General features: G+C 39.1%; 7 protein-coding genes and 2 long non-coding RNA genes across 18 annotated transcripts; 3 read left to right on the top strand and 6 right to left on the bottom strand.

Annotated features, from left to right (window-relative positions):
- Window positions 1-9,242: 9,242 nt before the first annotated feature.
- Window positions 9,243-15,019, bottom strand: LOC148222244 (uncharacterized). Its single transcript, XR_015806523.1, has 5 exons — window positions 14,607-15,019; window positions 14,343-14,401; window positions 12,593-12,693; window positions 11,285-11,413; window positions 9,243-10,066 (listed from the first exon to the last, which is right to left on the bottom strand). It is a non-coding gene; the product is annotated as an uncharacterized LOC148222244 (long non-coding RNA).
- Window positions 15,020-17,735: 2,716 nt separating this feature from the next.
- MEX3B (mex-3 RNA binding family member B) lies at window positions 17,736-22,209 on the bottom strand. The gene is made up of 2 exons (XM_014889723.2): window positions 21,404-22,209; window positions 17,736-20,408 (listed from the first exon to the last, which is right to left on the bottom strand). Exons 1-2 carry the CDS (start codon window positions 21,660-21,662, stop codon window positions 18,994-18,996), a joined length of 1,674 nt encoding a protein of 557 aa, XP_014745209.1. The 5' UTR covers window positions 21,663-22,209; the 3' UTR covers window positions 17,736-18,993.
- Window positions 22,210-23,552: 1,343 nt separating this feature from the next.
- Window positions 23,553-45,524, bottom strand: LOC148222243 (uncharacterized). The gene is made up of 2 exons (XR_015806522.1): window positions 45,399-45,524; window positions 23,553-26,698 (listed from the first exon to the last, which is right to left on the bottom strand). It is a non-coding gene; the product is annotated as an uncharacterized LOC148222243 (long non-coding RNA).
- A 15,090-nt stretch (window positions 45,525-60,614) lies between these two features.
- EFL1 (elongation factor like GTPase 1) lies at window positions 60,615-125,522 on the bottom strand. The gene is made up of 20 exons (XM_014889730.2): window positions 125,470-125,522; window positions 124,951-125,053; window positions 124,246-124,313; window positions 123,967-124,051; window positions 123,344-123,477; window positions 122,614-122,751; window positions 121,689-121,903; window positions 119,706-119,829; window positions 118,816-118,892; window positions 118,536-118,672; window positions 117,621-117,743; window positions 116,260-116,359; window positions 107,457-107,608; window positions 106,548-106,726; window positions 105,745-105,880; window positions 81,250-81,381; window positions 78,654-78,801; window positions 74,011-75,011; window positions 71,327-71,511; window positions 60,615-61,174 (listed from the first exon to the last, which is right to left on the bottom strand). The coding sequence occupies exons 2-20, from the start codon at window positions 125,039-125,041 to the stop codon at window positions 60,986-60,988; spliced, it is 3,414 nt and encodes a 1,137-aa protein (XP_014745216.2). The 5' UTR covers window positions 125,042-125,053; window positions 125,470-125,522; the 3' UTR covers window positions 60,615-60,985.
- Window positions 125,523-125,582: 60 nt separating this feature from the next.
- SAXO2 (stabilizer of axonemal microtubules 2) lies at window positions 125,583-135,126 on the top strand. The gene is made up of 4 exons (XM_014889721.2): window positions 125,583-125,673; window positions 131,617-131,796; window positions 133,018-133,220; window positions 133,968-135,126. Exons 1-4 carry the CDS (start codon window positions 125,633-125,635, stop codon window positions 134,939-134,941), a joined length of 1,398 nt encoding a protein of 465 aa, XP_014745207.1. The 5' UTR covers window positions 125,583-125,632; the 3' UTR covers window positions 134,942-135,126.
- Window positions 135,127-137,350: 2,224 nt separating this feature from the next.
- ADAMTSL3 (ADAMTS like 3) lies at window positions 137,351-310,138 on the bottom strand. Of its 5 annotated transcripts, none has more exons than XM_088172562.1 (31): window positions 310,001-310,135; window positions 307,990-308,081; window positions 279,924-280,043; window positions 234,033-234,160; window positions 231,630-231,675; window positions 224,502-224,738; window positions 211,236-211,362; window positions 202,634-202,708; window positions 197,267-197,424; window positions 196,172-196,283; window positions 193,379-193,517; window positions 191,778-191,828; window positions 187,534-187,738; window positions 186,573-186,720; window positions 185,846-185,930; window positions 178,979-179,265; window positions 172,080-172,209; window positions 170,842-171,034; window positions 170,148-170,327; window positions 169,177-169,330; window positions 163,960-165,040; window positions 161,793-161,920; window positions 161,322-161,450; window positions 150,434-150,616; window positions 148,259-148,378; window positions 147,275-147,487; window positions 144,824-145,007; window positions 142,175-142,379; window positions 141,200-141,309; window positions 140,437-140,648; window positions 137,351-139,909 (listed from the first exon to the last, which is right to left on the bottom strand). In XM_088172562.1, exons 2-31 carry the CDS (start codon window positions 308,068-308,070, stop codon window positions 139,800-139,802), a joined length of 5,331 nt encoding a protein of 1,776 aa, XP_088028688.1. In that variant the 5' UTR covers window positions 308,071-308,081; window positions 310,001-310,135; the 3' UTR covers window positions 137,351-139,799. The 5 variants fall into 5 exon arrangements, 4 of the variants coding, with proteins under 4 accessions (XP_088028688.1, XP_088028691.1, XP_088028690.1 ...); XM_088172565.1 differs by lacking the exon at window positions 310,001-310,135 and adding an exon at window positions 309,748-309,947 and having other exon boundaries at window positions 307,990-308,084; XM_088172564.1 differs by lacking the exon at window positions 310,001-310,135 and adding an exon at window positions 309,748-309,947.
- A 7,219-nt stretch (window positions 310,139-317,357) lies between these two features.
- On the top strand, window positions 317,358-331,647 carry LOC106860087 (lamin-B3-like). Of its 4 annotated transcripts, XR_001403927.2 has the most exons (13): window positions 317,363-317,824; window positions 321,656-321,812; window positions 322,543-322,668; window positions 323,538-323,708; window positions 324,572-324,697; window positions 324,819-325,039; window positions 325,741-325,966; window positions 326,792-326,899; window positions 327,755-327,871; window positions 327,960-328,064; window positions 328,198-328,268; window positions 329,531-329,562; window positions 330,093-331,647. XR_001403927.2 is itself a non-coding variant. In XM_014887776.2 (12 exons), the coding sequence occupies exons 1-12, from the start codon at window positions 317,460-317,462 to the stop codon at window positions 330,190-330,192; spliced, it is 1,854 nt and encodes a 617-aa protein (XP_014743262.2). In that variant the 5' UTR covers window positions 317,358-317,459; the 3' UTR covers window positions 330,193-330,438. The 4 variants fall into 4 exon arrangements, 3 of the variants coding, with proteins under 3 accessions (XP_014743262.2, XP_014743263.1, XP_014743264.1); XM_014887776.2 differs by lacking the exon at window positions 328,198-328,268 and having other exon boundaries at window positions 317,358-317,824; window positions 330,093-330,438; XM_014887777.2 differs by lacking the exon at window positions 329,531-329,562 and having other exon boundaries at window positions 317,359-317,824.
- Window positions 331,648-332,460: 813 nt separating this feature from the next.
- SH3GL3 (SH3 domain containing GRB2 like 3, endophilin A3) lies at window positions 332,461-389,834 on the bottom strand. Of its 3 annotated transcripts, XM_088172560.1 has the most exons (12): window positions 389,737-389,833; window positions 387,554-387,634; window positions 379,534-379,609; window positions 379,163-379,264; window positions 346,740-346,808; window positions 346,076-346,148; window positions 345,463-345,606; window positions 344,646-344,779; window positions 343,129-343,287; window positions 340,218-340,321; window positions 338,873-339,000; window positions 332,461-333,258 (listed from the first exon to the last, which is right to left on the bottom strand). In XM_088172560.1, the coding sequence occupies exons 3-12, from the start codon at window positions 379,534-379,536 to the stop codon at window positions 333,053-333,055; spliced, it is 1,122 nt and encodes a 373-aa protein (XP_088028686.1). In that variant the 5' UTR covers window positions 379,537-379,609; window positions 387,554-387,634; window positions 389,737-389,833; the 3' UTR covers window positions 332,461-333,052. The 3 variants fall into 3 exon arrangements, with proteins under 3 accessions (XP_088028686.1, XP_088028687.1, XP_014743254.1); XM_088172561.1 differs by lacking the exon at window positions 379,163-379,264 and having other exon boundaries at window positions 389,737-389,834; XM_014887768.2 differs by lacking the exons at window positions 379,163-379,264; window positions 379,534-379,609; window positions 387,554-387,634; window positions 389,737-389,833 and adding an exon at window positions 374,841-374,997.
- An 84,372-nt stretch (window positions 389,835-474,206) lies between these two features.
- On the top strand, window positions 474,207-491,416 carry BNC1 (basonuclin zinc finger protein 1). The gene is made up of 5 exons (XM_014887781.2): window positions 474,207-474,353; window positions 484,678-484,780; window positions 484,942-485,177; window positions 486,398-488,319; window positions 490,382-491,416. Exons 1-5 carry the CDS (start codon window positions 474,207-474,209, stop codon window positions 491,061-491,063), a joined length of 3,090 nt encoding a protein of 1,029 aa, XP_014743267.2. The 3' UTR covers window positions 491,064-491,416.
- Window positions 491,417-517,941: the final 26,525 nt, after the last annotated feature.

Raw genomic sequence — 517,941 nt, 5'->3', positions numbered from 1 at the left:
GGTCGCTGCTACATACAGAGTGTCTTAATTAAAGGTTGTCTAAAAATACAGAACATTTTCACAACCACATCTGCCATTAACTCTTCTGATGTGCTGGTGGCATGAAGCTCCAGCACATTTTCCTCTCCCAGGGCTCTGCCCCACTCCAGCATTCCCACAGCTCCCAGCTGGAGCTCAGCACAGCCCTTCTCCAATGGCTCCTCTTGCCCCAGAGGGTCCCTCCCTGCTGGACCTGGGGCTGGGACACTGAGCCTGCCTGGCACCTTTGGACCATGTCCCAGAAGGAGCAGCTTGTCTCTGCCTGGGCTTCTCCCTGGCTTTGCTCAGCATCCAGAGGCTGGGGCTGGATCCCAAGCCCAGCTCGGCATGGCCCAGGTTTCCCTCTGGATTGTGCCCTGCCCACACCTTGGGGCAGTGACCCAGAGCTGCTCCCAGCCAGCCCTGCCACCAACACATCCCTCAGCCACACACAAGGAGATGGGCAGACTTCTCCACCTTGCACTGAGGATAGATGGCAAAAAGCCCAAAGCAGAGGCAATCCAAGAGTTCTGAGAGGGGGCTGGTGATTATCCTAAGGGGGCAAAATGAGAAATAAAGTCACTGAGGTTAGACCATAAGAGAAAAATCAAACCACTGTCCTCTTATGCAAAGGATTCATTCCACAGGCAGCACTTCAGAGACCTGGTTTTTGTTCAGTTGTGCCATGTGTGTGCATGGCAGAGGGTGGCATCCTCAGGTGTCTAATAATCAACTGAGCAAAGTCTGCAGTATGTTCCCTAAAGGAAGCACTGCTCCGTTTTCCCTCTGCTGGTCTGCTTCTCCTTATGAAATCTGGAGGACTGCAGTATCCTTCAGCCCTGCATCTCACAGTCAAATTTGATTCAAATCAGTGTTTCTCCACCAAGAAATCATAGAAGAGAAGCCCCAGCACTGATCAGGAAAGTGGGAGCATATACTTCACTTCCTCAGGAAGTTTGGCTAAACCAGGACCAGCTTAACTCGTTTAATATCATATACATTTAAACACGAGGGAAATACACACTGCCCACAGAATTCCTCTCTCATTCTGACTACTTAGTAAAACACTGTGGATTTCTCCACAGAAGCCATATTTGCAATTATCTGCAGTAAATACAGTTTATGATTTAAGGAAAAAGAACAACTCCCCTGTGAAATTAGGGAGTACACTTCCACATGCCTTGTCCATCCCCTATTGCAATGCTGAGAAAATGAACTAAAGATTTTTATAACTCAGAAGACATTTTACTCCCTTCAGACTCAGCTTTGTCTGATGCCTAAGCCCAGTGAATATTTAGATAATAACTGTGCTGCTCTCTAGCAAATGATACACTCCTTAGACACATCCACTGGAAAAGAGATTAATTTCTTAAACATCATGCAAGCAGTTTGTTGTTATTTAGAGTCTTCTGTTTTCTTGGTTTGTTTTGATTTTTTTTTTTTTCATAAAACCTAGAATGCTTAAGCCACTTGTATTGATTTTTTCAAAATCTACCTCTAGTGGATGTGCCCTAATGGAGCATTCGAGCTCAAAGAACAAGCTGTGTGATTCACCAGCTGTTAAGCAACCTTTAATGCACATGATTCTGAGAACTGCAAAGAATATAGCACTACAAAGTAGCCCAGGCTCCCTGGGAAGAGCCTGATAATAAAAACTACATTCTCACATTATTCCACTAGACAGATAGGTTGATTGGTGGGATATCAGGCATCTTTGGGGAAAAGGTGTTCCCACGCAAGTGGAACATCAAACTGGATGATTCCTTTATCATTCTGAAGGGGTTTTGAGGTAATTTATTCTAGTGTGAAAACTCGCTGGAAAATTATTGTAAAGATTACTTATGTTACAGACCTTCAGAGACAGCACTTGGCTCCTCTCTGTCTTTGTACAGCACCTGAAACAAGACTGACCCAGCCCCCATTAGCATTTTTCAACAAGGTGTGCTAAAACTGACCTCTCATGCCCTTACCATTCATTTTATTCACTCATCATCTCTTCCTGGGAAACAACACTAAGTAGGAAAACAGAAATCAGCTTTGATTTTTATTGACAATGATTTACAGCTCCAAGATGTTGAACAATTCTGAACAGCCTGACTGGCACAGAATTAGGAATCCTGTGTGGAATTACAACAGAGAAGGTGAAATTCATACAAAGAGCATGTAAAATGCACAATGGAATGATTTGCCATGTTTCATGCTTAAAGGCAGTCATGCCAGAGGGAGAATTTTCAGTGGAAAGGAGGAGACTGGGATTGAAGCCACAAGGTGGGATAGTTCAGGCTGATGAGTTCCAGTTTGCTGTGCCTGTACTGCAAACGCCTCCTGAATATACTCGAGGTAAAAACTGCTCCAATAAATCATTGTTTGGCCCACCTTGTTTGCAAAGGGACACTTGGTGAAGGAAGTTTCCCCCGTGTCCTTCAGCCCTTCCAAAGGAGTGTTCCTGTTATGGTTTCAAGGGGCTGACACCCTGCTCCTCATCCTCTGCAGACTGGCAGAACAGCATAAGCAGGGACATGTTACCTCTGAGTTCATTATTCTAAAAAGCAGAGAAGGGAGGGAGAAACTCCTATACCTCTGCATCTCCTTGCTCTGTTATTAATGGTTTTCAGCTGTTTTAAATTAAGATAAATGTCTGAAATACAATGGCGTTATGTTTGAACTCCATTCAGTTCAATATAAGTAGATTTTAAACAGGAAACTGATGGTCCTTTTGAATGTGAAACTCTGTATTAGAACCAAATGTAGCTCTTTAATCTCATTTGGTACATATACTAAAATCATTATTACTTTATGAAACCTTTTTAAAGATTTATACATTCCATTGACTTGGACTTATATGGCAACAGCTTTTTCTTTAAGGTTTAAAATTAAAACAAGAAAAAATCTTCAACATTCTCAGAACTGTTTTATTTCTTTCTTGGCACGGAAAGCTGTTAAATGAAGTCATTTTCTCCATTGTGCAGCAAAGCTACAGCTACTTGTATGTCAGTCAAAATATACTTTACCCAGAAAACTCATAGCTGCTTTGTTACAGTAAAACTGAGGTTAGTCTCATTGTTCCAGTCACACAGTAACCAGATATAACCTCTGAAAGGGAAAAATAAAGTACATACAGTTGCTATTAACCAGGTTCTCTTACTCATGCTGGAAGTCTGGCAATCACAGTGGCACTGAATGTGGAATAACGTGGCTGTCACAGCCTGAGCAGAGGGTCCAAATCTGGGCAGCAGGAGAAGGTATTTCATTGTATCTGAGAGGGGGAAGACTATGCAAGAATTCTAATACATTCAGTGCCCCAAGTAGGTATTTTTAAAGGCTAAAATTATTACATGAGAAACAACATGAATAAAGGCATTATCCATCTGACTACTTAGAACCATGCCCTGGTTTTCTAAGAAAACCATAATGTCATAAATAAGCTAAATAAATGTTCCTAGAGGTATAGAGTGAATCAAACAAAGACCATATCATAATTAAATCCAATGAAGAGAAAAAGCTCACAGGCATGTTGTTTGAGTACTTGTTTCTGAGTCAGTTAACTGATTGTCTGTGTTACTATTACTGGAGACTGCACAGACCCCAAGCAAGATCAGATCCCTGTCATGCTAGGTAGCACATACACAAAGAGCAGCCCTACCCCAAAGGATGGATGGCAGAAAGCTGTGGGACCAAGCAGGAGCACTGCTCCCTCTGGCCAAACCAGGAAGGCTGACACAGAGGTGTTAAGTGACCCTCCTAAAATTTCAGATGATGGTTGCAGCAGATCTGGGACCTGAAATCAGCTCTGCCACAGCCCAATTAATGTCTGGCCCAGAAAGCACACTGTTACTGGCTTTTCACTTCTACTTTTCTCGTGTGATTATGTACAGCTTAAATTGTGCCAGGGCCAAGTGGACTCCCAGGTCAGTCAGCTTATCTGGGAAGAACAGGAAAAATGGCAAAAGCTGAGCCATATGGAGAATTCCTCTGCCAGCAGCCAGGTCTGGCACAGAGAAAGTATAACAGGGTCAGGATCTTTCCTGGCACCATTCACAGTTAATTGAGGGATTTTGAAAGAAAGGTGGTTTCTAGAGAGGCAGTGTGGGCAGCAAGGGTGGAAAACTCCCAGTGGGGAAACCCGAGCAAGGAGGTTTGCACAGATGCCAGTGCTGCCTCACTCCACTGGAGGAGGGACAGGCATTCTCCAGAGAGGAAAAGGGAAAGTTACATTTATCACAAAGAAAATTAAAACACAACTGAATCAATTCAAATCTCTTATTTGGACTATTTCCTTTCACTTCAAAGAGAGCAGAAAATGACGTTTAAACATCAGCTTATCTCATCCAGCATGGCTGAAAACTTCACTGATGCCATGTAGACTGTCAGGAGCAGGCAGAACAACTCCACTGGAACAAGGTGCTCCTCAGCAGACAGCTGGAAGGAGCTGTCTTCCATAAAGCTCAGTTATTGTCACCAATGGTCACTGTATTTTTCTGGGGAAAAAAAAGGCAATTTGGAAGCCAATACGACCCTGAACTGAGAAAATGCATGGCTGAGATCTGCTCTAACAATGCCTGCAGTTGTTTCTTGTGACACGAAGACAAGGAAAGCAAGAGAAAGGAATCACCAGGAGTCCTCCCCAGCTCTCAGCTAACCAAGAAAAAAGACTGGCACCTCCAAGCATGTGGGTCCTTGGCCACAATTTCCCCTTTTCCTCTACAGGTTCAAACAAGAGCAGCCATGTGACAAAAACACACCTGGGTAATCCTTCCTAGGAGAAACTGTAGGGAGAAATTCCTCTTGCAACCACTTTTTTTGGGGGGGAGGAATACCCCAAACCTTGTGTTAAACACCTTTTAACACAATCACACACAGAACTGTTTGGCCAAGGCTGCACAACAGAAGATTGTGAAGCCTCTCCACTTACTCCTATCAGTAATGAGCATGAACACCACGGAAAGGTCCAATTGCAGAACAGCCCCTTTCTCTGAGGACCCCACCAAGCCCTCGGGCAGCACTGGGTGATCACAGCAGCTCCCACTCCTGTGGTCCAGGTCAGATCCTGATGGAGCACTGAGGGGAGAAAGCACAGACAAACCTGGCACCAGGGCTACACTCAGGGAGGTTAAAATGCTGCACCAGTATTTACATGTTCTCTGTTTGTTTCAAATTGTCTTTCATGCATAAAGGAGACATACTCTTTCTGATACAAATATTAAAATTGGAGAAAACCACTGAAAATAAAAGGTCTGCTTCTTTAGCAGTGATGTTTCCTTATTCCACAAAACATGGATTACCCTTTTCCAATGATCAGATTAAGGTGGACCCATTTATAAAAAGGAAATCAGCCTCTCTAACCCCTTGCCACTTCTCAACTAAACCCACTTAAAGACAGTTCTTGATTAAACACCACTTATCCATCATCTTTACTTTTAATGACTTTGAATCTTTGAGAGAATAAAGAATAACATGCTGGGCTCAGTGATCCCACATGGGATATCCATTCCCTCAGCTCTGGGCCCCTTTTGGAGCCAGAGTTTTCTTGGAGGAGACACAGAGGAAAGATGGAGCTGGGTAGAGGAAGCCTTTAACACCCATTTGGAAATCAGCAGAGATTTTAACAGCTGGCTCCAGGGAATGCAACCAGCATTAATACAAACTCAGATATTAACCTGCCATTTCAGGAGAACTCATTCTTCTCCAGCTTGCTGTACCAGAAACACCTGCAGGTAGGTTTCAGAATCATAATTTGCATAAGTTTTTCTAAAAAAGCATCACTATTAAGATGCAAGATGAGGCTCTGCACACTCACACATTTATGGTACCTGCCAGGCTGCCCCTCGATGTGCTGAGCTCAGCCTGGGGTCACCTAAGCCCCTGCTTAGGTCTAGAAAATTGATCCTCAGGGATCTGTGCTGGTGACCTAAAGAGAAGTTAATCTGCTTTTATGGTATTACACAACGTTGTGATCACTGGATGGAGAGCACTGGGCCAGTGCAAATTCATTTTGCCTTTGCTAACTTCTTTTAAAAATTTTTATTGGGGTGACTCTGTACTGCAAGACTTCACACCAGATCAGCTGCTAACCTTGCCTGGCTCACTGTCAGCTGTCCTCCCACAGCAGGCATAAAACTAATCTGAAAACATAAAGCTGCATAAACTTTGCATCATTCATCCAGGCTAATTTGACAGAAGTGTGATTGCACTGCATCTTGATTCAGATCACATTTATCTCACCAGGTGATAACCTGTATCATGAACAGCCCCTCATTAATGATCAGAACACCTGTGAAAATGCACCTTTGCCATGCCCCAGCACTGCACCACATCCCTTCTCTTGAAATTCTACGGAATTTCCTGGAGTCTAATCAAATTTTATGCTAAAAAAAAGGTGCAAATTAAATTTACAGCATGGAAAATGCTTAGTTTTGTGCCATCTAAAGCACCAACTGATCTGATAGAGAATTTTTCATTCATTTCCAATAACCAAGCAACTTTTAGAGGGAAGTGCTGGTGGTTCTCAGTGCAGTCACTACAATGACATGAATTCTCCAAGGAAGGTTTTTTTACCCCAAACTTGGCTTTTCCCTCTGTTGCTTTTTCAGCCTTTCTTGACTTTCTCCCCTTCTCCTCTGTCTTTTACATTTGTATTTCCAAACAAACCTTCCCTTCTCCCATTTGCATGCAGAAGAGTGTCTCCAGACTGGTTAGTACCAATAGGTATTAACTCAAAATTAAACTATTTGAATTTAGGAGGTTTAGTATCACCTGTTTAGATAAGTATCAAGTGATTGCAAATGCTTATTTCTCTGAAGTAAAGCACATCTCACTGGAAGGTCTGGATTCAAAAGTTTTATTCCACTCAGTTCTCTTCCCTGACTTTTACTTCTCACTTTGTGCCTGCAAGTGCTCGATACACTCAGGTAGCACTTGCCAGGTCTGTAAATGGGAAAGGTTTCCTATGTTTTTATGAATCAAGAAGGAAAAATAGAAAGCCATGGCATCTTCAAGGTTTTCATTGGAAAAGCAGAAAATATAATCCAGAAAGATGATTCACAGATAAATGGGTTGGAAACACTGGCTTCCAGAGGTGAGTCCAGTACCAGCACCACGGTTTTCCATGCTGATATAAGAGAACAGAAAGAAAAAGGCAACATGAAAAAAACATGACTGATCATTTCCAAGTGCAGGTGTATACCTAAAGTAAAGGAAATAAATAAAGAACCAAGCTTTTAATAAGTGCATCAGTGCACTTATTAACCTGGCAATGTCTAATGCAAAAAGGAGCTATTGTGAGACAGGCTGGCTTCTGCTCTAGAGCCAAAAAATTCAGTAATACATTGAAATGAAAATCTGCAACCCCCAGCAAGCCCAAAGCCAGATTCTAACTACCTAAAAGATTGGAGCAAGAGGAGATAAGAGATGAATTTAAAAAAATGTAAATAGTGGTATATCATATTGAAGAGAGACAGCAGAGAAACTGGAAGAATTTCTTCAAAGGGCACAAATTCTCTTTCTCTTACAGCTCATGATATTATACACAGATAACCTAAATAGTCCTCAGAGCAGGAGAAGCATATTTCTGACAGAGACAACGTGTTGCCTGTGTTCTCAGCCACACACAACATACCTGCTCCATGGATCCTCATGTGTATAAATACACAGGCAACAAAACATTTCCTTGCTGTCCAAGCAGCAAATGTACATGGCAGGAAAACCCTGGACCCATTGAGATCAGAAAGAAAGCATGTGTTGGCTCAGGTAGCTTGGGGTGACTTTTGATACTCTCAAAGTTTCAGTGCAGCAGAGCAAATCCTCACTGTCTCTGCACACAACCCTGAGCTGAGAGGTGAAAGGCAAGAGAGAAGCTGGATAAAACATCATGCAGGAGCTCTCTGCTAAACAAGTGTTACCTATGAAAACACACACACAAATAAAAACTGCATTATCTGATAGAAATGGTAATCCAACATGACAGCAAGAGTCAGTATCTAGATTCCACTGGTTAATATTACTGAAAACGACACCAGTCAAGTTACTCAACTTTTCAACAGCTCAGCATGCAAGACATGTTTATCTTGCACAAAGTGTTGTGCATTTTCCCAGCTGTACAGGAGAACATTCCTGGTACAGAGATGGTGCTGTTGGTATTCAGCACGAGCTGTTGACACCAGGAAAGCAATGCTGAAGTGATGGGTATGTCTCCTAATACAAAGCCATGTAGCTATTCAGCTCCTGGAATTCAGTTTTATGTGATTCAATCAGCTCTAACAAGAAGAAACAGTAACACATTAAGCAAAGTTCTGAGAACACAACAAATCAAAATGCTGTTTCACTGCCTCCTCCATCAGCCCAGCTGTGGCACATTTCTTACTGGATCTGTTTTTCTGCCCCGTCACAGAGAAATTATTGCTGAATGCTAGGGATAAACCATGGTGCTAATTCCACAGCATCTAACTTAACAAGAGGCTTCACATTTCTATTGAGCTCTCCAATCCAGAATTTTAAACATGTTTTAATAGCAGTTAATTTATCTTCACAGCTCCCTAATACAGCAAGCCAAGACTGTCTGAGAGCTAAATCAAACTCCCCAAGGATCACTTTTAGTCTCAGTTTCCCTATCAGTGCATTAAAATGGTTTGAGCTGCTCCAGGAATGGCTGACCTATCCAGCAGAAGTGGACATTGGGGTGCTGAAGGAACACCACACATCTTAGAATTTCTGTCTGCTTTACACTATTGAAACAAAAGAAGCTCTTTTTCTGTAAAAGCTGTTGCATGCTTCATTAAAAATCCTATTTAAGCTGTGGTGTTAAGCTGGTCAGATTCAGCTCTCATTTACAGCAGCATCAGGATAGGGATAGCTCCTATCATTCTCATAAATTTACTCTGCTTTCAAAGATTCCCCCTCCAAGGAATCTGACCAAACTGGTCTGGTTTTCTCTCAAATACACTGACTCCAGATATTTACAGTTACAGCAATGTCATCAGTGTTAACTGGGATTTACACTTGCCTAACATAATCAAAATTAGAAGCAGTGCACTTATGAGCAGAGAAGAGAGATTTAACACTAAAATACAAGGGGTCAACTCTTCTCTTGCAAATCATGGATCTCACAAATCTCCATTTATCAGTGAAATCATAATCACCATGCATTTGCAGGTGTTAACTAAAAGATTTGCTGGGTTTTCTGATTTGCCATTATTTTACTGCCACTACATCAATTACTATCCTAGCCTCAGATGTCAAGTCTTTCCGAGACTACTGCCTAGTTTTCTGCAAGAGATAATGAATTTTTATTTATTGCTTATGCAATTTTAGCAACTACATTGCCATTTCAATCTCTAACAGAACTACCTTCCAAAACCAACACAGGGTTCTCATGATTACTGGGCTTTGATGCTTACAGAAAAATAAAGCAGAATTTATAGAATTACAGAATTATACAGAAAAACAATAAACTGATATTAGCTACATATTCCTGCACAGCAATCATCTCTCACAGTGATCATCTCTCAGATAATTCCCTCCATTTCTGGAGTGCTTAAGATTCTGAACCCCACACAAACATCCAGTTCTCAAGAGGAGAGGTGATGGAGAGGCAGAGGAGGGTATCTTCTCTCTGGGTAAATTCCATAGCTGCAGGAATCCCAGCATGTGTAGAGAAAAAGCTGCTCGTGAGCTGCAAACCCACTGGGACATGAACCAACCCCTCTGGTGAGAGCAGAGAGAGGGGGTGGGTTTAACTTTAATACATATCCCAGGAAATCAAGGGAACCAAGCCCTGATATGTGAAACCCTAAATTTAACAAAGTTTTTTCATGTCAACAGCAGTTAGTTGGTTTTTAATTCCTCTAAGTTAAAGGATACTCACAGATGCTGTCGGTGATTTAACAGGGAAGGACTAAATCAGCATAACTCCCTCCATCTGAAAAGATAGTTGTGCTATTTACTGTAATTTGCAGCTGCCTTGTGGAGGAACTGATAACAGCCAGCCAGAATAAACCACCAGCAGCTGAGAACTGGCCTTGGCACTTTGGGCTGCAAGTGGAACCTCTTACTTCTGGGAGGAAAAAGAAAACAAAAGGCATTTTGGTGGTGTCATATTTTTTTCCTCTTGACACAGTGAAGTCATACCAAGCATCTTAAAAACAAGTTTTACCAGCTTAGTCTTTAATGTATGCTAGTGTTAACTGATACTTTAAAAGAAGGAAAACTTTCTAAAGGGCAATAATGCATGAAGAGAGATGCGTGCAAAGAAAGACAATCTTATACTAAATACTAAAAATAAATGTAGCTTTAAAAGATCCTTTAAAAACAGCTGTTGACGTTAGAGATTCAATTAAAATGTAATTAGTTATACATTCTCCTTTGAAATGAACAAGCATATTACAGCCTTCATCTACAATGAATTGCATTTTACGTTCATACCTTGCTTTTGCCTGTAAAAAAGGCAGGTTTTTACAGGAAGCATAAAGATAGGGTAGTTCTACCTAAAATTTTTGCAGTCAAAGAAAACATAAAATGATTTTTTTTAACCTATGGGTACAAAGCCATCTTCATTGTGCTTACAGTCTTTGTAAGATACTTCCGAAGTGTTCTTAAATGCACAAAATAGAAGAAAAGATAGAGATAAATGGATGAGGTATGGTGCTTGCCATAAATTAGGATTCTAAATTAGGTCACTAAAGACTAAATCAATCTGACTCCTTAACTGCCATTTACCTGAAAGAGAAATGCACCATAAACTGCCCACTCTGCACAGATTTGTACAGGCAACAAGCAACCAATAGTTTTCCCTGGGGCTAATGCTTTATGGAAGCACCATTGACCTGGTTTTCTATGGAAACTACACGGATGTTTTCAATTCCAGTGTGGAACTGCAGCCTCGGTCATAGCCATCAAACTCCACATTAGACATTCATGCAGCATTAGGCGTCCCTTAGCTGCCAAGGGCCACACAATGAGACATTGTCTGACCCAAAAGTCATGTAATTAGGCTGATGGGAACCACACCAGCGGATGGTGCATTGAGCATATCCTAATTTTGGATAGGCCATTCTTTGGCTGCCTGACTACCAGTTAGCTGGGGAAGAAGTGAAGCCTGCTATTATCAACAGACAACTTTGCTGCTAAGCCAGAGCCACGATGAAAGGGCTGTTTGGCTTGAAAATCACCATTGGGGAGAGGAAGGGCAGCCACAGAGCTGAGATGCTCTCAGAAACAAACAGGAGACCCCACTTTTAAGTACTACTTGTTTTTGCAGAGTGGGTGACCCTACCTTCTGGAAGCCATCTCCCCAGCTCGAGTTCCAGCATGTGGCTGCAGCAGCTCCGTGATGGCCCAGCACTCATTATAACATCTAATTCCAAAGGCTTCAGAGGCAGCAGCCAGCAGGATGAACACAGAGCTTGAGGCAGAGGGGAGAAGTGTGAAATTCCTCTCATTAGCAGCACTGCACATTTGTGCACAGACTCTCTCCTTAAAAGTCTGACCTCCTGCACAGCCGAGGAAGAGCTTTCCAAGAACCATGTGACTCCAAAGATTGAGGACATTTTCTGCCAGAGTGGGGTTTTAATTTAAATTACTCATAGAAAATTACATTCTTGTGGCCTGAAAACATCTTCAACTGTGTCAAACATGAAGCAGTTTCATAATTTCACGTGATGGACTCTTTTTTCTAAAGAAGTGACATAAGTAGAAAGAAACACAAATGTTTACAAAACTTTAAACCTCCCTGTCTGCACTTGTGTAAATATCTTGTGACTTCTATTTCGAACAGAAAGTGTATCAAGATATTTAGGAATCTGACCAGTCTGTGGAAATTGATACAAGCAGCAACTGCATTCACCTCTTTTGTCAACTGTGTACTCAAAATTATGAGAATTTAGGTACATATTTCATAGTACTTAATCAGAGCAAAGCTCAGACAAATTCAACTGTTTCCAGCTTTATATTATTAATTTTTTTCCATTTTTAAGCATGTAGTGTAAGACCTGCACAGTTGTAGCCGCATCTTTATGGAAACAGCAGCCCAGCCATGAGGATTATGAACGGACCTTGTTATCCGCATAATTACAAACAATTTCACAACATCAATTCCCTTCCAACGCTTCCTGGTGTACAGCCTCACTCCTCCCAGCCACTTCACCTGCAGGAACATCCAGCCCTGCTGGGATTCTGCATTCGGGATGTTCTTTGTAACACTAACATTTTCATCCCCATTTAAAAGCACAGTGCTAAAGTGTTACTAATGTTACACCAGGGGAGGCAAGCGAACCGCAGGCTGAAGTTGCCTTTCTGTATCCACAGTAAAGCCAGCCAGGATGATACATGTATCACTGGCATCACCTATTTCTTCTAAGTCCTGCCCATCTCGCCTCTAAGTGTCGTGAGAGGATGGGAGATTCTTACACTCACCAGAAAAGATGGTTCAAACAACATGTAAAACCAGAAATCTGGAAAAAAACCCACCCACGGATTGCAAACATAATCCAGTGTTTGTTTGCTCTAAACCAGTGTGATTCCACATGCTGCATATTGTGAACTGATTAATTAGGAAGCATCAGTAATAGTATTTTGTACTTACATCAGGACTTCCACCTCAGGATACTTCAATAATGTCAATTCATTAATCTTCACAATACTGGCTGTAAGTAGGTGTCATTAGTTCATTCACAGATGGAAATCCTGAAGCATAGAAAAGGTGAAATTAATTAGCCGAGATGATACAATGAGTCAGTTAACAGAACTAAAGATCCTGAAAAGCACTCCTTTTTCTAACTCTTAGAGGGAGGTGATTTACTTGCCCTTTGCAGTTAAATCATGGAAATAATTTCCAAATGTGTAACAGAAACTTTTGTGACTCTTACAAAACCACTGTTTACAGGTCATGCTCTCATTGAAATTTTCTTTTGATTAAAATGGCTTCTACTGTTTAGTACACCCATCAAAATATAAAGAACATCAAAATGAAATAAAACTGCCACTAGATCTATAATGAACTGGAGCACTGCTACTGTTGTCTCGATCTAAATTAAAGCTCTTTTGTAGAGGGTAAAAGTGAATAAAGCATAAAGACAAAGGACAAAATAAGAGATGACAGAGTATTCACCCATTCATGGCCATCACATTTACAAGGCAATTGCCATTCATGATAATACAAAGTGGGCCACACAATTCTACCAGGTATGAAAGGCAGAAGAGCCCTTGTACATAAGAGGAAAAAGCACTTTACTGTATTTTATCTCCATCACAAGTGGAAAACCAGTAATGAGGAACATCGAAAATCTCTTTCCATTCTCCATTGAAAACTAACAAAGCACGTCGCTCTGTGCAATCTTATCAAAGGTTATAAATTTCTCAAGACAGTTAATCAATCACATTTGTCATGGCAGAGGTATAAGGTGCACTTAATACAAAAGTATTTAACTGACTGATTTTCTTAAACAATAATTGTACGAGCAGTGGAGAGCTGTAAACTGTTACAAAAGACAAGGTAAAAAAATTCCCAAACAAAAAGAACCAACAAACCCACGTTAGAGAAAAATACTTCCTGTGTGCCCTGGATAGGTGTATATATGCAAACAAACCTAATAAACCTTCCTTGCCAGTTTATTTTATGAGGGGAACTAAATCCTACTATTTCATGGAGCCTCAAACTCAGAAAAATGCAACCCAGGGCAGATACTTGTGGTTTCTGTAGCCACAGCCCCACCTGATATTCCTTAAGGCCCCAAATTCAACTTCTCATGATAGATGCTATTTCCCAAGACTACACAAATCTCAAAAGATCAGAGCTCTGTGGTGCTCCCAGCACTGTACATGTATGTATGTATGTATGTATGTATGTATGTATGTACTTGGGGCACAGTCACAGCTGCATGTGCTCTATCTGCACAGATAATATTAAAGAATAATTCACACACCAAGTGCCTGGATAGTTTTGATACAGCTTCATCACAGTAGAAGCACATCATGGTAGAACCTATCTCACTAAGACCGAATCAGCTTTTTGCTTTTTAATCAAAGTTAAAACTTAGATGAGATATAATTATTTTATATACCCAACTGTGAAAGCTTCATTAAAAATCTTAATATTAGGTAATAAAACTGCAATAAAAGTTTTTCCATAATTACAGCAAGTTTCTGTTAACACTAATGCACTAAAAAGGGAAAGACTTTCTAATATGTGATTTCTCCGGATGATTCTATGCAATCAGTTGTGTACACAAGTGCATATTGGATATATGATCACATTTATATATAACTATACATATAATTTCCTGAGTATGAAGCAAGAGAAACAGAAGTTAGGAGTGTCTTCCCACATCACTCACCGTTGGACAGAGTGTGCATTCCCCTGCAAACTTGGGCCCTTCGGCGCTTGCCAGGTAGACTGTCATAAACAGGTAAACCAGAAATGCAAATGATTATACAGACTGAAGCCTCCCTTGCCTACCTTAGATTTAAAATAGTCTTTGTTCCCTAATTAAATCATCTCTACTCAAGAGACAACTCGAGTTACAGGAAACACAAATAAGCAGAGGCAGGGTGAATAATTCCTTTTTGCTTTTTCTAGATCAATTAAACAAAATACTCACCAACGTGCTCTTCCAGCAGCAGAATCCACATTCACTTCAGTGACAGCAAAGCATCATTTCAACTTCCAAAATGGCAAGACAAGGAGAATGGAGAAAAAAAAGATGGATGAGGGGGTTGGCAGAGAGCAGTGAGAAATATCAAACAAAAAGCAATTTAATTTAAATACTTTACTATGTTAGATTCTTATTACTAAATTTAAAGTTTGCTTTTAACTCTCATTTCAATGGATTCACAGGAAAAAATCTAAAGAGTAAATTTAGATTTAATTGATCATTATAATTTATTTTATTAAAATAATACAGTGGAAAGACCTTTATTCCAGTAAAGGGTTCTGGCTTTGATGTCTGATTGTTATGCAAATTCTGTGAAGTACAAGATATGGACAGAGGAATAATTAAGCTTAGGACTTTGTATATAATAATTCTTACATATGTAAATGTACCCTGGTTTGAGATAATGATGTGTACATGCACTGGGAACCATACAAATGCGTTGGGAAAGCCAGGAAAATCCCCCAGATGTGCAGGTCCTCACCAGTGCCGCCAAGCAGGGGCTGGGCCAGCAGGGCCAGGCTGCTGGCACGTGCCAGGGGCACCCACGCCCCCATTAGCCCAGAGAGCCCGGGGGACTCTGAGCTGGACACCCCCAGGAACAGCTCCCAGCACCCACACACAGACACTGGACAAACAAAGTGAGCTTTGTTCTGGAAGATAAACATTGACCATACACATCTATATATTTCAAAGCACTCAATTAGAAACTGAACTTTGCCCCTTTCTCAGGCTTTGAAATATTCCGGCCCCGAACACAGGCCTTTATTCGCCTTTGGCGTGGGCATCCCTCTTCCTCTCCTGCTCTGCACACCATATGGCTCCCGACCCTGGGACAAATTCTGCGCTGATTTATGGCCTCTGCAGTCCAAGGGACTGACCTATGGCATAAATCTGGGGGCAGAGCACATGGGCAGCCTGCACGTTCCTCCCCGCACTGTCCCTGCTCCTGTGCACTCGCCTCTGCTGGCCAAGGATGGGGGATTTACACCCACACTGGGAGCAGATCAGGGCACATCAGAGCAACCCAGCAAGCAATGAGACCCAGCACAATGAACACCACGTGTGCCTGAAACACCCTCCAAGAGACAGGGAGATGCACCAGCTCTGCCAGCAGTGCAGGGTCCAGGCAGTGGAAGTGCCTCGGGTGGGTGAACGCTGCTGAGCCTCCTGGTCTGACACCAGCACAGGGCATCACGTTTGGAAGGCTGGACATCATTGGATGACAAAGCAAGAGTGTAATCTCCAGACTGGTCCTTCTGCAGGCAAAATAATTCCCAAAGAGGAGTGAACACAGTTTTTAAGGCACTACAGCCCATCTTTCTATCTCGAGACACCACGCACATGGAGCATGTGAAGGGGCTGAAACAGCGTGCAGGGGCTGAAAAGGCAGCCAGAGCCACGGACCAAGACCGGACTGCCTTTGTTTCTGCCACAGCCTGGTAAAGAAACAGCAAGTCCTGTAAAATGACCATGGACAACGAGGCCAGTTGGATTTAGTGACAGGCTCAGCAGCTCAGGCCAGGGCATTCCCCAAGCTGCTGGCCAGGGGCTGTTCTCCAAAGGTTGCTCACAGCCATCCATAACACCACTGCCAACACCAGGGACACACAGGATTGTACATCACAGGGCAGAAAAGGAGAGTTTAGGTTTCACTTTTTGTTCATCTTACTCACTTTTTGGTTTCACTAAGCTTGAAAACCAAGCAAAGTGATCAAATTCACTTTTTTATTTACAGCCATTTTCACAACTTTTCCCTGAAAACCTGCACAGGATGTTTACACAGACATGAGAAATTGATTGACGCATCTTGAGAGCATTTCCTAAACACACATCATCAAGAAAATATACACATGGACTTAAACTTCCTGATCTTGCTAAAGTAACTGATTTTGCCAAGGGTTTTTTCAGTGTCTGTACCGCTTCTGTATTTAAACACATCTTCTCTGCCACTCTGGATTCTTTTCCACAGCCTTGGGGTGGGGTTTTTTCTCCCCATCCAAACCTTCACGATTTCTGAGATAGATGCAACACTCAGTGAGGGATTTTAACTCTATAAATCAGATGATACCACAACCACAGTTCAATGAAAGAAGCAAAAATCAAATCAAATCAAACAAAGAGATCCCATCATCCCCTGCCGCATCGTCCCTCCTCCCCCTTCCCACCCAACCAGCAGCTCTGGAGTCCATAAAGGAGATCGGAGCAGAGCAGCTCTGCCCATACCCTGCTAAGCACAAAGTAAAGCGTATGAAATATGCCACGCACCCTGCGTTTCCTTTGTTGTTTTCACACACCCACTGAAAAGAGCAATGGCAATCTCAAAAGCGATGTGCAGCACCTTGTGCAATCTGCTCTAACACACATGAGCCAACAGCCACTTGGTTCCCATGGACTGCCCTGAGCAGCACAAGTCCTGCGGGGCTCGCCCGCCGTGTCCGTGGGCTCGGCCGAGCTTCCCCTGCCCCAACGCCACCGCGGGCACCAGCAAAGCCAAACCAACTGCACACGGTGATCAATTCTTCATTCAAATAAGCTTGTCAACACCAATTACCCCAGCCACAACTGCCGAAGACCAAGAAGCGCTGTCAGGACTCAGGGAGGCTCCTGCAGCCCTTGTTCCGCTCCAGGAACACCAAGTTGGGGATGCGGTCCTGAGGTCCCTGGGCACGGCAGAGCCAGGAGCCTCCATCAGCACATGGCAACAGAGGAGCCTCCCCCGCTCCCTCCTCCAGCTCCTTTTCAGTTTCCTACTTCCTATGTTTTGTCTGCCAAAAGTAACAATTCACACAAACCCAAGTACTTTTCATTACTAAAAATGATGAAAAAAAATAGTATTTTGTGCTGTGGAAAACCTCAGCAATATAACACATATTGAAAAAAAAGCCGATTTCTTTTTCCTTAAAAACATGTTAAGGCATGATAGCTGGCAGGATTATTCTGGAAGCCTGTATGAGTTCCAGCAACATTAGCATGACACAGTTTAAACTCCCAGTATGTTTCACTGATACAAGCAGCAAATAAAAATTCCAGAAAAAACTCTCAGCACATGAAATCAAATCACCACACAGAGAACCCTTTTTTCTGTAATATTTTATTTTATTTATATAGAAATACTTAAAAAAACATGAAGTAGCACCATTACTTAAGTTTTACTTTTATTATGTAGAACTTTAAATGTCAGAAAAATAAAACTCTTGATACAATTTCAAATCTTGTCTCAGCAAATATAATATTAGTATTTGACCATGAGGTTAAAGGCCCTTTATCATAAAATAAAATATACTTTGTTTTTAAACTTTGCTCAGTAAAGTACATTTAAGCTCAAGTAACGTCACCTACATATACATAAACAAGTGGTAAACAAATGTATTAAAATAGAAATACTAAAACTATAGTGGTGCAACAGAATTTTTGTAATTTCCACTGAATTCTATTTATACAAATGTTAGAAAGCTTCAACAGTTCCTTTTGACATATGTTTATACATTTCCATTTTTGTAATAATATAGAATAAAATATGCTTTATATCACTGAATAGAAAATATGCTGGGTGAAGCAGATTTAAAAGATTTTTTTCTGAACCTATAAAATCTCCATCCCAACAGAATACTGTTCAAAGCATTACACATTTTATGGTTTGTAATTCCGTTCACAATTGTGTGATATTAAAATAATACAGTGTTCTTTGCCATAAGGCCATACTAAAATAAAAAAGATTTAACCCAGCTACAAAAAGTTCACTGAACTTAAATTAAAATACTTGTAAACATCTTTGCAATATGAAATATAATTTTTCAAGTCAAAAAAGAATAAAATACTTCAATCTGTATTAATGCAATTTATCTTTAAAACCTTTAAACGTTTTTAATATATATAAGAGATATGTTACAGTTTGTTGGTTTTTTTTTCTTTTTTCTTTTTTAAAGTCTGATAAAGCTGCAGTATCATGGTTTTTCACAGGAACTTCTTGCCCTTTCAAGAACATTCAGAAAAGTATCCACCCATAGATTTAATTATTTTGTAATAAGCATCCTAGAACTACCAGCACGTTTTACTAACAGTCCACACACCATTGTCATCATCATAAGCATCTTCTACTTTCAATTTTTTTTTTCTGTTTTTTTTTTTTTTTCTGTTTGTTTGTTTGTTTATAAAAAAAAGGGAGTTTTGGAAGCTTCGTATTAAAGTACAGTGTAAAAACTAGCCTAGCACTAGAATGGAGTCGCCCGTTATTATTTATAGCATGCACCCGCTGTCACACCACCCCAGCCCTCCCTCGGCCGCAGCGCTCGGTAGCCCCGGCCCCCCCGTCCGTGCCCCCCGCCCGCGGCGCTCAGGAGAAGATGCGGATGGCCTGGGTGACGGCGCTGTGGCACACGGGGCACTGCGGCTCCGTCTTCTCGCAGATGCGGTTGGCGCACTCCATGCAGAAGAGGTTGTGGCCGCAGGGCACCAGCGCCGCGATCACCTCGCTCTCGAAGCACACCGAGCAGTCGCGGCTGCCCTTCCGCCGCACGCCAGAGGAGGAGCAGGAGGAGCTGGACGAGGAGCTGGAGGAGGAGGAGGAGGAGGCGGAGGAGTCGGAGGGCAGCCCGGGCAGGTGGGCGCCCAGCCCGTTGGCGTACAGCGGGTAGGAGGCGGCCAGCAGCCGCCCGCCGGGGTCGCTGCGCACCCGCCGCGCCAGCGGGTGCTCGGTGCCGGCCGCGCTGCCGTGCAGGGGCGGGGAGAGCCGCGCCGGGGGCGGGGCGGCGCCGCGCCGGGGGCCGCTCACCAGCAGCGCCAGGTTGGCATTGGCGGGCGCGGCGCCCGGGAAGGCGGCGGCGGCGGCGGGCGAGGGCGCGGGCGAGGGCGGCGCGGCGGGGCCGCGCTCGAACTGCGGCCAGAGGAGGGCGGCCCCGGGCGGCGGGGCGGGCGCCAGGTCGAAGCCGGGCGGCGAGTCGAAGGGCAGCTCGGAGCAGCAGTCCGGGGAGGAGAGGACGTCGCCGCCGCCCCCGCCGTACACGTAGCCGTTGGCGCTGTTGTTGTTGTTGTTGCCGTTGTGCGAGAAGCTCAGCGCCGGGCTCGGGGGGCTGTAGTCGGCCAGGCGGGCGCTGCCGCCCCCCCCGGTGCCGCCCCCGAAGTAGGAGTCGGTGGAGGCGCTGCCCAGCGAGCTGGAGCTGTCGTTGCGGTAGTTGCAGAAGGGCTTGCGGCCCGGGGTGGGTGTGATGCTGGGCGGCGTGGGCTTGCTCCAGAGGCTGCCCGTGCCGTTCAGCTCGAAGCCCACGTCCGTGCCGTTGGCGTGGAAGTCGTTCTCGTCCGTCAGCTCGATGATGCCTCCGGTACGCATGGCGATGTGTGCCTCGATCTCCTCCCGGGCCCGGTCCACGTTCTCTGGCATGCCCGTCACCTCAAAGACCGGCTCCTTGTCCCGGCTCGGGGTCACGATGTACGTGTGCGTCTGCTGCTGGATGCGCTTGATGGTGGCCCCCTTGGGCCCCACGACCAAGCCCACCACGCGATAAGGCACCCGCACCTGGATGGTGGTTTGGCCGGGCAGGTTCGGGGGGCCGGGAACGGTGCCGTTCAGGGCTGTGTTCTTGTTCCGCGAGGCTCGGATCATGGAGAAGTGCTCGGCCGCAGAGATGATCTCCCTGCGGGCCATGGCCACATCTTCCTTTCTGCCCGTCACAACAAAGAGCGGCTCCTCCCCGCGAACCGGGGTCTTGATGTAGGTGTTGGTCTTTGCCCGCAGAGCTTTGATTTTACAACCTGGGAACGAGATGCGGGAGATGGAGGGCGAAGGGGAGGGGAGGAAGAGGAGGTGGTGGGGGAGAACCGGTTACAACCCATTGTTTGGGTGCAGCTAGGGAGGGGGGGAAAAAAAAAAAAACACACCCACCCGAAACACATTGCCCCCAACCCCAGGTGATCGCTGGCATCTCGTCCGGGAGCCTCGGTCACGGTGTAAAGTAATGTCAGCCCACAGCCCTGGCACACGCCCAAAGGCATCGCAAGTGGCCACCGACACATCTGCCATGCAAACTGCCCCAAAACTACCAACCTGCAGTTCACAGGGTCGGCAACACAGGGAAAAAAAATGGAGCTACCAAAAAAAAAAAAAAAAAAAAAAAAAAAGAAAAAAAAAAAAAAAGGAGCGTGCAGGAAAACTGCTCCACCAGAAAAAAAAAATAAAATAAAATGCAAGCAGCCCTCACAAATCAACACACCCGCCAGTCCACATTCCTGCTCAGCACTTTCCTTTTTCCTTTTGGAAAAATAAAATCAGTTCTTAAGGTGAGGAGCAGAGGCTGTACCGAATGAGCCATATTCCCCACTGCGGATGCTTTATTCCAACCCCATTGTTCCACTTCTTCACTCCATTTCTCTTCCTTAAAAATAATCCACGATTTCTAACTTTGGGGTGGGGGGGGGGAATCACCGAGGCTCCCATTTTCCTCCCATTTCCTCTTGCAAATCTTAACTTTTGCAGCCGGAGGAAAAGACAGATTTTTATTATTTTCGTGATTTTTTCCCCCAACCCGGCAGCTGAAAGTGCATCTCAAAACTGATGCATAACACTCCTCGGAAACATCACGTCTGCTGCTGCACTTTCTTTGTCTGAGGGAAGCCGGCACTGGCCACCACCGGCCACCACCGCACGGCTGCAGCGTTCCTGGAATGGCCAGTGTCGCATCTGAGCCGCCCGCCCGGCAGCGCGGAGGGGAGACCCGCGCCCCCACACCCCCTCGCATGCAGGCACCCACCTTGTCTCCCCACTATCTCAGCGACATGTTCCGAGCTGGGCACCGGGACGCATTCAGTCATGTTCACGCTCTTTTTCCGAGGCTCGTTGTCGTAAATGGAGCCCGTCTCGTCGTTGTCCAGCCCCAGCAGGGAGAGCTGATCCAGGGCGATCTGAAGGGCTCTTTGGTCATCCAGGGTCTCTCCCCCGCCACCACCACCACCACCGCCGCCGCCGCCGCTCCCGTTCCTCTCCATGTCTGCAAAAAGCGAGCTGGGCATAGTCCCTGTGTGTGGTGCACCCTCCGCCTGCGCTCGGCTCAGTAGTAAGAGATCAGACACAAAGGAGAACCCAAGGCAGATGGCCAGCAGGAGAGAAGGAAAGGGAGGGTGGGCGACTGCTGGAGACCGGGGAATTGTTGCCTTTTGCTTGTATATTTTGTATCTTTTTTGCTTTTTTTTTTCCTCCTCTCAGTGCAATCCGGTTTATAAGATGTTCTCAGGACCCCCCCCACGACTCCCCCCCCGAGGTTTTTTTCGGTTGGCTTTTTTTTTTTTCCTTTTTTTTTTTTTTGTCGGCTGGGGGTGGGGTGGGGGGGGTGGGAAGAGGATAAGCGAGAGGAGCTCCGATGGCTTCCCCCCCTCGAGTTCCTCGCCGGCCACAATGCCAAGCGGCGGCAGCGTTTCTTTAAGGAGCCCCTCCCAGGCTCCACTCCACTCACTCAGCGTTTTTTTTTTCCTCCTCTCCCCTCCTCTGTCTGAGGCTCTGCTGCAGCCAGACGGCTCTGGAGAGGCGGGCGGGCGCGGGGCGGGGAGCGGGGGCCGCGCCGGGCGCCGCAGCGTAAGCGCCGCTCGCTGTCACCGCGCGCCGCCGCCGCGCGCCGCGATTGGCCGGGCCGGCGCGGAGGGGCCGGCGCTGCCCCCCCTTCCCCGGCCCGGCCCGGCCCGGCCCGGCCCCGCTCTTTGTTGTCGGCTGCCGAACAATGCCGGGCCCCGGCCCGCCGGCCGCCGCTCCCCCCTCCCCGCGTCCCCGAGCGCCCGCCGCCAGCCCCACCTGAGCGCCGGTGGAGGGGGCTGCGCTTGGGGTGCGTTTTTGCGGCGGCGGGGGGTGGGTTGGGGTGTGGGGGTGGTGCCCCTTGTGCGCCGCCGGGCTCGGGAGCGGCAGCGCCGCAGAGCCCCCGGCACCGCCCCCGCACCGGCCCCGACCCCGCGCGGGCAGCGCCGCCGCCCCTTCACCGGCCCCGCGGGCGGCGGCCGCGGGCGCGCGGAACCCCCCGCCGGCTCCCGCGCGGCCCCGCCCGGCGCGCGCCCCGCGCCTGCGCGCCCCTCCCTCCCCGGCGCGCGCAGTGCGCCCGCGCGGGGCCGCGGCCGGGGCGGGGCGGGACGGGCCCGGCCCCTCAGCCCGCTCCGCCCGGCCCTGTGCCCGCTCTACCCGGCTCTCCGCCCGCGGCCCCGTGCTGCGGCGGCGGAGGCGGCTCCCGGCCCGCCCCGCGGGCGCTGCGGCCCCGGCGGGCGCGGAGTCAGAGCCGGTGGAAGCCGCGGTCCCTCCCGGCCCGGCGGCCCCGGGCGCGGGGTGACGGCTGTGCCCCGAGCGCAGCCGTGTCCCGGGGCCGGCCCGCGGCCTCCGGCAGCGCCTGCCGGGCTGGAGCGCGCTCCCTGCTCCCCGCGTTTCTGCTCATAAAGAGCCCGAAGGGTGGGCACGCCTTCCGCACAGCTGCTCTAGCGCGGTGTCACCAGCATCCTACACCCGTCTGCTAAACCACTAGAAAATAAATCACCTCTGCCTCTTCCTTGGACCTTGTATGACCAAATTACTTTCTTTCACCCCTGCCACCAAAGAACCCTTCAACCAGCAAAAGTGTTTCATTAATCAAGTATTCTGACACAAAGACCTCCCTTCATGGGAGGATTAGACTTGAAAGTGCCCTCGCCGTTGTCATAAAAACATCACCATCGGACTTCATTTCTCTGGCTCTATCCATGTGTCTATAAGCATCCATACTCGGTCTTTGCCAGCTGTCAGGTACAAGACCCTGACTTTTTCAGACTAATCATATAATAAGCAATTGTTTTCCAGTATCAGGTGTGACAGGGACAGACGTTTACAAGTGCACACAGATCTGTTTAGCCAGCTGCCTGTACAAACAAGTGTAACAAGTCACAGGTAATTGTTTACATGCGGTGTTTATTGCAAATTACTGTCACTTCATCAGGATGTTTGAGTGTTGTATACCAAAGCTCCAGTGGATTGTTTTCTAGCAAGGGTACACACTGGTTATGTGCTTTCCTAAGTGTCCCACCAACTAAGGAAACTGAAGTTTCATATTTAAAAGATTACTTACTCTACACATTTACTTCCATAGGCAGCAGTGCTGGTTTCCATTGGGTAAACAAGAGGTTACTTGTAAGTGCTCAAGGATCCATAACATTTATAAAAAGAAAATAATATTCTTTGTTATTAAACAAAATAATTTTTTTTTAAAAAACTCTGCTTCTTTGCACTCTTTTTAATTCAAGGAGTCTAAAATCTGTGAGACAGAACATCACTGTACCCATTTACCAGACAGGGGCAGGACAGGACAGAAATGAGATGAGGGAAAGACACATCAGTGTAGAGAATTAGTGTTGTTGGAATCCAACAGTGAGAGTCATAAATATTGAAATGCAAAGATATGAGGAGAGTGGTTGGGTTGTACCGATTTTTTTCTCCCTTCCCTTTCCTGCCCCATCTGCTTAAACTGATCACTGTACTGAACAAGGAGAAAAAGGGAAATAAGTTATCTTCAGGTTTATGTTCCTCTATAGTAAAAATTTTCCCAAAGCAAGATTCCAGGCAGAGCTGGCTTTATTTTTAATGTTAAGCTAGAAGCTCTAGTGAAAAATGCTTGAAATGCATTTCAGAATGAGCACGATACTTCCAGGGAGCATGGGGAGAAGAAGATGCATTTCTGGGAGACTAAACCTGCACTGGTGTTCCAAGAGCCCCATGAATCCTGTGGAATGCTCCAACATCTCAAGCACTATTCAACTCTGTTTTACTATTTTGGAAGAAGACATTTAAGAGCGAACTACAGGCGATAATAACAATTAAAAAGTTATACTGATGTACCTTAAAACCCCCATGCACCACCAGCACAGCCCCCAGGGAGCACAGCAGCTAAGCAGTAGTATGTTCATATGGCAACAAGCAATGTGCACCAGATTCATACACATCTACTCCCTCCACAAAAGTATTGCTTCAGAATAACTTAATCAGGTCTAAATTAAAGTGTTATCTATCTACAGAACGCCTTTCGTTCCATAAAACCTTGAAACATGCACAGAATTAAACTCCATCTCTGGGGGAGAGACCAACCATCTACCTAGCAATTTACAGCAACTTAACAAAAGCAGGAAGGGAGGATATATTACAGGCAAATACAGGATTCATTGCAGGAGGAGTGTAATTCTCAGTCCTTTTAGTTTCTCTCTGTTATCATTTCCCATTTGTGACAGAAGTAATAAAACTTCCTTCCTCCAACCTTTATTTAATTAAAGTGTAAGGTCTTTGGGGCAGTGAGCTTACTGTGTGTGCATATACAGCACCTAGCATGAGGAGGTCACGAATTCATCTCAGACCTTTAAATATTCCTCTAAATACAAAGCATTAACAATAATAAGAATAGGATATAATTTTCATTTAGAATACATGAGTCTTCTGTTTTAGATAATCACAAAGAATAAATTACATGCATCTCAGGGAATAATTAAATTAAGGGTTAAGGGAAAGTATTTCATACCAGAGACTTGTAACTGGTCTGTTCTGGTTTTTTACACCTAAGGACACTGCTGTCCACTTTTACAGCATTTACTCAAAATTCTTGTTTCCTATAACATTACAAAATAATGTCCCAAATGTCACAGGCCAGCTCATCAGTCAGTGTAGGGGTATGGTTTATTCTGAGGCAATTCATGTGATTACTGTTATAACATACCCAAATTAACCTTTTGCATGTGCAATAAACTGCAATTAGCAATCTGCAGACAAATGACAAGTTCCTTCGTTTCCTGTAATATGCAGCAATACACAAGCCAGATTTCCTATTGAATCCCATATTAACCTACATTCGGTGGCAGTGAAATCTCAGAGCACCGTGTCAGAATTTATCATCTTTCAGTGATGTTAGCTCCACCTCTTGACAGTTCTAGACAAGATGTTTATAAACAACTCATCCTTAATCTGACCAATTTCAGCTGAAAATGTTTATCATTTTTTCACCAGTTGTTCCAGCCACTTTGAATGCTTTTACTAAGGGATAGGCCGAGCTCTCAAAACAGTATGGTTGTGTTAATAAACGACAAGAAATAAAATGGAGATTGAGTAGTGAGTGGCTTTGTGATGTCTCTCTGAGCTGGTAGCAGGCTCAGGGGTAGGGAAGCTGCAGAAGTGCCTCTTTCCCTTGTGATGAAGAATGTCACATCAAAAAATACAAAACGGGAAGATGATGTTTCCACATGCACTTTCATCCACATAATTCCACACCTCTCCCTGTTACAGAATTCATTTGCAAAATATTTCTTTTAAAACAAAGATCTTCTGGGACAAGTTGTGAAAAGCAATTTTGCTGCAAACCAGAAAAAGTCTCGCACCTTTAACAGTCACCATCAGTCTGAAAATGTTGATACAGTACCATAAACCCGAACCAGTTCCTAGCAGCTTTACTAAAGTGCTTGTTTCCAGTATAATAAAACAAAAAAGATTTTTGTAATAGGCATCACATAACTGCACTTCCTTCATATGCCTTTGCTGGTAGTGTGACATGAGCAATGAGCGTGTGCATGCATACAGGGGATGAACTGCCTCATAAGAATGCAGTTTTGTTTAACATGAGTGATGGAAGGGAATTCAAAAAGCATAAAGATGCCTTTGTAATAAATCAGAACTAACCAGCCGGATCACCTGCCCATTTTAAGTCTCTCCACCAGGGTTGCGAGTGGTCTCCTTCAGTTATTGTTCCGCCCTGAGTCTCGCTCGTGAACCGGGGTGTATCTGAATTAAGTGGTGTTTAACAACTGTGCCAAAGAGATTTTAAAATGAAAATCCCTTCTGCCTCTCCTTTGCTCTCACACGACGTGTTTGGAGTTCATCCTCCCCGTCTGCTCCTGCCAGCAGCTCTCTTCTCTGCCTCTCTCAGTGGAGCGCTCCCGCTCCCGGCTGCGGGATTGGAGCTCTTTGTTACCATGGTCCGTGGGCCAGCTCTGCTCCTGCCATGCAGTGCTGGCGTCTCCAGGCTGCCACGCACCTACTGCACTCGTGGGCACTGTCTGTTCAACTGGGGCTGGATTAAAAAGGGGAAAAAAAAAAAGATTTATATCTGTATGTTTAGACTGAGCTAGATAACTCATAGATCTGTGAGGTACCTCATAACCTTGAGTCTTTTTTAATCAGTTTTAATCTCTGAAATAGTAAATTATAATTAAAATTTAATAAAACTTTAATCTCTCAAATAGTTAATTATAATTATGGTCATAAAACAAGTACAACCTTAGCTTCCTCTCTCCTGCATCCCTCACCTCCTACTCAGAGCTGCTACATGAAGAAAAAGAAAATAATTGTCCCTTTAATGGTACTTGTTTATAAACTCCTTTTCACAGAGACTATGTTTATATACAATGCCTAGGCAAAAACCAGGCACAAACACAAGACTCACAATAAACGAGTGAATAATACATCCCTGACCATAATTCCAGTGCTCTCCAACAAAAGAATATCTAATTCCTGTCACAGAATTGCCTTGTAGGTTGAAGTTCAGCATATAAATACACATGGGAAAAGATTAGATTTTAATTGATAAGTATTAATCATCATTCACTGCTGTCTCTGCAGGAAGCCTCGTGTTAAAACATCTAGTTAATATACGGTATAATGGATAACCTTGAGGCAGAAGCTCTTGCATCTGTCTCTATCCAAGAAAAAATGTCAACATAAGCCTTTGTTGTAGCAAAATACTCTGACATCTGAATGGAGTAGCTGCTGCTGGAAAATTGACTGCCCCCAGTGCAATCCTTCCTAACGCGGGTTCAGTGCTTAACCTAGAGATGAGGCCAAATTAAAAATCTTTATCTGTGCACACCTGTACTTAGGAATATTTGAAATCTGCTCTGGGTCAGAATGCTGTGTTTGTGGTGCATCTCCTCCTCTCTGAACAAACACATTTCTCATGTGATGCTCTCACTGCAACCACAAAGCATTAGCACTCACAAGAGCATCATTGAAGATACTCAGGCTGTTCATTGAGAACAAAGCCATTAATGATTAATACCATGGTTGGAGAAAATGTAGCAGTATTTCTTGGCAGCTGAAATGTGGCAATGTCTGTCCTACGTGCAAAAGACTCACAAATACCTTCAGCTCTTCTTACATAAAATCGTTCTTATTAACTCTGTGGGAAAGGGAATCAAACAAATCCCCCGAACTAAAGAGAAGGAGATTTTCACATGTAAAACTGGATATATACAATACATCTCTCTCTGACTGACCCAGCAGATGCAGAGATGCATTTACGTATCACAGGCATTACTGTCCCAGCAGATGCTATAAAGTTGTCACTGACACAGACGCTTACTGTCCCCACAGATCTGGATTTTGGGAGGGAATTTTCGTACCACAGACACTACTGTCCCTACAGAACCACATCTGCTGGCAGAGTTATTGTCTGACATACTCTTTTGCCTCCAGCAGATGTGAGAGACTGCCAGGACAGCAGGCATTTCTGTCACAGCAAATCTCCATCTACAGGGAATTAAACTGCAGCTTAAACTACTATACTCCTTGAGCCCTTAGAGTGGACAATACTGACGGGGAGGAAGCAACATAAAGCAACGAAAATGTAATGTTGGGCACCTAGAACATCACCATTAACTCTTCCTAAATATGGCTGTGTTTGGGGATATGTCAAGAGAAGAAAAAGAATTACTTGCACCTTCTTCCCATCCCCCCTTTAACAAGTGTTCCTTCAGAGAAACATTCAAAGGAAAAAGTGTCTGACAGCACTTTCATATAAGAGATCCAAAAGGGCAGAAGTCACTCATGACTACAAAGTTGACAACCTTAATGCCCTGTAACAGGGCCCAAGTGCTAGGTCATTTCCATCTTGCTTTTGAACTGAAAATTTTCTGAGTTTCTAAATTATTACCACCAGAAGATTTGATCCCCAATTCTAGAGGTGCAGAAATGAAGAGAAGGGCTTTGCTTTTAATCCCTTTAATTTGGGCCTTCATCTTTTGAGACTCTGCATGACCTCCTCTCAGACTCAGGGTCCAATGGCAGCAGCAGCCATGGGATGCTCTGCTCCTGTGCAGCTGTGCTGCCTAGCAGAAACTCTCCAGACATGAGGAAGAAAGTCCTGGGCCTGTGCTAAGACATGACTCTGGCTAGACTCGCCCTCTGGAGTGAACTCAGCCTAAGGCCCATACCAACACATGTACCTACATATAAATGATATGTATGGTATGTAAGCCTGGACTTGGGAGCTGTCTTGAGACTTTTTTTGCCTGAGTAGATGCATCCTTTATGATTTGGTACCAGAAAGAAAAACCCTCTCCTGGTAATCTGCAGTAATGTAAACCCCTGCTTGAACACACACCATCTAACTTTGGAATTCCCCTGTGAGAAGTCTGGGCATTTATCTTTATCTGAAGCATCAAGAGCTGTCCATTGGCAAAGGCAGGACACACAAATTCCCAGGGTAATAATCTGATACAGCACAGCAAAACCTATATCCTTGGAGCAGATTGTGGGAAAGCATCAAGATTTTGGTTGCTCTGCCAAAGCAAACAAGATGTTTCAAGCCCCATCATCTGCTCTGCAGTTCACACCCTTCCAGTGCTATCTTTTTCAGATGCCATGCCACACTGGTTAGTGGCAATGCTGTTGTCATGTGTGACTCATTCCATTTTACTGGAAATTAGAAAACCACATGCTGCACTGAAGAACTGCTTATTTATGCAGTCATATAATTCCAGAGAGAACTCCTCCTGCCATTATTTGTACACAGATTATTTCAGAATTTTGGAAACGCACGTTTTTACCAGGGTTCATCCAGAGGACAGATTAATCAACAGCACATTGCTCTTTCCAGGGTCTGTTGTGCCCTTCATACTTCCCAGTATGCCCCCCTGGAAATGCAAATGGCATTTTAGAACAGAGCACCTTCGTCATTACAGGATGTGTGGGAAGCAAAACAGAGCACAGGGAGCAGTGGAATTGGAGGTGCCTCAGCAGAAGAGTCTGTCACTTATTTATTTCAGCTCTAGGCAGGTGAATTTCATCCACAAGGAACAACACAATAACACTTTATAAAGCTTCCTCAAATATTTCCTGAACACATCACAATGCTACATTTAGTGATTAATGCTCAGTATGAGTGAGATGAACTGGCATATTCAGGACAACAAAAAATTGCAAAGATGTCAACAGTGCATTCTTCCTGTGGATTAAGAATTACTGGATAAAAACATTAATGCTTTTAACCAACATTTTATGGTGACAACAAATCAAACTGGATAATTTTGAGTTCTGAAGCACAGGTCTGGAATTATACATGATTCAAAGAACAATTTCCTATATTATGAGTTTTTCTAGTCTATATAAAAATTGATGTTGCTAAAGCAGCAGCACTAGGATCAAAAGTTGGATTTGACTGTGTGTTGACAGGCAAAGGTTCTAGAAATTCCTAAACTAAGAGATTGCATTGCCTTTTACAGGTAGAGATAAACTCAGTCTTATCTTTAGATGAAGAAACTGTTAAGAAGTTTCAGGCACCAGACATTTATGAAGAAAGAAAATAGAAATGTGAGCCATTCTTTTTTAAAGGTTAGCATAGCTTAAACATTCCTGAAAATATTTATTATCATAACAGACTAGACCTGCTGAAATGTTCTCACTTAGCATTTTGTCTTTGACATTCTCAGAAATTCTGTTCACTTCATCAAATTGTTGCCATGAAAAGCAGAATTTAGCAACAAAAACGAAAAGACACAAAGTAGTTAAAGGCCATTTGGAAAAAGACATTTGCTTTTAATGTTACTGACTACCCCTCAGGACCCAGATTAGAGTTCTGTTACGTTTTAAAGCTTTGCTTTCAAGCTTGTTGGAAGTGTCAGACAATTAAATAGATCTCCATTTTAATTTCCAATCTAGCAATATGGAACAGCTGCCATAACTTTGTGCAACGTAGCAAATTCAACATCCTCATCCTTCAAATGACAATCATCAAGAAGGGACTCTGAAAAAAGCATAACATGCTTCCATTTTTACTGCCTTTTAGTAACTCCCAGTCAAAACTGTACTTCAGGTAAAGAATCCAAATTGTACTTTTGTAAAGAACCTCAATTGTACTTTTAACTTGCAGCATCTACACCAGGAAGCAAAGGTCTTGGGTGAAAGTTGATGGGATTTCTGGAATCTAGAATTTTCTAGATATTTCTAGAATATCAACCAGTGAGCTGGAGGTTTGTCCACATCTTTCTGACTTGCACATCACCATCAGTGTTAAAGGCTCTCCAGTCAGGATTTTCCCCACAGCTGTAGTGGGAAGTTGTAATGGAACAAGTCCCAGTTCAGCCTCACCAAATCTGCCTTGTCAAAGCCCCCCAGTTTCTACAGCTCTGGCAGCTGGAGTGAGAGCATGAACTGAAGTGTGTCATCCTCATGCTTTTCCTGCTTCCTAGCAGAAAGAAAATGTTGACAGGAAGATGGAAATAACAATTCTCAAGGTCCTTGTTTTTGTTTTTTTCAGACCATGTTAACTCAAGAGGGAGAACTGAATCCAGAGGGAAAGCACTTTGAGAGTCAGATGAAAATCCTTAGCACTGGGCCCCAGTCTGGGACTGTCTAGACCAGGACCAAGGCAGTTCAGGCACAGTGAAGGGAACTGGTGTGTTTGGGACATGGTACATGTCTAAGCACAAACCCGTGTTACATGTAGCTTGAGAAGGAGAATCTCTTTAGAGTACTGAAGCATGGCTATGTTGGTCCTATCCCAAGAACAATGACCCATCTAACTCCCATTCTGTATTCATTCATAGATTATATACTGTGTGCACTTAGGTAAAGCTGCTTCCCACTCCTCTACTTAATTCCCAATAGAAAACTCAGAGGAGTTTTGGGACCTATCACCACACATGGTGCTGTCACCAGTGCACCCAGTAAGAAGAAACAGAAACATTCAGGGTCCAGAGATCCTGTTGCTCCGGGATGGGTTATTTGTTTCTATAAAAAGAAAACACAATTTAAGTGTCTCTGGCATGTCTGATTTCAATTGCTAAATTAGCATCTCTGTTCTCGTTTCTGCAGTACTTCTCTGCTACTGAGTTTGTGGTTTCTTGCCTTCCACACGATACAACCAGCTTCCGACCCTGAGATTTCCTCCCTTCAATCTACATTTCTCATGAAACTCAATCTCCGAGCATGAAACCAACTCTCACTAATCTGTTTTCTGTTATCAGTATACTCACAGGTATATTTATAAATTAGGGAGGACACACATGTGGGTAGTATGCATGTCTCTCACTTGAGTTTGCCTCTAGCAGTTGCCATGTAACCACAAAAAGCAGAACAGAAATATTAAGCTCAGCATTTTCCAAATGGGCTCCAGCTTTGGATGCTTACTTGATACCATTCACTTCCAGTCAATAAAAATTATTTCGTCACAAAATCAGATTTTATTCCACCTTTTACACAGTCAACTTAGATCTCAAGGGAGCAGGTTAAGAACAGATAACACAGAAAGGCAAACAGGGCAGGTTAACTACATTTCACCTCTGTCCTGAAGTGGTTGGACATGGCTGCCTGGGACTGGAAGCAGGCTGTAAGATTGTGTGATCACCTTTAACACCTATGTCTATCACTCTGCATTTTCTTTCATTAATAGAGATAAGTATTACTTTGAGAAAAAAAAATGGCGTAGAAAAGTAAATATAAAACAAGCTGCAATAAAGTGGAACCAGAGATGGTTCATTTAGAGATGGAAGTTTTCTGATTTGGAGGTTTGGCCACGACAATGCCCAAGCCTTCCTCCACACACAGGACAACTACAGCTCCCTGCACTCAGTGGGGATCTGTTTGACCTGACAGACACAGATCTCATCTGCACAGCTCCTCTGGGATCACTAATTCTGCTCCTGGCAAGGGCCAAGAACTGATCATTCCTTACTCTCACTGCAATTCCTGCCAGTGCAGCTCGTGGACACTGGTGGCACAAACACATTAACTTCACCTGGCAATAAGCAGTTCTCTCTCAGCCTGAGTGCATGCCAAGAACAGCCTAATCTGCTCAAGAAATTATAAGCCATGCAGCTATTTGCACTGAAACCCCTGCAGAAACAGCCCTCCCCCACTTCCTTCTCTGCTAGCTTGCTCTAACAGCAGGCAGACATAAGTGAAAGGGAAAACAATGAGAAAGGAAACTTGGGAGGGACAGGTTAGAAGCAGAAGGAAGAAGCAAAAGGTCTGACTCTGCAGACCGTATTCATGATGAAAAGCATTTGCACAAATAACCTAATTGCATTCTGTGGGACTGCCGGGCTGAGTAAAAGTGCTGCAAGTGCAAGCAACAATTGCAGAGGCAGGAAACAAGTAGGAAAAGAAAGAAAAAGGAAGCCTCACATGAATCAGACACCTGCACAGAGGAGAGAAGTCTCACACACCCCAGGAAAAACAAATCAACCAAAACACTCACTGCCTTTGAGTTACTGCAGAAATATTTATAGCGCCTTTCCCGACCTCTGCCTTGCTTCCTGGCAGGCAACACCACAGAAAGAATCTTTACCACTGGCATGCCCTTCTTCTGCCAAACAAGAAACCTTCCCAGAGCTCTGAAAAGGCAGGAAGAGATACCAGACAGGCTGCAGGAATGGTCTGGTCTTCACCTGGGGAAGGATGAGTGTCAACCCAGGCACACACTCACAGGAGGGAGCGTGGGCATCTCTTCCTGTGTGATGAACTGGGGGAACAGCATTGATTTTGTATTGATGACACTCAGAAAGGAGTAACAGAGGAGCAAAGGAAGTGAGGGGTTCCAACAAAAACCCTCATCTTTTCTAAATGGTCACTCATTTCCTTTGCCTACAAACCATGATGAGGCACTGAAGACAATGTGATGTCCAGTAACTGAATTGCTCCTTTTCCAGTGAGCTCTTTCAGGAACTCTCAAGACACCTTCTATGACAGAGCAATTCTAAATTTATAAAACATTAAAATAATGCATTTATTTATCAAAAGCTTTTCTCCTAAAATGAAACACTAGAGAGCAATTGAATCATTCCAATGAAGATATGCATTTGAATTCTCCGGGCTCACACTAATTGGCACTTTTCAAAATGTTTCCAGTTAGGTTTGTCCATAAGTATAAAAAGGAGATCAAAATATGTCTCTCTGAGATGGGCTGATGTTTGTGAAACAAAACTATCAAATCAGGGAAACCAGGGACTAAATTCAAAGCAATGATGGTATGAGATCATACATTAAAGATGACAGGATCTTTCAAAATCACCTCAAACATGAAGCACTTGCAGTACTAAGTCACAAACTTATCTGAAAAACACAGACTACCACCTACTGGCAATTATTCATATATGTTATTTACATACTGATAAGTGACAACAATGCGTGCACATTTGATGTGCATGAACTTTGCTGGAACAAAGCTCATGCTTCATCTTTACAATTACTAGACCTGAAGGAAAATATTCCTGTGGATGTAGTTCCCACAGCATGTGACTAGTTTTTGCTTTCTTTTCAATAAGAACTTAAACCAGAATAGCTGTTTAGTGAAACACTTCCCATTTAAGGTGGTTGTTTTTGCCAGTAATGTAATATGGGGTTTTTTGGCTCATCCATAAGTTGGTAACATGGTCCCACCAGGCTTACAGACCTTCCCATGTCACACCCACTGTCCTGGAAATGGGGCATAAATTGGTACAGTGGTGGTATGGGACCAGGGAGGAAAACTGGGGCAAGTGCTGCTCTTGGATACAACCACTCTTCTGCCCCAGTCACACAGAAGCCTGGGAAAAGGAGGACCATGGCTGGATTGAGGAACTAACACGAAGGAAAGAGAACACTCTGAAACAACTTTTCCTCAGGTGATTCCCTGCCTTTTGCTGCAGTTCTCACCTTCCTGCCCTAAGGTTCACAGTAACCACAGAAACATCCTTGAGGTAAAAGTGCTGTGATTTATATGCCAGAAAGAAGTGTTAGTTAAAGGTGTGCACATCACACACATCATCCTGGCTGAGCTGGGCTGACATTTTTCACCTCCATGCTCTCAGTGGAGACCTGCATGATTGCTGAGGTGGTGCTTTTGTGGATGATGCCAAATTTTGGACATCATTCAGAATGTACTGTTGATGCTGGGACTATGTCAATGTGCAGCCTGACTGAGCCCTCACCTCACCAAAAAGAAGCTGTGCCAGGAAAGCCTGACCCCACTGAGTCACGCTCTGCCTGCTGTGCGCTTGATCTCAGTCCTGCTGCTGTCATTTCTTGCATGAGATCAGCTTCCAGAGAGCATTTTGGGACGTGGGTGGCAATGTCAGAAACACTGGCTGGCCCTGATGTAAAGGCTCCCTGAAGGCCAAAGATGGAGATTGAGAAGAATTGTCCCTGCAGTTCTAAGGGCACCTGCCCACACGACACCAAGTTAAACCCCAGACAATGTCTACTCAAAAGTCAAACCAGCAACAGGAGAAGCTCATTGCCAGCTGTTGCAGCTCTGCACGAAAACCACCTTTTCAGTATCTTATAAATAAATCATTCTATCCAATGTCATTCTTGGTATATAAATAAATTAACATTTCAAAATTAATAAACTTTATACATTTACAATTAATATAATTTATAGTTGAATTAGATTTTTTAAACGTGTATTGATTTTCAAAATTTTTTTTCTGTTAGCTGAATCCAAATTATACACCAGGTTTCCGCTGGCAAGTATCAGACTAGCTCAAGACAGGCCTTCAGATATGCTGTGCTAATGCCTGACACTCAGAACAGACACTTTTCGTTCTCTTCAATATATGCATTGCAAGTAGTATTTTAATTTGGCTCCCAATTCAGAAGGCTGGAATGAGCTCGTGAGTCATTTTTACAAGTTGACTCACATGCTACAAAACTGAAGAATTTGGTGCAGGGAAAAAGAAAAAGCAGAGGGTGAGTTTGTGGATTTCTGCACATCCCTGTCGTGGGGAAAAGGGTGAGTTTGTCCCTAGCACCCAGCTGCAGCAGCACAGGGGTTCAGCAAGTGCATTGCTCAGATGAGGCTTTTTCATCTGTAACTGTTGAAGGAAGGATGCTCTTGGGAGGCTTTTGTTTCACAAAAGCTGTGATCAAGAGATTATATAAAGTATTATAATTTTGAGATCCTTTTCCTTTTGGATAAGGGACCAGTCCCAGCATCACAGGATGCCTGATTTCAGGGTGTTTCAGTGATTGCATTTTAGCAGTTCCATTTCAAGACTGGGCAGCATAGAGACAACAGAGAGAGGGCTCCTCCTCTCCCTTAGATGCCAACCCTGCATCTCCAATCTCAAACTGGAGACAGAGTTGGATTAAGTCCTTTTCTCCCTGCACATCCCCAAGGAAATGTTCCACAGCTCCCACTACACCCATGTGAAAACCCTGATGTCTTCTGCCTGCATGGCTTGTGTAACCTCAGAGCCTCAAACCATTTGCATGGGTGCAAGGGATGGGAATTCAGCCAGAACAAGGCAAGTAGAATCAAACCTATCCTTCTTTTTGCTATGTTACCTCAAAAAGTGGTAAACCTCATATCTATTCACTGAAGCAAGGAAGTGTGAACTGCAATACACAGAAACTGCAAGAAAATCCTTTTCCTAATACTGAGGAAAAGGCTTTTTGACCTGTCACTTTCCCTGTCATGACCACAATTTAACATTTTTCTTTCCTTATCCTTACAGGAATCTATACAATACACAAATGAAAGGCAAATTCAGAGAAGGCAGAAAATGCCTGGGTGTTTTTCATTGTCCTGAGGACAAATGCCAGAGCCCTTCTGGGACATTCAGAACATCTAGTCACTGTATCTTATTCAAGGGAAAAGCCATCTGTCAACAAACTAATCACTGGACAGATTCAGAGACAAGTGAAAATAAAAAGCCAATACAAACATGCAGATGAGGTTCCAGTCAGCAACTAGCCACAGAAAACAAACAAATCCCATCCACAAAGCCTGGCATTTGGGTCCAGCCATTTTTCACTGAAGTCAGAACTGGGGAGGGAATAATGCAAAGTGATCTTCAAACAGGAACTTTCAAATCAATCAATATGACTGTGGAAAGATGGGCATGAACCAAACCTGGATCCATACTTTACCTACATAAAGCCAGTAACAGCAACAGAACAGAGTATGAACATAACAACTGAGCTCCCACCACGTTATTAACAGTATTAAAAGCCCTACTACTTAATATTTAAACATTCAATAATACTGAGCAATTTGAGTCTAAGCTCATGGCTGACTGCAGCCTTCATTTTTGATCAGAAACACACTACCCCAAGGGAAGGGCTCCAAGTGACTAATGTTCCTAGTGGCCAGGATTCTATCACGAGTGAAAAGTGAAGCATCTGCCCCATGTGTGGGCCCAACTCATATTTTTTTCATTATTATCTTCTATGACAAGAGACTTGATGATATGTGGACTGAGATCTTTGCCAGTCTTCCTCTTGAAAAATGAAAGCCCTCTCCTGGGTCACCACAAGTATACTTTCCTCAAGCACAAAGGCATGAAGAACACTCTGCAAAGAAGCTCCTTGATGTTAAGGCCCTGTTGTGCCCTTTATTTTCTAAGCCTCACTTCAGGATGTGCATGCAAATGGCAAAAGGACATCAATTGTTTTGATCCTGCACCAAGTTTGCTCTCATATTGGTGAAAAAGATTGAACAGCAGAGGAAAATTGAGATATTTCAGAACATTAGCATGTGCCGTGTTAAATAAACAACTGAATTAGACTTCAGTTTCAGCAACATGAAACATGAAAGAAGTTCAGCTTAGCACTAGCTGAAATCAACCTGAAGGAGCCCAAACTTCTGAGAGCTAAAATCATAATTGCTTCCTTAAAGGCATCACTTGAATAAAATTAAATGCATTTCTCCAAAAGCTTCACTAGCATAGCAACTGATTGGCCCTTGAGGATTCCTATAGATACTTGTCATTCAGCACGAAATCAGGTCAGCAGCTAAAATTAAACACCCACCTCTCCCCTGCACCGCATGTGGAGTCATCGCTTTTAGTATTGCTCAGCCTCTGCCTCCCCAAATGAGTTCATTCTTACCACAAGCTTAAAGGCTGTCTTATCAAGGAGCACTGATGGATACAGTCATTCCTGCTCCGAGATGAAACTGTTGGGAATCAGGCTGCCAGTCCCTTTGACTCCATCTGCATTGATTAGCTCTCGGGCAGCCTGCCAAGGCTCTGTGCTGCCTCTTACCCTCGCCACTGTTAATCTGCCTCTGCGAGGCCTGCAAGCCCTACATAAACTGCAATTTCTCTTCATTAGTGTGATTCTGCCTGCATGAATCTGATAACATATGGGATATTATCATAAAACACCCTATTTCACCAATTCATTTTCTCCTTTATGAAGATTATGAATGTACTGCAAGTGCATAGGCAGGATAGAACAGAGGAGTCTACTGTACAGTTTAGCTTTGATTCAGTTTCTAAAATGCAGATAGCCTTCCTTTTAAATCCACATTTCCCAATAATCCCGTGCTAATATATTATAAAAACTGCTGACTCTCTCTCCCTGATTTTCTCTAGTTCATTATGGCTGATCCACACTCCGTGTCACTTGCCTGGATCGAGACTTTAACGATGAACAGAGCTAGCAGATGCCACACAATGGAAAAAATGGGAGCTACAGTAACTGTTTAGTCAACCCTAATCACTGCCACAGTCTGACTAAGCATGAACATGAAACATGATCACAGTTTGACTACGGATTATGTAATTTCAAACATATGCTCTATGCCCCCTCACTTCCTGCGTGTTTCAGATAACACCAGTCTGCTGGAACGGGCAGTTTCTGCACAGCTGAATGAGCACTTTGTCTGGGAATGACACAGATCCAGGTAGGTTCCTACCTGCTTCTGAGATTTATTAATTAGCACGTGTTCCCATTTAATGAAGTCTGCGTGCCCTCTGCTGGTACATGCATGCACTCCTAGGAACATCAGCATTCATAAATGGAATAGTCTTACAAAGAGAGCTGCTGCTGCTCCTTGGACAACATGTGTTGCCTGTCCTGGTGTGCTTACATGTGCAGTATAGAATAAAATTAAATTAAGATCCCTTTTTATTCTAAACAAAACAGATGTTTTGCCCTTAAAACAGTTAGGTTGGTTTATGCCTCTGTTTTGAGGGCATTTTCTGCTAACAGGTACCATTCCAATTGCACAGTGTATGTCTCCTGCAGAGGAGATTCTGTATGCACTGATGCCTCAAGGAGTGGGTCTGAGGGGATGTTGCAGAGGACAGAGAACACAGAAGCCTGCAGCAGCCACAGACTTGTCCTGATCTGCCATGAAGAAAAAAAATAATTCAGCTTTCCAGGATTAATCCATTAGAAAATGCTACACTAACTCCTGGCTAATCTGTATCAATTACTGAGTACAGACACATGCAGTAAAGGTCATTGTAATAAGCAGTTCACTCCTTAAATTGCTTCCACTGCCAAACCCAGACAAGATTGCCAGGGATCATTGCTAGGAGATCATTAGCTTAACTCATCTGACAACCTCTTCTGCAGACTCCTCTAACTCTTTATACTGCCAAACAACAGCAACAGCAGAACCTCCAAGACTATGGAATGGCTCTTTTTCTCAAGGAAACAAGCAAAAACCACAGGAGGCAGGGTGAAAGTGGCATCAGATGAAGATAAATATGCCGATATCCTACCAGCTGGTGCCAGTGCCCAGAGAGGTGCTGGCAGTTCGTTTCAGCTGGATGGTTCCGGGAGAAATGGGACATACCCATGCACCATTCATATATGGTAGTAGAGCAGAGGGGAAAAAGAAAACATCTCCCCATACCCTAAACCATGAAAAATCCTATGAAAAAATCTTAAGAAAAAATATTTTTGTGCCTCATTAATGGCAATTAAAACATTAACAACAAGGAAAAAGTAAACAGCTGAGTGCATGGCTGAGTTCCTGCCCTGGGAAGTGTCAGCACATCTGCTCCTGGCAGTGCCCAGCAGCACTGGCACAGGTAGCACTGTGAGACTGTCACAAGGGTTAACCACTGCATATCAAAGAAAAGGTGCAGGCATGAACGTCACTGAAAACTGCCTGGCTCAGGGCATATGAAAAGCTGTGTAAATTTTAAATGCTGCTCATGTACAAGACCCAGCACTGAGTGTGGACCAGTGACCTGTGCCAGGAAGGTTTGCCTTGGAGAGGAAGTTATTGCTTAGATACATATCAAGGACTCCTCTCTATTCTTTCCTTTCCTTTTAAACTGAGCAGTAGCTATTGCACAAATGTGTGAGTACAGACCAGTCTATCTGCTGCAGGAGACAGAAATGTCAAACAGGCTGTCAGGAATAGGAATCAGAGTTATATTCAGTCCTGCCTAGATGAAAGCACAGCACAAAAATTACCTGCGGTGGCATCTTCTCTAGCTTTCTGTAATTTCACTTTATTATTAAACTCCATTCTCACTGAGGTCTCATCCAGACTAGAAGAGGTCACAACCAAACATGGAAGCAAACACAGCATTAAACCCAATTTTATGCCCAATGTACTGCTATTTCAGCTCTGTTAAAGTACTGTGATCTGCCTGAGAAAGGAGGGGAGCCAAGAGACAGGTGTAGGCAGATATTTTTCAAAAGTGCTAAAAAGCATGAGTTTCAAAGCAGAACACAGCTGGAAAGGAGAGAGGAGGCTCATTAACCCACAGGTACTAATACATTTTGAAACATGACCCATTTTACAGAGTCAGAGTACAGAAAATGTCCACACTGTGGTTCTAATAAAGCCTGTGACAGTAATAATGGACACTGAACAGGTACAAGAAGCTGAATGTGTAGGTGAGCAGGAGATGGAGCCAGGCCAAACTTCCTGCCATAAACACACACACACATGTTATTTTTCCAAATCTAGACACAAGCTTATTTATTTCTATTTCAAGGATGTACACATTGTACTAGAGACACATTCTCAATAACAAGTATCTGTCCCTATATGGTCAAACTACCTCCCTACAGCTACTCCTGCTGGCTGGCAATGCCTCTGTTAGAGCTGTGCTGGCAGCTCCCCACAGCAACAAACCAAACTGCACAAACAACTCATTTATGGCTAAAAATCTCATTCTGGTTGTATGTTCTCATTCAGTATTTGGTTGGACTGGAAGACGAGATCATCTCACTTTCCTCCTTCTACTAAGAAGATACAAAAGAGTCACAAGAGCTAGGAAACTGACTCTATTTTTACATACATTTTTATATTTTTTCTAAAATATATTTATATGTATAAAAATTATGGCCAGATGGGAAAATTCTGCCTGACTCCACGAACTCTTAAATAAATAAATAAATAAATAAATAAATAAATTTATATATATATAAATGGTTGTCTTCCATCAGAAACAAGATGCTGGTCCAGGCAGACCTGTGGCAGTCCCAGTGCAGCTGGGCTGGTGGAGCAGAGGGCTGTGAGCAGCCTCAGTCTCTGCCTTTGTTCCCACACTGCCTGCAGGCACAGCTGCTTGCCCTGCTGAAAGGGGCCTTTCCCACTGGGTGTTTGCAGCATAACTGTCAGACCAGGTTTCTGAACCAAACAGGTCAGCTGCCAGAGCCAGGGCATTAATTTTCCCATCTGGCCAGGATTAAGAACATGTTAGGGGGGTTTCCTGAATTCCTCCTACCACAACCTGAACTCCTACCTCCTACTCCACCCTTTGAAGCTGGGTGCAAAGGAAGAGGAAGGAAAGGAAATAACATCTTTAGAATGAGATTAGGTAATAAATATCAGAAACATGATTACAACTTCCAGGCTGTGAGGTCATTAGCAAAGATCTTCAAAGAATAAGATGTTGAGGTGCATTTATGCAGAAGACTGAGCAGGATGGTATTGGGAGCCCAAGAGGCCTTTCTAGTTTGTGGCCACCTTAGCTCCTCATTATTAATGCTCTACTCTGCCTAGTAATGGATGAACAGTAAGATCTTGGCCAATAGAAATAACCACACTTCAGCTTTAAAGCAGGAAGATACTTATCACTTTTCTGGATCTAGTTCACATCTGGGCATTCAACTCTTAAGATTAATGTTCAAAAGGTTGTCTGCCAGGTCTATCTTCATTTCTCCTACCTGTCTTGATCAAGGAACAAAGACTTCTATAAGACTGGATTTTATTCTCTTAGTGAGAAAAAGAATTATAGAAAAAAGTTCTTCATTTCCTGTGAACAGATCTAGCTCACTTTAGTGTCTTAATCCCAAGATTACAGTGACTTAAAGCTTGGCAGTTGTTACTGCATGTATCCTCACTACCAACAAGCAGCAGCAACCACAGCATCCACTGCAGAATCAAAGCAAGGAAAAGGTTGCTCTCATTGGTATTTTTAAAAAAGGAAATAGACTGTTTCAAGATTTTAAGAGCAATTTCTGTATGCAGAGAGATCTTAAAGTTGAAATGAACTGGGAGTACTCACTAACAGAGACCCATTGATAAGCCCAGAGAATGAAGTCCTGTTCCCATCCAAAGAGCAGATACCCTGCACAGTACAAGTTCTCCCACTTCCACCTCACTCTTGCTCTGACGTCATGTCTAGAATTGAGAAGGTTGCTCAGTCTCCACAGCCATTCAATCATACTATTCTTGGAATTACATTTGTGCCTTCAGGCCTCAACCAATTCAAGATTCAGTTGTATGAAGCATTCATAAAACAAGACAGTCCCTGCCCCAAAGAGCTCTCCATATAAATAGCACTTTCTGAAAGCCAAGAGCTCAGAGTGAAGCTTTGCATTTCTGTATCAGCCCATCCACAAGGATGCTAATTACTGCCAGGATAACTCTGGGTTTATGACGTGAAAATCTTGTCCACTGGGAATCAAGGCTCATATCCAGCAAAGCAGCCATCAGATGATAGTAACTATTTTTAGGCTACTTCTGACCTTTCAGAAAGTAAGGACTCTTCAAAAGATGATTAAAATACTATGTGAATTATGCAGAGAGTTGAATAGTCTGAAGAAAATGAAACTTCATTTAGTCTTGCATAACGCCTTTGGTAACACGGTTAGATTCTTTTGGCCCACAACAGTCAGAATTTCCACTGAAGTGTCAGGATGGAAGTTGGGCTGGTTATTGAGTAATAGAGAAGGCTTTCTTATTTGTGCAAACCTCCTAACCTTCAAGAGAACAAAGATTAATCAACAACATTGAAGAGGATGCTGTCATGAGATCCAGTCATAAGATTTGTAGGGACTCCTGCAAGGGTTGCAATCCTTAAAAGTGTTTTAGAATAAAATCTGAGAGATGGGAGCACATACAGAAAACATTTTCAAAATAAAATCCAACACAGTTATTAATGATGGAATCAAGGAAGTTCTACCATTCAGCAAAGATCTGAAGAGTTCCAGTGCATGAAGAAGATACTGTGAAGTAGAAAGAAATGAAGAGGCAGTCACCTGGTTCTGAGTTTGGTATCTAAAGGACCCACTGGCTTTCAAATAAAGTACTCCTCATCTTGAAAATTATTTCTGAAATCATTGCCAGTGCACCTTTACACTTGCCTCTTGTGCTTCAGGCTATTTTGGTGCCAATACGGAAGTGACATAAAGGGACATCTCTGCACTTTAATGCAAGGGATTCACAGCTGTGTGGCCAAAACAAGCATCCACAAATACCTGCAGCTGGTGTGATTCCAAAACATCAGGGGCAAGATTTCCAAAACTTCGAGATTGCTGACCTCACCTTACTCAACACAGATTTGAGCAAGCTCTTGAAAATGGCCTCCCAGGTTATTTGGGAGCATTTGAAAAGAGGTGGGCTCTGTTGTTCACATGCTGTCTTTGCCTGATGCCACATGGAGCTGCTTGTGACAACTGCAGCTAAAGAGAACTTAGCAAAACCTCCTAATTAAAGATGAGTTTCTGAAATTCCTCAATAAGAAAAGAAACTCCCTCTCCTGGCTTGTCACACAAGGCAGCCTGAGATAGGGCAGAGGCAACTTTTCAGATCACCTTTTTCTGAGCTGCAAAATGCCTTTAACTGTAGTTTACAGTCAAGTGCTTAACACTACCTAGAGGTGGTCAGCACTGACAAGCTGAGGAGCTGGGCAAGTACCAAGGCTCATGATAGAAGATCTCCACTCACCTCCCTACAAAATTATTTTTTACCTGCCAGGCAAAATCCTCAATCATCTGAGTGTTGAAACATCTGAGGCTTTGCTGTGAGACCTCTCAAAACAAGAGACAAAAGGAACAATCATAAAAGCAATCATAAAAATGAAGCAGCTGAACTTAAAGAGAGGGATTAGCTGTCTGGATTACCTGAAGTGAGAAAGAGAACCAGGGAAAGCTGGAAGCAGTTGGGCTTGGCTTGTACAGCTGATTGAAGAGCAGGCTCCTGATGAGGAACCAATGGAAGCAGTCACAGGACTAAAAGGCTGGGCTAGATGCAGCAGAAATGCTGCTCCAGCTGGCCCCTGCTGCAGCAAGAGCAGGTAGGTCCAGCCCTGCACGTTGTCTGAAAGCAGCACAAGCAGATGAGCCAAAGCCTAAAAGTCCTGGTTTCTAAAGTATCCTCAATAAAAATGAACGTGGCTTAGGAAAGGATGGTAAAGGCAAGCAAGTGGTCTGTGTGGAATGTTTGCTGAGTTTTCCATGGGCTGTCAGCAGCTCTTTGAGCACTTCAGAGCAGCCATAAAAACAAAAAACAACAAGAAAAAAAAAGGGAGGAAACCAAAAACCAGAGGCCAAGCTGAAGGCAAAGCAGTGAGGGCTGAGCACAACAGCCTGCAAAGGGCGCCCCTGAGTAGCTGCAAATCACAAAAAACGAAGTGTGAAGAATCAAGACTTGACTTTGCAGGATCCCGTGGCTGGGGACACGAAGGTGTGCAGGGAGGAAGGGAAGCAGAAGCCAGGCTCTGTGCCAGTGCAGATAACCAAGGGGACTAGAGGAAGGAAACCACAAAGCTCTGCAGTAAACACAGGGATTAGGAGAGGGGGTAGATGAACCACTCAGACAAAATAACTGACCCAAAACTCTCTTCTCAAAACTCAGATAAGACGTATGTTTTAAAAATATAAAGTGCTTTCCTCTCCTCCTACTTCCTATATATATATATGTATTTTTTAAAAAAATTTTTTTAACACTTTCTGGTTTTGGCCAGGAATGGGTGAGAAAGTGCCAGGATACTGCTAGAAAATCTGTCTGTTCTCACAGTGTTTCTGGACCAATCAGGAGTAGGAGGGAGCTGGACTCCCAAGAGAGAGTCTGTTTCCATTTAATTTCCAGGCCAGTTTTGCAGACTTACAAGGTTAGGGTAAGGTGCCAGACTTCTGGGTGCTGCTGAAAAAAAACCCTTGAGCCCTTGGAAACTTTTCTTCTCAGCAGTCAGGAGAAATATTGTAAACACAAAGCAAAGAGATTTGAGGAAACAATGATGTCACAATAGGAAACATTGAAGTTTAAGCCTCCCATGCCACCATAACCAGCTCTTTTATTCTTTCCAAGGCTAGGTCTCTATTTTGTAAGAAAAGTTATATAAGCCTATTTAAAGCATTAAGTTAAAGACATCTCCTGAATTGCACAGTAGAGAGACTAAATACAAATCACTTCAATAATTGTTTAGTGTTTCTTCCACTTCTGTAATTTACACTTAAAAAAAAACAGGAAAAAAAACCCCAAAACAAATGGAGAAACATTTATCATTGTGAGTAGGGAGATGTAGGTAACATCTGGTTAAAATGCCAGAGGATGCCAGAGGGTTTGCCTGGCAAGGGGCCCTTGCACTTACTTGCTAGAATTCCCTGGGGTAGCTGGGGGTGTTTTGGAGAGGCCAGAGAGGAAAAATGTTCAGGGGCTGACGAGTGAAAGGCAGGAAGAGCCTCCCTGAGAGCGAGCAGGAGCAAAAGCAAAGCCTGGTGGGAGCTGCTGGCGTAGGTGTAACTTGTCAGAGCCTTGGCTTTTCCCCTCCTCCCGTGGCAGCACAGCCTGAATCAGGGTGTCCTGACTTTCAGCTCAGTCAGGCTCTGCTCTGGCTGCTCCACAGAACAGCCTGGAAAACGCCTCAAGAGCCTTGTGATGATTCTCGGTGTCACTGAGCAAACTGTGCTGAACCTGCCACTCCAAGGGCTCCTGGAGTCACAGGAATTTGTCTGGCTTTTCCTTAGCACTTCCCTGGGGTTAAATTCTCAGTCCTTTTGAATGTATTTGTTTTCTTTCAGCATACCAAAGAAACCACCCATTTAAAAATATTTGCTTTAAAAAAACCCTCAACCCATCCATTTTCAAAGACAAATCATATTTTCTTGAATTCTGGGGAGGGAAGAAGGAAGGATCCATACTTTAGATTTTGAAAGAAAAAGTCAGCTAGATGCAATTTAGACATTTACTTTCAGATTTTTATTCTATTGAAAGGAAGTTACTTCAGCCCAACTCTTTCTCTGCTGCCAGCACCACTTTCAGTCCAGAGGAAGCTACACCTATCCCCACTCTCTGTTTACATAACTGGCACATCCAAAGCAGAAGGATTGCAGCAAAATGTCCCATACCAAGCACAGAGCTAGCAAGGGACAGAAAAACAGGATATAAAAACAGCTGCTTGACTTAAGGCAAGTGATGGCCACACATGACACATAAAACCCAAATCTTGAGAACTCCAAAATACTTCTCAGCAAAAGAAAATTCAAAATAAGCTCACACTGACCTTATCAAAAGATATTGGATAGGAATAGTTGTCATCTCTCCTAATATTGTTTCTAGAGCATATCTAAGAAACAAATATCACACTTCCCACCTCTGACTCCAGCAAATACAGGAATTTCTGAATTCAATTTCATGTTTCAGAGACCTTCCAAGAATTCTTGTTAACAGAAGAAATTTCTTTGAAGATACAAGCAGACCTAACAGATGTTCACATTTACACCTGCTTTCCTCACTTTCCTCCCTACATGCATTTTTTCTCATGTTTATTTAGGAATTCTTCCCCCTTCCAACCCTCAGTTAAGACAAGCATCCAGAACTTCCAGTGGTCCAGTGGGTCTTACAAAGCCTCTCTGGAGAAATCTTCCTTTTGAAGGATTTTGGTCTGTGTGGCAAGGGCATAAAAACAAATGCAAGGAGCTGCTGTGGAGATATCCTTGCAGAGACTGAAAACCCGACTGTGGATGGTGCTGCCATGGGCAGCTCCTCCAGGAGTCCTGCCTGAGCAGGGGGCTGGACAAGGCCACATCCAGAGGTCCCTTCCAGCCACAGCCACCCTGATTCTCTGGCTATGAGCCCGGGACTGTGGGTGACAGACGACAGCAGACATGGACACAATGCTTTTACCTACACTGACATTTTTTCACACTCTCTTGTCCTCATTTGCCTCTGCACAGTCCTGTACCTCTTTTCCCCAGTGTCCCCTGCTGTGATGTGCAGCCACTTCATTCCCTTTCTCCCCTACAGTGTTTACCACGTAGGTGAAGCCTGAAGACAACTTTGCAACAATTCACCAGGAGTTTCCATTCAGACATGGAAAGCAAAGAAAAATCAGCTGGAATTTTGTCAGTCAAGACATTTTGGAGATATCCATGGGGAGACTGTCAGGAAGGAAATGCTGATAAACTAGCAATAGACATGCTGCTTAAAATTCATGTATCTCTCCCAAACCTGGACTTGCTTTCCTAGAAGACATCCCATATTTATTTTTTAAGAATCTAGGAAAGTTGTGAAAAAGATGCTCATCAAGGCAAGAGACAAGGTGCAACCTTGACTGTGAAACAGCTACAAGATTTTCAGTTGCCAGCTATGCTACAGCATTTCCCCAGTCTTTTTTTTTGTATCACATAAAAAACACCCTACAGGTTCTATTAGAAGTTAACAAATATTATACATATGCCTGATTTATCTACAGAACCATTCTAATCAGAACGAAAGAAAGAGTGAAGGCTAAATATTCATAAATGTTACAGGTAATGGAAATGTGGGCTGTTAATTTGCAGCACTGCACAGATGGCAGGAAAAAAGGGCACCAATGGATATCCAAAAAACAGCATAAATGACATTTAATTTAAGTTTAATAAACGTTGTTCTATAATGTTAAAGTAATCATAATATTCATGAATGCTAAAAGGTGACCCAGAGCTAGGGGAGGAACCAAGGATGAAACATCTGATGGTATTCATTATATAAGGTGTCACCTACTATCTCAAAAGAAAGGTTTTTAAAAACCTCCAAAGACACAGAGCATGTTCTAAAAACAACTTTTGAACATCAGCATCTTGGTTTTGAGATTATTCAAACAGTAGTAGCATCTTTCACCTACTTACTTTTGGGGAGAAAGGCAACTACACATTGTGATATATAAAAATATATCACCTCTTTTATGTTAAATACTGCCAAATAATTACCAGAATCACAAAGCTAGCTTAGTGCTAGAATTATTTGGTTGTGTTCAAGCCTTGTGGGTTTTAACATTGGCAGAAATGCTCAAGGCCTCCAACCTCCAAAAGTACCTTTTAAGTCATACCCAGTAATTGTAAATTAACATTGTGAATGTTATTTGGTTACTCCATAAATTCTTTAGCACTCTAATACTTTTTTCAGTACACTGAGCCTTGACCTAATGACTACCCTTAGTGACTCAAGGGTGGGGTTTATGTTTTGAGGTGCTGAACTTTAAGGAGTCTTTGAGCACAAGCCGTCAGACAGATACATAATGCATCTACCAATCCACAGGGGAACTCAACAGAAACTCTAATTCTTCAGCCAGTCATGCAGCTGTAGGCTCCAGCAGATGTAAGGAAATACTCTAATTATTAAACTGCTCATTCTTCCCAATAATTTTAAATCACAGAGTGAATAACCATTTGGGCTGGTTCAGTAATGGCACTGACCTGTCCAGGAAGAGAAGAGTTAATGGACACAGCAGATGATGGACTTTCCCTGGCCCTCCTGGATCCCCAGGGCTGGCAGGCCCTTGCCAGCAGCAGCTGCAGCTTTGCTCAGCTGCCACATTTCATGTCAGGACACATGTCCCGACACAGGAACCTCTCCTGTCCCAGCTGTCTCTTGTATTGGACTGCCCAGTTCACTGTCCCAGACACCAGCAGCTCCTCCCTGCTTAAATTCTCCTTGCACACATTTGTGCTGTTTATGGTTCCTGTTTATGGTCTGCCCTGGGCATAGAGGGATGGTCCTGTTCCACACCATCTCTGCTCAGGTGAGAAAGCAGAGCAGTTTTGTTCTGCCATTCAGGCTGGAGACCAGGTAATGCTGTGGGTGAGCTGAACTGGTCACAGGGAGGAGCTTTCAGAGAGACAGCATTTATAAATTCGTAACAAACTTCAAAATCAATATGACAAACACGTGCCTAAGTCAACGACTCCTCTCAGAAGGATAGCACAGATAGCCATCTTCCTAAGTAGATTTTTTACTTCCTTTAGTGGAAGCAAAAAAGGGTGGATAAGTGCTGGGAGTGTCTGAGTGAATTCACATTCACAAGTGGGGCTCTTATCTCTGCCATCTCCTCGCTGCGATAGGAGCAGGGTAAGCAAAGCCAAGGTTAGATCCTGTTCAGCTCACAATAGCAGCATGTGGTGCCTTTCAGAGCATGAATGCCAGTTTTTTACTGCAGGTGCTCTTGTGGTGTGGCCACGGGAGGAAAGCGATAACTGACATCCTTTTCCATTCAATTTACAGTCAAAAGAGTGTTTGTAATTTAGCAGTTGACTGGCTGAAGCTCAGCCCATATGGTAGCTGTTGTTCAGCAAAGGAAAAAAAAAAAAGTACAGTACTTAAACCGGAAAGAACAGGCAGTCTGTGCATCAACTCCAGGCTTCCAGGGGGTTCTGGCCCACTTCAATTCATATTTAAATGTGCACGTTCACACTGGAGACAGGGACACCGAGCCCCATTTCCTAATATTGCAAATCACTGCTTTACTTTAGGGTCTTGTGTGTTATACACAAAGAGGGGAAAAATGTGAATGCAGATTTGCCTCAGTGTCCCATGAGGAAAACTGAACGTTAGAAGCAAAACCAGCTGGAAAGTACATAAAGAGCACAACAGACTCCAGTCTGGTTCCTTTTTCAGAATATTTCTCTCCCATTTGCCTTCTGATTGCAGCTCTAAGAGGCCCTGAAGTCACTGTCTACAGCACGTAATTCTGAGCACAAAGAAAACAAAGACAAACTTCCCAGATTATTTAAAATATGAGGTGAAATGTAATTCTGAATGGAAATGTCGACTTATGAGGGAAAAAAAAATCACAGACTCTCTCTCCTTTCAGTCTTTTTAGACAAAGATAGGCTGTTATCAGTATTTCCTTAAAAACATTAAAAGAAGTTTAAAGTGGCAAATATGTCCCACAGAACAAAGAGAAAGAATGACATTAAAAATAAAAATGGTAAAATGATGATTTCATGTTAGTTTTAGCTTGGGGAGAGTACTGAAAAGAAATCAATACAGGGTACACTGGCACACATCTTGCTGGCCTTTTACCTTATATTCTACAGCTATGGAGTTTCCCAAGAAAATGAGGAATAAAGGAGAATAGGCAAAGAGGAAAAGAGGGAGGGAAGGTGAAGGCACCAAACCTCATCTCTTTCACTTGGATTTCACTACTCCAGTCAAGTTTTTAAAAACATTTATGATACCACTGGGGACCTGGAGCTGACACATGACTCAAAGGGGAGATGTAATTATTAAAATTGTGATTAGCAATTACAAGTGCAGGGCTTGTGAAATTATCCTTTTCCTGTGCAAACGCATCCCAGACATAGGAGCTTCACAGAAATTGGATTTGCATAGCACTGTACACATTGACAGCTACTGCCAGGCAGCTTCAATTTTTGTCCATTTGCCCTTCAGTTTAGGATAGGACACAGACCACATTAACAAGCCAAAAAGGACATGTGCCAGCCTAAAATAAAATAAAAACCAGTAAAAAGTAATTTCTGCATTCTTCCAACTAGTTCCCAAACTATCCAGTGTGTGTACTTTGCAATCCTATCTTCTTAGGAACTGTTTTCTCTTCCTCTTGCATGTGAAAAGCCACATAAACACAACAGGAAACTGTCCAAACAGGCAGGAGAAATACTGAAAGTGACTGTACACTAATTGCTCTCAGACACACAAATCAGGTGAAAACACTGCTCTGATTTGGATATTCTAATGTCATTATACAAGGCATTAGAAATTAATACCAAAAACACAGAAGACCTGGATTGCTCAATAGGTAAAATGCACAAAAATCAACACAAGGAAGGACCGACAAACAAAAGAGGCTTTCTCTGCTTCAATCCAGCAATAAACCATGGCAAGACTTCAATTCTTCAGACTCTTTGCAGCTTCCACAGTCTTGCACCCCCTGCGACACCCTGGATGCTGACATGAAGGTATTTACTAGAGAAACTAATAAGGCACCATTCTGAGGTATTTTGAAAAACCATTTGCAAGCAAGCAGTTTTGCATCCACTAAAACCCTGCTGTGTTAAATGAGAAAATTGTCTTTGTTGGTTCATGTGAAATTGGCCTTTTCTATGAATAAAGGTCATTTTCCTGTGGCTAAAGTGATATGTCTATTTTTTACAGCGTTTCTGCAATTTAAAAGTTATCACTGTGGAAAAGTGTTTCATTTTGCTGTTATGTTTCAGGCTTATTATTAAAGGTATTTAGATACCAGAATTAAAAGAAAACACTGAAATTACATCTGAGATAGATGCATAAGTGCATACTATGTGGGTTGGCATAGAGCAGACATGTTAGGAGCAAAAAATGATTATTCAAGGTCATATATTCAAGTTTATCTATAATTATCCAAGTTTACTACCTTTAAAAGGTAGTTTTGATCAGCTAAAAGTTAGCTCCACAGTATCTCACAGTATCAATATAAGCATTCTGTTATTCTATACTGTATTTCTGCAGGTTTCATTAGCAAGGTCAGGAGTCAACATCAGTGATTTACAGTCTGCAAAAAGGATGATGTCACTGAAATATGAAGAAGGTCAGAATCCCCAAAGAGAAATTATCGTAACAACAGAGTGAGATCATTGCATGCACTTATCTGCTCCAAGGGGCAATAATCAAACAGACCTGCATGTAAAGCCTAAGCTGAGCATTAGATAAAAGCTACAGAGGCAGTACTTTCCCAAGGTAGTACAGCAGAGTGCTGTAGATTTTGTTCTGAGCTTCTCTCATGAAAAAGCTTACTCTGCAAGGGTGTCAATCCCTTTTTTTTCCCCTAAAACATTACATATAAAATGTTATATATACATGTGAATAAAAAAACCTCCTTCCATTTCAAATAGAAGCACTGATACCTAGACAGAACTAAATAAAGAGGCTCATTAAAAAAGGAGTTTGCCTTTGACCTTTCCTATAAGGTTTAATACACAGCTTTTCCCTGCACTGAAATTGTACAAGCTGCTCAAGATCCCAATCTGCACCAAGAATAAAATCCCCCGAACACCCTCAACTAGAATAAATATTTAAACTTCCCTGATCTACAAGAGCTGCAACACTGGCTAACTAATGACAGCTACCAAGACAAGAAAATTAGATGACTTTATATTATCTGAGAAAATATCCACATTTTAATTGTTCTACCTTCTGCAACATTTTCCTCTGGATATAGGGGGTAGAAATTGCTGTGCTGTGGTAAAAAGAAAATCTGTCTTTACAGAACAGAGAGTTCTGCTCATCATCTGCAATAGGAATGAGCAATTCATCAAAAATTAAGCAAGCTTAAAATGAATTTGTAACCAAGGTCTCCTCTTATTTAGAAGTGGTGTCAAGTTGTTAGCTCGCCTCTTTCATCTCAAATAAATATAAATTGCCAAAGTTCAGTGCTTCTGAAGTGAAAAAGATGTCCTATCAGTACATTTAACGAAGAATTGCAATTGTGTTCCCACATGAGAGAAGCAGCTTCCTGGACGTGGGTGTTTCATTTAAACTTTTAAGAGGACATCAAAACACATTTACATGAATATAGATAAATGCTTCCGCTGGGTGATTTAAATGCATCTTACAGCTGTGGAGAACGATTTTCTCAGTATTCAAAACATCCTTCTTAAAAGAGGAATTATTAACTTATTTCTTTCTTTTTATATACATCAATAAAATCAGCCCTACCTCTGAACCCCCATATTTTCCTGGCAGCAACCCTCAATGCTCCTTCTGTTTGCCCTGTCCCAGAACTCCAACACTTCTGCCTGGCAAACATTCCATGGCACTCTGAGTTCAGGCTTGGTGCTCGGTGGCAGGCACACTTCACACCCAAGCCCTCCTGAAGCCATCACACATCCCAGCACACAAATCCCGAGTTTGTAAAATCAGGTCTTGCCACTGCTAATATGGGTGTGCTGGAAGAACGACCATCATGAGGAAACATCATCTATGAAACCTGCTGACTCTGGCTGTGTCTTCTAGAACACCAGCATAATTTATTTTTATTTTCTTATGAACAAACAAAGATAACCCAAGGTTGTTTCTTTAGCCGGCATGTGAGTGTAGAAAATCAGTTTCAGACGTTTTCCCTGGGTAGTTCAATGTGTGCTCACTTGGCAGCTCATCTGCGAGGGTGAGGGCAGTGATGCAGCCCTATCAGCTGATCTCGGGAATGTGATCCATTAGAGAACCATCCTGCCCTGAGGGACCAAACACAGGGTATGTATGGAAGGCTGCATGAATTAATGCTGCAAAGACCGGTAATGACTTCTGATTAGATAATATAATACATCCCTGAGCAATCAGCACAGAAAAAACAGCCCAGTTATGCCACCAGTTCCTCCACTGCTACACGATTCACCAATCATGCACTTACCCAAATACACATTTTGTTTTTTAAACACTGTACAGCAAAATCTGTAGTGTTCACAAAGATATTTGGCAGGGCAGAATGAGAAAACACACTTTTTACTGACTTGGTGAGTTCCTGGGATGTTCTCCCCTATGTTTATATCTCCCGAGAAAAGCAGCATGCTCTTTGAGAGTTTCACTGGAAGTCAGTGATGAATACCATCACCAAGAAGTTTGACACAGCAGCATCAGAAAAGGAAATATGGCATGGAGGAAGCCTCCATCTTTGCCTTGAAAATATACCTATAATTCCTAAGATTTTGTTAAATACATGGAGTAAAAGGGATAGAAAATAAACTAACTCCCCTTACTTTGCTGTAATTCCAAAAAGAAGCTTTTTAGAGTATAACAACATAAAACCAACATAGCTCAAAGTCATGGAAAATATTTTTTGATTTCAAAATTAACGAATGTTGCAAAATTTCAATCTCTTAGGTATCAGAAAATCATTATTTCTGCTAACCTCCTCTGTAACAACTCCATCAACCTTTCCAAAATAATGTTTCTTGTAGCAAAAATGCCTCTGAACTTCCCAAATTCTTATTTTCTCTTCTATAATCTTACCTCTGGTTACACAAATGTCAAAAGTGAAGTTTGCCCATTTTTCCAGTAATCATCTTTCTCTCTTCAGCCCTGATAACTGCTTCATCTGCAACAGCATTTATTGTTAACAAAAGCAGAGTAAAAAGCTTATTCAATGACGTTTTTTGCCCTTTCATTACTTACTCAGGATGATTAAATCTGATCTGGCGTAATTTCAAATCAATTTTTACATCTGAAATATCAAACACAACAACTTGCCATTTCTCTGCTTTTTGCTGGAGCGCAATTATGTTATGCAAGACATTTAATCTTTCTCTCTGTGAAAAGAAGAATGGTCAGTTCACAGGAGCTGGTGAGAGGAGGAGAGCTCCAGTTCAGTTTGCAGTCCCATGTGGTGACCCTTGCCCAGACCCACAGAGGTTCAGCCTGAGCACTTCAAGGCAGTGATGACTTGAGACTTCTCCAGTAAAAGCACAGCACACACATACTGGTTTGCTGAGTCAAACTGGGGGCTAAGGGAAGGCTGAATCACGAGAAAATCTTGAAGTCCAAGGTCTAAAAATGAAAACAGAACAAATTTTTCCTTAAACATTTACCCTGATAAAAAGCAGGGGTAACTCAGCACGCGTTGAGCAAAGAGGGAAGGACCAAGACTGGCATTTCCCTCCACAACAGCTCCATATTTTAGGAGTTTTACTGTCAGCCTCCAGCCCTTCTACTTTGGATCATGCAGACTAAGATCAAGAATCAGATATAGGGAAAAAGGGATCACTTCAAGGACTATTAGCAGCTCTTTGTTTTATAAAGTGACCAATGTTTCCAAAGGATGCAACATCTTTTCTTTTTCAACAAGGATTTTGCAAGAAGCTTATCTGCAATGAAAAAAATACACCACTTTATAAAAAGTATTACAAAAGTAATTTTTACAGTTACAGTAAAAGACCACAACACAGACATTAAGAGTCTGTCCCTCAAAACCACAGGTCTTTCATTTACTTGGTGGTTTGGGATTTTTTGTTTGTTGTTTTTAAAGTAAAATACTATATTTGGGGGTTCTTGTATGCATTTGTTTTTCCTGCCATCATGGTGAAGCTGCAAACATTTTCATGTTTTTCTCTAATTTGGTGCCAACATCAAACTGGAAACTTTTTTTTTTTTTTTTTTAAATGAAAACCGAGATTCTGATGAAATACAAGACCTGTGGTTTTTAGGAAAAACAAAGTATCACAAGATTTGTCATAAAAACACAGGGTTGGCAACAGTAGCAATCTTATGTACAGTAGCCTGCTATTTATAGGTGCACTCACATGTCTGCAGACATATTTCTGCTCTCCAGTAACAAACCTAGGAAGAAAAAAGGCTAAGCAACTATTACGACAGATACCTGTCACGTTTCAAGTCAAGAACAAAATGAAAGCAGCACAAAACCCAGACCCTCATCTGGCAGAAATCAAACCGGATTCAACCGCAGTCACATAAACAACAAATTACAAAAAATGAGATCCTCGTCCTAAAAGTCTGTAAAAGTCCTAAAAAAATCCTGAAGTCCTAAAACCCAAAGGCTCAACTGCATCACAAAGGGCATTTCCATGTAATGGGCAGCAAAGGGAGGGATGTACATTCCTTTCTGTATCCAGGGGTCCCTCTGCCACACCAGCCCATGGCTGCACTGAGGGGGGTCTCTGACACTGTCCATGACATTTTCATACTCTTCTGTGACTGACAACTGCTCAGTATCTTCCTTTGCAGAACAGCTCCTTTGCTCCTTACAAGCTCAGGTTTGAGTCAATATCCACCTCCAGCTCTTCTGGCCCCTGCTCTGCTCACAGGAACCTCTGGGGGTGAGCACAGCCCCACAGCACAGACTGGGGAACGTGGCTCTTGTTTCCATTGTCTAAGAGTGATTCACACGTACTATGACAACGAAACTTGAGTTTGCTCAAGTCCAAATTCCTAATATCAATACTAAATCTGTTTATACACAAAAGCAAGGAAACCTTTCAGACATATTTAGAAGATGCAGCTGACTTTTTTTAGTTACTTATGAAGAAACACATAACTTAATCATTTCTGACCAGAGAAATGTGTTGTCTGCAAGCTCCTGAGCAAAAGCAGAATTCAATTTGTCAGCCACCTACTCTGTATACACATTCAAGTAACTGTGGCACAGTGATGTCAATCACAGTTTTAGTATTTTCTCTTTGAAAGAAATGATGCTGACAAGCTCAAGTACAAGTGTCAGAGAGCAGGATGGTACTGTACTTCCACATTCCATAGCCCAAACTCTGCCAGCTCAAGTTAGCAGAGGCTTCTTCATATGCTCTGGGTGTTTAACCAAGAATCACAAGAACAAAAGAATAGCTATAGAATTTCCCTTACAATATTATCTTACTTGAGAAAGTGTAAACTGTAATTTCATGATGTTGGGCCTCCCACCTTCAGGCAGCCTCAGAACTGCATCCCCAGTGGATCTCAGAACACCAACCCTACAAAATATTCCATTCAGTTCTTCAGGCTCCACCTGTCTCAGCAACAAGATCCAACAGAAGCCATGATTCACTGGGAGGTCCTGGCAGAAAAGGGATTGAAAAGGTTATTTAGAGCTGTTTTCTGTAGTCAGTGTAGCCAGGGAATTGCTGCTGCTGGGAATGCACAGCTCCCTTCCAACAAGCTCCCGAAATGATGAGCCTGCCATAGTCTTTTTATTGAAATTACAGGACAGCAAAGGAGACAGAGCCTTTTCTTCACACTCCTTTGCAGAAGCAAGGTTACACAGAAGGGCTGCTCTGACTGGTAATACACTCTGCCTGGCAAGGCAGCCTATCTTCCATGGAGCACACTTGCACATTATCTATTATTGAACACTTTTAGAGCACAAAGCAATCTCATTATGCAATGAAAACAGTTCCTATAAAGGCATCTATGCAAGTGTGATGGGTTTTTTTCCACAACATTTTTACATTACTCTTCCAGCCTTCCCCTTTCACACCAGCTGCAGTCAAACTACTCACTGGCCTTGATGCTTACAATGTTGGATGAGATAGGAACAGACTAGACATTGTTTTAACACAGGAAGGTTAATTTAAAATAACCTTCCTAAGCTGTTCATGCTGCAAGACAGCAACATTACAAGGAGAAGACATGGATTCATAAATAGGATCAGCTTTCAATCCTCAGTGCAGTGGCAGCAGCACTTGTCATGAACACTCTGTGCCGAGTCTCCAGGGGAAGCACAGCTTCAGCTGCTGCTTCCACAGCTCCTCCTGTCAGTCATTCACAGAAGCAATGCCAGCTCTTCCCACTGACGAGCCCTGCTCTTCATCTCCTAAAGGTAAACGCTACCACGACAAGAAATGAAAGGCAGAAAATGCTCCATAGCATGCCTGCTACTGTATTTCAGCACCAGTTGGCTTTTGATGTATCTGTATCCCCCAGAAAATGAACCAGCCTTTGAAATTAGGCTGATTGTTATAAAATCATCATTTAAAGGAGCCTTAGAAAGATTTAAGAAAAAAACCCAGCACTTAAGTGTCACACACATGTATTAGAGGCAACCAAAAAATCACTATTTAAAGGCTGTGTAAGTCCTGCCATAAACATTTTTCGAGGGATTTTTATCATCTTAGTCTCTACTCCCACATGACTGACCTTGACTTTGCATTCTCCCTTTGAACAAAGCAGGAGTAATATCTCAGAGTGCTCAGGAGATAAGTCTAGCCAAAAAGTTACACTGCCTTCAGATGCAGCAAAGGATTAGAATTCCTGAAGCTGTCATGGACTTTGTCAAGGCCTTTTAAAACATAATTAAATCTGTCTCTTCCTCATGATCAACCTTTCTTACAGGTCCACAAAGACAGCAATTTAGGCAGCCTTGCATGATGACCACTCCAAACTATTTTTTTGAATCCTACAATGAAAGGACCACTGAATGTTGTTTTCCAATGCCATAAAAATATACTGTGTTAAAAAGGCCAGGGGATCATTTTGTACTACCCCTCTGAAAAGCCTGTTGCTTACTCCACCTTTTTAGATTAACACTGTGGGCTTTGTCTTCTATTTCAAGAAAGTTATAATCCAGAATTATTGTTTTAATGAAAACACAGTAGAGGCAACAACAAACCCTATAACTGTCATGGAATCATCACTAAACCCCAGAAGTTTCTTAAGGCTTGTCTCTAACTGAGGCCTCTGCTATAGCTACAAAAAAAGACAAAATACTCCAGGGTAGCAGTTCACACTGGCATAAATCATTCAGAAAGCAGTGATATAACAGTGATTTATTTATTACCTTACTTATTACAATGCAAAAGGACCATATGAAAAATTCTGGAAAGAGCTCTCCACAGATGGGAAAAAGCCAGCACTGAACTGGTGATGATGAACAATGTGCCTTCTGTTCGTAATTCCACCTGAGAAGATGCAGATTTTAGCTGTGCTCTGTGGCCACTACACAAAAAAATAAATCTTGTAACAGTAGAGAATTCCCCTCCTCCTCAGGGGGTAGCAAACCTGTGTGAGCACGTAGGAAATGCAGGGCTTCTGACTAAAGTTTTATGTTTGCTACCTGGGCAAATTATTATTTATTGTTATCCTTTTACACCAACAGCTTTTCTGGGAGAAAAAATACATCCAGATGTCTCACTGGAGGACACTGAAACATGTCAGTTTGTAAGGGTGAAGGAAAAGGCTTTTACAAGGCCATGAAAATGCTAACAGGAAAACACACTACTGAATTTTGCCTTTTTTTTTTTTGTTCAAATTCCAGAATCAGCAAGTCTTTACAAAGATAAGCCCTTTTGGTAAAAAGAAGTAAGATGATAATAGAAATATTCCTCTAAAGAACTGTGGGGTGTTATACAGTTGGATCTTTGGTAAAATAGAAAATGAAGGAGGAGGGATGATGGGAAGAAAGGATAAATTAACAAATAAATAATAAAGCTACTGTAGGAAAACAGCATCTGTTGAAATAGAAAATATCTGTCAAACAGCCCAAACCACACTATTTCATGGTATCTATTTTTCCCTCCTGTTAGTCATGGTTTGCAGGAGTTTTATAACATGGAATGATGCAGCTGTAAAAAACAAAACCCTTTCAGTTTATTAATAGGTGGTATAAAAATAAATACTAATTTTTATCTTATCTACTTTTGAGTAGATCCAAAGTAGCACAAAACAAATCAAAAAGCACACACTCACAAGAGAGGATATGACTAAGCCACATTAAGTAGATAAGAGACCAAACTTCAGACATGCTGCTAAATCAAATTGGTGTTTACATGTAAATATTTTATCTTGCACATAAACTATTTGTCTCAACACCAGTATGATCAGCAAGGCCTACACAGACAACTCACATTAGCACTGGAAGTGTTTTCCTTCTCAGGGCTGTACTGAAGCAGCACATGGCAGATACTGAAGATTTGAGAAGTAAAACTGGTGAAGAATAACACAATGTGAAAAGCACACATTTTTTATCATTATCCCAATATATCTATATATATCTATATATATATATCTATATCTATATATATAGATATATAGATATGTGTGTATATATATATGGTTTAAAATAAGAGATTCTACTCCAAGGACCAATTTCAAAACATTTTATGAATACCAAAGGACTATGTGCCAACATTACAACAGGTACTAAAAAGCCCTTATCTCTGTTTTCATGATGGTCCCTCTCCTATACATGATGTAACAAAGAAAACTACACTCTCTTGCCTAGTTTCAACTCCTGCGTTTTCACAGGAAGTCTGGTATGAACAAGAACCAAAATGAATCAGAAACTATGTGAGAATTCAAAATATGCATTAAAAAAAAATGGTGCTGACAAAATAATCCAGCTCATTCACATCCTCTCCTCCACAGCTCTTCTGTTTCTGCTTCCAAAGGAAACTAGCAAGAAGCACAGAAAAGTTTACACAGCATTCTGAACCAAACTAAAGTTAGAAAGGAGAAATCCTAATAGAAGAAACAAAACTATCAGACACCTTCCCTGAAGAATTTAGGTTGATATGATCAGGGCCAGGAGAAAAGTCACTTGAGCTCCCAATTCGAGTTCTGCTGCCAAGTCACACTGTGGGAGGTTTTAAGCAGACCTGCAAGCTTCTAGTCCCATCTGTAAATGGCACTTGTCTGGCACTAGGTTTAAAAATGAAAAAACATTTCAGACAGATATATTTGAGGAAGCCCTCTCTAATCAAGAGTGCTGTTTTACTTCCAGAGTTTTCAAGTGCAATGTTCTTTACTTCCTGCATAAAGTGTGGGAAGAAAATTCATGTCCAGTTTCTCGTTTATATTGGAGATACTCAGTCCCCTCACCTAGTCTGTGGAAACTGAAGTTTTCATTTAAGTGTGTTCTAAGGAGGGAAAGGAAGACAAATCTGGCTCAGCTTTTTGCAGTGCTGTCTTCCACATATGTGCTTTTTGCCCTCTGATTTAAAGAAGATACATTACTGCTTAAAATAACTGCCTATATGAGGAATGGAGTAAAACAAATAGTTTAGAAATTCATAACAGGTTTACATCTATTTACATATAGGTAACTATGAAAAGTATGCGTAAGAAAGAAATACATTACAGAAATAAATTTTAAAAAGAGTCAAAACCATTAAAGAGCTAAATTCAGTGCATGGTTTATTTGCAAGAAGCTAGCTAACCAGCTCTTACTGTAATTACATGTGACAAATCAGAAAGAAACAAATTGAATTGGGAGTTCCTAATCCTTGTGACGGGATGTTCAGTAGGGCATTAAATTTTAAAAATTGAGACCAATTGCAGTGAATACGCCTCTATTTTATTTCAATAAATAAACTATTTTCTCTGTACAAAAGTTGGAAAGGCTTAAGTTTATTAAAACATAAGCCATAGACAAAGCATATAAGAAAAATGGTATCAAAGAACAAAGTCCAGCTGAAATTTTGCATCTGCTGCATATAAAATACTCCACCCCCACTTAGCTGTGTCAGGAGACAAAGGCAGCAGACACAGCTACTTATTTCTGCTGAGAGTTCTTTGCTTCTCAGCGTGCTCCACGATTTTTTCTTCCACATAGAGCCCCTTTCTCTTTCTCACTGCATTCATGTACTTGCGGGCCTGGTTCTCTGAGTCTGCCTTCTCCCCAAAGTGCAAATATTCCTCCTCAGTCGTTGGGACCCAGAACGGGTCACTTGAAATGATCTGCAAAAGCAAACAAACAAACAAAGAGTAAAATTGCACAAAAGTTTATTAGCATATTTCAAGTAATCTAGAGAAACAAAGGTAGAGCAGATCAAGTTTTCTGGAAAGCCTGCAATTAGCTATGGAAGCAGAAAACTAGAGTTAAGACACTCTGCATCTCTTGCCCTAAGAAACCCACAATAACTTTTCAAATTCAACTGCAATTATCTGCACAGTTTTTTTCTAAAAGCAATTTCAACTGCCTGTCAGCAAGCAGCACCAAAAATGTCCAGAAAATTTTCAATTTTCAAGAGAGAACTCCTTATTTAGAATATTATTGCACAACAATTGTATTAGAATTTGTCAGAACTAAAGATTTCTGCTCATTTCTGTGCACTATGTTTTCCAATCCCAATCATGAGCTGGACAGATGGTTTAAAAATCACTGTTTCTGGTTTTAGCATATTTAGCAGAGCTGTTCATGCAGCTTTGTAGCCTTCCTCTAGAACAGATTTCAGACCTAATGTGATCAGAGAATAACTGGACATGCCTTTGCTTCCAGTTCATCCTATATACCCCATACTTCTGGGACTACCATCAAGAGTATTACAAAGAACCCTAGACAAGAATATTAGCAAGGAATGGAATTGACCATATAGTGTTACACAGGTTCTACTGCATATTTCAAAAAATACTAATTTTACTTGATTATAGATTTCCTCATAAGATGCAGTTACAGGTAATATATTTTTACTAAAAGAAACCAAAGGTAATAGAATCTTCATTTCTTAAACAAAATTCTCATGGAAAAAGCAGTCCAGACAAGTGTTACTGCAAGAATCACGATAGTTGTAATAACTGAGCATATTACTCCATAATAACTTCTAAAATATTAGCACTAATAACTGACAAGGCGAGAACTAATTTTCCTAAATTACCCATTTTAGCTTAGTGCTATAAGCCTTTTCTTTTTCTTCTGACAAATCCTTTCAATTGCCATATGGTACTTCAACCTAAGCAAAATTTCCTAAAGCTCAGGTTACACAAACTAGTAAGAAGAGGAATTAAAAAATGATTACTGAAGATGGACAATTTCCCCCAGAAACACTGACAGTTGTGGAGTCCTAATTTAATACCTCATCCTAAATAACTCCCAACACAACCACACAAATTACACTGTATGGGGTGTTAGGAGAATGACTAGGCAGTCTAATTTGTATTAGGCAATACTGTAGGTTCAATCTTGCAAAAATGAGATGTAAAGCTAAACCAACAAAAACACTTCTAGTCTGCTACAGTTAAGCACATGCACAGACTTGTTAAATTAAGTGGGTATTACTCGTGCTGAAAGTGACAGCCAATCTCATTTATTTACATAGGAAATGACTAAGCACAGGGTTGTCTCGCTAAAAACCAAAAGCAAGTAGAGCTCAGAAATAAACAGTCTGAAACTCAGCTTTCCAAATTTTTTCGTGTTTATTTTTTACTATAAACGTAAGGACTGTCTAACCACAGAAGAATCTGCTTGAGTCATACTCACTGATGTCTTGCAAAGGGCCTTATAACCAATGCATAGAAACTTAAAGGTGATTCCTTGACAGCTTACATCAATAAAAAAAAAAATGGTCCCCACTCTATGAGTTTCCAAGTTTCACTGCTATTTTATGCACTACAGAAATAGGGCAGTGAAGATTGCATGTTGACTTGATGAAGTTGTAGTGATGCTCATCCTGAACATCTTAATGATGCAAAGCTACCAGGGACTTCCCCCCTTTCATAATCTGCCTGAAGAGCTGAATGAACAAGAATTTCCAAGTCTAAGAATATATGAAAAAGAAAAGGTGATTCCTGCACAATGGATCTGCTTCAGACTGTACTACTGAGGGAGGTTAGACAGCTATCAACTGGTAAATTAGATGTTACTTTTGATTACTTTTTTTTTTAATGGCAAGAAATTTAACACCTGGAAATTATGCCCAGAGTATGAAAGAGTGAGACAGTGGTTCTTGAAGAATGAATATAACAGAGGAGTCCAAAAGTACAGAATTGAACTTACAGATCTAATCTACCTGTAAATATTTAGATACTGTAGTGATGGATGTTTAAGAAAATCCCCAGGTTTGACAGACTGGCTCTTTCAATAATTGATGAAAGACTTGCTCCACTGAAGTCTTAGACTGGATATTTCTTCCACTGACAAGAATTCTTTACGCTTCAACAGGTCTCAGGGAAGTCAGTGTAACAGCAGGTTTAAATGTACTATTTTGTATTTATTAGCCAGCAAGGGTAAACCTATTTCAACACAGAGTTACAGAATCCTGAGTGAACCTTGTACTGCTACATGATGCAGAGCAGTGCTGTAAAGAGGTTAATTAGGTTTCAAAGAACTACCTCAGGAGCTAGCTTGGCTTATCAACCTGTCTAAATAATTCAGCCACTACAGACTGCTTCTAGAGGAAGATCTGGTGGCATCAGAAAATTTCTGTTAGTGTATCTGCACCTACCTAAATGGTGCAGATACACTACAAAACACAAATTAATCAGCACGTGTTACAATGCTGTGGTAGGCAATGGGAAAGAGGTTCCTGGGCCATCATCTTTAAGAAGTCACTGTAACCCTATTATGACACACAGAGATGTTACTGGCACAGTGACCCAAACAAAAAAGTAGGAAGTTTTTCTTTTTTGTCAGTTCTTATTCTGTGAGTAAAGGCAAAGGCACAAACTGGACTGTGCCTCTTTATTCATATCATATTCATGCATCAAGTCAAATGTTTATAGCAGGGGGCATCCATCATTTCCCATGCTCTGTTCATACAGTGCAAGCATGAAAAAGGAGAACAGTCCCAAAGCATTGTCATCAATTTCCTTAAAATGGGAACTGTCAGAATGGTGGGTCTGGGTTTCCTGGATTTAGAGCTAAGAAGCTTTTTAGGTCCTGAGCTATTGTTTGTATTCATGGGAACCACACAGGGAACTACACATGGGATGGTTCTGGAATTTGTAACAGAAATTGAGTTTTTGTCTGGATGACGCCCTCAGTGATGAGTTAGATTCTGAATGGACCACTCCTTCTGGAATATGGGATAGTTATTTCACAGAGGGCATTTACTGTGAATCCTGAAAGATCCACAGGATCAAAGCAGAACAGACACCCAAAACCATTATTTATTCTATATGTCATGCCACTTTTAATTTAAAATTATTTAAATGTTTCCCTATGCTACTTTTCAGTACACAACTAAAATGTATAGCCTAAGACTCCCCTTAAAATCAGAAATGTCATAGCATCTTGACAACATGTTTTCAAAAAGTTACATTCCTAAACAAAAACTTCAATCAAAAGAGAATCGGACATTCAAAAAAATATGCCTTCCACGGATGAAAAATCTTTTAAGTGACTGAAGCTATTCAGTTAACCTTCTATCAAACATCTGCCTCTCTCTCTCTGCCAGTCAGAGTCTGTCTGGGAACCACTGAGCAGGGGGGAAAAGAAAATTACCACAGCTAAATTTTATCTCCCAAGTATAACAGACAGAAGATGTCAAGAGGTACCAATATTAGGAATAAGACTCTGTAAAATCAATGCTATTATGATATTGTTAGCATTATGATAAAGTACTTTTTCAAATATCACCATACTGTGCATGACTTGGTAACTGGAAAATTCAGATTTTTCTCCAGGAATTTTTCTAGGACTTGGGAATTTTTCTTTTTAACAGCATGAACTAGCCAGTGGTCTGTGCTTATTTATTACTCAACACCAGAATTCTTGACAGGGACAAAATCAGCCTTAACTGCAAACAGCCTAGCATAAACACTCCTCCAAGGGTACACAACAAAGTGCTTCCTCCTTAACACAACTGAGTATTTCTATACATCTGCAAGGCTCTTCTGAAAGACATTTATTTTAAAAAATGAACTATAAATCAAGATCCATGCAGTTGATCACTGGACCAGCATTTAGTCTATCAGAAAATAAGCATTTCCTCTAAATGCGACCATAATAAAATGCAACACAGAAAAATGAATCAGTGCACAGCAGCTGATACAGTTCTTAAATCTGTTATTGCAAACACAATGACTAAGTGATGGAAATATTCCTATTAAAGGAGCATTGAAATTAAGGAAATTTTAAATTAATCTTCATTGATTTATTTTCTAGAAGTCTTGTTTAAAGTATGACTATAAGCACACCCATAGAATTCTATTATGCTTAAAAGAAAAATAAAAACTCCCAGTCAAATACATAAAGTGTGTCCCATCACTCACTGCAGAACCCACTCAAGGTATAAATAAAACTGTTTATAATGTAGTCAGCTGGGATTAGGTATTTCAAAAGAAGTGAATAGATTACTTCAAATATTTTAAGTGAAGGGTATTCTTTAGAAGAAGAAACCATTCTAAAGCAAGATGTTTCATAAAATATAACAACTATTCAAACCAACACACCCAAACAATGAAGTCTCTTAAGACTTGTTTAGTAAGAGCATGCAGAGTAGCACAGGCAAAACAGATGTCACTCTCTTTTAGCTTAACAACTACACATTAATTATTCAAGCTATAAATGCTTGTATCTCTATATGAGACATAATCTGAATACCTGTAATAATAATCCATAAAAATAGAAATACTATGAGCATACTATGTTAATACTGATAGATGACAGAGTGTGTACTAATCCTGCAAATGATTATGTAAGCTAATCAAGCTTTTCAGTAGGACATGAGCTAGAGCAGACCACTTGCATTCAAGAGAACTTGGAATTTTAAGGCTTAATTTGAGGATGATTTATTATTTGCATTTCAGTGTCACCCAGATGGCTCCAATAGTGATCCTGGTCCCATTGTCTAGTGTATTTCACAAAATCATGGTAAGAAACAGTTTCTGCCTAAGGCAGCCTAATTATGCAAAACAAGGTTGAGAGAAGCATCAAAAGCAAACAGAAGGGATCTGCCTAGTTCATCCAAAAGGTCAGGCAGATTTGGGAACACATCCATGCTCCTGGTAGCATTTCCCCTCCCAGTCCTTACTGTCCTCATGAAGACAGAAAATTTTCTTTCGAGCCAAATATCATCAATGTGGAAAATGCTTTAGCTGGACCATGAATAGAAAGAGCAGCCTTACACTGTCTGATGGAGATTTTAAGACCAGCAAGCAACATTATGGCCTTTGTGAATTGCTCAGTAAGAAATCCCAAGAAACACTAAATTCAGTGGGACTGGGCACTACCACCAGCAGCTGTCAGCAAGTCAGTGAAAACATTACGCCAGAAGTTCTTTCTTGTGTTAAAAAAAAATAAATAAAATCAAAAGAACTATTATGCACAAATTCAAAGATGATATGGGCTCCAGTGGATCAGAATCCTTTCTACCTTTGAAAATTTGATGGCAAAAAGGTATTTCAAGAGCATTTACAGTTCAAAGGGTGTCCATCACCTAGTAATGACAAGGACATAGACATAGACTGTGCAACTGAAAAAGCTGATATGCACATCTGAGGTGTCTGGCCCTTAGAAACAAAAAGTTTTGGGGCAAACTCACTTTCAGGTAAAATAGCAGAACCTTGCAGAGGTGTTATGTGAATAGCTACCTGCTGTGTTTCAAGACAACCACATGTAATATGCTGGGTAATACTGCACAAGTGGTTCTGGATGAGCACAACCAAATTCAAGGCCACTTGGGCACTGGCAGCGTGCTTCCAGAACAGAAAATACTCTACATGAGTATACTGGGTGAGTAGATACCCTACGAGTAAAAGGAGCATCCTAAACTATCCCATAATTCAGAGCTTGCACTCACAAGATATAATGGGAACTGCCAAGGCCTGAAAATGCCTGGTTAGATACAAGAACTCCTCCTCCAAGAAGTACTGTAATAATGAACATTTACACAGTTAGCTACAAAATCAACTCCTACAAGTTTATTTTGGCTCAAGAGCATCACCCTTGTTTGTGTCTCAAACAGTGACAGCTAAGCTTTAGCCTTGACTTCAGCCAGGAGCTCTTAACGGGAATTTGGTAACTGGAAATAAAAAAAAGGAGATGTGTGGCTCTACTGCTGCATTTTTTCCTATTACTTAAGAAACATGTATTGAGAAAGAAAATTAAAGCCACACCCCTACCACTTTTATTTACTGTTTTAATTAGCTCCAGATGTCCTTGCCAAAACAATGAGCTTTTCATATTTGAAAGGTTCCAGGTTACTCCTTGAATTCATTTATGTGCCTAAACTGTCACTGGTGCAATAATGCATGTAAAATTACAGTTCAAACCTAGAATAGATTCTCTGTCATTACCTCAGCCTGCTTCCTGTTTAATGCAAGCCTAACAATCTCATCCAGCAACTTCTATATTAAGCCCCATCTTCCGAGCTGTAAAATGACTTACAATGCGAAAAGCATGAATTAAAATTCAGAATATAAAACTTCCACATTCAGAAGTCTCATATCCCTAGCACTTACTACACACAGCCCTTCTCTTACCTTTCTCCAGAGCCCTGAGGCACATTCTAGGCACTATTCTACTTAGAAATGATAATGACAAAGAATTCTGATTAAATGTGTTTACAGTTCACTCGTGCCCCCTCAATAATAAAAGTATGTTTAATACCTAATCTTCATGCAATTGAAAAGATGTGATTTAACAGGAATACTATACATTTCACAACTTTACAACTAGTAGATGTCTTTGACAATTTTTGCTGAAAATTCAATCAGCATCTGAACAGAGCCACATGTATACTTTTTTTTTTAAACTTTCATTCCATATGTTAAAAGTTCCATTATTCTAAGGATTGTGCAATCACAAATACCTTCTTGTTCAAAACCTTATGATTAAGATAAAATAACATGACCAAGTAAAAAATTTAACTGCAAAGAATTGAGAAACAGTCTCAAACAAAAACACACATTAACTGAAGGTGTATTATTAATTCAAAGTTTAGAAAAATACAACTAGTTCATAATTATCTCCAAGTTAAATATTTCAAACTAACAATTAAATAAGAAAATTTATATTGAAATCTAAGAAAGTACTGCCAAGTAAACCCAACACACCTAACATTTGTCTAACTTTTAAAATTAGTTTGCTTAAGCTGGGACTAAAGTGAAAGCTCCCACTAATGGTTACTTGGTGCTGTGCTTTACAGGCAGGAATAAATTGCATAACCATGCCAGAAGAAATTAATAAAAAAGGAGCACCTGACAAGACAGACCTCGATATATGTATTGCTCCATCCCTTGGGGCTGGAGCAATCTGAACTACACAAAATCCATTCATTAACTGAATTTTAAAAAAATGGCAATACATTTCCACAGAGACCAAAATTACTTCATTGAAATGTAGGCTCTATCATTGACCTTCCTGTGTTTATAGTCTACAAATCATGGTAATGAAATATAATAAAAGAGTGAACTCAAACCTCAATTCTTTAAACATACTCTACGCATGTGATTTCCATGAGATGAAGTGTTTGGAAGTCCAAAAATCCCCCAAACCGTTTATTACACTTTGTATAAAATGGGGTTAACAGTACATCAGAAGGAATTTGTGCAGACAAATACATGTCCCAGGTACTCAGCTAATGAGCTGAGCACACTGAGTAAACACCAGCAGCACAGGGCTCGTTCTGAAGGGTTTGGAGAGTGTGCAATTAAAGCAGCAGCCACGCTCTTGGTAACACAGTTTTGACACTAAGGAAAGAACAGTTTAAGATCACACAAAGTTCACATAATATTATCTTATACAATGATGCATTAAATATTAGGGATTAAAATAATATGCTGATGTTTATAATGTAGATATATATACCATGATTCATCAATAAAGTGACAATGTCAAAGTCATGCCCAACACCTGATGCAACTTTGTGCAGAATTCAAAGAGAAAAAAACCAGGAGCTGAGATACAAACCATTTCTCATGGTTTCTCTGTCATACTAGCACTAGAGATTCTGAAAATAGTATTTATTTAGAAATTGTCTTGATGGTGTGAGAGTAACATGCACTCCTTCTGCCATCACTGCACAGAGATAACATTACTAGTAGCTTACTAAAAGGCTTATTTTATCACAAAAATATGTGAGCATGGCTTTCATGGAGACAAACCCAACTCTCCCCCACTGACAGATTCCCCAGGTGGAAAGGTGAGTGGCTTATACAGTAATTTTCCTACTATCAGTGCATTTAACATACTAGCTGCAATTATAATCTCTCTCAGAGGTCAGTTTTAGAAAATGTTGCCAGTTATTCAAATCTCCCTGTCCTCTAATGATGTGTGAATACTTTCTTATGTGAAATTCCTAACACCTGAGAGTGAAGGTACAAGCCAAGGGACAGAATGGGAGGCCTGAGAGCCACAGGGTTCATGTTTGCTTAGTGCTGGAGCACAGGAGCTACAAATCCTAAAGAAACTGGCACAGAACAATGGTTAGCTGGAATTGACGTCCTTCTGGCTGATATTCCTTTAGGGCACTGATGTCAGAGGTTCAGACAAAAGACCACTGAAGCCACAAAACCTCACCAGCTGTACTTCAGAGGAGACCATCCAGAACTGACAAGATTACTGTACACAGTACAGCCAACACTCACTGGTTAGAAGTACCTGATCTGTAACTGGCTGTAACCAAGATCCCTGCACTCAAAAGATGCAGTTTATCTATTTTTTTGTGTGTACACCACGTGTGAAGGGTTGTCCTTTTTTTTCCTTTTTTCATTTTACATTCTGTGCAGCTGGTTTTCCTTTTGTGGTTCTATGTGAAGTTGGACATTGTTACAAGAAGATGAAATGAATCAATACAAGAAGAGCTAAGTCCTTGGTACCAGTAAGGTACCACTGCCAAGCAAGACAAAATGTACTTTTCCAAGAGTACTATTTCAAGTACTCTTTCAAATACTCTTCCCAACTCTTTTGCTAGCATGTGGCCAGTTTGCAGAGGTCCTCCTTCTCCATTTTTATCCACATAAAATTCCTGACAGTTACCATAGTTACTAACAAAGAAATACACTTAGTGGAGTATTTTACAGATACTACCTAGGGAAACAACTGAGCTGTGGATGAAGAATCCACATCATGTGAAAAAACAGCACATACTTCAGAGAAACATTGGTAAGCAGCCCATAGCTGGCAACTGCAGGGAGTATCACTGACCTCAAACATCTACAGTTGGTTGTACTCAGAGACTTGACATTTGAGGTGACAAAATAAATCAGAACATCAAACAATATTTTTTTCTTCCATTTACAAAATATTCTATTGTTTTCTAACACCAAATAAAGGAACACTTGACCAAAACAAACAAACACCCCCAACCAAAACCAGAAAAACCTAGACTTTGAAGTTATTTTTTAAAATTAAGGTGAAAAGTTTATACCCACTGACTTTTGCCCTTGAAGCCATTTTTAGCTTCTTCAGTGGAGACTTCTGAGGAGCCCAGCAATGCAGGTGTGTTTGTCTTGAACAAGGAGCTCTGATTTACAGCCTGTTCTGTTTCTTCCTGAAGATCTACTCTCCACATTATAGGAACCAACTACATTGCATTTGCAGCTGATGACACTCTTGATCAGATTTCCTACTTGCTTTACACCTTCACATTCAAGTCTTCATTTCTTTAAGTGACAAGTAGGACCAAAAAGAATGATTCTGAGGACACCACTACTTACTATCAACAGATTTCATTTTGAAAGAATGAAATCTATTCGATTTGCCTTTTAAGCATAAACATTTGTGTTGGTTTGGAATATGGAAGGTGCCTTAGACCTTAAGAGGTTAACTTTCATGTGCATTAGATTTACTGATACATTCATTTTCTGTTAGTGGCAGGTTGGGGCTGTTTTGTGGTTTTGGTTTTTTTCCCATTCCCCAAACAAGTTTACCAGAGAACTCATAGAAAAGGGCACATAAATTCAGGAAAACACACCTATAAAGAAACGGTTTCATTTATGAAAGACTTACTTTCTATTGAAATAAAAAAGCATCCCATCTAAACAAAATATAAATACATTTCTGAACAGTATATCTACAAAAAGAAATATTTTAAGGCTTTTTTCCTCATTTCAAAAAGGAATTAATCAAATGTCTTGACCAAAACTTAACCTTTTTTGCTTATTATTCCAGTCTGCCACATCTACAGGAAATAGATCACCAAAACAGATGGAGTGAATAGATATTTTTACCTCCCAGTGGCTGAACACCAGCTGTGGACTGGCCAGGCCACTGGTTCTCTTCCTGATTTCATCAGCAAAGCCAAAGCTTTCTGCTACTGGCAGGACTGCCTTAATAATAAACACATCCGTGCCCTCTTTCATCTCCTCTTGCAGCACTCTGCCTTCCCTCTTGGACAGCACAGCATACACACGACCTGCAGAGACACAATTCTCATCAGCCTTCCAACATATTCACATCCTGCACCATGATGAGAAATACATCAATATTTGTTCAGGAAGGTTCAGCTTTAAGTAAAATGTGTAACTTTGCTTGGCTAGAATTCTTTTTTGTAAGTCAATCAATTAAATAGACACACTAAATTCAAGCAACATATTCTGCTACACAATGTGCAGAACTATCTGAGTTGAATTTAATACTTTTTTACTGCTGGATGAATCCATCTATGTCCATTTCATACAATCATATGACTGTTTTAAAAAGGCACTTTGCCAGATTATGTGCCTAACTTGCTTTTTTTCTTATAACTGAATATTTCAGAATCATTACTAAGAAATATTATTGTGTTTTCGGAATTGTATCTAAGCTACTGTTAGAAATTTGCTTGGATCATCATATCCCTACATGGTACTTGTCCCAGACAGTGCAGTGCTATTCTAATCACAAAAAACTACTTTATCTGAAATACTACATATTTATTATGTTTAATGAGTTCAATTGGTTTGTTAATAAATTCAGTCTTAAGTTAGTCATGGATAATTTCAATTTTCTTTCCCAAGTTAATATTCAATCTATTGAAATACAGTGTATATGTCATGAAAGTAGCTGTGAAAATGCCCATGTTTGACTTCATAGTAGGTATCATGTTTTTAAAGTGTTTTATGGACGAAAACTAACAAATACATTTGTGTTGATTAAGATAATAAGCATACAAGAAAAACACTTAAAAACACTGTGTTCCCCTCTCCCTGCTCCTCTCCTCTGCTTCAGTTCAAGTTATTTTCACTGTCAGCAAAGTCTGATGGAAAAAGTTTTATATTCTGAGAACACAGAAAACCTCACTTTCCCAGAAGCTTAGAAACAAGCAGATCAATATGGAGATATATTAAACTTCACAGGGTATCCATGTATGGAATGCCAAAGGAAAGACTAAAGATACAAAAGTGAGTGGTTTGACACATGTCACCTGCCAGGCCTGCTTTTCACTCCTCCTAATGAGGATGCAATTTATTAGCTTAAGTTTCCACAATAAAAATGAAACCCATGAATTTGTAATGAGCTAAGTGCATGTCCATGGCTATTAAAACACAATTCGTATTCATTAGACTGTACTAATTCGTTTGCATGTCTGAGTCCTAAATTACACTCATTAAATATATATATATATATGCATTAAAAAGCCATCTTTCCATTTGGGTTTATGGCACAATTGATGAGCCAATGCAAGTTTATTACTTCACTGTAAACAATCATGCTTTTTGGGTAGTATCTTGGAAAACAGCAATTTATACAGTGTTTTTGAGGTTTAAAAATTAGTACCTTGCTTATAGCTTGATATAGAGACTCAGAAGTACTGTGCCAATGTGCTTCTGAAACAGTAACATGGAACAATACACTGCCCAGTTCTGACAGCTATTAGTAATCTTACACATTAGAAAAGAGTTTGAAATGCCAAAGTTGCCTGTCACAGTAGGGGATGGTTAGGGTAAGGTGCCCATGGCAGCACACCCTTTACCATGCCTACTACAGGGTACCTCCAGCAAAGAACAGGACCATGCATCTGCACAAAACAGTTGCTCACTCAAAGGCATTTCTTTCCATTACAACAACTGTAATTTTTGGTCTTTGGACTGCCATCAGTATGATTGTATGTGCAACAGCTGAGATTTTTTTACAAGTAACCAAGTATTTAATTATTGTGGGATATGCTGTAATTTTGTGCCATGATTAGTACAGTCCAAGTAGAATTGCTGATAGCTTAAACTCATTGGAAGTTACTTTTAAAGAAAATCTTGGTGCTTTGGAACAGATTCAGTGTGCAAGCAACTCCCATGGAAAACTCCAAGAACAAATACAGTTAAGTGGTGTCATAAGTAGGTCATGAAAACAAGTTTAAGGAGGTGTAAGTGGTAAGGTAATATAAGTGACACCATTTGGCATGTGCTGGGTTGAGCAACTTGCATACCAGGATACAGATGCTACTTAAAAACACAAAATTATCAACTGGATTGCAATAATAATTTAATATTCCTTTTTCTGATTTTATTTCTGTATTATTGTATTAAAGTATCTTTATATGGCATTTGCTAAGATCTTGAACTCCCTTAATAAACAGGAGAGGTTTCCCTTCTCTCCATTGAAGTTATGCTTAATTATGAGATATGGTGTTGATATTCATGGCTACTGAAGCTGGTCTTAGAAAAACCTCATAGAAGGGCAACATTTTTATCTTGCATTTCAAAAAGGTGTAGCATTGTTCTTTATGCCTATGGTTCAGACAAGCATGAAGAATGCTGAATTCTCATTCAGAATAGTGCAAATATTACAGGCATTAGAAAACCATTGGAGAATCTAGTGGATAACTATAAAAGATGCGTGACAAAACCTTTAATGAAGTTACACCTCCTGATTCACTCTCATTTCTAAAACCTCACCTTGGAAATCAGAAGGCAAAGGTTTATTTTCCTGGTCTTACCTAAAACTTCTGCAGTAGCCATGATTTCACAGGTGTACATTGCTGCCATGAGTCTCTGTGGTTTTGCCTGCAAAGCATAACGACAGGCTTCCTTCATGGTGGCAATCAGCTGTCCAGAGAAAGGGCCATAACAATCTGCAAGTGCTGATTCTCCTTTGTGTTTACTCATTTTCTCAGGTGAGTCTGTGCCACTCTGGTTCCTGTCCTGGTGTTCATTTGCACTGGGACCTTCAGCAGTGCAGCTGCTTGCTAGAGTGTTATCTTCATTTTGCTGATGTTCTGTGGCATCAAGCTCCCCTGATTCCTGCCTATTTGATAGCATATCTCCAGCTTTACTTATTTCCCACTTTTCCACTGTAAAACAAACACCCATGAGAGGCTCTTCACACATGGGACCTGAAAGCGTAGCCAGCTGAAATCCACTTACGATGCTGTTGTCAAAGTCTCTGTATTTACCTACTTCTTTCACAGAGTTACCAAGGCACTGCCACACAGATCTTTTATAGCCCTCAAAATTATGTAACAAAATATTAGGCCCACACTTCCGTGGTCCAAATGACCAGATCTGATCAACAGCATTTCTCCACTTTCTTCCCTGAAGACTTTTCTCCAACTTTTGTTTGAATTCTTTGATGCTATCAAGAGTCTTCTGGTTTATCTCATGTGCTTTTTTATCTTCATTCAGAGAAGTGTTGAGTTGTTCCATAGTTCGAATTAAGTCACTGTTTTCTTCAAGAAGTCGAGTTACCTCCTCAGGAAGTGGCATTGCTCTTACACTGAGAGTAGCTTGTTTATTTGGAGTACTAATTGTAACAAGCCCATCTGAATCAACCTGGATTCCTTCAGGGATTTTACTTTGGTCCTCTTTTGTTTGGTGTATGACAGCAACTTTCTGCTGTTTTCCTATTTCTTCATTCACCATATCGACTTTGGGAGGTCTTGTTATGGTCTCTCGGAAGGGTATAATGGGAGCAGATACACTAATCTGCACCTTTGCAAATCTGCAAAATAAAGTTTAAGAATTAGTTTAAAATTTTGAAAATAGCTTTCAACTTGGGGGTGGGAGGCCTTAACATGGAACAGATGTTCATGAAGAAATCTGATTGCAACATAGATTACTAGGTAATGCATTTCAAACTCAAATTTTATGTACTTCAAAAAAGAAGCACTGCCTTTTATGTCTTCAGAAATATTTGGAAAGGAACTCAAGAAAATAAAAGCAAAAGCATTGCTATGCCTCTGCATAAATCACTGGTTCACCCACATCTTGGAAACTATGTGCTGCTGTTCTCTGCCCTCAAATGAAACAGAACTAGAAAAAACTGAGAATAAAGATGATCAAAGGAACACAAGCACAAGAAGCCTTCAGATGTTCCAAGGGTGCAACAGAGACCTAAAAAACCACATGGGGCATGGGAAAGGCTGACCAGGATTAACTGACAAGCAAACCACAAAGGGCTCTGGACTGAAAATGACAGAGGCCTGGGAAAGCATCACAGTCAGCCCAGTTCTACTCCTCCTATCCCTGCTGCTGGCCACAGTGCTCAGACACAGAGATGGACACTTGGTGTGAGCCAGCACATCTACTCACACAGGGAGAGGAGAAGATAAAGCACTGGGAAAGCTTAACAGAGCTTTGTCTGATAACCACTATTAGAAAAGCTTAATGCTAGAAAGTGATGCTTTAAAGTCAGGTGAAACATTCTAGGTATGTCAAATGTTGTGAATGACGGCAAGAAAAAAGGAGGAATTATTTATTACCTGACAGACTCAAAGATCAGAGCTGTGTATCCTTCTTAACCATGAGTCCTGAGCAGGTTTATTAAATGACAACAGAAAGACTAAGCAAAATTTCCTATGTTCCAGTGAATCTTGGCAGTGATAAAAAAAGTTGCAGAAGAAAAGCAAATACAATTGTAAACTTTATTTCCATGTGAGTCAGAACCAGGAGATTTATCCCTTTTGCAGTTCTTTTAAGGATTTGCATTATACCAAAAAACCAAACACAAACCCACCCACATGTCACCATTACCTTAATTCTCTTTGTTTCTCATTTTGAAAAGGGTAACTTAATCCCCTGCTGCTTAGTATTTGTAATGCTCCTGGGACAGAAATTTCTAAAAATTTCTATTGTACAATGCAGAAAATAAAATGTTCAAAGTTACAAGGTCTAATTTTTTACTCCATTCAAAAAGAACTAATTGGGAAGAAAAAATACAAATTTGGCGAAATCAAGCAGAACATCCACTTTTACTCATTTAGATGAACATACATGACTAATCTTTTAGTTGTTTCCATGTCTCTTCACATCTCTGACAATGTGTCACTTGAACATAATTTTCTAAATACACAGTGGGAAGGCTAAAATTAAATACGTGCCTTCAAAAAAGTCTGATTAAAATCTTGACAATGCAATGTAGTTTAAATTCAGAAGTACCTCCTCAATTGCTGTAACTAGTCCAAAAGCATCAAATCTGCAAAACCCAGTTGTTGTACTTGTGGTAGATGCCAGTAGCAGGATCCTGCCCCCTTACTTCACGTATGACTCAACCATCTTGAATAACTTTTCCCAATATTTTGGGGGAAAAACTTGTGGGTCACGTTTTAAGGTTATTATATGCTGTCTGGATCCCTAGCTCACCATTTGCTATTCTAAATTGCGTGACTTAGAAGTTACACATTTATATAGTTTTAATTAGCTCTCTTTGTTTCTAACATTCCAGAGCACAACTTCTCCTCTTCACACTTTAATAGTTAAGTAGAGCCGTTCTACCACGGTCAGAATTTACACAGAACCCATGAGGAATGGAGCAAGACAAGGATCCCATTCTGGACTTTTTCTTCTGCAAAACGGGGAGAGAAGGAAGGGACAATTCTTGTCCCACCAATGCCTTAAGTTTTAGTTTTCATATTTTCCAGATCCTGTACTGCATTTGTATATAACTTTGAGCTTCATATAAAGTGCTAGCAAGTTCTCTTCACAGTTTAGTTAGACGAAATAATCCTTTTCCAGTATGAGAACCAAGAACACTGCTGCAGCTTCAGACCCACAAAGTGTAAACAACAGTGAACAGTGAACTGAGGAGAGCAGTCTGGGACTTCATAACCTGAAGCTGTAACTGGACAATTAACCCCAATATGTAAATGGACCAAAACTTATAAAAGTGTGAAAACTCGGGACCTGGAGTCCATCTTGGGTGTAGCCAGAGCTGGGCTCTTGAACTGCCCAAGGTATATCCTTTGAAGGCCTTTTAACAAAAACCTACTTTATTCCTTTAGCACTGTCTAGCCTCTGTTCTAGGTGGCCTCTCAAGGCAAGCTGGTGTGTGAGGGATAGCAACTAAAATGTGCCAAATGCTGAGAGATCTAGAAGGAGCATGAGCTCCATAGTGAACACACCTACCCTCAACTCCTTTTTGGAGCTGGAACTCAAATGAGAAATCATGAGCCACAGTCAGGCAGGACAATGGTGGGAGCCCTGCCCCTCTGTGTCTCCAGGTGTTTCTTGTTTCTGCTCACAATGCCACAAGCACAGGGATACAAAATGGTAACTTTTGACAGGGTACCATTCTCTTGACAAATTAGATGAGAACTCATAAACCCTCCCAAAATCATGTACATGAAACAAAAGTTTAGGAATGTAAACGCACATAAATGTATGTAAGTCCTACTAGCTGCTCACTATAATCCTATTACCCTGTCATGGAGTATTATTTTATCTTTCTTTCTTTTAGATTTGGACCACTGCCAATAATACAATCCTGCTATGCAAACTGCAGCTAAAGAGAGGCACAACCAATTTTGCTTAAACACATTACATTTGAACAAAATGTATCAATAAATAACACTATGTTTTTAGAAGCAGTAAAAACACGTTGCACTAAGTTGTAATGAGAAAAACCGTTAAAACATACATCCACTTTTACAAGTGATCCAGACTAATTTTCGTAAGAAATTACAGATTCTCTGGTATTAACTGAAATGAGTATGAGTACTCATAGAAAAGAAAAACATTCAACCATTTATCAGGTTTGCTCTTTGGTTTAGAAAGAAAATGCCAATAAATGTATGTGGCAGAAGTACCAGAAATGTTTTAGTAAATGAAGTTACAGGAAGGGATTGTTTCAGACATCTGTTCTTCTGCCATTTGAGGAAACATTAGAAGATACTAAATATATGCATGTGTGCTTGCAAAAAATACTACCCATGAATGAGAACAGATTAACATTTGAAAAAAGAAATCAATGAGAAAAGGCACTGGATAGAGTGTGCACATAGAATTTTGGTCTTGGTGCTTTATAATTTTTCAGAGTTCATTTATCAGACATGATTCCCCTCAGTTTTTATTTTGCACAAATGCTGCATAACATTCTTAATTAGACTCCTGAAAGTACTGCAATTTGTAATTTCTAGAAAGTGCCCCAAGTGTGTGTTAGATGTATAGAAGTGATAAGCTAGTGGCTTCTGCCCAACTACAGATAATTTTATAGCTACAAAAAGGTGCATTTATGACTCAGTGGTAAAAACTGTTTGTGGATAAAGCTCTATTTTACCAGAATATAAATCAAAGATATCCATCTGACAGAGAAATACAACAGACACCTACTGAACTAAAAATATTTCTTCCTCCTTGCCCCTCTAACCTTTCTTTCAGGTCATCCAAGCAGCGCTGAAGATGAACTTCTCCTGCTGTCACCAGCACATGTTCTCCTGTCTCCTGGATTAAAACTTGTACACATGGATCAGCTTGGTTTAAAAGCTTCATCCCTCTGACCAGCTGAGGCATATCACCTGGCAAAACAGGGCATTATTAACAAAGGAATACTGGGAAAGAAATACTCCAAATAGGATAGACTTAAACTGAGAAATAGTAACACTCATTTTTATGGAAGCCTGAACACAAATAGGTATTTTAGGAATAAGCAAAAACTTTCAGTGGGCAATTTTCTGCTTATGAGTCACACAGAGCAGCATGGTTTTAAGAGCAGCAACTGAAAACAAGCTGCACTCAGAATTTGTCACCAACAATTTATGTGCTGATGACAAAACTCACATCCATCATACAATTATAACCATATAACACCACACTTCAATGGATTGCACATTTTTTGTTTACACAGCTTTACAGCAGGTTCAGTAGAACAAGTCACCTATTGACTATGACTATGCTATGTTGCTTCCTATACACAATTAACTTCAGATACAGCTCATGAACAGCTCACACCCAATAAAACCCCTTAATTTTATCGAAATGAAGTGATTAAAAAATTCAGGGCTTCCCTCCTCATTTTCACAAATTATCAAATTATAACCCTTCTTATCTATTACAACTTTTTAAAGTCATCTTTCAGTAAGTAATTTCATTTCCTTGCAATCTTTCATAACTAAGCGTAGCAACTTCTAAATTGCTAAAGCTTAAAATGCTCCAAATACATAAATAATATCACCTTTACTAAAATAAAAGTACAAGTATTCCATATGGATTACTTAGAAGGCATAACTGCAAATAAAGCACAGGAAGGATTTTAAAGTAGCTGTAAGCCACTAGAAAGCTTTAAAGTAATTAAAATCTGAAAAGAGGAAAAATCAGGAATGTGAGAGCTTTTCAGTGAAACAAATCACAGCTGTCCCTAAACGAAGGTGTTTAAAAAGAGCTGTCTTAAAGTTAATGGAGAATGAACAAGCACAGCTGAGTCAAATTTGGCTAGATTACATCAAAGCTATCCATAAACACCTCATGTCAGCAGCCTTTCATAATGAACACAATTTAAAGAAATTAATTATGAACTCTTTTTTTATTTTACATACTCAGTAGAGAATACCCCAGGGGTTTCCAGGAATGTATATTCATATTCAGAAGCAAGAGTGACATTAAACTTGTCATTCACTTGGAGACTATTATAAGAAATATGATATTGTTTATTTACTGCTGAGCTTGTAAGGGTGTTAATAGAAAAGCATCCTTGAAAAACAAACAAAAAATAAACGAAAAGTGGAAAAATTTCAGTGTTATTCCACATGGCCGACACAGTTGAACAAAGACTTTCAACTTTGTCTCTGCATTTAAGCTCAGAGTGATGAGTACTTTTTTTTTCTTTTGGAGCTTATGGCAATCATACAGGAAGATTTTGCCATGAGTGTGAAGACATGCAGTAATTCTGTAAAATGTACACAGGGAAATAATTTATATCAGTAATTTTTCCACATGAGCAGATGCAGTTTTGAAGCAGGTCTGATGTGGCAGTGCAATGCATGTATGTGACAATGTGTGAGGGCCACCTCAAGACTACACACAGCTCTGGGCAACTGCAATGGCCACATTTTGCTTGTCTTCCTGTTATTGCAAGCCACAGTGGATTTTCAGGAAACTTCAGCATGTATAACCACCTTTCAGGCTTCTGTCCCCCTAAAAAATTTAATTCAGATCATAAACTCAGAAGTTATTGAGGAGGAGAAACTAAGTAATGGGGCAAGAATGATCCAGCTTCATTTCTTAAGGAACAAAAACTACCCCCAAGCTGGTCAGTACTTCCAGAATTACATTCCTTTAATACTTTGAACTTAATACTACACTCAGCAGAACCAGTAATTTCCAATAGTCTCAAAACTCCTTTAACAAATGTAGGATGTACAATATATGATTATCTGTTACTCAAACACATGAAACAAATAGCTGCCAAGCTGTCCAATAGCTCTCTAAAAAAAACAACATGTAATCTTAGTGTTAGAGTATTTTGCAATGGAACATAAAGTCAGTTATTTTGGTTCTAGCAATGCTACAACAACAAATGGGAATTGGGCTGAAATTCAAATAAAGGCAGAGATACCCCACTCTCTGTTTTGCAGGAAGTGGGGTGGGGACATCAAGGAGAAGCAGTACTGCAAATCTGCACCACAGCTTAATGACACACATAAAAGAACAGCAGCAGATGTGGAGAACCCACAGACCTGCTCACCTTCACAGTAAACACTGAACTGTTAGCCCATGTAGTGTCTGACTTGTGAACAGCTGTCCCAAAAGGTCACAACAACTTCCCCTGTGTCTCCTCACCTACTGAGACAGGAGCGAGGCAGCTGGAACAACTCACACTGCCCTCCAGGCAGCCTGATTGTTTATTTTATATTGGGCAAGTCTCTGATTCAGGGGCTAGCTCATGAATAGCCAAATCTCTGAGGGCTGGAAGCTGCACTGCAGCCACACTGAGCTGCTGGTACCACCCCACTCTCCCTGAAGCTTACTTGGATGTTTTGGTTCAACAGCTACTCGCACAATAGGGGTCGCTTCGAAGTTGAGAGGTGTAAACGGTGGACAAGCAGGTGATGTTGACAGTGTTGCAGACTTCAGCACAAAATCTTGCAGGCCTCCTATTCCTAATAGAAATTGGGGAAAAAAAAGGCAAAATAACCAAAAAAGGTCATCAACTGTCATATTAAATGAGACTAAAAACATGATCATCAAGTTAAACAAAGGTGAAATCATTCTAATTACAAAAGGAGGATTCAAGAATTCCTCATTGTTCATATCCGGTATCTGCTAAGATACTTGTCCATAAACTGGGTTCTTAAGTCTCTGGTGTGACATTTGATATTTAGTCTCACAGTTCCCACTGCATTCCCTCTGTATTTTAAAAGGCATGTTTATAGCTCAGAAGAACAGAAAGGACATGAGGACTTTTTTCCCTTCTAATATATCCAAGGCTTTGTACAACTCGGACTTAATTCTGGTGGTTTAAATTTAGACTGCACAAGGCCTGCAATGGTCATCTAGTCCAACATCCAGGCCAAAGCAGGGCAAACGTCACAATTAGATCAAATTGCTCAGGACCTTCTCCACTCAAGGTTTAAACACTTTTGACAGTAGAGACTGCACAGCCTCTGCTGGCGACCTCCTCCAGTGCTTCATTATTATTATTATTGTTGCGAAGAATGCTTTTTTTTCTCCTTCCCACTCCCTCATGCCCATTTGGGATTCACTTTTTTCCCAACTTGATTCCTGTAAAAATGAATTAATTCCATTGTAAGCTATTAATTCTCATTCTATATACATTATAATGCTGACAAGTTGAAGAAAAGTGAGATTAAATTGTAGTGATAAGAAAAAATATAGAAAAAAAAATTAGCTATAAATCTGCAAAATAGCTGCTGCAAATGCATACTGAGTTTTGGCTGGCTGGCACATTTAAGAGAATGTAAAATTATTGCCTTCAAATTCCTAACCAACTGCACATCATTCATAATTTAGTCAAAGCTATTAAAACACAACTAGAAGTGTGTGAATAATAAAGACAACAAATAAAGCTGATATCAATTTATACAATCACTTTTCCTGCTACTCCTTCAATCATAAGCAATGAGCAGTGTAGTTCTAATGTAGAATAAATTAAATGAGCATGTAAGTTGTAATGCCATGAGAAAACTCAAACCTTCAGCTCATAATCTGTATCTGCTTAAAAATTAAACTCACATTGCAGGCTGCAGTACACTGTGCTCCTTATTCTCCCCTACAAGCCCAAGGAGTTCTTCACCCCAACTCCCCATAATTACCCTAATACTTTTCCAGGTTTTGGGTTTTTGTTGTTTTTGGGGTTTTTTTTTTTGGCTTAGCTTTCTTCATTTGAGGCCAGAAACAGAGGGTCAGCTTCCACCCTATGAGATCATGCAGGAGTTTGGAGTTCTGGAGAGCCAGTCTGCTGCAGTTTCATCTACAGAATCAGGCTGTTCCTCCAGCTCTGGAGGCTGGATGCCTGGCCAGCAGGGTAATCCAAAACCCAAAATGTCATTATATAAGAAAACCTGCCTCAAAATAAATGGAAGCAGAACAACATTCAATGGCTTTAAATCCATGATAGCAGATGCTACAAAGAAAATAAATCTGTATAAACTCTGTGTTGCACCTGACCTATGACCAGCATGTATTTCCTCTTTTTCACTTATTCAACATGTGGTTTGAATGAAAAACAAATGCTGGATCATCACCACCAGGGACTGAGAAAAGGGATGGGTCCATTTTATTCTGATCTTCTCCAGCTGGTAAAATGAAAATGATTTAGAATGGGAGGTGAACAGCTTCTTTGCACAGTGTAATGTGAACCAGAGAAATAAAGTTACCAAATCTTACTTCAGATAGACTCACTCTTTTCTTAACACGTTCCTGTACTCTTACTGTCATAAAGATAAATTGAAGCTTTTTGCTCTTCTGTTTCACATTTGAAGGTAAAAACACATGAAATATAAGTGTCTGGCACCAGTAAAATACTAAAAATAAAAGACTCAGTCAGTTTTCATGAAAATTTGTTCGGCTTTCAATCTGAGTGTTTTAATTGCTGAAGTATGTGAGCCAACACAGAGCAGTGTCCAGCCATGTTGAATCTATTTCATTTAAAAATTCTTAGAACAAATGCTGGAAAAAATCTATAAAGGTTCTCGGATACTCTTTTTGCATAATGTGATTACTAAATAATTGCTAACGTGTGTGCTAAACAATGCTAATGTGAATAATTTCAGAGGAAGAGGTAACAAAACTAATTCCAAAGTACCACTTGATATATCAATGGAAGAATTCCACTAATTATGATGATACATAAATCTTAAACTTGGTTATTGTCCAGACCACTGAAATTTGCACATACTACTTGAGATCACAGATCTCAAATGTGTATCAATATTACCAATATTATCAATATCATTACTTGAAAGGTCTTAAAAATATCACTCCAAAATTAAGCTTTAATAAAAGCCAGTGAGATAATGGTAAGACCTTCAGAGGTGGTTTGTGCCTTTAAAAGTACACCAAATGATGGTTCAGGGAGAATTATTACACAGATGGTGAAATATGAGATTTACAAAGGTTCTTCTTTTATCGAGTCCCTTCTCTGACTTGCTCTAGAAGAATACTAAATCAAGTATATACCTACCTGTATCCCCAGATATTAGCATAGGATAGAAACTAAATGGTAAAAAGAGATAAGATCACTGAAATCTTCAAAATTAGTAGAGTTTTAAGGCAAGTCTCAGTTTACTTTTCACTTCTGTGTCTTGCTGGTAACCACTACACCTTACACAATGCTTTTACTACCTTTAAAATATGCTTTTCCAGCTCAATTCAGCTAAAAAGATCTGAACACATAACAGATCAACTTCAAGGTATAGGTAATTAGTTTCTCTTGATGTAGAAAGATTTAGGCATTTAATGTTCTTTCAAGTTGCAAAAAAATGAAGCAGACACCACCACCATGCTAAAGTTTTTCAATCAGATAAGAGAATAATTTAGTTTGCAGTGTGAAAAATCAAACAAAGAAGAATGAAAGCTGTTTAAATTTTAACTTCTGCCACATTGTTACTAGCCTCAGCACATTATTTCAGTCGATCTTTATCTTCTCTCACTGATGATATCACCACTTAAGAATCCCAGGCTGCTTTGGAATGGAGACTTGTCAAGCTTTGGACTAACACAGTAAGGAAGTAAGTAAAGCAGAAAGCTAATGTTAATCTTCCCAGCAAGGCTCTGTCTCCCCTGAAATCTATCATTCCTTATCAATGATACCTCCTTAGAAAGATTAGGACCTTACAATATGGAAAGTCTCCTGGTTTAAATGCTCCATGCACTTCACTATATATCAGTGAGAAGCATGCAAGCTCCTGCATAATTCACATGAATTATGTAGGTGTGATGCAAACTTGTGTAAATCTACACAATCTGAAATCTCCAAGTGAGCATGTGCCTGTTGTTTCAACGGGACTGTACAAACTCAATGACACCTCTATCATTTTCTTTGAGCAGTAATACAAAACCTTTTATTACGTCCTGTGAGAGACATTTTAAAAGAAATATCTTTAAATGGTGATTTTAAAAATATGAATGAGAAAACACATTCCACCTTAAAACAATGAGAAAACAAATCCACCTTAAAAGTATGATCGGCTTAGATGTTTCCAGCTCATTCTTGAAGTAAATAGGCCAAAGGCTGACTAAAACAAACAGAAGAACAAACTATATTTGCCAAATAATATTAAAATAATTAAAAAATCAAGGAAAATGCTTCCACATCAATCATCATTCTTTCTCAAATCTATGCAAATAATTCTCCTTTTCCAATATCCAGCTTAAGACTATAAAAGATTACACCATTAGCACACTGTTACCTATTGGTTGACTAATATTGGTTCACTGTAGCCAGATAAACTTTAAGCATCAGCCTCCAGCTGATTTCATTACTGTCCCCAATTTAAAAAAAAAAGTGCCTTTTGGTGGAATTAAACTCAGTTACAGTAGTATGCCTTTTACAGTTGAGGAATCTTAAAAGGTTTTACTAATCACTGGGATTATATGACTGTAACTGTGGGGACAAATAGCTACTATGGCTTAAGAATAACTTGTATTATACGTTTATCACCTCAGATTTTAAGTATATTTCTCTTGCACTATGTCTCATGAGCACTGCAGAGAGACATCTGAGGGCAGAATTTGACCTTTCTATATTAGAAACTGTTTCTAGAAGAGAAGGGAATGTAAATCAAGACACAGACCACATTCTAGTTGAGATTTCATCAACTTTTTCCATAATACACACCACATGTTAGCACAGATTGCTGGAGAGCCTCCTCTTCTCATCTCTAATTGTGCACTTCCCCCTCAATTCTTACTTGTTTCTGAGGCAAGTGAAATTGCTTGTATGGAAAAGAGAATATTGTAAGGTGTCTGCATGGTTTCAGCTGCTCTCAGTTCCAATCATTTTACAGAAAAGTTAATTCAACATTTGCTTTTTCTGCCTTCCCAATTTTTTTCTTGAGCTGAATCTCTGAAAATCCTCAGTATCCAACAGATTGTAGAACCATTTGTCCCAGTTTCTTCCTGAGTTTCAAAACCACAAGTTCTACCTGAGTATGCACTGCAGATTAACATGAATTCAGTTTCTCAATACAAAGGCATCCAGGTGTAATTTTATTATAAAATTGTACTTTTTGGTTCAAAACAGTTGGAGGGGAAATTGAGCCTGACTTTCTGCTCGGATGAGAGTAAACTCAGCTATATTACTAATAATGTTACAACAAAACTCCCTCTCCCCAAGGGGCACAGTTGTGGCAAGACACTGAATGCAACAAGCAGCTCTTGACACAAGAAGCAACTCAGTACTTTACTATTGAATCCTCAAGAAGTGAGAGATGAAAAAGTGCTGGAGCACCCCACTGAGTTCCTTTAGGAAAAAACCAGCAGTTCAAAGAACAAAGCTGTCTGTTTTCAGAGCTGCAAGGAGAGCAAGAATACCATCTAACAGAACGTTCCACTAAAATACTCTATTACTAGATTACAGTTTCTAGAAGGATTGCAAACACACAATGAGTAAATAAGCATCTTTTATCTTCTTCTGAGTGTCTTTGGGAAAAAATACCATATATTTCATTAGGCCCTTACACTGCATAATAACACACATTTCCTAAGTGTTGATTGAGCTGACAATTCTAATTATGAACATCGCTATACTTTTTCAGACAAGACTAGAAACAATTTCAAGGACACTAAAAAAAACCCCTTTTCATTAAACAGTAACATCTTTAAAATGTTACAGTGAATGGCTTGAGATCTACCTGCACTCAGTCTGTGTGACAAAGCTGACAAAGGTGAGTCAGAAATTTGCTTGCTAAAATACAGTACCTTCAAGTAAACAGAATTAAACCAAAATCAGTTAACATTCCAAATCTGGCTTCTGGATTTACAAACTGTTGTAGTCAAGATGAGATATTGATTTCCTTAAGCTGCTTAATGAGACCAATAACTACAGACGATGAAAGTATTTCAAATACTCATGTTTTTCTTACGCTACACAATTATTTCATTTATCATGCCATACTAATTTTTGGAGTTCAAGACTAAAGAAAATTATCCCAATTTTTCAACATTTATGTTTAAGTGTCATTTCAGCACAGAAACCTAGAATTTTATACTTATATCTGTAACAAGCCCCCATCCATCTTTATGTATTATGAAATCTATGCACTTGTAGCTCCACAGGAAAAAAATAAAGGAAAAAAATCTTTACTCCAATTAAAGCTACTTTTTAACTGCAAAGCATTCTTGATAAAGGCACTGAACAGCACCTTCTGTGGTTTTACAAAATGGTCAGTAGCTGTCCTTAACAGTATATATGCAATGCATTTTGTTTGAGCCCACACATTAAAATTCCTTTCCACACACCAGCTCAACCTGACATCACTTGAAAGCAGCAATACTGAACAACAGTAAATACGTGAACAGATCTTAGTGCAGTGTGACCACACAGGCACTGGAACTCACTTCAGTTACAGCCTGAATGTCAAATTAATGCTTCCAGTACTACACGTGGCAAGCATTCAGCACCACACACAACTCTGCATAGGTTTCTGAAACACAACACAAATTCTAGATTCATAATTACTTTAAATAAATTATTTTAATTTGACACGACAGCAACACATCTGAATTTACTTAATTTTTTAAAAAATTACTACCCGAATTTCAGCACCAGCTCAGAGTAATTGTTGTCCCAAACAAATGGAATTCAGGAATAGTTGTTTCAACTGATTTACTTTGATAATCTACAAATCTTTTGAAATGCTGATTTGTTGTTGAGGGTTTTTATTTAGTAATAGTAAATGTGCTTTTATAAATAAACAAATGAAATTGCATGTTGTACTGGGAAACAGATCAGCTGAATTCTTACGGGGCATCCCATGCAGGGAAAAAAAAATTGCCCAGCAATCCTCCAAGAAAAAAGAAAGTCTTCCAGTCAACATAGGTTTAACTACACTCTCTGAAAACTTTATGTATCTTTTTGTGAAGATGAGAAATGTTTCAGGTGTAGCTCTGGAGGCCTCCCTGCATTTTTCACACATGCTGGCCATCTACTGCTGGTTCCTACCGGTAAAATGAGAAAATTATTAAACAAAACAAAAAAAACCCAAAACACCAAAACCCCCAAAACACAACAACAACAAACCCCTCATCCATCAACAAAACTCAAGAAAACATTGAAGTGTTTGGTGAAATACTTTAGTCTTAGGCTTGATATGAATATCTAAGTTTGTGAAAGGAACATATACCAAAAGACCCAAATGTCTTCCCTCAAGCTAGCAGAAGAAGAAAAATCTCCAGCAGTCATCTAGCAAAGACACATTTGATATTGCTATTTTGGACTTTAAAAAGGAGAGAAAGTTATTTAAAACCAACTTCTCTGGCTAATTACATTAGAAAAAAGCAGAACAATCTTTGGCAGGACCACCATCCAAACACTAGCTGTGCACATAGGCTCAGTTCTGGAAATCTAGGAAAAGAGGGTCGTGTGTTACAGGATCACAAAGAGAATAGGTGTCAGAAGTATTAATCAAAACAATCAATTCTCAATTTATTTCGTTTTTTTTCAAATGTTTCACCTACATTGAAAGATATGGATGTTCAGAAGGCAGAGGAGAAGGAGGCAGCAGCCTGAGGCTGAGAAGGGAAGCATGGATTCAGTTGTGCTCTATCCAATTGAGCATGAAAACTGTTTAATATTAAAAGAAAGGAGATGGAGGCAAAGCCTTTCTACTTGAACATGCAGCAAGTTCAATATTTATTTCTAAGCAGACAATGGGAAGACCCCATACAATATTTTACTATTTTTATGAGAGTACTGGAGGCAAGATGCAAATGAACAAAGATCTAAGGTTCGTTAGGGTTTTCAGCACAATAGAAAGCTTAATTATTCTAATTTCTGGATCAAATGCTTCTCGTAACAGAGCAAAATAACTAATCTCAGCTAACAGATTAGTAACATTAAATGATTTCTTCATAAATCAGACTAGTTACAGCAGAGTCTACAAGCCACCCAAAGAGCAAATGCCATTTTAGGCTTTATTCAGTTTTAGTAATATCTCTTGAAAATGGGCAGACTTCATGTATATACTGGCTTTTTTAAACTGAAGACTGTAAAATACAACTAACATCTGTTACTTCCCAGAATCAATTATAAGTGGTGTTAAAATGAATGAGGCCTTCAGGCACTGATCTTGCAAAGAATTAATTTTAATCTGTAGAAGTCTTGGAAGTTTTGTCATGTTTACCTAGAAGCAGCTACACGAACACATTCCTACAAATTCTGCATTACATATCCCAGGTACATGGGGAATTTAGAATCTAACACTAGAATTGTCAATTACAAAAGACAATGGCAGTTAGTTTAAAAGCTCATTACATTTTGCCCATCCATGTACTTACTGATCTACGTTTAACTGTAGAATCCAAATATATGTGATTTATATTTCATTACTTAAAAAAAGAACATAAGGCCTTCATCATTCAATACATCAGATAAATGCAAATACACACTAACCAGTTATGAGGACATTCCAGATAGCACAGGCAGAAGCAGCACACTGATTACCAAATGTGTACAATATCCTGTGGGAAATGCCTGAGCCATTGACCATTTATCCTGTTCACTTGTAAGACATGCAAGTAACTAATTAAAATTCAATTTTCCAAGACCTGACCCAATGCCTAATGCTCTCTTTTAAAGGCAACCTCCCCACCCCCCAAACACATCTGTCTATAAGTGATTTATGCTGCCTGATTTTGCTGCCTTGGGAAATATGGCTTGGAGTCTTCCAAAGCACCATGAGTAATGGACCACTTCCATCTGCATTATGCAGAAATTGATGTTTACTTTAAAATACAATAATTTTCCAGACGGATAAAGAAGAATATAAAATTTCACTTCAAGCTAAAAGAAACCTTTAAGTAGATCATTTGTAGTTACACAAGCAATAATATTCTGGGAAATAATTAATCAGAAGGATTCTAACCAAATAAAACACCTTTCAAATGTCTCAGATTAGGACTTTGACATAATGGGTGTAAAACAGATGGCATGAGAGGGAACAGGGATGTCTTAAATACACTTGTTATATCAGCAGCCTAGGAAGCGATTGATAATGAGTTATTTATCACATGCTCCAGGTCAGTAGCTAAACTAATTAAAAAATAAACAGAAAATGCACTCAAATTTAAAAAAAAAGAATGAAAAAAGTTGCTGCTACATGAAAACCTGTTACCATTAATACTGACCTCAGATTGAAAATAACTCTTACTTTTTCACAAAATTATATTTAAATATTCGATTTTAAGTCAGCTTCACTTTAAGTACTACTGCCAGTCTGCCTCTGTGTAAACTAAGCATACCAAAATCAAGTATATTTAAAACGTAAAAAACCGCTAAAAGTTAGGAATGCTATTTATCCTCCTTATCCCCTCACACCTTTTTCCCCCAAAGGAAAGAGGATGCAATTTTTGACCTAATTTCTGATTACTTCAGTTAATGTATCATTGAGAGTTATTACTGTAATTTGCAGTCTGCATAATTCTGACTTCCTAAAATATTGCAACATATTAACTTCCATTAGCTCTAGGACAAGAAAAAAATGGGGAAAAAAATACATAGATCATTCCTAAGGTAGGAGAATTTTTAAAACTAGTGCACAGGACCACATACTTAAACTGGGCTTTAAAACATTCCTCTATTTTAAAATGAAGATATTAAATAGAACTGACCTTGATTTTTAATGCCCTGTCGTGAAAAACTTCAAAACCAACAAAACAACTGACACGATTAAATTTTATTTATGTCACATGAGTCTATACGCATTGAGAACATCCCCAACACAGCTGTCTTCACTTGCTACAAACAGGCACGAGCCTCACACTGACAAAAGATACCAGGGAGGGAGTTTGGAGCTTTAACACCTCCACATCTGGAAAACCCTGTTTTAATTCACTTTTTTACAGGAGTATCACCAGCCACTGATCGATTCATTTGCATTCAAAATAAAAGGAAAAGAGACCTCACCCCAAAAGTCTGAGAACACCATCTCAAATCCAGCTGGGATATCTATAGCCAGCTGCCCCCTAAAAAAACCAAGCCTATCCCCACTTCTGGATCCCCAGCATTTGTCAGACTCTGAGTGAGGTAATTCATGATACTAAACAAACAGAGTAAAACGAATCTAATAAAAAGCAATTTTTCCTCTTACCCAATTTGTACTCATCTATCAACACATTAAGAGGCTGCTTCTGACATTTTATCCAAGAACAGCCAACTCAACATATTAATCCTAGTGAAAACCCAATGGCATGATGACACCAACCAGAGCAACTGGTTAAACAACTAGCATCTCCAAAAACCAGTTGAGAGACCTTTTCCCCCTTTCCCATCTATGCAGAGGGAGCAGCTAACACTTCTAGGTTGTGAAAAAAGTTGATTTGTCTCCCTGCCCCAGCCCTGTGCCCTCCCAAAGGATGCCAGGCTGGCTGACATTGTGCTGCCTAAGCAGCAGAGCCCACAGATGAGGTATCGAGTGTCACCCACAGGCAACAGCAGTGGCTGGCTGCTGCTTCAAGACAAAGCAAAACCTTAAAACACAAAAAAAAAAGTCAGCTGCTTTTCTGGACAGAAGTAATGTGGCTATTTGCCACTGCTCTGTATCAGCTTTAAACGCTTTGGAAGAGTTCCAAATAGATAAACCTATTTTACTAAAAATGAGAGGCATTTCTGCTAAAAATGCCTGAGCTCTGAAATGACTCTTTTTGGTTGAGAGGCAAGGCTTTCAACATAGTGTGTCATACTTCCTGATGGGACTGCGGACACAAAAGGATCTGTTAAAAATGGAGTATGTTTTTAGTGCCATTTCCAAAGTAAACGCAACTCCTGTAATCACACAGGCTCCCCTCAACAACTTTCAAACATGTTGTCAACTTCCACTAAGTTCACCAGCGAGAGAGAGCAGAGGGTTCAGGTGTAATTAAGTCTCCACAAGTTATGTAAAGTCAATGGCTAAGTACTGAAGGGAGACCAAAATTGGTGATCTCACTGAAGAAAGGGCAGGCAAAACACGATCATTATATATCCTGCCTGGAAGCAGCTGCCTGGGACCAGCACGCGCATCCCGGCCGCCAACTGGGACACAACTGCAGCATAGAGGGGAGCTGAGGATTTTAAGGACATCAGTCCACAGGAATCCAGGCTTTGTTAGCAACACTGCTCAGAGAACTTTCTTTTTGAACATCACAAAACAATTAATCTTTTGTGCAAAAGCTCAGAAAAATATAACCATCATGATTTCAGACATTTTACATCCCATTTTGAGAGCTTCTCAATCATGTGTGCTTTCAACTGCCTGGTCCTCATCAGCTCCAGCAGGCTGAAGAGTGGGGAATGGGTGTGAATGTGTTTGTGTAAGTGCCATAACTGAGGGAACAAGAACTACCAGCAGGTTGCATTTTCATTTACAGTAATGGGTTCACAGTCATGCAACTCACACCAGTTGGTGACCCAGTACCTCAGTATTATACAAATCTTAACATATGACACTTGGAAAACATCAAGTCTTTGGATGAGTATTTGTTGCTCAATATTATGTTTCAGAAATTCAATTAGTCACTGAAACAGACTTGTATCAAAGCTGGCATTTCACTGAAGCTTAAAATGTCAGTAACAAATAAACTGTTATGTCCTGTACATTAACTTAAACAACTGTAAAACTTACAGACTCAGAGTGGAGGTCTTCTATCTTCCCACCAGTACACTGTCTTGGCATAGGTCTGGCTACATCCAAGATAATAATAGTGCACTTAAACCAACATCAAGTGTCTTAGAAAAACTTCCAGACTTCACATGTATTGGGATGACAAAAATCACCTCTATTCTGTCTGGAAAAACTTTGACTCACATCACAGCTGGGGTCCCCTCACACTCACTGCAATTTTCCTACTGCAATCTCACTGTTTTCACACAGACACGACCAGAAGCAAAGATTGCAATATAAAATTCTCTCCATCAAATTAGGTGAATTATCTATCAAAACATGCATGCTCAAAGGAAGGTTAGCAAATGTAAAACCCCACAAAAAACATCAGCTACAGCCCAGGACAGTTATGACAGAGGAACAGCCTCGGAAAATGGAACTTTTAATTTTTAAAAATCATTCTTGAATTTTGCCCCTATATATAACAGACCTCACTGGAGGGAATTAGGTAGCAAGGAACAAGAAAGTTTAGAAAAGAACCCTACTTCTTTTAGTCTTAATTAGATGCAAAAAGGTATCTAAATTTGGTTCCAGGCATTAATGACAAAATTTCAAAATACAATCAAGTAAGGTGAGAAGATGTTCTGCATCTTAAGACATAAACTCAATGTTAACAGCCCTTCAGGCATTATTTCTTGTCTATCTATGACTGGAATTTAACAATTCTTATATATAAACAGTATTTATATTTAACAATTCAGATTCTGAAACATATAAAACTAGAACTACTATTTAAGCTTGCTCTTTTCACATCGTACCATTTTGACAATGAAATTACAATAGCTTCCACTAGCTGAACACAAATGAAGTCGAAACTTACACTACTTGGTGTGAAAACTGCAGAATACTTCTAGTAAATATCAGCTTTTCCAATTATTTACTAAATCAAAAACCACTACAAACAATCTAAACTTTGAGCCTGAACTATCCAGTGCTGCCCCTTTAACACTGTTGTTTAGCAGTGCTCCACAGTTTGACATCAGTTGATAATCCTAAATATAGCTCTGCCTTAAGTCCCCCCCACAGTTCAGAGCCCAGACAAAGCCAGCTCCATGACTCACAGCCTGACACAGGCCAAACAACCTCACAACACTTCTGCAATTTCATCTGACACACCAAATAACATCACAATTTCGGGATAATATTTAGAAAATAACTCATTAATACACAGACTTTGTTAGCAGTCTCTTGACTTTTTAACCTTCCCGTTTGTTACACAGGATTGTGACTCTGTGAATCACATTCCTTCAGAGACCTTATGTGCAAAAACGACCCCAAAGTGGTCTTCCCCAGTGCCCTCAGTGCAACCCCTCTCTGCTTTTTCTGAACTCCTTGAAGAAGCTTTGGTAACAACAGACAATGGAAGCAAAGCAGAAACATCCAAAGGAATAAATGAAGGCTTCTGTGACTACTTCAAAAGTAGAAGTAGAGGCATTTCCCAGCCACAGATGGTATTTATTTATTTATTCATTGTAAGGATGCTGTGCATTACAGGCACCAGGGCTGCTTCAAAATAAGGGGACCATTTCCACAGCAGGTGTGAGAGCAGGTATCCTGCTCCCCTTACAGAGGCCACGCTCACTTTAGCAAGTGCTCCAGCAGGAATTTAGAACACATTCAAGTAAATCACCCTCACAGATTAGTGGGTTTGCATAAACAGTGCCAGTTAAAAGAAGAGTTTTTTCGTTTGCTTAGGCTGTGGTTAACTAAAATATTCTCATATCGTCTTACTTTATTGACATGGGATAACTAAGGTAATACAAATTAAAAGTAGAGGCAAAATAACAGAAATACAGAGAGAAAAGAAAGGTGGACTAGAAAGCGAAAGCAAGAGGTTAATATTAACATTTGGGCTGGGGAGCTTAGGGGGAAAAGGGTCGATTTTAGAGCTACATTAACACTCCAAAAACAGCTCAGGGAGGTCCAGCCTAATTTCTACAGTCCGGCTATTACTCTGAGCAGAAAGCAATTAGTGTAGCCATGAAAGTTAAAGAAACATTCAGAGAGAGGCTCTTTTTCATATAAAACAGAAGCTTTTCTCAGGACAAAGAAAGTGTAAAAAAAAAAAAAAAAGCAGCTGAACAGACATTTTCATGGTAGTGGCTTTACTTAACACTACACTGCCTCGGAAACCTGTAAATTTCCAAGTTGAGCTAATAAGTAGGAACCATGCTGACTGCAGATTTTTGGCTCTCATTCTACTCAGTGAGATTAATTTAATTTAGAGTCAAAACATTTGTAGATTTTCTGCATGAAGAAATGTGCATTAAAAACCATAATCCAAAGTTCTCACTATACTGACAGTACTGTGAATCCATATGAGACCTTCACCCAAAGAGGAAATAGCAGCACTTTTGTATTGTAGGAAAAACAGTGCCCTCTGGCTTCACATTTACTGGGAGTTAGAAAACATTTTAAGGACAAAACAAGTTAACTGCTTCCTATAGCCAGTTCTCCTAAAGAAACATGGAAAATTACATGACAATTCTCTAATTACCCTAATTTGTCAAGGAATCATCATAACTCAGATGCCCTGAATATTGAGATATTTGATATACAAATTAAAATATAATCCTTATCAGATAGTCATATGTATGTTTCAAGAAACTGAAACTCAGTGAAAACCAGAAAACCACTGAATTTGTTCTTTAGAACTGTTTTGTTCATAAAGAGGGGAAAAAGCCTTACTCAATCAAATCCACATGAAGGAGTTTCAATTTTGCAGAACCTTAGAAAAGATTTTATACAGACACAGAGAAGATTAGATATTCAAGAGAATTGTAAATTTTTATTGCTAAAAACACATATACAGAGAGCTACTTCCTGGTGTACTAAAGCTGAAAAAGGAAAGATTTAAAAGAAGAAACTCAGAAGTGATGAACTATGCAAAAGTAGTGACAAATTAGATTTAACTAACAAAGCCTCCACTGCCTAGAAAAACCATGTTTAATTATCCATCACTTCGGGAGCAGAGAGGATAACATTTTGAGACACCTAAAGCAATTTCTACATCCAAGTTTCTCCTCCCCTGCCCTAAGTGCTACATATGGTATATTTCAGCAGCGATGAACACCAGGAATGAGAGTATTTTCTATCGTTAATACAGTTATTTGAGTTATTTAGGTTGTGCTGGGAAAAGCACAGTGTCCTGTTTGAGACTGCAAAGGATAAAGAAGCAGGATTGTATGTGAGGCCTGGCAAGAGAGAAGCTGTGTTAGCAGAGGTGCACACACGTGAATACATCTCTGTGATACAGAAAACAATGATTATCCACATGGATAACTTTATGATCTAATGTCATATTTTACACCTTTCTGTGTCTTTGCAATTGCACGCTTGAGTAACAGTCCAGCCTAAATGACACCTATGAAGCAGCATTCCAGCTATAATTTTATTTAGTTACCTGCCCCAAGTATTCTAGGACTTGATACTGACAAATGTCTACATTTCACAACTACCTCTCAGTACATGAATTGACTACCTGTGCAATGAAGCTGCAACTTTATTCATCTGATAGAAACTGAACTTTCTCTGCCAAAAAAACAGATAAAGGAATAGCCAGATGATTAAAAGTACACACATCTTTTCAAAGCTGTCAGGATTTGATTCATGTACACCATCACAGTAGCATTCGAGATACATTTTCCATAAATAACACTGCAAAACCCTAAATCCTTTTAGAATAGAACTTCTTTTCTGCATTGGTAATTGGACACATTCCTAAACAGATTTGATTTATGGTGCCTTTTTCATGTTTGAATGACTATACATGAATTTACATGCAGAAAGGCATGCATTTTCAAACTCATTTGTGTTTTAAGTGATTATTTTGCACCTATTTCTGATATGACACTATGTTCTCAGTTTGAATTTTAGAAAACCCATGGTCACATTAAATAAAGGAAATGTTCCTTCACAACAGGTTTCTGAAAGTTTGGGTTCTACAGCAACTTCTGCAAAGGCAATTCTCCAGCATATTTAATTCAGAAGGAAAAAAAGCCTAATGCCATTTTGGACAGGGGGATAAAAGGTTCAATTATACAGTCTAAATACAAAGCCTTGTTGAATCAGGTAATTTACACCTCTGTTAAAAACTGAGCCTCAAGCACTAACTCCTCAAGTGAGCCCTGTTTGCTGAATCTCTGAGACATTTACTCTAATGCCCTGATGTCCCAAACTGATGATTTCCACTCTTGATAGAGCATTTCATAGCTGCACTAACAGGTAGGATTTTCTTAGAAATGGAATGCTAATAACTTTGAGTACAAAACTGAAGTCCTCTATTATAGATCCTCATTTAGTAATGGATTCTAAAGTCTCTATAGAGATTTTTCACCAATCAAGGCAAGTTAGATGGTTTCCCTTAGAACCACATCAGAGGAAAAGAGGGAGCAAACAGCTACACTACAGACACCTACTAAAAAATGCTGACATTCTACTTTTAAAGAGGATACTGGCTTTAAAAAAAATACAACACACCAAAGAAAAAAAGCATACTCCAAGAAATTTTTAGAACCAGACTGAGGGGTATAGCATTCAGGCTCTTCAAATGAAAACATGAGGTCATTTCCCCAAATGATCACTGAGGTATCTCAGTGTGCTGTAAAAAATCCCAAATGCAACATTGCAGATGTGACCTCAGCAAATAATCTCAAAACTTCACCTTAAGATTTCTCTTACCATTTTACATTGACGATATTAACTATTTTAACTTCTTTTACTCAGAGTATTGGAAAGGAGGTTCATTAGCAAAGTAACAAACATGGCTATTTCTGTAGATAACTGTTCTCCCTTTATTTTTACATGCACTTTCATAAAGGGAGAGACTGAAAATAGTACACTGATGCTGACTTAAAGACAGTAAGTGTGAAATACTGGGGGAAATCCCTGTCTTTTCATTTTAAAGTGACTTGCAAAATTACACCCATCCAACCACTCACAGAAGATTTGGAGATTTTGGAGATAAGCCAGGTAGTATCTGTGACCTAAAGCCACAGTTAGCTGCTGAAAGGCTGAGTAACACCTACAAAAGTCAATTGTCCACTCTGACACAAGAGGAGTCAGGCCCCTCTACCACTGGCCCTGAATTCTGAACAACTAATAGCAGTGTGATAATAGGCACTGGACAAATTTGAAGTCTCCTGGCCAAGAATCACTTCCTTTTGCAATAAACACTGGAGTGATAAACAGACAACTGCCTGCACCTCAGACCCTGTGCCCACTCTATTTCTAGATGTTTATATTAAGTAGCTGCAGAGCATGTGCCTGCTGCTGTGCTCTGAGCTCCTTCAAGCAGCACTGCTATGAAATTGTCTTGATTCTTGTTAGTCCCACTGCTGCCCACAGGCACACAAGCAGCAACAACCAACACCGACAAGTCTGGGCAGTTTTCCTTCTGGTATTATTTGGGAAACCTCAAGCATCAGCAAGTAGCTGTCTGCATACAAACCCCAAAGAATCAGGAGTGCTTGCCTCGCATTCGGGAAATTACACAGAAATCTCATTTCCATTCACACAAAAGCTCAGCTTTTACAGATTATAAAAAAATAAAAGTTGCTATAAAATGACATAGAACGTTTCATTGCATTCTCCCCTTTCCTCAAAAACTCAAACATTTGCATCTTTTTGACATTATAATCCAGCAGGGGTCAAGAGCAAATTTACAGGCATTGTTGGGTAGATGAATATATTATGCCTTTAGCTTAAATAGTCTTACACAGTTCAAAATTTTAAATATTATTTTAAAACCCCTTGTGTTTTAGTGGCAAGACTAAACACATTTCTAAGATCCCATAATCAACTCCTGAAAATTAGAGCAGAGAACATTCCAGAAGCACTAGAGAATTTAGAAGTGTTTTTCTTCAGAAAGGATTACTACACTTATGATTTCCTTTTATAGTCTTAATAAGCTTCAGTCAGAAAAACAGAAAAAATACAGATACTCAAAAAGCAATTTAAATTCTCAAAAAAAAAACCAACCAAAAAGCCCCACCAAAAAAACACAAAACAAAAAGGGCTTTATAAGGAACCTATTAACCATTCAAAGTATCCTTCCAAAAAAGATTTAACTGAGTTACTAAAGACACATGGCAGTGCTATAACTCTGACCTAAGACATGGCATATTTTTTTCCTCTTGATATTGATTTGAAAACAATCACTTATTTTTTTTGCAATCAAGTTTGTCAAGTCAAAGCCCCCAAAATAAATCACATGAAATGGTAAGACAAACAGGGCAAAGGAAACTCAGCAGATGATCAGCAAAATACACTTCTAATTTCATTTGGTGCTAGTTCATTAGCTGTGCACTATGTCATGTTCTGTTGCCCTCCAAGCAATATAAATTTCTCAGCTTGCCTTGTTAGAAGCACACACAGCAAAGAGCAGGAACTGCAAAGGGACTAAATCCACTATGGCAAAAATAGAGTTAAAGAAAATGGTTTCAGTTTCCAGCTCTGAAAGAGGCCAAACAACAGATTAACTATTATGTCTTTAGCTCAAAGAAACAACTTGGACATACTCAATTTTTTCAACAATTTAACTATTAATAGAACACTAACTGGGTAGGAAAAGAATATGTATACTATAGTGTCAGGTAAATGCAACAGTCCATGGAGATTAAATATCATTCAACAACAAAATCCATTCAATTATATACCTTTTCCTCAACAGTGCTGGATAACTAAAAAGAAATTTAAAAGGCTATTTTTAGCCTTAAAGGGTTATTTTATAGACATTGTAAGATGGCTGATAGAGATAAAAATTGTAAGTATTCCAAAACTGAAGACAAAGGTTTGAGTTTTCTTTGTTTCATTCAGTATTTTGGGCTAATTTCAGTAATATTCTGGAGGAAGACTGCCCTCCTGCGTTCACCCAGCACAGCAGGCTGCGATGAGACAGCCCCTGCAGCTGGAATCACTTCAAGCTGGCGATTTTATTTATTTTAATTTTTTTTTTTTAAATAATCACATTACTGATTCAGAGAGCGAAATTAGCCCACCAAATGTTTGCACAGAAATACAAGGCTGGTGAACAGCAGGCCTGTTCCTAGTGCTCTCACAGAAGGTGGTAATGCCTGCTAGTTGGCATCAGGCCTAGAAAGCCATTCTGAGCCTTTAAAATGGCATTGCTGCTTGCAGCTGCTCTTTGCTCTTAACAGAGGCTGCTTATTAAAAGCTCCTAAATTGTTCAATGAAGTCCTAAAGGAATAAAATGCTTGTTAGACACCTTGTAATGAGGTTAGCTGTACTCCTGCACACCAGCTCTTCATGCTACTGCAGCTCTATGGCACCTAACTTCAGAAAGGTACCAAAAAATCCAGAGGTAAGAATCCATCATCACCCACATTTCCTGCCCCACATTGTTCCCATGTCAAGAATCCTGTAAGTGCTTTAAAACATGAAAGAACACCGTATGGGAAAACTAGCATTTTAGAAATGGAAACACCAAGGTACACAACAGTCGTGTAGGAAGTGTGACAGTGAGCTGGCAACAGGAGAGACTTCCAGATTCCTGCTTTTAACAATGTAATTTGACAAGTTAAAAAAACAAAATCCTAATTTGGTAGAACGCTTGATATTCACATAGCTAACTGCATTTGAGAACATTCAGGAAATCATCTAGCCTCCTATGAGCCCTACACTAAAGCACTACAAATCTAGTGGCAAGGGAAAAGCTTGGCTTTTAACAGTATTCAACAAGACACAAAAAGCACTTCAGTAGTCGTATAGGCAGCTCTAAGAAAAATCTAGGATTTGTACACTAGCAAACACAAGCCCATTGTTAGGGTACTTGTGGATAAAAGCAGCACACAGATCAATAATTTCAGATGTATGTCATTCTGAACTCGCATGTGCATGAACAACATGCCTTAAGATAAATTTTACTCCAATTAACAAAAATGTATCACTGAATGATCCTTCAATTATTCATTCAGGACAAACATAAAATTGAGCCAATTAAAAAAAAAATTAAAATCCCACATGATTATTCACTTGCAAAAGTACTGAAACCAGTGTTTTCAAAAATGCATGTTGGTTTTTACATCAGCACTTGTTTACATTACTTATAAATGGTAATCAATATGCAGTATGGGAATCCTAAGCCCTTCATCTGTGCATGATATGATCACAAAACAAACACTACCTCTTTTCCCTGGCTTTTTAAACACTTTTTACACTACCTCCAAAAACTCTTTTTTTGCAGAGAACAAAAAAGGCATTTTGTTTTCAATAATAGGACAGCAACAAGAAAAATATAAAAAAAAGGGAGGGAGAAAAAAGGAAGCTATTATTCCATGCATCTGGAGGGCATGCACTTGTTAAACCTTTACTTATGAGCCCAGATTACTTTTTCCTCACATATTGCCTCATGATTTTTCCTTTGTCACTTCGGGGATCACTCACTTCTTTTTATAGTCCTCAACCACAAGAATTTCACAATGATTGTTTACAAAGTGACGCTTTTCCTGTAACTGTATTTTTTCTTTGACTGGTTCAAGCAAATAAATAAATACATAAATGTATTTATATACATAAAGGGAGAAAGATTCTTGCATGGGAACAAGCAAATCAACTGTCCCATCTTCTTGCATTCCCCATTAATTCATACTTATTAATTAGTTCAAAACACTGGTGTGAGACAGAGTTTTAATTTAGATTAAATATTCTCAACATAGAAACATAATTGAAATGATTTAAAACTTGCATATAATAATCTCCTTTATGGAGCTTTCAACATTGTTTCAATTTAAGTCATTGTTTTGCCTCCTGGTAAACAAGCAACATCTCTTTCTTTCACGGAAAGACCTAGTAAGTGCTGCTTCCCCACAACTTTCATTAACAGAAAAAAAAGAAAAATAAAACCTGTTTATGGTAGTGTTAATTCTTCTCTTTGTGTACCTGCATTATCAGTCTCTACAGCCTGTTAAACAATACTTAATACTACTTAGCAAAGAGGTCTTACAAACAGCATCCAAACTAAATCAATTATGGATTCTAACTGAAGCATTTCTAATTTTCCTTTTTAGAAGAGAAATCAAGCATTAGTAAGAAGAGCTCTGATAATCAAATTAAAGACCAATGGATTTCACACTACAGCCAGGGCTCACCTCCTGTTAAACATCCCACCTCTGGAGATGTCTGAATGGCAGCAGGAACCTCCAGTGCTGCTGATATTCCCAAGGGAAGTGTCCCTAAGCTACTATAACGCTCACTAAACTAAAGAAGCTAAAATCTCTGGATTGTCTACATCAAGGGCTCCTTTCTCTGATATATTTTTGCTCTAGGAAAGAAGGAGAAGTCTTTAAGGAGCACGGGACAGTTAGAGCAGCTTGCTGTTTGCACAGATGATATGATGGAAACAAAGGCAAGTGTTAATTTTAGTGTCACTAGGAACATATATCAGTCATTCCAAGCAGGCTTTGGAATATAATATTTAAGTATCTTTCCTAAAAGTTCCAGAAGGTCAGTATTGTCAAAACAGCACATACTGTGTCCAAGGCCTATGATAGTGGACTTTCTTTCCAATGGGTATGCAGGTAGTTTTCTAAAAAGGGAGCACAGAATGTGCCTGAGATGTCTTGGAATCAAAAATCAATTATTTTGAGACAGGGATTTGGGTGGCACACATAACTGTCACATTAAATTCCTGCAAGTACAGAGTACTCCTATATTTGGAATTTAAGCATGGTTCTGGTATACCTAGCTAGAATTTACACAGCAGAATGCTGTTTCTGTTAAGATAACAAGGCCTGAGCCCAAGTGAAGCTGGTACAGAAGCTGATATGGCCCTGAAGTCAGGACAGAGTGACACAGCCAGCCAGCCCTGTAATCAGGACATGCAGGTGGACATTGGCAAGAGCAGGGTCTCACTCCCAGAACTCTCAGAGCTGATGCCCACTGGGAGGTTTGAATTCAGCAGCTGCACACCTTGGAAAGGCACATGATGTGACAGAGAAAAGAAGCCATTCCTGAAAGTGCACCAAGGCACATGATTGATTTTTGGACCAGTACTTCAATGTTTTTCCCAATTAAGCCTGAAGACACCTCCATGGCCCATTCCAATGACTATCATGTTTTTCATTCAGCAATTTCAACTCAATAGAAGTGCCATTTGGAACCCAAGGGCACATGCCTAATCTAGTATAACCTTATCTGCTGCTCCACTAACTAGATTCTCCTCCTGCAAGGTCTCTGTTCATTCAAAGGAGTACAGAGCACATCCTTGCAGTGCCAGTCAAAAAATAAAATATCCTGTCTGCTGGCACAGGACATCTTGCAGAGGTGCTGGTGAGGAAAAAGGTGACAAAAAAAAAGTTGAAAACTAAGAAGGTACTCTCTTCTCAGAGGGCACTTTGTTCACATACTGCTTTTTAGTTCTCAGAGAAAACAACAGTCCTTCTAAATTACGGATTCTACAAACAGTGTATTTGTCCAAGACAAGGATTTTATAATTTTCATAGAATAGTATGATAAATAATTTTTAAAAGAAGGTTTATAACAAAGACTTTATTACCCTTGGTCCCCAAGAAATTTTTGTTTCCAATCATTTTTCACCTCCTACTCAAGGCCTACAAAAATGCACAGTAGTCACAAGTTTGCAAAGAAAAATTCTGAATTAGAAACAGCTATATGGAAGAGGCTCTATTTTATACTTGCCACATTACTTGAAAACGATACCAAGCTTAAAGCTTTTTGACAAACACTTTTGGCAAAACAGTCCAGCTGCAAACTTGTAACTTAAATTAACCAATGCAAAACATTTTGTCTCTCCTAACTTCCAGGAACTCAAAACAATACCAGAAAAAAACTTCCCAAAGTTTCCAGAATGGCCACACATATTTGACAAGGACGTATCTCTTACCAGTTTAATGTTCCTGAATTCTGTTTGTCACAGCTTTGCAATTCAAACACACTATGCTTCATTGCCCTTTCCACTTGGGGTGATTTGCAACCTTGGATTTTCATCAATTAAAAGAAGAGTAGTATTTTAAGGAAATGTTAATTTATCTTCCCATCTTCAGTAAAACAATCTCTGTATCAAGCTTTGTCTTTGATCACTAACCCTTTGCATAAGCCAGTATAAAGGACAAAAAGGCCACTTACTATGACCGAGCAGATCCTCCCTTGTAAGAAACAACATACAAATAATAACAAAAAACCCCACATACTGAAGAAAAAAATCTGAAAAAAAATCTATATCATGAGTCTTAAAGTGGAAATAGGCAGTCATGATTAACTGTGTATTCCTTATGGCAATAACTTAATTATACAGAGTGAAACCACAGAGCTTTCAGAAAAGCTTCCTTAATTTAGTGGATAATCCACAAGCAATTTCCTTATATGGCTGGAGAGAAATCATTGCTGTGTGCACTAAAGCTGGAAGACAAATGGCCTTACAAACAGAAATCACTGTTGCTAACTGGAATAAAAAAAATCTTGCATCACTATTGTTACACATTCCTTTCAAATAAATGCACTGCATTTTCTTCTGAGTGTGCTAAATCATTGTCAAATCATTAAACAGCTTACTGAATTTATGTAAATTAACAGTGCAGCCTTACAGAGAAATGGGATAAACAAAGGAAAGGCATTTAGGTTTTTTAGTGTAAAAAAAAAAGTCTTTAAAATTACATTAGATCTAAAAGTGCAACATACAGACTTGAGCTTATATGCTTCAGGTAAAAATGAAAATTTGCTTTGTGTGATCCCTTTACAACGACATGATGACAAAAGATGAAATACCAAACACAGTCTGGCTAAGACTGACTGTGAATTCTGATCTTAAAATTCTAAGGAGATCTTTTAAATATGACCATTTATTACTCTTATTATTCAAGTAAACTGCTTTTCTTCAGGGAAAAGTTAGACCCTACTGAAAAGCAGCCTTCAGCACTAGACTACCAACAACTTCTGGTAGAATTTGATGGTTACAAAAATCTTTCTCAAAATTTGGTCCAACTCTTAACACCAAAGACATAACAAAATCTTCCCAATATATTTTTTCTCTGCAGGAGGCAGCTCCAGGAGTATTTACTGTTTGCTACACACAAAGACCACATCCTTTCATTTTTTACTGCAAAGTGTTTTGGGATGGGTTTCTCTACTTTTTCCCAAACTCTTAATCGTTTTTTGAAGTAAGCAGACCATATACTTCATATATTTTCACACACTCACTCACACAGTTACACACACACACTCAGGCACACTCTCACCATTACACACTCACACTCACTCACTGTTTTCATACTGCAAATGGTCAACTACAACCAGACTACAGTAAGGCATAATTCAAAATTTTTAAAATATTAAGCTTCCAAATAAAACTAACTCACCAGCTGCTTATGTTCTGAATGCTAGGTGCATGATAAAAGAGACAAAGCAAGGTTAGCTGCCTAAATTTAGCAATTTCTAAATTTTACCATAAATTTCTAAAAATCAGGCAGTACACATGAAAATATTATTGTATTTTGCTGTAGTTCAAACATTTTCTTTAACACAATGAAAAAAAATAATTTTTAGAGTTTACAGCTTCTAAATTCTAAACACTACTACTGGTATTAAAAAAAGAACAAAACCAGTAAAGAATGCTACTCATTCTAGAGCAAAGCAGCTCAGAATCTGACACAAAAGAGCATAACTCAATGATTAGGTTGGCTTTTACAACTCTGTCCATGGAGAAAGTGAATAAATTGCCACAGCCATAAAAGAAGTAATTTTTAGCACCAGCGTTCAAACAGACTCATAAATAAAACTACACTCATCCACATCACTAGAAAAGTCACATTAAAGAATTTCTACTGTTGGAAAAATATTATAAATAATCCTTGCAATCTATGAAATATGAGAATTTACTACTGCCTTTGGCAATTCCTGGCAGCAATGCTTACCTGGCAATAATCCAACCTGAAGATAACAGGCTAATGTAATCCCTACTTTTCTCCTATTCAAAGTGCACAGAAATCCCAATTTAATTAGACTGCCTTTTTTTTTGCACATACAACATACTTTAAAATATTCGTGGATTTAAAGTTTCTTATTTATTAATTACCTCAAACCGATTTCAATGTATTTGGGACAACATAAGGATTCAGGCTCTAAAATTAAAATTAAAAAAAACATAAAAAATTAAATCCTGGTTCTTACCCAGGACATTTCCTGCAGGCACTTCCTCAAGGTCTTCAAGCTCTCTTCCCATAAGTAAGTAGAGGTTCTCCAAGGTACAGCAGGTCATGTGAGGGACTGCTGGCAGATCATCTGTGCCAGGGCACTGGGATGAGAGCTACACAAAGCACAAAACCAGCATTTGGATATCTATCATTTAGCTCTGATAAAAACTTCTTTCACAAAACCTCCTTGCATTCCAAAGTGAAAAAATACAACCTAAAAGCATTTTCATCTCAAACCTTAGACATTAAAGACTAACATACACTCCCAGAAATCCAGACTAGAGGCAAACACACGAATGTTACCAAGAAGATAAAAAATAATGCTTTCTTTGGCAAATTTTAAGTGTGTACTACTTCTACCTCACTTTTCATGATCACTGAAAAAACAAATGTTTTGAAATAAATTCAAAAGTAATGAACTTCTTTGATCAGAATCTCAAAACATTTAACACCAGTTTTCCCCAATACTACTGAGCACCTTCTGTTCCGTAAAATATTTGCTTTTTCCTTCATATTTTTTTTAAACAAAATATACACATATTGGATTTAGGGTTAGCTAATACAACACTGTATTTAAAACTATTTTGGAAATGTTACGGTTTATAGCGAGTTCACAGACATAATCAGCTATTAGAACAATTACTCAAATTACTTTGATACTTTTGGAATTAGTCACTTGAACTTTTTTCTCTCTTTTGAGTGAGACACATGTAGGAAGTTAAGTCATCAGTGTTTCAAAAGAATCCCAAGTTTTTGTGATAGTGCAAAGTCAGCTCTTACCTTATGCAAAGACTCAGCAGGATCATATTTTGGTCCTAAAACAAAGATTTTTTGCCCTCTTTTCACCACGCCACTGAACACTCTGGCAAAAGCAATGAAATACTCCTTGTTGTCTGCTTCCTGTTTCACTGCCTTCGAGGTCATGCTGTCTCCTTGACCAGTGAGCTGCTGCTCTTCACCTAACCAGTTAGAAAATAATGTATTAAGCATAAAAACTCTTTCTGCCTCATCATCTGGAAGCAAAAATTAACTTTATATCGTCAGATGTGGTGAATCACAGAACTGTTCCTGTTAAAACAGGCCTTTAAAATCCTGAAGTCCAACCCAGCAGTGCCAAGTCCACCACAAACCCATGTTCTTCAGTGTAACATATTTCAAATATCCCCAGGGATAGTGACTCAGTGACTTCCCTGGGCAGCCTCTTCCAATGCTTTATACCTCCAGTCGAGAATTTTTTCCTCTAAACCTTCCCTGGCACAACCTGAGCACATTTCCTCTTGTTCTACCACTTGTTACCTGGGAGAAAAGATCAACCCCCAGAGCTGTTACCCATAATCCAGTCCTGCTGTTCACACCCTGCTTTTGTACCAAATTTGGTTGTTTGGCATTGCAAGTTACTCGGTTTTTAGCAGCGCATCTCCTTGAAGCCTCATGTCCCTTCAATGACCCCAAGTACCGAGATCAAGCACATTCTCAGGCTAAGGAACATCAATCTATGGCACTATTTCACCATTTATGAACTGTCAGCTTTCTTACAAATCCCCCCTCACTCTTTGTTCATTCCACTATTGCACTTTGGACTGGCACGTGGATGATTCACAATGTGGATTTGTACAGTGCCCCTTGGCAATGCCAAGACACTCCTATTAAACATTTTCCTAGAAAAACAGGCATTAAGGTACCACACACCTTTTATATCACCAGTGTTCCCAGTTACTTCAGGTGAATTTTCACTCGGGGGCTTTTCTGGCAGCTCCTTCCCTTGACTTGCTGCCAGTTTTTCTGCATGCCTTCGTTTGGCAAGTTCACGCCGATGAGCAATTTCTTCTGGAGTTAACGGCCTACATTGCATTTTAAAACATCAGTATTTGGTAGTGTCATTTATTTGAAAATAGACGGAATAACAGTAATCAGAATACTATAATATAAATAAAAACTCATGAAAAATGCCTTTTGTGTCCAATACTATAATTTTAAGTCAGCTAAAATTAGCAAACTCTTCCTCTACCATATTTAGACTTTTGTTTTTCTTCCAAATATAGGGAGATCAAATACTGTGATTTTTATTTACTCATGTTATCTTTATTACTTTAAAATAATCTTTACAGCAAGTACTCAAATTCAGGGAAAAGTCTTTGCTTGTTAAAGCTCCCTTTCATAAAGTGAATAAGCCCATTAAGGCAAAAGATTTAAAACAGACAATAACAACAAAACATAATTTTAATAGTCTGATGCATCCATCTGCTCACTGGTATACTCTGCCTTAAAGCAAAGTGCTTCAAAGTATGGTTTAAAGCAATAAATAATAAAAGATAAAGAATATTATCAACATTCTTACATAAGGCAATATATAGAGACTTGTTTGTCAATGCAGGCATTTTAATCAGCAAAGTGATATTCATTACACATACATGAAATCTAACAGCACTGCCCAAAACTGTCCATTTGATTTTTAAATCTGGCCCTAAATAAAAAATATATGATGTTATCTTCTAATTTAATGTTTTTAAAGATAGAAAATAAATTCAGACACTCGTCATCTTCTCTTTTCAGTTATTACTCTGTTTCCATTAATTTCCCATGTAAACCTAATCATTATAGATACTTCGGTGAATAATCTATTCTGTTTACTAATTTCAATATCAACAAAATCTCAAGTAATGTGCTGTCATGTGCCTACATTAAAAAATAATCTTTAGTGCTGTAACTTAAAAGCCAAAGAAATAATTAATTATGTAGATGTAATTTATTTAATGGAATCAGAATGCTTTCAATGTTGGTTTGTCTTTTTTCTTCTTTTCCACTAGGAGCAATATTGCTTTCCAGCATTAATAAATTTTCAAAATAACAACCAATGTATTTTTTTAATATTATATTAGTATTCTTAATGAAATTCTAACTCCAGAGAAGGAACAGAAGTCTTTCTATTGTAAAACATGCATTTCTACAACACAACTAACACAACAAACTAATCACCAAGTCTCAGACCTTGACTTCAGCTGAAGAAGGTGAACACAATCGTGCAGCAAAACCTCTCCTACAAAATTTGTCCTGCATTTGCTCACATGACAGAGACAAAAGCAGCAATCCTTAGTGCTGAGGTGGTTTAGGATGTTTTCAATCAACTGCATCAAGCACACAGCATTAAAACAAAAAGTGCCCCATTAGTGGTTTTAGCTTGTTGAGTAGCTTTGGACAAGTCACTTCCCCTCTTCAACCTCCACACTTTCAAACACAGGGCAGCATTTCCTGAACAGCAACAGCAGTAATGAATGATAAGAAGAAGAAAATCACAGGAAGCACTAAAGCAGTAAAGTCATTTTTGTTTACAGAAGAACCATATAAATATGATCTCTACTAACAAAAATTTGCACAAAAAATGGACTCACTTTGCCATATCAACTATTGCACACTTTGAAATAGAGAAAAGCTCTGTTAATCAGAGGGCAAAGGTTTTATGTGCAGTCAGTAGAAAGAGTCACTGGACACCTACTCTATTCTTAACTGGATTAATTAGGGGCAGGAAGTCTTGAACAGATTACATGGCTGAGATCAACTCACTGCCAGTAAGATTTTTATTTATATCATAATCAGGATGGTTTCCTACAGATAACACCTTCTGCAGGAGACTTAATTTAAAAAATGAGACACTTTATTAATCAAAATTCTTCATAGAACTTGAAGAAATCACTGGGAACAGTTATCATGTTCATCTTGAACCCAAATGTTCAACTTGAAAGAGTAAGATAAAAATCTCTCTAAAAATTACCTAAGAGAGGTCCTCAGGATAAAATGTCAGAATTTGAAGCACAGACTTTTAGAACTCAGAATCTGGGACAGACACATTGCATGTTATATGAAAGGAGAATGCAAGACAAAATCACCACTTCAAATTTCTTACCAAGTTGTTTTTTTTTTTTTTTTTTTAAAGGAAAAAACCTGTCTCTTAAACAGTCATGACAGAATTAAGAATACGTATCTCTAAAATTTCAAATACTGGTGGTATTTCTGCTTGGTTTGTTTATTTTACAGCTAAAGAGAACGAGGCTTAACAATACAAAATGCAAAGCAGATGGTGGAGAAGAAAACTTTATGATTTTCTTTTTTCCCTGAAGGCAGCTGTTCAAAGTTATTTAAAGGTTTGGAATGTCAGAAAAATTTCTAGAGGAGATGGATTGATAGGGAAAGTACAGATCAGACTGCCAAGGGTGTCATAAACACAGTCTATGCATGATGGCATAGTATACATACAAGGCCTATGTATGCATTCTAACACATTTGATTGTCCAAAAATATTTTTCATTTTTGTAAATAATCCTGAGAATAGAAGATAAAGTTTCCTTGCTTTTTTCTGCTTTATATAGTATTCTTCAAAGTATTAGTATATTTGCATGTCAAATAGCCCAAACCACAAACATTAAAGATTTTTAAGATGCTTTAAGAGTCTGAATGCACTGGTCTAAGTTGTAATATATATAAACAGACGTAGTAATATTCTCATTTTGATAAAAAAAGCAGATTGAGTGTAGGTGGGATTTTAACTATCAGGTACAACCTAGACTTCCATCCTGGTTTCTGTCACCATCGATTTCTATAAAATTAGTCATTCCCAGTAGTATCATTAGAAAACACAAAAAGATAATGTTGTCAAATAAATCCTTATATAGAGTTGTAACACAATCAAGCAGAACAAGCAGAACACAGAACAAGATTAATGCACATAAGGCACTGGATCTGCAACAAAACCAGTTTCAAATTATACCCTGATTTATTCAATTTCTCTAGTTGGCAAAACCAATCAGAAGTAAAATCAATTTTGAACAAAAGCTGCCCACACCAAAAGAAAGATTGCTTCTTCCTTCTTCCCCTCTTCCCCTTTTTCGCTCCATTAGAAAGAACAACAACCTCAATAATATTGGCAGGAAAAAAAAATGGCAACATGTAGTCACACAAGAACCAGCAAATAAAAATTCTGCAGCAGAAAGAGGAAGAGAGATTCCCTGACTCCAGAGAAATGCTACAGGACCCAGACATGGGAACGTGGCACAAGTCATGGAGCTGGGACAGAAGGGTGACCACATCATTACCAACTCATCTTATACATGAGGCAAACAAATGCTATGGAAATAATAATATGGGAAAGGATATAATATACATGCAATTGACATTTAATTGCTGATTAAGGGCATTAGATTTCAGGTAATGTAAGCAAGCTCCTGCTGACTACTTCTATGATTTCCCCAGGAGAACACATTTAGTTCAAACTGAATGAAAACTAAACTTCCTCATGCAATCCAATCCTCTGAACATGACAGCTTTTCTACCCTTTCACATTATCAAAGACAGACTTCAATCCAAAGCAGTTCAGATTGAATAATCAGAACCAAACTGCCGAAGATAAATTTGTCTTTGATAATTGAAGTGTTACGTTTATGTTTTTAACCTCCAGACCATCTTAAAATGAAGCACCACAGTCAAAACATTAACTGATTTCCAAAAGACTAATGGCAATGCCAACAAGTGTCTGTGATGCATCTCTCATGCCATGAACAATGGTTTTCAAGCTCTGAGAATTCTTTCTCTCCATTTGGCTTTTTCCAGTTTAAACTGCATAAGCTCATGGACAGATGTTTGACTTCATATGGTGTGGATGGAGTAAATTCTGGTAACATCTTTAAATCCATTCAATATACAGAGAATTCTGTTCATGACTCTGCTGTTCAGAATTAAGTTCTAGTGAAATCACTGTCTGCTGCTCTGCTCACCTGGCACTCAAAGAATCCTGTCAACAACATCCCTAAGGACAGCGTGGTCAAGAGCAGTTTGCTACATTTCAGTACAATGTATGTCCAGTGGTCTCCCTAATCCTTTAGAAGTTCATTAAATTCCTGGATTAAACTACTTAATGTCTATGGAACAATTCCCATTCACAAACTAATGCACATCTACTAAGATCATTTACTACCAGTTCTATTGCAATGAGACTGGTACACAATTCACAGTAGAAATAAATGTGTTAACACAAAAGGAACAACTGAAAATTAACCAAATCACAACTTACATAAAATTTCATACAACAGTCTTACAGGTCTCTTTCAACAGTGAATACTCAACTGTTTGTATTACATGATATAGCAGTTATTATTCATTCTGAGACATATAATGAAATAAGATATCCATCCCAAGCTGTCACATTCTGCCTGGAAAAACACTCCAGACTGATAGAGTGACCTCTGATCTATCCCACATGCTGAATGTGCAAAAAAGAAAAAAAACTTGAAGCAAAACTCTTCGACAACATTACAAGCCTTACTCTCTTAAGCTCACCATTACACAAACTACAGTGTGTCCAGAGATTCAAATTTCAACCATGGCTCTGTATTTCTTTCTTGGATCAGTTGCCAAGGTCCTTGCCAGATTCAAATGTAATACTATTACTAAACCTATTTCATGATAAACGTACCAGGGGTTTTAATTTTTGAAAAGCATTTTTAGTTATGCAATTGGATGCCAAATTCAGATGCTAACCTGTAAATCTGACAGCCCATTCAGATGATACATGCCCTATTCATTTCTAATGCACAAACTACAATTTCGAACAAACTGCTAATGAAAACAGAAGATAATGGGTTCTGATCACACGGAAGCCACTGCAAGTCATATTGCCTTAAACACAGAAATTGATTTACTTGAAAGAAGATAGCAATTTCTTACAGAGCTTGGAGCTTTATACAGGTTCTCATTTTGTTCAATGTCATTTCAGCTGAAGATTTGGCAAAAATCACAGGATTTGTTTTTCCCAATACACTTTTTATAAAACATTAGAAAGAAAACAAATGAAGCACACTACAATCTGTTTGTTTAAGACATGCTAACAAGCTGTAGCACAAAACAAAGAAACAATTATCACTGTAATTTCATGCAGAATTGTATGGGGAAGTGTCTATTTCAGGGTGACATCTAAGAAAAAAACCAGTCCTCATGTCAAGCTAACTGAGTAGAAAGAAGAACCTTTCATATCATCTGGAGGAAAATAGTAGAGGTATTATAGGTTTTATACCCCCCAGGCAGAAACGAAATATAATTTTAGTGCACTAGCTTATCTGTTCAATAGACTTTTCTTTATTACCACAGGAAAGTAGAAATAGAATTTCTTCAATACACTTTATTTATTTACATTATTCAGGATTATAAGATGGACTTGAGGTAACATAAAAGGTTTGCTTCTGATTGCTTACGTGGCATTACATCACTGTGAGATTTACACATAAAGCTTTACTAAGAAGATGATTTCATCATAAACATATGATATTCAGTTTATATTTTCATAATATTTTACAATAATACCCCTAGTGATTAGTTGGAAGCAATTGCAATTAACTACTAAACATTTCTCTTTTACACTGGGCTATATAACAACATAATTCTGAATCTCAAGAAAAGCAAACTGGTACATTTATATATCCTATACCTAAATTTCAAGCTTGGCTTTTATTTCTACACCTACACTCCAGCATTCTGTCTTAGACTAGGGTTCAATGTCACACACCAGTAGAAATAAGAGAAGGAAACAGCACATGCTGAATGAACACCTAACAGTGCACACAGCAATGCTCTAGAATAAATAACCCCAGGCATCATCAAATAACCATTACATAAAGCAAGTGGAGGAGGGGCCCTAATCTGTTCATCTTCTCTGCCCGACCAACAATTTACATTTTTGTCTGACTTGGTGAGAATTAGCAAATAATTCCAGAAGATCAGACAGAAAAAACTGGAAGACAAAACACTTGCAATTCTCTTTTCTTTACCTGCTAAAAACTAATGACATAGTGGTACCATACAAAAAGTCAATTTTCAAATCTTTCCAAGGAAAGATAAATATAAGCTGACAACCTGCTTTAACTTGACAACGAACAATTTTCCCATGTATTCTGCTATTTAAACAGTAAAAGCAAAATCATACCAGCTTTAGTATAGAATCTATTAATTTTAAAGTGACCTTCAAGGAGATATGAGCTGCCAACAGCAGTCTCAAAGGAGGTTGTTTTAATTAAAAATCCATCCTTTGTTATCATTTACTGTACACACTGGACTTAGAAGAGCTTTTTGCTTTTCCCAACTTATGCTTAATAAGTATTACAAGCAGATGGCAGAAATAAGGCAAACTATAAAAAATTACAAAGTGAGTTTGAATCTTCTAACAAAGTTAGAAAAAGGTAACCTTACCCAATACTACTTCACAAAAAGAGGTAAAAAAGAAAAAAGAGACACTAGCACAGATCCACATTTTTCCCTCTGGAAGTAGAAGACAAGCCTTGCAAAAAAAAATCTGGAGAAAACTCTTCTATTTTTTTACATGCTTTTAACATGCTTAAAACCAATCCTTCCCCAGTCCCACAGGATGCAAATAACCTTAGGTCAGTCCAGCAGTCAAACATCAAGATACACGAGAACACAGTTATGGCTCCTCAAAATCAACACATAAGTGAAACACACAACATGGATGAATGTTCTTCAATAGGAAAATGTGAAATAATTGGTAATAGACATAGTGTAGATATTCTCTGTTTCTCCCCATGTTCAGACATTCTTATGGAGCACCCTCATGGAATGCCAGTTTAAATACTGGACCTCACATGCTCCACTCAAACATCACTCAATTCTGTTAAGCACAATCTTCACTGAGTAACTGTAAATAGCACACAATGACCAATACAATTTAAAATATGCTCAAGAACCACAGGTACACAAAGCTGTACTTTCAAAACACTTGGACTTTGTTCCATGGAGATTGCTTTCCTTCACTAGAACTAACCTCTTTTTCCAATTTCTTCAAGAACTGCTTACCTGTAGAATCCTAACAAATCAAGCACTGAGAAATACATATTTAGCTCCATTGCTGTTTTTCAATTAATGGAAACCAACTGTCACTTCAAAACAAATCTTAGACATTACCTAATCAGCAAGTCACACATTACTAATAATGAGTGATTCCTTCAAAGAAAAACACACATGTGATTTCATTTTAATATCATCTAATTAGTAACTAATTGAATTATTTAATACAAAGGTCACACAAACAACAGAGCAAGACACTAAACCAAAATTTTCAATACACTGAATACACAGAAAGAAAGGAAAGGAACTACAATACTGAAAATTTCTGTGTCTGGCGTATATAAAAACCCTTTGCCCTTATTTCACGCACTCATCACCTCAAAGACTCTTGATTCTCCCAACAAATAAAAAACCAGGTCATTATCAGTGACAGAACAGCCAAAAAGCGATGGCCTCAGTGCAGCTGCCTCTGATAACTGGAGCCCGTCCCCAAGAAAGGAGACAAAGCAGGAATGGCGCTGCTGTGCCACACCTGAGTGAGAGCTCCTGTTTCAGAGACACTTCAGGACAGCACTCGAAGCAAAACTGCACCATCTAGTGTCTGCTCAGTCCATGCACACAGGGCATCCCCTGAGTGCCAACAGACCAAGGAAGATCTCTGGTGGAAGATTTGTAGTAGATAACCTTGGTAATAAAAAAAATTGAAATAAATCTAGTCTAAGTGCAAGAAAAAGATAAGGTAGTAGTAAAGCTTTCAAGTTTTACTACAGTAGCAGAACTGTTTTTCACACAAAGATTATACACAGTTTAATTTAGCAGGAAAAGTATCATTTTCTATATTACTTTGCTGTACAGTCACAATCCCCTCAAAAAGGTAAAATGACCTTTAACATAGAAGGTGCCTACTGAAAATGCTCCAGGGACTTGGAGGGAAGAAAGGTTAAGATGAACCTCATTCTTTGAAGCTCATCAGAGAAGTACATTTCTTCTGCAGAAAAAGCTGGTGGTTAAACTAGTACACTTAAGTGTGCCAGGAAAATGAGATCTAGAAGGACCTACTCCTCAAAGAAAACAGGATGGCTATTAAAACACAAAAGGCTGTAACAAAAAATCTTCCAAATCTCCCAGAAGAAAATCTTTGGAAGTGCATTAATGCCCTTCAGATCACTACAAAAAGTCAGTGAAGAGTTGGACTACTTTAATCAACCCATTTTATTTTGCTGTTGCAATGGACAGGATGATCACTGAGCTGTTATGCCCAGTTGGATGGGAAGTGTTCCTTGATACAAACACAAGCTGCTATGATCATGCCAACACAACCTTGCTGAAAAACCAAGGAAGTTTTACAACTCCATCATTTCCACCAGACGTCCTGAAACTGCTTACACATCATGCATTAGGATGATACCTTTGGACAACTGTACTCTTTTCCAACAGATGTGCTGTATCTTCTAACACAACTGTGATTAAACAAATCATCTCCTGAACTCATTCAGAAAATCTTTACTTGCAAAAAAGACTTTACTGCATTTCAAGAATTTATTCACTATTTTCTCAGGTCTAGACCAACTTATCCATGCCTTCAACATGATTCTTTTTTCCTCAGAAGTAACTAACACAGATCAGAAAGTAAAATGTTACATTTTCCTACCTTGGTTTATTCTGTGGCAATGCCTTTGCATCAACAGGAAACATTTTGGAAACAAAGACAATAACTGGGGCTGTTCCTTCACTACTGCATTTCATAAAAGCTGAAAAAAAACATTAATAGAAGTTATTTTCACTATTTTTTCCCAAAAGCATGGACAAAGCTATGACTTTACATTAATTTTGTAGGCATTATTGTTTATTTCCAGTTTCAACAGATAATATGCTAAAGACAGACCAGCAGGCAAAAGTAGAAAATTCCTCTGGCCTAATCATTTTATTACACTGCCTGTATTTTCAAATATGTTTCACAATAAAAAGAGCAAGACTTCAAAAACAGAACTCTTGACAAAAACATATATATATATACCCCAATTAAACAACTTGAGTTTACAGGCTGATTTAGATCACAATGGAAACCAAAAAATTCATTCAAAATTCATTCAATATATAAGAAATTCCCATCAACCATTTTTTTCATGCAACTTGAAACACATGAAATTCAAATCAGACAATACCATTCAAAACTTCTAACATAGAAACTGAATCATCTTCTCCTACACTTATCCCTTTTATATGAAATATAAAAAGACCACAGAACTAAAGCAAACAAAAACACAAGACTACTAAAAATTAGCAAAATACTCACTAAATGTGCAAGTCCACTACTTGTTCATAACCAAAAGCAGTAAGATCCAAGTTTACAGAGGCAAATTTCTTCCTATTAACTTACACTAATTCAGTGTTGAATACTGTCTGGAGAATACCATGCTTTTAAATGTTCAATAAAGGATGAAAAGCCAGTTTTGTTACCCTGGGAAACAATTCTTAACAGCCTGTCAATTTGACATTCACATCTCATTTTTAATTGATATTTAGTATCTCATCCTCTTAGATTTCTTGAAGCTCTCCTCAAAACACTGCACTATGATTAACAATTAATTACTAAAAGTTTATCGATACACTTGCAAAAACTAAATTCAAATTCAAACCACTGCTGGCTAAAAATAAATGATTTTAATACACAAGTTAGCAAAATATTTAATTCTCAATTACATAATGATTTCTACTGTTCAGAACTAAAAACAAATATTAACCTTGTATTCCTGCAGAACTCCCAGTTTCAGAGTCCTGGAATTTACATGACCTGCAGCCTAAATTGTCTAAAACCCAGGAATATACAGGATGGAAGAAGAATGCATGGCCATAACACTATGACATGTCAATGACAAACATCAACAAAGTTACTGGAAGTGCAATATTTATAAATTTACATACAGATTACTACACATCTTCCAATCCAAAGACAAACAAAACCACCAGGACAGAAACAACGTTCGTGTCAATGGGAGAACACCCACTCACCGCTTTTCAGCTCCCGAGTTTCTGGTGGCAAAGAATCAAATGTCCTTGCTCCAACACACATCAGCTTTTCCACTCTCTCTGCTGGGATGTCCAGAGGACTGGGAATTTTATTACACACCATGGCTAAAGCATATTGTTAAGGGTACATATTTGTATTTTCCTACTGAATGCAACCAACAATAACAGAAATGCTGTCAGTGCTTCTTTAACTGAGCCCCATGCACTAACAGCCAGCAGCAGCAGATCCAAAATCCAGTTCTGTTGTCAAAGTGCATTCAGGTCCCTCTCAGGTCAGCAACAATTTTTTGCCATTTATCAGAGGCAGAGTTAAGGAGGGGTGGCACACCCTAAGTGCAGCTGGGAAATTGAAAACAGCACAACTGGGGCAAGATTTACAGATGCAATTAGTATTTATACATCAATAATTTGTGCACATATACCGTAATATTAAAATATCATATTATAAACAACGGGCACAGCTGACAAACAGCAAAGGCTGATTTTGAATCAAGAAATGTTATGCCTAAAACACAACACTGGACATCTACAGAACTTCATGAACAGAAGACCTATAATACTATTATAAACAAGAGATCAGTTCCTACTTCATAAAAACCACTAAAACTTGAATATAAAGCTACATAATGAAGGTGTGTTGTCAAATTACCTCCAGTTTCCTAACTATCCTAAAAATAAGATGTGCAAAAGCACAAAGTTGGCAGAAATGTAAGAATAATGGAAGATATGTTAATTGTAATGTTATAAGCAAGAAAAAAGGTCCAGCCAACTTAAGCACAGACATTAAAAAAACCCCAACAATAAATTATACCAAATCACATACTGAAATATGTGACCACACTCTGAAGTCTCAGAACTGCCAATAGCAAAAAAAAAATCATATCTTTTTAAGGATACAGAGGACTGCATCAGATATTGGTAGCCACTGGCTACAAATGGCATTTAGATGAACTTTTGGGTCTGCATGCCGTGACTCCCGGGCACCAATTCTCAATCCCAAAGAGGTGACTATCTTTTCTATTTTTTCTTTGTCTCTGTAAGGAAAATAATAAATGGATTAAAAATCCACAGAAACAATATATAACCAGTATCTATTATTTTTGAGTATTTAAAAAAAAAAAACAAAAATCAAAGCACATGGACAGAGATGCCATGAAACCTTTATAAATTTTCTCACCTTTTCATAACAGCCTCATACAGACTCCAAATGTTGTCCAGCACCAGCTGCACAAACAAAGGTTTCTTTCCTTTTGACTGGTAGAAGATAAAAACAGCTCATTACCAGCAACTCCTCATTTTTTTCAATAGGCTTAAGACTACACTTTTCATTAGGAACATGTAAAACCTTTATTCAAAATGAAGAAGTCTGTCTTATAACACTGGTATAAACCAAAAAATAAACATGAAATTTAAAAGTGGAGGACAAGAGTTTCAATTTCAGAAAAAGAACCTGATAAATATAGCACATGACTACCCTGAGCCTGCCTATCACCCCTTTTGTAACTATTAATCATCACCTATGTAAACAGCAAAAAATCATGATTACACGAAAATAGGGAAACCACTCTCTCCTCCCTTAACTTCTAAGGGTGGAAATGCTGAATGTTAGAGAAGTGTAGTTTTCAGACCAGGGCTTCAGTACAGCTTTCAATGGAAATTCCCTATGGCAAGGAAGTTTTTTTAAATCCTAAATCTCAAGATAAAAGAGAATATCCTAAACCATTAGCTGTGGAAGAGCTCTTCACAGAAGACAGAGACCCACTCACTACTCTTATTTCTACACTGTTAATCTTCCTTTTATCTTGTGTGTTTCACTTGATGCTGAAACCTCGAAGCTGCAGTGTCCCTTATTTAGTGAGCACTGTTAGATGAGACTTCCTCCATGCACCACTGGAGTGGTCAATTTTGGAATGTTCTGTGCTCCAAGAGTTGTTGCAAGGCTGTCCTGGTGACTTTATACCTCCAGTAACACTGAGGTCAAGTTTCAGAATGAGGAACAGAATTAGGGGGAAAAAAAAAGTGAACTCCAAAATAAAAACCAGGTTGTATTTTTTACACCCTCCGTACCTGATCACCTTTCATTATCTTCTTTGCTTTTGTGTTTAGATAATAATCTCCCCATAAAGTCTTCAGAAGTACCGCAGGCTTAATTCCAATTTTTTGGCTGTACAGTTTGGCAAAATGTTCAATTCTGAAAGCAAAGAAAACATATCTTGTTGGAAATGTAATGTTTTTTACAGCAACAGCTTATGGGAAAATCACACAAAAATTTCCTTGTTTTACTCCCGCTTTTCCAATTGTCTTCACTTTAGTTCACATTGTTTAACATTTACACCTGCAAAAATATTTAGTCATAACAGATCAAAAACATCAACAGTATTTGAATGGCTTTGTTTTGTTTCAAGTCAGCTTCAAGGCTTTGCTAGAAATAAACATTTGTGTACTGTCCCCTCATCAAAAACTCAAAAGCATAACACAAACCTTAAAAATACATTAGTGATGACTCTTGAACTTATTCTTTGAAAGACTTCCCATGACACATTTAACTATGGTCTAAGACCAGGTTATAAGATGTTAAAAACCAAGCATTCTTTTGAGTCACACTTGAGCCATCAGATGGTGGTAATTATTTTTAATTAACCACTTATGAAACTTCTTGTTGTTTGAATCATTACTTTAATAATGAGTAAACCCAAGAATATTATATGAACTGTAATACCATAATTGTGTTGTAAAGCCAATTGTGTTGTTCAGCAGCCCCCATGAGTTAACAAAAGCAACCTTCTTAGGCCCAGAGAGGGAGTCCTGAACTCCTGAACATGCTATAGTTTCCTTCCTGAAAATGTTCAATGAGCAGTAAAAAAAAATATTTTCACATATTTGCTCCCTGTCCTTGCAGGAAAAAAATACACAGTTACAACTGTAACAATCCCGTTTACAGAACAGTGCTATTTGATAATCTTTTCTTTGAAATTCAGAATTCGTAAGTTTTTACACAGCTAAAAAAGGACCTGTCCATGCCAGCAACACATAAGCTCTGAGTCCTGAACTAGGTCCAAAGAGGTTTCTTTTCCAGAAACTGCCTAAACTCTCAGTTCAGGGAGAACTTTAAAGATTCTCATGCCAGCAGCTCCTACATATATATTAATGGCATTTTACAACACTTGAGAATTATGAGAAAAGCATATGTACTTACCACATTGGATAAGGCTGGCACTGCCTAATAATAAGTTAATTTTTTTCTGCTCATACCTTCAGGAAAAGAACCCGCAACCAAGAAATAGCAGTCAAGACTTTCCATGATTAAGAAAAAGCTCCACTGATCCATATTTCAGCACACAGTATTGTAGCCGGCAGTCCAGAAGAACCTCTTGAAATTAATTAAGGAAAATGTTCTTTTTTCCCCCCTTCATTATATGATTTATCAGAGCCAGGGCCTGACAGCTCAGCAGAAGAAACAATAGTCTTGAAAGATAATTAAACTAAAATAGCCCATTTTATTTTCCCTTCCTTCTGAAGGGCTAAGAGTTGTTTGTGTTGGATAACAAACTACACATGGCACCTGATTTACAGGCTGACTTAGATTTAAAAATCCTGGAGATGATTTTCTTCAAGGGCTCTGCAGTACTCAAGACATTCCCTGTCTACCACGAGCGTTTCCTTCTAATTACAGTTTCAGGATAAAGACAACGCCTCCACCTCGTGGCCAGTGACCAGAACACGGGCACTCCTCACACGCCTGCTGCCCTCCAAACCAAACACTGAACCAGCTCCTGCCCACATGCAGCTTCTGGCATCATCTGCTACAGTCTATCCAAGGGTAGCAAGTAAGGAAATACTGTTTACCAGGCTAGGTAGGACCCTACTGTGGGCTCAGAAGCTCCTGTGTAAGTACAACAGGGATCCCTGTCACTCAGGTAATTTATACACAGCTGCACATCACAGAAAAAACTAACAAACATCTTAAGAAACATGATGCAACTGAAATACTTTAAGATTTAACGGCAGTAATCAATTGTTTTCAAGTCAGTAATTAAATCTCAAACTTACCCAAAACCCCAGCCATCAATTGCACTGGCAAACACCACATTTCCATGTTCTGGTGAAAAATAGAGATGTGAATCATCAGTGTCTTCCAATCCAGTACTCCAGTCATAAATTTGGTCTCCTGGTGATGAGTCTGAAATGCTTTCACTTTCTGCTTCTTTTTCAGCTCTTTCTTCTAACACTTTGGAGGTAAAAAGTGTTCCAGTGACTGCATTGATCTACAGGAGGATATGGAAAAACACCCTCAGATTCATTCACTCTTTCACAACCCTTGCAATTAAAAATATAATTTTCCCACCCTCGAAAACATAAAAAGAGAAGTTTTGTTAACAAGGTAGCATGCCCGTGATTCATTGGGCAATTAAAACACAACTAATTCTACACATTTGAAGACCACAGGAGTTTATGAGACTGACATTTTGTCATAAATACCACGAAGTTTCCAAGTCCAAGTCAGCCACACCAGGACTGAATCAAAGAATAACATGTAACACACTCTGTCTCTCAAAACAAGGAATGGTGAAATAGGAACTCATTTCTGCCAACAAAGCAAACAACAGAGGGCAAAGGGAAATCAGGCAGATAAATGCTGCAAGTGAGCTTGGGGGTAAAAACATTCGAGGGCAACTTAAACTACAATTTAAAAGGTGAAACAACTTTATAGCTACATAAATCCAACATTTGTCTAGCTCCAGTAAGTTTAAGTAATTTAACAGAGGAACAAAACATTCAGCATATTGCTTCTAAAAATGAAGACTTTCCCTGATGACCTGTCAAGAGGCATTTACTACTCTTCTCTCCATCACAGACATTCTGAATGAACCTCAAAATCAATCGGGAGTAAGATGCATTCAATGTTAAAAATCAGACTGGATGCTAGATAGTGCCACAAAATCTGCTGTGTGAAATGACACCTCAGCAGGAATACCTGTTCTAAGATATTCTTGAGGTGCAGGTATGCTTCCTGAGGGGTGAGCTTCAGCTCCACGATCAAGCGGTCGATTTTGTTAATCACCAGGACTGGACGGATATTTTCCAGCCACGCCTGCCGCAGGACTGCTTGAGTCTGAGAAGGGAAGAGTTTTAAAGAAACCCATTACAGAAAGCCTGACAGCACCAAAAAGACAGAACATTTTTCTAAAAAATCAAATACAATTCTAAAATTTAATAAACATATAGGAAAGGACAGGTTGACACTCAAACCAAAAATTTGACTCCCACGGTGTACAGTGTTAGTTATTGAATTCTGCAGAACGGTGGGATTTCACGGCAAAAAACCCCACAACAACAAAAACCAAACTATTTAGAAAAGTAAACCATGAAAAAAAGCAACCTCATTATTTTGTGTATTCTTTTCCAAACCCTGAAATCCCACATAAATATAAATTATTTCCCTTAAGACTTTACTCTATCAAAACATTCAATTATCTGAAAACTGGCATAACCACTGTTTCAACCCTGCATCTCTACACCCATCCACCACTGCTCGGTTTTTCAGCACAACTATGATTTTTACTACTCATTTTCATATCTCAGCTGCATTGTCATTTATTAAAAGTTTTGTAAAACTGCTTAGACAGCTCATCTTTTATTTCTATATAACCCACTTCAGACTTTACCTACTCCCCTCTTTCTCTACTTAACACACTTTATTTCACCTGTGGACAGACTCCTTCAACAGCATCCACCACTATGATGCAACCATCACAGAGTCGAACAGCAGTAGATACTTCTGAAGAAAAATCCACGTGCCCTGGGGAGTCTATTAAATTAATCAGATACTCCTGATCACCTAGGACCAAACAATAAATTAATACTTCAGAACAGTTTTCAAAGATATTTCTTCCAGCCACCCAGTTTTATACTGCTTCAGCTATTATTTTTTAATGTCCTGACACTAACTACACTATAAAAATCCTTACAGCACAGTAACAGGTATCTCAGCAAAGCAGTTAGACTGTACTAAAACTTGGGGGTTTTTGAAAGGTCTTGCCTTTAAGTGATATTAATTCAAGACTTAAGATCAAAATATACGTATTTTTATCTAAAATAAAAGATGAGGCAACTACTCTCATGCCCTCCACTCAGAGATGAGACTGAAGATGTTTCTCGTGACCCTTGGCTGACTTACTTGCCTAAGCCTCTGCAGAATTATGGCCTAACACTGAGAAACACAAAAGTAAAAGTTGCACACAAAGATCACAACAGCAACAACAAAAAGACGGGGAAAACTAACAGAAATATCTATTAAAATTTATACATGCCAGCATCAACAACTTACCCTTCACAAAGTGCAGTGAAATTGCACTAGATTTCATTGTTATTCCTCGGATCTGTTCATCTTCCCTACTGTCGAGGTATCTTAGCTGAGTATAGAAATAAAAGAAAAGACAGTAAGTCTGTAGAAACATCTTCACAACTCACTTATCAACTGTCAGAATATGATGGTGAGAAAACGAGGTTTAGCAAGACTATAGATGGAATTTCTTTAATGATCAAGAATTTACAATCCTAGCATGTCCACAGCAGAGTTCTGTTTACAGTGACAGTGTAACTCTACCTTTCCTGCCAAGCGGCTGGAGATTATTCCATTGCTAGATATAAGGCAGTCAGCTAGAGTAGTTTTGCCTGAAAAGAAAAATAAATCACTTGGATTAAATGAATGTGAACAATGGCAAAAGACGTAACATAGTATATTTTAAGATAGCAACATTAATAAAGACCATAAAACCCCATGAAAAGTACAAATTAACTTTTAAAATATAAATCCAATTACTCCTGCTACATGCACACAAATTTATTTTTGACGAGTGGATGCAAATTTACCTGTCACGACCAGAAGAGCAGTTGAAATAACAAACAGTACATAAGAACCTCATTATAATATGTAATTAGACAAAATATTTGTGTTGTCAAACACTATTTCTACTTATATAGCAAACTTGTTCTATTAAGAAAACATAGAAAAATATTACTCTCCCTCTCAAACATACATTAAATTCATGCCAACATTCACCATCATAGAAAACATTACATTTCAACTATTTCAAACCATTACAGTGTGATGCTCTTTTATGTAAGACAAGCTGAATCAGGCCAAGAAAAAGGTGCATAAAGCAGGTTTATTTTTCTGAATCACGTTCAAGACAGCTTAAAGCTAAATGCACAAAAACCTACGGCTTTAGAACAGTGGACAAAGTATGGCACCACCATTTAAACACACACAAGTCTCCTCAGGGGGAGGAGGCACCAGCACCTGCCTTACCGTGGTCCACGTGGGCCAATATACAGATGTTCCTGATGCCGGACGCCTTCTTCTGGAGGCCAACCATCTTTTCCACGCTTGTGAGCACCATGGCTGGCTAATTCTGCCAACGGAGCAAAGAGTTTTAGTGAGGAGTCAACGTGAGAAAAGGCTTTGGTTTTTAATGACGCGAAGTGCGATGAGAGCTCCGCACGGGGGAAGCCTCCCGCGACACGTGGAGCGCGTCACGAACCCTCGGCCACCGCGGGGCCACCTGAAACCACCACGGGCCGTGGAACGGCTCAGGAGCCCGGCTGGGCCGGGCTGGCAGCGAACACCGAGCCGTTCGCCGCGGCACAAACCTCACGCTTCCCCCCGGCCCCGCTTCGCCCTCCCGTCCCGCCGCTCCGAGCGCGCTGCCCCGGCCCCGCGGCGGCCCCAGGAAGGGCACAGCGCCGTTTGTCCCGTTCGCCCAGGGAGCGAGAGCCGTGCTGGGGCCAGCCCCGCTGCCCCGGCCCTCCCGGCGCGGGGCACACACACCTGCGCCCGCTCCGCCGCCGCTCCCGGAAAGCCGCGCCCGCCGCGCTCCGCCGCTGCCGATCCCGCCCCGTGACGCCGGACGGAAGCCGGGCCGGGCCGGGCCGGGCGCTGCTGGTGCCGCGCGCGTCCGTGGTTACCGGCCGGGCGGCCGAGCGGGCCGGGCATGGGGCCGCCGCGCTGCATCTGCGAGATCTGCTCCTGCGGGTGAGTGAGGCGGGCACAGGGCCAGCCAGCGCCGCCCGCCCTCGGCACACTCGCCCGCCACACCGAGCTGGTGCCAGTACCCTGCCGCAGGGCAGGAGGGCTCTGCAGAGGGACCTGGACAGGCTGGATCCAGGGAAGGATGCCAGTATCAGTATAAGGTTCAACAAGGCCAAGGGCCAGGTACCGTCCTTGGGTCACAACAACACCACACAGCATTACAGGCTGGGGCAGAGGGGCTGGAAATGCCCAGCAGAGAAGGACCCGGGGTGCTGGTCAGCAGCAGCTGAATGTGAGCCAGCGTGGGCCAGGAGTGCCGGTGGCACCGGGCCTGTGCCAGGGACAGTGTGGCCAGCACGGCCAGGGCAGTGGCCATCCCCCTGTGCTCGGCCCTGGTGAGGCCACACCTCGAGTGCTGTGTCCAGTCCTGGGCTTCGCAGTTCAGGACACTCACTGAGGGGCTGGAGCGTGTCCAGAGAAGGGCCATGGAGCTGGGGAAGAGTCTGGAGCACAAGTGTGAGGAGCGGCTGAGGGAGCTGGGGGGGTTCAGCCTGGAGAAAAGGAAGCTCCAGGTGACCTTTTCAGTCTCTGCAGGAAATCAGAGCCAGGTGGGGCTCAGCCTCTTCTCCCAGACAACCAGTGACAGGACCAGAGGACACAGTCTCAAGATGCACTAGAAAAGCTTTAGGTTGGATATTGGGAAGAATTTCTTCACAGAAAGGGTGACTAGGCATTGGGATGGGCTGCCCAGGGAGGTGGTGCAGTCACTGTCCCTTGGGGTGTTTAAGGAGGGATTGGATGTGGCACTCAGTGCCATACTCTGGTTGTCACGGTGGCGTTTGGTCACAGGTTGGACTTGATAATCTCAGAAGCCTTTTCAACCTCATTGATAACATAAGCAGCACCCCAGGCCACTGGGGAGTAGGACCCAAGTATGAGCACCTTCTCAGTAAATGTGAAGTAGTGTATTTACATTTCATATAGACACAGAATCACAGAATAACTGGTTGGAAGAGACCTTCAAGATCATCGAGTCCAACCCATACCCTAACATCTCAACTAGACTATGGCACCAAGTGCCACATCCAGTCTTTTTTTAAAACACATCCAGGGATGCTGACTCCACCACTTCCCCAGGCAGCCCGTTCCAGTACTTTATTATTCTTTCCATTAAAAACTTTTTCCTGATATCCAATCTATATTTCCCTTGGTGCAGCTTAAGATTGTGTCGTCTCATTCTGTTAGTTGCTGCCTGGAGAAAGAGACCAACCCCACCCGACTACAACCACCATTCAGAGAGCTGTAGAGTGATAAGGTCACCTCCTTTTCTCCAGGCTAAACAACCCCAGCTCCCTCAGCCATTCTCTATAGGGCTTGTGTTCCATTTAAATCAGGTAAATGTAAAAAAAGGTCTTAAACAGACTAAAATAGAACAGAATGGAGACAGTCTTTAAAAGCCACCCAGGCTAAATCAGAATCAGGCTTTTCCAGAAACCAGAGCCAGCTCCCATTGAAGGACTGGACCAAAGGAACCTTTAGAAGAGTTCTGGCAACCTTGTCAGAAACCTGTGCAAGCACTGCAGCCTTTAAAAGAGATTTTATATACCTGCCCTTCTGCCATCATATCCAGTAGCACTCACCACTTTGCTTTACGTTCCATGAACCCATAGAGAGACAGTTTTTTAAGTATTTCTTCTCTGTCTGCTTTTAAAAAATCACAAAAATAATCACCCTAAGATTCAAAGATTCAGTTCATACTAAAAAAAAATAATTTAACACCTACATACAGGAATAGTCATTGTAAGATTGCAGAGGTGTGCTCAATGTTTTTGGAAGTATAGAGCAAACCTTATGGTTGCAAAATGCACCATGACCCACAAGTTTCCTGTGAAGGTCTGCACCCTCTGTGTGTTTCTGTGTGGGAAGTCTGTCTGTCTGTTCATCAGCCACTTTTTTTTTCATCTCTAGACAGAGGTGTGAGGCCAGCACTGAGTAAAGCTCCTCATGTTCTTTTTGGCCAAGCCTGTGGTGAATTTTGCCCCATAAGTTTGTTTCTTAAGTCCTACATTAATGAAGAGTTGGAATGTATTGTTTTCATGCTGAGTTAACAAACCTGGCTTGGCCTCAGGTAGAAAGATGGTGAGATAACACAATGAGACAGCACAAAATGAGGTTCAACTAACCAAAAGTTCTCAATCCAAAAACTGAGTTCAATAATATGAATAATTGAATTAAATATGCATAAAGCTTGTGATTTAAAAATAAACCTCACTGAAGTTTTTACAGTCAATAAAATCTTAAGCCAGTATTGGTTTAGGCAGCACATTGTGTTTGCTTCAGTGTACAGTGTTTCTGTTTTCAGGGGAAGGCTGCTTGGTCACTTGGCAGTGTTACCTGGACATTGGAATGCATACACAGCTTAGCAGAGACTTCAAAGCAACTATAAATATCTAATGTTTTGTAGACATTGTCATTTAGCTATTTGCAGGAAATTTTATGGAGGTATAATTGAAGCTTAATTCTAAATAATAAAATAGAAGGAAACAATCTCCTCTATCAACAGAATTTTTTAAAAAACACTGAAAAAACTTACAGGGGAGCAAAGCCAGTAAGACAGAACTTCATTCTGCTCTTTCAAATACAGGAGGTTAAATCTGGCTTCCAAAGAAGAATAAAGCCTGTGTGGTAGATGAACTTTCTGCACTCAAGAATACTATTTGTCTACTACAAAAGATAATCGCAGCCTATAAAAGCATAGAAGTTGTTTTAAGACACAAAAATAAACTAGTGCCTTATCTCCTCAGTCTGTCAACCTCCCCCCATTTCTGGCCCTTTTGTTATCATTATCATAAAAATCTATATTCCTGAATAAATATAAGTTAAAAGGAAAGAAGATTTCTCTAATGGGTAACTTAAGCCATCATATTGACCACATATAAATACAAACACAGTAAAAACTACCAGATCTCCTGTCAAGAACAGGAAAGTAGATGACTCTCAGAAACAGTGTCCATCCATCATTTTGGTCTTCTAGACCATAGTGTGTGCACTGGCAAAAAATAAAATGAAATTAAAAAGAAAAGCTTTGAGCTGTGTTTGTGGAGAGGTAGTAAGTTTTCTATTACGACAAATATTAAGCTTTTCTCATGATTAGTCTAGTTCTCTGGGAGGAAAATGCTTTGTGGTAGAATTTCAAGGGTCTTGCTAGCACTGTATTTAAAAAAAAAAAAAAAATGTATGCCAGGCCTTAAATAAATCATCAGCATTCTACTAAAATAACCAGAACATGAGCATTTGGCACAAGAGAGCTGATGTACTGTCACTTTTATTCTGAGATTCTTTTATACACTTTTATACTGAGATTCTATTCAAACCTTATGCAAGACTCAAGATAGTCTCTCCCACAAAGAAGAGAGAGAATAATCCACAAAGCAAGTGCCAGTCAGGCATGGGAAAAGGAATATTCTCACCAAATTCATTTGAATTATCAGTAACTCTGGGGTGAAAATGAAGATAAATACAAGGAAAAGTTAAAAATATACAGTGTCTCAAGGAGTGCAGGCCAAACTCTAAGCAACATATTTCATTTATCAGAGCTGTAATCTGTCTTCTCTGATGATTCCTAGCTTTGTGATGCCTTATATAATTAGTTTTATAAAATTATTATCTAAATGAAAAATTTTGGTTTAGCAATTGGACAATATTCTAAATTTGACAGCATCTTAAAGCAGATTTATCAGTTAACCAAAAACCCCCTAATCTCTTCTCCAAGTCAAATTCACCAGGTAATTTTACATTACCCTTCAGGCCAACTGAAAGCACTTTCACAACACAGACTAGGATGTAGGAACTTCCTCAACAATATATTTGATTCCAAGTAATTTTGTGCACAGTTAGAGTGTGTTCAGAGTAATTTTATACACTAGAAATGAGTGGTATGAAGGATATTTTTGGATCAACAATGAATTCTAATAAAATTGCAACCATCTCTTTCCTTGAAGAGGTAAGAGTAGATTGCTTTCAGCTCTGTTTTGTATTTACTAAGAACCACAGGCTCACTCTGCAGTAATTATTTTTCTAGTATCTATTTCAGTTTGTAGCATGTCCATTCAGCAATACATGGGATATACTCACAACATGGCTTAAAAGTATTCAGTATTAAATCCTTAAAGAATGGTGACCCCAGAACACAGAATGTGTTTTGTTTGGTGGTTGGTCTTCTGGACCAGCTGATGGCAAACCGAAGATTTGTTTCCAACTCCTTTGAATTGCATGCCAAAAAATATGTGAAGAACATTATAATTTGATAACCTGTATTTCAACCAGCTTTCAAACCATCCATCCAATGTCTTGTTTCTGCTTAGCTGTTATTTTTACATGCTATGGGACACAGCATGTGCTGTTTGTACTTTCTGAAAAAAACATTACTAAGGTGAAAGTGAATTTCATGACAAATGTAATGACAGGCAAACACTGTAGTGACAAATAGCACACTCTTACCTCCTTGTTTTCCTTCCTTTCCTGTTCTTTCCCTCTTCTTCCTTTTTCCTTTCCCTGCTGTGTTTTAAAAAGGTCTCTCAATTGTTAATTGACGTGATTGAAAAGGAGTAAACACCTGAGGCTTTGAAAGGACCTGGATTCTTAGACAGGGCTACTTTATTTCTCATTTTTTGAACTACTGAGCTGGCAAAATCAGGCAGCACAAACTAATACCAGCTTTAGGATCTCCAGTCTCCAAGAACTTCTTTCAGTGTTTTTTAATTTTCATTTTTTCATTTTCCCAGCAGGAGTCCTTCATTTCTATTTCTGTATTCTATTTTACCTTGCTTTAGTTTATTATTTTCCTTTGTGCTATTCAATGCTAGCTAAAATTCTCTGCAGACCTTTGACATATTCTTTGGATACCTAACTTTCTGAAACTTGAATTTATTTATACTTACTAAGAGCTGTACACTTCTCTTCTGTGGGTTTAGATATTTTTGCTTTTCATCACAGAATTTTACAATATTTGTTTATTTGAAAAATTATGTATTGTTTTTTTCCCTTTTCATTGCAAACTGTCAGCCATAAGTAGGAGGAAGAGCTGTCATTATATATTTCCTTTAGGTCAGCCAGAGATGAGCCTTGTGCAAATTAGAATTAATGTAACAAGGTTTTCAAAACAATAACAACATTTTAATTTTAATTCATGGATCATTAATTGAAAACAACAAGGCATAAATAAAAATTTGTTACTATATAACGCCCAACACCTTTTTGCACAATGGTGTCATTGATAGAGGTATCAATGAGAAGCAGGAGGAATTGAAATAAAACCTATTAAGAAAAAGAGATGTCATTACTTTCAAATAAACATGTGTTTTGGATAGAGAATTTAGTCAGTTTGTGGAGAAAAAAAGGGGTTGAAAAATCATAAATGGCTTGCAGAGCACTAGAGGTGCACATGAGATTTCACACCACTAAAATTTTAATCAAAAAGTGTTCATCAGTCGAGGTGAAAATAGGTGAGGATGTACAGAAATAAAAAGACAAGTGATAAGGTAATAGCAGTAAACAAGAGACGAGATGAGACACAAAATGAAGCATAGTTAGTTACTTTTCCAAATAAAATGAGTAATATCATTAAACATCCCAGACAAGAAGAAAGTGCATCTTGGTGGTAGCATCATTTAGAGAACTGAGATCAACTCTGTCCACCCTTTGTATTCTGCACCAAGGACTAACTCCCAGCTGATGCTGCTTTTATTATGAATTAGTATGATGTGCTCTGGGACCTGTGCCATCAGAACAGTATTTTGTGGCTTTATCACTCAGAAAAGATTTTAAACAAAAACTACTGACATTGTTCAATCTTCCCCATTTGTTATTCACTCCCAGTAGACAGAATATGGTTTTCCTCTAAAATGAAATGATTCAAAATTCTCTGCTCTGATGTGTTTGACCCAGACGCCATCGCTGCTGCCACAGACCCACAAAGATTTATGATGATGGAGTGCAGCCGAGCCACAAAACTGAGTATGTGGAGAAGTACCCTGGCTATGGCAACTTCTGCCCTCCAGAGAGCTGTAAGCCAAAACCAGAGCTCCAAGAGGATCAGGGGAGAATGGATGGCACCACAACATTCAAGTAAATATTTTCAAATGATGTTTCATAATTGGTCTGTAAAGTTTTTCATTCTTTGTTTTTTAAGGAAGCTAAATATTGTATTGCAATCTTCTCAAAATGCAGTCATGGCATCCTTTGCACTTTTTACATGTTTAAAGTATAAATGTCGAATATAGAAATACAGTTACCACAAAAAGGTCGTTAAAAATAGCAAAGCATGCATACAGCAAGATTTGCATTCTTTACAGCAACCCTTAACCTGTAAAGAGAATCAAAAACTTTTGCCTTGTTTTCGGCCTGTTAGGAAATGTAGGCCTTATGGAAAACCTGGCAAGCTGGGAAACTTTCTCTAATACATATGTAGAATCTGAGATAGTAGGGAAATGAAATCTTAAGAAAAATGAACAGGGATTCTTTTATTGATTTTTTAAATTCAGATTATTCGTTTTAAGAAAATTATTACTTTTAAGAAAGCAAACTGTAAAGAGGTTCAGTATATCTGTCCTGTCTGTGCACAGACTCTGATTTTAAGCTTACAGAATTAAAGAGCATCTTTCAAAGAATTTGGAAAAAATGTCACCCATTCATAATTCGTGATGTGACAGTGGCATCAACTTTTACTTTTTTCCATTATTGTTGTTTTTATTTAAAGCTGTGAGGGTATCTGGTAAAATTCCTTTTTTTATCCAAAAAAGAAAAATAAAAATAAGGCATAAAGTAGAAAGGTCAAATGCTATTCTGCCAGACTGGTCATGTGCTTGTATGGACCATTTAAACAGCCACATATGTAACATATGTCCTTTTAATGTAATGTGCCCATACAAAAACAGTGAAATGCTGTTTCTGATTATATTCCATTCTCCTCATGCTATCAGTAAATGCTACCACTTTTAGTAATTTGAGCTTTGCTCTGCTTCTGCATTCTTATAGTTTCTTTCCAAAATTATAGCAACTTTGTAAATCTCCTTTCAGACACCTTAAGTAATATTGTTAAACTGCGAGTGGGGACTCAAAGTTAGTTAAAAAACTTATTTCACCATATACCTTTGAGTAAAGACTATAATGCATCAGAGACCCTAGATTTATGTACTGTGATTCTCTCTCCTTTGTGCCCAAAATATGGTGTCTGATAGATTTTTCAGAGTAAATTTTTTTTTATTTTTCCATATAGCGGAAAAATTACAAGTGACTTTAGAAGGAAGAAAAGATGTTTTGACCAGTGTTTTCTTTTCCTCAATTCAGATCTGATTATTTACCATATGAAATTGTTTCAAGACCTTTTCGGCCACAAGCAGAATATAGACCAAAGTCAGGGAAGATTGACCTGGGAACCATATACCGGAGAGATTACAATCCTCATAAAGTAGGACCAGTGATATTAGCAAGGCCTCAAGAGAGGAAACACACTTCAGGCGCAAAAGTGGATACTATCCCAACTTACCGAGGTAAAATATGTGCCCCCTACAGAAAGAGAAATAACCAAGATGCTGGTACCATTTGGAATAACCTGTGTAAGAAACTGGATTTGTTGGTTTGGGACAGGGAGTAAAACATACTAGAAAGCAGGTGATGATGCCTTAAAACATTCAGCACTCCAGTTGTTGAGGGGAGACCTATTGCTTCTAAACTAAAAGCCCTCTCTGAGGGCTTTGCTTGGCTACAAGGAAATTCCGTCCTGCACTTGGTTGGGCTACATCACACAAAACTGGATGGAAATTAGGGTGCAGTGTATTTTTCAGGTAGTTTTAGTTCATTTGACTTATTTTTCCACGGAGTAGCCAAAAGTGGAGTTTAGGCTTCTGTGTATGTTATAGCTTACATGTACATCATCCTAGTGATCATCTGTCTCGACACCAATTATTCTATTACGATGGTCAGCACAAAGGTACTAAATCTTTTAAGTAAGATGAAAGACATTGTGTTTAAAACATGTATAAGGCTATTTTCTGGGTTTTTTTGAGCAGATAGTCAAAATAGGGCATCAGGTACAATTTTGGGGGTCTGTTTTTATCACACACTATAATAGAAGACAGTTTCATCAAATCACAAACATGCAGATAAAATTGTAATTTTCACTTGCATCCATTTTCTTTGTTTTGCAAGATTTAATGCCAGAAGACTTTGTTTTCATTTTGAAGGAAGGATCTTAAGTAATAACACCTCTATGGTGGAATTTTGGTTTTGCCTTACAGATGACTATAGGTTATGGAAAGGTGAAAGAACAGAATCTTGTAAGGTGGAGCGTCCATACGAGCCACCTTCGGAGAAGTTTGGAAATCCTTCTACATTTCAAGATGACTACATCCCTAGGCAACCCAATCCCCCTCAAAGCTTTAAACCTTGTGAAACCAAGCTGTCAGAGGGGCCCTTTGATGCCAACACCATCCATCGCACCGCGTACGTCGTCCATGAGCTGGAGCCCATGTTCGTAAGGCCAAGAGAAGAGTACAAGCCAAGCGACCAACCCTTTGAAGATCTCACAACCCATCAGAGAGATTTTAAAGGGATACCTGGGGAACAAGCAAAAAGCTGCAAGCCTGAAAATAAAAAATTTGCATCTGATGATCCTTTTAAAGGAACCACTGAATTCCAGGATCGCTATCAGCCATATTTGGTCACCGCACCCGAGTTCCAGAAACCAAGAGAGTACGTTCCACCCACAGACAAGATGGACCTCAGGTCCTCAAACCGTCTTGATTACATTAAACACAAAGTTGCTCCTAGAGCCCCCATAAGACCAGCTCCTGGAAGAAAAAGCACTGGCCCTTTTCAGGGGAAGACTACTACAAAAGAAGATTATCAGCCCTGGAGCGTTTGTCGGCAAGGGCTCATTAAGAAAGAACCAGAAATTCAGAAATTCACAGGAAAATTTTCTAATTTAACTACATTCAGGTCCCATTACGTTCCACATCAGGCCAATCCACCTCAAAGTTTCAAACCTGTACACATTGTATCTACAGCAGCTCCTTTCAAAGATGAAACTTTGTATCGCACTGAATATACTCCAAAGAAGCAAGAGATCTGCCCAGCACAGGAGCCAGATGCTGTGGGTTATGTCTATATAAACACAGATTCTCAGGGTCACAAATTCTACCGCCAGGTGTCCCCAGAACGTTCTGGGTCAAGCTGTAATACTCTTTCAGAGGAAGTACCTGCTGTGTCATAATACTGACATGCAATATTTCAAGCGCCTTGGTAAAATAATTGGAAACTAACTTGTTCATTTTCTCTTTAAATAACACTGAAAACAAATTAAACACTGAAAATTTTGCTTTCAGAAGTTTGAAGAAAACCAAAGCCAAACCAAAGTTTATTACAAGACTAATAAAGATTTGCCAAATGCTGAAGGAACACTACTCCCTACATGGCATCTGTCTTTTTTCTGATGGTGCATTCTAGGTTCCTTGACTCCCCAGATTTCATCACACTCCTTCTCAAGCATATTTATAAACATCTCAGCATATTTATATCCATCTCAAACATACTTATATCAAGATATTTTCTGCAATCAAATGATTGTATTTGTGAAATAGCAAGTGTCTTCTGCTGATAAAATATTTGACACAGTAAACAAATAAGGCTATTTACAATAATCTAAAAAATCAGTAATAATCTCAGTGATCTGTAAGATTTTTTTCTTTATATTTTACTGCCCAGATCACAAGAGAGCATGCCATGACACCTAGGCATTTCTAAAATCCTGGTTTTAGCTTTAATCATCGCTACTGTAACTTCATTCAGATCTTTTTCTGTCGACATAGTTGAAACCACTCAACAACCAAAAGCAGGTCATTAGGCTCTGTTTCCTAATTTCCCTGGTGGTGCTCTTTCAGCCTTGCTTCCAAAGGAAACAGAACTGATGCACACTGACACACTGACACACTTAGTGCATGTGTCTTCCCTGGCTGACTCATCTTTAAACCAGTGTGCAAATTCAATCGGATCTCATGATGAGACTGCATAGATTTACAGAAAATAGAGTAAACTCAGAAATACCAGCTGAGGTGCAGAAATCTGTAGGCAGCCTGACTTCAGTCTGTCTGCTCCCCAAAGAATTGCTTGTTCCAAATACACAGACACCTATTATTTTACATAAATTTTATATGAAATTGCTTCTGTATGAAATATTTAGTATTTTCTCTATGTATCTTTAGCCGATTTTGAGAAATCCAGATGAATCAATTTAATTTTATTACATTCATGATTTAAGCAAGTTCCAATTAATAGTTCTGTAATTAACTATTGTTGTGCTCCATCACACTACTCCAGTGTGATTTTTTCTCTGTAATGCATATCTTGTACCCATTGGTGTAGAACAGTATTTGGGTTCTGCAGAATCATGTGGCTGTACTTCATAAACAAAGTCTCTTATAAAAGGGCTAAGATCAATGATGGGAACATTTTTAAAGCAGGAACTTGGTCATATGAAGGCAAGAAAGCTGAACTGAGAAAATCAGCTGTGCACAAAAGCATAAGAGGGATCCAGACGTTATTAGAGCAGCAGTCAGTTTTACAGAAGCTTTGTCTTTGTACTGTATTTTTGTAGTATCACTTACTCTGTTAATGACATAGCAAATCAATTTTACTTTTCTGTTTGAAAACTATTCACCTCCCTCAGGTTGTGAATGAACATCTGTAAGATCCTAAAAGCAGGACAGGAAAAAGTCCAGTTGATTGTCATCTTTCTGTACCACAAAAGAAAAAATACACTCTATTGAGTCATTCTGTGTCATGCCACTACTGAGGAAACAAAGCCAAAACTTTGCACAGCCACACCTACCCAGGTCTACATCTCATACACAGTCCTGGTACCTCTGGAGCCGTTTACAGAAGCTCCCAGTGCCCTGCAGCTCTCCTTTCTAGGGAAGGAGAAATGCAGTCTGAGTCCATGAAGTTACATATATGCCTTTATGTTCTGCTCAAAATGGTTCTTCTGCTGGGTCTGTGAGGGAGCCCAGATGCTTTTTAAAATTTTCACAGCTGTTTTTGCAGTTCTGAGGTCACTTCCCTCCCTTAAGTTATGGAAAGTCATTTGCTGCCACCTACCAGCACAGTACAAACATTTTGAGAGGAAGGGAAGTGGAGGGCATATTCGATACATTTAACAGTTCCTCTGCAGATGTGTTTGAAGGCTTTTTCAGGGTGGAGGGGCATATTTCCTTTCATTTTGTCCTTTATGCTTTCCCCTAAGTTTAACAGTGAAAGAGAGAAGCCTTTATTACTTCACAATTGAAAAAGCCCCAACACACTGATTGTGCTTCCAGGAAAAGCATCAAATGATATTATAAACCTTCAGACACTATTCAAAACCTGACGTCAACTTTTCATAAGCAACAAATTACTGAAATGCAGACCAAATGAAGAGACGGCTGGAAAACTTATTTTTCCAAAATAACAGCTTTTTAAAAAGCATTTTATGATGTCATGCTTAACCAAGATGTAAAAGCAGAACAATTATTCGTGGATTCAGTTGCTATTCTGAGAGTGCTTTCTGTGCACTCTGCCATCCAGCAGCAGGCTCCACAGCCCTGCTGTACAGAGCCTTTGCTTTTTTTTAAAGACTGCACAAATGGAATTAAAAAGGAAAATCAAGTCTTTATTATTGTTATTTAATATTGTTATCTAGGATAACTCTGAAACACCACCATTACATTGTCAGACATTTATTTTCTATTTAATAAAATACTTTTAAGCCTTCTATTGTTCATACTGTTTCTTAGACTATTCTTTCTAAGGACTATTTACACTATTTACAAAGACTATTGTGAAACAATTTCTTTTTCATGGAGGTATTCCCATCACTCACTAAATACAAAACATGGAACTGGTCTGTCAGATCTAAATGAATCTGCTTGGTGAAGGCCCAGAAAAGAAATACAATTTTATTCCACCTTTTAAAGATCCTGATTCTAGATTTCAGTGAATCAGAGCTGACAGTTGGATTTTGGCAAATTATCTTCCCACTTTTTCAGTCAGTTTACATCTATGTTGTCTCTTAATAGCAGTGCAAAGCAGACTGCAGTGAAGTTGACAATATGTCTGATAGACTGTTAAAAATAACAGAACAAGAACTAATCTAAGGCTTTGAAAAAATCCCAGAATTACGGAGAAAGTAGGTTGAAAAAATAACAAAGAATGAAAGCACAGTTACCATGCAAATCATGGTAATAAACAATCTCAGGGTAATCACAGTGTTGAATAATCAAACTATATTTTATTTCAGAAATATCAAAACTACGTTCAAGAAGCTAAAATCTTCAGTTACTGGAGAAGGAATAAAATAATCTACAAAGGAATGTCATGCCAACTGCAATCACATTTACAGCACTGCTTCGGTATAGCATGCATACTTAACCAAAGTTAATGCAACAAAAAATGCTATGTGTTAACATTTGAAAACTTTAAATATAAAGGGAAAACATGAATAAGAAATTTTGGTAATAAGAAAAAATATATGTCCAAAAATCTTTATTAAACACTGTACAAAAAAAAAATATTGCACTTTAAATCAGACAATAAATATCTACAAAAGTATTTTACAAATGTTTAATTTAAAAAACTGCTTAAACAATCAAGACCCATTGCTGATGAAAAAGGTAATGATCAGGAATATCCTCTCCTTGCAGTCAGCCTTGGACACAATAGTCCACCCTAAACATTTTCTATACAGTAGTGCTACCCTAATTCTCAGTGATGCAAACCCTCTGTGCAGGATGCTGTGTCTGAGCTGCCTCCACAGCACTCCCAGCCCTCTGCCTGTCACACAGGTCACAGATGGAACACAAGACCCAAGTCAAAGTGAGCATTCAGGCCTCCAACATGAGCAGTAGTTTGGAAACTACAAAAGAAAAAAACCATCTATTTTGCCTCCTGTGGGGTCCTCTCTGCTTAAAGCCCTAGTCAGACAATCTGCAGTATGGAAGATAATTTGCCCAGGAATATTGTAGTAAGAATTTATAAACTTTTAAATTACTCAGATGGTTAATGGTCGAGATAGAAAAATCATCTTAATGGAAAATTGCTCAAAATAGATTTCTTGCATTTGTCTATCTTCACAATTAATAATTCTTCCTTGGACTTTTTTCCCCATTAATGGAGCAAAATAGAATGATTATTCAAGACAAGAAATCTGACAGCTATTTTGGCCAGTTACTGGCTCCTTATTTGACTTGATGTGCAAGAGAACAGTGCTCACAAGTGTTTGTTCACAGCTCTGACAAGGAAGCTTCTGTCTCATTTAATATCAGTACATAAGTATAATCATGCCAGAACTTCGATTGTACTTCAGAGACTGGAATTAGAATAGAAACAATAAAAAATGACACCTCATTTATTCAAAAGAGATCTATTGCTGCTTTGAAAATTGTATGAGGATCTATAGTTTCTTACTGCATACACAGAAATACAAGCAAGAAAAATTGAATGTACTTCTGTGTATCCATCTGAGAGCTAGTATCCGTAAAGCATATCCTGTGAGATCAACCCTTAAGCTCAAGCTGTTTATGAAAATGAAGCTGCTGCCAAAAATTTACAGCTACAAGCCACAGCTTCTATAAATTTAAAAATGGTGTTAAATATGATGGGAAAACAACCCCAAACCAAAATCCTGGGAGTCAATAATTGCTGCATTTCCGACATTTTTTAAAGTATTGTTGTGACTCTTCCTCATGAATTAAGGACAGTAACCACTATTTGCTGCTTTTAGGTAATGGGTTTTTTCACTAATAAAATTATAAATTATGGCCCACAAAATTTTACAACGATATGCCATGATATTATCTTGCTAATCCAGCCATGTTTAAAACATTAGAAGTTCCATTGCAAAGAATGAAAAATGAAAGCTCCCAGAAACAATACGTTATCCAGCACATCAATCCACAATACTGTGTTTTCATTAGCCCCATGTTGCCATTTAACTGTTACAACTAATGTCTCATTTACAAGAATATACTTCAAACAGGTTAATTTAATGAACCTCTCTTCTCATCTCTTCACTGCAGCATCATGAACTTGCCATAGAGGACTTAGATTTCTTGACATGATTGACAACATCTTTGTTTGTAGGTGTCTATCAAGCATAAGTTTAGTTGCTTTACAAATGTACAGTAGTGAGTTGTATCCTTGCATTCGCCTTCTGAAAAATATAGTTAAACATTACAAGGCTTTATAATGAGCAAAAGAGAAATAGCAGAACTTGCCATAGTAATTGTAAACAACTGATGGGTTCCTGCTAGCTTTGTAATTATTTTAATGTGCATTTCTGGCAGCAGTGGATTCAAAGCTAAACAAGGTCACAAGTAAGAGGTGTGATCTCACTGCATTCATTTCCTCATTGTCTGTTTCAGAACACTACCCCATCTTGGAGACATTAACAGCTCGCTCAGAGACTTTTGAGTCACAATTGGCACGGTCATGTAGGGAAGTTTGCAGAAAACTTCCTAAATATCCTGTTTCTAAAAGTGCTTCTGAGGCTTTAATATCAAACTGGCCTACATAGAGAAAAGAAACCCCAGGATTACGAAGTGCTCCTTGGAGAGGATAGTTTTACCTTTGATGTACAATCAAATGCTTGTAGAACCAATAGTGTACAACTGTGAGTCACTTTCTAATATAACTACTACGAACTATACTATGCTCATATTTAAATAAACATTTACATACTGCCACAGGATGTGACATTGCAGTGTTGCCAGGTCGCTGGTCTCTTCCTCCCTGTGCAGAACTGCTCAGCCACGGGTCTGTTGCTCTGCCTGTGCACGCAGGACACTCGTCTGGACTGGAACCCACTGCCACAGCCCACACTGCAGGGCCTCCAGGGGCCTGTCCTCCAGTGCACATCACACACCTCTGAACAGTTCCTTCTGCCAGGAGGGCTGTGCAGGGAAATAAATGGCAGTCAAATGTTTGCTTTTGTGCTAAACCCTTATTCCACGACAATAGAATCCATCAGCCCCCATACCCCTGCTCACCCTGCTAGACCAAGGATCCTCAAGATTGTCTCTGTGTTTTGAACATCTCCAAAGACAAAGAAGCCACAACTTTCTGGGCAACCTGTTCAATTTTTTCCCGTATTTAAGTTGAATTCCCTGTATTAAATTTTGTGCTCAGTCATCACACCTACCCACTCATGAGAAGGCATGAGTTTCTTTAAACCAGTTTCTTAACCCTGGAATAGAAAAGGTATTTTATCTTTAAGAAAACTTAACTGACCCTGAAACACTACATACTGGATGCTGTGTGTTCTTCAGGCATAACCTCTCCTGGGTTCCTGAATTCATCCAGTGTCCACAAAGGGATTGCTGTCTCTACCTCCTTTCCTTTTTTTAATAAAAAAGAATTTGCCTACTTGTACTGCAGTGACAATCCTGTACCTTCAATTTGATCATCTAAAGAATCTAACTGGTAACTTCTTCACACTGCTTACCTCTTTCTTTCATCACAAGAAGAGTTTGGCACTGAAGATCCATTCTGAAGCTGACATATAAACTGCTGGTGCTGTGAACCTGCAGGGCGACCTACACAGTGACCAGAGCACTGAAAATTGTCAGGAAAGGGTGAGGGGAGAGAAAAAGAAACAGCCAAGTTATTAACAACAGAATTATCCTCCTAGGGAGCTACCCAGCTACACAGCCCAGCCATGATTTTTTACATCTTGCCTTCCTCAGCCCTGTCACACCTCAGTTTGGATAAGGCCTACATATTTTTGGTCCTCTCTGTGCAATTTTGCCAAGACACTGACTTTCCTGCCTGTTCCTCAATCCATTGTCTTCTCTCATCATGCCACATCCCTACTGCTATAAAATACTTCCTGTAGCTCTGCCCACTACAAACTTGCCTTACTATAAACTGTATTGGGAATGCAGCAATAGCAATTCTAATTAATTACTTTGCCCATTGAACAGTAAATACTAATCATATCAAGATGAACACAAGTTTGCCGCATGAAGGAAGAAACAGAAAATATAGGAAAACAGACTTCTGTGCATTCTGTGACTAGAACAACTTCTTCAATGTGCTGCTGAAGCACATTCATTTATCTTTTTTTGGGACTTCACAAGTACAGCTATGCAAACTGTGTACTGATATGATTGCAATAAAAGCAATAAACTAGCTTGGAAAATGGAATACATCATAATGGCTTAGCTTATAAAATACACTGAAGCTAATACTCTGGTTTCAGGTCACGTCTTCAACAAAAAAAAAAGTTGCTCAGAGAGCATGAAATGAAAAACCAAGATTTCTAATAGACTGGTCTGGAAGGTAATTACAGCCACAGAGCTCCTCCCTTGTGGAAGAGGACAGATGTTCCTCCACAAGAGGAGAGATGCTCAGCCAGTGGCACGATGGCACTGTCCCACGTTTATAATCTAAGGAGGTGCAGACACATGCTGTTACTTACCTGTGTTTTAGGCTGTGCTGGCCCCACTGCACAGGAGTGCCCTGTGCAGGGTTTCCTTGCCACAGGCCGGTCCCTGTGTGTGCAGGCTCCTGGCAGCAGGGCCAGGGCGCTGCCGTTGGCTTTGTCTTGGTGACACGACAGCTGCCGGTGGCGAAATCCACTGCCACAGGAGGCAGAGCACTCCGACCACGGCCCAGCTACCCACCTGCAGGATGTACAGACACATTTACAGCAATCTACAGCAATTACTGCAGTCCTGCTGGTAGTTGGCAGCAACTGTTTAGCAAAGAAAATGCAAAAGAACCTGTCCTTGCAAATTTTAGATGTGAGAATAGTAAAAATCAGTTTCTTCTTCACTTGAGCAAGGTCTTCTCAACGGGGTGAACTGATGACAGGATATTTGCTAACAGAGGTTACACTGCTTGTTACCAGAATCTGTTACTGGGTGAGCCCCACAGACCCTGCTGGATGTGACATTCCAGGAGGAAGGAGAGTGTACTTCTCCATTACTTAGAAAATGAATGGTACCAATTTAGTTGGTACTAAAGTGACAGCTGCCATAACTCATCCAAATTTATTACATCAGGATCTCACCAGATAACAGCTCAAGCAGAACATGTTATTTATTGATTAGAAGTTGCAAATATTTAGTCTGTCTTGGCAGCTAGAAACAATACTGGGGAGGCAGCAGGTGGTAATACAATCAAGCTGACTTGCTCTTTGCATAAATCTAGGCTAAAAATATAAAATCAACTTTATGTGTACCACAACAGTGATAACAGGAAGAAATTTCTATTTTCTTTTGCAATTATTTGATTTTCTCATTCTCAAACAGCTAATATCCATTCAAGAAAGATTAATCTTTCACAGTCTGCACCCTTGTCTTTTTCTCCCTTTTAAAGCTGAAGTACTTTTGCAAACATTTGGTGCAGTGCAGGCACAGCAAAGCACAAATTAAGTAGATACTCAAGGCCTTATATTTGCTTGACTGTACCTCTCACTGTGACAGACAAGTGACTAAACACATGCAAAACGCTTTGAAAAATTAAGGTCCCGTGCCACTGACCATACATCGAAAGGCTTAATAATACTATGGATGCTTTCTAAAGAGCTGCCTTGAGAGGAGAAGATTGTGCAGAAATTATTAGGTGGGAAAATGGGAAGGGAAGTCTGGACAATTTTGCACTTCCCTCCTAGGTCACTAATCCCAGAGAGGGAGAGAGATTAGAGCACCAAGAAACAGACACAGGGCTATTTTCCAGGCATCTGGAATGCTCTTCCTGTACAGAAATTATGGAATATTTCATAAAAGAAAACCAATTTCTATCTTAGCATACACGTATGTCTCAAGGCAGAGTTAATTATGTTAGTATACACACAATTGCTTTCACCAATGTACTCACCAATGGGTGATTACATAAAGCCAAATTAAAAGCAGAACAAATCTAAGCATATAAAGAGACAATTCGGTTCCCATTCTTTAGCCATATGAAATAATTGATTTGTTTATGTTGTGGATACCCCAAGGCCAGTGATAATCAGATTATTTAGTCATGCCCTGCAATCCACTGAAAGACATGACCTTGCTCAGAGGAGCCCCAGGACCTCTTGCACCCTCCTGTCATCTGATCCAAATGCTGGTGCTTAAGAGGAAAACCTGCAACTGAAGCTGTGTTTCAAAAACTATTAATTTGATTTCAGTATTTTTCTACTGGCAAAATGTTTTCTTTCTCTGGGCTGGCTGGAGTTCAGTATCACAATTTAGGATGATCTGGTTTTGGCTGCTAATAATGAAATATAAACAATTTCTCCTGATATATATCTGTTACTAGGTTTTCTCCATTTAGAACAGAATTTAGAACATACTGGCAAGATGCACTCTAGCAATGTCAGCTAAGGTCTTAACACTTCCCTGCCAACATTTTCCAGCAAGGGACAACTCCAAAGTGCATGTGTCTCTCAAGGATTTTTGCTGATAGTGATGGCCAATTCTTTAAAGCAACAAAAAGGACTTGTGAGGATCCTGTGGTGTTTCCTGTTGAAAACCTGGGGGAACATCCTGTTAAGCTGGAGTGCTGAGTGCAGCTCAGATAGTTTAGAGGTATGGTTTTGGCCTTTGGAATCAGATGTTGTGATACACTTTTCTGTGATGTAAATATTTTCAGCCCCATGATCCTCAGTGAGAAAACTGGCAGGGAAGGACATTGAAGGAGCACTGTGGTGAGGGGCATTAGAGAGAAATGAGGCATTCCACAGAAAACATCTTACTCAGAGTTCTGCTGGCACAAAGGAGAGCAGGTGAACACAGAGTTACCCTGGCTACTCTAAACACAACAGGTTTTCCCTCTGAGGTGGCACAGATTGCACAAAACTGCACATCCCAGTGTCCCAGAGAGATCTCCAGCTCAGCTTTTGAGGTGTGGTAGCAGCAAGACTTGCTGCAGCAGCATGGAGACATGCTCAGGTCAGCTGAATCAAGTTTCCCTACTTGCTTGTGATCCATTTCCACATCTCTCATGCTTTAAGGTTCATGGTGAAATAAACCCCACATTTCACACTCAGAGCATAAACACAGAAACAATTCCAGGAGGTGGTGAGTGCATTTTAGTACACAAAGAGCACATGGAAATAGAGCAGAAGGGACTTTACCTGGGAGGGCAGTCCTCTCTGTTGCAGGGCTGGTGAACAATCTCTGGCTTTTGCAGCTCTCTGCATTGTGACTCATTTACTTTCTGTTTCTCTGAGTTCGTGCACTGTAGGCTCCTGGAGCGGGTTCCTGAATGCCCACAGGTGGCAGAGCAAGGGCTCCACTCAGCATATTCCCAGCTGTAATCTAGGAAATACAATTGGAAGCAGTGTGAGAGAGGTACTGTGCATTGGAACTGTGTCACATTTTGATTGATTTGGCTCTGCAGGCTGGATAGACACCACATCCTCTGTAAAAAACTAAATATTTCAGCACTGTGAAAAGGGACCATGAGCCAAAGCAGAATTTAGTTCTGCTCAGCTTCCCCTCAAGTTCAGCCCTTACCTACGAGCATGAAGCCCTCTAGAAGGCAAATGAGATCAGCATATGAAGGGCAGAACCTGGCTCACAGTAGGAACTGATGAGCTTCCTCTAAAACTTTCATAACTTTTTTATACAATGAGCATTAAAAAGAGGAAATTGTAAATCAGGCTCTCTAGGTTTCCTGCTGTTCTACAGCAAGTTTATCCTGAACAAAACTCATCTTACTCCAGACACCTCACTTAATTTCAGGATTTAAGAAAATCCCGTACTAAACTACAGAGAAGTATTTAATGTAAAAATAATTTGACACTGAGGCATCTGGCAAGATGAAAAAGGAATTTGTTTTAAAGAGCGTTTTATATTAAAAACCGATCACCTCTAACAAGTACTACCTTTATATTTAGTCAAAATTCCACACTTACCCTTTCCTCCACAATTTTTTTTGACACTTGGTAAAAGATGAAGTACTATGCAATGTTGACAGATTTTTATGTGATCACAGAAGGAGTCAGGTTTTTCTATAATAACCAAGAATAATTGATAGCTACCAGCTGTGTCCACAGACTCACTCTTGCAGCACATAATGAATTCTTTAACTTATTGTTTTTCAATGTTTCCTTATTACTTCTGGATTTCTTAAAATAATACAAAAGGGCCTTTTTCAAAGTAGAAATAGTTAAATTTACTGACTGCAGCTATGATGGAGAGACTGTATTGTTTGTTTAACTAGGATGACACTGCTCAGAAGTGCCCTCAAAATGCCTACTGTGCAAAAACCACTGAGGGAGGTTTTACAGCCTCACAAATGCATGGGTATGGCAGTGATGAAACATTTACTGAAGTGTCAATCACAGTTAAAGCTCAGAACTAGAAAATGGAATCACTCCAAAATATTGCCCAAGCTGACTGGAGAGGGTATTGGGCAACCAAAAGCCAGTTTAGCTGAAGACTGAAGGTGGACAGTTCAATGACTGGCAGAAATTCTAACTGTAATGAGATCTAGATTAGAATCTAGGGCTGGACTTAGATTTTTTAAAATTCTATTAGGGTATTTTCTGATTTACATTTGATTTTTAAAGGTAAATGTTTTGTTCATAGATGCATCTCAGTAAGACTCCTTTGCAAATGTAACTTCCTTCATAACCTCAGGCACTCCAGAACCCTCCTCACCCATGAACTGTCACCAAGAATAGCCTCATACAGAGCACAGGGGATCTGATCCTACTGCTTGAGGCCCTTGAAGATCAGTCATAAGCCAAATCAAACTGGTAGATGAAGAGACAAAGCATACAGAAAAGCAAACAGTGTCAACAGATGCTTGGTTTTAAATCTGAGTTCCCAATTATAATTGGATTTTTAAAAGGAGAACATAATTATTTTCTAAACGTTTAAAATGTTTAAAACTTGACAAAATGTTTGCAGATACAGCTGACTGGCCTGCTGGTGCACATGCAAGGGTCTTTTAAAATTAATCAGTTTGGAAATTCAGTTGCACATTTTATAACCTACTGATAGAAATGTGGTTTTGTGCCTGTGCATTATGCTGGGGGACCTTACAAGACATTCTTGAGAATTTCACATGAAAATCTATGAGTGTGCAGTGTGCTCTAGCACAGTGATGTGATTTAGGGTGTCTGCACTGAGATCACTACCATATTAATTGCAATGATGCTGGAATATGACAATTATATTAAAAATATTTTTATTATTATGATGATATTTCCAAAGATGACCTCAGCTTTATTTCAGTTTGGTGGGCCATCATGGAGAAATTTGTTGAAGTGGAAGTTTATAAGACCTGTCTGTTTTAAAACTGTTTAAGCAGAAAGAGACATTCTCCCAGCTTCTCAGAGATACAGGCCAGCAATGAGCCCCCACATGATATTTGGATACACATTAATTACCATATCCAACTCTCAGTATGGGCATTGTCTATTGACTTAATGAAGACCATTCCTATATGTGAAGCTAAACATGAATTTCTGAATTACTTTCAACACAGAAAAGAAGGTTAGTTATCAGGAAAGTCTTTACAGAGCAAAAGAAGATATTTTAAAATTCAAGAATTCGTCATATAATTTTCAACAAACCTTCCTTCTTGACATTTACCCAGACTGACATTAGTTTTGCACTGGCTGAAGTCCGACATTGGAATTGTCCAGCAAATCGACCAGAGCTGGTGTTCACCTCTAGGATACGACCCCCGAGCAGGGTTTGATATTCCAAGGTCTGAGCTTCCTCAATTGGATTATCTCCAAAGAGCCACTGGACTGTATTTCTGTGGCTGGGCAGCACTGGGCAACCTAAAAATCAACAGCATTTTAGCAGGTGTTTCTCAACATATTGAAATGTTTGTGAACAAGTGTGTACAAGTGTGCGATTCTACATAAAGGACATTACCATTCTAAATAAAACCAGGAATATGCATAAATCCACTGAAGTCCAAGCTGTGGCCCCAAATCCTGACTGCCTCTTGAAGGGTATGAGCTCTGTAAGCTGATGTGTACTTGCCACACTTCTTCATCATTTCCCTTTCAGTAAGTTCTTATAAACTTAAATTCTATAGGAACCAAGTGGAAGGGGGAAACAGTGATTTAAATGGAATGAAGATTTAATCCCAGACTCTACAATATGCAAATAGGTCAGTAATTAAATACCTTCTATCTGTTTGGGAAGGGAGTCATAAATGCAATAAATGAAATTACTGCATTTTCACTCCACAGGGCACAGACAGGGATGGAAACAAGGGCATTCATTTGTACAGGGAAAAACACAAACATAGAGCCCAGCTGAATCCCTTCCATTTTTTCAAGTGAAGTTCAAAGAGCAACTACATGGCTTCAGTGTCAGGGTAATTCACTCCACAATGTCTTAAGGAAAGCTATTTTTTGAAAAAATATGATCTTCATCTAAGGCCTCCTCACTGGTAACGGAGAGCTGAGCTAGAGTTAAGAAATTCAGGTGGTCACCAAACCTGGACTCCTGGGAATTGCACTCATTTTTTCCATGGAGCCCCCTCTATTTTAATAAAATAAATAAATAGTATTAATGAGAAAGCAGAAAATACAACTCACCTATTCTTAGTAGTTCACCAGGTACCACACTGACATTTGTACCAATCCCAGATGCCATCAGGACACGCCTTCTTCTGCTTCCCTTCAATAACTGAGTGTTATTCTCTGTAAGTCTTTGTTCTGTAACACAGTGCATAAGATCTCCTCTGAGCAAGAATTAAATCATGATGCCAAAAAACATTTCATATCAAAATATCCAGCATGCTACTTATGAAGCAGAAAGACAATAGCAGTTTGGAATTCAGCAGTTAAATGATCTATCTAAGAGATAAACTACATGTGTACAGGGAAACAGAAATTATTTATGTACGTGCAAGTTTCTGAATTAATCAAGAAATCAATAAATTTATTGAATTTGTTAGAAAAATAAGCGTGTAACAGTGTAAAAACAAGGCTTACAGGATGTATTTTCTGTTTAATGACAATTTTATCTATATTTCATTGCATGCAGAAATTGTAAGAAAAATAATTCTCTCAGTGGAATCTGGTCAATTCCTCTCTTTCATTAGATGGAATTATGACAAAACGTTATCATAGAAAAAAGAAGAACATTTTAAAAAATCTCATTATGCATAGAGAGAGCATAATGAATGCAAAGTCAAATGCCCATCACTATAGCAACTCCTCCTTTCTATCATATGCTGGCAGAATAACTGCCAAAGCTGTGGGCAATCTGTCAGTAACACACAGTTCTTACCACTTAGTCAACATTTCTGTTTTAATGAATGTACATAACATCTATGACTCTCCTTCCAGAAGGGTTTAAATCTTCTGCTGTGTTCTGACTTCTCTTTTGAGGTCATTTTACATTGGCTCAACATTTTTACTCAGTGTTCAAATTCTGTACAAAGCCTCCTGCCTGTCTGTAAACACCAGGACAAAAGAAGTCTCCACAAAACCACAGTGAGGCCAGTTCCACAGGCAAAGGGCTGGTTGCCTTGTCAGCCCTTAGGGAGTTTTACTGGAAAGGCTGCACAGACTTTGTGCTACTGCTGGACTGCCCCTGATGAGGCAGCAAGTCCTGTAGTCAAGCCAAAAATCTGATGAGATGCTTCAGACAACACTGAGCCACTGAAATCTGCAAGTTCTGACAGCAGAAGTCCTCCCGTTTCACTGCAGTCCTGCACAGCCAAAAACTTCCAGAATTTGCCCTCTCCTATCCACTCCAGATTTATTTAAATTAATGTCACATGACCAGGAATTGAAATGAAATTTAGACTCTTGTGAGCAAGCTTCCAGTCACGTCATTATAATAATATTCCTCTCTGCAACATCCAAAGTTGTGATGTACTCCAGGAAAACTGAAACCAGGAAGGCAGCTTCAGTCTGCACTCATCCTCACACAGAGGCTCCTATTATGTTTCTGGAACATCCTCCTTGGCCAACAGACCCAAACATCCACAACCTGCCCTGGGTGTGAGCCCAAGAAAGGGATCTTTGTAGCAGGACTGGTCACGGGGAGCTGTGCTGCCCTTTGCACAGCAAAGGGGTGAGACAGCTCATCTCCAGAGCCAAATGATCCATTGACTGCAGTCGTTTGCAAGGCATGGTTGCATTATACAGCATTACATTATTCATCTACTTACAATAGAGGTATTTACATGCAGTTTTTTCTTTACATTTTCTATTCTGAGATTCGGAGCTCATAATCAGAATTTTTTCTTTTCCCCTCCCCTTTGTTTTATTGGCCTTTAAAATAAAAACAAAACAAAAAAACAAAAACAAAAAAACAAACCACCCCCCCAAAAAAACCAAACAAAAAACAACAAAACAAAACAAACCCCCAAAATAGCCTTTCCTTTCATTTTCCTGTGTTTCCCTAAAGATTTTCTGAATACTCAAGCTTGCCCTGTGTCTCTAGTTAGAAGCACTGGGCCCACTGTAATGTGACAGTGGATTTAGTTCCTATTGTGTCAGGTGGTTTAAGGCCTGATTATTTGTCACCTGGAAACATGAAGATGGAACAACCTTGAAGTCACAAGTCAGACCATCTGTACCTAGATCCACATTACAGGAAACACAAAATAGAGAGCAGATCCAAGGGGGTCAGATGCAATCAAAAATTTCAGATTTATAGTACAGTGTTAAATATGCCCCCAACTATTTTATGGTTAAACTTTGATTATAAATTGTCTGACTTTTTTTATCAGTACAAAATTTTCATTTAGCACTTACCAGTTATGTGGAGAACAGATGCAGCCTCAGCTTTTCCGAGAGCATTAGTTGCTCTGCAAGTGTATGTTCCTGCATCTCCATAGGAAACATTCCTCAGAAATAGAGAGCCATTCAAAACCAAGAAAGAATTGATTTGTAAAACATCTTTCTTCTTCAGCCATGTTACATTTGGTTTGGGAATGCCTTTAAAATGAAAATTAAAACACTTATTGTGAGAGATAAACCATAGGGTTTATATTGTTAATTGCTACTGTAGCACACAAGAATCCTGAGTTCCTTTGTCATTTCACAGAGTGTGAAAATCCAAGTAACAACATGGCAGTAAAACAAGCACTTTGCACACTCACAAGAAAACCTCTCAGTTGTGAGTCCTATTAATAATTCAGCATCCCACTAAGAATAAAGATCAAAGGTTAAGTACTGCAAGCCCAGCTCAAGGGCAGTTTTACAGACTGCTACCAGTCCTAGAAAAGCAATGTGCTCACTCATCACTGAAAGATGTGACACCACTAAACCCAGTCAGCACCAGCTGATGGAAAGATCTGCACAGCACCTTCCCATTCAGCCTGCCTCCCACAAGGAAGGAAGGTCAGAAGGGAGAAAGGAAGATTAAATTTGTTATCAAAAATTAGGGGAAAAAAATGGGGCAACAATATTTGTCTTGAAGAAAAAAAAATAGATTAGCAAATACACGTGGCCAATTTACGACAAAACTTTTGTGGCAACGTCTCCAAGTTGCAGATGTGATCTGTACAGCTTGTAATGACAGAGGGTGAAGGGAAAGAAACAGAAAGAGCTATTAATAATGAAAAGAGGGATTCTCTTGTTAAGCAATCTCAGTTACTGTGGTACAGAAGCCAAAGGTCTCTCATCATTCCAGCTATAATGATTGAACTCTGAGAGCCTCAGCTCTTGCAGATAACTTGTCATTTTCAATTTTAATCAATAAATTTCTTTGAATGCTTATTTTTAATGAAATTATTTTTCCACTGGCACACTACCAGTGGGAAGACTTCTACTGTTTTATTTTCCTCAAACACTTGCTTTCAAAAAGAGATTTTGCACGTTGGCAAATCAGACACCTCATTGATGTGCTCTGGTTGAGCTGCTGCAGCAGAAATGCTCTTTCCAAGTTCCAAAATCCTGGGGAAGCCACTGGGTAAGTTGGCACGTGTGGCACACTGAGCAGCCACACACCTGAAGCCTTTTTTTCACTAAATGAAGTGGTCAGAGCTCACTGAAGACACCTCGAGCAGGTTCTGCTGCAGGAGCTGACCCAATGTGGGACATTTGGAAGCTGCAGCCATTGAATGCTAATTCAGCCTCCTCTCCTCACAGATCATTGTGCAGTATTACTTTACAGATGATGTCTTCATGATGTGGAATGGCCTTTAGGAACAACTTTAACATTTCAATCACTGGCTTAGCACTTCCAATGCACACCTCAAGTTTTTCCTTTGCTGTAATAGGAACCAGACATATTTTTTGGAACCTGCTATTTCACTGAAGGAAAAAGCTCCCCCCGCCATTTTGTCTAGAAAGGCAGTGAGGAGAAACACTCTCTGTGTAATCACAGATTTTATTCTAGACAATTTAGCAGCTGTTCCATGCTTTTAAACTCATGTAGAATTGTCTTTTACTGAATAAAGCTGCATAAAACAAGACCTGCAGAGTGCACAGTGGTCCAAAAACCAGGTTGTTTTTCAAATTTCTAGAAGAAGCTTTATGCCACTTTGAAAAAACCATCTGGAATTAGGATGAGGTCTTGGTTTAAGGGTCTTTTTTCCATTTTACCCAGATTTCTGGCTAAAGTGTGTAATTCTCAGACATTTTTCCTTTACAGTGTACTTTCCACAGCCATTCAGGCATATATACTTACTCTGCAGATGGGCTGAGGAGGTGGTGTGAGGATCTGAGCTGTTTTACTCTAAGGCCTAGAGGTTTGCAGCCAGATTATCCTCACTGGCACCAAAACCCAGCAGGCCAATCAGAGCCAAAAAGAAGAGAGAAGCAGCACAGCTGAGATGGGACTGAAGTAAAAAGGTTTAAAGTCAAATTCCACAAAGCATAAAAACGTTTGGAATGGTTCAAATTTAAACTTTTAACCTGAGCCTCTATCAAACATCAGCCCAATATCACCTCATGATAGTCCTCCCTCTGCTCTCATGACAGCTTGTAGAAATGTAGCTCATTCCCAGGATTTAACTGAAGTCAAATATTTTTCTTCCAAACGGTTTATATCCTAGAGCTATCCCAGAAAAATTGCTATGTCTCTATTCTTCTACGTGTGCCTCATTCAGAGACATGTAGAGCCTTTTAAAATGTGAACTGGAGTTCAGTTTGCAGAAGACATCTGCAGAATAGCTTTGCCACTCGTTTTAAGTTCAAAACTGGGTATCTGTCACACACCTTAAACTCAAGTTATAGCAAATGATTCCTCTTTCTTTCTCCAAAGAGCTGTATTTGTTTCTCTTTAGGGAAAACAAGTGAGTAATACCACACACACAAGTAAATCAGACCATTACTCAAGTGAATAATGTGAGCACACAAACATAAATTGCAGGTCTGAGGAGAAGTGCAGACAGAGCCCTGCACCCCAGGCCAGCAGCCAGTCCAGCTGTCATGCACCAGGAATCCACCCAAGCCATCTTAGGGGTGCTGGCAGTCAGAGATAAAGAGCATGTGAGGGGAATCCATGGAAAACAAGCAGTTGAATAGATCACATTAAAACCACCACAATGCTTTCCACACAGGCACTGCACACTGCTGATGTCACACGGATACCCTCAGGGTGCACCCAGAAAGGGGAGCTCTTTGAGCTCTAAACAGCAGTGGGAATAATCACAGCACTCCTGCACTGTACCTTACCCCAAACTATCCAGGAGTAAGATTTTTATCTAGGAGTTAATTATTGTTATGTGAACTGTGTGCTGAGCCCCTCTGAGCTGGCCTCTTCACAACCATTTCGAGGACCCTTCAAGACTTTGCATTTCATGGTTCCATTTCTTTCTCCAGCCTTTGTATTAACCAATGGAAACCAATTCACTATCTGAAAGAGACCAGGAAATATTGGACTATGTGCTTAAGGACAACTGGTATTTGTAATCCAGTTCCTTCTCTGACCTCTCCACTGGCTTTTGGTTAGGTTGCCTTTAACAGTATTAAGGCAAATGCTCAGACTGAGTCCTGAACTAAGGAAAAAAAAAAAAAAGATGCTTTAGAGAAGAATTCAGGGACCTTCCAGGACTGGAAGAGAGGAAGACTCTGCACATCCTGCAGCCAGGTGTGCAGCTCTATGCCAGAAATAGGGACCTCTAACGCTGCCTTTCAGGGGAATCCAAAACTGGAGGGTAAAAATGTGATATAAAGCTTTCAGAGTTGGGCATCCAGAGAGATACAGTAGAGAAACCACTCAGAAAAAACACTGATACCTCCTAATAGACACCCTAGAAACAGATTAAAGAAATAAAGCTGGAGAAAAAGACATCCCTATACAGCTCCTTCACATTCTTGGGCAAAGCAGCACATGCATTTCAAGTTCCTCTGGACAGCTTCATTTTATCTGTATGTTCATATGGCCAGCGAAAAATCCTTTTCTGCTGTGCATCTCATGAGAGACAGAATTCCTGTTTATATTTCCATTTCTGGAATTCCTATCAGGAGAAACTCTTACTGTTAAAGGACACTTAGAAAAACTAGTTTTAGGGTGTGCATTTACTTTTTTGCTTAGGAGTACCTTGCATAAAACTCCATCTCATAACCCATCACAACATCATGCAGTCAGCATTGGCACATTTCAGGTGCAAAACCTTCCATCGTGCAGATTTTCAGTGCTGCTTCTTTAGGAATTAGACTCCATATTTACTGCTCCTGAGATAAAATTTCCCTTCCCTACTGGTGTGCAGCTCTGCACAGAGCTGAGTCTCTTCTAGGAGCTCCTGGGAGAGAGCAGGTAAAGTACACAATTCCCACATTCCTCTTGTGACAAGGCTCTTCCATTTGCACTGTGAATGAAAAGCACCGATTTCCCTACACAGAAACTGCCAGACAGAGTTCAAGCATACCATCAAAACCAAGAAAAAGTTCAATTTTTTTTCCTAGGCAAGTAGTTAAGGCCTAAGACCTCTGTTTTACCCTTTAGAATTCATGTAAATAGAAACCTAAGGGTTTTAAGCAGTTTTCTCATCCAAGAAGAAATGAAACTAAGCAAAAATAAGCCAAAACCAGGCTGTTGTTTCCTCATTTTTTTCCCTTCCCTTGAAGGAGCTGAAATTACTCCTAAAATTTGAGACATATCTGAAAGACTTCATGGAGGGTTTTGTCCTGTGCACAACGTTGAATTTGACTACAGATGCTTTGACTCTCACTTACTTAAATGTTGATTTACACAGAGACTTTAAATGAACAAAAATAACTTTCACGCTGTCTTCAGGAGCCTTTTCTCATTACAGAATTGTAGCAAGAACACTTACAAGCTGAATAATTCCTGATTTGATTCCCAGGCAGTATGAAAAGGGGAAGGAGGAAGAGGGAAGAGATGGTCTGTAGCCACCTTTGCTTCCTTCCCACCCCATTTCCACACAGATGCAGCTGAGGATGAGCCCAAAGATTCAACTCCCCCAGCCAAAGGCTCAGAATCCCCCAGTGCAGTAAAGATGCCAGGGATTCAAAGGAGAGATCTATCACTGGATCCAGAGAGTAGCAGAATCAATTACATCCTGCAGCTCCAAGTCAGGAAATCACTTAGGCATGAGACTAAATCCATCCCTATCAGGGAATACAATTAAACACATACTTAAAATTCAGGATGGCTGTAATTGTCCTTCATAAACAAAGACACATTCCTGAACTCAGACCTTTTTAGTCTTAGAAAAACCTTGAAAATGCAAATCTTACTCTTGCAACGGATCTACATCCTCTTAAAAAGTTCTTCTATAGACCTAAGTGGCTATAAAACTTTAAAATTAGTTTAATCTATTTTTCTGACCTCAAACACAGGTTATTTTCCACTAGCACTGGAGCAGCTCTACAATACTCAATGTTCCATGAAAAAAGTCATTTTCCACCATGAGTGGCCCTGGGACAGCAAATGTTATGGAAAAAAACTCTAGCTCCGGATGGGACTGCAAAACACGTGTTTAAAAAAAGAGAAAAAAAGGAATCTGCACTATAGGGTGCCCTTAAAATATTCAGTGTTCAAAACCAAATTTCCTCCAACCTTGAAAGCCCTGTGAAATATTACACACCATAAAAACCTTGGCCTACTAACTACTTGCTCTAAAACACTGGATATGTCTTCAGAAATTTTTCCCCCAGCTACGTAGAATCTCATAAAGTATTCTGAGTTTCCCATTCAAGAGCAAGGCAGAACTGTGCTGGCACAAAGCACAGTTTTCTGCACTTCACTAGAACTTTACCTTATTTCAGAGGCTAAATTTGCATGTCAGCTTTCAGAGGAAACAATTCTGGGTCAACTATGTACACACAATGAACGTCTGATTATTATTTACCCTACACCCACTAACACCTCCAGTGCACTGAGCGTAACCTACAAAGCAACTGCTTCCCCTGCTACACCTTCATTTTTTCTCCAGCAGAATTCTCAAATTGCCTTTATATTCATCTGAATTATGCCTGGGCAATCAACTTCTAGTGAACCCTAAAAAGCCTGAACCTGCTGCTACTGAAATTACCCGTGTGCATCTTGCCAGTTTCACCAGGAATAAACCAGCATGAGACATTCTGGCACTCGGTGTGACCTGCCCTCTGACACTGCCCCTTCTCCGAATCCTCCAAAGCCTTACCTCTCCTGCTTCCTACCAGCCATGCAGCAGCCCCTCTTCCTAGGTGGTAGCAGCATCTGGCAGGATTTAGGAATTCTTACCAACATCTGGTGACCTCCTCAGACGGGTTCCCAAAGCAAGACCCCTTCCCACCCCACTCTTGCTCAGGCTCTGTCGGGTTCTGTTTAGCTCTCTGGCTGTCAAAGAGAGCTTAATCTTTTTCCCAGCTGTAGAAGTTTGAGGCTAATATTTTTCAAAATCAGGCATTTAAAATAAGGCAACTATATTTAGCAACTAATGACTTCTAGAGTGAATTCTGCATTCAACCCCCAACAAAGACTCAGTTGGTGTGCATTAGGGCACTTCCACAATTCAGCATTGTTAGCAGAGACTGCTTTACCCAGCTGGTGTAATTATACTTTCATTTTACTGAATAATAGTGCTGCATCACCAGGGACCCCACTTTATCATCAGCCTTTATCATCATAAAGTAGATACATACACATGGACTTCAAAAATATAATTTTATCAGAAATCAAAGCACTATACAAGAATTGCTATCCTTAGTTAGACCTGGAGTCCACTTAACTCTGCACATTCTATCCAACAATGGGCACCTGGGGATGTGTAGGCAGAGTACAAAAGTCATGGCACTTTATTCAATAACCCTTCCTCAGCATACCTTCCTACCTTCCAGGACCAGAAGTAGCCTTTAGATCATGCCTGTTTCCTCTACTGCTCTTCTTTCTACCTCTTCTGGCTCTACAATATCATTTTTGAGATGAGATCAGCCTGTTGCAAACAGGATTCACCACAGCTTTAAAGAATGGCCAATTTATATTTTCTATTATTTCATCCATTCCTTTGCCATTAGTTTGGATTTGGACAGCACCCAGCATGTGTGCTGGTGTTCATGGAGCTGAGAACCATCACTGCACAGACCTTTCTCTGACTGCCAGTCCTTCAGGGACAGCCACACGCTGTCTGCCTTTAGGGTTATTTGGTTTATATATACATTTAGTCTGCAAATAAAAACTTTGAACATCCTTTGAGCTCATCTAGCTTTTAAATGTTACTTGGGTGATCATCCTGCTGCAACTCTTTGCAGGGAGTTTTAGACACATTAGCCTTTATAAAGCTTCATTCTTCACAGTTTAGTTAACTAACTGACCACATTCCTTTTGAGAACTTTTATAAAAATGTTGAGCATCACAAATCCCAGAACAGCCTTTGGGGCACCATAATGTCTCTTCACTGTAAATTTAACCACTTGTTTCTTTCAGTCATTTAAGCTAACCACTGAGGCAACCTCTTCCTTTAGACAATTAGAATTTGTTAAACTTTGCCTAGGCAACTTCTCGACAGCTTTTTGCAAACTGAAGTAGGAAGTATTTGAAATTTTACCTTCCTCTAACAAAACCCATCTTAACCCTTCCTGAATTAGGAATTTAAAGGACATTTCTTTTCAAATTAGCAAAACTGTGAGAGAAAAAAAAATCCGTGCTGTAAACAATTTCAATTTATGGATTTCCTCCCTACCTCTCCAAGGCTCTATCTGCCTCAGAAAGTAGTGAAAGGCTCAGGAATGAGTTTTTATAAAGACTTAGTAGGTCCCAATGTCCAAAAGACACCCAACATGTGTTTGGATGAGGGTTTCTTTGGACTATGCAGTCAATCTTGCCTTGACCTCAGCAATACTGCCCGTCAGTATTGGCAAAGTGTATCAGGTATAGTCCCAGCACACCCTTCAGTTCAGTTATATCCAAAGGGATTAAGTTTTCAGGTTCCCAGACTGTTACAAGGCACAAAGCAAAGCGCAATTAAGCTTTGAATGTCTTTTAGTCCTTTCTGCTTAAGCCTGATCCAAACAAAAACTGCAAACAAAAGATGCACTTACTGTAAAAAGCATAAGAGCAAAAGATTTTCCTTCTATTATACTAATTATAAACACTGTCATTCCTTCCTCATGAAATAAATCTGTACACACTCCTTTAAACTTTTGAAATCTATTATTTACATCCTTTAGAACATGCAAAAAAAAACAACTAAAAGAAATGAAGAGGCAAAATCCTATGTATTAAACTTCTATATTTTTCACTGATGTCTTCTAAAGGGGTTAAGCATAGAAGACAAAGAACAGCATCACAGTTACATTTGGAATAGCGTGGGTAAATGAAGCAACAGATGGAAAATCAAAGTCTTGATTTTTCTGGACCTGTTTCAAGTTCCAACACTGACAGCAAGTATTTGGTCCACCTTTGTGAAAATTCTGTGCAAAAAGATACAACAGGCTTTGTGTATTTCTCACAATTTTTTATCAGTATGTTATTATTAGAGAGCCAAAATGTATTCATAGGAATGCAGAATTTGGATGAAGGTGCAGATTCTACTTTTCAAGGCCTGTGTGCCAAGATATTTCAGAGCTGCAGAGAGAAGTGTAAACAACCTCAGCTCAGTGTGTGTCACTTCCCTGCTCTCACCAGCAAGCGGCAGACAACGCACATTTTATTCGGATTTCCACTTTTCCTTCTACTCTGCTTCAACTTAGAACTTTCAAAGTTTTTACAATAAATGGAGTCTGACAGTTTTAGTTTATTTTAGCAGTAATCACAAGACAGTTTTTTTTCTGCAAATACAATAAATGTTATCCAAGAGCAATTTGGAGCAATCAGTATTGATATTTATACCATGTGTGTTGATTGAACAGCTCTTGGCTGTAAGAATGGAATATGAATCTCTCCAGAATGTATGAATATCTTCTAACGTATGCTCGTGTGGGAACTATAAAAGTGAGTTTATTATAATTAGTGGAAAAATAGTCTTGTTATAAACTAAAAAGAGAGAAGAAAGAGATACCCTCCGTTTGTACAGTTCAGCTAAATTTTCTTATTCTGTTCTTTGATACCCTTCTGTTTACTAGGATACACTGGTCTTCAACAATTCAAAGGGCTTTTTTCAATCTCAATATCATTTTTGGAGTGTGAGAGAAAGGCTTTCAAAAGGATAAAAGAACCAAATTAGCAACAATGAAAAAGAAAAAAAACAACTTGTACCCAAAAGGCCAACGCTGTACAAAATATTAAACTTTATATCTCCAATAGGTCAATTTCTTTGCAAAAGAGATTGAACAACTCTGAAAACATCTTTTAGGTTATTTGTTCTACAGAAAAATACCCTCAGAGGTCACTGCAGCCAAGAAATTTAAAAGTAATTTAAAAATTCTACTATTGACATGGCACTAATACTCTCCACGCACACAGACACTTTATTCATTAGATGGTTCTTCTTGTGGAGAACTATTTTAGGGGCTAGCAGGAGTCCCAAAGACCAGATGTGACAGCAGTGAGAAATCTGCATGAGTAATGTCTGTGTAGAAGGATCCTGAATCAGCTCCTGGCAGACCACGGAGAACACAAAGAGCCATGCAGGGATGTTTCACTCAGGGAAACTCACAGGGCAAACACATCCTGGGCAGAGCAGCCAGGAGCAAGGGCAGCGAGGAGGAGGTGCTGCAGATCCAGCCAAGGTCTCCCTGCCTCTACAAGAAGGGCTCTCTTATCATCACTTTTTCATTCATATCATGTTTTATCAGCATTCACAACAAAGTTCCCATCCTCCTACACTGCAAATGGACATATTTTTGAGTCCCACCTGTCAGACAAACGTATCAGCACAAGGTGCTATTAAATTCAATCTTCAGAAGTCAGTGGTTTATTACTTTCCATTAAGGAAAAGAGAACAGGAAAACTCTGCTTACATCATTGCAAAAGTTTTTCTGCTTCTAGACTTAGTGACATTTTAAGACATGCAAGCTCTATTTTATTCACAAACAGTAATACTTACTTCCTTGGCAATGACAGGAAATAAAGCAATTAGATAAATCATTTTCTAAGTCAACACTGGTGTCTCAGCATAACTAAAGTTTGGCTCACCAATATATACAATTCTAAAGCATTTGGAAATCTACAGTCCCATGTGAAAATATTAATTTATATTTAAATTGCTAACTGCTTACCCATCCTAACAATATTAATATTAACAGTGTGACATGAACTCTCTGCTGAATTTGAGATGTAGGTCAGTTATACATGGAGTTGCCAAACTATAGTTGGAAAATATTACTTCATCAAAGAATTAGCCTTGGTACAATGGTGAATAGTAGAGCCACATGTCCTAATATATGTCAGCCTGGCGCCACTATTGTATGCAGAGCTATTTGCATATATATATTTCTATCACTACCCTGGTTCAGTATCAACACCCTCTGATATGCAATTCCCAGCACATAAATGTGAGCAGCAAACTCTGAGGCTGCTCTGAGGTTGTTCTTTGCACTCACTTGCAACGTTCGTGGTTATTTGCACTTTCACACATCATCTTCACAAAGGGCTGAGCTCAGCTTTTAAATGTTTGACAGAATATTGCTCCTGTGGCTGAAATCTTACACTTTAAACTTCACAGATAGCAATGGTAAGATTAAAAAGAAAATAGCTACCTTTCCAGCAAAGGGTTAGAAAATAAAAATGAAGCCGTGAACTGCTTAATGTATGTTAATTTTGATTAACATTATTCCTCCTCCACAGATGTTGAGCTAGAAAATATCTGTATTCTCTCCTAGCTCGGCACTTTTCTTTGTTTCCTCCCTGCAGCTGCAGACTGATGGATCTAAAAGGTGAGTTTACTTCACCATCAGGTTTAAAGTTCTATTAGGCTACGGCTGGAGATTTCATTTTCAGTTTTAACAATAGTCTAGACAGATGTGCATCTCCAACAGGGATAAGGAAATTCTTTGATGAGCAAGTCAGCTGGCCATGCTCACTGTTGCAGCAAGGTAGCCCCACACTCTGGTGGGCTTTAAGCTCTGTAGTGGAGCCCTAGGCCAGTTCTTGGAAAGAAAGCCCATGTAAAGGAAACCCTGAACATACTGATGTGTATGTCAATTGAAGTGACAGGCAGAAAATAAAAAGGACTGGTGTGGGAGACCTGCCTAATAAAAAAAGACTAATGAGCAATTATTTTCTGCCTACACTGGTAATTTATTTCAAGATATAAGGTAAATTTCTGATTCCAATATTACAAGCAATATCAGTGCAGTTATTGCTTACCTTTCACTGGACATTCAATTAAAACATTTGCTCCAGTTCTTGCCACGATTGTACCTCCAACAACTGCTGAGAAACTGCTGGCTTCCAGATTTGTCATATTTAACACAGAGGACAAGATGACAGGCACCTCTTTGAAATTAAAGGGATAGTAAGTTTTAAAAGCTTTATTTAACTTCTAAACATAGATCTTGTATTTAAATTCATCATGTCTGGAACAGAACTCAGTCTGCAAAGAAGCAGCCAGAAAAGACAGGTGGGATAGATACAGGCAGACTGATTTCACACCTGCTGTGGTTTTAGATCAACAAGACCATCTTACTGCTGCCTATTAAATCAGGCAGAGTTTCATGGGTTGCCAATAAAACTGTTTCACATTGCAGTGGGCAGGGGTGTTTTATCACATATTTATACACACATATGTGTATGTGTGTGTGTATAAAAGCCTGATTTTGTGGAATGCCACTGTTTTACCTGCACGCAACAGCAGTGATGTCTCCATGTCAAAACCAGAGTCATTAACAACCAGGCATCCGTAGGTACCAAGTTCCTTTTGAGTAGGATTCCGAATCTGCACTTTTCCAGTGGTGTCCAGGATCACCCTGCACAACAACCAAGGAAATACAAGGGTTACTACCCTGGGACAAACCCAGCTGAATCCCCTTGCAAGAGTTACAGAGAGAGCAGCAAAGCTCCTTTTTAGGAGTCTGCAGTTCCAGAGCAGCACAGGCAGTCCCAGCTGTGCCTCCTCTCAGAAGGGGAGCACTCAGGGATTCTCACAGGCAGGATTGCTCAGATCTCCTTCTCCTACAGGGCTGTGTCCCACTTGCAGCCCTTTGAAGGACAGTGCATTTGCTACCACAAACCAGGATCCCCTGGGAACAAAAGTGTGAATAAATCAGAATACCACAATTAAAAGTATTAGGCTTGGCAAGAAATTGATCTCTCCAGAGCAAGCTTGGTTTTCAGCAGGAGTGGGAAATTCACAAATCTATGGCCTGATCTGACTTTCAAATTACTCTGGGGCTGAGGCTGTTGGGACTTTTTTTTTTTTTTTAATATCATCATTGAAGCTGAAATCTTCCACCAAAACCTCACAGGTGTCTTGAATACCTTGCCTGCCCTCTGAGGGGCAAGGTATTAGAGTCAGCATCACAGGCCAGGGAAGAGGCTGAAAATAACAACTTTTCTCCTTTCTCAACACTGTTACATGACTTGCCATACACAAAGCACATCCCAAAAACCTGCAGCTGGTGTTTTCCCACACTAAGTACATTTACATAACAGATTAAGAAAAAATAATATTAAAAATACTTGTGTCTCAACAAAACAAGCCACTCATGCATGGCTCGAGTAGATCCTTCTTTACAAACCTGACAGATAAAGACCATTTACCTCCTCACATTCTTTCAGATGCAATGCTATGAACATCACTTTTGGGCCAACACATATATATGTGGATTTGTGTATAAGAAACCTTACTGGGAAAAAAAACTAGGAAATAAACCTACTTTGTTAATATATGCCTTTAGTGCAAGAATATCAATCTGAGCTAAAATTAGGAAGCAAACATACTCCTGAATAAACAAAACACCATCATGTCCACAAAAATCAAAGTATCACTTGCTACAAATTAATGGAAAGTTATGCGCATTTCACAAAATAAACATAACCGGTGGGAGCTACATGGTTCCAAAAACATTTGCACTTTTTAAAATGGCTTAGTTTGGGTGTCTTTGCTTTAATTGATAGCCTTGCAGAAGTATATTTTTCTTGGCAGTGCATTTAATCAGTTAAGTATGTTGAGAAATATCCAAAAGCGCCTTTATCATTTCAGAACCGGTTTTTTCATTACTCAAGAGCTAGCTATAATTCCAAGAGGCTCACACACAAAGTTAATGTTAATATTACCAGTGAGCTTCTAATTTATCAGCACTGAAGTATTTGCTCAGTCTTGAGCAAATATCTGATTGTAACAGCTTGCTGTGCTCATTTGTCAACTCTCAAATGTGACGGTAATACAGGTTCTTCATTATTCTGAATTTCACTGTCCTCAACAGAAATATTTTGAAGTATTGAAAAACTTCCATAAAAGCTCATATTTTTCTTTTTCGATTGAAGTTATGCAGTTCCAGTAATACCTAAATAGTGTGTTGAAGAATAGTGAGGGCACCAGTGATATTTTCCCCTCTTAAAATGAGTAAGAGCTAAGACTCCTTTTCATCTATACCATGGCAGATGTTTTTAATGTGTTCCCACTGTATTTAGTATCTGTATGAGTCCAATAGCCTGTCTAATTTGAGGGTAAATCTGCTCTTTTTCCGACAGAGATGAAATGATTAAAGCAGATCAAAAAATATAGCCAGGACATCCAAAACACTTCACCTTATAAAAATAGTCAATCTTCCTATGTAGTATCCTGAAAATGGCCAAACACTTGGATGTCAGTAAAGCCAAACAACGTGACAGACACTTGAAAGAATAAAAATAAATTACTCAACTAAAAAGATGGAAGGCCCAGTGGCCATGCTTATCTCATTTTTACGACTGTATGTTCTAATATTGCACAGCAGGGTGGATTTTTTCCGTTGATAGCGACATAATAAGTCATTCAAAAGTAAAAGAGAAGCTATTTACTCACTTCGCAGAGGCTTTTAATGTCTCGCCATCTTTTGTCCAAGTATATTTCACTTCACTAATACCAGCTGTTTCACACAGTAGATTGACAGTATGAGTATTCTTGGTCAGAAAAACTGTATTTCCAATTCGTACAGTTACTGTTTTGTTGAAGGAAACTTGAGGAATTTCCTTTTGCCTCATAATAACTGGAACCTTCTGGTCAAACATTAACTTATCAACCGTTTTTGTGCTGAAGCGTTCAGATTCATTTGGCAATTTGCCTGTGAGTTTTGAGGCAACTTTCTCATCCTGGACCCCCTTCCATTTTTCAGCAGCTGGTTGTGGAGGCCGGGATAATTCAGCAATCAATTGGTAGATGAGCTGGGACGCCAGCTCATCGCTGACCTCTCCCGTTTCAATGAGCTGGCTCATGTTCCCGATGAGCTCCTCGAAGTGCGCCGTGTCCATGCTGTAGGCGCCCTGGAGAGCCGCAGCCTCCAGGCGCTTGTTCCTGAACTCACGGGAGCTGAAATCCTCGGCTGAGTTGCTCCCGAAGCTTTCAAGGTTCCGCAGGACCGGCTGATCGTTTACTTGCCTGTCACCCAGGTAGAGCTCGTTCTTCTTGCTCCACATTTGCCACATTTTGCTCATCTTGTGCCATTTGGCCCCGAGGCTGTTGGCCTCGTTGTGCTCGGGGTTGCTGACCGGGCTGGGCTGCTTTCGGAGGGGCGGGGGCTCGATGAGCCTGTTGTCAGTCCCGATGAGTTTGAGCACAAAGGTTTCGTGCGCGGAGCCTGCGATGCACCGGTACGCACCAATATCCGCGGCTTCGAGACAGTGGATTTTCAGCGAGCCTGACTTAGTGATGCCAAGCCTTTTGGAGTTTTGTAAGTGCTGCCCATCTTTCTCCCAACGGATAAGGGACTTCTGGAACCTCCGCACGGGGCACTTAATCACCACAGATGTTTTTGGGAGTAGGTAGGCTCGGCTTCCTATGGTAAAATTAATGCGCTTCTCTGGCCTTGTCTGAATATAAACTCTGTGAATGCTGACAATCTGAGGTCCATGGGCAGAAAACTTTGCTGGAAGCTTGGGCTTGATCTCTGTAAGAAAACAACGCGTTGAAAAGCATCTAGTCATTGGCAGTCATGCTTACAAAATTTGCTTTTCACAGAACACTTGAAAGAGCTTTTCCTGACTTTGTTCAAGTCAGACTGCAACACACAGAGCTTTTATCGGAGTCACAAAAAAGCAAAAATGTGAACAACATGAAACCATAACATTTTCTTGCTTCAGCCAAGAATTCTATTGCTTCTTCCCCAAATCTCATAACAATAAAAGGATACAGACAACATATACCTATGTGAAGGATGCAGATAGTGCACACATATATGACAGGATATATACATGCATTATATATTACTTCATATATATGTTCCTATTATGGTTATATTTCCTACTGCTGCCTCAGGAAGGCTAGGCATGATGGAAATGAAAAAACTGAATTAAAAAATGTGAACACATTATCACTTTCCCCACATTTGAGCACTGTTGAGTGCAGAATGACCTAAATAAAACAAAATCTATCCAAAATGTAAGGCTCCCCTTGACTCTTATTTAAAATGTTGGCTGGCTGTGCTGGTTGTCTGAGTCAAGCCAAACTGATAGGAGAGCAGGAGGTGAAAGAAGCAGTCAGTGAAGACACAGTACATGCAACAGGCAAAGCCACCCTGTAATCACAGGCTGAGGGTAATTCATTAGGGTTGAAAGATGAGTTGCTGACAGTGTTGTGCCAAGAAAGTAGTGAGGGAAGGGAGAAATAAGGCATAATTTTGAGAGGCTGAATATAGCGATCAGATGAACTGACAAGAGCAGGGAGCAACAGCATAAAGCTTCGTGCGGGCTGGGTACAGAGACACTGGGTATTATGAAGCTCCTGCTGCACTGAGCTGCAGGCACCTGGATGCTGGAAGGTTTCTAGAGGGCAGTCAGTTTCTAGTCAGGCTTTCCAGCAGAGCTGGCGAGGCACAGGGCGCTGCGATGTTTCGGATGCCGCTGTGCTGACTCACTGCCCGCTCTGATCAGCGGAGCTGATCTGGCTGACAGCAACAAAGCGCTGCGGGAGCAAGGGCAGCACCCCGAGCCCGGCCATGCCAGTCGGATCGGCCACGGGAAGAGTCGGGAAACGATGATGTTGGTGCTAGGAAACAGCCCAGCTGTGTTTGGTGACGCAGCGTTTCGGGATGCGACAGAGAGAAAACTCAGAGCCCGCAGAACGAGCTGATGAGCCGGGAAATGGACACACAGATCACAGCACTTCTCAGCTCATCTGACTGAAATCAGCGCTGCTTTTCCACCTGGGAGGTACTTAAATGAAAAAACAAGTACACTGATGGCACACAAATGATACCCGAAAAGCTGCGTATACATGTGCTCCAAATATGCTGTGAAGAAATGGGTGAAAAGCTAAATGCTTCAGGCATTCAATAAGTGTGTACACTATAGGAACTACACCCTGGAGTGCGTTCTTATGCTTATAAAACAAAATGGTTATTTTCAATGTTTTGGGTAATGAGTTCAGACCTGTGGGGATATCATGGTTTCATAATTACACAGCTTTTAAATTGGGATTTGTTATCCAGATACAAGGTTCCCTCAACCATTTCACATGGTACAACAATTAAATTGTTTTAGGCACTCAGTTTACTAAAATTATTAAAGTAGCGTCCTGTTTTTAATAAGTTATTGGGCCCCAAATATTTATTTTCAGGGAAGCGTTCCAGTATTAAGTCTTCCATTTCCAAAATCGAACTTACAGACACAGTAAGTGTAACTTTAAACACACAAATTAAAATACTTTAGGCTGTGGTCTGTTTACACTAGTTATTCCAACTTAGAATTAAACCCAGTGCATACTTATAAATATGTTAACAAGTCTCATCCATTTCATTTCTTTAAAAAAGACCACTAACTCTCATTAGCAGTTCAACAATAAAGGGTGTGTATATTTTTACTGGTGACTGGTGAGCAGGGCTCAGAGTGAAACAAAGTTCAGATTTGTGGATGGCAGGCCATATAAATATATAAGGTCATATGAATGTCTGAGGCCACGCAAGTTTGCATTCTCTTGATCCTTACTGTCATTCAATCTTGCAGCTGCTGAGGTAATAGACTTGGGAGAATAAAGGAAAATCTTTAGGAATATGTGCTGGAGCCATTGGACCTCATTATCACCTGATACAAATCCATCTGCATCTGTGACCTGTAATGGTCCTGAACAGCTTCAGCTGGGTTTCAGATCCTGGTGACCTCAGGGCTAGACTGGTGTTATTTCCTATTTCTCAGAGCCCGCAGTCAGGAATGTTTCTACTTAATAAGCACGACTAAGTCAGAAAACAGCTACGATTACCAGTCTCAGGGTAAAAGATTAAGTCTAAAATGACTCAGCATTGTCGTGAGACAGTAAAAAAGGAACTCATCTGAGCCACAGAAGCATCACCTTGAGGGGGGAGATTAAGAAACTGCTCTCTCCAACAGCACTCACACCACGCTGCTCCCCCATCCACATCACTCCTTGTCCTACAGCCACGCTCTGTTCCTACCTTCTACTCAGTGCCCCTTCAAGGCAGCCTCAGCCCAGGGCTGCAGGAGGAGGAGATGCCTCCTGCATGTTCCTGGGAATCCAATCCTGCTGCCGTCCCAGCCCTGGCTCCTTCTGCAAGACTAAACACGAACTGCAGGCATGGACCAGCCTCACACCTTCCCCATCCTCCTGCTGCACTGTGAGAGCACCACCAGGCAGATCTGAGCTGCAAAGGCTTCCCCGCTCCAAGGGGGCGTGGAAATGGAGGGAGAGGACACTGATTCTCTTTAGGGCTTTGATCTGCACCCATTCTGGCCGGTATTGTCCCCCCTGCAGCCCCGTGTGCTGCTCTCTAGGCACTGTGCTGGAAGCTGACATGGTAACATTAATATCAGTCTGAGCTAAGCAATTCACAAACCAGCTCCACTGCCATTCAACTATCCACAATTAATTAAATTCAGATAGATATGCAACTCAAAATATTTTATTAAACCTTATGCCAAGGACATTCCTGAAAGTCCACAGGGCTTTATTTAAGTGGAGTTTTGAACCTCAGGATTTTGGCATGTTAATCTGAAATGCAGGCCAGGAAAAGAGGTTTCATATTATGTATGAATCAGTAATTATTCTATTTTGTATTGTGAATAATTTTTAAAGCAAAGCTTCAAAATATACAAAGCAGCTATTTCTTCACAACACAATGAGTTGGGTCAAAACATGGCTATGTCTGACCTGTGATCAGAACCAGGCCATTGATAAAGGCTTTTTGTTTTCCCCCAGCTCAAAACTGAAAGCTCTTTTTTCTTCCCCTGTCTTCTCAGCACCCTGCTCCCCAAACCTGCAAACCAATACTTTCTTTAATAAAGGAAGGGGAGCACAGATTCAGACATAAGGAACCTGCATTTAGATTTGCCTATTCTAAATTAGTGTGTGATTGAACATACTCTGTATGACAGAGGTTTTTCCATTGCTGTTAAACTCACAATTAGTGCAACTATCATCAGTATCATAACCCAAGTGTGCCCAAATGGTACAATTTCCATAGACAATCCTTTTGAAAAGATTCTTATATAGACAGTAATAAAACATCAGATTTTTTAAAGAATGTCTGTACTGTCACCACTCCTGTGCAGCTAATGAGGTCAGGATTCTAATTTTTCAAGGAAAGATAGAAATTATACCTAAAATTATCACTGGCACAGAGTTTCAGGTTTTGAATTCCACCACGTTAAGCAAAAAGGCCAGTGTAATACAAAGGTACAGTGAAAAGACAAGGCAGCAGAAATGGATTCTTATCTTTTCTAATGTCCATTGCAATTTATGTTAAATTTATTAATTTTTCTTTTTTTTCCCCCACTTGGAATAATGTAAATGATAAAGGAAAAATCAGATCAAATTGTGCATAAGAGTGAGGGTGAGAGGTATGTACCATAAGATATATTCAAGAAAACTACCTCTTGAGATCCTAACCTTTGTTTCTGAGTGGCAGAAATAAAAACAATCCTGTTATTACTGGTATAGTAATTATGACACTCAGTTGTGCCAAGTTACGTTGTGATAGTATAGGGAGATGAGTGAATTAACGTTCATGCAGATTTCTCTTCATAAATAGGTCATTCCAAACCAGCAAGGAACCAGATAAAGTCACATACTTACTGTTGCAGGCATTCATCTGACAAGATCTTACAAGCAGTGCAGGAGACAGAGCACTACACATCGATCCATTTAATGTGACATATTGGCCCTTTGCTGTTAGGTTTTGGCAGGCAAGTTTCCTTCTCTGGATTCCAACACCACAGCTTACTGAGCACTGTGAAAGGAAGGATGCAGTCAAGCTAAACTTGGTGCTCCACACCACACATGCTAAATTTAAACTAGTTTGTTTTGTGGTAGTTTTTTTTAATTTTTTAGTTCTGAGAGAGTACACACACCCTACTTCATAGGAATCCTTGTTTTATCTAGTTGTTAGGCTCTAATATTAGTTATTAAACTCTCCACTTTTCCAGGCAATAAGAATATAAGACAATTTTTCCAGCAAGCAAGTTGTGAATTAAAATAACATGACAGTATTTATGCCCAGCCATGGGCAAAACAGAGCAATGAGATCTGGTACCTGACAGAAACAATTCAGCAGGTTCTAAACAGTCTCTGGCAAGTCTCTCAACCCTTTCCTTTAGGTTGTATTGCATTAAACTGCAATTGCAGCTTTTAAATTCAATTTTCTAAATAATTTTGAATGGGGAATGGTAGCAAGCTTGCATTAAATAGGAAAGGAGGAGGATGGATTCCAGAACAATACAGAGATTTGCTCTTTGGAAGCTGTACCATAAAATTATTATAATAATTATTATAATAATAATTAACATTATTATTTAATAGCTAAACATGTCTGGTAGAAAGCATGCCATGTCCTTCAGTGATGAAGCACTGCCCAGGAAGGGGGCTGTGACCAGGCTGGCTGCAGGCAGGGATGCACAGTTCAGTTCAGTTCAGTTCAGTTCAGTTCAGTTCAGGACAAGCCTTGTGACAGCTTTAGCTGCCCTGGCAGCTCATTTACCCAGGCAGAAATCTTTGCAGCTTTTGTTGCAATGGAAGGTTTTGGTTCACCATTATTGAGGTTTGCTCACCTTGGACCATTCTCCAAAGACCAGCTGAGGAGGACAATCAACTTTTGCACATGCTTTACTAGCTGGCAATTTGGGTTCCTGGCAGGTGTTATCAGGGTGCTTCAGGAAACTTCCATCTGTCAGCAGCTGCTTACAGGACACTCTGCGGGTCTGAATCCCTCCTCCACAGGTACGTGAACACTAAGGAGGAGAAGAATAAAATACAATATTTACACCTGCATGGACATCTGTGCTCTTGAAAAATGACATCTACTTTCAATGAAAAACCAAGCAGTACAGAAAATTCATCTGTTAAACTATTTAATATATTAGAGATGAGGAGAACTGGAATTCAAATACCAAACATACCACCTGAATGCACAGAAGTGGTAGAAATCTTAGAGAAAAGCATGCATCTTATGCATAGATCTATGTCCCTTAAGAGTTATCTATCAAAAAAAAAAAAAAGAAAGGTTATTGTGTTTAGAGAGCATAGGGAGAGAAATGATGTATGGAATAAAAGATATCCAGCCTTCTGAAATGCTAACAAGGACTCCCATCAGCACAGAAGTCTAAAGCAGTGCTTTTGGGTTAGTTTGTTCTAATGTTGGAAGCTGGAACACACACAGAAGGTCAGGAGCTGCCCTCTGTGCCGGAGAGTTTCAAGTCGCTGCCAAAGCAACCCATTTAAATTCTTCCTGTGACCCGGCCATACCTGTTGCCATTCCTCGGCGTGCCAAGCAGGGGGACAGTCAATCTGGTTACAGGCTCGTAAAGAAAGAGGCTTCGGGTCCTTGCACTGGGGGGCAGCAGGAGCAGAGTGCCCGGGCTGCTGGCAGGACACGTCCCTGCTCTGGATCCCCACCCCGCAGGTCGCCGAGCAGCGGCTCCAGGGGCCGCTCTGCCACCTGTCCCAAAAACAGCCAAAAACTCACCTTCAGCAAGGCACCTCAGACTGGGGAAGGAACAGTCTCATCCAAACAGAGCCCAGCAAAAAGCACAGTTATTTGATCAATGGCTAAAACACCCCTTTGGCTTGGCTGGAGCGCAAAAGTATAAATTGGATTTATTGCAGGTAACAAGCAAATGCAGAATTTATTAACAATAAAGTAATAAACGGTCATTTTCAGACAAATTTAACTCCAGTATTTACCTTTAGAATGCTCCTCTTAAAAACAGGCTGTTGGCAACCTGCTGATGTTTACATTGGTATATGTAAATATGTAAATAGACCTCTCTTATATTTACAAAACTTCCTTTAAATGTGTGTATGTTTTCTATAAAACATCCTGTTCCTGTTAACTTCTTCCCTACACTTAGCAAGAGCAGATTTCTGCCAACACATAGAAACCATTTGCAAAGGATCTGGGATGTCAGAGATCAGAACTGGGTAAATAAGTCAGCAGCACACATCAAAATTTCACATATGGCCCTTTCAAGTGATCAAATGACCTAGAGGTTTTCTTAGATATAGACTGGGTTTGCTCTTTCCCCAGAATCTCCAAATAAACATAAGAACTACGTGGGGCTACTAAAGAAGCATTAAATTAAGGTGCCTTTAAATCACTTCTTTTTTTTTTTTTTTTTTCATTCAGTAAAGATAAAAGTAAATACCCTGAGCTTTTTTTTTGGTGAAATATCTTCGAAATTTTCCTTCTACCACTAGGAGAGTTAAGGCTCTTTTCCAACTCTGGCAGATATTCAACATGGAAGAGATTTATTTCAGAAAACGTCCCCTATTTCAGCAGTGAGATATGAAGAGTGGAAAAGGAGTGAACAAGACCAAAAAAACACCCTAATCCCAAAACCTTGTTGAAAACAGAAGTAGTGAAATTCCATCCTGAAAGCATGACCACAGCCCTGCAATCTGAGCCCTTTCTGAGAAAGCCAATGTTTATTTAAGCCCCATTAACCCTTCCTTTGCCACCACGTGTTTCCATTATTGCAGGGTACCTCGGGGGGCAGAGCTTCGTGCTGCAGGTCCGAGTCATGGGGGGTGGCCTCTTGGAACTGTCACACAGGGATTCATTGACACCTTGTTTGGTGTCTACGTGCAGACACATGGCAATGGCTTCCTGTGTGCCTGCATTCGAAAGGAAAAGGCCCATGAAGCAGTGAAGATGGAACGGATTTCTGTAAAGCTTGCTCTTGAATAAAACTCAGTAAAGAAGCATTGAATTAGATAGCAGGCTGAAAAGTAACATCTCAAGCAAAAAGGAATGCAGAGACAGTTTACATATTTAATACTCAGAAGATATTTGTGAATTATAGCTTAACTTTATTTCTGTGATATTTACATTGATTTGACATTCTACCACTGTAAAAACCAATAAAAAAACAGGTTTTCTGTCAAGCTACTACCAGAGGCTGCATCTCCTGGTTCTGTAATGAACCTAAACCAACTACTACCTCCATTGCCAAAATTGAGGTATAAGTGATCCCTTCTCACTTACCTTGCTTTATAAAGAGCTAAAGATCTTTGCTAAAGAGCAAGAATTGTTATAAAAATGCAGAAAACTTGCAAAGCTATAGTCAGGAGAAACGTTCTATGTTTAGTCAGCCATTCTCAGTGGCCAAGAGATGCAATGGTTTTGCTGAAGGCAGCAAATCTGACCCAGCTTAGAGCTTTCCTCACTCGTTACCATTCTTGGCACCTTCTGATCTGCAGCTCTTGCTACCTGGATCTTATTACTAAAGCATGGAAGATTAGTAATGCTCAAATTTCTATGAGCAAAATGAAACGTAATATAAGTTTCCTTTAGAACAAGACAGCTTAGTGAATACACATTCTGTGAACTACTTCTATTTTAAACTTAGGCAATTACCCAATTTTATATATCATATTTTTTTAGTATGAAAGCTTTGCTCAATTTCAAAGCTCACTCACATGCCCATAAAATACAAGATGGTTGTGATGTGCCTGGGAGATTCTGGGTATCTGGGAAGTTCTATACAAGCAATGCTAATGATCCAAATCCTATAGAACAAGAGAGCTGAAATGATAAAACACCTTTATTGTTTCCAGGTAAAAATGGCTCTTGACGAGTTATAGTTTTATAGAATTTCAATTCCTTTCCTTCTTATCTTCCACTAATCTTCAGTGATTTTCTAAGGACACTGCTGACCACCAGCTATCCTGATTCCAGTTGGCTGCAATACCCGACACAGAAAGTTCCACCCCCAGGCCAATATTCCTCTCCTATACACAAGCACTGTCATTTTTTTTTCATAAAACAAAGATGTTCCCTCCATCTATAAACAATTTTGATTCAGTCCAGTGTATCAGCCAGCCCAGGCCACAATCCCACTTGAGCCAGTCCAACTTCTTCAGACACCTCAGCAGGGGTAAACCAGTAGCAATTTTCAGAATAACAGAGATTCTGATTTCTTTCAGGCTCTCTGGTACACCTCGAGATCCCCTCTGGGACTCATTTGCAGTTCAGAAAGACCTTGTTATATAAATGTTTGGACTACATCTACAAAGTGATGAATTTTTATAGAACAAAAGACCTGACCTTAAATATGATTGACAACCTATTCAGTTCTCTTGTATCAAAGTATTGATAATTCCGTTTATACTAACTTTACTAAAACTATTTTACTAGCCAGGCTGAGAATAAACATTTAACAACAAATACCATGACATGAAAATGCCCAAAGATGACAAAACAATAAATATATTTTTTGTTATAGAAGCAGGGGAATCAAAAGCTTTCTTTCCAACCAATCCTCAAGTGTTTGTTTGACAGGAGCAGCTTCTCTTTCCCCTTACCTAGGAAATGCACATTTGACTGTGTAGAGGAGAGAAGGAAGGATTTAGAGTTGGGTTCTGACAGAAACAGATTTGCCTTACTTGATTACAAGTAATCAAGTCCATGCCAAGCATCCATTATAATCTGTATTTTAGGTCATATTCTACCCCATGCTGCCCAGCTTTAGCTTCACTGATCTCCCTGTGCTGCTGTGAGAAAACTGTGCTCCAAGGTGATGCTTCTGCTCTGGAACAGGTTACAACACACAGAATCATCTTAATATCTCACACAAAGGAGGGAAATGAAATGAAATTCTCCTCAGACCATCTAAATTGGCAATAATGTCGTGGGAACTTTTAATCTTGGTGTTATATAAGCTAAATTGGCCAGCCAAATGTACAAAAGGCATGTCATACCAGGTGATGGGGTCTGACTACAAATTGCCACCTGGAATTCATTATGCCATTCCTGCCTTGCAGCAGGACCTGCAGAGCTTTAATCACATTAAGAGAAGAAAATGTTGATATGTGGTGTGTTTTTCATTTGACTGAAGTACAGAGCACAAGCTGCATTAGCAATTCTTCCCCACAGGGGCCTCAATGAAAGAAAACTTGCACCCTGTTTTGATGCTGTAAGTACAAAATGGACATTAAAGAGTTGCTAAAAACCTACCACGAAGTCCCTTCCTGTTCCTTCATTCTCAGTTTAAGAACTCAATTCAATAAATAACTGCACTTAATTGATGTTATATTTGCTTGAACTTAACTGTCAAAATGTCTTCACAATTAATCAGGTTTCTCATCCCAAACTATAACTTTCCATTAGCTGGGAACTTCAATCACTGATAAACTTATTCTATGTCGATTGGAAACTGGAAAAATCTATTATTCAAACAAGCAAAGTTTTATATCCATGACTTTCTTGGCTTATAATATAAACATAGTAGATAATTTAACTAAAACATTATGTATGCAGCAGGGAGCATTAAGTATTTTTACAGTAATCTGATGCACTATTGTAGTAATTACCCTACTATTCAGTGAAATAGAATATTTTCTATTTTAACCCAGCATTCAAACCACATACATTTACATTCTTTTACAATCTTTTCTGTGCAATGAAATATACAGTGCTTGAAGCTGTGTTAAAAGATCAAAATGCTTGAATTAAGCCCAGAGTTTCTGTTCCTGCATTTTTAAAGTACAAAGAAAATGGGGGTGGAAAGCTGCTGTGCAAACATTAAGAAGGTGGCTCTATTCTCTATGCCTGGAAGAGGAAGCACATTTATTTACATCAGATAATCTCAGTTTGGTGGCTTCTTAAAAATATGTACTATAAACTGAAAATAACACAGAAGAAATGCCAAATTCTACATATCCTTGGGCCTCTCTGTGCACCTATTTTATACTTCTTTAAGAGAGTAAACAACATCTGCAGCTAATGAAACAAATGATACGAGTGACCAGTTATCAAGGTGACTCCAACACAAGCTGAGAGCAAATTCTCACAGCTTTAAATGTGAGTCTCTGAACGGTCATTGTTTTGCTTAGAGCCCTTAAATTTGGCTAGCATCCATTAATATTCTAGCAATCTCAGGTTTCTCATAAATAAAATGGTAAACTTTTAGCCCTTATGGTCCAGACAAAAGCCTGAAAACACAACTTGACTGCACTCTGAAGTTACCAAAGCCACAGAGGCTATAGAGGAAATAACAGGAAGTGCATATGTTATTTATTGCTTAATGTCATTATTTTTAGGCCAATGTAATGACTTTAAGTGGCCCAAATAATAATTTTTGAAGCATATGGAGTTATAGTAATAATCACAATAATAATAATAATAACAATAATTTAACCACCAAAATCTGCCTCTTGCAACTAAAGGTATATTTAAACAAGAAAATGTTCAGTGATTTTTAAAATGAAAAACATCCCTTTAAAATAATGTCAAGTAGTTAAAAGATTGACAACACTAAAGAAAAGCTATAGATTACAACAAAAACATTTCTCTTCAGGCATATTCTTTATTCTCATAATGATTATTAATTCCCTACTGATGATATTATGTAAATTAAACTTACATCTGGGACTCTCACATCCCGGTCAAAGTTCTTCAGATTTAAAAGAAAACAAAAACAAAACCGAAGAAACCCAAAAAAACATTCAGCAAAAATGAAGGCAAATTTTGACATCCCCAAGCACAGAGCTGGCTTATTTTTGGTTTGGGATTTCTTCAGGCACTGAATAAAAACCCAGATCTTTAGATTTCAGACTGGTTACAGAGCTTCCTATGGGTGTTAAAGGTGATGTCTGCCTATGACTAACAGGCCTCGACAACTTTTATTTATACTCATGGAAAGACTGATGAAGGAAGCATTAATTATGCTAAGAGGCATAAAACAACTTGGCTGCTCTCAAAACCTCAACTTGTTTGGCTCTTAAGATGCTGTGTGAGAAGCCACAGAGGTTTGGTGCAGAAAGCACACAAGTGACCCCAGACTGGTGGGACTGTTGCTCTAGAACTGGAAAGATGATGTTTGATAATGCCTTGCAAATCACCCTCACCAAGTCTAATACCCAAAAAATCCAATGTTTCCATCTGCATTTTTTCATCTGCTTTGCAGAGGGACCAGAGGAGACTGAATTACAAGTCTAGTCTGTGTGAGGATTAAAAAAAAGGTGCAAGTGACAAGCTCTGAAAGAGAGATTCGGACTTTGCTCAAATAGTGGCTATAAAAGCTTCCAGCCTACTTAGACCCTGCAGAATTTTTCCTCATTCAGAAAGAGTTAAGCACTAAGAAACGGGGGTAGGGAGTTCCGAGGACACAGAAATCCACAGGAATTTGTTTTAATAGCCACTGCTAGATGCATACATACTAGAGAAAAAGTGCCTAATATAATTTACATTACACTGGGTTATTCCAAACTCAGACAACATTTATTTCTCGTAACGAAAGAGTTCATCTAATTGAAATGAGATTTGAACATAAAACTTAGCAGAAAGGGATCAGCTCCTTTGAACTACACAATGGAAAAATAGTAGACAGTGAGATCATTAGCCAGCACATTGCAGTGAGTTGGAAACAGAAGAGATGTCTGGTTCCCTTAAAACTATTTATCGGCAGGTAATTTTTGGTCTGTTTGAAAGCCTTTGCCAAGGCAGCCAGAAGACCAGAGCTGATAGAAAGGAAAAATCACCTAACTAGCACAACAACATGGGGGCTTCTGAAGCTGCTCATTGATAAAATACCCTGACAACTTCCCACATTTCCCAGGAGCATCATGCAAGGAAAATGTCTAGACACAGTACCAGTGATACCACAGAAGTCTTAAAAACACAAACAGATATTGTCTTTCAAATTTCTTCAAGTGAGTCATTTCTACTGCATAGCAAACAATTTGTTAGATTACTATGAACACCTATAGGACAATTCTGGGTCAGGGAACCTCACAAATTCATGAAAGGGTCAGAAGTCAACAACAGAATTCCAACTCTGCTCCCTCAGGAACAAAATTAAGCTGAACACAAGATTCTGCTCATCAGTCAATTTGAAGTTCCTTCCAATGAAACTGCTGTGTTCAGTGCAGGCTCCTTAAATTACCGTCAGCCTGCACACCAAGTGCAAGTTTGTATGGGGATGCTTTTGCAAGGACAAACTCACCTTTGAAGATGCAGAATGCAAATAGGCACATGGCTGCAATACCATGTCTGCAATAGCAGACAAACACTAGAGATTATTTCAGCCCACATATCTGATGATATCCTCAAAATTCAAAAACCTTGGAGTTTTAGAACACCTCTGGCAAAGACATTGGCTAAAAAGCAGTAACATGGATTTAAGATGGCAAGAAAATGGTTTTATGTTACAAAAATCAGTTGAGATACCAGGACTACAAATTTAGAATTAATGAATGGTTTGCTTCTGCTTTACAGTACAATTTTCTTACTTCTAAAAACATTTCTCTTATTAAAATATGAAACAGAGGCTCAGCCACAATAGCTGTCACTACCATCTCATGTTTACACAAACATACTTGGACTGCAGTCTCTCCTCCTTAGTCAGTCATGGTGCCCACCACAGGTAGCACAGGGAATAGGATGTTCCAGCTTTTGTGATCACAGGTGCTGTTATTCCTGTGGATTGACCCTCTCAGTAAGCAGCAGTGTTAAATGATAAAGGAGGCACTATCAGTCACTTACCATCCTGCTGATCCCATTTTGGGGTATCCCTCCCAGCTTTGAGCTGGTGAACAGCACAAAGAAGGCTGCTGTCTGTGAGCTCTATCTTGCTCCCCACTTCCAATTGTTTCTGTTTCCCCTTTTCCTACATTTTTTATTTCTTCTATGGGTACAACTGTCTTCACTTCCCACTGATGTCAGCAGTCCTGTCATATATAGGTGTGTTCACAATTCCACTGCCTCCACTTAACACTTCATAACTCACTTGTGCTCAGTCCCAAAGTACAGTAAGTAGTAGCAACACCAGCAGCCTTGTCTGGTAACATGTACTTACTACGACAGGGAGATTCGATTACATCCAAGAAGGAATGTGCCTAACTACTTGCAGACAGATGTATGGCACAGAGCTCCCATGCAGTGACACAGTGCACCCAAACCAGCTCCCGTTTGATCTTCACGCCGGCCAGGCTGGAAGCAACTTTAATTACAGCTCTGTATTCCTACTGTTCTGCAGAAAATGGCAGCATTTTGGAAGAAAAGGAATAAACATGGGAATTTTTTACTCTGAAACCATACACTTTTGGTTCCTAGGTAAAGGTAGATCATCTAAACATTTCCACCACTGATGCATCAAATGTACTGGTACCTCAGCCTGGCAGCTGACACTCCTGCAGCAGCAAGACTAAAGCAAGTTGCTGCATCAACTTCCTGCACCTTACTTAAGCCAGTAAGTGTTTGCTGAAGGAAAAAAAGTAGCTTGAAATACTCTATCAATAACCAAAAATATGTTAAAGCCTGTAGCTACAGGTTTTCCTACAGATCAACATAGTTACTTTAGGGTAACACTAACAGTAGATGCAACAATACCAAACAATGCCAAATTCTTACAACTCAGGATAAATTAAGAAAAATAAAAGGTACCTCCAAGACATGTGGCTGAACATGGAGTGAACCCAATATATTCCCAGTCATAAATCACACTGCCATCTTCAGCATGAGGAAGTTCTGGTGTGTAGGGGACAGGATCACTGTCACAGGACACCTGGTGACAGACTCGTTCTGTTGGTGGCTTCACATCTTCACATTCCTCCTCGGGCAGCTCAACCTCCGTCTGAGTAAAGGCCAGAAGAATCCGGCACTTCACATCTCGCACCTGGATGCCACTGCCACACGTGGCACTGCAGGGAGACCAGGGCTCAGGAATAAACCTGCAGATCATCACAGCACTGTCATTTATTCCATGTAATTGTGCCTGTGTGTGCACAGCTAAAATACAGCCAACACATATACATGGGTGTTTACACAGAGCAGATAATACATAATACTGGCACTTAAATAGAATACATAATCAAATGCCTTAAGTCTCTCACTTGACTCTCTCATCCCAGACCATTTACCAAAATTCACTCAAGAGGATGTAGGAAAAGAGGAGAAAGAATCATGAGCAACAGGGAAAGCTGTATCTTTTTCTGAGGAAAAAGGAAAATACCTAAATCATTTCTCACTCTCCTTCAGTGGGGACAAAAGGAGAAACACCAGGAAGATGTATCTATACAATATAAAATAGATCCCCAGGAACAAAGACTTGGGCATATGCCAAAAGTATATTTGCAGTCTGCTTAAATCTGAGAGGTCCTCACTTTATGTCATGCTAATAATCAGCAACCAGAGAGAAGAGAAGCACTTTTCAAAAGGAGCCATATCCACTGCACACAACTGCAGGCTGCTCTTCAGATTCAATCTTACAAGCAGCCTCTCACCTTCAATAAAGAGGTCTAACCAGTCTACAGTCCATCATTTTTATTAGAAAGCATTTATGCTCCTGATGATCTACAGTAAAATCTTGTTTAACAGGTCATGAATTTGTTATAATATTCTCTGACTTTGAGGGTCACATTAATATCTGATAGTAATTTTCAAAATGGCACTAGCGCCAAGGGGTTGAATTTCATGAATAAAGTCATCCTGGGTGGCTCTGGGGTGTACTTTATAAGAAATCAAATACAGAATTTCCTAGAACTTTTCTCCCCATGAAAAGGCTGCAGTTGCTCTTTACTATGTGTCCAAATGTAGCTGATCAAAACACCAGCAGGAGACATAGGAAGGTAATTTGAGCTATGTTAAAAATGTATTTGGAAAAAAAGATCCAAATTAGGATTCAAAGATCTGGCCCTTATCTTGGATAAAGAATTCTCTTTCCCTTACTGCAGGAAAGCTGCCCTTACAAACATAAGAACAGTTGTGTAAGACAAAAATCAGTATTTACACTCTGCATACACAGTAAGCACAGAAAAATGTCAACAGTGTGGTTTGATTCTGTGCACAGTTTATCATGCCAGTAATTTCTTGCCAGTATACACAGAGGAAGAATCAAATAGAAGAAAGGAGAACAGATGGCTGGATAACCCGTAAGGATACTCTAAGTCAGTCCTTGGGATGGTCACCCAAGCTGTGACTGGGATAGACCCCAAAAGAGACTTTTTCCTGTGGAAAAGACTACTCCCATTTCCAACAGAGGTTAAAAGATTAACTGGTTATTCTTTAAGGAGATGTTAATGAAATCGCTTTAGAGCTATGCTACAAAGATAAATATATCTAAGCCCATCAAAGTTTTCCTGAACTGTCTCAGAATTTTTGCTAGAGCTCACTGGTCCTCACCAGAGTTCAGGAAAACACACTATCCCCAGCTCCTCCTGACACCCAGAACTCCCAGTGCTCCTCCCTTCACATATCTGAGCACCTTCCAAGATGGTCAGATTGATTTTTATTGGAAGGATACTTAGAAAACAGTGAATGGCTATGTCCTGCAGTGATCAAATCTGAGCAAATGCCAGGTTAGGAATAACCTAACAGCCCACTGAGTCTGATGGCACAGCTGGTGGAGTCAATGTCCAGATGCTTCTGATATGAATTCTAATGACTACTCTGTGGGAAAGCTGCAAAGGAAGGCTTTCTCTTACCCCAACAGATAGAATCAACTTAATCCTGGAACATCAGATCTCACAGTCCTTTCAAAGTCAGCCATGCAAAACTACCTAGGGTGGCAAAATCACCCTCATCCAATGAAATGCTTAAGCATGAGCCTAACTTAAGCATATTAGCTGTGCTTTGAAGTCAACTGGATGACCATGTGCTCAGAGGGAAACTTGTGCTTAAGTGCTTTATTGGATCAAGGCCAGTGTGTATAGGCTTAACAGAATGATTACTTTCTTCTTCTGTGTAAAAAAAAAAATTAGGTCCATTTATACTTATGTACCCAATTGGAAAAATAAAGTTGATGGACATTTATAGTTGAAAATAGTTGGTTAGTCTTCTAACCATACCTAAGTTTATAGTCTGAAAGTAATAACTTCTTTTGGTAAAAGCATGACAGCAGCATACCAGAAATTACTGTTAGTTTTGTGTACTGTTAGTTGAGTGCATTTAAACATTCCAAAAATAATGTATTTCAAAAACATTCTTTTGAAGTCCTTCATAAATTAAAGGAAATTTTGAACCACAGCAATCATTTCACTCAACAACCAACTGATTTATAAAGAAATTCATAAAATTCTAAGCATTTTTTTCCTTGACTTATAGCAAGCCTATATTAGAATTGAGGTTTTTGTGTTGAATATTAGTGTCTGGTATTTTTTCAGTGCAAGATAAAAAATGAACACACAACATACTTTTTATTGTACCTTGGCATTTGCTAAGCCAGTCATGTGACTATTTACCTACTGAAATCCTAAACTATAAAATTTCTCCAAGGATGATCATGTTCAAGTCACATTAAGAACCTTCAGCAGATGCCAATGGAGACTGCTAATATGAAAGCAGAGCAGGACCTCACTGAACACTGAGAGCTGATTTTTATCTAAATTTTGAGTCCAGGCAGATGGGGCTTTTTTCATTTTTACTTTATCTTGAACATGCATAACCAAAGCCTGTGACAGGCCATTAAAGCAAACTCCATCAGCCTCAGATGTGAGGTATTTTGGCATTCACAGCATACACATGGTAATGCTTTGGACACAATACTTCCCTGAAGTAAACTCAGTCTGCCTTCAATGGACACACACTCAGAGTCATCTCAGGTCAGGATTAAGGAGCATCAAAGTACTTGTACTACAATGCTTTGTAGATCATCAGCAATTTATAATGGACAGGATAGCGGTAACTGAAAATTTTCTGAGATATTTAAGTTCATAGACCAGACTCCTTATTAAAAACATTTTTAATAAAAGGAAAAATGCAAATTTGAGCAGGTACAACTTTTTATAAACAAATTTTTTTCACCCAGTTATTCTTCCCAGTGCTACATGGAAATAAATTGCTCCTATTACTCATGTGAGCAGGTATAAATAATGAAGACAATAGAGATGCAGCAGAGGGCATGTCCATGCAGTGTTATCAGTCTAGCACTAATGGAAATGTGCATTCACCTGGCACATGCTGGAAAAGCAAGTGTAGGATGACCTGGGAAATGAAGCAGTGACCTAAACTAATGATAAAACTGGGACAGAGCAGTCCAACTCAACCAAATCAAATCTGAACTGAAAACTCAGTGCAGCGCTCTGCAGCTTACTAAAGACTTGGAAAACACGGTGTCTCTTAATTTTTTATTTTTCCTCATGACTACAGTTCTTGCTTTTAGTTAAGACAGGAAATGCCTAAAAAATGAAAAATTAAAGGCTGCTCTAGCAATATTTCCAGTGCAGTCTTCATGCACCAAGGGTCCTGGATAAAAGTCTAAAGAAGCATCTAAAATGTTGGCTGTTACTGAGCAGAACTTTCATGATGCTGGCACCCTACCCCTCCCTGCAGCACCAGCCTTGCCTGCTCTGAACAGTCACACTGCTGGTTTTATCAGCCTCAAGGGCAATGTGGAGGACAAAATCACCAGCCCATCTTCAGAGAAGGAGGTGTGAGAAATGGGTAATTCTCTGTCACCAAAGGCACAGCGGGGACATGTCTGTGAAAATGACTCCAACACAATAAATGGGAACGTTTATGAGAAACACATCATTTTTTAGCTCATATTGCTGAAAAAATAGATCAGTTTTTGAAAGCATTTTAGTTTTTCCCTAAGCAATGACAGAGAAAGGCAACTGAGGTGTCTATTTCTTTAACTTACAAGTAATAAAAAGGATGCAAAAACTTGCTGGAGCTTCTCTGCGAATCCCACTGTAACTAAGAAGGCTCGAGGGGAGAACATTTAAAATAATGATTGGTATCAACTGTCATCACATTCCATAACTAAAAACTAAAAAGGTCAGACCTACATTTTTCTTGGCCTCTCTTTAAGGACAGTCATTTTTTATTTTGCTAATAAAAAAAAAAAAAAGAAGCTTTTGAACATTCCCTCTCTATGTAAATTCAGGACACCAGCCGTGGTAGACCACAGAGGCAGAAGTATTTATCTTCCACAAGCTACTTTTGGCATATCCATCACTTGTGGGTTCTAAAACACAGCTGCATTTATTCTCTTATTCATTATCAAGTAAAATATCATACAAAAGCATAGAGAGAAAGTTGTCATAAAAGGATGGACTAGAAGTTGAGACTTCATATTGTGGTTTAAATTTGGATGACAACAGAATAACTAAAATTAAAAGTGATGGCATTTTACCAAGGAAATCATAAGTATCCTGCTAGGCAGAGGTAGGCTATGAGTTATCACTGTGCCATGTCTAAATTACAGAAAACAAAGTTAAACAGATCTGAAACAGAGGGAAATCTTGTTATAATTTATTTCGGGAGAAAGAACGATTTATTGTCACAGTTTCTTTTTAAATCTTAATCCCTGACACAAAAATCTGATTCTAGCTGGAAAGGACCAGAGCAGTTTGGGCAAGAGGTTTAAAGCACTGATGGAGAAATTCTCTGGTTGCAAACCATTATTGTCCACGTGACCAACAGACAATCTGCAAAAAGGAATGAAGTCAAGCATCAGTTATTTCCCATTTCTCCTTACCTGCCAGCTTCCTTAGAAGACTAAAGAGCGAGCAGCTGGCAGAAGACAGTAAAATGAAACTAATGGGGAATCTGGCTACCGTGCTAGAGCTGGGTCCCAGGAGAGCCCAGAGTGCCCAGGCTGGGCAGGCACAGCACAGAGGAGGTGCAGAGAAGAGTCATCAGCAAAAGGTGGCTGGAGAAACCTTCCAGACTTAGGAGAAGACGCTTCTGGAAATTGTGAAGGAAAGTCTAAGGACAGGACGAGGCTCACGAATGAAAGATGAAAAATGCCTAAGTCTCCAGAGTAAGTGGAGAAGAAAAAGGCTACAGTGGAATATATGTGTCACATCTAGGAAGGATGAATAACTGCTGCAATTGTCAGCACAAGGCAGCCCTTGACAAAGTTTCTGGCTCAGCTCTGTTACATTCTACATATCCTCTGAACCAGCAATGATGTGTCCCTGCCAGTCCTCCCTGACTGTTCTGTCAGGCTGACACTGAAGGATCCTAAAAACCCAGAAACTGCATGAGCTCATGGTTGCCACAGCAGGATTTTGTAATGCTAGAGATAATTTTCTTTATAGCTTCATGCTGAATCCTCTCTAGAAGTGACCTCATATACCTTCATTCTGCTATCCTGACACTTAAAAGACGCATTTGATTGCATCATCCCCCTTTGACAATCACACTTTATTTTTATATCTTTGCTACTACCCTGTCTGAATTCAGGGCCACTGATTTGGAGAGTGAAATAACCACTCACAGTAGGTTGACACTTGACTTGAGAGGCTAGAGCAGCAAAACGTTTAAACTACAGTCACCATAACTATATAAACACCTGTTTGGCAAGAGGTTTCTTCTGTGAGTCATTGCAGGTGTAAAGATTTTATTACTCATGGTCACACCTGTTGCTGCATGTGTGCCAAAAATCAGGAATAGCTTGATGGAAGAAGAAAAATAAGCATAAAGTACATTCCTCTATCGGAGCAATATAAATCCAAAGTAACTTCATTAAGCTCATCTAAATTATTTCAAACTGACATTACTACAAAAGAGTGCAGAATTTGGCAAATCACAATAAAATACTCATTGTGCCATATACAAAGTTAATACTTTTCAGAAATGTAAATACTTTAATGCCTATATATTGAATATATTACACATATAAAGATGTGTGTGTGTGTGTGTGTGTGTATGAAATGTACACAGGGGATATAAGGAATTGTGTGGATGCCCTAACATACAAGGGTCAGGAGCAAGTGTAGCTGGATTTAAGTTATGCTTTCATCCCCAGGACTTGCAAGACTTAACCTCATCAGTTTTTAAGAGGACTCACAAATCCAGATGTTATTTCACACATATACACATGTAAAATAGCACAACTTACCCCTATAGATGCAGCTAAGCACAGAGATCAGCAGGTTTTTCTCACTTTATGCATTGGTCTTACCCCCCAAGGAAATCCTGGCAACCCTACAAAGTACCTCTTAAGTTTTAATACTACCACTACATTCTTGAGGTAACAGCTATGACCAGGATAAAACAAAAGTTATTTAATTTATTTCTGCTGAAGTATCTCCACATGCATTAATTAGAGCTTAATTAGGGTAAATCAAAGTCTCTTTGAATTCCTGAATGATATAGGGGCACTGTAATAGTGTAGCTCTGTGTCATCCAGAACAGGAGCTCCAGAAGCAAAGTTATTGAGATGTAAAATTAGGAACAGCTGACCACAGGACTCATCTCCCATGGAGGGCCAACTGTCAAAGCAAACTGCATAGCAACAATCATTCCAGAGATCTGCAAAACACACTGGAAATGTTTCTTCACTGTAAAAGGCCGTGTACTTACGTTGGCTCTTCTGAGACTGTTATGGTCTCTTCCATTTCATGGGCCTGTTTAAACCATGGCAATTTCGCTTCCACGGGACTTTTTTCTGGTGGAGGAAAAAAACTCAAAACATTCAGTAATTTCTCCAAAATCAAAGCAATATGTGGATGCTAGCATTAGTCACTTCAGAATTTCACAGTTTACACTGCTTATTGATCTAATGCTCTTCTAGATATAAAAGATAATTAAACAAAATTTCCTAGAAAATGCCATCATGTTGTTTGAGCTCTATTCTTTGTTTTAAATATGCAGCAATGGAGAAGGAAAAAGGAAAGTAGTTTGAGTATAGCTTAATGAGCTGCTGAGTCACACTGAGAATGTTGACACATTTAATGAAAGCAAACAAGAAGATCCCAGGTGATATATATGGAGTTTCATTCCCATTTCAGGTATTATTGAACAACTCCTCCCTGTGTTAAGCTCATTAATTCTGGTTTTCCCAGTTTGACCAGACTATATAGATTTAGTTAGCACGTTCACCTCATGACAGTCTGGCCACATTATCAGCAAAAAATATCAGCAGGGCACTTTCCCTAGCACCAATAATTAAGTGCTTGTTTCTGCCAAAACTGAAAAAAGTCCCCGTAAATTCCAGCTTCTGGCATTTCTGAAAAAGGTTACCAGGGGCTTTTTAATTCTCTGAACAAAAACGCAAAACAATAACAGACCCAGACAAAATTCCAGTTACCTTTTGGCTTGTAACACGGTATTGGCACGATGCACTCCTCTTTTATGTGCAGCTTGAGCTGGGGATTGCAGCCCCCGACGTGCTGCCCGCGGTGGTCGATGCACAGCACGACGCGGTAGCGCAGCCCCCGGCCACAGGTCACGGTGCACTGCAGGGACAGCACAGCCTTACCCTGCTGCACCGGCAAAGCATGCTCACAAGGATGCTACAGGCTAAAGTTTGCCCACAGAGATGCAAAAAAAAAAAAAAATTGTCCCTGCGTTGTTAGGTGAATAAGGAAAAGGTTGATGCTGGGAGAAAAAAAAAAAAAGTCTAAGTTTTGGGAATGCAAGTGATTTCTTGGGGCTCTGTGAAGATTATCTGATTGGCAGCAGTGTTAGAGAAGTGGCCATGCACTGGGAATGCACTCAGTCACAGTGGTGATTTTCAGTTCAGGCTGGGTACAGAGACCTGCATTTTCTGCACTCTTGTGTCACTGATGTCATCTGAATGAACTAAGGAATTACAGGAGTGCTGATCTATCTGACTATATCAGATAACTACAGCCAGGAGAAGCTGGCTTATGCTATTGTTTCTATAATGAAAGGTAAGAATGCTGGAAAATCACCCTTGCAGACTTGCCAGCCCCTGAGACAGACATGCCTTTAGCTATTACAGCCAGTGAAATACTACATTTTTCAAGAACTGAGATATAAATGACCTGACTGCAAAGTGGCCTGACCTCTAACTTCTCCTCCACGCAAATCAGGAATTCAACGGGCACAAGGAATTCTACATGCATTTTTCTCAACACAGACACATTAACATTTTGATTATCAGGCAGAACAGCTTAGAGCAAACTTTTCCCAGTACTATTGATTATCTCTGAGGGCTATACTTTCCTACTAAATACACGGTAACACTGGAACAGATGCTTTCTTTAGAAAACAGGACAGAAGGTCCAAGTTAATTCTCAACTTACTTGAGACCACTCCATTGCCACCCATTTAGGACAATCAAAGAGATTGCAGGTCTGAATGACTTTGGGCTTTGGAGCATACATGCATTTCCATTCCTCCACTTGCAGAATCTCTCCATGAATGGTCTCCTCCACACACACAAAACTTCTCCTCTGAATACCACCTCCACAGGAAACTGAACATGCAGTCCATGGGTTATGTTCCCACCTGGAAAAAAAACCAAACCTGATAAGGCTCTTTCTTATTCCACTAACCTCTATTAAAAATGCAAAATATTGAGACCAACCTTAGTGTCAATTAAAGCTCACTGGTAGTTTGGTTGCTGGATTCTTACCACGTACAAATACATTGACTCACAGACCTACCTTGCATTATTCAAGGCTTAAATTCATGCAAAATCAGAAGTAGAACTTCAAATGTAAGTATATTTCAGAACATGACTGAAACTCTTATTCTCACAGGTAAGTTAGAAACTGTGAATATATTGAGTTTGATACTGGAATGAATTTACTTTCAAATAGTCTAAATCATCTAAATGAAATTTTTTTGACAATTAATTTACATGATCACATAGACACCACCATTGTCAGAGACCAAGAAGTCCCTGTACTTAAGATCCTCTGAAGTCTGAAACACAAATCTGGCTGCCCTGACTGAGGGTCAGGCTCATCTCTGCTCACATCATTCAGACTATCCTTAAAATCAGTTCCTGAAGGAATTTTTATGGGATTTCTAATACTTTGTGTCAACCCAGACATTTCATACCAAACTGCCTTCATCCATAAGGACTGTGATGAAATTAAATTGTGGCAGGTACCATTTGGCTGGTCATGACTGCAGTTCTGCAAGAGTTTTCCACCCTCATTAAAGTGCCATTGAACAACGTTGTATTCACACTTTCCAGCTTGCTTCAAGGAAAAGGCAGCTGCTCATCCATCTCAGCTGCTTTGGCTAACTCAGCTGATTGCTCCTGCAGCAGAGCAATGCACAGAATAAGGATAATTTAGGATTGAGAAAAGTCTGTGAATCAGCAGAGCTCTGGGGTAGTAGCCTCCAACAGAGAGATAATGAACAATCTGTTGGGAAGAAATATCTTCAAAATGGACATCTATTCACAATTGTAGACCTAACTACAATAAAGATGGAAAATGTTGCACCATCTGAAGTGAGAATGACATGGAGGTTTTTAGGCTACAAAGTCAGTTTCATTCACCTCTTAGCATGAATGCACATTTAAGCAACTACCTCTCAAAAAAACCTAACTTCAATAATGTCCTGCTCCTGTCACATTTAGAGATAAGAAGTTTCTATCAAAGAATTTGTCTGTAAGTTCCAATGACTCCCACACAATATCTCTCTTGCTTTCTTTCCATCACGCTCCTGAATCAAAGCCAAGCCCCTGGAAATGGTTCAGTCCTGCAGTACATCCTAAGGTTCATCAGTGTCTTGTTAGTTAAACTTTATTACTGCAGAGGCTCAGAAAAGATCATGAAAATAATTATATCTGTTATGAACAATGGCCTCAGCAAGTACTACAGTATCCCACCAAAATCCTTTAATCAAGAGTAATCAACTTGGCTATCATAAAGGAAGTCATAATATCAGACTCAATGAAGCAAAAGCCTATAAATCAAAGGTAAATTTAAGCAATCTACTTTTTATGATGCAGCAGGTAAACCAAGGACACTTCCTATTTTAAGCAATTCATTAAGCTGCCTACAAAAACATGTTAATCATGCTTAAGCTCAACAGAAAAATGAGTATGAAACACAGAACAAGCCATGGGATGTTAACCATGGAATTTATACTCAAAAGCATTCTGAATAAAGCTGTATGCTGAGATACTGATATCATATCACAACAACAAAATACATTTGAATAGCAAGAGTTACACTCTTCTTTAAGTTAAATGAATGGCCATTAATGTTAACTAATTTCATTTTAAAAGATCAGAAACTAAAGAGCAATTAACTATTTAATGAATTAGCAGCTCATGGATTTATGTATGTAAGGTTCAGTGTGCTGTATGTAATACAAGGCTTGCAAGTGTTTATAGCATGAAGTTTTATAGTTGTTTTTCTTTATCTCATCAGTTTCAAACACACTCCAGATCCCGTACTCCCACAAGCATTTTCAAGATGGAGTGAGGTCCATGGCTACTGGGGAAAAGGGGGGTCTTGGGCAAGCAGTCAAGGAGATACTTTCCAGAACCCACAGCTGTCAAGGGATCCTCAACAGTCCAACAAGTCTGAAATAAATGGAGGCATTCCAAAAGCTTTAAAAGAAAATTTTCATCCTGGGAAATTTTTCTATTTATTTCAAAAGAATTCTCCATCTGTAAAAATATTTCAGTGGGGCATTTACAACTCGAGCCACAGGAGAACTCTTTCAAGATCTTGTGGTGTGCACCACGACTTTCCCACAACTTCCTTGTGTGAATGGGAAAGCAGTGGTAAACAGCACAGGACTGCAAGGCAGCCTCCACATGGCCCTCATGTTATGCAGGAGGTGTGATGTAGGGCTGCTGCTCGAGGTGAAGGAGCCTGTGCAGCTTTGCCCCAGCATACACCCAGTACTTTGCTTTTCCGCCTGCTTTGCAAGAACAATCCTGGGTCAGCACGCAAGAAACAGGTAAGGAAAGAACAGAAAGCAGAGCCAGCACAGGGTAATGCATTCCAGGTCCTTTCCAGGCAACAGCACTGACAAATCCTGCTGCACTGAAGCAAGACTTGCATCCACATTGGACCAGAGTCATCTCCTGATCCAGGTAAACAAACTTTCAGCTGCTGTTTTCTTTCAGCAATTCCTGCAAGAAAAGGTGTTTCTACATCTTTGTGGTGTTTCCTTACGAGCCCTCCCAGTACAACACAGCCCATTTCCTCTCTCCTTCCTGCTGGCCTCAACTCTGAGCCCTGCTTGGCTGCCTGCTATTTTACAGTCCTTACTCTGAAGCATCACCCAGGAAGACCATGATACTTTCTGACAGAGCACACCGAGGTGCTGAAATGAGGTGGGCCCCTGTCTGTAGCCCTTAGTGTTTGAAATAAGAGAACCTGCCCACAGCTTTATCACAGACATAATCTATCTCACCACAGTGTCATGCAAACGTGCTGAGCAGTAAAGCATAGAAAGGGGGATTAAATTTCTCTTCCAAGTGGTCTCCAAGCCCAAGTTGTTCAGAAGATGAAATACTCCTGTACATACATTAAGCTGAGTTCCAGGAGAGATCTGAAGTACAAAGGCATTGGCAGAAGAAATGGAAAGGGGGAGATACAGAACACAATTAGAGAACTCCATAGAATAAAGCTGTAGGGGAAAAAAATCCCCATCTATGCATGAAAGCCAAAGTACATCACAGGACAGCAGATCCACAAGGGCAAATTGCTACAGAAATAAACTATGACATTTATATCAGCTGTAATCAGTAGCTCCACTAAGCTGTGCAAGTCTATGATTTCATTCTCATTACTTCATATCTTTGCTTCTTTAGAAAAATACACATTATTCATTATATGACATAATAAAGCAGAGGTTCCACTCAGATAAATATGCAACTAACTCATCAACTACAACTCTTTATATTAAAAGCAAATGTGAGTCAATACTGTTTAATCCTAGCATTCTTTAAAACATCTAAGCGTTCCTGAGAAGTTTTAAATCCTTGTAATTGATTCAGGTGCTGAAAAGAAAAAAAAAAAAAAAAGGCAATAAACTGTTCTCTGATGACCTAATTTAAGGAAACAGATATTCCAACAATTTGGTATCTTGAAAGGGACATGTCATCTTTGATGTCAATAAATAGACTGCAGATCTAAAGAGGAGAAGGATCAGACCTCTCAAGAGAAAAAGAATTTCCAGAATCCTGTACGTAGTGAGATATGTTCTGTAAAATCTCATACACTGTCAAAAGAAAAACCTTTCAAGACAAGAATTCATACATGCAGTTTTAAGATGATGCTCTTCTCAGCACTACAGCCAGAGAAGGCTGAGGGGGACAACTGTTTATTTTAAAGACTTCACATTGGTATTTTCAAGAAGAGGATATTAACCTCTGGCTGTTAAGTTAATCATCCAGAGCACACTAAAATAAATCACAAGCTTTAGAGATGTTTACAGGACTGTTGTAAACTTACCCTCCTGTATAGAAAAAAAATCAAAATATGTTCCATTATCTTAGTACTAAAGTAGTATATTTGGAGTGAAAATGTGCTAAAGCTGACACATATGCTATCCTGATTATACATACCTAGGAAGTGGCTGGAAGTGATCATAGGGCATGATTTCTTTAAATCCATCACTGTCAAAAAAAATAAATATTGCATCATTATTTCTCATACCCAACTCTGTACATCAAGTACATACTTTTATGTGATCATGCTTGAAGTAAGCAATTCCCAATGTGAAGTGCAGGAATATTACTTCATTACACATGAGCCTTATGGCAAACCTTATGACTTGTATAATCTTACCTTTTCTGCATGGATAAAGAACTATTCACCATACAGCTTCTCTCTTTCATTCCACCATAAAATATTAAATGAGCAAGTCTCCAGCAGAGAAATTTATTATCAGTGACCTTTTAGGTCTGTGTTACTTCATTAACAAAAAAATATTCACATACTTCTATGTGTAATAAAGACTGCTGAGGGACATAAGTGTCAGTGAAATAAATGCATTGCAGGATTCATCCTAGATAGGTCCTGACTGCTGCTTAGGAGCCTTCTAGAGCTGTTTATTTGAACTGCATAGCATAGAGCAGGCATAACGCCTTACTTCCAATGCTAGGAAATATGGTATTACATCCAGTAGTACTTTCATTTTCCTGGCTTTATAAACCAAATTTGCAAGGTAAAATATAATTACACCCTTTCTTTCCCCTAGTTTTCCCATTCCAGCTTTGGAACATTTGGCATCCATTGCCATCTGAGGTCTTTTTGCTTCATACAATGATCAACTCTCCAGGAAAAACTCTCGAAAGTCTGCACATCTATAACTGTTAGAGGTCACTATCAACGATTACGTCCAACAGGAATGAAAGGAAATGGACAGTTTAGCTATAGGAAATGAAATCCATTGAGAGTGTTTCCTTTTCTTGCACATAACTCTAGCTCAGCCAGCTGGCATATTAATGTGAGGTTCTGGGACTTGATACTGTGCTGTTATTTTAAGATTCTTTAGCACAGCCAGGAAACCTCACCAGACAATCCAAAAGTTAGTTTGAAATACTGTAGTGCAATTCAATACAATTTATGTGTACTATAGCCTTTACAATTTGGCACTAATATCCTGTGGCATTTGTACCACAAGGATATTTACTTTGAATGATTTTGTTTTTAAATACCTAGTTTTAAAAAACCCAAACAAATAGATCCAAGCTTTAATTATTAAATTGTCAACGCTACAGTACCAATGAAGAATCGAACTTTTATGGTAGGCAAATGAATAAACCAAGTTAAACCATATGCAAAACTTGCACTGACTGGAGCTTCTGTCTGGCTGTTGAGATGTTCTGAGCAGCAGGATCAATAAATCCAAAAGTAGGCAAACCCTCTGTCCTCCTCACACAACCTCACAAGATCCTCATACTAGTGCTGTACTACTCAGCAGTAGAAAAGCAGAATTAGTCTCTGAATAAACTGATATTTGCAATATCTCTGTATAAGCAACGTGTATTCTGCAACACTGAAGAAGTGCCACACATCTACTGGCAGAGGTATCAGCCTTTAGCACATGCAATAACCAAGATTAAATAGCCTTAAAGATAAAAAGAATTGAAATTAAATAAATACAGTTATTTCTTCCTTAGTAACTGCCTGTGTCACACACAAATTTATTTGCCATACAGACCTGGAAGGGCAGGGATCCATGTTGCATTCTTTCAGCTTGGGCTTTGGTTTCTTGTTTTCTGGGTGATAATGACAGTAGTGGTCAGGAACAACACGCTTCAGACGAATGTCCACGCATTCAGCTGAATTGAGCTGATAACCTAGTGCAGAAGCAAAGTTAATTTTTGTAATGGAGATAAAGTAAAACTGCCTTATCTCTCCATGGAATTAATTTTCTGTCTTACTCTTTTTTGGTTTGTTTTTAAACAAGGAAACACTGAGCAGGAATTGCACAACCAGACCTTTATTTAAGGCAGTTCAGCATAGCAATTATATTAACCTGTCTTAACACTAGATGAGCTTCCAGCTCTTTATTCTACTAATATTCTAAGAGTAAAAGCACACATATTTCCTTGTGATGCAGGAATATTTGTACTGCACCAGCTTACCTGTCACAAGGCAAAACTGTGAAGCCATATGGTTCTAGTACATGTTCCACAACTTATACCTGCCCTCCTCCAAGGAGGAGTTACCAGTATGTTGGAGAGCTATATTACACAGCCATTCACGCTAAAAGAAATAAATATTTGAGACAGAAAGCCAGAGGATTTGAAGATGAGATCCAAAAACATTGCTAAGGAACTGTAGAAAACAAGAAATAGGTTCAAGAACATTCCAAGCTGAAGAGCCAACAAAAGAAGACTTGAACTAACTACTTGGTGAAAAAAACAAAAAAAAAATATGTGTGGAGACTGGTTGCAAGAAGGGATCTGAGTTTTATAAACCACTAGATTATTTTTTGGCTAAGAAAAAAAGACCCATTCAAAAAAGCTTACTTGGACTTAAACTGAGAAGAGGAGGAGGATGTTCTGGTATGTGCAAAGAAAAAAAATTTTAGACCACAAGAATTAAAATCAAACCGAGTCAACAAACTGACTGCACAAGTCCCATTGCCTACTGAAAATGCTAAGTATCATGTATCAGTGGCTTCAGTTGTGTGTCTCTTGGCTGATCCCAAGTGTCATCATCCATGAGAGTGATAACCATAATGAACTAAGCAGTTCCAGTGCTCACAGCATCTATGTTTCACTTCTTGTAAGTACTGAAAGGACCCAGAAGAAATGTCACTTGCAAACAAGAGAAAAAATTTTTGAACACTCTTGTTCATTCAAGCTTGACTGTGCTTTCTGAAATGCCCCTTCCAACACATGGAGATTACAGAAGTAAAGATAGAAGCAGCATCCCAGTGAGGAATGGCAATGCACTAATTCCAAATCTCTGTTGTGAGGAACTTTTCCTTTTACTGCCAGTACCAGATGCCAAACAGACAATCTGGACACTAAATCCACTTTAAGATAACAGGTTAAAGCCAGGCAGCTGGAATACAACTTCCCTGCATGCTCAGTAACATTTCTTATGTTCTTAACACTACTGCTGTCATGACTGAGCAGCTCAGTTTTTGTGCTTTTCAGTTCCTGCCCTCCCTGAGGACTGCCAAGCCCCTCTGATAAAGGCACCAGTTTTATATTATAGGCAAGCAGCCACAAAGTAGGGCTTTGAACACCCTGGATGGTTTCAAAGAGATTGACATGTAGCTATAATTTTCAAACCATAACAGCAGTCTGAATAAGGCTGGAATTGAGCCAATACCTTTGAAGGTAAATATGTCCCTTGAGCTATCCAGTGTTTACATGCAGTCCTCAAAAGCAACTGCAATGTTTTATACTTCTTCCCTTGTCAGACAAGTTAGGGAAAAAAATTATAAACGCAGTGTGATGGAATCATGAGAGGATATGCATTGCCACTCACAGCTCCAGCAAGAATCACACTTCATGAGGCCAAGTATCTCATAAGATACAGTAGTTTCCTGTGGGACTGCATATCATCCACATCGATTGTCTGCATTTCAGATTACAGGGAGGTGCAAGTGCCAAAACGGATGGTCCTTCAAAAGATCCCCAGACTCTGCTTGTACTTTAAACATCTCTCACTCTCTTTATTCATGTCCCAAGTAACTATTTAAACCATATTTGCACTCTCCAGAAAATCCCTACGTCGGTATCACCAGCATCCTGGTCTGTTTTCCAGGTGACCTGGGAAATGCTGGCTGAAGGGAAACTGCTATCTGCAGTGTCAAACACTCCTCCTACCATGAGCTCACACTTTTTTTGCAGAACCAGACATGACAAGCAGTGGGCTGGGCTGGATGAGCTGTAGCAGAGTGAAGCTACACTTCATCTAGCTGCAGTGCTTAAACCAGAAGTAGATGCTACAGTACCACGTGTGCTGCTCCAGTCACCATCAGGACCAAATGTCTAAGATAAGACAGCCAAAGGTACTCATAGCAGATGTTCTTTAAATTCTATTTACTCTGATTTCTGTAAAGCTAATTTCTCAACTAAATGTCCTAAAATTCTCCCTCATGTATACTACTGAGGCCAGAAATACTTCCTCATCTCTTGATTATTCTTATTTTAAAATCTCATCATGTTTCTTTGCTTACTTTCCCCAAATATCAATTATGAGTTGAAATTTTCCATTTTAAATGTTGTATTTTTATTTCTTAGTCAATGTTCTTACTCAAATGAACATCTGTTATGGAAAAATGTGACTTCTAGTAAGAACATATAACAACCCCTATGCTGATACCAGCTTAACCAACCTGCTTAGCTGCTACTCTGTCATTTATTTTGCTGAGGAATTACCAATGTGCAGAGAAACACAAACACCTAATCAAAAATGCAGAGAAAAGGCTGTAAATCAGCTCCTTTTAATCTTCAACTGTTATCACTCCTGAAGAACTGACATTACTTACCTCCTCCACACGTCACTGTGCAGGGGAAGAACTCTGTTTGTCTCCACTGATGACTGATGGGTTGATAGAAGAAGAACTGAACCACACTCTCTTTTGATCCAGAGTACCTGGTCTGAAGAAATTTCCATTACAACACAGGTGTACACTGTGCTCAACTGCTCATGCCATTTCAAAACAGAGTTCATACATAATAGCAGTGCAGAGTGAGATGATAACAGACAAAAAACCTCTAGAAAGTCTAGACTAGCCATTAAATTTAAGTTCCCAATAGTAAAATATTTGAATGTTGCTTTGTTTTTCAAATTATTCAAAGCATTAATGTGACCGTTTGATTATCTATCCTCAAATAGCAAAGTTTTTTACTGTATTCTTTTGGTTTATCTCTTTGTTATCAAAATTTTTAACATTTTCTGCAGAAAGAAGTCTATAAGCAATCCAAGCACACTGATCCATAGTCAGGCAAGTCTAGCTGCACATGGTACTATAGATACAAAAGGAAAACTACTGAAATTCTCTTTCTACAATGTGACAAGAAATTCCAGGCAGCCTGATAATACTGAAACTTCTGTCACTTCCAATGGAAAACTGTATGCATATCTTCCTTTGGCAGTCAAATATTGATATGTTTCTACTTATAAATATATTGATGTGGGATGCAAGCCACTGGTATGTGTTCTGGACAGAAAAGAAATTTAAAATAATTAGAAATGGTCAGTGGCTGGATTAGCAATGTCTCAGGGAGATCATAGGGTGCTGCTGGAAGCAGTGCTCAGGTTCAGTAGGTGGCAGTCTGCAATTGGATTAGCTCAATCCACTGCACAGGGTCAGCTGTTATTCTTCCAGAAGTATTTAAAACAAAAATCCTGGCCATTTTTACCATTAAAGATCCTGTGGTACTCCACAGGAAAGACATTAATCATGTAACATTTTAATTTGTTTGGATTTTCTTAGCATAAATGATCTCTGGACTGTAATTAGGATTTCTTACTTGCTAGCTAAAAGATTTTGTTGTATTGTTACAAGCTGATTAACAGCCATTACTGTGTTGCATGTACTTGCAATAATTTCATAGGTTTGTACATTCACACACCCCACCTTGATAATGAAATCTGCTCCAAGAGGCCCCTGGATCTTTAGTATTTCCCTGTCTGTACTCTTCTGAAATTCAACAGTTGTATTTTCAATGACAAATGTTCCAGGAGCATTGAAACTGTGCTCTCCCTTTTCTCCTTGTAGCGTTTTTGACTCTATAACTAAAGAAGAAACATGCAGTTAGTAAACTTTAACAGGTTTTTGTTTTCAAGAAAGTCAGAAAGTGATGTTTACAACTTTTACAACTATGCCTTACCAGCTGCACTTGTGCAGTAAAACACACAGAGAATCTGTGAGAAAATTATCTGCTTCAGATTATAAACTGATAGATAATTGCAAGACAAGTTAACACAGGAATATTTGTCTGAACACACTATTCTTTCATATCAGAAGCACTTCTGAGACAGTTTTTCCTACACCAAGTGCTCTGTAACACTTGATATAAGCAATAGCTTGAGCAGGAATACCTGAAAGAAATTCAAAACTGATAGAATCAATACAGAGAAAAATGCCTCATACTTCCATGTGACTCAAAAGCCAAGCAATCTGAGCAATCAGTCTCCAGAGAAGCCTGAACTGTGCCAAACCCACCTGACTCTCACCTCAATACCTACATCACTGTACCCAGGTCATTAACTCGGCTCTGAGTATTCCCCATGTGAGGAAAAGGCAGGGCCAGGAGCTGGGCAGCTGCAGCTGGGGGAGGGATGGCCCTTTCCCAGAACAGGTGGTGATGAAAACCCTCTCTGAATTGTTCTCCATTCCCTGGAAACAGATTAAACTAACAGCCCACAACCTCCAGAAGACAGATGAAGCATTTTAAGATTAAATCACTTCCAGCAAACTGACTTAACTGTAAGTGGACACAGCTAAAGGAAGATATTCATAACGAAGGTAGAATTTTGGGCTGTGTAACACAGAATAGAGGCACAGCAAGATGCATGACTTGAAATTCACTGGTCTGGTTACAATCTACCAGAACACTGCATGAGAAAAGCATGAATCTCAGATGAGCTCAGGGCAAGCTAAAAGGAATCTTTTGATGAGCTATAAATACCCTCTTTCTCCCACTACCTTGCCTTTTTTGGTACTTTAAACAAAGTTACCTAAGCCAGGGTAGATCATTTAGGTTAAAAGCATCTGGTTTTACCTGCACTGAAAACATACTCTGAATGCTACAATCCATCATTCACTGTTTTCTTCCTTCATATTTTTTTAACAAACATGCATTTTGGAGCACCCCAACAAAGAGAATAAAGAAATTATAGAATTAATTAAATTCCTTGAAAACATACCACCATTATCCCAAGCTTCTAAGCATTAGGTTCCACTGTGCTCATAGGTATAACAAAGATCACATACATGGCTGGAAGGAAGTTTCAGGAAGGATTTGTTTCTAGGAAATGACTTTATGTTAATCACAGGGTATGAATCTAGTGGTGAATAAGATGTACTTTGTCAAAGAGAAAACATAGATCTCTGGGAATCAATGTGCCCCACTGTCCAACACATTTCCGTTAGGAACAAATAGATATAAACTAATCCCAGAAAAAACAGGTATTTAGATGATTACTACATATTTCTGTTTATCACTTTTATGGAAGTGCCCTTCCTGATTGCATTACAAAATAATCCTTTAAAATATATGGAACTCAGAATTCTTGTATTAAGCCTTGGTCCCAAACTTACTGCTTAAATCATGCACCTACTGCTTGATCACAAACACTGCTTAAAAGTAGGTAATAATGTATGATGCCTGTTATCGTCTCATTTTTTTAAAATAAGTGTAAAAAATCAAATCTCAAGTGCTTCCAACTCTAAATAAATTCAGTAAGATCCTCAGGAGGACAAGATCCCTTTGAAACTAGCATTTGAGATTACAAGGCAAGGCATCCAGCTGGTGCAAACAGATGATGAAAATGTTTATTTGGTGACCTCAGCTGCATTTCTGAACAGTCTTTTTTACTAATTTTCCTAATAAAAAATATCTTTTATGTTTTTCTAAGCAGAAACCAAGAATACTGTTCAGCAATTAACAAGCCAGTAACTCCCTGAGAGCTGACACAGATTTACATTAGAGCTACACTAGATGTGGAGGCAAATCATGTGTTTATTTGCAAGGTCCAGCTATGGAGCCATGGCCTGTACCTCTGGAGGTCACACCACTGGAGCTCAGAACAGCTGCTCAGATTTTTCCTGTGTCACACAGGGACATGAGGAGCTATTCCACAGCACAGTGGATAACCTTGGATGCAATATATTCCTGCTCAGTAGTATCTAGTGCTTGTCATCACAGCCTTCTAAAACAGAGCAACACCAAGCATTTGGTGTATTTAACACATACATAGCACAACATAAATGCTTATTGGGGTGCAATTCCTCCCTCAAAAAAACCTCTTCATTTATTGATTTCAGAGAAGTAACTGAGAACAAAGGTTTCATCAGCTAGTTTCATGACAAAGTTAAGAAAAGAATTCACCAAATATTTATTTGTTTTGCAGAGTCCTGTTATACTAAAGACTTGAGAAGTTTGACTTCAGGAGTAAGTTTCCCCATCCTAAATCAATTCCTTGAGACTCCAGATGTGAGGAGTCACACGCACAGGGAATTCTCTTGAGTGCTCACCTGTTTCTGTGCCTAACAGGACAATCACCAGTGCCAAAGACCTACAACTATCCATGTTTAGTTACTTTCTCCCCCTTGACAAAAATGGCAAATGCCCTGCCCAGCTGTGGACAGAAGCCCATGGCTGAAGCTCCCCATTCTCTCGGGAGCAGGAAAGAGCAGGGCAGTGTGGCACAGGAAATCCACTGCAGATGCATGGAAGAGTTCCCAGGGAAACAGCTCCTGCTCCCAGTGCAATAAAGAGCAAGTATGGAGCTGCCCAAAAGCTGTTTCTTTTCTGTGATTCATTTGTAGGTAGCACAATAAAAAACATTCTTTTCAAAATGCAAGCAACAAGCAACACTGTGCTCCTCTGAGCATCTGTCAAAGAGCAGTGCACAAACCCACAGCTAAATTCTGTCACCTGATGCAAATCACTGTGAACAGAGAAAAAACTGACAAAAAGAAAAACAATTTGGATCCTTTCAGTAACGTTTAACCTCCCTAAGTTCACGAACTCAGTTATCTAGCATTAGCCACTTGTAAAAATATTAGCTTCTGGTTTTCCTGTTTCTTCTGCTGGAGGATTAATTTCAGGGAACTTTCAGTCTTCTTTTGATTCTAATGCTCTTAAAACAACTAATAGAAAAGCCATAATACATTCCAAATCAAAAACAAAACCAATGTAATGAAACATTTTATTCAGACTCATTTTTGTGCTAATTACTTGGTTATTTTCCACCAAATCTTTCACCAAACCCAAGCAGGCAGAAGTACAGGGGGGCCATATTTGTTAAAAATCCAAAATAACATCTTGGCTCTCTGATAAATCTGTTGCCTGTCATAAAGTACCCAGAGACACAAAGAAAGTACTTTTTCTAACCAGCTACAAAGAAATGCAGTCCTTACTCAAACACTAACTGCTGGTTGCAAAACAATGCTCAGAGCATTTCTTTCAAATCTGTTATGTGCTACATCTCCAACCACATTTCCATTTTTGATTAGTCCAGCAGCTGTGCTTTCCTGGAACAAGACCAGATCATAAACCCGGGATGAAGCACCACTGAACACAAGATAAAGGGAAAAGAGCCAGACACTCCATAATGCTCTTCAATTTTTTGCTGTTGCTGCTCACTCTACTTGAAGGACAAATATATACTGGCAACAGGAGGCAGTATAAAATTTTAACAATAAGTAGTCTCTGCTTCACCTGTTAAACTCAACTCCTTGCAAGCCAGGAAAAACACCTGACAAATGGAACCTGTAATAATAGGTGAATATTTTTAAAATTCTAGCTTTATTATACCAGCACACCCCCACTGAAGTTGATGAAGTTGCAGACAAGGGATCATTTGGTATCTTCTGTTAAGTGACAAACACCCACAAACACATACAGTGGAGAAGCATCTCTGGAGCATCAGCTCTTGGAGACCTGGCCATCAAGCCAGAAGTCATTGTCATCTCTCCCCCCACAACAGCTCTCTCTGCAATTTTAATTTTAGGTAAAAAATGTCTAAATCCTCGAAGATTTGCAAACAGATGTGCTGGTGGAAGTGGTTAAAGGAACATTTCACAATTCTTGTCCAGCTAGAGAGAGAACTAACAAAGGTAATGCCAAGCCACAGCTTCTTTACAGAACCACCCTGGGTAGGGAGCCAGGAGCACTCTGTACTTAGTTACTGCTGCATTCCTCAGGAGCTTTCCAGAAATCCCCCAAGAGCCACTCAATCTAGTACTTTTTCCTCATACAAAGCTGAAACAACAACTTCCTTCTGCAGAACTACTTAAGAAAGTCCAAGAGTCCTGACCTGAACTGGTCAGGATCACTCCTTCACACATCCCCTGCAACAGTTTTAAAGGAATAGTATTTATTTCAATAGAAGTTCAGCTTTGTACTTTTTTAATATAAGTAGTATATCTAGAAGTTATTGGCACTCTGGAGCTGTTCTGAAGACCGAGTTTTATTTCAGTTTTTTTCTTTGGAAGGATGTGACAATGTATTTCTGAAAGCAAACAAACTGATGAGCAATTTTCAAATAAAATGCATTTTTTACTTCTGTTTACATATCTCACAGCTGAAGTTCTTTTTTTTTTTCTATGATACAGACTACATCTGTTACTTCTACCAATAAAAAATTGTTCAAAGTTAAATGAATAGTTTATTTCATTGCTTGATATGGCAGCACCACTTACCATTGAAGCCATTCATTCTCTATGCAAACTAGGCCTATGGATGAAGAAATTGCCATAAATACTGCCATCAGCCTTATAAGAAAATATTGAACAACAACTGTCTTACAGGATAATGAACTGTTTCTCGTTGGTGGTATGTAATGACTAAAAGAATTACAAGGAAACAGGACTTCTGTAGTCGTTCACCCCACTTCATTTGTACCCAGATCACTTGTTCAGGCTTCAACAGAAATCTGGTGCTGAGCTATGCAAGTATTGTTGATTCCACACATAATCCTCTGGAAGTTTTTTTTTTTGCATGTTGTTTAAAAGTGTACTTTATTTGAGATGCCTCATATTGGTTTAAATGGAAGGAATAGAAACCACCACTATGTATTCTATTTCCTTTTACCAAGCAAACTTTCCAGTGTTCTCTAGGACTATCTCCAGGCTGGATATTAAAGATGGGAAGAGGAATCAAGGTATCGAGGTCATGATCTTACCCATATTTTCCAAAGTTTGGATGAGTTCAGATACAAGGTTCTGTTTTTATCTTCTGCCTATGTATAAATACATAAAACAGCTCAGTCATACCAAGGTGTGCTGGTCCTTTCAGGGTAATTCTCACACTGCGACTCCCATGTGGTACAGCAATCACAGTTTCTTCCCCTAGGAAAATTAAACAACTGTTTTAGAAGTTATCTTTCATCAGGGAATTTGTACATCACATGATTAGACTGAAAACTGTCAAATGTGTCTGAGAAAATATTTCACAGCTTTCACAATTTTTCTATTAAAAATAATACATTATTTTATTACATACAGTGTACTGAGTCTGTTTGCTATGTTATAAAACTATTAAGACCTACAAATGGACTTGTAAATCTTGCTTTCTCTTGGAAAATAATTTGTTATTAACAATAACAACTGAAATGTCAGTAGTGTATTAGGAATATATTTACACTCCATTGTCCTCGTTTTATTTTCTAATCACTGAATTGACATAAGGAATCTGCTAAGTAGTCCTTCCCCCTTACAAAAATCTGCAGCTGTTCAGTCTCATTTTGCCCACACCTCATTTCCTGCTGCAGGTCACAACTTTAATAAGTGGCAGGACTTACAGGAAATAAATCATCTACTTAACACTAACCCTTAACCAATTACAGACCAGTTAAGAGCAAATATATAATAGCTATAAGGTATATGTTATAACGGTGTCTGCATCTAACTCACCATATAAGATCATTTCTTCCAGTAAGAGGCTCAATTTAAAGTGAACTATAAACCAAACCAGCCCCCAACAGGACATGTCAATACAAAACAGCTTTTGGCTGCCTGAAAGGCCTCTTCATATATAAATGTGCAGCACACTTACTTCAGTGCATTTTACAAAGGCAGAAAATTATTACTTCTCATTTCAAATGTAGGAAATCTATGATTTGCCCAAGCAAACTGAGTGACCATTCAAATCAACAGAGCAGAGACCCTCACACCAACAAAAGGAGTGCTCTCAGAAAAGGGGATTCACAGGGATATCCACAAAAGGAAGCAAAGCATCCAAGGAGCTGTCACCCATTTCCATCATGGCCCAAGGGTAAATCTTCTGTAAGGCAGGCCCTGCCACACGTGCCCTCTGCAGCTCCACCCTGCACAAGATGCTCTGTTAGTGATGGAACTAATGCACTTTCAGTGGCTGGTGCAGAGGAAGTTCCTTTTTACAGACTCAAAAAGTAACGTGTGTTGAAGATCAGTGATACATTGGCCCCAGAATTACCCATAAAATATTTAGAGGAAGAATAGCTGAGTTTAGTTTGAACTAAAAAATAGTTGAAAAATGTTTCTTTGCACTTTAAACCAGACCCCTTTATAGTAGATGCTAAATTATCAGCTTCTGGTTTACATCTCCTTAGCATAAGTATGATTTCCTGCCAAATGTTCAGAATACTTCAAGCAAATACTGCAATTATTTTTTCTGAAATAAACACCTTCTTATGTTACAGTTTTTATATCGTCAATTTCTAGGAAGGACATTTAAATATAACAATTTATTTTGGATGTAATAAAATATGAGCTTTATTAATTTCATTCTTGTGTATTCCACCAGAGTGAAAAAATACTACAGTAAAACAATAATACAACTAAGGAGCCCTGGAAAAAACATTAACTACTGAACCACTTAATATCTTTTTGCATCTTGTTTTTTCATCAGAGGAATTGCTAAAGATAGCCAGGAGGTAGTGGGTGTGTATATCTTTAAAGTAAGGAAATAACTACTGAATTCACATGTGCTCGACAGTATTTGAGAGAAGGCAGGTTTGAGGGGCCCATCTGTCCTTACTCGGTGGGGAATTGAATCCCATCCTGATAACAACCAACAATCAGTCACAGCACAAAACCTCGAATAAAAGTCAGATTATGACCAGTTCAGAACACATGAAGTGCTGCTCTGAAGAGGAACCAAGGGCAGCCCGTGCTCATGGACACAGCCCAGGATTGCAGATGTGCACAGATGTGCAGGACTGCTCCTCTGGAGAACAACCAGGGTCGTCCTGCTGTGCTTCCTGCACCTCCCCACAGGCAGACCCTGCAGATCCCTTCTCAGGATGCCTCACATTCCTTTAGCAGTACTACAGACATTCCACCCTCACCGAAGCACTCTCTGATATGGTCCAAAAGTCTCACGGGGGTGCTAAATTTGGTGTTTCTCTGCGGCAGAGACAATATTACCAGAAAGTGTTTTATTTGCATTAGGGATGACTAAGCTCACCACCACAGCAGCAGTCAACCTCTGCAGCCCACAGACCTGTCAAGAAGTCGACAGCAGGAGATTTTTGTAACCTGACTGAGATAATTATGACCTAGGGCAGTCTTTCCTTGAGATTAAGTAAATTATAGGAAAAAATAAATGTGAGATTTTTGGACTTCTGAACAGAAATGAGGGTTTGGAAGAAATGGGACAGAACTGACCATAAGGGACTCCTCCTCCTCCTCCTAGGGACAGCTTTGAAACAATAGGTTTGGTTGTCCAGGTCTGGCTCCAAAACTATATATTCCAAAGGTCTCTGGTTCTCAGCTGAATGTAATTCATATTCTTAAAGAAACACAAGGCTCTGTAAACCCATTTTAAACGGTTATGCTGTACATTTCCCATTAAATCAATAGGGCCCACACTGTTAAAAGCAGCGAACTCTTACTAAAACATAAGAAATTACTAACCTGAAATCCATACTGAGAATTTTTGATTACTTTTTCTTTCCCCTTACAGGATTTCTTTGGAAGTTAATTGCTGACCTTTGTCTAAAGCTGAAAACAAATTAGCCCAAAATCATCTGGAACATACAGAAACACAAGACTCTAATGTTATCTCAGATTAAGGCTCACCTGAGCCTTTAAAAACTGAGAAACAGGTGAGATACTGTCCCTCTATTCCAACACTGCTTTAGGACAGGGATTCCCAGCAGCACTTGAGTCATCTCCCTCCACTCTCACCCAGACTCTCTCAGCAAATGTGTGCACACTACACACAGCACTTGCTGGTTAAGCTCCTGCATTGCTTTTACTTTAGATGGAAAGGCTTGATCCTGTTTCTATGGTGTTAATGTGGATTTAGATTTTGGATCTCAATGAGAGCAAGATCAGACTCCCTGCTATGGTAAGACTGGGAGCTAATCCCCAGGATCAAAATAAAGGAGCCACATTCCTAAACTCAATCCAATTCAGCAGGTTTTATTTATTTTTCCATGTGGGCCATGGTGGACCCATTTACTGTTTCACATATGGGCCAGTTGGGAGTTTTCCCTCTCTCCTCTTATAGCAGGCCAGAGGGTTTATTTCAGGTCTATAAAAAGTGTTTCTTTCTATGTATTTACTCAGAACTTATTTTCTGGTTCCCTGGTTCTGATCGAAGACCTTTGTGCTCTCAAAGTACAAACAATAATCCTGTAACAACTATAGCACTAAAAATCCCAAAAAACTAAAAATTTCAAAATATTTGGAATCCTCATCCACCGTGGCATCAGGCATCATTTCAGAAGGCACTGATGCTGGGCTTTGTGCTGACCTGCCTAATAAAAGCTAAGCCAAATACATGCACTGGAGAAAACATAAAGGACATACAGTAAACAGCCCCTCAAGAGAATGGATCTTAAGGAAATGCATTGCAAAGTAAGTAATGAAATAGCCAATGTTCTCACAGAGAAATTTCTCCAAGAAGTAGGCTTCATACTAGCTGTAACAGCCCCAAGTAAACCAATCAAAGTAAAGGGATGTCTAGACTGAAACAGTTGGTGCTGAAGACCCAGCATCCACACTACAGAATTGCAGGTGCCTTGCTGGGACTAATTCTAGTCTGATCCCATGGACTGGATATCCTGGAGCTGCTGGAGAACATCAGGTGCTTTTCTGGGACACATCTTCTGGTTTAGCTTCATCCAAAAAATTTGAAATTATGCTCTCCAGGACCACTCTGTGATGTGAATTTATGAACAATGTGTTAGGGCCATGATGAAATTTGCTTCAAAAAACATTCTCCTTATCCATAGTGAAACACTAATGTATTGGCATCCTATCCCTCCCCACACACAGTCTTCCTGCCAAACCAGTCCCAATTCCCTCTTCTGGCTCTACACAGAGTTGATTTTTCCTCTTCCTCTCCAAGTGTTTTTGACTCCATCTCCCACCCAGATTCCTTATCTAATCTCAGTCTTCTCTTCCTCTTTTCCTTGCCTCAGTGTGTCTGTACAGCCAGTCCTACATCCTCCACCCACTTTCTCACATCTGCCTTTCCTTCATGGCATGAACTAACAGCAAATTTTTCTGTTCAGTTCATCTCATCTTTCCCTCCCCTCATGTGATCTCATCACTCCCCATCATAAGTCTGAAGCTCAGGAGATTAGAAGTTCTCCACAAAATCTTCTCTGAATGCCTGAACGTGAGGTGAGATGCATCACAGAGCTCATCCCATGGCACCTGGTCCACACTGCAGTAAAGCAGAAAGCAAGAGTAACCTCAAGGAAAAATTTCTTATTTCTGGAAGAGCAACACATTAATGTACTTTAAGGAGGCTGCACACATGCAATCTGTTTGCAGTCAGGATGTAACAAGCTAGAGAGTACTTAAAAGGATAAGTTTTCAGAAATTTCAGCTGTTAACATCCAAGAAGATTCCACAGAAACTGAAGGGAAAGGTTGGGTTTCTTTTTGTAAAGGTTGTAGTAAAATATGTGTTGATGTTCACAGACATTGCAAAAGACTTATCCATGACCAGAAGATCATTGCCTGCCAAATTTCAAATCCCTGATCTGTAATCAAGTCCAACAATGGGGGGATGTTAAGACATATTAAAGAAAAGGTTTCAAGAATGTTTTGACAGTGGGAAACAACATGTTTTTCTCCTCTGTGTCCTTGGAATACGCTGTTTTGGCTGAATTTTCTCCAAAACACATAGCACCTGGCATGAGAAGTTTCTGACACAATGTCTATTTTTGGCAAATAATCCTTCATCTAAAATGAAGTATCAGGCAACCTTGACAATTTGGGTTGATAGCTTCATGTATATTGATTTCAAAGTGGGAAAAAAACGTGAGGCAGGAAGTTGTCACAAAGTTGAGCTGGCTGATGACACAGAAGAGGGAGCTGTGCCAAAGGCCTCTGTTTAGATAAATGACCAAAGTGAAATTAGGTTTTTGGTTATGGGATGATGACATGCATCATGTGAGAAGAAGTGACCAATGGTATATTACACACAAGTGCCATAGGAAATAAAGCACATGGCAAAAGGAAATTCAAACAGTTACAAAGCCATCACCAGTGAAAGCTTTCATAAGAAGCTCTTTAGCAAAACATTAAGAAAGGCAAAACTTGTAAGTATCTTGCAGTTTGGAAATCAAATAAAACCAGACTGGGACAAGTCCATGCCTTCAATTTTGCCCCCCCATTGACCCAGCATCTTTTCTTCCTTGTTGGTATCAGAACCAAAACAATTTCCTACCAATTCTTGCCAACAGTGGTGCAGAAAGGAGATACGAGGGCCCAATCCTACAATTTTTCCATGTGCACAAAGTGCAGTAGTTAATGGGAGTTCCATGCCTTTAGTACTAGAAACTTCAGGCCCATGATATCTCATTTCCCAGTGGGATGGTACATTTTACAACCTATTACACTTTTTGTTTGGATATCATTAGTCAAACCTTTAATCATTTTACCAGAATGTTAGAATCTGGCTTGCTGACAGAACTTTAACTTACTTTGTCTTTCAAAGGCAATTAAGTGTTAGTGGAAAAAAATAAACTTTTGAAATAACTGTTCATATATGCAAAACAGTAAGCTTTCTTTCACTGCTGTTTAACTTTCTGATCAAAGACATTAATTTAATGTAAAAACATATTAAAAAGATAATAAAATAAAATCAGTCCTTCATGAGAAATCATTTACTATCAATGCCTAAATTTCTTTGTTTTAAAATAAGGACTAAGATAACCAAGCACTTTTATTTTCCCCTATGCCTCATTTTTATACTAAAATCTTTGGCTCTTGCTTTTCTTCCAGTTCTTTAATTTGCTTCATTGAACAGTAAAATTTACATCCTGCTCACAGCCTTAAGCTCCCTCTTAAATACATGTCTGTCATGTGTCGATATTTTCTCAACACTAGTTCTGAAAGCTTCCAAATGACTCTTTGGAAGATTATGTGCCTCCCTTCACTGATATTTTACCACAAAGAAAGGATGCCTTTATTTCCACATTTTATTCACACACAGGATGATTATGTGGAACTCATTGCATAGTGTTGAACAACTTGACCCAAAAAATATTTTGGCACCATCACAATAACCAAGAAAAACATCGAGTTCTGAATTTAGTAGCATGTGTACTGTTTTGCTTATGCCAGTGGTAATTCATTCATATCATCCAGCCTACTGCAGTGCAAGATAAACCCAAAACTTGGCAAAACTGACATTTTTCCTCAGAATAGTCTTTGTTGCTGTTTAATATTAAAGGACTCTTAAAGAGACACTGAATTATGACAGAGGAAACAATGAACCATGGGCATTCTTCACAACCTCCAAGGCAACAGGAAACCTTCCACCAAGTGATGTCAGCTGTAGTCAGCTCTTACCTGAGCCAGAACACCATAAGTGAAATTAAAAATTTCTGTCACAAAATGACACTTTCAAAACCAGATCCCTCCTACCACTTTGTCTTTACTGTACTTCCATCCTAAGCAGCAATTACATGTGAAATTTTTATTTTGCTTATCATGAGCTATCCAATCAGTGTCACCAATCCAACAAGTTTGTTTGGGTTGCCTTAGAACTACCTATGGTGTGCCTGGCATCCTCCTTCTCCAGGACAATCTGTGTTGTTGTAAAACTTGAATACATAATGCAATTTCTTTCAATTCCAGCTCACCTTCACATCAGAAAGAGCTATTTTGTGCATATATATCCCTATATATCTGTATCTATCTATATATAGGCACAAATACAGCTTGGAGACACTACAAAAATATTTGTTTTACAAGTGCTTGCTCTATGTTGAGCAGAAGCTCTGAGTCCTTGATATGGCAAATGAATAAAAAATGGCCTCCCATGAAAATTCTTTTTCAGCTCATTGTAAGCATTCAAGAACTTTTCTCACTCTTTCATGATGAAAAATTTTATAAATTACTGGACTACACTCTTCCATCAATAAAGAAGACCTCTTGTCAAAGCAAGGCAAAGACTAACACTGATAGACCACCTAATATGTAAAAAATGCTCTTTGACTTGTGGAAAATTATCCTATGACTTTAAAAGTTGCTGCCACAAAACCAGTCACTTTTAAATTCAGGTTGTCTTTGCTATACACGTGTATTGAATTACAGAAATTATGCACCTGCACAGTGGCACCCAACACCCTTGCAGGGCAGTAGAAAACACCACACTGCAAAGCAATAAGCATTGAGACAACAAATAAACTACTCCAAGTTACATCCAAACTGAAGCATACTGCAAACAGTGGCATTAAAAATCCCATGGGAATAGTTATATATACTGCAATAAGATTTTAGCATGATTTTAGCATGATTCAATATACAAAGCTCTTTCAAAATCAGGGCACAAGTGAAATCTTTGCAGGCTGAAATACAACAGTATTAAAATATAGGCAGCTGTCAAAGGCAGGTGCATCATCCACTAAAAGGAAAACCTGGTTGCATTTGAACTTTGAGCGTTGACTTTAAGAGCACTCTTCAATCTGGTGACTTTGCAGGAAGGTAATTAACCCCAAAGCCCCATTTCCATGTGACAAATGCTTGTGACAAATACACACTGAGTTCAGAAAAAGAAGAATTATGTGAGGCAACTATTCATATGATAAACACATAGGAGATATGCTGTGAGATTCCAGGGAGCATCATCTGGGAGGGTGGAGAGCACCAGTGTCAGAGGGGAGTCTTTGTAGGAAAACAAGGAAAATCTTGCCCGCATATCAAAATAGCCAGACTCTTCAGACTCCAGTAAAGGGTCTAATTCCAATACCCTTCCTCTTTTATATTTGATATTTTCAATATTACAGAGTTACTCCCAGTAGGATGTTAATTATTTTCTGAGAAAGAATGATGACATTTGAGCCAAACACAAAGAGATGGAAGTATTAGTCCCTTTCACTTTGTGCTTTTTGCAACATAAAAGTAGTAACTTGCCCTTAAAGTTCAACTGTTTTCAGACACCACACAGAAAACAAAACAAAACAAAACAAAACAAAACAAAAAAACACCATTAAAAAAAAACCAAAAAACCCACCAAAAAAATCAAAGTTAGTTTGAAAACCAGGTACTTTCAAGCACAGGCCACTATTTCCATAAAACCATCTATAAGATGTTTCCATGATTTAAAAACATTTCTGCAGCATCACACATACTGCAACATGAGGATACCCTCTAAAATGAGATGTGCATCTTGATGCTTATTCCTGATAGAATAAATTGAGTAGCTCTATAAAAAAATATGCATATCTCAAATTCTTTCCTAGCTATACCTAATGTGTGGTATCCCTCATAGAATTTCAATAGACTAATCTAGCACAGACTTTAGAGTAAGTAGCTTTGTGAAACTGCAGACAAGTCTATGGTTAAAAGGTCACTGCAATATGCATGCTAATATACAAGCAGAAAACACAGTCAGGGATAAATTACCATAGGATCAATTTGCAACCTACTTTTTTCTGGTGAGACATGTGCCTTAGCTTGTCCCCTCACAAGCCTGCATGTTGAGCCATCTCCTGCACAGATTCCACAGTTGTCTTCCTTGGCATTGCTCCCAAGTTGTCGATCACAGCCTACTGCCTGCCAACATCAACACCACAGTCAGAAGGAGGGCAAAGCTGTAGTAGACATGCTCAGGTTTCTGGAATTTTATTTATTATGTTATCCTTTTGATTTTATGAGTTGGCCTCATTCTATCAAAGCATATCTTGCCATTTAGGATTTTAAAAGCATGCTGTCATTTCCATGATTTTAATGATGAACCACAACAACTGATATATTAAGCTATTCAAGCATAGGAAATACATGAATCTGTTTCCCACTACTTATGTGAATGAATACCATTGAGCATTCTTCTTTCCAACACAAGGCATAACTATGTTATTTACAATTTGGTTTTCATCACCTGTTTAATTATGTCTGAGAAAGGATAAATGCAATAAAATAATCCAAGTTAAAATTTAAAGGGCACTCAGCCTTCAGCTTCATAGACAAGGAGTTGAGGGCAGTGCCAACATTCTAGTGTCTTGGCCATTCACAATTTAACTGGCACTTGTGTAGATCTTTTTGCCATTTACATCAATGTCAATTACATACACATTTGCTAACCAGCTTCTAAAAAACTTTGGCAATTCATTTCTCACCTTTTGATTTTTTCTGGTTTATGAATATAAGACCCATTCTCTAAAACTTTCCAACAATTATTAAAAAAACACCCACACTTAAACACTGCCAAAAACTCAAAAAGCAATTAAAAAAACCCAAACTGTCAACTGAAAACCCTCTAAATTATAATGAAAGCATTTTCCCAGGTTTTTCTTTCTCTGCATATCAATCAACTCCACAAGAAAGATGGGAGTGAGAATGGAAAGACAAAGAATAGACAAAATTGATCAAAAGCACCTTCCTGATGAATGGTAGATAAGTATTTGGCCTCACCTATCTTACTCTTCACCATTTCATAGAAGAATTTTTCAGGGAGTACCAAATGCTGAACAATGGAGTAAAAAGCTGATCTCCAGCTTCAAGTTTTCTTAAGTCAGCCTCCATGCCTCTTACACTCACATATCCCTGAGAAGGGCAGCTAATTTGTCATGGCTGTATATATTTAACAAAAATCCAAACTGACAAATGGACAGAGAACCCTCTGGAAAGTCGCAGTTAAAAGCAGTGCTAGAATTCTGAAAGTGGCCAGCACACGCCTCTTCCCATGTAAAAATGCTTGGAAGGGGCAGGCTCAGCTGCCAAGATCCACTGCAAGTGTGCTGTGCCAAAAGTGACACAGGATCCCCTTGGAGAGCTGGGGATCCAGTCCTCACATAAGAGGCAGGGCTGGGTCCTCCAGCGTGAGCTGACACACACACACAGACACACAAATCACACACATCCACTGCCAAACACGGAGAAATGCAACCTCAACCGTGCACATGTCTATGGAAAAGAAAACAAAGCAGCCCCACCTCCCCCTTCTGCCCCTTTCCCTTATTTTCCCAGTTCCCTACAGCCTGAATTCCCTGTGGGGGAGGGCATTAATGGGGACAGTTCACAGGACTTCATTTGAGAGACCTGCAGTGAAGGCATCTCCTTCCTAAGGGCTTCAGATTTACCAGAGAAACCTACATTAGCAGCAGGAAAAATTATTTTATTCCTGCAGCTGAAGGGGATCTTAATACTATGTAGGCCAGCAAGGAATTAATTTTAAAAATAAATAAGCCACTTAACACTAACAGTAAATCATTTCAGGTTTAACAAAAACTTAGTTGCAAAAATAAAGCGAATTTAAAAGTGTGAACTCAGACCATCTCAAAACAGGTGCTATTTACCACACAGAAGGCATGGGGGAACACTGTACTATAATTTAGGCACGGATTGCAGATTAAAGTATTTGCAATTGAAATTGTCTCTGTGTTCATTATTGACATCCAGAAAAATATATAAAAAGAAAAACGTTGTAAAGAAATTACTATAAACAAGTCTATCTTCACACTCTATAAACAATTAACATTGAGAAATTAATGAAAACCATTTCAGAAGCAGCAACTGACCGGGCCACTCTGAATCATTCCAGCAGATGAAATTTCATGGGATATAATAACACAGTGCTCAACACATTTGCCTCAGCATTGACAACTCTTTCAGCTCCCAGCTCCACAACAGACTTTCTTTTCTGACCTTTGAAAACTCCTGTGCTTTTCCATTCCAACCCATGCAAGGGCTCTAACTGCAGATCCCCAGCTGACAGAGAGGTTGCATGAATTAATCTCCTGAAGTTTGTTAAGATGCAGATGGTGCAGTGATGGAGACCATAGCAGTGGCTGAGAGAGAGCCTGTGTTTCTCTTTGGAAGGCTTTTAAAGTAGTTACTGCTCTCCACTGATTCTCCTGCCCTTGTTCACACAAAGATACACTAGAACAGGGAGGTAAGTTGTATCACTGCAAGTGTAATCTTTCCATAGATGTCTCAAACACACCTCCATTTCATACTGTAATTTCCTTTTCTAAATATTAAAGAACTGTTTATTCACTCATCAATTAATTTCCAAGGAAAAAATAAGCTGCACATTGTGACACCCTGTGTGAAAAAATTTTCCTTAGTTTAACTTCTTGCATATTTGTAGCTACAGATGCTGCAAGTCTTTAGTGGAGGAGGGCACTGAGCAAGCAGAGCAAGCCCAGCCCATTAGGGCCCAACATGACAATAACAAACATCCAGGCTGGGCTCTCACACACAGCCCTGTGAAAACAAACTCTCATTGGGTGTAACAAAAATTACCCAACTGTGCAAACAAAAGGCATTATTGTGTCCTACACGGAATGTAAGAAAAGATAATCAGCACAGCAGCATACTTTAGAGGACTGTTTCATACAGTATTATTGCTTATTTTTTAATAATACACAAATGCCACAGAAATAAAACAGCAGTGCTAGCTGCAAGGGACTGGGATGTGGGAAAAGGATTACAGCTCCCCTGACAGCAAAGGTGGTGTGTTCAGCTAGATGCATTCACCCTCTGCAGATTTTCTTCCCAGATTATGTTTACATCAGCTGTTACAAATATGAATATCAAGCAATGATATCTGGGAACACAATTTAGAAAACAACTCAAATTATAACTACAATTTTGACTTGAAGTGAGCACAGAATCACAAATTTTGTTCAACATGAAGCACCCAAAAATTCCACCGGTTTTAAAGTCACAAGTTGCAAATTTAGAGCTAATTCAAGAAGGAATCCTCATGAGTGAACACTAGGATGGGATATATTTCAAATCTCAGTCTAGAGCCAGCCTTTTTAATCTGCAAACCCTTGATTGGGTATTTCTCAGGTGAGAGGAACAGCCACAGATCTCACCAGAAGTAGGGGAAGCTGTGAGGCATGGCCTTGGAAATTGGGTCTCAAAACATATGTCATTGTAACACCAAATATTATGAACTTAAGGTATTCATATTTTAGCCAATAACTACTGGGGGAGAATAAAAGTGTTTGATGAAACATTTTGAAGACAGTAAATCTAGTTATTTGCAAATAAAGCTGCAAAAAGGACAAGAAAATGATAAATGGCAACAGCCTTCCTCTGCTCACACACCACCTCAGCCAGCCAGAGGCTGATGATTTTCACAATTAAGGCATTTTGAAGGATTAATTTACCCCACATTGCTTGCTGTTTACAGAGCAAAGGGATCAGCTATAAATATTACAGGCAGACTGGGAAAACATCTGCAGGTTTTTAGGGCATAGTCAGAAATAATATTAGATGATTTTAACATAGGCTGAATAAATGAAACAAGTGATAACACAAACTGTAATGGAAGGATTGGGACCCTGGAATTTAAGAAATTTGTAATCATAAATATCATCATGCCAAAAAATGATACAGGTATTGTAATGACCAGGTTGTAATTGAGCTCCTCATTCAGCAGGGAGAATATGCAACAAAAAAACCCAGCAAGTAGAAATTTAATATAAAAGAGTATTGAGGAAATGAGCACTTTGTGAATTTATAAAATTGTCCATGATGGGGTATCAATGAATTTGGATATGGCAGGATTATTTTCAGAAACGGGTCTCCAGTCCATTACTGGTTTTGGACAGAACCTGAAGATATTACTTGTCTGTTCTTACAAAGGAAAAAAAATATGAAAAAGAATTATATAGTTTATAGGATTATATATAGTTTTCTCACAAGCAGCTCAGATAGAAAGCATCTGTTTAAGCAGTGAACAAAACCACTCATCTGCTTCAACAAACCTTAGCATGGCAGTGCTGATGTGAAAGACATCCTGAGGGGTGTTAAATACTTTGTAGCATGCTTAGAATAGTTCATGTAGGTTCAGAAATGCTAAGGAAGAGCAGAAGGTCAGGTATAAAATACAGTAATACAGATGAAAGAGAAGAATGAAATCACTGCTGATATGTTAAAAGTGACTATGGAACATTACAAATATTTTTGCAAATATGAATCCAAAAATCACTCAGAAGCTCATGTGAAGCTGTTTCCTTAGGTCATATTCAATTAGTAGCGTTTCAGATGAGGAATTGGACTTCAACAAAGAAATTAATGTAGCATTAATTTCGATTTGTGAAGGCCCAAGAATAATCTGCCAAATTCAAGGAACTTCCTTTATTAACATATTTATAATTAAGTATGATAAGAAAATGGACAGGACTGCAAGGTGACAGAATTTTAACTAAAATTCCAATACGGTAAAAAAGCATCATAGTGAAAAACAAGGCAAATCCCATCCACACCCTCCCTCCCTCCCTCCTTTCATGACTTCTCTTAATAAACATTCACTAGAATTATGAGTGCAGAGTCTGATAAAGGATCAAGTTTTACAATTTCAACGTTTATTTGTTAGACCATTGCTTTAGCCCTCCTGAGCTGTGGCACTACCTCAGCTGGCCACTCACCTCCAGCTGCAGGCTCACCCAAAACAGGCACAGATCACTCTTTGGTAGAACTCATTCCACAGCAGTGAATTGTCAGTTACAAACATATTACATTCCAGCAATCCAAAAAGGTTTCTGGAATGCAATGACTCAAGATTATGTACTTAAATAAATAAGTTGAAGATACACCTACGCTTTATAAAATAAAAATATTTATTTCAGAGATGAGTAAAACCGGACATCTCTGCATAACAAGCATCATGTAAGTGTTAAATGTCATTATTACTATTAAAAGCAAGAAATCATATACAGCAATATAGATAATTATAAATAATATTTATCTTTCAAAGTGAGCTTTCCCCCTTCTAGGGCCCTCTGGAGCCAAAAATCCAGGTATAGCCAGAAAACACAAATATTCTGAGATCTTCTAACAGAAGCAGCCACAAAAGAATAAATCACTGCTATTTTTATTTGTGACAGATACATAAATTCTGTGAAACATTAAAACTGAAGCTGCACTGGTGCCATTATTTTTCTATCTAACATGTCTTAGACTAAGCTCTTTAGCAGACATGCCATTTAAATATTCAGCAATATATTAAATACTAAACCATTTTCTACTTTGACTAATAAATGTATTATTGATACAGACTCTCATTTGTCAGTGATTCCATTAAAATGATTAGGTAAGCTGTTTTGCAGTATTCTAAGTTTACTTGAGGGACTGGCAGCTCAATGTCAGGGAGTAATTCCCTTTATTAATGTGATTTGGTTTAACAAAATGGAAACAGAAAATCAATTCAACAATATCTCAATATGACATAATTGCCATCCTTCTATAGCTGCTGAGCAAACTCCCCAGCTGTCAGCAACACCCAGCTGAAGGCTACTCTGGGTACATTTCTATTCGTGTGCTTCCCTTGGCCTGGCTGTTTCAAAGGATGCACAGAATATGTGCTCCAGGAACAACCTGCAAGTGGAATTTCCTCACAAACATACAGATGGCATTTAGTGAAATTCAGCTGAAGCAGAAAATCATCCCAGCAAATCATTTATGGGGAAGTGCCCAATGTGTTTAAAATGTGGTTCTATATTTCTTCTGAGCAAGGAACTGCACTGCAGGATGCACAAAGGGAGAAGGTAATTGCACTTCTCACGAGAATATGACAGAGTAACTGCACAGGACATCCTTCCCCTCAAGGGCTCAACAGTCTGTAATTATCTAGTACATGTTGGCCAGTGGTTTTTAGTTAAAAATTGGCCAGCAGCAGATCTGTTGGAGCTATACCTCAGTGAGGGAATCCTGTCCTGGCTGGAGCACTGATCTGCTGAAGGGTGGCAAAGGCTTTGTGTTCCAGGTGCAAGTGCCTTCCTCTGCCTTTAAAACTTGTCAAGATTTGCAAAATATAGTGTGAAAGTAAACTATTGCACCAAACATAACCAATGAAGTGATCTACCAGGATAGCAGTATTTGGACTACTATAAACCAAATTATTTATTTCAGGCTTACAAGAGATGAAAACAAAGATAAAAACGTAGTAAGAACATCTACATACTTCTAAAGGTTATCAGCATTGCCCAAAATACAAGATAACCTCCAAATTACCCCTGACAAAAATGCTTTTTCCAAGTTTTGTGACCTGAAAGGACATGTTTTATTTCAGCATTTACTAGTAAAGGAAGCAAACAGTGAAAAACCCTTACATGCTCCAAAAGACAAATCTCTATTGCAGTTTATTAGAATCACTCAGTAGGGAAAGTTAAAATCCTCTGGGTCTTGCTCAGAGAAAAGGGATTTCTATTTCCAAAAACACAGACACTCACAAAATCCAAAACTCAGAGAAATGAAGGTTGTGTTTCATTGCACAGTTGCATATGCTATCACAGTACAGAGATCTCATTGCATCAGTGTCAGCTAATTGCTGCATTTTCCTCTGCTCTACTTGTCTGAGCACAGAATCCAGCACAGGCAGATGTCAGGACTGATTGTATCCACACAACAAAAACCTAATTTTAAATATGGTTATGGGAATTCATGGTAATAAAAACATGAATAAAAAAACTGTCATGTGAAAATCCTGCTCTCCCTTAGTCAATATTTTCCATGTTTCTTTGCCCTGCTGTAAAACCTTGCTGTCATTCAAAGCCCATTTATTCACAGACTTTGCAATCTCTGCTTACATCCTTCACTTTGTGATAGCTTCAGCTTGCACTTTATTCCTACACAGATAAAATATGTCCCCAGAGAGAACATAAAGCAAAAAGCTCCCACTGTCTCTTTCCCATGCTCATCACCCACAAGTAATTGATTCTGACAAGCAGAGGGAGAGATACCAGAACATGCCTCCAATTAAGCAAGCTACTTCTTTTTTTATTATTATTTTTAATTTACTTTTAAAGTAGTGTGGAATCTTAGCTCTCAAGCACCACTTTCAAACTCTAGTTTACCCTCACTGAGGATTTATCTTGGTCTGAGTCATGATTTTCTTCTCACATGGTCCTGTCTCACAACTCTTCAGTTATGTCTGAGCTAACAAAGGCCTGATTGTGGCACGGGTTCTCACATCTCTGGAATCAAACGAGCCCAGGACAGTACCCAGACAAGCTGACACAGGCTTCAGCATGTGCTAATTAACAGAATAAAGCCCTTCCAGGGACCCTGTGCATGTACACAGGACCAGCACTGAACTCCCCAGCCCATCTCCTCCCAGCATAGAAAGCTGCAATCCTGCCAAGGTGAATGGGCAGCAGCCGTGCTGGGAGGAGCAAAACTTCCACCGTTTGAGATTTTCAGTTCCTCACAGGTAAGAAATCAGGCACTAAAGGCAAAGTGTGTCAAAATGCAAACCTCAGAACAGAGGTGTAAAATAAGTCAGAATGATGGGCACAAGGAGACGCTCCATGATGTTCAAATTCCCGAGCCATCTATACAGAGGAAAAGAATGTAAAGCAATAAAAAAATCCCCAGAAAATAAAAAAATACAGTGCATAAAATTCACTGCTTACTAAAGGGCTCCTAAAAAGACTTTCCACATATTTCTGCTGACATTTTATATCTGAAGGCAAGAGGCTAAAGAGTGTTCCACAACTCTGTAAATCCACTTCCATCAAATAAAACAAAGTGTTTCCAAAACCTTTAACTCTTACTACATGATCTGTCACATGCTAGAGGAGCTGAGAGATTATAGGACCACCCAGCAGGAGCAAGTACCCTTTCCCACATGGTCTCCATTTAAAAAAACATATACACACAACCAGAGGATAGGACACAAACTCCCAGTGAGCTTCTTGTTTGTGAGAACGCTTTCAAAAAAGAAATCAGTATATGAAATCAAATTACTTTGCTCCTTTTCCAGCTGAGTTCAGCCAAATCTGCTTTGCTTGGTGAAGTTAGCACAGGGGGATTTGTAGGTTACTAAGGCTCTACTTCAAGATGACACCCAAGTCATGAGTTTTTCTGCTATCACTGCTCACATGATTTAGGTCCTTGTTAGGCTGGGAAGTAAAGTCACATTTGCACTCAGCTCACTAAAACAAAACAAAACTTGTCAGAGAGAATCACTTATGACCAAAGAAGTGTAGATAAGAAACTGGAGATCAGAAAAAACCCACTACTTATCTGACAAGAAAAGATAAACTTCCACAGTAAGAAATCCCTATAAAGAGCACTCTCCGTAAGAAACAGTAGGAGAGAGAATAAGATAAGACCTGAAAAGAAACACCAGTTTCTAGCAGCAGTGGGAAACTGCAAAATACAAACAAGTGATCCCAAAAGACCTTTTCAGTGTCTGAGAATAACCCATTATTACCTGCAGTGTCTGAGAGCATCCTGTTATTATTATTAATTTATAAAAGCCCACCACTGAGTTGCCAACAATGTCACTGCAAGGGAGCCACTGCACCAGGGTGGGCAGTGACATTCAAAGAGGGCAAGGGCAGCTCCATGATCTGCTGGCCTGAGCAGTTCCAAGAGCTTCCACAGATGAGAACCCAGCCCCTGAGAGTGACACTGACAGGTCACGGAGGATGTGGCAGCCCCTGCTTAGCTCAGCCCCATCCTCCAGTGGGACTTCTGGAGAGCCACCAACATCTCCCAGCTGAGCTGCAGCTGGAGCTCCCCACTCCCAGTTTTATGACCCCTGTCACACGTGTGCAGTCACATGAAGTTTTTCATATGTGGCTCTGAGAGGCAGAAAGTTTTGTTGGATCTCCCTGAGTAACTGTCAGTATTTCTGGGCAGGGTCCAGCCTGCCAGCTCTGCTGCAGTAACGTGTAGACAGAGTACAGGCATCTACATAGGGGTTCCTTCATGCTCCAAAATGCACTTTACTCTGTGCATTTGCTAATTAGTGGTACCCAGGAAAGAATGCCAGGTTTAGTATAAAGCTGGCTTGACACAGAGCAACCTCAAAATCAATTCTTCCTATGAATCACCCAAAGGCTAAAAAGAAGAAAAAGGCAACACCTAATTTTTAAATATTAAAAAGAGATCAAGTAAGTATTAATTTTGGAAAAAAGGTGCTTTTTTAACAGCTATTCAAGAATTAAGTACTCAGACTAACGTGTTAGAAACATGTCTGCGGTAACACAGGATGGAAAGGAAACCTTCCTTTCTAAGTCTCTGCACACCAAATCTCCTGTGCATCTTGGGCAGTCCTTGAACATATTTACAGGCAAAAAATGTATCTGCAGGAACCAAAAGAGAAAGTAAACAAAACAAACAGTTTGAGAAAGCAACTCTCAGGATCAAATGCATCAAGATTCAGAAGAAATTAATAATCTGCTATACTTTTGAGTTTAAAACACAAACAAAGCTTATAAAAAAAAGAAGTGCAGGAGTCTTCCAAAAGCTTACAGAAACTGTTTTCAATGAAAACTCTGACAGATATTTACATCCAGCATAAGAGAGCTTTGGTGGTGAGTGATGCCCACTCGCCATATGATGACATGTGACAGAAGAGAACTCGCATGGCAGAAGTTGATGGCGCTCCACTTGACATGTGGGATGTGTTCTGATGTCAGCTAAATTTATGCCATATGCTACAAAGCACAGTGTAGTGTCTGCCTTTTTTGGAACACAAACAACTTGCTGACACTAAATGGAAAGTTCACTGCAGGATTTACATCATCCTTGACCTAATTGTGACAGCCTAGGACAGAACTACTCAGGCTGCTCCTTAGGACTCCGGATTTTTTGGGTGATGCGTGTATTTGTTGTCCAAACATATTACTCCATATTAGGAAAATTATCACTGTAACCATTTCAGGTGCTGGCACAAGTAACACCCCATTCTGCATTCTGGTAGGGAAAAAGCAGGTCTGCACAAATTAAAAACAAAACCCAAGGAGAGGCAGGGCCCCAAAGCAGGCGGAGTAACTGGGTAAATGTTGCCCACATATGTGTCTGACATGCAGATGTTTTTAAATGTCTCCACCCACATCCAGATGGGCACAGCAGGAACACATTATATGAAAAAATGTTTTGGGAGTTATGCAGAGACTAGAAAAAAGATCAGAAGTGTGAAAATCCTGGCAGTGAAGTTTTGACCCGTCCTCATTTAACACAACAGCCCCAGATATTTGGGTTGGTAACAGAAGCAGGGCAGTAGCAAACCAAAACATGGTCAAATGGTTTGACTGAGTTAAGCCTCAAGCAACCCCAAAACATCTTACTAACTTTCCCCAAAACCTTTCCCTGCTCCACCCTCTTCAGATTTCACCTCCTGTAAAGCCTCATACCTCCTGTTCAGAATGCAGCTTTGTCATCTCACAACTTTTTTTGATAGAGCTTGTTTAGCTTGATTTGCTTGATAATGGAAGTGCAAAGGATCAGAACTGAAGCTGGAGAACAAGAATTCACCATCTTTGTAAATTCATATGCTGCCAAGGTGAGAGTTTGAACAAGAGGCAGAATTAGTGATGCAGCCCTACCTTAGCAGGAACCAGAACAGAGATGAATGTGAAATCACCTTGGGGAGGAGGGGAAGTTGAGTCAACTTTGAGACAATAAATGAGCAAAACCAGCACCAGTCTCCTCTATAGCAAGTCTTTGATGCCCCCAGGCATAGAAGTGAAGATACCTCCATCAGCAGTGTGATGTGCTTTCAGATGAGTTAGCTGGTAAAACAATTGCCAAGTAATTGGCTGGCTGTGCCAGTTACATGTCAGAACCCACCAGACAGATCTTACAGCAACAATTGTGGAGAATCACGACTGTGCTGTCTCTCTCAAGAGCAGCTGACTAAATAACCATGTTTTTCTGGGAAAGATCAGGCATCAATTCGTTTTCTTTTCCTGCTCAAACAGGAGTAGCAAAAAGCTCTGTGTTGGTTTCTGTGGAGCCAGACCCCACCTCCCACAGCCTCTTTCACAAGTAAGAAACCTTTCACTCTACGCCCAAAAGAGTTTGCAAAGAGGAAAAGGTTATTTAAAGGAATCTTCATTTAATTTCATTGGATTCTACTTCAATTTTTTTACCTCAATAAAATTATCCAACACTAAATCAGCAAATATATACTCTAAAAAGCAAACATTTTCAATTTGTGCAAAAATACCTCAGGAGTAGCCAGTGACTTAGAAATAAAATAAAGTGAAAACAGTTAACTGTTTATGAGTTTCAGCAATAAATTTTAAAAATTTAATATGTTACAGCACAGGACACATTTTAAACATGTTTGTTTCAGGCTTTTTTCCTGAAGATGTTACCTCACACTGAAAAATATTTTTGTGAAATTGGGAGAAATACTGAAAAAAATAAAAATGGAAGATGGAGAAAAGAAATTGATTCTCATCAACAGTGTAAGAGTTCCAGTTTCTGCTTCTGGAATGATTAATTTCTTCTCCACCACTACATTTATTCTAAAAAGAGATTATTTACATTTTCCAACATTTTATATCATATATACACATGAATACTACAAAATGCTAGGAAGAAACATTGAAAGCAGCCCTTTTAAATATACCTCCCAATTGTTCTTCGTGAAATAGGACCCACTCTGGGCAAAGAGAATTTGATGCCATGAATTTGATTCCATGAAAGATGGAAAAAGGTGTTTGAAGTCACCTGGGAGACACTGGCACCCCCACAGCACCTTGAGCACAAGGCCAGAGCTGCCCCAGATCCAGCCTGACACTCAGGCTGCAATGGGCACAGGCAGCAAACACTGCTGTAAATGCACCTCCTAGAAAAGCCCGGGTAATCATCCTGGGTAAAAACCTTCTTATTAGAATAGGAAGTATCACTAAGAATAAGGCACAAGAAATATATTATTTGGCAGGTGCTCCCAGAGTTTCTAGAGGTATATCCTATTTCAAGGAGAGGGTAACAAACAGTGCTGGATCCCACAGTGAAGCACGATTGACAAATGCAGTCTCTCTGTGAGGAATTCTTGTTTCAGAGGCAGCAGATGCACCGTGTGTTGACACGACTGGCATCGGAATTGCAGCATACACAGAAGTCACATAAAACCCACAGCAAGGTCCAGATCATATATTAATGTTGCTATAATCCATGCACCAGTCTTCTGCCAAATGTGTCAAATTTTCCTCTATAATAGAGCTATTTTTCTCACTGGGCCATATCCTGCATTTTTGAGTCGCACACATTTTAGACAGTTAACAGAGCAGCAACCACTTGCAGAGAAAGAAAACTAATTGCAATAACATGTCCATTCTCTAGAAACTGCTCTGTTCATAAAACAAGTTTGCAATATTGTTTTGCTAATGAGACACAGGCGAGGCAAGCAAGCCTCAAATATGCTTTTACACTAATTGTATAAAGACAATAGCATAACTAGTAAATAATAAATATATCTAGAAATTTATATTGCCATTTAAAGATTCAAACAATCAGCTCATGCAATCACAACATATAGTCACTCACCCATACAAGAACACAGACCTATATACTCACACCTGCCATTATGGGCTGGATCCCATAAAACGTTCCATTTTCTCCATAATAGAGATTATACGAGACGCAGAAAATAAATAAAATTAAATGGAAGGCTCTGCTATTTCATCACATCCTCACAGATATACTAAATTTTGAAAAGCTATAGCTACATTAACTAGGTTCATTAATTTTTACATGTGTAAATAGAAGAGGGAATGAATTTTATTGACCTTTATCTATATAGATAAAAATCCATGGCTAAGGCAGTCAGGAAGCTCTGTGCCTTCCTGAAATGGTAAATTATCTACAATCCATTTGACAGCACTTGCAGATACATCTAAACTGATAAATAGAATGAAAAACAATCCCAAAGCACCCACTCAAGAGAAAAGTGCCTCCCAACAAAACCCCCATTCAGATTCACACTGTGAACATACCTGGCAAATTCCACTGATGCACATATCCAAGGATTCAATATTGCAGCGAGTACCATCTAGCACTTTTGGGGCAAGCTCCACAACCAAGTTCTTTCCCAGAGCTTGACATTTCAGGGCACAAGGTGCAGTAGGATCATTATAGACAGGGATCCACTCGTAAAAGTGTCCCTGGTATTTGACATCATTGTAGGCAGAACACTGCTGTGCTCTAAAGTCACCAACATCTGAAGGGCAGTCCTGAAAACAAACAAAAAAATTTTTTTTAAACTAAGGAATATTTTGCTTTTGCCGTAAAGTTACCTGATGAATGACACAGAAGCTCTTCAGGGAGGTAAAGAACTGATCTGCTTTAACAAATACACCACACCACAAAGTTTTACTGTGTATATTAAAATAATTTATGTTGCTTAATCCATTGCTTGGAGTGCAAGTACAGAATATCATACATATTCCAGCAATAACAACATAACTGCTGAGAGGAGAATTAAATATGAGAGGATAATTAAAATGTTAATTTTATGACACCAGGTAGCACAGTTAAAGTCTGGTTCTATAGTAAGAATATAGTAAGAATTAGCTTCTAAAGGAAACTAATATTTAAGTAACTACAAGGTGATATCTGATATTTAATGTTTCTCTTTTCCTGTAGCTTTTCCCACTAAAGGATTTTCTGAGGCCTCTATACTCATTTATCAATTCATATGTCAGAGTAATAAAAGAGGTATTAATGCTCCATATAAATAAGAAAATAAAGTGTGTCTAATTAATTGTTCAGTATTGCTTGCAAAAAGCACAAGATTTAGGAGGAAACACCAGAACTTTCAGTGCTCAGTCCTTTAGTTTAATTACAAAGCACCTTTACCTCATGGAAGCAGTAAGGCTTGTTTTGTTGGAATAAAATAAACTTCAAATTGGTACCAATTGATCCTGTATTTCCAGTTCTAATGAGACAATTCCCTACCTTCTCCCACACAGCGCCTCAGCTGAAAGACCAAATAAACTGCTTGAAATAAAACGTTCTAAAATCTTTTTTTCTACATAAAGCATTGCACCCAAACAATGATGTTAATATTAAACTATGGTGACAGGAATGGAGATGAATACTGATTGATTTGAAAATAACTTTGGTAAAGTACTGGCAAAGGAGTTACTGTGTCAAACAATTCCTCACTGCAGACTTCATTTGAAAGTATGTCCAGTGTCAAGGCGTCCATGAGCCAGACTGAAAGGATATTCTTCCAAGAATTCCAACTGCACATATAAGCCAGATGTGAGGCTGATTTCAACAAAGTTTTGTTTTCGTTGGATGGAAGACTGAAAGATTGTGATGTGTCAGGCGAACTCATGGAACTTATTGCTAAGTATTAGTTAACAATACTGATCCCAAGCACAGCTTCAACCTTATCAGTGAACTGAACCTTCCCTAAATAAATCTGACAAAATAGTAAGTGCATTATATAGGACTGGAGAGTAAAATATACAGGAGAAAGTTTTGAATTTCAGTCCAATGTCCCCAAAAAATATTGCACTCAGTCTGGGTTTTTTTTCACCGTGGTAAACAGTAGCCTAGAAATGTCTCTGAATTGGTTGTAATCTACATAAAATATCTTCTAAAAATCAGTATTCTATCTGCTGACTAACACATGGAGTTTTTGCAGCTGAGTACTGAGCAAGTCACTGAACTTTCCCAGCAAAACTTTTCAGCTCTAATGCTACACCTTACAGTGACTATAAAAAAAATTCAGAATGATACTAATGGATTTTGTATTATTTTAAATCTGGAATAATGCTAGTTTGAGCCATATTTTTTGAAACTATACAATTATGGAATAAGACACAGGGAGTATTTTACCTCTACCAAATCCCTCAAGTGAGAGCTTCTACAAACATCAAGTACATACTGTGAGAAGCCACACATACTTACTGCAGTGTCACTCCCCAGAAATTCACCCAGTTTGCACTGGTGTAAATGAGAGCAGAATTTTGGCTCTGACTTATCTGTCACCTCTCATTTTCCACAATAGCAAGTCTAAAAAGCAGAGAGGACTTCAGAGTTCATATGGATACCATATGGTTCCCTTCCACCATTGCAAACAGAAGAGCAACTAAGGATCAAATAAAAGAAGTGGACATTAGATTCAGGTAAAGTTAGAAGCAGTATTTGGAAGCAGTGTTACTCAGCCATGCACAGCTACATTTTCATCACAAAGAATTAAAGAGCAATCTGTAAAGCAGGCAGAGGGATGGCCTTCAGCTGAGGTCTGACAGGCTGTTGTTACAGTCCATTATCACTGGGTGTTGATGCATGCCAAGACACAAACACCACAAAGTCAGGATGTCAAGCCCATGGTTACTGTATGTTTCTCATTGATTCAACACAATGCAGCTCCTTCCTTCCACTCGTCTCCTGGCTGCTTCAGAGCAAATGAATTCTCATCTCCCTATTCTCTTTTGGCATCTTCAAAGAACCCAAAGTGATTCTGGCAGCTCGATTCACATGCCAGCCCCACCTGCTTTGTGTTTGAGCTCTGTTCAAAAGCAGGAGCATGAAAAGAGCATCACAGAGGGGTATCAAAGAGCTGAAATTATGATCATTTGCATTATATCAGAGTTTGGATGGCAACCAAGTCCAGATCCCAGTCTTTCAGGGAACAATAAATATTTGTGTAAAGAAAGGAGTTTAAAGAGAAAGATAACTAAGCAAAGAATTAATGCAATCAAGACAACAAGAGGAATTGTAAACATCAGTTTAATTCCATTAGAGTGGGTTGGAAAAGTGAAAGGGGGTTTACAAAATAGAAAGGAAAAGGCAGGGCAAAGATGTGAACGGTAGGCAAGGGTGACCCATGTTCAGGAAGTGGGCAAGGTCATAATATCAGACAATAATAGGGAGGACCCAGTCCTCATCCTGTTTGTGTGTGTTTGGTTTTAATCTATTTCAGACATCACTTCATTCCCTCTTAATAGTTCACATTTTTCCTTACTTGTTAATTTTTTTTGCTACTAATTTCAGGATTTCTCCAGTTTCCTAATTTCAGCAAAAGCTTTTGTCTCACACTCGCTCCACTGAACCATGGCCAGGCCATTTGTAGGTTCATACACTGCATAAGGAGCTCAAGACATATCTGTAAGGTCTAATACGTGAAAATGCTGGCAAAAATAATCACACCCAGACCTTGCAGTGGAATGAAATGTATTTATGACATGACTTATGAACATATTAGACAGATCTGAAAAAGATGCTTCAGACATGACTATCATGACTATTAAAAACACATATAATATATTCTCTTTTTTCTTGGTGACATATGATTAAAAACTACTGCATCTAAGGGCTGGCTTCTTATGAAATGTATCTTTGAGTTTTGGCAATGAGCACCCTCAGCCTTTGAAAACAAAGGTGACCTGGGAAATCTGTATCTTTGTAGGCAATGTTCATGTACAAAATATGAAGGTTGCATCAGACCCTGTGAATCTTGCCAATAATTACTCCACTGAAAAAAGCACAAAAGAGAAGGCAAGAAAATTCCCAGTAAAAATGATGACACCAAAGAAAGTCTAGTCCTTTGTCTAGCTTTATTCTTTGAATCTCATTTTGTTGAAACGCAGCCAAAACTGATGAAGTCATTGTTTTGTTTTCTTTTTGAAATTAGCTTCAGGTTCTATGTTTTTCCTACACAATTTTCAGGCCACTTCTAAGCAGAATCAAGATAGCTGAGCTGGAAACCACCCCAGCCAAGGGAGCCTTATGGTGCATCAGCATTATAAATATAAACGAAATAAATGAACGTATTAGAGAGAAACTATGTAACTTAAGGTGAAATATTATAGTCTAAAGGAGACACAGCACAGCCAAGATTTTCTGAATGGGATAAATTAGTCGGTTAAGTGGATGCTGGACAATTATAGATGAATGTGTTGAACAAGTGTGAGTGTTATCTGCATCTAATAAAAGTTTACAATGGAATTAAACGTGGGGGTATCCTTTACAAAATAGTGCTTTTTCTGACTGTAGAAGAATCACTCTGGCAAAAATATAAGTGACTTTTTGGCACACAAGAATGTGAAATTTATGGGAAAATGGCCCAAATAACTTGTTCAGTGAATAGGACCCTAAAGGATTAGCTTAAACACTTCCACATAGTGTACATCATAGCATTAGAATGTAACACCATATACAAAATTTGAAATTTACAAAAAGGGGGGCAAGAAAGACTGAAAATCTCATTGAACAACATACAATGGATAGTTTATTTCTCTGAAGTCTCTGTACTGAAGGCTGAAAGCACACATACAGTTTTAGGAAATCATGCACCTGGCATCTCAGTTATGACAGAAAGATAAGCAGGCTCTACATACGTTAATCTTAGCAATTATTTGTTGCTAAGATCTTGAATTAATTTTTTGATTAAAATATCAGTAATATTATTCTGGAACTATGCTTGAGTTCAATGAATTTACTACTATTCCATTACAAATCCACATGAAACCAATTTTCTGGTAAAATGATTCTTGTTCTTTTCATTAGAATGACACACACATTAAGCTGTGCTTCATTTGTACTCCCCAATATAGATGTTAGTGGTGTAATGTATCATGTAGCAAAATTACATTTGCAGACAGCTTTACACTGTGTATTTATACCAAATGTCTCATGTGGTTACCAGTAATACCTATTAATATGGAAAGAAGCTAGTATAAACTCTTAATTTTCAAACTACAGTTTCACTCCTAAAGTGAGAAGCCTTGATTAAAAATAATGCTTTTGGGGAAATTATATCATTTGAAATTAAACTGGCCTAGTAGTCTCAGATTTACATTAGGTGTAAGGTCCTGTTTCAAGGTTAACTCAGATCTAATAAGGGGCTTGAATACAGGGATGCCAATTTCAGAGATCAACTGTATTAACAGTGGAAATCTCATTAAATATATTTTTCTCAGGAGTTCCTCATTATCTGACCCATAATCTAGGAAAAACCATTCCTGAGAGATTCTGACTGTATCTGAACTGAAATGGAAACCTGATCCCTTTCAGACATGCCCCAAAAGCAGAACTGCAAAGGCAGTTTCCTGTCTGGAAATTAACATTTGAATCATCATGAATTCAAACAGATTCACATACAAGGTGCCTGCCACTTGTCACTTTAAAGTAAGTCCTAAAGTTAAAAAACAGGCTCCAGTGACTTCAGATCAACTCTCTGGGAGTTCAGAGAGGATATGAGAATCATCTTAATTTTCTCTATGATGAAGCATAAAGTGCCTTCATTTCCATCAGATTTCTACTGCATAAATCTTAAAATGAACAGCGCCCACAGCTGCCCTTAGATGCACTAAAAGCATAGAGACCTGTGCATGGGAGCAGAAAACACGGCCAGGCTGACCTGGCCACCCTCCCTTCTGTGCACTGGGCACTTCCCCAGCCTGGTGCAGGAGGAACACGGTGAGATGGCTTTCACTGAGATGGCTTTCACTGAGATGACTTTCACTGAGATGACTTTCACCGAGATGACTTTCACCGAGATGACCTCTTTGTACTCCTGCAGTGCACAGGACCCAGAGTGTTCCTCTGTATTCAGAGTTACTGTATTCAGTGCACACAAACAGATGTTTAGGTAAGTAGTGGAGCACTCAGGGATAGTTTGTTCAGTGCTTACATCCTGACTGGCTGCAACTTATCAAGTTACCACACAGCTTTTAAACATCAGGATAATTTTGCAGGTAGCATTTTTATTTATGAGCTCAGGTCATCATGCACCAAGATGCTGGGCCTTCTCTTCTGAAAGGCAAGGGACGGGGTTTGTCTCCAGAATCTGATTTCTGCATGCACCGAGACTGACTCATTTATCACTTCCACTTGCTTCTGCCAGCAGGAACTTCAGCTGTGAGCTGCTGTGGTGGAAAATCCATCCAACACTGAAGAGTGGAGTGTAGAGCAACTCAAGGTGTGAGCAAGCCTTGTTCTCAAGGAGGGCAGGAGCCAACTGGCACCGTAGATGTGGCAGACTGAAAAGCAGGAATGGTCAGTTCCCCTAGGAAGTGCACTGATCCAATATATTTACTGGGAAACTTCCAGTGTCAGGCATCTTAAGGAGAACACATCACACTCCACACCTGCCTGCTGCTGGCAAAAATCATGGCATTAGTAATGACTGAGTGCCACCTGAGTTTACACACCTCTGGGTATAATTCAACCCAAAGGAAATTCAGGCCTCACCTTTTAGGAATATTATTATTTACTTATCTGCCTGCTGTCTTTCCTGGAATAGGACATATGATGTACAATGTCACATTGTACTGTAAGGTAAGCCAAGCAAGGGGGTGAGTGCAGACCATAAACCACCCTGCATGGCTGTGTTTGCACACATGTTATGTAGACCAGAGGTACCACAAAGCCTGAGCTGCTCACCTTGGATAGCCTAGGCTCAGGCTGAAGGGCAGCAGTTGTTTGAACAGCACAAAGCACGACTACAAGTCAGTGGAACACCAGCCATGAAGTTTGCTGTACGTGAATGGTTTTCATAAAACGTGTCTATAAAAATGAAATGCAATTGCATCACAGTCACAGCAACTGTATGGTCAAAACTCCAGCTTCACACTCACTCATGGAAATTGTCTGAGCCAATGCACCTAAACGTGTATGGTTTTGCACATAGACATATAAAGATCTGAGTTGAGGCAAACACAGGGAATATAAGGAGTAATTATCCTATTTAAGATCTGAAAGGGACCAGGCACCTCTTTGTTCACATGGAGAGTCATCACATCACTAATGATCACAAATGATCCAGAGCTCAGTTTAATGCTTCATCTACAAGACAGCACCCCCAGGAAAACCACTTGCTAGTTTAAGATGAGAATTGATCTGCTAATCCTCCAAAATGTGTAACTCTCCTAATAAGTGACATAAAACATTCTGAATCACAATTGGCACTATAATTTCAAAAGAAAATGTCCATTTGGGAAGTCTAAATTTGAGACCTCATGGTGTCATGCAGACTGAAATGTTTAAAAATGGCAATAATGATGGAAAGAAAATTATGCACCATAAGGTTTTAAATAAGAAGCAGCATTTCTTAAACTTTAACACATTTTTTCAATGAGTAAAACAGGATTAAAGGCCAGACTCACATTACTACTGCAGGTTTTGTATCGAATATTCCGACCTTCACAGTTCCTAAAAAAGAGTAAAAATGGTTACACTGTATAATAGCAAAACACAACCTTGCCTGTTTTACAGCTAGTTATTCTCTCGAAAATTAGGCTTTTATTGCTACTGCCTTACCATAATCTGGACTCATAATACAAGGTTTAAATACAAAGGGGATCTGGGGATTCAGCTCTTTACACTGCTGTCTCTCTTCAGCAAAGAACGTGTGACTTTCCCTGGAAGCCCAATTTACTGCAAACCTTATGAAAACCACATTTATTTGTGAAAAAGCCATCTCTAAGCCTTATCTATGCTGATTGCAACCAAGTTATTTCTAATAAACGAGATATGACCGTTTCAGGGGAGAAGATCAGAATATCTGATCCACAATTTTAAATTAAACAGAATTCTCATGGACTGCATGCAAATGTGCCCAATGCATGTGAATCCTGACATCCAGGCAACTCAGATCCTCAGTCTGTTGTTAGTAGCTGAAATAACAGGCATGTAATAGAGTCATGGTTATTTATTGTGGTCTCATAAATCTGGGGAGGTTGAGTTTCACACTTTTTTTAAAGATACACTCTGCCAAACTTCTCAATAACAAACCAGCACTTTTGCACAGCATAAGATATGTTAAAAATGGCAATATAAAGCCTTTGAAAGAACTTAAAATGTATTCCAAATGACTGGACAAGAAATCATAATTAGTGATTTCTCTAAAATCAGGAATAGTATTTTGGAATAATCCCTTCCTATCAAAAAGATGTCACTTACATTAAAGAGTGCATGAACATATAACTGATAATTTACATCTCTTGGATTAAATTTTCTTCTTGCATGAAAATTGATAATTTTTTTTTAAATGTGTGAGGACTGAAAAATAGCATTTGAAATGGAAAAAAAATGGATGCCTGAAGCAATAATTGAGCTCAGCTGAAGGTACAACTGTTAAAGCTCAAGGTATTACAAGTCTCAAATTTCCAATCTTTTGCAAGACTTACTGCATCACAACATGCAAATTAAAAATGTTTATGATATACACAAATGTGAAAACTTTGTTTCACAATTGTGTGTTTCCTGGATATTACTACAAAAATCAAACATAGAAAAAAACCTTTTAAACTATGCATTTGTCAAGGTATGGAAAACACATGTTTTTCACGGGGGAACGCATTAAAAATATTAATAAAACCACAGTGGAATTTATACTGCTACAATTTATTGAGCTTGTTCCACAGTCCCTAACACATTGGTAGAGTATCAAGGCTTCTTTCTGGAACTATTACTTTTCTCCAAGACCTTTCTGCATTTTTCACTAAAAGAAACAGGCAGTGCTTTAATCAATCATCTTTAGCTCAATGCAGTTTGCCCTGAAGTAGCACATCACACTCCAAGCCTTCTTTAAGAAAATGTGACTTCCTGGCATTTAACTTTAAAAATCTCAACTAAATATGAACGTAAACACAATCATCAGTTTTAAAAATGTTTAAGAAGAATTCAAGTAAAACAAGCAGTTACACATGCCAGCACAGATGCCTCAAAGCTGGCTGGGATCTCTTCTTGCCTGACTACAAGCCTAGTGCATTACTCCTACTTCAAGGATTGCACCAAGTCCTAATTAGTCCAGTTTTACTACTGAGGTAAAAAGCTTTCACTGCATGTGCTCTTCTCTTCTCTTCCAGCCACACTGAGACTGATCCATGAAAACATATGGCTACCAGGAGCACTGCATAGAAAGAACTGGCAGGGAAGAATCAGAGAATCAATTTGGTTGGAAAAGATCTCTGAGATCATCGAGTCCAACCTGTGACCCAACACCATCATGTCAATTTAAACCATGGCACTGAGTGTCAGGTTCAGTCCCCCCTTAAACACTTCCAGGGACTGCACCACCTTCCTGGAGAGCCCATTCCAGTGTCTAATCACCTTTCTGTGAAGAAATTCCTCCTAACATCTAACCTGAATTTCCCCTGGTGCAATTTGAGACTCTAGCCTCTTGTCCTGTCCTTCCCTAAGAGAAAGCAGCATTTGATACATCCATATGGGCAGCAGGCACTTGAACATTATATCAAGACATGTCCAAGTGTGGGCTAATTTGTACACAGGTAACTCACCATTTGATTTGTATTACAGTGAAAGGGACTCCCCTCTCTATTTGACCACACTAAATAAATAATTCCTGCTATTCCACAATTGTATTTCATAACATGTTTGAGTTAAAACCTAAGTTGTCTATTATAAACATGTATTAAAAGCAGTATTTCATAACACTTGATCCATCTTACACAGCATTTGGTCTCAGAGACAGAAGCAACCAGAAGAGGACTGGAAATGTGCCAGAGCTGCAGAAGAAACCCCCCACACATCAGCATGTGCCTTACCTGCCATTTAAGCATCTCCTCAGAGAGTAGGAGGCTCCCCCTCCACAGGTCCGTGAGCAATCACTCCAGGCCCCCCAGGCATCCCAGGAATCATCTTTATCTTCATCTGAGCGGGCAGTTCTGGAGTTCTGAAGGAAAAAAAGAAAGACAGAAAGGAGAGAAAAAAATGTTCAGAATATGTTTTACTACTTGGCATTAATATACCAATTATGTTACTTTGCTGCTTATTTACCATATTTCAAATTTACTATTTTAATGCATAACGATTATATGGGGAAAAAGCCGAGTCTTTGAAGATCCAGTGTATATCATGTGCTGCCTCCTGCCAAAGAACTGCTATGCCTAAACATGATGTTTTTCCCAACTCCTCTCTGCTTAACATGCTATGTAGGAACTAAACAGTCTCAAACACACAGACAAGACATCATGTTCAAACACACAATGGGTCTGTTACAATGAAGCTAAGACTTTTAGAATCCTATTTACACCCAGCTTAAGATTAAAAAAACAATTTCACAAACCACCATGGTGATAGTTTGCACATAAAAATACCACTAGCATAAAGTAATGGCTTTTGGCATTATTATGAAAGTCAGATTGTGGATAAAAATGAGGCACTGAGTTATTTTTCTCAGGTGGTAGAGAATATTGACCAATATTTACTCTGCCCCAAAAGAATCACAACTGAGAGAACATGAAAATTTAATTCAAGCTTTAACAAAACAACTATTTTCAGCCAATTTTTTAATTCTCATTGACTTCAGTGGTCAACTTGTCAAAAAAAAGTTTATTGTTTATTAGAGGATAAGAATCTCTAAATTGAATTGCAGAAGTTGGTCTAAAAACATCAGTGGCTTCTTAACTTTCTTGCTCTTATAAATTTATAATTTTACAATCGCTTACCGTAAAGCTTTAAAAGCACTCTTAGGCCAATCTACCATTCCAAAAATGATAGAGCCTAGCTCTGCCAAGATCCCCGAAGAATTTTCACACTGATGTTGGGTTTACTTTATATCAGAAGCCAAGTCTGAAATGTCTGACACTGAAAATGGAACCAACTGCCTTCAGCCTTGATAAAAAAAGCTCAGCACTTCCCAACAAGTCACTCGGCACATGGAAATAAATCAAGATGAACAAAAGAGTCACTTCTTTCAAATTTATGGGTGCAAAATTAGTTTGTTCTCTGCAAGCACAAAGCAAACGTTTGGGGTTTAGCATGTTGAGAAATTACTAAACTTGTGATATTAAAAAAGCAACACATGCCACTCTTTTTTAGAATAGTTACTTTCTTTTGACAAAGCAGTGACAATGCCTAAAATAATCCTAACTTCATCAGTGTATTAAAACCAGCCACGTGATATTAACAGACAGAATGTCATCTAAAGCCCTAAACAAAGTCCAGTTGTTCACTTCCCAAACTGCTTTGATAAAAGCCATTGTTCTGAACTGTATCTAATTAAAAAGCTGTAAATACTATGACGATCAAAGCAGAACTTCATGCCAACAAAGCCTTCTTTAGAATCATTGACTAATTCAGTGCCCACAGTGTTGATTTAAGCTCCAGCTAGTTCAAGCTATTTGTCCCATGGGAAAGAGTTAAAAGTAGCTTGCACTGATTTAGTAATTTACTACCAAAATAATATTGATTTACTAGCTGTCTGGTTTCATAAACTCTACACATTACATTTGTCTTCACCATGGTACTAAATTGAAGGAAAATAAAGAAAAGATCACCAACATCATGATTTACACCAACAAAGCCTTGGAAACTCATCTAGGAATTAAATTGAGAGCTAATTGCCATTGGACACAGAAGGATATTACTGTACGTTAGGACTGCATTCCCAGCTTGCTTGATTTCAGTTTTTCATGTTTTTATTGTCTTCAAAGGTTCAGCAGTGAAACATTGGGCCATATTAGAACAGTTTTTCCTTTAGTGCCTTAATTTTGCGACAGATGAAGTGCAACACATATTTTGGATATTCTTTGTGGAAGCATTTATGTACCAGCACAAACATAAATGTGTGCATGGACATGCACATGTGCACCCACATGTTACATGATGAAGCCACAACTGCAGTAGTGAATCCAGATAAAATAACTTAAACCAGCTATAAACACAACCTAGATGGTTTGCTGCTCTTTACATGGAACTGAATGGGAAAACACATCACTGGAAGGAGTTGTACCACATGTGAACACAGGGTTAGATGCAAACACTGCAGTCACAGCAATAGCTAAGAACCCATACAAAGTTCTGGCAGAAACCCAGAGTATATGATAAAGGCAGACTCAAAATATTTCATCCCAATCTAACTCATTTTGAAAGCAAAAAAGTCACAACACTGAACATGGACCTGGGCAATGATTACTTGTATCAAGGGGTAAGGGAAAATAAACTCTTGAGTTTTGAAGCACTTGGTGACGTAGACAGAGCCTCAAAGACTGAGATGACCATTTGCCAAGGCTTCCTCGAGGTCTGAGGCACAGCAATGTGCAATCTGAGTTCTGTGCTGACAACCCTTAGCTGACAGAGACAGTGCTGTCCACAGAGAATTTTACTGGAGTGTGGCACTGGTAGATTTGAACAGAGGGGAAAGTGGTAGTGCCAGTTGCCCTTCTTCTGCCCAGGGCTCTGCTTTTGCTTCTGTCACATATGGGCACATACTGTACCACCACGTTCTACAAATTATTGGTGTGCACGTGTTCTCAGACCATACTTACCTTGAAATGTACTACTCAAGTAACTGAGCATAGCACAAGTGGGCACTGAGGTAAAATAAATGAAATCCAGATGTTAACAGGGCTGATCATTACTCCAAAACAAGGGGATTTTTACTGTCACTTGTAGCACCCAGTAAATAACAACAGCTACATTGACACACATTACAAAAATCAAACACAGCGCTGTCAGATGGAGAAAAAAAGATTATTTGGCCAAACTTTTGTTTGGCTGTTATGAAGGATGACATAATTGTCTTGAATTTGGTCATGCAGACTTCAAAGGAGAAGTGGTGCCAGAGAACAAAGGTCAGTTTATGCAGTTTTATTATTATTCAGACATCTATTACATAAGGCTTGGATATGTAAATGTTTAGCACTCAGTTTAACAAAGATTCAGCTTCTCTACAGAAATGCCCTGATACCTTAAATGTTTGTTTAACAGAGTTTCTAGCGTACAGTTTTTCTTTAAACACAAACACAAGGGAAGTCCATAATATTTGACACGAGGGTTAGGGCAGCAGTATGTGCAGTGAAAGAAATGCAGAGACCTGGCACACAGATTCTTCTGCCAGGGCCCCCAGGTGACAGTCCCTCTGCCATGCACACATCAACACAAATCCTGCCCTGTGGAAGTCCCTAAGCCCCTCCCCAGCCCAGGGTGCCCAGCTCTGTCAGGTTCTAGAGGAGATTCAGTGCAAATTCTGGGCAGCAGATGCAGCAATGTTACACAGATGATGCCTGAGGCTGGATGGATACACAGAAATGTTCTATTCAAATAGGTTAAAGTGATGTGGCTCAGAAAATAAGTCTTTGTCATTTCAAGTAAGGACTTGGATATGGAGGAATATTTACCAATACACCTGCTATTATGCCCATGTCACTGCAGCTCTCTGTGTGGCTGTGCTTTTGTTTTTCTCACAGCTGCCTACAAAAGTGGTTTGTATTAATTCACTAAGGCTTGCCAGATTCTAAAAGAAAATCATGGAAAGGAGTTACACTGGCACAGTTATAGCATATTGCTATTTAATAATGCATTTCTTATAATTAAATACAGAATTTCGGTTCTTTAGATTAAACTCATCCAAGGAAAGGAACCCGTTGAAGAGTATAATCACCACTTTTGTACCACTGAAGGCGTAACTTAAGCAATACACAAAGCTTAGTGCTGGCCCTTCTCCCAGGAGTGAATTTCATCCTTAACGGTGTTTTGAACAGAGATGAAGCATTTCCTTTTCATTGCTTCTTCCCACTCTCACAACCCATAAATAGTATTAGCACTGTCCTGACTTTCAAAGCCTTCCAAAGCACAAGGTTATTTTGCTCTTCACTAATCTTCATGTGCAGCACTGCACTGTGCCATTTGCTTCTCCTCATACCTACAACAGCTCCAAACAGAGGTAGCACAAGGAATTATGGCACTGAAGGGAAAATATCCTGCCTGAGCAGCTCTGTGATGCATTTCCCAGATTCTTATTTCCAGACACTACACTCGGTGGAAGAGGTATCAAGTTGCACTGATGACTGTATCCATGAGCAGGAAAGAGCAAGTATTTACCTGCAGATAATCACTGGATGTGCTATTCAGCCTCAGAACTGTATCCTCCACTTCTAACTCTGGCTGTTATGTCTAGAGCTACGCTAGAAATCTCTTTCACTGCTAAGGTCACATACAAAAATGATTTACACCTCTATTTTGTATTCTAAGTGAGGTGTAGAATGCAGATTACAGATCTAGGGAAAACTATTTCACTTGTGGCAGTGACTAAATAGAACAGTCAAAACATATTTCCAGACAAATAAGAATTATTAATAAAATATCTTGCATTACCTGGTTTTAGCTTTAAAACTCCTCTTGTTTCCTTTAAACAGATTTCAAGACATTTCCTGATATAATTCTACTATTGCTGAGTGCATTATATATTACCTAATCGTGCACTGTGTATGTCATTGAGTTTAACAAATATTCTACTTCTATGTACCAAAGTAAATTATATACTACTCTGCATGTTAAAAAGAACATATCTGGAATTTTAAAATCCTGGAGAAAAAACAATGCATCATTATTTTATACTGATAAAAAACACCTGGGAGTAAATGCAGCTATTTTAAGCAGATGTTTAGAATTAATTAGTTTTAAAATTGTTAACATTATTTCAGTTACATTACCTATTCCTTGCACTTGACCTCAGCACTGCAAACTGAAAAATGGAACCTGTGCCCCATAATAACAAGAACATTTCAGAAACATAAGCTAGTAAAGCTCAGCAACAAGGTGAATCACCAGCAAGGAATTGGCCAAAAGGCAAATGATGGACTTATTGAGGCCCAGATGGACTTTAGACCTCTCAGTGTTGAATTCTGCAATGTATTTTATTTCTACAGAAGTTTTGAATAAATTCAAATTTTGGAGAATAAAGCATGCACAAGTGTCACACACAGGAAATATTTACAGCATAATTCATTTTCATACTAAACTGCAGGCAAATCTCAGCATGTTTTTCAGTGTTATACTGCATCCAGATTTTTCCGTTGTCAGAGTGTTGCAAAATTTCATATTGACAGCACAGGCCTGCTCTGCAGGAGTTGTCAGGACAGAGCTGGAGGTTTTGGCAGGTGGAGAAGGGATACTTGAGGCTTTTGGCATCCAGGAAGGGATGAAATGTTGCTTGGCTGTTTGGCACCTATGAGCTAGTTGAGGCTTTTGGCACTGAAAAGAGTCTGTATCCCCTCCTTCCTTCTTTGTGAGCAGTAATAGAGGGAACATGGAATTTGTGGGCATGGAGAAGAAATTGTGGATCCCTCCCTAATTAGCCCAAGCAGAAAGCACCTACATTAGAAAACCTGACACCTACAGCTCCTTGTGCATCTAACTGAGGACAGCACCTCCACGTTCCTGCTAAAAGGAATCAGCATTGCAGTACTTAAAGCATAATTAAGTTGCTGTTTCTCAGTTTCTGAGTTAATTACATCGTTCAGATGGGTTTACAAAAACTCCACACAAATTTTATTCACTGCTGACAGATTTGATGACCCACACCAGAGTCCCAGGGTACCTTTTAATTCCATTGTTGACTTCGACAAGAGAAGCACTTGCTTCTGGCCTCTCTGAACAACAATAAACTGTTTTATTTTCTAGGATATATTCCATAAATTACTATTTTGACAGAAAAACATCTAGAAAAGTTGAAACCCTTTTTAAAACCCTGATAAGCACATCCTGCAAATAGTGGTGCATGGCATCACTGGCAACACACTTGAAAAGGTAGGCTTAGTTGCCCAGGTTTACATTCATGCTTGCTCGACCAGAGCCATATAAGCCCTGTATCTGCTTATTTACAGTGGTAAATATTGTCCCACACTCACCAGCATTAGAACATAGAGTAGATACTCTCCTGAGAGCAGGGAGGAAAGGCTATTCACTTATTTAGTGATAGTCAGGAAGGCAGACCAAGTCTCTAATCAGCTTTTAGGTCTAACCACCCAGGACAGCTGCCAAGGACAAAAAATATGAAAAACGTGTCCCTGAGTTTCCAGTATTTCGTTGCCTTCCAAGATTTAAAAGTACATGTGACTATATAGATGGAAATACATAAATCTGAACTCTCAATACATATCCATTCCTCTGAATCTGCCCCATCTGAAATGGAAACTACACTGAGAAGTGTTCAGCATCACTCCAATTCCCTCCATTTCTAAATGGTCTGGAGAATTAGAACTTGAAGATTTGCACGTGTAGCTGGCAAACAGCTCAAAAGCTACAGACCCTGGAAAAAACACAGAGGTTCTGAAAGGAAACATAATCAATAAACCAATATAAATTGCAGCACACTCTGCCCACTTTCTCAGTAGCCAGCCTGAGGCAAACATTTGCTTGGAAAAGAGATAAAGGCAGAATTTTAAATTGGGCAAAAAAGAAGGAATGGGGTACTTTAAAAAGTTTATTAGAAACATTCTATTATTTTTTAAAAAATCATTAATTATATTAACATTCCCAATGAAGATCTTAAAAGTCATATCCTAGTATGTAATAAAATAATTTATAAATTATCAATTAGAAAACATTCTCCACAATGTGGTATTTAAATACTCAACCCTTGTATGTAGTTGTGTAAAGAAAACTTGGCACAGACATAACGAGAGCATTTTCATAATACAAATACAATGAGCAGTCTTTAAACTTTTTCTTTGCATCTTTGTAAGGTTATGCATTATGTCCATTTCACAGATGAGAGTCTGACCTCAGATGAAGGATGAAGTGCTTTGTGAGAGTGGCACAGCTGAGAATTTTATCTCAGTGCCCAAAGGCAGATTTTCATGCACCTTGTAGAGCTCTTCCACCTCCTGTTTTGCAACTCTAAACATTGCCCTTTCAAATAAGGGCATCTACAGTGGGTACAAAGCATGATGGGGAAGACAATCTTCAAGACATTTGGATATGTTCATTATCTCTGGGCCTACTCATAAATTTGCATTAACACCAGTCCATATATTTCCTGAAGTTCATAAAATAGTAATAATGCATGAAAGCTTTACTGAATGCATATTCAAAATTTGCACCTGGATGCAGTGGATTTTTCCACCTTCACACTGCACACCACATGTTCCCCATCCAGCACAAACAGTGTGGCAGGTCAGCCAGAGTCCAACATGCACAATGCCTCAGGTGCATAATAGAAATAGAGATTCCAATTTCTGGGAAGTATATCTGGCATTATTTTTTTGAATTAACTTATTAAATGTATTTGCAAACATCCAAATGAAGGTTCTTTTAAATGCTTTACCATACAATTTTTAAAACTGGTCTCATTTCAGTGCATGCAGTGGAAAAAGAAGAGTAACATGGATGAAAGGATGGGCATTATGTCTCTGAAAGGAGAGGACCATCAGCTTTCTAAGATCTCACAGGGGAACATTGGTGCCACTGTCAAATATGCAAAGTCTTTCCAGTTGAGGCTTATTTTTCAGGGGATTTTTTCCATATTCTGAAGTCAAATGAAATTGCAATCCTACTTCTGTGATTACATATTTTTCAGTGTTATTTAAATAATGCTTTCCATGTAAAAAAATGGTAAAAACGAAAATAAATCCAATGCATTTCTCTTGAGGGTCAGGTACCAAGGTACCATAGGTATCAGGTTAGGTATCATGGACTCATCCCCTTTTGATAAAATTCCTGTGCTGGTTTAGGACTCCTCATGTCCTTCTTGATGTGACCCACTTGACAGTATTTGAGGAAGTCATTCCAGGCTAAGGAGAGCCATGGCAGGAATGTTATCAACTTCTGAACCTCTAGATTAAAATCAATAGGGCAGCAAACTTACAGTTTATTATAGGAGAAAAGTGACAGGGGAGAGTATGGGGTGAGGAATTGTTTCTCAGCCTACAGGTGAGCTGTAAGAACCACAACCACCATGGAAATCTCTCCTGCTGATTTGTGGTGGTCCAAATTTCCACTGCAGACTCTGAAGTATGAGAAAGGCTGTTCTGCTCCCATGAATGTTCTCACAACTCCAGTGTAGTCCCACCATACAACAGATGGACATAATGGCATCACTTCCTCACACAACCTCATTAATTAGTGTATTATGCTGAACATGTTGAAGGGCTGATTTTCCAAAATTCTTGTATACAAAACTCACATACAAGTTATGGAAAAGTAAATCCAGAGGGAGAGTGGCATTTAAAATTACTTGTGGTGCATACTATTTCCCTAACAGTTTATAACACCATAAGCAAGCTTTATTCCATCACAGTGACACATGAGGTATTTGATTTAAAGTTACACCCTAAAAACCATCACTTAAAAATATACAAGTCATTGACACTTATGTACTGTACCTTCATAGACATGCTTTTGAAAGAAAAGTCATGTTTTCACTATTTGTTTGCAACATTTTTTTTTCCTTTTTTAGGAAAATGTTTACAGAATTTACAATGAAAAAACCCACTGAAACCAACCGTTTTTCTCAGAAAAAAATTGCTGCACCTCTAACTTTTAAAAGAGCCCCAATACATCTATTTTAAAAATTTGTTTAAAATAATTTTCCTGACTTGAGACACTGCCTGCCAAGTTCCTGCTAGAAGGAAAATTTTATGGCTAACTGCCAAGCCTATGAATAAAGGGAGTTTATAGGGGAAATACTGACAGAAGAATAAACTGTAGCAAGAGTAGCCAGTATAGGAAAGTCTTTCTTGTGCATTTTGTCTATCCATAATCTGCAGTATTAATAACCCTGGATATTGAGATATTGCACTCCTGCCTGCCTCAATTTCATACCAGGATTATCTATAGTGCCAGACCAATGATTTGATTATAGGTATTTATACCCTATCACTGAGATGAGGCATCCAAACTCCTCATTTGTGAACAAGTGATTCTACTCATGTCTCCTGCCTCACCCTGCTATTTAATACTACATGTAGCACTTTTAATGGTAATATTTCTATAAACTTAATGCAAAACAGATCATAGACCATAAGCAGATACAGCCTGGCAACAGAACAAATGTCAAAAGGAAAAATATTAAATCCATATTGTTAGATGACAGCAATTATATGAATCCTAATTTCTATTTCTATAAATGGAGACAAATTCATAAATTTTGAAAGGAATTATTTTATGTTAATGTATTTGTTAGCCCTGATTTTTAAGGCAGATATAACTTTTTGAAGAGCCACTTTAAATTAATATATTGAAGGAGAAGATTTACTAATCCTATAACTGAAAAGCAGTCTGACTGATATTCTGCCCAAAGTAACTCTAAAACTTGTCAGCCTGATCATAGTGCCTCTACACTGTAGCATAAATCAAATTTAGCCAGGTGAGTTTTCTTCTCAGAGAAAGCAGTTCTTGCTCCTTTAACCACGAGCTGATCTTTGGGTGATATTAAGCAATGGCATAACTGATCCAAAAATCAGAATACAATTTCAGTGTTTCTTTTTATTACTCATCTTAACTCAGAGACAAATTTAATATTTAAGTTTGCTCAGCCCCACTGGCTCCAGCTGATTTCCTGCCCTTGAAGAACTGTTTCATTCATTGTTTGGAAGGGATTGCTTGACACAAGGGCAGCCTGACTTGAAGATGTTGGGATCCTTCCTGGGTGGGCACCTGCACCAGTCAAATGGGTCCTTAAGCTGCTTCTGCTCTACCAGAGGTGGAACTTTTGTTTGATCTCTGGTTATTCATAGTCAAAAGCTTGTACCAATTCTGACATCTCAAGCTTCCTCCAGCTATGTTCCCTCACATGCAGCAAAACATACTTAAATTTGTCAGGAAGGTTTGGGGGTTTTTTTTAGATAATTAAAAAAAATCCAAAAAAACCAACCAACCAAAAAAACCACCCCCAAACATTAAAATGTCCTGCCTCTATCTCATCTTGCAGAGGATTTCAATGTGCAGAAGTTCTGAGGGCAGCTTTTGGATATAACTTATGTACAGGTTTAAAAAAGACTGCTGCTGAGAAAAAAAAGGTCTGTGTGTAGAGAACAGTTTCCCAGAAATGTGTTTTATGTGGGATTAAAAATGTAATATTCTCTTGTCATTCCTTTCCACTTTAAGTCAAATAAAATATAATCCACTGAAACTCATTTGATATCTGGTGAATAGTTTTTCTTTTATTGATTTTCTAGCTTCCAGCTTGGGGAGAAAAAAACTTGTCTAGGGAACAGTTACAATGGCAGCACAGCTCTAGATCCAATTCTCAAAGAAGCAAGAGAAACAGAAAAAGCCACTGACTTAAAATAAAGGAAGATGAGGGCTTAATTACACATGTGGGGTAAAGATATATATTTCCCCATTTGGAAAAATGTTAGCACAACTTGCTTTCTCTTCTGTGTCCAAGTTCCTGGCTTTTAATCCTCCAAAGACAGAATTATCCAATGAATAGCATTCATGGGAGAGAAAGACAATTTCATCTATCTTGAGTTTGACTCTGATTTTGTTCCAGATCTCTACTACTGTGTATGTTTCACCACAGTATCTTTAGCACTCGGCACAGGGCAGCAGGCCTGGATATGGAATATTAGCATGACTCTTTCCATATCTGCTCAGTGCCAGTGTTTCCTATTATCAGTCCAATATTTTATGGTTATTGTATTAGCTTCCCAGCAGTACCTTCTCAAGTTCTGTAGCCTGAAACCTCCATTAACAGATGCTAAATACAATAGTTGTTTTTCCCTTTTAGATCTTGTGAAAGCCCATAAAAATGAGTGGTCAGTTTGTCCAATTTTCTGAAGAAATTTTCCAAGATTTGAATGGGCAACATATAAAACCACTAAAAATACTCTTGGCAGCTCATTCATTTGGATTATGTTCCTTCTGCCAAGCCAACTAATGAATAGCTTATTCCAAGATAGGACTTCCGCATGAATTTTTTGTAGTAAAGGTAAGAATATCTATTTATAAAATTCCCTGGTTGCTTGTATTTGAAAGGTTTGAAGAAAGAAGGAGTTTGGAGGGATTTTGTGGGTTCTGGGTTTTATTATTAGCATTTGGACTTAAGGAAAAATTGGGAAAATAAATTAACCAAGAAATTCCCTTTTTGTTTTTAATTCTGCTATATACTCTGGTAAATGAAAGACCCCAAACTATCACTATTAGGCACTTAGTGAATAAAGCTTGATATAAAAGCCATTTTGATGGAAAGTGTCTCACTCATTGTGTTGGGTTTTGTATAGGACCTACAAGAACCCCTGAATTCCATGTCAGATACAGCCAAACTAAAGACGTGGATGTGATTTCTTCTACATATGGGCAGATAAAGATCAAAGAAGAGGGGGAAAATCTCCTGCATACTTTTCCCAACTTCGTTTCTTTTACCAGTCTCCCCTGGCTATAAAGTATTTGTTTAGAGTCTAGAATTATGCTTCTTCAAATATCCTCAAAAAAGATCCACTTAAGAACACATTTTTACACACACACACATAGATTTTAAATGGTGGTTTTTTTCATCATCTTTAGCATAGCAAAGTTCCCTTTTTTGGCATGAAAGAGAGAGATATCTTTTATGTCTTTTCCCATATTCCATATACAAATTAATTTTGAAAGCCTGAAACAACTTCCTGCTTGGTTGCATACATTTTTTCCACTGAAACATATAAAGCTAAATTAATTAAGTGAAGCTTTCCAGAGAGCTAGGAGATCAATGAGCTGTGCAGTCCACAACACACAGTTAACAGATTTTATATGAGTTTATCCACTGTCAAATTTCAAACACTTTTGAATGTTATACATTTTATGGCATTACTATTTTCTGTTCTTAAAATAGATCCTCAAAAGAGGCCTTTTTTCGTTAAGAAAAAACCTTGCTCACCATTTATCAGTCAACTCAAAGACCACAACAAGTTTAGTTTACCATATATATCTCACTGAGCACAAAGGCAGATCAGCACCCATATTTTTTCCTCACCGATGCACTACATCTATAAATTCCATAGTTTTTCCCTGAATATCATTCAACTCTATTAAAAATTACCTGAGTAGCAAATCATAGGTTGAAAAATAAAGAACAAGCTTCTCAGCCGTTGTAGAGGTGACAAATAGCTAATTGTGAAAGTATAAATTTGGCTTGTGATCTCATTCTCCTTTCCCCTTTGTATGTTCAAAGCTGCAGCAGCAGCTAGATAAGAATAACAAACAATAAGGGAAGGTAACTACAACAAGGAAATTCTGGATTTGGAAGAGTTTGAGATCCTGGTCAGCAAATAGATTTAAAAACAAGCTAGACAAAAATCCACCAGGATATCTAACTTGGATTTGACCCTGCCTGGAAGCCCAGTATAGACCACAGTGTCTTCCAGAGCCATTCTCCCTTTGATTTGTACCAGACACTGCAGTGGGGGACAGGGGCTAAGGTACAGCTACTCTGAAGCAGCAGTCAGGATTCAGAACATAAAAGTAACAAAAGACCTCCACTGTTCTAATCCCTAGGCCTTGCAACATCTCATATTTGGCTGGGAGACAAGGTCTATCACTCAGCTATCTGTTCTTTCCAAGATGTGTGTCCTGGTTTAGGCCAGCCAGAGGGAGGCTCCTTCCAAAGCACGTTATCTCACAATATATTTCCCACTTTAAGCAGCATTCTCCAAATCATCTAACTACTGTTTTGCTCTACTCCTTTACCACAAATCAACTTTGTGTTTCTTAGTTAATATAAAAGCAGCCTGGATGAATCAAGTCTTCTGTCTTCTGGAGGCTAGCTATAATATACCTATTCCCAGATGGTCTGTCTGGAAACAGATATATTGCACACCCAAAAACTACTTCTCTTTTGAGGCTTTTAAGCTTGCTGATGAACAGTTCCTGCCCAATTTAGATCATTAACTTAACTCCCAAATCCTCATTTGCACTATAAATACCACCTATTGTACCAATATATTTTCTCACTCTCTTGGCCACCATGGATTAACAGCTTTCTTTAGAAGCTACTCATGAAACACTGGGAAACATCATTAACACAGGCAACAGCTGCTACATCCACATTCATCTTCTCTTGGCTTCACCTCAGTTCTCAGCAGTTGCACGTGGCCATGTAGAAGGTCTTGGGCTGCATTCTGTGTGATACTGGAGAGCTACAGAAGTCCCAGGGGAAGCAAAAAGAGTGAAGAGGGGTCACCATCTACCACTCACCTATTTTCTGAATCTGAACTGTTGAGGGGCCAGTCCCTTCCCTGTCCTTCTGATACCTCTTGTTACAGCAGGTCACTGACCTTTCTGAAGGCTGCCTTACAGAGGATCTGACCTTAAGTTAGGCTTTAAATTTGTGGTGAACACAATCATAAACCTATGGCAAAGACATTTTCCTTAGCCTCAGCACTGCTTTTCTCAACATTCTGGGGCACCAGGTAAATCTGGATTAGTCCCACTGCTTTTATTTTACCTCACTCCGTTTATTGCTTTTGACAACTGGGTCTCCTGCTTTGAAGGCATCCATACTGCTAGAGGGACAGTTTAATACCATCTATACATTGCTGGTCTTACTGTTACACAATCAGAATTCATTATTAGATGCCAATAGAGGGTTTTAAAAACAGAACTATGAAAACATGAGAAGGATTTTAAATCTACTTTGTGTAATTTGGCTGAAGTTATCATGTTGCAAGGGGATCTATTCATAGGCAATCCTATGGGGTTTTTTCGCCTAGTTCTCACTAGGGAATGTTTTGGAAGAAAAGTATAAAAAGACATTGTTTCCTTATTATATAATACTCCTGACTTATGCCAAGAATATTCTCATCATAAGCATGTTCATAATCTCAAAGACTGAGCTATTGCATTACTTGTGTCTATACAAATAATAGGCTTCTAAAAATATGATTCCTTGACAGTTTTTGAAAGGTGACTTACATACGATTAAAAAGCTGTGTGCTTGTGTTTGCATTTCTGATTTGTAAATCCTATCCAGTAATTAAAAGCAGATCTCAAGTGTGTCTGCACACATACAAAGTGAACACAAATCTAAGTCAGAGATGCATTGAGGGAAAATACAAAAATCCAATTTTGCTGGCATATAACTGTTCAGACACTACCAACAATTTTCCCAAGAGAAAGTTCCTCCATTAATAGTAAATGTTTTAAAGGAAATCTCTTCTATAACTATAAAATGTTAATAAAGGGACTGAAAAATAAAAGAGCACTGAAATGTACCTTCACACCTACCATCGTTTGATACAATGCATGAACATAAAACCTGAAGCAGCTAATAAGTTCTCTGTTGGAAAACAAGAATAAAGCACTGATTTGCTGTTTGAGAAGATGGGCTGATCATGTACTCTGACCTCTTATAACACCAGCACAGAATTTACTCTTCCTGCTTTACTGAGCAACACAACTCAAATATGTTATTTCTTTCCAGTTTTTCAAATTGAGAGAAAAGAAGCACATCCTGAGTTGGACTTAAGGGATACTTTTCAATTGCATAGCTAACAATTTTTATTATATCCCCGAATCCTATTTCAGAATCCAAGCTATTCCTTAGTTCTTGACTGAAATCAAATCTCCCAGCACAGACAATTTGCACGTGTCTCTTAAATGACACATTTTTTTGCATTTACAGTTATGAACTCATTCAAATCTGCTCCTTAAAATATGTTTGCAATAAAGTGTTTTACTCAACTGACAGAGATGTCAGCAGAAGATCTCACTCAGTCTGTCAGTACAAACCCTTTATACAAAGTGAGAGAGCTGAGAATTTACCCATGTAACAGAGAAGTGCTAAAAAAAACAGGCAGAAAGAAAAAAACCTACTTTCCTGGTTTTACCACACTTAATTCAAATGTTGTCCTTGTCCACAGTGCAGGGTAGGAGGCTCAAACAGTTGGATGGAGCCTGGCAAAGGACAGATTCCTTAACAAGACTCGTGACTAAGGAAAATTGGATGGGATGTGTAGACAGTTAATAATACTTCTGGAAGAATGTGTGGCAGCTTTGGAGGACAATATTGTGTGCATTATTTTGCCTCTTTAAAGGAATAATCTTTAACTGGAAGAAAAAGTGCACAGCTTGAAGGTCAGTAACCTCACTGCCAGTCATGGCTGGGTACCCAAGGGACAAAGAGAGTTTACAAAATGTTTATGCTCTGCCTATTCTCCTGTTTTAGCAAGACCCTGGAGGAAGGGCACTTTGTAACAGAGTAAACCTCTGCCTCCATCATGCTCCTGGGTGAGTTTGACAAAGAACTAAAAGATAGTAAAAGTTAGACTGCTTCTCCAAAACTATTTTTCCATCCTTTGCTATGCATGAAGAGAATATTTCAGATTTCACTCTTGCTGCAGTAACTGCACCCCTTTCAGCTTCTGGGCCTAGCTGAGAAACTGGGAAGCATCTTCACAAACAGAGCAGAGAGCTCTGTGATGTGATCACACCACACAATGCTCTGGTAGCCTACCTGTGTCAGACAGAGCCAAAATTCCCACTTGACACTGACTGGAAACCCAGCTTGTCAATGTTAGCCTCCCAAGTGAGAAAAAGAATTGTATTTAAAAAAACATGGTCCTCTCTGCCAAGAAATCCCTTTAACTGGCCCAGTTACTTTGCATAAATCCCAGCAATGCTAGGGGAAAAACTCTAAAGACGGACTACGCCCTTCAGTAATTCAAAACCACAGAGCAAAGATATCCTGCTGTAACATACATGGTATTCCAGGATTATAATTTTTGCTTTGAGCCACCTTTCAACGTAGACCAAATGGAAGCAAACCTCATTCCTGAGTGCTACGAAGCCAGTTTTGTGTCTCTCACAATTATGTTTGAAACCATAATGACAGATTACAGGAAATGAACATATGGACAGGGTGATTTATAAACACTTTTAAACAATGTAACTTTTATCAGTTCTGCTACATCAATCACTGATCTAGGAACAATTATTTTTTTGTATAAGATACTCTCAAGAGTGGTCAGGACAGGATTTGCTGACAGCCTGTCTTAAAAACAGAATTATAAATTGCCTTCCCTTTCTGTGCCAAGGTAATGGTTCCATACAGATAAGGGAAATCATGTGCTGCTCACAAACAGAAGAGCATAAGCAGAGAACCAAGAAAACTTTGCTCTGCACACCAACAGAGAAGCAGTCCTGTTAAATAATCCTGATGCCACACTGATACCAGGTGTGGCTGGAGGCTTAATGGCAATTATAAAACTAATTAACTTTTGCAGAGCATTTGATCTGGTAGGCATAGCTTTAAAATCAAGATTTACATAATTGATAATTCATATGATAAATTAATGGAAATGAGTGACAGATTTCAAGTAACTCTCATTAAGGAATCAACAAAGGGAATTGGAAGTAGGTACAATTACTAATTATTAAATAAAAGCAGCTAAGGTGAGCACTCAGTAGTCAGTAAGAATAAGAAAATAATTACAACTGCACTTACAAATGGTGAGACTGATTTCTAAAAGCCCTCCACAATTCAGGTTGTTATATTTTTATAAATTTTGAAAAACTGAAGGTCCAAAATATAATAAAAATAATAAAAATGGCCTAAGGTCTGAGACAATGTCTTACCTACGGACCTTCATGAGCAGACAGAACAGAGCATCACAAATATCTTCCCATTAGCATATCACAGTTCCTAGAAGTTCATTTCTATCTATGAATTGTAGGACAGTAAAACAAACCAGCCACTGAAAGCTGAAATTGGACAAATTCAAATGAGAGACTGGGCACACATTTCTCACACAAAGCACAAAGAACTGCTTGGCTTGAGGCAAAGGTAAACGGGATTAATTGAATATGCATAAGGTCACAAACATCACATAATAGTGGTTTTCCTTTCAACTCCTGTGAATATCTTAATAATACGGAAAACTAAGTCTAATGTAACATTTTATTATGGGTGTTCTTGAAAGCTAGAAAAAACCACTGAAGAAACTGAAACTGCAAGAAGGAATCTTAATCCACAGATTTTTAACACAAAATCACTGCAGCTGGAACCATACAGCAACAACAGGCCCCCAGTACAGCAAAATGTGCAGGTTAATGGCTTACAGCCTTAAGGCTTCTTTCTAGAGGACAGCAGTAACCAGAGGCTAGAGCTACCAAACTAACTGGCACAAAGCAAAAAATTGCAGAGGAAAGGAGGAGAACGTGAAAAAAATCAAACCCAAAACCAACAAAACCACAGGAAAAGAATAAGCATCTACAATGTAATTCATGGATGACTTCAAGCTCCCAAATAAAAATTTATAGCTCCTGGTTTCAGGAATCTGAAATGGTTCTCTACTTTTGAATATCAAATCCTAGATGTTGTATAGGCAGAAACTTAAGAAAACAGAAATAAAAACTACTTGTATGTACATATATATAATCTACCTTTGCCAAAAAACAAGAAAACTCCATGATCTTAGCCTGAATCATGTCAGAATTTCAGAAGTGAAAAAATGTCTTCAAAGAAAATAATTTTCAGTAGTTTATGTCCCTTACTCTAATTTTTGTTACTAGCAACTTCTCACCAGGGGAACTACTGGGCCAATTAATTTATAGGGAAAAAAAAGAAGTGTTGAAAAAATTATCCCTATTCCTCGGCTAGCAAGGAGACAGCAGTATTTTAATGGAGCAGCAGAGGGCATCGAAGCATAGTAAAGCTCAAATATCCTGGTGAAGGGAAGCTGCCTTTAGGTGACAGCACACGTGCAGCATGGACAAGGGGTTAGGACAGAAGATCCATGATCCAGGCTCCCACTCGGATGCCTGATGAGGAGCAGCTACAAGTGTTGGGATAAATAACTTCCTGACTCAGTTTCCCAAACAATGAGTGAGATTATGTGCAACTGATCCTGACCCCACACAGGGCAGGTTTGTGTTTCAAAAGTTAATATGGATGTAACCCTGACCTAAGTAAAGAGACAGCTGGAGATAGTCCAGTTAATAACCTTTGAAAGAAAATGCTAATTAGACACTAAATAATATCACTGCAATATACCCTTTACAGCTAACACAGACAGTCCATGCTGCACCAGGCAAAACCAACTGTACTTCAAATCAGACTTTGAGTTTTACCACTTCAAGTAGTCAAATCACAAGGTCTCACATATCAGGGCATTAAAGCCAAGTGTGTAATACTTCCTTTGGAGAGCTGCCCAGGGTAGAATGGCCTCACTGCTCTTCTCTTTTGCCTTCAGACATGTTCCAGCAACATCCTCTGCCTGTTCCAAGATGACCACTAGCTAAAGGGAAATATTTAACTGCAGCTGAAATGGTCAATAAGAATATAGCTGGAGAAGAAATCTGAAGAAAGTTGTCACAAGTAACTTAGTCGGAGATTTGGAGTTTGGTTATTAACTTTAAAGAGTACTCTTCTTTTTTAATCTAAATATTTCATTTTAATCAGTTCACTCTTGCATTTTAATCTTCATTTTTCTCTCCAAATGCTATCACACACGAAAATCAAAATGCAAGAATAGCTTGCAGTTGGCCAGTGCTTTTCCATATTAAACCTACACACACACAAAAAAAAGAGTAAAATATGACAATCTGTTTTAGCAGGGAAGTGGCTAATAACTTACACAAAAAAGGGTGAGGAGGAAGACAGATGTTTCTTATTTTCTTTAAACTGTTTTCAACCTTCTTTTTTATGTGCTTTTTTGGAAAAAGGAAAAAAAAGGCATTTCTATAATGTACAGCAACCTCCCACAGAGATGGGAATCCCACAGGAAATTTCTATTAGTTATCTGCTACCTAGATTTCTGTTCCATGAACTTGATTTACTTTGGATTAATTTGCATTTTCTGAAAATGAATTATTCTGACATTCATTTTTCAGCACTCCAATCATGGACTGCTACCACCACGGCAAGCTCACACAGCCCCAGAGCAGAGCTGTTGGGCTGTGCAGGCTCTTACAAGAGTTTATAGAGTGCTACAATACCAGTTTACCCATGAATGAGGGTTGGCACAAAAGCAGTTGTCACTAACTTTGTTGTGAGGTCTCACCAGAATGGTAGGAAAAAAAGCAGACAGGTAAAAGGATTTCTAAAGTCCTGTCTGTTCTAGTTTTCAGTCTTAACTCATGCTGCTGGGTCAGGAGAAGACCCTATCCTAGCCCAAAAAAGGAGATTTCTCAACCAACATTCTCAAAGGATAGCTGTGTCTGCTCTCCATCATCCACATCTTCCTCTGCAATAGTAATGAGGTGAGAGAGATTTGCAGCCTCTCAGACCAAAGTGCTTGCCCTCTCTGGAGGCCTTCAGCAAGCAGCACACCTTGGGCCAAACAGGTAAAGAATAAAGCACCAGGGCTTGCAGTGTGGTGAAAACCAGGAGGGTTTTCTCCATGTGTGAGGTAGGGGCTGTAATACCCCAGTGACACTTTGCCTGGGAAGGGCTCAGTGAGGAAAGCCTCTAACAATCATTCCTGTGCTTGTGCTGTGAGCCACACATCGGGGACCACATTGCAGAGTTAGTTTGCTGCCTATTCTTTCCATTTGACAAAGGTAAACTACTCCAAAAAGCAATTTGCTTTCTTGCTCTGTGTACACCCAGCAGGTATTAGCTTAGTCGTCCCCAACTTCAGCTGAACTTCTGAGTCAATTACCAAGGTTGCTATTGATCTTTCTTCATCCAGAGGATAAATTGTACAAGCATGGTATTCAGTTTTCATGAAAAATCAGCTGTACCATTGTCTGCAAAGTCTCTCCCTAGTCATCAAAGTAAGCAACAGCAAAATCTATTTTTTTTTTCCATTTGACAAAGACCATCACTGCTCTTCAAAGTATATCTTGAGACTAAGTATTTTTAAAATATATACACAAAATCAGCTAATTTCAAATTCCCACTTATAAGAATTCATCTAAATTTTAAAAAAGCATTCTTATTCAAGAAATGCTTTCTTCAAAGAACAGTGACTCCTATCTTTCATGGAGGAAAAAAGCCCACAGCTTTGGAAAAGCCAACTGTTTTATTTCAGGAACAATGACTTCAAGTTTAATCAGGTGAAAAGAGGTATTTTAGAAAGTTGCCTGGCTTTATTCTAATTACACACAAAAATTGCTGTATGTAAGTGGAACAATCTGGTTTTGAGCCATTTATGGTAAACCATCAGCCAAAGCCTCAGCTGAATGCAAATCATCCACAAGACAGAACACCAGAAGTGGAGATACGAGATTAAAATAACAAACTGGGTTATTTCACTTTTGTGCTGTCAAATAATGCTTCTTCCAGAAGCTTGTTTAAAAGCTGTGCCCTTAAAAATTGCTCTGGGTTATATTCCTGATGATTTTTGGCACCAAACTCAATGTTTCTCCACATTAACTTATTAACAATGAATAGAAGTAAATCACCAAGTTAAGGGAAAAAGTACTTACTATGTATTTTGAAAGTTTATAAACCATGTTGATTCCTTCCCTTGGCTTCTCTCCAGAGAAATTTACTGGGGTAGCCGAACTGATTTACTACCTGCAGGAGATCTTAAGGTAGGTCCAACTTGGACAGAAACATGAAAGGTTATCTTGGTTTCATTGCAAGAACTGTACTTGCAGAGGAATGTACAAAGGTGCTCTTGGCACAGGGAAGAAAGGCTTGAAGGAACTCCAGGAGAGGGAACACTATCAGTCCTGGCACAAGGACAAAGCAACTCTTCTGGCCTTTTCTGCTTCCAGAGCAGAAAGAGCATCTTTTACACCACCAGACTCCTGCTCATTCAGCACTACACCAAACCTGTCTGCTAGAAATGTGGGTCAGCTGTGACAAATCCAGTGTCATTCTCACCATCAACTGTGTCTGGTATGGGGGAACTGAGAAGGAAATCAGGGTTATTATATAAAAAGCTAGACTATCTTCCACTGTGAGTGGTGAGAAGATGATGAACACAGATGTTTAAAATAGTAAATAAGAACAGCTCTTTACTCTGTACAGAAGAGACAGAGGAGTGTCTGGGTCAGAGGATGTCACAGCAAGGCAGTGAGGGTTACAGCTTGCAGGAATAATGAAGGGCCCAGGAAAATGATAGTATTGCCAGGCTGAGACTCCCAAAAGCCTAAACCTATACCAGAAAGTCCCTACAAGTTTCACAACTGACTCCAACGACAACAACATTTGTTTCTTAAAAGGAAAAAAATGAGAAACAGCTGTCCCTGGACATCAGAAGCAGGTGTGATGCATCACTTCAGACAGAAAAGAATGAAAAACCTGATGGGGAAAGTTATATAACTTGCAAAAAACCCAAAAAACAACACGTCAACCAAAAAAAACTATGACGAGAGTACAGAATATTTCATTTCAACTCTATTAAGCACATTATATTTTTTCCTTCAACTTTCACATCTGATTCTTAACTTTTAATTAAATAGTAAAAGAAATAAACTTTCTATTCTTCTTTTAAATGCACATTTTAGAGAAAATTTATGTTACCATATCTCAGTTATAGCTTCCATAACTTCTTTATTACTAGAGTTAATTAAAATTAACTTTTATTAGGAGGGTAAGTTAATAAAAAAGAACCAGTGAGATAAAAATGTAATTGAAATAAGAACCCTGAGATGGCCAATAGCACAAATTACAAAAACACAAGAATGCCGAGCTAAATTTGGTAAGCTGAACTTCAAGGTGACAGAGCAAACAAAGAACCCACAGTGTCCACAATTTGGCTATGAAAAGCAGTACAAGAGGCATTACAAATCTTTCCCTCTAACCTATTGAATTACATGTTTGTCATTCCTAATTAGTTTTGTCATTGAATATACACATGGAGAAAAGATTTATTAAAGAAAAATAACCTTACGTACACACTGGATCATTTATTCTAATTAAACAGCATTCCAGACAGAAACACAGCTTCAGCTACAGTCCTTTTCATCAATAGAAGATGAAAACAGTTCAGATGAAAGGAGAAACAGAAATATAGGCTCAATTCTACAATAAGAGCAATGTGGGGGTCACTAGAAGGAACAGGGATTTCCTGAGCACAGCAGTGATGCAGTTTACTCCAGCTATTTCTGCAGCTACCAGTGGGTTATGGGAGGAGTTTGCAGGAAAGATGTGGTGCACAGCTATTCCACTCACAGTTTGTGCCCCAGCCTGGGGACAGAGCTAGGAGCAGTTAGCAGGAAGAGGCACTTAACTGGGAATAAATCTAATGTGAACTAGGGCTCCCTGCTCCAGTATCCTCAGTATTTTGTGGTCTTCTGAAAATATCATCATTTACTAACATGAAAGCAACTACAACAACATTCACTGTTCTTCAGGCACATTCGTTTTAGAAGTGAAACCTGAAATCTGATCTCTGGTCTCAAAAGCAAAAATTAAGGTTTCCTGCATTTCGCTTTCAAGAATTTCCTGACCTTATTCAAATCTTAAACATCCCTGACTGGGATGAAGCATTGTTCCACCACGTCAGAGAGTGAGAAGACAGCAGCGTTGAACAGGATCTCCTCTGGCACCAAGCAGGCAGAATAATTTCTGCTGAGACTATTGAAGAGCTGGTCCTCTAATGGGCAGTGTGACAGCACCAGAAACAGCCCATGTGCTGGAACTTGGAGAGTTAAAACAATAAGCATGCCTTAGCAACACTGATTCTTGTGTCACTGCCACTCAGTTATAATAAAATACGTCTCACATGCCCACCAGCAGCTCCAGCTCCTGCACAACCTGACAGCAGGTCCTTCCAGGAGGTACTACTGTAAAGCACACCAAAGCCAAATTATTACTTCACACTAGTTCCTTCCACCTTAAATTAGCAGGATCATTTCTTTAATGAAAGTTTTCTTGGCTTCTCTTGCACTTGAGAGAAAATGGATACAATACGCTGGTTAATACACAGCATGGTTTAAACACTGGTGCATGTTACAACTTCCAGGCTGTAGTGACAGCTCAGCCCACAGAGCATCTACCAGAAGTATCTACCCAAATAACTTTAAAGGGCTATGTTTTCATTTTGCAGTAATTGCAGCTTTGGAATCATTATGGCTCAATACAGTCATCCCTGATAAAGAGCCTAAACATTTCTGGATGCAGCAAACCCCACAGATCCTCCTCAGCCATTGTGTGGTTGCCTAAACACACTGCAATATACCATTAATTCAACCACTTTTGGTTTGTAATACCAGTCAGGCTATTCCAAACATTAAATAATATATAGTGTTATTAACTTGGAAAATAATTAATAGCATATAATCCTTCAAATTTGAAAGGTTCTTGGTTGCTTGGGTTTAATTGTATCCGCAGTAAGCATTCACTACAAAAACCTGTACAAGTTTCAAAAAATGACACAATATATCGACACAAGACTCATTAAAATTAAGTTGACAAAAATCAACACCTACAACTGGTGAAAAGGCATTTTTAAATACAGCAGAAGTCATACAGCAAGAGAAAAAAATGCAACCAGCCTCATTGGTAAGCCCAGGGGCAATGCAGAGCACTGTTATCAGGGCAAACAAAAATTCAGAAAGGGAAAAGTGGATATATATTTGGAGAAGCTGATAAGTTAGTGAGTACAACTAAAAGGCCATCTTTCCCACCATATTAATAGCTCTTTAAAGGTTTTAAAAACTGAAGTTGAGAATCACAGAAACAGAAGAGGAGGTGATTTTTTTTCCTGGTATATCATTAGGTGTGCACAAGTTTTGCTTCCCAGATGAAGTCAGACAGTTTCACACATGTTCAGGCAGGAGATATCAAGGCAGAAGTGTCGAAGTGCACAGTAACAAAATAGCAAGTGAAAAGACATTATGAATGTTGACTGTACAGGCAGCTTTGTGCCTCTACTTACCTCTTCATTGTTTTTTCCAATTCTGCACAAAATTTTTGAGTTTTCCCTCAGAAAATACTATGTGAATGCTGCTCTTCAAGCCACGGTGCAGTATTCCCAGATTTCAGCCCTACATCTTACAGGTAAGCTCTCCATACCTCCAGCAGAGAAATAAATAGAATTTTTCGCTGTGCTTTAAGTATTACTAGACATAATTATTTGCACTATGCTTTGCACAGATGTGATAAGCCAGATGTGACTTGTAATCACATACAGACATTTCAAGGTTATAAATGTTGATCTAGCAGAAGTTTGCAAAGCCATGCCCACTCCAAGGAGCAGCACTGACATTCTGAGATGGTCAGACAGGAACATTGAACTTCTCTATAACTTCTTCAGCAATTATCCCCATTTTCAAGTCAAAGGGATTGCCAAAACTAATGGGCTCTCCAACTCCCTAAGGTCTGTGCCTAAGGGGAACCATAAATATACTACAAAGGAAGCACTGCAATATTAATGATCTGGCCTGTCTCCTCCTATTTCCCTGCTTGGGCTCTTACTATGCTCCCCAAGAAACACTTACAGAGGTTGAAGTCATTTCAGCCACAGAGGAACACTGCAAGGATGCTCGGTTTGGTTCAGCCTCAACTTCTGCAGCATAATGTCTAAGCACAGCATAAGCACTATTTGGCAAAGTCCAGTCACACAGATTTTGAACTTGGAACATCAGAAAGAGTTTATGATATTAAATTCAGAAAGAAAGCCCAAGGAGCAATGAAACAGTAAATTGGGATGGTGCATATTTTCCTGTTATATGTGAAACTATTTGCTTTTGCCATAAAAGGGACTTTGCATATAGCTCATAAGGAACTTGCATACAGCCATACTCTCCAATATGCTCCAGCCAATAGCAAATTCCCTGCAATCAGAGATGAGTCAAAGGAAAAACGCTGTCCAGAACCACGTGCCAACAGACGACTGATTATACATCGGTCCCACAGGCTGCTTTGCAGCCAATTTAAAAACCAGCAGCATCAGAGCCAGCCAAAGCAGCAAACCAGTGACAAGTCAGTACTATAATTGTTTGTGCCATTAAGCATAAAGAATGCCATTGCTTCCTAATCTTATAGAGAAAAATGCAGCATGGGAATGATGACAATTACTGCATGATAAATTATTTTTAAAACCCTATGCTCTCGTTACATCACTGAGCACACATGAGAAAAGGCATTTTGAGAGTAGTTTTATTTTTAAATTCTCCCCCTCCCACCCAAGAAGTGAATTATGATGTCATGGATGAAGCTTATTAACAAAAACTAAAATGGTTTTCAGGGATGGTTCCTGTTTTGTTTTCTCCTATGAAGCCACATAACATTGTATATAAAAATAAAGCAGAAATGAAACATGAGCACATTTCATGTCTCCATTTGGAGAAGGCATTCAGCCCTGCCCAGTGCCAGGCCTCCTAACAGAGATACTCCAGTAAGCCAGGACAGAATAGCAATGAAGGACCCTTACTCTACGCAGTAAAAATACTCCAGAATTTTCCACACTAGGCACAAAATCACCTGATGTGAGAAGCTCTTTTGCCTTCTTTCTGCTCTGTTCTTACATGTACCCATTTTGGGTGCACTGTTCTATTACCCCTTTGCCTAGTGGGAATCAGCAGCCAGAGTGGGAATGAGTTGTAGATATCTGTTAGATTAAGGGTGTGACTATTAGTGCATGGGCTCTGTGTAGTGAACCAAAAGTGTTACTACATTTTTATATGTCTGTGAGTCTAAGACACAAGCTATAAACTCTTCTCCAAAGGGAAAGATAAGATGAGAAAATTTTGATGCCATAAATTGAAGTGAATTACGTTACCTCACCCTTCACCATAAACAAGGAAAACATAAAAAGAGCAAAGAGTCCTAAAGAATCTTGGCAAATTCAAGTTTCAAACAGAATATTTATTTATGCGTATTTCTTTTAACTTAGAAGTCCACAAACTCTAAGGTGACATAAAACACTTAGTATTTATTCCTTTTTTTAGCATCTAAGGGGTTAGAAATCACTCTCTCATTCTCCTCCAATTCTTTCAGGGAGGTACAGTATCTCTGCTCTGAACCAATAATTCTGGAATAAAAACTCTAATCCCTATCATTATAAGTCATCCCATCCCACATTTCTCAGCAGTTAGGTGCAATACATAGTTTGGATTTTTTCTTTCTCAGCCTGTTCCACTGTCCCTTTGAAAGGTACCACAAAACCTACTCATTTTTTAAAGATTACATCTTGATTCATTTCCCTTCAATGTATTTTTATAGGTGTACTAGCACCACAGTTCTCCACAGTCAATGGACTTTGGAAGAGAAACAGTTTTGTCTTTCTTCTCGTATTGCAGGAAACCCTATCACCCCTCTGAATCAAAAAATATAGATCTATATCCTAAAATATTTAATATGAATTCCCACTAATTTCAAAGGCTGTTTTTGTTCTCTCAGGAACAGCAACACCCAGCATTTAGGCTGAGAACCCCAGTATCAGGCCCTAGTCCTACTGCTGGAGCACTGTTCCTGTCCTACAGGAAGAGGTACCACGTACAGTACATTTCCATCCTGCTTGTATTCATCTTTATTTCAGCACCTACTTAAGCAGAAATGTAGATAAAAGCATTGTGTTTGCAAGGAGCAAGAACTCAACCTCTTCTTGGACCAAGAAGGGGTAACTGCATACAATTTTAATTATTCCAAAAACAAATTCCCCAGCACTCAAAGATCCATGCCTTTCATTCCAAAGTCTTTGCTATCATCCTATGCCATACAGAGGAATTACAACTGAAATAGAAATTTGCAGAAATATTTTGCTGTCTCTGGAAATACCAAGACCAATTTGACAACATTTATTATCAATGTGTCAATGTTGCAATTTAAAGTACTTTCACAATGAACCAAAAGCAATTTTCCAAAGGTTGCTAACAAGGACTTCGGTGTTCAGTTGTTCCTTACAAAGGCAGAAAAATAGAAATTATCTTAGATGTTATTTGTTTTGGTTTGATACACATATATGCCATGTACATAGGCAAATTTTATGCATCTATTCAAGCTGATAGGATCACCCAGTGAAACCTACTCAAGTCGGTTGACATAGAGATTATCCCTGAGCTTCAAAGCAAAAAAGCAATGGAGAGCTCTCCACCTCAGGTCCTTAACATAGAAAAATTCAGTACAGCCCACAGCAGCACTGCAGCTGATCTCAGCTGCTGGATCAGAGCTGATGCCTACTGCAATCTCCCTCTACAAACTTTGGAACATGGACTTTAGAACTCAAATGCCAGGAAGCAAACTGTCAGCCTGGAACCTTCCATGCACGATACAGCCATGCACAGGGATGTGTGCACCTGAAAACCACTGCAATCCCACTGGCAGGTGAAATACAAGCAGGGAAAAAACATCCAGAAATACACAATGATCCTAAAAGTCCCAAAGGCTGCAAAAGTCTTTAACGATGGAATTCCTGAGCCTACACATACTGCTTTCTCCAATCATTGAAAATTGCCACATTGGGGTTCTACAGCTCTTTCACATGAACTTTGTATGTTCTTATTCACATATTCAAACCAATTACTCAGAATCCTTTGGTCTAAAAGGAAAATTATTTTCTTTTAAATTCTGAAGGCATTACATCATATTGCTTATCTAAATTCCTTTATAAATTCAAACATTAGTTCTGTCACAATCACAACATTTATATTTAAGGCTCTTTTCAGTCATAGCTTGTTCATTTTGTTATTTCAGTAGTGTTGTCTCAGTGAAAACTGACTTCACTCACTCAGTTCTCCATGAACAAAAGCTAACTATTAAAGTTTGTACGATAAGAGAGAGCTGGTTTATAAATCAAACTGAAGCCCATTAGTGACTGGCTTTGAACAAATACATGAACAACTATTGCCTTGAAGTCAAGTCTTATTTTCAAATGAAGCTAGACTATCTCCAGGTGATAGTTTTAAAAGTAAATTACAGAGATAAGAGAAATTTATTGTTTAAAAAGTAATCATGAACAATTATGTACTCTCCTCTTCATAACACTGCATTTAAAAAGCCCAAAATCTTACCCAATAATCCCATGTATGAAATAAAGGCCTGCTACTCAGGAGAACACAGTAGGAACAAAAGATACCCCCATTTAATTTTGCCACGAATTGATAATCTGGCAAGAAAGGAAAGTAGCTCTAAAACACTACCTACAGATCAGTCAATGGGTTACATTTCTAGACGTGCCTTTGAAAAAGTCTTTTCAAAAAGCAGCATGACAACATTTGTCATTGAAACTGCTGCAAATCCCTAAAAACACGTGCACATATACACTGCCTCTGGTCTTCCATCAAGGACTCCTAACACAAGCCTGAAATGAACTTAGTATCCAAACAGATTGACATCAATTCCTTTCAGTTTTACCTGTACACTTTGGTTATCAGACCATACCTTGGCAGCAGGGGGAGTGTTTAATGCCACATCTGTTTCTAACTGACATCTAGTACCAACCTGATATATTTCATTAAAATTTCCAACCAAATACATATGAAGCTTTTAAAATATCAGTTTCAGAAAAGTTAAAGACCTCCCAAGTCCATTACCCTGCCATTTAGAAACCACAGCACTTCCAGATTTATAATAAGCAAGATACATTGATGTTTTTACTCTCATTATATAGCCCACTAAAAATCTTAAAATAATATCAAAATAACGAATATACAGAAACCAGTTCCATTGTCTTTATTTTTGTTTAATGGGTAACACACCTATAGAAGTCTTCAAAGGGCAGTGTTCAGAGAATGGTTTAAGTATTCTGTGATAATGTAAGAGATTTATTAATTTTGTGAAGCCCAGGATCTCCCAGCACTTTACAAAAGCACTATCTAATTACATCGAGTAGATAGGGATTGACAACCCCTCCCCTACCCCGAAGTCCTGGAAGGCTAAAGCATGCAGAAAATAGTTAACAGTTGTCTGGGTCTAAATTTGGAAAGCTCAGCATTTATCACATAACAAAGGAACCAGCCCCCAAAGTTCTGCATCAGATGGGTCATGCTGAATACATGAGGGAAAGTAAAGTCTCAGTAAGAGTCCAAATCCAGAAAGGATCTCAGCAGTGACACACAGAGAGCCAGAAAAGTCACCCAGACCCAAACAGCAAAGAGGCACCCAGCTAATTTGCTCTGTCCATTCAGAGCCACCACCCATGAAAGTCCTGGGCATTTATCTGAAAACACACGGAGGATGTCTCAAACCTACTCCTTCTTCAGGCCACAGATAAAAAGCAGCCATAAGACCTGGCCAATTTTGAAGCCATCCATTTTATGGCTGGCAAACTCTTATCTCAATTCAGCCTTTATAGTGATTTCTGCTCAAATGTGAGCAACCACAGAGTATCCTCAAATGACCTTATCTACAAAGTGAAGATTTCTAAGCAGAGGAGCTCTGCCAAGTGGATCATCCCATTTTCTTCTGAAGGTGAATGTTGCACGTCAGTAAGTTTCTGAGTTAGTTAATAAATGATACAAAAAATATAGTATTTCCAGTTTAAAAAATTACAAGTTTTAACAGCTATAAAATTATATTAAAGCATTAAGAACAACAAAAATTGTTTATTTTCATATGATTCTCTGCTTGGCAGAAATGTGGAACACCAGAATCACTCCCATAACTAGTCAGAATTACATGAGAGCAACTCACTGGCAATACATCTAAGATTACAAAAGTCTTTTGCTTCCATGCTTCTGTGCTACATTTTATCTTAGTTATGACTTTAGGCCAAAATATTGCCAGGTAAAGTAGAGGGAACAACTCAGGCACAGGACATACCTGTCTGGTAATTCTGAATGAATGCCTAATGCTCTCTCCCTGCAGTGTTATCAAGGACCTCTTCCAACTCAGAAAATCTGTTCAAAATTTTTCTCCAAAGTAAGAACAAAAAGGCTTTTTCTAGGAGAAAAATCTATTTCCCATGCTTCAGCAAGTTCAACTCAGCAAAAATATTTGAACAGTTTTAATCACTCTTCACAAAAGTCAGATTCAGCTTAACATAGCTAAGCTTTAATAATGTCTCATGGCTATGAGCTGTCACCCTCCTGCCTGAAACCTGGTCATTAACTGAACCTCAGAAAGACAAAAAAAAGCCGGGAGACCCTCTGGATAAAAACCCTAGGCATGAGGGAAACATGAAAATCAAACATACAGTACATGGGGGCAGAAGATTTAATGTACATAGCTTATACCTGATACAAACCTTTCCTGGCACCAAGCACAACCTTCAAAAAGTGGAATGTGTAAATAGAGTAACTGAACTGGAAATCAGCAGTGCTCCACTCTTCAGCATCCAGCCTCAGAGGAACAACTGAGTCAACTCAACCCCCAGCTTTTCTAGACTCCTAAGGGCACAATCCTGTAATCACTGCACATATCAAATCACTGCAAAAGCCTTCAAACTGTGAGCTATAAACCACCACACCTTTATGTAAAGAAAGGGAAAACTGTTTCATGATTTAAATGAGACTCATTGAAATCATCAGAAGAATTTCCACAGTGACATCCCAATGCTTTTGCTTCCAGTAGTTTGGCACCAAATCCTTAGATAGAAAACATAAGGCCAGACAAAACTACAGAGATGGACAAAAGGAGGGAGTGGGTAGATCTGCATAATACCATGCTTAATGAAAACTGAAATTAAATTTTAATAAATTATATGTCTTCTCAGTACCTTCTTTTTATTGCTCATCCATTTTTGTGTCCTGTGTAATAACCTTTAAAGAGGAAAATAAGCATTTTCTTGATCCACAATGATCTTTTCAACATGGTTGTCAAAAATTTACCAATCAGGAGGTTCAGAAGTTGAGTTTTATTATCATTTCCTATTCCATACAGGGAATAAGAGAAAGTAATTGATACCTTCACTTGTCACACAAAAAATGAATGGCTTCAAGCAATTTTCATTTAAGAAATTATATCCTCTGGACAATACTTAAAACAGCAGGAACCATCCTAGTGTAAGCATATAAACCTATAAAGTTACAGAGCTATTGCCAAACCATCTTGAACAGTATATGGATGCATTTGCATTCCAGCTCACCAGCAAAAAAAGGCTGGAAATTTTCTTCATCTATGCATGTCATCCATGAAATGCTGGGTTAATGGAAGGAATTTTATTTCAAACAAAGAGGTTAATAACTATAAGAATTGCTAAGAAAAATGATTGTAACAAGGGAAAAAAAAGTCAAATGAGCAATGCACAAAAACTTCAGCAAACAATACATGTTAGGGATGTCCCTGATTCTACTATAATTTCATATATTACTTTAATAAATATTTATTAAAGCATACAAATTAACATGCAAAAACTAGTTAAACATTGGAGACACCATTTCTGACTGCCAATGACAGGCAGAAGTCATTTCATCAGCACCTTTCCTCAGGCACTAGGAAAAAATCAACCTCTTAAAAAAGAAACTGTTCATCCCCCATTTAGGCTGAGAAACTTTCTCCATTATTTTCTGAAATTTTTTTCCCATACTAGACCTTAGAAGTACTCCTCCAATTAAACCTACACTATTTATGTAAACAAATATTTACTCCACATGGTTTGACTGAATTCACATAATCTCCAACTGTACAGATAACAGGGACACAGCAAGTCCGGTCTGCAGTACAAGCACAGGACCAGACCCCAAATAAGCAATAGTTTATCCAGACAGCTAGCAGTCTTAGATTTAAGTTTTGCCAGTTAGATCCCCCTCTCCCTTTTTAAATCCCATTATAGTTTTGCTTGTTTGTTTCCATCATATTCCAGTTTTAAATTTACATCAGTGTGAGACTGGGCAACACCTTACTGTGCACATCACCTGAGACTGCAGTACTAACATCATGTTCACCTTAACATAATGCTTACTTTAGGTGGACACTTCGTTGTTCTAAATATCCATTACTTATAGTCTGGAAAAAGTGAAAATTTTTCTAGTAGGAAAGCAGCTGTCAGTGACTGGGGAGACCCGTTAGGCTACTGGAGTGCTTGGAGACCTCCCTGCAAAACACGGGCACAGGATGGGCAGAAGAATCAGGGAAGAGCTCAGATCAAACCAGACAATGGCAGCAGCTCCAAAGGCAAAGCAGTATTCAAGAAATTCAGTCTGAAGGGCCTTGAGTTAACTATTAATATCCTATAACCAATATATAGGGAGGGAAGTGAAAAGTGGGCAGGTTGGCTAACAACCCATTGAGACTGAACCTCTTCAGAGCACTACTAGAAATTGTATTGAAATAGCAGGTACCACAGAAGTGGAATCAAACCAAAGAGAAAAGAAAAAGTAGAAAAAGCACATCCTGTGACAAGAGATACTAAGTTCCTCTCACAAAAATCTCTGGTTTTTTCAGGTATGTTAACTTTTGAAGCACTACCTAGAATTAGATTTTTTACTATTATTTTGCATACCAGAGTGAAGCAGTAGATAACAGTAGGGATTTCACTGGCTATGCCCAAGCTCACTAAGACACATTGAGTTTGGCTGAGCACAAGCAAAGTTAAAAAGGAGACAGTCATAAGATTTGCAAGGCAATCACTTATTTTTTTCTGTTCTCCTGCTTATAACAATTAAATACTTCTATATTGTTAGTGCTATCAAGGAATGGACAAGTTATGCTGCTCTTGCTCTGTATGATCTCAGCCTCTTAAGCTTCAGTTGCACCACATGCACAGACACCTGCACCACACACACAGCTTTATAGTAAGATTTTGTTGTGATTCCCACCAGCTAAACAACAATTAGTGGCACCACCCTGCAGACAAATCGGCTTCCTCCTTTTCAGCTGCAGTCATTTCAGATCTGGCCTTTCCACTTCCAAATCCAAATTGCTACCAAAGTGCTGCTGTAAAAGTCATCTCTCCTCCCTCACTAGGTCCATCTTCTGGATTCTGCTGGCCTCCTGCCAAGTCATATCCAAGTTGCTTGTCTTCACCTACAAGATCTTGCATAGCAATAAATAACGTAGAAATTACCACAATGTGCTGAGGAATTACCAAGTCCTTTCTAAAAGAATGGAGGATTAGACCTTTGATTACACTCCTCTCCATCAATTACAGCCCAGTCACAATTCACACCCTACATCCTCCTCCACTGCACACTCCCTTGCCCAAGCTGTCACTCCCAATCACAAGGGCAGTTTCTCAGACTCCCCCTGCTCCAGCATCCCACAGGAAAGAGGCAGATCAGAGAGAGAAGCCCACAGTGTCACAAAGCAGAAAGGGAACATGTGCAGAACAGCACAGCCCCACACAGAGAGGTTTCAGCAAACTCTCTCCTGGCTGCAGCCTCCCTCCATGGCCTGTCCCAGCCACCTGAGCTGGTTTGCCACTGCAGGAATGGCAAACAGCCTCTGTCCTTGCAAAACACGCAAGGTTTACCTTTATTTTGGGACACACAAAGGCAGCCTGAGAGCAGAGGGACTGGCAAGCACTCAGCGTGACTGGTGCAGTCACAGGGCTGCAAACAGAACTGGCCTCCAGCTCATTCTCTCATTTTCAGACCTCTTTAACCATGCTCAGGGCTGCACTAAGCAGGTGGCTCTGTCCCGATCCCTGCCTGCAACTTTGTTGAGCCTGTCTAGCAACACATTCAATTACAGTTTGGAGATTAGATGACCAAAGATTAACTAAACACTAAATAGAAAAAAATCCAGGCCTTCTGAGACATAAATCTTGCAAATATAGTTCCATAGAGCACAAGTCCAGATTCCTGGATAGTTTATTATTCTGTAAAATCTTCACTGTAAAAGACTGCATATACTTGAAATTTGCAAAGGTAGCAGCTTAAGTTATTTCTAGTCAGCTCATAAAAATCTGTCTTTAGCACTTTTTTCCTAAGAAGAAAGAAAGAAACCCAGACATACTCTAAGCTTAGTGAAAAGATAAGACTCTGGATATAATACCAATATGACTTCACCTTTTATTTTTTAAGAGTTCGAAACAATACTGGATGAAAGTTTATATGTAAGCATAAGGGATCTGCCAAAATGAAAGTGAAAACCCAGCAAATTATATTTCAGACACCTTGACATATTATGCACCATACATGCTGTCAGCTTCACTGTCCTTTCCTTTGCTGTAGGCCGAGTGCTTGAATACCAATCTTATTAAACTACAACTCTGAATTTATCCACTATATATAACATTCCAGATGTCGTACCAGCTGGGAACAGGCCCTTAGGCCATCTTTGGTTGATCTCTTAGTCGCTTTCCAGCTTTTGCCAGGCATTCATCCAAAAATATGAAGGAAAGTGCTAAAAACAGATGTCAGAGTTAATGTTTTTTCTTTTTTTTCTTCATGGTAGGAAATACAGAAAACTTGCACCCTACACCTATTCTATGAAATATGAATGTTGTCAAAAAACCATAAGTTAATTTTAAATTAAATCACAATGTAGCAAAGTTAATTTTTACACTGTTTTTCTGACAACAGGCCAGCCTCCATCAGTCTGTTCTTTGAAAATATTATGTGGTCATTTGGATTTTTTCATTAAGCTGGAAAATCTTCTGATGTCGTCAATCTGCAAAAATGGTTTCGAGTCCCTCATTTAAGAAAAATAATGGTTAAAATGTAAACTAGATTGATTGCAATTCATGGTAAGCTTTATGACAAGGCTGGAGTAATGGGAATTATTAAATCAGTACACATCTGAGCAATGAAAGGGGAAGACCGGTTGGCCCCATCATATTACAACGAATTATTTCAACTTCCACTCACTGCAATATGAGCAGGAGATGCTCAGATCTTCCCAAGAGGTGCTGTCTCTCTTTGGGGTACTTACAGGAGTTTGGAATTTCAAAGATCAGGGCTGGAGACGAGGTTCTGATCCTGCTGACACTTTGGAACATGTGCCCCTTTCCTTACAGAGCAGCTCTGACATGCACGGGAGTCCTCACAAGAATTAAGTTATGTGTGTGCAGAAGTGCCTGGCCTGTAGACTCCAAGGTCTGTGCAAGAGGAAATCTATTTTATCTGCTCTAGACAGGGTTTCAAATCTTCTGTCCACACACACCAGAATATTAACAAACACATGCAGAACCAATTCTCAGAAAGTCCTCGTGGTGCTGCCCGCAGAGCCTCCCCTCAGTATGCAGCAAAGTACAGGAGATATTTCCAATATGATTACACCTTACAAGGATGGTAATCTCTTCTGACACTCTAAAGATATCCCTTTTAGAATTAATTTTGGGGAAATAGCCTTCATTTAAATGAAGTCACTTAACTGCATTGAAAAGGGAACTTTCTTAAGAAATATTTTCACCCTCCTTTTCTTTGCCTCACATTCAATTAGAATGCAGAGCTGAAAGTATGAGAAAAACAGACTATCCTATAGCCTCAATATTGAAGAATCAGGAGAAGAATGAACATTAACTGGCAAGTTCACTGTAAAACTTTTTCAAATGGAATAAAAAGGGCAGGACAAGTTTAAAACCTAGCCCTAGTATTTTAATAAGAGACTTAGGATATAATTCTGATTCATAGATTAGAATGCAATATTGCCCTGAATAGTTACCACTGGAGCCAGCACTCAAAGGTGGTAAAATTTCATCGTTTATAGTCTAATATTTGACCATATTTTATGTCATCTATTAATAATATCAAAAAACATTCAAGCCAATGCACTAGTTTTCTTTCAAGCAAAGCTGATGCATTCTGAGTCTTTTTTTTATAAACAGTTAAAAAAAAGGTATTTTGCCATATGTTTTGTTGATATTGTAAGACATTGTGTGAGCTGCCTGAAAGACCACAGCTTGTTTCTTCAGATTTATACCTTTTACAACCATATTACTTAGACAAAGGAAGATCACTGACTTATGTGGTACATCTATCAAGATATATGTGTATTTTTATCACTTATGCATGAGAATGGAGTAGTAAACTACATTTTGTCAACATTTTTTTAGGTGATTTGAGTACAACATAATTGCTGAAACAGATCAAATATTTTGAACATGGGATTCATTTCAGCATTCATGGTATGTAAATAGGTTTGCTTGTATAAGTCATAGAAAATTCTGTGATCTTGACCAAAACTGGAAGCTGGGTAAAATAAAGTTTACTGTACAAGTCTTCACACATCACTTGGACACGAGATTTGAAAGAAACAAACACACACTACTGAACTTATCTGTCTGCAGAGAACTGAGGCTGGAATGATGCTGGTGCTTTGCAGCATCTATCCCATTTTCCAGTAGTTCCCTGGTCTGTAGTATTTCTTTTGGGGTACCTGAATGCAACTTGCCTGAAATCAATGGCAAATCTCTTTTTGCAGTAAAAAAAAAAAAGAAGGGCTGATCCAAAGTCTATTGAAATTACTATGATTTTTGGACCAAAGCCTAAATAATCAGGTAAAGGAGAACATATCTTGTATTTACAATTGCAACCATCTCCCAAGGGCTATTTTAAAAACTACAAAAACATCCCACATCATACAGCAGCCAATTACTACTAATTTTTCTCACCCATGTGCAAATATTCTAGTCTGCTTCACGATTCTGTAAACCAGTTAAATGTTCGGTACCATTTTATAAGTCCTTTTTCTCTCATGCAACATAAAAATGTTAAATGAATAAAGGCTTATGCCATCAAAGAACAAAAATATCTTATGGCATTATAACACAAACAAACAAAAAAATTTACTACCAATGAGATAATTTTATAAAGCTAGATTACATAGGCTCAAGTGGAAAGAGGTCAGGTTTTATAGTCTTAAGAGTATTTAAAAAGTCCAGATTGTTTCCAGTTCTCAGAGGTCTGCCTTTCTGACTGCCTTTCTTTGCAGACCAAGAATCAGCATAACAGTTGCCTGTCTATAGGAAAGTGGGGGGGAAAAACAGAGAATAAAAAGGAATGTTTGATTTACCAATCACCAAAAAACGTGGAACCTACAATTTGTGTCAAATGCATTATAGTACTTTAGGCTAATGCTCAAATCCAGCATTATCATTTACCAAAGACCATGCTAAACACTCAGCCAAGCACTGAGCACCTTCAACTATTGCCTCAAATCACATGCAAGCATTTATTCCTGTAAACAGTTTCAGATATGCAAAAAAATCCATTGACACTCACAGGACATCCTGCATGCCTGAAGTAGCACCCAAAGTCTCAGTGCTTTCTTGGAGGAAATGGTTTAAAGGTATTGGTAAATAGCAATAGATTATGGTCCAAACAGTAAAGCAACTGCTTTATCTGAAAGAGAAGAAAATCAGAGCCTCCATACCATGAAAAAATGAGTAACAAATTCCATATACTTTTTTTTTTTTTATGCAAACTCTCTCACTTCTATTTCTGAATGTCATGGACACCCTCTGTACCCCTAAGCCTCCAAGCCAAAGCTCAGCAAAAATGCTGGCGGGAAGCTACACCTACACCAGACACAACATAGCACTGGGTGTTTCACATCAGGAGAATTAAAATCCTTGGATCCTACAGTACCACAACCTGCAACACATTCTAAGCTCTGCCAATAAAAAATACAGTTGTCAGTGGTGATCCTGTCAATGAACCTGCATTTACCATTTTTCCTGTTATTGCCAAAGTTGATAATTAATGTATTGTCATTTTCTCCCACATAAGCAAACAGCATTTGAAGTCTAATAGTAGTTTAGTAAGTTAGGTTTAACTGGCAATGCTGACAGTTATTTTGAGACAGTATAGAACAATTGGAATTGTAGAGAGGTTGTTCTTTAGCTGTCCCAAGCCTGGTTCATTATGCAAGTATTAATGACATAAGGAACCCTTTTAACTATTTATAGAAACAAAGGCAAAAGATGCAGATTCTTAAAAAAAATTTCACTTCATCCTTTATATTAGTGGCATAGAAATTGGAAGAAATTCATGTTCGAGTACATCTCTACTAAGAGGGTCATTGTGACATTCAGTCTCTCCTATTAATAATTTCTCTACACTGAAAAGGCCTGAAAGGATGCCTGTTAAGGATATGAGGGATATTATCCACATGCTCAATATATAAATCCTATTTAAATTACCCACTGCCTTGCAAAACAATGTAATTCTACCAGAAACACCTTAACACAGGATAAATAATTTTATCAAACAAGCATTTTCCTAATCATTATTCTAGGGACAGTATAAACTGAAATCTTTATCTTTTTTTTGCTAAGGCTTTCCATGTTAAAAGGAAGAAGCTGCTATAAACTCTGATAGGGATTTAAATGTTATCTGTGGCAGAAATGGCACAGAAAGAAAAAAGAATACATATTGATCACATTCACACTTCATGAAAAAATCAGCAATACAATTTTATCTTCTCATTTGTGCAAAATTTAACAGGAGCTTAAACAGCTCAAGAAGTTCAATAAATTTAGCTGAATTATCAAAAACCTAAATACAATCTCCTCTTTTCTTGTTTAAGACCAGAGAAAAAACAGTTTCAAAATGTTTTTGCTGTATAAGTAAAGGATTAATGCACCATTAGGCTTTATCAGCCTAAAGCATCCTCTCATCCATGTATATCTGAAGAATGACATTCCAGTTCCAAGCACTGCATTTCCCACAGTACTTGAAATACATCTTTTTGATTTAGAAGCACTTCTCTACTGTATCTCAATGAACTCTTATTGATAGATGATAGCAGCACTACATCAGGGCTATGTAAGCACAGGATTATTTCTGTTACCTCCAGACCTTTCAGTCTTAATTTAGAAGGGTGAACCTAAGTCTTTATCAATGTCAAAATTCTTGGATAAGAACACGTGCCAACTTCTGGAGATTCACTAGGGGCATGATGAGGTCAGTGGGAAATTCACATTGCATTGTATCAATCTCTCATGATTTAATCGTTGGGCTTCTCTAAAGAATATCAAATGAGCACTTAGTCTGTATAATGTTCACTCATTTCATCAGGTGTCTTGTTATTAGTCCAGTGTTGCAGAACTGAGTTAAAGAATTTACAGTAGAATATTTACCCAAGTACACATCCTTCTGTCTGCTCCTTGGAGAATAAAAGGTTAAAAATAAACAAAAACAAACAAACAAAAAAACCCCCTTTTAATTTATTGCTAGAATCTGAAAAATGTATTTGGGAAAACAGAACTGTAAACATTGGAACATGAAACACTGAATGTGAGTTCAAAATTTTCCACCTTTTATGAAAAATGTGCATGGTAGAGAGGCTAGAAAAGGAAGGTACTTAGTGTATTAAAGTGGGTTTTTCTATATAGCTCAACCTCAAACTGAATAAACACCAATTTATGACCCTAAAAATATGTCTAAGAAAATAAGGAAGAGAACCTGCATAGTCTTTTATCTTCCACCAGAGCAGCCTCAGTATCTGTCCATCACCCAGGGGAGCAGGAGTAAGAGAAAAAACTAAAACTTTTGGTCCATTCTCCTTTCTTCCTTGGGAAATCATTCTGGGGGATGACCTTGCAAATAAGGGGTCACTTCTGCTACCTGGGAATCCTGTGGCAGCTGCTGAGGTCAGTATCATCACAGCCACAGAAGGGCTACAGACCCAGGCCAGGGAGTTTCACCACACAATTTGGTGGAATAGGATTACAGCCTCCTGGAATGTATTTGATCCAAACTGAAATGATATAAAATGTGTTTTCTGCAGAAGCTGTACTATTACAGATTCCCTGTGAAGGCTGTTATACTGCACAAGGTGAACACCTACTGGCTTCTGGAAGTATGATTTACACACAGAGACCTTTGGCAGGGCTGGGACTGAGGCTGTAATAGAAACGAAGAAAGTCTGTAATTCTTAGTGCACAAAGAAACATGGACTGCAAACAGCAGCTCCACTATTTTCTCTGAACAATAAAACCCTGAACTGAAAATGGTAGTTGGTGCTTTAAAAAGTGCCAGCTCCCCATTCAGTTTGCCAATAAGCAAAAGTATTTAAAAACAGTTTTCAGTTCACTAAGTAACCTATCACACACAAGTAATGATATAATTACTCGTGCATATGCTGCTCACACACTTCCAGCCAGCAATTAGCCTAAACAAAAGTATTGTTTGAATAGGATCATGCCTGACTTATGCAGTACCAGTCTCTCTAAGAGTAGTTGTGCCTGAAATCGTAAGTGGTTTTCATTTTCTCTTAATCCTTGCCTCCTTTCCACTCCAAATCAGAAACACATTTCACTTGATTACAGAGCTAACTTCCTTACAAAAAAATTTAAAAATAAAAAAATAAAAACACACCCTTAAAAATAGAGACCAAAATTAAACTTGTGAAAAAAAAAATGAAGGTATATGTAAAAAAATGAATATAATTGAAAATATCAGGGAACGCCTTCAAAGAAACACCAAATGATGCTTTTTATCTTCACAGAGCCTTACAAACATATGGCTGTAAACTTCTTAAATATGATTTAAAACTCATTACGGGCACCTGTAGGATTAGTATGGAGTAGCACAAACCTGACCTAGTAATTTGATTTGTTACTTACACAAGATATCCCAGCTAAGAGAATGGAACGACTTGCAGGACTCAAGTCAGTGCAATCAGTGTTATTCTAGTATCAGCAGACTGGCTGAGTGAGGACTGCAAGGCCAGACCTCTACATAGCAGAAAAGGAGTATTTCTAACAGTGCTGAAATTCCCACAGCCACGTATTAGTGGCCACAGTTCTGGTGCTTGGATAAAATGAAGTTTATCGGTTCATTCTCCAAATACACAAATGAAACCACCAAGTGTTCCATCGTGGAATGTTTTCATTGTAGAAGAATGCCTGAAATAGTTTGTGGCCACTTGAAAACAGTTTGTTTATTCAAAAAAAGAATCTCTAAATGAAGAGCTAGACACTGAGGTTTAAGACCTTAAGTGTTTTTAATAATTCTGAAAGCTTTTTCAGGGTATCAACAAAAATGGCTTGTCAGAGAATAACACAAGTTTCAGGCTCCTTCTCAAATCGAGAGTACTGAAGCTTTCTGTGCATGGGTAGCAAGTGAGCCACAAACTACAAATCTTGCTCCCTTCCCGGGATTAGAGCCTGTCTTCACTGATGTGTTAATTTGCAGTAATGTCCCTTACATGACTCATCTCCAAGCCTGAAAACGTGTGGCTCCATTTCTCTGGTGATTTAGTTGCAAACTGCCCGGCAGAGGAATAAAAAGGCTCAGAGCAGCAGCAGAAGCAGCTGACACCCAAAGCCAGGCTGTGACTCAGGTACCATTCCAGAGGCACAGAGGATGGCAACCAGCAGCAGGTGGAATGGGGAAAGATGAAGGAAATGGAGGAAAATGGCTGAGAGCCCAGCAGGACCCATGAGACAACTTCTGTCCACACAAGAGTTTCCCTGGTGTAATATGAAAAACTTACAGAACAAACACAAACAGATATTGCTGCCAGAGTGCAAATAAAAAGGTGGAGTAATAGGTTCCATCAGTTTATTTCAATATTAATTTTTGAAATAATTCAAATCCTGGGCTCCACTGCATTTTTTCAAATTAAGACTTTAAATGCCATGCTCCTTTTCACCCTGAAAAAACAGAAGCCAGGACAGACAATTTCTATTTGTGGAAAACAAGTCTTAAATAAGAATATTTATTTTCCCAATTTTGGCATTCACTTCATAACAAGGCACTTTTCTAGCAAGCCCAAAGAAAGAATTAAATTAGTTATTATACTAATTACTAAATGAACTGTAGCAGCTGCAGCCTGGGTATTACAACTTGCACATCTAGGTGAAAACAGACTGACCAGTTTCTACCTTCCCTCGCATAGCTAAACACTCACAAGTCTGATAGTGCAGATTTTAATTAATATTTTTTTAGAAACAATAGATTTCTTTGCCAAGATTGGACTACTTAGAGCCATATATCTAATTCCAGAATCAGCCTATCCTTGTTGTGAGTTTAAACTGGTAAACATCATAAAATTTACAAGAAGCAAGGTCAACTAGAAAGCTAACTGGTCAAGCAAACATTTTCTCACTTGAAAGACAAACTTATTTTCCTTTTTCTTTCCCCTTCTTTACCCACACCCCCAAGAGCACTCTCAGCCAGCCAGCCAATCAAAGTGGAAATGCACTTCAAACACATTCAGCCCAACCAAGCTTTCACTGCTGTCCTTCTTGGTGGTCCGTCATATGGAATGGTTTTAATACTTGGAAGCAATACCTTAAGTGTCAGAAAACAAGAACATTTTATTTCTGCAAGAAAGCTTTCCAGTACTACTAGTATTTTGGAAAAGAAAAAAATTCCTTGTAGTAGATTAAAAGGTGAAAAGCCAAAAGAAATCAGAAAGAATACTAGGAAACTATTCCTTATGGCAAGGTTCAACATGTATCTCAAAGCTAGAGAAAGGGCTATTACTTGCATATTTATTTAATAATTTCATTCATTTTCATATATTTATTCAGTTATTTAATTATTTTCATGAATGACAGGACGGGGCATATTTTTTTTAATCTCAAATTTCCAACAGCAGTTGAAGTCTTTGACTACGCATCAAAATCTATTTGGTACCAAGTTAGGTTTAAATTGCATTGACTCAGTAGAATTTAGAAATGCAGGATGCAATGCATTGATACAATACATCACTTGGTGAACAATACAGAAGCCTTTAGAAAATGTCAATTTGAATATTTCTACATTTCTGTCCTCTGGGATCCCTCAGAAATATTTGCTTTGAATCACTGTTTTTCCCTGAAGGTACAGCAATAAATGTGTCAAAACTATAATGTCCCACTCTATGCAGATGTCACCCCAGTGAACCAGTGTCAGTATTTAATCAGATCTTTAAAGGCATTTTCCTCTGTAGTCATATAAATGGTAGAAAATATATTCTCTGAATTGTTAAAATATCTAGCCAAAGAATTTTATCTGCATGTAATTCTTAAATACACACAGAGCAACAAAATATGCAAAGAGGTTAGTGCAGTCCTGTACAAAAATGAGAGCACAATCCTGCCAGATTAAACCAGAACAAAATGTACTATCTTGCATGTACAACATGAATCCATGTGTAATTCTGCTGGGCTAGAGCAGAGTACAGTGTGTTCCTATTAATATTTACTCATCTTTCATTTCAAACTGTAAGCTTGTCATTTCAGATAGCAAATACTTTTGAATATTTAAGTAACAGCTAGTTCTATTTTACTGAGATTACTTACTAACAAAGGAATGAATGATTCTGATTAAACTGGCTCCCTGCTTGAAAAATATCACACACAACAGCCAAAGAAAACCCCTTTGAAACATTCCTGTGTTTGGAGGATGTAAGGAAACTAATCTTGGATCATGACAATGATGATGCTGCTATATAAAAATATTATCCATCTATCCCAGGAAATTTTACTGGCCTGCATAAAAGGAACAGTGCAAGGAGGAAAAGGGCACACTGGGGAAGATGGGGTTAGATGGTTTTCCTGCAAGTGTCTCAAGATTGGTTAGCCAAAGAACAGAGGCTGTGAGCCACCCTCTTCTCCACCTCCATCCTACAGTCTCAGGAAAACTCTCTCTCCCCTTTTATCTGTTCTGTTCCCTTCCACGGACACAGGAGGAGGAATCACCTCCACAGCACAGCAGATCAGATTGATGTCTTGTTTTACTGGAGTCAAGTGCACAAGGTTACTTCAGTTTCCAGGTGTAATTTGGGATGTACAGGAACACCAGGCCTCTGTAGGGATGCCCAGAGGACAATTCTGGACATCAGGGAAAAGGAAGGAATGTATTTCCCAAAGGCCAGCAGCCTTTCACAGTAGGACAAGATAGAAAATGAACTGCTAAAACCAAATGAAGGAATTAAGATGTGTGAGAAGATGCTGCTGCAGTCTTTATTTATGTGCTAACCTTCCACTACTGATTCAATTTCTGTGTTGGGTAGGTTAAAATGGACTTTCAATGTATATATATTACTCTCTTTTTATTCACCTGTGTATTCTTATCACATTTATCATATATCAAACATATCTATCCCATCTTATAAAAATTCAAGAGATTACCTCATAAAGGATTCTCACCCTCTGGTTTTAAGACTTCCATCCATTCATACCAGTAAATGTCAAAAGAAAGAGTTGAATGAAACACAGAAAACAAAAAGATCTCGTTTTCTGACCCAGTTGGACCATGATACAAATGTATTAACATTTCAGCAAAAGTATAACTGTATGTTATTACAAACCTATGAATAATTTCCTAGAAAATCAAAGAAAATCTTTCTATTCACCAAAGAAATCCTGGTTTACTTGAAGGAACGTAAAGCTAGAGATATAGATCCATTCCCATCTGCATTCAATGTATTCATAACTTTTAATAAATAATGCTTAGGGACTGAATTTTCTTTCAAAAGAAACTTCTGCTAATACAGTTGCTTTTACTTTCAACATTTTGATGTTTCAGCACCACTTCCAGTTCCAGGAATTCAAACTTAATTTCATACTGCTAAGTGTCTGGGAAGAGAAGGCTTCAAAACTAAATCACATTTATGAAAGAACAGAAGCTGGCCATATCCTAGATCCAATTCAGATCTCAATGGAATTAATGGAAAACTTTCCAGCAAATGGAATTCTTTCCATCAAATGGAATTGGGCTTGGAACTTGCTTCTTTATAGAGCTATGCTGGTATTTGAGGGCTTTTCAAGGGGATTCATTTTGTTTGTTTTTTAATCAGCTATATTATTCACATAGTCCAAACAGTCTAGTCAAAGATTCAGACTAAGCCTCTGTTATATTTGATTTATCATCTTCTCAAAAACGTGCTCCATTAAATGGAAACTATTTTGATCAAAGTGTATAACCTTTATAGTGTTTTTCAACTACTGTCATTAAATGCAGCCTGAGTTGCAGCTGCATTTTACTGTCCTATAAGTTATTGCTTTCCCAGGTGTTTGGTCCAAGGAAGGTCTTATCCAAGAATCTTTTCTGTTGATAATCAAGACCCTCTAGGGAAGCAAAACTATGAATTATTGTAAACATTTAAACTAAATTCAAATAGCTCACAGTGGCTCAGCATGCTTTCTATTGTAGCTTTTCTGCTTCCTTTTGTCTATCTAAAAACATTGTCAGTTTAAAGCTTAAATACACTCACCTCAGTTGTCTCTTTTAGGATAGTGATGAGCAAACGATTTTGTTCAAGTAGTTCCTGCAAGGAGCCCATCACTGACAGAACCATACCTTGTGATGCAGGGAAAGTTTGGCTCTTCTCTCTGTAGGAAGTGTTTCCTAACAAATTCCCTCCTTTTACATTGAGAAATGTACTGTAAGTGTCTATGAATGTAATTCAGACAGTTTTGATGTGAAATTCAACTGACTCCTGGAACACATTGTGTTATGAGTAAATTTCCACAGCACGCCACACATTTCCTAGGTTTACTTCAGATCTTTTGCCAAGATTAACAGCATTTCTTTCATGTTGCTTTCTTTACATTTATATCTATATTCCGTGTTTAACATAGTGTTTCTATGGGTCTGGAGAAAGCATTAAAATTTTTTAACTTTGAAAAAAAAAATTGTTTCTTTCTAAACAGTGTTCCATCCACTATTACACTTCCCATTTGTTTCTTTATAATTCACCCAACCTTCCCTTACAAAAACTTCATGAACTAATACAATATTCTGACTTTTCACAAGCTGGAAAATGCAAAATCTGTCTAACACTGATTTTTACGTTAAATAAAACAAATTGGGTTAAGTCAAATAATTCATAGAAAGGATAATCACTTCAAATTCTACACATTTTCCAGACGTAGCTGTAAACATAGATTAACACATCACTAAAATTGCTGCTTTTGTCTCCACTACATCCTGTTATTATTTTCCAAAAGTGGTTTTACTTATTATTTACGCAAATAAGTGCCTTAATTTGGATTTTGCATAGTGTGTTGTCATAAATTTCATGTGCCTTCAAAAGATAACACACATTCTCTATCTTAATCTGTTTCACAGTAATCTTTATCTCAGAGTTACATGAACCAATCAATCTCTGTAATTTTGACACATGGCACACTGACCTGGTCATCATAACGGTAGGTGAGGAACTGTTCCCCCGTGGTATCCTCAAGAAAACTCCCCTGTGGAGAAAGTGCAAACTCAGGCAAGAAGTATGCACCTTGGGACTGCTCTGCTCGTGTCTGTAAGAAATTCAGAAAGGTCACGTTACACCTACTACAAACACAAGTAATTTTAAAAATATATTAATATAATTACAAAATCTAGACATGAACTTCTGGAGGAGAAAAACAAAAAGTGTTGTGTTTTTAGACATGGTATTTCTAGGTGGATATTTTGCTGTGATGGAGACATGCTAAATACCTACAGAGGTTCAAACCAAAACAAGTTGCCTCAATAGCAGAATAATCTACTAAACCAAAGAAGACCATCTCTGGCTTATCAAACATCACTGCTCAAAGACATTCAAAAAGCAATATTACACTTTCTTTTTCTTTATACACCTCACTAGAGAAGTGGCTACTGCAGGCTTTTGGTTAAACATAATGTCTTTCTTTTTACAGGAAGACACAAAGACAGACTCATAGGCTAACTCAGCTTAGAAGATACCTTGAGGGCTCATCTAGTCCAACAGGGTTACCTGTGAAGCCATGACACCATGAATTACTTTCCTATCTTCCAGGAAGATATTACTGCAAAGACACAGGGAGTGGCAATGACTGGAGTGAACACAGCCAGTGCTCCATATTAGTTCAGGATGCTATTCATAGCTGGGGAAGAGCAATTGAGAACACACTGGCAAAGAAAAAAAGGTTTATTTCAAGCTACAGAGGAGTTAATTCTGTCAGAATCATAGCTGGTACCTCCAGCTGGGCTGTCTGACACCTGGGCCCTGATGACAGAAACAGCTTTTGCTTACAGGATCTGTGCCTGGTCAGCAATCACAGCACACCTGAAGTGTGCTCAACACACCCTGCACATGCTGGGCCAGCACCATCTCACTGCACTGGAGGTCCCAAGCAACCCAGCAAATGTTCTGCACAGACTCTTCTGCCTTTATTCCCTCTGCATTTAACACTGAGAAACCAATTGGATTGCATACTGGAGAAAATAAGCAATCATCTTTTAAATGCAGATTATTGAGTCCAGCTGTGTAGGGAGGACAAGGCAAGGAGATGAACATTACCTTCCAAAAGGTTGAAACCTTACAGGGAAGAAAAAAAAAGCCTGAAATGTGCAAGTTACTGCTGGACATTTACCAATGAATAAACTTAATAAATAGGAGTGTAATTAAATGGTATATTTTGACATTTTCACAGCAATTTCACATGAAAGCAAGCAGTTGCCATCACCCAGTTTCTAGATTCTTGGCTACAACTGTACCAAATATAGGTGCCAGCTAACTAGAGATTTCTAAAGTAATCAACATAATTTAAACCAGTTTGTGGTGGAAAAGGAAGCTAAGACCTACTGCACTTTCTCTCTTGCAGTAAGTTCACCTTCTGAAGACCACAATTTATCTCATAAAAAGCAGATGCCATGTCATTTGCAGGATGGTCTGGAGAAGCTTACAATGCCTCTGCTTACTCTGTTGAGAGCTGTCAGCTTCTCACACTGCAAACCCCATCAGTCATGACAGCATCAGATTAACATACTTGGTTTAAATCAAGCAGTCTTCATATAAACGAGAAATAGCTTGCAAAGAACATGTCTAGACTAGGGTAAAGGTGATATTTCAGCATGCAAGACTGAACAAGATTACAAAGAGGATTTTTTCAACAGGCCTACATAAGAGTAATTCACATTCACACCATATTATCATTACTATACATTTCTGTAAAGCTTATTGCAGCAGAAATCTCACTTTTACACTTTAGCCAACTGACCTTATTTATGCATAATTAAGTAATAAAATATGGAGAACAAATCTACATTTGGTAACAACAGTTTCCCCATAAGACCACCAGAAGAGGTCCCCAGCTCTGCTTCCTGCTGAACCTGAGCTGGCTGCAGCTGATCAAGCCTTGATGTGAACCTAACCCAGACATGGAAGGGGCTGACATAATCTGGCATCTTTCCCCACTGGTTTCACTGGGCTATCCATTGATCCTATGTGAGGGAATATGGCAGTGATGTAATCCTATGATTTCAGCACAGGGCTAATGGATAAGAGATATGCATTCTAAATCTCAAGTGGCCTGGGTTAAAGTACTTATCATTTCTACCTCAGTTTTGCCAGGTGTAAAACAATTACAACTCCAACTGACCTATCTCAATGGTGTGTTGTTAAGTTTGTATTTGTAGAATACTTTGGAAAAGAATCCTGTTAAGTGCTAGTGATTTATAACAATATTTTTGGAAGATTTGCCTAATTTAGAGGCAGAAGACAACCAAAATTACTCCATCATACTTGTTAGCTAATTGTATCTATCACACCATTGCCTAATTTATCATTAAAAAATTGTCAGTAGGATACATAGCAATAACCTTCCTTGTATCTCGCATCTTTTAAATTAAAACATTTAAAATAGAAGCTCTGTGCACATTAATCGGTCTTATGCTTTAAATATAAAACATGCCAATATTTGAAGCTGAAATAACAATTTGATAAACATAACAAGAGAAACTAGGGGTTTCTAACACACATTCCATTTTCTTGTGAAAAGCTTATGAGCAGCTAGGCACTTGAGGAGCAGAGGAATGCTTGCTAGATTCAGGCAAGCAAAATCTGGCTTCCAAGCGTGGAAAAATTCAGGGTAAAACGTGGATACTTTGTAAGGTTACACAGGAGGTTACAATGGAAACTGACATTCAGCTGCAGCAATAGGTACTGCTACCTGTCTGGTATGAGTCAAGTCAGACAGAATACAGCCAAGCAATTAACTAAAAATAAAAAACAAACACTAAGAACACACTATCAGCTTTCGTGGCAAACTGATGTCGAAACCAATTAATTACATCTGATAAAGAACTCAAACTGAGAAGTTAATTTTTAAAAAAATCAAATCTTCAAATATTTAAAGAACTCTTTCATATCCACACACCAAAGCAGCAGAAAAATATTTTTGCCCTCTAGATGCAGGCACCTTCAAATAAGCTGCATGTTCCTAATGCACTTTCATTCATACATTGTACTGAACATAAAATATAATGTTTCCACTTAGTCTATTTTATTCCCCACCGAGGAATCTACCACTGCTCCTTATGAGGCCTTTATATTTCTATGGGCACTTTGGCTTAATCATAATTCAAATTTCAACAGTCTGTGGGTTTATAGTGTATTTGAGATCATCTCTGAATGACTTAGCTAATCTGATATAAATTCATATTTTAAAGTAAAGACTATAAGTGCAAGTTTCAGAAAAAAATTACATTTCATGCTAGTGTTTTAGGTCTGTTTAATGGCCGGTTTAATCTCAATAGCTTTAAATTAAATGTGTCAAGTTACAAGTACACTTAAGATATAAAGCAGGCATTTTAAACCAGCTTTTGAGATCTTAAGCATATAAAGACAGTAAAAGGTGATAATGTAGCCAAAGCAGATATAATACTAATCACTACATAAAATTCATTGACATTAATATGTCATGTAGCAAGAAAGAATTACCTACTGACAAAAACAAAAATGTAAAATTTGGAAACAGATCAGTGTTTGAAAATCTTTCTAGTAGATTAGGAGATCTAATTTGTTAGTCAGAAACTGAAAAAATAAGGTCTTCCATGCTACATCTTTTTACATATGTGATCAAGGAGAACTATTCTGATCAGCAGAAGTGGGAAGTGTGAAATGGCACTGGGTTTATTCAAGGTTTATGCTGGAGCACAGCTTTGATCTCAGGCTGTGATCGCTTCCTCACTCACCACTCCCCACCTGAATGCTGAAAGAACAAATTACTCTTCCACTTTCAATTGCACAAGGCACAAAGAATTGCCTGTATCCAAGCCTCTGGTTTTAGATCTCCCTCCACCAAGAGCTGCACATTGTTTTGGCTGCTGCCCAGTTTCAGTGCTCTGTAGAACACTGACTAGAAGCATCTGCCCAACTTGCTGGATTTGAGGATTTTATTTTATTATTGAGAGTAAGAGGAATGGTCACTGCATGTTCCCAGCCAATACTGCCATTACCAAGTAGCAAGGCTGAGAAGGACTGACCTCCCACACACAGCTGAGCATCTCCCAGTGACTGAGCACACTAGGTGCTGCTGGGGCACAACTTCTGGTTCATTTGACCCAAAATGAATCCCATTAGCACATTCTGAAACCACCACAAAATAAAAAGTACTTTAATTGCTCTTTTTTTCCCTAATACCCAGGATTCATGTTAACTATTGCCATCCACCTTACTTAAAATTACCAAATCATTAAACTGTAGAGTTTTCCATTACTAAAAATTATAAATATTAATCATTGGTCATGCCTTTCAAGTTAGAGAATAACAATTTCACCCAAGGACTTAAACGGCTATTTTAATTTCAGATAAATTCAAAAATCTGGTTTAGTCTACAGATCTTGGAGATAATTTGATACTAAGACCCAGACAAAGCTCAACCAAACCTCGTAATTGCATGCTAATATTCTACTTAATCACAGCCACCAGGAGACTCGAAAGTAATTGTTCCATATTTATATATAGACAGCAGCAGCTTTAGAAAGAGAGCTTTCTACTAAATCTGAGCTGTGAAGGTCAAGAAGATGCAAAAACAGATGCAATGTCTCAAAGAAATTACTTGAACATAATTAGAAAAAAAATATTACTATTTCAGGTAGAGAGGAATTTTTAATTTTAGAGTTTCTTGGCACCAAGAACCACATACAGAGAAAAGTAAGAACTCTGCTGTTATGTACACTTAAGACATATAAAAATTACCTAGATTTAAATCAGTCATTCCCTAACTAAGCCTGTGCCCTTGCTAAAATTGAGAGCATAATGAGAACAAACTGGAGTAATGCAGATGAAAGCTTCAAAATTATCTATTTAAAATGCTGAAAATTACAAATATGCTCTTGCTGAAACTGCCTCAGTATCTTACTTTTATAAAGAAACACAGACAAAAGATAAAAGGTTCAATCAACAAAAGCTTTACAGTTATGCACAACTGCACTACCCTGCCCAAAGTAAATTCTATAAAGAAAAGACAAATACAGTGCAGGCAGTTTGCTTTCCATAGTTTTGTGGCTCTTTTATTAGTTCTTGTTGGAAGCGGAAAATGGGCAGCGTTCATTTCCAAAATCGTTGTTTTAGGGGAAAAAAAAGACAAGAAAAGCAAAATGAGAAAAACTATCTGCATTTTTAACGACTTGTAAATACATGTTTGTCAGATTAATATGCACAGCAAGTCCAATCATATACCAAAGTGTGTGTATTCCCATTTAATTCAAGTTAAATAGCTGTCTCCTGAGCTGCTGCAGCATTTGATTTACGCCCCAGGGAAGTAATATACCAGCTAAGTAGCAGTTCAGTTTAATGGATTTTCAAGGACTCCAATACAAAAATGTTAGATAGAGCACAGCACTCCAGCTTCATCACAACATGAAAAAGTGAATTTGCAGATAAACAATGTCATATCAACAGTTCAGAACTTCAGCTATCTCCAGAGCAAGCAATCCCGATGAATAAATATCTAGTAAGAGTCAGATTAGCTTTTGTCATGGCCAAGATCTACAGAAACAGCTTCCTAATGCTAGACACTCTGAAACATTTAAAGACCCTGCAAGTGAACCGAGTTTCCACAGAAGCTGCCAGCAGCTCAGCATTGCTGCAGACCAGGCCAATTATTTAATTATTAATATTAAACTAAGAGGCCAGCGTTTTGAATAAGAATTAAAGTATAAATGTCATTTCTCCTAGAAAAATGAAAGAGGATTTGCCCGAACTGAAGTCAAGCACTTCTTCATAGAAGAATCCTGAAAGAAAACTTGGCTGTCAGATTTCATCAGGGAAGTCACAACTGAGACAATCTGAAACACTGAGTCAAAAGCTCTGCTGGGGACTGAACTGGAGTGGGAGACTCAAGGATTGTTCTTCCATGTTGCATGCTCTGTATTAGTTAAAAGCAGCCTTAAGACATACCTGATTTAAACCCAAATCTAATGATTTTTCCTCTCATCTCTTGTTCTAGGCCTGCTTGAATGTGAAGAAATAAAACAAGTCTGGAAAAAATGTGCCTCTGAGTTGAAAATACATACAAAGATAAGCAAAAGACAATTCTTAAATATTTTGGATAAGCCACTGCTTTTCCAACGCAGTCAAATACTGCCAGCAAGCAATTTAGAAACTGATAGTTCAGCTATTGTTTGAAGTGTCTATCATTGAAAACTGAATCTAAACTGTAACTATAATCATATTCACAGCTGCAAGAAAGCAACTGCCTACATCATCTCTGCTGCTCAAACCATCCTGCGCCCATTCAAGCACTCGGAGTCATTCCAGTGACTGGAACGTGCTTGAGATCACGTCACCAGAACAAAAGTGCTCAGCCTAAACCTTTCTTCAGGCTCTCAGTTTGTACAGCCTTAAGCCAACACTGAAACAGGAAGAACAATGGAGATAATTTAGTTTTTAAATTAAGATCCCATCTTTCAGTCTTTTCAAAAGGACATTTCTACCACCATTTTTCTCAATTAAATGTAAATACATTTTCTTTGGCATAGCTTGGGCTGCAGACTGAGATCAACACATTTTGAAATCTTTTTCTGCACCCTCTAAAATTTATACTAGTGATTAAATTTTTGGATATTTATCAACAATTACTTATGTTTTCTCTTCCTATTGTCTGGCTAAAAGATTAAACATTTCACTGAAAGGCTTGAGCAGTATTTAGTCAAAGCTTCATTTACTTTCAAAACCCAGCTTAAATATCCACTTCGCTTCATATTTCTAGAAGAAATATTTCTAAAAGAAATATGAACCCTGAAGTTTTCCTTCTTCCAGTAAAGTTTCTTCTCAATGCTCTGTTAGGCAGACTCTGCTTTCTGATCAGTTCTTTGGGAAGATGTGCCTAAAATTTGCCCTAAAAAGAGCAGCACCAGCAGATTGAAGCTGCTCCCAGTGGTATCAGTGGCAAAGTTCCCAGGGACCTCCTCACAGAACCAGGGCCCAAACCCAGCTGCAGCAGGACAGCATCCCTTGTAATATAACACTGGAGGTCTGTGAGCAGCACTGCTTACTCAGTTCTCTCTAGTTTTGTAAAAATAAGAGCCAAGGGGAAAAATTCAGCACCCAGACAAGACAAACCCAGAGCAGCTCGTTTCCAATTATTGTCAGAAATTTAGTGACTGTGGATCAAATCCTGCTTTCAAAATATGCAATGCCCAATTATTTCCCCACGTCTTTAGCTTAGCCTTGGGGAATGGGGAAGGGGCAGAGCAATGTTTAGATCCAAAACAATCTACACTGGTGAGTGAAGATTCTACCTGCATGTCCTCCAAAGCTTGTGGTTTGGGGATGTTTTCATTCCTTTTTTTTTAAGATTGAATCCCCTTTATAAACTCTTCTCTGTGATGAAGTAGTGAAAAGAAGAAATATCTAGAAATGAGACAGAAAATACTATTTCACTTAAACCCCGTTTTAAAATCTTGCAAGACAGACATAAGTGACTGAAGTCTAAAAAGATATTTTTACCACCTCATCACCACATGTTCCATTATTCCAGACAAAACCTTCTTTTTATTCCTTATTTAGTAACCTAATAGTTGGTAAAATTCTTGTCATAAAGAAAGTCCTTTCAGTATTATTGCAGCATAATCTCATGAAACTTTACCTTTTATTCACTGACAGTTTCTAAAGGTTCTCATGACCTCCACAGAAAAGAAAAAAAATTTACAGAAGTACCAAGGGCATTCTTAGCAAAGAAACCGGGATAATCTGTAATATTATTTTAAAGTTTTGTGTTGCAGTTTAACCTGACAGGCAGCTAAACACCACACAGACATTCCCTCACTCACCCCCACAGCAGAACAGGGCAAAGAGTCAGGAAAAGGTAAAACTCTTGGCCTGAGATAGAGACAGTTTAACGGGACAAAAAAGAAAATAAAACAATAATAATGATGATAAAAGAATGTACAAAACAAGTGATGCCCAGTGCAACTGCTCTGTATTTGCTGACTGATGCACAGCCAGTCCCTGAGCATCAGCCATCCACCCCTGGCCAACTTTCCAGAGTTTTATTGTCCTGTGTGTTCCCATCCAGCATGGGACATCCCTCTGGCCACTTGGAGTCACCTGTCCTGGCTATGCCCCCTCTCAATTTCTTGTGCACCTTCAGCCTCCTGTCTGGCAGGACAGAAAAAGACGAAAAGTCATCAACTTAGTGAAAGCACTGCTCAGCAACGACCAAAACACCATTGTTCTCCTCCTGAATCCAAAATACAGCACTATACTAACTGCCAGGTGGAGAATTAACTCCATGCAGCCAAACCCAGGAGATTTTGTTAGTGTCCTTTATCATGAACACCACGTGGTGAAGGATTTTTTTTTTTTTTTTTTTTTTTTTGTTAAACTGGCAAGCTGCATGTCTATGACCACAATTGCAGGTCTAAGTACATACTGGAGGAAACTGGAGGCATAATCTTTGAGGAAGTGCAGATTTCTTTACAAAAGGCAAGAAAGAAGCATAGTTTAAGACTATGTAGGATCACTGTCAGAGGCAGTTGGATTATAAAGCTCAACAAATCAACTCATGCACTGAATGAAGATTCATATTGCTTAAGGAGCAAAGGAAAGAACAAACTGAAATGAGGAAGGATATAGAGTCATTCCTCTAAGGGATGGAAGAGGCCTCCACCATGAAGGGCCAGGACACCCCAGCAGCTTTGGCAGGTCATGCATTAACATAGACCTCAGGATTAGTCAATAACACCATTAAAAAAAAAAAAAAAAGATGAATAGAGAGGCATCACAAGAAGAACAAGAGGCTGTAGAAGCCTAATCCTTTCCTAGTGAGATAAATAGCACACAATTGGCTTGCAAGACCTATCTCATCCTTTTCTAATAAATTACTTCCTCCTCATTTTCTTTCCCAGTAACCAGAGTGGATAACTACCCTAATTCTGAAGAAAGGGTGTAAGAAATGTGTGAGTGCTCCTAAGTAACCAAAAGTTGCAGTTAAACAAAAATCCACCTAAAAACTAACATAAAGCAAAAATTCTGGGCAGGTGAAACTTCATGGCACCATTTTGTTAACAATTCTGTACAGCACCTGTAAATTGTCTCTTGTTTTCACCTGGCCACAGTGACATGCTCACACTGGTGTGACAGCAGGATTCAGGATTTAAGGAAAAACACCTTCCATTACATATAACCAACTTTTTTTCATGCAGGTCTCAACACCCCAAGGAAGGCAATAGGGGTGGTAGCAACTTGCATATTTATATGTGAGCAAAATGGGACCTACATACTATGGGATAATGCAAAAGCATGTTAGCCACCATCAGATAAACAGGATAAGGGTGAAGGAATGCAAGGCTTCACTCAGTACTTACTTCCCACACAGTATATTATACAGAACTAAAAAATACACTTAGTTCTTATATACTCCAGTATTATTGTACTATTCATCAAGACATATTGTGTGACTCAAAGTTGTCAATATCTTAATTTACAATGGCTGCTCTCAGGAGAGTCTGGGACTTCTGACTCAGATTTTCCCAATTCTTTTTAATTTAAATTATAACCTTAATGTTATTAATGTTATGTTATGTTAGTATGATTATTTATATTTAATTTCCTTTTGAGTTTTTTCTTTAATAGTGATATAATTTGAACTGACACAGTAACACACTTTTCATATACTTCAGTTGAAATTGTGCCTAAGGGCAGTGAAATTCTCATCCATAAGCTGTGTGAAGAAAAAAAGCTCTGGCACTCAGAAGCCAAACACCTGCTAGAACTAGTGGCTGATCCAGATTTTTAAGAGAATTCCTGTTGCATAATGAAAACACAAAGAAGGGAAATGTGTGGGGTGATGGAATGGTATTAAAACCACGGCACTTAGGGGAAAAAAAAAAATCCTAAACCACTATACACTTCAGAGCTAAATGCTGAAGATTTTGACATTAAAGTTGTTCATGAGTGCAATTAAAACCAGATACTTTTGTCATGTGAGGAAACCTGAACAGTGACTATCATATATTGCAGGGCACTGCCATGCTTTTCATTGCTCATGACAGGGAGTATTCTCCATGCCCTAAATCTCAGTCCATCTGCTTCTGATTCAGGTGGCAGGGAAAAATCAGCAAGTATTCAGCCCCCAGAAAAGGCTGCTCTAACACTAGTAGTTTTTCTTCATTGCATACTGTTTATACAACGTTGTCATCAGCAACAGTGTGATGTTTATCATGAACTAAACAGGTAGATGAAATGGATGGAATTGTTCTGCTACTGGAAAGGACTACAAATTCTCATAATAGAAATTGATCTGGAAACAGGCAGACTCTCAGTCACCAAGAACTGGAATAATTTCTCAGCAGGAAAATACATATTTGGCACAACTCTTTAAAAGATCCAATAGCCCAAAATTCAAGTAGGAGAACCCAAAGGGCATGCAACTAAGCGACTTTGACAGATCAGGAAGATAGAAAGCTTCTGATAATCAATATCTACCATCAAAAAGCTTCTCAATGACTGCAGAGTCCCATAAGTGCCAAATGAGAATTTGGGGTAACTCTGCTTTCCACCTTTCTCAGCAGAGCACCAAGAGCTCTTGCTACCATCTTGTCAACATTTCTTTAAAGAGGGGCTCTGGAGGGGGGTGTATCCCAAAATTCTGCTTACAAAGACGGACCACCCTGAATAAAAGTGTAAATAATCAAAGAGGTTCTCCTCCTTGTTACCTCTAGCTGACGAATCCTCTCTCACCTGGAAGAAACCAGACTGCAGAGAAATGCCCCAGCCAGATGTTCACTCCCAGGCTCACTTAGGATTTCCAACAGCTCAGCACACAAATGCATTTAACATATGGTGAGGAAAATGTGATTTTTCCACTGTTAGTTTTCCACTACTTCTGATAATTTTAGTGATATTAACCCAGTTCTTTGTCTACTCTTCTTTCTCCATTCCAATAAGTCCCTTTGCAGGGTTTATGGACTGAGCAGCCCTGCACATTGAGTTGGTCAGGCACATTTTCACAATAAGGAAGCATTTAAATGGTCATGGTTCTGCTGTAGGAATGTTGGTTTAAGGCTATTAATAAGGCACATGAGGTGAATGCCTTTCAGCCAAGCACCCTCCACTTGTGCACACCTGTTTCAGCATGATTTTTAAAAGAAATTCCCGAAAGAAACTGTTCATAGCACGCAGTTTCTAAGTCTCAAACACATTTCTGCAAATACTCTAAAGGTTTTAAGCTTTTTGTGCTTTACTGGTGTCAAGAATTCTGATACACCAACCACAAGGCAAAGCATGCTACTTCATAGTAAACCATTTTTTCCCAAAGAAATTACTTTAGTCTTATCATTCATCTGTCACATTGAGATTATTGACAGTGACTTCCATTATCATCATTCCCTGCTGACATGCTACTGCTGAAATGGTTTCCCAGACTGAGGCCCACTGTTCAAACACTGCAACTCAACTTCTCCAAGCACTCTAATTTAGCTGTATTTAAATCTCAGCTTAACTATTCTTTCAGTCCAGTGATGCCAGTCTTGATATTTATGATCCATCCATTTTTCAGCTTCCTCTCACTTTTGCAAGGGAGAAAGGGTGGTTATTCCAGTATATTTCATCTTTCTCTCTTGCCAGTGAAAGCATCTCAAGCAGGGCAAAGTTTTAACTGTGTGTTGTACCAAGCCAGACACACTATGCAGCATTAAAAATTAAATGCTAACTAAAAAAAGGTTCAATAACTGAACAAAGCCCAAATAATGCAACTGTGTAAGAGGACATACCATTAATCTGGAGATTGTTCCCTTCCTGGTCACGACTCATTTACCAGCATTAACTGACAGCATTTCACATGTACACTCACTAATAAGCCACTACTTAGATTACTCTGCTTTAGCAGCAAACCCCAGAGCAATTAAAAGCTCACATGACAGGCACTGCAGGCATCTGTTCACTGACAACTGTTAAGACTAATGGTCATTAGTTTAATGACTCATTTTTATTCTTCTATACAATGTGTACAGTAATGCTGAAGGACTGATACGGTGAAGGGGAAAGGGCTCTTACTGAGGTGAGAAAAGATAAACACAGGCCCTGCTGCTGGAAAGAATGAAATAAATCCTCTGAATGAACCAGAATTGCTGAAATGTTAAAAGACACAGCTGAGCAAGTCAGACATAAAATGAAAATAGAAACTGCTAATTCAGAACAGGGTGCCTGCTCTAATCAGTATAGTTTCAACAGTACAACTTTATCACCCATCTTCCATGTCCAGCAAAGAAATTTTATTAAGCAATTTTCAAATGATCCAGGTTATTACAGAAAGCATTCAATGAAAAAATAAAGGATAAAAAATAGACAGCACTTAGAAACATCTGTAATTCAAAGGCAGTACATTGTCTAGAGTTTTAGAATTTAAAAATGTATGATGCCCTATTAAATGCTCTGCATTTTCTTCAAATATTTTAAGCACCGAGGGTCTTCCTTGTGACTGATCTCATTGTATAGTCATTTTAGTCTTCTAATGATCAATATTTCAAGTGCAACTGGAAGCGAGTGAAACAGTTATCACAGAAGGAAAGATGGGCCCTGTGATTGTATTCCTACTCACTCATCTTGTATTCTCATTCGAGCAGCTGAGTGAATTGCTTCACTCTGTGTGCATTGCTCTGGGAACTTGGCCCCCACATCCCCAGTTTGTGATTTGCCAATACATACCACCTGCACTCCGAGGGAACGGAAGACCTTCCTGTGGAGGAATATCTTCCCATCCTGTGTGGGTGTACAGGAGCAGATGTGGATGTACAATGGATAGTTCCCAGGACAGATGAACTGAGACATGTCATAAGTCATGCACTGCCTTCCAATTATGATTATCTTTCTACAGGAAATTTAACAGAATAATTTTACTCCGGAATGTCACTCTGGAGTTTATGATGGCATAGCAGATGGACAGTAGGGTAAATAGTCATTTCCTTCTCTTTACCTGCAGTTTGAAGACGCTAACTGGAGGAAGTGACAAATTTTCAGCAGATACCAAGTCACTGGCTTTTCACTGAACCTACCAGCAGCTGAAACTTAGAAATCCACAACTGAATATGAAGCACAGACTGTAGTCAAGCTACTGAAAACCCCTCCTAATTGAACAGTAAAGGCTGTGGAGGGACTGACTCCTATTGTTGCTGCTGGTACAATCAAATCTCTTAACACATTTGCCTGGCATGCAAAATGAGCAATCAGCTCTAAATGGCATGGACATCCTTTACAAGGAGACTCATTCAGCCTCTCCTTCTCCAGCCAACTGGAACCATTATTTTACTCAGAATTAGGATGACTTCTAAGGAAAAGCTTTTCAAAAGCAGCTTTTATATACTGAATTCTAAAAGAGTACACAATCTTGATTTTTCTCCTTGATCTTGTCTTTTGAAAAACTGCCATGCCTCTTGTAGGACACGGGATACTCTGCTCACTACTTTTAAAACCAGCAAGGGCCAGGGGAAATGTGGAGTCCTCAATACATGCCCCTTGTCTAAGCAGTGGTTCAAGATCATCTACTCTTGTATGTCTAGCAGCTTCTCTTTTACCACTACCATTTGCACTTAAGGTTAAACAGAATTCTTGACAGCATAGTTTAATTTTAAAGATTTACAGAGGGGCACTATTCCTACAGAATATTTTTCAACTATTCCTGAGCACTTTTGGAAGGATCTGTGGCAATAACCTCCCCTGAATTTTCTTATCCGCAGTCAGCTCTTAGTTTGCCAGTACAAGCTAATGTGAGCTCGGAGGCCAACCCTAACAGCTCAGTATCTAAAGCTTTAACATGGTTCCAGATTCTCATATGTTTGTCTTTAGCATTCTAAGACTTTTCAAAATACAGACAGAATCCAAGAACAATGGACTGTGCAAAGGGAGGGAAATAAATTCATCTGCTCTTTTATTTAATTGCAGAAGATTCCTTTTGCCCTATACATCTATAACTTCTCAGACTTAAAGACAACCATGACACAAGGAATTACTGAAGCTGGAACCTTCACAATCTGGTGAACTTGCAGTGGTGTGAAATACTGTGATCTTACTGTGATTCAGTTGATCCATTCTTATCCTGCATAATTATACATTTCTTCACATTCTCCACTGCTTTGCAAACTGAAAACAATAAGAGTCTCACTGTTAAGTGATGCTGGAGTTATCTGTGGCAGTATTCTTATTTTTATTTGCTCGTTTTACAGGCCTGGTTTCCTCTGCACCCTACACAGAGTAAAATGCTATTATAAGAAGCCTAAACAGCAACCATTTTAAATAACAAGATCCAAATATAAATCTTAACCTGTGTATTTCTCTGCAAGATTGGCTGTACTTGGAATTATCAGTCCAGAACATCTCTATTTCAGAGCCCAGTTCTTTTGGCCAAGATAGATGTTCTTTTATCATGATTATAGTGAAAAAAGCCAACTTGCTGGCCTGACTCAGGCTGTAATTATTCTGTGTCTTTATACAACCTTTTTATAGTTCCTGGTGGGAAGGCTGAAGGAAATCCTACACATTGCACAAGGTCTAAAATTTTTTGCCCTGCTGCAGAAAACCATTCAAAAATGACTGAGACTTATCCCTTCCCTATATGATTTTTCTTTCTTAGAGTTAAGATAATGCATGCAGCAATTTTCCACATTTTGTGTTACTCCAGCTTTAATAACAAAAGGTACTGACTGCAAATTATTCTATTAAAAAATACAAATAATTTTAAAGAGAAACCCTGATTACCTACTTATATAAAACCCTCAAAGAAGCAGCTACACACTTTAAAAGGAAGTGTGGGGCAATAATTAAATCTCCAAAAGTTCTAGGCCAAGAAGATTTAATATGGTCTCTAGATCTCAAAATAGTCCAAAGCTCTTCATTTCTGCCATTTACAAACACAGTCATTCCAAATTATCTCAAAGTCATAAGAATGCAAACCAGTACCTATTCTAAATCAGTGTGTTCTGTACTACTACTTCCTAGGAGGCTGGGGGCCAAAGACATGTAGGAAAATTAGGGTCTCCCTCATAGCTCTTTATAAGGTATAGAAATTACATCTTAAAAAATCTAGTAACATAACAGGAAACTTTGTACTTAAATTCTCAAGTCTACTGTGAGTGGACAAATAGAAAATCAAGGCACTCCACTTAAATAAATAATCCACCTACTGCTACTAATTATATTTTTCTCCTCTCATGTAGATGAAAAACAGCCAATTTGTACTATTTTCAGAATAATATTCAAGGAACAGAGGAAGTTATATGTACAGCACATTTTAAACAAAGTCAAAATACAGAAACCAAATTCAACTTCAGTTAAGAAACGTTTTAAAGAAATTCAAGTTAATAGAATAAACCCTCCTCTGTAAATCTCTTCTTATAATTTCCTTTAGTTAAAGCTAACAGCATATTGGATTTAAGTCCATACATAACATATCAAATGCTTGTTTTTTTACAGAGGATCTATTCATAGCAGCTTGTATTTGCAACATATGCAGCAAATTATACTATTAAACACTTAATCCCAATAAAGTTTAAATTTCACCCCTAACAATAAAGCTTGTACAGTTCTTGCTCTACTTGAAATCAGATTCTAGAAATAAACAATAAAAGTCATAGGTAGGTATCATAACAATTAATAATTGAACATTTGAGATCTATTTGAAATATAACTGGTTATGTGGAAATGTTCTGATGAAATATTAAGACTAATCATTAAATTTTTCACAGTTGGCAAATAAAAAAAACAAAAAAACACAGACTCAACATTACAAAGACATAGGAAAATGTCAGCTAGGTGAGAGCCTTGCAATGCAGTTCACATGCCTCTGAAAAGCACAAGCTCCTCTGTGCCCTTCAGAGCAGCCAGCACTGACCCCTCTGAGGGGCATCTGCAGCTCCAGAGCCTTGGGGAAGAGCTGAGGACCTCAGCAACCCCCACAAAAATCTAGAGGGAAAAACCCCTTGTGCAGCAGAGATCCTCTGGGAGTGCCAGCCCATAGAAGCTGCACTGCTAGGGCAGCTCTCCAAAAAGAGCAGTAGACACAAACGAGCTCCACCAGCATTTTAAAAGCTGAACAGAACCAGTATCAAAGAAGAGAACTGGACAAATTTCAAAACAAATACCTGCATAGAGTAATAAGTTGCTGAAAGCAAGATCCATTAGAATCAAGAATGTCCCCAGAAATCTAAATTTTATTTATACTCAGGTGCTCCATGCCTTATTTCTGACCTATCTGATGTTAATTATGCAGCTCCGAGCAGGACTTTTTTTCTAAGCCACTTTATTAAAAAAAAAATCATGCAAACAGGCCCCTATTTTACAAAAGCTATCATGTCACTGTAAGTCCCAGAGCAGGTATTCAGCCTAGAAAAATGCATCACCCTTCAACATGAAGCATCATTCCTCATTTTCCTCAACCCATATTCTTATTCAGCTGTGCAAAGAGCTCTGATTGTGTCTAATTTCTCAACTAAAAATAATGCTGGGTTAAATCACTGTTTTATGCAGCAGCACTGTAACTTATACGTAGGGAAGAGTCCATCAGGAACCTACAGCTTTCTAACACTTAATCCAGACTAAAATTCAGGTAAAGATAATCTCAATTTGCCTGAGACTTTGTTAGTGCAATCACATATGCTATACACACACACCTATTTCCCTATAGCATACACATAGGAACAAAATTTAAAACCTCAGCAGTGAATTGAGACATTGCACACCTGAAGCAGAGTTGTATTTTTCTAGGGTTGTTAAATGCTGCTCATGAAAAAATGTGTTAACTTTTCTCTGCAGGCAAAGGAATAGACTCTGACAGGTACTAGGTACTTTCGATTTCACCTAAAGATGCAGATGTAATTTCTCAGAATACAGATGTCTAACTCATGCAAATCTATCTATCCCAGACACTGAAAAAAGAACTGGGTCCTTCATTACAAGAACAGGTTAATGGGACTGGATCTGTCTTCTATCAGCTGGGGAATCCCATTATTAAAGTTAGTAAATTGCTTCAGTAACATGGAATAAATTCATGAAGGTGTTCAGAGCAGTCTGATTTTGGGCAGAGCTGAGGAAGAACTAGCAGGTGTGAGGATGTTGCACTTAAAAAACTCTTTCTCTGGGGACTGGATAGAGTTGATGACATGGGAAACTCGGGTTGCCAACTTTCTACATAACATATAACTCTGGGAAAATTAATTGGATTATGAAGGTCAAAGAGAGAGGCCAGCCCATTATTGAAAGATAATCTAATTGAACTTTGCCAGTTTTATCTGAATGATTACTCTCCAGATGAAGAGCTAGTGCCACTTTTTTCATTGTTGTTAGTCTTTTTTCTTCACTTCTCAGCTCAATTCTTTCACAGACCCATCTGGAACTAAGAAATCACATTCGTGGAAATTTCCCACAACCAAAGGATTGGTTTTGTGCAGCCAGCTAAACGTTCTCCACACTTAGTGCAGCTTTTCTTGAGAGAAGATCAGCCAAACTCAGCATCCTTGCTCTCAGAATAAGGCATTCTTGAACAGAATAAGACAATGTTGAGTGGTAGCAGCGGAACCTAAAGATTGGCTTTGCCTATTCTGACCCAGACATGCACATTACTAGTTAACATTTGCATAATTCATTCACATTATGTGCCAGAGGAATCTTACTCCATGAGTTAAATTTTATTCATAGTTCAAGTCTACATTCAAAATAAGACTGGGCTAATATGGAAGCAAAGACTTATAAAAATTGAAAACTCCCTTTGAAACACATGATTTCCAGAAAGTGCAGCTAGCAAAATGCAAAACACGGTCAACATTCCTACACCATGATGTCAATTTTCATATGCACAGACAAAATGCTGCTACATGTAGAAATCAGCTCTGTCTTCCTCGCTGGTAGTGTACTCATGTCTCCATCTTTTCACCCTCAGAACTGCATCATTCAGTGAAGAGTGCAACTCCTTAAAAGGCTCAGAGACATCTTCTGAAGATAATAATTCTGGCAAAAAGCCACACTGATTTGTAAAAAAATTAGTTTCCATGTTCTGCTTCAGTTCTCCTGAAAAACAATGCACATGCTCTAAGGACCAGTTTTGATGTTTCTCTCTACAGCAGTTCAGAGGAATTCCTGTCAACAGGGATGGGCCATAACACCTGATAAAATGGTCTTCAGTGACACACAATAAAAAAGTGACATATAAAAAATGCAAATCACTTCCATTTTTGCAAGGTTTAAAAGCAACAAGAAAATTATTTTTATTATCTCTGCTTTTTTTTTTTTTTTTCCAGAGAGGCAACTACAGCCATTTTTCAAGAAAACAGCTGCAGGCAACATTCTAAATGCCATCTGTCCTTAGCAGTTATATAATGAAGAGATGGACTGATTCACACCACACAACAGGGAATATGATAGCCAGCTAGTTAGCACTAATAAAATTCAGCTTCAGTTTGCTTCCTATGGGCAGGTCTTACTCCAGAAAAACTCCCACTCATGTCTCAGGCAAAGTGCTTGCAGACTCCACTTGTTACTCAAGTGCAGAATGCTGTACTGCTGAAGTAGAAAGCCTGAATTTTACAAAATAAGATCTCACTTGTGGCACAGGAATCTCATGAAGGATCTTTTCCAGAATTGAGATCTTCCAATGCCTGGAGTACAGGAGCCCTCATATTATCACTGATTTCAAGTGAGATTTTGGCAGACAAGGAATGATGAAACACTCAACAGTACAGCTGAAGAGGACGAGGTCTTTTCTTCAGTGTTCTCAAAGACTGGCTTTAACATTTGAAATAGTGAAAAAGAAACTTTGTAATTCCTACATTTCCCCTGTTTCTAAGTAGTGGCATCTATGTGACACATTACAGATAGCTCACAGAGGTCTAAATTCTGCAAGAAAAATAAACATTTGTAAACAAATGCATCATTGATGTCTGCTAAGGACATAATTCAAGCAAGTTCAAAAGATTAGAACAAAACCCACATGTTTTGGTATCCCAACTAAGGCCCTTCTCAAGATGGTTATCTACAGGAAGAAATTTTCTCCAAGAAAAGCTTAATGTTCCAAGAACACCTCTGTTTCCCTTGGAGGAATCATGCAAGTTGGGGTTTTTTTAATTAAAATACTGATTTTTATTTATGAGTTAAACAAAATTTTCCCTTTCATTGTCACACTGCATAAGGGAAAAGCTTTAAAAGGTTGGGTGTTAAGAACAGGTGGTGCTAACAGGATATTGGAAAGGCTCATGAGACTTACAACATTAAGTAAAATGTATTTGCCCACTGATCTAATTGCTTACTAATTTTCAAATCTATTCCCACCAGATAACTAATGGCATTTTAAGCCCAGCTCCTGGCATTTAAAATACATTTATAGTTCCCTCCTAGCAGAAGATAAACAGCTGCATGGTAAAACCCCACATGTTAAGATAGCATTCTGGAGGTTTTCTTTATAGTTTTAACCAACCTATTGTGTTCCAAATTTAACTGAAAGAGGAAGGAAAAGGAAAGGGAAAAGCATTTGGGTGTGCAGTTTCAAACTGAGGGGAAGGCAAGTACTGTCTCATACAGGGAAAATGTCTGGAATATTTGTGTTTTACAGAAGGACTGATCACATAATGAAAGTGGAACTTAAGCCAAGCCATATTTAGTAAAATATCAGAAGCTGTGTCTCTATTTATCTTCCTCAAGAAAATACTAGTGTTTGTTTAAAAACAAGAAGCTATTCCAGCAATTAATTGAAAAATAATTCTAAAATTCTAACATTTGAAAATCTATCAGAAACATCCTAAAAATGTTTGCATTAAAAAAATTAACAACAATAGGAAAATAAAAAAATATTTCTGGCAGACACAAAGAAGCTCAGAATGTAGGCACCCATTCAGGTTTAGAGCAAGTTCTCATGTCCAGGACAATTGTCCAGATACTCCTGGATATTAAAGCATGCATTTCTTTGTTAATTTCTAAATGCTGATTCATAAGTGACAGTATATCTAGAACTGGTTCTAGTTCAATGGTGCTCAAGTGTTGCCCCAAGGAACACCAAAATGACCTAGGAACAGCTGAAGTGATTCAGACCAAGGAACCATACAGTCTATCAGCTTCCAACAGCAGCCAGTAACTGGACACCCAAACAGCATGTCCAGAGCAAGAATGCTGAAATATTTTCCTAGACTGACCTTCCCAGCCTGCTGGGGTTCATCCATTTAGTACTGTGAAGTGGATCTTCCCAGTACTCATCCTGTCTCCCCTGACATCCATGTAACCTTCTGCTCACAAAATATGGGAAGAAGTCAAATATCATCATCATTACATGGAAGAAACTCACATTTCATTGTTTTCAATCTCCCTCCTAGTAGTTTTATTTAAAGGCACTCAGTTCTTACCCTGAAAAAATTTACCAGGATTCCTGCCCTACTTTTCCACCCCATTAATAAAGAGATCTGAAGTGTATCCAGTGTACCAGCACAGGGATAGGATGATACTCCCTGCTTTGTCTTACACCTCCCTTTCATAGCATTTCCTAACATTCACATAGCACTGTTAACTGCTGTTCTGTGGAAACATTTACCTGAGAATCACCAGTCTAGAGGAAACATGTAATTTGTTAGTCACACAAAGCACCTTATATTCATATAAATAAAGTTAAAAAATCAGGGGACAAAACCAGAGCCTGTTCAAGCAGTCTTACCAGTTAGTGGCTTTAGCAAAATCTCCTACATAGCATGCAGCACACACAGCCCATCTCTCCAGGGTTAGGTGTATTCTCTGTCCTGCTTTCAACACAAGTGTTGATGAGATCAGCTGAAAGAATTCATAATATTCTGCATGTACCTGGCAGTTTACAACTAGGATATTACCTAGCAAGCAGACAATACTCAAGACACTATTGTGCTATTGGGTTTTTCAGCCAACATCCATGCTACTCAACCAGGGAACAGTTTAAAAGTATTTGAAAACTCAACAAAACAAAACACCAAATGAGTAATGAGACCTTGAAATCATCTAATAAGAGAAGATTCTCAGGAGAGGAAGACAAATCATATATTAGCATATTTCATTTGTTATACATCCACAGAGAGCATTGAGCTTGTTTAGCCTTCTGCTTCCACACCACTGCTACACCACAAGAGGCTGCAGTATTCAGAAAGAAAAGAAAATGTCCATCAGAAGAGGCAAATCTGAATTCATCAGAACCAGTACCCACCCCTTCACATCTCTCCATGCCCTGGATACCCTGGAACAGCCATGTATATAAGCAGGGAAATTGCAACAAAAACAGGGGTTGGAGTTAATTTCTTGCTGAATCAGCCAGCTGGGAATACAGCCAGTTCCTGCAATCTTCTCTGAGCTTCAGCAAGGTGCAGGCCAGGAAATACTTATTGCCAGAGACTGAGGAAACACAATCCCTCACTCTTCACATTCTGTAGCAGTGCAGGTGTGTCCATATCACCTCATTTCATTGGTTCTACAAGGCAGGAGATCAGGCAACTAAAACTCTCCTCTACACCTTGATTTACCACGCAGTGAGCTTCTACAGGTCCTTTCACCTACACACACTGTAAATGTTGCCCTGTTTTGCTTGTATGTACTAACAGGATACTGCAGCCTATAAATTTTAGGCAGCTTCAATTTTTGGCAAAGCACCTGATGACAGAAAAACCACCATTACATAAACACAGAAATACATGATTCTACATATAAACAAATATTCCCCTTATTTAATGCTACAAATCAGCCTCATTAACCATTGGGACCTCCCACCAGGACACCAATGACAACCATTAGCATACAGCAACAATCTAGTAACTGCAATCATAAAAGCAGTTTAAATATTGTTTCACAATTTTGTTGAGCTAACTTGCATTCACTGTGTTTCTAGTGCATCCAGAAGTATGACAAACTGACAATTCTTGGAAACCACATTTCTCAAAACAGACTGAAAATGTTGTTCCCATTTTCCCTCCATAATGATGTTAAATCTAATAAATACAAAATTAGAAACAGAAATAACATTGTTGCTAAACACTTTATGTAACATGCTGTCTGGAAGGGATTTATTAGGCCAAGTTCTCAAAAACTGCCCTCCCTTTATAAACACATGACACTTGTACTTGCACTTCTCAAATATTATCAAATATACACTTGAGTACTAGAATCTACACACCAGAAACCTATTATTCCAAAAGAATTTTTAGGGTGAAAGTTTTGGGTTAATCAGCTAAATACCATGAAAAATACTTAGCCAGACCTTTTAGAAGTGCCTAAGGCACCTAATGCCTGGCTCCCGTTAGGTTAATTGAAATTTACCTTGTTTAGAAAAATCCAGCTAAGCACTTACCAATGCAATTGAGTGCTTGACAGTGTTTGTGTTCAATGTCTCAGGTCTTACTGAAAGTCATCAAAACAAAGACCTCTCAAACCCTTCTGAAAATACTGCTCTATCTGCATTAATTTATCACTCTTGTGTGGCTGTCGTCCAAAAAAGGAGTTCATAGAAATGTCCTTCCTCCTACAAGTTGGAGTGAGGGCATTTTGAAAATCTGACCCTTAAATGCAAGAGCACTTGACAGTCTGAAGTCTTCAGCCAATATCAAGTTCTCCCCTTACAGGAAAGGAAGTTATGTGCATGATTTCAAAACGTAAAGGAGTTATTGTCTATCTCTGACAATAAAGTGAGTGCACAGAGCATATCAGAACTGCAGTGCTGTTCCTGTGTGGGTCTGAGTAGTCTCTCTGGAGTTGCCATGGCTATATCCAATGTCCTTTCTGGAATGCTGTGCTCACTATCAAACTGTACTTCAAAAACAAGACCATTCTTTCACTATGCACAAACTGTCCCCGTTTTGCCTAATAAGAATTACACTGGAATTGTTCAAGTGTGACTGTATTGGACTGTTCACAGCCACAGAATTATCATCAGTATTATTAACTGTATAAAACTGTAATAACATTCAGATTGGACTGGAGTACAAAATTTGCACAATATGATATAACTTATACCTGAGATCTCTTGCACAGACTTACAATACCAACAACTACAGAGGCACAGTTATGAATCTGCTTCCACGATCCCTGAATTCACTTTACTATTTGACTGCAAGCCATATTGGAGCTCCTGGGGATTCAGGTGAGCAAGCAGAAATATTTAAAGAATAGCTTCAAATCCAAAAACTGAATGCAAAAACAACTACGTAGACCTACAGGTTATAGAAGTAACAGCAAATAAAAAGGACTCAAATTTTAAAATGCATGTTCTTTTGAAGCAAAATGCATTATTTTGAATGGCTAAATCTTGAATTCTGGATGGAGAGTAAGAGCTTTAATATCAGTACAATCAATCATGTACTTTTTCTGTGATGCAAAGGCAGGAATGGAATTTGGTGCACTGTGCAAAACTGCCACCTCAGTGCTGTTTATGCCCCAATTTGGTAAGGAATATGAAGGATGCAGCTGCACCAAACAGACCTGAATGAGTAATTATCAGTGACTAAGCATTCAAATGTCTTCTAAACCAAAGATCATCCTAGAGCTATTCTTTCCTTTCTTGACTACTCTTTGAAGAGAAATTAGAAGCCACGGGCAGTTGCTAGAAATTATTCCTATTCTAGAGGCTTCTCTAAGTGTACCAGACTCTTAGATATCTGGTTTTGTAAACAAAAAATTGCAGCTCTACACACAACTGATCTGAGAATTTCTGTCCAACTTTTAGTTGTAACTTCATGAGAAATTATCATCATAACAAATAACTTAGATAGTTAAGGGGTGCCTTCATTGATGACATCTGTACTCTTAGTCCTCTCCCATAGCAGACTAATTTTTTATGACACATTTTAAAAAGTAAGTATTCATACATAGTTTGTGTCTCAAGTCACAAGACACATGCATCAATTTTTCAGGCAATTCCACTATTGGATTGTAAACTGAGGGCAACAGCAGTTCAGATTCTATGAGCACTGGCTGAGCAATCATTATCAGTCATAAATTTAAAGCATGTTCAGAAACTTAAACATAAGTTCTCTGGTAATGCAGTCACTGAGTTGCAACCTTGTCAATAGCAATGAATATTTTCAGTCAGAATACTTGTACAGAGTCTCAGATGTGTTATTTGTCTTTAGAAGCAGCAACTCAATCTTCACACTAAGAATAAAACCACAGGCCTTTTGAGGCTGATGGCAAAACTCCAGATGGGTGCAGAATTGGCACCTGCCTACAGAAACTGCTTCAAATTTAACTCAAGGCTTGCCAATCTCACCCTGGCATTTCTGATCAAGGTTACTGGAGACTTAACAATGTTGCATGGCATGTAGCTCATAATCTATTTTCTGGACATCAGTGTGCAAAACATTCAGTGACTGTAAAACCATAATCCAAGGGTTTTCCACAAAGATGGTCTCCAAGTCCACTATGTCATATAATGGACATCAGATTTTTGGCCTTGCAAAGCTCAGCCTTAAAGACATTTACTATGTTGGTAGTTTTTGGCAGATTGGTTATGGCAGAATCATTTTGAAGACAATAATGTTTTCAGTATGTATATCTTTCATTTCCAAAATATCACAGATAGTTAGAAAAGACCATAATGCAGGCAGGGATTGCAGGAACATAAATCATGGAAGCAACCAACAGTTTATTGAATGAATTTATGACCTATGAAACTTTCCCTTCCATAGAAATCAAGACCTAATGCTTCTTAAATATCCAGACTTGGTGTCTTTGCTCTTACTCCCTCTGCACACATTACCAACCCCATGGTCTTTGGAGGCAAAATGTACTGACTTGTAGAGGGTTTAATTTGGACTATAGGAACCTAAGAAAATGTCAGTGTATTCCTGATTTGGAAACAACATACCAGAGAATAAATCTAAAATGAATCCATGTGTTAAATTCTTGATATATATTTGCCCATACAAATCTGCTAGCCATCATTTCTTCCTGCCAGTAATCCATTAGTAAGACTATAAAGATATACAGTCCCACATACATATCATAACAAATATAACAGCATCTAGCTGAATGGTGTAATAAAATATCATCACAAGGTTAAGAAAGAGTTGGTTACCAGGCTGAACATCCTGCCTTTTCAATTACCAATATGAAGCAATGTGTACTCAAGAGATCACTTCAAAACAGCAGAACTGGGCTTGGACACTTCTACTTTGTTAGCTTAACCAACTCCTAAAATCTGTAGAATTAATAGCTCTCCTGCTACAATGTGAGGGAAAATGAGGAGCCTTTTAAACAACATTTAGCAATAAATTCAAGGCTAAGGATGTAGTATTCCCAAATACACAAAATCTGTAGAATACAGTAACTTCTTGGATAGAGCCATCATTTAAATCTTTAGAAACAATGAGTTATTCCATGTTGCTGCTACCATTTGATAGACGAGTATCTTGTTTGTTTTCAAGAAAAACATACATATGTAATCTGCTTGTATTACCACTAGCTTTAGACTAATGCAGTTCCATTAATTTCATTTATATTGTCACATAAAAGAAAAGGTCAGCTCTGTATTTGCAAAAGAACATGGCCAAACTTTACCCCTAAGTTATCTCTTCCTGAGTGATTTAGGTCACTGCTCTTGGTCACAGAGCAGATTTAACCATCAGGCAGCTCAAAAATACTCAGGGGTAAACTATTCCCAGGGTTATCCTAGGAAACCTAATTCACCTAGTAGTAATTTACCTACTGATAACCTAATTTACCTACTATGCCTGCTAGTATAGCAAGTAATTTGCCATTGGCAAAATAATTTTGTCAAATTTGAGACACAGCACATCTGCAAGAGCAGAGAGAAATTTGGAGCCCAGCTAAATGCCACACTGCTGGTTACCATGCTGTGGAGAATCAGAAAGGACTGCTATAACCAAAGTTAAGTTCCACTGCTTCTCAGGAACAGCTACCTCTTTTTCACAACTTCTCATGTTAAAGTTTTCTTTGCGTTACATTCATACCACATTCCCACCACATTCTTTTTAAATGGTCATTTTTTTTATTCTGTACCTGCCTCAAGCAGGATGAAATTAATCAATTGCACTTAAGTGATATGACATAGACTTGTGACCTTGCCCAGCATCCAATTGTTTCTAATTGATTAGCTCCAGACATAAGCACTTTAATAGCCAAAAACAACAAAAGTGGAAGTTATGGTACAATATTAGGGTAAAATGACTGTGTGTGGTCCATTTAGCATGGCCTCAAGCAACCAATTAAAGAATTAATGGTTATTGGATACCAAAAATGTTATGTTAAATAATATAAAATATCTTTAATGTGCCTAAAATTGTGATAAAACACCTAAAACTCAGGAGCAAAAAGGCCTCCTACAAGATTGGGGTTAAGTGCTAATGACTCAAATATGCCAAACAGATTACAGTATTTTAAAGGACAATCAAGACCATAAAATTTGACCTGGATTGAAGTGTTCATAAAGCTACTCACAATAGCCAATTGATTACTACAATGCATTTGGGCTGTTTTTATTATAAAGAGACAAGTGAAGCTATGCCAAACCATTCGTGGAGAAGAGGAAACTATGCCACTACTGGTTCCAGCTCTGCAATAAGAAAAATATGAAAGAAAAAATACAACAAAAATACTTTAAAGGCAAAAAGCGGTCCCTTCATAACCAAAAGGCACCAAAACAAAATTAACTTTTCCCTTCTCTGAGCTTCTAACCTCATCTTGAAGAGAACTATTAAGGGAACTTCTTGAACTATTTTCTGAGTGTTTTACAGGGCTGGTTATTACAGCATCACTCAAGTGTTTGCACACAAAATTACAAGCTGAACAGGCACAGCCAATCTGTTTTTGTCCTTGTATAAGAAACAGGCAAAGAGCAGATCCCACTGTGACCCTATCTGCTCAGACATGTGTTGAATGCACTGTGGTTTTACTGCACAATTAATACAGATGTAAATTCTTACTTTAATGGCAAGTTCTTTACTCAAGTAACCAGTGTACTGGTTAGCTGCAACCATAATCCACAGAAAGGAGGTGTCCATCACCTGCCAAATCACTCACAGCATTCAGCAGTGCTGCTGAGGATGCATTGGAGCCCATTCCCACTACCTTGAACCTCAAAGTCCACTATAAACTTGATCACAGCTTACTCAGCCTAGTACACTCTCCTCAGTTCCTCGTACTCCTTTTGATATTACTTTTGTCTGCTGTATTGCTCTTCAATTCAAACCTCTTCAGGATGTATGTTTATATACTGCCCAGCACATCAGGCTCCACTTCTCAGCATTGCAATAGTACACACAGTACACAACACTGATTTTATTTAAAGACTTAACTTTTTTGTTGAAAACTACTACAAAGCTTAAAAAAAAGTTCCTATTTATTTTAAAAAATAAATCTCCGTTTATTTAGTCATCTTTTTCTAAGGATTTATTTGATTTATTTGTATTTTAGACTGAAGAATCCTTGAAATATTTTGTGCTGTGGGATCTATCGGTATAGAGAATGACATACTGTAACATCTCCACAGCATGCTAGCACACCATATTTCTTGAAATACTCACCTCTTGGAACTGATTAGGCTCATGTGTCAGGCAATAGATCAGATGGCAGCTATGGTTTTTTTTCTCCATGGTTCCTGTACTCACTGAACACTTGGAGCAAAGACCTTTTTGGGCACCTTCCCACCCCCAAATGCTTTAGATGTTTCTATCCAGGTATTTCTATAACCCTTGTCACTTACAGCACCTCAACATTTATCAAGTGCTTAAACTCCCAGGGGCAAAGAGCAGCTGTGCTGCCTAGAAATGGCATTACACATCTAGCAAGATCCCCCTTCAGTCACCCTTTGATAAAGTCAGGTACAATATAATGAGCAAGGGAGAGAATATTCATTTCTCACATGGACGTCTTTGAAAGTTTGGTGAAAGGAAAACCTTCTCATTGGGAGACTTTTAATTACAGAGTAGCTCCTTCAGCAGTTTTCTGTTCTAAAACAGTAATTCAAAGTCACCTGATAGAGGACCAGGAATGACAACAACAACAAGTCCACTACCTACCTGTAGATGAGCATAGAGAGCAAAAGCAAGCCAAGTGATCTCCCAGGACAGCCCAGTGGCTTTAGGGCTGGCCATCCTCATGCCTTGGGGCTCTGCTGAGAGAAATTGTTTCAAGTTACAAACACAAATCAAGTGGGCTCCGCCAGAATTTCAATGACTAAAGCAAAGCGGGCCGGCCGCTGGAAGCAGTGCAGTGCAAACACCGGAGCGCTGTGCTGGCCAGAGCAGCAGCGCATGCCATGAGCACAGCCTGCAGGGTGAGGCAGCTCCAATTAGGGCACAGAAAAGGAGCAAAATGAGAGGTTCGGGGAAGCTGGCAATAGTGGACAAGCCTGATTATCTCTTGAATAGGAGAATTTATCAAATTGGGAATCCCTCCCATCTTGATGTCTAGAAGGTAAAATCCAAGGAGCATAAAATTCCTGATGTACTTTCCAGCACTCAAAGATGAAAGCCCAGCTCTGTGATTACACCAGTCATTTGCACTGCCTTTGAAAGCTCAGAGACTAAACAATCAGGGCTTAATCAGTTTAGGGCAAAAAGAAAAAAAATCCATTAATTTAGTGATCATCAAAATTAAAAGGCCAGCATGGGCTTGTCAATTTAAAATTGCCCAAAATTCCATCATGTAATAATACTACTAATTGTATTAAATCCACGTGTCAACACACCTTATTACCTTACTACCAGAACGATCTCAAAACAGTGCAAGTTTCATGCACCCACACACAGATTCACACAAAAAGCGCTCCCTCCCCTCAGCCACCACCCCACAAGTTTGCCAAGTCCCACAGCGAATGCAAACTTCTTCAAATAAAGTGCTACTTTCTAAAAACGCAAGCATCCCAAAGGAAAGCCATCTAGCCAAACAGTTCTTGCACCTGTTCAACTGAACATAATTAAGATTCCTTACAGAAAGAAGCGCTTTATTCCCTCCCTCCAAAAACATCCTAAAGTTCTCCACCTCCCAAAATCATTAGCACTCCTGGATGCTTTTGTCATTCGAAAGTATCAACTATGACAATAAAAGAAGGAAGACTTATTTTTTCCCCCCTTGTCCAGGCATGCCGAGAGCCCCAAGTGGCCGAGCACACCAGGCTCCGGTATTTCCCAGGTGCCGGTGCCTGGGCTCCTCGAGCACCCGCGCCCTCCCGGAGACTCCTCCGGAGCGACCCCGGCTCGGCGGCCGAGGGAGCCGGGTCGGGGCAGAAACTCGGGGGCTGCCGTGCCCTGCCCTGCCCGCCCCGGGCGGCCGCCGAGCTCACCCACCTGGTGCGGCCGGCGGGGAGCGCGCAGCGGGGCCGGGAGGGCGGCGGGGAGCGGGCCGGGCACCGCCGGCGCACGGGAGAGCCTCGCCTGTCACGGCACCGGGGATGCAGCATCCTGCCCCGCGAGCGGCGGCCCCTCCCTCAGGCCAGGCTCCAGCCCACCGCCGCGCCTCAGCCAAGGTCCTACAGGCTGCTGGCAGCGGGCCGCCCCCGCCCGCCCGCCGCAGCCCGGCCCCGGCCGGAGCCGCCCGGGCGCCTCCACCTGCGGCGCGGGGCCCGGCTCGGCCCGGCCCGACCCCCGCTCCGCCGCTCGCTCGGCACCCCCCGCGCAGCCTCTGCCTCCCCGGCGAGCCAGAGCGGGCGGGCGGCCAAGCGGACCCGTTCCCCCCTCCCGGCTGCGGCGGCACTGGCGACGCTCCGATGTCGGGGGGCCGAGACCCCGGCAGCCCGGGACCAAGTGGTTCGTCTTCCCCCGAGGGGCAAAAGCTACCGTGAAGTCAGCCCCCGAATCTGATGCAAAGCAGCTTCCAAAACCACAACCATCCTGTGTCTCATCTGCAAGTAACTCTCACTATACAGCTGCAAATCTGCTCGCACACCGAGTAGGTCTTTAATCATGCTGCCCTCTACAATATTTTTAGGTTTCCTACTGTAAATCTGGCGAATATGTCTCATACGACGGCTTTGCTCTCGTTCCCCCTCTGAGCTTCGAGTTGCTAAACAGGAACGCCAAAATCCTCTACCTTTGCACTACGGCTTCCAGTGATGTTCCAAGCTTTCGTCGAGTCCGCTAAGAGCAGCACGTAGAGAAAGGGCTCTGATCCCTGCCACTGAAGTTAAAAATATGCTCCAGTGAACTAAACATAACCGATGAAGAGTTTGTTCAAATATGTTGCACTGGAAACTTTTCCAATCTGTTTAGGTTTCTCACCAGCACGGGAAGGCGCCTGCTCCATCGCTAGGAACAGAGTGCCCTCTGCTGAGAGCAGCCTGCAGAGCCCGGCACCGGGAGCCGCACGCCCGGCCGGGAGCAGCAAAGGCTCGCTGGGACCGCGGAGACACCAGCGCTGCCTCCTCCGTGCCACTGAACTCACAGGCTGCTCTGTTCCAGGTGCGCCCGGACACCTGGGGCAAGCTGTTCTTCCCAGGCCGTACATGATGATAATAGGCTGTGTAACAGGCAAGAGCGCTGCTAAGGACCTATTATTTCTAATACTGCTCAGCTGAAAGTGTATCAGCTTCCTGGAAAGCCTGGCTTTGCGTCTATTTCAGTTGCCTTTCACTATGACATCAGTTATAACCCTGCAAATATTATCTTCCAAAATTATACCCCTGCAGGTAGCATATACTTCAGACTTGATCACAGGTAGTTTTAAAGTCAGAATTTAGTCAATAGATCATTTAACATATGAAGTACGTTTTCCTCTGCCAAAACCGCGGAGATGAAGCTGACCCTCAAGACCTGCCATCTTCTTAGGAATGTACCTAGCTGACACCATCGCTACTTAGAATATCTTTTCTCTTGTAATTAACACTTGCAAGTGTTATAAATTTATTGCAGATGGACAAATGTTTAAGTGTAGAAAAATTGTATAGTAGAAAGCAGCCTAGATTAGCTCACATCAGATTTAATAAGTCAAGCGAAGCTGCTCTTTACACACACACACCTAATTCCTCATGTGATACTGGTGCAGGTTAGAGATTCTATGACTGAGTCTTTACAGCACATTGGAAAACGGAGATAAGCACTCACAAGCATTAGCCCCCCGGGAGGTTTCAAAAAGCAGCATTACAGTAAACAACACAAGTGCCTTGTGGTACCTACCTTGGAAAGCAGAGATCAGGAAGGTCTTACTCCAGCTGCTGAAATGACTTAAATGTTGTTAATTCCATTCTCCCCCATAATCCATAGGTCTGGCTATGTTACATTGAAATCATCCTTTTTGAAAGGAAGATGAGCACTCAGAAAATACCAGTATTTGGAGTGTAAAAATAGCCTTAGCCTACTACTAGAAACTACACAGGGTTTTGAAAAATACTAGTGTCAAGTGCTTTAGGTATTACCTTAGTAGCAGTTTTTACCACACAGACTGTTAATTCCCACTCATGCCACAGTAGCCCAGCAGAGGCGGTCTAAGATTTTTGAATAACAAACTACATCAATGCTTTTAACACTCAGTTCAGATGTATTTGTCTCTTGCTTTTAGCAAGGCTTTTTATTCCACATGTGCTTTGTTTTTGCTGGTCTCTAAAATATGCATAATTTAAATTACATGGAAAATGACAACTCTAAAGCCTTTACTGTTCATAAAATTGCGAAATATGGACATTTGCACTTACTATTTCATTGAACACATAACAGCACTGTCATCCATCTGTACAGCTGGCATGGGCTCTCGTGAGGAAAAGGGTTGGAAATACGATGGTTTTATCCTTTGTTTTACACAAACTTAAGACCATGTGTCTTCACTGTTAAACATAACCATGAAATATTCTGCAATTTCTTGATTTATGGTCAATTGTAACAGAAAATTTCAACTTACACTTAACAGTACAGGGAGAAGTGGCAGAGAAAAAAGATTCTGCAAGATATAGCTGCCAAAGGGCCAAACTGAAAAAAAATCAAATCTCTGGTCCGGCAAACAAAATACTTCTGTTAAATCACATGATAACCACCAAATTTCACTTCTTGAACATCAATAGAAAACGTTCACATTTAAGAGAGAAACCCAATACTTCTTTATTTATCTTTGTCCTGAAATGGAGGTAGACATACCTCTTCAACAGATTCCACTTATGTATAATTATTTCCCCAAACCAAATTCAACTACACAAATCTGATGATCATGGGGTTATTCTTTCATCGCAACAAAAGCCTTTACTACTCAAGAGAAAATGTTTGGCTAAACTACAAACTTAAAATCCATTGAAACAGTGCAGAACAACATTTGGCTCATAAATCAGCATTCTGAATAACGTATAGCAAAATTGGAAGTATCCTGCAGAGGCCCCTTGCAGAAACTGCATTTTGGTTCAACATCTCAAAGTTATCAGTAACAGAGCTGCACCTGATTGATTAATGAAAGCAAAATGTTAAATTTCCTGTAACTAGAGTAATGAGAACCCTGACACAGTCTAATCAGTTCTTTGGCCCTGCATCATATGCACACAGGGTGCTTGTTTACTCTGAAATAACAAGCCCTCCAGGGCAGAGAGCAATCACACACTGTCACCCTTCACAAGTATGTTATATCCTATCAAGGGTAAAGCCTCTATTAGGATAAAGGTACAAAGTTCAGCCACAGCACCCTGTCTTTCATTTCTTGGAGTTATGGAACCCATTGCATTCCATGTAGATCCTTGCCCTGGGCTTTGGAAACAGCTCCATCACTATAGTAAGTAGAAAAAAAATTCTTGAGGCTTTCAGAAAGAAAAACTACTTATGTGTAGACCTAAACATTATAGAAGAAAACCTCTGTCTTCCTCTCAGTTTGTGTTCAAATGACTCTAGAATTACCAAAACAATATATTCAAATGGTCACTATGTCAACTATTTGAATAAATATTTGTCCTTTCTTGTCTTCCAAATTCCTTTTGCTGCTTAATCAAAACAACTTGTGGCTCATTTGTATATTTATGATCCTATACAGTAAGAGCAAAGCAAGCTCACCTTCAAATAGCACAAATTTACTTTTTATCCTAGTTCACAGCCTTAACTAAAATGTTAGAATAAATATTTTGAGATAAACTTATAATACTCTAAACATGATCATTTTATGGGTTTGCAAAATATATTTTAAAAAGGATTAGGTGACTATATTGGGCATAATTAGAAAATATGAATTTGTATTGATAAAGTTTGCAGATAAAGCAAAACAAAAAATTCATTGCAAAGGTAAAATAGTTTCAGTTTATCTACACATAGCTATATGTTAACAGATATTCTTTCTAACTCGCAAAAATAACATATCCCCACTGAGACTATGGATATGGCATATTGAATTCCTGAACTTCCATTTTCTTCTCATGCAACAGTGACTGTCACCTGTTTTCCTCGTTCTGTGATTGTGAAAAACAAAATGTTGTTGAGTGCCATGTGGAAGAGGCAATATTTGGTGAATAAACAGGGGCTCTGAGAAAATCAATTATATTGCAAGTCATGAGCAACAGACAAAGGTCAGCAGGACCTGCCCTTGCTGTAATGGCTCACCGGGGAAGAGGAAGAGCAAAGTAGGTGGCCTGTGTGTCACAGGATGACTTGTACGTGTCACTACACGAGCATCCACCACTATGCACACCAGTATGGAAAGGGAAAAGATCATAAGCAAGGAGCTAACAGGGAGGAGGAATAAAAAAATATAAAAGGTTGGAAGAAATACATGATACAACGTTGGGAGGAATACTAGTGACACACAGCGTGATGTTATAAAAAGAGAAGATAAATGCCTCACATCTCACTGTGCACCTTCATGCAGTGACCAGGTGCTGGGCACAGCAGTACCAATCCAGACTATGCACAGCAGCAGCTTCTGTGTTTGTAGCTGAGAGCAGAGTTTGCTCACTGGGAACTGGAAACCAGGACAGCCTAAGCAAGGAATTTGCCCAGTGTCACCTACAAAAGGCTATTTTCAGGTGTGTTTTCTACATTTCATATTCTACCAAACAAAAACTATCATTTACTTTTGCATCTGCTAAGGCCAAAATAAGTAATTTTTTTCCCGTTACCAACTCATAGAAGGCTGTTGTTCCATAGCAGACAGAAGCCACTCTAAGCCAACTGACTTGTGCTGCTTAATTTTACCAGGCAAATGGAGGCACAGGCTGGAGTCCTGCAGGGGAGGATCACTTGTGCTGTGACATGTTCTGGAAAGGCCTTTCCCATTGCTGTGTACCACCACCAATGACACAGAAGCTGCCCTTTAACCTTTCTAGTGAGTGATCTCTGATTTTCTCATGGAAATATACCTACTCTGGTACTGTGGCAACCATTATCAGATCAACAGAACTCAATTTGTCCTCATTAGCTCTGCTCAGGTGTGAGTCACTAACAGCTCTCTGTGAACAGACTGCTTAGAAGGTATTCGTTAATACATTCCAATGCCTCAGAGTAATATCATTTGATACAGTATTAATGCTATATATAGTAACTCTGTCCAGTATATCTCAATTTGTTTCTAGTGGGTGTTTAGGAAAAGACCCTCATGACTTAGAGAGCAGAATAATATCCAGAGAAAAACACCAAAATATTGCATAATTTTCTGCTGTTTATGTGGTTTTGCATCTACACGTATTTTTGTCGGCACAATATTGTCAAAATAGGCAAGCTTGATTGCTTATTATGTACAGCCTCAATTGCATTTAATCCTTAAAAAGTAGATGCGAATTCAAGCATTTTGTATTGGATCACAAAAAATTAATTCTAAAAAGAGATATTACTATCAGGAAACTTTGCCTTATCAAAGTATGCAGCAGTCATGGCTCTAACAAACTGTCGTCTAAAGAGTGGTGAGGTCCAGCTGCTTCCCAAGGGACAAACAACCCAGCCAGGCTGCAGGGCAGGAACCACACAGGCTTTAGCCCTAGGTGAGATGCACAGGGGAACTAGAGAGAACAGCCAGGGGTGCAGAGAGCCCTGGCAAAGTCCACTAACCAGGTTGGTATAAACCAAGCCAGAAAAGCAGTCTGTGAGCCACTAGAGCACACAGCTCTGCAAAACCACACGGGAACATATAAAGGGAGGGGGAAGGAGGAGGTTGAGGGCCAGACCAGAGCTTAAATGGAGCTCTAGCAGCCCTGGGCACAGCGTGGGCAGAAACCTCAGCTAAGGCTGGTCAAGGTCATGGCGGCTGTTAGTGCCTGGAAGCCCTGACAACATTTTGGGACCAATACGGACACATTGCTTATAGCTGGCTGGAAGTAGTTAGAAGATACCAACTGAAAAGGAAAAGAAAAAGTTTACTTGGTTTGTTCTTTTTTTTCCTGCTTTTTATTGCATTACTTACTTTATTGGTGTATTCTTTTTTTTGACCTAATTTCACCAACTCAAGATCAAGGGCTCATTAAGATATTTGAAAAAAATCCACAATGTTTTTTATTCCAACTTTGTGGCATCTGCTAATACCTTCTAAATCTCCCATATCTATATTTTACTGTGAAAGGACTATTTGTAGAATAATTCTTACTGTGATTTAGTCTGGGATATGTACCTTATACATGTTCCTTTTCCCACATCCCCCCAGCCCCCAATCTCTTAATCTCAGAATATTGCTAATATCTTTGAATTTGCAACAGTTGGAAAGGGTGACACAGGCTTATCTCTGCTGGAATTCCTCAGCTATATTTGTGGTCTAAGCAATACAGACTATCAAAGAAGTCAGAAAAAATGTCATGAAGAAAAGAACGAGCAACAGACTTCCATTATGCTTTTCTTAAGTTGCCCCCTTCTGTTCTCACACAGGGAGAGTAGGTAAAGAATACACAAGATAAAACTAGCTCAGACTATTTTTGAACTATTTCTTTCAGCTGTTTTTGTTTGCATTATTACAAAGCCTTGGCAGACAAGAAAAAATATTCTTAGAATAGCAGATTTCTTGCTTTGTCCTGCATCTGTTCCAAAACCATACAATATATTTGAACAGCTGGCCAGTAACATGCAATGATCAAGCACGGCAATGACACACGATCACAGAGTTCTTTGTAGAGGATTGAGGTTTCAAAACTGAAATAAACCCTCAGATGTACACATCTTGTTCTTACAGGTACACTTTCAGATTTAAACCATGCTTTTCATTCTTCTTGAATTGAGCTTTCTGTTGGCAACGAAGGACAAATAAGTACTCATTATATCAAAATAAAACGCTGGAACAGCTCTGCAGGCAAGAATTTCCTGGTGGTGTTGCTCGGACAAGAACCAGAGGAATTTAGTCTAGCTCTATGTCACTCCCATGCTGCACATAGCTTTAGAATATTGAAATTATATTTTGGGTTTTTATAAAAATATGTAAAGCTGCTCAGAAAAAAAAATATTTGTTGTGGATTCACACCTTTGTCTGTATCCTTATCAACTCCGTAGTTTTGTATCCAGAGGTATTAATGACTTAATTCTGGACCCCAGCTACACTCTTGGGACAAACTATGTTGTTCTCCAACGTTACCTGCCTGTCCACCTATAAAGAGGAGCTTGAATTTATGTCTCGAATCTTCGCATTTAAAGAGCTCTAAGAGGATACCAAGATTGTTTTCCTGTGTAGAAAATAACAGCTTAAGTTAAGATCTTAATTGACGTTTCTTATAACTGCTACAACAAACACTATAATTTACAGTTATAGTAATGTTCAGAGATACTTATGCTCATACTGAATGACTTTCCTACAGCATCTGCTCTTAAAAATGGAAGTTTTAAAAAAAGGATAAATTAATTAGCTGGTGGAAAAAACCAATTATCACTGTTCACATCACTACTAAAGAAGTGCTGAAGCAACCTTCTCATAAAACACTGATTTTTATTAGATATAATTAGTGTAAGGCTTCACAGACTTCTTCACACATTCGTATTCATACAGCTTCTCTTTCTACCTCCGTTCTTCCTTTTGCTTACACATCAGCTTTTAACCAGAAGACTATATAAGTGGGATGGCTGACAAGAAAGCTAAAAAAGCCCACAAAGAGCAGACAAAACCGGTTCCTTAAATCAGCTGAACAATTTGCAAAAAATCCCAGACACAACAGGCAGAGCACTGACGCAGCAGCATGCTGGAGTGTGAGCATCACTGCAGCTGGAGTGTGAGCATCACTGCAGCTGTCATGTATCTTCCTAAAGCTGGGATTTTGGTTTCGCTCCGAGCTCTTGCACTAGTCTGTGAGAACGCAGGGCAACGGTAGGTTTTTCTTTCCCCGCCCTCTCCGGGCAGCACCATTGGACTGATAAGACGCAGCAAGGCACATGTGAAAGATAAAGCAGAAAAAAATAAAATAAATTGGAAGGAAAAAAAAAAAAAAAAAAAAAAAAAAAAAAAAAAGTGTTATCTCCGGTGCCCGGCCGGGCCGGGCGACAGCGGTGGGGCGCAGCCCGAGCCCTTTAAGCTGCCACCCTCGGCGCGGGCCGGCGGCAGCTGCAGGCTATTTATACCGGGGCGGCGGCGGGCGCTGGGTGTCCTGCGCGGGGCGGTCCCGGCGGCGGCGGGGCCCGCAGTGGAGGCTGCCATGGCCACGGCGCTGCCCCCTACGCCGGCCAGCGGGAGCCGCTCCGCCAGCCGCGCCGCCGAGTCCCCGCTGAGCCCGGCGCGGCTGAGCCGGCTGCAGGAGAAGGAGGAGCTGCAGCAGCTCAATGACCGCCTGGCCGCCTACATCGAGCGGGTGCGGGCGCTGGAGGCCGACAAGTCGGCGCTGCAGCAGCGGCTGAGCGAGCACCAGGAGGGCAGCGACCGGGAGCTGGGATGCCTGCGGCTCCACTACGAGGCGGAGCTGGCCGACGCCCGCCGGGCGCTGGACGACATCGCTATCGAGCGGGCCACGCTGCAGGTGGAGCTGGGCAAGATTGGCGAGGAGCACCGGCAACTGCACGTCAGGTCGGTGCTCCGGCCCCGAGCAGGCCTCCCTGTCCGGGGACATCCCGAGGAGCCGCCTCCTCGGGGCTCCTGCAGGGTGCGGGAAGGGGATGCTGATAGGAGCCCGTGGGTTGTGGGAGGAGTGCGTGGTGATATTTCACGTCCAGGTCGTGCAGGCGTGACAACCCCGAAAGTGTTGCCCTCTGGGGTTAGGAGACGTCTGGATGCCTGTTCCAAAGGTGTGCTGGGGTGACGCTGCTGAGTACCTCCGATGCTATGGGGTCACATAAGCACCTGCCTGAGATGGGCATGGGACTTCTGCAGAACGTGGGGTGCCGGGTGCCCTTATGGGCTGTGAATGCATGGCTGCATGGGTTTGGCACCACACCTGTGTTTACAAACACTCAAGATGCCGGCAAGTATCTAGAAAGTAATGGAGTAGTGCTTCTTTTTTGGGCTGTTTAGCTCAAACTTTGCCCGGAGGAGAATACAGAGAGAAGATAGTTCTGGGAGCAGTATGGCTTACCTGGTCCAGGTTGGTACTGCTCAGAAGTTTCCCTAGTTGCTTTTAACTCTGAGATAAGCTGCCTGCTGTTCTAGCTTGATATTCTTGTAGGCTGTGTACCCCGAGGCTGGAATCACCATCCTGTGTAGGCTCACAAGCCTGAAACAACGGCAATGTAAGGGTTGTCTCATCCTCCAGAAGGAGGAAGAGGTGTGTGAATAAGTATCCAGTCCCAACAAGCTTCCTCTATAGAAATATACAGCCCGCTAGCACTGCTAGTTACTGCAATGCCCCATTGTACCCCCATGTCTGTTATAGACTTGTAATAATTTGGATGTCCACAGGCCCTTTACATCTTGTTATAAACCTGTATCAGAACAAATTTAGGTATCAGTTTCTTCTTTTAATGCCTAGAGGAAATATTGCCCCTTGTTTACAGCTGCATAGTTGTTGGGCTTATCTCTGTCATGCTGGGTTTTGGCTCACAGATCTGTTATATAAATCTAACCAGCCACTTGAGTGGACAGTAAGGAGAGGGGTAATGCCTGTTCTAAGACTTTTCTGCTGTTCTCTGTGTTTGTGTAACTCTGGCTTTGTTTGTAAAGCTTTAGACTGGCAGATATGCAATCCTCAAGACTGTTGGGTAGAGTTTTTGCCTTTACAGTAACTAGGTCTTAGAAGTGATTAAATTTACAGCCCATGGGAAATGATCCGTAGTACATATTGGTTTCTGAAATGACTAGACTGAAGTCCTAATATTCATGTGTGTTGTATCTGGGCTGCCTAACTGCAAATGTCTCAGATGACTTGGAACAAACTTCGAGGGTATCGTGTCCTTACATATATACACCCTTTAAATAACCTAGGGGCTGTTTAACTCTTATAGAAGGAAATGTCACCAGTTAATTTCCCGACAGCGTTAACTATTGGCTCTTATTATTCACTGATTAAGAGACTCAAGGTTTTTAGTGACAATAAACTGGTTGCATTTGTTTTATTCTTCCTACTTAAACAATGGTGACTGGAAGCAGACCAAAGATGTTTGGGGAGGAGGAGTTACAGATAAGCGTATTGGTTGAATTCAGAGCCTCAGGAAGGTCAAAGCAACTGCAATAACATAGCAGAGAAAGACAAGACCACACTTTCTGCACCAGGAGTGTGGATGTGCATTTTGCTCCTGTATGTGCCATACACAGCATAGCAGCTGAGGCTGTAAGAATGAATTCTGTATGTGCTGCTGACATCCTCTGGTCTTGACAAAATGGAATCTGTTTTGAACATACCTGAAATAATTTGGTAATATTATTTAAATTCTCCAGATCAAGCCTATGCGGCATCCTGGTTTACAAGGAATGTGATTGGCAGTGCCTCAAAGTTTTTGCATGTAATTGATAGTCTGTAGGCCACACTTAGCTCTGGAATGGTTGGTATATGGAGTGTTGCAGAGTCCTGTAACTGTCACTGCTTACTGCATAGGGGTGTAAAGTGGTGTTCTGAACCTCAAACTTGGATAAAAATGGTAGTAGATGCTCTTGTCAACGTCAGACTTGTTAAATTGCTGTTCTTAAAGATTAAATGTCTCACTCCAGGCTTCTTTGAAAATATTTTTCAGGGAAAAATCCAGGAAACCTGAGCCTAGCTGTCAGATGCTTACATTGGAAAGTAAACTGTTAAAGCAGATAATAATGGAATTTCTGTTTTGCACACACTTTGATTGCAGAATGAAATTTATATTATTGTAGGATGAAACAGTCAATAATATGTAATGTTACTGACATACGTAATATCATATCTAATACAGTGAGTGGTAGTGGTAGCAGAGACCCCAAAAGGAAGGTGAATAATATCTAGAAAAGAAAGAAACCTTAAATACTAAAACTACAGCACATTATCTTATTTTTCACTGTTAGTAGAGCTATGTTTCTCCTAGAGTCTGAGTAAAGAGTAAATAATTTCTGGCACAATACAGTCAACAAATGCCTCTGAAGAGCAGGGCTAGAAAAGGCCTTGAGCGAGCACCTGATTTACCCACATGCTGCAGGCCTGTGCTGGAACCAGCTATATCTGCATCTCTTCCAGCAGATTTTGTGTAACCCTTATTTTAAATTCCAGATGATGGAGATTCCAGAATATCCCCCCCTCCAGGCAGTGTGCTTCAGCGGTGAACTGTCAACTTCCTAACATCTAACCCACATATTCCTCCCTGCAATTTAAGCCCAGGCTTCCTGTCTTTTCCACAATAGATATGGAAAACAGATTCCCTAACTCTATGCAGCAGTCTGCCATGTATTTAAAAATTGTTCTGTCTTTTGTCACTTTTCCCTTCTCTAGACTAAACAACCCTTAGTATTTTCCAATCTTTCCTTGCAGTTCAACCTTTCTAAACCTGATCAATCCTGCAGAATTACTTTGGACTCCTGCCAACTGATCTCAGCTGTCCACTGGAAAACTCGTTGTATGAATTGATACAACTTTGCCACTTAGCAGAACTGGTGTTACCAAAATAAATTGAGGACTTCCTTTACTCTTCCTAATCTCAAATACGAGTTTTGAGCAGGGACTCTGACTCTGGTTAGTGGCACCTGCAAGGATTTTAGAAGTTGGAGCAGTCTGGGAAATTATCACAGTGTTGTTCGCTGACAGGAACTCGCTGTGGGCCCTTCTCGCACTTTTGCACTGTGGTGTCAGTGGCAACTGAAGAGTGTTTGCCATCCAGGTGGTACCTGCGGTCCCAGTACCTGGGTGTTGGTCTGAAAATGGTCTCTTCTCTGAAAGCCAAGCTCCCCTCACCCTGTACCTCACTGGTGTGAGGGAGGGGAGGGAGTCGCTCGCGGCGGTGGCTGAGGGGCTGCAGGAGGCCAAGCCCCAGCGGGGCGGGCTGGCCGGTGGCCGCCGGGGGACAAAGCTCCCTGTGTGCCTCGGGCAGGAGGAGCGGCACCGGCTCCCGGCTGCCCGCCCGGCCCGGCCCGCGGGGCCCGCAGCCCGGGTGTCCTGAGGCGCCGCCTTTGCTGCGGGGGTGTCCGTGAGGGATTGTCCGGCCCCGGTGGCTGAGCGTGCCCAGCCCTCCCCGGCCTGTGCCGTCCCCTCCCTCTCCCGCTGGGAATGCCGTGGAAAATAGCTGGCTTCCGCATAGGCGTCGCACTGAACGAGCTGGAAAATGGGTCAGGAATCTCTGTGGTATAACAAATGATGCTTGTCGGAGGGCCCTGTCTCGTTTGTTTTGTGCTCTCACCGCGAGCTTGACAGACCTCTCCTGCGTTTAACCACAGACCCCTCTGAAGGGAAACACTTTGAGAATAAACTCTCCCTCACTAGTGTAAATAATAGTGTAAAACTCTCCCTTGCAGGAATTCCAAAAAAGAAAGTGATTTAAACCTGGCCCAGGCTCGTGTGAGAGACCTCGATGCCCAGCTAAATGCAAAGGAAGCTGATTTAGCAACAGCCCTGAATGAGAACCGGACCTTGGAGAATGAGCTCCGTGAATTAAAGGATCAAGTACTCAGTGTAAGGCTTGCTATCAGAATCTAAACTTTGCTTTTGCTCCTGCAGTTTTTGCTTGATTTTCCTCAGTTATTGATATTTAAAAGCAGATAAAGCCTGTTAACTATGGTAGTGACAGACAAAAAGATTTCCACAACCTTGCTGACAACAAGTGCTACTGATGGTGGCTTCCTTAAAACTTCCACGTACTGTAGGTACCTTTAATTCTATGATCATAGGATGTAATGTATCTTGTTCTAAAGCCAAAGCAAGATGAAATAGACTGCTATAGTCCCTGTAGCATTCTCTAACACATCAGGGAAGTGTATGATACTGAAAGCATATATTAGTTTGTCAGCATAGGCTGTATTTGGAGGATTAAGTTTCAGAAAATTATATTAGAAGTTAGGAAGAAGTTTGGAATAATTACAGTTGTAAAGAAGATGAATAAATATGGATAGTACAATTGATTCATCAGAAGTCTACTTTGAGGAGTCAAATTTAGCTGGTGGGATTAAGGGCTGTTCTATATTTGCCTTGTGGGAAATCTGGCCTACATAACAATTAAATAGGATTCTATCTGTTGTTGATATTTGGATCCCACTGACATAAGAATTTACACGGGGTAACTCACTTCACTCAACCAGTGTGTTTTGATTGCTGTGGTAATTAAGTTGAATGACCTGTAACAAACTGGCTGCCTAATTTGAAGAAATACGTTAATTTTGATAACCTTGTTGTCTGTCTTTTCCAGCTGAATCTGTCACTGGAGGATACTAAAAAGCATCTTCACAGTGAAATGTTGAGGAGGGTGGACCTAGAAAACCATATGAAAACTTTGCAGGAAGAAATGACGTTCCAGAAGCGCCTTCATGAAGATGTATGTTTTAGCTTATTAACAAGGCATCTTTTTAGGTGTCCATAATCCCTGGATGTACTTAAAGCCCATCTTAACGTTGCTTTTATCTCTAAAAAGGTAACTAGCAACCTATGGCAGCCCATCAGCTCATAACATCCACCTAACTTTGGAGGCTCAAGAAAATGCACAACCTCATGTTAACTGGGATAGTACCAATAGCTGTCTGGGATATGAGATATTTCTTAGGCTGCTCTTCTAAAGATAACTGAAATCCCAATATATTACTTTGTGTAAATGACAGTGTATATATTAGTCACTGTTAAATGATTCTAAATGTTTACTTGAAGCCTAAAGTAAGTGAAGAAGTTAAATCTTCTTTAAGCAATTTGTATACCCAACTTCCTTAACACTTCTCAGGTGTCTGGTAACCTTTGTGAGAGTAGTTAGTGCATACAACTAAATAGTTTACATATGAGTGTAAACCAGTTTCCTTCTCACTGGTAGGAATCTCAAAGTGTATGATTTGATAGAGAATTCTAATTTTTCTAACCAACTGCTATTACTTTTTGAATAAAATAAGAACAGTGAAGTAACAGTGCTTAAAGAAACTGAACGGTATATACATATGTTCTAAGTTAAAAAAACAGAATCTATCTAGTTTAAAGAATTAGTCTTACAAATTAAATATTTACTACATTTATTAGTTTAAGCAATGTTGGCAGTGAGGTGGAAAAACAACAGTGAGGCAGCAAGGTGGATGTGCCACACTAATGGATGAATAAGATATGCATAAAGATGAATTATTGTGTACTCAGTGATAAGTCTGCTACACTAAATCCAGTTTCAAGCTGTATTGGCTTGTTTATTCTCTGAGAAATTTCTTCTCCTAGGAGCTCAAGGAGACAAAAAGAGTCCATGAGAGCAGGATAGCAGAAGTAGAATCTGGCCGTCAAAGGGAATTTGAGAGTAAGCTCTCAGATGCTCTGCAAGGGCTCAGAAAACAGCATGAAGAACAAATTCGAGGTTACAAAGAGGAGATGGAGAGAACCTTCAGTGCAAAGGTGAGTTTGTGAAAGATGACAGTAAAACAAATCTCAAGTTTTCTGCACCTTGACATAACTAAGGGTACACTGGCACAGACAGCTGAGGGATGGTGCCCCTGCATTCACTGTGGAGCCTCTTGACATAAGTTGTTATGGAATCTCAAAGCAGTGTCAAATTTGACAGTAGGACTTTTTTGAACATTTGAGCTCAAACAAAACTGGTTCAAGAATAAATATAGGGAGTCATTAGGAGAAGTTGATCTTATTTCAGACTTCTGACAGATTCAGGACCAAGGTGTGTTATGCTTGTATTAAACAATTTCAGTCTTGAATGAAACTTGCATGTCAACTCAAGGAATTCCTTTGAATGCCTGTGTTTCTGTTTCCACTGAAAATTTTGTAAGTGCTTCTTGAAGGAGCACTTTATCCTTTCTTGGGACATCTCAAGATTGAGCTATTTGTAGAACAATTCACTGCTGCTTATAAAGGTGCAGGAGCTCTTTAATAATAGACCTTTTGGGGAAGAGTGATAATAATTTGATTTGTACACCCAATATCCTGCAGCTCTATGCTTTGACAAGCAGCTTCTAAACACATTCTCCATTGGTCAATTTACTTAATATCCATCCAAAGTCCTCATATATTACTAACTGAAATATCCTAATACAGAAATTTTCACTACCTGATTATTGCTAACTTTTTCTGATAGAAATGTCAAACTTGTGTAAACCTCCCTGGAAAGCAATACAGAACTTTCTGATCTGGACTTCAGTAAAAGATAACTATTTCCAGGTGTAACAGGTGAAAATTATTTGGTTTTCCTTCCTTATTTATAATACATGCTAATGTGCAACTCGGGACTAACAGTGACTTATCCACAGGTGGAGAATGCCCAGCTAACTGCAGCAAGAAACAGTGAGTTTGCCAGTGCTGCTCGGGAGGAGCTGATGGAAACACAGAAGAGAGTTGATATTCTGGTGTCTCAAGTTAATCAGTATCAAAGCCAGGTTCTGTCTTTACTTGTATAACCTTATAATCATTTTAATTTACTCTCAATTCAAAATATTGGTCTCTTTAATCTTCACTTATGTTTTTTTTTAATATATTTTTTTCCCCTCTTAATTTTAGAATGTTGCTTTGGAGAGCAGAATAAAGGAGCTACAGAATTTGCTGGATTATGATCGTGATCTCCATCGAAGGCGTATGGCTGAAAAGGAGGAAGAAATGGCAGAAGCTCAGAAGCAGGCACAAGCACAGCTGGAAGAGTATGAGCATCTTTTAGATGTGAAATTGGCTCTAGACTTGGAAATAAACGCATATAGAAAGATGTTAGAAGGAGAGGAACAGAGGTAGGCTATGATAAGATCTTCATTGTGAGAACTTGCTTCATTCAAGACCTCTACACTAACTTTATCCTTCAGAATGTGGGGGGACAAGAAACAAACATTAAGCATGTCATTAATATAATAATTCAGTCACTGAAGCATCATCTTCTGTAAACAATATTTATATCCCACATCTACCACATGCTATAGTAAGATGAAGTAACTTCATAAATCCAGCTGATAAAATTCAAAGGTCCATTAAACATTCCTCAGCTCTCTCTAAGTTTTGTGCTAAGTCTTAGAGACAAAGAACATTCAAGTTCTATGAATGAAGGTGGGAACTTGGATCAACTCCTGTCTATGCAGACATGGTATCTCACATGCATGGTGAGAACATGAACTCTCAATACATGCTAAGAAGGGTCAAAAACTTAAAATGACTTTCACTAAAGACTGTGTCTGTTAAAAGTTTAAAGGAATACTTAGTGCAGTTGTGAATCTTCTTATCAACATAAGCTTGTCCTGAACTCTGGGGCTGGGGCTGTCTTCCAAACTTAACAAACCACTTAGCTATTCTTGCCAATAAAAGTAAAATTTTGTATTCAAGACCCCATGGAAGGCTTGGATATAGGAAGCTGTTAGGCTTGGATGTAGTGGGAGGGTAGGCATGAGAAGAAACAAAGCACATCAGATACTCAGGTGAATGTTATCTGACTATCTTCTAGGCTAAAGCTGTCACCCAGTCCATCTTCACACAGCACAGCAACTCCAGCAGTAAGTCAGGGCCGAAGATTCCTGCATGGGAAGAAAAGAAAAATCAAAGAAACCAAAAAGAAGGAGCATAGTGCTGCATTTAAGACTATTCAGCATGTTTCAGCTTCTGGAAATGTATCTATTGAAGAGATCGATGCAGATGGGAAATTTGTCAGGCTTAAAAACCACTCAGATAAGGTATTTCCATTTTCAAGTCTGCATTGCAATGTGACTGCTCGGGAGTGGCTTTAGCTTAGTGACAGACTAGAGACTGACCCTGTGGTACTGCAGCTGCTCTGTTCCCAGGGCTGTCTGGGAGGTGCCTTTGGGTGGAGGTGCAGGGGGTTTTATTATGCAGAAATTGACCACCTTCAGCTGTTTGTCATCTGATTCAGGCTAGCACTACCAGAAGCACTACTTACCCTGATGAACTAAATAAGGTGCTCTAGAGTAAACTGGATAAAGATGGCTTTATATTAGTAAAAAATACTTAAAGCAGCTAAAACGTTGAATAGAGTTCATGATATCTAATCTATGTTGAGGGTTTATCTGGCCAATTAGCTAATTCTTCCACTAGTTTAATTTGCAAATCCAGAACTATTACAATTCATCATCAGGACTTCAAAATATAAGGCTTGTAGTTTAGCCATTTCAGCCTGAAATGCAGAATGACCCATGAAGTTTTTTTTAAGGTGTGTGTGTGTGTATGTATATATATATATAGCTGGTAGGTGGCCATGGCAAACTTACTCTTTACCAGGAAAATTCTGATAAATTATCATGACCCTCCTCTTAATGGAAGGTAAGAATAGTTGTTGCTTAACTTGACTAAGATTAACCCTAAAGTATAGGGAGGAAACATAAGGGAGGCTTTAATGGAAATGTGGCTGCTTCCTCAAAATTGTCAGATACTTGTATGCTACATGAGTGGCATTAAAACTGGCCCATGAGTCTGGAAAGCATCTTATGTTTGAGTTATATGGTGTTGGTCTGTGGTGCTGAGAGAAATTTCTTGTCCCACAGGATCAACCTCTACATGGCTGGGCGTTGAGAAGACGCATTGGAAGTGTGGCAGATGTTACTTACAAGTTTCCTTCACGATTCACTCTTCAGGCAGGCCAAGAAGTTACAGTAGGTATTTGGTTTGTAAAACTTCCTCAGAACTCTGTTCTTATGTTAGATGTCAGTAGAGATTCCTATAATATGGAAAACTAAATAGATATTTCAAGTGTCTAAAGAACTAAAGCCCTTATTTTATGTTGAATAGATATGGGGAAAATCCTTCCAGCAACTTGATCTGGAATGCTAATTACATTTCCTTTAAAGCTTGGATTGAACTTGGATCATCTCAGACTGGAGTGTGCTCTAATTGTAAACAGAATAATTGTGTGCTAGTTTTTTCTTAGGGTTTCCCATACTCCTGTGACTTGATAAAGTTGTTCAGAGACTCACACTCTTGCTAAAATCTTTAGCCTATTCCAGGTCAGTAATGCTGAGCTCTTGATTTATAGTACTAAGCAAAATACTAGCTCTAAAATTATGCTCTTAAGTACATGTAGATGGTGATCAAAGAGCTGAACTCTAGACTTGCTATTCCAAACTGTGGAGGAGTTTGTTCAAGAGATCTGAATGACCCCAGGCAAGAGGCTCTTGCACACACAAGTTGCTGCCCTGAGCGTGCCTGTGACTATGGCTTGGCTCTGACTCAAATGTTCTGTATGGCCAAGCAGGGCTACCTCTACATTGGATACAAGCTGTTAACAGCCTTTTCTGCACTGTTTTAGAGTCTCCTCTAAAACGTTTTTCTAAACTTTACCACTATTCTTGGTAGTCCTGAAAAGAACTAACTTGCCAGGGATTACAGTGGTTGAGTTTCTCCAACTGGATGTCTTTGGTGTATTAAAATACTAAGTAATTATATATGTTAGACTGAATTGTAATTAACTACAGAAGATTCTTCAGAAGCTCACTGTAAATCTGTTGCAGATCTGGGGTGCAGCTGCTGGTGTAAGCCCAGGTCCTAGTGATCTGGTCTGGAAGTCTCAGAAGTCTTGGGGAATTGGGGATAATATTGGTGTTACACTCATCACAGATTATGGTGAGGTAAGTGAAATAATAAAACACTTCTGTCTTAATGCTTAACTTGTTTGTGCTTAATTCCTGAGGGGTCTTGGTGACAATTCTATTCTAGGAACTTGCAGAGAGGAAGATAATGCTTGTACCCAGAGGAGAAGAAAGTGAGCAAGATGATGATTATGAAGAAATAACTGGAAGTGAATTAGAGTTTGCATCTCAGGTAAGCTGCCTGGAGTTTAAATGTATGCTCTCAGTAGAGTCCTTCAATGGCCATTTCTTTTCCTTACTAAATGAAAATACTGCTTCAAGTACTCTTCATATCCTGCAACTCTTAATGTTTTTCTTGATGTCAGACCAAAAGAAGAAGAAAAAAGAAATGTTGTTTGGTTTCATGATAGTGGTTCCTGTGAGCATCCTTAAGCAGGTGAGATGGTGAGAATCATGCTTGTCACCTCATAGAAAACTTGCTTCATCAGTAGTGCTGCAGTCTCTTGTCCCATGTAGGATGTAGCTTGCATGGCTTCACATCAGAAATGCAACTGAAGTTTTGCTTATTCTCTGAGTATGATCAAACAGTAACATTAATTATTTGATATCTTATTACTGACACATTGAAAATACAACCTTACATGTCCATTTTGTGTAAATATCTGACTGTGAACTAAAGTTGTTATCCCAAGAACAGAATGCAAACACTAACTACTTCTGTGGGATGAAGTGACTGGACACTCCAGTGTCCCTGGCTTGCTTTTAAGATGATTGCAGTGTGAACTCAGGGTCACTATACTTATCAACTTTGGCTATAAACTTGCATGGTGATTACACCTATCCTATGCAAGACTATCCAGCCCCTTCAAATGGCTTTTGACTGACCATAATACAAGTCTGAACTGATGCATTTTGGATGCCTCTACTGTACTTTGATATAATATTAACTATATATAATTGCTGAAATGGTCAAAACCAACTAATATGAGGGCTTTAAGTTGGTCTTAACCAAACAATTATGGACTGTATTTGACTCAAGTTGGTTTGTGTCTTGACCTGAAACAGTACTATGGTACAAACTCCAAAGCCTGGGAGCAAGGGGATGCTTAGCTAAAAACTCTCCTGCTGACAAATGTTCAGCTACTACAGCTCTTCCTAAAACTGATCCTACACAGTTACAGGGAGTCACATCTTACTGCACTAGGTTAAAGCTCCCACTACCATTTCCTAGATATTTTCATAATGTATCTGTCTGAACGCTAACTTAAAAGTACCTTAGTCCTGTCTTTCTGAAAAAATAACTACCTAAACAGGCAGTTACTGCCTGTTGTATTTTTTTTTTTATCCTTTCAAACAGAAAATCTGGGTCAATATCTGTTACTACAGTACCATGTGGCTTAAAGGATGTTTATCAGTCTCCTGACTTGCATGCACATTCTTGTAATATTTTCAGTCTCACTGAAGGATGGTGAGACCTCGTTAAATAGGCTATTGAGAGGGTCTATAATGCTGTGTTCTGCCCTTTGGGTTCTTAGTGATACAAGCTTCTTTTCATGCTTAGAGTAGGGCCTCTCCTCATAGGTGGCTTCTTTTTATTTTAAAAGGCAGTTTTTGAGTTCACTTATATGACTTGTTTAATAATCAGTGATGGAAAGAAAAAGTAACTTTTTTCCTTAAACTTCTAATCTGTTTTATCAGCAACTTTACAATACAGTTGTGTGCCCTTTATGGTAAGAATCAATTCTAATACTTCCAATCAAATTTTAATGTCATTCCTGTTTGCTGAATTCCTATCAAACTTTTGACATTAGTATCACCTATATGCTTCTGCTGCCTTGCTAGTACTGAAATGGCTGCTTAGTAAACAGAAGTTAACTTGTTGCATGCAGTAAAATAATGGGAAGAATGTATGCTGTGCTTTAAAGGCAGGCAGCGTTTTTATGTTTTGCTTCTGCTTTTACCATCCTAAGGAGGGCAGCACGGATCTGCATGCCACTTAGGTCCTGATGCTTGGGAAAGTGAGGTAGTGATGGGTAGTTTGACAGCCTTTCATTAAGGCACAGGCTCGTATATTGCATGGACTTAGACTGGTATAGTACAGTTCATATACTGCCTCTTGAAAATCTGCTTTGCTTTATTAATAAGTAACTAAATCTATAAAGTGCTAAAAACCCTACCTGCCTATATGAGGATCAAGTAGGTAACCAGCAAGAAATATTAAGTTTGTATATATGCTAATTTACATGTTTTCTCTTTGCAGCAAAATGAAGATCCCAGCTGTTCTGTCATGTAATGTAGACAATCATCTGAAAACACCTCTCAGTCCCAGGTGGCATAGACTGTGTGTTTATTTTCTGTAATATCTGGAATTTGGAACTCACATATTCCATCTGATGTCTTTGTGAGAAGCATTGTCCATAACATGATAGAACTTCCTACCTTCTGATAACTGGACCCTGGACAAAGAGCAGTAGCATACAAGCTCCATGTGAAGTTATTGTTACTTTTACACAAGGATCTGGTTTCTGTGACCTGCTGGAATAGAGGAGGATACAGAGTTTACAAAGCTTCTAAACATGTGCCCTAGAAGGATGTTAAATACTTGACAATGAACATGAGGCTGCCTCAGCTTTCTCAATATTCTGATATGGTGTTCTCCAAAGGTAATTTCTCTTTCCAGCCTGAATGGGAAACATGGGACTGATCACACCCTTGCACCATGAGCAGGTCTGAAGTAAAACATGTCCTGAAGAGTGAGTGTCTGAAATGTTTCCTGCTCAGATTCTGATGGAGAAATACATAAAAGAGGTCTGGGTCAATTCCTAGAGTGAAACACTTTAGAATTAAAAACAAGTTGTAAAAAATATTCCTTTCTGTTATTAAATGTACTGTTTCTATAGTCTAGCACCTGCAAGTCCCTGTTTCAGTATTGTATATTCCTAGATTCAGTGTATCACAGCAGAGCTGTGCCTGCCTTAACTTGGAAAAATGTATCCTGGAAATGTGAAAAAGCATTGCATTCTGACAGAGCAGGTACTGTGACCAGTGCTGCTGGCACTGTTTAATTGGTCCCAACAGCTTTCTAAGGGGCTAGAGAGGAAAATATGTTAAGTCAAAAATCAAAACTAGAAAGCCCTAACTGTAGTGAAAAACACCTCAAACTTGCTGCTCTTGAGCCCTTGTGCTAAATCTCTCCATGCAGGCTGCAGCTGTGTGTGTCTAATGGGACAGCTGGGGGGAAACTGGTAATGGGCCAGTGTGCAGCTCCCTGTCACTCTGCTCAGTGCTCCATGGCAAGCCTGTCCTGTAACCCTCAGGAGGGGACAGTCAGCCTCGGGGGCACTGCAGTCACCAAACTGCTCCCCTGCTGGCCCTCGGGGGAAGAAAGGGCTTTGAGCCACATGAAGCAAATTTCTACTGGGGAGCAGCTAAGCCTGCAGATTTCTCTCAATGCTGGAATAGTGTTTGGACTGTCTTTTACCTTGCCAAAGTGTTCAGTTCCAAATTCAAGACCTGCTTTGTGTTAGGATGCAGGTGTTAAGGTGAGATTTTCCTTATGCTAGCTTAAACTCTTACATTATTTAAAAATTCTAATTTTGAGACATCAAGAGTAGGTGCTGGTTTAAGACTTGGATTGTAGCAGATCCAAATTCTTGTTCCACCTCAAACAATAGAAATAGCTGCTGGTCTAACTTTGCTGTATTTATCTTCATTTCTTAAAACTTTTTTAACTATTAAAGATATTTTTCATGTATATAAAAGCACTCTTGGATTTAAATATTTACAGATTAAATAATAAAGGTCTGTCTGTTCAATGATTTCTCTTGAGTGGTTTGAAGTAATAAAACTGGTGCTTTTAGGGACTGCAGAGTAAAGAAACCTTCAGCACTGCACTCTGTTTGCCTATTTACATTTATCACTTACTTCAACTGGAGCTGAACTGCTATGAGCTTAAGAAGAATCTTCAGTAGACAGCTTGCCCATGAAAAATTCAGCTCTCTTCTCATAAATTTCTTTTGTAGGGAGAGAATTGGCAAAAGATTCCACATTCCTCCAGGGCTGCTCACTTTGGTCACTAGTATATTACTAAGCAAAGCAGGAGATGGTAAACCAAAAAACAAAGTGCTTCTATCTTCATTCAGATAAGTACTTCTGATGCCAGAATTCTTCCTTAATTTTGAGGCTTTTTCTGGTATATTTTTAGTTATTACATGCCCTTCCATCACCACCTTTTCTTCTCCTTTCTCTCCCTTTCAACTAAATATAAGAAATAGAAATGTATTGACTTTTCATTTGTATGCAGTAGGCACCAGTGCTACTCACCCCTTTCTCTCAGTGGAGTTTTATACAAACCCTATGGAACTAGGAGCAGTTTGCAGTTAGTTCCAAGCAATTTCTCTCCTTTCCTTCTGCTAGAAAAAGATGTTAACATAAATGGTAAACAATCAGTAGAGAAGTAGAAACATTTTTAAAATTGCAGTGCAGAGATGTCATAAAATTAATGCATTCTTTATTCATGCATTTTTAAGGTAGCGTTGTTTTCGTCACTGAAAGCTGATCTATTCAGCAAAAGTCACCTCCTGCTCAAACAAGTGCCAGAACCATCAGTACAGAAGCAGCAACCACTGTTCTTATCCCACAGAAATATTTATTCAGTTTGGTCAGTAAATTATACCAATTTTCAATGCTGAGAACTTGTACTTAGTACAACATCATCTTAACATTGACAACAACCACTTTGCCTTTTGTCAACATACAATGCAAAATATGAATTAACTTGTCCACAATAAATTATGGTGTGATAGATGAAAACAGCTCAATGACATCAGTAACTTAAGAACTGGTTACAGTTAGCTTCACTAACAGTAATTTTTAAAATGGTTTTCAATAGTAAAATCATTGCAGCCAAAGATTAAAAAAAATCCACATACAATAATAGCAAGGAAATGCATTTTTGGAGCAACAGTGAGCTACCAGTAAACACTCCATACAGTGATCTTCAAGGCACAAAGCAAAAAAACTGGGTATGGGTTTTTTTGCAGGTTGACAAATCAGGGAAGGTGAAATTTTTTTGAATATAAAATAAATACATTTTAAAAAGACGCATACAAAAGTCAGTAAGTCAGTCAAATAGCAAGGCTTTCACAGAATGCCACACTGACAGAACATTTGTGAATCCATTTCAGTCATGAAATCATGTTCACAGCTCGAATGACACAATCACTGAGGCAAGGGAACTATCACTTCAACATAATTAATGGGGAAGAAGCCAGACTCTCCATTTAACATCCCCTCATACCAATTCTCATCAATCTGATTGGTCAAAGTTATGATGTCCCCTTCCTTAAACCCAAGCTCGCCTTCATTTTCTGGCTCAAAGTCATAGAGAGCTTGGCAGCAAGGCTGATCCATGTGCACTGAAGAACCTGCCCCAGTGACAGAAAAAACAACCACATTAATTGAGCTTCACAGCATCCCACCAGCCACTAAGCACAAAACAAGGGATCAAAAATTTAGCCCTGCTGTCATGTCAACAGCAACAGCTTTTCCATTGCTTTTATTCATTAACATCTGGTGCTTCTATGTATAAAATAGAAGATTAGTGATAGTAAGTTTAAAGTATAATTGTTTATCCCTTAAGTTCAGATGCTACTCCTCTTTCATTCCAAGTTGCCTTCCCTCTCAAAAGGATGTTTATCTCCAATTGAAGATTTGAGTAATCAGTTGTCAAAACCCATGTGCTCTCTGTGGAGCAGCTGCCAAAGGAATCGGAAGGGCAGGATTTGAGGAAGCAGAAGAGTCAACAGGGGAAAGGACAAGGAATCCTTTAAACAAACGGCACTGCAGCACATTGATCCTGTGGGAATACCTACCAGAGGGCAGGAGCTCCTGCTCTGTCCTGCAAGCACAGCCCTGCAGCCTGAGGCAGACACCTGCATTTTCACACCACATGTGCCTTGGCAGGACTGAGGCTTCCACCCTCCCCTGAGCAGTGACAGTTCTGGGTTACTGCTCCCTGAGCTCGTGTGCTCCAGTCCTTTATTTTACATATCCTCCATTTGAACTAAGGCAAAGGCTATGGTAGGAACAAAGGTGCCTGTCAAATTATTTTAGGGATGAAAACAGAACCTGGCTGTTCTTGTGATGTGCATTGTTTATCCTAAAAAAATCTCAATTCCAAATCACCCTTAAACATTATTTTAAAAAAAGTTAACCTTGTAAATACAGTAAATACCTTTTTTAAGATAGTTTCATGCAAAAGTGTTAATTAGCTCGGATTGGTGGTACCAATATATATGCAATATTCATATTTATGAACAATTAGAATACATTTTATTAGAATAATTATGTTCAAATTGTAAAACTCAGCTCTGTGGTCAAGGACTAGCCCGTGGTTCAACTGTAGTTCAGCAGTAACAGATTTTTTAACAACATATGTAATGTATCCAAGTAAAAGTCTGGTAATTTGAAATACATTTAGAAATTAAGACTAGGAGGAAAGACTTAATACTGCTGCCTTGTAAAGAAGAGTACTGCAGCTTATAGCATGACACCTCTAGAACACTGGTACTTAAATTATTCATGTTGTCTTATTAGGAACATTGCAGCAATACTCAAATATTCTGGTCTTGACTCTCCCAGCTATAATTTTTTACTGGGTAAATCTGCATGCAATTGGTAATGCAGTACAGATATAGTACATAAAATGGCAAAAAAGCGTTTTAATCTGTTAATCATGGTAATGCATAGGAAACTATTAAAAAATAACTGCTCAGGCATTTTCTAGATAGAGGAATTAGGAGAAGTGTAAAGGAAACCAGCTAAGAACCAGTGGTGATCACTCAGTGAGAAGACAGATTAAAGCATCTTTTTAATTGACAATAATACAATTAGGGCAAGATCTGGTGTTAAAACTGGAAAGTAGGAATTGCTTTTCACTTTTGTGCGTATATTTTACCTTTGATAACAACAGAAGAGAGCTTTTATTTGCAACAATGGAAAAGAAATGCCAACAGAGACTAAGCAAACCTTCCCAGAGCAGCACTGTCACAATGCCAGACTCATCCTCTCCCTGTGGAAGGCTCAGGATAGTGACAAAGTCCTACAAGAACCAACTAAATTAGAGCTACAGGTGATAGCTTGGTTGTCATATATTTGCTGAAGGACTCCAAGCAGAAAAAGAAATGATGAGCCAGTTGCCCAGCAAAAATGGACTTGCCATGTTTAAAACCACAAATGGACTGATTGTGTTTAAAAATAGCTGAGTTATTTTCAGCCTTTGCCAAGGTAGAACTGGTACCAGCTCCCTGGAACTGTCAACAGCAGAAGGCGGAGATGGCAATAATTGACAGAGTTCCTCGCCTGCACCAGCTGCTCCCATGGGGCTGATTTGTTACTGCAAGTCAGTTAATCTCTGACAGTGAGGTACCTGATTGGAGATGGATCACATTTGCTTCATTTTAAGCTCCAAAGAACTGCAGAGAAGTCTGGCAGCCTGGAAAGGTTTTTAAATAATGGCCACAGCCAGCACAACCGGTTTCACTCCAGGCTGTAGGATCAGTCAAAGTCTTCATTAGAGCCAGGCAGCTGCTGCTACTGTATAATCCAATGAGACAAAGCTTCCCTGACAAAGGTAAGGGGGCAGCACTGCCTGACAGTCTGCAACACACTGCTTAACATCACAGAACTGCTGGCACCACTCCAGCCTTTTTCTGTCTGCTTGCACAAATGTTGCAGAGGTTTCACCTAAATAATATTTCTGCCAACAGGGTTTTTGTTAATTACAACTCCATATGCATCTCCTTTATTTCTCTAGTTTACTTTCCTGTCACAGTCAAAAAAGAACTGTTATTACTATTTCCAGACCACTCTGGACCACTCATGTCCAGACTGTGGACAGCACAGAATCAGCGTAAGCAAGAAGCTGCCTGTGATTCCTGGTGTGTTACAGGATGAAACCAAAATGCCATTCAATGATGGTTAGGGTTTTTTCTGTTGTTGTTTCCCCCAAAGGAGGGTGTTACGGCCTGTACCAGCATCTACTCTGCCTTCTATACCATGCTGTATACATCAGGTAGCAAGACTGCACTTTAATAATCACAAACTGGAAGCTTGCTAAGATAATTAATCCCAGTCTCCCTCATAGCTGAAGTGAGTAAACACTTAGATGCTTATGTTAAATTCCAGCATGTGGCAACCAGATCCATATATTTCATATCATAGTCAAACCTGACAACAGAGTGAAAGGCATGATGTAACACAGCAATTAAAGAGTTCTAAAATGAGCCAGATGATGCTCACAGCTGCAGCTCATTAATGAGGATAACAATGAATTAAAACTAGAGATTGTTTTTGTCTGCATTTACTCGAAGCAGCCAAGTAACTCACAACAACATAAAAATTATGTGAATCTAGCCCTGCAAATGTGTGCGAGTCATAAGTAGTAAATAATCCTCACATTTTAGAGACTATACAAAGGAAAATACTATTTCTGGTCCAAGAAGCTGATACTTTAAAAAATATTGTGGAACATGGGAAAAGTAATTTCCATGCTCAGAACTGTACAATGGCAGTTGTGCTGAATGTGTCAGATGTTGCTTTGAGCTGTCCTGCAGATCTCCATGGGTTTGCTGAATACCAAGACATTACTTACCCTGAGGGACAGTATCAGAGGAATTAAAGATCTGTATTTTGATAGGGTCAATATGGAAGCAGGGAAAATGAAGCATGGAAGTACTTGTTTGTGTAGGATGGGGAGGTCAGTTTCCTAAACAAAAAGAAGGTGATTACAATGCTATCTCCCCATCTCATGGAGACTTTAAGATATATAGCAGTTTTGCTTAGAACTGCCTGGTTCTCATTTCTAAATCACAGATCATAAAAAAAAATCTAATCTGTTTCATGGTTTCAATTTTAAAACGGGACAGAAATGTTTTCTCATTTATAAGCAGGGCATATTGAGCCACTGCAGTTCACAGAAATCCATACGGACAACGTTTGAGTAGGAATAGGAAAACAAAAGAGAATGAACAGAGATTTCAGTGATGATTTGTACCTGCTGGGGAGGTAAGCACAGCATCCACAGCTTCTTTAGGAGGAAAAAAAAAAAAAAAATCAGCCTACATGATCTTTCTAATGTTATTAATAACACTTCAGTATGGCAACAATTATCACATATATCCTATTTCTCCTTCTCATCTCTTTTATGGTGGTTTTATTCCGTTTCCATTCTGACAGCACTAAGCAAGTGAAGCAATGACAAGCTCTCATTTAGTGATATGCAAATGGTACAACAGTCCATGAACGGAGTTAGTGAGTGGAAGTGCCTCACTCCTTCCCTATCTTAGTGATCAGTGGTCATTTATTTTCCAGTTTTCACTGACTTTCAGCTCATTAAAAGTGAGATTTTTATTTAACTAATTAGGCTGGAAGCAAACTGGAGAAGTCATCAGCTGTCCTTCTCCCAAAGGCACGATTGAATATCCTTAAAGGACATCTTGGAACAACTGCTGCATGGCAATGATAAACCACTGTAATGTGGTTTGACACCCTAGCTTACATACAAATGCTGAATCTGAATCTCCTTTCTCCCCTGCACATGCAAAACAGGAAAAAAAATCCTATATAACTTGATGAGTAGTTGATAGGGCCAAGAAATTTTATGGTGATTTTTAATAAAGTTGCTGTTTTTGCTACTTTCATCCAGATGTGCTGTGAAAACACCAAGGAGGTTACTGATCCCTGCAAACATCTCCAGTGCATCTCCAGTGGATGAAATGTGTCCTTGTGTCACAAGTCTTGGGAACCACTGGTGTGACCTGAGATAATGTGCAGAGGGGGTTGTCTCCCTCTATCCCACAATTGACAGCAACACAAAAACTCAGCATTGAGGTGGCACAAGGAGCTTCAAAGAAATCAAGGAATCAGATCTCGCTGCTGGATTTATGCTGCCAGACTGCTGCAACTCCCCTTCAGTATGGATTGTATAATGGTTTCCTCTTGTAGCACAGTGCAAGAAAATTAAAGAGACATTAGAAGGAGCATGAAGTTACAGCTCCAAGTTTTATTCTTTTACTTTTAGTTCTCCCATTTCTCTCCCAACAACCTTTAAAAAGGAATAAGACTGGAGGGAAGAAGAAATTGGACAGATAGGAAAAAAACCCAACAATCTTTCAGGAAAAGATCCCAGATGCCATGTTAAGTACAGAGGGAACCTTTGGCTTATTACTTCTCCTCTATTTTCCTTCTAAATAATGTTTATGGAAAAATCTCTGGCTTTTTCATTCTCTTTTCTTTGCATATAGTCATTTGGGTTTTGTTCGGGGTTTTTATTGGTTTGGTTTTTTACTGGGCTCATCTCATCATATAGTGTAGTCATTAAGGAGATAGGGCAAAATAATTTTATTCATGAGATGAGGAAAAGCTATTTAAATGTGTACTATTCACACAACTTTCAAAAGTTGCCCCTTTTTTTGTGAAATCAGGGCCTCAAAGGAAAGGGTCCTAAGCCCCAACCAACACATAGCTAAAGCACTTCAGTTCATACTTTAGTGCATGATTAGGGGACAGTAAAGTTGGAAAGTGTTTAAACCAGTAAGGGTGGGAGTCATGTCTCTGAATTTTACATTGCTAATATTTAAGATCCTGTACAGATCATTAATGGCCTGAGACTGTGGAGAAAAATTAGCACCTGGAGATACTCCAGACTGTGATCAAACACACCCACTGTAGGCATCTCTCCTTGCAAGAAAATGAATGTTTTCTGCAAGTGCCTCTCCTTCTCTCTCTTCCCACCCTCAGTGGCAATTCAGAGACCTAAAAGACCAAGGAGAATGCCACACCTAAATTTCAGATGGGTGAGAGCCTGTTGAGAGGAACCCTGCCTCACAGTTCTGTTTTGAAATCTGGGAAACAATCTGGAGTCAGACGCACAGACACTGATGCCTGATGGATGCATTGTTCTCATGGTACAAGAAATACCTCATGCAACAATCTGGCAAAACATCTAGAGACACATTAATTCTGTGGTGACAGACTCACCTGATGATTTTATGGAAGAACTATAGGCAATTCCATTGTGCTGCTGATTATCACCAACTTCCAGAGTTGTAGTTATTACAGGCTTTGGCTTAAATTCACGCTTAGGCCGACTAGATGCTACATTTATTCTGTAACACAGAGAGGAGCAGTAAGAGATTTATTTAGGAAGAAAGAAGGGAGAAATACTTACAGAACTTAAGTTCAGATTAAGTGCTTTACTCTTTGAAAGGTGGAGTAAGAAAATCTTCTGCTGGTCCTGGTTTTAGGCTTCTTTTGGTTAGTTTGTGTTTTGGTTTTATGGCATTGGGTTTTTTGGTTGGTTGGTTGGTTGGTTTGGGGTTTTTTTGGGGGGGAAGTGTGTATTTTACTAAAAGCTGCTCAATTCTCATGCACTACTTGAATTTCAACAAGTCCCTAATTTATTTAACACTTTGGTCCTGATGACAAAGGCATTAAGCTTAACAGCCTGAGTTTAAGAAGTGATGAGCACCTACAGCTGCCACTGAGTTCAGCACAAGTTGCAGGAATGAGCTCTGTGGAAAGCTCAACTGCTAATGACATATGGAGAAACACATCCAGTACAGAGGCCCAGGGACTGCATTGCACACATGGCCTTTTTTTTAGGGAAAATGGGAAAAAAAAACATTTAGCCAGCAAAACTGTCTAGTACCTCTTGCTGTGTGTACCCCATCTGAGAGCTCCTTGTCTCCCAGGCCCCTCCAGCTGGGATGGCACAGGGTGTCTGCAGACACAGCTGCCAATGCTCACTCCGAGCTGAAAGCCCCAAGAGGTTCCCTTGGCTCTGCCTACACCACAGTGACACTAAGGTCTGTGGTTCTCCAAGTGACACATCAATGACAGCAGCATTTCTCCCTTTTCTTAGGCTGACACAAAGTACCTGGACCTTTCATACACGTTACAGCACAGCTCTGTTCCTGGCCAGCTGGCTGGTTCCTTACTGTGCTGTAGAATTTTGTTACACCCCTTAATCTCAAAAAAACCAGGCCAACTTCCAAGCAAATCCTCCAAAACACAACTCAAAGTATGCAAGTTGAAATAAACCCCTAAACAAAGGGAGGCTGTCCCCATTAACCTCCACAGATGGGAGAGACTCTGCACACTCAGAGCTCCCTGGGCAGATCCTGTGTTATGTTCAAGTCTCCCAGCACAGCAAGAAGCTGCCAGGTGGCAGGGGTTTAAAGCCATGGAGCTCAGTCTGGCACAAAGCACAGCAAACATGCATCTGGGAGGTGGTGCTACAAGATCTCTTGCTTCAGTGCCTTTCCAACGTTGTGAACCTCGGCTGCAAAAGAGCTTCAACATTTTCGGAGGGGTTCCGTCTTACCGGTTTTGCAGCTTGCTCTGCAGATCCTCCAAAATTTCTGTGGATTGTTTATGGTAATCTAGTGCTGCTTCTACAAACACAGCCAACTGGCTGACTTGTTCTACCTGAAAGACAGAGAGGAAAATATTTGTAAGGGCACTGCAGTACATTCAGCAGAAAGATAAACAAAAAGATCATTTAAAACAGACCTGCTATCTCAAAAGACCACAGTACCTTGTAGAGGTTATTGGAAAAGAGCACATGTGATTCTATCAAAGAAACTGCCAGCTGGAAACTGAACAAAACTGAGGTGTAACTTCTAGTTCACTAACTCAGGGCTGGGTCCTTGAGTCATTTCCTTTCACAATGTGCAAATCCCTTCTGCTTTCAACTTCCAAGCCAGCTGTCTGTCAACACTCAAGTCCAAAACATTTAATAGGACATGACCCCTTAGCAGGTGAAAGTGGAGCTTTTCTGATCAATGCTGGAAGAAATTACACTGTGATAGCTCTTAGGACTCAGACCCATTAGAGTTTATTATCAATGTTTACAAATTGCAGTTCTGAAATAATCTGAACTCATCTCACTAGATGGCAGCATTTATAAACTGATAAATGAAACATGATTTATCTACTTGGATTTAAAACATTAGCCAATCATTCAAAAATATGAACGATGAGGAAAGGGAGAATGTGAAGGAGAAAGAAAAAAACAAAATATTTTTATTCATGAGGTAACAAATAATCTCATTCCCCTAACACAAGCTGAAAAGTTCAAGCTGTATGGGGTATGGAGCAGTAACAGATATTTGTCTTCTTCAAGACAACGTTAAGAAGTCAGACCCCAAGAAGTCTGACATCTTTCCATTCCATCATGATGCCTTCAGACATTGGATCATAAGAAAATATCTGAGTAAACTTTCTACAAATGTTTTATGGACCCATGGCAGTTTTGTGTTATACTCTGTCTGCTTTTACTCAGTCAAAAAGATCATTAAAAATTCTGCCAAGACTCCAAGAAAGCCAAACACTGTCACATAGCATAAAGAAATGAAATGCATAGAACTAAACCAACAGCTGATACAATCCCATCACAATCAGAAGAGAGTAACATAAACAGCTGAGGACAATACACAAAGTTTGCATGTGTGGTCAGAGAAAATGGATAAAGGACTGTCCAAACAAGACAACTAAGAACCAAGAGAAATATGGAGATGTGGATTAGGAGAAGAAAATACGAGGAGAAAGAGAGACTGGGAAAAAGCCAGAGAAACTTGAGGGACTAAAAGCTACTTAGGAAGATGAACCTGGGACTGGCTGCGTGGGAATGGCAGGAAGATGGAGCTGATAAGAAGTGCATGCAACAGTGTCGATGTGGGAGGTCTGAACTGGCTATGCAAAAACATGAGAAAGGTGAGGATCAGGATTGAGCCTGGGAAAGGCATCTGGCAAGATGGCTGGGAAGAAGAGCTCAGAGAACAGACTTCAGGGCAAGAAGACCAAGAGAGGGAGACACTTGGGGAACTGCAAAGGATCAGAAGGAAGCTCTGATTGCAGTTAACATCTCTGCAAACACAGTGAGACCATCTGGGGTTAGACAACAAGGCTGTAATGAGAAGTTTCAGGAGGACAGACAGACTGAGTCAGCATGAAAATGGAAGGGGAAGAGCACTGAGTTTTCTTTAAACAGAAACCATAAGAAATGGGTACTGAAAAAACTTCAGAGGAATATCCAGTTCACCCCCTCCCAAAGGCAGAATTACTTATATTAGAATGCATAACTCATCTACTTTCTAGTGGCTGAGCTAAACCAGTTGAATTCCTGCACTCTTTTATCCTCAGTTTGGTGCTCTGACTAATGATAAACAGTACCTGAAACATTTCTCAGCTGCCCATGCAAGACAGAATTATAAAACACATCCACTGCAACCAGGCAACTGGTAGAGCCCACAGTGGAACAGTGCTGAAATTGTTGATAAAAGCATGTTCCAGCTTTTGCTGCCCTCATTAACTTACACTGATAAAACAGCAAGGGGCTTAACTGCCTTACACTATACTCTCCTGTAACAAATGTGTCCCACTTACAAACAATTCAGGAGCTACAGGCTGGTTTATAACTGGGTGTGCATAGAGAGAGAAGTTGCTTGCAGTTAAATATTCCCACTTCACAGCTCCTCCCTGTTGCAGTTTGCTCACAGAAGACAGCACACTTTTGACTTTGTGTGTTTTCTGTGATCCTCCATCTACAGAAGAAGAGAAAACTTTGGAATAGGCCCAGCTCTCTTTTCCTACAATTCCATGATTATGCAGGAGAAAGCACATCCTGCTATTCCTGTGTGTGGACAGAAGAGAGGATTATCCTGAATGGTCACAGCTGCTCCTTATTTAGACATAATTTCAATATGGACTTGGACTCTGAGCCAAAGTCCACATACCTGGGCCCAAGCCACAAACTCACTCTGTGGACTTTGCAGAGCCAACGAGTAATAGTAATGATTTTCCAAGGTAAAATCATTCAGAGACTCCATATCAGCAGTGAAATTTTGACTATAAGTGAGCTAAAATTCAGAAAACTCAGAGCGTACATGCCCTTGCTTATACTTTCAGCAGCAGGTCTTGACTATACCAATTTCCCAACCTTCACCCTCTCACTGACCAAACTGCATTTTACTCTCAGCTAGTCCCACTTGAGACCTCTGTGGCCATCATGTCTGAGTCAGTGTATCTCCAGAAGAAATTCCTGAGTTCTTGAGTTCTCCCATTCTCTGCCGTGCATTATGTTCTTCTCTAATAGGGGATTGAAAAGCGGGAAGAGGCAGAGTTTCTGCTTTCAGACCTTACCTCCTGTGAAGGATGGGACTGGCTTTAACCAATCCCACACATTTGCCCCTCCAGGATGTACTGCAGCAAACAAAGATGCAGCACAGACTTACATCATTTTCTAAGAAATTGAACATGCTTCTTTCAGCCAGTTCCTTTGACTCCTCAAATTTTTCTACTGCTTGTTTAACTTCTTCATCTGGTATCTTTCCAAAACGCTTCTTTTTATAATCATAATCCAAGCGGCGCCCTTCCAGTTTCTTCAAGTGATGCTAAGAGAGACAGAACACTTATGAGAGGGATCAAATGGGACATGCCCAAAGAAACATACTGTGATCTAAGGAAACATTAGTGATGGATTCAAATATATGCAGACTGAAAGAGATACAAGGCTCAGAGACTTGTACAGTCCATCCCTTTGTAAATGCAGGGCCACATAAATGAAGGAAATTTTAAATAAAGAGCCCTTTGGTAGCACTTGGGGTACTGGCAGCCTTGATTTGCCTATCTTAGACATCCACCTCATGGAGTTCACTAAACGTGCAACTGTACAGATTCTCTGAGCTGTTGAGAAAAGCAGGATCCAACCTAAACATTTGTGTGTCACCATATTCTACATGTAATTCAATTTTACATATTGAATTATCTGCAATATGATGACTTAAAGGGTTATATTGCCATCATAAAGCAGCGCTCCAACAAATCTTGTATTCTTGCTGTCCTTGCTAGGTATCAGCTTGACACTTCTATCTGATAAAACTACACAAGCTTTTCTGTTGCCAAAAATCCTGGGACTGACAGACTCACAGAATGGACTCAAAGTGACAGTACAAAATGCTCATTAAAGCTAACATCAAACAACTTCCTTTCATCAGTTCAGAAGAACACAACTGAAAACAGCTATGCTTTAAAGGAGACAGCTACAGACATTACTATATTTTTGCTATGCTTTCCACATTCATTTATGTGTAAACAAGTAAAATAACTTTCATTTCTGCATTTCATCAGGGTTTTAACTTGCTTATAACCCAAATCCATTGGAATCAACAGACTCAGACAAAGACTGCCTGGATTTCTTTGAATTGTCACATTGTAAACAAAAACACAGAAAAACTTAACTCTAAAGGTTAAAAATGTGTTCCTTAGCGTCCTGTATTTTTCCTATAGTGGCATATGGCACTTCAACATTTTATGACACTATTCAGATCATTCTGTGTTTGCCCTGAAGAGCCTTTTTTAACAGTCATATTCATTCTCCATTATAAACAGCTTTAGGCTGACAGGGATGGTAAGATAGGATAATCACTAGCAGTAAATCACAGCCCACTCACATGTTCATAAGTATTAAAAAAAATGTTCATTAAAACAAAACAGTAGAAAAGAAAGAATATAATTTTCTTCATTATGCTTGTACTAACTGTACAAGCAATATAGCAAATTGAGTAAGTTAGACAAGTGAGAAATAGTCAGGCATTGAATCTAAACAGATTTTGTCACTGTTTTGCTGGAGAGAAAATCTATTACAACAAAGTTTATTTACCTTATTGCTTTCAAGAAAAAAATCTCAGGCAACCAGGGTTTGATTTGACTCTGATTATTGCCAAGTGAAGCTCTACCCTGGAAAACTTACCCCAATCTCTTTTAAATCTTTGTCCTGCAGTAACTGTAGAGGATCAATAAAATTTTGTTTGACATTAATATCAAGAGAATCCTTCACTTCTGCCATTTGCTTCATGCTCTCACCAGCATCCAGTAGTGCAAGGCCTGTGTAAAGAAAAGGCTCTTAAATCTCAAGATACGTAAAAGCAGAAAATATGTCTTTTAAAACAGCCATTTCAAATAGGTGTATTTTGTATCTACTGCAGTTCCTTGAAGAGTAAAAAAGAAAATAATGCAAGTTATAATGCTTATTCTCTATACAAAACTGGAACTAGAAAATATTTGTTCTGAATTACATTTCAGGGTTTGTTTTTTTTCGCCCCAACAGATATCAGAGGAAAAAACCTTTTCTCCCTACCGTATTTGCATAGGTCATTACTAAAAAAAAAAAAAAAAAATCATCTAGTGTTTCTGTTTATTTCTTTCTACAAGAATTTTTTCCCTTACTTTACTTCTCAAATTGAGTATAGCCATTTTTATATAAAGGCTAAAAGAAATAAATTGTATATAAGAATCACCCCAAATTATTTCAGTTTGGCAACTTACAAACTAAAATGTTTAGTAATAGGGATGATCAGACAGCATCAATAACAGTGTCATCAAACCCACCTGCAACAGAGGCAGACAAACGTGCAGGACCATTCTGCTTCTGAGCTGTATCAATCATTCCCTGATCCCTGCACTTTCCCTCTTACCTGCAGTGGCCAACTACACAGATTATATCAGTGAGTAATACTTTGCAAAGGATTTTATGCTGAAATATTGGCAGAGGAGATGCACAAACTCACCAAACATAGACTCATCGCCCAGCTCTCTGCCATACCGTATCATGCAGTCTCCCAGGAGTCCCTCTGTCTGGGGGTAGCCTGTGGTTTTAACTTGCCCTCTGATCTTTGACATAGTGTTCAGCATTCCCAGCTTGGCCCTGTATGCTAAGAGTGACATAGAAAAAGCAAAAAAAATTTAAAAAGTTTCAAAACTAATCTATTTAAAGCAATAAATCATTTTCAAGCAAAGTCACAAAGCTTGTCTCAGACAAGCTTTTGCTTGTCAGTTCCTCACAGTCCAAAGTTGAAATAAGATTCCATTCAACAACATGGTCATATGAAATTAGTTTTCATTCCCAAAATAAAATCATTTCTCCAGGCAAATATCCACTGACACTCACATTCCTTTGTATAGTTCTGCTTGTGAGCTCCTGGATTAGAAATATTGAAGAAAGCAAATGCAGGATGCAAGCACAGCCAAAGCTAACTTTCTCCCTCTCTCCCTCTTGCTTAGAAGAACTTTGCAGAACTCCACACAGAAACATCTGACGATGAGCTTATATTTACCTAGAATGAATTTCCAAGTAATAACACAATTTTCATCAAAGTCCAACACCTATTGTTCCTGTCCTACCTGGATTTGGCTGAAGATACTCCGTGGATTTGGACAGAAGCTCTGTTACAGCTTTATTAGTAACATCAATTTTCTGAAAAAGAAAAGTAAGTCTACTATGAACATTAAAAAATACACAGGGCAATTAAAAAAATAAAACAATTGTAAAAGCAGAAACTGGCAGTAACATTGTTTAATTTGCAACACAACTCAATAGTGGATAGCAAACATGTCAATTTAATGTAAATTCCTGAACATGGATTTAAACTAAAAAATACAATCTTTTACCATGAGAAAATTTACATGAGAAAAAGTAGTCAGATTTGTATCATTAACTTTATCAGATACAAAGGCTTTGTGATATTTACAAAGCCTCACTAACACTGCAGACTTCTCTAAACTCCCATACAGCCAGGGGAAGGTTCCTCCTGATGCTCTGCACCCTTCTTGGAGGAATTTCTCTTCACTGCCGAGAGGTGTCAGTGGAACCTGATCCTCTGCTCAAACAGCCTTTGTGGATGTCTCTTCTCCCTTGGCTGAACTGACAAGGCTTAAGGACAAATTTGCATTTATCCTTTTATCTTTCTGTTTGGAAATACATTATAGGGTTTCCTCCCCCAGGTAAATACCATTCAATTATTTTGCAATAGCTTAATATTGAAAAACACAATGTGACTTTTCTTACCCTTTCCATCTCTTGAAATTCCTCATCTAACTTTGTTCCTTCTGCTCCGCTTATTTTTTCACTGAATAACTGTAAAAAGATAAATTTAACACACTAAAGAAAAAGGTATTGTTATTTAATTACAGAATAAATATCTCAGAGTTACAGGAATTGACTCCAGATCAGAAAACAGCCATCATCCATTTGAGGCAACTATGCAGGACAAAAGTAAACAGTCTTGGAAGTGAAGTACTCCCTTCAAGACAGACAAGGATACCTGATACGAATTTAGAACAAGCAAACAAAAAATATGATTTCTCATGTTTGAAGAGTTCGTACTCTACAGGCATGACCTACACTGCAGATTTCAGCCCAGGGACCAGAGTCTGACTGCAGGTAAATCCACAGTAACCTTTTCAAGTGTGTCTCTGCAGCTCTGTACTCCTGAGTACCTTCTGGCCCCCTGTGCCAGCAGGTTCAGGGATTAACTCCCATTCCTGCTGCTGGGAGTTGTGTGCAATTCTCCAGAAGGAAGAGACTCGTGAAAAATGCTTCACTGTGACTCACCTGTGAGACTGAGCACCTTTATGATCAAAACAAGAATGCCAGCTGTTCTTCAAAAACTCAAAGCACCAATTTCAGATAGATTTCAGTAAACCTTCTGAAAAGGCTAAAAGTTAACCAACTTTTGTGTGAAAACTCCAGGCTGCCAGACCTGACTGTGGTCCTCACTGAGTAAATCATGGCCAGGAATAAGCCACCAAGCAGAACTCGGCCATCTGCTCCTTGCATTGCATGGTACCTGCACTGTGACTACATGAAAAGAAAGCCAGATCCTCACCCAGTGTGAAACAGCCTTTGAAAGCATCCCTCCACTACCACAGTGATTTAACACATATTCAGCATTACATTCCTTCAAAAATACCTCACATTTCTCTGCTTTAATTGGCTTTTATTACTGAAACTGCTGGTCCCCAAACCTGTCCCAAATAAAGCATTTTGTTTGTCCTCAGCACCTTCTAAAAGAGAATTCATCTCACTGAATTAGAAGGGCCCTGAGGACTTGCATAACCTGAAAATGGGTCAGGGCTCTCAGCAGTGCCATGGTTCCCTGCTCTCGGTCACTGCCTGCACGGCACAGGTGTGGGGGGAGGACACTGCCCTGCCAAAAACCAGCGAGGAGCTGATGAAGCAGAGCTGGGAGCTCAGCAGTGGCTGACCTTGCATCAATATCACCACTACCACACAGTCAGAGAACAGTCCTGCTTAAGGGAAAATGTGAGTTCAAAGAGAGACATACAGCTAATTATTTCTATTGGCTTTACAGCAGCACTCACAATATTCATGCTTAATATGCCAAGCAGCACACACACTTGTCAGGATCATTTCTCTTGCAGAGCACTGAGAGAACGAGCACAAAGGCAGATAAAGCAGACGGAGAAGCCCAAGTACCAGTGAGTTCCCGTGGGTCATCACCTTGCTGCTGTAAGACATGACAGCAGAGAAGTGACCTGAGGTCACACACGGAGCAGGACACTGCCCTGGTCTCTGCAGGAATGTCTGAGGAATCCTTGAGCAGACGGAGAAAGGTACATGACAAGGCTGCATGAAAAGCAGGAATTCCTATCAGGAATTCTGCAGCTCCTTCACAATAACAGTTTCTGTGTCCTTTCTGTGCACTGTTAATTCCAAAAATAATCAATGCCATTTTCCACAGCTTCACACACATCTTCATTCTCCAGCAGGCAAGGAAGAGATCTAGGGTTTCCCAAAACCCTTTCCAAAGGCTGAATGCTGTGGGGAAATTACCCTTCTCAGGCTTAAGTTGCAAACTCACATTCAGCAGCAGCCCATGGCAGTCCCATTACAGATAATTCATTTATATGCTGGTGAAAAATAAACCTAACAAAGTAATGTGCTTGCTTGACTGTGAAAGTGTAATCAATGATAAAATTCTAAATCTCTTTTAGAGTGACTTGTGGATACAACAACTCAGAGCCAGCCATGGGATCTGCAGACACTGTTTCACATAGACTTTAAAGACAACCTAACTACACATCTCTACCTGGGGAAAAAAGTACTGATCATAATAAAAAAAATTGTTGACATATTTTCCAAGTTCTATGCAAACATTAATGAGACTGCAATCTGTAGCCCAAGGACACACTTCTTCAATGGTATTTACCCTGAGCTCTAATGTCCTTTGAAAAATGACACTGTATAAAAAATGATTCCTTAAAGTCTGTAAGTTTTTACCAACAGTAAAAATTGGTATAAAGTTCGAATGGCTATAATTAAATTTTACACCTCTACAGTTTATTTCATATTGGTATAAATGGGAAGAGCTGTACTAGCCTCAGATTTAGGAACAAAAAAGCGTTTGTTCTAATCATACTGAATTTAGGAGTTGTAAAACTAGCATTACCCTTCTCACAATTAAAAGTCACAGGATACCCAATTAATTATTGAAAATGAATACACAAAGGAGACAGCTGCTGAGTTTTAGTTCCCTGACTATTTGCTGAGCATCACTTACATGCTTTATATCAAGCTGCAAAATGCTTTGAACATAAATAGAGGATGCCCAGCTGAGGGGCTGTGTAGTTACATGGCAATATCTATCAGGCTTGACGAGTCACCTCATCAAAGACCAAACCGCTGCCACCACACAAAGTGTGTGCTCTGAGCGAGTTTGGAATTTCTTCTACAGGAAGAATTCTTCACCACCAAATTCAGAACACTGGCACCACGGATTCAGCACCATTTGACTAGACAGGGCCACAATCCGTGGCTGTGAAAAAAACCAGTTCCCACCAGTGGGGCCACCACCTCTTTACTATTCCACTGCAGGTTAGAAGCTAAAGCTTTGCATTAGTCCTGTTTCTGGGGCAGCTAACTAGCCTTCCTCTGGATCAAACCTACACTCAGAGAACAGCTCTGCAATAGGAAAGATTTCTTCCTCTCAGGTGTCTGTTCAACTCCCTCTATCACACTTACATTAGAGTGAAAGAAAAAAGCAACGAAACTAAATTATGAACATGAAAATGCTTTCAAATCAGCCATTTGTATTATCACCTCTCATTTCAAGTTACACATGAGAGCAAACTACCTTCAGTGGTAAAACTTGCATGCTCTATATAATAGATGAACTTTTTGCCTGAAGAAACATTGCAGTTTGTACACAAATGCTCCTTGCTCGTTACTTCCTGCTAGATCCTGCTGTTCTTTTTAAAATTGAAAAATTAAATATGACTGCTGTATTATAAACAATCTGAGAGTCTCTGGTGGGCTTATGCAGAATTTTATATGAAGAAAAATGTGGAATAAAACAAATAGGCTTTGAAAGAAACCCCTCTAGATATTATGATTTCTATTTTATTTCTGGATATCCAGCTACAATTCAAAATGCAACCTGCAATTTTGTTACAGTCTTTAAAAACTAAATATTTATCTGCTAAGGCATTTATATTCCAAGAAGTTCTCTGAGAAAAAGATTTTCTATAAATTTTTCTAATATTTTCTAATCTTGTGAGAGTTCTTTGTTATTTTTTTTAGATAATATAATTTCCTTTTGATTTGTTATGATGAAGCATTGCCTCAACCCTGGCAGTGTTCAAAACCTGGAGAAGGCCTTGAGTAATCTGGTCCAGGGAGAGGCATCCCTGTCCATGGCAGGGGGTTTTGGACTGGATGAGCTTTAAGGTTCATTCCAGCCCTTTTACCACCCCATGATTCCATGAACATGGCACATGAGCTGTCCATACTTCAAAGTAAAACCTAGAGCTCACCAAAACTCCAAGCTTAAAAAAATCTCAATATTTAAAATAAAAATACTGAAAAATTATGTTAAGAATATTAAGATCCCTATTGCACAGGAATAGTTCATTTCCCCATTGTTATATGGATCATAACAAACAAGCTTCAGAAAAATGCCATATTTTACTAATGGTTTGTATATCATATCCACTGAATTATACTAGTTTTTCATATTTCACTATAGAAGGTTACTGAATATAAGAAGCTGCCAAAATTATCCCAGATCAACAGAGAGCTGATAAAACTCTCAAAACAATTACCCTATTTTTTTTTTATATATATCCACTGGGTATTTTATAATACAAGTCAATGGGATTCTTGCCAGCCAATAGTTGCACACGTGCTCTGACCTTCTATTTCACTTGTTTTGCCCTTCTTTTGCAACATTCAGTAACTAGGATTGAACCATCACGGCTCTTTTGTTGTTATTCAGCTACTGTTGAAAGAACTGGCTGGCCAGCAAAACTCTTGTAACATACCTGGCCAGGAAATCAGTCTGTGCTATTTAAAGGTCGAACAAAAGGTATCATATTCTATTTAAAGGCTTAAGAGCTTTTAACGACTCTTTACAAAGTTAAAGCATTTATTTTGTTCTGAAGGACTAGCTGCTGAAATTATCTGTTGAAACTTTAATGGGATAGAAAATTCCTACATTTGTCATAAATATGCACGCTGTCAAACCCTTGAGGCAAAACCTAGATTTTTTTATTCTGACAAAAAAGCCAAGGCTATGAAAAAAAAATTAAATTTATTTCCCTCTCTTTAAAAAGGAAGCAAGCAATCAACTGGGAAAATGAATAGATTCATCCCAAAGTTAACACAGGGAGAGCCAGGAAATAATGTAACTGTATGGCTCCATTTCCCATAGAAACAGAACTGGGCCAAACTGCACAAATGCATTAAATACATCTTAAATACAGTACTTAGTACAAAATACTACATTCCAGTATGGTTAACACATAACAGTTACGCTTCTCTTAATAAATCATTAGAAGTTCCAGCAATTTCCCTGCAGCCATGTAAGTGTTTGATTTGGTTTAATGCAATGTGACAATGCTAACAGCTTTCTCAAGGATCTTATTTAAGCCTGTAATAAACAAAGGGAAGAATAAGGTGGCTGGCAGGACAAAGTCGAATCTCCTTGCCGTGCTCAACACCCTGAGGGGAGGGAGAGATTTTCTTCTTTGTCCTCTTCCAGAATGCTCTATCAGATTAGAGACCAAGATTTCAGCCTCTTTTCTATATCAAAAGTAGTTTAACCTCAAATAAATGCAATTCCCTGTTTTGTACTTCCAAGTTCTACTACAATGGTATGCATATTACTTGTTTTTTTTTCTTTCCTGATTGCTATATTTCATATAAATTGCTAACTCCCACACTCAAAAAGAAAGGTTGCCACTAGGTCATGTATTGCAGACCGCCAAGAGCTTGATCCACAAACAGTTTAATGTCTTGCATCTTAGTAAACCTTTAAAGGAATACACACTGGCAGAGCCAGCTGCACAAAGCTTGCCACCATGATAGAAAAATATTCTTTAAAAGAAAGAATAAAAGATTATTCTTTACTAACTGAATGGCGAATGGGCAGCTATTAGGCACCCCTGTGATTGACTTCGAGATTTTCTAAAAGTCTGGATGTTCAGAAGAAAAAGCAGCACCTCATGCTGAGACACTAAACTAAGATGCACATCTTCAAATACAGATCTAAATAAAAGACTAAAGAAACACAGTACTTGGCTCTTGGGTACAAAATCATCTGCAAATGAAAATTAGTAACATATACCTCAATAGATATTTTCTCCTAAAATACCCCTACAACAATAAAGAAAAAACCAAACTACAAAAGTGTACTGGTACTTGGACCTCTTCTTTTAATTAAACTGACATAGTTCATTCTATCTAAATGCTTTGGAGAAAATACAAATCCCTCATTTTAGAGGTTAAGCACTCAACAACAGCAGGAACTCTGGAGTCACCTCAGTACGTTGTGTTTTCAAAGAAAACAAAAATTCTCTTGCTCAGATGTACTTTAAAGAAAAAAGATTTATTCCGCCCTCCAAAATAAATAGAGGGTCTACTACAAAGTGCAGATGTTTCAGTCACACAAATACAGAGCACTCTGGCTCACCTCCAGCAAATCATTTAAGTTCATCTTCAGTAGGTGCTAAAGTGCTTTTCTGGATGAAGCCCTGAGTGCTCAGCACCTGCAGTGTCAACCTCAGAGGGTCATCACCTTCACATGAAGCATTTTATAACTTTTTATTCCACTAAACTTTCAGCTAACAGTGGCACAGATTTCCCCGAAGTATTTGGTAAAATGGTAGAAAAGATTCCTGACAGCAGCAGCGGGAAGTGGGTTGTTTTTTTTTTTTTAATTAATCAAGCAGCTGAATTGGGTCCTACTGCTATTTAATCAAAATTATGGTGTGCAAGAAGGTGTGTCCTAGAAGTCAAATACTTGTTATTGCTCCCATGGCTGCATAAGTGCTATAAAATATCTCTGAATTTAACAATGTGTGTACACAGGTATTTAAGAAAGTGTGGTTCATATGTAATTATAAAACATAACATTTTGGAATTTATGTGAGACATGAATACATTAAAAATTATAATCATATTGAAGATATAAAATTCAAGCAGCATCCAGACAGTACCCATGGCAGAGTACACTTCTATAGAAATCCAGGGAAACAAAAAAGTGTTGCATAAAATTGGATGATTCACCCATAATTCATTACCTGCAACAGCAGCTGAACCAGAACTCCAGAAAAATACATCCATGGCCAGAGGAATTCATATCCTAATGTTTCACTGAGGATATCTATTCTCAGATATTTAAGGCAGAAACACAAAGAACTGTAGGATATGCTTGTACTTCAAAGACACCTCATGACTGTGCTCACACTATCAGCTTCCTTAGGGATTTCTGATGGACCCAATACCAAACCCAGCAGCCAACAAAATTAAAATACCAAAAATATTACTATTTTTGTAAAATATTAAAGTTTTAAATATATGTCGAGAAATCTGTTACATTTAAAGATACACCAAGATAAATATTAAAATACTTTTAACATATTTTCTAATGTTAAAAATTTCTTACAACTTATGAAATTTAAAAACCGAGCCCCATCTCATTGTCCAGAGCCCAGTTTATGGTAGGAAATTCCTTTACACAACCAAAACAAACAACCCAAAACTCAGGCCATCTAAAGGACACCAGGAATCTCAAGGGCCTGTTTCCCAAGAAGGAAAACATACTTTTTCTACCAAGAGATCTCTGAATCATACAAACGAAGTTAAAAAAATGCACGAGAGTACTGCCAGAGTGTTTATATTCACAAAGAACATTCCTATCTCACTAATATTTATGAACTCACTACTTTATTACTTGTAACTTCTCAGGCAAACAGGAGCAACAAGATCACAGAAGATTATTTTTAGGAAGACAAATGAACTGAGTTACACCAGGATACACCAGCCAGAGAGGAATAGAAGAAGAAAGGTATTTGCAACATGGCTTGCCTGGGAAGGGGACCGAGGGTGTCCCCAAACACAGCTTTCCCACCTGGAGATGCTCTGAGCTGCCAGGGGAACACGAGCTCAGCACCGAGCACATCACTGTTGAAGGATCCCGTGCAGATCTATGCCAAGCGTTATTATTCAATCTGCTTTCTAACATGGAGCAACCTCTTCACAGCTGAGCACGACCCAAAGTGCAGAGCAGCCCAGCCAGGCATTCAGCTGATACCTCCACAGTCAAGCCTGCAGCTGCCAGCATCACCAGGAATGGACCCAGCCCATCAAATCCGCCCATGTGCTGCTGCAGAGAAAAGCGCCCACTGACACCACGGAACGTCAGCCTGCAGCTCCCTTGCAGAATTAATGAACGACCACAGCCACTGCAGCACAGCTCTGGCAGAGGTTCAGAAGTGGCAGCTTAGTTCTGATCAGAAAGGAAGCTCCAAGAGTGAAATCCATGTATTCTGGGATCTAGAAAGCCCTGACAAGCACTGGTACATATAGGAAGAGCAGTGACAGCACTCCCCACTGATGGAGGGGTTTCAGCCGGCAATCCAGATACACCTCACAACCCAAGATGTCTCACAGCAAAACCCCCTCACCAACCCATCAGCCAGAGGTTCTGCTTTCCCACTGATGGTGTGAGACACTCACACCTATGCAGGCAAGAATTTCTGCTGCTTTCAACTCTTTTATAAACAGCTGTGCTGTACCATTTAGTGTGAACTCTCCTCACTTAGATCAACTTGCATGAATAAGGACAGCTGAAGACATCTGGGTACATGTCAATGTATTTAATCAACTTAACAGCCTTTGCTAGGGAAACCCCATCAAAAAAAAAAGGCACACAGCCCAAGAACGTGACAAATGAGGTTACTGGTTGAGGAATGTATCTTTTCTTGAGGAAGGACTTACACAATCCAAAAGAAAAGATGGAAGAAAATAGTTTAGAGTGCTATTAGTCAAACAGCCTGATTTCATGTAATCTAAACAAAAGATTCTGCCATTTGGGATGATTATCACAACAGAAATTTTTCAAAAGAGAAGGGCAGCCATTTTAACCAAGCTAACGAGGGCTTTATACAAAGATCTGCCACACAATGTCCGTGATGTGGGTGTCTGACCAGAGCTCCAAGTTCCCAGCATCCTTGCAATTCTTTCTGCTGACAGCAACTCCCGGATGCATTACATAGTTTTTGATTCCTGCGTTTTCAAGAAAAAGAAAGAAAACAAAAAGGAAACAGACCTGAGCATATTAAAGGTCTTGATGGCTTGAAAATGTTTATGCATCTGCTTTAGAAACTCATTGTCTCTCAAGAAAGCAGCAAAAGACATAGTAAAACCTCTTCATCTCAGAAAAGGTCTACAATTAAGGTGAGATGTACCTGGCATTAAACAAATAAGTCATCTGTAAAAACAGGCCAGTATGCCAGACATGGTCCTACATTTTATGAAAGTCAATAGTAACACCTACTAAAAGATTTAGTAATCAATCAATTTCATATTTGCTATATCTATTTAAAAAAAAATTATTCTCGTTTCTTTGAGAGTGATACTGAGAACTAACCACATATAATTCCTATGCTCTTCCTAGTGTATTTCTTGTATGTAATTTTTTGCCAGAATTAGGCACAAAATTATATATGGCTTGGTTTGGGTCTTTTTATTAATTAACAGAAACATCAGACGTTGAATTCTAGCTCTGATACTGCCTAAAGTTGTTCTGCAAGTAAGTCTGTGCCAGAAAGAGAATTTTAAGTAGGGTCAGGAATGCCGGGCACTTGATGTTCCTTAGTCAACACTCAAAATCCTGTACTCAGCTGATCAAGTTTGCACACAATCATGCAGCCTTTTAAATTAACCTTATTAACCAAATCCAGCCAAAGTATGTGTAAATATAGACTGTGTAATCTAGACTTACAAAGAAGTCTGCACATTGAGAAGGGTGCTGTCTCTTGCTCTAAGCAAGCATGTCCTTTGAAAGGTCTTAGCATATTTCAGAATATTTTATCCTCACGATTTCATGGACAGCTTCACCCTTTCTGTGACACTCCAAAAGGTCTCAAGTGTCTCATTAAAAGCAAGCCTGAGCTACTTGTGCTGCTTTTCCACATGTCTGGATTCCAGACTTTCTGCTCTCAGCAAGAGCTACTTTTTAGCTGCTGCTATAGCTTTTAGGAAACATGGGGAACAAATTCATACAGGCTGAAACCACACATCCAAGCTCCTAATACAACATAAATGTAGGGGAGGAACTAAAAGACTAAATACTTGAATTTGGGTTGAACTGACTTGTCCTTGGCCACACAGTAAACAGCTACTAACTCTGAAATGAGAATGCCAGAGTCCCAGATCTTCACTCTTTGCCCTGAGGAATGCAGTCTTAAATAAAATATTCTATCTGTATTTCTGAGCAGGCAAAACAAGGGAAAGTTATGTTTATGGGACACAAATTGTGAGTTGCACAATTTATTTATTATGGGACTACCATTTATTTATTATGAGAATGTAATTCCAGATTTTGTTGCAAAAATTAAGAGATGAATGTACAATCTATGCAAGAGAGATTTTACTGCACACAGTCTGTAGAAACGTGTTATATCTATTTTTTATGTTAAAATACATATGACTAAATGGTTTCAAGTTTTCAAATATTGAGTGATAACACTTAAATCCAGCAAAATGATGTGTCAAAGACATTCTTTTCCATGCAGGTCAGAAGGCACAATGATTACCAATTTTTTCTTTTGCTTCAACAGGCAAGTAATGAAAAACAAGAATAAAACAAAAAAATATAGGAAAAGAAGATACAAGCATAGCAGTATTAGTGAAATAATTCAGTGGCTGGAATGCTATCTCCTGTTGAATTTTATATGATATTTCTTCAAAATAATGGAATTAATCAACAGCTTTTACACACACACACGTGCATATACACACTCCCATATTCCCTTAAGTAAGCCAAGAGGTATTAGAGACCTGGATGCTTTTGAACATCCCACCAAGTGCTTATCTAAATCCCTAGGCATGTAAATACTTCTTAAGAGTCTAACCCAAGAGACTCATCAGACAAGCACACAGGACTCAGCACTGCCAAGATATGAACTCTGTTTCATTTCAGATTCTAGTCATAAACAGCTGAGAGGAGCTAAACTACTACTACTGCATTACTATTACTTAATGTCTTCTTTTCTAGAAATATTTTGTCCTTGAGTTTCATCTGGTGCAGCAGAGCAAAGGCTTCAATTATTTACATTCATAAGGAATTGCTGGATAGGTTGTGAGTATTTTCTTAATCAATCTATACATCCAAATCATAGAACCATCAGTATGCCTTAGGGCACATGCAGTTAAGGGCAGCTTCTGTGTATGGTCTACAGTTATCACAAAGAGAACACGACAGAAATTGCCAATATTTAAACTATTGCATGGCTATGGAGTTACCTGTACATTTTGGACCCATCCCTTCCTTGCAAATTACAATGTATATGGCAAGATCCATAGCAATGTGGCCTAATACATTTCAAACGGGATTAAGAATTCTGACAATCAGCAAATCATTTTTTCACAAAAATAAGCTATATGGTTAAAAAATACACAAAAAATAGAAAACTCTAGAAAAAAAGCAGACTTACACAACAAAGCTCAGATTGATGGCTCCTGGCTTGGCAGCAATCTGCCAGTGCAAATGAAATTATAACTTTTGCAAAGAAACACTGCATGATTATTTGCAATGGCAATCCTACCTAGCCAAAAGGTACACGTAATAATATTAAATTATACACAAAAGTGTATTTTTTACAGCATTTTCACAGCATTTTTTTTGTTCAATGAATGCATTGATTTCTTCCAGGAGTCCACTATATGCCTCCTTTTGTTACTTCTCAAATCCCAGTTCTCTGCACTTGCAAAATTAGCTCAAGATGGCACTTCTCTTACCAGTGCCAGTTTGCAAAAATGAAGTTTTAAAGGAAACCATGTCAGATATTACATATTTAATGTTCCACAATAATTTAATCCCGAGTCCTATTTAAACATTAGCACTTTAAATTCCTGTATTTCATTTGTGAATCTATTTGAATTTTGCTGTATTTTTCAAAGAGGTTTTCTACAATTTCTTCTGCTAGCCTGAGGACCTCAGTTTCAGAACCTCAGGTGAGAGGTGGCCCGAAGCTGTACCAACCATCACAGCTCAGACACTGGAGAAGAGCTGCAGGAATGGAACATGTTGCTGGTAAGAAGGGATGGAGCAATTCAGAGCATTCCCTAAGCAGCCACTACCAGCTGGGTTCCCAGGGTCCCAGTGACAATTTAGACTGCTGAAGCTCCTGTGCAAGAATGAAGTACAAACACTGCTTGCCTTCCTGGGAGAGAAACAGCAAAACTGATGTTCCTCTGTCCTATCATTAAATCAATGCCACGGGTTCAAATATCAGGACTAAGCCTGCTCTTTGTTAGGTTATCCTGATCTCTGAGATTGAGACAGAGAAGAGTTTGGCATGGTGCTCAAAAACTGAAACAAGAAGGAGGGAAGGGCAGAGCAAGGAAATAATTTTGCCACTGCCTGTATTAGCCCCAGCTCTGTGCCAGGGCAGTCAGCTCTGTTCAGGCACTCACCTCCTGTGCCAGGTTTTCCTAGCAGTGCTGTGGGTGTGCTCATCTCACCTTGCAGCAAAAGAGTGCAGAGCTGTCACTCTAGCCCATCTCTTGAGTATTTCAACCAAGCTTTCTAAGTTTCTCTCTCATAGAGATGTTAAGCCAATGTGCAACCCGAGAAATGTTGTTTTCTTCTCATGGACGTATGGCCTGCTCAAAACCTGAGCAAATCTCATACACACACACACACTTTTTCTAGAAGATCTAATTATTATGTTAATTCCAATGCTCAGCCCAACTCATAGGGACCAAGAATTGTCCAGCTGTTGGTCCATTTCTGTTGCATAAGTGTCAAAAAAAATGTTCCCACGGCAAGGAGCAACGGCTTGATAAATTGTTCACAAAAAATGATACTTAGTCAGAAAATGAAACATTTTAGAATGACCAGTTACTTTGTGCATCTACAGATGATAAAAGGTCATTCAACCTTCCATCCTAAATTCTCTCACAAGCCAGCCCCTCCTTCCCTTTTTCCTGCTAGTGTCTTTTCTGTTCCCATCAAGAGATGCATATACTTTCGTTCTCATCAGTGCTCTGTTCAGGAGTCATTTATTGGTACACTCTCATGTTCTTTTATCAAAGTACAAGACTGGCTTATCATAGTAATTTGTAATTTCAACTCAAGGTTAAAAGAATAACGAGTCCTAGGACAGAAATACTGTAGAGAACAGCTCAGAGAAGATCATGTACTTGCTGTTATTTTGAGAAACAGAAAATAACAAAAGGAGCAGGAAGAAAACACACAAAAAGAGATAAAAACTTTCAAGTTTTTTTGCTTTCAAGGAGGATTGCAATAAATCTTTCCTTGAAAACCCACCTTTTATCAGCTTTGCTTCCTATCACATAAATATGAACCCTTTATGACTCCACATTTCATTAAATTTGACCTTCTGCCTTTAAATTGCAAAAGCACTTTCCCTCAGATGCCCGGACACCTGAACTTAAGAACACAACAGATAAGCATCACCACTAGTGCTGACTGTGAGCACTTGCCAAATGGCTTATAAAGCACTGAGTGCCAGGCTCAGAAAATGCAATAAACCTTGGTTCTAAACGACCTGCAAGAGTAAAGACTTTTAATCAGAAATCTGTCACCTAGACAAAATATCATCAGCATGTATTAAACCCTTCATTTTATAAATGAAGTAAATTTTGGAAATGGGACTTGAGTCTCCTGCCTTCATACCTGTCAGCAGCAAATCACTTTTTGACTTAAGCTTCAGGTGAGACCTACAGCTCTACCAGGTCACTACCAGGTCATTAAATACATGAGCTAGAAGCATACAGAATGCTTAATGTATTTGTAGTAGAAAATACTTAAAGGAATGTATTCCACTACTTAACAAACCTAAATCCTAAGTCCTTTCTCTTAAAATGCATGCAGTATTTGTTTTGAGATAATTTTCTTTACAAAGATTTTGACAGAAAAATACTGAGCAATCAGTAATCACATGCAGATAATTATGGCAGGAACCTCAACTGTCAAAAAGTGTCTTTTTTTTTTCCTATGACATAGAGCAACTTTCTCCACTTCCTAATTACATGCATTCCTTACTCTTTTTAACCACTAGCACAGAGTTTAAACATTAGCCACTGAACAACGTGAAAGTAAATGTGTTGTACATTTAAAGGAAAGAAGAGCAGCTGTCACAAAGCAGACTCTTGATTCCAGCCACAGAGACTTAGAACAGCATCTCAACGGCAGTGGCCCAGCACTTGTTCCAATAAAGAATAATTTAAACACAATTCTTCCCCCTCTGCTACTCCATGGTCTCTTCACAAATGAGCTGGACCACCCAGTGATTAGTGGAACTTGTTATTAACTTACCCAGACAATCTGCTGCAGTAATATCATTATCCTGAAATTGGACTTTTCTCTCTGGCTCCTACAGGCTCTTAAACCAGCTGAACTGGGGCACAGCCATTGCTTCTAGAGCTGTAATTCTGAGACACATAGTGATTGTCTAAAGTCTTAAATGCTTTAAAGCTTGAAATCCCTATCAGACTTGGCATCCTTCCCAGGTAACTACACTGGCTGAGTGCACCCACTAACAGTGCAATTTGCACTTTAACTGCTTGACCACACCAGTGGGATGAAAAGTAAGAAACACAGGCTTAACAAAGGCACTCCTAAACCACAGTGCTTTTACACTTGATGCCTTTAGTAGCTACTGAACTTCGGAGGCAGCAAAAAAAACTGAGAATACCTTCCAGAAACTGCATTCATCTCATGGCAAACTCAGTTTTCCAAATTACCAAGTTACCCACTCCTCTTTGCCTATAAATCCAATTTGTGGCAAAATCCAGACATATTTCAACAACAAAAATCATATTCCTGAATAAAGCCTTATTCTCTGTGCCATTGCATAAACTATGGAGCTCCAGTAACTCTCTCTCATGCTTTCTCCAGACTTGTTCCAATTCTCTGCACAGAAAGATTTCCCACTGATGACTTCAAATGTGGTCCTACCAAGCAGCACTAAATGATCTTTCCTACTCATTGCAACTGTTCAGTCAGAACATAAACAATTTTTCTGAAGTAAGCCCAAATAAATACAGCTCTGAGGCCAGTATTTCTACATGTGACAAAAAAACCATCCCAGTTTGACAACTATTAGTCTTCAATCAAACCTAAAAAATATCGAAAAAGGAGAGTAAGATACTGAACCTTGAGAAAATGGAGGCAAATGGCACCAATCAAACAGATCATTAGCATGAGATGGTACATACACCAATGCACTGCTGTTTCTGGGTTTAAATCAGAGGAATACAGATATTGAAGAAAATCAGTATCATGGACAAAGGACAATCTTGTCCATATATGAATAAAGTACAAGACTCTAGACTCTATAATGTGATTTTACATTTCTATAGAGAGTGACTCATTTCGCACCAGGCAGTGACACATCACACTATTACTGAGCACTTTAGTCCAACTTGTCTGCTACAGCTATTCTTTAGCACATGCATTTTACAACAAAAACTACTTTGTACTGCAAAACCTTGAACTCTTCCTCACAAACCTCCACTGTTTCCTAAAGAACTCAACAGCGATGCTTACACGTGCATTTATACATCTTTATAAGAAATATACATCTTATACAGAAATTCAAACCCATCATTATTGTACACATCCGTATGAGAAAACATCTTTGTAAGAATTCAAATGTAATAAACTAACCTATCTAAATTTTTGGACACAGACATTATTTGCTCTGCAAGCCTACTTTAAAAAAATGTAACAGCGTCAGGCTCAAGACTGTCCACTTTTCAGAAGAAAAGATACAGGTGCTTTTAATGAGAAAACGTGATTACACTAAAGACTATGACAGTAATTTAAATTAATTGATATGAGAGTTCAAATAGCCACAAACAATGGCATACCTGAAACCATTAATCTCCATGCTAACAGAATCACACTTTTACTACCATATTTCATTTTGCAAATCTAAAATATTGTTCCCTAATCTGTTTAAAATCTTGTTTGAGCATACCCTAAAAAGAGAAATGTAAAGCCCATCAAAGGGCCATAAAAAGATACCTATAGTGATTACCTTTCCTCACTTTTCAATTTCACAGACTTCTCACTCAGTTCCAAACTCTTGCTTTAAAAAACATTCTGAATTTCTTCAAAAAGTAAATTTTGGGGGTTTTTATTCCAAAGTATGATCTTCCTTCTCATTATATTGGCCGTTGCTTGTCCAGCGAATAGAATGGGACAGAATGTGCATGAGCTCAGCAGACAAGCAGAGGCAGTGGGTGCATCCCATGAGACAGCCCATCCTCCTCAGGGTGACCAGGACAAGCAGCACCTCCGTGCCTGTCAGAACCATTTGCTGCCTCTCTGTCACCATCTTGTTTCAGGTACAACTGGGCAGCACTTCATCCTGTTTCCTCTGCATGGAGAGGAGTTGGAGCTGTGAATGACAAGTTCCACACTGTGTGCATTCCACTGGCTGTTACCACATTAACACTTCTTCCTCCCTCCACAGGTTCCAAGCACAAAATTTCACTTGGCAGCAAAAGCATTCTGATTTGGCCTTAAAACAATCCCCCTTTCTGAAGTTGTTCTCTGTGCTTGTAAGGAAGGTGTGGTTTCCCTTTGACATACTCACATATATCCACTGCAAAGATGAGAAATGGTAATTGTAGTATAAACCAAAATCCTTAAAATCAGAGATTTAAATAACCCCTTTATACACTTCCTTTCAAAATAATATGAGAACCCTTCATATTATCTTACTCCTCACTCCTGTGTGATATGTTTCCATATTGGATGTCTCTCATGACTACATTTAAAAATTGCTTTTACAGATGCTAATAAGTAATTGTCAAAGAAGTTCCTTAAAATGTTCTGTTTTGCCCAGAGTATCGAGAGAATAGGAGAAGTTACACCACATTTTTTACTGATTAGCTTGCCTCTTGCTACCTTTAACAATGTTACCCTAACTTGTGTCTCTGTTGGGCATCATTTGTCCCAGTAGTACTTATTCCTGCTGAGCAGAACTTCCTTCCCCAGATACTCCTCTCAGTTGAAATAAAGACACTCTTTCCTGCACTTAAGAAATGGGCTCCCTCTCTCCTTCCACAGCATTCTCAGTCTTTTGCTGAAGTCTGGCTGAAGCCTCTCAGATCTCACTGTGCAAACCCTCACATAGCTTGAGCTGCTGCTTTTACCTGCATCCCGGTGGATCACCATCTCACTTAAACCACTCAATTGTTCTGTTTGGATTACAGGCTTGCTGGATTACAGATAGATCTTTTTTGCCCTCACATGATATATTATCATAATCACAACGTTCACTATTACCCCAGGGTGAGCTGGTAGCAGAGATTACTTGTGGGCTCATCATTCAGAAATTCAGTGAGACACAAATCCCCTACAAAGCAGAGTTTATTCTACTCTCTGAACAAAACATTCTAATCATCATTAAGGTACTTTTCCACAGCTGCTTAGCCTTCTGTAAATCCTTTTCATCCCTGTGGAGACATTCCCTCCATTTCCCTCACACTGGTAGTAGCAACTGTGTGCTGTGAGCTCTTCAGTGGGTTAATCCACCTGAAAGCTGCTCGCACATTGGAGCTGGGTTGATTCTGAGATGGATAAGCTCCTCTAACAGCTTAGTGTGTGTGATCACACAAGCACTACTTGGGGTTTCGGGCAGCACTCAGAGCTGACTCAAGGAGGTGGACAGGACTTTACCCTGAAGGTAGAGCAAGGCTACCACAGCCCAGATTGAGGGTGCTGCATCTGATGGCACCCAGCTAACTGCTAAAGCTGACTGCACAAACACTGGTCCTGCACATGCAGTGGAAAGGTATGGGTACAAAGAGGGCTCTGACTTCTTTAATGGCCTCTCTGCCCTAAATCAGTATGCTTTACATTACCTTGTCCATTCAATACCTCTTCATTTCTGCTCACTTCATATGACAGCTGCCATTGCCACCAGTCTAGTGAAAATCTGTGCTCTGCCTTGTTCTAGAGAATGCTGGCATATTGTCAGTCATAGTTCTGGAAGAGAGCACTACTCTGATTCATAGCTCCTAAGAGGAATTGAATACACTTCATGTTCCCAGAACATTATGTGACCAGTTCCAGCACAATGCCCTGGAATTAAACTCAGAAACTGGATCCTGCACTCTTTTCTCAGGTTAAACTACTCTAGCTTATTCAGGAAGATGGTTCCTACTGGCATCTGCAAAATTTACATTAAATACACCACTGATTATAGCACAGGCCTAAACTCAGGAGGGTCTAGTCAGCTTTCAGCACATCAAGAGTCACAGACCTATCTACAGATGTAACCTGTACAAGTATTTTACAACTGACTGTAACCATAACCCAGTGTGGCACCCTTTAGCTGGGTCTTGCATGAAGTCTGACTAGGTTAGAGTTGCTATAGAATAGCTAATTGCACCATTTCTCTGTGAGAGTAACATGCTACTGCTGGTATTTCTTCTGCAACGCTTGAAACAAAAAAAACCCAAACAAACCCTACTTTGTCAAATAGGAGAAAACAAGCAACACAAAGATCATAGCCTGCATATGCAGAACAAGAAATTAAAATGCTTGAAACATGTAAATATTTTTTTCTTCTTAAAACATGTAACTGCACTGCATAATTCATGACTACCCAGTTGCCCTCCTGCATTTCCACCACACCACCAGAGATTTCTGCTTCTTCGACGGTTTTACTGAAAATCCATTTAAATACAAATCAGCTGATCTAAAAGTTCTTCTTTTTTTTTTTTTTTTTTTGAAGTCTGAATGCATTGGGCCACCTTATTAGGACACCAAGCACTTACATATCTTCAATGCCCACATGCACAATTAGAGAGATCACTTACACACAACTGATGTCAGAGAGCTCTGTCAAAGAGCAGGATAAAGTCATGGACAACCAAATTCGATTTCTGTAAAGCCAGAATTTACTCACATCACATTTGCTAAAGCCACACCCATTCATTTACATTCAACACCAAAGCAGTTTATTTGAGTCTTGGTAATTTTTTGGCATATGGTTTTCAGCACCAGTGCAGACTAACTACAGGAGAAATAACACAGACAAGATGTGGGCATTTTTAACAGTGACTTACAGCTTTAAGCTCAAAACTCATGTATTTGTGCCAAATATTTTTAAATTTGTCACAGTTCAAGAGCTGCTAACACTAAACAATACGTTGCAAATATTTAGTAGTATCAGTTTCAAATGTTAATATACAACTACATATTTATCTAAAGTAAAAACTTCCTTGGCAGTGCCATAAAGTGACAGTTTTAGTGAATCCATTACCAGCAAAAATGTGGTCAAGTTCATTCACTAGAGAGCCCCAGGTGAGCTGTGCAGAGGAAGCTGAACAAGACTGTCAACAGCCAGATACACCAACATTCAAATACTGTAATTTTAAGCTGATTTGCTTCAGAACTAACTTCTCACATTAGCATGCAATTGCTCATCACCACGTCTGCATGTTTATCAGCAAGTCTACTTTTTATGCATGAAAAGTGACAAATAATTTGTTTATTGCTCTTTCAGAAACTACTTTCCAGACAGTAATTCTTACAGAATCCCATTCCATATAATCAAGTTAGAAATTTGTCCTTCAGTGTTATTAAACTGCTGCTTACATGTTTTAGCACTTAGACAAGCTGTGTGGATTTTAAATCACTATAAAATGGACTGAGAACTCCTTCTCACATCCTTACTTTTTACTGCACATTATTTTGATTTAAATGGCATCATTCCTACTTATCTGAGCTGCCAGTCCCGTAGCTTCCTGTGCTTTTGGTACAGCATGAAACACCCACATTCTTCTGCCACACAGTCAGCTCCCAGCACTTGCTACTCAAGGCAATTCACCTGGTTCTGCTGTACATGGATTGCACACTTTCCCTTTGAATCAGCAAGCATATTGTCTGTGCTGCTTGAGAGGTTTCTTGTTTGTTTGTTTCTTTTTTTTTTAAGGCATTTCAGTTCACAGTTTTTCCAAGTCTAAGTTCACATCCAGCATCAGAGCACTGTGAAGCAGTGTGCTCCCAATTCTTGGGTCTACTACAAATGCAACTGAATTTTTAATGGTCTTAAAAGTATAATTCCTCAAATACTTTGAAAAATCCATCAGTGTGCTCCTAGCAGGACTGCTGACTTAGCTAGGGGACCATGGAGGCCCTCAGAAACACTACCCATGGGAAAAAAAGAACGAACTTAGGATACTTTACTCTCTGCTAATGCAACCTGTGCTCATCATGAGTTGGAAAACCTAAATGGAACAAACAAAAGTCTCAAGCACTCATACCAGAAAGTTTGCAATAATCCATGCTCCTTTCATTCATTCAGTAGAAAACCTCCATGTATCACAGTGAAAAGTGAAGAAAAAAACCCACAGCCATTATTTCATCACTTTGTTCACCATGCCTAGTTTGGAAAGGAAGTCACTGTACATTTCTGCCTTATTTTCGTAACTCCATTTCAAAACATGCCAGTGGTTTTAGGCAGCAAGACATTGTTACACACACCAACACCACAAACTCAAATGCAACTGGGGACAACAGGGCTCCTGAGCTCCATTTCTAAGAAAGACACACACTGTCTTCAATCTCCACAAGGCACAATTCTTTCTAGTAGTAAGAGCAGCACTGCAGAAATGCACCACTGTCTTCATCCATGGGGACAGAAAAGAACTTTCCTCAGCATGCACACAGAATTGACTTCCATTGTTATCAAATTAAACAACTGACAGAGAAAACTGAAATAATTTCCAAGTATAATTTACACACAGAATACAGACCCCTGCAGAATTCCCCAGCGAGCTATAAAGTACTAGTGCAAATGAGGTCAAAAGGCTCTGTCCTCCCCTGGGGAGGCACATGGCTTTGCAGCAAGAAATTCCTACAAGAAAGGCAGTACATCCATCAGTAGCTAAACAAGCCAAGTCCCATGAAACAGAAACCTTTAACCACAGCTGAAGGGATACTCTTAATCATCAAACTCACAATGAAAGTGCCATGATTCTTGCATTCGCCATAAAAAAACAAAGCAGTAGATATGGTCTTTGAATCCTAGGTAGTTACTGCAACATATAGGGAAAAAAAGCAAGTAGGGATTATTCAGAAGCTGTAGCCATAAAATGATAAATAGGTAATCTTAAAGGTAAGTAACAGTCACTATGTCCCAGTGCCTCAGGCAGTCATCCAAGCAGATCACACCAAACACAGAATTCATCCTAACATCTCTACAAATATTATTTTCTTCGGAAGAAATTTCAGAAGAGCAGACTGGAAGAGCTGGTTGTGAATGATGAAAGGTCTTTGATTACCAATTTGCTCCTTTAATGGGTCTCCTTTGCCCCTCACCCTGCACACATCTACTGTGACCCAGATGCCAAGCTGGCAGGTGCTACATTCTCTGCGGGAAAGAAAGACAAAGCGTTCCCGTGTTTGTGGCATTCTCTGACCATACAGATGGCACAGGCACCAATTTTCCATCTCTAGCTCTCTCAACAGGATTGCAAAAGGCAAAATCATAATTTTGAATCAAAACATTGACTTTCTGCCTCCCAGTCCAACATTTTTTTATAGCACTAAGCACATTTCACACACACACACACTCATTCTTTGCTGAGGAGATATCATTACCCAAAAATCCCAGTTTCTAAAGGATTGCTTGCCCATTACAGAAAAGTATTAAATACAGTAAAGGTAATTGAAAATACCATGTTCAGCCTTGCCAAACTTTGAGTCAGTGAAATTACATCACATTTATATGGAAACTTTAAGCCAAACTCATATCTACATTTTGCGTTTATCAACACATATGCAAAATAAATTTTTAAAACAATAAATATTAAAATAAAAAACAAACCACAGTGACTGGGCACTGCATCTATAGTCTAGAAGCACATTATCTGCTTTTGGTTCTGCCACTGACCAGCTCCTTATCTTTGAACTCATGTCACTTTCTAGTCCCATATTTATTGGCATCTGTAAGAAAAAGAATGTGAAACCTACCAGCATTTGCAACACACAAAGGAATAAAGGGGCTGTTACTACCTAGGACCGCTAATACTGGTTTTTTATATTTTATTTCATTTTGCTTGGTTAAGAAAAAAAATTTAAAATATCTTCTCTACTTTTTCCCCTTAGGTCTGTAACCTGACTGCATAAGAACAGAAACACTGCAATCATAGAAAACAATTTTAGCACCCCTTGATTTGAGTCCTGGATTCTTAAGTCACGTTCAGTTGTTAACCAGACTAATTTCACTGTAGTCATTACAGTTCATTAAACGCAAATACAGTATCAAAAATGCACATTAATTAGGGTAGTAAAGGAACAGAATTGATTCTCCTCAGAGGCTTGGCATTTTCCTTTGAATAGCAAATATGTAAGGCCAAGTTATTTTCGTATTTTACATGCACAGCTGCTGCTATCCGAGATGTTGCAGGAAATTAACTGGTCTATTCTCCCATCAATGCATAAAACTCTTAGTAACTTTGGTAACAGAAACATGTACACAGTGAAAGGACACTGGGGCTCTAGAAAATCGAATTGAAGGTGTAACCTGACATTTGAATAGCTCTTTTCTAAGTGGACTTGTGAAAAACATTGTAAAAATCCACAGCTCCAACTCTTAACTAGTCATAAAACTCCAGCGGCGCCTTCCTCTCCATGAACAGAAAAGAAACCAACAATGAGAACTCAGCACAATACAGACTTAGACTGTGACAATAAACTGAGGTGAAAGTGGCATTAACATTAACAGAAGCACTTTGTCCTTAACAATATCATTATAAGACCAAGTCTGGGTTTTATATGGTTTTTACAGAAGCTATGAAGAATGGGATGTGCTTTATATTTGAATTGCATGTGTGTTTATAGAAAGTGCAGGTGCACTGCAACTTCAAGTAACTAAGTTCTGCTAAAGAAAATCTCAATGCAGTGCTGCTGCTGGGCTTCCCGTGGCTGTTTGTTTTCCAGCATTGCAGGATTCTCAGGAGCCTGCACTGCAATGTCTTACCCAGCATGTGCCGCAGTGACTCAGGCAACAGCAGGAGTTGGGGCTGGAGTGCCAGCTCTCACTCGAACTTTCAGGATGCCTATGCAAAACTCTACAGCAAAGCCAAGATGCTATAAAAGGAGATGAATTCAAGGAGAAAGCTCAGCTCCCATTCTATTATGCCACTCTCTATTATTTTTCAATGCTATTCAGACTTTCATATATAAATATTTTATGTGTAAAATATAAATAACTTCCTTCCAAATTGCAGCTGCATCTCTGCTAGGTTTCTGAGCTACTGCATTATGATCCCTCTCTTGCAGGCTTTGGGAGCTGCATTGTTAAAGCTGCAGAGTACATGACCTCCACCTTCTGCTAACTTGTACATGTGCTAACTGAAGCACTCACAGTTTCTTTTTGCTACACTTCTGCCTTACTGCCAGGCTACCTTAGCAGCTGATAAATACAACTGTAGAAGTATAATTATTCATTTTAAAACATATCAGACAAGAAACTAAATTCTAATGTCCTTTTCACTGCTGTCCTTCCTCCACAAGTCTGTAAGATTTGAAGAAAAGTAAATCCAATTATCTAATAAAAACAAGGAACAGGACAGAAGCATTCTCTGTACTACTGTCATGGATTTATCATGCCCAATTCACACTGGCTGTGAAAGGACAGTATCTCTAACAGACTGAATAATAACAGCTTATAGTCCTAGGAAATAAATATAGCTGGATGTAGGCAATAAAGCTTCCTTTCATGTCTCACTGTCAAGTTCAGGTTCTCCTTGTATAAAGTTTACCAAAGTACTTCCTTTGCTATCAAGCACTTGTGTAATTGAAGCTTTTTGTGTATTAACTCAACGTCAACAATGACTTTTAAAAAGGCTTAAATATTATGTCTAGGATAGTATCTAAAACATAACAGAAATGAAAAATAGTCAAGAGAACAAAAAAAAAAAAAAATCAACAAAAAACCACCACCACCCCTAATAGCCTAACAACAAAATCCAATCACACAACTTATTTTGTCTGGGGAACAAAGTGGTCTTGATTCTGATCTGGTCTTCACTCCAACAGATTGGATCGAAATGCCACATAAATCAATGGAGAAAAAGCAGAAATCTGGGAGATAGGAAGCAGCATCCCTGCAACTGTTGGTGATAGCTGAAAGTTCAAAAAAGTTTAAAAAACAGAAAAAGGCCATTTCAAAATTGCATTAAAAATTTCAGCACTTGAAAAGACAAATACCATTCAGGATACATAAGAAATTAAAACACAGAGCATATTATTTATATATTTATTACACTGGGTTAGATTACTTTCAGAAAGCAAAAAAGTAGTAACAGATTTTGGTTGTTTTGGTTAGAAAATCTGCTTCCCCTTAGGCTCTATCTATAGACAATAGAACCAGCTCCTGATTCACCCTCTCTTGGAGCCTCTCTTCACTGACAACAGGAGAAGGTTTAAGAATCCAGTCTGCAGAGGCTACAGTAGCTGCTGATGTCCACACTACAAATAAGACATTCACAATAATTGTGAATATTGGCAGTTGTGTTTCCTCAGAAAAGCATTACTTTCCATTACCTCTGAGAAACTAAGCCTAAGAAATACAACATGAACAAGCTGTTGAGAGTGAAACTGCTTCTATACACAGCCTTCAGCTACAATTAATTAAAAGATATATATATATAAAAAAGTGCGAATTCAAACTCAACAGCAGATTTCCTATGCCAGTATCATGCCTGAGCTTTCAAAACACTCTAAGGGAGGTTCTGAGCTCACTAGCCTCCAAGTACTTTGAAAAATCACACATCTTTACACAGGGATCCTAGACTGGCTGTGGTTTTAGAGCACAGCAGAAACTAGAAAGGCACCCGACACCTATTAAGGCTTTCTTGTTCACTCTCTGTGCTTCCTGCCTTTCTAAACTCTGAAAGCACTCCCAGTACACACCAGAAGATGCACCTCCCACCACCTGGGTTATCCCACATGCACAACCACCACGAGAGCAAGGCCTGCAGAACCAGCAGGCAGAGAGACACACACCTACGTCAAAGCTTTCAAACTGAAAACAGGAAAACAGATCAGATCTGGCAGCAGCCAGAAAGCAACAGGACACAAACTCTCATTGCAAACAAATCCACAAAACTTAATTAAAAAAATTATATTTGAAAATGCGTTTTTAAAAAAAGCTGAATTTCACGGGAGTTGCACATTAATAAAGAGCCTGCCCTTGCTTATCAGCCAGTGAGAGGTAGTAAAACACCTCACAGGTTCTGCTTGGTATACCATGAGTCAAATGAGTTATACTCAAGGAATCATCACTGATATTTAATGCAGAGAATGGAAGTGATCCTCACTGTAGTCCACTTTCAATTAAAGAACTTCAATTTAAACTTATAACCTAAGTAGAAAGCATAGTATAGAAAATTGCAATAAGATGAAGGGTGTTATCACTACATAACAGACACAGAAACTTTGAGATACATCCAAGCTTCGTGTCTATCCATTCCATGACACCAGGGGAAGCAATCATTAGAGGAAAGATAAAGGAGTAGCACTACCGCTTTATATATTGCAATGTACAGAAAAACAGCTCAAACTCTACTCCCTCTGGGGTACATACCTCACTGCAGTAATTTCAACAAACACCATAACACAAGAGTTGTCTTCTAGATCTCACTGCCTGACACTTCAGTGAAAACCAACAAACATGCAATTTCCAGTGGAAAAAAAAACCCAATTGGGTAAAAAATTCTAGGGGAAAACCATCTGAACAATTCTTGTGAAATACTGGATTACAAACAGACAGACCCATGGTGACTTTTTACTACACTAACCAAGTTTGTAATAGCTCGTCATGCCTGATTTTGGCAAGGGCATTAGTAACCATATAAAGTTAGCTGCTGACCTTTCATAAAGCAAACACTCATTAACTCAAGTGTAACTTCAGCCAAACCAAGCTGACAAGCACCAGATAAACATCCCAGAAACCTCAACTGCACGTATAAAATCCTAAGTAATTGTTGTTTTCCTGGACTCCTGCACTTAGAATTTAAGCCTATACACAAAGGTGTATAGGCACAAAGGCTTTTTACAAGAACAAAACTGAAATGCAGTTCTTTCGCAAAAAAAAATGTCAGTGGTTCACTGAAAGCAAACAGAGTTTAGAAAAACTCAATTTATTTTACTTAATCTTTTTATAACTACAAATCTATACTACTCTATATTTAATTTATAATTGTAATTTATTTCCATTGAACAGAAGTTTATTTTAGCATGGGAATAGTATACATGTCACTTTTTTGGTATGTATTCACATTTCTGAATGAATTGTTAAATACAGACTGTCTTATAACACTTGCTTCAGCCTTCCAATGTTTCGTCCTGAGGTTCTGTCAGCTTTCAAATATTATTCTTTAATCACATGGCCTGACAGTAGTCCCATTCCCTCCAGTATTCCTCAATGTCCTCTGGGACATTTGCCAGTTTTTGTCATCTGCCCCCATTCTCCTTTGGGAACACTAAAGGAATTAATTTAATTCTTTCTCCAAGCAATGCCTGTCTCTGCTGTTAACAGTTACCACTGGCATCTTTCATCCACTCAATACACAAAGGTCTGTGTCTCCTGAAGTGTTCCCACAGTACTTGGAAATTCAACAAATCTTCTCTAGATAAATACCTCTCACACTCTGCATTTGCTTGCTTTGGCATTTTGTAAAATAATTCTTCTAAAAGATGGAATCCCAATATTTCCATTTTCCACGTACCACCTTATTTTCGTTAGTTCAAGAACTTTATACATCTAGGCATGACTGTGTCTCTGTGTGTCTGAGATAAGCACTTTCATTGTTTAGACATGGCTGTTTTAATCCACTATATATATATATATGCTATTTCTTCTTCTATTTTCCCACTACTATTTTGTCCAGCATCTTACCTGAATTCTTACAGAATGAGGTCTTAAGAAGTCTCTTATGTTACCTTATGTACCAAAAAAAAAAAACCCCAACAAAATCCAGTATCTTATTCTTGAAATTTAATTTCCTAGTAAACACATTTCTATAACAGACTTTTTCAATCTACTGATTTAAAATTTCTTGCTCAGTTCTGCATTTGAAAATAAGTTGAAATTTTACCTTTGACCCACCCTGAGAAGAATATTCTTATGAGTTATACATTGCAGTTCCTTACTGTATTGGATACTGGAAGTCATACAATTACTTTCCAATAAATGCAGTCAAATTCAATATATTCTACATCTCCTTTCTACCATTACTACTACCTTTATGAGATCTCATCCATCCTTTTGTTTGTTTGTTTGTTTACTCGACATCTGGGCAGGATGAAGTAACCTGCAGTGTTACCAGTTGCTAGACAAGAGGGTTCTTGCTGTGGTTACCTCCTGAACTTCCTCAGTTAAGTATCTTCTGCTTCCTGAGTTACAAGCTCACTACAGCAAAGGCTGCATCACTTACCAGCATATCAGATGCAAAACACGCCAAAAAATTTAATAAATTGTCCTTGCATTTGTTTACTCTACAGATCCAGCAGTTTCTCAAAGGAACAGTGAAAGTTAACTAAAAGATACCAGTTCACAACATTTTTCAGGATCAGTACATTCCGTGAAAGAGAGAACACTACTGAAACATTAGATACAAATATTTAGCATCTCTGTATCCAAACAGAGTGCAGAATCTGCACTTGGGCTGCTGACAAGCTGCACAGCTGAAGGAAGACCTAGAAAGATGACAGCCAAGCACTCAATGAACCTTTATTTCCTTCACTCTCACCAAGGCAAGAGCAGTTGTTGGATTGTACTGAATAGGTTACAGGCACTAATTTCGATATTACCATTATCATCAATGACAGCCAGCAGAAATATAGAGCTCTTTGACTTGGAATGAGCAAGCAAAGCAGCTGAGACTTCCAAAAACCTTCAGTGGAAGAATCCCACTGCAGACACATCCTGAAGCCCCCATAACAATGCAAGCATCATCCTGGCACTATCCTGCCATGGAATTCAACCACTTTACCTGCTTGGCACAAGGGCGTTTCTGCCCGAAAAGAAACGAGCTGAACTAATAAAGCAAAGCACATATAAAAAAGAAAAGAGATAAAGAGGTCACAAGAACATGAAGATTCATGCTAGGGAAGATAGAGTACACATCTAGAAAAGGAGGAAAAACTCTAGAAACGTCTGATACTCTCTACAGGGCAAGTACATGGCATTCCAGGTAGGATAATAAACCAGCAAATCGTGGAAGATCAAAACAATGAACTCTTTAGGGGAAAGCTGGCACTATACAGGCTGGAGCTTTAACTAAGGCCTCAAAACACAAACCTGAACCCATCGCTAAATAATAAATGTTAATAACTAAAGGAAAGACCTGAAGCCCCCAGCAAAATAATGGAACGGGCAACCTCTTGTGAGGACAGCACAGGAAGCTGACAGGCAAAAACACAAGCACAAGACCCGGAGGTAGCGCTGAAGGAAACACTCCCCGGAGGTGCCGGGGTGATGCTGCTACAGACGGAGGAAGGACTCGCCGCCCCGCACGGGAGCGGGCGCTAGGCGAACCGCCTATGACAGCAAAGCCCGCCCGGGCCCAGCGTCGCCGCCCTACCTGGCTGGCTTTGTGGAACTGCTTCTTGAGCCCCGCCACCGACATGGTCCCGCCGCCGCTGCGCCGCGGCCGCCCGGGCCCAGGGCCGCCCGCGCCCGGCAGGTCCCCGCGCCCGGCCCGGCCTCGCGCTGCGCCGCCCGCGCGCCGCCGGCAGCATCGCCCTCCGCGCGCCCGGCCGCCGCCGCCCCATTGGCCGCCGCCCGGCCACATGCAAATACCAGCGGCAGCGCCGCCCGCCCATTGGCCGCTCGCGGCGATATGCAAATGAGGGCGCTGCAAGACGCCCACGCTGCGCTGTCGCATGGAGACAGCGGCGGGGGCTGCGCTGGCCCGGTAAGGGCACGGCACAGGCGGAGAGCACCCACAGGGCACCCAGGCTGCAGGGAGCACCCTGCCGGTGGAGAGCACCCACGGGGTACCCAGATTGCGGGGAGCACAGCCCTGGCACCAAAAGGCCCGTCAGCTGCCTGGTTTCATCTGTCTTATTTTTAATAAAGCTGAAAATGTCTTGTTATGGGTCTGTCTCGTTTCTTGTGGTTCAACGTAGCATCTCTGTCTGAGCTCATTAACCTCAGGTCCATTATTGTAGGTGGTAATTTAATTATAGCTCTTAAAACATGAAAGCTCTTGCAGCAGCCTAGAACACACCTGGCTGGTGCTGTGCACCAGAAGAAACACATTTAGTAGTGTGACTCCATGCCTGCAGTAGTGCTGCTCAGGGTTCCTCAGGATGGTCTCACTCAGAAGAGCTGATAGACTAGGAAGAGCTCTGCTGAAGGGATGTTTTAGTTGTTTGGTCGGTTGTTATATGAAGGATTTCTGGATTATATCCTGAAATATGACTCTGTATCAGGACTGTGTTGATATAAATTAGAGATGTGATTCTGCCTTCATGGTAGAGCAATTCCAATCGATGCTTAGATTCTGGAGAAGATAAACTCTATGATAATGCTGCTTCATCCTGGTAAGGCTACTTGGGAGTTATGATTCAGCTGAAACTTATGCAGGAGCCTGGGGAGCAGTTCAGAGATAAGCTTTGCTGGCTGCAGCAGGGCTCTCTGTTACTCACTGTCATGCTCACTGCATTTTGATTGGGTTGAGAGGGAAAGAAATTTTCAGAAGGCGTTAGAGTTACTTCTTTAGAATAGCAAAAAAGAAAAGAACTTTCATACTGGTTGTCCCACTGTAATTTAGGAGAAAGGAATCACTGTTCCCATTAGAAAAAATATTATACCACTAAGAAACAAAGTGTAAAGACAAACACATTGATGAGTTAAGGATCTGGCTGTTACTTGACAAAGGACCCTCTGTAGAGAAGAGGCAGAAGGAAAAGCCAAGAGGAGAGCACCAGTCAACATTTTCTCTGTAACACAAACCGTTAGGTGAAGTCCTTCAGGTTTTTGGTAATGTTTGAGAGAAGCCTGCCATCACCATGTTATCTGGTGCTACCTGTGTCTAGGGAAAGAGCAGTTTTGGCCTACTTACAAGTAAACATGATTACACCACAAACACCTGATTTCAGCAGTTGTTTCTTCTCCCTAATTGAAACTGGCAGCAAGATGTTAACTGTCAGGGCCAAATTAGTTATGGCTTAAGTTAGTGACACGTTTGTAGACACCTCAGGTGAGGAGATAGATACAGCCTAAACTAGGATACTGAAGCTCCATAAAAGGAATTAACATAAGCTCTCATTGTACTATAGAATTAGGGAGAAAAGGCAGCTTTGCCTAATCTTCAGCTTTAGGAATGGCTGGACCAGAGCAAAGAAGGAAAGAGTTTGAGATAAATTTCTGTGGAGGGGAATGAATGGATTATGGAGTTGCTGTGGCTGTTAGCTGTAAAATTGGATTAGATAAAGACCTTCAGTAAGGCTGTATGTCTACAACTTCTTTAAAAAAAAAAACCTGCTTGTAGCCCAAGGATAGCAGCCATGTTGTCTCAGCTGAAGTGGTACAAAAATTTGCAAGTGGGAAAGGCCCTGTGGAAAACCCAGTTAATGAAGCCAACTTGCTTAGTCTGGGTGTTGATGACTTGGTGGAGGTACCCTAAAAGACACTGGTATTCAGTTCAGATACAAGTAAAAGTTGTAGCCAGCAATACACAGAGGCTAAGGAATGTCTAGAAGGCTTTATAATCACAGTTATATCTCATGGGAAAAAAGGATTGTAGTTTGCTGGGTGATAATCCTTAGTTTTATGCAAAGTTAGTGATTTAGTCTATGAAATGGGAAATACCACCAAAAAAATGGGAAGTGGTTCAGATAAATGCTGATATGATTTTAAAAAAAAGCCTCTGTTAAAGTTGTTAGAAGTAGAATATATGCTAAGGCATAGTACCACAAAGGCAGAGTGAAAAATGCTTCACAGAGGGGGCCTTCAGGGCAAAAGATCTAGATGTCTGGGTATTTAAACAACAATTGCAGTTCCATTACTCAGGAAACATTAAAGTGTATGAGAGGACTTCATAATGGCCCCAGCATTTACTGAATCAGGTGTGCTAAAACGGACAGTGGAATTTGTACAAACTGAGAACTCCTAACTGGGCTCAGATCAAGGTAGTGGCTAGAAAGCATGCATTGCCTACTTACATGGGAGAGCTGTGCTTGAAAACTGGTGCTGCGAAATTCAAACAAGATGGAGTCTTGGATAAAAGATTAAATGTATAATTCACTTGCATTTCAATGTGGCTAATACTATGGGAAAAACACTGTCATCAGAAATTCAATCTAAAGATATGGCAAACAACCTCATAGGTGTTTGGTTTGCAATGAACAAATCATCTTACTTGTAACAGCTGAAATTGCAGTAGCAGCCACACAAAGTATTAGGTTTCCAACAAAATAAAAACTAGAAGTATTTTTAAAATTATCTAGAGGTATCTTAGCATTTGAAATTACTTGGAATTTGAATCCAACTGCATCCACATTCATTTGAATGTCTCTTAAAATAATAACTGTGTTGAAATACAATCTGGGTCTTTGGTGGTTATTGCCATAAAAGAAAACATCAAAAAAGGAGGAAAGATGAATTTGCAATAAAATTCTATTGTATTTGATTCTGGGCCATGCTGACTACATTATTAAAGCACTTTTTTTTTCAGTATTTCGGCATTGAGGAAAAGATAAATTACTGTGAATCAGCTTATCACACAATACATTTCAACACAAGGCATTAGAAGGAGACTTTGGATGTACTCACCTGATCCAGGACAAGAGCAATACAAACAACAGTGAGCAAGACTCTCAGATATGATGTGATATCTATTAATGGTCTGTAAGGATTATCTGTATGTCATGACAGTGCAGATTACCTAGTTAGTTTTAATGTTAGTCATCAAAATTGTGGTAATAGGTTGTGTTTTTTGGTCACAGGAAGAAAACATACTTGAAAATCATTGTTTAAAAAACAAGCATTTGGGAAAGATGGTCTTCTACGAAAATTATGCCATTTGAAAGAACAGTTGGCCAATAGCCCACTCTACAAGAGCAAACTTGTAGAAAGCCTTCAAAATAAAGCAGGCTCAGATTCATCTAGTTTGACAATTCTACAAAAAAATGGGGATTATTAAACTCAATTGACACGGATTCTTAAGTTTTGACCCAAGCAAATGAAATAATATAAAACATAGTGTTCCAGAGTGAAACCCAAAGGGCTAGAACACTTGGTGAAATTGGTCCCAAATATCATCCATTTCATTTTTTTACAGATGTCACACAACAAACTTAGGAGCTGACACTGTGAAAGCAATGCCAACAGCAAATGATCCCATTAATGAGAACAGAAGAAAACCCTTCTGCAAAATATGCACAGGACAGTAAGGTTTTAGCAGCCTTTCTATATATTAAAATGAAAGTATTATTTATAATTAAAAGAAAAATATTGGTCATACAAAGATATGTTCATGTGCAGGAGCAGGCCAACACTATATTTTTGTTTCTAGAACACAACCAAACAATTCTGCAGATCAGCACATTCTGCACAGATCAGCTGGCTCAGGTACTTCGGACAGGGCTTTACATTGCAGTATACATTTCATAAGAAATCATGAGAAAAGGAAAAGAGCAGACAGTTTTCTCTCCACAGCCAGCACAGGCCAGCACTTGGAAAGCTCCTCATTCCAAAGGGATGCTGCTGGCAGTTGGAGCAGGAATATGTGACCCTGGGGCCAGCAGACACTCTGGCTAACCTACTGCAGTTGTTTAGGATGCTTATGTTTGCTCCCTAGATCTTCTAACTAAATGTAGCTAGTGAATTATTTTTGGCATATGTGACTGTTCTTCTCAAGCTGACTCTCCATATGCGTTGCTTTACCATTATCCAGACCTTTGCTTTTCTTGTCTCCTTCCTGTGTTTGTATTCCACATGCTTCTCCCTGATACTGCACATACCTTCTGTCCTCACTTTGCTAAATCTCTGGCTGTTGTTCTGCAAGTGTCAATAACAAAACAAAAGTTTGTTAGGTTTTATGCCACTAAATAATAAAGATGGTTCTAATTATGTATTTCTTTTAAAAATATATATAAACAATTTAGGTGAGTTCAAAATCTAGACAGAGAATTTTTTTAAAGTTACATATGTTTGTACTATAAGTAGATACTCTAATTTTAAAAACTGAAAAACCTACTTTTTTGTGTATGCAGCTCTTTAATTCTGAAGCTTCTAAAAATTAGCAATCCTAATCTTGCAAATCTTACCATGTAGATGGACTCCTGGACAGCTCCAACTTGGAGATAGTGTAACTTTTAGGTGTCTATGTTGTTCCTGGTATCACTAAAAAAAAAAATAAGAGGTTTTGTAATTAACATATACCTGGGCACTAAGCGCTCTCAGACAACGCTAGACCTCTCAACAAAAGTTAGTTGTGTGTGTAAATTGAAATGAAGATGTAACTGTCCAAAATGACTCCACAATGGATACAAACCTGAAAATACTGGAGTATTACTAATCCAGGATACCCAAAGCATTTTTATTTTCTCCTCATTTGCAATTTTCAACTTGATAAACAATTGGAAAAAACCTGTAAGATGTTTTCTTTTGGATACGTCTATTGCCCTAAATGGAAACATTTCCATTTTCTGACCAAATCAAAAAAACATCACTTAATCTCACTGTCGTCAGTGCAGCAGCGTTACTTCACACAAGCAGCTGGTCTGGCTGCTGGATCCCCTTGTGGATGTGTTGCTTGCAGGGAATGCATCCCCCCAGTGCAGGTGGCTGCTCCGGGAGCTGCAGTCTGAGCACAGCCATGGAACCGAGCTGGGTCCGGGGGGAGCTGCTGCACGGAGGTACAGCAGGGTAACACATACACCTGGAAAGGCTGGGTTGGGAAAAAAAAACACTTTTTTTTCTATTGGAAAATACCAAAACGAAATATGCGACCACTTTAAACTGAGATTTCTTAACCTCTTTTCTGAGGAAGAAAAAACAACCTATAGTAAAAATCTATTTGATTTAAGAGAAAAACAAATGTTGATGGTATCATCAACATCAATAAGCACAGAAGGAATATCTGTCTTTGAGGTGGCCCTTCTAAAGTAGTTACATTTCTTCTTATTACAGAGTAAGGCAAAATAAACTTTCGATGAGTCATTGTAGTAATGTGGAGAAATGTTGCTTTGATTTAAACAGATTGCACCTGAGTTCTCTGTGCTGCTGATTTGCAGGTGACAAAATAAAGGTACTGATTTCCTGCATACAGCTGCCTGTGTTAATCAGAAAATGCTGAGACTCTCATGGCTGAAAATGCCAGCACAAAACTTGAAGAGTAGCACTAGCTTCAGAAAGGTGTGAAGGATACTCATAGAATGTTAAAATTACCATATCATAAACCACTGTATCATTCTGTTTCAAAGCAGAATGTTGTACCATGCTGTCACATTTGCTGTCTGAAATCCGATGTAGAATTTCATGTCACAGTTACTCAGGTACAGAACAAAGGTTTAAGTAACATCTTAGTAAGTCTTGATCTTCATAATGATGTTTTTCAGTGGAAAAAGGCCACGTGAAGGGCAGCACACACTGCCTTGCTTTGCTTAGAGAATGCAATGCACAAGCTTTTAAAACTCATTATTTATTCAGCTTTACCTGAGAAAAAGAATATATCATCATCAAGAAATCTGAGTAAAAATCTGCAAGAACACAGATTGCATGTAGTGAGAGGAGACAAATAGTAAAATGAAGTAAAAAAATCCAGTGTTTATCTTGTCCATGTGTAAGTAGATGCTTAATTCTATTGTAACTGGCTTTATATTGCAGAACAGAAAATTTTATCAACTCTGCAACACAGAATCCTTATATAATACATAATGTTGACATTTCAAAGAGTTTGACTGATTTTAAAAAGCAACTTGAATATCAGTAAGTATCTTGAAGCAAGTTTGTGAATATTCAGGCATACCTGAATTTAAGGAAATTTTTACAACATAGATGTTGTTTTGCTTTCAGTGTAATTTAATAGGTCTTTTGGGATTTGCCGTGTTTGAACATGTGGGAAACATCACATGTTGTCTGTTGATCAATGAGGCAACAGGAAAGGCATGATGTGACACAGATGTTAAATATGGCAATACTCCATAGACCAACTGGATCACAACTGGGAATGATCAGACTTTGAAAAATCTGATTAAGATTCATTGACTGGATAAAATTCAGCTGGGTTTTTTTCCCCTCAGATTTCCTAACTATTCTTATAGCAGTGTTATATTGGGTATTATTGTGGTCAATGAATTATTGCAAACTGGCTTATTTGGAGGAACAAAACGACAGAACTAAGGACAAGGACTTTTACTATCAAATACTTTACAGGAAGATGAATATAACTTGCCAGATCCCTGCTGTCTCATCATGAAGATTAATGGCTACTACTGGATAACTCTGCCATTTCTTGTAAAACAAAGAATATATAAAGTAAATTTATTGCATTAGTTTAAGCCTCAGTTAATTGACTAACTGCCACTATAGTAAGAAACCTTTTTCTCTCTCATATGTAAAAGAGAAATTGTGTATACGAATTCCTTTAAGTGTTACCCATGAATGCCACCTCCTGGCTACGTATAGAAACGTCCTTTGAGAGGGAGAGGGGGAAAAAAAACAGCTTTCCTTCTGTAGTTTCCATGAAACCATTTCAATTAAATATATGTTAAAAATGTGTGAAACACAGGCATACCTCCTTTCAGACTTCCTATCTTGCTCGTTGAAATGTAAAGGTACTCAGATATTTACTTTTCTAAAGAAATTTTGTGGTTTAAAATAATAAACACATCTGACACTGACTTTCTGTAGAAACAACCTTAAAGCTGTTGTATTTAAAGGTAGCAGCTGAATCAATATCAGGAATGACAATCTGACCTTACTGAAGCTGACAGGACTTATGCCACTGACTTCAGTGGGGCCTAAACTTTCAGCCTGTATTTTTTGAAATCTGCTGTTACAAATTGGATGCAAATTGTCAGAAGTTTTAAAGGAAATCAGATGTATCTTCTGCAATTCAGTGGGCACAGGATAATAAAGGGGAACTGATTGTGTAGAACAAGGATGGTAAAGGTTTTCAGAGTCAGAGATCTCTCCTTCCCTATGATCAGACCAGATTAACCGTTGCTTTTATTCCTTGAACTTGTCCAAAAATAGACTTGTTTGGTGTTGCTAGCACAGGAATATGTTCCTTGAAGCAATCATATTATCATGCTGCAATGGACTCCCAAATCAAAGCAGAATTCTACTCTGGCTGCTAGGATGATATACAGACAGCAGAACAAACAAGCCAGGGAATTTCTCTCACCTGGAAAGCAAACAAGGAGCATTTCTCCAGTGCATGAAGAAGACTATTTGGGCAGACAGCAAATGAAAGCCCCTGCAATTACAGATTACTTGAAATCTACTGCGTTTAGCTTCTGCCTTTTTTTTAACCTAAATATTAGAGCTCTGTAATCTCTTGCAGACTTAAATTCTGAAGTTCATAGGTAAAAGTAATTTCAGTGAGCGCAGTCCTACACTTAGATATTTCAGAATATTGCAGGTTATTTTTGGTTCTGCCCATGTTTCTTTACTGTGTCAAGTATAACATGGAAGAAATGGAAATGCAAGCTGCCAAACCATTTACCCTTAATGGGGACACTGGACTGCTTTTAATTTGCCAAATCTGTGATTCTAATATTTTTTAATCTTGTCAGATAGGCAGTAATTTCAATAGTTCAGGGGAACAGCACTTATTGAAAGAGGTTAAAAAATAGTGAATGCTGTTGTATCTTAATAATGGATATCTGACATGTTTGATAAACTTTTTTGCTACAATTAAAAACTTTCTATCTAAATACAGAAGATAGAGGATGGAAATTATGTATTTTATTCTTTTTCCTTTTTAAAGTTATATTATTTGCAATGAGTTTTGATAGGCTGAAGATGTGTGGTTCTTCTAGAATAAATAAAAATAACAGGAAGCTTTATCTATTTTTTTTTCTATTCTATTTTCTTTTTCTATTTCTATTTTCTCCCTTCTTCAGAGGAAGAAAAGAGAAGACAGAGATTAAATTGAGATTAAGCTGTATCTCTACTGTTCCTAAAGTGCCACACTTGCTTGTCTTTCCTGATGTGACATCTTGAAACTATGACCCAGGCAGTGGTACATGGAAAGCAGGTACCCACTTACTCAATCCATCTATACAAATGTCCGCAGAGTTTGTTATTTCTCTGCTGCCTTCTGAGAAAGCTGTAAGAAGCCATTTATAATTTTGACAAATATAATAAGTAATGGAAAGCACATTTGTGAATCCTGTTTTGGTTTTTTTTCTTTCAACTTTGACTTAAAACATTACGGGGCTTCTAAGATTCTAAAAGTGCCATGCTTTTTCTTTAATGAGAGTAATTATGATCAGGGTGCCAAAGAAATTATAGTGTGTGTTGGGTGACTTTGTGGGTTTTTTTAAAAGGGTTAAAAACCCCTCCTCAGGGTTGAGGAGACAAGTGTTCAAGGGAAAAAGAGAAAAACGTTTCAGCATGAAACTGTTCCAACAATTTGCTCTAATATTGGTGATACTATCTTCTATCTGTAGATGGCAGTGATCTCCCACTGCCTGCTTCTGGAGGAAAGGGGGAATGGTGGTGGTGATGAAATCCTAAAATTAAAAACCACTGTGCAAAACAGATGTGGGGAAGAGAAGTCATAAGGTATGGGAGAGTATAAGCCTTGTTGTATTTCATTTGTGTGATAAGAAGATGTGTCCTGCCATTTAGAATCTATAAATTTCTGTACCAAAGGATTTTGATGACAAATTCCAGAATATTGTGTTTTGAAATTTATCTATGATTAAAACCCTTTGTTGGCTTTTTGGACTTCTTGTACACACATTAGACAAATGTCATTATTTTAAACATGTTTATTCAAATAATACCTGCTGTTTTCCTTCCAAACCCCTCTGGGTACTTAGCTACCTCCTTCATCAGTTGTTCAGCAGGTCTATTACCCATTTAATTTTTAGCTGTTTTTCTCTTGACACTTGCATTAGTTTTCACTCTCATTCAAATAAAATGCGGTAAACAGTGTGCAAGTCTATCTGGATATACTTCAGTGAAGGGTGTGATGTGAAGCTCACTGAAAGCATAGAGTTCTTATTAATTTCAATAGGCTTGTGATCTTGCCTCACAAAATCTACTGTGCTTGGTGACCAGCAGAGAGAATCTTCAAAATACAACATAAAGTCACTATTTTTTTTTATCTTAACAGTTCTGCCCGAAGAATTTCAGAATATAATACTTTTCATGAAGATCAGACTGTAAAAACTACATTTTTGAAGTTCTATTTCAAGTGTCACATGGGCTTCTAGCATCAGATTTTAAATGAAATCTAGACACACAAATGCAGATGAGGTGCCTAATAGGATTTCAAACACCAACTAAATAGCATTTTAAAATTTGCTTCTGAAGTTTATAAATATCAAGGAGATTTTGGGGATTGTGGGGATGAAGATGCCTACAATCCATGTATATGCAAAGTGGACACTTAGAGAAGTGCCTAAGCCAGTTATTTCCTAAGAGCCATTGTTTTTAGAAGAAAGTGAATCACTGCAAAGAGGAAAAAAAACCCCAAAATATTCATCTGCTTCTGAGGCAGCCTAGCCTAGTGTAAATGGTATGAGCATTAGATACCTTAGAGTGACTTTGAGACATTCCTCAGCAAATCATGAGCAGCTCTCTGTTTCAGGTCCTTCTATTTAATGCTAAGCCCTTTCATTCCTTGCTGCTGAAAGAGGTTTTGCAATATCAGCACACCTAATCTGCAGCCACTGTTCTTTCACTGCAGTCGAGCAGAGGCTTGTCATTAGTATGACCAGTGGCAATTTTGACCTCTGGTGCAGAAAGCCAGCATAAATTACTGTGCATTGCCTAAATCCTTTTTGGAAAGCTTAGCTGGGAGTTTTGTCCTTCTGCACAGGAATGTATCACATCCAGGATGTTCTGGAGCAAAAAGGACACACATTCTCCATCCCAATGGCAGGCTTTCCACACTTTCCAGTAGTAAGATAAACCCATCTACCTGGCATCACTGTATTAAAGCTTTCTGTACATGAATCCTACATTTTCTCTTCTGAGTTTTGTCACCTCTTTCTTGCCATGCCAAATGGCTTTTCCTCTTCTTTACTGACCACGCTCTTCAGTTCTTTGAAAAGCAGCAGTTTCTCTAACTGATCTGTCATATTGCTAAACCTGCAGTTCTAAAATTGAATTTGTTTTGTTATTGAGTGAATGATTAATCTTTATATTCTATTGTCAAAAAAAATAATCCATTAATCTGTTCCCAGGATGTAGTTTCATAATATGCACTCTCAAAAAAAAAAAAAAAAAGGAAGGGAAAGGGCAGCTAAGGAATTGTGTATGGCCTTATTGCATATTATTTACAGATCCACACATGTCTACATGTCTATATCCAGACTTGCCTTTTCCCTCACACCACTGGCAGGGCACAGTACAGAAAATTAATTTTCTTAACCTGCTTATATATTGTTCTCCCTCCAAAAATTACTATTGTGAGATATTAAATAAAACCTAGGTTTAATATCTCCACTCATGCTCTAAATGCACAGATATAAGAGCCTAAATGCTCTAAATGTAAGAGCCCTCCTTTGGGAGTTACTTTTGGTCACTTCACAAAAACGTCAACGTTGGAATTTTGCAGAAAACTAATTTAGTAAGCTGTTGGCTCAGTTTGCTTTATACACACTTCCAAGATTATTTGCAGCTTGAACTCAAAGTATGCAGGACTCAGTATAACACTCCCATAGCTCCCAGTGACACTGCTTGAGTTGCAGTGTTTCTGTCTATCCTTCCTCCCTTCTGCTTCTTCCCATTCTCATTCTTTTGCTCCCTCTCTTCGTCTTTCTAATTCATTCCACATGCCCTTGAATATGTACCATGCAAGCTGCTATTTTGCATTCAACATTTGTTTATCCTGGGACTTATCACAGTATCTGAGAATCTCATAACTTTCACAGATTTTTATCCTCTTGAAGCCTTTGTGAAACAAGGAAGTGTGTGTCAATTTACAGGTGGGGAGTGGTCACACTGCAGATTAAGTGAGGTGCTCAGAGCCCTGCTAGCCGTGGGAGCTCTATTCAAGTATTTCTTGGCTCCTGATCTGCTGTATAGATTGAACATTCCTGTCGAACTACATCTCCTGCAGTGCACCACAGTCTCTATTCAAAGTGAGGACAGGCCATCACTCCAGCATTTTTGGCTTCTGGGAGATACGAATTGGCTGGGGAGGCTCTTCTTACATTAGAACAGGGACAGGAGACACAAATTCAGAAATTTCAGAAAATCCCATTGCAACTTTTCAAAATCAAAATTAATAGATGGGTAGAAAAGAGAATCTGTGTGGGAATGGGTTCAAGTGTCTGACCTACATTTCCATTCCCCCAAAAGAAACGAAAGCATCCTTAAAAAAAAAAAAAGTTAAAAAAAGTCATGCAAAGCAGGTACTTTACTCATAAACAATTTATGATCTAAAAATGCTGGCTTCTGAAGAAAATTCTGTAATGGCCCTAGTTGTATCATAGACTGAAAGAAAAGCACATTTCATTAAAGTTATCTTGTCCTTCTCATTTCAGAGTATATGCTGTAGATGTAGCCAGCATGCTTTTCGCAATAAAATTCACCTACCTGTATATCCACACAGTAAGTCTCTTAATGCTGGTTCTAAATTAACTTTTTTTGGGTTGTCAAAACATAGGACTGTGTATCTATGTTTTACAACTCAAAGGGGAAGCTTCCAAAGCAGTGAAAGGAAGGCTCACATAAGGACTGAGGCTGGCAACATGTGAAATTTGGGTGCCAGGTTATTAAGTATTCTGATTTAGCCACGATGTGAAACTCCACAGTGAGCTCTACAAATAGCTTTGCTGATACTGAGGTAGTGACCTCTGAGGCTTTCATGTGACTGTGCTGCCAATGGGTTGTCTGGTCCACCGGGGTGCCACTTCCCTTTGATTTATCTTTGAGTCTGAGGAATTTTTTTTTTTTTTTGCGGTAGTAAGAAAATCCTATTTCAAATTCATTATTAGAGCTGGCCCCAGTGGATAAATCCTAGAAGCTAGATATTTATTTTCCATAGATATATGTACTGACTTTAAAACAAGCCTCATGCAGATAGATGTCTGGTTTTCCTTATTAATTAAGGGAGCTAGGGAAGCAAAGAAAAAGGGGAATATATAATAGCTCACTTACCTGAGAAAAGCTGTGCATCTGGGTGTGATCTGTTGTATAATGCAGAAAATATGCATCTAATCAATTGTACTCTCTTGGAACCTAAAAAAATTGGTTTACAGCAAGCGTTATCATACATGCTTGGTGATAAAATAAACATTCTGATTACTTCTGCACTTTTCTGCAGACCAAATACACTCACTATAAATTAAGTTAAAAAAAAATCAGAGAAAGAACAGAAAAGTAACAAATTTAATGTTTGTGTAAAAGTACTCTGGTAGTGAGCCAGTATCTCCTATTCTTGGGATTCAAACTACTTTGCCTAGTGAAAATGTTTCAAAACTGACATGCAGAAAGAGTCTGCATTCTGCTGCAAGCATAACTTCCACTGAACTGTGTAAAAATAAGGCAAGATACAATGTCAACACTAAGAAGAAAAGGTTAAGTTACAGCCCTTGTAAATTTGATGGGTATTGCATAAGAAAGCCTTTTTTCAGTAGATCAGTTTAGTGCTTTTTTCTGTTCAGTATTAAAAACATTGCAGCAAAATCAAAAATTTGAGAGCTATCACAGAACTGTGAAAGTAGCATTTCCACAGGCTACAAAAGATATTTTAAATCTTGTCAGGAATCTCATCAGGGGACTTAATCTGCCTGCTGAAATTTTGCAGAAATTGGCTCTATCGCCTCTATGCCCAACTACCTAAAGTCACCCCCAGAACTAGAGATGTATTTTATTCTGTGCCCAATGTTTTATGCAAGACAGACAGGAAGGAGAGTAGCACCTCACAGCAATTACAGCTGCTGACTACACAGTCAGATGCTGCACCAGGAGCTCAGTCCAGAGAGTTTCATGAAGTGTGTTTCATGCTAAGCACTAACAAAAATAACCAGTATTAGCTGTTCATACTCTGAATATAACACAAAGGACCTTACTGGATTTTCCTCCAAAACTTCCTCAAAAATTACATTTTGCGCAAAGGAAATCAGCAACGTAGTCAGTGTGCAAATGCTGGGAGTCTCCCACACCAAGCTAGGCTTGAGACAATGCCAGTCACTTCTATGATGGGGTTTTCCCTTATATTTTTACTCTCTGAGCAATCCTCTTTCTCAACATTCCTGTTAATCTATTTTTTGCTTCATATTTTCAGATACATAAATACATGGAAGCATTTTACAGGAGTTCCAAAGCTTCCCAAGAAGTGACTGAGCTTTCTAATTCTTGGAATATGTGCACTTAATTGAAAAGTTCTCCCCTCGATATATTTTCTCTAAACAATGGAAAAAATATCTATGTTAAACAGAACACCGCCAGGTATGTGTGTAAACTTGAGAGAAGAATGCAAGGGAGTTATTTATAAAATGATGAAAATATTAATTATTATTTATTTAGTGCCAACTATATTCTTGGCTCTTATCTGTTCTTACAAGCAGCACTCTGTTCATATATAGAAGAAGCAATTTGAAGCCACAGCATCTGAGCTACAGTAATTTTGATATAATGGCAATGAAAAGATGCCAGCAAAGTACCTTTTATGTGTATGTTAAACTTAGCTTTGGTTGACAGTGTGCCCACTGCAAAACATACACAATACCTATAGGAATGATAAACAGAGCTTTCTCCAAAGAAGATTTTATTCACTTCTGTTGTACTTTAGTTATTAATTTAGTGTCTAATTTAATCTATCAATTCCTTATCTATAAAAGGGATGCATCAGGACTTCTCTGAGTCTTGTCCAGGCACATTTTGATGTCTTCTGAGAGGAGCTCTCCTGCTATGGGTGTTGCTCCACCCCTGCTACTCCACAGCCCTAGTCAAGACTGGGGGCTCAAACTGTAACTGTTATACCCAATATAACATGAAACATTAATTTTATTATGGTAGCTGCAGGCATTAAGACTTTAAGCAAGGAATAAAAAATTAGTTTCCAGAATAAAAGAATTCTGGAAATGCTTTAAAATACCTTAGTAATATTTTCTGAAGCTGTAGACATATTTACTATGATCACATCTCTCTTTAAGTCTTGTAAGCTAACACCATCTTATTAACTTTTAATATAAGAAAAATATGCACTATAGGAAATGTAATGTTACTAATGAGGTAAAGATCTCCCCCCTCACTGTTATTTCCTGTCCATCTCCGTGGTAAGTAACCATGTATCTTTGTATATGGACATGTACAAGATAAGTGAAGTAGCTGCTTACCCATCTCCAGTCCCAGTGGACCTCGATTAGCCAGTAAAAAGGCAGAGGCCACATCAAACCAGCGCTGTGCAGAACAAACCCAAAGAAGCGCATTAAGATTCTGCCCTTGTAATGCCAGCTAGTGAGATTTTCACACATGGGGAATACTGAATAGGACCTTCCAAAGCTAAAAGATCCTGCAATCACATTTTGTCCCATCAACTAGTAGTTCCCAGTAAGATAAATACAAAGAAATCTGCAGTAAGAAAATAGAGAAATACTCCCAGAAAATATCTCCGACTTTTAAATCACAGCAATATTCCCCTTGTTAAAAAAGCAGATGAAATGTATTTTCTTGTTAAACATTACGTTCATAAAAGAAACTTTTTTTTTGTTGAGGATTGCACACAGATTTCAAGTACTTTTCTGCAAGCCAAATACAGGCAATTTTTTTTTTCTGATATAAATGCAACCCTTCTGCAACCTAATCAAAAGTTAGACTGCCAGATCACAAATGATACTAAAAAAAAAGGTCACAATAAATTTCTAAGGGTCATTATGAAAAACAAGTGGATTGTTCCCTCCAGTACCTCTGGAATTTAATTGCACACTGTCTGGACACTCAGGGTATTCCTCTTAGTCAAGGAACAAAACAAGCTGATGTTAGAGGCCACACTGAAAGCACACCCTTGCTTGCCCCTGCCCATCTTCTTTTTCCTGGCCCTCCCTACCACTTTGGCTAAACCCTAAAGACATTCAGCACAATAAATAGCATGATCATGGAGGATTGTTTAGAATTACTGTAAAAAACAGATTTTCTCCAGTAAGAAGAAAAACTCAAGAAAAACCGGCTTAAGTGACTGGTCCAAATTTCAACAAAACCCACCCAAAGCAGTGAGCCAGGCAGAGCAAACCAGGCTCTGAATTAAAGCCAGCTCATGTGAATTTCAGGTCAACCAATGGCTAATAGCAGCTCCAGAGGGATTAGAAACACTGCCTGCTCCTAAACTGAGCAACCCTGAATGTAAACTCACTCATCCATTGAAGTCGTGTTGAACATCTACTGGAGCGTGACTTAAATCAATACACAGAATCCCAGATAAACTGGTGAAAATTTCTTTGGCTAATGTATCCAGTAGAATATGATTTAAAGGGGTTATTCAGATCTCCCTGATACCTCCTACTGTTTCAACTTTTCTGGAAAAGGTGATTCAATACAAAACTCGTAGCACTTCCATGAGCTTTAGATTTCCTGACCTCCAGCGAGTGGGAGGGTTATTGCAGTTTCCCTGGAAGTCTACAAACTTTTTTTTTTTTTTTTTTTTTTTTTTTTTTTTTTTTTTTTTTTTTTGGGGGGGGGGGAATGGCACATTAAGCATTTTGTCACTATGTGAAGTGCAATGCTGTCTATCCTGAAATTGAGTTTCCAAAAATGAAGTAACATCAGGTAAGTGCCAAGAATATCAGGGGATGTCTATCCATACAATGTTACAGCATCCTTGCTCTGATTTACTGATACTTAGTTTCCTAAGATTAGCCTGTTGGAACTACACAGAGGGATATGGAGTTTATTTATAAACTCTAGTATACCTGCTCATTATTTATTTAAAAATCATTCCAATCATTTATTTTATAAATCAATTAGCTTCTACTGATTTCCTTCCAATTTACAGTGAAATATCTTCAGCCTGTTGTTATTCTGCTTGTCTCGTTTGGGCAAATGTCCTTTAAATACAGTTTTTATCCTGTAGGATGATGCCTTGAAATAATTTCTCAGTAACAAATCTATTTTAAAATTCTCTTGAAAAGTTTAAGAAAAGGGTGATGAGAAATCAATTAGGGCCATGCTGATGAATTAGGAATTATTATGATCTTAGCTTTGCTTTGGAACAAACAGAAGGAATAAGTAACCAAACAGATGAAAATACCATGCATAAGGAAAACAATTTTTAAAAGGTAGAACTAGTACCAATGTACAGGCTGTTCTGTGAAATCATATTTCTGAGCTCAAGAAAACTCACTGGGATCTGGGTCACTGGGTTAGAAAGAACTGTGTTAGCAAAAGAAAGATTATTGTCTTTCTAATTTAGTATGCTCGACAACTAGGGGAACTTGATTTCAACAAAATGTTTCTGATATTATATAGCATGGAGTTATGCACACTGCAGCTAAAAAAAAAGTTAAATTCTTAACAAATAAAGGAGGAGAAATGTAAACCTGTCCTCTATGCCCTATTTCTTCTGCTTATGTATCACACAGTGGGAATTCTACAAGGACATAATATACAAAATACATATATCTAGGCTCTGCACTACATAGAAACAATAAATTTTAAAAGTACAAATCTAATTTGCTTTTAATCTCCCTTTATGCTTCTTATTAAAAAAAAAAAAAAGGGAAAAATTTGAAGACTTCAAAAATTAATGTAATGACATCTTAGAGAAAAATCAGCTTACTATAAAAGACTCAGTTAAACTTTAAAATATATAGCTAAAAGTCCTGAAATATTTTATGGTTCACCACCGAACATAAAACAACAACACAGAAAAACAACAGCAAACATACTCTGCTGCCTTAACAACCAAATCTGTTCATGTAAAATAAACCCATGCTATGAGTGCTACACTGGATTAATAGACATGAAAATCAACAAGGTCCCTCTTCTAGGCAAGAATCCCTTGTAGCTCCATGCTAAAATCCATTGCAAAGAAATTAATACACCCATAAGAAACTTCAGATGGCATAGCAGTAGCATTGCAAGGACATTTGAAATAGGCTGGAATGGAAATTTATTCCTAATAAGTCATACTGGGTATTCCAACTGCATGGAAGGCTTTGACTTTGATTGCCTTGTATTTGCATTATGTTTTACCTTGCAAGGCTCTATGATCTCACACTGAATAATCACAAGCATTCATAAGTGTTAAGGATGACATGATATTTAACTCGTATAGTTGGGGAATATGATCCATATTTTACCAGTGACAGCATTGAGATACACACTAGCTAAAGGGTTTGACCTAGAAAATTCTTCAGAACTGGGTAGTGAACGTCTCTCTCAGGTTCCACAGCTGTGCCTTAGCCAAATGCTTTGCCCCTACCTGGTGTTCAAACCACACCTCACTGACAGTGTGTCACAGTACTCTTTTGTCCAGAGTTTCACCCTAAATACTTGTGAAATTACAGGTAAAATTCTCACTTTTCCAGTCTGCAGAGACAATTTTGTAAGGCATTTTGCCTGAAAATTCCTTTCACTGATATTTAAACTCTTTTTATCTTTTCCCTAGAGTGGAAGACAATCCTACTTCAGTATAAACTGCTACACAGGAGAAAAGCAATAATTTCTCTTTCTCTCTGCATGAAATCACCTCTGCTTGGATATTCAGATACAACTGCTATATACTCACAGGCCTAAATAAAACTACTGATGTATTTCAAACAAAATGGTAAAATTATTTTAATGTTGCTTGTATAGACACGAAAATCAGATGCACAGGTAGTTCTTCTGCTCACTACAGGCTGCAGATGGGTGTATGTTTTAAAGCACTCTTAGATTACCAAAGAAAACTTACAAAGATTTCAGTTCTCACTAGATCAAGTCTGTGACCAACAGGGTGGTACTGAAAGTATTCAACTTCTGCAAAGCTGCAGGGACACAATCACTAATGAACAATCAGGTTCCCCTTGGGCAGCTGAGAATTTTGTAGTAGCCCTCACCAGGGCTAGCCTTTTTTATGATTTCTCTTTTCTTTTGTAAAGTCTCCAAAACGTTACATATTTTGTTATAAATCAAGTCCCTTCTGCACATCTGACTTCTGAATCAGCCCCTCAAAGAACACTGCACTGGCAGTAGGTACTGTGCACAGAATAACCTTTGTTCTCTGCCATATGCCCCATGTGGTATTTTAAAAAATGACGGATTGCTGCATGATTGTTCTGTTTTCCCCTGTAGCTCTTGGGCTATATATCTTCAGGTGTGTTAAGGTACCATGGTACAATGCCAGACTAAAATTTGCCTTAAACAAACTCCCAATAGCTCTGATATCACTTTTAATTTATATTATAATTTCTAAATTCTAGTTGTTCCCTTGTGACTTTTTTTTTTTCCACAAGTGCATCTGGAGCTGAGAAGCAGTTCTGTGCAAGAAGCAACCATGTGTATTAAATGACACCCTTCTGTGGGACTTGTGTCTCAGTGCAATTTGACCTCTTTCACCAGAGTGGCCAGCTGAGTCCCACAGGTTCTGGACAGTTCTTACTGTTTTACCTAAAGCAAAAAATTCCTGGGAGTGTCCACAATTCGGAATCGGCATCTGCTCTTTTCCTGTTGTTTCTTCTTTGAAAATATAAACAGAATGTTAATTACCTTGCCCTGATTTTATCCTGCTGCTCAGTTTGTTTCCTTTTAACTTCTGAATCTATTACCACCTGCCAATTTGTCTAATCCTCTATTCTGGCAAATGTAAGGTTTTAGCTGAGATTACTGCAATGATCCTGAAGGAAAATGAGCCATATTCCACTAGGTCAACAAGACTCAGAAAGACAAATCTGTTACAAACATTACTTCATCATTTGCAAAAATTGGAATCCACATACAGAAACTTATTTCATAATTTTGTTCATGGATGCATTCAGAGGAGCTTCACGATCTCTCACATAAAAGTAAGTCACAAGATTTGTGCCTCCAATACTTTCAGTGTCCTTCTAATTTTTGTCATGTTTTGTTCTTAAATGAATAATAAAATAAAACTTTAAATAATTTGGATATTCTTCCCTAGTTCTCAGCACACACAGAAGAAAGCTGAATCAGCGTTTTCACACGTGCTTAACTCCATAATTATGTGCTGTGCTAAATTAGAGAGCTGTGCTCAGGTTTCATATTACAAGGATTACTTTAATTCTATACAGGAAAAAAGGAATATTTTACACTATATTTTAATAAATAATTAATATTAACCTGCATCTATTAAATAAAGGTTGAAACTTGCACAGTGCCTTAAGCTCCCACTGGATGGTGTTTATCGACTTGCAAAATCAGGACCTGGTACAATGGTATTTGGAGAGCACTTCTGTTTCATACTGTGCCAGTTCAATATTGCTAACTACAGGTGTTTAAAAAGCATAAAGGGGTCCATCAAATATCAAAAGATTAGCTTTATGCTTGCCAGATCTTTAAAAAATAAATAAATAAATGTTGGGCTCTGCTCATTTGCCTCCTGGTTTTTTGATACTCCAGGGTTCAGCTGGCTCATGTTTTCATGTTTTATCTCTAACCATAAAGGCGAGAACTCTTTTTTGATGGAAGCTGAAGTTTGCATCCACTCACTAGCCTGCAGGAGCAGACTTTAGGAAAACATCAAATATCATTAACGCTCATGGGAAAATCGTGAAAATGGGCTACGCTGGTTGATAACTTACTAATTTACAAATTTTAGTAACAGACATTGGTGCTTTGAACTACTGATGTGAATTAGCCAGGTTCTACAACTTACTTAATAGTCTATGTTCCTTGTGGCATTGAAATTACTGTGGCTTAGAAACCTACTCTACAACTGAACACAGCGCTGCTTGCCATGTGAATCTGGAACAGATTTACTCCTTGAGCAGTGGGGGTTTTACATTTTATGCTGGAATAGAAACAGTATTTTAAGAGTAGATTGAGTATCTTTAGACTAGTTACTCCAATTGTTTCAATTATGAAACTGCTGGTTTCCCCTCATTTTATAGTTCTTCACCTTCAACAAGAAGCTCCACAAGGTACAATTTCATGCCAGGGACTTCCCTTGTTTGCTATTTGATGGATGAGACATAGTCAGAGGTGTTTTGTGAGCCATTTTCAGGATGGAACTGTAAACCCCTGTAAACTGTAAATCTACATCTTTTGGTCTGTCTTAAGTACAGGAGCTACTGAAACAAGTGAAATGGTGTAGGTTGGTTAGAGGAATGAGTAACTGAGTAGACAAGAACTAATACACACTTGGGCTCTATTGCTGCTGTATCCCAACATTCTTTAACTAATGAGCATCTCCAAGGAATTAAGAGTTCAATCTGAAGGCTCGTTCTCCTGTCATTTATGCATCTGGCTAGGTTAATTGCCTCAAAAACTGAAAACAAATATAAAGATCTAAAAATTTTGGACCCATTTTTTACCCTGTGTGCTGTGAGAAGAGTAGCTGAGTTCTTTCATAAACTGATTTGGGGCTTTAATGGGCTGTTGGGTGACATAGAAAATACAAAATCTCATTCTATACCTAATACCTTACAATCTATGAATCCATTAGTTCAAAAAAGACTGCTGTGTTAATCACAAAACAAAATTAGCTGAGAATGAAGGGGAAAACCTTTTTCTCATTATCTTTTAAAAATGTCTTGTGTTCCTTAGTAGGTATAGTAAGTAGAGAAGAATTACACATAAACCCACCTAATTTAAACATGGTGTTTTTATAAATTGAGATAATAATAACAAAAAACATTTCAAATTATGATTAAATTAAATGTCTAGATATCCTCTTTACTGTTGCGTTCATTTTTACTCAATTTTAGGATTAACAAACTGCCACGCTTAAAATTACAAGTGAGGTACCAAATCAGTATTTATGTACCTCATACTGTGACAGTGCTTTGTGAAGCAGTCTCAGTATACATTCCTCTATTGATAGGTGTAGCTTATTTGTTTCTAATGGTCTGTAATTACTATTAGCAGCTGAATAAGCAGAAAACTATTCGCTCACCTAATAAAATGCAAATATTGAATATTTTGAATATTAAGTATCTAATCTAAGTATCAGCGCCTGAAAACCTTGGTCCATTCAGTTCATCCAGAATTATTTCATTGAGGAATGAATAACCTTGCCTTCACTTCACCTAATTGCCTCTGCTGGACTCCCTGGCTTTGCAGCCAGACATCTTTAGCAAAATGTGCCATGGTCCATCACTGCAATTACATTGGAATTTCTGTTAATATCTAGCTTCTTTTGTTGCTTATTTCATACTATCCATGCTAACACAATTATTAGTAATTTTATATGAGTATTATATTAATAAGATTTATGCTTCCTTACACTATTATAAAATCTACATTTGTTCTTTATAAGAAAGGAGAACACTTTAGAACACTTATGTTTGAATGAAGACAGCAGTAGTTTGGAATGGGCAGAATGCAGGTTTGAGCTTTTGCCTTAGTAAATGTTAATTACACAGGTATTTCCTGCACGAGGAATTACTCTCTCAGAAACACAGAGCTGTGTTTTGAGAGTCATTATTTTTAAGAATTTGTTTTTTGCTTTCTTAAACAAAAAGTTGGGGGTTTTTTCCTCAAAGTTTATTTATTGCTTTGGTTTTTTTACCCCCTGAAGTACATTCCCAAGATTTTGATTTTCAATCTGGAGTCCTACTGGGTATAGAATTTTACTGAGAACTGTCCTGGCCAAGGAAGGCTTGCAGAACTAAACACTTTTAAGCACAGAAGTATTTTTAGTTGCAAATATTAAAAAAATGCACTCGCAGCTGTTCACACAGCAGTGATTGGAGTGGTTGGAGTACTGGAGAATGCTGATACCTTGATATGTTTTATGAGTGTAATGTAGCTGTGCTTCAGGCAGAAATTCTTCAGAAGAATGAGGAAAAAGAACATGAAGTGAAACTGTTCAAATTTTTTTAAAAGGAGTTACTTTTTTTTTGTTTTTAAAAGAGACAGAAATAATACTGGAGTTCATATACATATGTACTGAAATGGAAATATATTTTCATTTGGGTACACGGTACAATTCTGCTTTTATTAAAATTATCTCAAGTAAATACCATAACATGAGAATTACATACAATACTGGCATAAAATTGATTTTGTTTCTTTTTTTTCATACTGTTCATGATTATCAAGCTGTCAATTGTACACATTGAAAAAATGAGTGTAAGAACACAGGCAAAAATAGATTTTCCATTCTTAGAGAATGTAATCTGCATGTCTACTTGCCCAATGCCCTCTTCCACTTTTCCTTTGACCCATTTTAAAGAGCACCTGCATTGCAGCATAAATGTGTTCTACCCACCCAACCCCAAAGCAACCTCGTTGTGCATCTGATCCATGTCCCACCAAGCCCAGCAGCCCTTCTCCCAGAAAAGCCAGTATTGACTACAGGGTTTTGAAGCCAAGTAATTGATTTCAGTCTGCAAAGACCTCCTGAACTGAAGCTGGCAGTTTCCGTGCAGTCTTAGAAAAGCTGGTTTCAGACTTTAGAGATTGAAGACATACCAGTTGGTTCAGAGAAATTTGTGAATGTTTGGGCACTTCACACAAAGAAAAGTCTCAAGTTTAATTTATTTTTACTTTTTTTGTTTGATTTCTGCAATATCTGCTTGGAAGAAATCATGACTGCCAAGACTGAGGACTGATACTAATGAATAACTTCCATTGCAGTATCCATTAAACACTGCAGTTAAAGAAAATCTGGTTTATTTGCTTTTATTTCAGGAAGAGAACACATAAAATAACTGAACCCTGTAAATAAAATAAAATTATAAATTAAGATAAAATACCACTCTCTTTCTTTTTCTCTATAGCCTCATGCATTCCTTTCAAACATGAAATAACTTCTGAAGGAAGGATGGCTGTGGTGAAAATCAATATTTTTCCTCTAGCTGAGCCTACTTCAGAGAAAAGTCAGATCCTGCCTATGCCCTCTGCTTGCATCTAAAAATTTTAGGTTTCATTCCCTGTGGTAACTATCATAACTATACAGCTACTTCATACAGTATATATTGACTTTGTAAACTGTGGTTGTTCTCTGGTGCGGGGATCAGTATTCTGGACTGAGCATTCAAGTGTGGAAACAGGAAAAGTCTGACATGTTATTAGATGCGTCCTTACTCATGCTCTTTGTAAGACTTCCTACATATCCCTGGATAGAAAATCAATGGTTACGTATGAAGTATCTGTGCTTACCTATTGGAAAGCAGCAATATGCTTCTTGAGCTTGTGAAAGAATCTTGGCTTTCTTATTTAGCAATGAAGGACTGCAAAAGACAAAACCAAAGTTGACTAAAGACCATAATAATCCTCAGTTTATTGCAAGAAGCACCAAAAGACACAACGAGCAGAAGTGAAAACCTATACACAAACAGTCCTGTGCTAAATACAGCATTAAAGTTTGCCTTTGAGCAGAGCAGAATCTACTGCTTCTGCAAAACAAGAAAAAGTTAATGAGGTAATATAACTGAAGCTTAAAGAAAAGTGACTATAGACAAGGAGAGACTTAGAGAGAAAAAAGGTATTTATAAAAAAGAATGATTAAGCCTCAGAACTTAATATAAGCCATGTACGGTGTTTGCACTATTCTAAGTTTTAAAGAAGCATTAAACAATATAATAATTTTTCATCAGTTAGGAAGAGGGCCTTGTATAATTATCAAAAAAGAGGTTATTTCCTGCTCCAAAGAGCTTTCTATCTAAGTGTCAGTCAAAAGAGTCAGCCAAAAATAAATTGCTAAAGTGGTCAGTTGGGTTTGTTTAAAGTTCTTAAACCAAACTGGTCTTAGCATCTGCAGCTTATCATGTACCAGCACTGAGCTCACATAGAATTGTCACAGAGCTGGCAATTATTGCTTTGTAAGACAAGTTCCACTCCTTCACATTTCAGATGCAAAAACAAAGCAAAGTATGTGCCCGTACGAGGCCGTAGTGTCTGGTTAAGGAATCACATCCTAACAAATATGATAGGCCAGATTCTGCCTCTGGTTATGTGCCTTTGTCAGCCCACTGACAACATTAACTACAAAATAATATAAAGTGACACAGGGATTAAGCATTTTTACAGCTTAGAAAGCAGCGAGCTCACCTTAGAACATCCAGGTATTCTAGGCTTAAAGTACTTAGATCTTGCAGCTGTGAAATGTTCTTTCTGTAGAGGATACACATTACATAGCATGCAGGTGGCAGTCATATCCTATCACCATTGTAAAAGCAGTTTATTAAGCATACACGGTGTGACAGGGAAATGGAAGATAGCCAGGAATTTGATCTTACCTGGTGCTCTGTGCTGCTGCTTCACGGTCTCTTGCCATGCTCAGATGTCCTGTGCTTTGTATTTGCTTCAGGCCTGGAGCGTCAAAGTGTATCAGTTCTTTTACAAAGCCACACAGCATCAGTATGACATGTGAAACTAGCCAGTTCTACAGCTCTTTACACTTCAAATGTTTTCATGATATTGAGCTTTACAAGAAGAAATGTCAACCCAGCCTGATCTTTAAGCCCTTCACCATTGAATCAACACACGTGTGTCACAGATATTTAACAGTAACTCTAGACATGGATGAACGAGTTTGTGGAAAATCCTGACCCAGCGTGCATTTGATGCAAAAGCCCTCCCAACTCTCTCTAAAATTCCTGTCACATCAGTGGAGATCTTATTTCTTTTGCTAATTTCCTGGTCATCACGCTGCTTGCTGCTGATGTAGTAAAACCACATCCATCATCATAACCAAATCCTTTAGCTGAGCCTACACAGCTTAATTATAAACCTTCACTTTGGTAAGGCAGATAAGCAAACACCTACTGTAAGGAACAACAGGCACCCTGCTGAAACAAGCAGCACATGCTAAGAGTGAAGAATGTGCCTAAATACTCTGCTGTATTTTTAATCTTATAACAAGCCATTTTTTCATAGGAAGTAGATTAACTCTGTTAAGGAGGCAAGAAGAAGAGTTTGGGAAGCATGGGCCATCAGTGTATCTGCTGTTATTTCTCTACATTCCCTATTTTACCATTCCATATCTTCCTAATTCCTTTTTTTCCAGGTTGCCTTCCCCTTTATTTTCTGTTTCTTTCTTTTTGCTTGCAGACTACAGATCTATAAGGACTTAGCTTTGTCACTTTGTCTTGTACATAATTAATTTAGTACTTATCCATTATTTTGTGTTATTCTGTTTTAAATGTATGAGTTCCACTGTCCAAGCAGGAGGAAATGTGTGGATGCAGGTGAGCACCTTGTGCTCTTTGGCTGGCAGGGTATAGTCTGTCACTCTTAATTGCCACAGACAACTTTTCAGCTGGAGTTTTGAAGTTCAATCATGAGCTACATGGTATTTCCCAAGCTCTTTGCACATGTTTTAATTGAAGACTGTGTGTATGTGTATGCAGCCATGGGTCATTACACAAAGTGAAACTACCAGCTTGTGTGTCCTAGGCCACCAAACAGCCATCAGCTAATAATGACTCTTGGTCATTACTAACCAGGGTCAAATTCATGCCAATGACCTAGAAGAAGAGGGCTCCATATCTCACTATTAACATTCTGAGCTCTCCAGTCCACTGCATTCAGGTCTTTAAGTTAAAAAAAAAAAAAAAAAAAAAAAGAAAGAAAAAAAAATCAGGAGACGAAACCAGGTATTTCAGTAAAATGCATGTGTGGTATATGACCACATTAAACACCATCCAGAGAGTGAAATTCTTCCACTCACAATCTGATAATGCATTCTCAGCATACAGATACCTTCTTATACAAAACAGCTAAAAACACTATCAACTAGGAATTAGTATGACAGAGAAGCATCTCCAGTCTGTTGAGTGAATAACAGACATTTAGAGGAATCCCTAAGTACTTTTTTACTTGATAACCCCTAACTTTTCTGAGTGAGTCACTCTGGTGTGTTCAGTAAATAAAGATTCACAGAAGCCTCTCAAGTGCATTTTAACAGAAGAAAAGGCATTTCAAAGTCTTCATTAAGTCATACCAAGATAAACTGTAAAGTTTAAAGACATTTCTTTTTCTTAAATCCTAAGGAATTAATTAAGTGCATTTGCAAATATCAAAACAAGATCTCATTTTTCAAAAATGGGATTTTAAATTCTTTTCCCCCTTTCAGGTTCCTGTGCAATATTTTCGTTTTCTATTTTGGGATTGTAAGTAACTGTTGTAAAGTCTCAGGATATTTAGACAGAAAGGACTCCAATCTGCACGATACCTTTAATGTGATAGTGATCCAGCAAAGAAATTGCAAATGCTTGCTTCAATTAAATTAAACTGCTGATTGCCAGAACACATTTTAGGATTTAGTTCTAAGAGTTATAGCAATTCAAGGTCTTTAAAGCCTAACTGATTTAAATAAAGTATACACTCAGCTTTTTATTTTCCATAAGCTGATAGATAGTACAAAATCATGAACTCTAAGTTCTTTCCCACGTTATCTGCACTACCATATAAAATATTGCTAATGTAAATGTCCTAAAGTTGACAAGATACTCATTAAGTAGGAGAACTCATAGCCCCTAGCATAGCTGTTATGCTACTCTAATATTTTTTTAAATACTAAATCCTAAACTCAGGCTTGGTATGTAAGTAGAGAAATTAATTTTTAATATTTTGGTTTACTATAGATTTGGATCATTTGGTTTGTGAAGAGCACAATATATAGCTATTTATTTGGGCTTTTAGATATATTCCTTCTGTAGCAGGCTATTAACCACCTTCAACACAAAAAAAAAAAAAAAAAAAAAAAAAAAAAAAAAAAAAAAGCGCGTTGAAATATTGTGTCCAAATTGTATTCATTTGCCTGAAAGGGAGTGGGAGGGGAATAGTGATAGTAAGAAAACTCTTAGAGTTGTTGTTCCAGGCATGATAGCAGCCTTGCCAAATCCAGGTGTTCAAAAACCAGAAGACAGTTCCCAAAACACAGAATTGGATCAAACATCACAAGATTAATATCTGTTTGTTTTTCTTTTGATTTACTTTATGGCTTCTGAGATTTAATTTTTAAATGAAAGCGGAGATTCTTACCTAACCACAGAATTTTGGAAGCTGTGAGTTAGAGAAGAAAATTATACTGAGAAGTTAATCTGCTCCTGCTTTTGCCCACCCTCTGTTGCTCAACATCCACACCAGAACTGCAAGGAAGGGACTACACGAGCCCTTTCACCAGAGCTGCACCACCTGGACTCCCCAGCACACTCTGAACCTCTGGGCTGCCAGTTAATGTAGCATCAAAGCTGCTTTGTGTTGAGGAAGTGATGCAGATGAAAATTAATGGTCCAATGAGTTTGGTCCTGCAGGAATCCAGTAGCAGAAGCACACCATCCTGAATCTAGTGTGATTATTTGTGTTATTATAATATAATAATAGATAACATAGTAAGTGTGACTGCTTGGGTTATTTAGAAATTGTATTGTATTTCTTCTGAAAAGGATAGTCTGTGAACTCTGAGTCTAAATTTCACACATTTGAATGACTTTGTCTCTACATACAAGCTGAAGGAATAGATGCATGAAATCGCAGAGACTTCCCATTAGTTCAATATAAGCACATACAAGTTTGTGATCTGCCTATGAGGATTCCACTACACATTTCCACAATGTCAAAATTTTCCCCCAGATGCTGGTGTAATTAGCCTTAAAGACTGTTCCAGATTCAAAGTTACTTCCATGATGCAGAATGTGTAAGCAGAGTGTCTTGGTTTAATTTTGATTTCCCGGCCAATGCACCAAATTAATGTCTTCGTTTCAATGTGAATATGCTGACACAAGCATGTCTCCTTGACCCAATCCTGGGACAGCATTATTTACAGTGTTTTGGAAACTATCTGATCTCTGAATCTGTTTGTCTCCTTCAGTCTAGTGAGTACACACCTAAATTGTGCACTAGTCTAGTCTGGCACTCAGGAAAGCATTACTTTGTTCCTAACCTGATCATCCCAAGCTTATGCAACTGTGTTTTCTGTCTTTCCCACTAACTTTTGAACCTATTGGCCAATCTCAAATAAATTTGATAGAAGAGCAGCGATCTCAAAGATATTAAGTTCTGCCCAGCTACATGAAAACTGATGACTAGATAGATGACTGGACTCATTAAGAGAAAAACTGCAACGTGAACTTAAAAGTTCTGTTTTGTCTGGCTCACCAGCTGGACAATCAACACACAAACAGCCACAGGACATGCTGCCTCTTGCCCAGCTAGTAATTAGGTACAGCAATGAGACCTCAGGATACTGTGTATGGACAGCAAGAGAGGGCAAGAAAGCACAGGTGGAATATTTGAGGTCCTGGGTAGAAGAATCATAAGGCACATGAGAGAAAGCAGCTGATATTACTATCATGGAGCCCTACAGAGACATAAGATTGAAAGACAAAAGTGTAGGCGTTGACTCCTGACAACATTGTTCATCAGCAGGAAGGTGTGTAGTTGGTGGTTATCAATAATGTGCAACTCTTCCTTTTTTGATTTTTAAACAAGAATCTGTATCTGAGAATTAGATGTGTTAGATGCTCAGTCAGAAGTCAGTGCATCTATGTCCAACTGCAACCAAAGAAGGCACGAGTGAGAGCTAAGACAATATTCTCCACAAAACATTTATAGCCTAAACCAAAGGTTTTCCATGGTGCACTTTAAAGGCAAATCCTGCACTGACCGTGCTATGTTAAGCCTGCTACAAACTGTACCATTGCAAAGATGCCAGCAAGACAGGACTGGGGTTTAGAACATTTTGAAACTGCAAAATAGGGACTTTCCACTGGCATTCACTGTGTTGGATATCATATATACAGGTGGCATAAGTTACCCTCTAGGTTAAAGAGATGCTTGAAGCTACAGTACATCACCTATCCAGGTATTTTAAGAGAATCAAACAGAGTCTACTTGATGATCATAGACCCATAATGCTCCATGATAATATAGGAGTAAACCCTACGGAACTTTATAGCTCTTCAGCAATATGTGACTATATTAACTTATTAAGATATTTGTTGTATAACCTAAATACAGGGGTCACAAAGAGAAAAATTAATTCCCCTCCTCAACTATTAAAGCACTGTGCATTTGCATATTACTCTTTACTCTCTGACAACTGTGGATATTCGCATCGTGACCTCTAGTTCTTAGTTTTCACTGTGCTGAACAGAACTGAGGAAATGCACTAAGATCACAAAGGTGAAGTTACATTTTCAGTTGTTACCCTTTCTCACCCAAAGCTTCAGTAAAATTCTTCTCAACAGAATAAGGAAAAATGTAGAACCATATTATTTTCTTTGCCCAAATGATGCAGATGAACTACAATATGAGGAGCAGAGCCATCATAAAGGAAATGGTCATGCATGGGGTTTCCTCTGAAAATAGTTCTACTATTTTGAGTGGGGCACCCAAGTACAAAACTGGGTACTGTAGTCTCTGAGTGCTCTTGAAAAAAATTTTTGATACATGTCATGCTTTAGTAGACCCATTATAATACATGACTTAACAACAGGGATAATTTTCTTAGGATGACTTTAAAAAAGTTATCATCATACTATTTTCTCTATGTAAAAGGAAAGCAATGACTGTACAAATACTTCAGTATACGGAAAGAGAATAAAGGCAGGAGTTTTGATCTACATCTCTGACTCATGTTCATGAATTCATTAACCTCAGTGGACTCATTCACCTCTGTTTTCAGAGTAAAAACTATTCTCAGTGGAAGATTAGTCTGCAAATGGTAACATTTCCCCAAACTCGTGGCTGACAAAAGCCATTTCATTGTCTGGTATATATTAGAATGTCGTTTACGTTGCTGTGAATTCAACCCCTCTACCTATAACCATCAAAGGACTGATGCTCCAGCTGGAGATCAACAGCCATGCACACCAGTGACACTGCTGGAAATGCTGTATAGGAAAAATTCTTATACAAGAGGAATTGACATCTGGAGGTACCTACAAACTCTCTGTTCCTTTGTACCCCTACAACAGCATGTTCTGCTCAGAGCTCTTGAGCAGGAATTAGCCCCTGATTAATTTATCCATCTCGGTATTTCTAACCGGTACATCAACAAGATAACTTGTTAAGAAGTGCTTAACTGCTTATTCAGTTGAGCATTATTATTGCCATCAGCATTTCCCACGGATCTTCCAGTGAATTTACAATTAACCAGTGCACAGCTTGAATCCACAAAATCTTGGCATGTACCAATAGCAATGGGGGACAGGTCAAAATCAACAACTTTACACAAATGTCACTACAGTGCACAAAAATCTACATTTTCCCAGAGCAGAACAAAAAGCATAATCTACCTGTTTCTTTTTATAGTCCATTAAGTTATATCTACTGTACTTCCCTATAATAAAAATACTATCTGGTAACATTTTCCCTAATAAATAGCAGTACACTCAACAGTCTTTACTACTATAAATTCAATGCCTGTGATGAACTTAAGAAAACTGATCATGCTGTAGCTTAAACGCTAGTGGCATCAGTCACTTCAGAACTGATTTGCAGCAAAAGCATCTCCTCAAAGTATGGTGCACCACAACTCCCACTGAGCTCAGTAAGGCTGGCACGGTTTAAAACTTTTGTGTATGTGTAGGAGAAAAATAGATCAGTCTATCCCACACACAGCTTATACATTGTTTTCTTGAGAAAAGTTGAGCTCACACAAAGAAATGTTTAAATTTGCAGACTCTTTTCTAAACTATATGAAAGCAGATCATATTCTGACGTATTTGCTCTGGGTGCTTCCTGATCTTTGAGTGTTATTTTTGATACACAGCTGCAGATTTAATTTATGCAATCTCAGTGTTTTGAGTTTGCATTATTGAAATCTGTTAGAAGTAATCACCTGCCTTTTGCTTTTCTACATCTTGATCTTGTAGATTAGCAGCATGAAAGGGAAAATATTGACAGAGAACTACTAATGCAAGTGATTTTTGTCATAAAGTGTTTTTTTGTCATCAAGAGCCATTTATCTCTTTCTCTGCAAAGAATTCCTGTTGCTTTCTAGATTGTGACAATCAGGGCTTGTCAAGACTACCCCATGTATAAAATATTTGTGCCAGTCTTTTGCCAGCTGGCAGTTCGAACCAACATAGCTCATTGTGAAAATGTTTTGCCTGGATTTTAAAATCAGATCTAGGGTTAAACGAAAGATTGTAACTGTATTTTTTAAATCCATTCATTCCATCTGACCTGCAAGTACACATCTGCTGCATGTTAGCCTTACCCTGCTGTCTGACAGTGGCACACATTTGAATCCTCATCATTTTGATTAAAGACTTGGTTTTGTTAGGATGTCATGTACAGTATATCAAAGGAGATCAGTAACCAGTCTGAAAGTCAGATGACAAAGAAAACAATCAGCCCATGCACAGTTAAGCAGAGTTGCATGAAAAGAAGGCTTAACATAATGAGTCATAATTTGGAAAAGTGTCTGTAAGTGGTCTCAGTACTCCGAGCTCACAGTGGACAGTTTAGAATTTTAGAAACGGTTACTAAGTCCAGAAAATCACAAGAGGTGTGCTGTTATGGGCTCTGTACTACTCTGAGCACAAATTGGTTATCTCAGATCATCAAGTTGTACAACACTTAGATTTAGGACAGGCAAAGTAACATATATTTCAAAACATTTGGTAATAATCTTTTTAAGTTTTGGAGATTTGTCCAGCTGTTCAGTAAATTAACGTAGAATAGAAAACCACTTTTCCTTTAATCAATGGATAATGAAGAGCATTTGTCTCTTACTTGTAAGACTATCTAAAATACTAACTCTGTCTTTGTTTAGCAAAAATAAGATTTTTTTGCCTATCACATTAAAAAAACTTGCTGGTCAGCCTTCCTGACTGATTTCTGGTTTAAATATCTTAACCTATTATGCTTCCTATTTGTGTTTATTAGTGTATATATAAGTGCATCTGTGCCTGTGCATCAAGATCATTATTAATCACAGTAATAGCAGGGGAAAAAAGAAAACTTCTAAGCCCACTGGAAGAGCAATAGTGTTCCAGTAAGTTCAAGGTCTGCTAGGATTAAGGTTTGGCTGATCTGAGCCACCTGTTCTTCAAGTGAATACAAAAAGATGTGAGTGTAGTTCCTGAAGAAGAGAGCAAGGATTAGCTGGTCTTAGGAAAAGACAAATCCAGATATTTGCTGAGCAGAAATGGTCTGTGTTAGCTGCCAATTCTACCAAAACAAAGTTTAGGGTCTGCTGTTTGTAACACTTTCTTTGATGGTTCCCTCTCTACATGTCTTTATGTGGTATTTAAAAGGTAACAATTATTTATGTAAGCTCTTTGTATACATATAGGTTTTTTTTCCCTCAATGTATAAAGGCTAATTGGTTAGAAGTCTTTCAGCTAACTTTAAAATTTTATTATTAAATGAACTGAATTAAAAATTTTTGGTTTTTAAACAGAAATCAGGGTTTTTTTAATGATTCACCAGTCCTTTTGTTTACATGACTCCAGGATTTCACAAGTGAGTAATTCATAATCACTTGAGCTGTCCACTGAAGGATCAGGCTTCCATCCAGTGTACATATGGCACTTGTGCCTTCAGGCTTAGGGTTTTAAAGCCTGTAAAGAAATGCAGTCAGGCATAACGTGGACTACCTGTGACCGAGAAACATGTGCTCATTAAAGAACACCTCTGCAGGAGAGGAGCAGCACAGAGGCTGGGAAAGCTGCAGCTGGGTGGATTTCCTTGGATCACTGTGTTAAATGCATCTGGAAGGCAAAAGAGCACAAGTAGAAAGATATTACAGGAACACTCCTACTAACTGGAAAATGTTGATCTTGAACATATGATCAATGTATTTCCCAGGTTTCCTTTCAAAATCATCTGTGTTCTTTTAATGCACTTAAAGGCATCCTGTGTTGTATCTTCTGCACTGACGCCACCAGAAAATTTTCCATGGTATGCTAGTATTTGTGCATGATCTTCAGCAGGAAGCTCTCCTTTGGTCTCCTAAGCCATGTGCTATTTATTATAGAACTGGGATAGGAGCTGAAATTTTCCCAAGCAATTATGTGAATGGGGACCACGAGCTCTTTTGACTTTCAGTAAAACTCACCTGAAACACTTAAATATTTTTAAAATTTCAGCATCTGAGTTTTGAACGAGCTTTAAAAAGAACATGAACACAATTCAGTGCTTAATATTTATGAAATAAATATTTTAGTTATTTTTGCTACTCAATCCCTCTGTATTTTAGACAAGGCTATTAACAAAGATAACTTTTATGACCAATTTGAGTTCATGAGGATTTTTAAACATTAATTTACTAAGACAGTAACAGTTTCACTATGATTTCCCTGTAAGGACTTACTGAATGTCTCCACAGTCATAAGAAAATGTGGCTTGCTATACTGGTGAGACCACCATATCACAAGTGATTTTGACTTGTCTTGTACATTTCAGTGCCCTAAAAAACACACAAGTATCTTATCAGACCAGAATTCACTGATTAATAGGATGGCTGTAGTAACTTATTTTTCTGTTAGTGCTTGTTTAAGCTCTGTTAAATCATTCTCTCTGTCTTCAGTCACTGGATTAAACCTTGGAAAAAGACAAATTGCTCGTATTCAGCATAGCTTTCTTTACTGAACATTGCAAAAGAATTAAGGTGATCTTTATTGCAATGGACAACATCAAAAATTATAATACATTTTAGGCTCTTATTTGCTGTACATTCATTAGTATTTTTCCCTTCCCCCTCAAGTTTTTGTTTCTTCGTAGTGACCACAATCAGATATCTGGTATACTCCTCCAACATACATCCTCCCCCAGTATTGTTTTTTTCAGGATTTTCCTTTCCCGGGCCATTTGACAGGTTTCGTAGAGAATATATTTTTATAGGTAAGATATTTTTAAATATCACTGACATCTATTAAAGTGATTTTGCTGTATTAATAGATGGATACATCACAGGTTTAGAGTAACAGTATTTTTTTAGGACAATCTGCAGATGCAACACCAAACTTGTGTTCAGTTTCAGTGATATACATGAAACATATGGTCATATTTTTTAGCTATCTTATAAGTTACTTTCTTTATATCCATATAGAACGAGTAGTACCATGGCCATACATGTAATATCAAAAGCTTTCCCTCAAAAAGCAGTACAGAGTAGTTCCATTTAAAGAACGAGGGGATGAATCAAGCCTCCCTCATTATTTCTGGGAGATCTGTCACATCTATTTCCATTAAAAGAACACTAGAATATGAAAATGAGCCCACTGAGCCACATCAAGAGTCTCTCCTGCCCTGTATCCTACCTTGTACACAAATGGATGTCTAAGGAAGAGTAGCAACGAGACAAACTGCAGAACACAACACAGTCTCAATGCTACTAATGTACTGCATCAAATCTTTCCTTAGTTCCTTGCTCAGTGAGCACTGCCATTCCCATTTAATTTCATATTTTCTTCCAGTTTCTACAGTTTCACAGCTTTTCACTTTAGCAAACTGTAAATTGTTTTAGGAAATTAAGTTCCTACAGCAACAAAAGTGCATCTATATCATCAGCAAAACAGACTGACACTGGCAGAAACCAAGAACTTTGCAAACACAAAATGAACTCCACAGCATTGTGAGATAATATACATCTATAAAATGCAGTTTTCCAATTTTCTCTCTTTTGTCTCACTTAGGAAAAAACCAGACATTTCAGTAGCAAGTTTATAGAAGCCCTGTTTCAACAAGAGGCTTTCAAAGGTACATGCTCCTTCTCGTACCTGGTGCTCAGCCAGCAGATGGGGCTATTAAAGTCACAGGAATGAACCAGAGAAACACTGTAATTTGCAAAATTAATGAAAGTCTCTGAGTACAAAAGGTCAGAATAAAGTATACTTTACAGCTTAGAAGAGATCCGAATGCAGTCAATGGTACAATAATTTACTGTATTTTTTTTTCAACATGTACATGTGCTAGAGAGTGAACCAAAGGTTCTGCACATTTTAATTTCTTTTGTATGGGTGGAATTTTATTGCATGTGATAAGACCCACTTATATCAATGCGACACTTTTCAGGTAAGATCTAAAAAAAAAACCCAAAACACAAAACGTGTCATAAATGTACATCAAGTACTAAATCAGCATAATTTCAGTGTTTTGAATTGCCATGGGAATAGCTGAGTTCCCATCAAGTTAAGTCTTGCAGAGGTAGCAGTCATGCTTCTCTTTTCCTAATGGTGCTACCATCACTCCCTTCCCTGTTGACTATTGTTCAGGTATAATTATAATGTGCCTGCAGAAATCCCATTAAATGTCTAGCTTTTGTTTGTAAATTATATGTATCGTAAGGTTTATGAACTGATTTGCGTGTTAAAAATTCACAGAAGAATTCCAAGTCAAGAGCCTTAGAGTATTATTTTTCAGTAAATGAAAGTAGCATGTCAGTATTTTAAAATGGAGATTTGGGCCTTTTTCTCCAGCTCAACTGAACCTGCCTTTCAAATATTACAAAGGAAAAATGGGCATTGCCCAAAGGCTGTCTGTTTGCAAGCAGCACAGCCAGTGAGCGGTTTATTTATTAAGGGCACAGCAAACATGTCATTCAGCCGTATGCTTTGCCCAAATCTAAACACAAACATGCTGTTGCGGACCTTAAATTCTTGAATTGCTCCTCATACTATCAAAATATATTGCTAGAGTACACTTTTTAATTAAAATTTATTTGGAAAGTGACATAAGCATAAAGAAGTTTCTTGTTTAAAAAAAAAAAATTCATCTGCTCAGAGATCTGAACTCACATAGGATGCTGAAGAAAAGCACTAAAAAGAAAGCAGCCGAAGAGAAACAAAGGGATGTATTTCATAAAGTATGAGGTCACCCTGCTGTCTCAGCAATCTTGTCTGTCTCTTTTTATCACTGTACTTAGATATTACTTTTCCACATATTTTATGTCTGGAAGGTTAGGATTAATACTTGCTGAAGAGTGTAGGGTCCACCAAATATTCAGACTGCCCAGCTGCACAGTAGTCTGCAGCTGAGATTTGTAGTTTTATAAAATTTAAACTATCAAAACTGTTACCTGATTTCTTAAAGGGCAAGGAATACACGTGACAATTTGAAACCCTGCTTCTAGTGTCTCTCCTTCACGAGTTTCAAAACATGCTGCTTTTATACATCAATTAGTCTTTGTATATTGAGATGGAGAATTACATCCAATAAATCTGGAATTAGTATGTTATTAGACATAAGACCAAATCCTGGCTTTTCTGTAGTGTTCTAAATTTTACCTCACTCTAGAGCTGAGAAACATGGAAATGCTAGTACTGGTACATCAAAGCATTGGAAAAATTTAATCAACGGCACCTTCAAGCTATTATGCATATCAAGTGGCAAGATAAAATCATGAATAACAAAGTTCTGCAAAGTGGTTGCACAAACAGTGTTGAAGCAATCTTACAAAAGCGTATTTCTGCTGGACTGGACATGTCCTTTGCATGGAGGACACCAAGCTCCCAAAGGAAAAAAAAACATGTAGTAAACTTTTAATGGGTGAAAGATCAAGAGACCAACTCAGGCAGGAGCAAAAAGATGCCCTGGAAAAAAAGAAAATTTAACCTCACTCATGTGACAGAGGTAGCAACAAATTGGGCAAACAAAACGTGTTGGCGAGACCCACTAACATCTGCTGCAGAAAGCTTGGAAGAAAGACACACAAGCCAAGAGGAGAATAGGGTAACTGGCAAGCAGAGAGAGTGTGAGAGTGGGAGCACGTGCAGAGAAACTGCAGAAACAGCCAGGAAAAACGATCCCAACGTACGGAAGTTGATGTCACACAAACTCGTGCTTCTTTCGTCTTCAGAACAACAGGCACCAACCGACGATGACAAATTCGCATCTGGACCTTCATGCCAACCCTTAATCTGTGGTGCAGCAGCTAATGTTATTCTTGGAGCTAGACAGAGTCTTGCCTAAACAGCAGTAACCTAAAAGAGTGTGTTCACTTCAGCTCCATTAAAAAATGTGGGTGGAGTGAAATACATGGGAAAGAAGCAATCATGAAAGCGATCCATAAGGAAGTTCATTTCATGCTTCTAAAAGGGTTTGGCAATAAGCAATTGGGGATTTTTTGATCAGGGAAAGGTCATTCTACTAAAAGAAAAAGAGAGAGACCATTTATTACAGTAGATTTGAGAGAGAAAAGGTTCCAAGGCATTCATTTTTATAAAAGAAACCATCTAATTTTTGTATTTTCTCCTTTTCCCCTGGCAATGTCTGCTCCAATTCTTTGTTACTGAGTTTAGGAGACTCTTACTTTCACAGGAGACATAAAAGAAGGACATTAAGATCACGTCACATCTGTGAACATGTTGCCATGTCAACAGGCAGTACTTTGTGGCTTAATTATTGATTGACTCATGTTCCTTTAGGACATAACACAAGCAATAACAGCACAGTGAGCAGCTTTTCTAACTTAGATACCTTTTTATGCCATCTAAGAGGTGTGGCACTTCCAACCTAGGCATGGAAAAGGTCTGTATTGGACCCTACTCACAGCCATCTTTCATAAAGAATATGGTGGCCTCAAACATACATAATTACATTAATGACCTCGAAAAAGAACTGAGATTCGAGCCTTTGTTGTTGAGATAAAAATCCTTAGCATGCACAACTTCAGCTAAAGAAGAGCTTCAATAGGTAATGCATGGATTGGTTCCTATAATCACTCAATCATTCAACAAGCCAGATACAGCAATCAGAACAAGTTATTTCCAGGCATAAACTGTGAAGTAAGAGAAGGTAGAAATTACAGTGCATTATATAATCCACGGCAGCTATTCATGCACACATTGTTTCCTGTGGTGGGTACAAGGTTGATTAGCCCACTTTCATTGACCATCAAACTACCTAAACTTGCCTTATGTTTACCAAGATGTAATAGCACATACCCTAATTAAGCATGCAGTATCAAATACTACAAACTATCACCTTAACCTGCCTCACAGGAATTTGTTCCTACAGCTGCATTCCAGTTAAGTGTCTATATGCACAAAGCAAGGGCCTATAAACAGGCAGAGAGGAGCACCGAGTAATTCCAAGAACTCTCAGTAAAGTTTGAGGGAGATAAGCAGAATGGGAAGAGAGACAAGACATTTTGAAGATGAAATATCTCAATCTGTTCCATTTCACAGCTGGGTAAATCAGTATTATCTATGATGGAGTCTTATGAAGTCTCCTTTGCAAAAGTAAATTCAGATCTTGTATTGGAAGTGTAGTCGGGCAGGATTCCTAGGAACTCAAAAAAAAATAAAGCAGAAGGGTACAGTCTTGGTTTCTTGAAAGAGGATATTTAAACTAGGAGATAGACTTATAGAAATGTAATACACATTTCTAATCTAGAAAAAGAAAATATTCTTACAGTATACTAGTCCCTTGACAATTTCATCTACTACTTAAAATTTTAAGCTTATCATCCTGGGAAGTGGATGCACAGAAAGAGGTGGGCAGCATCTTGGAACATCCTTTTGATGTGTGTGGTCATGTTCACATCTTGCTAAGCTTATTATTTCAAACCCAAGTTGTAGACACAGTGGTGCTCACACTCCATTTGTCACTGTTACATATATGCTGTGGCTTGGATGAAGTCTGTTCAGTCCTCAGAACCTCCTCTGTGTGATCATGCAAACAACACTTGCCTTCTGCTTTTGTTCCACAGTGTGTAGAAGGGGGCTGGGACAGTCTCAAAAAATACAGTGGTCAGCATACTGGGATTACAAACTCTGTTAGAGTTTCTTAGTGCAATAAATGAATAATAACGAGCCTGTTTTAGTTTCAGAAGAATACATCCATCCAAGCCATTTATATAAATAAGTTAACTTGATACACAGAAGTGCTGCAACCTTACAAATTCTACTTCCCCATCGGTAAAAATGACACTTCTAGCTCCTCATTGCTCTTGCTTAGAGCTACTTTTCAATTTAATGAGCAAACTTTTCTCTTGCCCCTTCACTCCCCACTCTTTAAGCATTAATCTCTTCGGTAAAACATTGTCAAATGACTCCTGAAAATCTAAAAATACAATGTCCATGCTATACCCTATCTCAGCAGTGTTATCTTCAAAGAGCTCCAGAAGGCTAGTGAAGCATGACTTTTTTTTTCCCTAAACCAAGTGTATACAACTAATCAGGCTGAAGGATGCTTTTACGAGATATTCCTTCCCCTAATCTGTTAAAATTCTTTCAACTATCATTCCTACAGATGAAATTAGCCTAAGTGGTCTAATACCACATGGTAAGATCTTTATTAAAGAAAGCTCAAAGTGAAAGAAAGTAATGATAGAGAAAAGCATGTAATTTGTGAGGGCTTGTGGAGCTGCAATAGTCAGAGTCCTCATTTGCCTCAGAAAGTGTTACCTGAGTTATCATCTCATGAAGACTCAAACTTTCTTCTGTCTTTTTAAACACTGGAGATATGATGACTCCTGACCACCTTTAAAGGAGCCCCCTGCCTGCCTAGGCTGAGAGGAGCCCCCAAGGAACCTCAGTTGTTTTATATAACGTGAACAAAGCAATGTTCCAGAGTGCTCCTTTTTGCTACATTTGTTACAGAGATAGCCATTAGAAAGGAAAAGGGCTGTGGACCTGTTCCCCACATAACTAATCAGTAGAGTCAGCAGCTTAAATGCAAAATGCCTTCTGCTTCCTCTGGACTGATACACCATTGACATTACCCAAATCAAATTAATATCATTGAAAAGCAAATATTCATACAGCTTAATGAAAAGTACCATTCATTCATACTTTCTTGTAATGCCACCTTTTTTCTGCATTTTATATGGTCCCCTTTATGATGCAGTATTCCATCTGCCAACCACTGAATGACAAACCAAAAATTTGTGCTCCTGCAATTCCAATTTTTACCCTTGCCACTCACATTAATGGCCCCACAAAGAGAAGAATCTCGCAGCTGGCTCAAGATAGAGACTCTGTAGCTGGCATGGCCTTCCTAATGAGTGATAGCATAGCCTGACATGTTCACTCCTTAACAGAGGTACAAGAGGAAACAAGATGAACCAGAAGTGAAACAGAACCATATAATTTTCAGCACTATGATTAGATTGCTTATTTCTTTACAGCTGGACATGTATCCTTCTTATCTACTCACTGTGCTGAGCCAAAATGCCAAAAGCATAAAACATAGCTGTATGAGGTCACTGTGGCATTAGTCAATTCTTTTACTGAAGAAAAAGAAAGACATGCTGTTCATTCTATTGAATTTATATACTGACACATGATAAAAATCCAACCTCAACCAGAGATTCATGCAGGGAGACTCTTCAGTGAACAAAAATGTGCAGCTGGCACAGATCACATGATTTTTTCCCTAGTGGTTAGAACTGTGCTTACTCTTACATGCATTTCCCAAAGATTCTAGAATACAAATAATTCACTTATCGAATTTGCTTATCAAACGCTATAGTTAAAGTTTATTATAAAGTTACAATACAGTAATTATTACATGACAAGGTTAACTGACTCCCAACAGAGCTACCCCTATACCTTTTTTTTTTCTTCTGATAAGTACAACTCTTTTTTCTAAAGCAGTTCTAAACAAATTATGGACAAATGTTGCTTCTCCCATATGTAGTATGCAAAATCATGCTATGATTGAGTGAAATCATCAGAGCTGAAGAATAGGAAATAACCTGAGGGTGAAGGGAGTCAGAAAATTACCTGTTCTGAGATCCAGAGAGTCTCCTTGGCTGCTGGAGTCTGCAGTGGCAGTGTATGAATGAATTAAACACAAGAGTGAGAATAAAAGGCAATGCTCTTGAAGTTAAACAATACAAACTAATGAAAACTCTGGCCTTAGGTTTTATATATCTATGTACTTTTACTTCAAAGTGATATTTAGTCATACTTAAAGTTCAAAGACCCTGAAAAATAAAGAATACTTTAGCCAGGATTGTATTTAGTATTGTGTTATTTGAGTCTCTATCTCTTTTTTCATGACTGAAAAAAGTTCCAAGTGATTGCTGAGGAAACTTTCTGTGAGTATAGCTCCTCGCATTTCTTCCTCAGACAATTATAAAAACGAACCATGAAGTTTGGTTATTTATTTGATATTGAGTTTTATATTAAGCACTCCACTAGGCCCAGCTGTTCTCACAAATACTTTTAAATGGGCTTTTTTTGGCTTATCAATTTCCTGATTTAGCAGTCACTTTGTTTACTTGTGCACATCTCTAGGTGTACAATGATGTTATATCAACAGCTGTAACTGTTGCCTGTGGGTATTTTCTTGGACAAAATGGATGACTCAATTCCTCTTTTCACTTGAATTTGAGGTGTGGTCACCTACTTCGGCGTGTTTCTGTCTGGAATAGCAGCCTCTCATGACATGCAGCATAAAAGAACAATTTGTATAATGCTTTTGCTCTTTCTGGCCGTTCTTCCACATTCCAAATATTCATGGTGGCCTATGCCAGCCACTTCTGACTAAGAATGTCAGTTAGGAAATGATAATTTTTCGGGAATATAATTTACTCGCAGTTTTGCTTAGGAAAAAATTCCTCCTTCATCACTGTTCTTCCTGCTCAGTAGTCCAGACTGAACTCAGCACACCAGAAGCTTTTGGTTTCTTTTCCAGCTGCCCCTGGAAAAGGCATAGAGATGTCATCTTCCTCACAATGAATGAAAAATTGGAATTATCCCAGTAGGATGATGCAATACAGACTCTGGTAGTATAATCCAATATACTGAACCAAACACCTTAAGGTGATCAATAATAAAAAGGCCTGGTTGGTTGCTTGGTTGATTACATTTTTTTTTCTTTTCCAGAAATCCATTCTGAATAGTCAACAGTGAGCCACAGGAAAGCAAAAGCTGATTTAAGACAACTTTTCTGGAAACCTTTAAAGACATGGTTTTCAAAACCGGTCTGGAACTCTGAGTGTCCTCTCCTAATTACTTTGGCTAATGAAGCTTGTGGAAGTAGATCCATTACCTTGCCTTCACTCTGTCTCTTTTTATTGATAAGGATCCCTTGAAAAGTAGAAAGAACACACCTGGAGATTACAACTGTGTCTACACCTCAGGCAGAGCTCTCTAGTGAGGGGATTGTGGTTGCTAGCACACACACTTCTCTATTTTAATATATGCATAAATAAATAGAACACAAAATAAAAAGAAATGCTCATAACATATTTGCATTCCCAAATATTCACATTGATTTTGGCATGCCAGCACCAAAACAAAACAATCCAACAAAACATTGGGGGAAAAAAATGCAAGTAAGCATCTCAAACATCCCATTTTGATTTACTTTCTTGTGGACTAACATCTGTAGGTGGTCCCAGTACTGAATTGAGACTCTCTGTTGTAGAGGCTAGCTCATAACTCCAGGATTTAACATTGCACTGCACTGTGAAGGAAACTGTAGTTCACATTCCTGCCCTTTCACTAAATATCATGGAAACTGTACACACTCATTCCAGGTACAAAATTAATCTCTTCCTAGTGTTCACTGGCCTATTAGCTTGGCAGCCTTTCAGCACTATGCTTTTAGAGCATCAATACATTTCAAAGAGGAAAGTAATGTGTCTTTAAATTCCTGTTTATAGAATTGAAGATTCTTTGATTCTTTTTCAAAATCATGATGATCATGACATAAAACAGGAAAGCTGTGTGTAAAATGAGTTGTCTCTAAGATCTCCATCATTCACATGCAATTTAAACCTTCTGAATATGAAAAGACCCATTTACTTAAAGCAGCTTAGTGAACTTCAATATTTTGGTAATTGTACACTACACATTTACAAAAGATTCATTTAAGAGACTTTTTTTGTTTTTATTTCCCATATTTTCATTGCAAGATCAAATAAATAGCAGCAGTAATAAGTTCACGTGTAGCATTAAATCATTGTTTTTTCCCCCAAGCTGCTTCCTTTCTGAATAGTTGTAACAACACTTGGCATTAAAGAATTTCAGTATAGATATTATACATATCAAAAAACTCGTGTTCAGATTACCTGCTGTAATATGATTCATTTATTTAATTATTTGAAAATTTTTGTCTGAGTAATAAGTTGGTCCTGTAAACAGTTTCTTATGTGATTAACTGTGGACAGTTGGTTGACATTAGTTACTGTTTCTACTAAGACTCAATGAGATTGCAAAGGGCATAAAGTGATTAAAGGGTTCAAGTTCTGTACACCATATAGGAATCTACTTATATTTACTTGTTGTAGATGAAATCACATACAGTGGTAATAACAGAACTGTAACCACACGTATTCAAACTGATCTTCCAGAACTGTGAAACATCCTTCTAGCCTGGGTAAAAAGATACTAGTTATTTTGGCAAAAAAGGTTCTAAGGTATTTTCCCCCTGTGCTGTTTGTGTATGTCACACAATGAATACACCTTAGTCTCTTTTTTATACAGAGTGATTGGTAGGATCTACACCTTTGAGTCACTATTTTTAAAGGAGTTTATCTTCTCGGGAAGATAAGTCAAATTCAGACAACTATTCAATTTTTTGTTTCTGTCATTGGTAGTAGTTCTTAGCTGTGGAAGCTTCTAGAAAAAGAGATGGAAAAGATTTATTTTCTTGTCACTTGCCCAAGTTTTACACTGATATACCTTCGCATATTGCTGTGGGATCACTTTCCCTTTCCACCGTGTTAGAAGTCCAATTCAGACTTTCAATCGAACTCGGGAAAAGTTCGATGGAAAAGGACAGCTCTTGACTTCTTGGCACGGTGAAGGACCGTGCTCTTCCCGGTGTCCGAGCAGTGGCCCCTGCAAGCCCGGAGCGCTGTGTCCCTCTGAGGGGTGGCTCCCCGAGCCCAGCGGGGCTCCCCGAGCCCGGCTCCTGCCCCTCACTCAGCCCAGCGGGGCACCCCGAGCCCAGCGGGGCACCCCGAGCCCGGCTCCTACCCCTCAGCCCAGCGGGGCTCCCCGAGCCCGGCTCCTGCCCCTCACTCAGCCCAGCGGGGCTCCCCGAGCCCGGCTCCTGCCCCTCAGCCGCGCTGCGGGGTGCGGGCGGCACTGAGGGACGGGGTGGATCCGGGGCGCTGCAAAGCGCGTCCAGGTGCGGCGGGGCGGAGCGGGGTCACAGCCGGCAGGTGACAGCCCAGCTGGGACACTCCACCCGTGACAGCCCACCTGTGACCTGCCCCGGGCCCGGGGCGGCGAGCGTTATTTAGCGAGGGGGCAGAGCCGCCCGCCTTGGTGCAGAGGGGGCGCCGGCTCCAGCTCCGGTCCCCTCAGGGCTGTCCCCAGCACCGCGTGCCTTGTGGTCCCGTCGGACATGGAATCTGTGAGTACCTGAGTGCGGTTTCGGGACGTCGGGGTTGTGCGGTGCTGGGATGAGAGGCAGCCCTCTTGGAGCCTCGGGGCCGGGCTGGCAGCGGGAGGCCTCCCGCTCCTGAGGGGCCGCACGTGGCAGCGCCGCGACGCCGAGGAGGCTCCGTGAGGCGGCGGGGCCGGAGCGGCCAAGGGCCCGGGCGGGAGAACGGCGCCTCCCGGGAAACTGCCCCTGCCCGAGCCCCAGCAAGGACAGGGCGGCTCTTGGCCTTAACTTTTTGACTTGTTTGCTTTTTTTGTGTAACTGCCAGAGGGCGCGAGTTTTTGCCCTTTTTGTTAGCAAGCTTGGGCGTTGCGCATTTAGGTGATGGTTAATTGCTACCTTGTAAAGCTTTTGATAGCAGTCAGGGAAGTGTTTTTGTGGTCATAACTTATTGAAATATACATGTATATTTACAAGATGACTGAGAAATTGACAGCAGCGTCACAATATCAACTGAAGCCTCCTGGAAGACCGTCTGGTTTCATTTTACTTATTCTGCTGTTTAGGGTGAATTCTCTGATTTAGCTTTGATTCTTGAACTTTCAGCGTACACAAACTGTGTTTTTATGCCATATGAGTTAACGTTTTAAGGTCGATTTCCTCCTCCATTCAAACATACTATCTTGGGTTTTGGCAGTGCCTTTTGTTTTTCAACTACCAAGAGGCTGGAACACAGTAGAGCTCTTGAGAGCAAGCGTTCTTGTAATGCTTATAGCTTACAGGTGACTGGGACTTTTTCTCGTGCATAAAGATAGCTGCAAAAAGGCAGCTCTAAAGGATGTGCAAGAACGCGTTAATGCATTTTTCTCCTTTATATCCTAATACGTTTGGTCTTGGAACATTCTCTACAATTCTTCTTGCGGCCAAATTGAGGGTAATGTGTTACCTTCAAAAAAATGAGCCGCTTATCTGTGAATTAGATTGTCTTAATTATACCATTTCACTTGATTTGTATTTCCGTTGGACAGTTCTTCAGTTGCTGTATGTTTGCTTTGAAGGACAGCTTTGAAACAGTGAGTGTTTTTTTAATCTTTCAGGGATGCTGGATGCATCTACTAAAAAAAGGGGGAAAAAAAACCCCCACTGCTCTGCCTCCTTTTATAGTCTCATGTGAATAAAAGAGTGGATAAAAGATATTAAATCAGCTCTTGGTGTGTTTAATGGTTGTCCTCATTCTAGTATTTTTTAAATTCTTTGTTATTTTTAAATCATTGGAATTAAATAAAGAGTGATGTTATTAATTCCAGTTGTGATAACAAACAAAAAATACAAGCATGCACAGGATTTCATGATTTTAGGTAACAGAGCAGTCTGACTGCCATATGTGCAAACTTACAGCTGGACAAGAACCTATGACAGATAAATCACAAAACTCCATTGTTCAAAGTCAGAATGCCAAAGATGGCTTTGGAAGCCTTCAATGAAGGAAATCCTTAGGTGGGAAAGAAGACTGGATGTAGGTATTGAGCATTTTGTGAATGCCACAGACCATTCCAAATATGTGACTATCTTGCTAGTGCAGGAAGTTTTGTTTGAGAGAAGGCAAAAGCAAAAGGCTAGTGTACCAGGTTCTCAAGAAATGGATAATCTCAAGTCCCTTACCTTCTGTGTTATGGAATAAATTTAATTTTTTTCGCATTATGTGCCTTTCCAGGCACATGGTTTGCTCATCTCACATAAAAGGATAATGCTGACTTACTGGGGATCTTTGGTTTGTCTTTCCCCCTCTGTAATGGGATAATCAGTTAATCATACTGTAAGACATAAAACTGAACTGTAGTGCATACATACATGCAGATTCTTTGGCATTTCTTAATGGGAACTTTCAGTTTTGCAACCTGCTTTTTGGGGTTTTTTTCAATATGTATTGTGATGTTATTTTTCATGCAAGCAAAAGATTTCAGTAAAACTCGCAGAACCTTACTCCTTGGCAACATGATAGGATTCAAAGGGCAGAGACTGTGGAAGGAACATCACACGTTGGATCTTCATTTCACTGGGCTTATTGGTAACAAAAACCAGACTACTAAAAGGATGACTGGGGAGAGAGCAGACTTCTGTTTTGTAAATGGATTTTGTAGCTGTTTGCTGACAACTTGTTTGAGAAATCTCTATTCCTGAGCTCTTTACCCTTTTGCATTGGCCCCCATCTGTTCTTGTCCTTCCTATCTCCCTTCAAATCTGTCACCTAAGTATGTTTCTTGTCCTCTGTTAGCCAGGGAGGGGGGAACTTTCAGAAGGAATTTTATTTTTTCTTCTACACCATCTGAATGTTTTGAATATGTTGTATAAAGGCATTCATTCTCCTCTCTGTGCTGGTACCTGTTGTTACACTGGCCAATTCCTTCAGCTAGCAGAAGTATTTTGATTAAAATTTATGTTCGGTCGTAGCATACCCTGCAGTCCAGAGCTTCTGCAGTCTCTACTCCCTTATAAATGTTCATGACTTAACCCTTGCTGTACCATTGTGGTAAGGAAGCACTTCTTTTCCCACACAGGGAAGAGAGGAAAGAAGGTGCACTGATGATTCAGAGGTGTGAAGCACTGGCAGGACCTGCACATGAAACCCCTGGTGTCTTACAAATAAGTTTTTCTAAGATCACAGAGGGAACTGAGCCAGGGGCTTGGATGCATGTGTTCAGCTTACATCTAACAAACTTTTAGTGCAAAGTGCTCAATTACATTTGCATTTCTTTCATTCTAGTCCAGAAAAGTGTCTTGTCACTCAGAATATTGATTCTCACAGTTGGTCTTTTATTCATCTTGGTATGCATAGAAATTTTTTTATATACTTCTGTGCCTGTTTTTTAAGTACAAGCATATTTTTAAATATATGCATCACTATTTTGTAGATGATGATGTAATTTAATTTTTTTTGTCTATCTCACATTGCTTCATACTTCCAAAGTCAGTTCTTACACCATGACTCTAAACAAATGCTGCTTCCTAGTGAAAAGTAATGTATGATACATGAAGTGTCAGGCAATTCATCAGGAGTAAGGAGGAGATGGCCCTAAGGCAAACAGTTTGCTCTTTAGAATATAATGGTTACTTAACCCTTTAACTCAGTGAGCATGTGTACGAAGAACACACTGGAGGGAAAAAATCCTTTTCATGAAGAAATACAAACATTTCAAGACAGAAAATTAGTATGTGAGAGCAAATCCTCACCTGATATTTATGAGCAATTTATTTAAATTATAAAAACTGCATTGGAATTTGTTTCTTGTGAGCTGCGGATAGTTATTTCAGGTGCTTTTAACATTATTTGTGGCAAGTTCCCCAAATGAAAAATAGTTGTAGGCATGTTAATGTCCTTTTGCCCAAGTCCAGCCTTGATCACTGTATGTTTGTTTTCAACAAGAGCTGCAATAACTGGATTACTTTCAGTGTGATTTCTTCCACAGATGGAAACCTAAAGTGCATTCTTTAAACTGTTTAAAGAAATACTGATGCTCAACTTGAATCCTAACTTACTGGAAAGCAAATTGGAAGTAGTTTTAGGAAGTAAAATATTCATAAGTACGTTTGTTGATTGTGCAAGCCTTACCTTATTTTTTACTGCTTTACTTTTTTATGAAAGACCACACACAAACTGGAAATTTGAACACATTTTTCACAGGTGAAACAAATTAAATTGCCTAGATATCTGCTTTCAAATCCACAAAATAAGCCTGGTGAAGAATAGGGGCCAGGCTTACTCTAAGAGCTGTGACCATTTGCTTGCTGTTTATAGCAACAGATGCTTTTACCTGCAATAGTGTACAAAGAGTCTTTGATACACTTCACATCTACTATTTTTATTATTTTGAAATAAAATTGATTTTGCCTTTTTAGATGAAGTGGCATGCATTTATACTTGCTGATGGCTTTTTAGCTGCTGTTTAACTACTGGTAGGTAAGTATGTGCTTCTAGGAATCAGTATGTTTATTTTGTTGCATTTTTTTCCTTTGGTACGCTATTTACAGAGGAAAAATATTTTAAACAATGTTATTCTTTGCATGGCTGCTGTTTTTATTTTGAAGTAGCTGGTTTAGACCCAGACTGAACAAAGTACTTAAACACATGTGCAACTTTAAGCCCGGGGACTATTCACAAACTTAGAAGTTGCATGCAAATTTATGTCCCTGGGGCCAGATCAGACCCAGAGAAAGAGTTGTGGAGTTTGCTGTACGGCTTTTGGATTAGAAATCCTGTTGATTTAAGGCCTGAATCGTCTGTTTGGCTGAAGGGCAGTTAATGGGTATTCCGAGTCCAAGAGGGTAAAGCAGTGTCCTGGGTCTGAACACATGAACATAAAACCGTTAAGACTTTTTACTGTGTCAATTTAGGTATGGGACCACAGCATGGTATGAAAAAAGGAATGTTGTCTAATGCTAACCCTTAATTTCTAATTCCTGTCTTTAAGGAAATACAAGGATGGATTTGCTAATTGTCACTGATAGCCCTCTGTCTGTGCTTTTCTTAGTCAAAGTATCCGGTAGAAGAGTGTGTTGTCTTTTTTCTGTCCTCCTCTTCTACCAAAAAAAAAAAAAAAAAAAAAATTAAAAAATAGAGCAATTACTTAAAAAAGATTCAGCACAAAGCCCTCAGTTACTCCTGAAGGGGTTAATATAGCAAAACTCTTGGAGACATCTGGCAGAAGCTGTGGGTGTTGGGTGTGGCAGATCCCAGGGCCGTACCAGTCTCTACAAGGGAGCTGTCATCCTCCTTGATTTATCCTTCCCTAATGTCACGGGGTATGGATGTTGAAACTGTGGCTAGAATGTGAAATACGAAAAACATGAAGATTATGATTTAGTGTCTGGGGAGGCTCATTGTTGGCCTCTGTTCACAAGTTGTAAGCATCGGAGGTAGCTTGACACAGGTTACAAAATCTGGTATGTAACACAAAAAAAAAGGCAAGAATATTTTGGTGTTTGGAACTCCTACATGTGTTAGTGCACAAAAACGAGTGATGGCAACAATTAAATCAAAGGCTGAGCTGATGATATATTGCATTGGAAGCATATTGAAGGTGCTTGTAAATAACTTTTAAATAAACGTACTTTCTGGTCCTTCATTTGCAAATAAATATAACAGGAACAGTAGATGAAAAAATAAGGAATTAACTGTCTTCAGTAAAGACAGTTTTGATAAATTAACAGTGCTCAAATATAAGAATATTGTATTCGTGGTTTGGTATCTTTTTGAATCTGACATTGGTAAGAAGCTAAGTTTTAATGTAAATTTGCATGCAATATTTTTCATAATGAAATTGATTTTGTTCTTTACTTTCTTCTATCCTGGCACAGTTAAATAGTCTAAAATTACAGTAATTGGAGCAAAGTGAGTACTGTGGATTTTTTTTGTCAAAGTATCCCTATATAATAAATGGGAACTAACTGAAAAGAGTTTATTGCATAAAATTGTTTTTCTTGTTTCACTTTCTTAAAGCATAATGATGAATAGGACCATGCTTTCATGGTGGTAGAATACAGATGTCTTAGTCACAGAAGCTGTTAATACTTAAGTATCAACTTACAAGTATCAACTAATCATATCTAGTGTGTAAAACATTTTCTGATACAGTGTGATGTATATAAAGTCTCATGGGTGAAGGGTTATTCTTTTAGACATATATGTATTATTTGGTAGGATGATAATTCCATTATTATCAATAAAAGTGTATTTTGAATTAAACTGCCCTCTACAATTCAGTTTCTAAAACTGCACTTTCTTGAAAAATATTTAAGAGCTTAATGTAATATCTATGCTAGAATAAGCTATAATTTAGCCAGTTGATGCAGAAATTCATAATAAAAAAGTTCCAGATTGGGAAATTCATTTTGGTGGATTCAGGTATGAATGACCAAAGAATAAAGGGTATTTGTGCTGAGGAACAAAAGCAGTGATCAATTTCTACTGAGGAAAAATTACTTAAGTTCCTAAAATAAACAGTAAGTTTCTAAAGTTTCTAAGTTTCTAAATAAAACAATATGTTGTTTAAAGCCATATTTATGATTTTTTTCCTGTTTATTGTTTTTGTTGCAGTTTGTTTTTTTGGTCATCTGATTTCTTGAGCTTACAGTTATTTTAAAGGACAGAAGTAGTGTTGTACTGTTAATGAGGTATTTTAAATTGGTTGGGTCTTTGCCAGAGACAGTTCCTCACATTGACAGCTGGGAAGTTTGTTTTCATCTTAATGCACCTAGATGTATGAGAAAAATGCTGCAGATCAGTTTATACACTCGGGAATACCTGTGAAACTACTGGTTTTAGATGCACTTTATCAAATGCATTAAGAAATTTGTGGGATTTTCTGAGGTTTGGAGTAGGATTGTGTTTTGAAACATTGCTGATATTGTGTTCCCTAAGAAGTTCCACAGCTGGAATTGTATTGGGATTCCACATTAACCTGCTTCAAAGCAGGAAATAGCTGCTTTTTCCATTGGAGTCTGTCTTGGCATTGCTTTATATTAACTTTGCACAGATCTGGGTGATACAGCTGATGCAATAGAAGCTGAGGGGCAGTGGAGACTTAGGTATCGAATATGTGTTACTCAGTGGATTATCTTTCTGAATATCTCTGCAGTCTGAATCTTGTTTGGATTACCAGGTCATTTTGTTTCAGTTATAGTGTTGGGCTTTGTATAATCTAATCTTTGGCTTCTTGTGTTGTCATGTAGTACCATCTGAGCTCATCAGCTGTAACTGTCTGAAGAAATCTGAAATAGTGGAGCATGGAGCCAGTAAGATTGTTAGAACAATGTACTGGGAGTAAAAAAAAAACCCTAACAAAAGAAGTAGGGTCACAATATTGTAGATATTCTCTCTCAAAATAATGTGTGTTTGGACTAGTCAGGACATCTGGAGGGAGTTTGAAGCCAGAGAAGATGGCTCAGCTATATAAGGCTAAATGAAAATAAAAGAGGCAGCTACATGGATTCATTATATATGCATAAACCAAGAAATTAGCGAAGTGATGAGCTGTAAGAGCAGACAATGATGTGTTAATAAATGTCAGCCTACCCAGCATCTCTCATAAACATGGTGTGTTTATAAAAACATAAAGATTGGCATTTTTAAGAAACAAAAGCCTTGGTTTTGGTATCCTTCTGTCTGCATGAAAGTAAAGGTTTGAGAAACCCCTGTACCAGAAGAGTCTTTTGCTTCCTTTGGTGTCTCCACAGCTGTGGGTGAGTGGCACTACTGTGCATCAGACACAGATTGTTACTCATGTCTTGTCATGATCAGTCAGTTGCCCTTTTTAATGTCCAAAGAGAGTTCCTGGTAAATACAGGTATGGATTTCTAGCAACCAGGCTTCTCTGCTGTTTTGCATCATACCTACCTGCAGAAATGAGATCAGCTGCTTTTCTGCTTATGGATGCCTTCATTTAGGAGATGTGTTGAAACAAGCTAAAAGTTGTCATAGAGAGAAGGATCATTCCTAACAGGTACGGAAAGTCCATGGGCTCATGGTTTGAAAGGTGCTTTTAATTATAGGAAAGGATCTAGGCACCCAGAGAAATTCAACATGTTGGAAGTTGGTTTCCCAAGCCTTTGGAGCTTTTCAAAATCACATATTTCCAAAGTGAGTATACCACTTGAGGAAATTTAATGCATTTATTAAGAGCTTCATTTCAGATTATGAGAAATTCATTTTTACATCATCTTTCACTGAGTTGTTTTGGTTTACTTAGTCTACTCACTACCTTATAAACTGGTAATGAAAAATCTACAGACCAAAAGTGAGGGTGTCTTAATTCTTTTACCTGTCTTCATACAGATACAAAAACTTCAGAAGGATGACAGCTGAGAAGAGTTTTTCATTAGCAAAAATATTGCACATGTCTTTGAATCTTGCTCTACTTAGCAAAGCAGATTTATTTGTGCAAGGAAAGGTAAAATTTTTTTAGAACACGAGTTTTTCTCATGGAAATCCCATTTAAGACCCATGAGTATTATTGCTGGCTGTGAGTAGGCTTTCGATCATTTGAGTCTTAAGAAATTAATCCTGTTTGGTTTATTCATCCTTTTTATAACGAGACTGTTTGAATCACATGATTAATTTGGAACATCCAGTTGGTTTTTTTTCATAATGATGCTAAAAACAACTTGTTTTGTTGTTGTTTAGAGTACATCTGTGGGAAAGTATACAGGAAAGTATAGTATATAGCCTCCTTCAAGTCTAAACATGATTGCTAACGTATATACCGTGAAATGAAACACCTTCAAGATTTGAATCTAACCTGTCCGTCAGTTGCCACATTACAATAATCTAAAATCCATAGACCTTCCTTGGGCCAGTTGCTATTAATAATCCAGAATTTGCTGTGAATTTAAGATGAGCATATTATCTTTGGCTTTTAGGGGGTTTTGTATTTTAAGATGCAACTTCACCATAACTGAGAATTCAGCATTTTAGGGAATAACATTTCAAGCAATAACATTTTGAACTTAAGTGTAGGCTTTTGGGATCTTCTGGTGAGCCATGATGTTTGTGACCACTGTGATAAATAAGATTCAGGTTGGAAACTACTTACTCAAACTGGAACTGTTACTCCATTAAATCAGGGAAAATATTCCTTTGAGTAGCTGTTCAGCAGTGTGGATAAGAGATTCACAATCTGTCTGAAAAACCACATGCATGTTTTCCAAGAGTGTTACACATTAGCTTCTGTTTGGTCAAGCAGTTGCTTTCTCTGTAGCTAAATCCTCCTCGGTTTAAAGGCAATATTCTTTGCTTTCTGTCCTAAATATTATGTAGGAGTTCTGTCCGCTGTTAAAAAGCTCTTGTTCTCCACCCAGATGTAGCTGTATTTCAATGAAGAGGGAAATGATCCTTGTGTGTCTCTTGCCTCACTCGCCATGGAGGTGGGGGGGGGGGCAATGAATTGCTTGTAGAGGAGGTTGCAGTTCTTACATGAAGTGTGCTGCTACGGAAGTTCGAAATTATTTACTTTTAAGATGAATAGTTCTTTAAGAGATGGGTGAAACATTCTGGCTAATATGCAAGACATTAAGTCTCTAAAAAGTCATTGTACATATCATTCGAAACAGCATAACCCCTCCCTCCATCTCAAGTTTATAGCAATAATAAGCCTTGCAGATGCTTTTCCTGGGAATTAAGGACCAGCTGGGGTAAACAGACCTCAAACTATCCTCTTAGCCAGTCATTAATCTTCAGGGAAAGCCTTTGCTTTGATCATTATTGCTAAAATATGCCTAGTGCAGCCTGGGCTTACATGCCAGTAAAAGCAAAGTAGTATTTTGCCAAAACATGAATATTCTTTTGTTTGTCAAGTAGCCCTATGTCTTGGACTCATTTTTGATGTGTGTAAACATGCTTGTGTATGTGTGTGCACACAAACAAACATGAGGGCATGAGTTTCCCAGTTAAATTATTCGTTCTGCGTTTATAGCACTCTAAATTAAGTCGGGTGTCTGACTCAATGCTGTTGTATCGATCAGCTATTCAGTTAGCTTTGCTTTGTCTCAAAACTTGATTTTTGAAAATTGTTAAGAAATACTTTGCCTATTTTTGACCTTATAAAGACCCAGTTTAAATGACCCCAGGGTATCTCACTGAGGACCAGAAAGAATCCAGAACTGTGCAGCATAACCCACCCCAGCCTGGCCTTTCCTAGTGCAGGTTGATTAAGAGTTGTGTTGGTGCTCAAAATTAAATAGCTGACAATTATCAAACTAATTTTTTTTTTGGACAGGACTTGTTGCTGTGCAGTGTAGCTAGTAAATAATCACAGGTTTCAGAAGGCAGCTGTGGTGCAGTATTTCTGTATACAGGTCACAGAGCTGAAAGTCCAGCAGGCAATCTTCTTGAACTTCCAGGCTTTAGATTTCCTGAAGTGTGGCAAATACAGAACTCTGAGATTGGAGGTGCCATGAATCACTCTGCTTTCCTGATGATCTTGCCATGTGTTATGTGTTAGGCAGTGTCTTCTAGTCAAGAACTAACAAGAAAACAATGTGCACTTCAGATATTTGCTGCTTTTTGCAAAATGACCTGTATTCCTTCAATATACTTTGTCAGCTTAAGCCTGGATTAAGAAAGCTATTCAATGTTTGCAGTGTTAAGATGTAAAGTTTCACTGGAGACAGCAATTCTTTGTGAATTTCTACAAACATCCCTGAATTTAAGAAAATACTGGTATTTGTTGAAGGAAGAAAATTCCTATCTTCTATAGTTAACTCTGCTCTTGGGGGTGGAGGGGGGTGGTATTCTTTATTTTCCCTTGTGCTGTCTATCAGAAGTAGAGGTTGTGTGGTGCCCTGTTGCATGAGGCATCAGGCACTGTAGCAACATAAAAGAGGGTGCATGGAGTTGACAATTGAATTGTATTGAATGGATCCAGAAGAAGGGAGCTGTTTCACAACCCGTGTCCTTTGCCCTAAAAGACTTTTGGATCTTCCCTGCTACCGCCAGTGTTGATTTTCTTTGTTCTGTGTTCCCTAAGGGGAATCATCAAAGTAGCAAGAGAAGGAAATCATTCTTATATCTTCTTGCCAAAAGCATTTTCCCTATTTTACTATAAATGAGCACTGTGGAGGAAGTGGAGAGGGGGGAAAAATAATTCTGCAGACCTTAAACACCCTGAGCAAAATCTCAGCTGTTGCAGAGTGTGAAGCTTATGGTTGCTTTTGAGAGCCCTGATGGACCTTCTTGCAAGAATCAAGCAGCTGGAATGAAGGCTCCTGCTGGTAAAGGACTGGGTATAATCAATTACTGTATGGTCTGATCAAAGATAAAAGTATATTATGTACAGCATATGTAATGTGAACTTAGAATATTTTTTTCTGTGTTTAAGCCATATATTTTAAATTACAGGAATTCACCTCTGTGATACACTGCAATGAACTTCAGTGGGCAGAAACCCACTGTACTTCATTTGCTCCCCATGCAATTTTTCATTATTGTATGAGAAGAATATTTCGGAAAAGCAGTCGATACAGTTGCTTGATCTTGTGTCTTGGTATCAGATTTTTTTTTCACAACCCCCTCTCCCAAAAGTACAAAGCAATAAATGGCTAGGCATGGTGCTCTGTAAAAATAGGTTTTTGACCTCTCCATTTATTGGTATACCTTTAACCTTGCAGTTTTCTAACAGTCTCTGTTTGGTCCCACTTTACACTCTGAAAAAAGAAGCTACTGTTAGTGTAGCAGCAGTACAGCGTTACTTTATTTTCTGGACAGTTTTTAAACTGTTTCTCATGTAATAAGGGAATCTTTAATTAAAGTTGTTGGTTGCAATTTAACTCCTTGTATTTCAGCTCAGGCTGGCTACTTTCTATTTAAAAAGCCTGTTTCTGCTGTGCAGTGTAGATATGCTGGCTGCTAGTAACTTCTTTTAAGTAACTTCTCTGCCTCTGTAGACACTTCAACTGCAGTAGGCAAGTAAATCCAAGTGTCCAATTTAAATTAATTACAAAAGCTGCATTATTATTGTTTAGCTCATTCCCATAATCCCTTGAAGTTACTTTGCCTTTCTTGTTAGTAGACATCCCTGATGTCTCAAGCCTCAGAAGTCACTTGAGAATTCCTGTCTGTTTTCCTGTGCTGCAGGAAAACTGCCTGCATGTTCCCCAGTTCCACAGAACCATTGCCAGCATTTTTCTTTTGCTTCCTAGCAACTGCCAATTTGGCAAAAATGAATGTGTGGGACCTGGAACTTTCTAAACTGCAGGAGATGCAGAAACAAGGGCCTGCTTGTATTGCATGGATGTGTTTTATAGTACTTGAATAGCAAAGAGGTGTCAGTGTCACCAGCCTGCCAGCATGACAGATCAAGGAATAAATTTTCAGGGCAAAAGATATCCCTTCTCAGTAAGAAGTGTTTGTAGAAGAGAGCAAAGGCAGCATGGAGAAACCATGACTATGCAATGTGTGATACCATTTCTGGGTTTAACTAATGGCCTTCAGCCTGGGACAGTGTGCCCCTCACTGCAGTCAGGAGTGAGGATGCAAATTTAACAGGGATGGCTGTAAAGAACTGCATTATTCAGATAAGTTTTTCAGATAGTCATGGCAAGATAATCTTGTCACTATAAATCTGTCTGCTCACTTGAATTTTGCAGCCCACACTCAGCTTTGTGCATCTTCCACTACTTTATTTTTGGTTTAAGCTTAGTCTGAGGAGTGTGGACACTCACTGCCAATCCCATGGAATAGTGTGCACATGTGAAAACTGTCATACCTGTGCCTCATCCCTCACTCTGGTGAGGGAAGCCTGTGCTGTCCTTGTGGTCCTTGCCCTACTTTTCATTGCTAAAAGGTGTTTTTTTTCCTCCATCCTTAAAATTGCATAGATGAGTCTCTTTGATCAAGCTAATCTCAGTTGCTTGTTTAAAAGTTAAAAAAAAAAAGGGGGGGGAATTCCTCAAACAGTACAAAAACACCCCCAAACATCTGAAATTTTGTTCTCTGCGTTCATCTTCTTTACTTGCCTAATCTGCAGGCATTCTTCTGCATAGTATTTCTGATAGGAACTGGGAAGCAATTCTCTTGCTCTGCACTGAGAATTCATAACTAAATGTTCTTTTTTACTATTTTGCTTCTTCAAGCACATTTAAATTCTAACATTTGAAGCACCTGATTAATTTTTTTCAGAATGTTGAAAACAAGTTATCCCCTGGCTGAGATCTTATACAAAACATTTCAGCCTTCAGCAAGCTTTTCTGTTTAATCTAGAGTTTTTGTAAACCTTCAGAAAATCAGGTTTATAATTCAAGTGACAGCACAACCCTAATTGTAGCTCTACTGGCACACCTCCACAACCAAAAGCATACATTGCTGCCATTTTTAAGAATAAAATTAAGCCCTAGTATGTTAGGCAGTGGATATGCTTCATGCAGTTTTCTGCAATTTTAGAGAAATTTTAAGATTATAATTTGTTGCATTGAGGATGGACTATCTAGAGTTGGCATAAAGCAGTGTGATCCAGTTGGATGCAGTGATATTGTGTAAATTAGCCTGAGGTGACAGAGTGGCATGATAAACTTTAAAAGTGTGTTTGTCATGTGTGGGGAGCTTGTGTTTTCTCAAGTGGAATAGCTGGGTATGTTTGATATGTTTTGGGTTTTTTTTGTGTACAATAATACTGAAAGCATCTTGAAATTTCAAGTCACATTTTGTACTAGGAAACATCTTTTCAATTAAAAAAGTGGAGCAGTTTCCTTAACCACATTTCATGCACAATCTATCCTTTCTGTGAGTTGTTGAAGAAAAATAAAAATGCTCTCTAATCTTAGGTGACCTGAGCTGTTGTGTGGTCCCAAGGACACAATATCCTGCCAGTCAGATTTTGCTTTCTGTAGTGACAGATTTGGGTGAGAAGAATAGGCCAGTGTCATCTTCTCATGCATGTCTCATGACACTTGTTAGCATATGAATGTGCACTTCTTTATATAATCACCTGTAATTCTCTATGGTGTAACACATCTAGCCTTGGGACTCCAGGTCCTTGGCAGGCACATAATTGCACATTACATACTACCTGTTATTTTCAGTTGTCAGGAGTGACAAGGGGAACAGAGTATCAAAACAGTCCTATCTTAACAAGTGGGGGGATGAAAAAGTGCTTTGAAGTGGCTTGTATTCAGCTCAACAGCCAGAAGTCGTGGCTGTGAGGGCAATTTAGGGATCTCTGCTAACAGTTCTCAATTAGCTGAGGTCTAACCAGACTAGAAAAAACACCTTTCACACCTTGCCAGGACTACTGACCTTTGCCTTGCATTTCTGTCATAAAAACCTTCTTTACCCCTGCCAGCAAAGCTTCTGCTGCCACTGGTTCAATGTGAGGAGCAGGGTGCAGACACTGCCAGCCTGGCCCCATGTGAAGCCAGCACAGGTCGAACAGAGTTGGCTTTGTTCAGGCTGCAGTGCACAGCAGAAGGTGCCCACTGCATAGTTGCTGGAATTTGCAATATCCATGCTGTGTCCCAGCCCTCCATCCTGTTTTTCCAGAGATGTGCCAGGAACACAAAGGCACAATACTCTGTTACAACCTCTCCCTGTGACAGAAGAGAAGCTAATGGGTGAGTGTTTGTAGAAGATAAATGGTGACCCTGTCTTGGAAGAGTCTTCTGGCCCAGACTGAGGTCTGCCTGTGCAAAGAGAAACCTAAATGGCAGATACTATTGCTTTTACTGCTTTTGTTGTAGGGACTGATAAGTATTCTTTTCATTTAACATCTGTTCATCTAAGACACCCTGCAAGTATCCTCTTAAAAGGGCACATAAATGACAATATAAATTAACGTGCTTAGCACTTCAGGCAAACCTGCATGTATTTAATAGTTTAATTGCACAATTATGAATTTAATATTGCATTGCTTAACATTCTTGATAGTTATCCAGTAAGAGTCCTGCCCCTCAGATCAAATAACTCTGTGTTTCCACCATAGTCCCTATGGGGAGGTGTTCAAACCATATTTGGTTCTCCCTTGAAGAGTAAATGGTGGGTGCACATGACAAAAATGACTGTAAACACACCAGTCTGCATCACTTCCACCAGCAGTTCTCACTGGTGTTATCTCTGACACTCAGGCTAACTTTTTGTAACCATCATGCAACATCATGAGTAATAATCTGTTGTTAACACACTGTCCATCAGTAATGTTTACTCACAGAATGACAGCTAACACATCTGGACTACATACCATGTTTGATCTGAAACACCAGACTCACTCTGCTGTAACAATGACAAAAGCATGCCATGGCTGTGCAGTTCAAAGCACAAAATATAAGGACTGTGTGATGTCTGATGTAATTTAAATATTTAGAAAAATATTGGCTATTCCAAAATACATATTAACAAATATTGTCTAAAAAATTATTAACGTTTGTAACATCTCTCATAAGTGCATTTTTATGGTGTAATTGGTACCACAAAGTTAGAAAAGCGTTTTTTTAACTAGGTTTTCTAAGTGTACTGTTTAGTGAATGTGCTGTATAGGACAGCATAAAAATATACATAAAATCTATCTTAATCCTTCTAGTAGAGGTCTTGTGTCAAAGCACTCAGTTTTGAAGCCTAAGTATCTCCATTGTCATCAAAGCTGTATTGATGTAAGTCAGGGATGGAAATTGCTGTACCCCATGCTTTATTGCAGTGAAGGCTTTTCAGACATGGACTAAATTTTTTGCAGATGTAGAGAGGGACTCTGTAGACAGCTCTTACCACCTCAGTGCCTCACACAGGGCTTCATGTGGGCTACAGAATTCCTCAGGGAATACTGCATCCATCCTTTGCTGTATGCCTTTCCAGGTGACTTTAGCACCCAAAAGGGAAGGGCAGCTTAGCCCCAGCCTGCCTCAGTGCCTCTTACAACAGGTCCAGAGCAGTTCACTTTGCCAGTGAAAATAACCTGTTGTGGGCTTGGGCCAAACAGAAAACATTTTCCCTCAAGCCTATTAAGTGGATAATCTAACCCTGACCATTTACCCTATTCCATCCTCTAGTGCAGTTAGAGTTGCAGGTGCATTTTCATCTGGGAAGGAACTATAACCTGTATGTTTTCCAGCAGACTATTGCTGTACAGGATGCCGGTGAAATATTTGACTGTGTATATAAAACAGAACTTGCAATCTACTAAGATCTATATTTTAAGAAATTATAACACTTAATGAAAAGATCATAATTTTGGATCAATTCATTCAGTAAACTGTTTCCTAGGACACAATGGGTTTGTTTTCTTCCAAAAATCTAAACCAATTATGTGCTTCAAACTGAGAGTTTGTGTGACTTACTTATTAAAACTCACAAGCAATACGTTTTCCTTTTAGATTCCTCATGAAATTTTTCTCTCAAAATTCCCTACTGAAAAAAAAAAAAGAAGACCTAAAAGCTCCTAAAGTAGGTATTTATTTTCAGAATGTAGGTGGAGGAGATGACATTAGGGAAATAGCAATAAATGGCATGGGACAAGACAGGAGATAATGACTATTTCTCTGGATCAACTTTAGCCGGATACTGTGTATGAGGGTCTTTTGTAGGCTGAAGAAGTCTGAGATGCAGATGTTTCTTGTTTAAGGTGAAAAATCAAATATTCCTTAGTGGTTTATTTAGAATGATGCTGAAAGGAAAGAAAATGCACTCTTGCATGTCACATGAAAAAAAAGATCAAATAGACATTTCATGACTGGAAAAATGAGTACTAAAAGGGCTTACAAGACAGAAAAAGTAGTTTTGTAGAGTTTTCTCTCAATTCTTCCTTTAATGATCACCCTTCTTGCTATAGGACCTCCACCTTTAGACAAAAATAATAATGAAAAGACTGTAATTTATATAAAATTATCCCTTGAATCTACTGTTGTTCATAAGCCTAAGCGTGTCATTTTGCAATTATTATTCATTCTAAGAGGAAAGGATATTTGGTGGGTTTTTTCCTTTGGTCTTTTATAGCCCAGGGGAAGAGCCTGTTTGGGGATTTTTACAGCACTCAATGGTTTACAAGGCACACAGGAAATATTACATTACAGAGAAAAATTTAAAAGTAGTTTTGGCATCTAATGGAAATTAGAGCCTTACTTTTAAAGTGATTCTGAATTATTAAATACCAAGGAAGATACTTCAAAATTAAGAAATGGTGTGTTGGTACTCCCTGGAAGGACCTGATTCATGTCACAGGCTGAAATGAGATCCTTGGAAAACTGGAGTCCTTTTTCCTGAAGAGCTTTGAAGCAGTGTCATGGATTTCCTAACAGTAGTCATGATTGCTCTGCCAGGAATTTTCAACCTACCTGACTTCTGATTAGTAAACATAAGAGGAACTGGACTTGTGGATCGTTCTGCATCAGAGGAGCAGCTGCTCTCTAGGTTGTCTACAGGTGAACGGTTTCTAGTAATTGCACCTTTTAATTAATTTAATGTCTCATAGTTCTAAAGTTGTAGATGACTGCATGTCTTGTACTTTCTCTGGTTTGTGCAAGGAGATATCTGTGAGAAAAGCTTAAATACAGTGAACACTTTGACCTTGAAATTCCTGATTCTGAATTTGCAACATGAAATGGAGCACTGCCACAGCATTTTGATGACCTCTTACTTGCTTTCTGCAGGTTATAGTGGTTAAAGTAATGAGGAAGCTGAGAGATGCTTTCTTATTTCTCTGCAGAGAAGGTACTCCTCATTTTGTACTCAGTTGTCCACTTTAAGTAGATAGAACTATATACATTAAAGGTATATATTTGATAAATGTAGTAAACTTAAAACCAGCCTTGAGAAAATGACTGAATTCCCTGGGCTAACAAGAGTCCTCTTGTTTATGTTTTCATATATTTCATTGGACAGTTTTTATTTTAAAGCCAGCTGTCACAACCTGATGTTTCACAGCCTTCACTGTTGGAACATGTGTGAGTTCTGGCATCAGTCTACGTGGAATATCTGTTTGAACAAATGTAGTATCAGGACATGCCAACTATGGCCAGTTGCATTTAGTTATAGCAGTTGCTGAATGTACCTGGAGGGTTGGCATTCAGCAGGGAGTGAAGTCAATTTTGGCATCTCTCTAATAATGCTTTGACTTCAAAACTTGTACCTCATCATGTATGTGAGTCAAAAATGACTTTTCTGTCAAAGCCGAGATAGCTTACTTGGCTGTGGGACCAGCATAACTGTGAGGACTCAGTTTGCACTTGGGTCGTGAAGGACACTGCAAAGGCTTAAGTGAAATGCAAGTCAAACTGAAACACTGGTCCCTAAGACAACTGTAAAAACCCCCAAATTATTATCTGCTCCCTGAGTTGTTTCCTTCCACAGATTCTTTCTAGTTAAAAGAGCATGTATAAGGCAGCTGGACAGTTTCTTGTTGCCCACAGTGCAATTTTGACATTTTAAGGGTGCAGTATATATATAAGGAGGCAAATAATTGATTAGAAATGCTAGAATATATATTGGGCCGAAGTGCAGCTGTAGCATTCAAAAGTATAGAAGGTTCCCCTAAAATAAGCTGTGAGGTCACAACTTCTTTCATAGGAATTAATGCAACTTATGTGCTATGGCATAAACGGTCCTTTCTGAAATATGCAGTATGTTCATCTTCTTTGCAGTTGTGACTATTTGAAGTGAAAGAATCCAATAGTCTGTACTAGACTATTTGCACACAAATCAAGTTGTCATTAATTACACTCTGAGGGAGTGTGCCCTATGTGGAGTGACTTGTCAGAAAACTACAAAGCACATCCAGATCATTATGTAGGAACAAAAAAATCTCAAGAGTAACATGTAAGTATTTGGAGAACTAGTAGATTCCAGTCAGTGAGTTAATGTGGATTTTAAGATAAATATTCTAATTAATTAATTGAACCTGTTACAGATATTATGTATACAGGTAGGATAGATAAGAAGTATTAAAGAAAAGGAAATATTTCTTTCCACAAATGTAGGAAGGCTGGTCCTGACAACTCCCACTGACCTCATGGTCACATTCAATGAAATAATGGATCACAGTTAATTTGGGGGCCTGTCTGGTGCTGGGAACAATATGGAGAAAAGCACCTCAGGGTGGTTCTGCTGAGTGTTGTTTGAATACTGTCTGACATTCCTGGGAAGCACAAGTGTTGCTCCATCTTCTGTCTACTTTTGAAGTTCTGGTCGGATGAAAAATTAAATGTATTTATATCTGATTGTAGCACTCCTCTTGGGGTGCAAAGAAGGAGCAGGAATTAGTTTGTGTCCTAGGAAGAGTTGCAAAATCTTAACTGGTCCATTAATGTGACAGAAGACTAAAAAATGTCCATGTTGTTTTCTTTCCATTCCAAATGATAAAGGAAAATCCATCTTGATCTAAGTGTGTTGAATATGCTGAATCGTGACCATTGTCAAACCACTGCAAGGGAAAAAGCTGAAGCTTCAAAGCAAACCGTGGAATTGCAAGCTGCAGGCACCAGTTTGTATCCAAAGATGCCAAATCTAATTTATGTTCTGGCGTGTAGAAGGACCACTTACAGCAAAGTTACAAAATTCTGCACAGTTATACATAGATAAAATCTAAATTTGAATACCAATATACTGCTCCTTGATATTTGGCACTGCCTGAACCAGTTTGGGGCTGATTTGCTTTGGGGAAGTGGCATAGCTACCCTTGCATAGTTTTGTCCTGGCTTAAACTCTATGAGGAAGACTCAATGCAAATGTGACTTTACTGCTTCCAGGCTTCAACTGGTACCTGCAGAAAGGTCTGCAGAGCTCTGTGAAATCTTGCTGTGTGAGTCAGCACTCTGCCCCATGTGCTGCTATGCACTTCTGACATGAGCCAACATTTATGTGGAGTCCATGGGCCAGGAGCTATTTTGCAGGAGTAATCCCACCAGTTGTTTGCCTGACACTCGTGCTCTAATTCCATCCTCAGAAGTATTGTTCTTATGTGAGTGCACACCTCCATAGTACTCCTTTTGTGAGCAGAGGTTACTCATAGAAGAAAACTTTTGGCAGGATCAAGCCCAAAGACAGGAAACTGTGTGGTCACACTGAATGTAAGCCATGAAGTGTGTATGTATTACTCTAAAGTTGTATTGAATGTGGCATTACAGAAGGAAAGCTCTGGAAAACAAGAGCACTGAGAGGTTGCAGCACCGGCAGCAGCAGGTCTAATTTCAGTCTTTAACCTCTTTCTACATAGCTGTTCCATTGCCATGTAGAAATACTGGTTTACATCCGTAAGTAGGACAACAGGCCCTTAAGAGTATTTATTTGGGATATTTCAGAGCTCTCTGGAATAATGTGAAGTTGTGTACACACACCATGTTTTGACTGGGATGTGAGAGAGAAGTTTTGAAAGGAACTTTTTTTTCTGATGGATGCAGAGCTAGAGGATTTTGTTGGTGGCTATAACATATGAAGTGCTATAGAATGGCTTATTCTGAAGAAGCAGGAAAATTAGACTTTTTTTTATATTAATAGGTGTACATTGAAAATAAAAATCATATAGTGAAGTTGTGATGGGAAAGTGAAGAACTTTGTCAATTACAGTTTCAATTTCTTTTGGCAGTCATGTATTTTCCCAAGTTCAAATGACAATGTTTTGTCCAAGGAGAAGTCTTTAATTTTCTATCTATCTGATCTGAATGATTTGCATACAAAGGATCTATGGCAAAAAAACCTTCTTAAATGTTGGTATTTTTTTATAGGTTTAAAAGACTTGCATCTGCACCCTTCATTTCAGAAGATCAGCATCTCTCTCAAGATCTGTAGGGAGATAGCAATTACAAAGTGGTTCGCCCACACTTAGAGTGGCTTAACTCTTTAATAACAGTTATTTTTGCCAAAAAAAAGCATGCCTATCTCTCAATCAATACATTATTGTTGTTCTGCAGTATTTCTTATTTTAAGTCTTCAGGAGCATGAGTTGATAGCAAGTGTCATGGTACACACCAACATCTGTGATGTTCAATCATGTCCATTCACTTGGAGAGGAAGAAGTGGTAAAGCTTGAGGAGCTCTAGTTTATTCTCTCTGTATTAGTCCCAAAAAATAAATGTGCTTTGACAGCACATAGTGCAGAAAAATGATTAATATCTTACGAATGAATAATAAGTTAATTGTACCCTAGCTAATACTGAAGGTAGCATATGGTTTTACATGGCTTTATATGGTTTTATGTGGGTTTTTTAATATGGTTTTATATGGGGTTTTAATATGATTCCGTATGGGTTATGAGGCAGCACGTATGATTTTATATAAACCATGAAAGCAAATGCTATCATGTGAGTTTTCGACGGAATTTAGGTAGTGCAGTGGTATCGTTTCTTAGACTAAAAGAAAACTCAACTTGATACCTGCTATTTCTTTGTATTCTATTGTTTCATTGCTGTCTTTTCTTTCCTGTCTCTGTTGACACTTTTTTTAGGTTGCACAAGTATTGGTACTGTTAGTTTGGCTACTGTGGAGTCCAGTCTTACCCCTACAGCCAAAGACAAAACATTCAAGCACCACCAGGCATGTCTTGAGCTCCCTTCACTTTCATTCCTCTATTAGTCTCTAGTTATTCTTCCATAGGAGTCACAGCACATTGTTTATTCCTCTGAGGAATAAAAGCTTTTTGAATAGGGAAACCAGCATTCAGCAATTTTTTCACAAAAAGATGTGAGACAAGAAGTTGTGAAAAACCATAGTTCTGGAGCTCTACTTTTGTCTTATTCATTTCCTCTTGGAACATTCAACTGTTGTCTCCTATTTTTTTTTCCTCACTAATGCTCCAGCACCAGAATCAAAGAATTTGCCCTGAAACCACTCCAAAACGTGCCTTGGTGGAGGAAGAAAAGCCTCTGAAGCTGTGGAAATGTCAGATGGGTGCTATTGAGGTGAAAGGACAAATTTGCTAATGAAGACTATGGATGATGCAAAGTATTGCAAAGCTGACATGCAGAAGGTATTTGGTATAAGGGTAGTTGCCAGAAGTCTTTTTTAGCCCAGTGTAACTTCCAGGTGAGCACAGCCATGAAAAAATCAGAAAACTTAGAACCCCAAAACCCAACCCAATTAATTAAAAACTGTTTTTATAAACATCATTTAAAGCATTCTTCATTATCTGGATAGGACCAATGCAGAGGGCACAAGTATATGTGTGTGTGTATTTATGTTGACTTTTTTTTTGCTTTTTGCTTCTGTTCCTGGCATTGCCATCTGTGTCCTCTGTCTCTTGTTGCTGTACTTATATAGATTTTGGTTTTGTGACGTTTTTGTGATGCAGATGTTTGATTCCTGGTGCAGCCTCAGGCTTAGTCCTGATCTTAGGTTACAGGAAGCCCCTGCTATGAATCAGTGGTAATAATCAAGACTTGTAAATGGGGAAATGGGGGGACATGATGAAACTTCAGAGGCACTGTGGGTGTTTTCCCCCTTTAAGCTGGCATGAGTTTTCGTAGCTCTTATCTATAGCGGTTCCTAAGAGTTAACTTTTGAAATGACCAGCTATCATGTTTTGCAAAGTGGATTGTAAGATGGACTTTTCTTAAGGCAGAAGAACTCTGCTTGTTGTTTGAACTTGAATATTATTTGAAGTTGGGTTGGTTGTTTTTTCTTTTTTTTTTTTTTTTGGCCTCTTGGGCATAAATAGAGCAGGTGTGTGTTTGCCACAGGCCACAGCTCAGGAAAGCTATGTCAAAGCACAATGAGGTCATTGTGAAACATCAGTATTCTTCCAGAGATCTGGCTGTTACAGACAGGAATACTTAAGAAAGATCTGTAAACTGGATTGCAGATGATAGACAGAAAAGACTTAAAAAAAAATCTTTGTCTGCCTAATTGTGTTTGCCCAGTGAGAGTTACATCTTATCACCCACCTCTGAACAAGCTGTTTGAAGCAACTGTGTTGACAGTGAAGTGGGTTTGCACACATCCAGTGTTGGGTTGATCTCTGAGTGCTAAGGAGATCTGGTTTCTTTAAACAAATCGTTCTGCATGTGAACAAGGTGAATATTTTCATTGTAAAGTGTGCTTTGACTTTGAGTGTGTCGGGAAATACTGTACCCACTAAATGATTATTAAATGGAAAGGAGGGAGGAGTTCCCAGGCATTATGGAGCCAGGTTCTACAGCTGGACTCCTAGCTGACACTGACAGCACTTAGCCAGGAGTGGAAGAATATGCTGTATAACTCACTGGCTCTACCAAGTACGTCGTGGTACTCTGCAAATAAACTTTCTATCAAGGTATTTTTGGACTTCTGCCTCAAATCAAGCGGATAAGGAGCATTTATGGCTCCAGCAATAAAATTCTGCAGATGTTCTTTTTTTTTGTATGTGCAGTACTAAAAAGGAAAGCCGTGCTATGCTTTTATCAGATCAACTTGAAATCAGTACAAGTGTAGCTTAGGGTTGGGATTTATGTTTTCGCAACAACATACATTTTTACTCCAAGAAGGCTTTCAGTGCTTGTGCTTAAAGTCCCACATTAAGGCCCCCAAAGTGACAACAATATGGTTTTCTTTGTGAGATTTGAATGTCTGGATTAGGTCACTTCACTCTTTTATAGCTTTAACCAGCTTCAACTTGTACTGTGGTGACACGCATCTGCTGACTCGATGGATCAGTGCATTAAGCTTCAGGCTGACTGGTGGGCCATGCTTGAAAGACTTTTGGCATGTGCTGGTGCCTGCATTTTTCACCCTTGACTGAAAGCATATGCTTCATACAATTGAGACAGTGTTAGCATGTGGGTCTCAGGCAGCCTCCTACACATCTGGCAGAGCCTGGCCCTCCTTCCAGGTGAATCATCTCTCCTGGGAGGGTGGCTTGCAGCACTGTGGCATCTGCAGAGTGGCAGGAAGTGTCTGAATTCATCTGAGAGTGATTTTTATCTTCACATGCTTTTCCAATTTCATCAGGCCCCTCATGCTACATTCCAAGTGACATGATTAAACCTGCCAAAGACAAAGGGAGGCTGATTGATAAAAATTATCTCTGACCCTTCACAATCTGTCATAGCTTAAGATAGTAGTAATAATAGTAGTAATGATGGAATGAAATAAGTGTTATGCAAAGGAAGTTATTATTGTTTGAATAATATTCTGTAAAACAGGATTACTTCCTTGCTTTTTGTTTCCCTTTTATCAGCCAAATTAACTTGTCATCAGCATAATAGAAGAATGGACTGCATAGGATTATAAACTTTACATTGACTTTAAGTGGCACTTTATTGTGATTTCTGTTGTCTTGGTTTTATTTTAACATTTAAGTTTGAAGGAACAATAAAGATGCAGACCAACACTAAAGGATCAGTTTTCACAGTGGAGGTCAGAATTTAGGCAGAGGTGTTTTTTAACAAGAAGTGTATGGATCTATTTTTCTCGATATGAAAAGAAAGTCTTTGAAGGAAGGTTCTAAACATAACTGGTACTACATAGCAAATAGAATATTTTATAAGCGTAGAACATAAAAATATTTTTATTCTTTAGTCTCCTGTACTAGACCAGGCACTTGGGTTATATTTCCTTCCAACCAAGCATCTGGACTGATACAGATGATCTGTAAGAAAGGAGATTAACTCTTTGTACCCTGAGATGTGTTACAGATCTGTTGCATTTGTGCTATTTCACTATTGCCAGCAACAAAAAGTTCGTATACAAATATTGTCAGTTTCTTATCTTCTTTAGAAACTACCCTTTATTTTGCCAGAGGAAAATGAAAAATACTTAGGCTAAAAAGCATGTAGCTGTTTTGAGGTACAAAAACTAGCACATCTGTGTAAGTTACAGTGCAAAGACAACTATGCAAATTTAGTTCTTGGTTACTGTAGTGTTAATGAGGGTAATTCTGTTGATTTCATTTGAGTTATTCTGAATTAATGTATCTAGTGAGGGCAGAATCTGACCCACTCGACTTTGATGTGTGCTCTGCTCTGTCAGGAGCTGTGAGGTTCTTTTGAACAGATGCCTGTGTTCCGCTGATATGCGGGGTCATTAAAAAGATCAAGATGACCAAGGCTGAGACGTTTGGATGGTTGCAGACAGCTGTGCTTTGCTTCTGCTGGCTATATGGGGTGGATTCTCCATGAATCTTCCCTCTGAGGTTTGGTGTGTGGGAGCACTGTGCATGCTGACCACTGCCAAGCCCCAGCCCCAAGTCTGGCTGTACAAATCTGGGTGAAGATTACAAGTTATAGCTCTTCCTGAGAAAGCAGTAGGTTCCTATGTGTCATGTAGAAGGAAATCCATGCAGGGCTTTTGCTAGACAGGGTATGAGAAAGTTGCAGGGCTTTTCCCAGAGACACAAGGTAGCAAATAAATAGTTGCTGAGTGTGTTGTTTCTGTACTTAACACAGGTTTGGTGTTTATTGTGTTCTGTAAGTACAGGACTTTGCAGTTTACCACTACCACAGCAAAGCAGCTGGTCACCAAATAGCTGAGTCAATGATGGCCTGAAAGGCTTCCTTCCAGATATTTTTATGGAGGAGTTAAAATTGCACAGGATTCTAAGATATCCTCAAATGATTGCAATGAATACCAGCTATTAACTTAATCTGATGGTCATACCTTGCTAAAACCCAAAGGTTTAATTTTACCTGTTCTGTGTTGTTTTCGTGCTATTTTATCTCTATTATGCTGTAATAGGTACTTTATTTCAGTGTATGCTTCACTGTAGATTGTAGATTCAGTGTGCATTTGTTCATTTTGTGATTTTTTTCTTTCAAAGCTTATTGGAGATAAAAAGAATGATGTTACTGCTTATATACAAGTAGATATGTAAGTAGAATGGCATCATCCAGCATAGTAAATATGGGGTTTGTTTCTCAATGCAAATAAAGTTCTGCAGCTAAATTTAGCTCAAAATATTGAATGCCTGAAAGGAGAGCAGAATAAAGCTGTACTTCACTGTTTGAATACTAAAGCACAATCTCCCCCTTTTTAGTTTTTTTCAGAAGTCATTACACACTTGGGATCTTTCCCAAACATGTTTCTGATTCATGAGCTCTGTTGGTGAAGGCATTGAGACGAAGAGCAGGGCTAGATGCAGCCATCATTTGGATATGGGTTGGCAGAGCTACTGAGCTGCGACTTTTCCACATGAGCCAAACACAAGCAGTGCCCTCAGCAGTGCTGCTGGGAGGGAGGAAAGGCTGTTGTACTTTCCCCCAGAAAATCCATTCCAGCCGAAGAGTTAACAGCCCAGTGATGAAACTGGGCCATATTTAAAGCATTAAAGATAGAGTCCTGTGGCAGGGCAGCTAAACAGACTCTCATTTGGATCTGTATGGTTTTCCAGAAGACAAGGAAAAGGACAAAGTTGGCTGACTCTTGATCCTTGTCTTGGAAAGCCTCTTTCATTAAGTAGCTGCTGATAGGAAGTGTCATTTGGCAGTTATAAGGGCTGGCAGTTGCAGATAGGTCTCTGCAAAGGCTGTAGGCCAGAGGGAACCCAGGAGGGGATGCAGGTGGAGGCATGCTGAGGCAAAGCCTGACAGGACAGCACTCGGCAGTCAGACCCGAGTGCCATGTGCCTGTTGTGTCCACTCTGCAGCCAGGCAGGTAAAACTGTCTGATCTTTAGAAATGCTGCAGTGACTTGTACTTATGGCAAAGTAGTCATTGCCTTTTTTCCCCCACCAGTTATGGTACAGGGGAATTTTTTTAATGAGTCAGTATTTCTTGCCAGTCAGCATTTAGCAGCTTACACAAGAATGTAAAGACATACAAGCTCTGTGCTTCTTGCATTCATTCAACAGTAATTCTCTGTGAGATAATTGTAATAAGTCATAAAGAATATAGTCCATTGTGGCAGAATTGTTCTGTACATGTAATAAAAGAAGTGGAACTTCACTGTTTTTTCTCTGAAAACAAATAGAGTTGTTTCAGAATTCCTGTTTCCCGTGTTCCTGACCTGGCTTCTGTTTTTTTGGTCTTGCGCTCAAACTTGGAATCTCCGTTATACAACTTGAAGGCTTTCCTTCATTTCTTGTATGCTCTAAGATTATCAAGGTAATGTATTTTAGATCAGGAAAGGTTAGGATGTATACAGTTGTTCATATATATTCATGTATGTAAATTTAGATGTCCAACACTACATGCTATTAACAATGAATGCTTGCTTCTTTTTCTTAGTTGCACAGGCTGAGAAATGAGTGTTTGTGAATTGACACTGCATGTGTAATTGTGAGGTAATGGAGCAAAATGTAACATTCATGCTGTATTTCTTGGCGTTTGTATTTAATTGTAACCATAATAATGAATTGATTAATTTGCTAAGTGCAAGGACTGTGTTAAAAGTTACTCCCCCGTGTCTGAGTGCCTTTGCCACTAGGCAACAGTCTTTTTTCCAGCTTGTGTTCTCCTTGTCTGGTAAAAAGGTCTGACAAATAGGTGCTGGGTGTGTGTGTGCATGCATGCACATGTGCATGTGTTTATTTTACTCTCATTTAGAGCCATTAAGAACTTGATCCCATAAGGTTCTGAGCATTTTTATTTCCTGACGGCTTTTCAGGGAGAACACCTTGTAGAAGGCATTTGGCCTTGATGATAACACTCATTGCAGAAGGGGAAAAAAAAAAGCGGGGAGGATGAGAGTAGGGGGAGAGATGGGAGAGAGTGAGTAAAGCATTGTGACCAAAAGCCCTGAATCCACCATTTTCTTTCTGCCTGCCTGGTGTGTTTGCTGCCTTTAGATTCATGGCAGCCAACCAGCTTGGAGACAGGACCTTACACAGGTTAGTAGGTGTGCACGGCTTTTATCTGCCACTGCCCTCTACTGAATAGAATACGAGAGATGATTTTTCAGATATGTTAATGTAATAATTTCAGTCTTGAGGCGTCTGAGACTCTATTAGAACAGACAGTAGAGGTCCTGTACTTCTGGACATCTTTAGTTTTTCGAAGGAAGTGATGCACCACCTTCTGTCATCTAATGCAAAGGTGTGGAGCTTGGAGAAAACACTCCTAATGTTCACATCGCAACACCATTTAAACCCCTTATATCCTGTGATGTAGAATTAATAGCTCTCAAGTCAATGCATGCAATGTATGCCTAGCTTTAGGAATGTCACCAACTCCTGTTACATAAAAAAAAAAACAGCAAAACAAAGCGCTAGACAGCCTGTAAGTAGAACAGAGTTTGATTTTCATGTAATGTTCCAGTTTGTAAGAAATTATTTTAATAAATTAAAAAAGAGTTGCAGTTTTAGCATTTAATTTCCTTGCTTTAGACAGTTCAAAGCAAAACCTCTATTTGTATTTTTTTAACCTCTGACATGGAACAAAATAGTGACCGAAGCTAAATGTTGTTCAGGCTTCTCTCAATTACTGGGGAAAAACTCTTTCAGGCTGTCTCACTATTTCATCAGCTTTCCCCTTAACTAAAGCAAGGGACACAGTTTCTTGGTGAAACAACAGAAAGCAGTAAGAGCTTAACAGGGCCCTCCAGGTAACATGAAAGAGTGCCTCAGTCATCCTCTGTCTTGTTACTCTAAACACCAACTGCATTGTCTCGAGTCGTTTTCCCTTGCGGGAACACTTAGCCTTACCAAACACAGCTCAGCCTTACAGGTACATTCCCACCAATTAAAGAGGAGGGGTTCCTCACAAGTGCTGCCAATGCACCCACCTAGCTTGAGTGAGGATTGCCAAGTACAACAAACAGTGCCAAAGCGTGTGGTGGTTTTGGGCTCTGCTCCAACGGGGACCAAGATGAGACACTCAGTCACAATTTAGCCTTTACATAAAGCCAAATCTTTGTGTATTCCCCTGGATTATACTTGGAGCCATCTTCATAATGTAAGGTATTCCTGGGCGGCTTCTGGCCTCATCTGCTGGCAGAGCTCCAGTCTGGGAGAGACTGGGCAGTGGTGCATGCTTTGGGTTGAGGCTTAGTTTGGGGCTTACCAGTTAGGTTGGCAAGTCTGGTTTGTGGCTATCAAAATTGAGATTCTCTCAAGGTTTTCAGCTGTGAAGCATATGAATTTGGGTCCTTGCAAAACACCAGCCTCCCAGAAGAGAGAAAATAGGTACCTTCCAGTCTTGGATCTAACAAAGAACGGAGGGTGGGGTTTGGATGAAGGTTCCTATCTGTGTTCTCTGTTTAGTTTCAGCATTGTGGTTTTGGACCATCAGTAGTGGTAACATACAAATGATTTTTCACTCTAAAGAGCACAGTAAAATGCTATTATACTTGTTAATCTTCTTTTTTATATCTTGCCAAGTGAGGACTGCTACACTGCAGCTGGCATAGTAGAGGTGCCTGTGTTTTTGCCACTCTTTGTTCACGGGGGAATGAGGACAGTTTTCTGTACACAGTATTCTGCCTTTCCCTTAAAACATCTGAGTCACACAGCTGTTTCCCAGTTAAATCACAGACTCAATCTCACTGTACTTTAAGTTGTGTTATGCAACACAGGCTGGCAAACTTGTCCACTGATACAAACTGCACAGAGGAATCTGTAGATGGACAAAATCCCATTCCTTTCAGGGGTTTACTCTTCTTTTTGTCAGTGACACTTCCATTATAAGCCCCTGCCTTGATTTGCAAGAGGTTTGGTTACAGTAGGCTGTGCCAAAGATTGCTTTAAAAATCTCCTTAAACCTCTGTAACAGAGCCCAGAGTAAAAGATGTTCCCATGTGCACACCATGACACCTCGGGCTGCCACAGCTGTGAACCTGCCTTGCCAGGCCTCTCTCAGTGCTGCTGCCACTGCATTTAGACCCCCAACAAAGAGGAAGGCAGTGGGTGCTTTCCACTGCTGCTGCCTCTCCCTCCTTTGCTGGCAGAGGCCGCGTGGCCTGGTTTACATTGGCAGAAGCCAGCATAGCTCAGGGATGAATTTAGCCCTTGGCACTCCTTAGAGAGCTGACTCAGATGACTGCACTTGAAAACTACAAGCTGGTCTCTTATTTAATTCTCATGAATGTCCAGATTTTATTATTTTAAATTTTACTTCTTTTAAAGCTGCTTTTGTGTTTAGTGGGACAGACTTGCTCTTTGACTCCCTGGACTGTCCTGGAGTTATTACAAGAATAGAGAAGTAATAGTTTTCACCTATACAGCACCTTATCCCAAAGGATCTCAAGTTCTTCACAAAAAATAAATCCAACCTGATCAGTGGGCCAGATGATAGGTAATAGCCATTATTTTTCATATGAGAAAAGGAAAGTATGGAAATTTTAAGTGGTGTGCTCAAAAGTGCATAGCAGATGAATTTCAGAACTAAGATAGAAGGTAAATACTACAATTCCTTCCTCTGAAATCTGTGGCCAAAAGGATGACCTCTGGATTTCTTTTCTTCTGCCAGCTGCTTCTGTGAATCACATTAAGGCGCAACTAGATCAGTTTGTGCCTAGTACTTCTTTTGAAATTGATTGATTATCTCTGAATTTCAGCTCATTCTGAATTGAGTGTCCTTCTGGTCTTTGCTTTGAGGGGGAAAGCTTGAAAATGTGTCCTGAGTATAGATTTGGAAGGTATGGTAGTTTCCATAGCAGCGATTTGTAGGCAGTAGCTCTGGAACATACCTGCACTGCTCAGTGTGCTGCTGGCAGTGTCCAGTGCTACTGAGAGCTTGATCCAGGAAATCCAGCAGTGGGAAGAAGTGGTCGGAATTCAGCCAACCTGTCTGAACAGATACTCTGTATCTGCTGAGCATTTGTTAGTCCAGGGTCTCAGAAAGGACAAAGGACCCCCTGCTGACAAATCTACAGCTAGAAAGGAATCCTCAGTTAAGTATCAACTACCCATAAGTATAAGCTTGAGAAGGTTTGTGCTGTCCCAGCTAGGTGCCAGGGTCATGTTGTATGCATGTTTTGGGAGGATTATACATGACATGTAAGGAGGTGTCTTTTCAGCAACCAAATGTTATCTGTGCCTGTGTCTCCACAGAAACAGAGACCCCTTGCACTGTTTCTGCTCACTTGCAGTTTTGCAGCATGCAGCACATTCCTTAGATTTTGAGGCAGAAAAACTGGAGTTTGTCTTTCATATTGTGTGAATTCTTTGGCTTTGGAGAGAACTGTAGACAAAGACAGGAGGAAATAGAGTTTTATTTCAGAAATAAAATTCTGCTGTCCTTGTTGCTGTTTCCCTATGAAACTGCCTCCTGCCCACTCTGCATCTGACGCACAATTTATATCGGAAGCAGAATTGGTTGGGGCAAGTTTGTGACTGTAGCTGGCATTTCTGTCATGCCATGTGCAATGCACAGCCTCTCCCTGCATCCCGGGTGTCTGAACACATTAGGAACATTGAGGGGAGGAGGGCCTTGGCAGTGAGTACCAGACGGGGAAAGCCACAGGCACATAACTGCACAGCCTCAGTGAGCAGAGTTCCCTGTCCTTCCTCTTGGAGGACACCTTGTTGAAACTGGGTGGGCATGCCTGAGAGGCACTGTTGGCTAACACAGTCTATGGGTTAAGTCTAGCTATTAACGTAAGATTTCTGTGAAGCTACAAAAGTTTTTGTCTAAATTGGTCTTGCATGCAGCATGCAAACAGACCAACTTCTTAAAAAATCTTAACAAAGGAAACTGAAATCACTGGATTAGTTTGCAGTGTAGGGACTCCATTAATTGTTCTAATAACAGTTGACTGAAGAATTACCCTGCTATTCAGTAGTGCTTGGGTTTGTTTCTTAATCCAATCACCTCATGACTGCTCTCGAAGCTTTCCCCTTTTCTATTCTCAACATGCAATTAAAGTGAAACTCTCCTCTATTAACATGGAAGTAAGGGAAGAACATACTTTTCAAATGCTACTGCTTTGCTCTCTCCTGTTAGTTAAACTGTATTGCTTTGATAATTTAGTTGACTTCATTGAACTTATGGCAGCACATGTTTTTTCCCCTTACTAGTGGAAAAGGTAAATGTTCAGTAATGAATAGATCTAATTGTGTTTGTCCCTGACATAAGGATGGGCTTTGCTCTTGCTTTAAATAGCCATGCACATCTCTGTTACCTGTTTGCATCTTCTTTAGTAAGTGTATGGGGAAGCTGCTAAGCTACAGAAATCTTTCCTTTCTGGAAGTTTCCAGGTTTCTGCCACAATTATTTCTCAGTATTAAATATAGTATATAATATAAAAGTCCAGGTTAATTGGGGGTAAAAAGGTGCTTTCAAAACAAAATTTCCATTCAAGCTAAGTGATTAATTCCAGCTTTTCAATAAGGCTGTCTAATGTCTAATGTCATGCTGCTAAAAGATTTGGTTTAGACTAAGTTCCACTAAAACTCTTGCATTTTAGAAAGTTTTTGATACTCTGTGGCCTGCTTTAGAAACTTACTGAAAGGTTTCTGTAATTCTAAATTACAGAATTCAATTGCTCATGAAGTTTGAACAAATGACAGTAGCTGGATCCTAGGCAGGCCATGCTGCCAAACTGCATAAATGTCTTCTGAGCCCAATAAGCCGTGACTTGGACCTCCGTGGGCTTTGGAGCACGTTCTTTATGTGTCTTCATTCAGGGCAGCAAAGCCTTTGCAAACTTCTGAATGGGGTTCTGTAAAGATGGCTGTGCACCACGAAGCTGGCCAGATGCTGTGATTTTTGTGATGAGGGTAAATATCTGGGATGAATTAAGGTGGATTAGTCAAATTACCTTTATACAATTGCCAAGCTTTCAAAAGTGAAAGGCTGCCACTAAGCCACAAGACCCTTACCATAAGCAGCACCATGCTACTGTAACTGTTATTTAAATGATTGCAGCGGGAGGTATCTCTTAATAACCGTATTAGTACAGAGTTCCTTAATGACTTCACATGCAAATAGATAATTAAACCATTAAAAGCTATAGAACTGAGAACCATGTCCCCAGCAAACTTCGAAGTTGTCTGTTTTCTTAATGGACTGTGAAAGCCAAGCCTGCATCTGAATCACAATGTGAAGTGGAAGGAACCATTGGAGGATATGTATCTAATTTTTAACTTGAGCCATTCTCCTGATTAGTCAGGGTTTTGAGTTATCTGCTTTGCAAATATACCTATAGATGTTTACACAAGGACAACACATTTCAATCAAGTCTTGCACTATGAAGGGGCTTCTGTTTTTATCTTTGTTCTAGTGGATTCCTACTTCTGGATTTATGGGCACAAGATTTCTAATACTGCAGAGTTTTTTGTAGTTTTTATGTTAGCTGCATTTGTATTCTGAAACTGGCCCACTGGAAGGAAAGGTGGGGGGTGTCTGTGTGTGTGACACTGAGAATGGAAAAAGGTGGAGATTTTAGTGAGGTTGTACGCCCTGGAACTTCAGACATATGTTATACTTTTTTATCTTGTAAACTTAACCCAAATAGCAACGAGAATGGCACATGGCATGCATCTCAGATTGCAAGATTTGCAGTGCTAGGGATTTTGTAAGAAAACAAAAAGTCACAGCTTTGGTCATGTTGTTGGAACACTTATTATTTAATGCACATTTCTGTTCTAGTATATGCATGCATCTTTTTTTGCAGGCTAAAATTGAGCATTTTGATACAGAGCTTTAGCAGACCACAGTGTTTGTAAGATTAAAAGACAAGGTCATCAGGCCACATGATATCTTCAGTTTCATCCTCTGAAAATATGTGAACATATTAAAAAGTTGTAGGAGAGTTTTATTAAGTAAATTTTACTTCTGTAGCAAGACTTTTATTTCTTGTTGCTTCTTTTTATTAGATATTTCAGTTTTCAAATAACATTTTTTTTTAAAAAGCATCTGAAAAGGACCTTTGCCTGTAGCAGGAAGCATAATCTCCCCATTTCTCTCTTTCTCTCTCCTTCTCTCTCTCATTATATGCTGGCATGAACACTCTGACATTGCTAATTGCCTCCACATTACACTGGCTGAATTCCAACAGTAGTGGCATAAAAATTAATGAACAAGACAGAGCTCACACATAAGGAACATATGGTGCAATAGCGGTCAATTGCATTCGAGTTTAAAATAATGTCTTGAGAGAATCATGATCAAAGCATTTTCACAAAATGAAAAGGGCCAGATTCTACTTGTGCTTTGTATCTATGCTACCTCACTGTCCTCACTGTGAGTGTGAATGTGAACAAGGAGATTCCCCAAACTGTAAATAGAGAATGCCAAAAAGTAGTTTCATTTGCAAATGTAGTAGGAATTTCTTCCACTATTCTTACTGTAAAAAATAGTGTGAGTTAGTTTTCTGCTGGGGAGCAAAGCTAGGGAAAAAATGTTCTTTGAAACGGAGAGAATTCTTCAAAGATGTTATCACTGTCTCTGCTAACAGTGCTTTCACAGTGCAAGCTATGCAGTTTACAGAAAGGTGACACAGTTATTTCCCATTATCCTAAAATGTGCCATTTAAAGTTAACACAAGTTAGTTTTATCTGTGTATATGCTTCTCGCAAAATCCAGATTTCAGGGCAATTAAGATAGTGTTAAAACAAGGTACTCTCAAGATTCTTTCAAGTTGAAAGCTTGCTTAAGATTAATGTTAAAATTCGGGTTTTATTCTCTTGCCAAAGTACATGGTAGGTAACCTCTTGTTAACATTAATGGGAGTTAAATATTTGCACTCCGAGGAAAATAGACCCCAGATATGATACAAACTGCTTATATTACATAATATAAATAAGCACTGCTTGTTTAATTGCTTTTACTGCCTTATTGTGGAACAAACTGTTACAATAGTATTGCAAGGTCTTACGATATAAATTATTGATTTTTTTATTATGCTGGTGATTTCCTATCATGTTCTTTGTCTCTTGAGATTTGAATACCAACTTTAAACTCTTGTCAAACTCGTCCCATATAAGTTAATGAATGAATCACTATATCAGTACAGAGTTCATATACATGGAAAGGAGCTTTGTATCACTTCAGTGCCTATTTCCACAGCCAGATGAGGTACTTCAGCCCATTCCCCAGGTTAGAGCAGCCTGGGTGTTGCCCAAACTGAAATGTGGCTGCAGATGGCCCCGCTGGGTCATTAGAGCCACTGGAGAGAGCTGGAATGCAGAAATGCTCAAGCCAGTCCCCAATATGCCTCCTGCTACTCTGCAGGAATTTCCTTGGGGCTAACTTACACTGGCTCATAGCCATTTCTACTTTAACTCCTAGCAGGATAAAGAAGAGTTAGGACAGCTTATTGGGGCACTGGGAATGAATGGCAGATAGTTCTTTACCTGTTCGGGTATGAGTTTTACCAGTATTTGAATTTTTCTCTGCTACTTAAAGAAAGTGTTTCTCAAAGAATTGCTGAGCTTTTCTTTTGGTAATCTAGTCCTGAAGCAGTAATTACTTCTCGTCTGGACTCTCAGATTATGATATAATGTTGATTTCAGTTGTGCATTTATTTACTTATTTTAAGGTTAAATAAAATAGTTGATTTTAAATTTTGAGACTAGTTTTGGGTTTTGCGTAAGACACATTACAAATTATATTTTAAAAGAAGAATCATGTAATAGCTGAGAGCTGAGTTCAGCGCAATATAGCGGCTTCAGCATTTACAATCCAATTAGGTGCTATTCTCCTGCAATTAATGGGCCAAATAATACTCCCACTTACTATAATAAGCTTCCTGATATGAATAGGAGATAACTGAGATTGATACTGAGACTTATGGAAATGCCCTGTTCTGTAGAGATGCAACAGGGAAAGAAAAGCACCTGTTGAGTTGCTGTTTCTGCTGCTCTTACCCCAAGCTGATTTTGGCCCACAGTTTGGTCTATGTATGAGGAAGCAGCATCTCCTTTTCTCTCTTTTCATAAAAAGAAGGCACAGGGTACCAGATGGCATGTGTTAGAGCTTTTCCTTCTAGCACAGAATTTATTTCCAAGATGTAGAATTGTGAGGATTCCTTCAGTCATCCCCCCAGAGTCACAGGTTTGGTATCTCGCCAATGGCATGTAATACACTTCCTGGCATGCTGTAGGAGAAGTAAAATTAGTTCAGAACTTCACTTTACTGTTGCGGCTTTTTTTTTCCTGTGCTATTTGAACATGCCTGGAAAAGGATCAGTGTTTAAGGTTTATTAACCATTTCATTTCTGGGGTCGTATCCTCTCAGCCTGTTTGTAGACTTGGACAGTTGTCAAAATCTGTGAACACTGAGTCTTGTTGCTTAATACCATATGAAAGTATCTCTCATGCTTTGTTCTGTTTGCTTGGTATGGACTAAAACATTGAGAGATAACTGGAAGTGACTAAAAAAATCCTTCATTTATGTAGCTTTTCTTACAAAAATATTACTAGTAAAATTTCTTTTTCAGGAGTTGGGACTTCCAGATGTGGTTTCAGGGTTGCTTTTTTAGACAAAAAAGAAAGGAAACAAACTAGAAAATTCAAGTAATTATCATAGATTGTTTCCCTTAACATTTTCAAGTGAATTTAAAGCTGCATGAAAAATTCCTCATGAAATAGTTATTACAACTCATCTATTAGTGTATGATAATCACTAAGTTATTATATACTATTAAATATTTCTCTGGGTTGCAAATTTAGGCACAACTTAAGTTGAGCATCAAAAGAAAGTTCATCTCAAGGGACTTCAGAAAAAACTTAAGATGTGGGACATCACAACTAAATTCTTTGGCGTTTGCTTTTTTCCTTTAGACAATTTTTTAAGTTATGTTATGGGTATGAGTATTTGTTTAATATTATGAGAAACTATTTATGATTTTTTTTTGCTATCCCTCTTACACATTCCCTTGTCATTTCATGGTGTGCTGCACTGTTATCGCAAGAACAATACACATCACACTGTATGCATGTAGTTGAGGGCATGTTTATATGAAAAAGGAGATTGTTTCTGTCTTGCTATAATCCATGTTTGTACAATTCTTTCAATGTCTTTTAATTGTTTTGAACTCTAAAATGAAATGACTTCTAGATAAAATGAGCTTTCAGCTCTCTCCTTTTGTGACAGATTCCAGAGCATCTCTACCTCGAGGCACGTTTGGTCACCATTTTGCCTTTGTGACCCTTTCTAACCTGTACCACTCAGCAGGCTAGCACTAATGTCAGTACTGTTTACTTGGGCAAGACTGATAGCATCCAGGTGGAGTTTCCAGTCCTCTTTTTTTTTTTTTTCTTTCCTTTTTTTTCCCTTCTTTTCTTTATACAGCCGTGGAATCCATACCCTAACCAAAGAGTCAAGCAGCAGAGTGTTTTGCAGATCTGCCAGTTTTTTACTTTACAAGTTAGTTAACATTGTAATTTTCTTTTGCACGAACACAGGACAAAACCTCCACTCAGTGAGAAATGGCGTGGTTTAACTAACTTCAGTGTTGTTATACCACTCTGAGGTGTACTGAGGATCTGGCCTGTAAATCTGAATTCTTCCCTTTGACTTTTCTAAATACATTTTATTTACACTTTGTGGTCAGCTTGTAGTCCTCACTTCTCACTGAAATACTGACACCAGCACACTTCATTGAGTTAATCTCTTGTATGCTGGTTTAGTGACACCAGTTTCTCAAATGCCTTTTCCCTGCTTTTGTTTCATTATTTCATCTAGATGAACAAGGTTGTTCAAATTAGTATAAATCAGTCCACTTACAGCTTTTGACACTTACAACTTAAGTATTGAACTACTGTCCTTGACAGCTGAAAGTTGCACATTCTCTGAATTTAAGACTGGAATGTAATTCTTGGCAATTAATAATAGATCATTAGAAATACTCTGAAAGTATCCACAACTGAACTGTAAAAGCGCCGTGACTGATCAGAATCCTACTGAGTGCTGCAGCAGCGCCTGTCAGGGAGAGAATATTTAACAGCGAGTGCTTGCCTTCCTCTGCAGCATCAGCTCCTCCAGGCAGCATAAAAGCAGGGTGGGAAGAGTCCCCGGTCATGTCTACGGGGACCAACCTCTGCAAAAAGCTGAAATACCATTAGTGTGGCAAACTGTGCCCGGTACTTCTCGTAGTCAAGTACAGGAAGTCCAGTATAACCCCAGTGCTCGGCTGAGGTTACATTTCTTTAATGCACACAGATCAGGAGCCTGCCCCTGGAATGCAGCGGGAGGCTCCATCCTTTGGCTCCAGCTTCAGAGCTTGTGATCCTACCTCATCTCCAGATAACAGCTAATGTGGTGGCTGTTTTTCCAAACCTTTAACTGGAGCTCCATGTTGATACCTGTGTAGATTGTATATTTGTAGATTGTTGATACCTGTATCATGCATCTACATAATACCGTGTAGATACCGGTGGAGGAGATGAACAGATGCAGCCCACTGAATTTTAGAGAGAAGTTGCTGAATGAATTGTTTGCCCATTCAAAAAAATACAGATTTGTCAACAGGTGCAAATCTCTAAAGATTAAGCTTTGTAAACATGTTTTACTTCCTCCCCTTTGGTCTTGAAAGTGATTTCCTGATTGCAGTAGTGGTGTGCAGCACTCCTTTCTGTGCTCACATATTAGCACTGCAGCATCTTTGTAACTCTGCCACTGAGGGTTTGTGCACTGATGACCTAATGCTGAGATGTTACAGCTAAACGAAGAACCCCAGAAATATCAATTTGCTGTTCTCCAGTTTTAAACTTAAAGGAAAATGTCTGAATTTGTTTCTGATTAGAATTGCAGAGCTGTTTTAGACATAGATGAGTCTTTCATTGTCTGTTCTGCATTAGCTTGGTGGTCGGTCTGTTTAGAGGCTGAAGTTCCCTGCAATAGGAGAAAAAACTTGTTTATTGTGCCTGTTTTCTTGTGAAAGTGAGTCATGTGCTTTTGTTATATTTATGGTAGTTGATTGAAACAAAAAGCAAGAACTCATTTCTAAGGTTTGTAGCATTTGTGGACTTGATATAAAATATCCATCCAAGAAAATAGTCAAGATTTAAGTCTCAAACTAAAATTTATTTACCACAAAATAACACTGTCTTGTTATTACTTACTGTGTATTTGTGCAGGCAGACAGTCACTCTTGCTGCTTTTATCACTGATAACATAGTAGGAGCTAATTTTAAGTAAGTTTGAAAGGGAATTTAAACTAAGGAATCTGAAGTTTTATGCTATTATCTTGATCTGGTAGTGTTTTCTTCAGTGTGTCTGGAGGCAAGAGAGAAGGAGGGGAGAAAAGATGATACTGAAGCTAATCTTCCTAGGTCTCATGTATCAACATTTCTGTAGAGTCCTGTGCAGAGCTAGGCAGAATATCTGCTTTAGGCTTCTGCTTTGAAACACCCACAGAAGGAGCCTCTCCCTCTGCCCTGAAGATAGAGGAAGCTTGGACAGAATAAACTTTCAGAATGTCCTCTGCTGATGCTTACTAATTGTTAAAGAAGTCAGGAAACTGTTGTCCTAAAAAAAGCTTACTCAAGTTGCATTCATTTGAATAAATGGTTTTCAAAACTTTACCAGTGGTTAAGTAATGGCACAACAGCACAAGGCTGGCTGGCTCTGAAACAGCCCTTAGTGCAATATGGTCCAAAGTCAGCATTCCGCCCATTAGGCCAAATTCTTTGGAAAACTGTCTAATAAATAGATACAAGTCCAAATGTATTTGAGCCTAAATTTGCACTAAAAACTCTTTGTTATGTAGAGAACCATTCCAAAAGTTTTGTTGTTGACTGCTGCTAAGGTGAGTTACATTTTCACGTGTAAGATGGATTCAGACGTTTCTGCAAAAGTTAAGTGGTTACTTGCTATGCTAAAATGGACATTTGCTCAAAAGAGAAGACATGTCTGGTTTCATTGCTACTTCAGAAACTTTAAAAAAAAAGAAAAAAATTTAAATTACACCAATAAAAAGGTCTTGCATCATGCCTAAGGTCATTAGCATCTGGCTTTGGGAAGCTGCCAAAGGGAATGAATTTCAAAGACTGAGACTATTAGCTGAGAGCCTGCCAGTCCCAGGAGGTCTTACCTCAGTCTTAGAGCAAGAGCTTCCTGGCAGATCTTAATAGCTGTGACAGTACTTTGAGTGCAGGGATATCACTTAGGAGTGAGTCTAGAACTACACACGACTTGGAAGAAACTTTTTTAACACAGTGAATGGCTCCAGGAAGCCACCTGAGCCCAGCAACCGGGCAATGTGCAGGTGTTGCCTGCTCACAGAGGTTCTCTCTGCTCCGGAGGAAAACAGATGCTTTTCTGCACCTGCTCTACTTTCAGCCCAGCTCAGAGGAATGCACTGCATTAATCTTGTACAGAGGTGACCAAGGCAAGGTGAATCGGCAGGGTCTCTTCCCCAGCCATGAGCAGGCAGCTCTAGATGAGCACTGTTGTATATAAACCCTCAAGCCAAGAATAGGCAGTGGGTATCTATAGCAGGCACTGCTCCTGCTCAGTCCTCCAAATACTTCTCCAGCCAAAAACTCCAGTCTCTTCTAGCTAACCTGAAATGAGTCACAGTCAGATTGTTTTGTGAAGTCCCCTGTCTTTGTCATGCACTGAGGAATGGATCTATGGTTGCACATTATCTGCCTGTTAATGTGACACTGCAGATCAAAATAGGTGCCCATCCCTTCCAGCAGCCTTTAACAGACACAGTAGGGAGGTCAAAGGAATGCAGGCTCTTCTGGGGTACAAACAGCTGCCCAAGGGTGTGCTTTGGAGCACAGACATCCAAAAAAGGGAGTGTGTGTGTGGAAGTGAACAACCAAAAAAAAGCATCAAATAAACCCCTCGAAGAAATAAATGAAGCAACTTGCAAGTCAAATGCATCATTGATGTAATTCTTTTCCTTCAGTGCTTTGTGTCCCTTTTCCAGTGTACTTCTCTACTCAGTGTCAGTTATTGTCCCCAGACATGAAAGACCTCACCATGTTACTGATGGAAATGATGGAAGTATTTCACTGATGGTAAAATGGGTAAGCATAAGCACAAAGGTTCATCAAAACCTGCTTTGCTTCACTTTCAAGTTCACCCTCCTGTTGTTCTCAACTATTTTTGATAGCTCATTGGCAGTCCAGGTGTAATAGAAGTGCCTAAAATCACTTGCATGGCTATAGAAGTGTACAAACATGAGACATTTGTTCCAATAGTGTATTGGGGTTGCAATACATAGAGATTAAATATGTTTTCTTCAAATAAGAACCATTGTTGTTCCACAGAGAACTTGTGGTTCATCACTGTTCTACATGAGATCATTGCACAGCAGAATGAATTTTGCAAAACATAGTGCAGGTAACTCTAAAATGGAATAGATTACTGCCTTGCTTTAACATCATTAATGGTGAACTGGTCTTAGTTCAGTTCCCATATGGATTCATTTTAGTTCTCACATTGCTAAAACTGACGTCTTTTTTCTTGGATTTTTTTTTCCTGATAAATGGAATCACATTCAACAGGACCAGGGAAAGCAAGGATTTGAGTGAACTGTGAAAAGAAAACATGTTTTTCCTATAGTTGGCTCTCCAGGGCAAGATTTGGGTAGTAGATGGGACAGGGGTGGGAAAGCACACACTATCTTCTGGCTCCACAAATGTGTGATGCCTTTCCTCAATAGCTAAAATAAGACATAATTTTAAATATCTGCTTGTGCTATAATAGACCCTGTGGATTTTGTCGTATGAGTAGCCAGAGAATTTTTTGCAAGAGGTGGAGAGACTTTTTTATGTTGTTTAGGTTTGTTCAGTTGGGTTTTAATTGCAGTTTCAGTGACATCCTTTGTGCAGTTTCATCTGCAAAGTAAAAATTGAAAAGTGACACACAAGTCAGTTAAGTATTTTTAAAAAGTTAACGATGTTTATGCTTAAATTTAACTCTAAAGAAACCATCTGAATAAAAAAAAAAATTGACAAAGACTAAGCAGTTTGATCCAAAATAAATTTATGAAGAAGTGCTCAAATACCTTTTCCAAACTGTAATTGGAAAATAACTTGTCCATCTTTTTGCTGTTAATATTAAGTAAGTCTAGTTCATTGTTTTTAAAAATGTAATTTGTAGGGTTTGGGGTTTTTTAAATCTGGAATACTGATAGGCAAGTTAAAAGGAGATCAATGCCCACTCTACTCCTGCTGTAGCTGCTTGGGGCCAGGTACTGGCTTTGCTAATTGGGTGCATTTTTGCCTAAGGCAGCACAGCAGGATGCTGGAGCTGGTGTCCCCTCCACCTTCCCTACATGTGTGCTTGAGTGATGCTTGTGCTTCCTGATAAAGAAGTGTTTGATTTCAGAGAGGAGGAGCAAATGCTCTTTAGTATGGATGTCTTTCTTTTCCCAGGATCACTGTTCCTTTATTGGCTCATTTATTTGTCAGTCGTGTTTCAAAGTCCAGCTGAGTGCTCAGACCTTGGCAATTTCCAGTCCTGGGTATGGTTGTTAGACACCTGAGATTTGCAAACTGCAGGTCTTTGGTAAACACTTGTATTAAACTAAATTTATTTAGTAGAGAGATAATAAAGCAGGTATCTGCTGTACTCCTGGTCACAAATGTTGTTTACGTAGTTTCCTTGGGCCAGTTTTTCTGATTATAACTGGCTAGGTGTGATGCAACACTTTAATTGGTACATAAAATAAGCAGCGTGTTCCATTGTTACTGGCTGGACTGTACAGAGCAGTTTCTAATTAGACTAAAGAAGCTCCAAATACTGGCATTGTCACAAACTGGCTTTCCAGCTACTTATTTACATCACAAAATCTGTGTATGAAAGTAGCTTGCATCCCCCTGTCCTTGCAAACACGTGTTTCTCATTCTGTGAGGCAGATGCTTCACAATGAATGTCATCCAGGTTATGTAGTTTGGAGAAAGCATCTTGATAAACAGAATATGAAATTTCTGTTGCTAGAAATTAGTTTGTAGAGCTTTCTAAAGAAGCCTATTTTTTTAAATAGACATGTTGCAAAGGTCTTCTATTTCTCTTTACTGGCCAATATAATATGCTGGTTCAGCACAAAGACATCTTTTTCTGAGTGTATAGAGGAAGAGTTTGTAAAGGCAGTTGGGGCTGTACCTGTACTCTGCTGGTTTTATAAGCAATAGTTGCCACTCACCTCCTAAAATGGAGCTCAGGAGAAAGTGCTGTTCTTGGGAAGAGGATGAAGCCACAAAACTGACTGAATGACAGAATGTCTGTCCCAGGTTTATTGTATAATTTTGGATAAATCATAAGCTTACCAAATTGATCAAGGGAGATAATGCTTTCAGTGAGGGTTGCAATGTTTTATGGGCAGTGCTTTTTAAATGAAATGTGTTGAAATTACTTGAAAAGAATGGTGACAGCGGTATATGGAGTTTTGTACAGATCTGGTATAAATTGTATTTCTGGGAACTAAACAGATTTATAGCAATGAGGGTTTTAATGTATTCAGAGTATAAAAGGGCACGTCTTTGGTAGTCGTCCTTTACTATAAGGAAAATTAAAGAACACACCAAGTATTTAATTTCTATTAAACTGAAACAGTTTTTTAATAGAGGTTGTGCTGACAATACCATGGCCTCATTTTAGCATGAGGGATTTCAGAAGAAGATATCACAAAATAGTCAGGCTGAATTTAGTGTTCCTTCCCTCTTCAGGTTTTTGTCTGTGGAGTTTTAGTGCTCCTTTAATCAGAAGTCACATAGGCTGGATGCCAGCTGCATCTCCTGTTTGAGGAAGAGACAGTTCAAAAAGAATATTCTCTTAATAATCTGTTGGACAAGGAGCTTATGTTAGAGCCATATCTGGGTGAAGAGTTTAATGCAGAAAAATTTATGACAAGCTGGGGGCTTTGGAGCAAAGCATGTGGCCGGACTAATAAAAATGTCTCGGTTATTGCTGGAGGACTTGATCCTGCTTCCCTTCAAGCAAGCGACACAAGTCACGCTGACTGTGCAAAGGCAGGGTAAAGTCTTTCAGCTTGTGGACACCCTCAGCAGGAGGGGACACCTGTCCCAGCCATTGAAAAAGGCATCAAAAGTAATCCTGAGCTGCCATTAACCCCATGCTGCTCCAGTATGGGCTGTTGCAGGGTGGTGGCCTTTACATCCTATAGGGCAGTGACCATTTAGCTTGTCTCTCTAGGAGCCCCAGGCTCCTTCTTACCACCACTGTATGGTTTATTTTAATACTAGGGCAACATAAAAGAGAAAAGGAGGTTTGTGAAAAGTCACACAAACCGTGTGTGTGTGTTTAGTATACCTGAAGGCTTGTTACTTCCTTGTGGTAATCCTGCCAGGCGTCCTCCTTCAATCACTTCTATGTCGGTCTGGCAGTCAGCTTCCTGCAGATATTTTACCCCAAACCACTGCTCCATAAGAGACTTCTGTTTTACACCTGCCACCCTTCTTATGATTGTATGATTTCGCACCTTGTTCTAGCCCTGGCACTCCTCCAAGCAGTTCCCAAACGTGCACTAAAAAGTGGTTGGTCTTGAAGCACTTTTCTTTTCCACTTTTCATGCTATGCATACTTCCCTATTATTTTAAACCACGGTATTAATGGAGGGAAAGCCCAGGTAACCAGTCCAGGGCTTCAGAGTTATTAACAGGGCAGCTCTGGTTTCACCCTAAAATAGGCTTGTGCTTGCTCAAGTGCATTTCAGAAAGCATCAGTGATAAAATTTAAGGGACTCAATAGCCAATACAATACTTAATTCACATCAGCTTTGTGTTTCTTGAATTGCATCTTTCTGTTGCAACACACAAACATTCCCACAATTTATTTACTTCTCAAAGTTGCTTGCTGTCTGTGGCATCCCAGCCACTTTAACCAAGTCTAGTGTCCAGATCACTCAGATATAGCTTGAGCTGACAGTTTAGCTCCAGTCTGAACACATTTAAGCTGATAATTTCTAGTATGCAAGTCTGTTGCTAATGCTCCCTAAATACCAGGTAGGAGAGGTTCTGTTTCTTCTATACAGTCTCCTGTCAGAAAGCTGAGACAGGGATTGGCAGAAGGAGAAAAGGGGCTGGAAAGGCTGTAAGGAGAGAAGGGCTCTGTGCTGGAAGTCTGCTCTGTATCCTGGGTTCAGAGGAAGGCAAAGTGGTGAGGAGATGAGAGGAGGGGAACTGCAGAGGCTGCCTGGGCAATGGGGCAAGGCAGCATTGGAAAATAAATGAGAGCTCACGGCAGATGCCAATTCCTCAGCCAGCTATTCTTGGCAATGAATATAAAGCTTAAACCAAGGAAAAGTTATATTTATTTATATATGTGTGTGTATGTATAAGCATATATGTATTTTATTTTTATAAGTTTTCTCGTATTTCCAGGTTTTAAGTTATTTCAGACGCTGCCTCTATTGGAGGTGCCACAATAACTCAAAGCTTCAGAGAGACAAATCTATTATAGCTTATATCACAGGAATGCCCAGAGGCCTCTTGTAGGGACAAAGCCCCATTGTGTCAAATGTTATGGAAACATCGTGTATATCTTTGATTTATAGTGGATTCTGAATCACCCCTAATAGTTTAATATTTTTTTCACATCAGTAAGTTTCAGTTTTCATGCTTTGAAAGAGGCTTTGAAAGGGCTTTTCTAGGTTTGGGCAAAAATTTCTATAGATCACTACAGCTACCTCTGCATACAATTTTTATATACCACCATTGGTAAATGCCAACAGTAGGCAATAAAACTAGATATAAGTGATTTGGAAAACGTATCACAGTGGTAGATTTGTATAGTAACTATAAAAAGAGTAGGAAAATTAGAATTTTTCTTTTTTTGTGAAGTAACCTTAGATTTGAAATGTCCCTTTGCTAGCGAAGTATTTGGACATTCTGTGACTAAAAATTATGGAGGCAGAAATGTGATGAAAACACTAAAGGATCTTTTGGAAAAACTCAGTGTAATATTTTCAGTTAAGTATTGTCAGTTTTGTTTTTTTCCCAGTAATAGTAGGATTTGTCCTAGCTGTTGCTAAGCTGGATTTTTGGGTATGATAACCTTACAGACACTAGGTGGACTGTACAGTATAAAGTTGTCCTATTGAGCATACCAATAGTAGGACAGTTGCTTGCACAATTTAGCAGCAATCTCTGTAAATAATATGGGAGGCCACTAGGACTGTTAATTTATTTTAACAAGTGCTTCTATAAAGTTATAGCTTTGACCAGGAATGGTAATTTTATTCAGTGTGTGAACACAGTAATTTTGAGTTTGTTCAGCATAATAAAATAGCATCTGCTATGCACAAATGTTGGAAGACATTTGGACTGTGACTGCATAAAGTGATGGCTTGTGTTAGCCAGAGTTCCAGCATTTTTGTTAATGCCACTCACATCAAGGTATATCCAAAGCTACCACCAAGTAGCCAGGCAGCTTTTGCTGCAAGTTTCTCACATATTATCCTTCTGTACTCCATTTCTAAAGTCTTATCTCCCTTGTCCATAGCCAAAAGCTACTAACTTGGAACAAAGTTCAATCAAGACCCAAACATAATGAAGAAGGAGAAATCACAAAAGATGGAGTTAATGGCTCTGGCTACCGCTGTGGATCCTTTTGCCACAGGCTCTGAAAGTCTGGAAAATTAATCAAAGTTCAATCAAGGATGTATGATATTGCGGCTGCTGCTGCAGCAGTGTCTGGTGTCACCTGGGAGCTGTCCATTAAAACAGCTCACTGCAAACCGTCCTGTATCGATGTGCTATCCCACTCGGAGGGGGTAGTCAGATGCTACTCCAGGACATTGCTATGCCTTCTGCTTTCACTCCTGGGTAAACTTCAGAAGTTTAACACATATTCTATACATAAAAAGAACAGCTACATGTCTGGACTAAGTTAGTAAAAGAGGCAGCTTTGTAGAAATCTACTAATGGAGGATGGGTAACGCTTTCAAGGAAGTTTTCTTGGAATGTCATTGTAAAATAGGAACTGAAATTTTCTCCCAGTCAATTAGAAGAGTATGTAGATGGGAAGAGAGCTGAGAATTGAGGTTTTGGTTAGAGTATAAAGCTGTAAGAAAAGTCTTCAGCAAGAGTGGGAGACCTGGCAGATAAGCCTCTATGATAAGATTGATTGTCATACTTTAAGTATGGTTGTTAAACTCAACCATTTGGTCAGAAATCTGTAGCCTATGAGCTTGCAAAAGAATCTTCAGTAGATAAATTAGTAAATTTTTTGCAGTCATTCCTCATACAAAATTTGTTTAAAGAAATACGGACTGTTTGCTTTTTTTTTTTTCATTGCCTGGGAAAAACATGTCCTGTAACTTGTTTGATGTTTATGATTAAAACTTGGCAAGAGTTGTAGGCAGGGAAAATTCATCTTTCATTTTATCAGTCTGCCACTGAGACATGTCCTAGTCATCTCTCTAATACTCTAACACTCCCATGAAACAAAGCAAAATTGCCACCACTGGTATTACTGCTGTGTTACTCATCAGTTATTATATGCCCTGGTTTAAACGGTTAAAAACCACTACCTGGTGTTACAGAACAAGAAGGACAGAAAAAAAGAGGGGAAAATAAAAAACAAAGCCATAACCAAAAGGAAGGAAGAGGCTGGAGGCTGTGAAAATAAATACAAAGCTCCATAGGGTAGTTGAAGGGTCTCCTGTATTGGTAGGATTCATCATCTTTGGGGAAAAAAAGAACAAAGAACATTACTGTTTCAGGTGTTATATTTCCAACTCTCCTTTCTTTAACCATGTGAATATGAGTGGCTACCTGTTTTATGGCAGGCATTTTATTCTGACTTTGACACACCTCTGGCCCAATGTCACACCCTTTGGCCCCAGGGCACAATCGTGGTTCCTGACTGTTCCTCTTATGACAACACCAGGTCTCTGGAATTCTGTCTCAGCCCTTTCAATCAGATAGCATAAACATGTCTGTCTCCCCATTGTATTTCTGCCTGGTTCATCAGAATGGCTTGACTGAAATTACTGGTATTCTTTTGATAAACCATTAGTGTTAGAAAGGGGTTTGAATTTTTTTGTCAATTACTAAATCTTGGTGACAGGCAGAAACTGCCTGTTAAAACTTGTGTTGTAATTTGAGGATTAAATGCTGCAACTCTGAGAAACATCAGTATCAAAACTGATTTGCTCTAAGAGACTTAACGTTGTTGGGAGCTGCAGTCTGACAGGGTAGATTCCTTAATAACAGAGTTAGCAATTAAATGTTTTAAACTCCTCACAGTATTTGCAAGATTAGAGGGCAGTTGGTAGACTTGTGCAGAAAGGGACATGTGTAGCCAATACAGCACCCACCTTAATCTCTGACAGTGAAAGATTTCAACTACCATTATTGTTTGGTTATTAGATAAAATTGGAAAATTGCATTTCACTTGCTAGCACCTTTCTCATCTATGGGAAGTTCTCAAACAGCTCAACTTTGCAAATTCTTATTTTTTTGCTAGCACTTACATGCAAACTCATCCCAAACTAGACTGATCATGAAAAGAAAGATGGGCAGAGCTGCCTTGAACCTTTGGGGGTTTTGTTCTTGCTGCACCATTTCCATCTCACCCTTTATAGCCCTGTCTCTAGCTGGGTAAGTTTCTCGTTCATGAATATGATATTTTATGTGGAAAAATGATCCAGTCTTTTGCCATCCATTTAGAGAGAAGCTGCATGCTTCATTGTAGGTGAAAATGTTTAGAAAGGTAGAGAATAGAGCCAAAAGTTATCCAGTTTTCTGTCTCAGCCCAGAGTGGGGGGGACTGGGAGGAAGGAGCAAAAAAAGAGTCCTTTAGGGCAGAGTCTCCAAAACGATCTAATAAACCTAATTTGGAGATTTCATGAATACTCTCAGGTCCTAGAATGAAATTGTAAGCATTCAACGGAGGCACAGTTGTGACAGAATTGGGTGAACTCACCACTGTGCCGTATGTGAATATGCTTTCATTAGGAGTGTAAAATGCTGTGCTTGTTTGTCATCAAGTGTATGCTAAATGTCTTTTGTTCAGTGCAAAGCTGCATTGAAGGAAAGGCACTAAAACACTAGAAAGAGTGGTACAGAGTAATACTTCAAGGTTAATGCTATCAACGTGTTACATGGGGCAGTGTATAATTCTGGTAGTCCTAAGATATCACCAAAAAGATTTACACAAAGAATGAATAATCCAAATTGGAGAATCTAAATACATAACTACAGAAATCATTGGAAGTGGGGAAAGACTTTGGTAGGAAGATCATCATCAGTTCTATCTCAAGTGGTGAATAATAATAAGATATGACATGAACAAATGTAATGAATTGCTCAGAGGAGTCAAACCAAGCCCTTGGGTTTGTTATGTTTGATGGTTTAAAGCTATATGCTTTAACACCAGTATACTAAAAAGGTTTTGGTGTGTGATGCATAATTATGCCACACTGTATAAATATGCTACAGTTAATGCTGAGAGATTTGTCTTGAAAAAAGCTGTAACTTAAAAACACCAAACTTTATTAGATGCATAATCAATTTTTGGGAGGCAAATACACTGTGACATACAGGAACAATTAATAAGAGTTAAAAAGAAACTTACTGTCCGGGCCAATCTTAATTATTAATTGCAGTTTCTTGATCTTAGTCAGTGGAGAGGCACCATTTCACAGAGATGGGTCAGTGGTACTGGTGTTGATGTGCTCTGGGTTTACCATACATGTTATTTTAAATGTTAGCATTTTGTAATGACTTCACTACTGTTCTGGGCTACAAAAAAAGTAATGCAATGAACGGTTAGATGAAAATTAGTGCTGAAGCAGCGGTGCAAATGCAGAGAATATTCAATAACTTATCTTGCTGGGTTGAATTTGTTTAATTTCCCTAAAGGGGATGTAAGCAGCAAGATGGGGTAAACATTTAAACTGATTAATTGTTAGCAGAAAACAATTTTGGACACTTTATAGCTTAGGATACCTTACAAAATCAGCCTATGTGGAAATACTGAACAAGAAATTTAAGTTTCTCTGTTTCTTAGTGAGAACTGGAGTGCCCTCTCCTTCCACACATCTTAGGAAACTTTATCAAGTACTTTATGCCTTTAACAGGCCTGTTTGTAGTTTGACTTATGCTCAAAACCTGTGCTGCAGCGCACTAAGTTTAAATCCCTTTTCATGTGTGTATGGGTTTGTTAGATTTTAAAAAACATTGAACTTGCAAGTTGTCTGAAACCCTCAACTGTCTTTGTCTTGCTGATAGGGTATCAGTTCTCCTCATTTTCAAAGTCTGTTTCTTCTTTCCCCTCCTACTTCCCCAAAATCTTGTCCTGGACAGCAATTCCTTCTCCTGTTGGCTTTTGTCCCTGAAAGGTGACCCAGGTCCCAGTGGTAGGATCATGGGGCTGACCATTGCTTCACATTTCTTCTGAGAAATGTTTAATCCACACGTCTCTCTGAGGCAAGTGAGCAAAGCATTAAATTAGTGCAAAGACCTTTGCCAGCACTGATTTAAGTAAGAGGGATGTAGTGTATGATGTGATTGGAATTTAGGCCAAGCAGGCAGGACACGGAGGTTAACGCCGTTGTGCAGCGAACTCTGGGAGGAATAGTGTGAGGCAGCAGCATGTGGTCGGGTAATTTAGAATTTACATGCCCATTTGCCTAGAGAACGCAGTGGCAGAACGAACCTACTCCCAGTGTTTAGTCAGTGCTTGGCTATTTTCCTGATACTCTATTTAGAATGATTTTTTTTTTTTAAATCAAACACCAAAATTCAGGTCATGATTTAGATTTAAGAGTCAGGAGAAATCTTCTCTTGGGGATTGTATTGCACTTTGCTCAATGACTCAGTTTTGTTTGTAGTGATTCCCTATAGTTAATACCCATTTTCAAAGTACTCTAGATAATAAAGTCAGTTAAGAGCAGCAGCTTTTTGTTTATAGGCAGTCCCATGTGTTGGAACTCTTCTCAAAACCATGAACACTCTTGCATTTGGTCAAGAAATTTTAGCACTTCACAATCTGTCCTACATCCCCCTATGTTCATGCTGCTCTGAGCACACAGGCTGGGACATGGAGAAGAAGGAACAGGCTGGGGCAGGTGGGAGGAGAAAGCTGCTTTCTTTGGGCTGCATTGTTACACTGGGATTTTAAGTATTTGTTATGACATAGGTGGAGTTCAGAGCTGGGGACCCTTTTCCTTTGCCCTCAGCACTGTCCCTGAGAAGAACATAATGAGGTGCTATAGTTTCCTCAAAGAGCTTACAATTTACATAGATTTAAAACCAAAGGAAAAAAAAAAAGTCATTCAGAAGCAAGGAAATATAAATCAATTTAAATAACTTGCCTGAGGTCAAATAGCAATTCAGTGGCAGAGCCCCAAGTGAAGTCCAGGACCTCTGTCTCAAGGCTGGTGCCCTGTCCCAATATCTGTTTCTTTTCACAAGAAGCTGGTTTTCTAGGAAGCTGGAAGAAGCTTTAGGTAAGTCACCCTCTGCTTTCCCTTTTGGTCATTCTTAAGATATATCTTGGTCACTGCTCTGTACAGGTAAGCTTCAACTATGGATCAGCTGAAATTACTAACAACACTCTTAATGTACCAGTATTACTTTAGAAGCTGACCTGCAGATAGAAATCATGCCTTGCACATGTCACATCATGCTAGGGATCATTGGATTCTGCTAAAAGGTGCATGGGTAGTAAAACACTGAAAAATTGCTAATCAGAAATAGTGAACAATTTTAAAAGAGCATGAATATGCTCCCATTAAATATTCATTGGAAAAGCTTGAATAATGAAAACAATGCTTAAAATAAAAGACTGTTAGTAGATAATTAATTAAGAAAACAGTAAATTGGTCCTAAATTGTCTGCTATGGATAGTTAGCCCATTTAATAAGAATTATCATCTTCCAGGCAAATGGCAGATAGCTAGTAAATAGGTTTTTCCTGGGAACTCGCTAGAGGGGAGAGCAGCTCTCCACACATCTAAGTTTTAGTCACTTATCATTTTGAAGTCAATTCAGAGCTTCTGGCAGTTTATGTAATCTTAAGCCACTCTTCTCACCTTTGTTGCAGAATTCTCAATCATGTTGAGTCCTTTTTAGTTAACATCACTGCTTATTTCATTAAGAAGGAAATACAATTTTAGTAACAAGGTGTGCCTTTGGCTTTGAGTTAACATCTTGAGAGAGCAGCTAGGTTTTGTGCCCATCAGAGAGCAGATGCTTGTAAAGCACTGCTGTTAACAATCAGTTCAAATAAAACGTTTTTGGTTGTGACTTCTTGGGCACTTTTTCCTCACAGTTTACGTGACCAGTGATAATCCACATGTCCTGCCTTGTGTCCCCAAGAGAGAAGTGCCTGGGGCATCTTGCAGGCCCCAGAGATGGCACTGGAGCCTCCATGTGGTGCTCTGTTGGGAATGGACCATTCACCACTAATGGCTGACTCCTGCCACACTTGAGTGCTTTTTGCTAGAAGGATCTGGCAGTCCATTCTAGGAAACTCCATCTCCCTTTCTGTTTTTCCATCTTGTTCAATAGCTTAGCAGGAGAAACAAGGTACAGAGTGGAGAAACCTAAGGATTTAGGAAAGCATATGCTTCCTGTCATGCTCTGTAGGACCAGATTCCAGGATCATGTTGGCCTTATCCTGGTCTGATTCCAATTACTGCCACACACTGAACATTAACTCTACACCAGTATTTAGCTAAATGTAAATTAGGTTCTCCTTAAGCCTTGTGCATTTATCTAGTGAATAGTAAACAGGATTAGTAGAAGACAACTAATAAACCAACAATAATAATATGTTAGTGTCTTCTCCCTACAGCCATCTTATTTCCTACTGCCTTTCCTATGGGATTACGGGTGTTCATCTGGTCAGATGTTGTTCTGGTATGTTCCTACAGGGATTCCCTCTGAGTTCACTGCAACTTGCTCATGTCTCTGGTTTACTACAGTGTATTTGTGAGTTAGGAGAGTGCAAAGAAATTATCTACAGGAATTAAAAGGACAGGAGAAGTATTTCATCCTGGGGGGTTGTTTTGGATTTTTAAATAGGTGAGAAAGGACTATGACAAAAATCCTGCTCTAGCTCATGAATGCAACCCAACACCTGAATAACTAAAACCAGATTTTGGCCCAATTACTAGAAAGTAATTCTTCTCCTGTCTTTATGACCTGTACAGCTGTTAATAGGAAGCTTCAACTTCATAAAAAGGAATAAAATTCAGCCCTAACTCAAAAGTCAGTTGATAAGGGGAAATGTTTTAACTTTAAAAAATACACACCCCACTCACTGAACCTTTGAGACCTGCAAATGCTTAAAAAGAAAAAAAAAAACAAAACCTGCAGCAGCTGCAATTTGAAAAACATTGACACAAAAAATAAGTAATTTTACTCGTAAGTACCTCATAGCTTATTTGCAGATAGTTGTACACTCTGAGAAGAAGAAAAAAAAATTGTAATAGGCCCTAGGTCAGCTGCATTGATTTAATGCATTACTTAGGCTGCCAGAGCAGAGGTAGAATCTCCTTGCACTGCATTAGGAGCGCCTCAAGCCTCCGTGACTCCTTTTGATCAAATCTCTGTGAAAGATGAGTGTCATGCCCTCTTCAAGCCAGCTGTGAGGGGACTGCCCTGCGACTGGAGGAGCGCGCTGGAGCACAGCACTCCGGGGCAGCGAGGTGAGAGCTGGCTGCAGAGGTGAGAGGCAGACACAACTTCGTACTGTAGGTCTGGAGAACACCAAGGGGGAGGATCTTATTTCACTCCCCTGTGCACAGCCTGAGCATACATCAGACCTTGAGGTGCTCAGAGTCAGACAAGAGTAAAGAGGCGTGTGATGGTTCTGCCTTAGTACTTGTACAGGCAGGAGTGTTTCCAGTACTTCTTTGTACAACTCACTGAGGGAATGGGAAACTGTTTTATAGCTCTGGAAACATAAGCACAGTAAGAATGTCTGAGGTAAGGAAAGTTCTTTGCAGTTCTCTATGAATGTATGTTTTTGCTGTGCAACTTTTACTTGTGACTATGCACTGTGGAGATATAAAAAATGTTGCAATGGTGTTGTTTTGGGTAATGAACAATGGAGATGAGAGCTGTAGGGAGCTGTGCTCTCCATTTCTTAATTATGAAAAGATACTGTAAAAGTAGAAAACTATTTTCTGTAAAAAAATGTATTTTTTTCTTTTTGCTGTGCACTGTAAACAACTGTGTGACTTTCCTGTTCTACAGTAAGTAATGCAGAATTGCAGGCTGATTATAATAAGCAGAGCCATCACTTGTGTAATTGTTTTCCAATTGAAGTAGTAGCATGTAAATCATAAATACTTGACAATGTTTAATTGTGCAAGTCCTCAATATACATTAAGAGCAGTAAAATCTGTGATTTGTGACTCAGATGTGTTTTGAGTCAAGTGCTTTAACCAGATACATTATCATTATCATGACGTATAAATGCACTAGAGAGCAGACAACAATGTAATTTCGATACGAAGTTCTTTAGAAATTACCACTAAAGTGGAGTGTAATGTATGCCCTTTATATACAATTTATTTTTGACTATTTAGCACCCAGAAAATAAGGCCAGCAATTCTTTTCTTAGGATCAGTCTGTTTGTATTTTGGGGGGGGGCAGGGGCGGGGGGAAGGAGGTGTGGGTTTGATTGTGTGTGTATGGGGGGGGTCTGAGTTTTTAAATATAGTGTGCTAATTAAATGTCTTGTATTGCGATGCATTTAACTTATTTATTTGGATTTTTTTCATCACATAGAAAAATAAACATGGTTTAATTGTCAGCTCATACATAATGAGGTTTTGTTAGATGTGTTTAAGATACAGCATTTTACTTTCTGGTTTATTAATTGGTCAAATACTTCCAGTCCTCTGTGTAACGAATTCTTGGTTTAAAAATGAGGAGAGGGCAGATCACTAACCCAGGGGAGGACTACTGATATGCACAGGCTGTGGTTTATCCTTCTGTAAAATCCTACGGATAAAAGTGACACTATTTTTTTTTTCCTCTCTTTTTATTTTCTTTTTTTTTTTCCTTTTTTTTTTTTTTAGATATTTTTCAGTTTGAATAACCTGGGAGCCAGGCAACATTCTGGTATTTTGGGGATGTGGGAGAGAGAAAATAAAATAGACTAGTTTTGTTTTAATTTAAAACAAACCATTGTTTGAAAGGCATTTAACAGTCAATTTTCACATCTGATCTGAAGTTGGATTTTATTGTGCTCATTTAGTTGAGATTGTTGTTCAAGCAATTCCATAAAAATTTTTGTAATTCATGTAACTACTTGGCTTCTTGAACCTGGGGAGCTGATTGTTTGTCTTATCTTCTGGTGAGCTAACTCTGCGTTATGTTGCAAAACCTTGGGGCATGTTGTGTTTCTTCGTGTTCCTGCAGTCTGCAAGTGAAGTCAGCTTCATTAGTTTCATGATGGCACATCAGTACATGGCTGGTGTTGCCGCTTCCTTCAAGCTACTCCCGGAGCATGATCTGGGCTGCCTTGGTTTGGATAAGCTTGTAAGGATTTGTCAGCCAGATGTGACAAGATTGTCAAGAGGCAAGTAAAGAAGGAGATCTGATATTAATCAGTGCATAGCTTGGAGCCAAACTTTCTCAAATGCAGTGTAGTAACATGTTCTTCTCATTTACTGCTTCTCTTTGTGGCTATAGAACTGCCACTGTCTGAGTTTGACGGTTAAAAGGGATGCCAGCTAATAGTCTTTAATTGTAACGATACAATTCTAGGTGGGAAAAGATCATATGCTTCTATTTTTAACATCCTTTTAGAAAATAAGGGCAGTTTGTTGTAAGATATGCAAGCGTTATGTTAGACAAGCGTCTGTTTCTGTCCTTTGGTTTTAAAACAGTGAAATTGTGGCTCAGCTCTCAGTGCTGGGGGAGTGGGAGGTGGGGGAGTCTCACTCCACTCCAGGTCATGGGGCAAAGTGGGTCCACCATTATTTTAACTACTAACAACAGTGTATGTTGGTTTGCTTTGTTCTAGTGATTAGAACAATATACACTGGAGTACCTTTCTAATTGCTCCTTTTACAGAAAAGGAAAAATACAGACTTTTGAAGAACATATCGGATAGTCAACTAGTTTATTTACCATTATGTGTATAGTGCTGATAGTGGTTTTTTTAATTATCAGTATAATTGTGTAATTCTGTTTGAATTAAGCGCTAGAATTTTGAGCCATTTGCAGCTTAATCATACTTTTAACAACAAGTGAACATGTAAAAATATAACTAATCTTTTGGAAAATACATTTTTGTTATACTTAATATATACATATTTTTGCTTGATCGATTTCTTAAAAATAGTTATTCTGTTTATTCTTTGATCTACTGAACCTCTACGACCTATTCAGAGCCCTAAGAATAATGGTATCTGCAAATATATCCAAACATTCGAGAGAGCTGAATCTTCACAGAAACAGGAAAAATTATTACAAATATTGGGTCACTTCACGGGCTTTTACTTGAACTTCTGCCTCCTGAGGCTGTGGCGAGGTTTGGCTTTTTGATACCAAATGTCTTGACTTCCAGCTTCCGTGTCGGTTTGTTAAAAGATCTGTTCCTACATATTGAGCGTGTCATTCCATTTCCAATTCAACAAGCCAGTGAATTGTTTGATTTGCAGTAATAAAGACTTCATTACAATGATGCTAAATACACCTCTGATAAAAACAGAAATGTTCTTGTTTTATTTTAGATTGCAGCTTTTGTTATGTGTTGTAAAAGCATTTTGGGATGATTTGGCATTTAGTAAACGTTTTTCATGCAGATTTGAGCTGAAGTTTAGGTACAGATCTTGAATTCATTATTCCATAAAATATCCAAAAAAAGTAAGGGAAAAAACCTGATTTTGCCCTCTGGATTATCTCCTGTCCTTTCTGGCTTCAGTGGTGCAGGAGCTCTCACAGTTCCTATGTACTGGAAGCCAGCAGGTTTTGTCCTAGCAGATGCTATAGTTGAAGTTTTACAGCAAGTGTCATTGCCTGTCTTCTTTTTATTCTTCTTATTATTTTGTTGCTGTCATTAGAAAATCCTAGATATTGAAATTTCGGTATTGAGACTAAAAAAAAATTATTAAGGGAATGAGGAAAAGTAGCAGTTTTTAATAGACTTCAGTCATTTTAGTATAAAGAACAGTATTTCATTCCATGCTTTAAAGCCATTATAGAATTTAAACAAAAAAATAGAAAAAAGAAAAATATGGGTTTTTACTTTAAATTTCAAATATAGAAGATCATTTGTGAGAAATGGGTATTTTTTCATGGGAGAGTAGCTGATGTCTGAAAGCCAGGTGAAAATGTCCTTGCCTGTGTTCAAGAAAGGAATACAGAGTTTTAAATTATGAAATTTACCGATGGAGCTACACTGTTGCGTAAAATATTGCATAACTGTAGCACCATAGATAGTATCACGTGTATGTGCACAAATAGTGTTTGGGTTTGAAATTTATGAAATTGCATTAAATGGAGTTGTGTAACCCTAAATATTTCAGAGAATGTTATTTGACTTAGATTCTTTAATCCATGTCTTCACTCTGTAACAGGAAAAAAGAAGAGATTTTAAGCATGTATATTTTATGGCTTGGAGACTTAAGCAGCAGTGCGAGGAGCTGAAAAATTTAGGATTGTCTTTAAAACATTAACTCATCTACATTGCACCCATGCACTATTTTATAAAATAGGTAAAGAGTTAAAGACATATTTTAAAGGCCTTGCAATTGATGTATTCTAATATTCCTCATTTCTCTGATACTTGTGCATTTGTGTTAATAACACTTATTTCTTGCTAGCATAGGGCTTGGAGTTAAATATTTAATTCAACTTCAGTTCATGGCTAGATCTGTAGCTTCAGCATTTAGTGTAGCATGCTTAGCATGTCAGTATGGATAATGTGCACAATTTATTTGTTAGATTAAATAGCATCTAGTGCTTTATTGCATAAAATTTCACACCATTTCTGTCCAGTGACTTATTCTTACCCTTAAAGTCTGACCAGTTTTTCTCATCAATATGCAGCAATCTGTTACTCATTTTTGAAATGCGCTAATAAGAACGATTTTTCCTGTAAATTTATTAAAAGGGGACATGAGTGATCGAGACACTGCTTAATTCCAGCAGTTTTCTGTTTCTGACCTATGCAGGCTAGGGCAGGTACGCTGCAGGAACTCTAGCATTGCAGTCTGTTTCAGAATCAAAAGTAAATAACAATTCGAAGATAATGATAACGTGATGTTCTTCCTTCCTCAATTTGTATTTCTTGTTTTCATTTCCAAACCAAACCGTAAAAGAGGCTCTGCCTATGTCCCTGAGGTGGACCAAGCTGTCTGTCAGCACTTACCTGTTGTTAACAAGTGAGATTAATTACTGCATAAGCCAGTCTATCTACTGCCATGCTGCTGAATGGCAAAATGAAGTTTTACTGTCCAGTGCCTCTTGTTTAGAGTAGCACTCGAGTGTGTGCTCACACGCACACACACATTCTTCTCTCTTTATAATTATTTTGACAGTGCCATTAACAAGAGTTGCCCTAAGGGGCCCTGTAGGGTAAGTGACATGCATGAGGAGTGATTTTCATCCCACAAGTTATGCTGTGATTAAAGTTTGGCCTTGCAGCGTGGCTGCCTTTGTCAGAAACAGCTCCTTGTGCTTCCTCGCCCGCTGCAGTGCCCGAGACTGCCCCGAGCTCGTGGGGCCCGAACCAGCTCTGGGTTCTGAGGCTGTGTTCAGCTCAGTCTCTTGAGTCAGCTCCTCACTACTAGGACTCTTCTCACAAAGAAAAACTTTCTAATGAAGTGGTGACATGGGGACTGTCTTTTAAATCTACAAAGGTTGATTTGACAGAGTGGTGCCATCCTGTGAAGGTATTACCTTATTTCACTTCTATCTTACTGATCTTATTCACTCTTCTCATGTTTTTGTCTTTTTTGAGGACATTTTAGTCAATTATTACAATGAAAATTAAACATTCTCTACTCAAGGTTCTCAGTTGCCCCTACAAGAGAGATTTGGTCAAATTCTAGGCAAAAATGTGTTTTGTTCAGCCCCACTGAAGGAAAGAGTAATGGGGTAATGCAACTTGCTGTGCGCTCTGGGTTGTAAATATCCTGATTATGTGTATTCTTAGGCTGTGAATGTTTAAAAGGAGGTCAGGTTTTGGTATCTGACCCCAAATAAACAGTATGGATATATACATAAGAATCCAGATAATTAATGGATTGTATTCCATCGTCTTATCTAGAAAATGTATTCAACTTGTGGCCTTTGTGTGCTTCTAGAAGAAAAATCATAACATAATTCTCTCACAGAACAGGGGTAAGTGGGAGTTGAGTGGTAGCTGTACCAGCCAAAATTTTCAGTAGAATAGGTGTTAAGTTCAATTTCTAAATCCATGGTTGGCCTCTGAAACAAGAGCTTTTTGTCTGGACTCTTCAAAGGTTCTTGCACCTCCTAAGCTTGGTGGGAATAGATGGTTTGGTGTGAACGAAAACCAGCCAGATTAGAGGAGCCATCGTCAGTTTAGGAACTGAGCTGTGAGTGTAACCTTCTGTTTAGTGACACTGTAAAAAGCAAATCGTGGCCCACCTCCACCTTTCCCATCTGTCTCCTAATCAATATCTTAAGCAGGAGATAATAATTTTGCTAAACTACTTTACTAATAAGAAACGTCATATGAATCGTCTCAGGCCAGCATTTTTAATGTGTCTGAATGGAGAAGATTGGAGCTATTTGGTCAGCTGCTTACTCTGTCATATCTGTGTAACAACTTTTCTCTACTTAGTTAAAAGCTCAAAATAGAGACGATATCAGATATGTTTTCTGGATATAACAAGCTGCAAAGCTGGCTTGCTTTTTAGGAAAGTTATTTGTTGTTGCTTATGTTTATTAAATAACTATTAACAGCAGCTGTTACTTTGTAAGAAATAGTTTTTTTCATATAAGACTGTCTAAATAATATGTGCATTCAGTCCAGTGTAATTAGAAATCCTATAAGGACATTTTTCTTATTTTAATAACTTTGTGTAATTATTTATTTTAAATTTTTCTAAACTTTAGTATAGAAATAATAGAAATTGCAGCAACCAAGTGTAGTGGCTTAGGTGGAAATGCACTTGAAAGGAAATCCCTTTGTTTCGGGGGCTCAGACTGTGAAAGGCAGGCAGTGTTCCTGTGCTGTGGTGTGTGTGTTTGTATATGGGGAACTTTCCAGGACCTTAAACACGTGACAGAAAGAGCCACCACAATACTGAGCTGAACACATGCAGTTTGTAGCATGGGCCAAGTCTTTGTGCAGAGTGACTCACACTCGGGCCTTGCTGTCAGACCTGCACTGCAGTGCACTATTCCTCCCTTTTCCCAGTCCCAGTGTGTCTTCCCAGCTCCACTTCCAGGCAGCAAAGGGTTTCCATATTCTATCCATCCTCCAGGCATCGTTACCTCTTTGAAGTGAGCATGTCAGGAAGAAGGAAATGGCCCAGAGCCTTTCCTTGAAGATGCTACTGTGGCCCTGCTAATGGTCTCCACAGGCAGGTGGATTTCAGAGCCTTACTGAGCTGGGAGTACATTGAAACTTTCAAGGAACGATTAGAGGTACAAGGTGCTTAATCTAACAGATTTAATATCAACATGCATTTCATGCCTAATTGTTGGGCTATGCCTTCAACAAGTACTTACACCATCCAGAGCAGCCCAGCAAGTTTTGTGACTGTACATGGAACATGCTGGCATGTACTTTAGTTCCAGTAAACTACAGAGAGCTCAACATTGTATCGAAAACTGAAGTCTGTCTTCAGGAGGAACAGACACAAGGGCTAAATATGCAATATAGAGTGGACAGGGGGGATACGTGTGGGATGGGTAAAACTCTAGATACTAGTCTGATATGGGGGAGCTATATTGTGATACAGTGAAAGTAAGGTGAACAAAATGTGAATTGAGAACTAGTTTTAAATCATGACAAAGCTGACAGTCAGCGTTATTTATGAGCACAATATATCCCAAGGGAAAGTGACAAAAGTTGCCTGACAAACAATGGACAAAGCAAAGCTTTGCACATTATATCATGTGGAAAAGGATGGCACTGAGAGAGATGCTTATGATAAGGGGTTTTTTGATTTGTCTCTGCTTTGTGTTTGTGCAAAGGATTCAAACACAAAAGTAATCAAATGTAACCCAGTGAGGAAAAAGGAACTTGTTTAAACTCTGCAAACATAAGAAACCTGGTGGATTATAATAAAAACAGAAAAGAAAAAAATGGACCAGAAGGGAACTTCACACTCATTTATAGTTACTGTTCTCTGTGAAGGTACACACAGATTGTGGCTGTACTTTTACTTTAAGAGGTGGGGAAAGTATCTATCCCTTTACTTCCCTTGCAAATATTTTAAAAGGAGCAAGCAAGAAAATACTTCCAAATAACCAGACATATGTCCCATGTTTAATTTTATTTCTTCCTCCACTGTAAATCATGCCTCTTCCTCCACAAGTGTTGCTACTATGGAGCCACTGTGGGTCTTTTCTGCAGATATGGGATATGTCCCACTTATTTCCTATGGAATTAGTGTTCACCAGAGTGTGCATACCATGGTGGATTACATATATTCAGTGGGATTACCACTGATGATGATGAGATGGCCATAGGAGATATGGCTTTTTGCTAGAAACCCTCAAGAGAGGGCAATGAAAGCAGTATCTGCTATCTAATGAAAGTTTCTCTCATGTATTTGTTTCACATAACTCCTATTCCTTCTTCCCACTTGTATTTTAAACTGATAGAAATTTCCAAGTCTTGCCTGCAAAAATACTCCTGTAACCTGGCATCAATTACACCATTTTGTTGGTAACCCTCATAGCAGAGCAGACAAGCTCTCAAGCTCTTCATGTGATGGCAGTAGCTTGAAAATAAAAGCAGCAGTTTTTAAAGTGGGAAGAAACTTTGTTCAAAAAAAGCAAGGGTTTTTGTTTAATTCCAGAAAGTGCCAGAAGTGAGGGTGCTGTCTTGTGCATTTCTGTTGTCAAATAGCACCAGGTTAATCTGGCACTTGCTCTCCCATGTTACTGGTGTCTGTACCCAGAACAGCTTTCCAGCATGAGTAGGTATCTCCAACTCGGTCCTGACAAGATCTTCAATATTTCCTTGCTTCTTAATTTATTTCCCAAGCCAAAATGCTGTCTAACCAGAACCTACTTAACACTGAATGAGATTGGATGCATTTATAGTACCCTTCTTGTCTTGCTGCTTTTTTTTTTTTTTAAACCTGTTGTATGTTGCAAGTGATCATAGGAGACTCTCAAACTTGCTCTGTGAAATGAAGCCTGCTTATATACCCAGAATCAGCATGAGTATGTCCCATTACCCTGGGCTTTTCCTTAGCTGTAAGGGCTGTGAGTGGGTTGCAAAGAAACATTCAGTAACTTTTGAAGCATAATTGAAGCCACATCAATATCTGGCAAAAAAAGGATGTGAGCAGGCGTGACTTTCAGGCAGCAGATGTTAAGATTCGGTGATTAGTAGTTAGATGTTTTGCAGTGACCAGTTTAATGGTTAATGTCTGTCTTGTAATGAGGGATCATTTTTATTTCAAGTTCAGCATTCAGATTCCCACGGTCATGCTGGTAAAACCACAGAAAATTTTGATCAGCTTTTTCAATTCTATTTTTTATAAGAATTAAGAAAGTGGAGCTGATAATGGATTAGGAAAGATCCATTTGTGAAGGAGAGAGTGACTGGAAAGCAATACCAAGATCCTTGATGATAGCATAAGATTTAGTTTTTTAGACCATCTGCCTTCTGTTTCTAGAAAATGAAATTAAATAATGATGGGAATGAAAGGATTGCACTTTAAAAAAAATTTCCACTGTAATTTCCTTCTACATTTCCAATCCTTTAATTATAATTTTCAAGCTTTGTGTCTATGCAATACAGAAAGTTATTCCTTTGTTCTGCAGAATGAAATTGTGTGTACATTCCACTTGTAGGGAAAATAAACCTTATTAAAAGACTTAATATAATTACAGTACCTTAGAATGGGTGTATTAAGGATAGTAGGATTAACGGGCAGAAGAGAAGGATATTATTTTCATGAAGTTTTGCAGAATTTCTTTTCATTAAAGTTTGATATGTGTTAATTTTGGGAGACAATTGAAGTGCATCTTTTACAAAAGCCTTTTTAGGTTGAACAGTGACAATATAAAATTGTGATTCACTGATTATTTCAGAAGTTAATTTTGCCCTGTTTATATATTCTGTGACTATGTTATATTATTATAAATGTTGCTAGAAAAGCTTTAGGAGACTACAGACTGTGACAAGCATAAATTAAGGGAAATGCTAAAAATCTGGAAAATCATAGTTGTTTCTTCTTAGGGATTCTTTCAAGTCATTTTTTAAGTTAGCAGCAGATCCCTGATTCGAGGGTGCATCTTTGATATGTTAGCAGGATGTAAGCTAACTCCTTCTAGTTTCCAGAAGCAATAATGTGACTTGAGAGAGGTTCAGTTCAATATTTAGAATAGAGGGAGAATTCTATTCCCTTTGTAGCAGCTGCTTTCATATATGTGAAACAAAATTCCCTCCTTTTACTTGTTCCTATTTTGGCATGTGCAGTCTTCTACACATACACAGGAAAGCAAAATAAACACATGTACCATTTAGAAGAAGGCTCTTACAGAAAGCTATGAAATGCAGAGTTTGGTGTGGTGTATCTTTCTTGTCCAAGTGCACAAATTAAGTAGAAAAAATAGTTTTAAAGGTCAGTGGTTTGTGGAACATGTCCAAAGGAAAAGGAATGAAAAAAATTTTGAAATCTCAATTAACTTATCATCGTGACAGCTTTTTTCATTGTGCAGATTTCTGTTACTTCTTGCAGAAAAAGGAAGTACTCTTTTGTAATTTTGTCTGAAGGGAATGTAAAAGATGCATTTATGGAATGCACTGTACCTTATTGAACCTAGCAGAGTTACCTGTGGAAGGGCTTCAGTCCAGGCAAGTATGCAGAGAGGCAGAAGACTCAAACTGCATTATTGTTTGATATCTTGTGGTAGAAATGAATCTGCAGTCAACTACAGCTTTTCTTCCCCCCACCTTTCCATAAGAAATTTATGGCTTTTTATTGTTATATGGAAGTATTTTAGCATCTAAGTGAAAATATATCCTCCATTAAAATGAAGCAATTGACACTGCATAGGATATTGATGTGTATTTTATGACTTTATGGGGAGCACAGAGCTTTTTTCAAGAACACAGGATTTTGCAATGGCTCCTTTAAAAGATTAAAGGCAAAGTGATTCAGAGATTTCAAGAGCCCTGTTGCCACTTGTTCCAATTCTTCAAATACAGGCAAATCTCAGCATCAAGTCACTGCAGTTTGGAGATGAGCATGTAAGGTAACTCCTGGATAAGCCAGATACTGAGATGTTAAAAATCTCACTCCAAATCCATTAGTGTGAAGCACTAGACATCCAAATGTCATGAACACACTTGTTTATAGTAACCTTTTTTATGCAGTGTCCTCTTCTGCCCTGAGTCAACCAGATTCTTCAAGTCTAAAGAAGTGCCCATGGCAAATCTGTGAAATTAACTTTCTGCCATGTACTTTTGAGTTTAAATGTTTCTTGTATTCATCTTTCTTAGAACGTTTTTGGACAATTAGGCTTCCTTGTATGTTTTCTGAAGTGCCAATGTGGGAACGCCATGTTTCCTTTTTTCTTCAAATCTTACTTTCCAAAAGGTATTTTGAGGAGTGGAAGTGGCCATTTTGCATAAAACCTTAGGAGAGGGAACATTAATTTAAAAGCAGGAAAATGCAGACATTTTACAATTGCATGATCTAACTCTTTTTCTTTATTATTCCAGTGAAGACTTTCCGCACATCAACTTCTTTGCTTTCCCTCTCTCAATAAATTTTTTGTTTATGTGGGAACTATTCTCAGTGCCAGATCCAAGCAGTGCAGAGTCCTTCAAAAGCTTTGCTCTTTAGCAAATCCCTCTGGAGCTTTAACTAGGACCTCCAAATTCTGTTTGTCTTCTCCAGCAGATGGGCACATACAGAAGAAATCATATATTCCAGGAAGCGAGTTTGTATCACCCCATTGATTAGGGACATCTGAATACTAATTTGATTTGCATTGTGGATGACCTTGGTGAGGGTAAAGTGATGCACAAATTGAACTGTGCAACTGGATTCTCTCTGTGTGCTCTATTTTGCTTTCAAGCATTTCCCTTACAAAATGTGATTATTTAGTCTTTGAGGAGTTTGAGTACTTTTTGGTGAACTTTGTTACTGACGAACATTAGTAAACTCCTGTGTCTTTGGCAGAATACCAACATTCCATGTGAATTCCAGGTGTGTAGGGCATGGCATCTGTGCAGAGCTGATGCATTGCTCATTAGAACTTGCTATATTACAGTATGGAGTTCCAGCAAAACGGCAAGAGAATGGGTCTTTCATCTGTATATCTTTGTTTTCAAACCTTCCTGAGAAGGTGATCATACATGAGGATCATAGCTTAGATGAATTCATAATTTATAATAATTACTATTAAGTGCTGCAGCCTAAATAAATCCACAGAAGTGTTGCTATGTATATTGTTAAATATTGTTTCCATATTACTGTAGTGTTTCTGCTGGTGACTTGACTCTTCCAGGCAGAGATAGCCTTGTATAACTGAAGCTTTGCCTGGATTACTGATATTGCACACTGATAGGTCTGTGCTGGTATGTTAACACTGTCTTCATGTGGATTTTATGGGGGTACTGTGGATGTATAATCTGCACAGTCTTAATGATACTTATATATTACCTATCCTGCTTTCCATTGATCTCCAGGCTATCCGGTGCACTCTCGTGAACTGTAGTTGTCAGTGTTTCAAACCTGGGAAAATAAATCAGCGACAATGTGACCAATGCCGGCACGGATGGGTAGCACATGGTAATATTTGTTTTTACAATCTATAGAAAACCATTTAGGATCCTCATAACTATCATATGCTTTTTGTGTCACTCCTCAACCCCCACCCCAGTATTAGTTGCATTCCATTTTCTCTTTCTCAGGACGCAAGTTGACTTACATTTTGTGATTTTTCTTTTCAGCCCTGAGCAAACTAAGAATTCCAAACCTCTACCCATCAAGCCAAGTAGAAATAGTTCAATCCAATGTTGTCTTTGATATCAGTAGTCTCATGTTGTACGGAACCCAAGCCATTCCTGTGCGCCTTAAAATTCTGCTCGATCGGCTTTTCAGTGTTCTGAAGCAGGAAGAGGTGATACAGATTCTCCATGCTCTGGATTGGACACTGCAGGATTATATACGTGGATATGTGCTACAGGTATTTAGAGGGGCTTTTAAAATAGAAATATGACAGTTAAATGGTTTTCTAGCTTAATCTTCTCTGTGGTTCACGATGTGTTAACAGCGTGGCACATCTGAAAGGCAATAATAGACCTGTACGAGCTTAATGCCAGAAAAGAAAGGGTGGATTTCTGGTGATTGCTCTCTTTTAGTTTGACTTGATTGAAATCTTTCCACTTGCTCAAATCTAGCAACAAAGGTAAGCAAAAATAAAAATCAAAAGTTGTTGGTAATGTATCAAAGTAAAGACTTTAGAATTTGTACTAGTATTATTTAAACAGTGAGTTTGCTTTTATACAGCAGAATAATACATCAAGAAATAAACTTACCATTATTTAAAACACCAGGGACAATATTCATCTCTGGTAGTGCTATCGACCTATGGCGCTGCAGCCAGAGTGTATTTGGCCCTATGTGCTTACACTGATGTTAGTCCTTGCTGCTGTGGAAGTTACCTTTTATGTAAAGTAACATTATGATCTTACATTATGACATGAATCAATATTTAATGGTCTTGATAATCTTGCTTTTTAGTGTTAGGATTAAAAATATGGAATCAATTACCTTGAACCTCTATCACATGAAAAATTTATAATGTTACGTTCTTCATCATCTTAGAAACTCTTACATGCACTGTGAAAAATCTCAGTAGGCCATCAAATACATGTTCTGTGATAAAATATTTATTGTAGTTATTGGGAAAAGTTAGGCATAGCTAGAGTTTGAAAGAACTCCAACACTAGTGTAATTACAGCTGTGCTCTGTGAAAACTGGCAATAGATCAATATAGGTTCATTTGTTCTCTGATCTTAGTTGCTTGGAAGATTATTAAACTTGCAATGAAAGAATACTTGACTTAAATGAGGAGCTAAATCTTGGTCTGATTGCTCCATCTCTGCTCTCTGTGCTTACAGGATATTATCTGTTGTTCAAATACCATGTCTTAATTTTTGTGGAAAAAATAGTTTATTGGAAAGTATTTCTGTCAGTTCAGGAAGAAATAATATCACCAATGTGGCAAAATTTGGAAGAAACTATCACAGACTTCGCATTAATCTCATTACATAAATGTAATTTTAAAAATTTTTTGCTAGAGAAGAAATTTTAGTCCCTGAAAAAAACATGAGAGATTTGAGGGGAGGTGTTTTTTGTTTGCCCCAAGTAATGTCTAACTCATTTAAATACTTTTGGCTTTAGGATGCTTCAGGAAAGGTGCTGGATCACTGGAGCATAATGACCACTGAAGAAGAACTGGCTACTTTGCAGCAGTTTCTTCGCTTTGGAGAAACTAAGTCCATTGTAGAGTTAATGGCAATTCAAGAGAAAGAAGGGCAGTCGATCATAATACCACCACCAACTGCCAATTTGGATATTAGGGCATTCATTGAGAGCTGCAACCCACACAGTCCTAACTTTTCTGCTTCCTTGGACAAAATGAGTCCCACCAACATTCATCCCTTTGAGAATATTGTAAATAGCATGGCTTTCATGCTGCCGTTTCAGTTTTTCAGTCCAGTGCCTCCACCTTTGATAGGTTCACCACCAGAAAGACATTTGATTGAGCAAGGTCAAGACCATAGCAACGAAACCAAACAAGATCTTCAGATACCATTTTCTGAAAGCAGTTTCTTAACTTCTAGTTCTGCACCATTTCAAGTTGAAAATGAGAGGAGCATAAATGGTCCAGATGTCACTAAAACAGAAGATGATGCCCTTTTAAGTGATTCCAGTTCACATAATACAGCAGCCAAGCTTGAAATGACAGCACTATCTCCAGAAAACAAAATGAAATCTGTTGAAAAAAATGCTGGGCCAAGGAAAGGGCGTGTCTTCTGCACTGCATGTGAAAAAACATTTTATGACAAAGGTACTTTGAAAATACATTACAATGCTGTTCATCTGAAGATAAAGCACAAGTGCACCATTGAGGGCTGCAATATGGTGTTTAGCTCATTGCGTAGCCGAAATCGTCATAGTGCAAATCCTAACCCCAGACTCCATATGCCAATGAACAGAAATAACAGGGATAAAGATCTAAGAAATGGTTTGACCATTGCTGGACCTGGAGATAGTAAAAGGACAGAATTCACAATTTTAACTCCAGATAGCAGAACTATTTCCAGCTATGCCAGCTCTTGTACAGATTTAAAAGGCCAGGCTGGATTTTCCAGTATTGGACATAACGGTGTCCTCTTTCCAAACCTGAAGACAGTACAGCCTGTTCTTCCTTTTTACCGTAGTCCAGTCACACCAGCTGAGCTTGCCAATACTCCGGGTACTCTTCCTTCTCTGCCTCTCGTTTCTTCCTCAATACCAGAGCAGCTTGTTTCCAATGAATTGCCATTTGACATGCTCCCCAAGAAGAAATCTCGTAAGTCGAGCATGCCCATTAAGATAGAGAAAGAAGCTGTTGAGACACCCAATGAAAGTAGCGATGTTGCCAGTTCTGAAGATGATTCACGTCTGCAGGGGGTAAGCGATGGAGAGCTTGAGACCTCTGAGCATAAGATAGAGAAGCGGGTGACCGACAGGGTGGAAAAGCTCCCCCATTCAGGTAATTCATGGAAATCTCTCTCTGGGGTAGAGGGCCCAAAGTATTTTGAATCGGTCTTTGCGCCAAATAACAAATACATCGAGGATATCTCTGAGAATGAATTGCAGCACTGTGAGAAAGAGGTTAAACCAGAAGAAAACCAACCATTAAAAATAGTTTCCCATGAGATTATATATGAAGATCCAAAACACCACCACAGTGATGTTATAAAACCAATGACTGAACCCCCCATGTATATTAAAGAGCAGTCAAAGCACAGGATTCCTAAAAATGACTGCCCTGAATTGCAACACCACTTGCTGACTGGGGGCTTTTTCAGCACTTTGTCAAACAGGGGTGCTGCCATTCCTTGTTTTGAAGACTCTAAAGATATGGATCATGTCAGTCAACATGCACTAGGGATTCAGAAGGAAGAAAGCTGCTTTCATTGCGACATCTGTAAGAAGACTTTTAAAAACCCTTACAGTGTAAAAATGCATTTCAAAAATGTACATCTCAAAGAAATGCATATTTGCACAGTTGAGGGCTGTAATGCTGCTTTCCCTTCTCGTAGAAGTCGAGACAGGTAAGAAAATTATAAACAAAATTGTATTTATTTTACCATCACAATGGAACCTAATTTGAAATTAAAATGAGTGTTTGAGGAATGGAGCCTACAAATATTTTCTGTATATCCTCGTATAACAGGTATGATAACTTATCAGAACATTCTTGAAATGAAAATCCATTGAAAGAAACATTTCCTTTCTACAAGATTACAAGGTATTAAATAAAGCCATGAAAATTTCATAAATGATAAAGACTGCAGTAGTTGAAAGAGTACTTTAGTACATAAAGGGAAAGCCATAAGGGTATGAATTCAGCAATTTTCCAGTAGATGCATGTGTGGACTTACATGTTTAATATGTACTTTCATGTGTATTTTAATGTATGCAGTGTTTTTTAATGAAAAAGCAATGAGGTCAATTCATGAAATCCTCACTTGCCATTGTCCTTTCTTTACTCAAGGATTTGGAACAGACTGGTGAGAAAAAGCCCATAAGAAAAGCAAGATTAGTCTTTGTCAGCCCAAAATTAACATTGTGCAGTGGTAGTCAAACTAACACTATCTGGTGTGTATTCACATCAGTAGTGCTTTTCTGTGAGATTAAATACTAATTTCTAAATAAAGCATGAGCCTGATTCAGCTTAATGTTCATTTCAGTACTGCATTGCTGCAATGCATTTTATTTCAGCCTATTATGCACATAAACTGAGCAGCAAGAGCTGAAGCTTTATTGTTGACTATCAGTAATGTATCTGAAGCGGTCAGTGATAGGTAACAAACCTACTCAAGTGCAACGAAGTGTTACAAGTTTTCCAAGTCTGTAGCGGTGTTAGAGCAGCTTTTGGCTGCAGGGAGCATGCCTGGATAGTAGTTCAGAGTGACACGAGGTTTAGATTGTCTGTAATCTGCTAGGAGTGCTGGAGCCAGCTGATGCAATCCAGAGGGGATGAGCTGGTCTCTGAGGACTGGCCGCTGCAGCTGAGATGCACAGATTCATCTGCTGCTGGCAGGGCTTCATACCCTGCTGCCTGCATCTTCCCAGATGTGAATTCCTCTCCTCTGTAATTGCGATATGGGCCACAGGAAAGAAGGCCAGCAGTAAGATTTGCATTCACATGCCACAAATTCCTTCCCACACCAATATGTTGAGATAAGTTTTAACATAGGTGATTTTGGAAGATGGGTGTAAAAAATTTTTTTAAAAGGTGAGTGAGCTCAGAAGAAATTTCACAAGCTTTGTACAAAGTAATAGTTATTTGGAACAACTTTGCAGAAGTTTCTAGACTTTAACATAGAGTAGTGTGACTACAAGTGCTAAATATTTCTTTGCCTTTTGGAACAATTCATGGTTCTGATTAAACCATGATGGCAAAGAGAAGGACAAATGTTTTGCCAGTATTACAATAAACTCAGCCTTCTAGACAGAGCCTGCAATTCCTGGTGAGCTGATCGATAATATTCAATGAGGAGCAGTGATTCTGTATGTTTTGGTAGTTTTAAACTGAACCCAGAGATGCCCATTTGAAAACTACAAGGTGCATATAACTCAATTTTCCTTTTCCAAGGAAACTCCTGCTAAGAAAAGGCTCTGTACTGATATGTACAGGTGCATCCTGGACATGGTTACAGTACTTGAGATCATCAAGTTTTTGAAGACTCAGGTGTCAATCCGTTCCTGCTTGGTCCATTGGGAAAGAATTTTGATTCTTACCCACCTCAGTCCATTCTCTGATCTCAGTTCAGTTTACAGGTTTTTAGTCTGTCCCCACCTCTTTTGGACTTAGCACTAGATGTAGCAGAGCAGACAGCTATCCCCAAAGCAGGAGAGAATCTGAAACACTGATTGCTGTAGAATTATTGCATAGAATCTGATATATGCCAGTGCAAGCAAGTTCAGAAACCCAGTCAAATGTGTAAATTGTCCATATGCAGTCCCAGTGTGGCAGTTGGTCAAATCTGAAGTACGCAATTTATGCATGCTACTGAATATTGATTTTCCTTTCTTTGTTTATGATCATTATGAAACAGCTGTTAAGTGAGGTGAAACACTTTCTTGCTAAGCTTGTCTTTGTTCTTCTAGACATAGTTCAAACCTAAATCTTCATCATAAGCTTCTGACTAGAGATACACTGGAATTCAACAACCATTTCAATGCAACATACCTCTTGAAAGACATGGCTAAGGAGTTTTGCCAGGATGTCTCTTTAAAACAACACGTTGGACATACTTCTGTAATCTTCAAAGGAATGAACAGAACAGGCAGCTACGTTTTTCCAATGAGCAAAATTGCAGAACCCTGTTCTGAGAGTTATGGATACGATCCATTAAATGATGGAGCTGTTCTGGACCTAAGCACTACTTCCAGTGTTAAATCTGAGAGCAGTGCTCATTCTTCTTGGGATTCTGATGGAGGAAGTGAAATATGCACCATGCCCTTGGATGATAGTGATGAAAGCTGTGAAGGACCCAGCCTAATGCCCAATGATGAACTATACCAAGACTGTACTTTAATTGAGAAAGCTAATCACAACTTTATGAATTTACCTTCCAGTTTGCCAATAACTTGTCATATATGTCAAAAAACATACAGTAATAAAGGAACTTTCAGGGCTCATTACAAAACTGTGCATCTCCGCCAGCTCCACAAATGCAAAGTCCCAGGTTGCAACACAATGTTTTCATCTGTTCGCAGTCGGAACAGGCACAGTCAAAACCCCAATCTGCACAAAAGTCTGGCTGGGTCACCAACTAGCTTACAGTAAGATCAGACTGATCTTAATTTATTTCTGCTAAGAATTAATCATTTCAATTAAAGAATGTGTTAACATGAGTTTTATTTAAGTTTATTTGACTTCTAGCTTATTCAACAACCATAGTCAAATTCTTTTCTCCTGTGTGTGCTCTCCAGCAAGTTTCAGTTAGCAAAGCTTGGTGCTGTAGTTTTTGTGCAATTGTTTGATTTGATGTTGAACAGCTAAAACTTCTGTAAGGAAAACACCTTAGAAATGGGGGAAATACGGAGACATTAACTCAAGTGTTTCTGATACCTGTGAAGTATTACTTGCCACAATAGGAGCTTCAAATGACAACATTCATTGCTTGTATTTACATGTTAAATGGGTTGTTGTGTTGTGTAAGAAATGAGTAATGATTGGGGTGAGTATCCTCTTGTTGGGTTGAGAATCTTGAGGCTACCATTTCGTTCCTGAGACCTTAGACTGAAGTTGACTTGCAGTGTTAGTAGAATAGAATATATGTACTTAACTATATCCCCAAATCCAAAGAAGAAAATACAAATTTGAGAAAACTGAATATAGTCCAAATCTTCTGAAAATCCTGCAGTCCTTACTCTTTAATGTTATGTTTCACTTCAGTGAAGATTAGAGTGTTTTGCATTTCTCAGAATTTAATACCATTTGCTTTGCAGGAAAAGGGGCTACTTTACTTGTGGGCAGAAAAGCCTGAATAAATCTGAGACATTCTGATAAATTGTGGTGGTAGAAAGAATGAATAGGCTAAGCTACAATTTCTAAACTACAGCAAATGCATCCATAAAATTAGAGGGAAAGTAAGCCCTTTAAATTAAAATGCACTTTTTGAGTTCTACTTTCAGGAAGAGGAAAGTTTTATTAAAAATGGAGGGGGGGGGGGGGGGGGAAGAGGAGAAAATCCCCAATCAAATATCCGAACTGCTTAGGAGTTTGAGAGTGCAATTCTAAGCCTTTGAGAGAAAGAGATAAAATGGATGCAGTAGATAGATAGATAGATAGATACATCTTTTGTGATGCAGCAGTTAGTTTCTCTTGCCAGTGGGGGATAAAATGTGTTGATCTTTGTAACAATAGAATGCTTATTCTCATTCACACCTCTTTTTATAGGATCGTTGTTCAATATCTGTTAGACTGTTTCATATCTTTGTAGTTGCCCCTGTAATTAACAGTATTCTGCATTACTTCTATGCACTTAAGAAGACTGGCCTTGCATTGTATTTAAAAACACTTTAATATTTAATTTGCAGTCACATCATACAAATGCTGTGTGTGTACTTGTGGTGTGTCCTCTCAATCATTTGCAAAGAGGAAAAGAAATAAGAGAGCAAGTCTTACAGTACAGTTTTTACTTTATTCCACCAGTGGAAATCTGTTGATCAATTCTAGTATGCAAGCATGACATTGACAGCACAATCTGTACATATTATACCAAAGTGCTTACAGTATTTGTGGTTTCTAAACTAGTCTAGCTTTCCAGTATAACTGGATCTTAGTCTTTTTTCATTTTTGTGACTGAATAAAAATAGACTGAAATTCAGGATTTCATATGTATGTAGAAAAAATAGGACAATGCTATTGCCATATGTCTTGATGTTTAACTTATTCTAAAAAATCCTATGGTATTGTAACCATTTCATACTGTATAAAAGAAACAAATGTGGACTGAATATTTCACCAATTCTTTTGAAAACTGGTTTGTGTGTGAGTATGGGTTATGCAAGGAAAAAACATGACACAGTTGTAAATGTTTGTGCTCACTAGAAATGGTTTCCATGCATTGTGTAAAGTAATCTTCTATTTTTTTAATTTACTGTAGGTTTATGTATATTTAAAATAATCCATTTGTGCTTGAAGCCGTCAGGAAAAAATATTATCCTGAGGAAAGCTGTGCCATTGCTTTGAGGTTTTGTGTTCTGGGGGGAATTGGTGTTTTGGTTTTTTGGGGGGAGTAGGGTGGTGTTTGTTTTGTTGAGGTTTTTTTACTGTTGTTTTCTTTGGATTTTGATAGAAACTCCTGTCAGTGGGGGTCATAGTTTGAAAGCTAAGGGCACAATCACAGGAGAAACAATTGCTCCCAGTCTTTTGATAGTATAAATCAATTATTTGTTATCCAGCTATTTCAAGCTCTTTTTTTTAATACATATGTATATATATATATAAAATTTCTTGGTTTAATCATTAACTGGTTTTTTGAAACAAAATGTGATGTAAACAAATGTAATGCCCATTTATTTAGTTTTCACTGTGTCAAAAAAAAAGAAAAAGAAACACATTTGTATACCCTAATAATTTTGTATGTGTTAATAAAAACCAATAATAATCCTTCTGGTTGATTCAGAAAAGTAGGCTTTTTTGCTTGAAAATATTGCAATTCTTAATTTTTATTTTAAAAAACAATTTCTGAGAACACATTCTGTCTGTAGAGAGCACTGGTTTGACAATGGTGCTAACTTATTCCATAATAAGGAAGTGTCATTATTTTAATGAACCATTAGAAGTAATGTAATAAATGTTGTCAGATATTTTATTGTTTTTTTTTCCTTTGTGCAGTAGGCAAGGGTAGAGGTTCATTTAAAAGCCATCAGCTAAACAAAAGGTAAATATCTCATCATTGAGAACTACACTGAAAGACATTTTGTGCCCTCTTTATATTTTGAAAGGGTTTGGTGGGGGGTTTTTTGTTATTTCTCAAAAATCTGGGCAGGATGGGAGATTTCTCAGAAGAGTCTAACCCATAGTATCCCTGGAGCAGCATATGTATCTCATGAAGTGTTTGTGTAGCTCCCTCCTCCTAACGACCACAATGTGGCTGGACCAAGCCTTGACATCTCCTGTTAGTTTTAAATACGTGTGATGCTTATAGCAGCCTGTATCACATATTCACCACAGATGTTGAAGGAAGTAACCTCACTTCAGAATAGTAGTACCATTATTTTTGGAGCTTTTCAGAGTCGGTCTGGAAAGCTAAAGCAGCTTCCCCTGGCTGAGGCTCAGTTCCAGAGATGTTCACATCTGTGCTGTGTGAGTATGTGAAGTTGGGGGCTCAAATCTTTTCCTGAGATTTGAACTGGGCCTGGGCATGCCCACCCCTACTACTCAAGTGTGTTGCTCCTTTTTTATTTTATCTTTTTTCTTCTCCCTCAGAAAACAAGAGCCTCAAAAACTAGATCCTGTCGTCTTTCTGTGACTCGAAAGGAGAAGGCACGGGTGCACAGTGCGGGGTAGCCACTCCGAGCATCCATTTTCAGAACACAGGTATTTTGAATAGTTTGTGGTAGCAAATCTATGTCCCTCTGGAACAATGAGTGTACTGGTGCTTACAGGAGTATTTGCGGAAATCTGTTTTGAATGGAGTGTAAGGGATTTGTTTTTATAGCCCCAGTTTTCTAAGTACTTTGAAAAGAACTGCGGCAAAACCAGAGGCTGCTGTTTCTCGTGAATCTTTACTGAAGTTATACACTGCAAAACCCAGCAAAGTGGAGAAACAAGTTCTGAAAATACCTGTCTGATGCCCTGCATTGAATAGGGAATCCTAAAAAACAGCTAAACTACTTGGACTTAATCCAGGGATTTTTTACATAGAGTGCCAAGTCCTCTTTGAAAAAGGTTCACAAGCAACTTCTGATTAATCAGCAAGCATAGATTTAAGAAAAGCAGCTAAACTAAAAACACCTTTAGAGTTTGAGATACAGCCCATAAGGATTCCATTCAGCCTGCAAGTGAGCATTCATTTCCAAGCTGAAATGAGAGGTCAAACTGGGAAGGAGACAACAGTGCAATGAGAGGAGGAAGGTTGGATCAAAGGTTTTGTTCAGAGCAGCATTTACTGCCAGTCCCCCCGATTTGAGGGGAGAGCAAGACAAGGTTTGAAGGAGAATTAAGCATGCCTAGCATGATCGAGTCAGCTTTGAATGACTTGGAAAACTTTTGGAAAACTCTCGAACAGATTGCTGGCTAGAGAGATTTCCATATAACCTCAGCAAGCATGTTTCTGAAGGTAGACTGGCTTTTAATTTCCCCTTTCCTTCACCCCTCACCCCCTGGCTCCCCTTGCCTTTTGGCAGTCCTTGGATTATGCGAGGTTGCTAACTTGGAAATGTACTGTTGAAACATCACCCTGTTAAACTGTAGCCCTGTCAGCTCTGTTCCCTGTGAGCACCCTCCAGCTTTTATGTGTGGTCTGTAAAAAGGCAAAGGAAAGGTAACACCGTGAAGTGACAGTCCCTCTCTGGTGAGCACTTCATCTAATTCTGCACTGGTTTAAAGCTTCATGGAAGCATTTGTAGCCTTTTATATTGTGTCTCTGTAGCTCCTACCCTAAACTGGTAAAACTGACTGTGAATTACTCTCCATTATTGCCTGCAGATGCTTGTGCTTAATAAGCAGATAAGTTGCTTTGACTGCTGAGTGCAGCACTGAAAGAGTTTGTCAAACTTGGGCTTGCCAAAGTCTCTAGCAAAACTCTCCTGAATTTGGACTGTGAGGAGTACCATATATCAGCTTCATTCTACAATTTATTTTTTTTTCTTTTCAATAACTTCAGGCCAATCCAAACATGTCTTAAGTGTGAGCTGATTCTTTGCTTCAGTCTTTTAAATCTTTGGTGATTAGTCTCTTGTTCTGTAGTTTCTGCTCATTCGGTGTAGGGATTTCCAAAATGTGTTATTTTTATAATATTGCTGCTATTGTTAACTCCTGCATCTGCCACTCTTTAGAAGCTTGCAAATTTAGAAGCTTTCCTGTCATACAATGATATGAGAAAGAGAACTCTGTACTTTTGAAGCTTCCTTGCCCTTTTTCAGTCTTTGAGTCAGACTGTAAGTTCTTAAAATATGTGACACATTTCCTATTCACTCCCTGTCTGTACATCTCCTGCCACAGACCAGAGTTTCTCAAGACCAGAAGTCCAGTCTGCCCTTCTCACTGAAGCCTAAAGCCAGTGAGGTGACTGTCAAGGATGAACTGAATTACCCTGGATTGTTCTCACCTCCTCTTTGTATCCCTTCAAATTCAGAAACAGCTAGTCCTAACTTTTGTTCAGTCACAATAAACTGCAATGGCTTCCTGACTTTTTAAAAAAGAGAATCCCGTAGTTGCAAATAATATATTACTGTGAAGGTATGTACTGAGCAACTTGCACTGCAGTAAAACTGAGCAGATGAAAAGATTTCAATCTGAGTTCTCATTTTAATTCCAAAATTATTATTTTTAACTATAGTCATTATACAAGCTGTTTTCTAGGAAAATATCTTATTTGAATCTGCTGATTTATAAGAATGACAATATGTATATGCACTTTGTGCATAGGTGATTTATGCACGCATATATATCAATACATAGTAAAATTGCATATGCATAGGGCTGCATATTCATGTTAAACCTAATTCTGTTCTCATTTATGGTAATGTAAGTTGAGAGCAATTTCAATGAATTCAGTAGAACAGGGCTTATAATACTGGAATCATGTCTCAACAAGGATTGTTAGTTACATGTGTGAGTAAGTAGGCCCATGTAGGCTGCTTACAGTGCTTTGTAACTGTTAACGTACTAAAACAGGTCAAAATATTACACTATGAAAGAAAAAAAAACAAATTTTTGCTCATTTCTACACCCCCATCTCCACTATAAATGATTAGTTTGTAGGCAATATTTTACATGACCAATGTAATAACTGTACTAGTGTTATCTTTGCTGGTAACAGCATGAAACAGATCCTGCGTAGATATAAAACACTAACTCTGAGTGAGCTTGGCCAGTTTAGGCAAGTTCAAAATCTGGACAGATATGCCTTATGACATTCCGACAGTCTCCTGCCAAAAATTCTCAAAGAGAACAAAATGTGTGAGTGTATGGAGTATAGAGATGTGGAAGAACCAGGAGCAGCCAGAGTGACTTCAGAGGAGACGCTAGGAAAACAACATAACTTACTGGAGAGGAGACATGTTATTGCTGCTCTGGGAAGCCAACATCTGCACCTCTGTGTGGGATGATATAAACCTTACGTTGGATTCCTGACACAGAGAGGCCATGTGCAAGTGAGAGGTACACACAGGCTTCTCAGGCTGCAGGCAGCTCCAAGGGAGTGTGCCCCAAGCCAGGAACTTGGCTAATGCTATCCTATGCAAAAATGCAAGGCTTGGTAATGATATCTACAAAATCGGTGGCTTCTCTCTCTTCAGGTAGTCAGTGTACAGAGCTTCCACCTTTTGCTAATGGCCTGTACATTGTGAGCCCTTTTGCCTTCCTCAGCATACCCAGGAGAAACTCCTTTGAGTGAAGCCATCTACTTAGCTTTCCCAGCACTCTGCCTCCCCCTGCTTTAGCACAAAATACCTTCACCCTCTGACTACAAAGAACAGTGCAGCTAGAGCTTCTGCTCTGGCCGTCCTTATCATTCAGCTATTTAATCTCCTTCCTTTCCAGGGGAGGTGAGGGGTTGGTGGTGCACCTAGGTTTTTCTCACTTCTTTGGAGTTTGACAAAAATCTCCAGTCTCTGTGTTTCTTTTTCTCAGTTTTACCTTTCACAAACAAGAATGAAGAAGAGCACTAACTGAGCATGAAACTGGGGGACTGTAATTTGAAGAGCAGCCACAGGGTGGTTCCAAAGGGAGAAAGGAGCACATGGAGCACAGTTACTATTGTGGGTGGCATTTTTGCCCTTTTTTGGTTACCACCATCCACAAAGAGAATCTTTGATGAAGAGCTCCTTTATGAATATTATTTGTGGCAGAAAGGAAGAAGACCTTTCTTTGTTGAAGAAAACAGTAGGAACTGAATGGAGAAGAACCCACTTTGGAAGCTATGCAGGCATGAACAGCTACTGCCAGTGAGTGAATGATGCCAGTGCAAGGGAGTTGAAACAGAAATGGAGGAATATTTGCATGTTGAAATGAATGGGAAAATTTCTGTTTTCTCTGTTCCTACACCTTTCCCTGTTGTACTTGGGAGTGCTACTCTACCTTCTTTTTCCTGTATTCTGCTATGACTCTATGAAGAAACTCCTTTAAGTGTACAGTTGGAAACCAGTCTCAGTTTCTCACCTGTATCTTTGTAACCTATATCTCTGTATCTTTATCTTTTTATGATAAAGGGATGGGGTTTTCCCCTTATTTAGACCTCGCAGTTCAGCTGGAAACAAAACTAAAAAAAATGGAGCTGCCAACACTGCATTTCACACACTCTGCTCTCTTGCTAGTGCCCTTGAACAGATGGACGATGAGTCTGGTGCGTGCTCTTCATGCAGAGGAGGGGAAGGCTATCTACAGGTGACTGAGCTAGTTGGCCTGAAAATTCCAGCCATAACTCTTCACTCTCTACTTAAAATTAAGCAAAGATCTGCAGATGCATTTTACTGCACACTTAGAGCAGTAGTTTTTTGACCTCATAAGAAAATTGTGAGAGTAACACAAAGGCTTGGTGTATACTGTGATATTGCTGAACACTTAAAAATCTGGTTCCATAAAACCCTTTTGTGTCTCTATGGAGGATTATCGCAAATACAGTTTTTGCATGACATTATATTCTCCCAGTCTTTATTTGAAAAGAATATTCAGTATTCAATCACTTCCTCGTTACTAGTCTTTTGTTTACAGCAATGTAAATTACTGGGTTTAGAGTTAAGGAGCAGTAGCTGCTGTTTGGTCAACTATCCTCTTCTTTCTACTGCCCTTTTCAGTGATTGAAAGAAATCAATTTGTTGTTAACTGGCATTCATTTTGTTTTACATGTCAGGCTATTGTAGGGAGTAGGTGATATTTTAAAAAATTTTAGCCATTTTCTAGGTCTGCCCTGTGAGGACATGTTCAACACAGGTATATCCTGCTGCACTCTTCTGGCTGGAATTAGAAATGGCCAGAGCAACCTTTTCATTGCTAACAGGAGGTGATGCTGGTTCTGCCATATGGTAGATGCCTGTGTAAAATCTAACAGAGGCATGCTTTAGACAACTAAAATCTAAATTTTCTTTCCATTTGTTTCAAGTGATTCATAGCAATAATATCCCAGGAAATGCCTTATTGACATGGATTCCTTACAGCATCCTGCATTTTGTCCTATGAGGCCTGCTGGTCATTGTACCCATACCAAGGTTGTGTGCAGCACAAACCAACTGTTACTGCCTCGAACATCAAGATAATAAATACACATGATCACGTTAAATAATGGAAATATATCCAGTGTTGCACATCTGGTTTCAGGGATGCATTAACCCAGACAAAAACAATGGTCAAATAGGGAAAGTAGAATTTCCAGGTCAGTAATAATAACTGTTCACACAGCACTCAGGGGAAATCAAACACATGTATTTGCATTTAAATATGTACTACAAACACAAGAAGTCTGCATATCCTTCTAGAAAAGCATGCCAAATTTTCTTTGAAAAGTTGTGGTTTTAATCACATTAATTACATGTTGGACTTGGGCAGAAGACCACCATCATGACATTACATCAACAAATTTTACTCTTAATATAAATACCACAAAGAATCCTGCAAACTAAAGTGAGCATACGCTATCCCAGAAATCTCTGCAGAACATGGTTTAGGCGAGCAGATGAGCAATGTCACCCTACTTGGCACCCTGCTTCTGAAATTTAGAGTATCTTATGAAGTAGTGATGCTTTTCTAGAAGGGAAGATTTGATTTCCGATCTCTCATTTTGTATTTAGTTTCTATCTTCATATTAAATCACAGCTCTTTCTTGGATGTATTTCTCTTGTGCTTTAACATGGATGTGAGTAGAAAATCGCAGAATTGCACAAATTCTCTGAACAGCAAAGAGTGCACCTTTTTCCTAACTTAACATCAAAGGAGATTGAGTCTCAGGGCATTTTAAATGAAGATAAAAATGTTTAATTCTGCATACAGAAAAGGCTTTCTAGTGAAACATACATTGCAAAGAGAATGCTCCTTCCTCTTAGTTTTAGCCTTGCAATCTCTGAAGGCCCAGGACAGAGTCACAAAGAGAGTTTCAATGCTGTTTTGCTGCTGTTCTTGTTAAAAGAATTATTTGCTGCCATGTTAGCAGAAGGAGGTTACCACTAGCTGCTTCTTCTGTATGGTAAGTGGATATTCAAGACCGTTGTAGGCTGTGTTTAACCTGGAGGATAGTCCAAGTTTTTGGACCCAGGTGGGTGACCCTGTGTCCCTCCTGGTGCAAGTTTCAACTTACAGCCCTGTTGTGTCTCAAGGACTAGTGCCTTAATGTATACAAGGACATAACCCAGGGTTATTTTCATTGCAAACTTCAGGGCTTTAAATGCACCCACAGTATGGTTGGGTTGGGTGTACTTTGAGGTTTTTTCTCTGTGATACAATGACTTTTTCATCCCCCTCTTCCAACCTAGGATCCTGGCACAAAGTGCTGTACCACTCTTCTTAGCAGCTATGTGGCTTCTTTGTACGAATGCAAAACTTCAGAACTATAATTTGATTAAATGAAGAAAAAGGGGTTTTACTTTTAGTCCTGAGAATTCTTACAGAATCTAAATAGGAATTAAAAATGTGAGAAAAAGGACCCAAGCTTAGAGAAATTAGTGCCACCAGAACATTACAGTAAATGTGGTTTGGGAAAGTTCAAATATTCATCATCATATTCCACCAACCAGCCAGCCCAAAACATAATGCATTATAATTGCAAGTGTTGTTAGTATTCCATTTTTATCTGCTGTTCGCAATGTGAAAACCAAGCCCAGTGTTGCATCCTTACTCAAAGACCATGTTGCAACATCTTTCACATGTGGACTCTGACATAAGGAAAGATTATGCACATAATTAAATCATGGCCTTCCTATTTCCTCAGGCCTTTTGCCCTGAAAAGGTGATTCTCACTTTTAGAGTGGTAACTTTGGTACCAGAAAACAGTAAAAGTATATTATTTTTTAATTTTTAAAAATTAATACTGTCTGTGCAACATCATCATGCATGAATTGACAGGGACTGTTAGAATTAGTGTCTCATCAGTCAAAAGCCTTGAATTCACACCAGCAGGTAACTGAATTAATGGAACTCAATTCTGTAAAACAGTTCAATAATGGAAGCATTATGCCCGATATCTGACAGGGGGAATAAATACGAGTTCTCTTCTTCTGAAAGTATTGAAATATTTGCTGAGATCTTAATGGCTTCAGAAACTGTGAGTAAAGAATTTCAATCTCATTGCTCATGCATTTATCCAAATTGTTTGACAATGTTTTTGCTATTGCTGTGTGCTTTTTCTTTTGTTAAAAGCTGGACCACATTCCCAGTTTAGAAGTGAAGTCTTGGATAATTTGTGCACTTCTGTGTTCTGTTATTCTCAGATTCTGCTCTCACATAGTAAGTGTGCATTTCTGTTGAAGTCAATATCTAGGGGGGAAAAGTCTTTTTTCCAGGCCAATAGCAATCTCTCAATAGAAGGCCACTTCCAAATATTTTGCTGTAACAGGTGTAAAGCAAAAGAATAGATGTTGGAGAAAGATATGTGATAAGATGGGTCTGAACCTCTCTGCTATGAAAGAAATTTGCTAAAAAAAAGACCATGAAAAAGTACTTGCAAACCCTTTTTGCTGGCTGGATTATGCCTCATCCTCTGCTGGGTCCCTGGTACATTCTTGCCCTATTTTACTTTCTTGAAGGTAGCTGTAGGCTACTGAAAGGCCATAAATTTTAGAGCGGCAGGAAAGGAAGGACCTAACTCTTATTTAGAGACTAAACAAGAACAGAAAGTTCCTCCATCTCTCTGCTCCTTTCACATGAAGTAAACATAAGAATCTCTTTTGGACACAAAACAGGACCAAAGCATCTTTTAGTTGATACAGTTCATTCTGGTCCATCATATGGGTCAAAGCTGCAGAGCTTTCGAGCTATAATGAAATAGTCTTTGTCATTTTTGTCCTAAATGAGAATATTGCTGTCCTTGGCTTTAGAGAAGGGAAGGACAGTCTCCTCAGATGGAATATCTGATACTGTTGTGATTTGCAGATAAATTTTAGAGATTCTCTATGTCCATAGCTTCAAATTAAATCCCTGTGTTGTTCCCAGACAATCCTCCGTCCCTCTGTAGCTTCTTCCAGGGCCTTTCATGCTCTGGCAGAGTAGAAAGAGGAGGGAGTTGGATCTTCAATGTCATACAGGCCTGCAACAGCTGTGTAGGAGGAAAGAATCAAACTGCAAAGTATCAGAACTGGAACTGAACCCTGATAGCCAGGTTTGCCTGTCATCTCACCATTATCATAATTACAACACGTTTCTTCAGCTCAATACATGATAGGAGAGGTTAGATTATGGTGCATTCCCAAAAAAATGAACCTACCATCTTAAGTCAGAGGCAATACTAACAAAACAAGGATCAGCTTTAGCTGGAATATGGGTATCTGCTGGGAAAGAGTGAGTGAAATGTGAATCAAATTCTACCTTGAGTTTGCAAATCAAAGAACTACTGAATTACAAGTGATTTTTTTCAAAGGACTGCAAGAATTTTTACCAGATTACCAAGGGACTTCTGTCTCATGGTGAATTATAAGCAAGACAGGTGCAGGCATTGATTTGACTAAAATATTCAGTTTGAGACACAGTGGAACTTTCTGCTATGTGGTTAAAATTCCTTGTCCTAAATCACAAGCAGTTCCTCCTCTTTCACTTAATCCCAAAGGGATTGTTACAGCAGTGGACACTGAGTAAGTGAGCACATTATCAGTCTGTTCATCCAATAAATAGCCCTTCTGCTATCTGTGCATGAAGAGAAGGGAGTGAGTCAAAGCTGAACAAAGAATTACAGAGCTCTTGGAATTTAACCTGCAATCACTTCCATATAATGTCACCTTAACTCCAGTATGAGTTATGTAGTAGGTTGGAGTAAATTTTGCTGCTTGGCTAAGGTAAGTTGTAGGCCTTGTGCCAGGTGTTGTAAAGAGCATTAATACCTTTTGTCATTTTGCTACTGTTGTTCGTTGTGTTCTAAGGCTGAATTTGTTTTCAGTATTTTTCTCAGTGCAATATTTGCAGCAGCCAGTACTGCCTCAATGCCCCAACTTACAATATTTTGTGGAAATTAAGGGGCTGAGAGCATGTATGTATGTATATGGCATTAGCATATATTAATGGTATGTTTTATGACATGAGTAAGAGCTGCTAAGACATTGGCTTGTAAATCTTCAGGCGTTCCCCACAAAAACTACTGCTGTGAGTTACCCCACTGACATGGGTAGGATCAGACCATGGACATGCTCCCATGGTGTTTGTCCATTGTCCTCTCTTTAGAGAAGCTGCTGTGACATAGATGTGCTAGACTGGTCACTGGCCATGTTTAAATTTCTGCTATGGAACTGTGGCTTTTGAACAGCTGGAGATGAAAGGAATGTGCACCAGGATATGTCTGAGATTATTTCAGAGTGAGCAGCCATTAGCAGCATTTTGTTGTTGTACCACATTGACTGTAATGTGCCACACAAGCAGGTGGTGTGCCTGTACTGTGAGCTGGGGAAATCATGGTGGTTCTGCTGCAAGATTCTTCCCTCACACCATCCTCTGCCATAACAAAACACCAGCAAATGGCTTGGCACAGAGAAGAGTAAGGTTCTTTCCTGAGGTGAGGGAAGGGAACTTGCCCCACCCTGATGATATTGTTTGAGCTTCAAAAGAGCCTCTCTTTGAGACTTCTTAATGTTTCTTGGTAAATTGAGGTGCTGCACAGAGCAATTAGAGACCAGACCTCAAGGCAGAAATGTTTAATCCTTATTTTTAGCACCTTGCATTTTTTGAGTGCATCCCACAGACTGAAGTACATTAGTAAATAAAATACAGGGGAATGCAGGCATAAAAATAAATAATTTTGTCATAAGCAGATGGTACACTTATATTAAAGCCAGATGAGATGCAAAGATATTGTAGCCTGAAAGTGAAATGTCTCTTGGAGCAGTTCCCCTTGAGCATAGTAGATCTCAAGTTAGGAATTACAGTACACTCTGAGAAGATAAGTTCATTTGAAGCAAGGAAAATAAACTATCTGTTTTGCATGCAAAAGCATGCTATTTACAGTTTAATAATTCTCTGATGAAGTGCTCTTAATTCTTAAATTCGTTTAAATGTTGGTTTTGATAGATAGGCTACACATGCTCAAGAGAGTTATTTAAATAACTTATATAAAGAAACCTTTCTTGAAAATCTCTGTGTATATAACAGATGGGTATTACTGCCCTGTAAAGTAGATGATGATTTCCCAGGCACTCAGATTTGGGAAATCTTTGTTTTGTTTCTTACTCCTGTGAAGAGACAAAGCCTAACACTGACTTGGGAACCCTGCAGTGCATAAGCCATCCTACCAGACTGGAATTATTAGTAGACAGAGACCTCTGGTGGAACTTGTTCAGTATTTCATGGAAATACAGATCTCTATTTTGGAACAAAGCTTGGGAAACCCTCCTGGTGAGAAAGGTCAGAGGCGTGGGAAGGACTACATTAGCAGCAGCATAGATATTTTCTATGTGGTTTTTCTCTCTGTCCTTTCTAGGAGAGCTGAATGACTCTTTCTAAAGAAAATAAACAAACTAACTTGGATCTGTAGACAAGTACAACAATGGCAACCCTTCAAGCTGCCTCTGGGAAGCAGCAGTCCCTTTGACCCAGCAGTGCCTTGGCAGACTGCAGTGTGGCCATGGTGTTGGCAACAGCCGTGCTGGGGATGCACCTCTGGCTAACACAGGGACCCCAAGGAGAAGGGAAGGTCCAGGTGGACAAGTCCTTCTGGCATCTACAGCATGGTGCAGCACCAGTGTGTGCTAAGGAGCTTCGGAGAGAGCCATTACCTGCATCAACAAATGATCAGCGAGATGTTGAAGCCACAATTCCTGTGCCAGTCTGTCCTCCAGAAGCTTCCTCATGGATATTTTCTTCTGTTAATAGTTGTGCTTTTGGACACAATGAATAGCTTGCAGTACAGTGCCAGTGCCTCAGCTCATGGCAGGTTGAATAAAGCTAAAGCAGGGCTTTACCCAGTAGTTTTTCCCAGTAGGCTGTAAAATTTGATAGCAGTCATAAGTATTGGCTTCACCTTTCTGAAAAGGAAACTGGTTTTGCTCTGGGACAGTAGGAGAGAAAGAAACCCAGCAAAGCCCCCAAGGTTCAACACAATTCTGAAGAGTCCCAAGTTCATCTCTTGACAACAGGATTCAAGCTTAAAAATACAGGGACACTTCTGAAAATCCAACTCTCAAGCACGTGCTTTTATTTTCTCCCCAAATCCATAAGAATTTACAACAAAATATCTAGAAGTATAAGCTGATCAGTCAGTACATTGGTCTGGTTCTATATTCTACTGCCTTCAAGTTTTTTGATTGTGCTCAAAGAGGGCATCTCCAGCAGCTGCATAGTACACACACATTGTAGATGTATTTCAGCAGTTTCCCTGGGCATTTACAACTGAAGTTTTCTCTGCTTTGAACTCAGCAGAGTGTAGCTGGTGGCCATGTGTACTAGGAATGGTAGTGTACTTTTCAGTGTGAGTGACAGTTTGACAGACATCTTGTAGAGGTTGGGATATTAGTTTCTAAACTTAAGCTACCCAGTGGAATTCCCATTTTTTGTAAAAAAAAACTACAAAAACTTTCTTGTCTTATCTTCATATCAAATCCCAGTTTAGAAATCCCAACTTGGTGGAATTTTATAATTCTCTTGGTTAAAGTTTCTATCAGTTAATTTTCATACAAACATATTCTTGCTCCTGCTGACAGAGTCAATACTGAATACTTGTGAACTAGTTCACTTCACACATGTCTTCATTTAAAAGAATATCAAGAGTCACAGATTTTCTGTTTAAAGAAAAAATCAGATAATCTTGGCCTAAAGCTCTCTCATCCAGCAGCCAACCCCAAAGTCCAGCCTCTGTATGTAACTGCTTGTTCCAAATTCCTTCTCAGTCAGTTTTCAGACTTCAGTTCTGCCTCATTATTTGACAAACCACTTCTCACACCATTCTTAGATATATCTTAAGAATTCCTGGGCTCCTTGGCTTTTGATTTTCAGAAGAAACCATGGGTCTTACAACTTGTCTTATACAGAGCCCATTGACCCAGTTACTGATGTTTAATTATGTCCTCTAGTACCTCCTTCCTAAAACATTGTTTGACTCTTCTTGGACCTAGTTTTCTGTGGTAGATAGAATATGCAGCCTGCAATACTTAAAATAAAAAGAATATATTCCCTAAAATACAGAGTTGCATTCATACAGATTAGTTTCCCCGTCATGCAAGAATAAATCACTCAAAACTATTTTACATTATTTCCTACTAGTCATAAATAAAATTCACACTGTGATAATCCTTGCTGTGATATTGGGCCTGAATATTGTTTGTTTCTCCAGATGCCATCAGTTTTTATAATCTGTCTGTACTTAGACTTTGTGAAACATTTGTCACAGACATAAGCTCCACTGGGCTGTGTGCAGAACAAACTAAGTTTTATACACTCCACCATAACATTTTCAAAACCGTTTCTTTACTGAGCTTTGTATTGCTTATTCCTGTGAGCATTCAGATCTGCATTGACATTTTAACTTAAGTACTCTGGTGGCCATTTTAGTGTCAAAGGAGAAAAATTAATATATATAAGATGTTCTGAATGTTTGGTTTCCATGTCATCTTCAAAAATATTCTGAAAGGTCGAGTAATTAAAACTGAAAATAATTTGAACTTCTTTTTGGCATTACAATCAATGTTCATAAAGAAACATGTGGCCAGCTTAGGCTAGTCAGTACAGAGGTGCAAATTGACTCCAGTATTTTACAGAGGATCAAACACTAGGCAAAAATTTTCTTACATTATTGCACTCAACTCTGATGAAATAATTGAGATTGCAGAAGGAAAGAACATGTTGCCCATCAAATCCTTAAAAATACCCATTGTTTTTATTAGTATTTTTACCTGTTATGCACATCACTAGCACTGTAAAGAAAGCAAGAGTCATAGCACATATATTCCTGAAAGTAAGCCAGTTTTAGAGAAAGCCAAAATTATCTTCCTTTCACCCAACAAAGAAGAGGATTAGAAGTACAACGGAAAGCAAGAATGTTTAGAAAGTCTTGGAGGCCACTTTAAAAGCATTTGTACTTTACAAATGATCACAGAAGTGAATATTAAAAGATACATAGCTGAATTTCGAAATTGTAGAGGTTTTGGCAAGCAAGTAAGAAGCCCTTTTTATTGTAGTGTCATCTGTTTTTACTTTTACACTTAAACAGCCCTGCGGTATCCTTTTAAATAGTGCAGGAGCCCTCAGCTGGGCCTCCCTGACTTGTAGTGCAAAAACGCACCAAAATGTAGAAAAACCTTATAGTCTAAATAGCAAGAGCCATGGGTCAAGAGTGCATGTGTGTATGCCATAATATGGGCAGAATTGTGTAGATTTTAGTTTAGAAGTTAAGCTAGTTTTGTCACCATATTGACACTTTCTCCTAAATGAAGAATTCAGACCAGCCCGAAAACAAAAGCTCAGCACTGGGAGTAATCAGCCTGTAAAACTGAATAAATTAACATTTTAATAGCAAACCCATCTCCAGCAGTTTTGTTATCCAGGAAAGGGAAGACTCCACGAAATCCAGTAGAGATTCAGCTGTTGACACTGCCCAGGCATATCCCAATGCACGGTGACACAAAGTCAAGAGATGGCATCTTCAGCCTTTTGAAGTAAGAATGTCTAGTTTGCCATGGGCTGTTTCCTACAGAGATGTCTCTACTACAAGATTGGTTCTACTCAGTCATTTATTCCTGGAGTTTCCCGTAGTACATCTGAGTGATTCAGTCAGTATATGGATAGACAGTAACAATACAGCTCCAGGCATTAGGAGTATCACAGCATAACCTAGATTCTCATCAATTGCAGTAATAATTGTACGTGTTCTGACTTGGCTTCTGCTCATTTCTGCAGCAGCAGCTCCAAATGCCACTGCCCATTCCATGGAAGACTGGAGCTGACCATGCTATGTGGTGGGGCAGCAGCCTTTGACATGCCTAGCAATGAACATGCCATGAATCTGAAAGCAAACATTTAGGCACTCAAAGCCCTAGTTTTTAGGTGTTTGAATCACAAGCTTCAAGCAAACGAGCTTGTAGGAGTGCTTCACTAAAAAAGTGAGGGAAATGGAGCATTTGTCCTTAATCCAAACCAGAGTAGTTACTGACAGAAGGACACTTGTAAAGGATCAAAGCTATTGCCAAAAAAAAGAGGTGTAGTTAAAAGAGAGGGTACAGCAGTATCCTCATTCCTACAGATACTTTCCTGTCTGCAAAACACTGAGTGAGACTGCACGTAAACATTTTTATTGTCATGTCACATGATGGTGCTGCACTGAAGGTGATAGATTTCCTGGCAAATGTTTGTATGGAAAGGCAAACATGGCAGAGTGATCTACTCTGAGACAGCTCTTTGGACCTTGTCAGCCCCCCAGGGATGCTCAGGATCAGTGAGAACCAGTAGGTTCCTTACAGTGTGTGTGGCAGAACATGCGTGAGAGAGAAAATGAGTTCATATTCAGTGAAATAAAGCAATGTCTGGTGCCTGAGGGTTTACATTTGTGTGTATACTTTGCTGCATACCATTTTACATTATATATATATATATATATACATACAGTTTAAGCAACATTTAGTATAAATTTCATCTACCAGTTTTTCATTAGTAGTCTATAAATGTGCAGAACTACTTAGTATTTTTACGACTGAAATTCTGTCCAAAGAACTCAAAAGCAGGATCTTGCTGGTTGAGCAAGAGCACAGTGGGCATTTAAGGGAGCTTTACACTCAGCAGGCTTGTGTGAATGTGTTTCCTTTCATTGCCTTGTGCAGCAGAGAACTGGTTACACCAGATACACAGTGGCAAAATTATTTCTTGTATTGCCATCAGCAAAGTTGCACTAAGACAGGGCCATTTGGTCTATTGACCTTTGTTACAACTACAGTTATTGTAAACTACATATTTGCTGAGAAATTAATTCCTTGCTTTAATTTGACACTTTATTAACCTGGGGAAATTAACACAAATAGAATCATCTTTTTCCTGTTCATTTAAAGTCTCATTGCTGAAACAAACAGACAAACAAATTGCACAAAGGTTAGATAATGGCCAGTACTAGATATAAGATAACTTACAGCTTGTGCTTATAGAACAGCCTGCTGTTACTTGTTTAGATTATTGCCCTGAATCTCGATTCTTCTTATCCCCTGTTAACAATATCAATTTTATGTTATGTGGATAATACTGACATCCATGTAAATAGTTTAAATTGGTTTGAATCCTTCTATATTGAATGCTGAAGTCTACATCCTATGAGTTCCCTAAGCTACCACTGTAAGGAAAAACTGTCTAAGAAGACTCACTCACTCCTGGGAGTGAGAAGAGGAGGACACTGCATGGGAAAGGAAACTGCAGCTCATTTCAACTTCATAATAGTGCTGCCTGAGATTTGTCCTTCCCACAGAAGTATGGAAAAGTAGATCTTTTCCAGTGTCCAAAATAACATATAGACCCAGAGCTCTGCCTAAACGGAGGCTTGTGGGACAGCACAATTTAACTAAAGGTCTGCGGTGCCCAACCAGTTTATCAGTTCTTGCCTTTCTACTGATCTTCTGCTAGCCATGCTCTAGAAGTTCACTGTTGATCACTGGATGACAAAAAGCAGCTGTGAACGTTCAAGCTATTTCTCCTCTTTAGGCACCCTGACCCACTTGGCAGCAAAGTGTCTTTTATCTTCAGAGGGCCAGCATCTGCCCAGTAGAGCAAGCTGCCAGGCCCTCCAGCTGCCAGGCCCCATGAAGCTGCAGAGGGAGGATGCAGTACAAGCAATTAACAGAGGCATTACATGAATGGATGGAAGATTTGGGTATCACTTTTGGTCCCAAAGTTCCTTCCTGCTCAGCTCTGCACTGGCATTATGCGCTTTGAAAGTTTTGGTGGGAGGTTTGCCTGAGTAAGACAGGAGCATCATGTCCAGTGGGAGTAGCAGTCTATTAATACCTCTCCCTTGTAAGACTATCCATGCCAATTCTGTTTGGCTGCTTCATCTCATGATATTCACTTTGACTTTCTTAATACTAACCAGCCTAAATATTTTATGCTTGTCTTCCAGCAGTCTTTTGCTGCTACTTCTCAGTGAAGATAGGTTATAATTTTTCTTCTGAAAAATGTTTTTCTTCTGAAACACTGTAGTTCTCTGAACTGCAGTGGGAAGGTTTGAACTGGGCTTCAGTAAGATAGCATCCACTTAAACGTGACAGCTAAAGAAAAAAATAAACAAGTGGACAGAAACAAGCCGTTTCCTTATGAAGCCTCTTTGTTTTAATTACGTAGTAATGCTGTCACTTCTCTAGAAACATGTATGTGTCCTGGCTTATAATGATGTCTCTGCAAATCTCTGAAAATAATACATATCTGCTAGGATGTGTACTATTTTGTAATATTTATATTGGTTTTGTATCTTACTGCGATTTTACGTTTTAGCAACTCAGTTTTTCAGTGATACAAATCAGGAGCAACTTCACTGCATCAAAGTAGATAAAGTGGCACAAACAGCAGCAGAAACAGACTTCTGATTTCTAAGAGACCTAGTGCATACTGGCTGTTTGCTAGCAAGTGCAGTAGCCCTGATTTTTTATTGTAATATTTATTATTTATAAACGTGTAACTTTCCTAACTCAGAAGAAGAAGAGGCCTTCTTTGAAGAGGCAGTGTTGAGAAAAACAAAGTCAGGCTGTGGGGAAAGAGATGCATTATACAACAAAGGATCACTGAAACACTGGGCAAGGTAATATTAATTATACATTTCAGTCTTAATTGTTATTAGGCATTCTAACTTCCTTTCCTCCTCCACAACCTACTCCTGACCTTTTCAGTCTTCAGTATCACTTAATTCCTGGCTCCTATGCTAACCCTCACTTATTAGAGGTGTGGTGGACCTAATCAGCTATCCTAGGTTTTCTGAGAAGGATGGAGTTTTGAGAAAGGAATTTAAAAGCAATGAGTTTACAGTTCTTAAAAGGACATGTCATGAGCAGGAGTACAGGCTGTAGGTCTCTGAGAGACAAATAGGTGAGCGGAATATTGGTTTTGTTAATGGAGAAACAATCAACATGTGGCTGCCACATGACAAGATGTAAGTAGGAAGGGGCAGACTTGCAGGCCATCACAAGAAACATGATCTGGAGGTAGAGGGTATGTGGAATGTGTGAAGAAATGTGCTTTTAAGAAGTTCTCATGGGAGGCAGCTGGAATCAGTTCTTGCATTGTGCAGGGTGGTGTGCTGATCTTTAAGAGTACACCACAAGGTTTAAGTGATAGCATGTCAGACCAAGTGTGGTGGTGGTGGATTCAACCACTTCGGTCCCTGCATTCCAGCTTCCCATCATGTCCTGGAGAGGAATGGAGTGGCTGCCCAGAGAGTTGAGTCCTTGTTTGTTGGGAATGATGAAGGGAGAGAAGGTAACTTGCCCTGTTTTCTGCCTGATCAGCAATGATTTATTTCCCCTGCAGCCCATCAGGTGTAATATCATCCATATCTACTTCCCCAAGCACTTCTTCATGCCTGTTTTCATACTGGCACCCAACATGGTCATCGCCCTCAGCATCACCACAGCCACAGAGCCTGAGGACTCTCCTCAATGCTTCAAACCCAGTAATATCTCAGTTCTTACCCCCAGATCCCTTTGAGGACTCATCATCCAGGAGCCAGGGGGATGATGTAGTTAAGTCTGGCAGGATGGAGCTGCTAAGGTGAGAAAAAAGTTCTAATTTTGGCTGGGATATAGTTAATATTCTTTCCAGTAGCTCATATGGTGCTGTGTTTTGGATTTGTGACCAAAGTGGTTCTGACCACACAGGGACGTGTGGGACTTGGCTGCCTACTGGAGTTAACACACAACAAAGAAGCAGCAGGACGCTCAATCCTGTGAAGCCAAGGTGTAAAACACAGGTATGACAGGAAAAGGATATTTCCAAATGACTCTTGAGCAAAGCAAAGTGCTTATAAAGAGTGGCCATATCCTCAAAGACAGTGCTTCACATGAACTGGAGAAAGAGAGCATGTGGATAGGAAAGGTCAAGAAAGATCTACAGAGGTCATATCTGGAGAAAAGTACCTTCACAGAGATGAAAAATACTCAGGGAAAAAGGAAAACAGTGAGATTTGGATGTGGCCTAGGTAAAAGACATGGAGGGAGATGGGCCTAAGACCCAGTTTAGTCATTTGAGTCACTGAGAGTTTGGGGATGTTGCCTATGGAATAGAGAAGGATGATCTCAAGAAAGTTTCAGAGGTGACATGCTGAGAGTTTTTCTGCTGATTTCAACACAGTTGAGATGATAGTCTTGTGTCATTTAGTTTGCCTTCTATTAAACTCTTGCTGATGCCAACCTATCCAGGAAGAAACTCCTGACAGATTTTTTTTCCTTGTGATAACACTTATGCATTAGACTGCAGCACAACAAATAAGATTCAGGGCTTTGGTTCTGGAAGTGTGAATTCTTGAGCAATAGGTGCATCCCATCATCAAACTCTGCTGCTCTTGAGAGGGGTTTTATGGTACAAAGCAGCAGTAATCCCCAGTAATAATTGCATGCTAGCTGCATTATTTCTTTCTGTTTCCTGGCTTCTGACACTGTGACACAAAAGTGAAGTTACAAATCTCCTTAAATAAATATGTTCTGTTGTCCATGTTGAGAAGTAATTATTCATTAAGTCACACTTCAAAAGGCATCTTGATGAATGTGCCAGAGGGCATGTAAGAGAAATCCTTTTCTCCAATATTTATGAAGGGAAACTATGATGGGGTAAGTGTCATGAATCTGGCACTAAATTTATTGTTCTTGTCAACTCTCAACATACTTCTCACCCAATAAATCTCTGAGACTTTAGATGACACATCTAAAATATTTCTCCAGAGGAGAAATATCTGTTGCACATTTTCTTTCTTAGGTATTATGGCTTTATAGCTTTAGAGATAGAGTTTCTCACCTGGCCATTTGAAGAAGCATTTTATAGATTAGTTTATCAAATGGAAATGAGAGTCACTAGTTTCATTGTAATGAATGATGTCTATAACAAACACATAAAATTGTGGGAACAGCAAAGTAAATTCTGCAATTTCTGTCCATCAAGATAATCCTCATCTCATGTGTAATGTTTATGTAAGTATGAGATTTTGATGAGTGTTTCTCAATAAATGGCTGCTAAAACATTTCACATGCCACAAGAGAAAATTCAAACAGTGAAGTTGCAAAGTCAGGTAGTTAATGCTGTGAAATACTCAGGTTGCTGGAAAGGTTTGTGATACAATCTTTAAAAATTTCCTTCGGATTTGTTTTTTTTCCCCCATAGAAAATCTAAGGCTGGTTACCACTGAAGAGATGGTAGGTCATAAAGCCCAATACCTTTGAATGCAGTGTGGATTTCCACATAGGCTGATGAGCTCACTGACAGCACAGTGACAGGTCATCAGTCTTTGTATGGAGAACTTGCCAGCAGAGAATGAGATGCACTGGCTACAGAATTTTGTTAGACAATGTGCAGGTTTTCTTGATTTATACTAAGATACTCTGAAATCTTTGTCTTCTTATACATGTCTGCTTTTACCTCTCTTTCTTAATCTCGTTCTGCTTTTCTCACATCCTTTCCAGGCTTTAGTTTCTGCTTCCCTTCCAGCTTTCCCCATTTCTCTCACAGAGAGACATTTTTTTCCTCTCATGAGCTTTGCATCCACAGTCATCTCCAGCATGAGCTGAATCACATTCACTTTAGCCTAGAGCATATTTAGTCCAGACAGAACATGAGGCTTGTTTATTAATCCCTGTTGACTGTGTACAAATGCTTTTCAGACACTTGAAGCTCAGCTACATTTATATGGTACCTGGAAATTTGGTAATTTTACAATCATTTATTTTACTGTCATTGTCAGAAGAGTTTTGATTTATCGAAAATTTCAGTTCTAATGGTTAAATTATGAAAGATATACAAGAAACTAGAAACAGAGGTTTGAGCTGGAACATGTTAAGCAGCACTGACTGTAGGCATCTTTTGCCTGCTGTAGCTTTAGCTGAAATGCCTGTAGAGAACAAGGAATGGCAGCAATGCATACTTGCTAATAACATTTCCATCCCATACAAACCTTTCCAGCTTAGAGTGGAAAGCTCCCAACCAGAGAGAAAGTTAATTTTAACTGAAGTGCTTCTATCTCGTCTGCCTCTAGGATATGTGTTCACACCTCTGCAACATGTAAAGCAATCACCTTAAAGATTGTCTAATTTAATATGATTAGGAGTGTATAACATAAGAAGATTCATGAAACTGAGTGTAGATAACTTGCTTCAGCTATGATACACACCCTTCTCCCTTCTAAGCTTATTAAAGAGAAAGCTTGAGATCCCCTAGTGAGCTGCTTATCTCCAGTAATTAAGAATATCCTAATGGGCATGGTAAGTGCCTTTCTATGCATGTTGGGATGGACATAAACCATCATGGACTCTTTCTGCCTGACATGAAGTAGCTCTGTGATTTCACACAGTGCTCTCAGACATGTCTTGCATGGGGGAATGGCTTAGTTGTAATTCAGAACAATTTCCTATTAATATATTTAACAGAGAAGCACTATTTTACTGTGGTCATAGACAAAATACTAATAATGGTAATCATTACTGACACATTTTTACATATAGGAAAAGGAAATGCAGAAGGAAAGAAAATTATATCAGCCATAGTTAGGTAAGTAAAAATAAATAGTTTTATTTCATTATCTAACAGTAAAGTTGATTGTACAGGTGGCCATGGTGCAGAGTATTTGCAGTCTGATCTCGGAGGAGATTTCAGCAGGGAAAGCAAAAACTGTAAGGTGGCCAGGGACAGAATGTTAGAGGCAAATGTAATAATCCTTGTGGCTTCAACAGACACAATATAGGCAGCTTCTCAGAAAATGGCAAGTGCAAGATACCAACATGAACGGGATTCACATTCCAGACTGTCTGCATGCAAATAGGTGTGTGCAAAACCACGATCATGGAGTATTTAATGCAAAACTTAGGTATGTTTAAAAATGTATTCAGGACTTTGAAAGGTTTTTTGAAATTAGGCCTTTTTTGTCCACATGCTCTCTCAAAGATTGATCTACACTTTCAAATCAATGAAACCCTTTCACTATAAAAGTTTTCAACCAGGAATGTGTAGTTATTCTTTTCCTCATATGAATTGAGAATAAATAATCAGAACTAGCTGAAAGCTTCTCAACAGCTTAAGAACACTGTTTCCTGGGAATCATTTGGAAAGCAAAATTCAGTAGTGTGGTAATGACTTCAGAGCAGTGATCTCAGACTCCATCTGTCCTGGGTGTCTCAGGGTTTCACTGCTGACCACGCTGCTGGCCCTGCCACCTCCCTCGATGTCCTGCTGGGCCTGTGTCATTATCATCTCCCCTGCTCATACTTGTGTGTACTGCCCTGGGAGTAGAGCACCTGTCTGGCAGGGGGAGAAGTGAGAGAGAACTTGGTATGATCATTCTGGGGAGTTTAGGGAGAAGGAGACACCCGTCCCTGCTGCAGGTGTCCCTTGCTCCGTAAGGACATGGCTGATGCTGCCTCTGTGACCTGCTGATCTTTGTGCCCTTGGCACAGCTCTTGGCTTCTGTAGACTTAGGATCTGGCCTGTGTACATGCAGTGCATATATCAGCAAGCCTCTGCACCCCTCCACTCACTGTTATGATCTGAAACTGCTCTTGAAGTATTTGGAAGAAACTCTCTTCACTCCTTTTTTCCACTTCTGTATGGAAGGAGTAGATGAACTCTCCTTTGTAAGAGAAGAGAGAGGAACAGAATACAGGTGACCTAGCAGGAGATCTCAGGCTTTTGATGCTGTGATGAGTGGCTGAGGGGGTTATGCACACTATCAAACTCCTTTGCGTTTTGTGCCAATGTTCTTTACTTTCCTCTTAATGTGTGGAACATTTGATTTGATTTTTCATTTGTCAGCAAGGAAATTTGCTTTTTCTTCTCCATCTTTTCTCAGCATCTTAACCATAGCTTGATGGAGGAACTATCTGCAGAGTGTTTTAAAAGAGTTTTCAGCTGGCCAAACATGAACAGAGTTCTTCCCTTAGCAACTCATCCTTTGCAGTCTATTCACGAGGAAAAGTGAGCTGCATCCTTGCATGTCCATGGGATAAGTTTTCTTTGGAGCTCTAGTATATGATTATCTTCACTGCAGACTAGAAGCATTATTCATTCACTGCATTCTCTGCAGACACCAGAGTTGGGACAAAAGGAAATAAAAATGTGCAAATTGCAATGAGATGTTTCAGTTCTGTATCTAGTCACTTTGAATGTTGCTATTTTGACATTAGCAATACATTGTTGTTTGGGTGTGTACATAAACTGTAGAGTTTCCTTTTGCAAGAAAATGGCACACATCCTGCTCCTTTCTGATTTAAGGTCACTAAATGAGTTACTAGAAAGAGGTATTCATATCTGAGATGAAAAGCAAACAATGCATAAAATTAAAAAAAAAAAAGGGGAAAAAAAAAAGGCAGCTCCACCTCTCTAGCGAGTATTCTGGAAGGAAGGCTGGTTTGGGGAGGTAATCCTATGTGTGTAAAACAGCATATAGGATTATTCTGGAGAGTCAGATCAGAGTCCCCAGCTCTTATACCCAGAGATTTTATAATACATTTTTCTGAAGGGAATTAGGTACCAGTTTAAGGGGATACAAAATCCTATTTGATGTGAAAGTGAAAGTGAGCTGTTTGGCCAGATGTATATACTGCAGGTGGCTGCATTGGCAATCCTGTCACTGCTCACTACTTCAGAATAGGTAACAGCACTGAGCAGTGCAGGCTAATTATCTAAATGTTTATCCAGCTTTTTGGAATTCTTTTTCCATTATTAGTCTGCTACTGATACCTGAGCTAATGATTTTACAGCAGTGCTTCCACCAGCAGAAAAGTGCTTATCCTTTTTTATGACCCAGAGCAAAAACTTTCTTGACTTACATACTATCAACAGCAGCATTTGTGCTCCAGAGCCACATCTGGGGGTACTATAAATAGCAAGTCTTCTTGGTCCTGTGCCAGGCCAGGAACAGGTGCTAGAAGCAGCATTTATTTATCTTATTTTTCTGCCATTACCAGCCATTGCAGACTGGAAGTGCTCTCTATGGTCCATCTGCTCCCTCCCCAAAATGTGACCCTACAGTCTTCAGCTGTCTATTTCCATCTTCAGCAGGAGGAACTGCCTGTGGCCAGGTGCTTTCCTTGGGAGTCAGGGAGTACCAGCCAGAGCTGTCTCCCTCAACCCAAAGAGGACAGTTGCCATCTTAAATGTGGGAGTGGTTGGGGAACCTATTGCTAGAGTTTCAGCCAGACCTGCAGAAAAACCTTTCTTAAACTTTGCTGCTTGTGACCCACCTTGCAGGTGCCGATCTAGTTTTACTAGATGAGGTACTTGAGTATAATAAATGTCAGTAACAATTGATGTTTGAACATTACAGCTGAACTGATAACATTATGGTAAAAGCAGCAACATCCGTGACTTGTGAGTTACCAGGGCTTCCCTTCCATGAGGAAAAACTGGCATCACCTGGCAAGCAAGAGATCCCAAACACCTTGTGATGGGAAGTCACCATTGTGCAGCTCTGAGGTCCATGGCTTGGTGGATCTGGGTTTTAGTTTTAAGCTGAGAAGGCAGGTGGAGGAAAGGCTGGGTACAGAAATTAGGAGAACCCTGTGCTTAGGAGCCGGGCCATTGCCTAGGGTCTGCTCAGGCTGCTTGGCATGGGGAGGGCTCAGGAGGGATGTGCAGGCAGCCAGAAGAGCCGGTCCTGCTGGGCCTGGGCCTCGGTGACAGCGGGGCCAGGGCACTCCCAGGCCCGAGG

The sequence above is a fragment of the Sturnus vulgaris genome, chromosome 13 (assembly GCF_052056855.1).
Source record: "Sturnus vulgaris isolate bStuVul1 chromosome 13, bStuVul1.hap1, whole genome shotgun sequence".
NCBI lineage: Eukaryota > Metazoa > Chordata > Aves > Passeriformes > Sturnidae > Sturnus > Sturnus vulgaris.
The sequence above is the reverse complement of the archived record's forward strand: the minus strand, read 5'-3'. Positions and strand labels throughout refer to the sequence as shown.

What these genes read in the sequence shown, in the direction of transcription:
- MEX3B (XM_014889723.2), bottom strand. Translation starts at nt 21,662, where the DNA reads ATGCCCAGCTCGCTTTTTGCAGACATGGAGAGGAACGGGAGCGGCGGC. An exon ending in TGAGATAGTGGGGAGACAAG is followed by an intron (nt 20,409 to 21,403) that starts GTGGGTGCCTGC and finishes TCTCGTTCCCAG; the next exon opens with GTTGTAAAATCAAAGCTCTG.
- EFL1 (XM_014889730.2), bottom strand. Translation starts at nt 125,041, where the DNA reads ATGGTGCTCACAAGCGTGGAAAAGATGGTTGGCCTCCAGAAGAAGGCG. An exon ending in CTGCTGAGTCTTTGCATAAG is followed by an intron (nt 105,881 to 106,547) that starts GTAAGAGCTGAC and finishes TGCTTTGTGTAG; the next exon opens with CTCTCATCCCAGTGCCCTGG. An exon ending in TGTTGAACCAAAACATCCAA is followed by an intron (nt 78,802 to 81,249) that starts GTAAGCTTCAGG and finishes CTGTTTTGCCAG; the next exon opens with GTGATATGCCTCAGCTGGTC.
- SAXO2 (XM_014889721.2), top strand. Translation starts at nt 125,633, where the DNA reads ATGGGGCCGCCGCGCTGCATCTGCGAGATCTGCTCCTGCGG. An exon ending in GATGGCACCACAACATTCAA is followed by an intron (nt 131,797 to 133,017) that starts GTAAATATTTTC and finishes TCCTCAATTCAG; the next exon opens with ATCTGATTATTTACCATATG. An exon ending in TACTATCCCAACTTACCGAG is followed by an intron (nt 133,221 to 133,967) that starts GTAAAATATGTG and finishes TTTGCCTTACAG; the next exon opens with ATGACTATAGGTTATGGAAA.
- ADAMTSL3 (XM_088172562.1), bottom strand. Translation starts at nt 308,070, where the DNA reads ATGAGGATGGCCAGCCCTAAAGCCACTGGGCTGTCCTGGGAGATCACT. An exon ending in ACATTAAAAGCCTCTGCGAA is followed by an intron (nt 161,921 to 163,959) that starts GTGAGTAAATAG and finishes GTTGTTGTGCAG; the next exon opens with GGTGATCCTGGACACCACTG. An exon ending in CAGCACAGCCTAAAACACAG is followed by an intron (nt 141,310 to 142,174) that starts GTAAGTAACAGC and finishes GACAATTTTCAG; the next exon opens with TGCTCTGGTCACTGTGTAGG.
- LOC106860087 (XM_014887776.2), top strand. Translation starts at nt 317,460, where the DNA reads ATGGCCACGGCGCTGCCCCCTACGCCGGCCAGCGGGAGCCGCTCCGCC. An exon ending in AGAAGCGCCTTCATGAAGAT is followed by an intron (nt 322,669 to 323,537) that starts GTATGTTTTAGC and finishes TTCTTCTCCTAG; the next exon opens with GAGCTCAAGGAGACAAAAAG. An exon ending in AGAGAACCTTCAGTGCAAAG is followed by an intron (nt 323,709 to 324,571) that starts GTGAGTTTGTGA and finishes ACTTATCCACAG; the next exon opens with GTGGAGAATGCCCAGCTAAC.
- SH3GL3 (XM_088172560.1), bottom strand. An exon ending in AGGAGACAAGAAAAGCAAAG is followed by an intron (nt 346,809 to 379,162) that starts GTCTGGATAATG and finishes ATCTTTTTACAG; the next exon opens with TTATTCAGTGAAAAAATAAG. An exon ending in AATTTCAAGAGATGGAAAGG is followed by an intron (nt 346,149 to 346,739) that starts GTAAGAAAAGTC and finishes TTTCTTTTTCAG; the next exon opens with AAAATTGATGTTACTAATAA.
- BNC1 (XM_014887781.2), top strand. Translation starts at nt 474,207, where the DNA reads ATGTTGTGTTTCTTCGTGTTCCTGCAGTCTGCAAGTGAAGTCAGCTTC. An exon ending in GCACGGATGGGTAGCACATG is followed by an intron (nt 484,781 to 484,941) that starts GTAATATTTGTT and finishes TTTTCTTTTCAG; the next exon opens with CCCTGAGCAAACTAAGAATT. An exon ending in TACGTGGATATGTGCTACAG is followed by an intron (nt 485,178 to 486,397) that starts GTATTTAGAGGG and finishes TTTTGGCTTTAG; the next exon opens with GATGCTTCAGGAAAGGTGCT.